This window comes from Halichoerus grypus, chromosome 1 (genome assembly GCF_964656455.1).
Source record: "Halichoerus grypus chromosome 1, mHalGry1.hap1.1, whole genome shotgun sequence".
Lineage (NCBI taxonomy): Eukaryota > Metazoa > Chordata > Mammalia > Carnivora > Phocidae > Halichoerus > Halichoerus grypus.
The window spans coordinates 120807724-121273940 of NC_135712.1; the positions used below are offsets into that span (position 1 = coordinate 120807724).

Genomic DNA, 466217 nt, shown 5'->3' on the forward strand with positions numbered 1-466217 from the left:
TCAGAGGATGTACATTCTTGTGTAAGGCTGAAAGTGAGAAAATAAATAAATAGACAAGATCATTTTTTTATGGTTTATTTATTTGAGAGAAAGAGAAGGAGGGCATGTGCATGTGCTTGCACGAGTGGGAATGGGGGGCAGACAGAGAGAATCTTCAAGAAGACTCTCTGCTGAGTGCAGAGCCCCATCCCATGACCCATGAGATCATGACTTGAGCCAAAACCAAGAGCTGGACGCTTAACCGACTGAGCCACCCCAGCGCCCCATTCAATATAATTTAAGATAATGGTAGGTACTATGAAGGAACCAGAGGCTAAAATGATAAAGAATGGCTATTTGGGGTGGGGAGGAAGAGCTAATTTATACAGAGTGGTCAGTAAAAGTCACACTGAGGACGTAGCTGTGGTAGATAACATTACCCAGAATTATCCAGAAGAGCAATCTTTCCATTTCTGTATGAACCCTGATACTCCCTCTTCAAGTGGTAAAGTCCATGTTCCCTCCACTTAACCTTGGACAGGCCTTTTGACTTGCTGAACTAATAAAGTACAACAGAAGTGATGCTATGTGACTTCTGAGGTCAGGAAAGACAATTCAGTTTCCGCCTGAGTCTTTTGGGACACTTTCCTTGAAACCAAGCTACACGAACAACCAAGGCCCCCATGCTTCCACCTTGGCTTAGCTCATGGACCACTGCCAGAGCCAACACGCCAGCCATGTGAGTGAGCCACCTTAGAAGCAGATCCCCACTCTTGGGTGATTTGCCCCATCTGAAGTTTCATGGAGCAAAAATGCATCTTTCCCATCAAACCCTGCCCAAATTACAGATATATAAACTAAATAAATGACTGCTATTTTGAAGCCACTGAGTTTTGGAAGGTTTCATTACAGAGCAACAGTACTGAGCTGAGGCCTAAATACTAAGGAGCCAGCCAGAAGGAAATCTTCATGGAGCATTTTAAGCATTGCCAACAACAAATCCTGTAGCGCTGAGACAGGACCAAGCTTGGCACACTGAAGGAAAAGACAAGGCCATGTGGCTGAGAGAGAGAGCAGTAGATGTGTGACTGAAGAGAAAGGAACGGAGCCACAGTGTGCAGAGTCTCAGGCACCATGGTAAGAAGTTAGAAATTAATCAGGGGCGCCTGGGTGGTGCAGTCGGTTAAGCAATCGACTCTTGATTTTGGCTCAGGTCATGATCTCAGGGTCATGGGATAGTGGGGGGTCTGCTTGAGATTCTCTTTCTCTCTCACTTTGCACCCCCCCCCCGCCACAGTGCACACACACTCTCTCTCTCAAAGAAGAAGAAGAGGAAGAAGAAGAAGAAGTTAGAAATGAATCAAAAGTTCAAAAGTTCAGTGGGAGTTTTTGGGGCGATGTGAAAGGGGATGTGGCTCGTCCTTGGAAGATGGCTAGGGCTGCTGTGAGGAGGGTAGTCTGTGTCAGGACAAGAGCGAGCAGGAGGACCAGTGAACAGACACCGCACTTGGCCAAGATGAAGACGATTGTCCGTAAGTGGTGGAGAGAAGATAGATTCTGGGCATATTTTGTAGAGGCAACAGGCCTTGCTGATCGGAAGGATGAGGGGTGAGGGATAGGGAAAAATAGAGGCAAACTTCTAGCTTTTTCTCTCAAACAGCCAGGTGAATAACGGTGTTACTGGCTGGATGGGGAAGGCTGGAGGAAGAGCAAGTAGGGGTGGGGGAAACTTCCCTTTCCCTCAGGATGTCTGATTTCAATGTGGTTATTGAGATCAGCAAGCTGGTTAAATACTTCTTACTAAGCAGTTATGGGCAGGCGAGTACAGAGCATCTGGGTCTGATGGGAGTGGAAATTCTGATAACCGCTTGTGTTTTCTTAAGAACGCCTGGGTGGCTCAGTCAGTTGAGCGTCTGCCTTTGGCTCAGGTCATGATCTCAGGGTCCTGGGATCAAGTGCCACGTTGGGCTCCCTGCTCGGCAGGGGTTCTGCTTCTCCCTCTCCCACTCCCCCTGCTTGTGTTCCCTCTCTCGCTGTGTCTCTCTCTGTCAAACAAATAAATAAAAGCTTTAAAAAAAAAAATTCCTTTCTGTTTTGGGCGCCTGGGTGGCTCAGTTGGTTGGGTGACTGCCTTTGGCTCAGGTCATTATCCTGGAGTCCCACATCGGGCTCCCTGCTCAGCGGGGAGTCTGCTTCTCCCTCTGGCCCTCCCCCCTCTCATGCTCTCTCTCTCTCTCTCAAATAAATAAATAAAATCTTTAAAAAAAAAAAAAAAAAGAATTCCTTTCTGTTTTTTGTCTGCCTGTATAGCTTTAAGAACCTCCATGCAGGGGCGCCTGGGTGGCTCAGTCGTTAAGCGTCTGCCTTCGGCTCAGGTCATGGTCCCAGGGTCCTGGGATCGAGCCCCGCATCAGGCTCCCTGCTCAGCGGGAAGCCTGCTTCTCCCTCTCCCACTCCCCCTGCTTGTGTTCCCTCTCTCGCTGTGTCTCTCTCTCTGTCAAATAAATAAAATCTTTAAAAAAAAAAAAAAAAGAACCTCCATGCAGACTGTGGTTGTTACAATTGCAGTGGCAAAGATCCCAGTTGGAAGCTGAAACACACCCAAAGGAGGAAATTGAACTCAACATGTAGGGGACCCAGCCAGGCACTTTCCCCAAACTATACTCCATTAGCCAGTCTGGAAAAGAGCCCCTGGTGATAGAGACAAGGGAACCAGGCTTTAGGTGTTCACTGAAAGAATGACTAAAAAGAGTCAGGGCAAAGAACAATGAATGAGCTTCTGGAATGACTCTGAAAGCAGGCAGAAGACCTAAGCTGTCGGAAGCAGCTGCTGGATCTCCTATGGGGAGAGGGGGAAGGAGGGGAATGGGGTGGCCCAGGAGGAGAAGGAATGATCCTAGGCCAGGCCACACCTCCATGCCTTCCTTACCTTGCCTCTCCAGCCCCAGTTACAGGAGCTTGCCTAATCCACTCAATTCCTTCCCTCCACAGGATGCACCACCCCCAAAGCTCAGAAGGAAAACTGCTCTCTTCACCTGATGTTCAGCAAAGGTCATTCAACTGCCTGGACTTCTTGCAGATCACCTCACAGGATCCCAGGCTGGACTGGTCAGCGGAAGGAAGTGGGGTATCCAGCCAGGCTCTATACGGAGAAAGAATGGGCAATCACAACAGCAGAGTCAGGGCACTCAGTGCCCGGGAGCACCTTTGCTGATGCCCACTGAGTTCAAATGCCGCTAAATCCTCTCTCCTGTATTTGTCATGTTTGTTTCAACTTTCCCCATTGTCTCTGTGAGCCCACAGTACTTGCTGCCCAAATATTACTTCTTCCCACTCTTTCTCCAAAATATGGCAAGGGGTCTCAAGTTTAACCATGAATCACCAGAGAGCCAATGATCACCCATACCTGGGCATTGCTCCATGTATGCATTCCATAATTATTTATTGAGCTCCTACCACGTGTGATTGTTAAGAAGGCTACTGCAGTGATCCAAGTGAAAGATAATGGAGACTTGAACCAGTATGGAGGTAATGAGAAGTGGTTGGATAGTAGATATATTTTGAAAGGTAGAGCCGACAGGATTCCCTGGTGGACGGGACATGAGGTGTGAAGGGAAGGTTGCATGGGGCGCCTGGCTGGCTCAGTCAGGAGAGCATGCAATGTTTGATCTCAGGGTCATGAGTTTGAGCCCCATATTGGCCATAGAGTTTACTTAAATGAAAATCTTCTCTAAAAAAGAAGGATGGGGGCGCCTGGGTGGCTCAGTCATTAAGCGTCTGCCTTCAGCTCAGGTCATGATCCTGGGGTTCTGGGATTGAGTCCCACATCGGGCTCCCTGCTCAGTGTGAAGCCTGTTTCTCCCTCTCCCACTCCCCCTGCTTGTGTTCCCTCTCTAGCTGTCTCTGTCTGTGTGTCAAATAAATAAAATCTTAAAAATATAAAAATTAAAAATTAAAAAATTAAAAAAAAGAAAAAAGAAGGATGCTTCCAAGTTTTTGGTCTCTGCATCTGAAAGGGTGGTATTGCCATTTTCTGCAATAGGAAAGACTGCAAGACAAGTAAATTGAAAGAACTAAATCAAGAGCTTGATTTGGGGACATATTAAATTTGAGATGCTTATTTAGACATTCCAGTGGTAATATTCAGATACCAATCCAGAGTTCCTGAGAAAGGTCCAGGCTGTAGGTAAAACATTTCGAAATCTTAGCCTGCCTTTCTCTGCTCATAAGCAAAAAGAAACATTGGAATGAGAGGGGGCCTACAGAATTTCAACCAATAAATATCAGGAAGCATAAGATTAACCAAGATAGGGGCGCTTGGGTGGCTCAGTTGATTGAGTGTCTGCCTTCGTCTCGAGCGATGATCCCAGGGTCCTGGGATCAAGCCCCACGTCGGGCTCCCTGCTCAGCAGGGAGCCTGCTTCTTCCTCTGCCTGCCACTCCCCCTGCTTGTGCTCTCTCTCTCTCTGTCAAATAAATAAATAAAATCTTTAAAAAAAAAAAAGATTAACCAAAATATCTAGAAATGTTGCAGTGGGCATTGCCTGGCAGAGTTGGAGAGTGACCTCTCTCAGAGCCTAAATGGGCTGATATATCTAAGTGCGCTTTAGAGCTTCCAAGTTCCTAGGCAGATGGGCACCATCATTGACATGTCTACAGTGGGCAACCCCCTGGGGTGGGTCCCTTCTCTCTTCAGGAGCTTTGTAGTCTATTATTGAATAAACTTTACTATCACTCAATAAAAAATAAAAATAAAAAAAGTCTACAGTAGTCTCCTACCCCATAGAGACTAAAGTGGGAATATTCTTATCCCCCTAAAATGGAAATGGACCAATGGCCTTTCTAGATCCCTTCCCTCACGAGGTTAATATCACTATTAAAAACCAAATATCCTTTCCTCCCTCAGTAAACTTCCGTTTTCCTCACTTTACTTTGGCTTACCCTTTTCCTATTCACAAAATAAAAGCTGCCATGCATATTAATGAAAACAAACGGTAGGGGGAAGGGAGAAGGGACTAGGGAAAGACCATATCTAGCAATAACCAACCTTAAATTTCTTATTAAGTGTATTTTTTTTAATTAATTTATTTATTTGAGAGAGAGAGAGCTCATGAGCGGGAGGGGCAGAAGGAGAGGGAGAGAGAATCTCAAGCAGGCTCCCTACTCAACACAGAGCCTGCTCGGGTTCCATCTCACAACCCTGAGATCATGACCTGAGCCGAAACCGAGAGTCAGGTGCCCCTGTGTGTATTTTTTTGAATTTTTAAAAATTTGTTGTGGGGCACCTGGATGGCTCAGAAAAGCATTCAACTCTTACTCTTGGGTTGTGAGTCCAAGCCCCACATTGGGTGTAGAGATTACTAAAGAAAATCTATAAATAAAAAAAATTTTTTTCAATTTGTTTTTAGATGTTTGCTGTCAGTGTAATTATTGTTCTTTTGTTAGCTATTTGTTTTTTCTCTCTGGATGTTTGGGTAGGTTTTTTTTTTTTTGTCCCTTTGGGTTGATTTTTTTTTTTTTATAGACTTCATCTTTTAGAGTAGTCTTATTTTTTTTAAAGATTTTATTTATTTATTTGACAGAGAAAGACACAGCGAGAGAGGGAACACAAGCAGGAGGAGTGAGAGAGGGAGAAGCAGGCTTCCCACTGAGCAGGGAGCCTGATGCGGGGCTCGATCCCAGCACCCTGGGATCATCGCCCAAGATGAAGGCAGACACTCAATCAACTGAGCCACCCAGATGCCCCCCCTTTTTTTTTTAAAGATTTAGAGTAGCCTTAGATTCATAGCAGAATTGAGTGGAAAATACAGAAAACTCCTATTTACCTCCTATGATATAATGATTTATAAGAAATATGTATTTGGTCATATATTTCTCAGATATATTTGGTCTTCCTCCACAGTTCCTGAAAATGCTACAGAGCCATAAAAGTGAAATGGGTATTTTATTATTGAAAGTGACTTTTGGACCCCACCTTAGGGAAGGTCTGATTGCTACATGGACAAACCATGGGATTAAATGATTGGAACTTTCAGTCCCATCCCGGACCTTCAGGGAGGAGGAAGGAGCTGGAGGTTGAATCAGCCAATGGCCAATGACTTTGTCAATCATGATTATGTAATGAAAACTTCATAAAAACCCAAAAGGACAGCTTTTTGGTCTTTTTTTTCCAAAGAGCTTTCACATTTGGGGAAAGCCTGGCCCCATGGCATGTGGGCATGTCCTCTACAAGGACAGAAGCTCCTTTTTTGGGGACCTTGCCCTATGTATCTCTTCATCTGACTGTCGGTTCATATCCTTTCGTATCTTTTTCTTTATCATATCCTTTAACAAATTGGAAGACATAAGTAAGTATTTCCCTGAGTTCTGTGAGCCACTTTAGCAAATTAATCCAACCTAAGGAGGAGGTTGTTGGAATCTCCAGTCTGTAGCTAGAAGGTTAGAAGCACAGGTAATAGCCTGGAACTTGGAACTCGTGTCTGAAGTGGGAGGTGGGGGGAATCTTGTAGGACTGAACCTTTAACCTGTGGAATCTTATGTTATCTCTGGGTAGATAGTGTCAGAGTTGAGTTAACTTTTGGACACCCTGCTGGTATCCAAGTATTGCCTGGTGTTTTGTGGGGGGGAACCCCTCCACATTGGGTCTGGGAACCCTAAAAGACCCCCTGACACCTAAACACAGACTCTATCAAACATCCCATACGAGAGTGGGGGTCTTATTTTAGGCACTCCATACGAGAGTGGTACATTTGTTACAATCAATGAACCTATATTAACATTATTATCACTCAGAGTTCATCAGGATTCACTCTTGGTATTGTACATTATATGGATTTGGACAAATGTATCCACCATTATAGGATCATACAGAATAGTTTCACTCCTACAATTCCTGTGCTCCACCTATTCATTCTTCTCTCCCCAATAACCCCTGCCAATCACTGATCTTTTTAACTATCTCCACAGTTTTGCAGAATTTTTTTGTATTTTTCCAGAATGTCATATAGTACTTGAGATCACACAGTATGCTGCCTTTTCAAGATTAGCTTCTTTCACTTAGTAACATGCATTTAAGTTTCTAAGTTTCCTCCTCATCTTTTCATGTCTTGATAGCTCATTTCTTTTTAGCTCTGAATAGTTCATGTATTGATGTACATAGTTTGTTTACCCATTTCACCTACTGCCTTCAGTCATTGGTTGTTCATCTGAGTTGCTCTCTAGATACGTAGATGCTTTTTTTTTTTTTTTTTTGAGAGAAAGCACGAGCAGGGAGGGAGAGCAACAGAGGGAGAGGGAGAGAGAGAATCCCAAGCAGGCTCCATGCCCAGCATGGAGTGCAACACAAGGCTCCATCTCATAACCTTGAGACCATGACCTAAGCTGAAATTAAGAGCTGGATGCTCAACTGACTGAGACACCCAGGAGCCCCTGGATACTTTTAATATAGTCTCCCTATCTTTGATCTCCTGTAGTTTCCCTAAAAAGAGTGTAGGGTAAATTTATTTTTATTTTTTTTTATTTGTTTTTATTCCTAGGATTCATTCTGATTTCTGAATCAAAGGTTTCATATTTTTCATCAATTCTGGGAAATTTCTCAGGTACTTTATCTTTGAATAATATCTCTTTTTCCATCTTCTCCATGCTTTTCTTCTAGAAACCAGTTGTCTGTATGTTAGACCTTCTCATTGCATCATTCCTATTTCCTAACATCTCTTTGTTTCTCTGTATTATATTCTGAATAATTTCTACAATCTATCTTCTAGTTTATTAACTCCCTCTAATTTGTTTTTTGACCTGTTCATTTAGTGTTTTAAATATTTTACTTATCCTGGGGCACCTGGGTGGCTCAGCCGGTTAAGCGTCTGCCTTCAGCTCAGGTTGTGATCCCAGGGTCCTGGGATCGAGCCCAGCATTGGGCTCCCTGCTCCACGGGGAGCCTGCTTCTCCCTCTGCCTCTCCCACTCTCTCTCTCTCTCTGCCTTTCATGAATAAATGAATAAAATCTTTAAAAAAAAGGCTTTAAATATTTTACTTATTTTGAAGTATAGTTGAGATACAATGTTATATTTTATATTTTTTAATTGTAAAAAACATGTAACATAAAATCTACCACCCTATCCATTTTTAAGTGTACATTTCAGGAGTGTTAAGTATATTTACATTGTTGTGCAACCAATCCAGAACTTTTTCATCTTACAAAACAGAAACTCTGTACCCATGAAACAGCAACTCCCCATTTTCCCTTCCCTCTGGTAACTAACCACCATTCAACTTTCTGTTTCTATGAATCTGACTCTTGTAGATACCACATGTAAGTGGGATCATACAGGGCACCTAGCTGGATCAGTGAGAGGAGCATGCAACGATTGATCTCAGGGTTGTGAGTTTGAGCCCCATGCTGGGTGTCAAGATTTCTAAAAAAATAAACTTTTTTTTTTTAAGTGGGGGGGATCATACAGTTTTTGTCTTCTTGTAACTATCTTATTTCACATACCATAATGTTCTCAAAGTTCATCCATGTTGTAGCATGTAACAGAATTTCTTACTTTTTAAGGCTAATAATATTCCAGTGTATATGTATACCACATTTTGTTTATCCATTCATCCATCAATGGATACTGGGTCACATCTACATTTTAGCTTTTTTTTTTTTTAAGATTTTATGTATTTATTCATGAGAGACAGAGAGGGAGAGAGAGATGGGGGCAGAGACAAAGGGAGAGGGCGACTTGGGGCTCGATCCTACGACCCCAAGATCATGACCTGAGCCGAAGGCAGCTGCTTAACTGACTGAGCCACCAGGTGCCCCTACATTTTAGCTATTTTATTTATTTTTTTTCAAAGATTTTTTATTTATTTATTTGAGAGAGAGAGAATGAGAGAGGGCAAGCACATGAGAGGGGGGAGGGTCAGAGAGAGAAGCAGACTCCCTGCCGAGCAGGGAGCCCGATGCGGGACTCGATCCCGGGACTCCAGGATCATGACCTGAGCCGAAGGCAGTCGCTTAACCAACTGAGCCACCCAGGCGCCCCATTTTAGCTATTTTAAATAATGCTGCTGTAAACATAAATGTGAAAGCATCTCAAGACCCTGCTTTCAATTTTGGGGGGTATATCCCTGAAGGTGGGATTGCTGGATCATATGGTAACTGCCATACTGTTTTCCACAGCACCTGTAACATCTTACATTCCCCCAACAACACACAAAGCTTCCAATTTCTCCACTTCCTCATCAACACGTTATTTTCTGCATTTAGGGTTGCATGAGGTTTGTTTGGGGCAGAACAAAGCACGTTGTCCTGGATCAACAAACATAGACTCCTCAATTTTGAAGTTCCTCATTTTTGAGGGAAGTATCCAACCGCCCCACTTGTGCTTAATTATTCATTGTCCAACCGAAGATACCAGCTCCTGAATGGGGAGTTTCATGGGTGTGTGAGAATAAGGTGGGACAGTGTTTCCCCACAGCTTCTGGAGATCAGTCCCCAGGGAAACCTAAAAATAGAACTCTGAAGAAAAGTGGGGCAGGAAGGGGCTCCTGAGCAGCTGAGGACCACAGCTATTTCCTCAGGGTGACCGCAGACTAGCAAGCAGTTCCTTTGAACACATTTCCCTATCCCCTTCCCCTCCAAGGACAAGAATTCCTCTACCCTAGTTAGAGAATAGAAGTCTGCTGTGCCCATCTCGAGGATGATCCTAAGCAGAAAACATAGTCAGCCTTTGGAAAATGACGATTTTTATTTTTTGGAAAGAATGCTGCACTGGGCATCTGGAGCTCAGAATCCTGGGTTTCACCTCTGGTACTTTGGCTCAGAGGCTTTGCGATGTTAAAAAAACTTCCTCCAGGAATTTCCTTTTTCGGGGAATCCAACTAACTCATCTCCGGCACAATGGTTGCCACAGTTCTCTGAACACCTGTTCTGGTTCAACTGTACTTTTTGTTTTTTTTATCATCTTTATAGAGCAGTGAAAAATCCACCTTTATGAGAAGTTTTTGCATTACTTTGTGGTTCTTTGCACCACATCAAGCCAGGCAAAAACATGACTCTGTGTGATTCCCACTCAGGGAAGTATGTCAAAATGAAATGACTCTTGCTACGGTAGTGAGACTGCTGGATGGGAAGAAAGGTGTACAAGACACCAGTTTCTTTTTTAAAAGTTAGCTCAACATAAGGGGGTGCCTGACTGGCTCAGTTGGTAGAACATGCAACTCTCAATCTTGGGGTTGTGAGTTCTAGCCCCACGTTAAGCGTAGAGATTAAAAAAAAAAAATCAGGACAACATTATTATATTTCCTTTTCAATGGTAGTATTTATTTTTTATTTTTTCTTAAGACCCTCTTAATATATCATTTTTTTTTTTAAAAGCTTTATTCATTTAAATAATCTCTACACTCAACATGGGGCTGGAACTCACAAACCGGAGATCAAGAGTTGCATGCTCTCTGACTGAGCCAGCCAGGTGCCCCCCATTCAATAGTAGTATTTAAACACAAATTCAAAATTATACAGTGTGTTCTTATAAATAATTTACTCAAGGGGCACATGGTTGGCTCAGTCTGTGGAGCATACCACTCTTAATCTTGAGGTTGTGGGGCGCCTGGGTGGCTCAGTCGTTAAGTGTCTGCCTTCAGCTCAGGTCATGATCCCAGGGTCCTGGGATTGAACCCCACATAGGGCTCCCTGCTCAATGGGGAGCCTGCTTCTCCCTATCCTCTGTCCTTTCTCTCTGCTTGTGCTGGCTCTCTCTCACTCTCGCAAATAAATAAATATAATCTTTAAAAAAATTAAATTTCATTTAATTTAAAAAATCCTTTAAAATATATTCAAATAAATAAATACATACATACATACATACATAATCACTCATTCCCCCCTTTTCATCAGAGAGTAAAATGTGAAAGACCCTCCCACCTATTCTCTACCTACAATAATTTTTTTCTTTTTTTTCAAGATTTTATTTATTTATTTGAGAGAAAGATAGCAAGCAGTGGGGAAAGAGAGAAGTGGGTTTCCCGTGGAGCAGGGAGCCTGACATGGGGCTTGATCCCAGGGTCCTGGGATCATGACCTGAGCTGAAGGCAGATACTTAACTGACTGAGCCGCCCAGGCTCCCCTCCACCTACAATAATTCAGTGCGCATTGTTGTAGGCCAGATTTCCCAGGAAATAGACATATTCACGTGCAGGTGGTTTATTGAGAACTATGTTCAGAAACAACATCTGGAAGGAATGAGAGAAGCGATAATAGGCAGTATCTTGGGGGAACTCTGAAGCTAGAATGGTCCTTCTGAACTGTCCCAATTTGGAGCAAAGGAAACATGTGTTTTTACTGCATAGTAACCAGTCATTGGATGCAACTAGTCCCCAGGGAGGGACTTAAACTTGGCAAAGCAGGTATAGGCAGCTGAGGGTAAAGCTTCTAAAGGCACTCTGCGTTAGCTGTCAGCAGGCAACATTCCTGGCAACCATCTGAAGTGCCTTGTCCTAAAAAAAGAAAAAAAAAAAGCATGTGGCTAACACCCCACAGTATCCAGGACACCCCTACACTCCTATTCCCTTCTCCAGAAACAAAAACCATGACATGTCTATATCCCTCCAGATTTATGTTTTTAAAACTCATATACATATATATTTTCATACACAGGTGTATATGTATAGACCTTTTCTTTTTTTACTTCAAGTAATTCATAAGGTATGCATTGTTCTATTGCTTTATTCACTTGTATTGGAGATCTTTCCATTCCAGTACAAATAACTCCCTTTTTTGTTAACAACTGCATAGTATTCCATATTGTGGATGTCCATTTCATCAAAGCTTTTTTTTTTACATCTATTGGAGTGATCATATAGTAATCCTCAAGCTTATCTAATTCTCAAGATGAAGTAAAAATGCATGAGCACAGCAAAGAACATTTTATTTATTTACTTATTTATTTATTTATTTATTTAGTAAGTAAAATCTATGCTCAACGTAGGGCTCAAACTCACAACTTCAAGATCAAGAGTTGCATACTCTACTGACTGGGCCAGCCAGGTGTCCCACAGCCAAGGACATTTTAAAAAATGATCAGTAATGGGGAGAGTTTCCATATCAGATAGTAAAAGGCAATAGTAATCGACACAATATGGTATCATTGCAGGAATACAAATAGATGAATGAAATGAATAGAAAATCTAATAACAGACTTCGTGTATATACAAAAATATACTTAGTTTCTGATAAAGGTGCAATGCAAGGAATTGGGCAACTGGTTATTTAGAAATTAAGTTACGGGCGCCTGGGTGGCTCAGTTGGTTAAGCGACTGCCTTCGGCTCAGGTCATGATCCTGGAGTCCCGGGATCGAGTCCCGCATCGGGCTCCCTGCTCGGCAGGGAGTCTGCTTCTCCCTCTGACCCTCCTCCCTCTCATGCTCTCTGTCTCTCATTCTCTCTCTCAAATAAATAAATAAAATCTTAAAAAAAAAAAAAAAAAAAAAAAATAGAAATTAAGTTACACTCTACCTCACACCTTATACAAAAATTGTAATATAAGGGGCACCTTGGTGGCTCATTTGGTTAAGCATCTGCCTTCTGCTCAGGTCATGATTCCAAGGTCCTGGGATTGAGCCCTGGGGTCAGGCTCTCTGCTCAGTGGGGAGACTGCTTCTCCCTCTCCCTCTGCCTATGGCTCCCCGTGCTTGTGCTCTTTCTCTGTCAAATAAATAAAATCTTTTAAAAAATTTTTAAAAAGGGGCACCTGGGTAGCTCAGTCGTTATGCATCTAGCTTTGGCTCAGGTCATGATCCCAGGGTCCTGGGATCGAGCCCCACATCGGGCTCCCTGCTCAGCGGGAAGCCTGCTTCTCCCTCTTCCACTCCCCCTGCTTGTGTTCCCTCTCTCATTGTGTCTCTCTCTGTCAAATACATAAATAAAATCTTTTAAAAAAATCATAGTACTAAAAAAACATAAAACTATCAGAGGAAAATATGAGAATATTACCATAAACTCAGTTTATTAATGGAAACTTTTCCTAAGCATGAAATGAAACCCAGAAACCATGAAGGAAGAATTTGAGTTTTTATTGCATAAAATTCAAAAACTTCTATGGGACTAAACACACAAAACAAAAAACAATATTATAAGACAAGTGATAATTAGGAAAATATATTTGAAGTGCAGACAATCAAGGCCCCTGGGTGGCTCAGTCAGTTAAGCATTGGACTCTTTTTTTTTTTTTTAATTTTTTTATTGTTACGTTAATCCCCATACATTACATCATTAGTTTTAGATATAGTGTTCCATGATTCATTGTTTGTGCATAACACCCAGTGCTCCATGCAGAACGTGCCCTCCTCAATACCCATCACCAGGCTAACCCATCCTCCCACCCCCCTCCCCTCTAGAACCCTCAGTTTGTTTTTCAGAGTCCATCGTCTCTCATGGTTCTTCTCCCCCTCCGATTTCCCCCCCTTCATTCTTCCCCTCCTGCTACATTCTTCTTCTTCTTTATTTCTTTCTTAACATATATTGCATTATTTGTTTCAGAGGTACAGATCTGAGATTCAACAGTCTTGCACAATTCACAGCGCTTACCAGAACACATACCCTCCCCAGTGTCCATCACCCAGTCACCCCATCCCTCCCACCCCACCCCCCACTCCAGCAACCCTCAGTTTGTTTCCTGAGATTAAGAATTCCTCATATCAGTGAGGTCATATGATACATGTCTTTCTCTGTTTGACTTATTTCGCTCAGCATAATACCTTCCAGTTCCATCCACATCGTTGCAAATGGCAAGATCTCATTCCTTTTGATGGCTGCATAATATTCCATTGTATATATATACCACACCTTCTTTATCCATTCATCTGTTGATGGACATCTTGGCTCTTTCCACAGTTTGGCTATTGTGGACATTGCTGCTATAAACATCGGGGTGCACGTACCCTTTCGGGTCCCTACTTTTGTATCTTTGGGGTAAATACCCAGGAGTGCAATTGCTGGATCATATGGTAGCTCTATTTTCAACTTTTTGAGGAACCTCCATACTGTTTTCCAGAGTGGCTGCACCAGCTTGCATTCCCACCAACAGTGTAGGAGGGTTCCCCTTTCTCCGCATCCCCTCCAACATCTGTCATTTCCTGACTTCTTAATTTTAGCCATTCTGACTGGTGTGAGGTGGTATCTCATTGAGGTTTTGATTTGGATTTCCCTGATGCCGAGCGATATTGAACACTTTTTCATGTGTCTGTTGGCCGTTTGAAGCATTGGACTCTTGATTTCAGCTCAGGTCATGATCTTAGGGACGTGAGATCCAGCTGGGTCAGCTCTGAGCTGGGTGTGGAGCCTGCCTAAGATTCTCCCCTCTCCTTCTTGTCCCTCCCCCTCCCTGCCCCTCCCCCCCCGCCCTCGCTCAACAATGCTCTCTCTAAAAAGAAAAAAAAAGAAGTGCATATAATCATCCAAATCACTAAAACACAGGATATATAATCAATAAAGAAGAGACAGTGACAAATCATAAAAAATAATAAAGATGTAATTTATAGAGGAGATCTAAACATCCAATATGGATGTAAAAAGTTACTTATCCTTACTAGTAATCACAAAAATGTGAATTAAAGCAACAAAATACAAAGGTAGGGAGAGAGAATTATCAAGAACTTAAATATCAAGGGTGCCTGGCTGGCTCAGTCAGAAGAGCATTTGACTCTTAATCTTAGGATTGTGAGTTCCAGCCCCGTATTGGGTGTAGAGATTACTTAAAAATAAACAAACTTGAAAAAAATACACATGTATACAGGGAAATGCATGCAATAATCTTGAATGCAGTATAGTTTCTAATTGCAAAAGATTTGGAATGACCTAAATATCCATTAGTTTAGTCAAATACATTCATGCTATAAAATATTAAACAGCAATTAATTGTTTAATATTTTAAAAAATATTTTATTTGAGAGAGAGAGAGTACGCTCGAGCGAAAGAGAGCAGGAGTGGGGGTGCGGGGGAGGGGGAGAGGGAGGAGAGGGAGCCCGATGCAGGGCTCGATCCCAGGACTCTGGGATCATGAGCTGAGCGGAAGCCAGATGCTTAACCAACTGAGCCACCCAGGCGCCCTATTTCTAAGTTATTTTTAAGATTTATTTATTTGAGGGGGGAGGGGCAGAGGGAGAGGGAGGGAGAGAATGTCAAGCAGACTCCCTGCTGAGCACCAAGCCGGCTGCTCAATCTCACCACCTAGACATCAGCACCTGAGCCAAAATAGAGAGTCCGAAGAAGCTTCAGCAGCTGAGCCACCCCTAAACAGCAATTTAAAAGAATGAGATAGAGCTGACACTGAAAAGTCTCCGCAATACATGCACAGTATTGATGTAGTTTTGGAGTGTTGCTGGGATTCAGAGCCCATGGCCAAGAAAGAATTCTTGAGCCGTCTTTGGTGCAAAAAAGTGTTTTTATGAAAGCACGGGACAGGACCCGTGGGCATAAAGAGCTGTACTGGGGTCATGAGGTGTGGCCCATTATATACTTTCAAGTTGAGAGGGGGCTAGGGATAGAGTAAGCCTCCCAGGTATTTTGGAAACAAGGTTTTCAGGACCTTGAGGGGGCTAGCTATTGTTAGGAAAAGGTCATTTATTACTGTTTAGTAAAAACCCAGTCAGGAGACTCTTCAGATGTGTATCAGTGGGCCATATGCTTGGGGGATGATTGCCAACATATATCTTGGGGGGTAGAGATAAAGGAAGTTTCCAAAGGAACTTTTACACATTAAAGTAGACTTACAGGATCCTGGGGGTTGGGCTAAGATTGCCTTTTGCCCTCAGCAAAGTGTTAACATTGAGGCAGCCTGTTACTTTGCCTGTTTCAAGGACCCATCAAGGAGCTATAGGTAGGGGCGCCTGGGTGGCTCAGATGGTTGGGCGTCTGCCTTCGGCTCAGGTCATGATCCCAGGGTTCTGGGATTGAGTCCCGCATCGGGCTCCCTGCTAGGCGGGGAGCCTGCTTCTCCCTCTGCCTCTGCCTCTCTCTCTCTCTCTCTCTCTCTGACTTTCATGAATAAATAAATAAAACATTTAAAAAAAATTATAAAAAAAAAAAAGGAGCTATAGGTAATGAGGAAATTTAATTTTTCTTTTGCCTTTATTTCCCACATCAGTATTAAGAAAAAAAACCTGATCATATTAAAACACAATTTCAGGGGTGCCTGGGTGGCTCAGTCTGTTAAGCATCTGCCTTCGGCTCAGGTCATGATCCCAGGGTCCTGGGATCAAGCCCCACATCGGGCTCCCTGCTCAGCGGGAAACCTGCTTCTCCTTCTCCCTCTGCCTGCCACTCCACCTGCTTGTGCTCTATCTCTCTGTCAAATAAATGAAATCTTAAAAATAAATAAATAAATAAAATACAACACAATTTCAAAAAGGGAAAGGCAATACTGGGACTCCAGGATCATGACCTGAGCCAAAGGCAGATGCTTAACGACTGAGCCACTCGGGTGCCCCTAAAGTTAATATTTTCACTCAGGTTCTGCTTCTGGGTGAAAGTCAAAGCCACTTGCTCAGGAAGGACTCTCCCCTGCTGATCACTAAGCCAGAAACTCCAGATCCTAGCCCCAAGGCACAGGAATGGCTTAGCCACTACCACCTGGTGTGATGAGCTTGGACCACTTCAGGTCACATGGTAAGCTAAAGGTACACTGAGGTGCAGGGCTGAGGGCTGGGGGATTGGACTAGGAGGCTGAGGAGCCTGAGTACGGCTGACGAGGTCGTTGGAAAGAACTGCTCAAACACAATAAAGGAAGTATAGCCAAGGTGAGGCTCCGAGCAGACTGAACTTTGCTCCCTTCAGCTGAGTTGCAGGGCAGCCTGAGTTGGAAAGAGGGAGTTTCTGCTAAGGTGCTTTCTGCAATGGGGAGACCTTACACTTGAGCCGGGTTCAACGGGGAGAGTGTTTACCTAGACCTCAAGAGTAAATCCACACTTGTGGTTTACAAAGGACCCTTGAAAAAGGCTCCTTTAGACTTAATGACCAGCAGGAGCAGGTCAAGCATGGGCATGGGTCTTAGCCAGGAAACTGCTCAAGGCATCCTTTGGGCCCCAGCTGCACCTTCCGGAAGAACTGCGGTGTGCAGAACCCGCATGTGGGTGAGCGGGTCCTGGCATTATGGGGGATGGGAGGCAGGCCACCAGTTGCATTAGCATTTGAATATAATCTAATTGTAACCCTGCACAGTATGGGATAAGAATCTATGGGTAGGTTTATAATCAGAGGAAATAAACATTTAGTATCCAAGAGGCAAGAAGGAGGCAAAAGAACTGATGACAGAACAGAAAAGGAAAGTTACCAAGATTGTGAAGTGTTTTAACATCTCTTTCCAGTAACCATTTTGCAATATATATATATCAGATAATGATGTTGTACACTTTATTTTTCTTAGGTTTATACTTTAAATGAATACAATATTATATATCAATTATATCCCAATAAAACTTGGAAAAAATTTTAAATGCCATTCCTTTCTATAAAGTAAAATGGTCCTCTGCTGCCCTCCCAATCTAGACCCTAAAAGATTTTAGCAGTTCCTTTCGTAAACACACTTGCTGATTTGTAAATGAACACTACTGCGGTAAGGCTGTCTCTGGCATGGCCAAAGTCTTCAGGATTCAGGTCTGTACCTACCACCTTTTTATTTCTCCAGCTCTTCCATCACAGTGAGTAGCTTCATAAATGTGGTCGACGGCAAAGCTGTTGAGTTTCTGTTGTCAGTTCTGATAATTCTCCCCCATGGAGTGGGGAAAAGGCACAAATAATCCAAAAATAATCGACCCCATGAATATATACATATAATTTTTTTTAGGTAAGCTCTATGCCCAACGTGGGGCTCAAGAGTGGCATGCTAGCCAGGTGCCCCTCCATGAATATATTTTATTTTGAAGTATATTGTGATAATTTTATGATAAATTAGCCTTTTTTAAAAAAGATTTTATTCAGGAGGGTGGGGGGAGGGGTTAGCCCGGTGATGGGTATTAAAGAGGGCACGTACTGCATGGAGCACCGGGTGTTATACGCAAACAATGAATCATGGAACACTACATCAAAAACTAATGATGTAGGGGCACCTGGGTGGCTCAGTCAGTTAAGCGGCTGCCTTCGGCTCAGGTCATGATCCTGGGGTCTTGGGATCGAGCCCCGCGTCTGGCTCCCTGCTCGGCGGAGAGCCTGCTTCTCCCTCTCCCTCTGCCTGCCACTCCCCCTGCTTGTGTTCTCTCTCTCTGTCAAATAAATAAAATCTTAAAAAAAAATAAAAAATAAAAAATAAAACTAATGATGTAATGCATGGTGACTAACATAACATAATAAAATAACGTTAAAAAAAGATTTTATTCATTCGAGAGAGAAAGAGAGAGCAGGAGCAGGGGGAGGGGGAGGGGTAGAAAGAGAAGCGGACTCCCCGCTGAGCAGGGAGCCCAACTCCGGGCTTGATCCCAGGACCCTGAGATCAGGACCTGAGCCAAAGACAAATGCTTAACCAACTGAGCTACCCAGTCGCCCCTAAATTAGCCTTTATTAGTAATCCCCAGCATGAATTAATTAGTTGATCCGGGAATCTGTCTTCTCACTAAAGAACCTGTAAGTGTCGGGGCGCCTGGGTGGCTCGGTTGTTAAGTGTCTGCCTTCGGCTCAGGTCATGGTCCCAGGGTCCTGGGATCGAGCCCCGCATCGGGCTCCCTGCTCAGTGGGAGGCCTGCTTCTCCCTCTCCCACTCCCCCGCTTGTGTCCCCTCTCTCGCTGTGTCTCTCTCTGTGTCTCTCTCTGTCTCTCTGTCGAATAAATAAATAAACTCTTTAAAAAAAAAAAAAAAAAGAACCTGTAAGTGTCCCTAGAAGATCCTTCCCATAGAAACTTCCTCTCACTGCCCACATGGTGCATGTGACCTAACGTCTGCCAATCAAATGCTCTCTTTTGGGGCTTTGACATTTGAGCAAACTGAGATGAGGGGTATGACCTTTGATCTCAGTGAGCTAAGAAAATGGGGTAGAGCTCTAAAGACAAAGGGAACTTACTGTTCACATGGTAGATTCAAAAAGGGATACTATGATTCAGTTCCTTCATTACATTATTCATTTAACAAACATTTACTGAGCATGCATTGTGTCCCAGGCACTGTACGAGATGCTTGCACATATTCATTTCATTTAACAGATGAGGACAAATTCAGAAACCTTCAAGAAATTTGCCCAAGGTCACACAGTCAGACTAAAAGAGCTAGGTTTTGGGGAGCCTGCCTGGTTTGTTTGGAAGAGCATGCAACTCTTAATCTCAGGATTGCGAGTTCAAGCCCCACGTTGGGTGTAGAAATTACTTTAAAAATAAATAAGTAAATAAATAAATAAACCTTAAAAATAAAAATAAAATAAAAGGGCTAGGTTTCAAACCCCTTTGTCCTGACTCCATATCTGGTGCTTTATTTACTACTCCTCATTTGACTCCAAGACTTGCCCACATCCAGTTTTAGGGTAAATTGAAAGAGAGGGGCGCCTGGGTGGCTCAGTCGTTAAGCGTCTGCCTTCGGCTCAGGTCATGATCCCAGGGTCCTGGGATCCAGCCCCGCATCAGGCTCCCTGCTCCGTGGGAAGCCTGCTTCTCCCTCTCCCACTCCCCCTGCTTGTGTTCCCTCTCTCGCTGTCTCTCTCTCTCTCTGTCAAATAAATAAATAAAATCTTAAAAAAAAAATTTTTGAAAGAGAAAAAAAAACATTATTTTTAAACAGATGACGCTGACTTAAAAAGTAGAATTAACTTTGTTTCAACAAAGTGAGTACTAAAACTTATTTACAGTCCCTGAGAACAGATCACTGGGCAGAGCCTAGAAGGGAAGATTTCTTAAGAGAAAATGGGTGAGGACAAACACACACCAACACACAGAGAACAGAATTCTCCCTAGATCAGAAAGGATGAAGTTCAAATAGCCAAAAGAAAGCTGATGGTTTAGGTGTTTGGAATGAATAAGTAAACAGTCCGACTCTTGGCTACAGGTGAAAGAAACCCAACTCAACTAGCTTAGACAACCACAGAAAGAGCCTCAAGGGCAAGTGCAACTAACACTGGCTCTCTCTCTTCCTCTTCTTCTTTCTCTTGTCTGTACATCTCTCTACATGTCAACTCCATTCTCCCTCAGACAAGTTCCTACAAGTGAATTCAAGAATAGCTGTTGGCAGTTTCCAGACCGCATCTCCCAACTACCCCACCCAAGAACTTCACTCCTTCTCTTAGTGCCAATTCAAACATCCTGTGCAGGACAGGGGGCTTAGAGAGGGGGGAGGGAAAGGTAGCCAGCGGCTTTGATTATCCAGAAGAAATGGGAAGATGGGAACAGGCAATTAAACAGTTAAATGTCCTCCACATGGAAGTCTAATTTTCACCGGCCTCTGTTCTTTCTCGTTATAATTGCATCGTTTCCACAAATTTAGGAATGATATGGATAAAACAGGAGGTTAATGAGCTCAACTATATCTTTCATGTATATTAACAGCATCATTATTTTCATTTATGGATATATTCTATTGATTAGCTTTTATGCCTATTAGTTCTTGATGGAATGTGACACACGGAAATTTGAGTATGCTGATCGTGTCTGATAATCACTATAGATATTTTGGTACATTTTTTTCTTTTTACATGGACTCATCTTCTATTTCTGTTATGTTAACAAGAGTAATTCCAAAGACTTAAATATAGCATTTCAGAATTGAGCATTGTGTACCCCGCTAGATAGATTCAAATCAACGTTTGCTTGCAAAAGAATTCACTAGAGCCCTAGATTTGCATTGTTTTTCTCACTTAGCATAGAAAAAAAAAAAGAGGGGAGCCCAAACTGGGGTAGAGGGCCTGGATTGACTCCCTGCCTTATCACACACCCTGTGACCTTGGGCAGGTCCTTTAGTCATTTAAGTTTCTGTGTCATTCTCTCTGAAATGGATAATATTTCCTATTTAGCAGGAGTATTAGGAGGAGTAGAGATAACAGATGCCTAGCACAAGGTATGGGAGGCTCAATAAATGGTGTTTATTGATTTTGGCCAAACCCACATCCTGCAGATACCATGAGAAATTTATGCCAGGTTGGGAAGACTCAGCCATGCTCCACTACACATTTGCTGCCCAAGTTACACAGAAAGCAATCACCAGTTTACAGGGATCTTTCCTACACAGCCCTACACAGCTCATGGTCCATTCGATCTTCCTATTCCTCTGCCATGGGACATATCTGACATGGTTAACTCAGACCACGAACTCCCACATTGTTCACATGTTTCACCATCGGTTGCCAAACTGATCTCATTTCCTGCCAAGCTAACTTCATTTCCGTTTTTGATAGGGTTACTAAACTGGATGGGTTCCGAGAATACTGCTGACACGGTATATCTGGATTCTGCAAAGGGGATGATAAGGTCCCGTGGTCTCTCTGTGGCCAGGATGGCCAAAAAAAGTAATAGACAGGGTAGATAGCAGAAGTCATAACTTCTATGAAGCACATTCACTCATTCACACAGCAAACAATTATTGAGGGCCTGTGTGGGGCACTAGCGACAGGAGAGAATAAAACAGACAAGAATTTCGGAGCTTACATTCTAGTGGTGGGGAAAGAGACAACGAACACACAAATCATCTGGAAATTTCTAAAGCTGATAAGTGTTACCAAGAGAATAGCATGACTTGGGGCAGAAGAGGGGTGCTCCTTTAGGTGTAATAGTCTAGTGATCTAAAGACTGAGGAGCAGGGGTGCCTGGCTGGCTCAGTTGGTGGGGCACACAACTTCTGATTTGGGGATTGTAAGTTCAAGGCCCATCCTGGATGTAGAGCTTACATTTAAAAAAAAAAAAAAAGATGAAGAATGAGGAGCCAACTGTGTGAACTTCTGGAGCTATAGCACTCTAGGCAGAGGCAGATGCAAATGCAAAGCCCCTTTTAGAGAATGTGTTTGGGGGACACCTGCGTGGCTCAGTGGGTTAAGCGACTGCCTTTGGGCTCAGGTCATGATCCCAGAGTGCTGGGATCGAGTCCTACATGGGGCTCCCTGCTCAGCAGGGAGTCTGCTTCTCCCTCTGCCTCTACTCTTCCTCCCTGCTCATTCTCTCTCTCTCTCTCTCTGACAAATAAATAAAATCTTTCAAAAAAAAAGAGAGAGAGAGAGAATGTGTTTAGTATATTTAAGGTCTAGGGAAGAAAAGCAGGTCCTGGAAGCTCAAATGAAGTGAGAGAGGCACAGATGGGCAAGGAATGGACCCTCTTGTGAAGAGCCTCCCAGATGATGTTCCCCAAGGAATTTCACATGACCCCCAGCTATTGATCCTGTCAGCCCTCCACTAGGCAGAAGCAGGACTGGGGCAACCTGATTCCCTCCCTACCACCATCACCTTGGACTTCAAAAAGTTCCATCTACTTACCTGTGTTCTGTGCACATATTATAATTTCCTTTGTGTTCCATGATTTGGAAAGTTGAGAAATGCTAATGTAAGTTTTTGTAAATCATGTTAAACACTTTACATTTTAACTCCTATATAGTTTCAAGGGACAAAATTAGAACCATTGTTAAAAAAGACACAGAAAGACATGCACTTCAAAACACGGAGGAACTTTAAAAATTAGCAGAACCATCCAATGATGGAATAAGTTGCCTCAAAAAATAGTCTGGTAGGAGGAAGAAAATATACATATTAGATAGGAAGACTCAATATTATAAAGATGTCAATTCACAATAAATTATCTATACATTTAACATAACCAGGATTAAAACATCAAGTTTTGGGGGGGGCACCTGGGTGGCTCAGTTGGTTGGGTGTCCAACTCTTGATTTTGGCTCAGATCCTGATCTCAGGGTCATGAGATCAAGCTTCACATCTGGATCCCCACTCAATGGGGATTCTGCTTGGGATTCTCTCTCTCCTCTTCCTCTGTCCCTCACCCCACCCTCTTTCTCTCTCTCTCAAATAAATAAATAAATCTTTAAAAAATAAATAAAATAAAGATAGTATTCTGGGGGTGGGGCTCCTGGCTGGTTCAGTCCGTAGAGCATGCCACTCTTTAATCTCAGGGTGGTGAGTTCAAGTCCCACAGTGGATGTGGAGCCTACTTAGAAAAAAAAAATAGTATTCTAAATCAGTTGGGAAAAGATGGATTATTCAATGAAGGGTTTGGGAACACTGAAGAGCAACCTGGAATAAAATTGGATCACTGCCTTGTTCTTTATAGCAAAATAAATTCTAGCCAGAGGAAAGGCTAAAATGTGAAAAGTGAAAGAAAAAAAGTACCAGAAGAAAACACCACAGAATATATATATATATATATATATATATATATATATTATATATATAATCTTGCTGTGGACAAGCCTTCCTCAGAATGGTAAAACACTCAAATAAATAAATAAATAAAACAAGAAGCTCTAGAAGAAAGTACTAATAAACCCCAGCTTTATTAAACTATGATTGAAAATCAAAATTGTGTGTATTTAAGGTATACAATGTGATATTTTGATATACATATACATTGTTAAATGATTACCACAATCAAGCCAATTAACATATTCATCATGTCATCTAATTACCCTTTTTTTGGTGGTGGTGAGAACCCTTGAGATCTACTCTCAGCAGATTTCAAGTATACAATACATTATTATGAACTCTAGTCACCATGGTATACATTAGGTCTCCAGAACTTATAGCTGAAAATTTGTACCCTTTGACCAACGTCACCCCATTTCTCCCACTCTCAGTCTCTGGTAATCACCATTCTTTAAAAAAAAAAAAAGATTTTAGGGGCGCCTGGGTGGCTCAGTCAATTAAGTGTCTGCCTTCGGCTCAGGTCATGATCCTGGGGTCCTGGGATCGAGTCCCACATCAGGCTCCCTACTCAGTGGGGAGCCCGCTTCTCTCTCTCCCTCTGCCTGCTGCCCCCCCTGCTTGTGCACTCTCTCTCTGTCAAATCAATAAATAAGATGTTTTAAAAAACAAATAAATAGGGCGCCTGGGTGGCTCAGTTGGTTGGGCGACTGCCTTCGGCTCAGGTCATGATCCTGGAGACCCAGGATCGAGTCCGGCATCGGGATCCCTGCTCAGCGGGGAGTCTGCTTCTGCCTCTGACCCTCCCCCCTCTCATGTGCTCTCTCTCTCTCATTCTCTCTCTCAAATAAATAAATAAAATCTTTAAAAAAAAAGCAAATAAATAAAAATTTTAAAAATTTTTAAAGATTTTATTTTTATTTTTTAAAAGATTTATTTATTTATTTATTTATTTACTTACTTAGGAGAGCCCTCACCAGGGGGAGGGGCAGAGGCAGAGGGAGAGAATCTCAAGCAGACTACTAGAGTGTGGAGCCTGACACAGGGCTTGATCTCAAGACCCTGAGATCATGACCCAAACTGAAACCAAGAATCCGACGCTTAACTTACTGCACCACCCAGGCGCCCCAAAGATTTTATTTTTTTTAAAGCAATCTCTACACCCAACCTGGGGCTCGAACCCACATCCCTGAGATCAAGAGTTGCACACTCCACTGACTGAGCCAGCCAGGCGCTCCTCACCATTCTTATCTCTGTTACTATGTGCTCCACTTTACAGATTCCATATATAGGTAAGATCATGTAGTATTTGTCTTTTTATGTTAAATTAAGCATATTAAAAATATACACATTACAGAGACACCTGGGTGGTTCAGTTAGGTGTCCAACTCTTGAACTCAGCTCAGGTTTTGATCTTAGGGTCTTGAGTTCAAGCCCTGTGTTGGGCTCCAACACATGGAGCCCACTTATACACACACACACACACACACACACACACGATATGTTTTATATATATAAAATATATATATACATTTAAAGTCTAAATATTGACAAGAAAAGCAACAAAAAGAAGAAAACATATAGGTAAAGGATATAAACAGACCACACACAGAAAAATAAATACAAATGGCCCTCATTTATATGAAAGGATGCTCAACTTCATTCATAATAAAAAGAAGTACAAATGAAAACAGCTAGGGGTAATTATTTTTGATCTAGCAAATTGGCAAAAGTTTTTTTTTTTAAGATTTTATTTATTTGGGGGGGCGCCTGGGTGGCTCAGTCGGTTGAGCGGCTGCCTTCGGCTCGGGTCGTGATCCCGGAGTCCTGGGATTGAGCCCCACGTCGGGCTCCCTGCTCAGTGGAGAGCCTGCTTCTCCCTCTCCCTCTGCCTGCCTCTCTGCCGACTTGTGCTCTCTCTCTCTCTCTCTCTCTCTGTCAAATAAATAAATAAAATCTTTAAAAAAAAAAAAGATTTTATTTATTTGGGGCACCTGGGTGGCTCAGTCGTTAAGCGACTGCCTTCGGCTCAGGTCATGATCCCAGGGTCCTGGGATCGAGCCCCGCATCGGGCTCCCTGCTCTGCGGGAAGCCTGCTTCTCCCTCTCCCACTCCCCCTGCCTGTGTTCCCTCTCTCGCTGTGTCTGTCTCTGTCAAATAAATAAATAAAATCTTAAAAAAACACACACACAAAAATAAGCACACAAGTGAGTACAGACATTCTGTTTAGAGTGATGAAAAAATTTTGGAAATGGTGCTGGTTGTACAACATTGTGGTTTTCATTAGTGTCATTGTATTTGTATATTTTAAAACAGTTAAGGGGTGCCTGGCTGGCTCAGTCGGTAGAGCACGTGACTCTTGATCTCAGGGTTGTGAGTCTGAGCCCCAACGCTGCGTTGGGTGTCAAGACTATTTACAAATAAAATCTTTAGAGAAAAAAACAGTCAAGATGGCAAATTTCATGATGTGTATATCTTGCCTCAAAACAAACATAAAACCATCTAATCAAAGTCACCTATCACAAACTTCTTCCCCCAAAAGGGGCTCTTTCTCTGACATGCTGTTCCAGGGGCTGCTCAGCCACCGTGAACGGACAGCTCACAGAGCGGGCCAATATGTGCTCTGGGTCATTTTCTGTTTCTACACAGACTTAGGCTGAGTGATGGAACCTGATCCTGCTATCCTTTCAACTGCCTCGAAATGTCAGGATGGGGTGGCGGACCTTACCTTCCTCAAAGAAACCAGCCCACAGTTGGCCCGAGCCCCACACCGCTCCTCACACTCTCCCATGAGGCATCAAGGTGCAGGATGCATGTACAGCCACACCCATGACCAAGAATTCTTGTTGCAAAACGCCCTTCCCTGCCTCCTGTAGCAAGAGGCGACATTCACAACCATAATCGGGCACTTCCCCCTTTGCCTTCCGCTCTAAGCCAACCCTGGTTTTAAAACAACTCAATGAAATGAAACAAAGGGTGGCAAATCTGGCGGGAACTTCCGGGGAGAGGAAGGAAAACAGCACCTCACTCTCAGTCTCCGTGCAAACGATCCCTTCCAGCAGGTCCAGGACCTCCTTGGTGTCCTGTGAGCGGCTGGGATCCCACTTTAGAATGGTCACTAGCCCTCTCACGGGAAAGTGTTTGCCGAGTGCCTTCGACTAGTTCTTTAATCCTAAACTGGGATCTGCTGGGACTGACTCATCCCTCCCTCGCGGCACCGATACTCAGTATCAGGGCACAGCGGCTGCGGCAAAACCCCCGCCTGGCTTGGAGCTTTCTCTCCTCCTCCCTCGAATCTACTGTAGCCCAGTCCTTGCTGCCTACCTCAGGTTTCTCCAGTGCCTGGCCAATTCGGCACTGAGGTTTTATTTTTTTGCTTCCCTGCACAAGCAAGTATTTGTTACTATTTCTCCACTCAGCCTCCTAGGCTTGTCTTTAAGAAGGTACTTTCCCTCTACTGCAGGGTCCTGGTAATTACCCCTTCTAACTCAATTATAAGACCTTATTTTTCCCCCACTTCCTCTTTCCTTCCATTGTCATGCAGAGGGAGGGGAGGCTGCTGAGTATGCAAGGAGAATTGGATTAGGTAGCTGAGTATCTCAAAAGCTGTCTTCCTGGTTCTGCCTCTGCCCTGGAGGTCTCACTTACGACAGCCCCACACCCGCTCCACGCTGTCTTCCCACCTGCAAAACCCCGAGTGTAAGAGAAACCAATTAAGGGTGCCTTAGCAGAGGTGACAAAGGGGAGGTTCTGGGAGATTACAAAGGTGATGGTATTGTAGGGGAGGAAAAAGTTTCCCTCGAGGTTCACAGGGTCCCTGGCTTGGTCAGACAATGAAACTGACAAAGACAGATTAACAGGAGGAAAGAATAATGTTTTCAAAAAATTTTACTTGTACATGGGAGCCTTCCAAGAGAATGAAGACCTGAAGAAGGGACCAGAGCAGAAAGGTTTTATACCTTTTAGGGAAATAAAATTTTGTGAAGAATTGACAAGACAAGGGGGTTGGGGCTAGGGGTAGTAAATGGTGAAGAAGTAACTAGGAAGGTAAGGGTTAGTTTAACAAGGCTTATTTACACAGCCTTCCCAGCCCTAAATTCTCTGTCCCTGGTAACAAGAATGTCCTACTTCCTCCTGGTATGGGGAGGGTACCGCTCACAGAGGAGTTTTACGACCTGTTTCAGGGAAGAAGGTGGGGTGGGGGAGGTCAGAGTGACCCAACAGCTTCTGTGGCTTTTAAAAATTCCTTCAGCTAGGGGCACCTGGCTGGCTCAGTCCATAGAGCCTGTGACTCTCGATCTCCAGGTTGTAGGTTTGAGTCCCACGTTGGGTGCAGAGATTACTTAAAAATAAAATCTTAGGGGCGCCTGGGTGGCTCAGATGGTTAAGCGTCTGCCTTTGGCTCACGTCATAATCCCAGGGTCCTGGGATCAAGCCCCGCATCAGGCTCCCTGCTTGGTGGGGAGCCTGCTTCTCCCTCTCCCTCTGCTGTTCCCCCTGCTTGTGCTCTCTCGCTCTCTCTATCAAATAAATAAATAAATAAATCTTTAAAAAAAAATAAATAAAATCTTTAAAAAAATTCCTTCAGCTTAAGATAAATATTTAGTAAATGAAGGTGTCATATTTTGGGGTAGCATGTCCTGGCCCCCATCAGCGTCTTGTTACATAACTTAGGTGAACGGATGATTCTGACATTACAAAATAAACTCAAGAGATTATAGACAGAAAGAAAACAGTAGTGTTGATAAGAAAAATAATTTTGTTCAGAGAAATCAATGCTGAGAAAACTTACATAAAATTTCCAACCTGGAACCATTTTCTCAATGATTACTCATTCTTTGCGGGGGACAGATGCTTCTTTGAAAACCTGATAAATCATGTAGAATCTTATCCCCAGGAAAATGCACATAAACAGAAACCAAACCTTAGGGGTTCACCGCCCCCTTGAATCCCGGAGGCACACGAATGGCTGGTTAAGTGATGTAAGGAATCCGGAGCTGCGATCAGGCCTTTCCTTCTTTGTAAATCCCATCTAGAGTTCAGAGTAGTTCGGAGAAAGCATTCATTTGTTCATTCATTCAACAAGTAACTCTTTGAGAAACTTCCAAGTGTCAGGCCCCACGCTGGGCCACATTGTGAGGCAGAAAGAGGTGAATCGGACACAGTGCCTGCTCCCGGGCCGCTCACGTCTGGCGGGGGAGACCCACAGAGAACAGACAATGAGCGTACAGTGATGGAGGAGGGACGGTGGGAGCCCCGAGGGGAGGGGCAGAACTATTTCCCACAGTCCCCCTTGCCCACAGCCGTCAGTTCCTATACCTCTGACTACAAAGCGAAGTGTTTTTAGAAGCCCCAGTACTCCCTGAGGGGCTCGCGGAGCGGCCCAGGTCAGGGCTCTCACCCCACCCCTACCCCCACCCCGGCCCCATCCAGCTTTCACACCTCCACTGGGACGAGGCTGGCTTCCCTATCTCTTCCCATAGGCTCCCAGGGTGCTGCCATATCCTCCCCTACCCCCGTCCCAACACACACATACCTTCCCTACTCCCCAGGCCAGCTTTTAAATAAGTAACTAATCCCCCTTGCACCTCCTCCTTTCTTTGCTTAAACCCTTATACATTTTACTAGTTGAGCTGCCTCAACGACTACAAGGAGTAACGAAAATAGCTAACTTTAAGGAAGTTACAGATCTGCAAGAAACCTGGGCCGTCTTGGTATGAACTGGTTATTTATTCACAGGCCCTAAGGCTGGGCTGGACTGGGCTGGGAGGGACCTGGGCCTGGCCATGCTTCCTCTCACCTCTTCTCTGAATTCTCCCTTCCTTGGGGGCCTCAGGGAAAAGTCTCTGGCTCCAAGTCTGGGTGTCAGCAATTCTGTGTGTCTGGGTTGGATGCTAGGCTGCATCTGCTTATCCTAGCTGCTTCCCTATCACACCTCTGGCCACCGGTCCCTGAGCACTCCTTTTTGCAGGCTCTGGCTGGCCCTCTTCCCTTCCTGGGTTCAGCTCCTGACTCCCAAAGGAGAAAGTCCCTCTCCCCATAGGTCTTTGAAGAGTCCTCCCCAGGGCTCTGGGCCCTCTTGTCCTGACTAGCTTTCACCATTCCCAGAGGTTTCTCTGACTTGGATACATTTTCCTACTGTAATGTGCATTTGCTTTGTAGACCATTCTATTCCAGTTTAGAAAATGAAAGAGTTTATTACTTGTCAGATAATGGCAAAACCTTTTATAAATTTATTAAGGAAAGATAATAAATACAAGATGTGTGTGTTTGGGGCGCCTCGTGGCTCAGTTGTTAAGCGTCTGCCTTCGGCTGGGGTCATGGTCCCAGGGTCCAGGGATCAAGCCCCACATGGGGCTGCCTGCTCGGTGGGGAGCCTGCTTCTCCCTCTCCCACTCCCCCTGCTTGTGTTCCCTCTCTCGCTGTGTCTCTCTCTGTCAAATAAATGAATAAAATCTTTAAAACAAAACAAAACAAGATGGGTGTGTTAAAATTAGAAAGGATGGAAGGACCAAGTGATACCTAATTATTTTTGAGGTACTAAGAGAATATGAGACACTCTAAGTATTCTAAGTATTCATGGTATCCTAAAGATACACGAGACACTAAATATTCACGAAGGAAATCATTTTTTAAAAGATCTATTTATTTGTTTTAGAGAGGGGTGGGGAGAGGCAGAAGAGAGGGAGGGGAGAAGCAGATTCCCCGCTGAGCAAGGAACCCAGAAGGAAGCAGGGCTCTGTCTCACGATAGTCAGACCCTTAACCTACTGAGCCACCCAGACAGCCTTGATGCATGAAGTCTTAATGCAGAAGATGACAACTAGTCTGGCCCCATCCTCTGACCAAAATATACAAGTAAAACCCATAGTTGCTCAGATGGCTAACTGATGAGCTACATCGGTGGCCAGGTGTACTGGTCTGTGCATTTCTTTGGTGTCAGCGTGTGTCACTGATCCAGGGAAGCTTCTATCTGTGCGTGGCATGCCTTCGCTCAAACCTCCACTCTGGTGCTTGTAACCGCACCATTAGCAGGGAAGGCTGACATAGCCAAGAGACAGATCATGCAAACATTATGTCCCCCCGGGGGCTTCAGGTACCTTCATGCTTCTACCCCATTGTGTCGTATCCTAGATGTGTCAACCTATCCCACCTTTCCCCTTGCTTCTCCCTCTTTGTGTTTTTTCTTGATTTAATAATGCGTGTGTTTTGAGCATTTAACCTGGTTTGAGACCCTTTCTGTCCATGCCCTCTGAGATAGTTGGCCTGATAGTGCACTTGGAAGCTACCATGCCATTACTATGTAACACCTACTTTCATACCCCTTGTTTCTCCAAATCCTGTTTTGCTGGCGATGATAATGGAGCTCAGCATGGGCTCCCATCTTGCATACATTTGACCATCTTTTTTCCTTCCCCTCACCCACTGCCCTCTCAATAGCAGTCCTTCCCCTGATCCCCACAGTGGCCTGGGGGCGGGGTGGGGGGCTGGGGGGTAGGGGGTCTAGAGTCTAGGTTACCACAGTTAGCACAAGTCCTGTCTTATAAAGGCAAGGCTCAGGCCTCCCATGTCTAGAAGGAATACAAAGCCCATTCTCTCAACTGCAGGTGAGACCTTCGCTATTCCTGTTGTTTTCTTTTCTGAATGTTAGATGCTACCTCTGCTATAAACTCCTTGAAGGCAGAGACTATTCCTCATCTTCACCGTCCCAGCTCTTACCACAGGGTCTAAGACATACCACCTGCTCTGTGATTGTTGAACTCAGTGAATATTAATGTATCCATTTTATTCATTCATTTTGACAATTCAGCCCCTTACATCTATCAAGTCCATAACCCAATCCTAGCAGCTCCACCAAAATTGTTCTTAAGTTAGCTTCTCTTCGTCTCTTTTGCCACCATGACACTCGGGTCTAAACTACCTAGGTATTTTTCTAGCTAGGAATATATCAGAGCTTCCCTGCTTTCTCTACCTTTCTCCACACAGCTGATACGGTGATCTTAGATAGGTGAAAGAAAGGAAGAGGGAAAGAAGGAAGGAAGGAAAGAAAACAGCCAGCTTCATGACTCTGGAACCCTTGAAACCTGGCATATTCTGAGCAAATTTCCCAATCATGGGAAAAGTGTGTCTGTGACCCCACAAATATATTTGTTCTTTTTTTTTTCCCCCTTAAGTAAACTGTATGCCCAATGTGGGGCTTGAACTCAAGTGACCTCTGAGGTCATGAGTTGCATGCTCTACCCACTGAGCCAGCCAGGCACCCCCCCACTCTTCTATTCTTTTTTTAAAAAAGAAATTAGGGGCATTTGGCTAGCTTGTGGATGGAGCATGGGACTCTTGATCTTGGGGTTGTGATTTGAGCCTCACAATGGGTGTAGAGATTACTTAAATAAATAAAACTTACATAACAAAGTGAAGAGCTTTCAAAAAAAAATAAAAATCTTAAAATAAATAAAAGAAATTAATTGGCTTTCTACCCTTCCTTTCACAGTTATAGTTAGCTGCAAATAACAGAGATCCAACTAAGGCCAGCACTAGGGAAAACTGGAGTTATTAGCTCAAACAGTTGTGAAGCGTTGCCGATCTGCTGGCTCTAGCCCTCTCTTAGACTGAGAGTTTCAAATGATGATCTTTCTTCTCTTGCTTCTGCCCTTAGCTATCTTTTTCTCTGTATTTCAGTTGTGTTTTCTAATCTGTTCTCTTCATATAATGGAAGAGAGGTCTAGTTTCATTTGCCCTTATATCTATAGACCCAGAGAAAAAGAGCCCCCTTCCCTGTACTGACTATAGCGATGACTTTAGTTGGGTCACTTGAAGTCACCTGTTCCTCCCTGAACCAATCACATTCATCACTCTGGCCAGCCCCCCACTTCCCCCCATGCCAGGGGTAGAGTAGAACTCTCATATAAGGAGTCTTGCCAGGCCCCTGTGGAACGGGGGGATTGGGGCTTCTAAAGGAAAAATGGGGACAGATACAACAGAGGTCCAGGCACTTTTTTGTAGAGTAGAGGTGGGAAGAGATTTTTACATGTGCCCAACTCTTGTCTCTGTTTATTGATGGTGGGTTGGTGGGTGCTTTATCCCTTCCTTGATAGGCTGTAAGCTCCACCAGGGCAAGAATCTCTCAGTTTTAGCTCTCAGTGTTGGTTATCCCTGCACTCCTAGCACATGGTAGGTTTTCACTTCCTCATCTGTTCAGGGGAAAAAAAAAAAAAGGTGATAGGTGCTAAAGACACAGGAAAAAAAAGACATGTGTCCCTGCACTCAAGGAGTAGCAACTTATGCATGTATATGCATTGAGCCAGTGTTTTTCAAATTGGAAGATTCAAGGGGTGGTGAAATTAACTTGGTGGATTGCAACTACAATTTTTAAAAATGTGAGATAGAATAGAAAATAGAAATGGACTAGCCAACATCAGAGTGCATCACACATAATGGGGGTATTGTTCCATCACATTTTTATTTCAGTATAAATATTATAAATACACACACAGACACTCACACAACATACTGGGTTGCAGTGTGAAATGCGTTTGTTACTGAGAGTTGGTCAAAAGTTTCAAAAAGCCTGCCTTAGGCTGCCTGGATTGAAGTGTGGTAAGATAGTATCCCTTCAGTTCAGAGCAAACAAAGCTCCAGAGATTGAATCATGTCATCACTGGGAAATAACACCTGGGAAGCTCATTCAAAGACCTAGAGTGGAGACACAATTTCAGGATGCTGTTGCACGGTGAACTCTGGATTTCTGTGCTTTGGTTGGCTCATGTCACATCCTCAGGGCCATTTTATCATATGTACATTCAGGTGTGTTTTCTCTCCCCACCCCCCCAATAACAGATGACTTAACAGTTTTCAAAGTCGAATACAAAATTAATTTTTTTTTCTGTTATGTATGGTTGGATCATAAATTATATATTCCTAGAAAAAAAAATCTGAATTAACTAAATTATTCCTGGAAGAATAGAACTCAGGGAGGCTGGGGGACAGCAGTTAGTATGGTGTGAAAGGACCAGGGGCTATTATTGCCCTGAACAGAATCTCTACTTCAGCATTTCCTGGCTCTGTGGATTCAGAAGAAGGGACCTAGTCTACATTTGCTGAAAAGTGACTCATCAAGACCCTGTGTCAGCTGTGGAAGGTATAAAAATAAACACTGTATCTGTATTGTTAGAAAACCACAGGCCCGCCTTCCATTTTGTACAACTCCTCAGAGTTTCCCTCCACCTACTTGACGAAATGCTGCCCAATTCATGAATTGTTAAAAAAAAAAAAAAGCTAATTGGGGCGCCTGGGTGGCTCAGTCGTTAAGCGTCTGCCTTCGGCTCAGGTCATGATCCCAGGGTCCTGGGATCGAGCCCCATGTCAGGATCCCTGCTCAGCAGGAGGCCTGCTTCTCCCTCTCCCACTCCCCCTGCTTGTGTTCCCTCTCTTGCCCTTTCTCTCTCTGTCAAAAAAAAAAAAAAAAAGCCAATTAGTTCTTTCAAATGAACTCAGTTGGGTTTTTGTTATTTACCAATACCCTGTTCCCAAAGAGTTTACCATCTGGTGGAGTTATGAGTGCATAAATAAATAGCCAAAATATAATCCCTGGAGGTTAATGTAGTTTATCAGTAATAAATTCATTTATGTTTTTCAATCAGTCATTTGATACTTCCAAAAATATGCTTTGAGGATATTTAGGTGGCAGACTCTGCTGGGGATGCAAAGACAAGTAAGACATTATCCTTACCTTGAAGGAGTTCAATCCAATAGAGTTTTCAGTCTCAAAATATACACAGTGTTTCATAAAATTTAGGCTCATTTGTTAAGGAGTCAGGCAGATGTGGTTTCAATTTTAGGTACATCACTTTCCAGCTGTTGTTAAACCTTTCTGAGCCTTGCTTATATGCATCTGAAATAATATTATAGGCATCTAGAAAATGCATATAATCATAGACCTGCTTCCTTGGCTATTCGGAAGATTAAATGAACAAATTCAGATACTTAACCTGGTGCTAATGGATAGTAGAGAGGCACTTGATAAATGTTTTCTATTCAACTTAGTTTTTTTTATCAATTAAACTTTATACAATAAAAAATACTCTTTAGTATTTAGGACTTCATATAGAAAATCAGATGCAGTTTTGAAAAATTAGGTATTGAGGGGCGCCTGGGTGGCTCAGTCGTTAAGCGTCTGCCTTCTGCTCAGGTCATGATCCCAGGGTACTAGGATCAAGCCCCGCATCGGGCTCTCTGCTCTGCGGGAAGCCTGCTTCTCCCTCTCCCACTCCCCCTGCTTGTGTTCCCTCTCTCGCTGTGTCTCTCTCTGTCAAATAAATAAATAAAATCTTAAAAAAAAAAAAAACAAAAAAACTAGGTATTGAAATTCATGATTCAGTGAATAAATGTCTATAAATGCAGATGCAATGTAGACAATAGTTATAGATATACGAAATTCTTTATTTTTTAAAGATTTTTATTAAAAATTATTTTTTATTAAAAACAAGCAGGGAGGGGCGCCTGGGTGGCTCAGTCGTTAAGCGTCTGCCTTCAGCTCAGGTCATGATCCCAGGGTCCTGGGATCCAGCCCCACATTGGGCTCCCTGCTTGGCGGGAAGCTCTCCCACTCCTCCTGCTTGTGTTCCTTCTCTCGCTGTGTCTCTCTGTCAAATAAATAAATAAAATCTTTAAAAAAAACAAAAACAAAAACAAGCAGGGGGTGTGGGAGAGGGAGAAGCAGGCTTCCCACGGAGCAGGGAGCCCAATGCGGGGCTCGATCCCAGGACCCTGGGACCATGACCTGAGCCCAAGGCAGACGCTTAACCACTGAGCCACCCAGGCACCCCAAGAAATTCTTTATGTTTAAATTCTGAATTATTTTAGATTTTTTTTCCTTTATGTTATGTGATTCCTCTGTGGAGTTTCTCAAACTTGGGTCTATATCAATAGAATAGGCTGGGTTTGGGGGCCCTGGGTGGCTCACTTGGTTAAGCATCTGCCTTCTGCTTAGGTCATGATCCCAGGGTCCTGGGATCGAGCCCGGCATTGAGCTCAGCGGGGAGCCTGCTTCTCCCTCTCCCTCTGCCTGCCTCTCTGCCTACTTGTGCTCAGTTTCTGTCACATAATAAAATAAAATATTTGGAAAAAAAAAAGATAGGCTAGGTTTGCTGCAATTACAAACAGCTCCTAAACCTCAGTGGTTTAACGTGGCAAAGGTTTGTTTCTAGATCATGCACGTTCTGTGTCAGCTCCTGTTGGCTCTCCAGGACAGCTGTCCTTGTGTTGGCTCAGAGATCCTGCTCCTTTCCTTTGGTGCTTTCATATTAGCTAGTAGGAAAGAGAGAAAAACCTACTCTGTCTCTTAAATGTTTCCATGGAGAGAAGGAGAAGTAACAGAAGCCACTTCTGCTCACATTTCACTGGCTAAAGCAAGTCTCAGGGCTCCACTCAAGTTCAAGAGTTCCACCTAACTTCGAAGGAGCAGGGAAGTACAATCCTCTCAAGTGCTCTGGAGGGGAAGAGAACTGGAAATATTATCGAGTGATGGGAATGTCTACCTAGGGCATCCCATGCTTTCTGGTCTTTTTTGGTTTTTAAATGGCCATGTTCCCTTCTGCCACAGGACCCTTGCCTTGGCTATTTTCCTTGTGCCACTTTTTGCTCCCATTCTTTGCCTAGTCTAATCTTCCTTTAAACTGAGGCAAGCTTTCCCTTCCTTAGGGAAACTTTTGCTTTCCCCTCCCATTATTATTTACTTTCATAGCATCAGGCGCCCCCACCTTATGGCACTTAATTGTAATTTGCAGTTAATCATGTGATGACTTCATTAATGACTGTTTCTTCCTCTACAGCATCTGCTGTAGGAATCATGTTGTTTTGTTCAGGCCCCTATCTCCACCATTTATCCCAGTGCCTGGGACGGTTGCTGAGTGAATGAAGAAGTGAATATTCTCAAGGGTCTGGGAACATTTTTTTACTCTCCAAAGTGTCTGCATATTAGTGGGTTTGAAAAACACAGCCTTGTATGAAATTTTCTTGGCAGCTGTTAAGGAGGTACTTGACAAATACTTGCTGATTTCATCCTGAAAGCTGAGTCTGGATGGAACATCTCTAAACCCTCTGAGTGTCGAAGTCTTCATCTTATAAGAGAAATAGTATTTATCTGCTCCTTGACCAATCTGGGGGATTGAGGACTAGGGAAATCATCTCACATTTCACTCTGGTCCCCACCCTTTCAGATTGAGCAATCCAGGTTTTTGTTTTCAAGACCCATCCTACACCTGCAAGTTTCCCCGTTCATTTGCATAAGTATTTCAAGACTGCTCTAGACCTGTGAGCCCAGCATGACTTCAGTATCAAAAAGTTGGTGTCAGGGTGCCTGGGTGGCTCAGTCAGTTAAGCATCTACCTTTGGCTCAGGTCATGATCCCAGGGTCCTCTGCTTCTCCCTCTGCCTCCCCCCTCCCCACTTAAGTACTCTTGTCTCTCTCTCTCTCTCTCAAGTAAATAAATAAAATCTTTTTTTTTTTTTAAAGATTTTATTTATTTATTTGACAGAGAGAGACAGTGAGAGAGGGAACACAAGCAGGCAGAGTGGGAGAGGGAGAAGCAGGCTCCCCGCTGAGCAGAGAGCCCGATGCGGGGCTCGATCCCAGGACTCTGGGATCATGACCTGAGCCGAAGGCAGACGCTTAACGACTGAGCCACCCAGGCGCCCCTAAAATCTTTTTTTTTTTTAAAGATTTTATTTATTTATTCATAAGAGAGAGAGAGAGAGAGAGAGGCAGACTCTCTGCTGAGCAGGGAGCCCGATGCGGTACTCGATCCCAGGACCCTGGGATCATGACCTGAGCCGAAGGCAGACGCTTAACCATCTGAGCCACCCAGGCACCCGTAAATAAAATCTTTTTTAAAAAAGTTGGTGTAAAAAGAAGTTAAAGTAAACCAACTCTTCACTTTGGTGTTTCCTTAAGGAAAAAAATGTGATGGAGCCCACTTTTTAGCTAAAGTAATTCCCTTTGAAATTAGGGTTTGTTTTGCAAATATAAGGCCTTTGAGCTGCCTGAGGAGCTGAAAATAAGCTGCCCCCAAAAAACTCAATAGTGGATGAATCAGGGTGAAACTACAAATAGGCCACTGCCATTGGAGTTTGAGACATTTCTGCCTCTGACGCCTTCCTAATGGGCTAGAAAATTCTTGATTCAATGTGTTCAAGGTAACAGATTATTTTTAATGTTAATGTTAATTACATTACATTAGCTTCCTTATATATAAAAACAGGTTAAATTGGAGTCCCGGGTAGCTTGTCTGAAACAACAAACAGGGCAGCGCCTTTGTTGATAAATAGTTTTCATTCCAAAAGGGAAAGTCACACCCAAACCCCCTGGGAACGCGGACTACAATCTTTGATCTAGCTAACTCTGCATACCAGCCCTAACTGGTTTTAAAAGTGCCTGACTTATTGTTTTTCAGCATTCAACTTATATTTCTTCAGTGCTTGACAGCATTCTAGAGTTGCAAGTTAATAGGACTGAAGACCAATTGCACTGAAAATGCAGTGTGATCGGCCTTCTCAGTTTGCAAGGCTAGTCCCTGAACCTACTTCCTGCCCTTCTAGTGCCCTCATTGCCACACCAATTCCCTCACTAGGCTCCACCTGTTCCTCTCTTGCTTTGTGCCTCTTCTTCCTCAGTGATAGGCATATCTCTCACTAAATTACACTCCTCTTATATATTTTCTTTGTAATATACATTTTATAAATTACATATATAATAAGTGATGATACATGAACATGATAAAAATTTCAAATAGCATAAAAGAGAATAACCATAAAAATTAATTCTCCCTTCCACCCTTGTTTCCCAGCCTCTAGTTACCTTTCTTGCAGGCAACCACTGTTTGTTTCTTTTTTCTTTTTAGATTTATATATTTATTTATTCATTTATTCATTTATTTATTTATGCGGGGAGGGAGAAAGGCAGGGGGAGCAGAGGCAGAGCAGGCAGAGGGAGAAGCAGACTCCCCACTGAGCAAGGAGCCCGATGTGGGACTTGATCCCAGGACTCTGGGATCATGACCCGAGCCGAAGGCAGACGGTTAACCCACCGAGCCACCCAGGCGTCACCACTGTGAGCTTCTTCTGTCTTTCTGATGATAATCTCTGCATAACCAAATAGCAGCATATTTTAGTGTTCTGTATCTTACCTGTTTCATTGAATAATTTGGAGATTGTCCCAGATCAGTTCATATAGAAATGCTTCATCCTTTTTTTTTTTTTAAGATTTTATTTATTTATTTGAAAGAGAGAGAGAGAGCATGGGGGGGTGGGGGAGGAGCAGAGGGAGAGGGACAAGTAGACTCAGCGCTGAGCACAGAGCCCAACTCAGGGCTCTATCCCACGACCCTGAGATCATGACCTGAGCCGAAATCAAGAGTTGGATGCTTAACCAACTGAGCCACCCAGGCGCCCCCCCCCATTCTTTTCAAAGTTGTATAATATCACATAATTCAGCTATAATCTCTGTGCATGTATGTATGTGTGTGTGTACATATCCAAGTGTTTTATTACATTTTCCTTCAAAGCCTTATTTATCTATTATTTTGCTTTCCAGGAAAATGTAGTGTCTGGTCCCTCTTGAGTAATCTCCGCATCCCATATGCCTCTCCCTTTCTATTCCCTTCCTCCCATGGTTGGTGGTCCTGGTGTATGTGGATGGACCTCTTTGCTGTTTTTGTTTTTTTTTTTAAGATTTCATTTATTTGACAGAGACAGCAAGAGAGGGAACACAAGCAGGGGGAGTGGGAGAGGGAGAAGGAGGCTTCCCGCTGAGCAGGGAGGCTGATGCGGGGCTCGATCCCACATGACCTGAGCCGAAGGCAGACGCCTAACGATTGAGCCACCCAGGCGCCCCTGGGTTTTTTTCTTTCTCTTTTTCTTTTTTTTTAAAAGATTTTATTTATTTATTTTAGAGAGAGAGAGAGTGGCGGGGAGAGACAGAGGGAGAGGGAGAGGCAGCGAATCTCAAGCAGACCCTGCATTGAGTGCAGAGCCCAACCCAGGGCTCAGTTCTATGACCTGAGCTGAAACCAAGAGTTAGATGCTTAACTGACTGAGCCAGCCAGACGCCCCTTATGCTGGTCTTTGAAGGCAGTTGAGGAAGGGAGAGAGAGGCAGCATGCCCATAGCTGTGAGCAGAACAGGATGTTTGAGGCTTTGTTGGTTCTCTGTTATGTGAGCTCAGTATTCAGGCCTCCTCCAGAATTTAGGAATGATAACTAACTTGCTCTATGGCTTTGTGCAATTCTTTTCCCCTTTAAGTGTTTTGATTTTTCTCTGTGTAAGATGAGTGGGCTGTATAATGTGATTCTAAGTCTCCAGGCTCCAAGCTCTAAAATTCTAAGAAAATAAACTTTCAAATACTCTGCTGGTGGGAGTATTAAGAGTATATATATTCTTTAAGGGGCGCCCGGGTCACTCAATTGGTTAAGCATTTGCCTTCAGCTCAGGTCATGATCCGAGTCCTGGGATCAAGCCCCACATTGGTTGGGGGGGGGTCCCTGCTCAGCGGGGAGTCTGCTTCTCCCTCTGCCCTTCACCCCACTTGTGCTCTCTCTTTCTCTCTCTCTCGTTCTTGCTCAGATGAATAAATCTTTAAAATCTTTTAAAAAAATCTTAAAAAAAAAGAGAGTATATCCTTTAAGATGGTAGTTGGTCAATATCCTCTCAATTACAAATATCTATAGCTGTTGATCCAGTAATTCTACTTCTAGGAATTTCTTTTGTAGTTACACTTGGATATGCACAAAGTGATATAAATTCAAGATTGTTCAATGTAGCATTGTTTGTATAGCAGAAGAGTGGAAACAGTCTAAATATCCATTAATAAGTGACCAGATAAATAAATTCTAGTATATGCTTACAATGGAATATTATGTAGCCATAAAAAAGAATATAGATACAATGAAATACTATTTAGCAACGACAATGAACAAAGTATTGTAACATGTAGTAGTGTATAAATATCAAAACAAGATAGGGGAAATGTAGAACAAAAGAAGCTAAACACAAAAAGAGCACACCTCTGGAACCTGGCTGGCTCAGTTGTTGGAGCATGCAAGTCAAGGAGCACACCAGGGGCACTTCGGTGGCTCGGTCGGTTGGGCACCTGACTCTTGGTTTTGGCTGGTGTCCTGATTTTGGAGTCATGGGATCGAGCCCTGCATCTGGCCCCGTGCTCAGGGGATTCTGCTTGAGAGATTCTCTCTCTCCCCCACCATGTGTGCTCATGCTCTCTCTCTCTCTCTAATAAATCAAGCAATTAAATTAAATCTTAAAGAAGAGCACACCAAATGAATCTTTTTTTTTTTTTTTTTAAGATTTTATTTATTTATTTGACACAGAGAGAGAAAGCACAAGCAGAGGGAGCGGCAGGAAGAGGGAGAGGGAGAAGCAGGCTCCCTGTCTGAGTAGGGAGCCCGATGTGGGGCTCGATCCCAGGACCCTGGGATCATGACCTGAGCCGAAGGCAGACGCTTAACGACTGAGCCACCCAGGCGCCCCTGAATCTTTTTTTTTAAAAAGATTTTATTTATTTATTTGAGAGAGAGAGAGAACATGAGCAGGCGTAGGGGCAGAGGGAGAAGCAGGCTCTCCACTGAGCAGGGAGCCTAATGTGGGATTCGATCCCAGGACCCTGAGATCATGACCCGAGCAGAAGGCAGATACTGAACTGACTGAGCCACCCAGGTGCCCCCAAATTCAAAAACAATAATAACAACAAAAGTTCAAAACAGAAAAAAGAAATCTCCAGTGCTAGAAGCTGGGATAATGGTTGCCCCTGGGGATAGGGCCATGACTGGAAGGGGTTCAGAGAAGTGGATTTTAAGATGTTCCTCATGGGGCACGTGGCTGGCTCAATTGGTAGAAGTGACTTTTGATCTTGGGGTTGTGTGTTTGAGCCCCCACACTGGTGTAGAGATTCCTTAAAAAAACAAAATAAAGGAGACTGGATGGCTCAGTTGGTTAAGCATCTGACTTCAGCTCAGGTCATGCTCTCGGGGTCCTGGGATCAAGCCCAGCATCAGGGAATCTGTCCCTCTGTCCCTCCCCCTGCTCGTCTTCTCTCTCTCTAAGAAACAAATAAAACCTTAAAAAAAAAAAAAAAAAGATGTTCCTCATGTTCTCTTTATTGTATGCAGGTGTGTTCAGTTTGTGAACATTTAGGAGGCGTGTGGGTTTTTTGTGAGTATTCTATACACCAACAAATGTTTAAAAGAACACAGAAACTATATGCACTGATATAAGACAACCTGACATACATTATGTGAAAAAAGCAAGCATGAGTCAAACACTTCCATTTGTGTAAAAAAAAAAAAAAGTAGGGAAATATATCTGTATTTTCTCATAAATGCATACAATACCTCTGGAAGGATGCTCAAGAAATTGACAACATCGGTTTTCTAAAGAGCTTCAGAGCCAAGAGACTTATTGCCCATTCGGTTGTACATTTTGGATCTCAAATCATGTGAATATATTACTTATACAATGAAAAGAAAGCACCCAAATTCTAAAAAGAAAAATAAAAGAAATTCTGTGATCTTAGGAAATATTCAGAAGTACTTAGAAAGAAAATAGGGAAAAAACACCAAAAGGTTATATATTGAAACTATAACACAGAAATCAGTGATGGGAAAGCGGGGGACATGGAGAACATTTGAGTCTTCTAAAATTGGACAGATAAAACTTTCTCTTTATGTTCACAACTTTATTTTTTTTTAAGTTTATTTATCTTTTTTAGTAATCTACACCCAACGTGGGGCTTGAATTCATGACCCCAAGATCAAGAGTCTTATGCTCTTCTGCCTGAACCAGTCAGGCACCCCTACGTTCACAACTTTAATTATGATTTAAGACTAGTCACAAATTTTTTTTTAAGATTTTATTTATTTGAGAGAGAGAGAGCAAGCCAGAGAGAGCACAAGTGGAGGGGAGTGGCAGAGGGAGAAGCAGACTCCCCGCTGAGCCGGGAGCCCCATGCAGGCCTCGATCCCAGGACCCTGGGATCATGACCTGAGCTGAAGGCAGATGCTTAACCAACTGAGCCACCCAGGTGCCCCACTAAATCAATCTTTAAGAAATAAATAAGACAAGACTATATTTATTTAATTAAAAGAATAAGTTAATACATATACAGGTTATAATAAGTAAGATAATTCAAAGATCTATGTATGTTAAAAAAAAGATCAGGACGTCTGGGTGGCTTAGTTGGTTAAGTGTCTGCCTTTGGCTCGGGTCACGATTCCCGGGTCCTGGGATCGAGTCCCGCATCGGGCTCCTTGCTCAGCGGGGAGTCTGCTTCTCCCCTTGCCTGCTGCTCCCCCTGCTCGTACAATCTCTCCCTCTCTCTCTGACAAATAAATACATCAAATAATAATAATAAAAAAAAGGATAACTCCTTCCCACCCAAGTCTTCCTCTTTCAGCCCTCTGAGTTATCCAATATGATCAGCCTACTATAAATCCTTCCACCCCTTTCTTTATGCTCATATAAACATATGTATAAATGGTCAGCAATATACTGAAAGGGTCATAACACTCTTTATCACTCCAGAATTTGCATTTTCCCCTGTAGCATAATATTCCATAGTACAGAGGTAGTACAACAGATTCATGGATTCCATTACCTATGGACAATCAGGTGGTTCCCAGTTTCTTTGTGTCTGTTATGCACCACAAACAATATAAACATGTCTTAGTTTCCTGTGGCTACTTTAACACATTACCACAAACTGGGTGGCTTAAAACAACAGAAATCTATCCTCTCAGAGTTGCTGAGTCTAGAAAGCTGAAACCAAGGAGTTGTCAGGGTTGTTTGCTTCTGGATGCTCTGAGGAAGACTGTTCTATGCCCCTCTTCTAGTTTCTAGTAGCTGCCAGCGATCCTTGGCCTTCTTTGGCTTTAGATGCATCACTCCCTTCTCTGCCTCATTCTTCACATCACCTTTGTCTCTGTGTCTCTGTATCTCAAATCTCCCTCTGCCTTTCTCTTACAAGGACATCTGTCACTGGAATTAGGGCCCATCCTAAGTCAGATGATCCCATTTCAAGATCCTTAACTTAATTACATGTGTAAAGATGCATTTTCCAAATATGGCTATATTCACAGGTTTTGGGTGGACATATCTGTAGGAGGGCCAACATTCAACTCACTGCAGCATCCTTATGTATATCCTTACAACTGGTATTTTCTTTAGCTTTTCTATAGGGCAAAGTTGATGTAATTTTTGGTCACTGGGTAGGTATGTGTACTTTAAATATTAATAGACATTCCCAGATTACTCCTGGAAAATTTGTGGCTATTTATACTCCTACCAGAGATGTGCCAGGGCTCCTTTCCCTGTGTATCATTGATTGCTCTTTTTAATGTTTGCCAATCAAATGAGTGAAAAATGGATTATTGTTTCAATTTATTTTTCCATAACTATTAGTGAAATAAGCATCTTTTTAATGGATCACTTGGATTTTCTCTTCCATTAATTGCCTGCTTGCATACCTTTCCCATATTTTTATAACATTGATCCAGCTGGCTTGTTTTTATTTATTTTTTAAGATTTTATTTATTTATTTGACAGAGAGACAGCGAGAGGGAACACAAGCAGGGAGTGGGAGAGGGAGAAGCAGGCTTCCCATGGAGCAGGGAGCCCGATGCGGGCCTCGATCCCAGGACGCTGGGATCATGACCTGAGCGGGAGGTAGACGCTTAACGACTGAGCCACCCAGGCGCCCCTGATCCAGCTGGCTTTTAAAAAAAATCCACTTATAGGGGCACCTGGCTGGCTCAGTTGGTAGAGCATGTGACTCTAATCTCTGGGTTGTGAGTTCAAGCCCCACCTTAAGCAAGTAGAGCTTACTTAAAAAAAAAAAAAAAAAAGTCCATTTATAGAAACTCTTTTATGGTAGAGATACAATGTGCTTGCCAAATGTTCTGTTCTATTCTATTTTTTTTTTTAAACTTGTCATTGTGATGTCATGCAAAACTTTCAAAATATTTATGTAGACAAATGTTTTTACTTTTTCATTAATGATTCTGGGCTTCCTGTCTTGCTTAAAATTTCCTCAGGAAAGTCATATTACTATTCTTTAAAAAATTTCCTCTAATTTTTTTTCGATTACTCAGCTATTTGCCTGAGCTATTATAGTAGCGGTAAGTTACAATAATTCTACAATATAGCAGCTTTACAATAAGTTAAGATTTCAGCAAGTGCAATTCAAGTGTGCCACTGAGGATGAGGGCCATAAAATTTCCTGGTTGAGGTTAAAAGATAACAGGAGATAAGGTACGCAAAAAGGGTTGCGTGAACTCTAAGGCACTGCATACAAATGTTAGCTATTATTGCAAAAGTAAAGACATAGAAAACCAACCTTGGGCTTACAAGGCTGGACTTTTGCTTTTATGACCATTAACATTGTAGGAAGTGAAGGACCAGCTGTGAAGCAATCTAGCACTCCATCTCCAGAACTGGCGTGACAGAGAAGGGGGGAGACAGAGTCGAGAAGGGGGGAAAAGCGAAGGGCTGTGCCCAGTCATGACTCTGTTTAAAGTTCCAGAACCGAAAAGAAGGCCAACAAGAAAACCTAGGTACAGAGTGGTGTCTCGGGAGGGGTCTACGAAAGCCGGGGCAGGTGGCGGTTCTCTCTGAAGGCGGCCTGTTGGAGATTCCCGAGCCCACGGTCCTCGGGGAGCCACGAAGAGGAGCCAGACGCCCTAGCAGCAGCGTCCGGGACCGGTAGGCAGCCCGAGGGGACCAGGCGACCGTGCGGCCTCTTCCCCGGCCCCGCCCGGCCAGTCCCGCAGGTCTGGCTGCGGCCGCTGGGAGCCCGGGGATTGGTCCGAGCGGCGCACGGGGCGGGGCGAGGGCTGCTGGGAGGCCGGCCAGGGAGGTGCGCGCGCGCGCGGGCACGGCGGCGGCGCGCGCGTGCTCCGTCGGTCGGTGCGGCGGCGGTGGCGGCTGTGGTGGAGCGGGCCATGGCTGTGGGTGGCGGGCCGGTGTAGCGCCGCGCGGGGCAGGCGGGAGGCGACCGAGAGAGGCGGGGATGGGGGCGCCGCAGCTGGATGGTCGCGGTGGCCTGGGCTGCTGACCGCGTAGCCGGAGCCAGGAGTCGGCGGCGGCGGCGGCGAACGGGGCAGGTGAGAGCGGCGGCGCGGGACCCGGATGCGGCGCAGCTGAGTGGCGGCGCGGTCGCGGCGGCGAGTAAGGTGCCCCCGCGCGGGCGGGCGGCGCGTTCTTGCCCGCCACAGCTTGCGGCGCCGCTGAGTTGTATACCCGCTGCGCGCTTCCTGCCGGCGCCGAGGACACCCGTCCGCCGGCCTGCGGGGGCGCCTCGCTCGACTGCGGCCCTCCCCGGGCTCTCTTAGGTGAGAGGCACTTCCCGGCCTCTGGGCGGCCGAGACACGACCGGGCGCCCCGGGCCGCTGGCGCTTTTGGTGGCGTTCCTGAGGGGCCGTCTGTGGAGAGGCGGCGCCCCTGCCCTCTGTGTCTCCTCAGCCTATGCGGACACCCCCGGGGCTTTCAGACCCTCAGGTGCCTTTTTGCGTAGAAGTGCATTTTAGGGGCGGGGGTCCTGGACTGTTGGGGTACGGGCGTGTTTTCAAATCTCTGCGCTTCCACCGACTAGCCTTGGGGCCTTGGGCCCAAGTATCCGGATTTGTTAATGGGAATAATATGTACTTAACAGGGTTGTTTTGAGGCTAGGACGGGATGATGTGCATGCCCGATCAGCCAGTACTCGGTCAGTGGTAGGCTATTCGGAGCAAGCCCGGTGCAGCATCTTTTCTTGTTAGCTATTGCTGATACCTGGCTGCGGGTGTACGTTCGGGGGCACATTTATTTCCGAACCGCTCTGATGTTGGAATAACCTCCACTGGAGTTGCTTAATATTGAATCCTGTTCTCTTACAGGGGCCAAAATAGAATCCTATTATTTCCCATCCTAGAATCTTGTAGTCTCTTTTGCTAAGGCTGGCTTGGGATACCTGTCTGAGGCGCTGAGTGCAAATTGTGGTAAATAAGACCGAACGAATTTTAGGATTCGCTTAGGATGGAAGATGGTGGGACACACAAGCTGGAAGTGCTTTGCTGTTTAAATAATCTTAAGTGACACTTAACTGTCACTTGTTACATAGTATAAACACACGAGGAATCTGGAAACAGACTCCTTTTTTTGCATTGCTACATCCGAAGGGAGTGACAAGTGCTTTTGTAAATATCATTGTGGGCAGTGTTAGTGTCTGGTGAAGTCACCATAATTAAGTTAGATGAGTACTTATTTTGAAGCCCTGAATGAATGTTTGGAAATATGATTCCTAATAAAATCATCTTTAAGGAGTCAGAATTCTCAGCAGTTCATTAATCATTTGGGGATTTTTATGCAACACTGTAAGATTTTTATGGTAAAAGCAGAACTGTTTAAGTCATGATAATGTAGCTTAGGAGAGAGTGGTCAGGATAAAGATCTTAGTTTCAGAAGGCAAGTGTGAAAACAAGTAAAAGTCTTAAACGTTAAAAACTAAAATTGTAGGGGTGCCTGGGTGGCTTAGTCAGTTGAGCGTCCCACTCTTTTTTTTAAAGATTTTTTATTTATTCATTTGAGACACAGAGATAGAGCATGAGCAGGGAGCGAGGCAGAGGGAGAGGGAGAAGCAGGCTCCCCGCTGAGCCAGGAGCCTGATGTGGGGCTCGATGACCCGAGCCGAAGGCAGTCGCTTAACCATCTGAGCCACCCAGGCGCCCCAAGAGCATCCCACTCTTGATTTCCTCTCAGGTCATGATCTCAGGGTCCTGGGATCAAGCCCGCCTGTTGAGCTCTGAGCTCAGCAGGGGGTTTGCTGGTCCCTCTCCCTCTCCTCCTCCTCATCTCTCTCTCTCTCAAATAAAATCTTAAAAAAAAAAAAACAACAACAAACAAAAAACCCTGAAATTGTATTCACTAAAGCAAAAATGACTAAAAAAAAAAAACCCTTGTTTTACACACCCTGATTCATTCTCTGATGAGGGTCTTCCACCTTCAGGGTGTTTTTAGAACTATAGAAAATTGAGTTGGCTTACTGATTTTAGCCATTTTGTACCTCTTGCCTGTGTTTCCTAGTTTTCTTTAGGGACCCATCCATAAAGGCTTTTGATCCAACTTGTTTTTGAATATGAATAGAATACATAGAAAAAAATTAAAATTAAGCCTTGTAAGTTATGTTTTTCCTAAATTGTGATCTTTCCTGTTGTCTAATTTCAGACTGGTGACTTGACAGTAGAAGCACTGCTAGCTGCTGTGAAAAGGCTAGGGGTCAGAAGTCACATCTTGCTTCGTTCTAGGCCTGGACCTGGGTTCCTATTAGCTGGGGCTTTGGGGATGTCACTCAGTCTTTTTGCGCCTCAGTCTTTTTATTTATAGAGTGTGAGTGGGTGTGTGTCGCAAGGTTTGGGAGGGTGGTGGTGGACTAGAGAATCACATTATATAGCAGAATCTTCCAGGATACTACACTTCTGTGATTTTCTTTCTCTCTCTCTTTTGTTGATTTTTCTTTCTCTTCCTGAATTCAAAACATCCTAATGCCTGGGGGTATAGCTCAGGGGTCGAGCATTTGAAAAACATCCTGATGCCTTAGTGCTTCCAAGCCATTACCTCTACTATTTTTTTTTTTAAAGTAATCTCTATGGCTCAAGAGTTGCATGCTCTAGGGGCGCCTGGGTGGCTTAGCTGGTTAAGCATCTGCCTTCAGTCATGATCTCAGGGTCCTGGGATCGAGCCTCTCAGCTTCTCAGCTCAGCTTCCAGTCCACTTCTCCCTCTCCCTCTGAGATCTCTCTCGCTCTCACTCTCTCTCAAATAAATAAATAAAATCTTTAAAAAAAAAAAAAAGTTACATGCTCTACCAACTAAGCCAGCCCAGTGCCCCCATTCCCTCTACTTTTTTTTCTTTAAAAAAATTTTTTTTGTGTGTGTAGTTGACACAATGTTACATTAGTTTCAGGGGTACAGCATAGTGATTGGACAAATTTATACATTATGCTGTGCTCCGTACAAGTGTAGCTAACATCTGTCGCCATACAGTGCTATTACAATATCATTGACTATGTTCCTTATGTTCCCTCTGCTTTTTTTTACTTGCACTCTCTCTGGCTGATCTCATGTCCACTGTCTGCTGTTGACTCTCACATTTTTTTTTTTTTTTTGAAGATTTTATTTATTTATTTGACAGACAGAGACACAGCGAGAGAGGGAACACAAGCAGGGGGAGTGGGAAAGGGAGAAGCAGGCTTCCCGCTGAGCAGGGAGCCCAGGACCCTGGGATCATGACCTGAGCGGAAGGCAGACACTTAACGACTGAGCCACCCAGGCGCCCCTGACTCTCACATTTTCATCTTAAGTCTTGGCACTTCAGATTTCTTCTACTGCCTGTGTGTATCTTCACTCCATTTGCCTATAGGCATCTTAAATTGAACATATTTAGAGTGGAGCTCTTGATTTATGTTCCTCAACCCATTCCTTCCTCAGAAGTCTCCATTTCATAAGAGCACCCTTCTGCTCCCCATTCTCCACCCTCCTCAAGTGAAAAATACAGTGGTCATCCTTAATTCATCCCCTTGCCTCACTGCTCCCCCATCTCCACGCACAGTCAGCCCTTCAGCAAACCCTGTCAATTTTACCTCCAAAATACCTTTTTTTTTTTTTTTTTTTGAGAGATTGATAGAGAACACTCAAGTGTGTGAGCCCCGGGAGGGGCAGAGAGAAAGAGAATCTTAAGTAGGCTCCACAGTCAGCGGGAGCCCGATGTGGGGCCCTATTTCAGGACTTTGAGATCCTGACCTGAGCTGAAATCAGTTAACCGACTGAGCCACCCAGGCGCCCCCAAAATACATTTCAAGTATATTTACTTCACTTTGTTGTTATTGCTACCACCCCAGTTCTTGGGCAGTAGCTTCCTAACTGGTCTCCTTGCCTCTGGTCTTGCTTTCCTATTTCAAACAGCTGTCAGAGTGATCTTTCCTCACTTCCCTGCCTCAATGGCTTTTCATTACACTAAGAAGTAAATCCACACTTTTTACCTGCATTATCTGCTAATTATCTTGCTTATTTTCTTATTTGTTTATGGTCTTTTTTTCCTCCAGCATACTCTAAACTCTCTGAAGGAGAGGTTCTTGTCTGTCTTCCCTACGGTATTTTTTTTTTTTTTAATGTAGGCTCCACGCCCAGCCGTGCTGGAACTCAGGAGCCTGATACCAAGACCTGAGCTGAGATCGAGTCTCAGTCCCTTAACTGACTGAGTCACCCAACTGCCCCCCCCCCCCCCGCCATGGTATTCTTGGTTACTAGAACAGTGTCTGGAACATTTAACTAATGTTGAATGAACGAATGTGTGAATGAAATAAGTCACGATCTTTTGATTCCAAGTACAATATGTACTGAACAAACTACCCTTTTTGGTCCCAGATTTGTGCAAATGAGGAAGTAATCAGAGGGCCTAGGGTTACTCTGTTGGTAACTACCCCTTTGTAGTCCCCTCCTTACCCCCTAAGTCTTGGTTAAGATGTTGTACCTCCTGAAAAGGCTAAGCATTTAGACATTAAGCCATTGATAGCAAATGTGAATTTTATTCATCGTGTCCTGGTTCATTAGTATTTTTGTAAAATAAAGAACCAAATAAGCTTAACAGGCTTGTTTGGTTCTTTGGAGACATTGAATTTTGGTCTTGACTGGAGGGGATCGGCTCTAGAGTGTGGTAATTTCATTCAGTATTACATACCAAATCCTATAGGGTAGCAATTGGATTTTTTACAGAGAACAGGTGTTTTTATTTCAATTACACTATTTTAAAAAAAATCTGAGACCTCGCTCCTGCATGTAAGTATGTATGTATGTATCCTCTGAGCCATTTGATTTGGAATTACCACATCTGGTGGATAAGTCCCTATCATTTGTTTTCTTTTTTTTTTTAAGATTTGTTTATTTGAGAGGGAGACAGCATGAACATGCCTACAAGATGGGAGAGGGACAGAGGGAGAGAGAGAGGGAGAATCCCAAGCAGACTCCCTGCTCTGTGTGGAGCCCCACACAGGGCTGGATCCCACAACCCCGAGATCATGAGCTGAGCCAACATCAAGAGTCAGATGCTTAACTGACTGAGCCACCCAGGCACCCCTCTTTTTTTTTTAAGATTTTATTTTATTTTGTTTTTTATTTTTTTTAGAGTTTATTTATCAGAGAGAGAGAGAGACAGAGGCAGACAGAGGGAGAAGCAGGCTCCTTGCTGAGCAAGGAGCCCGATGTGGGACTCGATCCCAGGACCCCGGGATCATGACCTGAGCCGAAGGCAGACGCTTCACCGACTGAGCCACCCAGGCGTCCCTAAAAGATTTTATTTTTAAGTAGTTTCTACACCCATTGTGGGGCATAAACTAACAACCCTGAGATCAAGAGTTGTGTGCTCCACCAGCCGAGCCAGCCAGGTGCCCCTCATTTGATTTCTATTAACTGCTCATTTGAAAACTTTGTCATGCTGTAGAAGAAGAGAAATAAACTTAGGATTTTTACCCCCACCTGAGACCTGAGTCTGTAGCCCTAAAGACTTGGAGGTCTGTGAACAAAGAAGGATATAGAAAAATTAGAAGTGTGCAATTCCATTGTCAAAGTAGAAATACTGGGAAAAAATATGTTGAAGAAGAAAATCCTAGATTAGAAGAATGAAACTGAATATTTAGTAGAAGAGCAGAAGAAAAGGAAGATAGGAGAGAATGTCATCGATTTTTAGGCTTGTGTGGGACAACTTTCCTTATCACTTCTCTTCGCACTTCCCTTCCCAAATTTTGTCTTTTGGATTTTATTCCCTCTGCTCCCTCTCCATTCTGTGATTGGTATGGGCTGTTTTTCTAAGGAGTGCCTATGAGCCTTCAGTAGTCCAGTGTCTGCTAGAATGCTTTGTGAGAGGAAACTATCCTTTTCTTGAAGAGCCCTTTCTCCTTACTCCTAGTCCAAGTCTGTCTTCCTGGATTTTCTAGCCATTAGGTCCAGTTTTCCCTTCAGACTGGCTCCAAACTGGTGTATTTCCTTTTTAAGTTGTTCTACCATATATTCCATGGTAACTTTTATGTTATCTCCAGGTTAAATAGTTCTGAGTCACAGGCTTCTATTTGAGAGAGGGAAAATGAAAGGGATTAGATGTGTGGTTGGGTGTGTATAGTGTGTTTGCTCCAGTTGCTCTGATAATGCAGATTGTGTATCTAATTTAGACCTTTCTTTTTCAGTAGACTTATTTTTTTTAGATGACTAAAGAGATTTTGATAAAAAGACATTTCTAAAAGGGGGTGACATTGAATTAAAAAAATTTTATATACAGTAAAACTCAAATTTTAAATTAGTTTTAAAAAATTCCAGTATAGTTAATGTACAGTGTTACATTAGTTTTGGGTATACAGTATAAAGTATTCAATAATTCTATACATTACTTGGTGCTCATCATGATAAATTAGTTTACTCTTTTTTTTTTTTTTTTTTTTTAGTTTACTCTCTAATGCCCTTCACCTATTTCACCCATCCCCCACCCCCTCCCCTCTGGTAACCATCAGTTTGGTCTCCATAGTTAAAAGTTTGTTTCTTGGTTTGTCAAAACTCAATTTCTTTCATGTATAGTCCTGAGTTTTAACACATGCATAGATTTTTGTAATTACAACCACCACTAAGAGTATACAGAACAATTCCAACACCCCAGAGAATTCCCTTGTGTTACCCCTTTGTAGTCCCCTCCTTCCCCATTCTTAACATTTGGGGTTATTTGTTTTTTATTTTATTTATTTATTTATTTTTAAAAATATTTTATTTATTCATTTATCAGAGAGAGCAGGCAGAGGGAGAAGCAGGCTCCCCATTGAGCAGGGAGCCCCATGCGATGCCAGGCTTGATCCCAGGACACTGGGATCATGACCTGAGCCAAACGCTTAGGCTTAACCCAGACACTTAACCAACTGAGCCACCCAGGCGTCCTGGGATTATTTGTTTTTTAAAGAAAAATTTTTCATGGCTAGAATATGTTAAAACTGGAATGAGTGGATAACTGATCACCCTAATTGTTGGTTTTCTTCTGGAAATATAAATGAGATAATTCCAATCTTCAACATGCAATAGAGTGGTTATCTTTGTAGATAGAGGAATGTTTATAAAGGTTTTAAATTAAAAAAAGTATTGTATAACTTCTGGAACCTTTAAAGGGAGACTAATCCCATAATGTCAGGTTACAATAGAGACCGTCTAACAGAGAATTTGGGGGCTGAGTCTGTGATAAAATCGTAATGGGTGACATCACATATCCGCTCATCTCTCTTTGGTAAATCTAGACTTCCCATTTACTGCTATTGCAGGGTTAGCTAGAGATTAATTTTGTCAAGGATTATGTTACGAAGTCTCAGTTTTTCTCCCTAGTTTCTCTCTAGCATTGTCACTTTCTGCTAACGTATTTTTTCCCAGCACTTAAAGTTGTTTTAGCTATGCAACTTTCCTAGGGATTTGAGGGTAGGATATGCTATATGTATAACTGAGGTAATACTGCTAATATAGCTTTCAGTCATATTATTATATTAGTTCAAGCCTAGAGTAGTTAATAATCTAAAAACTCCATCATTTCTGTACAAAATTGACAAATCCTTACTCTGAGTCCTGGCTCCAGGATCTGTTTTTCCCCCACCCCTTCACCAAGAATGTATACCTCCGTATTTCCTGCATATTTAAAGCAGCTCACTTGAGGTTATTATCAGTTGACCCTTTAACTGGGTGTATTTACTGCTGAAATAAAGAATGTTAGTCTGGACAGTGCCCTGTATTGTGGTATTGCTAGAGCCAGCTGTGCAGCTCACAGTCCTCTAGTGCAAACTCGGGAAGAACTGATGGGCTTGTCCCTGACGCTGTAGGTTGTCCTACCCGGGTGCTCTAGTCACTTGGACCGCCGGGCAAATGCTCATTTGCCTTCAAGGGAAATGGGATCCTGATTATCCATGCCTTCAGGAGGAGGATTATGTGGATTAAAAGAAATCCATGAATAATCTAGAAGCTTTATTTAAACTGCAGTTTAACCACATTCCTGACCATAGTTTTTCCTTACATTTCTAATAATTAATTTATAATATTTACTGATTTCATATCTGTCTCCTATCATTTAGAAGTATTGGCAGTTGTGAAGTAAGGAAAGGATAGGGAGGGGTCAAAGGAGCTAGATAATGAACAGGCATTGCCCTACATAATTTGGTGTTGACTGGGTGGTTTAACCACAGTGCTTACTAGACCCTGAAGACCTGAATTCCATGAATTCCTTACCTGATGAGCCACTGGAAGAAATTTGAGGTGACTGTCAGCAAGAGGTCAAACTCCATTTTGAGATATTTGCGCTTTACTAGTTTAAATGATTGAGCTTTCATGACTTAAATAATGAGAATTTCAGAGCATCAGAATTATAAGTTTAATGCAATTTGAAGTTTTCCTTAATGTCTATTTAATAATTTAACCTATTGACAATTTTCATAGGAATTAAACAGAAAAACTGCAATTCGAAATAAGAGATGCTCAGTTTTTGTAGCCAGGCTACCCACTGCTACCTCTGACAAATTACTTACATGTAGTTACACAGTAATTTCTGTTAAATAGTTGAAATATGGTCATCTAAAATTGTGTGGGTTTTTTTTCTTTTTTGGTGCAAAATGTGCTGTTTTTTTTTTTTTTAAAGATTTTATTTATTTGACAGAGAGAGCACAAGCAGGGGGAGTGGCAGAGGGAGAGGGAAAAGCAGGCTTCCCGTTGAGCAGGGAACCTGATGTGGGACTTGATCCCAGGACCCTAGGATCGTGACCTGAGCCGAATGCAGACGCTTAACTGACTGAGCCACCCAGGTATTCCCCAAAATGTGTTTTTATTAAAGTACGGGAACAGGAACTGTGGGCAGAAACAGCTGCCTAAAATTGTGTATTCTTGAACTACTGATTTATTGTAGGTCTTGTATTTAGATACTATTAAAATCAGTGTTTTTCACTAGACTTTAGAAATCATTGCAAATTGCTGTTGTTATCAGAACAAAAATTAAAATTTGTTAGCTAAAACTTACCTCTGCAGGGGTGCCTGGGTAGCTTAGCCAGTTAAGCGTCCGACTTGTGGTTTTGGCTGGGGTGGTGATCTCAGGGTGCTGAGATTGAGCCTCACATTGGACTCTGCACCCAGAGTGGAGTTGGCTTAAAATTCTCTCTCCTTCTCCCTCTGCTTCCCTCCCCATGGGTGCATGCGCCTGCTCTCTTTCTTTCTCTCAAATAAATAAATCTTTAAATCTTTTTTTCAATTATTCTTTTTTTAATCTTTTTTTAAAAAAGATTTTATTTATTTATTTGACAGAGAGAGACACAGTGAGAAAGGGAACACAAGCAGGGGGAGTGGGAGAGGGAGAAGCAGGCTTCCCACTGAGCAGGGAGCCCGATGTGGGGCTTGATCCCAGGACCCCGGGATCATGACTTGAGCCGAAGGCAGACCCCTAACCACTGAGCCACCCAGGTGCTCCTCCTTTTTTTTTTTTTTTTTTTTTTAAGATTTTTTATTTATTAGAGCAGAGAGAGAACACGAGTTGGTGGGGGAGAGGCAGAGGGAGAGGGAGAAGCAGGCTCCCCACTGAGCAGGAAGCCCAACTTGGGGCTTGATTGAAGGACCCTGGGATCATGACCTGAGCCTAAGGCAGACACTTAACAGACTGAGCCACCCAGGTGCCCCAATAAATAAATTAAAAATAAAAAATAAAACTTACCTCTACAGTTATATATTTTAAAAAGTTAGGTTCCATATTTATCAGCTAGATAAATGTATATATGTATGATATATAGATGTCAAAAAATACAGGTATCATTCCCCTTAATTGAGATTCATTATAGATAATTTTTTTGAGGAGGGTGTCCTGGGGAGAACCATCTGGCATTCTTTTAACATGCTTTTTGCATGAGAGCTTAAGGAAACATCCATAGGAATAGATAGATGGTTGTTGGTTTTGACAAGGTAGTGATCAATTGAAATTATTTTTGTTCTTTCGATGGCTATGAAAATTTCACATTTTCGTTGAAAATCATTAGTTGTCTTTTTTTTTAAAGATTTTATTTATTTATTTGAGAGACAATGCACAAGTCGGGGGAAGGAGAGGTACAGACTGTGGGCTGAGCATGGGAGTCCAACTCGGGGCTTGATCTCAGGATTCTGAGATCATGACCTGAGCCAAAATCAAGAGTCGGATGCGTAACTGACTGAGCCACCCAGGCGCCCCTTAACTCTTTTTGTTTTTTTCTTTCAAAGATTTTATTTATTTGAGAGGAAGAGAGAGAGAGAGAACGAGTGGTGGGGAGGGGCAGAGGGAGAGAGAGAGAAGCATACTCCCTGCTGAGCAGGAAGCCCGACTTGGAGTTGGATCTCAGGACCCTGGGGATCATGACCTGAGCTGAAGGCAGATGCCTAACCAACTGAGCCACCCAGGCACCCCCCTTAACTCTTAATATACGTTACCACCCACCATTCCATTAATATTTTTCCTAACTAACTGAGATTCTTCTGGGTTTTAGGTTGTGATTCTATCGACCAGGAATGTCGTGTGTGTGTGTGTGTGTGTGTGTGTGTTATGTGTGTGTATACAGTAGCTATATATGCCATGCCAACCAGCAATAATGGTTTTACCTTTAATTTGTAAAGAATTCATTATCTTCTCCTTAAGCCCCCAGGCAGTTATTTTTCAGATTTGTTTGAGAGAGAGCGCGCGCGCGAGCGGGGGAGGGGCAGAGGCATAGGGAGAGAATCTCAAGCAGACTCCCCACTGATCGCAGAGCCTGACTAGTGGCTTGATCTCAAGACCCTGAGATCACGACCTGAGCCGAAACCAAGAGTCAGTTGCTTAACTGTCTGGGCCACCCATGTCCCACCAGGCAATTATTTTTCAATTAGTGCTTTCTTTAATTCTGTGTATTGTCAATTATTCAGTTATTTCCTTTCCTTTCCTCTCCTTTTTTTTTTTTTTAAGTAATCTCTACACCCAATGCAGGGCTTGAACTCAACCCTGAGACCTGAGCTGAGATCAAGAGTCGTTCACTTGGGGCACCTCGGTGGCTCAGTGTTAGGCTTTGGACTCTTTTTTTTTTTTTTTTTTTTTAGATTTTTGTTTATTTGACAGAAAGACACAGCAAGAGAGGGAACACAAGCAGGGAGAGTGGGAGGGGGAGAAGCAGGCTTCCCGCGGAGCAGGGAGCCCGATGTGGGGCTCGATCCCAGGACCCTGGGATCATGACCTGAGCCGAAGGCAGACGCTTAACGACTGAGCCACCCAGGCGCCCCTCTTTTTTTTTTTTTTTTTAATGAGAGCCTTTGCAGTGTTTTTTTTTTTTTTTTTTTTTTTAAGATTTTATTTATTTGACAGGGAGAGACACAACGGGAGAGGGAACACAAGCGGGGGGAGTGGGAGAGGGAGAAGCAGGCTTCCCGCAGAGCAGGGAGCCCGATGTGGGGCTCGATCCCAGGACCCTGGGATCATGACCTGAGCCAAAGGCAGACGCTTAAGAACTGAGCCACCCAGGCGCCCCAGGCTTTGGACTCTTGATTTCATCTTGGGTCATGATCTTGGGGTTGTGGTATTGGGCTCCATGCTCAGTGGGGAGTCTACTTGTGTTCTCTCCCTCTGCCTCCCACCCCCTTTCGTAGGTGGGCGTGCACTCTCTTAAATAAATAAATCTTTTTTTTTTAAGATTTTATTTATTTATTTGACAAAGAGAACACAAGTAGGCAGAGGGAGAGGGAGAACAAGGCTCCCTGTTGAGTAGGGAGCTCAACGTGGGGCTCAATCCCAGGACCCTGGGATCATGACCTGAGCCGAAGGCGGCCGCTTGCATTACCGACTGAGCCACCCAGGTGCCCCATAAATAAATAAATCTTTAAAAAAGAAAAAAAGAGGGGCGCCTGGGTGGCTCATCGAGCGTCTGGCTCTTGATTTTGGCTCAGGTCATGATCTCAGGGTCCTGGGATCAGACCCCAAGGGGGGCTCTACACTCAGTGAGGAGTCTGCTTGAGATTCCCTCCCTTTGCCCCTCCCCCTGCTCACGTGTTCACGTGCACTCTCTCAAATAAAATGAATAGATCTTAAAAAAAAAAAAGAGAGATGTTTAACCCACTGAGCCACCCAGGTTCCCGTATTTTCTTTTGTCTTTTAAAGTTGTGTCTGGGTGGCTCAGTCAGTTAAACATCTGCCTTCAGCTCAGGTCATGATCTCCAGGTCCTAGGATCGAGCTCCACATAGGGCTCCCTGCTCAGCGGGGAGTCATCTTCTCCCTCTGCCATCCCCCACACACCCCGGCTCGTGCTTTCTCACTCCTCTTTCTCTCTGAAATAAATAAATAAAATCTTAAAAAAAAAAAGTTGTGGCTGTCAATATACCCCATTAGAAAAAGTGCTCTTTTACCTCTGAAGGAAGGTTGGCCCAAAGAACTGAAAGGTGAAAGAACCTTCTATTTGATCAACATTTTCAAGCATATAATACTTTTGTACCATATGAAATTCAGATAAAATATTTTGAAAATAAGGGGAGAGAAAAAAAAAAGAAAAACTGCTTTTTGTGCTTACTATATGGAATTAGACTGTAGTTAACATTTATTGGTTGCTTCCTTGTGTGTATTATGCTAAGTGCTCTTTCTAGATTTTATCTTCATAGCAAACTTGTAATAAAGGCACTGATGATATCCTTGCTTAAGAGATAAGGGAACTGAAGCTTTGAGATGTTAACATGCCAAGCAGCATATAGTTTGGGAAAAGTCAGGTTTCAAACTCGGGTCTCTCTGACTCTAGAATTTATACCTTTTTTTTTTTAAAGATTCTGTTTTTAAGTAACGCTACACCCAATGTAGGGCTTGAACTTATAACCCCTAGATCAAGAGTCGCATGCGCCACCCACTGAGCCAGCCAGGTGCCCTTAGAATTTATATTTTTAACTGATTGCCTCGTACAGTTCTTTATTTTTTAGGTCCTTCAGAGGAAGATTGAAAAAGACTATATAAGTTTAAAGTATTTTTTAGTACAATAATCACTAACTTCATATTATAGTACTTGTGTAATATTTGGAAACAGGAAGCAATTTTCTGGTCATTTAACCAATAATTTTTTTTTTTTAATTGAAGTATTAGTTTCAGGTGTACAACATATTGATCCAACAATTCAATACATTACTCACTGCTCACTATGATAAGTGTAGTCACTATCTGTCACCAAACAATGTTATTACAGTATTATTGACTGTATTCCCTATGCTGTATTTTTCATCTCCTTGACTTATAACTGGAAGTCTTTACCTTTTAGTTCCTTTATTTTACCTATCCCCACTCACCTCCCAACCATTAACTTTCTTTTTCTCACTACTCTTAAATAAGTTGATATGGATATAGCCTCGTTTTATTAATAAGTTAAATGTTAGACAATAAATTAGTATTTGATGTAGTATGGTTTTGTTTTGAATATATGATAAGCTTTTCCTTTTGCCTTGGCTTTATAATTAGAAAGTCTGTGTTTTTATGCTTTATTATATACGTGTAACTAACAAAAATGCTTAATGTATGACCTAGTATAGTAGATGTTCTAGTAAGCTGGTGTAGATCATCTTTACAGAATTTCTTTTTTTTAAAGATTTTATTTATTTATTTGAGAGAGAGAGGACACGAGCGAGGGGAAGGGCAGAGGGAGAAGCAGACTCCCCGCTGAGCAGGGACCCTGATGTGGGGCTCGATACCACGATCCTGGGATCATGACCTGAGCTGAAGGCCTGTGGTTAACTAACTGAGCCACCCAGGCGCCCCCAGAATTTTCAAATAAGAATACTCAAAAGTATTTTTTCCCCTCCTACTCGGGTAATTTGTTTGGGTGATGTATTGAAACATGTTGCTAAACTTGATCCTAAAGTGTTGGGGGATAGAGGAAGGTAGACATAAATTTACTTTTGAATAAATGAACTAAGAGATTACAGTTATTAATCCTTTAACTTAAAAAAATGAATAGAGAAGCATTGCATTTATATTATTTGGCCTCCCTCTCCCCATATTCACATGAGAGAAGAAAATGAGTATTAACATTATATCTGCCATTAATAGTACTCAGACATATAGAAGGAGATACCCAGGACACAGGAGGTTTTCTGTCTACCAAGCTGTGAGTGGACTTAAATTGGGGTAGAATTATTTACCCTCTAAGTAGTCTGAACTTTTTCTGTTGTTTTTTTTTTTAAGATTTTATTTATTTATTTGACAGAGAGAGACACAGCGAGAGAGGGAACACAAGCAGGGGGAGTGGGAGAGGGAGAAGCAGGCTTCCTGCCGAGCAGGGAGCCCGATGCGGGGCTCAATCCCAGGACCCTGGGATCATGACCTGAGCCGAAGGCAGACACTTAACGACTGAGCCTCCCAGGCGCCGCTGAACTTTTTCTGTTAACAGTAGTCTCAGTGACTTGCCAGTGTGATTTTAGTTACCCACTTCTCTTTTATTTAACATTATTTCCCAAACTATGTATTATTTTACAAAATAAAAAGCAAGCACTTAGGGGCGCCTGGGTGGCTCAGTCAGTTGAACGTCTACCTTTGGCTCAGATCATGATCTCTAGGTCCTGGTATCATGGGGGGTGGGGGTGGGGCTCCTGCTCAGCAGGGAGTGTGCTTGTCCCTCTCCCTCTGCCCCTTCCCCCTGCTCGTACTCTCTCAAATAAAATTTAAAAAAAAAAAAAAGCAAGGACTTATGCACGCCTTGCTGGCTCAGTTGGTAGAACATCTGACTCGATCTTAGGGTCGTGAGTTCGAGCCCCGGGTTGGGTGTAGAGATTACTTAAAAAAAAAAAAAAAGCAAGCACTTAGAACAAGAAAATCCTGTCTTGTCAGTTCCATAATAATTATTTTGAGCTAACCCTGAATTTTGAATTTATCTGTAGGCAATGATTTCTATAGATGAGGACTGTGTAGTTATAAAGTTACAAGTATTATTTCTTCATTACTAGATGTGGAGACTTAAAGCCACTGACATATTATACATTTTGAGAATGACTACTTAATAAATTAGAGAAGTTTTGCACTTGGTTATATCTAGTTACATGCTAAGGTTGGGATCTGATTTCAGTAAAGAAAAAATTTTTTTTAAGGAGCCCAATGCTCTTTGAATTTGAAGTCTTTGTATCTTACTGACAGTGTCAGTAATGTTTGCTTTAAAGTATAATCCTAAAAGGTAGAAGTTTGAAAAAAAAATAGCAGTTTGGTGAAGTTACATAGTGAAATGCTTTACTTTTAAGAGAAATCCAAATTATTTAAAATGACACTGAAGTAACTTCCATCTGTCAGCTTGGCAGAGATAATATATTTTAAATACCTTTGAATAGGATTGGGGGAAAGATATTATCTTACTTTGTTACTCAAAGTATAAATTGGTACAACTTCAAAGGAGGACAGTTAGCAATATCTATGAAAATTGTGAATGCATATCTTTGACCCATTCTTTTTATAGGAGTTATTTTATAGTTACACCTTGTCCATGCAAGATGACGCATGGACAAGGTTATTTGTTACATTATTGTTTATAATGATTTTTTTTTAAGAAAGATTTATTTATTATAGAGAGAGAGTGTGTGAGTGGGGGAAGGTTCAGAGAGAGAGAATCTCAAGCAGACTCCCCACTGAGCACGGAGCCGGATGCAGGCTTGATCCCACGACCCATGGGATCATGACCTGAGCTGAAATCTTGAGTCAGATGCTTAACTGACTGAGCCACCCAGGTGCTCCTATAATGGCAAAAATTTTAAAGTAACTTAAATGTTCTTCAGTAGGGGACTGACTTAAAAAAGTAATACACCCATGTGATTGAATGCTCTGTAGCCATAAAACAGATGAGGAAAGTTTTTTCTCTACACCCAACATGGAGCTCCCACTCAACAACCCTAAGATCAAGAATCACATGCCTTACTGACTGAGCCAGCCGGAGGAAAGTTTTTAAGTACTGATGTGGAATAATTCTACCACATAAATGGGCAAAGTTAAAAAAAAAAAAAGATGTGGCCATGGTTATGTGTAAAATCCTACCATTACTAGTTTTTATTTATTTATTTATTTTTATTTTTAAAAGATTTATTTATTTATTTGATAGCGTGCGTGCGAGCGAGCACACAAGCAGGGGGAGCGGCAGGCAGAGGGAGAGGGAGAAGGGAGAAGTAGGCTCCCCGCGGAGCAAGGAGCCTGATGTGGGGCTCCTTCCCAGCACTCTGGGATCATGACCTGAGCCGAAGGCAGATGCTTAAAGGACTGAGCCACCCAGGTGCCCCCCATTACTAGTTTTTAAAAAAGAAGGCAGTAGACTGTATGTATTTACTTGGTTATAAATGCAGTATTTCTGAAAGGATACCCAATGAAGTGGTATGTGTTGGTTGCCTCTGGGGAGAGGAACCTGGGTTACTGAGGGACATGAGTGGTAGGGATACTTTATTGTATATCCTTGTGCTTTTGAATTGCCTTTTGTGCCTTTTTTCCCCCCTTTTGTACTTTTTAAGAAAATTCTAGTTGAGGGGCGCCTGGGTGGCTCAGTCGTTAAGCGTCTGCCTTTGGCTCAGGTCATGATCCCAGGGTCCTGGGATCGAGCCCCGCATCGGGCTCCCTGCTCAGTGGGAAGCCTGCTTCTCCCTCTCCCACTCCCCCTGCTTGTGTTCCCTCTCTCGCTGTCTGTCAGATAAATAAATAAAATCTTAAAAAAAAAAAAATTCTAGTTGACATACAGCGTTATATGCTTTTGAATTTTGAATAACATATTCACCACAAAAGGTGAATGCATATATTTAAAAAGTAGAGAAATTCAACTAGTTTGAAGATTAGAAAAAATAACCTTCTATAAGGTATTATAAAATTAAAATGGACACTAACTATAATGTTTAGTTTAAGTATCATTAAGACTTTAAAATACTGTATTTATTCTGTTTTCTACATTGACTAGTATTATACCTATACTGCAGTTACTGCATAGGTGGATGAATGGAGGTCAGTATTCACATAAATTTCATTATGGGTTGAAAACTGTACCTTCTCCACCACCTCCCTGCTACTGGAAGTTTTTACATTGTAGAAATAGCTCTGTGCTTAGCATGAAAAACAAAACAAAAAAATGGGTTATCTTAGCTTTAACATTTACCAGTCAGTATATGATTTTGAGCAAGGAATTGGACACTGGATGTGAAGTAATATTTGTTGAGCACCTGCTTTTGGTACAACCCTGTGTTAGGCATATTAATAATGATAGCCAAAATTACACACACACACAGTCTGCACACTTTTCTACACAGTGCTTCTTTGACAATTTTATAAATTTGTGATTAAGGACCAATATTGAAGAAGTGCTTGTAAAATTTTCAGGTGACACAACTGGGAATCATAGCTGAGATAACTTCTGTATGTTGAATAAAGGGATCTAAGTTCTAAAAGTGTTCAAAAGACCAGACTAAAACTACAAAATGAAATTTAGCACTGTTTTTTTTTAAGATTCTTTTTTATTTATTTGAGAGAGAGAGCATGGACACGCATGAGTCGGGGCGAGGGGAAGTGAGAAGAAGCAGCAGACTCCGCACAGAGCAGGGAGCCCAATCCCAGGATCCTGAGATCATGACCCAAGCTGAAGGCAGATGCTTAACCAAGCCACCAAGGCACCCCGACACTTTTGTTTTTTTTAATTTGATTTACTTTTAAGTACTCTCTACACCCGATGTGGGACTTGAACTCACAACCCTGAGATCAAGAGTAGCATGCTCTACCAACTGAGCCAGCCAGGTGCCTTGAAATTTAACACTCGGAACTTTTTTTTTGGGGGGGGATGCGGGGAGAGTGCATGTGAGTGGCGGGGGAGGGGCAAAGGGAGATGAAGAGAGAGAATCTTAAGCAGGCTGTACATCCGGTGTGGAGCCCAATGCAGGGCTTGATCTCCTGACCCATGAAACAAAGAGTCAGACAGATGCTCAACTGACTGTGCCACCCAGGCACCCCTCTCTGTCCAGTTAAAAAAAAAAATTATTTATTTTTAAAATTGTATTTACTTTTTTAAAGAATTTATTTTTAAGTAATTTCTACACCCAGTGTGGGGCTTAAACTCACAACACCAAGACCAAGAGTTGCATGCTGTACCAACTGAGCCACTAATTTTTTTTTTAAGATTTTATTTATATATTTTTGTGAGAGAGCGTGTGCATGAACATAAGCAGGGGGGAGGGCAGAGGGAGAAGCAGACTCCCCGTTGAGCAGGTAGCCCGACTCAAGAGACTAGATCCCAGAACCCCGTACCCCCATGACCTGAGCTGAAGGCAGACACTTAACTAGCTGAGTCACCCAGGTGCCCTCTCTGCCCACTTTTTATTTGGATTGTTTTTTGGTGTTGAGTTGTAGAAGGTCTTCATATATTTTGTTTTTTAAAATTTTTGTTTATTTTTTATTTTTTTTAAGTAAGGTCTGTGCCCGATATGGGGCTTGAACTCATGATCCAAGATCAGAAGTTGCATGCTCCACTGGCTGAGCCAACCAGATGCCCCATGTTCTTTATATATTTTGGATATTAACCCCTTATTAGATACATCATTTGCAGGTATCTTTCCCGCTCATTATGTTGCCTTTTTGTTTAGTTGATGGTTTTCTTTGCTGTGCAAAAGCTTTTTAGTTTGATATAGTCCCAGTTGTTTATTTTGCTTTTGTCTCCCTTACCTGGGGAGACAGATCCAGAAAAATACTTCCAAGATTGATGTCCAAGAGATTACTACTTATGTTTAGTTTTATGGTTTCAGGTCTCACATTTACATCTTTAATCCATTTTGAGTTTGTTTTTGTGTATGGTGTAAGAAAGTGGGCCGGTTTCATTTTTTGTATGTAGCTATCCAGTTTTTGAAGAGACTGTCTTTCCCCTATTGTATATTTTTGTGTTCTTTGTTGTAAATTAATTGACTGTGTAAGTGTGGGTTTATTTGTGGGCTTTCTGTGATTAATTATCTCTAGGTCTGTTTTTGTGCCAGTACCATGTTGTTTTACTGTAGCTTTGTAGTATAGTTTGATGTCTGGGATTTTGATACCTCCAGTTTTATTCTTAAGATTACCTTGGCTATTTGGGTTCTTTTGTGGTTCTATACAAATGTTAGGATTATTTGTTCATGTTCTGTGAAAAATACTATTGGTATTTTGGTAGGGATCACATTGAATCTGTAGATTGCTGTGGGTAGTATGGATAGTATGGACATTTTAACAGTATTCTTCCAGTCTGTCAGCAGGTGTATCTTTCCATTTATTTGTGTCATCTGATTTCTTTTTCAATGTCTTATGGTTCTGAGAGTATAGGTCTTTCATCTCTTTGGTTAAATTTATTCCTAGGTATTTTATTCTTTTTGATGTACTTGTAAATGGGATTGTTTTCTTAATTTTCTTTTCTGCTATTTTTTTAAGATTTTATTTATTTATTTGTCAGAGAGAGAGCGCACAAGCAGGGGGAGTGGCAGGCAGAGGGAGAACCAGGCTCCCCACTGAGAAAGGAGCCCAATGTGATGTGGGACTATGACCCTGAGCAGGAGGCAGATACTTAACCGACTGAGCCACCCAGGGGTCCCTCCTTTCTGCTATTTTGTTGTTGGTGTATAGAAATGCAACAGATTTTCGTATCTTGATTTTGTATCTTGCAACTTTACTGAATTTATCAGTTCTAAAATTTTTTTGGTGGAGTCGTTAGGGTTTTCTGTATGTCCTATCATGTCATCTGCAAATAGTGACAGTTTTACTTCTTCCTTACCAATTTGGATGCCTTTTATTTCTTTTTGTTGTCTGATTGCTGTGGCTAGAACTTCCAGTACTAGGTTGAATAAAAGTGGTGAGAGTTTTTTCTTAATTTTGGGGGGAACAGCTTTGTTGATTTTATTTATATATGTATATACATATATATGTAATTACATACCATACAATTCATCCATTGAAAATGTACAATTCAGTAGTTTTTTGTATATTCCTATACCAATTTAAAAAAAAAATCAATTTTAGAAGATTGTTTTATCCCTCCAAAAAATAACCTTTTAGCTATATTGTTCAATCCCATCCATGTCCCCAGCCCTAAGCAATGACTGATCTACTTTATGTCTCTATAGATTTTCCTATTCTGGACATTTCATATAAATGGAACCATATAATATGAAGTCTTTTGTGATTGGCTTCTTTTGCTTAGCATAATGTTTTAAAGGTTCATCTATATTGTAGCATGCATCATTACTTTCTTTTTTGCTGAATAATTCTGTTTTCCTTTTAGATTCCATTAGTAAATGTGTTTTGCTAAGTATTAGGGTTGTTAATCAGGGGATTGTCCATGACCTAGGTTTTCCTTCTGTATATCATCTGGTTGTTAACATTTTGCTACATATTTATTAAACTGTAAAAGTATTGGCAGAGAGAGGGAAATGGTGTAAATTTTAAAGTGAGGTTAGCTGTTAGTATCATTGGCAAGAAATTTAAAAGGAGTTTGAAATTATGGGATAAATAAGCGAAATTTGGAAAATAGTCCTAGATTTTACGTTTTATGGTTTTTCTCAATCCCTGTTGTATCTTACATTCATTTGAACTAATGTGTATTATATCAACTGTATTATATCTACACTTGAACATAAATTAAGGAGAAAGGTAATCAGATGTAGATTTGGAGTGTTGGAAAAGGGATGGTTTCATATTCAGAGCACTTGTATCCTGAAACCCAGTCCAGACTAGTCTCCCACAGAGTTTACAGAACACCTTGAGTTGCCTTACTTTAATCATCTCAGATATTTAACCATGTGTATATTTTAAAGAATGATTTCTCAGTTAATTTATGAGGCTTAAAAGAACATTAAACTCCCATGTGTTGTCTTTTAGAAAGAGGTTGGTTCCTGAAGTGTTCTGTTTGTTTTTTGGCTCCATTCAGCTTTGTTTTTTTTGGTTTTTTTTTGATTGTTTAGTTTGGATTTGGATTGTTTTCAGTTTTGGGCTGTTATGAATAAAGCAAGTATGAAGATTTATTTTTTGTGTGAAGAGAAATTTTCCTTTCTCTGATAAATTGTTTAAGAGTGCAATTGCTGCATTGTCTGGTAATTACATGTTTAATTTTATAAGAAACTGCCACAATCCCTTTTATCATAAAAGGAGTAACAGAGAAGCCTTATATAAACAGAAGCTAGCTGCAGTATGTAAACAAATCCTAGCTGAGCTGCTGTTCTGGTTGAAGTAAGCTTGGGAGTTCCACCTGCTTGATCACTACCTAGTGACTCTGCCAGCCTTGTGTGCAGTCTTCACCCAGGCTGGAACTGAGGGCCAGACAGGTGAAATGACATTAATTTTTTTTTTTTTTTTTGGTGGGCAGCAAAGCAAAGTTTATTGAGTGATAGTAAAGTTTATTGAGGGATAGTAGAAAGCTCCCAAAGAGGAAGGGTACCCGAGAGGGTTGTCCGACATTAAAAAGTTTTTGAAAAAGGGGTGCCTGGCTGGCTCAGTCGGAGAACATGCAACTTTTTTTTTTATTATGTTAATCACCATACATTACATCATTAGTTTTTGATGTAGTGTTCCATGATCCATTGTTTGCGTATAACACCCGGTGCTCCATGCAGAATGTGCCCTCCTTAATACCCATCACCAGGCTAACCCATCCCCCCACAACCCTCCTCTCTAGAACCCTCATTTTGTTTTTCAGAGTCCATAGTCTCTCATGGTTCGTCAACATGTAACTCTTGATCTCCGGGTCATGAGTTCCAGCCCCATGTTCAGTGTAGAGATTACCTAAATAAAAACTTAAAAAAAAATACTTAGGAGTGATTTTAGGCTTATTACTGGCAAAGCTGTTATTGGTACTCGGGTTTCTTGATTACTGGTTTTTTGTTGTTTTTATAAATTAGGCTAGTCTTTCATATGTATGTTTTGAATGGTCAAAGAGTCCTCCAAGGTTTGTTATGAAAAATAATAGTATTATGCTGTTCCACTCCCTTCTGATATAATTGTACCAGGGTATTTACCATTGGCGTATATATTATGTTGTACTAAATTATGTTCCTTTAATTTCTTCTTTATAATATAGTTAGGACTCTATGTAACATATACATACATGTAATTATTTAAAATTATGTTTTGTTTGTATTATCTATAAATTTTATTTCAGTGTGGTAAGTGGTAAAGAGGTTGCTATGAAATACTTTTTTTTTTAAAGATTTTATTTATTTATTTGACAGAGAGATAGACAGAAGAGCACAAGCAGAGGGAGTGGCAGAGGGAGAGGGAGAAGCAGGCTCTGCACTGAGCAGGGAACCCGATGCGGGACTCGATCCCAGGACCCTGAGATCATGACCTGAGCTGAAGGCAGACGCTTAACCATCTGAGCCACCCAGGCGCCCCTGAAATACTTCTTATTCTAAAAAAAGGAACCATTGGGTCTGACATGACTGAGCACCCCTAGAATAGGTGAGATTTGGTGGTACAGTGCATGGGAAAACTCTTTGGTGAGAAGGTGGTTGGCATCTTGGAGAAACTGAAAGGAGGCTATATATAGTTTGAGAGGAGAGAGTGAGTGAGACAGATGTGTAGGATGAGTCCCACCAGGGAGGCAGGGGCCATGTGGGACCATGTAGGAAGAAGCTTGGAGAGTTGTTTGACTGGAACTAAAGCTGAGGAGTTTCGAGGTATGGATTGCTTGACCAAGTGCAATTTATAGCTGAAATGGATTTAAAGATCATATAACTTAACCATTCCATTTTATAAGTCAGAAAGTGGAAGTTAAGGGAATTTTCCCAAGGTTAGACAAATAATGGATGAGCTGGAGCTACAACTTGACCTTGCTAGTTCATTGTTTACACTGGACTGCCAGGCAGAGGGATTACCTTTTTTTTTTAAATTTTATATTTAAGTAATCTCTCCACACAGCGTGGGACTTGAGCTCACAACCCCAGGATCAAGAGTCCCATGTTCCACCAACTGAGCTAGCCAGGTGCCCCCACAGGGATTACATTTTAGATAGTTGGGAGCATTTCAGGGTTCACCAAGAGAATTCTAGGATGGAGATGGCTGGGTGGCTGTGTGCAGGCTGGAGGCAGTGGGTATTGGGAAGCCACAGAGTCAGCCTCCCCGCTCCCCTGATTTTATCTTCTGGTCAGACTGAATCACTGATTATGAGTTCTGATCTTGACTTATGCTGTTACTTGTTTTTTTGTTAGTGTGCTTATCTCCTAGATAGTATGCCCTTTACTTTTTACTTCCTATACATTCTGGCTCAAATACTTTATAAGTAATGAGTTTTACTTGTAAGTTGGCCCAGCATCAGGTTTGAATTAGGCCACCAGTTTACTAGAATCTTCATTTTATCTTTGTGCATTGACTTTTTAACCTGGTTATGTATTTTGGTTCAGAAGACTTATGGTTGCCTACAAAGATGGGTTCATGCTCTCTCTGTAGCAAAGCTCATCTCCAGCAACATACTTTGATGACTGTAGTTTTTTTTTTTTTTTAAGTAGGCTCCATGCCCAGCGTGGAGCCCAATGTGGGGCTTGAGCTCAGAACCCTGAGATCAAGACCTGAGCTGAGATCAAGATTTGGACGCTTAACCAGCTGAGCCACCCACATGCCCCTGAAGACTGTACTTTTAAGTAAAACCGAAAATAAGGAAATAGGAGCTCTTTAGCTAGATCTTGTTTAGAAGATTTTTTTTTTTTTTTTAAAGATTTTATTTATTTATTTGACAGAGAGAGACACAGCGAGAGAGGGAACACAAGCAGGGGGAGTGGGAGAGGGAGAAGCAGGCTTCCTGCAGAGCAGGGAGCCCGATGCGGGACTTGATCCCAGGAGCCTGGGATCATGACCTGAGCCAAAGGCAGACGCTTAACGACTGAGCCACCCAGGCGCCCCTAGAAGATTATTTTTAAAAGGAGTTTATGTGTACTTAATTCTCTAGTATTAGACATGGATTGGTCCTATGCTGGTGCATTATCTGCTTACTCAGGTAAGGTAATTAAGCTCTGAAGAGTTCCCAGTACCATTTGATGAATCTGAGGGCAGTCCCATTGTTCCTAGCAGGTAAATAACAGTCTCTAAGGAGACAACCACCTTCTGTTTTTTAACTGTTTTATTTAAATATATGTTTATTTTTATTTTTTTATTTTTTTTTATTTTTTATTTTTTTTAAAGATTTTATTTATTTATTTGACAGAGAGATAGCGAGAGCAGGAACACAAGCAGGGGGAGTGGGAGAGGGAGAAGCAGGCTTCCTGCCAAGCAGGGAGCCCGATGCGGGACTCGATCCCAGGACCCTGGGATCATGACCTGAGCCGAAGGCAGACGCTTAACGACTGAGCCACCCAGGCGCCCTAAATATATGTTTATTTTTAATAGCTGGTTCATGCATATCATTTAAAATTAAAAGTGGAGGGGTGCCTGAGTGGCTCAGTCAGTTAAGTGTCTGACTCTTGGTTTTGGCTCAGGTCATGATCTCGGGGTCTTTGAGATTGAGTCCTGTGTCGGGTTTCAAGCTCAATGCAGAGTCTGCTTAGGATTCTGTCCCTTTCCTTTCCCCCCTCCCCCACCACTTGCATGAGGGGGTGCTCACTCTCCTTCTCAAAGAAATAAATTAAAAAAATCTTAAAAAAAATTAAAAATGGATACAGTGAAATATAAATCTACTTTTTAAATTTTTTATCTTTTTAAAAGATTTTATTTATTCATTTGACACACACAGGGCGTGCGCTTACAAGTAGGGGGGAGGGGCAGAGGGAGAGGGAGAAGCAGGCTCCCCACTGAGCAGGGAGCCCGATGCAGGCTTGATCCCAGGACCCTGGGATCATGACCTGAGCCAAAGGCAGATGCTTAACCTACTGACCCACCCAGGTGCCCCTAAATCTCCTGTTTCTGTCTGCCAGCTACCCAATTCTCTTCTCAGGAGGTATTCATTCTTTTAAGTTTTTGGGGGGTGTTACTCCCTAGATAGCCAATGTATTTACTTAGATACACACCCAAAATCTCCACCCTCACCAAAGGTAGCATAGCATACTCATTGTTCTTCATGTCTTTTCTTTGTCACTTAATATATTTGATATTATGTATCTGTAGGTTTAGAACTGTTTTTTTCATGGCTTCTTAAGCATTCTGTTTTGTCAATGTAATATAATTTTTCTCTATTTGTGTATGAATGGACATTTAAATTCTATCTAATCTTTTGCTGTAGTTTTGACTAGTTTTGTTTTATTTATTTATTTATTTTTTATTTGTTGGGGGGGTTACAGAGGGAGAGGGGGAGAGAGAGCAAGAGAGACTTTTAAGCAGGTTCCATGCCCAGTGCATGAGCCCAACGTGGGCTTGATCTCATAACCCCAAGATCACAACCTGAGCTGAAATCAACAGTCAGACACTTAACCGACTGAGCTACCGAAGTGCCCCTTTTGATTAGTTTTAAAGTGGCCAGGTTTGGGGGCACCTCGGTGGCTCAGTCGGTTAAGCGGCTGCCTTTGGCGCAGGTCGTGATCCCAGGGTCCTGGGATCGAGCCCCGCATCGGGCTCCCAGTTCTGCGGGAAGCCTGCTTCTCCCTCTCCCACTCCCACTGCTTGTGTTCCCTCTCTGACTGTCTCTCTCTCTGTCAAATAAATAAATAAAATCTTAAAAAAAAAAAAAATAAAGTGGCCAGGTTTGATATCAACCTGTGTAGGGTATGTGTGGAGACAAAGAGAAAGGCCATGATACTGATTGAGCCAAGGAAGGAAGATGAGCAGGAGAAAATCCAGGGAAAGGTAGAAGAATGAAGGGAAGGAAAAAAGTTAAGGTTAGAGGAATAAAAGATAGGAATGAAATATCCTTGGGAGTCTTCCCAAGGCAATACTGAAACCCAAGACACAACCTTTCTGTTACCGTCTTGGAACCAGACTGAGTTATTAGCCATGTGATCTCGGGCAAGAATTGGTGTTGAAACTTTCTCAGTTGAGGGATGGGACAAAATCTAGATTGTAGGCAGTAAGGGCAGACAAATAGATGATGTTGGCTGTTAAGGAAGGAAGAGAAAAAGGTTAGGAGGAGGGGAGGGAGGGAGGGACAAGTGAGGTGTGTATGTTTTTGGAGTCAGAGGGAAAGATCTAGTTGGTATGAGGGGATTGAAAATGCTAGCGAGTGAGATAAGTACAGGAATTAGATGCCTCAGATGCTGGATTCAGTTTTTATTTTTTAATTATTGATTTTGAACAGGTAATTCACTTCCGTGGTTCACAATTCAAAAGGAAACAAAGAGCATACAGTGAAAAATCTCTTTTCTATCTGTTGTCCAGCCCTGCAATTTTCATTCCCTGAGGCAACCAGTGGTTGCAAATGCATTTTTCCTGAGTGCTTATATATACAAATACATATCTTTGTGTATATCCCCTTCCTTTTTTTTTTTTAACAAAAGTGAGAACATACTCCAGACATTGTTCTGCGCATTGTTTTTTTTTTGTTTTTTTTTTTCATTTAACGTGTCTTGGAGATCTTTCCAAATTTTTTTATTGTGATCAATCCAAATTTTTAAAGACTTTTTAAAAAAGATTATTTACTTATTTTTTTTTTTTAAGATTTTATTTTTTGACAGCGAGAGAGGGAACACAAGCAGGGGGATTGGGAGAGGGAGAAGCAGGCCTCCTGCTGAGCAGGGAGCCTCATGTGGGGCTCGGTCCTCGGACCCTGGGACCATGACCTGAGCCGAAGGCAGACACTTAACGACTGAGCCACCCATGCGCTCCATTATTCACTTATTTTAGAGAGAGGGAGGGAAATAGAATGTGCATGTGCAGCATGGGGGAGGGGCAGAGGGAGAGGAGAACGAGACTCTCAAGCCGACTCCACCCTGAGCATAGAACCTGATGTGGGGCTCAATCTCATGACCCTGAGATCTTGACCTGAGCTGAAACCAAGAGTTGGACACTTAACCAACTGAGTCACCCAGGTGCCCCAGGACTTTTTGTTTTGTTATAGTTGCAAGCAAAGCATTCCCATATGTGGATGTACCATAATGTACCTAACCAGCCTTCTATTGGTCGACTTTTAGGTTTTCAGTCTTTAGCCATTCAAGCATTCCTGTAATGAATAAATAAGATTTAGATTTTACTTTGAAACATTTGGTTCAGATTCTGTATGATCTAACATATGGTTTATGACCAGTGAAAGAAACAATGAAGGCAAATTGACATACTGTAATAAATGGCTCAAATTCAGAATAGTGGTTAACACATCTATATGTAAGGATATAATTTATGTGTTTGAGGGCACTGCCACAAAGAGCTATAGGAGTGTGGAATGATTGCATATAGTATAAATCTTAAATGTACAAAAATTTGTTGTGAAAAGTAAGCCTCTGTTCCCCTGCCTAGGGATCCCTGCAATTTCCCAGTTTCTTGTGTTTTGATGATTGTGCTTTTCAATGTCCAGCATGTTCAACATCATCACTGGCCTGTCGACTTGTTTTCCAGGGTAATCCCAGAAATCGCCGATCTTCTCACTAGTTCCCTAATGTCAGTTTATTTTTCTCCTGGCCATTCCAGCTCTTCACCTCCTATTGGTCTCTTCAAGTCTAACTCACTCCAGAGTAATTTTGATTAAACAGATGCCAGATTCTCTGGAGTTCAGATCCTTCTCTTCAGTTCTAGCCTTAACCAGATAGAATGTCAGTTCAGTCATTACTAGGGCTCCTCTGTCTGCTGAGCATGTTTAGTTACCATGTGGCTGGATGAGTACAGTGGTGGTTCTCTGTAAGGTTTCTTTTCAAGCCTGAAAAACCACTGAAGGTTTTATAAACAAAGCACTGATGTGTTTATAATTGTGTGTTAATCCATCTTTCTCTTAGTCAATATAGAAACTCTTGCTCTGGTGATCTAATTAAGGAAATTCTGATTTTTTTTGTAAGGGGAAAGAAGAATCCTTTTAAAATGGGAAGTGGATTTCCTGATGCTGATTTTTTTTTTTTTTAATACTAAATGAGTTTGCTAAAGGCTGCTCACAGTATACCTAGGAAAGAAAAAGAATTCCTAAGGAATTGTATGTCTTGCATTTAATGACCAGATTTTAGTTTATTTTGTAGAGCTGTTCTTGCTCTCTTTTTTTAAAGATTTTATTTATTTATTTGACAGAGCACGAGTAGGCAGAGCCACAGGCAGGGAGAGGGAGAAGCAGGCTCTCCGTTGAGTAGGGAGCCAGATGTGGGGCTCCATCCTAAGACCCCGGGATCATGACCTGAGCTGAAGGCAAACGCTTAACCGACTGAGCCACCCAGGTGCCCCTGTAGAGCTGTTCTTAACAGTTGGTGAGATTATCAAATGAGAATAATGTCATATCGATTTAAAGGCCATGGAAGGCTCTTTGAATAGGTAATATAAAAAATAAATAAAATTGAGAATATAGTGAAATTTTAGTGAACATAATTGATAATACTTTCTTTTCCTGTGTCAAGAAAACTAGAAAATAAGAAAAGCTTATTTTCTAAACCATAATATTATGGTTCTACAAAAAATGTTCTAAGGTTATCCAAAGTGAATGTCTTAGTATGGTTCTGTATTTACAAGTTGTGTTGCTAATGCAAAAATATTTTGTGATTTTAAGTACTAAAAGTTTAAAGAGTTCTGCTTTTGTAAAATTTTATGGGGCTAGGAAATTATTTTGATGACTATTATTTTCTAAAATACTCACATGGCTTTTTCTCCATAAGAGGTCAAGTAATTTGTCAGGTTACTTCTGTTCCTATTTCCTTATCTAGAAAATATAGTAACAGTGTTAACCTGTTTGTTGTAAGCAATTTAACTCTTTGCCAGTATGTGAAATACTAGTGAGCTGACTGGTCAAAATTCAGACCTTTGGAATGTCAGATTTGTTCTGCCAAGAGGTTGGGACTTTCTTGGGCATGCAGGCTACCAAGACTTCCTGAAAAGTGTGGGAGAAAGCCTCTGCATTTTAGAGTTTGATTTTATGGCTTAGAGTACAGACCTAGAGAAGGAGGCCATCACTCTAGTGTGTGCACGCTGCTCCCCTAGAGCCCCAAACTCCTTTAGCTCTGCATTGAATTTCCCCATCCCTCTTGAGAATTGTTCTAAGAGCTTTTCTCTTCGTCTTGATCCCAACACCATCCTAGGTCTTACTGCAAAAGGATCTCTTTTTCCTTGGTGCAGGTACTTTGATATCCCATTAATGGATGAACCTAGACATAATGGTTGAGCATCAAGGTACTGGGCTAGGTTAAGTAAGACATACACATATGTGTCTTATCTTCAGTAATGTTATGATGTTTAATTTGAGAGGAAGATGTTCATTCATAGAAATGTAAGGTGGCATTGATTTGAAAAACATTGCAAATAAGTACAGGAAAATATATTTTTTCATATTCTAATTTGACAAAATTTCAAGAAATTCGTAAGCTGAGAATACCTGTTTCAGAGTTAGTTATCAGTCACTGGCACTCTCCCTACCTAGACACCAACACTTCTCCCCACCCATTTTTTTTTTTTAAAACAGTGGTTAAATTGTTTTGTTGCAGAGGTGGATACTTTTATTTAGACAGAAGACTGGAGCAGTGGGTGTTTGTTTACAGTCTAAGATACTTTTTAGGATCTGCTTTCCTAGTTCCCTCAGCGCTGAACTTTGAAAAGGTGTAATCTAGTGTGGTCATACCAGGTATCCTTTATTCTATGTCTGGAATTATTATAAGGGTATTGTAAGATTTTTCTTTTATGCATTTCTGTTAGCTAAAGAACTGGACATGGGAAATCTACTTTATTCACATATACCTTTTTATATTAAGGTGTGTATTTTCCTCTATCATTTATTCATGGAGTGTTTATTGAGAAGGATATATGGAATATGCTTTCTGAGGTACTGGGGATGCAAGGTTGAAGGCTCATGGTTCATGGCTTAAAGGAACTTTAAGATAAAGACAGACAAATGAACAGATAATTCTGATGCCTTGTGGTAAGTGCAAATGATAGAGCCTAGCAGGGTATTGTAGGAGTACAGAATGGAGCAGTAGTTTTCAAAGTATGGGGACACCCTGGTGGTCCCTGAGCTTATAACAGATCTGTAAGGTCAAAACTGTTTTCATAACTTAAGACATTATTTGCTAGTATTGCTCTCATTCACTTACAAAATATGAAAGAGTTTTCAAGAGGCAGTATAACTTGTGGTATCGCAATAGATTGAATACAGAAGCAGAAATGAGAATCTGGCTGTCGTCATCATCGTCTTTATTTATTTATTTATTTTATTATTTTTAAAAGATTTTATTTATTTATTTGAGAGAGAGAACATGAGAGAGAACACAAGTGGAGGGGAGGGGCAGAGGGAGAGGGAGAAGCAGACGCCCTGCTGAGTAGGGAGCCCCGTGTGGGACTCAATCCCAGGACCCTGTGATCATGACCTGAGCAGAAGGCAGATGTTTAACTGATTCTGCCACCCAGGTGCCCTTATTTATTTGAGAGAGAGAGAGAGAGCGAGAGAGAGAGCAGGAGTGGGAGGGGCAGAGGGAGAGGGAGAGAGAATCTCAAGCAAATTCCACACTGAGTGCAGAGCCTGATGTGGGGCCTGATGCGGGGCCTGATGTGGGGCCTGATCTCATGTCCATGAGGTCATGCCCTGAGCCAAAACCGAGGCACCCCTAGCTGTCTTCTATTAAGCCAGACATTAGGAGATTTGCAGAAATATAAAGCTGTATTACTGTTCTTACTAAAAGTTTTATTTTGAAAAATGTTTTTTAAAGCTAAAATATGTTTAAAAATAAACTTTTTTTAAAGCTTTTATTTATTACTCATTTTGAGAGAGAGAGAGAGAGTGAGCACGAGCAGGGGAAGGAGAAGAGGCAGAGATAGAGAATCTCAAGCCGACTCTATGCTGAGCGCAGAGCCCAGCGCGGGGCTCCGTCTCATGACCCTGAGAGCATGACCTGAGCTGAAATTAAAAGTCGACGCTTAACTGACTGAGCCACCCAGACGCCCCTAAAACTAAAATGTTTTAAGTAAACGTTTAATAGGCTTATTTTTTTTTTTTTTTAAGATTTTATTTATTTGACAGAGAGAGACACAGAGAGAGAGGGAACACAAGCAGGGGGAGTGGGAGAGGGAGAAGCAGGCTTCCCGCTGAGCAGGGAGCCCGATGTGGGCTCGATCCCAGGATCCTGGGATCATGAGCTGAGCCGAAGGCAGACGCTTAACGACTGAGCCACCCAGGCGCCCCTGTTTAATAGGCTTATTAACTTTTACATGGTAAATATTTTAAAATCCTCAGTTTTAACTTCAAATTCCGCAAATGTTGATATAACTTACATAGACAAGAGCTTTTGAGTTCTCAGTAATATGTTTTTTAAGATTTTATTTTTTGGGGGTGCCTCGGTGGCTCAGTTGGTTAACTGTCCAACTCTTGAGTTCAGCTCAGGTCATGATCTCAGGGTTGTGAGATTGAGCCCTGTGTTGGGCTCCACATTGGGCTTCATAGTTCGAGCCCCACATTGAGTGTGGAGATTACTTAAAAGTAAAATCTTTTTTTTTTAATTTTTAATTTTTTTTTTTTATTTGACAGAGACACAGCGAGAGAGGGAACACAAGCAGGGGGAGTGGGAGAGGGAGAAGCAGGCTTCCCGCCGAGCAGGGAGCCCGATGTGGGGCTCGATCCCAGGACCCTGGGATCCTGACCTGAGCTGAAGGCAGACGCTTAACGACTGAGCCACCTAGGCTCCCCTTAAAAATAAAATCTTAGGGCGCCTGGGTGGCTCAGTTGGTTAAGCAACTGCCTTCGGCTCAGGTCATGATCCTGGAGTCCCGGGATCGAGTCCCGCATCGGACTCCCTGCTCAGCGGGGAGTCTGCTTCTCCCTCTGATCCTCCCCCTCTCATGCTCTGTCTCCCATTCTCTCTCTCAGATAAATTAAAAAAAAAAAAAAAAAAATCTTAAAAAAAAACCCAAAAAACTATCTTTCCCTCTTTTCCAGTGGAAGAAACAAAAATATAAATAATAAATGAGAATTGCAAGTACTAATTAACAAGTATTATGACGGTGATAAAGTAGTAGAAAATGACCCAGGTTATATCTTAACTGTGTTTATACACATAAAATCTCTTAGAAGAGGTAACTTTTGGTTGAGACATGAATGTTAGAAGGTGACAGATGACCTGGGGCAGAACATTTGAAGCTGAAAGCACAGCAAGTATAAAAAAGCCCTAAGTAGGGGCGCCTGGGTGGCTCAGTTGGTTAAACGACTGCCTTTGGCTCAGGTCATGATCCATGGAGTCCCTGGATCAAGTCCTGCACTGGGCTCCCTGCTCGGCAGGGAGTCTGCTTCTCCCTCTGACCCTCCCCCCTCTCATGTGCTCTCTCTCATTCTCTCTCTCTCAAATAAATAAATTAAAAAAAAAAAAAAAAAAAAAAAGCCCTAAGTAAGGAAAAAGTGTGGGGAGGAATGGAAAGCAAACCAGTATGGCTAAAGAGTAGTTAATGAGAAAGAGAGTGGAAGATGAGGGCAGAGGTAGACAGATAAGAGATCATGTAGGGTTTCTGTAGGTCATAGGTGCAACTCAGGTAAGGTTACAAGGGGATGCTTTTGGAAGGTTTTAAGCAAAGAATTGGGAGTTACCTGATTTATGCTCTACAAAGTACATTTTGGGTTCCTCGGGCACAGCTGAATTGTAGAGAGGCTAGAGTAGCGGCAGAGAGACTGATTAGGAGGGTTTTGCAGCAAAACAGCCAAGAAATACTAAGGATGACTTAGACTGAGGCTGTGTCAGGAACAGTGGTAGTGTTGAGTGAGTTTGGTATGTTTTGGAGGTAGAGCCAGTTTTTTTGTTTGTTTTTGGTTTGTCTGAGATGGTGTTTGAGGGGGAGCAGAACAGAGGATGTCAATAGTTTACATTGTAGCATTGTAAAAATATGGGAAACAATATAAATACCCATCAACAGTGGTAATTCCACACAATGGAGTACAGTGCAGATGTAAGAAGAGAATGTGAAAGAGCTCTGTGAATGGATACAAAGTAATTTCTAGGACATACTGTTAATGGAAAAAAGCATGTTGCCTTTTATGTAAGAAAAGAGGGAAATAAGAATATAGATAAGTATTTGCACATTTGTGCAAAAATATATACAAGGAAGGTAATCCAGAAACTAATGAGATTGGTTTCTTATAGGATTTGGGTGGGAACATTGTGGAAAGGAAGGGGATGGGAATGAAAGTAGTAGGGATGGAGAGAGGGGTGCTTTTGTGAACGTATCTTTTTGTGTAGGCCTGACTTTGGAACCATATTAATGTTTCACATAATCAAAAATAAATACTTAAAATCTATCAGGATGGGAAGGAAGAAACCCAAATGAAATAAAAACACAAACAAATGAGCCTAATTGGATTTCTAATAAATAACAACCACGTTGAAGGGAGAAGAGGGCTGTGTGGGTGGCTCAGTCAGTTAAGCAGCTGCCTTCGTACTGGGATCATTGAGCCCCGTTGTTGGGGCTCCTTGCTCAGCGGGGAGCCTGCTTCTCCCTCTGCCCCGATTGTGCTCTCTCTCTGACTCTCTCTCTCTGTCAAATAAATAAAATCTTTTTTTTTAAAAAAAGGGAGAATAAAAAAACCAATTAACGACACAGAATTTTGACTATAAACCCCAAGCTCAAAACAAAAAATCTGTAAACAAATACTGAGCTATTGTTATTAGAATTGTTTTTTGTTTGAATTAGGAATTCCGTACTACCTTATATACTTTAGGAGTAAGTGAGTTTACCAATATATTGAAGATAGAGATTTATCACTGTGGTAAAGAGAGTTGTAAATATGGCTTGAATGACATTGTGATTGGATTAGAATCTGAGATCAGTATGAATTACTGGTCTTTTTAGATAGACACAGAAATAAATATAGATGTGTGTATGCATGGATCAGTATACAGGCATTTGTTTCCTAGTTCTTTCTGTCTGCTGTTCATTCTCTGACAAAATAGAAAGCTCTGTTGAGTTCCTGGATTTGGAGGACAGGTTCATAGTTAACTAGGATGTATTTAACAGGCATCCTTAAAATTTGCTTTTCTCCTTAGTTCCTAGTTTTCACCAGTATTTGATAAAATTTGAAAACATGCTGAATGATAAACACCTGCCATATAGTTCTTGGGTATATATGAATAGTTGATTATTCTAGTCTCTGCTTACTCTTCCTCAGGCCACTGGGGACAGCCCAAATGGAAAGCTTGTATAAGTTAGTGTTTAAGATACTGTGTGGAGAAATGTCTGATCCCTATAGTCCTGGCTACCTTAGAAGATGCTGTGTGTATGTATATATATATATATATATATTTTTTTTTTTTTTTTTTTAAAGATTTTATTTATTTATTTGACAGAGAGACATGGCCAGAGAGGGAACACAAGCAGGGGGAGTAGGAGAGGGAGAAGCAGGCTTCCTGAGGAGCAGGGAGCCCAATGTAGGGCTCGATCCCAGGACCCTGGGATCATGACCTGAGCCGAAGGCAGACACCCAACGACTGAGCCACCCAGGTGCCCCTAACTCATAATTTCTTAAAAAAAAAAAATAAAAGTCATAAAATTTAGCACTCCATCAACTGTGTTTTGATTAGCTTTGAATAGACACACTTTTTTTTTTTTTTTAAAGATTTTATTTATTCATTTGACAGAGAGAGAGTAGCAAGAGCAGGAACACAAGCGGGGGAGTGGGAGAGAGAGAAGCAGGCTTCCCGCAGAGCAGGGAGCCTGATGTGGGGCTTGATCCCAGGACCCTGGGATCATGACCTGAGCCGAAGGCAGATGCTTAACGACTGAGTCACCCAGGTACCCCAACACACATTTTTTTTTAAAGGTTTTAATTTATTGGAGAGAGAAAGCACGCGTGGGGGCAGAGGGAGAGGGAGAAGCAGACTCCCCTGCTGAGCTGGGAGCCCGATGTGGGGCTCAATCCCAGGACCCTGAGATCATGACCCAAGCCAAAGGCAGATGCTCAACCAGCTGAGCCACCGAGGTGCCCTGAGACACACGTATTTTTGAAATAGTTTTATGCAACATTCATGAAGTGATTGAGATAATATTTTCAATTGTTTCATATTAATGTAAGATATTAGTAATTTCAGTAAGGTAGAGTGTTATTGGAGTTGCTGTTTCCTTCAAAGCAGGGACTGAATGAAGTAAAATGCCTTTGGGTCTAAGAGAACATTAAGTGGGATTTCAACCATGCTCACAGTTTGCCTACATGTGTAGTTTCTTTAATTCATTTAGTGAGCCCTTTTGATTACCTGCCATTTGTAAACGCACTTTGCTAAGTACTTGGATTATAAATATGAATATGACTCTCTCCTTGTCCTGAGGTTCACAGTCCAATAGGGAAGATAAGCAAACTGATATTTGTAATGTAATGATTTAAAGCTAATAATAAACTGACACAGGTCACAGCAGGATCCCATGGAAGTGAGCCTTGGGGAATTAGGAAGGGCTCTAGAGAAAAATGTCACCTGAATTGGTACAGGTGCATAGGAGTTGGCCTGATGGACAGGGTGCTGGAATGAGCAGCATCTTAATAGATACCATAGTGTTTTGCACTTTAGGTAAATGAGTAGTGTATGAAATAATTTCTTAAGTAGGATAATTCATGATAGGGGTTATCTCATTCTGTAGTCTCATTTGGTTGGCAAATTCTGGATGGCTTCATTTTGTGGGTTCCCTTATTTATTAGACCATGACTTAGTTGTTGGGGTGAATTGCTGGTGAGTAGAAAAGACTAACCTCTGGACTCATAAGTGAGAACCCTTAGGTGAGGCTTTTGTTCTGAAGAGACTGGAGAAATTGTGTGTGTGTGTGTGTGTGTGTGTGTAACTAAGGGAGAAGAGGTTGACCTTAAACCTAAGAGAAGCAAATGGAATTATAGAGAAAATATCTTTAGAAGACTAAGTTTTAGGGATCTTGGACTGATGACTTAAGCCAGATGGACATAGTCATACTATAGATTTCAGTGAGATAGATGGGCAGTGCTGAGGTCTCAGTTACAGAGATGGTAAAAGAATAGTTCTTGTCATATATGTATGTTGATAGTATTTGGACCCTATTTTGGTTTATTAGTTTAGTGATCTATTTAGTAGTAATTCCTGTGGGATTAAAAACTTTTTAAACATAAAAATGTTAGGGGGCGCCTGGGTGGCTCAGTCGTTAAGCGTGTGCCTTCGGCTCAGGTCATGATTCCAGGTCCTGGGATCGAGCCCCGCATCGGGCTCCCTGCTCAGCGGGAAGCCTGCTTCTCCCTCTCCCACTCCCCCTGCTTGTGTTCCCTCTCTCACTGTGTCTCTCTCTGTGTCAAATAAATAAATAAAAATCTAAAAAAAAAAAAAAAACATAAAAAAGTTAGGGACTCCTGGGTGGCTCAGTCAGTTAAGTATCTGCCTTCGGCTCAGGTCATGATCTCAGGGTCCTGTGATCGAGCCCCACATCGGTCTCCTTGCTCAGCAGGAAGTCTGCTTCTCCCTCTGCCCCTCCCCCCCTTGTTCTCTCTTGCTCTCTCTCAAATAAATAAAACAAAGCAAAAATTTAAAATAAACGTAAAAAAGTTAAACAATGTAAACCTTCCCACCCCTAGCCCTCAGTCATCCTGTTCTTGTTTTTACCCCATTCCTCCAGTGCATTTACCCCACCCAGGAAACTTTTTATTAGTTTATGTATTCTTCTAGAGTTTCTTTATGTAAATAAAGAAAATGAAAATACAGATTCTTATTTCTTTCTATCTCCACTGTCCAAAACCCACCAAAGCCAGCATATTATCCCTATTCTGCAAATTGGTCTTCCCATCCTTCCCTTTACATACTGTGTTTCTTAACAATGGAAATCTTCACAGAAGATTTTCCATAGAGTATGTATAATTTTATTTTATTTTATTTTCTTCTTATTTTTTTAGTTTGTATGGTTTCCTTTTGGATACTTTATTTAACCAGTTCTCTGTTGGTAGACATTTGGGTTGTTTCTAGTTTTTAAAAAAATTTTTTTTAAAGATTCCATTTATTTATTTGAGAGAGAGAAAGAAAGTGCAAGCACGGGGTGGGGAGGGGGGTGGCAAGGAGCAGAGGGAAAGGGATAAGCAGACTGCACTCTTGAGTGTGGAGCGCAGTGCAGGGCTCCATCCCACAACCCTGAGATCATGACCTGATCTGAAATCTAGTTGGTCGCTTAACGGACTGAGCCACCCAGGCACCCCGGGTTGTTTACAGTTTTTTATTATTATAACAGTGTTGTAGTGACTTACCTTGTATATGTCATTTTGTCCATAAGCAAGTATAAAATTATGGAATCAATTCAGATGCGGTATTACTAATCAGAGGCCATATATCTTTGTAATTTTGATAGGTAGTGCCAAAATGCCCTCATGTTTGGACCCAGACTCTCACACTGATTATAAGGACTAATGTGTATTTCTTTCTTGCAAGCTTATTCGGATTTAATTGACATACAACATTGTGTAAGTTTAAGGTGTACAATGTGATGATTTGACATACGTATATATAGCAAAATATTTACCACAGTTAAGGCTAGTTACTACATCTTTCACATAATTCACATAATTACCATTTTGTTGTTATGGTGGATAATAGGCATTTTTTTTTTTTTTTAAAGATTTTGTTTGTTTATTTGAGAGAGAGAATGAGCACAACCAAGACCGGAGCCGAAGGCAGATGCTTAATCAACTGAGCCACCCAGGCACCCTGATAATAGGCATTTCTTCACAGCCTTGACAAGAAAGTACCTTGGCAGAGTGCCTGGGTGGCGCAGTTGGTTGAGCGTCGGACTCTTGGACTCTTGTTTTCGGCTCAGGTGGTGATCTCAGGGTCCTCCGATTGAGCTCCCTGTCGCGCTCCATGCTCCACATGCAGTCTGCTTGAAATTCTTTATCCCTGTCCCTCTGCTCCTCCCTCTCCCCCCCACCCCCCGCATGCACCCTAGAGCTCTCTCTCTCTCTAAAATAAATAAATAAATCTTTAGAAAGTACCTTGGCAAACAGGGACTTTTGCTAAACTGATATGTGGAAAATGGTGTCTCTGTAGTTTTATTTCTCATTCTAGTAAATATCTTTTGGTGAAATGTGTACATAGTTCTTTTGGATGAATAATCTATGATTGGAATTCCTATGTCATAGGGTATGTGAATTTCCATTGCTCCACATTCTCAGCAAGCCTGGGTATTCTTAGTTTCTTTAAATTTTACTTATTTTGGTGGCTACAAAGTATCTTATTGTGGTTTTAATTTTTATTTTTATCCTCTAATGAGAGTGTCCATTTTTTCCCTATGCTTGTGGCTATATTGGTTTTTTGAAAACTTTATTTTAAAAAACCCTGAATATATAATCTCCATTTGTTAAACAAAAAGAAAGAAAAACAGACAAACACTCTTACACTAGCAATCTTAATCTGGTTCTTTACTGGGTACTAGGTATTAAAGAATATTTTTGACTCTTCTAATTGCATTTTGTAAAAAAAAAAAATGTGGTAGAAATTACATTACTTTATCCTTTGATGTAGGGCTAGGACTTTGTGCTAGTATGTGAGGAGTACTCTGAGTTCAGTAAGAAGAAGGTGAAGTGGAGAGAGATGAATACTTACACCATGAAATGATTTTTGAATTTACCTGGTTTTGCTTGCTTATTTGTGGGTGGAGATTGGGAGGTTGAAATCACTGTTACTTAAATAGAATAGTTTAGCCAGCTCTTAAATTATAATATAACTTGCATGATTGAGGCATAGTATCTTTTTTGTTTCTGTTTTTGTAGAAAAGTACTTTTACTTGAACAAGGACTAGAGATAGACTCTGTATAGGGGTTTTTGTTTGTTTATATGCCATTCTCAGTGCTTGGATAAGCTTTTGAAATCTTCCCCCACATCTTTTTAAAGTTTAATGGATGTTTATTGTTTGTCCAGAATTTTCTCCTTTCTGTGAAAGTGGATCTTCATGTGTAAAGTTATTAATAACATTGTTTTTACCTAAAGTTTTAGTAGGAATTTTAAGAGTAAATTTTTTTTTAAAGATTTTATTTATTTATTAGAGAGAGAGCAAGAGCACCAGCAGGGGGAAGGGCAAAGGGAGAAGCTGACTCCCCCCTAGACATCATTTTTTGGTAGTTTTAGGTTCACAATAAATTGAGTAGGAAGTACAGAGAGTTCTCTTATATCCCTGCCCCCACATGCATAGCCTCCCTGACTGTCAACATCCTGCACCAACAAATTGTGGTTATTTTTGAATTGACCGATTCCCTTACTTTTGGAAAAGTAAGCAGTTTGATATATTTTAACATTGTCTAAAGTCTGTTTTATAACATTCTTCTCATTTTAAAAAGAGTATTATTGACCTTATTACAAAAACAAACCAAGGCGAGAATTAAATTACTTCCTTTCTAACAGAATTTTATTTTGAAGATACAAAATGAAAAAAATATTCAACCTTTATAGAACAATTACGCTCTCCTTTAATTCTTACTAATTTTATGAAACTTGAAGATTAAGTCTTTTCTCCCTTCTTTTACATCTTTAAATGTTAAAATGTTCTAACCAGATGCTTGGAATTTTTTATTAAAATTTCTAAAAAATTAAAATTATTAAAATTTCTGAATTTTTAATTAAACTTAAAATCCCCTCCGGAGGGGCGCCTGGGTGGCTCAGTCAGTTAATTAAGCGCCTGCCTTCAGCTCAGGTCATGATCCCAGGGTTCTGTAATCAAGCCCCGAGTGTGGCTCCCTGCTCTGCGGAGCCTGCTTTTCCCTCTCCTCCCCGCTTGTGCTCTCTCTAGCCATCTCTGTCTCCCTCTCTCAAATAAATAAATAAAACCTTAAAAAAAAGATACTAAAAATTTTATTTATTCATTTGAGAGACAGAGCATGAGTGAGGGGAGGGGCAGAAGGAGAGGGGAGAGACAAGCAGACACCCCACCCAGCACAGAGCCTGAGCCTGATGTGGTGCTCGATTCCAGGACCCTGGGATCACAACCTGAGTCAAAGTCAGAGGCTTAACCCACTGAGCCACTCAGGCACCCCATGGCCCTGCTTTTTAATTTTGCACTGGGCCTCCAAATTATGTAGCCAGTTGTGGCTACATAATATAAAGCCTAGTAAGTAATGAGGAAAACGCAACCCAATAAAAATGGCCAAAACTGTGAACAAAGGAATGCAGAAAGGAACATAGATATTAATAAACATGTGAAAAGGTCTTCAACCTCATTAAGTAATACAGACTGAAATCATGGTGTAAGTTCTATATTGCCTCAAATTAAGAAATCTGAATTTACCAGGTATTGGGGAGGATTGTGTCATCAGTTTACATACTGCTGCTGAGTTGGTAGAGTGATATAATTGGAAGACAGTTTGGCATTTTTGGTAAAGTTGGGAATTTACATGTCCTATAACCCACCAATTCCACTTCTAGGTTTAAAGCATACCCTAAAGATGGGGCGCCTGGGTGGCTCAGTCGTTAAGCATCTGCCTTCTACTCAGGTCATGATCCCAGGGTGCTGGGATTGAGCCCTGCATCGGGCTCCCTGCTCCGCGGGAAGCCTGCTTCTCCCTCTCCCACTCTCCCTGCTTGTGTTCCCTCTCTTGCTGTCTCTCTCTGTCAAATAAATAAATAAAATCTAAAAAAAAAAAAAGCATACCGTAAAGAAATTCTTGTTCATGTGCACCTGGAGACTTGTATAATAATGTTGATAAAAGCAAAAAACTTTAAACCATCTTAAGTGCTTGAAAACAGAATAAATACATTGTGGCGTATTTACATAATGAAACACTCTAGAGCAATTAAAAAGTAACATGGATAAAGCTTAGAAAAATATTTGAGTGACAAAATTCACATCCCTGAAGACTTCATCAGCATATGAATTTATCAAGCTGAAAAAGGGAGCCAGGGATACAAAGCTAAACAAAACATTATTTAGGGATATATACATGTGTGACAAAGTTCTGTTTTAAACAGTAATGGAATAATTATTCAGGGTAAAGGTTGGGATGAGAGGAGCATGTAGGTAGATGTAATGTTATTGGTGTTCTTCTGTGGGATGGTGATTTATAGTGTTCATCTTACGTTTGCTTGCATGCATCTTTCCATATATTGTGTGTGTTTCAAATACTAGAGAAGGGGGGAAGATGAAATAAGCTATCCATAGTTAGTAGCTTATGATGTAGATAGAGGAATAGGTTGAGAAGTTGAAAGAAAATTAGCATGTTACAGAAAAGAGGTTTCAAAAAGGTGATCTGAATGAGAGGATTTAGGTAGTTGTATAGGGTGTCTACTTAGTTCCCTTCTTGTTCTAATGCTCTACAATTTTATATTGTAGTTCATATGTTTTTTATGTTTTTCCCCATATTTAAAAATAGTTATAAACAATCATGTCATACAAGTAATAAATTTATTTTTAATTTAGCTCATTTAGGTGTTAATACCTTTTATCTTCACCCTTTTTTGTAGTGTGTCTTCTAATTTGAAAGTCTTCCACGAAAACTTCAGTTTAAAAAAATAAGTAATGTCATCATCTGATATCTTAAAAGACTGAAATGGGGGCTATCATTTTGAGGTAAGTATCCAATTTTGTATCTTTAATTACTTACGTTCATTTTCCAGAAGTTGAAAAATAGAAGGAAAATGGGAATATTAGTTAGGTTCTAAATCTTTTTTTTTTTTTTTTAAAGATTTTATTTATTTATTTGAGAGAGAGAATGAGATAGAGCATGAGGGGGGGAGGGTCAGAGAGAGAAGCAGACTCCCCGCCGAGCAGGGAGCCCAATGTGGGACTCGATCCCGGGACTCCAGGATCATGACCTGAGCCGAAGGCAGTCGCTTAACCAACTGAGCCACCCAGGCGTCCCATTAAATCTTTTTTTTTTTTTTTAAGATTTTATTTTTAGGTAATCTCTACTCCCAACATGGGGTTTGAACTCATGACCCTGAGATCAAGAATTGAATGCTCTTCTGACTGAGCAAGCCAGGCACCCCTAGATTCTAAATCTTTTAGTTAATCTCTGTTAGAAAGGTAGAAATCCTAGGCGTTGTTTTAAAATAGTCTGATGGTTAGGATTATGTTTATCCCATTGTTAACAGAGCTTCATGAAGGACGGAGGAGGGGATAGTATTGTTGAAAGCTGTTTAGAGAGGTTAATTGAAAACTGAAGCTTTTTGGACCTTTTTCCGAGTTGGTAGTTAGGAGGTTATTGTTTGCCCCTTTCAAGACAGTGTTTGTGGCTGAAAATAAGTTTGCAGTAAAAGAGTGAAGAGGAGGTGATAAAGTGAATATTTCATCTCGAATTCATTTATTAAATCAGTAGGTAGAATGTACTTAGGATGCAGCAATCATTTTCCTAAGTACTGGAGTTCTAGTTAGCATGACCATATATCCTGGTTTAAACCTCTTGTAGATCAATTAATGCCAAACTTTTCCCCCTAGCTTTGAGATATAATTGGCATATATCATTCTGTAATCGCCCAACTTTTCTTGCTCTGTACTTTTTTATCCCCATGAGTTAGTTTTTATCTTTTTTTTTTAAAGATTTTATTTATTTATTTGTCAGAGAGAGAGAGAGAGAGAGAGCATAAGCAGGGGGAGCAGCACGCAGGGGGAGAAGCAGGCTCCCCATTGAGCAGGGAGCCCAGTGCAGAATTCGATCCTACGACCCTGGGATCATGACCCAACTGGAAGGCAGATGCTTAACCAACTGAGCCACCCAGGCGTCCCAGTTTTTATCTTTTTAAAATTTTTATTGGTCTTTACTATTTTTATTTTTTTTTTAAGTAATCTCTATGCCCATCATGGGGCTTGAACTCACAATCCTAAGATCAAGAGTTGCATGCACCCTGCCACTACCCTCCCCTTTGGCCACCCTCAGTTCTATATTTAGGGGTCTGTTTCTTTGTTTATTTGCTTGTTTTGTTTTTAGATTCCACATGTAAGTGAAATCATAAGGTATTTGCCTTTGACTTATATCACTTAGCATAATATCCTGTAGGTCCATCCATGTTGTCATGAATGGCAAGATTTCACTTTTCTGGGCACCTGGGTGGCTCAGTTGTTAAGCGTCTGCCTTCGGCTCAGGTCATGATCCCAGGATCCTGGGATCGAGCCCCACATCGGGCTCCCTGCTCGGCGGGGAGTCTGCTTCTCCCTCTCCCACTCCCCCTGCTTGTGTTCCCTCTCTCGCTGTGTCTCTCTCTGTCAAATAAATAAATAAAATCTTTAAAAAAAAAAAAAAAAAAGATTTCACTTTTCTTATGGGTGAGTAATACTGCATTTTATATATGTATATCACAGCTTTATTCATTCATCTATCTGTGGACACTTAGGCTGCTTCCATATCTTGGCTACTGTAAATAATGCCGCAGTAAACATAGGGGGGCATATATCTTTTTGAAGTAGCGTTTTTGTTTTCTTTTCGTAAGTGTCCAGAAGTGAAATTACCTAATTATATGGTTCTTTCTTTTTTTTTTTTTTTTTAAAGATTTTATTTATTTATTTGACAGAGAGAGGCACAGCAAGAGATGGAACACAAGCAGGGGGAGTGGGAGAGGGGGAAGCAGGCTCTCCACCGAGCAGGGAGCCCGATGTGGGGCTCGATCCCAGGACCCTGGGATCATGACCTGAGCCGAAGGCAGACACTTAACGACTGAGCCACCCAGGCACCCCTGGTTATTTCTTTTTATTTCTTTTTATTTTTTATTTTTTTTAAAGATTTTATTTATTTGAGAGAGTGAACACAACAGGGGAAGGGGCTGAGTGAGGAGAAGCAGACTCCCTGCTGAGCAGGGAGCCCAATGCAGGGCTCGATCCCAGGACCCTGGGATTATCACCTGAGGTGAAGGCAGACAGTTAACCGACTGAGCACCCAGGCACCCCGGTATTTCTATTTTTAATTTTTTGAGGAAACTCCATGCTGTTTTCCAAAGTGGCTGCACCAATTTACATTCCTACCAACAGTATACGAGGATTCCCTTTTCTCTACATCCTCACCAACATTTGTTACTACTTGTCTTTTTGGTACTAGCCATTCTGACTGGTGTGAAGTGATATTGTGGTTTTGATTTGCATTTCCCTGATGATCAATGATGTTGAGCGTCTTTTCATGTGTCTTTTGGCTATCTGTATGTCTTCTTTGGAAAAATGTCTATTCAGTGCCTCTGCCCATTTTTAAAATCAGATTGTTTTCTTGGTGTTGACTTGTATAAATTCTTTATTTATTTTGAATATTAACTACTTATCAGATACATAATTTGTAAATATCTTCTCCCCTTCAGTAAATTGCCTTCTCATTTTGTAGATGGTTTCCTTTGCTGTGCAGAAACTTTTTATTTTGGCATACTGCCAACTATTTATTTTTGCTTTTGTTCCATGCTTGGGAGGACAAATCCAGAAAAATACCACGAAGGCTGATGTGTAAGAATTTACTGCCTATGTTTCCTTCTAGGAGTTCTATGGTTTCAGGTCTCACATTTAGGTCTTTAATCCATTTTGAGTTTATTTTTGTGTACCGTATGGGAAAGTGGTCCAGTTTCATTTTTTTGTATGTATCTGTCCAGTTTCCCAGTACCATTTATTGAAGAGACTGTCCTTTCCCCATTGTGTATTGCCTCCTTTGTTGTAGATTAACCACATTAAGTATGGGTTTATTACTTGGCTTTTTATTCTGTTCCATTGATCCATGGGTCTTACTTTTGTGCCAGTACCATGCTGTTTTGATTACTATAGGTTTTTAGTGTAGTTTGAAATCTAGAATTGTGATACTTCAGTTTTTGTTCTTTCTCAAGGTTGCTTTGGCTGTTTAGGGTCTTTTATAGTTCTGTACTAATGTTAGGATTATTCTAGTTCTATGAAAAATACTGTTGGTATTTTGATAGGGCTTGCATTGAATCTGTAGATTGTTGTGGGTAGTATGGACATTTTAACAATGTTAATTCTTCCAGTCCGTAGACATGGTATATCTTTCCATTTATTTGTGTTGTCTTCAATTTCTTTTTTTATTTTTTATTTTATTTTATTTTATTTTTTTAAAAGATTTTATTTATTTATTTGATAGAGAGAGACACAGCAAGAGAGGGAACACAAGCAGGGGGAGTGGGAGAGGGAGAAGCAGGCTTCCTGCCGAGCAGGGAGCCCGATGCAGGGCTCGATCCCAGGACCTCGGGATCATGACCTGAGCTGAACGCAGACGCTTAACGACTGAGCCACCCAGGCGCCCCTCTTTTTTTATTTTTATTTTTATTTTTTTAAAGATTTCTTATTTATTTATTTGACAGAGAGAGAGATAGCGAGAGCAGGAACACAAGCAGTGGGAGTGGGAAAGGGAGAAGCAGGCTTCCCGCGGAGCAGGGAGCCCGATGTGGGGCTCGATCCCAGGACCCTGGGACCATGACCTGAGCCAAAGGCAGACACTTAACGACTGAGCCACCCAGGTGCCCCGCTCTTTTTTTATTTTTAAAGCTTCCTTTTTTTAAACTTTTTTAAAAGTTGAGCGTGGAGTCCAGTACAGGGTTTGAACTCATGAGGTCCTGAGCTGTGATCAGGAGTTGGATGCTTAACTGACGGAGCCACCCACATGCCCAGTCTTCAGTTTCTTTCATCATGTCTTATAGTTTTCAGAGTACAGGTCTTTTACTTCCTTGGGTAAATTTATTCCTAGGTATTTTATTCTTTTATGCACTTGTAAATGGGATTATTTTCTTAATATCTCTTTCTGTTCGTTATTGCATATAGAAATGCAACAGTATTCTGTGTATTAGTTTTGTGCCCTCAACTTTACTCAATTAATTTTTTAGTTCTAATATTTTTTTTTTTTGGTGGAATCTTTAGGGTTTTGTTTTTTTTTTAATTTTCTATATATTATACCTTGTCATTTGCAAATAGTGACAGTTTTACTTTTTCCTACCAATTTGGATGCCTTTTATTTATTTATTTTTGTTTCATTGCTGTGGTTAGAACTTCCAGTACTGTGTTGAATAAAAGTGTTGAGAGTGGACATCCTTGTTTTATTCCTGATCTTAGAGGAAAAACTTCCAGCTTTGAGTATGATGTTAGCTTTGAGTTTGTCATATATAGTTTTTATTACGTTGAGATGTGTTTCCTCTAAATTTGCTTTGTGGAGAGTTTTTACCATGAACAGATGTAGAATTTTGTCAAATGCTTTTTCTGTATCTATTGAAATGATCATATGATTTTTATCCTTCATTTTGTTAATGTGGTGCATCACATTGATTGATTTGCAGATATTGAACCATTCTTGCATCTCTAGATGTCCAACTGTTTTCTTTAAGATTTTATTTTATTTATTTTTTATTTTTTATTTTTTTAAAGATTTTATTTATTTATTTGACAGAGAGAGATCACAAGCAGACAGGCAGGCAGAGGGAGAGGGAGAAGCAGGCTCCCTGCTAAGTACGGAGCCTGATGTGGGGCTCGATCCCAGGATGCTGGGATCATGACCTGAGCCGAAGGCAGATGCTTAACTGACTGAGTCACCCAGGTGCCCCAAGATTTTATTTTTTTTAAAGTAATCTTTACACCCAAAGTGGGGCTCAAGCTCACAACCCCCAGTTTAAGAGTTACATGCTCCACTCACTGAGCCAGCTAGGCACCCCTGGCTGTTCACCTATTTTTTTTTTTTTTTAAAGATTTTATTTATTTAACAGAGAGAGACACAGCTAGAGAGGGAACACAAGCAGGGGGAGTGGGAGAGGGAGAAGCAGGCTCCCCGCTGAGCAGGAAGCCCAATGCAGGGCTCGATCCCAGGACCCTGGGACCGTGACCTGAGCTGAAGGCAGACGCCTAATGACTGAGCCACCCAGGTGCCCCTGTTCACCTATTTTTAATGCCCTCTTCTGCTTTTAAGTCTACTGGTTTGGATGATAAATTACATGGTTCATCCAGTGATAAATTACATGGATGATAAATTACATGGTCTATTGTCTGTTAACAAGGACAGACATTACCTGCCTGGGCTTATTTTGCCAGCTAAACTGGGCTTCTAGTCTTGCAGGCAAGTTAAGTGCTTAACAAATGTTCATGAAATGAATTGGCTAATTACAGCTGTGATCAGGGCTGCAGAAGTGAAATAATGACTACCTGATTGAGTTCATTCGACAGCAGAGATTTCAGAAGTAGATTTGGCAGAGAATATGGAAGAAAGGAGTCATACAAACGAATCCAAGATTTTGAGTTCTGGTGGCTTGAAGTATGATGGTACCATGAACAGAAGGAGTAAGGAAACTATGAGGAAAGACTGGTACTAATGGTCTGGTGGGTGGGACTGTAACATGATGAATTTTGTTAGACACATTTTTTGAGTTATAGGTAGAAGTTTTAGAATATTTCCTTAATTGTGGGAATATGAAACTGGAAATTAGAAAAATATACTTTAGGACCTGGATATAATAGATTTTGGAGTAATTCACATAGAATGCCAATTGAAAGTAGGTAACATTTCCAGGGCCCTAGCCGAGAGAAAAATGTTAAGTGCAGGACTTTAAGAAGTGCCTATGGTAAATGAGTGGATGTTGTTAAAAAGAATCTGTAAAGGAGAAATAAGAAAAATATTAAGGAGACCAGAATCATGCAGCGTCTTTCTTTGAAGCGTAGTAAAGAATTTCAGGGAGAGGCTCTTTAGAGGGATGAGATGCTGTAGAAAGATTAAGGATTTTAATACCCTGGAAAGCATCACTGAATTTAACTATTAAGTTATTGAAGGACATCTGGGTGGCTTAGTCAGTTGAGTGTCCGACTCTTTGATTTCCGCTCACGTCATGATCTCAGGGTTATGAAATTGAGCCCCGAATCCGGGCTCCGTGTTAGATGTGGAACCTGCTTAAGATTCTCTCTCTGCCCCTCCCCCCTTTCTCTCTCTTAAAAAAAAGAGTTAAGTAAATGGTTTTACAACCTACACAGCATGAAGAATAAAGTAGAATGTTTTTCAAGAATTTTGTGCAGTTGTGAGGACTTAGCCATATAGGAGATATTTTTGCATTAGCATGTAGTATATTTTAGGTAAAGGGGAATGATCCATTAGAGTAGTTTAAATATTAGAGTGATTAATTGCCAGGAGGAGGTAGAAAGGTTTGAGATCAAGGACATGGGTAAAGGGCTTAATTCTTACAGAAAAGTAGCAACATTTCTGCTTAGAAACCAGAGGAGTAGAAGAAAGCAAATCAAGGAATTTTTAGGCAAAGAGGAGGAAAACTGTGTAATTCCTTATCCTACTTTGTTAATAAGGTAGGGATTAAGGTTATCTGCTAGGTATATAGTTAATTAGCAGGGGTGTTGGGATCCTGGGAGAAGAAAATATTTAGGGAAAACACTGTAATCACGAAATTCACTGAATATTTATTAAACATCTGCTTTGTGCCAGGTATTCTTATAGATAAGATCCAGAAAAATACCAAATTGTAATGTGATAACGAAGAGCATTTTAAAACAAAGCGTTTGGTAGAGTGGCTGGGTGATTACTTCTTTTCTTTCTTTCTTTCTTTTAAAATATTTTATTTATTTATTTGACAGAGAGAGACAGAGAGAGAGAGAGTGCATAAGCAAGGGGAGTGGCAGGGTGAGGGAGAGGGAGAAGCAGGCTTCCTTCTGAGCGGGGAGCCCGATGTGGGGCTTGATCCCAGGACCCTAGGATCATGACCTGAGCCGAAGGCAGACACTTAACTGACTGAGCCACCTAGGCACCCCCTTTATTTTTTTTTAAGATTTTATTTATTTATTTGACAGAGCATGAGTGGGGTGAGGCACAGAGGGAGAAGGAAAAGCAGACTCCTCATCGAGCAGGAAGCCTCATGTGGGGCTCGATTTCAGGACCTCGAGACCATGACTTGAGCCAAAGGCAGATGCTTAACTGACTGAGCCATCCAGGCACCCCTCGGTGTTTACTTCTGAGGAGGTGACATTAAGATAAGGTGTGAAAGGGCACCTGGGTGGCTCAGTCGTTAAGCGTCTGCCTTCGGCTCAGGTCATGATCCCAGGGTCCTGGGATCAAGCCCCACATTGGGCTCTCTGCTCTGCGGGAAGTCTGCTTCTCCCTCTCCCACTCTCCCTGCTTGTGTTCCCTCTCTCACTGTGTCTCTCTCTGTCAAATAAATAAATTCTTTAAAAAAAAAAAAAAAGATAAGGTGTGAAAGACAAAAATTCTGTCACTTGAAAATCAAGCTAAGTAAGAATCTTCAAGTGGAAACAAGCTTGTTGTGTTGGAGATATAGAAAGAAGTCCCATACTCTAGAACAGAATGGAAGAGGACCATAGTATCATGAGATGAAGTTCATGTAGGTAGGGCTGGGCCGTGTTGGTCCTATGGCCATGGTAAGGAGTCTAGACTCAAGAAAGTTTTTTTTTTTTTTTAAATATTTTATTTATTAGAGAGAGAGAGAGTGAGAGCATGAGCAGTGGGAGGGGCAGAGGGAGAAGCAGGCTCCTCACTGAGGACATGGGGCTCGATCCTAGGACCTTGGGATCATGACCTGAGCCGAAGGCAGACACTTAACTGGCTGAGCCACTGAGGTGCTCAAGGAAGGTTTTGTTTTGTTTTGTTTTTTAAGATTTTATTTATTTATTTGACAGAGAGAGACACAGCGAGAGAGGGAACACAGCAGGGGGAGTGGGAGAAGGAGAAGCAGGCTTCCCGCTGAGCAGGGAGCCTGACACGGGGCTCGATCCCGGGACCCTGGAATCATGACCTGAACCGAAGGCAGACGCTTAATGACTGAGCCCGCCAGGCGCCCCTTGCTTTTTTATTTTTTAAAGATTTATTTATCTTAGTGTAAGCGCGGGGTGAGGGGCAAAGGGAGAGGGAGAGAGAAGTAGACTCCCTGCTGAGCCCAGAGCCCAGTGTCTGGCTTGATCTCATGACCTTGAGATCACGACCCAAGCCAAAATCAAGAGTCAGATGCTTAACTGATTGAGTGACCCAGGTGCCCCCCTGCTTTTAATTCTTTTGGGTAGTGGAATTGTTGGATCTTATGGTAAGTCTGTGTTTAAATTTTTGAGGAACTGCCATATTCTTCCACAGTCGTTGCACCATTTTACCTTCCTACCACTAATATACAAGGGTTACAATTTGTAGTTTACTTTTGGTTTTGAATAGTGGAATGTTTTAAGTATGTGTATTATCTTAGAACAGTGTATATCATAGATTGTTTTTAGTAGTTATAGAAGTAAAACAAATCCTCATGCTCTGCTGTAAGATCAGAACTGGTAAAGAAAGTTGTGTTCTAGTTAATTCCTGTGAATTTAAAATTCTGGAGGCTTAAAAAGAATATGTTGCCAGAAACTTACGGATACTGTGTCTATGTAACTTGGCTGTGATATCTAATATACTAGTACCTTCACTTGGCTCTGGAGAAAGCTTTGTGTTTTGATTAGTAGGTAGGAATAATTATAATTTCGCAGGATAGGACAAGATGATTAAATGAGCTAGAATGATTTTTTCTTCCCCCAAAGAGTACACTTGTTAACTTCCGAGATTGGAAATTTTATAAGGAGGTTGGGAAATTTTCATCTTGCTGTTGACTCATACATTGTCTGTGTAATAGTTCAGGAAAGATGTTGTCTGTTTAGATGGATGATAGACCAATAAGAATTATTAAAGGAAAAAATGTTGATGGGATTATAGCTCTTGCAGAGGTTTTTGAAGCTTTGCACCTTGTTTGTAATTGTCATTAAGATTTTGAAATTTTGAAGTAGATTGTATTCATTGTCTTAAGTATTGTTATAATTATGCTTTTTGTTGCTAAATGACATATTTTAATTTCAAAAAGTTTACTTTATGGGGCGCCTGGGTGGCTCAGTCAGTTAAGCGTCTGCCTTCGGCTCAGGTCATGATGCCAGGGTCCTGGGATTGAGCCCCACATCAGGCTCGCTGTTCAGTGGGGAGTCTGCTTCTCTCTCTCCCTCTGCCTGCTGCCCCACCTGCTTGTATGCTAGCTCGCTCTCTCTCTGTCAAATAAATAAATAAAATCTTAAAAAAAAAAAAAACTTACTTTAGAAGTTTCTTATCATGTTACATGAACACTGTGAATAAACTGAGTGGTTTAAACTTGCTTCCCGTCTTTATTAGTTCCTCTTCCTCCAGTTCTTGTCTTTGCCTCAGGGTTCTTTTTCTTTAATGTATATTGAATGTTTATGCAGTTAGAAAAAATGTTCATAAAGATCATATTGTTGAGTGCCTACTGTTTCTGGTCCTTTGATAACATGGTTTTTGCTTTTACTCAGAAAATAACTGTGCTCAGATTGTCCATATAGTCTACCGTAGACAGTGAGGATATTGTGAAAGAAATTCTGGCTATCTGCGTAGCATGACCTTTCAAAACTGTTTTCTTTGCTGCAAGCATCTCACTTAGCCTTTTGACTGCCACATGACAGAGGAAGTAGTATATAAAGGGCAATATAAATGGCTGCCTTGTTGATGTCAATACAGTTTTCCAATATAAGAGCATGCTCTTATGCCACATGTTATTAAATATCATTGTTTTGTTTTTGTGGAGGATTAAAATTTTCATGCATAATACAGAGTATATTTTAAGTATAATTATAAATATTATAATAGTTAAAACTGAAATAGAAGATAATTTTTGTGGGGTGCCAGGCTTGCATGGGGTCATGAGGTTGAGCCCCACTTTGGGTAAAGAGATTACTTAAAAATAAATAAATGAGGGGCGCCTGGGTGGCTCAGTTGTTAAGCATCTGCCTTTGGCTCAGGTCATGATCCCAGGGTCCTGGGATTGAGCCCCGCATCGGGCTCCCTGCTCTGCAGGAAGCCTGCTTCTCCCTCTCCCGCTCCCCCTGTTTGTGTTCCCTCTCTCGCTGTGTCTCTCTCTGTCAAATAAATAAAATCTTTAAAAAATAAATAAATAAATAAATGAAAACTTTAAAAATTTATGTTACTTTGAGAAGTCTTAATTTTTTATTCAAAGTTTTTTTTTTTTTTTTAGGATTTTATTTATTTATTTGACAGAGAGAGACAGTGAGAGAGGGAACACAAGAAGAGGAAGTGGGAGAGGGAGAAGCAGGCTTCCTGCCGAGCAGGGAGCCTGATGTGGGGCTCGATCCCGGGACCCTGGGATCATGACCGGAGCTAAAGGCAGACACTTAATGACTAAGCCACCCAGGCGTCCCTATTCAAAGCTTTTTAAATTTAGTTTTAAGAATTATTAATGATTGGAGATTATTATATACAGACCATGACTACAAATCCACTATTTTCATGGGCAGAGATTTTAAAGCAACTTTGGAGGTATCTTTCTGCTGTTCCTTAGCAGCCAAGAGAGTCTTCCTTAAAACTGTGAAGGGGCTATAGAATTGTTCAATTACTATGTTGAATACCTGAAATTAATATAACATTGTATGTCAACTATATATCAGTTAAAAAAAAACATTGCTATGAAAGGGTCTGGGGAATATGAATAAGCACCAGCCTTTTTTTTTTTTAAATTTTCATTAAAGATTTTATTTGTTTATTTTAGAGGGGGGAGGGACAGAGGGAAGGAGAGAGAGAGAATCTCAAGCAGACTCCCTGCTGAGTGCAGAGCCTAACATGGGGCTGGATCCCAGGACCCTGAGTTCATGACCTGAGCAGAAATCAAGAGTTGGACTCTCAACCGACTGAGCCACCCAGGTGCTCCTGCACCAGCCTGATTTTATTTTATTTTATTTTTTAAAAAAGATTTCATTTATTTATTTGACAGAGAGAGACATAGCGAGAGAGGGAACACAAGCAGGGGGAGTGGGAGAGGGAGAAGCAGGCTCCCCCTGGAGCAGGGAGCCCGATGCGGGGCTCGATCCCAGGACTCCCGGATCATGACCTGAGCCAAAGGCAGACGCTTAACGACTGAGCCACCCAGGCGCCCCACCAGCCTGATTTTAAACTTTAATCTTATTTTCAGGTAGTAGCTTAGATATATAATGTTTGTATTTATTTATTCATCATTCAGCAGATGATTATTCATGTCTGTTATTAGGCACTGTACAGAACCTGAAAGATAAAAGAGCCTGTCCCTGTTGGTCAGGAACTTACTATTTAGACAATAGCAAGGGTAGCAGGAATAAAGTTTAGTAGAATCATAACTCCTTATTCAGCTGCTAATGTCAGTTCCCTCACAGAATCTAGAGGTAAAGACAGAGGTTATAAGGAGAAGCAGTATGAGGATGGTCAAGATTCTTAGGTTGGAGCAGTGCTGGAGGGGAAGCAACTGCAGGTGACAGGAGAAATCTGGAGCTTGGGTTTAGTTATCACCAACACGGAGGTCACAGAGCAAAATGGGGAATGGGTTCCCATCAAATGCGTTCTCCATGCTAGGTGCTGCCTGGGAGCTTTACATATGTTACTGCTCTCAGTGTGTAAAAAAAAGTGTGAAATTCAGCATGTATACAGAAGATCACATTAAAACTGAAATTTATGGGGCGCCTGGGTTGCTCAGTTGGTTAGGCGACTGCCTTCAGCTCAGGTCATGATCTTGGAGTCCTGGGATCGAGTCCCACATCGGGCTCCCTGCTCAGCAGGGAGTCTGCTTCTCCCTCTGACCCTCCCCCCTCTCATGCTCGCTCTCTCTCATTCTCTCTCAAATAAATAAATAAATAAAATCTTAAAAAAAAAACAACAAATTTATAATTTAAAGAACAATAAAAAATAAAACCTCTGTGCATAATAGCCAGGCCAATCCTGTGTGTCTTATTTTTCTTACTTTCCCCAAGCTACACTTAGATGAATATTTTATTTCCTTACTTTTTTTTCTTTTCTTTTTTGGGGGGTGTGAGAGGGGCAGAGGGAAGAGGGAGAGAATCTTAAGGAGGCTCCACTCTGAGCGCGGCTCCCCACATGGGGCTCAGTCTCACAACCCTGGGATCATGACCTGAGCCGAAATCAAGAGTTGGATGTTTAACCGACTGAGCCACCTAGGTGTCCCAACCTTGTTTTTCTTTATAGCTTTACCATCTATATGTATATATCTGGAAAATATTTAACATTGTATTTGTACTTACGTAAATGGAGTCATATCGTATATATTTTTTTTTTCTCTTAACATTGTAAGGTTCATTCGTGGTGATGTGTATAGCTGTATTATACTGATTTTCTATATTGTAAAATATTCAGTACAACTTACTGATCCATTCTATTAATGTGCATTTAGGTTGTGTCTAGCTTTCAGATGTTATGAACAATTCCACATTGAACATTCATGTACGTGTGACATCATTGGTTAAGAGTTTTTCAAGGATATGTACTTAGTAATGGAATTTTTGATGCCAGACTCTGAAAGAGATTGAATCAGTTTATTCTCTCACCAACAGTGATCTATGAAATGGTATCTCCTTGTGGTTTTTAATTTGTTACCTTGATGAATAATGAGGTTTAACATCTTTTCCCCCATATGTTTATGGATTTTTTGGGCTGCTTTGAAGTTTGTGTTTAATTATTTTGCCCATTTTTCTGTTGGGTTCATGGTTTTTACATATTTATTTTCTCACTAAAATTTATAAAAATTATTTATTTGATCAATTTTTATTTTAATTCCAGTGTAGTTAACATACAGTATTATATTACAGGTATACAATATAGTGATTTAACAGTTCTATACATTATCCAGTACTCATCAAAATAAATGTACTATTAATCCCCTTTACCTATTTCACCCCTGCCCACCTATTTGATCTATTTTTATTCACCTGTTTAACATTCTTCATTGAGTCTTTTCCTGTCTTTTTTTAATATCAAGGGCAACACCTCAATATGGCTTACCAGAATCTAGATGTAGCTAGCCTCTCCAGTATCATTCTGCCTCTCCATGTTCCTAATGGCTGTCTTTGAATTCCTCAAATGTTTGAAGTTTCTTAGGTCTTTGGATATGTTCTTTCTCACTTTGCCTAGCTAATTTCCTCTCTTCCTTCAAGTCTGTGTTAAAATATCCCCTTCCCTTAGCATTCTTTCATATACATGCCTCAAATTCATATACTCTGTGTCTCTGTATTCATTTATTAAAAATGTAGTAATTCTGGTTTTTTTTTTTTTTTTTTTAAGATTTTATTTACTTGACAGAGACACAATGAGAGAGGGAACACAAGCAGGGGGAGTGGGAGAGAGAGAAGCAGGCTTCCTGTGGAGCAGGGAGCCCGATGTGGGGCTCGATCCCAGGACCCTGGGATCATGAGCTGAGCTGAAGGCAGATGCTCAACAACTGAGCCACCCAGGTGCCCCCAAAAATATAGTAATTCTAGTCAGATGACTAGTCTGGAGGAGAAAGAAGGCTGTAACTATGTTTATTTTTACCAGGGGATTAAAAAATGCATTGTGAAAAGTAATAAACAAGGATGAAAGCTGTTGAGTTTAAATAGGAGTGAATGATTTGCTAGTATCATAAACATAGTCTCATCATTGTTGTTCCCCCACTCTTCATAATTCTGTTTTCTGTTTGGTTGGAGTAGGGTGAGAGGAAAATACAGTTGTAGAGTAGGCAGAGCATTGGACTGAATGTGACTGAGGGAGGATATGCGGTTTTTAATCATGGCCTTGCAGCTACCTAAACTATGTGTATGACTAAATTAGTGAAGTCCAATTTGCTCTAAGAGAATGAAAATGAGTAATGGCTCAAACACAATAGATATTTATTTGTTACTCATGGGATAATCTAAGGTAGGTGGTCCTCTTTGGTGGGTGGCTCTCTTCCAGGTGATTTCTTCCATCTCTTGACTCTTCATCCTTTATGACCAGTGGAAGAGGAAAGAAAAGGTATAGGCGGCACAACAGTTTTCTTAAAATCCCTCACCTAAAGTGGCACAGGTCATTTCCACTCAGTATTCCACTAGGGAGAACTTAATACATGACCACTTCATACTGCACAGGAGGTTGGAAGATCTAGTGCCCAGCCACATTCCCATAATTATGGAAGGAGAAAAGCAGTGTCTGCCGCAGTGGCCTTGTGAAAGTCATTTTATTTCTGTAGGTCTCAGTTCTGAATGTATCAAATAAGGGATCTATACTCCAAAAGTTTGTAACACACACATTCTTCTTCCCTTAGAGTTGAACTTTAAAAGGCATAAGGAAAGTGTTTCCATTGTGTCTCCATTCACCTTGTTCCACTGCAATTTTTTTTATTAAAGATTTTATTTATTTGTCAGAGAGAGCACAAGCAGGGGGAGCAGCAGGCAGAGGGAGAAGCAGGTTCCCTGCTGAGCAAGGAGCCTGCCGGGGGACTCCATCCCAGGACCCTGGGATCATGACCTGAGCCCAAGGCAGATGCTGAACTGACTAAGCCACCCAGGCGTCCCTCCACTGCAATTTTGAAGGAATATTAGATGCTAAAGCTGCTTTCGTTAATGTTGACTCTTTATTTTAACAGCCAGGCTACTCATAGCTCTCTAGGTTTATCCAGGTCCTGGGTACAAACTGCATAATGTTCTAATAGTGAATGGAAGCTTATAATGTGAGATGAAATAATTCTGGGGTTATGTTTGTGCTAAGTTGTAGACAAAATATTAGTTGGCTTTGAAATATTAAAGGAGCCTGGGTGGCTCAGTTGGTTAAGGGCTGACTTTGGCTCACGTCCTGATCTTGGGGTCCTGGGATTGAGTCCCACCTCGGGCTCCCCGCCCCATGTCGGGCTCTCCACTCAGTGGGGAGTCTACTTATCCCTCTTCCTCTCCCACTGCCCACCCCTGCTCATGCTCTGTCTCTCTCAAATAAATAAATCTAAAAAATAAAAAGGAAAGAAATATTAAATTAAGAACTTGTTTAAATATTCTGCATTTTCTTTGGAAAAATAAGAATTTAAAATAATTTATAAACATTTAAGGAAGTTGACTACAGCTTGTATTAATTTATAAATTTGGAGTCTAATTTCAGCAGTTGTGATTTAAGGAATTTTCATTTTTATATAACGACATTTTTAAAAACTCATTTAACATATACCTCATTTTCGGGGGAATTGATAGCAACATTAAGATTATCACAGGTAATTTAATTTTAGCTTTTAGTTCTCAGTTCCATTTAAATTTCAGTAGAGTTTTGATTTGGAGATTGTTGTAATTGCAGAGATTAACTGGTTTTCTAATATTCTGAAGCTATTTGTATATAAGAAGAAGATATTTCTTATAAGAAATGCCCTTGTGAAAACTATTTAAGAACATGGTGTGTATGTGTGTGTAATTTTTTAAAAAAAGTAACAGATGAATTAACTCTTGGCTGTAATAGTGTAATTTGATCTCTTTTATTTTTATTTATTTATTTATTTATTTATTTAAAAGATTTTTTTTTTTATTTGACAGAGAGAGACCAGGGAGAGAGGGAACGCAAGCAGGGGGAGTGGGAGAGGGAGAAGCAGGCTTCCCGCAGAGCAGACGCTTAACTACTGAGCTACCCAGGCGCTCCTGATCTCTCTTTTTTAAAGATTTTATTTATTTACTTGAGAGCGTGCATATGCTCAAGGGTGGGGGGAGGGGCAGAGAAAAGCAAACTCCCCGCTGAGCTGAGCAGGGAGCCCAGTGCAGGGCTGGATCCCAAGACCTTGAGATCAAGTCAGACAGTTAACCGACTGAGCCACCTGTAATTTGATCTCTTAATCTAATAGATTATATTCTAATTATCTATTCCTGTAACAAACCACCCCAAAACATAGTGGTGTAAAACATCCATTTTGTTATGCCCTTCTGTGCTCAGGAATTTGGACAAGGCACAGCAGGGTCATCTTGTCTCAGGTCCATAATATCTGGGCCTCGAATGAAGAAACTCATAATCAGGGCTGGAGTCATGAAGGCCTGTTCACTCAGAAATCTGGCTGTTGGTGCTGGCTGTCAGTTGGGCTTGGTCAAACCACCTACACATGGCTTTTAGAATGAGCATCTCATAAGTAAGTGTCTTAAGAGGTAGCAGGTGGAAACTACCAAATTCTTTTTTTCTTTTTTTAAATTGTTAAAATTTAAATTCAAATAATTAACATATAATATATTATTAGTTTTAGAGGTAGAGGTCAGTGATTCATCACTTTTTTTTTTTAAAGATTTATCTATCTATCTATTTATGTGAGAGAGAGAGAGAACACAAGCAGAGAGGAGGGTCAGAGGGAGAGGGAGAAGCAGACCCCCTGCTGAGCAAGGAGCCTGATGCAGGGAGCCTGATGCCGGCGGGGCTCCATGTGGGGCTCAGTCGCAGGACCTGGAGATCATGACCTGAGCCAAAGGCAGAGCCTTAACCGACTGAGCCACTCAGGCGCCTCTCATCAGTCTTACATAATACCCTGGGGTCATTACATTACGTACCCTCCTTAATTTCCAACACCCAGTTACCCCATCCACCCCCCTCCCCCTGCAGCCCTCAGTTTGTTTCCTGTGATTAAGAATTTCTTATGGTTTGTCTCCCTCTCTAGTTTCTTCTTGTTTCATTTTTTCCTCTCTTCCTCTATGATCCTCTGCCTTGTTTCTTAAATTCCAATATGAGTGAGATCATATGATGATTGTCTTTCTCTGACAGACTTATTTTGCTTAGCATAATACCCTCTAGTTCCATCCACGTTGTTGCAAATGGTAAGATTTCATTTTTGATGGCTGCATAATATTCCATTGTATACATACCACATCTTCTTTATTCATTCATCTGTCGATGGATATCTGGGCTCTTTCCATAGTTTGACTCTTGTGGCCATTGCTGCTATAAACATTGGGGTGCAGGTGCCCCTTCGGATCACTACATTTGTATCTTTGGGGTAGATAACCCAGTAGTGCAATTGGTGGGTCATAGGGTAGCTCTATTTTCATCTTTTTGAGGAACCTCCATACTGTTTTCCAGAGTGGCTGCACCAGCTTGCATTCCCACCCACAGTGTAGGAGGGTTCCCCTTTCTCTGCATCCTTGCCAACATCTGTCATTTCCTGACTTGTTAATTTTAGCCATTCTGACTGGTGTGAGGTGGTATCTCATTGTGGTTTTGATTTGTATTTCCCTGATGCCGATGTGGAGCATTTTTTCAGGTGTCTGTTGGCCATTTGTATGTCTTCTTGGAGAAATGTTTGTTCATGTCTTCTGTCCATTTCTTGACTGGATTATTTGTTCTTTGGGTGTTGAGTTTGGTAAGTTTTTTATAGATTTTGGATATTGGCTCTTTATCTGATATGTCATTTGCAAATATCTTCTCCCATTCTGTCGGTTGTCTTTCGTTTTCTTTGCTGGGCAGAAGCTTTTTTTTTTTAAAGATTTTATTTATTTATTTGAGAGAGAGAGAATGAGAGAGAACACATGAGGGGGGGAGGGTCAGAGGGAGAAGCAGACTCCCTGCTGAGCAGGGAGTCCGATGTGGGACTCGATCCAGGGACTCCAGGATCATGACCTGAGCTGAAGGCAGTCGCTTAACCAACTGAGCCACCCAGGCGCCCGGGCAGAAGCTTTTTATCTTGAAGTCCCAGTAGTTCATTTTTGCCTTTGTTTCCCTTACCTTTGGAGACGTGTCTAGCAAGAAGTTGCTGCAGCCAAGGTCACAGAAGTTGGTGCCTGTGTTCTCTAGGATTTTGACGGATTCCTGTCTCACATTTAGGTCTTGCATCCATTTTGAGTCTATTTTTGTGTATAGTGTAGGAAAGTGGTCCAGTTTCATTCTTCTGCATGTGGCTGTCCAGTTTTTCCAACACTGTTTGTTGAAGAGATTGTCTTTTTTCCATTGGGTATTCTTTCCTGCTTTGTCAAAGATTAGTTGACCTTAGAGTTGAGGGGCCATTTCTGGGTTCGCTATTCTGTTCCACTGATTATTTGTCTGTTTTTATGCCATTACCGTACCGTCTTGATGATTACAGCTTTGTAATAGAGCTTGAAGTCCGGAATCGTGATGCCACCATCTTTTTCAGCATTCCTCTGGCTATTCGGGGTCTTCTCTGGTTCCATACAAATTTTAGGATTATTTGTTCCAGTTCTGTGGAAAAAAAAGTTCATGGTATTTTGATAGGGATTGCATTGAATGTGTAGATTGCTCTAGGTAGCATTAGACATTTTAACAATATTTGTCTTCCAGTCCATGAGCATGGAATATTTTTCCATCTCTTTCTGTCTTCCTCAGTTTCTTTCATGAATGTTCTATAGTTTTCTGAGTACAGTTCCTTTGCCTCCTTGGTTAGGTTTATTCCTAGGATCTTACGGTTTTTGGTGCAATTGTAAATGGGATTGACTCCTTAATTTCTCTTTCTTCTGTCTCGTTGTTAGTGTGTAGAAATGCAACTGATTTCTATGCAGTGATTTTATATCCTGCCACTTTGATGAATTCCTGTATGAGTTCTAGCAATTTTGTGGTGGAGTCTTTTGGGTTTTCCACATAGAGTATCATGTCATCTGCGAAGAGTGAGAATTTGATTCGGATGCCTTTTATTTCTTTTTTCTGTTGTCTGTGCTGAGGCTAGGACTTCTTTTTAATTTTTTTTTTTTTTAAGATTTTATTTATTTATTTGACAGAGAGACCCTGGGATCATGACCTAAGCCAAAGGCAAATGCTGAACTGACTAAGTCACCCAGGCACCCCGAGGCTAGAAATTCTAGGACTGTGTTAAACAGCAGTGGTGATAGTGGACATCCCTACCAATTTCATAAACCTAGGTCCAGATACTAGTATAGCATTACCTCCGCTTTATTTAATTGGCCAGAGAGAGCTCAGATAAGAGAAAGTGCATAGTCCTCAATTCTCAGTAGAAGGAAAAAAAGTAAAGAATAGTAGGAAGTTATAGGAGAAATAGAGAAGGAGGAATAGAAGTAAAGGAATCTTGGGGTCTTTTTAAAAATCATTGCAGGTCACTAGGCAGAACTCTGTCATGTAATAATAAGTGTTTTGCAGCTAGGTTTTATTTTTTTTTAAATTTTTTATTTAAGATTTTATTTTTACTAGTTTTTTTAAGATCTTATTTATTTGTCAGAGAGAGAGCGAGAGAGTGCACAAGCAGGGGGAGTGGCAAGCAGAGGGAGAAGTAGGCTCCCTGCTGAGGAAGGAACCCGATGTGGGACTTGATCCCAGGACCCTGTGATCATGACCTGAGCCGAAGGCAGACGCTTAACCAACTGAGCCACCCAGGCGCCCTTGCAGCTAGTGTTTAAATATCCTATTAGATTGTTTTGTTTCTTAAAGCTTTCTTTCATTGCTAACGTTTTAGCCAGTCCATTTTAAATTCCTTGAGAGTATTCCCTCAGTTTCCGGATGTTGTCATTTTTGAAGCTGAGAAATAGTCAAATGAACCTCTAATAGTAACTTTTCCTTTATTTTTTTTAAAAGATTTCATTTATTTAAGAGAGAGAGAGAGCACAAGCAGGGGGCAGGGACAGAGGGAGGAGGAGAAGCAGGCTCCCTGCTGAGGTGGGAGCCTGATGTGGAGCTCCCTGCCAGGACCCTGGGATTATGACCTGAGAGGAAGGCAGATGCTTAACCTACTATGCCACCTAGGCACCCCGTAACTTTTTCTTTAATAATAATAATAAAAAAAAGATCAAGAGGAATAGTGTAGGTTGCTCTAAGAGCTGAATTCAATCAGGAAACATATTTTTGTTTAGCTTTTGTATTAGTGATATGAAATTGAAACTAATGACATTTTCCATTTTATTTTCTGTCTCAATAATTCATTTGTGACAGTAAGTGATGTGGGTGGTATAAATAAATAAAGTGAGAATCACACTCCACAACAAAGCAATATTTTATTTCATTTTGTTTTTTTAAGATTTTATTTATTTGAGAGAGATAGAGCACAAGCAGGTTGGAGGGGTACAGGGAGAGGTAGAAGCAGTCTTACTGCTGAGCAGGGAGTCCTATGCAGTGTTCTGTCCCAGGACGCTGGGGTCATGATCTGAGCTTAAGGCAGACCCTTTAACAACTGAGCCACCCACGTGCCTCCAAAGCAGTATTTTAAATGGTATATTAAGAAGAGAAGAGACAAAAAATAATGCTGTTTTAACACCAACAAATAGGACAACCTTAGAGAAATGGATAAATTCCTAGAACCATACAGTCTACCAAGACTGAATCATGAAGTAGAAAATCTGAACAGACTGATTACTGATAAGGAGAGTGAGTCAGTAACCAAAAACCTCCCAACAAACAACATTCCAGGACCAGATGGCTTCACTGGTGAGTTCTACCAAACATTTGAAGAAGAATTAATACCAATCCTTCTTAGTCTCTTTCATAAAAACAGAAGAGGAAGGAACCACAAACTCATTTTATGAGACCAGCTTTACACTGACACCAAAACCAGACAAGGGTCCACAAGAAAAGAAAATTATAGGCCAATATTCCTGATGAACATAGATTCAAAAATCCTCAACAAAATATTAGCAAACTGGGGCGCCCGGGTGGCTCAGTTGGTTAAGCATCTGCCTTCAGCTCAGGTCATGACCCCAGGGTCCTGGGATCTAGCCCTGCATCAGTCTCCTTGCTCAGCGGGGAGTCGTCTTCTCCCTCTGCCTTTCCCCCTGCTCATGCTTTCTCTCTCTCAAATTAAAAAAAAAAAAAAATTAGCAAACAGAATTCACCAATACATTAAAAGAATTATAAACTGTGATTAAGTAGAATTTATTCTGGGGATGGAAAGATGGTTCAAAATCAATAAATCAGCCAGTGATATACATCACATGAACAAAATGAAGGGTTAGAGACCATGTTATCTCAATGGATGTAGAAAAAGCATTTGACAAAATTTGACATCCGTTTATGATAAAAACTCTGAACAAAGTGTGTACAAAGAAAACGTATCTCAAGATGATAAAGGCCATGTATTACAGGCCACAGCCAACATCATACTCAGTGGTAAAAATTTAAAACATATTCCTCTAAGATCAAGGAACAAGGAAAGGATGACTGCTCTCACCCCTTTTATTCAACATAGTATTGAAAGTGTTGGCCAGAGCATTTAGGCAAGGAAAAGAAATAAAAGGCGTTCAAATCAGAAAGGAAGAATTAAAATCGTCACTATTAGCTGATGAAGAAATGAAGATAAGATGTAGAAAACCCTAAAGACTCCATCAAAAAACTGTTAGAGCTAATAAACAGTAAAGTTGACATATACAAAAATCTGTTGCATTTCTAGACTATTGATGGACTATCAGAAATAGAAATTAAGAAAACGGTCCCATTTACAGTTGCTTCAAAAATAAATCAGTTGCAATAAAATATCTAGGAATAAATTAACCAAGGAGGTGAAAGAACTGCACACAGTCTATAGGACATTGATGAAACAAAGAAGACACAGTAAGCAGAAAGATAGTTTGTGCTCATGGATTAGAAAAAAAATAGTATTGTAAAAATGTCCATACTACCCAAAGCAATCAACAGATTCAGTGTAATTCCTATTATAATTGCAGTGTAATTTTTTTTTAACAGAAATAGAATAAACAATCTTAAAATTTGTATTTAACCAAAAAAGATCCTGACTAGCTAAAACAATTGTGAGAAAGAGCAAGGCTAGCGGCATCATACTTCCTGATTTCAAACTATATTACAGAGTTGTAGTAATTAAAACAGTGTGTTAATGTCGTAAAACAGACACACAGATCAGTGGAGCAGAATAGAGAATCCAGAAATAAAGTGATGTATATATGTTCAATTAATTTATAACAAAGGAACTGAGAAAATACAGTGGGGGTTAAGACAGTCTCTTCAATAAAAGGTGCTGGGAAAACTGGACAGCCACATACAAAGGAATGAAACTGTATCCCTATCTTACACCATAGACAAAAATTAACTCAATACAGATTAAAAATGTGAACTTAAGACCTGAATCCATAAATTCCTAGATGAAAACATAGATGGTAAGCTCCCCTACTTTGATTTTGGCAATGATACTTTGGATTTGATGATGAGTTTTTGGATTTGACACCAAAAGCAAAGGCAAAAAAGGCAAAAATAAACAAATGGGACTAAATCAAACTAAAAAACTTTTCTATACAGCAGAGGAAACCGTCAATAAAATGAAAAGGCAACCTCCCACCTACCAAATGGGAGAAAATATTTGCAAATCATATACCTGTTGAGGGTTTAATATTCTAAAGATATAAAGAACCCATACAAGTTAATAGCACCCCCCCTCCCGCCCCAGTTAGCAGAGATCTGAATAGATATTTTTCCTGAGAAGACCTGCTGATGTCTAACAGGTAATTGAAAAGTTGCTCAATATCACTAACCATCAGGGAAATTAAAATAAAAAACCACAAGATAATCACCTCACCCTGTTAGAATTGCTGGTAATCAAAAAGACAGTAACAGATACTGGTGAGAATGTAGAGAAAAGGGATCTGTTTTGTACTGTTGGTAGAAATGTAAATTGGTGGAACCATAATGGAAAGTACTGTGGAGATTCCTCCCCAAAATTAAAAATAGAACTACCTTCTGATCTATCAGTCCCACTTCTGGGTATTTATCTGAAGGAAACAAAAACAGTAACTGAAAAAGATGTCTGCACCCCTCTGTTCATTACAGCATTGTTTACAATAGTCAAGATGTAGAAGCAGTCTAAGTGTCCATCGGTGGATGAATGGATAAAGAAGTTGTGGTGTGTACACACACACACACACACACACACACAGGAATATTACTCAGTCATAAAAAGAAGGAAATCTTGCCATTTGCAACAACATGGATAGATCTTGAGGGCATTATGCTAAATGAAATAACTCAGAGATGGACAAATACTATATGATGTTACGTAACATGTGTTATCTTAAAAAGAAAATCCCCAAACCAGACTAATCAATACATAGAACAAATTGGTGATTGCCAAAGGCAGGGGTGGGGTGTGGGCAAAATGGGTGAAGGGGGTCAAAAGGTATAAACTTTTAGTTATAAATTATAAGTCATGGGAGTGTAATATACAGCATGGTGACTGTAGTTAATAATACTGCATTGCATAATTGAAAGTTGCTAAGAGAGTAGATCTTAAAACTTCTCATGACGAGAAAAAGTAATGCTGTTTTCTTTATTTTATTTTATTTTTTAAAGATTTTACTTATTTATTTGAAAGAGAGAAAGCACACAAGTAGGGGGAGAGGCAGGCAGAGGGAGGAGCAGGTTCCCCGCTGAGCAGGGAGCCCGATGTGGGACTCTATCTCAGGACCCTGGGATCATGACCCAAGCCGAAGGCAGTCGCCCAACCAACTGAGCCACCCACTGTTTTATTTTTAAAAAATTTTTAAAGGGGCTCCTGGGTGGCTCAGTGGTTAAGCGTCTGCCCTCTCCTACTCCCCCTGCTTGTGTTCCCTCTCTCGCTGTGTCTCTCTCTGTCAAATAAATAAAATCTTTAAAAAAAAAATTTTTTTTTTAAAGATTGGGATGTCTGGATGGCTCAGTTGGTTAAGTAGCTGCCTTCGGCTCAGGTCATGATCCCAGCATCCTGGAATCAAGCCTCGCGTCAGGCTCCCTGCTCAGCAGGAAGTCTGCTTCTTCCTCCCCCTGCTCTTAGATTTCACTTGCTCTCTCGCTGTTTCTCCCTCTCAAATAAATAAAATACATTTTTTAAGATTTTATTTATTTGAGGGGGAGAGAGAGAGCATGTGTGCACACAAGCGTGCACATGCAGTGGGGGTGGGGGGCAGAGGGAGAGAATCTCAAGCCGGGCTCATTCCTACCACCCCGAGATCATAACCTGATCCAAAATCAATAGTGGACACTCAACCAGCTGAGCCACCCAGGTGCCCCAAGTAATGGTGTTTTAAAAATAATGCTGTGTTTGAGGTTTTTGAAACAAAATGTGATTTATTAGTTTAACTATAGGGTATTGTTATAAATTAAATACAGGACAGTAGCCAAAAGTGGTTTGAAGCATAAATAGATGAAGATTTCAGATTCTTTTATTTAAAAATATTTTAATTAATTAATTTATTTGAGAGAGAGAGAGAGCGAGCGAACATAGAAGCAGGGGGAAGAGGCAGAGGGAGAGAGGGAGAAGCTGACTCACTGCTGAGCAGGGAGGCCACTGTGGGGCTCGATCCCAGATCCCTGAGATATATGACCTGAGCCGAAGGCATATGCTTAACCAGCTGAGCCACCCAGGCACCCCAAGATTTCAACTTTTTGGGAAACTAGACATAGTGACCTCTAATGAATTATATTCCAAACCATGTAACTTCTAGTACCTGTTCTGTTGTGCACAGGTCATAAGCTGAGGCAGTGTGTGGCAATGGAGGTGGGGTTTCATGACAGCAATACTGTGTTGCTGCCTCAACTTTTCAGGTGATATCTGCTGATCCCTAGACACTACCTTCCAACCTCCTCTGTGAAGTTCAGGCAGGTACTTTATATTTCCCATTTCCAATAGTCCAACCTCATCTCTTGTGATTGAGGCTGTGTGGGGGTTGAGGTAAAAAATATTATAGTCAGTGATATGAGCCTTTACTATCTATCTCTGTTTTATTACCTCCAGTAGTTTAAGAAGGTGTACCCTCTGAATGAAAACAGAACAGACAAATCTCCCATTCATCTGTCTCAACCAACCTAAGTGCTCTGTTACAGGCTGGGTTGCAAATTGGTCCATGTTTTATTTTTGTAATTCCCTCTTCTCCCAGTCAAGTGTGTGATATGGTGTCTTAAAAAAGTATAAGTAGCTAATATTTATTAACTTGAATTCCAGTTTTTTTCCCTATCTTTTTCTCTTGATCAAGGCCTAGCACTGAGATGACACTGTCCTCCTGCCTCTCCTCATTTACCATGTCCTCTAGATAGAATAGGCAGTGAAAGAACAGTGTTAGCACCAAGGAAAACATCTTTTCAATTTTTTCCTGGCTTTTAAATTTTTTTCAAATTCTTTTACTGTCAGTAATGAAGAGGAAATAAAAACAAGCATTTTGTCATTCTTGGCTAGATACCTTAGGAGAATAATTGGTCTCTGAAGAAAAGCATTTAAACAGATAAACAAATACTTGAATAGACCAGAGTTAAATTAGTATCTAAAGTAGTAATCCTGAAATGGTTTGGGACAAATGCCAGCTTTTTAGGATGCTGTTTGAATTTTTATGTATTATAACTTACTTTCAGAATGACAGACAGAACTAAAAGATTTGGAGCCTGGAATAATTCTTTTTCTACAGCTGTAGAGCTATTTAAAATTCTTCTCATGTTACTGTTTGCCATCCAGATGGCTTTCTGGCACTGATTCAGTTCCTAGATGTGAGGGCTGTTGGTTAGTTACTCACCAGCATCACCATACACTTGTACAGTTTGGCTCATGACTCATTCTGACAGCACTTAACATGTGGGTATCCTTTGCTAGATACAGTCATTTCTGATTGTCATGATGTCACTTGTTATAAATAGGTACCAGAATTGACTGGATAACATTTCTGGGATGAATGGTTGACATCCGTCTCCCCCCAAAAAAGAAAAAGACACCCAGTAAGTCTTTTGACCCCCATTGCCACTGTATTGAGAAACAGAAGTTGTCTGGATGATGAAACTTCTATCTGCATGGTAGATGCAAAAGTATATCCAATAAACCAGAATTATTTACTTCATTCCTCCACTATTAGCTAAAATGATTAAAAAACAAAAAAGAACTTAGCTCAGAAATCAGAGTTGTGATGAGAGGTTAGGGAGAGGAAGGGGTTTGTTATCTGAAAGGAACACCCAAAGAGGCTCTGAATGCTTGCAGTGTTCTGTTTCTTGACCTGGACTGTGGTTTGCTTTACAGTAGATGTTTGCGTTATAGTAACTCATTGCATACTTTTTTTGTGTGTGCTTTTTTGTTTTATTATTTTAAACAATAAAAATGTTTAAAAAAATAGAAAATACTTGCCCATCATGTACAAGAATTCCCTCAGCAATATCTTCAAAGGCTAAAGAAAGTAACCATATTTTGAACTAGATTATTGGTAGTAAGTCTTTGTTTTGCTAGTTTTATCTATTTAGTAAAATAATCAGTGTTACCCTAAAACATGGTTATGGTCAACAGTGATTTAAAATAGGCTTAACAATTAGTCCCCATGCCCAAAATACCATTCATTTGGAAGTGGAAGAGAAGGGACAGGGTGAGGGGAGAGCATTGTGGGGATGAAATATATATTTCTTGGAAATATATATCCAATTTGAGTAATTTATTATCTTTGTTGATAAACATGATCGAATATTTAGAAGAAAGGAGGGCAGACTGAAAACACTGAAAAAAATTAATTAGCATTACTTAATAAAAGTTAATATTTGGGGTACCACAGTGGCTCAGTCAGTTGGGCATTTACCTTTGGCTCAAGTCATGATCCTGAAGTCCTGGGATTCAGGATCGAAGCCCTGTGTTGGGCTCCCTGCTCAGCGGGGAGTTTGCTTCTCCCCATCCTTCTGCCCCTCCTCACCACTCTGCTTTCTCTCTCTTGCTTGCTGTCTCTCTCTCAAATAAAATCTTAAAAAAATTAATATTTGAATCAAAACCATTTATTTTATTTTCTAAAGATTTATTTACTATTTTTTAAAGATTTACTTATTTTAGAGAGAGAAAAAGAGGGTGAGCACACACATGTGTGGGGGGAGGGTTAGAGGGATTGAGAGAATCTCAGGCAGACTCCCCCCTGAGCCCCATGCGGGGCTCTGTCATGACCCTGAGGTCATGACCTGAGCCGAAACCCAGAGTCGGACACACATCCAGCTGAGCCACCCAGGCACCCCAAGACCATTTATTTTAAATGAGCATCTTAAATAAGATAGCAGTTTATTTTTGAATAATGGGGTGATATGATTTTTATTTTTTTATAATCTTTGTAGGACATTATTAACATTCTTTAGACTTCAGAATCTGCTGAATTAAAACTTTTTCATCAGCCCATTTTTTCTGAAGAAATAATACCAACAATGTCCCGTCTCCCCATTGGAATTCCATTGTTCTATCTAAATTTATGTTTAAATGTTTACCTGATAATGACTTTTAAAAAGTTGTTGGGAATGTGGGAGTTATTTCTCTAGTGCCTTTTAAGTGAACATAGGTAATTTATGTAGCTTGTGAAAAGATTTTTTTTTTTTTTTTTTTTTTAGTAGGCTCCATGTTCAATGTAGGGCTTGAACTTACCACCCTGAGATCAAAAGTCACATGCACTGGGCACCTGGGTGGCTCAGTTGTTAAGCGTCTGCCTTTGGCTCAGGTCATGATCCCAGGGTCCTGGGATCGAGTCCCACATCGGGCTCCCTGCTCGGCGGGAAGCCTGCTTCTCCCTCTCCCACTCCCCCCTGCTTGTGTTCCTGCTCTCGCTATCTCTCTCTGTCAAATAAATAAATAAAATCTTAAAAAAAAAAAAAAAAAAAGAGTCACATGCACTACTGACTGAGCCAGCCAGGTGCCCCAATGTAGCTGGTTTCAAACATTATTTGTTCAGTGGCTATCAGTGGAAGGTATAAGAAAAATGTAGGGTAAATGGTATGAATTGTAGAGTACCCTGTAGTTTGATGTTTTCCATAAATTTTGGGATACATTGCAGTTTTTGAAAAAATGTAATTTAATTTTTATTCCAGTATAGTTAACATATAGTGTCAGTGTTTGAATTTTGTACAAATAGTGATTCAACAATTTCATACATCACCCAGTGCACATCTCAGCAAGTGCACTCCGCTTAATCCCCGTCACCTATTTCACCCATCTACCCACCTCCCCTCTGGTAACCAGTTTGTTCTCTGTAGTTAAGAGTCTTTTTCGTGGTTTGTTTCTCTCTCTCTCTTTTATTTCCTTTGCTCATTTGTTTTGTTTCTCAAATTCCACACATGAGTGAAATCATACGGCATATGTCTTTCTCTGACTGACATATTTTGTTTAGTATTATGCTATCTAGATCCATCCATGTTGTTGCAAATGGCAAGATTTCATTCTCTTTTATGGCTGAATAATATTCTATTGTGTGTGTGTGTGTGTGTGTGTGTGTGTGTGTGTATACATACCATCTCTTCTTTATCCATTCATCTATCAGTGGACACTTGGACTGTTTCCATATCTTGGCTATTGTAAATAATGCTGCTATAAACATAGGGGTGCATGTATTTCTTTGACTTGGTGGTTTTGTATTATTTGGGTGAACACTCAGTAGTGTGATTACTGGATCATAGGGTAGTTCTATTTTTAATATTTTGAGGATCCTCTGTACCAGTTAGGGGTTTCTGAGTGCCTGGACCAGTTTGCATTCCCACCAGCAGTGCACAAGGTTTCCTTTTTCTCCACATCCTCATCAACACTTGTTATTTCTTGTGTTTTGATTTCAGCCATTCTGACAGGTACGAGGTGATATCTCATTGTAGTTATGATTTGCATTTCCCTGATGATGAGTGATGTTGAGCATCTTTTCATGTGTCTGTTGGCCATCTGTAGGTCTTCTTTGGAGAAATGTTCATGTCTTCTGCCCATTTTTTAATTGGGTTATTTGTTTTTTGGGTATTGACTTGTATAAGTTCTTTATAGAGTAGAATATACTAACCTTTTATTAGATATGTCATTTGCAAATACCTGCTTCCGTTCTGCAGGTTGCCTTTTAGTTTTGCTGTTGTTTCCTTTGCTGTGCATATTTTGATGTAGTTCCAATAGTTTATTTTTTGCTTTTATTTCCCTTGCCCTCTGGAGACATGTTTAGAAAAATGTTGCTACAGCTGATGTCAGAGAAATTACTGCCCATGCTCTCTTCCAGGATTTTTATGGTTTCAGGTCTCACATTTAGGTCCTTAATCCATTTTGAGAATTTATGTTTGTGTATGGTATAAGAAAGTGGTCCAATTCCATTCTTTTGCATGTAGCTGTCCAGCTTTCCCAATACCATTTGTTGAAGAGACTTTTTCCCATTGTGTATTCTTTCCTCCTTTGTCGAAGATTAATTGACTATATAATTGTGGGTTTACTTCTGGGTTATCTATTCTATTCCATTGATCTATGTGTAATATTTTCCAAACAAAACCAGAATGTCTCTTGAATAGTGATTCTGTTAGTACACAGAGTATGCTGTGAATGGAATTTTTTTTTTTTTAATTTGACAGACACAGCAAGAGAGGGAACACAGCAGGGGGAGTGGGAGAGGGAGAAGCAGGCTTCCGTGGAGCAGGGAGCCCAATGCGGGGCTCGATCCCAGGACCCTGGGATCATGACCTGAGCCAAAGATGCTTAACAACTGAGCCACCCAGGCGCCCCTGGAATTTTTTTTAAAGGAAAAAATAATGGCAGCAGTACAATTAAAATTGAAAAAATACAGTTTCTCATCATTTCTAATGTAACATGAATGACAAATAGATATGTTAGCATTCTGTGAAGTCTACTTAGGGCATTCCATTAACTGATAACCTCTAGTTAATTTAAACTTACTTTAGACGAGTATTTGAAATTGGAATGTGTTTGAAACTCTTTTTTCTTAGAAAGCAGGATTTTATTATGGAGATTTAAGTGTTTGGAGAGTTAAGTGTCTAAAATTTAAGTGTACGGAGATTTAAGTGTTTAAATCTTTTGGAGATTTAAGTGCTCTATTTTTTCAAAAAGATTTTATTTGAAACTGATATTACACAATATGTTAACTAAGTGGAATTTAAAACCTTGAAACTAAAAAAATAATGTATTTATATATTTTTAAAGAATTTTATTAAAGATTTATTTATTTATTTGAGAGAGAATGTGCCCGTGCGTGAGCGGGATAGGGGCAGCAGGAAAGAATCTCAGACTCTCCGTGGAGTGTAGAGCCTGACCGCCAGGGCTCGATCTCACAACCCTGAGAACATGACCTGAGCTGAACTCAAGAGTCTGACACCCAGCTGACTGAGCCACCCAGGTGCCCCTAAAGATTTTTTTACATACTGTCTACACCCAGCCTGGGGCTCAAACTCAAAACCCTGAGACCCAGAGTTTCATTCTGTATGGACTGAGCCAGGCAGGTTTCCCTCAGTGCTCTGTTTTATCATATAAGAATTATTCTCAAAGCAAATATTCTCTAAGATACCGAAGTGTTCAGTTTACTTGGATAGTGTACCTTAACGTATTAAAAGTAACAAAGTCTGGGGCGCCTGGGTGGCTCAGTCGTTAAGCGTCTGCCTTCGGCTCAGGTCATGGTCCCAGGGTCCTGGGATCGAGCCCCACATTGGGCTCTATGCTCAGTGGGAAGAACGCTTCTCCCTCTCCCACTTCCCCTGCTTGTGTTCCCTCTCTCACTGTGTCTCTCTCTGTCAAATAAATAAATAAAATCTTAAAAAAAAAAAGTAAAAGTAACAAAGTCTAAGATAAGCAACAGGTTAATAAAACTATGATTCATAATTCTAACATTTTCACATAGTTATTATTTACTCTGCTGTAAAAAGACTATACATGGTTATTTACTCTGCAGTAAAAAGACTATTAATGTTTAAATGAAACATCTATAAATTACACTAGTGTGACCAAACACATACAGAAATTCAAATTTCAGTAAAATAAAGTTTGATTTTATAAGTAATCAGAAAAATGCAGTTTAACTCACAAGAACTTTTTTTTGCCTTTGGATAATTGACTAAAATTAAAAACTTGTATTACAGTTCTGTTAATTGATACTATGTACATCCATCAATGTAGTGGGAATACAAATTGGTAAAGACTTCTAGAAAATATCTTTCTAGAAAGTTTGACAGTACATATAAAGAACCTTGATGAACTTTGTACCAGTGATTCTAAATCCTGTTGGACTCAAATCTTTTTTTTTCTTTTTAAGTAGGATCCACGCCCAGCGTGGAGCCCAGTGCAGGGCTTGAACTCACAACCCTAAGATCAAGACCTGAGCTGAGATCAAGAGTTGGATGCTTAACCTACTGAGCCACCCAGGCGCCCCTCACATCCCTTTTTTGTAGCGTGTTTTGTAATACTTGTACTATATTGAAATAAAATTTATAGTTAATATAATCTACCAAAAATGTTATTTATTTTTAAAGATTTTATTTATTTGACAGAGAGAGACACAGCGAGAGAGGGAACACAAGCAGGGGGAGTGGGAGAGGGAGAAGCAGGCTTCCCGCAGAGCAGGAAGCCCGATGCGGGGCTCCATCCCAGGACCCTGGGACCATGACCCTAGCCAAAGGCAGATGCTTAACGACTGAGCCACCCAGGTGCCCCCCAAATGGAAAGTCTTGAGTTAATTCTTAGGCTTGACTCTTGTGTGTGGTGCTCCCTATGAAATAAGGGTGACAAAGCGAAATAGGAACCAGATATATTTTATATTTGAATGTGTAGCCATATTTTTTTCAAAATATCTCTGCAGAAGATTTATCTGTTAGCATTTGGTTTGTTAACTTCATTTGTTTAGCAACCATGTCACAGTTTTAGTCTGACAAAGGACGTGCTGTTTTAGTAACAGCAGAGCACATTTTGTAAGTATGCCCCCTCTCTCAGTACGTATGTATAGTGTTGTGTATGATGTTCTGAAGAGCTACCAGTTACCCTGTGGGTTTAGTTTGACCACTCCATCTCTAAGTTTGTTTACTAAGAGTCATGAAAATTAAGAGCTAGTCATACTGGCCTTATATTCCTCTGATTGTTTAAGGGGCTAAAGTTTTCTTTACTTGAGCTTCTTTTACCCTTCAAGAATTAGCCAAAGACAACATAGCCAAATACAAGAAACACCATTGGTTTGCCAGTAGAAATGTATGATAAATTGTGTTCATTACTATTTTAAATACAGAGTATAATTAGGTCTAGATAAAAACATTTCTAGGTTGGGGAGCGTGGGTGGCTCAGTTGGTCATAATCTCAGGGTCCTCATATTCAGCCCCGAGTCAGGCTCCTCGCTCAGCAGGGAATCTGCTTGTCCCTCTCCCTCTCCTTCTGCCCCTCACCCTGCTCATGCTCCCTCTTTCTCTCTCAAAAAATAAAATCTTAAAAAAAAAAAGTCCATTTCTAGGTCATTACTACTTTGAGAAATAATAGGAACTGTCCTTAATAGGAACTGTCCTAGAGCAGTGGTTCTGAAAGTGGACAGTGACCTCCCTCCTATGTTTTTGAAATTTGTAACAGGTGATTTTGTTGTATTTGTTGATACAATGACTGGGGGAGGTGCTACTTATTAGTAGGTAATGGATTACTGGATATCCTGCAATGCATAAGACAGTCTTCTACAACGAAAAAATGTCTCAAGTACAACACAGTTTTTGAATTTTCTTCCAGATACTCATGTAGGTGAAAACTCTATTATTATCTGAGCTGAGATCTTAACTCTGTATTACATAAAAATATAATACAAAGTATTTTTTACATGATTTCAAAATATTAACATTGAAAGATAAAGATTTGGAAAATCTGTGACACCAGTGACCAGCATTTGTAGTATTTGCTCATCACTACAACACATCTGGATTAGTCTGCATTTGTAGTTGTCATATCTACCAGTTTGTATAGAGGCAAACCTGACTGCTTCATTAAGCAGAGGTTTGGTCATGTCCAAGTATTTACATATTGAGAGAAGCTTTATTATTTTCTTTTATTTCTCCTTTTATGTTACAGCTAGGGCATTATACAGGTGTTTGTTTTTTTTTAAATTAGGTACATGTATGTAAGTTATGTGAATAGTTTCATTTCAGATTTTTAAAGTGTTGGTGTAATACTTGTTTAAAGAAGAGTATGGAATATGAGAGGATTGAAAACCATTCTCCTAGGTAGTATTTAGCTTAAAGTACTTGAAAACCTTGAGCATTGGCCTAATTAAAAGTGCTTTTATTAAAGTGACACACAAGTACAACCTACATGTTATGCTGTAATTATATACCATATATCTACCTGAGTGGGTTTTTTTGTTTTCTGGTTTTTGGTTTTTGTGTTTGTTTGTTTGTTTTAAGTAGGCTCTATGCCCAACGTGGGGCTTGAACTCAAAACCTTGAGATTGAGAGTTCCTTGCTCAGGGCACCTCTTTGGCTCAGTTATAGAGCATGGAGCTCTTGATCTCAGGGTCATGAGTTCCAAGTCCCACCTTGGGTGTGGAGCCTATTTTAAGGGGAAAAAAAAAAGTTCATGCTCTTCTGACTGAGCCAGCCAGGTGCCCTTCTACCTGAGAGTTTATAAAGTATGACAACAGTCTAACTCAGTTATTAGTGAATTATTAACATGAGTATTATGGTAGAAATTAGTGGACATGGTTGTAACCTTGCAGTATTCCCTTTTGATAATTTACTCCTGGTTGAGAAAAACATTTCTAAGTCTTTCTTTAAACCTAGTATTGCTTAACAAGCATCTTTATTATCTTGCTGAATCATTGGAATCTTTTTGAATCAGTTGACATTTGAAAGTGAGGATTTTGCCCTTGAAATTGAAGATCAAGGAATTAATTTTGGAGATTGGTGTGTTTGTTCCTTTAGGAAGCAAAGAGCATGATTATCTGTAAAGCTAAATGATTAAACTTTCCTTTTCGATGCATTTTGAGGTGGCACGAGAAAAATACTTGGCAACTTATTTTGCCACTTTTAAACATTTAATTTATTTAAATGTTTCTAAATATTTCTGTTGTGAAATATAGCGTAGATATAGAAAAATACAAAAACATAAATATGGAGCTTAGTGAATTTTTCTGAAGTGAAATTCTATATTCTTTTTCTCTATATTAAAAATAATGGTTATCCCTTGACATCATGGAAGTTCTCCAGTCTGTCTAAATTTAATAGATGGCATTTTATGGGAATAAGCCATTCTATAGTTAAAGATTAGTTGAAAATGCATCATTTTTTGGAGGAAATGCCTATAATGTTACTGGGTTGCTGTATGGTGGGAATGCAGTGCTTCGGTTATAGGTAAGATATATTTCATGTTCCTTTCACATGACAGGAATGTGTGGATTGGAGACCAAGTGATATTAGGCGAAGCTTGATCCATTGCAAGTGATGATGCTATCAGAATTCTGTGTATTTGTTAATACTTTTCTGATTTACTCTTTTATGGAAAGGTACATCTGCTATGAAATACAGACTGAGATTTTTGTAAAGCCATGTGCAAATAGACTTAACTAATATCTGAATTAAATCATTTCAGTTTTTTTAATTTAATGAGTTATAGGAAATCTATATGTGTTATGGCATTTTATCTGTGTAATGGTAGATATTACCATGACTTCATGTAAAGATGTCACCTTTGTGGGCTGTTTATGGAATTTTCTTAGACTAGGCACTGAGAGACTACATTGAAGGCCACATAAATTTTTCCTGTTAAGAATGATTTAAATCACATTTTTAATTATCCAGTATAATTATTGTACTAAGTGACTTCCATAGAATTTGTTTCACTCATTCATTAATTCATTTAGCCATGTGTAAATATTTACTGAGACCATAATATGTGTCAAAGCTGCAAATAAAGAGGTGGGAATAATAGGAAGTTGGGAGCTGTTTGTAAGCAACGACCTTCAGTGTAGTGTGCTCCCGCTTTGACATAGATATGCCCTGGTGCTTGGGTGCACAGGAGTATTAGGGAAGGATTCCAAGAGTCCAGAAGAATAAGAGTTGATCAGGAGATATATAGATAAGGCCATCTTAGGGAGAGGGAATGATGGTTAAGGTAGGAGGTAAGAGAGAGTATGGGATATGCTGGCAAGTATTAGTGGTTTGGGGTGGCAGGATTAAGGCTAGGATGTGTGAGGGTGTTGAGCAACAGATCTAGAAAGGAAGGAAGGTAGGGGCCCATGAATTCATTCTTGTAATTCATTTTAGTTATAACTACTTCATCAAAAAATTCTTAAATCTACCATAGTGCTTTTTCCTCCAATACCCCCAGAAGTTCATAATTTTGTATCTGGGGAGTTAATGCCATATGGTGGTGTGAGGTGCAGTCTCTTTGAAAAGATTGCTCTTCTGGGCTTCAGGCCTGAGGAAGCCTCAGCATTTCCAGCTATCTGGTAAGGGTGAGATAATAGAGGTTTTGTTTTTATAGTTTCATGTTCCTTTATTGCTATTGTTATTCATTAGGTGATTTGGTTTCAGTTGTGAGTCTTGCCAAAAATCAAAAATCTATGCTGAAAGTAGGGGCATGTACAGGTTTATCATGATTGTAATTGTGTTACAGGTGGCTGATGTTTCATAAACCCTTCTCTGTTTTAAATGGAAACTTTGGTTTTTCCTCTCTCAGCTTTTGTTGCAAATTGCTGATTCATGTCATACATGCTGTGCTTGGTGTTCAGGGAGGTGGCTTTCTCCCATCTTTGTGTGGTGGTAATGAATATAGGCAAAGCATGGTCTTTATAATTTGGTATAGCACGTTTTCTTGAACACCTGCTATTTGCAAGATTGAAAAGCATCTTTTCTAAAGACAGTCTCCAAAGTCTGTTCTGCAGTGATGTAACTAAAGCTATTCCAGGACCAGTGACTGTTTTTTTTTTTTTAAAGATTTTATTTATTTATTTGAGAGAGAGAGACACAGCGAGAGAGGGAACACAAGCAGGGGGAGTGGGAGAAGGAGAAGCAGGCTTCCCGTGGAACAGGGAGGCCGACGCGGGGCTCGATCCCAGGACCCTGGGATCATGACCCGAGCCGAAGGCAGACGCTTAACGACTGAGCCACCCAGGCGCCCCTGGGACCAGTGACTGTTAATGACATCTGTAGTAACTTTGTGTAGTTTGTTCATGTTTATAAAAGTATCAGGTTAGGGCGCCTGGGTGGCTCAGTCTGTTGAGCGTCTGCCTTTGGCTCGTGTCGTGGTCCCAGGGTCCTGGGATCGAATTCCGTGTTGGGCTCTCTGCTCAGCGGGGAGCCTGTTTCTCCCTCTCCCTCTGTCTGCCACTCTCCCTGCTTGTGCGCTGTCAAATAAATAAAAATAAAAGTAAATCTTTATAAAAATATCAGTTCAGAGTGCCCAAGTATAATAACTTCTCCATACACTGTGGTAAGAGACAGTATTTTAAAAAGCATGGGGGGAAAAAAGCAAAAATAAAAGCATGGGGCAAGCCCTCAAGAAGCTTATAGTTAACATAATGTGGTTTATTGTGGTTAATGTATCAGATGTTTTTCTAGTACTTTGTTATTATGCAGAGGGTTGTGTAGGGCTCACACTCTACAGTTAGACCCAAGTTCAGATCCAAGACTGCCACTTGGTAGCTATGAGATCTCAACCTCTTTAAGTTTCTCAAGGAATAGTAGTATTACCATAGGATGGTAGTAAGGATAAAATACAGAAATGCACGTAAAGAAGTTACTAGAATGCTGGCACAGAGTAAGAACTCACCGTTAGGTGTTTTAGATTTTTTTATTATCCTGTGATTTTCTTTTTTAATTGTAGGAGTAGGGATAATAATGTTTTTCTTAAATTCATTAAACAATTACTAAATGGCTACTATGTGCTGATCACTTTTAGGGAAATGAAAGTAGTTGAAAATATATAACTCAAAGCTCAAAAGAACTTAGGGCTTTTGAATAAAAATTAAAAATAAGCAAATACTTATATTGGATTACTAAGTTCCAGCCGTTCTTCAGTTTTTATAACTATGTGCTCTAAGGTAGTTACTGTTGATTTCATCATTTTGCAGATAAGGGAACTTAAGTAGGGAGAAGATACGTGATTTGCTCAAGATCTTTCAGCCAGTGAGGGATGGAACCAGCTCTCACAAGTAAGCTGTTGGATTCTGAGACCACAGTCTTTCATCAGTGCACTGTCCTGCCTACAGAGACAAGACTGGCACATGGGAAAGAGTCAGGGCCTGTGTAAGTGTCAGTGTAATGGGTCCAGATTATAAGAGGTGTAAGAGTTAGGAGAGGAATCAGTAAAGGCTGGAATGTTCAGGGAGTGCAGTTTCCCTCATCCTTGCCAACACCTGTTGTTTCCTGTGTTGTTAATTTTAGCCATCCTGACAGGTGTGAGATGGTATCTCATTGTGGTTTTGATTTGTATTTCCTTGATGATGAGTGATGTTGAGCATCTTTTCATGTATCTGTTAGCCATCTGGATGTCTTCTTTGGAAAAATGTCTTCATGTCTTCTGCCCATTTCTTAACTGGGTTATTTGTTTTCTGGGTGTTGAGTTTGGTAAGTTCTTAATAGATTTTGGATACTAACCCTTTATCAATATGTCATTTGCAAATATCTTCTCCCATTCTTTAACTGCCTTTTAGTTTTGTTGATTGTTTCCTTCACTGTGCAGAAGCTTTTTATCTTGATGAAGTCCTAATAGTTTTTTTGCTTTTGTTTCCCTTGCCTGTGGTGATGTGTCTAATAAGAAGTTGCTACAGCCAAGGTCAGAGAGGTTGCCGCCTGTGTTCTCTAGGATTTTGATGGTTTCCTGTCTCACACTAAAGTCTTTCATCCATTTTGAATTTATTTTTGTGTATGGTTTAAAAAAGTGGACCAGTTTCGGGGCACTTGGGTGGCTCAGTTGGTTAAGTATCTGCCTTCGGCGTAGCCCATGATCTCAGGGTCCTGGGATCCAGCGCTGTGTTGGGCTCCCTGCCTAGCAGGGTGTCTGCTTCTCCCTCTTCCTCTGCTCTTTCCCTCTGCTCTCTCCCTCTGCTCTTTCCCTCTGATCCTCTCCCTGCTCCTCTCCCTGCCTGAGCTCTCTCTCCAGCTTTCTTTTGACATCCATTAACATGATAGGTGGTGCTCCATCTCCTCACTTTCAATTTGCAGGTGTCTTTAAATCTAAAATGAGTCTCTTGTAGGCAGCATGTAGGTAGATCTGTTTTTTTTATCTATTAAGATCCCATTGTTAAGTAATCTCTACACCAAATGTGGGGCTTGAACTCAACCCCACGATCAACAGTCACATTCTCCATTAACTGAGCCAGCCAGGCGCCCCACCAACAGACCATTATTATACCTCACAAATGTAACAGTATTTCCTTAAAATCATCTAATTCATATTTAAATTTCCCAGTTTGTTTTATTTATTTTTTAAAAAGATTATTTATTTATTTGACAGAGACAAAGCGAGAGAAGGAACACAAGCAAGGGGAGTGGGAGAGGACCCTGTGATCATGACCCAAGTCGAAGGCAGATGCTTAACGACTGAGCCACCCAGGCACCCCTCCCAGTTTGTTTTAAAGATAGGTTTTTATAGCTGATTTGGTGCATTATGTTGGATAAGGCTGTTCCACCCCCAGCACAGAACTGAGGCAGGGCTTGATGTTAGAACTGTGAGATCATGACCTGGTCCGAAATCAAGAGTACTACGCTTAACCAACTAAGTCACCCAAGTGACCCTCCTGAGTGTTTGCTAACAGTCCTTGCACCATTCTCTTTCTTTCTCTTCTTGTTGTTGATTAGCTTGTTTTGTTGTCGTTGATTACTTTTTTTATTGATGATTCATTGGGGACTTGACTGATGCTTTTGAAGTCTTTAATTCCTTTCGCTCTTTTCCTATTTCTTGTAAACTGATAAGTCAGATCTAGAGTCTTGATTAAATTCAGGTTTTTTGTTTGTTTTTTGTTTTTTAAAATCAACCATATTCTATAGGTTGTGGTTAGTACTTCTGTTTGCATTACAGGAGGAGGCATATGTCTGGATTATTCACAGGATTTAGATAGTGTCAACCTGATAATGTTCATTATAAAGTTCCTCATCATCCTTTCACTTTATTTTGTAAACTTTTTAGCATCCATTAATTATGCATTATTGCCTAGATTCGTTTCATTAGAGGTTGCACAATGGTGGTTTTCTAATTTTATCATTCTTTTTGTGTTTATGAACTAAAATTGTTCTAAAAATCAAGAAAAAAAACCTTACCCTCATCATTCATTTGGTTACCCTGCAGTATTTGGTATAAGCTGGTCAAAACATGTTTGATGTACTTCCCCATTCTTTATCAATTTTCAAAATAGTGAGTTGGTCTTAGCAATCTGCAGTGGTGATCAGTAAACGATTTGTTTCCTTTTATTATTCAGTCACTCATTTGTATATATTTGATATGTTTCAATCCATGGATGTCATGAGTATTTTTGATGCTCAGAAATGCTTCAAGTTGACTTTTGTCTCTTTTGATGTGATACTTTCATTCTTTCAGTAAATGGGATTTAAATCTTGGCTTAATTAACTTGAGTGCCCATGTTCTTCCCCCTGTTATTGTTATGCTTTCTTGAAGGAAGCTCTCAAGGAAGTCTTCAAGGCGCAGTTGAGGGGTACATTTGTTGGAATAGGGGTTTGATTCCAGGAGTGTCAACATTTGTATGAACATAGTTCTAACAGCAGGTTGATAGCCTTTGTGGTACAAAGGCCTAGGCAATACAGTAATAGGACAAGTAAAGGAAATCAGGCCAGAAACATAGCACAAAGACCCTTGCCAGCTGGGTTGAGGGATTTGGTGTTTTTAATTCTCAGGTGGTGGGTCATGAGACTCTAAGTTCAAGATATTTTGTACATGAGAATGATAAATTTTTTTTTTTTTTTTTTTTTTTGAAGATCTTATTTATTTATTTGACAGAGAGAGACACAGCGAGAGAGGGAACTAGCAGGGGGAGAGGGAGAAGCAGGCTTCCCGCCGAGCAGGAAGCCCGATGTGGGGCTCGATCCCAGGACTCTGGGATCATGACCTGAGCCGAAGGCAGACACTTAATGACTGAGCCACCCAGGCGCCCCTAATTTTTTTTTTTTTAAAGATTTTATTTATTTGACAGAGAGACAGCAAGAGAGCGAACACAAGCAGGGGGAGTGGGAGATGGAGAAGCAGGCTTCCCACCGAGCAGGGAGCCCGATGCGGGGCTCGATCCCAGGACCCCGGGATCATGACCTGAGCTGAAGGCAGATGCTTAACGACTGAGCCACCCAGGCGCCCGAGATTGATAAATTAAAAAAAAAAAAAGTGCACATCTGGAGGGGGGAGGGGTTAGAGGGAGAGGGAGAGAAGCTCAAGCAGACTCCTCGCTGAGCATGGAGCCCGACACAGGGCTTGATCGGATGACCCCAAGATCATGATCTGAGCCGAAATCAAGAGTTGGATAGATGCTCAACCAACTGAGCCACCCAGGCGCCCAGATAGAAAATTATATTTGAAAGAAGGCCCTCTTGACTGCTGTTTTCATTGGAGTTTGCAGAGAAGAACTCAGCCAAAGAAGCCAATATTATCTTTTTTTTTATTATTTAAGTAAAATCTGGAGACAGTCACCTGTTGAGTGGTTAACTGAATTTCTTAGAAACCTCTAATCTTTAAATCTTTCATTTTTCACATGTGATATACTTTTGTTGAATTTGAGTTAGTGCAGTGTGTGTATTTATATATATATATAAAATGCATGTAATGATAACCAAAAGTGTTTTTAAGTAATTTATTTCTGGTGGCTTAATCTTTAATTAGCCACCTTATTATTGGCTATATTGAAATCCAAAGACTAATTATGGATTGGTGGGCTTTATCATATTTTAGTATAAGATTTGGCTAATTTTCTGTTTCACTAAGTTTTACTTAATTTCTAGGGCCGCATGGTTATGAATGTGCTTCAGTTTCATAATGCCTCCTGCTATGGCAGACATCCTTGACATCTGGGCAGTGGATTCACAGTTAGCATCTGATGGCTCCATACCTGTGGATTTCCTTTTGCCCACTGGGATTTATATTCAGTTGGAGGTTCCTCGGGAAGCTACTATTTCCTATATTAAACAGGTATGTTAATAGGTGGAATTTTTATAAATGTAGCTTACTGTATCACTTAGGGGAAGATGTTATTCTATTACAGAAAATTTTATTAATGTAAATCGTATGGTCAATTTGAGGGAAAATGAACCTTTAGGTCCCTACATTTTAAAGATTTGATATATGCTTTGTCTTTTGTAGATGTATAAAAGGTAATTCTCACTCTCACTTTTAATCCATATGTGATACCTGAATTAAGAAAAATTATGTTAGTGTGAAATGTTTATTCAGGTGGTTTAAAGGAATTTGACATTGTCAAAGTTTAGAGTTTAAATCTTTTTAAATACTATCTTTGAACTTGTCATACTTTTTCTGTATGTGATTTTTGGTTGGTTTTTTCTTCTCTCCTTTTCCTTCCTCTTCTTCCCTCCATACCCCCACTACTTTTCATGGTGATTATGTGGAAGAAAAAGTTTTCCCCCAGTAGTGAATAACATGCCCTCCTTTGGAAGCCAATTCTTTTTTTTTTTTTTAAGTTTTAATTTAAATTCTAGTTAGTTAATGTACAGTGTAATATTAGTTTCAGGTGTACAATATAGTGATGCAACAGTTGCATACAACACCCTGTGCTCATCACTACAAGTGCACTCTGTACTCCTTAATCCCCATCACCTATTTCACCCATCACCCCCAGCCATCTCCCTTCTAGTAACCATCAGTTTGGAAGCAACTACTTTTACATAACAAGGCTTGCTTCTTTTGTTGGATTATTTTTTTACATGAATTGGCGAGTGGTATTGATTTGTGAGTACTATGAAATGTAAATGAAATTATTTTGCTAAACTTTCTCTTTAATGTTTTCCAAATAGCTGAACCCAATATGAAAATCAGGGGCTATGATATTTTTAAGAAAAAGTATTTATGACAAGCCATTTTAAAGTTCTTGACTTTGGACAGCCTCTTAACTCTTTTCCAAGCTGCTTCTTTCGGGAGACATGAGAATTCTAAAACTGCATGATCCCTGAAGTAGGAAAAAAAAAAAAAAAAAGAAAATTATTTTAGGTATCCCAAGGTTCAGAGAGTACTTTTTTTTATAGTCACCAGTGACAAGTATGGATGTCTGTGGCTGCACCTGAAACTGGATTAACCATTCATGCCCTCCATTCTTTTATTTATTTATTTATTTATTTTTTCTTTTTTAAGGTGCTTTTTTTTTTTTTTTTAATTCCCTCCATTCTTTTAATTGTAAAACATACACAACGTGAAGTTACCATAAGAATAATTTTTTAGGTGCATAATTCTGTGGTATTAAGTACATTCACAGTATTGCCCAACCATCAGCCCTATACAAAACACAAACTCTCTTCTCATTAAATAATAAACTTTCTTTTTTTTTTTTTTTTTTTTAAAGATTTTATTTATTTATTTGAGAGAGAGAGAATGAGAGACAGAGAGCATGAGAGGGAGGAGAGTCAGAGGGAGAAGCAGACTCCCCGCTGAGCAGGGAGCCCGATGCGGGACTCGATCCCGGGACTCCAGGATCATGACCCGAGCCGAAGGCAGTCGCTTAACCAACTGAGCCACCCAGGCGCCCCTAAACTTTCTTTTCCAAGTCCCTGTGGTAGTCCCTATTCTAGTTTCTGTCTCTAGGAATTTGTCTATTGCAGCTACCTTATAAAAGTGGAATCACACAATAGTTGTCCTTTTGTGTCTGACTTATTTTACCTACCATAATATTTTCAAAGGTCATCCATATTGTAATATGAATCCAAATTTCATTCCTTTTTAACACTTAGTAATATTCCATTGTTAGGATATGCTGCATTTTGTTTATCTGTTCATCTCTTGATAGGTATTTTTGTTGTATCAGTCTTTTGGCCATTGTGAATAATGCTACTATGAACATTGGTGTACAGGTATCTGTTTGAGTCCCTGCTTTCAATTTTTTTGGGTATATGTCTGCTTCTTCTGACAGGGCAATGTTAATTAATGAAGATAACCCTGGTGAATAGAAAAGAATGCAGGAAAAATAATATAAATTTTGTAAGAGGGTAATGGTACATACTTTGAATTTTCTATTTTTTTCTAATTAGAAGTTATTTATGTTCATAAGGTAAATATGGACATCTTCATAGATACTTTAAAAAAAATTGAAGTAGAGTTGACATACAATATTATATTACTTTCAGGTGTACAAACTAGTGATTCAACAGTTATATACATTATGAAATGTTCACCATGATATGTGTAGTTACCGTCTGTCACTATACGAAGTTATTCCAGTATTATTGACTGTATTCTTTCTGCTGTACTTTTCATCTCTATGATTTATTTATTTTATAACTGGTATTTTGACCTCTTAATCCCCTTCACCTGTTTCACCTTTCCCCCATCCTCCTCTCCTCTGGCAACCATTAGTTTATTCTTTGTATTTATTAGTTTCTGTTTTTGTTTGTTTCGTTTTTTAGATTCTACATATAAGTGAAATCATATGGTATTTGTCTTTCTCTGACTTTTTTACTTAACATAAGGCTAGGTTTTTTTTTTTTTTTTTTGTATTTGTAAATGGCATTGTTTTCATTTCTCTGTTAGTGTATAGAAACAATAGGTTTTTGTATATTTTGTATTCTGCAACTTTATGGAATTCATTTATTCTAATATTTTTTTGTGGAATCTTTAGGGTTTTTTATATACAGTATCATGTCTTCTGCAAATAGTGACAATTTTACTTCTTCCTTAACAATTTGGATGCCTTTTCTTTTTGTCTGATTGCTGTGACTGGGTCTTCTAGTACTATATGTTGAATAAAGGTATGGAGAGTAGACATTTTTGTCTTGTTCCTGATCTTAGAGCAAAAGCTTTCAGCTTTTCACCTTAAGTATGTTAGCCATGGGTTTGTCATAGATGGCTTTATTATGTTGAAGTGTATTTTCTCTGTTCCCACCTTTTTGAGAGTTTTTATCATGAACAAATTTAGAATTTGTCAAATGCTTTTTCTGCATCTACTGAGATGATCAGATGGTTTTTATCTTTCATTTTGTAAATGGTATTATATCATGTTGATTGATTTGTGGATAATGAACCATCTTTGCATCCCTGAAATATTTCCCACCTGATTGTGGTGAATGATCCTTTTAATGTCTTGTTGAATTTGCATTGCTAATATTTTGTTGAAGATTTTTGCACCTATGTTCATTGGTCATACTGGTATGTAATTTTCTTTTTTTTGTAGTGTCCTTGTCTGGTTTTGGTATCAGAGTAATGCTGGCCTTGTAGAATGAATTTGGAAGCATTCCTTCCTCTTCTTTTTTCTGGATAAGTTTGAAAAGGATTGAAGGGTGCCTGGGTGGCTCAGTCAGTTAAGTTTCTGACTCTTGGGGCACCTGGGTGGCTCAGTCGTTAAGCATCTGCCTTCGGCTCAGGTCATGATCCCAGGGTCCTGGGATTGAGCCCCACATTGGGCTCCCTGCTCGGCGGGGAGACTGCTTCTCCCTCTCTCACTCCCCCCGCTTGTGTTCCCTCTCCCGTTGTGTCTCTCCCTGTCAAATAAATAAAATCTTAAAAAAAAAAGAAAAAACACTGCAAAGGCTCTCATTAAAAAAAAAAAAAAAGAGGGGCGCCTGGGTGGCTCAGTCGTTAAGCGTCTGCCTTCGGCTCAGGTCATGATCCCAGGGTCCTGGGATTGAGCCCCACATTGGGCTCCCTGCTCGGCGGGGAGACTGCTTCTCCCTCTCCCACTCCGCCTGCTTGTGTTCCCTCTCTCACTGTGTCTCTCTCTGTCAAATAAATAAATAAAATCTTAAAAAAAAAAAAAGTGTCTGACTCTTGATTTGGCCACAGGTCATGATTCAGGGTTGTGAGGTCGGGCCCTGCGCTCATCTCTCTCCCTCTCCCTGTGCTTCTTTCCTCACTTGCAGGCTCGTGTGTGCAGTCTCTATCAAATAAATAAATAAATGAAATCTTTGGAAAAAAAAGAAAAGGATTGATATTCTTTTTTTTTTTTTTTTTCCTGGAGAGAAGGGAGAGTCTTAGGCAGGTTCAGTGCCCAGCAAGGAGCCTGTGGCGGGGCTTGATCTCACGACCCTGAGATCATGACCTGAGCCAAAATCAAGAGTTGGATGCTACTCCTGAGTGAGCCACTCTGGCACCCTGATATTCATTCTTTTTTTTTTTTTAAAGATTTTATTTATTTATTTGAGAGAGAAAGAATGAGACAGAGAGAGAGCATGAGAGGGGGGAGGGTCATAGGGAGAAGCAGACTCCCTGATGAGCAGGGAGCCTGATGCGGGACTCGATATTGCGCCTCCAGGATCATGACCTGAGCTGAAGGCAGACACTTAACCAGCTGAGTGACCCAGGCACCCCCGATATTCATTCTTTTTTGAATGTTTGGTGGAATTCACCAATGCAGCCATCTGGTTCTAGACTTTTTTTTTTTAAGATTTTATTTATTTATTTGACAGAGAGAGAGAGTGAGAGAACACAAGCAGGGGGAGTGGCAGAGGGAGAGGGAGGAGCAGGCTCCCCGCCGAGCAGGGAGCCTGATGGGGGTTGGGGGGGCTTCAATCCCAGGACCCTGGGATCATGACCTAAGCCCAAAGCAGATGCTTAGCCGACTGAGCCACCCACGTGCCCCTAGATTTTTTTTTGTTGCAAGTTTTTTTTATTAATGATTCAGTTTCATTATTGGTAATCAGTCTGTTCAGAGTATCTGCTTCTTTCTGATTCAGTCTTGGAAGTTTGTATGTTTCCAGGAATTTATCTATTTCTTTTGGTTTTCTAGTTTGTTGGCATATAATTTTTTATAGTAGTCTCTTAAAATCTTTTGTATTTCTGTGGTGTCAGTTGTAACTTCTCTTTCATTTCTGATTTTGAGTCCTCTCTCTCTTTCTTAATGAGTCTGGCAGATATTCACTTAATAATTTTGTTTATTTAAGTGCATTTTTTTGTGCATTATACTATTACTTAGAAAAAAATGGGTTAATACTATTTGTATTCTCTTGTAAGTTGGTATTTTTTTAAAAAAACCTTATTATATTTTGGACAACTTTTCATGTTACCGTGTATTTTTATTTTCACAAATTTGTAATACTTTATAATTGATTTAGCCAATCTTTTATTGCTAAACATTTAGCTTGTCCTATGTTTTTGAGTTTTATAAAGAGTGCTGCAGTGAGTATCCTTGTAGATGTATCTTTGTACACTTGAACAAGTTTTTCTGTTCCACAAAGTATCTTATTTTTTTTCCTGCAGATGTTATGGAAACAAGTTCACAATTACCCAATGTTTAACCTCCTTATGGAAATTGACTCCTATATGTTTGCATGTGTGAATCAAACTGCTGTATATGAGGAACTTGAAGATGAAACAAGAAGACTCTGTGATGTCAGACCTTTTCTTCCAGTTCTCAAATTAGTGACAAGAAGTTGTGACCCAGGGGAAAAATTAGACTCAAAAATTGGAGTCCTGATAGGAAAAGGTAACTTAAAAACGTCTTGGTATGAATTCTTTACATATTTGTTGTTGTATGTATAAACATGTAGTAAGTATGATCAGAGATATTGCTTTGTAGAGTGTGACTCAAGGACCAATACTTGTTTATACATTGATAACCAGTCTGAGATAATGTAAGTGTAAAAATTGAGAGTAAATGTTTATAAATTCCTGTAGCAATGTGATAACCCCTGGGACACTATGGTAATATGTTTTGTATGTCTTTTTCTAGTGACTTATTTTTATTTGCCGAAGTATTGTTTTTTTGGCAGATTGGAAAGAAAAAAGTTGTCCCTTTGTCTTAGTTTGAGAAGCCCTTTTCTAAGAGATACATCCTCCATTTCTTTTGAACTGCTTCTACACTATACACACAATTTATTTATTTTTTTTTAAGTTTTATTTTATTACATTAGTCACCATACAATACATCATTAGTTTTTGATGTAGTGATCCACGATATAAACACAATTTATATACAACTCTCTATACCAAGACTTTAAGCTGATTGAAAAGTTTCTATAAATAACCCACATTTTTGACAATTTTACTCCTTAACTAAAATTGTCTTTAAGTAGAGATTTTTTTTTTTTTAAAGATTTTATTTATTTATTTGACAGAGAGAGACACAGCAAGAAAGGGAACACAAATAGGGGGAGTGGGAGAGGGAGAAGCAGGCTTCCCACTGACCAGGGAGCCTGACACGGGGCTCGATCCCAGGACCCTGGGATCATGACCTGACCTGAAGGCAGACGCTTAACGACTGAGCCACCCAGGCGCCCCAGTAGAGATATTTTTGTAGGGAGTCAAGATATATTAATTCCAGGGAGAATTGTGAGTAACAAAATGTGGTAGAGGCGCTCTTGCTATAATAATGTTAGGTGTCACAGGGGCCAATGGTATATCAATATCCTGCTTTAGACAAGGTACTAGAATTAAGTACTGTAAGAGGACACTTGAAGTTTGTTTATTTATTTTGAAGTAGCAGGTTTGTGTTGTTTTCATTTTTATTTTATTTTATTTTTTAAGAGACTTGACATTTAAATACAAAACCGAACAATCCACTGGAGGTTTTTGGATTTGGATTCGCCTCTTGTATTGATTAAATTTACTCTTATAATAGTATAGTACCATTCCATTTAGTATTATAAGTATCTTCAAGATAACCTAGTATCATCCCGTCTAAGAACCATGTCCTATAAGATTGCATTCTTTGATCTTGACCTGTAGTTATTCGGGCTAACTAATGATTACAAATGTAGGGCTACATTCTTCCCTCTGAGTATTTAGAACAGAACCTTGTTGATTTACTGAATGACAGCCTAGTATGTATTTCTTTCTCTTTTCTTTTCTCTTTTTTTAAGTAGGGTCCATGCTGGGCCTGCCAATGCCAGGTTTGAACTCACAACCCTGAGATCAAGACCTGAGCTGAGATTAAGAGTCAGATACCTAACAGACTGAGCCACCCAGGTACCCAGACAGCCTAGTATTTAAAAAGGTTTGATTACTTCAAAGGATAGCTTGTTTGCTTTAGGCAGTAATTTTTTACCCTTTCAATAAGTTTGTAATTACTTACAAGATTTTTTCTTTCTTTCTTTTTTTTGTTTTTTTAAATTCTATTTTTTTTATTTTTAAGTAATCTCCACACCCTGCGTGGGGCTTGAACTCACAACCCTGAGATCAAGAGTCGCATGCTCCACTGACTGAGCCATCCAGGAGCCCCCACAATTTTCTTACATATTAATGGCCTCACTAGAAAGCATTCCTTTCCATTTGCTAGAACTCCACAGATTTTTTTAATAAATTTTAAACTCTCCATTACAAAAAGTCTCTCCTTTGTTTGAATTGAAGAATATATGGAAAAGTAAAAAACAATAATCAATCACTTACAGTCTTATTGAAGACAAGAATATCCACTGATAATATTGAGATATCGTTCTTTCCAAGTGGCTTTGTATGTGTGTATGAAATATATAGCTTTTATGTTTCCCTGCTGATGGAAGGAAGTAGACCAGAACCACACTGATTGTTAAATATTTGATAACCCAAAAGGTTAGCACCACAGAGAGAGCTAACTTTTGTCAGGATATAGGTATCTTTTTGAGATGTACCATGTTTTCAAAACTTAGATCACTGCACTGTCTTCTAATTGTGATCTTCCAAAAATATGGGCTCATTAGCCACTGTTATCTCTACATGAGCTTGGCAGATTTAGCAAATAAAAATATACTAGATGCAAATATGGGATATACTTAATGATAAAAATCATTCATTGTTTATCTAAAATTCAAATAGAATTGGGCATGCTGTTTTTTTTATTTGGCGACCCTGACTTTACCTTGCCACAGTGCAGGGGTAATACGTATATACATATATATAAATTGAATTTTTATTTCTATAAGCAGTGTGACCATACTTCGTTCTGTATCATAAAGTTTATTATATACAGATTTTTAATGCAGTGTGCCCTGCAATTTGAATGATCAAGATGCAAGCTGTGTTTTATATTAAATTGAACAGTGTATGGGGCACCTGGGTGGCTCAGTTGGTTAAGCATCTGCCTTCGGCTCAGGTCATGATCCCAGGATCCTGGGATCAAGCCCCACATTGGGCTCCCTGCTCAGTGGGGAGCCTGCTTCTCCGCAGCTCTCCATGCTTGTGCTTGCTCTGTCTCTCTGTCAAATAAATAAGTAAAATCTTAAAAAAAATAAATTGAACAGTTTATAAACTCTAAACTATAAATTGTACTTTAGATTTTCAGCATTTCTAGAAAACCTGGTGTTAATGATCATATACACAGATTCAAGTTTTAACATGCATTTAGGAAGTTGAGTAAGTCTGTTTTAATATTTTAGAATGAATTTTCACTTTAGGTACCTAACAAGTCAGTTTTTGCAGTTGCTAATTTGTATGTGATGACTACAACCGGGACTTGGTGAGGTCATGGCTCTTGGTAAAACAATAAACAATTATTTCAATTTAACTTCAGGAACAAGTTTGCTGCCTCCTCCTCTCCAAAGAAAACAATAGAACCTTTACAGATGTAACTGCCCTGGTGGGTCTAAAAATACCTTTTCCTGAATGATGATGTGTCTGATCATTTTATTTTTTATTTACAGAGCTTCTGTTCGGCCTCTGATTATGCTCCGTAGTGAAGGTCACCCCTTCAAATACCCATTAGTAAATCTTGATCAGAGGATTTTTTTCAGCATCCTGAAAAAAAAAAATTGGAAAACTCCCTTATTTTTTCCCTGACCTATATAAAGTTATATTTTAAAGTGAAGGAAATATAGAGTCTGCAGGATTTTAACACTATCTTTAATGTGAAGAAATTACTCACTCAATACCTTTTTTTAAGATGTTATTTATTTATTTATTTATTTAATTCAGAGAGAGAGAGAGAGAGCACACAAGCAAGGGAAGTGGCAGGGAGAGGGAGAAGCAGGCTCCCTGCTGGGAGTCAGATGTGGGGCTCAATCCCAGGACCCCGGGACCATGACCTGAGCCAAAGGCAGATGGGTAACCAACTGAACCATCCAGGCGCCCCCACTCAGTACTTTTTTTATGTGAAAAAATTATATTTGGGGCGCCTGGTTGCTCAGCTGGTTAAACATCTCACTCTTGATCTCAGCTCAGGTCTTGATCTCAGGGTCGTGAGTTCAAGCCTTGAGTTGGGCTCCATGCCGGGTGGGATTCCTACTTAAAAAAAAAATTATATTTGACTGTAAATGATAGAATATTTTTATCTTAAAATTTAAGGTTTGCTATCAAATTTTCTTATCAGAAGACATGTAGAAATTAACTAGGTTGAAAATTAAATTACTTGACCTAATTGTTTTGTTTGTTTATTTTTTAAGTAATCTCTACATCCACCGTGGGGCTTGACCTCACAACCTGGAGATTAAGAGTTGCATGCTCTTCCGATTGAGCTGGCCAGGCACCCCCCTAATTTCTTATTTTTGGCGAAGTTTCTATTTTTAAGAAATCTTTGTAATGGTTTCTAAATTCAAGTTTTATTTATTTATTTTTAAAGTAGATTCTCAGAGATTGAGATTCAGTGAGTCTGGGATGAATTAAAGAAATCTGTACTTTTCAGTTGGTTCTAACAGTTATGTGAGCAAAGCTTCTTATTTATAATATATTGAAAAAATGACCAAAGCAGTAGCAATTGCAATTCAACAGTATATATCAAGTGTTTTTAATTGGGACTACAGCAGTGAACTCGGGTGATAATTATGGTGTTTGTCTGCTTGGAGCTCACAGTGCTGTAGGAAATAGGGATCAGTAAATAGACAATTACAATACAGTGTGTAAACTGCTATAAGTCAAGGACGTAAAATCAACTGAGAGAGGGTTGGCCTTATAGAAGACACACAACTAAACTGTGCCTTCAGTGCTGATGACTAGTTGAACAGGTGGAAGGAGTTGGAAGAAGGATAATCAAATGGGAATGGCATGTGTGAAGAATGGCCTATTCAAGGAATAAAAGTAATTGGTTATGGTTTGCGTCAAGGGACAGCTAGGACAAGCAGGAAGATGAGAGAGGCAACCAGCTTCAGAGTGTGTGGAGCCATTCAGGCCATATTAAGAATTAGAGACTGATTCCTAAGAGCAATTGGGAAGCTATCGAAGGGATTTAAGTGGTGGAGTAACATGATCAGATTACATTTATAAAGATTATTCAAATTGTAAAATGAGAATGGATCAGAAAGATTAAGACTGGGAATAGAGAAATTAGTGAAAAACTGATGTAATAATCCAGGGGAGGGATGGTGATGGCCAGGATTAAATTAATGGCTGCAGGAACTAGGAGTAGACAGAGTTGAGAAACATTTAGAAAGTAGATTAGATAGGGGCACCTGGGTGGCTCAGTTGTTGGGCATCTGCCTTCGGTTCGGGTCATGATCCCGGGGTCCTGGGATCGAGCCCCACGTTGGGCTCCCTGTTCGGCGGGAAGCCTGCTTCTCCCTTTCCCACTCCCCCTGCTTGTGTTCCTGCTCTCGCTCTCTCTCTGTCAAATAAATAAATAAAATCTTTAAAAAAAAAAAGAAAGTAGATTAGATAGACTTTTAGTAGATAAAGGGAGATAAAGAGTGTGATTTTTGTTAAATGTATTAGGTACTCATTCTCCTTTCCTTACCTGTAATACCTATGTCTGTGGGTAGAAATAGTTTCAACAGTGCTAGGGAAGAGGCTCCAAAATGCCTCAGCTAGTCTGCATAAGTTACACTTCCTTCATAGCTGATTTAGAGTATGTATTTCCATTCCAGATCTAAAACTACCCAGGAAATCATAATATACCCTCAAGATTTTAACTTTGTTGTATTATGCAACTTAAACATTTTTATTTTTCTATATTTAATGCCACAATTGATTCTAATATTTATTTGTTAAAGATTTTTATTTATTTGAGGGGGGAGGGGTAGAGCAAGAGGGAGAAAGTCTTTTTTTTTTTTTTTTTTTTAAGATTTTTTATTCATTTGTGAGAGAGAGAGTGATCATAAGCAGGGGGAAAGGCAGAGGGAGAGGGAGAAGCAGATACCGCTGCTGAGCTGGGAGCTGACATGCTGGGCTCGATCCCAGGACCTAGAGATCATGACCCAAGCCGAAGGCAGATGCTTAACCATCTGAGCCACCCAGGCGCCCCAGAGAGAAAGAGTCTTAAGCAGTCTCCATGCTGAGTGCAGAGGCAGACGTGGGGCTCGATCTCACGACCCTGAGATCATGACCTCAACCAAAACCAAGAGTTGGATGCTTGACCGACTGAGCCTCCCAGGAGCCCCTAAACATCAGTTTAAAAGAATGAGAGCTGACACTGGAAAGTCTCCTCAATACATGCACAGTATTGATGTAGTTTTGGAGTGTTGCTGGGATTCAGAGCCCATGGCCAAGAAAGAATTCTTGAGACATCTTCAGTGCAAAAAGGTGGTTTTATTAAACATGGGGACAGGACCTGTGGGCAGAAAGAGCTGTACTGGGGTCATGAAGTGTGGCCAGTTTGAATAATCTTTAAATTAAAATGTTTGCACTGGGTGTTATGCACAAACAATGAATCCTGGAACACTATATCAAAAACTAATGATGTATGGTGATTAACATAACAAAAAATTTTAAAAAAATGTTTACTAATCTCACAGTTAAAAGTTAATGTATGTATAAAAATTTCTGCATGTTCATTTATTGTAGATTTCAGGAATTATTTATTAGGATAATGATAAGTTTATGAAAAGGTTGCTATATTTAGTTGTCTTCATGGTAGAAGTTCATAATTAAGTACAACAAAATAATTTTTTGAGATTTTTGATTAATTGATATAACCATTGTTAAAATCACAGTGAGTTGGAAGTTTAATCTATAAAATTTAAATTTACTGAGTTTTAAGTTAAGTAATAGCTTATATTTTAAGTCATTAATTTAAAAGTTTTCAGATTCTTAGGCTTTCTCAGATATATCAAATGTGATTTACTTGGTTTTTAAAGAAAAACTGGGTATTTTATATGTGGTTTTAAAGTGTGTACTATTTCAGTGATTATCTTTATAAAACTGGTACCCAACTACATTCTTTAAAGGTTTCAAGTTTGTCTTCTTTAGAAATCTTAATTATATGTTCATCTTCTGTACATGAAATTTGTTATTTTTTCTGGATAGTCTTTCGATCTTTCATAATATTTTCCTGCCCAGTTTTGTTTGCGTGATAAAAACCACATATCCAATATATTTGGTCGAATATATTTTGTATTCTCTTGTATTATTATTAGCTACTCAAAATGACACTTTAAAAAATTTTGTTTAGGTCTACATGAATTTGATGCACTGAAGGATCCCGAAGTGAATGAATTCCGAATAAAAATGCGCAAATTCAGTGAGGAAAAGATTCAGTCGCTTGTGGGATTGTCTTGGATGGATTGGCTAAAGCAGACATATCCACCAGAACATGAACCATCAATCCTTGAAAACTTAGAAGATAAACTTTATGGAGGAAAGCTCATTGTGGCTGTTCATTTTGAAAATTGTCAGGTAGTATTATGTTATTTAAGAAACACATTGTAATAAATCTGTGGTTTTTACCTGAATGCAGCATCAGTCGTAGAGGAGATAGCTGGTAAATGTTATTACAAAGAGCATTTTTAGATTTAAAGATGGAAATAAATTTAGGATTATGTATAACAATCAGAAGTGACACATCTTTTGCACCTGTATGATTTTGTGATGCAGTGATGTATTAGTCTAGATCAGGGTTGGAAAACTGCAGTTTTTGAATGGTATGTATGTATTTATGTTATTTATTTAACTATTTTTAAATTTTATTTAAAATCAATTAATTAACATATAGTGTATTATTAGTTTCTGGGTTTTATATTTTAAAGGGATGTAAAAAAAACTCAAGGAATTTTTAAAAGATGGAAAGAGAAAGGAAGAGAGAGAGAGGAGGGAAGGAAGGGATGGAGGGAGGGAGGAAGGAATGTGTCACAGGTTGTCAGCAAAGCCTGGTTGTTTACAGAAAAAGATTGCCAACCCCAGTCTAGATAATGTTCTTTAGTGTAGATGTTTTATTTTCTCATTTGATTTTTCTCTTGTATATAAAATGAGAAAGGTTTGATCAAATGATATCTTTTTTCCCATATTCTTATATGTGCATTCTGTGAATATGTAATTAAGTGGTGATATGGAAATGGGCATTATATTGGAGTGTATTTACAGTCTATACCTGAATGGTCACAGCTATTTTACAAACCAGATTATGATACTGCCTTTGTATCTACTGTGGTCATTTTATCATCTAGGATCTAGCTTTAGAATTATGGTAGGAGTTCAAGGATATTTTGTGTTGTTCTTCAATTACTGTGATAACGATAATGACATAAACCATTTCAGTAGCCATTCTATATTGAGCACTTTACCATGCCAAGAACTATGAAAGGTATTTTTAATATATTTTCCACCTTTAAAACAACTCCAAAAAATGTTATCATCCCTATTTTACAGTGAAGAAAATGAAAGGGAGAGAAGTTTTTCTTTTTCTTTCTTTCTTTTTTTTTTTGCTGCCAGTCCTTGTAGCTGGTCCGTGGTAGAGACAGGATTTTATCCAGGTGTTTCAGTTTTATTCACTTCTGTCTCCTTTCCAACAGTGTGTTTCTAAATATTTGTAAGAACAAATGCAAAAGAAGGAAAGAAGGAGCCGGCCTTCTGGCATTTTACAAAGGAGGTTTATCTAGGTTAAAAAATAAAAATAAAAAAAAAATTTGTTGCTCTCTCCCGAGGTATGTTGAGACTAAAGTTCAGTTTAAATCAAGATTTGGATATTATAAAGTCTCAAGATCAAATTTAAAATACTATTTAGGGAATTCTGCAGTGTTGGAAGAGGTGGAATGGGCAATTTTACCACTGAAAGGTGACTAGCATTCAACTTGAAAACACTGGCTCAGGGCAATTTGCCCATCTAGGTCAGTCTGCATTTCATTACATATGGGTCAGATCTCTACTGGATATACACATTTTAATGTAATCATCATTGTAACAAAGTGTATGTGAAAATAAATGTTTTGAAGTTAGAAGAGAAACGGAGATACTGTGAAATCTTACTGGATTCCAAGCAGTCATAGAATTTTTCCCCAAATTCTTTTATTTATTTACTTTTAGTTTTTTAAAAGGTATTTTAATCACCTAGTTATCAGCATGACAGGTGCACTCCTTAATCCCTGTCACCTCTTTCACCCATCCCCCTACTCACCTCCCCTCTGGTAACCATCAGTTTGTTCTCTGTAGTTAAGATTTCCTTTCTTGGTTTGTCTCTCTCTGCAGGTTTCTTTAGGTCTAAAATGAGTGTCTTATAGGCAGCATATAGATGGGTCTTGTTTTTTTTATCCACTCTGTCACCCTACGTCTTTTGATTAGATTGTTTAGTCCGTTTACCTTCAATGTATTTGGATATATATGTATTTATTGCCATATTAATACCTGCTTTGTGGTTGTTAAGATTTTCTCTGATCCTTTCTTGTCCTTCTCTGTTTCATAGTTTGCTGGTTTTCTTCAGTGATACAGTTGGATTTCTTTCTCTTTATTCTTTGCATATTTATTAGCGGTTTTTGATTTGTGTTACCATTAGGTTTGTATATAACCTCTTCTGCATATAGCAGTCTCTATTAAGTTGATGGTTATTTAGGTTTGAGCCCATCCTTTATTACTCTCCCTCCCATGTTTTAGGTGTACATTGTCATATTTTATATTCTTTTGTTTTGTGAGTTCCTTGACTGATATTTTACAAAAATATTCATTACTGTTTTTGTGTTTCCTACCTTCATACTTTCACTTTTGGTCTTTCCTTTCCACTGAAAGAGTCCTCTGTGTAGTATTTCTTGCATTGCTGGTTTAATGGTCACAAACTCCTTTAGTTTTTCTTTGAGAAACTTTTTTTTTTTTGAAGATTATTTATTTGACAGAGAGAGACAGTGAGAGAGGGAACACAAACAGGGGGAGTGGGAGAGGGAGAAGCAGGCTTCCTGCTGAGCAGAGAGCCCGATGTGGGGCTCGATCCCAGGACCCTGAGATCATGACCTGAGCCGAAGGCATATGCTTAACGACTGAGCCACCCAGGTGCCCCATGTCTGAGAAACTCTTTATCTCTCCTTTTATTCTGAGTGATAGCCTTGCTGGATAGAGTATTCTTGACTGCAGGTTTCTGCCATTCAGCAGTTTGAAAATATCCTTCCACTCCTTTTGGCTTGCAAAGTTTCTGTTGAAAAATTAGCTCATAGCCTTATGGCGTTTCTTTTGTATGTAACTGTCTTCTTGTGTCTCTCTGCTCTTAATATTTTTTATTTATTTCTATATTTTGCCATTTTAATTATAGTATGTCTTTGTGTGGGTCTGCTTTTGTTGTTTTTGTTGGGGGTTCTCTGTGCCTCCTCCATCTGGGTATGTTCCCTTCCCCAAATTAGGGAAGTTTTCAGCTATTATTTCTTCAAATAAATTCTCTGCCCCTTTTCTCTCTCTTCTGGGACTCCTATAATGCAAATGTTATTACTTTTGATGGAAACATTATGTTCCCTAAGTCTGTTATTGTTTAATATAATACTTTTTTCTCTTTTGTTCATCTTGATTATTTTCCATTACTCTCTCTTCTAGGTTATTTGTTCCTCTGCTTCTTCCATCAAACATGTTTCTTATTTTGTTTATTGAGCCTTTTATGTCTGCTATGTTTTTCTTATTCTCTGTATTAATGGTCTCACTGATGTTCTCTACTCTTTTCTTATGTCTGGTTAGTATCCTTATGATCATTGCTTTAAATTCTCCATTAGGCATGTTACTTAATATTTGTTTTGCTTATATCTCTGGCCTTGGCCTGTTCTTTCATTTGGGACAAATTCCTCTGTCTTCTCATTTTGTCTAAGTCTCTGTGCCTGTTTCTCCATGTGTCAAGAAAGTCAGCTACATCTTCTGTTCTTGTGAGTAATGGCCTTATGCAGAAGAGGTCCTGTAGTACTCTGCAGTGTAGTGTTCCCTGTTCCTCATGGCCTGGTGCTTCTAGTAGCATCTCTATTGTGTGCTGAGTGTTCTCTGCTACTGTGTCCTGGACACTTTATCCTTCAGGTCAATAGTCTGCAGAGGCTTTGTTTGCCTGTTGTGGGCAGTGTTTGGTCCAGGGCCTGAATGTGGTGCATTTTAACTAGATGTGTTTTGGTCTGCTTATGAAATGAGATCTGTTGCATTGCCACCAGAACCGAGGCCTCACAAAACTCCTGGGTCGGGAGACATGAGACATGTTGCTGTCAGGGGTTTGGGCTGGTCCTCTGGGTGAGGAGGCATGCTGTGGTGGGACCGAGGCAAGCATGACTGGGAAGGATGGATCCACAAGAGTGTGGGGGCAGGGCTTAGTGTAAGCAAGTTACCTGTGAGTGCCAGTGCTGTGTTCATTCCCTCAGGTGGTTCTGTGTTTATGCTGAGGGATAGGGAAGGAAAATGGCACCAGGCAGTTCCTTTTTTTCCCCCATGGGGCTTCTCTGTAAGGGCTACCTCTCTGGAACTCCTGCCCTGAGTTGAGCAAATATCTTCCCCTCTGTGCACTTTAGGCCCTCTAAAGATCTCTGTTTCCATGCTGTATTTCCGTGGGCTGTTTGTTCCACCTTGTTTCTAATCCCTCCGGGCTCTCCCTGAACCAAGCCCACTAACTGCAGAATTGTAGACTTTAAGCCCCATTGGTTGCAAGAACTTGTGAAATCGGGCGCTCTTTTCTTGCTAGTTGTGCTGTGGACTCCTTTTTCCCTTGGGCTTCTCTGTGTGCTAGTTTGTCTCTTGTTCTTCTGCACTGTAGCAGCTCCCTTTGTACTGCACGGGCCATGATCTGTTTCTCCTCTAAGTCTCATCTCTGCAATTCCCTCCTTCTGTGTGGCTTCTTCTCTACCTTTAGTTGTGGAGTTTGTTCTACCAGTCTTCAGATTCATTTCTGGGTATTTAATTTAGGAGGATTTGATAGTTATTTATTGTATTCATGGGACTAGGTGATCTTCTTCTCTTCCTATTCTGCTGTCATCTTCCCCTCCAACAGTCATAGACGTTAATACTGAAAGTAGTTTGAAGATCATCTAGTCAGATTCTTTCTATAATAAATCTTTTCACCATCCCTTGTATAGTGTAGTATCTCTGACCAAAATACATTCAGTATTCGGGGAAGCACTTGGCCTTCTGAAGTAGCATGTTTTCACTTTTGGCAAGCACATACTTAAATTTTGATATAAAATATATTTAAAAATTCAAACTAGTCTTTTATGACTTCTGCCCCTGTGGTTGTCCTTTCTCGTTTATCCATTCAGTCTTCTCTTCATTATACATGTCAGATATTCAGATAGTTGAGATACAGCTATCATAACTCTCCTTAGTTTACTTTTCTTTTAGCTGAGCATTTCCCTGGGGATTAAAAAGTTCCTAGTTTTGTATTGTATAGACTAGTAAAATTATTAAGTTATTAAAGAAATTTGGAAAGCCACATAGAGTTTATCACTCTTTGTTTACGCAACTAAGACCATTTCAAAAAAAACCAAATTTGGTGCCTGGCTGGCTCAGTCGGTAGAGCATGCAACTCTTGATCTCAGGGTTGTGAGTTCGAGCCCCACATTGGGTGTAGAAATTACTTACAAATAAGATCTTTAAAAATAAATAAAAATAAAACCCCAAATTCATTATTATTACCAGTACCATTTCATAAGTGAATAAATATTTCACCAACAAAAAATAAGAATGATGATATCAGAATAAAGGATGGTTAGCATACTGATCCCTCATACATGCATTTTTTTTGCCCTTCCGACTTATATAAAATATTCATTTTGCCATTTCATCATTACTGCTAACGACCAACATTAGGAAGCAGTATGTAGGAACACTAAACATGAGATGAAGTGTAACAAAGTACTCATATAGGTTAAAAAATGGTTTTACAGGATAGTTAGGGGGCAATATAGACAGTAGTTGCTATGAAAAATGTGAAATTTTAGATGACCACATTGTCAGCATCATACAGCTTAGATTAGGGCTCTTAAGACTTAGCAAGATAAATATAATCATGGAACTATCATGTTTCAGTTTTGAAGAACATTAGTCACAGCAGCCAGATCAGAGAGGCGTCATTTTTAATTCCAAGAGTCATAATTTGTTAAGGATACCAATAAACCTGAGGATCACTTTCAAACCTGTGTTTTTTTAACCTCAGCCAGCATAAGTTATATGAAATAATTGTATCAATTAAGGGAGAGGGGCACATGGCATTTGAAATAGTCTTCTGTGTGTTAGGGAACAGGGTGGGTTGTGGAGAAGGAAGAAGGAGGTGGAGACTATACTTTTGGGGAATTTCAGAGAATATATCAGAAGCACGGGCAGCAATGTGAGAAACAGTGAAGCCCATACGGTAAAACTATGAAGAGTAAGTATTTCTTCGCCTGTCTAGACATTATCTGAATATCTGATACAGACGTAGTCACAAATGAACTGTATCCCTTCCTGCTAAACAGAAGTTTCTGTCCCATCCATATGCGTGTCTTTGTTGGGTAGTCTCTCATGTAGCTGTTCGTAAGCATTGAGCAAAACAATGCAAGTTGACTCCTCAGGAAAATTACAGGTCTTTTAAAGGTGCAATATTTTGTGAAGTATTTATTTATTTATTTATTTATTTATTTATTTTAAATTTTTTTATTGTTTTTGTGAAGTATTTAAAAGAGATGTTGGAAAATTGCTTGATACAGGAAAAACCAGTTGAGTTCTGACCAAGTCAGCCCAATTAACAGTTGATGTGAAGAAAATTAACATGGGTGATGAAACACACCAGTAGTTCTTCAGAAGACTTGAATGTAATCATCATGATATTATGATTGGTCTTTAAAGGAAAGTTTCGAGCTCTTGGTACTATATACAGTTCCATTATGCAAATGTACAGTTGACCCTTGAACAGTGAGAGGGTTATGGGTGCCAACCCCTCCATATCCAAAAATCCACATATAACTTTTGACCCCCACAAAACTTTCCTCCTACTAATAGCCTCCCACTGACTGTAAGTCTTACTGATTTATCATAAATAGTTGATAAACATATTTGTTATATGTGTTGTATACTGTATTTTTATAATAATGTAAGCTGGGGGAAGAAAATGTTATTAAAATCATAAGGAAGAGAAAATACATTTATGGTATTATCCTGTATTTATTAAAAAAATCCATGTAATTAAGTGGACCCACGCAGTTCAAACCCATGTTGCTCAAGTGCCAACTGTATTTCCATTGTCTCAGTTGCATCTCTCTAAGAAATGATGATGAGGAATGTCTTTCACATACTTATGAACCATTCATATTTCTGTTGTGTTTGTTTTTTGTCTATTTTAAAATTGTATCATGTGTGTCTTGCTGATTTGTATAAGTTCTTGGTATTTGGGGGTTAGTGAATCTTTGTCATTCATATGTGTTGGGAATGTATTCTCCCTATGTGTGGCTTATCTTTCTTATTCTTTGTTTTGCTGGTTTTATTTTGCTTGCTTTTTATCCTCAAATTCTAGTCAGTGTTCAGATTTTCTCAGTTGTTGTGTTATACACATGTATACACACATAGCATATCAAGTTCAACATTGCTTTGTATGAAATAACATCAATTTATGTATTTCTATTAGATATAAACCTAGAAACAGAATTGGTGAGTCATGGGTGTATGTGTGTAATCGGCTTTTAATAGATAATGCCAAACAGTTTTTCTTTTTCTTTCTTTCTTTCTTTTAAAGATTTATTTATTTTGAGAGAGAGCGCACGTATGCAAGCATGCTTGCACAAGCAGGAGGGGCAGAGGGAGAGGGAGAGAGAATTCCAAGCAGACTCTGGCTGAGTGCAGGGGCTCAGTGTGAGGCTCAATCTCATGACCTTGAAATCCCGAACTGAGCTGAAACCAAGAGTCGGTTCCTTAACCGACTCCGTCCCCTCAGGTGCCCCCCAAACGGTTTTTCAAATTTATATTCCTACCAGAAATATTTTGAATTTAGTTTCTTCACATCTATGCTAACACTTGATATTGTCAAATTTAAAAAATCTTTTAAAATTTGCCATGTTTCTTTTCATTGAGTTTTAAATTTCACTTAATGTGTTTTATTTCTTGGAGTTCTCTTTGATTATTCTTCAGATATATTTGCTCTTTATTAGTTTTCAAACTACCTTTAATTCTTGACACACATTAACTAAGCTTGTTTTATTTTCTGAGTATTACTTGTAATATCTGCAGTTTTTCAAGCCCAGTTCTGATTTCTGGTCTTTTTTGTAAGTTCTTGCTATCTGATAATGAGTGTGTCCTCTAGTTTTGTATTTCTAAAAAGTTTATTTATGGGGGCGCCTGGGTGGCTCAGTCAGTTAAGCGTTTGCCTTCCGCTCAGGTCATGATCCCAGGGTCCTGAGATCGAGCCCCGCATTGGGCTCCTTGCTCTGCAGGGAGCCCGCTTCTCCCTTTCCTCCCCACTTGTACTGTCTCACTGTCTCTCCTTCTCTCTGTCTCTCAAATAATAAATAAATAAATAAATAGTTTATGAAATAGAGAGTAAATGGGAACTTTAAATAATTTTATGATATATTACGGAGTATAAGGCCTTATTATTCAGACCTGTGCTATTTAAGTGGAGTAGCCACTAGCCACATATGTACATTAATTTTAAATTTAAATTAGTTAAACTAAGTAAAATTAAAATTCAGTTCTTCACACTAGCCACATATCAAGTTTCTCAAGAACCACTGTGGCTAAGAGGCTGTTGCATTGGACATTCCATTTTTAAAGAGTTTTATTGGGTAGCACTGCTTTAGACAGTTATGACCATTTGTGTTATGTTAAAAAAGTATCATATCTCTTTGTGACTCTCTTTTTAAAGGTAGATTACTTTCTAAGGTAGATGAAGGTTTTGAGGTGGATAGTGCAAGGAAATTAAATAAGAAGCTATATTGCTCTTTAGGAGAAAGATGAAGAATTGCTGAAGTAGAAGAGTGTTATTGGAGATGGAGAGGAGGTGACAGTTGGCAACCCAAGGATATGAGATCATTGGTATCTTATTGGGAAGTGAGACTTCTCAAATGACTCTGTGGATCCTGGCTCATATGCTTTGATGCATATTGCACCAACTCATATAGAAAATTAGGAAAAAAAGGGTAAAAAAACGAGAGAAAATAGATTGGAACACCCAGTAAGTTTAGGTTTAAAATGTTGGAATTTGAAGTACCTTGTGGAAAAGGGAGATGACTTAACTTAGTGGAAATAGTGCAGAAGCAATCTCCAGTCAGTACGGGGAATTTTTTAACAATCACAGCCAGAGTAGCAGTTGGCTGCTTTAGGAGATGGTGAATTTTCTTAAATTCTTGGTATGTGATCATATGGTGGGAAATAATTTTGCTAGATTATGAGAAGTTTCAGATGTTAAGTAATCTTTAATATCTGTACATTTGGGATTTATGATGAGCAGATTTGATAATATTCAATCCTGACTATATCCTCATTTTGCATTAATGAAAGCTTGTTTCTTTTTCCATGTTTATAAAATTGGACTGAATTGTTCAGTTATAATTTAATTGTTATATAGATCTCTTCTTACTAGTGACAACATAAAATTCTTAGTATGGACTACATTTGAACAACTACAGGTTTTTTGGTATCTTTTTTAAAGAAAGATATTAAAACTATAAAGATATTCACTGAGAAATGTATTTGATCAACTCTCTGGTGGTAAACTTTCGTTAAATATACACTTTAGTTAAATATGAATCTTACCTGTGGGATCTGTAGCACTTTGTATAGTGTAAGATGACTTGCAAATTATCAGAAATCTTAATTTGTTGTGGACATATTATATTTAGAAAATAGGAAAATGTACTGGAATGTTAAATGTAAAGTGTATACATATGTAATATATATATGTACATATTATGTATGGCTATATACAATATAGTAATAAGTATAAATGTAAAGAGTGGGTTTTTTCAGCACAAATATAAAATTGCTCCTTTTTTCTATCCCCCTTTTTAGGATGTGTTTAGCTTTCAAATATCTCCTAATATGAATCCTATCAAAATAAATGAACTGGCAATCCAGAAACGTTTGACTATTCATGGGAAAGAAGATGAAGTTAGTCCCTATGACTATGTGTTGCAAGTCAGTGGGAGAGTAGAATATGTCTTTGGTGATCACCCACTCATTCAGTTCCAGGTATGTGTATTAACTATCAATTTTCCAGAGAAGGGTGTGTGTGTCTGTGTGCACATGCATGTGTGTATTTAACAATTTAAATTTCTGATAAAAATGTATTGTTATAGTCAAGTATTTAGAACCTACAGAAAATTGTACAAAATTAAATAATAGATACTCATAATCCTACCTACCTCTGAGATAACTATTGTTAAAATTTTGGCATGTTTTTGTTGTTTACTTGCAGTTATACATATATATATTTTTGGCATAATGATTATATATTTAATGTATGTATCTAAATGTTTCCTTTCTACTTTTTTGGTTGTTTCAGTGTTATATCATCATTTCCTGTGGCATAATGAATTATTTTTTATTTTTTATTTTTTTAAAGATTTTATTTATTTATTTGACAGAGAGAGACACAGTGAGAGAGGGAACACAAGTCGGGGGGGTGGGAGAGGGGGAAGCAGGCTTCCTGCAGAGCCGGGAGCCCGATGTGGGGCTTGATCCCAGGACCCCAGAATCATGACCCAAGCCAAAGGCAGATGCTTAATGACTGAGCCACCCAGGCTCCCCTCTTTTTTATTTTTTAAAGCTTTTATTTATTTGCGAGAGAGAGAGTGCACAAGGTGGGGGGGCAGAGGGAGATGGAGAAGCAGACTCCCTGAGCAGGGAGCTGAGCAGGGAGCTGGACGAGGGTCTCAATCCCAGGACCCTGGGATCATGACCTGAGCTGAAAGCAGATGCTTATCCGACTGAGCCACCCAGGCGCCCCGGCATAATGAATTCTGAATAAAATTTGCTAATGCCTTCTATGTTATCATATAAACAGTAATTAGGTAGGAAATATTCTGGGGGAAGTAAAATACAAGATTTTTATTAAATGGTTACTAATTTTTTTTTTTTTTTTTTAAAGATTTTATTTATTTATTTGAGAGAGAGAATGAGAGAGAGAGAGCACAAGAGCGGGGAGCGGGAGAGGGAGAAGCAGACCTCCCGCCGAGCGGGGAGCCCGATGTGGGACTCGATCCCGGGACTCCAGGATCATGACCTGAGCCGAAGGCAGTCGCTTAACCAACTGAGCCACCCAGGCGCCCCACTAATTAAATTGTATAAAAACTTATTTGTGATTATCCGTTAACAAGGTCTTAATAAATTTTCATTGTGAATTAGAAAACTTCAGTTTCAGTCTAACATTTTATATGTATAATTGCCCTTCCCTCTGCTTTTTGTTACTTCCATATATGGTAGAAAGTTTGTAAGCATAGGGTCTGACCATCCTCAAAAGCTTTCCTCCATCTTTGACATACATATTTCCATGCAATCATGAGTTCCTTGAGTATAGTGCCTCAGATTGTTTTTGGAGTAAAGTGGAGTTTAAATAAGGTAAGTGAGGGGCGCCTGGGTGGCTCAGTTGGTTAAATGGCTGCCTTTGGCTCATGTCATGATCCCAGGGTCCTGGGATCCAGCCCTGCGTCAGGCTCCCTGCTTGGCGGGGAGCCTGCTTCTCCTCCTCCCCTGCTTTTGTGCTCTCTTTCTCTGTCAAATAAATAAATAAAATCTTAAATAAATAAATAAATTAAGTAAATGCAGTGCAACACCCCTCCCCCACCATGAAGTGTGCTATTTATCAGATAGATCCTGGCTTTGCCTTTAAGAAACTTGAAGATATTTTTGTTGAAATTACATTTGGAGACTAAAAAATGGTCATTGCATAAAGAATAAAGGCTAAATGCCAAGTTAGAGGTAAATAGTAACAGGGTTTTAGAAAAATATGTCATTACTCTTGTTTTTTATTGTTTTGTTTTAAGCAAGGATACAGGCATGGCATATATTAAGTGATGGCTGACAATAAGGAGCTGTGATTTTTTTTAACCTTAATTAGTGGAGGGCATATTATTTTGCCACAACTAGGATTTGTGGGGTTTTTTGTTTGTTTGTTTTTTAGGATTTGTTATTATAAGGAAAATTAAAGGCTTGTATACGTTTTGTACAGGGTCATAGGAGAGAGAAAGTATACCATGTAGGTAAAGGAATGTGAAGGAAGTATAATGATACATATTTCATAGTGAAAAATTTTTGATTGAATATATTTATCATAATATGTAACTCCTACTTACAGACCATTCTGGAATTTTATATATATATATATGTATTTTATTTATTTATTTGACAGAGAGAGAGACAGTGAGAGAGGGAACACAAGCAGGGGGAGTTGGAGAGGGAGAAGCAGGCTCCCCGCGGAGCAAGGAGCCTGATGTGGGACTCGATCCCAGGACCCTGGGATCATGACCTGAGCTGAAGGCAGTCGCCTAACCGACTGAGCCACCCAGGCGCCCATTCTGGAATTTTTTAAAATTTCAACAAAAAAGTATTTTGTGGCTCTGAATTGAATATAATATGTTGAATCTATATAGGAAATTTATTCTTCTGAGGAAATATTAAATTTCTTTCTATTCAGGTGGTTAAGCATCCCCGGTAATGTGAATAACCACCCCTTTTCTTATATGCCTTTGGAGAGTCATTCTGGTCTCATGGAAATAAAGCAGAGTATCAAGCTAAGATGGCCAGTATGTTTTTGCAAGGGAGATAGTAATGCTTGTCTTCTGGAGCCCTGTTCTGTAAAGGTACCAGGTCTGCCTCAGGGATCCATGGGAAATTCTAAGATGACCACCTCAGGATGTGAAGAAATGGCCACATACATACTACATGTCCACTTTTCCTGACTGATTGGTCAAAGCTTGCACTGTGATATCACAGTCTTTACCAATCAAGTCCCACCCTTAGAAAGGTGAGCCAGTTGGTCAAAATGTTAGGTATTAAGAGCAAAGAGAAGGCAAAACATCTAGACTGAGGTATATATTTCTTAAAGGTTTAGCAAAAAAAAAAAAAAAGGTAGATTTAAAGATACCAGCTATAAAGATGCCAGGTATGTAACTTAGCTCTTCTGACTTTTAGTTCTTTCATCTATTAAAGGGAGGAAAATCTCTCTTATAGTGTTGTTAGGAAAATTAGCTATAAATATAAAAAATAGCTAGTTCTTAGGTACTTAGGTGTTCAATTAATGGTGGCTATTTTATATTGTGATTTTAATTTCTCATATTCTTGACATTAGTTAAGATATTTTCATAGTACATTGGTATAGTGGTGTTCATTTAATATTATTCTTATGTCGATTTAAGTATTTGCTTGAAATCTTTTTTTTTTTTTTAAGATTTATTTATTTGACAGAGACACAGTGGGAGAGGGAACACAAGCAGGCGGAGTGGGAGAGGGAGAAGCAGGCTCTCCGTGGAGCAGGGAGCCTGATGGGGGCCTCTATCCCAGGCCCCTGGGACCATGACCTGAGCCGAAGGCAGATGCTTAACGACTGAGCCACCCAGGCGCCCCTGCTTGAAAATCTTTACCTTATTCTTTCTTGCCACTATAGTATATCCGGAACTGTGTAATGAACAGGACCTTGCCCCATTTTATGCTTGTGGAATGTTTCAAGATCAAGAAGATGTATGAACAGGAAATGATTGCCATAGAGGCTGCCATAAATCGAAATTCATCAAACCTTCCTCTTCCTTTACCACCAAAGAAAATGCGAATTATTTCTGTAAGTTTCATGTTACCTTTGGTAACCCAGAAAGCATGTTAATTTTGTTAGGTTGTGTGCTTAAGCCTCACATATTTTCTCTGCTCACTTCTCCTTCTGTGAAAACCAATGCACATTTGCCAAAGATCCATTGCCATTTATTGGTAATTACCTTTCTAGCTACTATTCTTTTTCCTCAGCTCAAGCTACATATAAATGTAAATATGCTATTTCTGGTTTTGGTGTTATTTTGGTATCACAAAAAATGACACCAAATTAGAGATTTCTTGAGAGTACAGCCAAACATAGACTTCAGTGAGCAATTTGAGAAATTTGAGACATTCTAGTAGAAAAGTTAGATGTGCAAAATAGTTGATGTTCTTGCATATTTCATTTCTGTCAGCTTAGCTATGATAGTATTTTTGGTATAACTTGCCTTCTTCTTACTAAATACTTTTAGAATTTAGATATATCAAAGATATCATTTTTTCCAGAATATAATATATTTATATAAAGCAAATCCTAAGTTTCTGTTTATTGATTGGAACGGTTAACATTTTTTAATAGTTATTCAGTTTTAACAAGTTGTATGTTTAATTTCTCCTTGATGATTAAGATATTAACTGTATATTAATTTAAATGGTCAATTCTTAATTCATCCAAATCTTTAATACTATTTGTTTATGGTGTTTAATTTAGTGAATCTCTTGGCAGTATTGGAATGCTGCCTGTGTTTTGCCATAAGAAATAAGTGCTAGTGGTTGTGATGCTTAATTTAGTATATGTGATTTTCAGTTGTTAGTTCAGAGGTCTGTTTTCATTATTTTGCTAATGGACATGAGAACAGATAAGATGATTTCATTGCTAGCATAGAATATTTATGTCTTTAATTAAAATACTCTATTTCATTCTTTTGCAGCATGTTTGGGAAAATAACAACCCTTTCCAGATTGTCTTGGTTAAGGGAAATAAACTTAACACAGAAGAAAGTGTAAAAGTGAGTACTTGTTAAGATTTGAGTTTTTTTTTTTTTTTACCTGCTCCATTGTTATTATTTTTGAAAGATTTATTTATTCACTTTAGAGAGAGAGAGAGCACACATAAGCACTTGAGCAGGGGGAGGGGCAGAGGGAGAGGGAGAGAAGCTGGCCCCATGCTGAGCCCAGAGCCAAATGCAGCCTGATCCTAGGACCCCAGACCATAACCTGAGCGGAAACCAAGAGTTGGCCGCTCAACCGACTGAGTCACCCAGGTGCCCCTATCTGCTCCATTATTTGAATAACTTACTGATATGAGTGAGTTATTCACTCAAAATGAATATTCAGTGACTGTTACATTGGAGATTAAATCTTCCCTATATTGGTCAATTACACAAGATAGAATATGGTGACTTAATATAAGACAATTAAGGATTTTTGTTTTAAAGTATTCTTTGAATAGTTGGAGATGTACTGGATATAGTGACATTTTTCCTGTATGTATTATGTAAAAGAACTTGCTTTAGATCAGGAATTCAGCAGATACAGTTTAAGCCAAAACTATAGGTCACAGATTCTTATGCAAGCTTAACTCTCCTTTGTCAGCCTTGTTTAGAGCTGCACTCAGCCTCCTTTCTCAGACCTTTCCCTTTCTTTTAAACTTGTTGAACACAGAGAAAATGCAATACCATTTCCTGGAAGAAAATAGTTGACTACATTATGGACCACAAGTTGTTAACACCTGGCGATTTATTACATAACCCCATACAATTAAGTAAAGATTTAACAAGGCTTTTTGTCTCAAAGTTAAAGCGCGCATTTTCCCCTATTTTGCTTGGCAGGAAATTAAGTGAATAGTTTTGTGATCCAAGAAAAGATTCACTTAATTTGAGATATTTGCTGGCATGAGGATATATTCGGGAACACCTTGCCGAAGATTATACCAGTGGCTTGCTTTTATAAATGGACTTTAAAGATTCTTTGGTTAGCTGTCATTAAAATAGGGCTTTTGGGGGGGGGGGGCTCTTATTTTCTCAGCTAGGATTTAATTTTTAATGAGTATGCTTATGGCCAGTTAGCCTTTGTTTTCTGTTTTAGTGGTAATTCAATTTTTTCCTTTAATTTAAACTTTCCTTATTAATTTTTGTCTAGTTGCAGAAGTATAACATGATTGTTGGGACAGGTTAAATAGTTCAAACACCATGAAAGAAAAAAGTTACTGATCTTTTTTCTCTTACAAATTGACTTGAAAAAGCTTCCTCTTATCAATTTTCTGAATAAGCTTATATAGGATTGATATTATTTCTTCCTTAAATATTTGGTAAGATTTACTCCAAGCCATCAGTCCCTGGAGTTTTCTTTGTGGGAAAGTTTTTTTTTTATTTAAGATTTTATTTATTTGATGGAGCGTGAGCATGAGTAGGGGGGAGGGGTAGAGGGAGAGGGAGAAGCCAACTCCGCTGAGCAGGGAGCCTCATGCGGGGCTTGATCCCAGGACCCTGGGACCCTGAGAGAGAGAGAGTGGGAGACTGAGCAAGTGTGCGGGGATGGGGCAGAGGAGAGGGAGCGAGAGAATCTCAAGCAGACTCCCCGTTGAGCATAGAGCCTGACGTAGGGCTCCATCCCACAACTCTGAGATCATGACCTGAGCTGAAATTAGGAGTCAGATGCTTAATCAACTGAGCCACCCAAGCATCCCTAGGAATTTAATTTCTTTAATGGATAGTCAGGTTTTCTACTTCTTTTGTGTCAGTTTTGATAATTTTTGTCTTTTGAAGAATTTGTTCTAAGTTGTTATACTTTTGGCATTACGTTTATAATAGCCCCTTAAATTAGTTCTCCATTGCTGTTTAACAAATTACCACAAACCTAGCAGCTTGGATGCCTATTTATTAGCTTGCATTTCTGTTGGTCAGAAGTCTGGGCATGGTGTGGCTGGGTTTTCTACTTATGTTCTTGCAAGGTTGAAATCCAGGTTAGTTGGGTTGTATTTCTTCCTGAAGGCTCTGGGGAAGAATTTGCTTCCAAGGGGATTCAAGTTACTGGCCAAATTCAGTTCCTTGAATGTTGTAGAATTGAGGTTCTCATTTCCTTGCTGGGTCTTGGTAGGGGATTGACTGGGGATTACTCTCCATTACTAGAGGCATCTTTCATGCCTGACTATGTGGCTCTCTCTATTTTTAACTCTATAGAAACAGAGAATTTCTCAAGCATCAAATCCTCACACTTTGAATTTCTTGCCAGGAAGAGCCTGGTGCCTTTTAAAGGGCTCACCAATGCATCAGGCCCATGAAAGATAATCTCCTTTCCTTAAAGTCAGTTATGTCAAATAGTATAACCTAATCACAGGAGTGAAATCCATTATATTTAGAGTCCCAGAGATCTTAAAGGGCACATGAATGTCTTGACCAGGTGAATGTGCTTAGAATTCTGGAGCATATTGCTTCCTGATCAGTCTTTTCTTAGCCCTGTAGTGTTTTACTTTTCAGGTATGTATCTTAATATTCAGGAGAAGCCTGAACTCAATGCTGTCCCAAATCTAGAAGATGACATTAGTGCACACAGAACTCAAGAAGCCCCCTAGTTAGAGCTCTAGGGGGAAAGAGGTTGTCTTCTAACTCTCAGAGAGAGTGAGAATTTCCCTACTTTTCCCCTCTGTTACTTGTTTCCTGTTCTTCTCTGTTGTCATTTGCCCCAGTTTCTAAGAAGTCCTGTGGGAGCAGTAGCAGTGGTGGCAGTGGCAGCAGCAGCAACGATGGGGACAGGCCTAAAATGCAGAGTTGAACCTTCTCTGATTAGAGGAGTTGTAGAGAGAATGGGGCAAATCCTCACAGGCTTTTTTTTCTTTTTCTTCTGTTTGGCAGGAAGTGTGGGTGAATAAAGCTTTAGCTTTCTGGCCGGGTGATTAAAAAAGGGGAGCCCTAGGCAACCAAAAAAATACTTGGATGATTGAAGAGTGGGAAGAGCTTGGGAAAGCAACTCCTTAAAGTTGTTTATGCTTATAGGTTTATTCCTGAGCTGTACTTAATGCGGATCTGAGTCTGAACTCCTACGTACTTTGAAAACAGAACTGTAGCATATGCACCCACCAGGTCTCAGTCTGGTCACTGTATGCTGCACACAGAGGACAGATCCAAGAGCTCTGCAAAGGATTTTGAAAACTGAACTGGTATTAGAACCATAGCTTCAAGGGGCTTGTTGCAACTTGTAGTCTGAACTTAACCATTGTCTCCTAAAACATCAACATTCTCTGTAGGATATAAACAAAACCCAGAGTCTTATAACATAGTGGTCATAATGGTCTAGGATGCAATTTAAAATTAATTGGCAAATAACCAGGAATATCTCAAGTTCTATGGATAATGATAATCAATAGGTGTCAGTGCTCAGACGACATAGATCTTAAGTTATTATGTATAAAAATGCTCCAAGTAAGGGCAAACACAATTGAAAGGGATGGAAAAATAGTTTCAGCCAAGAAATAGAAGATAAAATGGGAACCATATGGAAAATTTAGAACTGAAAAATACAATAACTTATCATTTAAAAACTCATTGAATGGACTTAGTAGTGAAATGGTAATGAGAAAGGAAAGAGTCAGTGAATTTTAAGATTAATAAAAATAATTTCCGGGGCGCCTGGGTGGCTCAGTCGGTTAAGCGTCTGCCTTCGGCTCAGGTCATGATCTCAGGGTCCTGGGATCGAGCCCCACATTGGGCTCCCTGCTCCACGGGAAGCCTGCTTCTCCCTCTCCCACTCCCCCTGCTTGTGTTCCCTCTCTTGCTGTCTCTCTCTCTGTCAAATAAATAAATAAAATCTTAGAAAAAAAAAAATTTCCAATTTGAACAAAATAGAGAAAAATGATTGAGGGAGAAAAAAACTCTTCATAGCTTCAAATACCTGTGTGTAACAATATCAGAAGGTTGAACATGTGTAATCTGAGTTCCAGAAAGAAAAAGAATACAGTTCAGAAAAACTATTTAAAGAAATTATCATTGGGCGCTTTCCTGGTGAACGACATAAATATAACAGATTCAAGAAGCTCAATGAACCACAGATAGGATAAACCCAGAGAATTTCAAGCTCATGTACATCTCATAGCACGCTTAGTCAAAAGTCATAACACCTCATAGCCTACTTACATGGGTGTCAGCACACCTAAACTGTTAAAATATATATATAACCTCAGGAAAGAAGGAAACTATCTTAATTTTTTTCTCTTCTTATCAGTGCCTGGAACGCTAATTAAATATTTGTGTTATGAATTAATACATTTTAGTGTAACTATCTCTAACATCTTTATATTCTTAGTTAAAGATAGCGTAACACTCCTCCCAAAAGCCAGAACAAATCTGCCTCTTTACAAAGTGATGCCCTTCATGAAACCATGGGAATTTCAGCTTATTCATCTCACTTGACCTTTTTTTTGTGTCTCATATCTAAAGGTAGAAAGTAGTGGATTTTGGCCATTATTACTGAACAAGAAGGAAATTAGGTGTAATGTTGGGAAAAAGTTTCATGTCTTGCCCAACACAGAAACATTTTTAATTGTTGAATTCAGGAATTGTGTGTGTAGCTTTGGCACATCCTTGCTGTAGCACAGTGGAAAGTTCTTTGCATGATAAAGCCTGCCTTTTCTTGTTCTCCAAATGTTCTGGGGCTTGTGAAAAAGGGTCTCTGGAAGTTTACTAAAGTTGGACAATAAAACATGACTGTGATAAGCATGATGGTGCTTTAAAATTCTTTTCACAGCCTGAAGATGATTCAGACCAAGCATCAGGGAATGGGACAGTTTTGACTAAATTCCATGTGATGCAAGTTCAGAGTATAGTTTTGCTTACTGATTTTTCTGAAAACAAAAACTTCTCTTTAATTCTGCTACTATGGGAGATTCTAAGTTCAGAAAACACAGGGGTTTTTTTTCCACTTTTTTTTTTTTTATTGTATGCCCATACAACTTTTTAAAAAATTTTATTATGTTATGTTAATCACCACACATTACATCATTAGTTTTTTTTTTTTTTTAAAGATTTTATTTATTTATTTGACAGAGAGAGACACAGCTAGAGAGGGAACACAAGCAGGGGGAGTGGGAGAGGGAGAAGCAGGCTTCCCGCGGAGCAGGGAGCCCAATGCGGGGCTCGATCCCAGGACCCTGGGATCATGACCTGAGCCGAAGGCAGGCGCTTAACGACTGAGCCACCCAGGCGCCCCACATCATTAGTTTTTGATGTAGTATTCCATGATTCATTGTTTGCGTATAACACCCAGTGCTCCATGCAGTACGTGCCCTCTTTAATACCCATCACCAGGCTAACCCATGCCCATACCCCCCTCCCCTCTAGAACCCTCAGTTTGTTTCTCAGAGTCCATAGTCTCTCATGGTTCGTCTCTCCCTCTGATTCCCCCCCCTTCATTTTTCCCTTCCTACTATCTTCTTTTTTTTTAAAACATATAATGTATTATTTCTTTCAGAGGTACAGGTCTGTGATTCAACAATCTTACACAATTTACAGCGCTCGGGATAGCACATACCCTCCCCAATGTCTATCACCCAGCCACCCCATCCCTCCCACCCCCCACCACTCCAGCAACCCTCAGTTTGTTTCCTGAGATTAAGAATTCCTCATATCAGTGAGATCATATGATACATGTCTTTCTCTGATTGACTTATTTCACTTAGCATAATACCCTCTAGTTCCATCCACGTCGTTGCAAATGGCAAGATCTCGTTGTTGTTGTTTTTGATGGCTGCATAATATTCCATCATATATATACCACATCTTCTTTATCCATTCATCTGTTGATGGACATCTTGGCTCTTTCCATAGTTTGGCTATTGTTTCCACTTTATTTTAAATGTAGGTCACTTTTAGTATTCTTGTTTGTTTTTAACTATGTATCAACTTGAATTATTTTAGCAAATTACTAGGAGATTTCTCAAGTAGATATATAATCTTAATGACTTGGTCTTAAATCACACTTTGACTAATTAGATAATGAGTAATATTTCAACACATTTCTTCAGAATATGCAGGGTCTCTTTTTTTTTATTGTTACCACCCATGCTTTGGTTAGAGTCTTTATTATTATTCTTTTCTGGATCACACCCTTTGCTGTTGCTGTTTATAGCTAGTATAGAACTTTTCGAGTTCATTATACTTGAGTTTTTTTGAGCTTTGTAGCCACCTGATCCATAATTTTACTTCACTCCTTATATCTGAATTCTGTTAGAAGTTGGTTGTTGGAATAACAGCTAGCATTTTTTGTTTTGGTTCTTTAAATACTAATATTTTTTGACTACTTACGGAGTAGACTCCTATATGTTCTTATTCTCAAAAATTGTCAAAAACCAAGAGATGCTAACATTTTCAAGTTTAGCAATTTAAGTAGCTTGTTTTTATTACAAAAACATTGAAAAATATTCATTTCTTTAAACTTGTAATTTTTCTGAATAAAGTATTCCGAATTCAAAAGGTGATAAATTCGTAGGTCTCGTAAATGTTCAGGGTCACCAAGAGTAAGAACTGAATAGAATTTTTATCCTCAAATTCATTCTGTCCTATCATACAAAAGATGCAAAATGTGTCTTATGTATGTTTTGTTTTATTTATGATTTACCGAATCTCACTTTACAAATGTTTGAGCTAAGTGTACGTGTGCTTGATCCCTCTCTGTCTCTTTGTCTCTGTCTCTCAACATACACAGTGTCCCTATACAAAATTTTGACTTTTTAGAAAATAATTGAGGATATTTAATAGTCAAAAAAGTCAGGAGCAAGATTCACAGTAAGTGAAGTATAGTAAGATCCTCCATAACTGCTTGTTGTTGGACTACAGATTTTGCTCTCTTGCAATATAGCTAGTGGTCAAAACAAAGAAAACATGATCAGTTATATCAGTTATATTCAGAAACTCCTAAGATAAACAAACTAGTTATTCATGGGTTTGGAACTCATCCTGATACTACTATAAATTGAGAGATGTTAGTGGTTCCTTCTGAAGGAGACACAGTAGGAGATAAGAGTGGGCACCAACACCCATACTAGCATCATTACAGTAGATAAAATAATGTTTCACATCTTTCTTTTTTTTAAAATTTAAATTCAATTTAATTAACATATAGTGTATTAGTTTCAGATGTAGAATTTAGAGATTCATTCATTTTTTTTTTTTTAAAGATTTATTATTTTAAAGAGAGAGAGCACATGGGTGGGGAGAGGGGAAGAGAGAATCTCAAGTAGACTCCCTGCTGACCGCGTAGGCTGAAGCAGGGCTCCAAATCATGACTCTGAGATTGTGACCTGAGCCAAAACCAAGAGTTGGACGCTTAACCAACTGAGCCACCCAGGCGCGTCTCACATATCTTTCTTAAAGTTATTTATTTATTTATTTATTTATTTATTTATTTATTTATTTATTTGACAGATAGAGAGAGAGCACAAGTAGGCAGAGCGGCAGGCAGAGGGAAAGGGAGAAGCAGGTTCTCTGCTGAGCAGGGAGCCCAATGTGGGGCTTGATTTCAGGACCCTGGGATCATGACCTGAGCCGAAGGCAGCCACTTAACCAACTGAGCCACCCACGCGCCTCCACATATCTTTCCTTTATAGAATCTTTTCACTGGCTAGACTTAAAATATAATATTGACAGTACAATAGGAAAAGTCGTTTTTTAAAAGATTTATTTATTTCGAGAGAGAGAGAGAACGCAGGCAGGGAGGGGCAGAGGGGGAGAGACCCTTTTTTTTTTAAATTTAATTTTATTATGTGAATCACCATACATTACATCATTAGTTTTTGATGTAGTGTTCCATGATTCGTTGTTTGCGTATAACACCCAGTGCTCCATTCAATACGTGCCCTCTTTAATACCCATGACCAGGCTAACCCATCCTCCCCACCCCCTCCCCTCTAGAACCCTCAGTTTGTTTCTCAGAGTCCATAGTGGGAGAGAGAGTCTTAAGCAGACTCTGTACTGAGCGCAGAGCCCAGGACCCCAAGATCATGACCTGAGACGAAACCAAGAGTCAGAGGCTTAACCAGCTGTGCCACCCAGGCACCCCAGGAAAAAGTCATTCTATAAGAGACCAAAGTAATTCAGTCTAGGTATTATACTCAACTATGTGATGGTTTATCTTTAATTGAATGGTAATATTTGAATTTCCCGAAGAAATAAATATATTGTGTATCTTTCAGGAAATTCTGTACGCATATTTTTACCTCGAACTGGGTTTTGGGTAAGGTTGAGGCAGCAGAGACTTTTCTGTGGCCATTTAAGGTCAGGTGAGCCTAGAGTAGAATTAAAGTAGTCTTAGGAACATGAAGTTCCTAAGGGGGGGATCATGTGTGAATAGATGACAACCCCCACCCCATCCCCCAAAGATCTTTACTTGGAGGTTTGTGGAGCATCAGGTGCATATGAAGCAACCTGCATTTTTCTGGGAGAAAAATACTCTTTAAACCCTTTACTTCATCCCAACATATATGCCATCCTCAATCTGCCCACTGACATGACTTCTCAATTTAGTAACAATGATCTGTAGTTGGTGAGTATTGGATTCTGATTTTTTTATTAGCTACATAATTTGATCTTTCTCATTACTTTCCTTACCTTATAAATAACAATGGACTAGTATTTCATTATTCTAATATTTTATCACTTCTAAATAGTATAGATTGACAGACAGGAGGTATCCATCAAAGCATGTCATCTTCAGGTAACAGAAAACCTAACCCAAAAAAGAGGTTAAATAGGGGTTTTACATTATTTTTTTAAATAGTTTTATTGAATATGAGGAAGGCTCATCTTATAGGAGAGTAAATGGTTATGCAAGTTTTCAGCAGTTAATTAAAGGTAAGAAATGTTCTTGCAGTGATGAGAGAATAATTTTACATTTGAGACTGGTCAGTCATGGTGCTGGTTGATCCCAAAACATGTAGTATGGAGGAAAGGCAGGTAATTAGGTTTATCCAGGATATGGACTTTGGATGAATGTGAGAGAGAGGCACATTGGCAGAGTTTTGGTGAAGGCAAAGGCAGACAAAGGTGATAGAGAAAAGCGGGGATTGGGGGGAAGTGTTGGTCACTGAAATGGAGGCCTTAAAGAGGGCAAGCAGATTTTCCTGTAGGAGTGTCAGAGTGAGTTGGAAGGGAGGTGGGTAGAGAGTGAGATGTAGCAGTTAGTGATTTGGAGATGCTAGGGTGTGGCAAAGTCAAATTCTGGATGTGTTTAGGTTTGTGTGGCTGAGGGGAAAGAGAGGAAGTACTATGGAGGTTTTGAGGTCACAGAACTCAGAGGTCAGATGGATTGTTTGCTTGAGGCATGTGGGCCTTGCCTCAGCAACACCTCTTAGTGTTTTTCCTCTCATTTGGATTCTTCACGTCTTGTAAAACAATTACTGATATCCCCTTTTAAGAAAATTGAAAAAACTGTACCTCCTTTGCTTATGATTCTCAAACTGTTGCCTGTAGCCCAGATAGCTCTTCAGTTCCAGACTCCTGTTTTCACATCCTCAGTACACATTTCTAAAGCCAACTTTATTTATTGTCCCCCAACTCACTCTTAACTCCTTTAACTACTTTTCCTCTTATATTTGGTAAAGCAGCTGGAGTCGCCACTCTCCCTTACCTACCATATTTAATCAGTTGATCACACACTGTTGATCCTACCTCATTGAAATACTTTACTATCCATTTTTTCCTCTTTGTCTTCCTGAACATTTCATAGTTCAAGCCTTTACTGTCTCTCCCCGAATTACAGCAACAGCCTCCCGCCACTGATCTCCTTGCCTCTGTTTTCATACCTTACCTTACACCCAGACTTTTACCTTACCTGAAAACAAAGTTGTCTTTTAGTAGTTTAAATTCTTTTTTTTTTTTAAAGATTTTATTTATTTATTTGACAGAGAGAGACAGCGAGAGAGGGAACACAAGCAGGAGGAGTGGGAGAGGGAGAAGCAGGCTTCCCGCTGAGCAGGGAGCCCGATTCGGGGCTCGATCCCAGGACCCTGGGATCATGACCTAAGCCCAAGGCAGACGCTTAATGACTGAGCCACCCAGGTGCCCTCATCTTTAAAATATTTTAAAAATTATTATTCTAGAGAAAGTGCCACACAAAATAGCTGGATGATCTAAATTTAAGATCCTAAATACAGGCATAACACCAAATGCTCACAATCAATCCAAAACTCATTAAATTTAATGCAAGTATGAGTGAAAATGAAAATCATTTTAAAAACAACCTTTCAGGGCGCCTGTGTGGCTCAGTCAATTGAGTGTGTCACTCTTGATTTCGGCTCAGGTTATAACCTCAGGGTCGTGGGATCTAGCCTTGCATTGAACTCCACACTCAGTGTGGAGTCTGCTTGAGATTCTCTCTCTCCCTCCCTCTGCCCCTCCCCCCCACTCGCATGTGCACACACACGAGTGCTCTCTCTCTCTCTCTCTCTCAAATAAAATCTTTTTTGAAAAAAAAAACCCATTCAGGGTTACCTGTTTTTAAACAGTGTCAAAATTTAAATAAGTAAGTAATAGACAATGTCAAGCAACTTTTAAGTCCATGTCTCTACACTACTTTAAATGCTATTTCCCTGTGTTCCCCTAAATAAAGCAAAATGTCTGGGGATTCATTTTTACTCTGTAAAGAATATAACAGTAATTATAAAGAAGGAATTATACAACAACACTTTTACGAAATCTTTGCATTTTCCTTTATGCTGTACTCAAAGTATCTAAACTATGAGACACTTACTATACTAGTATTTTTAATAGCCATGACAAAATAGGAATAACAATTATTCTATAAAGAAAACTGTAATTGCCTATAAGAACCAAATTATTTTCTCCTAAGCAATGAAGAAATGGCGCCATCATGAAATGCTCAATAAATGGCATTTAGTGTTAGTAAAATTATATGGGAAGTAGGAAGAGCACAAAGTCCAGATTTCGAAGTTTTCTTTTCCTCCCTAATATACCTCAGGAAGATTGAGCACCAGTTTATAAACAAACTGTGAATGGTAATTTTAGCTTATCAGGAGGTTAGGAAAGGTTCCACCACTATCACACCAGTCATTATCTTAAAAGGAGTTCAACAGGAGGAAAGGAAAGGAGTGCCTACTGCCTGGGCAAAGACAAACTCCCCTGGCATGCCTTAAGAACTGAAAAAAAAACACTGTGGCACAGCTAGAGGCAGATGGGGGCCACGCTGGTGGTTGGGTTGGAAAGGTGCGCAGCAAAGTCATTGCCAATTAAGACTACTAAAGAGGAATAGAATTTAAACCATTGAGGGGTGCCTGGGTGGCTCGGTGGGAAGCCTGCTTCTCCCTCTCCCACTCCCCCTGCTTGTGTTCCCTCTCTCACTGTGTCTCTCTCTGTCAAATAAATAAATAAAATCTTAAAAAAATATATTTTAAAGCTAACATTATAAAATATAATCCAAGATCACTTAAGAGAATGATAAATCACCAATATTCTTGCTATCCTACCATAACTAGTTTTATTTGTATTCATTTCTTTGCACCATCAAAATGTGAATATGCTTTTAGTGCATATGTATTGTCTTTTTTTATTTTATTTTTCATTTAAGAGTACATTATAGGGGTGCCTGGCTGGCTCAGTTGGTAGAGCATGTAACTCTTGATCTCAAGGTTGTGAGTTCAAGCCCCACATTGAGCATAGAGCCTACTTAAAAAAAATAAATCAATATATTAAAAAATTTTTTTTAAATAATAAGATTACATCATAAACCAGTTTCCCCTTGTATTACAATATAGGTTTGATTATGGATTGAAAGTAAGAAACATGAGTGTCTAAGTAGATGCTGGCACCATTCTCATTATGATTAGTTAGGTTCTAAAGAAGATTTTTGTTTGAGTTTGACATGGGAGAGAAATGCAAAGGTTTTATAGCCTGCTGGGGAGGGGGTTTTTCCAATTCAGAGAAGCAAAGGAGCAAGGTCTAAGTACTTGGGAAATTGGAGCAAGATGGAACTAGAGGTTTTGAGTAGGAGGAATAATCCCTTTTCTGTGAAGTTGAAGGGAATCAGGTGTGTGTTCAGATAAAAATTCTTGGTGGCCTGAGAATTTACTGCAAGTGCTTTTAGCAATTTTTTATAATCCCTATTACTTTAATCTTTACTTATCAGATGGATTACTATGTAATAATAATCCATCTGTATTTGGAATAAATAATTTTCTTCTCTTTAGCTTGAAATTTTTTTTAAAGGAAAAATTCAAACATACGCAAAAGTAGAGAGAATAGTGTAATAAACTTCCGTGAACCCAACACCCAGCTTCAGTAGTTATTCTGATAGCTTTTTAATAGTTTTTCTTTTTAATTAGGTTTTTAGTGATTTAAACATATCTAACCCTTTAATCTGCGTTTATTTTTATTTTAAGATTTTATTTATTTTGAGAGAGAGAGTGTGTGGGCGAGCAGGAGGGAGGGGCAGAGGTAGAAGGAGAGAGAGAATCTTAAGCAGACCCCACACTGAGCCCAGGTCATGGTCTCGGGGTTGTGAGATTGGCCCCACATCAGGCTCCGAGCCATCCAGGCACCCCAATCTGTGTTTATTTTGCAGGAGTTAGATAAATGAATACTGTTGGTTAAAGTAAGCCGTTCTTGCCCTGTTACATTATGAAATGTGTAGTCTACTAACCTATAGTTTTAGTTATGCAATTATAACATAATTTTAATAGCTTTTAAAATAATTCTAATATAAATATTTATAATTTTAAAAATTGATGGTATTACTTAAAATTTTGTATTTCTATTTAAATATGTTTCTATTTTTAGATAGAATGGGTATTCTTTTTTTTTTTTTTGTAATTTTTTTTTTTTTTAAAGATTTTATTTATTCATTTGAGACACAGAGATACAGAGAGAGAGAGCATGAGCAGGGAGATAGGCAGAGGGAGAAGGAGAAGCAGGCTCCCTGCTGAGCCAGGAGCCCGATGTGGGGCTCGATCCCAGGACCCTGGAATCATGACCTGAGCCGAGGGCAGATGCTTAACCATCTGAGCCACCCAGGCGCCCCTAGATAGAATGGGTATTCTTGATACTCCTTTTCAAAACAAGGATAGTAACTCTTCTGATAAGTCAATTTTTATTGATAAGCCCATTTTAAATTAAAGATGAACCTATATATTCACATGTATTCATTTATTCAGTAAACAGTAAATTGAGTACTATAGTATGCTAATATCACATTTGAATAAATCAATATAAAAACATTTGACCATAAAGTATTTCATTAAGTCAGTCTGTGTTTTGGTATTGTTTTTAGTTCTACTTTCACCACTCACTTTTTAACTTATTAGTCAACCAGTTGTACTGATGTATAGTTGACACACAGTGTTAAATTAATTTCAGGTGTACAGCATAGTAATTGTACAACTCCATGCATTGTGCTATGCTCACTACAAGTGTAGCTACTATATGTTACCATACAACACTGTTACAGTACCATTGATTATATTCCCTATGCTGTACCTTTCATCCCTGTGACTTGTTCATTCCGTAACTGGAAACCTGTACCTCCGCCCCTTCACCCATTTGCCCATCCCCTTCCCCTATCCCCTCTAGCTACCATCAGTTTTTCTCTGTATTTATGGGTCTTTTCCTGCTTTGTTTGTTTTTAGATTTCATAGATAAGTGAAATCATGTGGAATTTGTCTTTCTGACTTATTTCACCTAGCGTAATACTGCTTTGATTACTTCAGTTTTGTAGTGTATCTTGAAATCTGGGATTGTGATGCCTCCAGTTTTGTTCTTTCTCAAGGTTGCTTTGGCTCTTTGGGAGTCTTTTGTGATTCCATATACACTTTAGGATTATTTGTTCTAGTTCTGTACTACTCACTTTTAAGTTTAGAGATAATTGGGTTATGTCATTTAAAAAACTATATAAATGAGTAAAATTTTCTTGGACATTGCACATATGTCCTGCATCACTCTGGACCTGTGTCTTTAGGAAAAAATGAAAAACAATGATGTGTAGGATAGTTGTAAATATGGATAGAATATCTTTAAGAAGGTGGCCTAGGTGACTCAGTTGGTTAAGCCACTGCCTTCGGCTCAGGTCATGATCCTGGAGTCCCAGGATCAAGTTCCGCATCAGGCTCCCTACTCAGCGGGGAGTCTGCTTCTCCCTCTGACCCTCCCCCCTCTCATGCTCTCTCTCTCATGCTCTCTCTCTCAAATAAATAAGTAAAATATTAAAAAAAAAAAAAAGAAGGTGGCTCTTGTAACGACCAGTTTGTACATTATTTAGAATTAGAAAGAGACTTTGGAGACATTTTCTCCATCACTTACTTTCCAATTATACAGAAGAATAAGACAAGACCCCAAGTAAATGCAGTCAGTGGAGGTGAGCATATGATAATAGTTTTTATACTTATGGTCTTGGTTTCTATTGATCTGTTTATACCATTGAGACATACTGCATTTTTTAGTTGGTTTACCTACTAAGTGAAAGATAGATTAAAATAAAGTTCAGTGAATTATATACTGATTACTTACAGCCTGATGGTTCTATGGAGAAAGTTTTTCCTAGAGTTGGTGTGCTGCTTCTCCCAGTACATGTTTGTTTTTCAGAGTAAAGGTGTTTCAGTGGTGCAGTATTCATAATTCTGTGTTTGTTTTTGTCTCCCTCATTACAGGTTCATGTCAGGGCTGGCCTTTTTCATGGTACTGAACTCCTCTGTAAAACCATCGTAAGCTCAGAGATATCAGGGAAAAATGATCACATTTGGAATGAACCACTGGAATTTGATATAAATACATGTGACCTTCCACGAATGGCTCGATTATGTTTTGCTGTTTATGCAGTTTTGGATAAAGTGAAAACGAAAAAGTCGACTAAAACTATTAATCCCTGTAAATATCAGACCATCCGGAAATCTGGGAAAGTGGTAATTATACACTACTGAAAAATTTTTACAATGGAATAATTTTAAGACTCTTTGAAATAATTGAGTAACGTGAAATTATAGCATATAACTTTGGTCCCTATGAAGTGATTTTAAAAAGATGATAAATCTTCATTTTTATCTCCTCATTTATTTCTCTTTTGGCAGATTATTTTAGCAAATATCATACTATAAGTGTTCCATTATAAATATAATACTTTAGAAAATATAGATAAAAAAGAATGAAAAGATTAAGAAAATTATATTTCCACAGTACCTTAATTGAAATTCTGTGTGCCACATATGCTTGAACATTCAGAATTTTGTGAGTTTTAGAAAGATCATATGACATACTTTACTCAGCACACCTGTGGGCCTGGGGCACAAATCTGTAATCAAACACATCACTAGCAGTGAATATGAATATTCACATTAAATGAGACAAATGCAGAATATCAGTTAACTTCATGCCATTTCTGGCCATGTTTTGCTGTCATATGAATTATGAATAAACTTTTAGTTTTCAGTTTCTTAGATTTTGAAATTATGGAAAAAGGATGGTGTACCTGTTCTCATATTCTCATCTTCCATTTCATATTTTTAGTCCTGTCTTTTTTTCATTTTCCTTTAAGTTTATGAAAAGTTGTTTTGGAGGGATGGGGACATGAATTTTATATGTTTAAAAAAAACCTGGTTACTATATTTATGTACATGAATTTGTGTCCTTTATTCTTTAATGTAAGAATTAAGCAGGTTTTTCCTCTGGTTATTATCATACAGTTTTTAAAAAATAAATTTTAGGGTGTAAAAGTCACAGACGAGGTACTTCCTTAGTACTTTTTCTTACACAGATAAAGAATTTTACTCAAAGTATTTGACTATAAGGTTTTTTGATACACTGTGACCAAGTTAATTGGTCTAGGTGTCTATGCTTCCTTCTAAGAAGTATAAATAAATTCTACAATGCCTGCAGACATTGCCTTCTCCTACATTAAGGTTTACTGTGGCTTAAAGCTCATAAAACTTATAACCTAACATATCACACGTATTTTCTTGAATCATTAAAAATTCCTCATCATTTAATGTTTATACAATAAATAATGTTTTTTGGATACATTATTTCATGATGAGACATTAATTGGCTTTCAGAGTTTTCTTGAACCATTGTAAAGATCTTGAACATTTTTCCTTGTATATCTTGTTTTATTTTGGATATTTTGGAAATCATCTGGAACTCTAGAAATTTCTCCATCTAAATGTTTGAAACAAAGGGCAAGTACATGTTTACATGCTAAAGTTCTTTTTCAGCATATTTATGCAGTGGTATCTTTTTCAACAGCATTATCCTGTAGCCTGGGTAAATACGATGGTTTTTGACTTTAAAGGACAGTTGAGATCTGGAGACATAATATTGCACAGCTGGTCTTCATTTCCTGGTAAGACTTATATCCTAATCCTTAAAGAGTAACTTTTGGCATGTGGACTAGTTAATGTTTCTTTATGACTCACTATTCTTTCAGTTTAGTAAAGAAGCATCTTTTCGTATCTTTATTATTTATTCTAAAACAGATTCCCACAGATTGTTTTAATGTATTTAAAAAGTGATTTGTATCTGAATATATTTGTTATCTCGGTGAATATGTTCTTGCTTTAAAAGTTTTATTTTTATAGATTTTGGAGAAATTCTCCTAAGGAACAGTGTCTTCTTTATAACAACCCTTTTGCTTGTAGTTGTACTAAATTTCTACACTAATAGAAGGAATATTCACTAGTATGGGAAGAATAGTAAAAACACAGTAAGTAAGTGTTTAGTTGGCTTTAACCTGAAATTTGAGCTAAGAGGAGCACCTTCCATATGCCTATATTTCTGAAATGTTATTCAGAGCACCCCAAGAAGGTAGATAGTTTTATCTCCATTATCTCCATTTTATCTCCATTTACATACCTCCATTTTACAGATGAGAAAAGTGAACCTTAGAGATAAGTTAGTTAAGTCTTACAAATTGGTTCAAAAGTAGGATTTGTACAAAAGACTGCTTGATTCTTTCCATTATTCTATACTGCTTTTCCCGAGTGTTTGAAATTTTTAGTGTAAACTTTGCATTATAATAGTGGTTTTCTTTTTTTTCCCCCTGCCTTCATAGTTCTTTAATATAATTAATAAAATTGTGAACTTACTTGCATTTTAAAAGTATTTGTGGGTGACAGACATTTGAAAATACTCATTTATTAGTAGTTGACATCTGAGAAATTGGCTTTAGATAATCAGTTATTCACAGACATATTTAAAACTCATGTTCTAATATTTTATGTATGTATATATTCTTCAGTTTCTACCCTTTCCTCCATATACCTGAAATAGTTTTTACTAATCATGTTTTCCCCCAAATATAGGAGAGTAGTGTGCATTTACACATTTTTAAAGATTTTATTTATTTATTTGACAGAGAGATACAGCGAGAGAGGGAACACAAGCAGGGGGAGTGGGAGAGGGAGAACAGGCCTCCCACTGAGCAGGGAGCCCAATGCGGGGCTCAATCCCAGGACCCTGGGATCATGACCTGAGCTGAAGACAGACGCTTAATGACTGAGCCACCCAGGCGCCCCCATTTATACATTTCTTAAGAGTAACTATGAGCTTCATAGTTAGAGTAAAAATTATGCATTTCAGCAGTTAATACTGTTTTGAAAATTTTAATTTAGACTCACACATGTTCTCCAGAATCACCAAGCAACTTGACTGGTATTTTTAGCAAAATAAGACAATTTTGGGCACTATTAACTTGGCATGCCATGAGCCTGACTTCATCTCTAACAAAATGTAATATGAAAAATAATAAATGAACACATTTGCTATACATGTATCAGCTCTAGAATTGTCACCTTATCCCAGTAGGAGTGAAGCTGAAACAAAGGAACTTCAAATAATCTATTGTCTCGAGTCCCTCGGCCATCATTAAATGGTATATAATCACATTGCTGGTTGCTTTTGTATCTTCCAGATTTCTTCGTGTATACACTAGGAAATACAAATGTAGATTTCTATTTTTCTTCCTATTAAAGTAGCATTCTGTGCAGTGTTCTCCTTTTCGCCCTTTTAACTTAGTATCTATATAGAGTACTGCTGCTGTTCTTAAAGCAGACTTACCTTTTGATAATTTAAGCAGTGTTACAATCAATAATCTTGCTTATGTGCAGGTATATATCTAAGATAAATTCATAGAGGTGGGTCTATTGAGTTAAAGAATAAATACATTTGTTATTGTACACCTGAAGCTGATACAACACTCTATGTTAACTAACTGGAATTAAAATAAAAACTTAAAAAAAAAATAAAAACTTGGAATTTTAAAATGAAAAAAAGAATAAATACATTTGTAATTTTGATAGTCACAAATTGCTCTCCAGTAGAGGTTGTACCAATTTGTACTCTGTTTATAAAATATTTTAGTGTGCCTTTTTGTAATTACTTTTAAGCAAGGTTACCTCTCTATGTTTGGGGCTAATAAGAATACCAAAATGCTACATTTTACTTTATTTTTTTTTAATTTTTATTTTTTTAAAGATTTTATTTATTTATTTGACGGAGAGAGAGAGAAAGAGCAAGAGAGAGAACACAAGCAGGGGGAGTGGGAGAGGGAGAAGCAGGCTTCCAGTGGAGCAGGGAGCCCAATGCGGGGCTCAATCCCAGGATCCTGGGATCATGACCTGAGCCGAAGGCAGACGTTTAATGACTGAGCCACCTAGGCACCATACATTTTACTTTAGATAGATTGTGTATGATAGGACAAAGGAGTGTAATGCTACCAGATAGCATAAGTATAGGATTTTAATTTGCTGAGAAATCTATCTGCTTTAGAGGTGTATAAATGATGAGAATTGCTTCCTTCTGGGTGATAACAGAATCTGAAATTTGAGAGTATTAAACAACTCAAGCAAAGAATTGATCAACGAGCTGAAACTTGGAAATACTCTATAAAGATTTTCTAGCCGGGCTCCTGAGTGGCTCAAATAATTAGGTGTCTGCCTTCATTTCAGCTCAGGTCACTATCTCCAGGTCCTGGGACTCCCCCCCGCCCAGTTGGGCTTCCTGCTCAGCAGGGAGTTTGCCTTTCCCCCAGTTCGTGCTCTCTCTCTCTCAAATGAATAAATAAAATCTTTAAAAAAGTATTTTCTAGCATTGGTAAATAATTGAGTATGCATAATATCTGGACATTAGGCCTGGACACAGTGGATTTTTACTTCCTTAGGAGAGAACAACTGTGCTAAAAATCAGTATAAGGAAGGAGATAATAGTTTGGAGAGGAGAGACTTTAGTTTGTACTGCTAATTCTGTTCTCTTGAGTTTACTGTCTCTTCAACAGTTTACTTACCAGTGAAATGAAAAAGTTTTATGAGAACAATGAAATCTAAGGTTCCCATGCCCAGTTCTGTGAATGGACCATGGTGGAGCAGAGGGAGTGCCTTAAAGAAATAAGCAGTTCATTCGGTTAAAGGAGTACCACTGGAATGGAGTGTTGCAGAAACTACCAGAGAGCCCTTTAACTGTATCAGCAGTTTATGGGATAATTGAGGAGCATAAACATTAGATTTGTCCAAAAGAATGTTATTGATGACTCTCAAAATAATCAGTTTGGGTACTGTGATGACCAGGGAAAATAAGGAATCCATATATGTGGTGAAGTAATAAAAAAATTCTGTGGGTCACCTTATTATGATGGAGAGCAATTCCAATTAAGTTTTTTTTTTTCAAGATTGAGGATACTTGTCAAATTTGCAGAAAGAGGTGAGGTAGGTATTTTTATAAACTTTCTCATTTTAGAGATGTCTGCCAAATTCCTTAGGTGACATACTTTTAAAATACTTTTCTCTTAAGGATTTATTTTAGTTTAGTTTTAAAAACATTTTTTAAGAATCAAAATTATTTGCATATTTTAGATGAACTTGAAGAAATGTTGAATCCAATGGGAACTGTTCAAACAAATCCATATACTGAAAATGCAACAGCTTTGCATATCAAATTCCCAGAGAATAAAAAACAACCTTATTATTATCCACCCTTCGATAAGGTAAGCTCATTATTTAAAGGACCACTATGCATGAAAATCACTGAATCATTAGTTCTTGGCTCTGCATGTTTATGGTTTAAGCTTTACATGTTTGTTTCTCTTCTAAACATCACATACATTGGCAGCTTGATTCAGTGGAAAGACCACTGAGCCTGGAGCCAACTAAACTTGTATTTAATCTTGGCTTTATCACTGACCAGGTGAGACATAATATCTCTGGAGGTCAGATTTCTCATTTATAAAATGAGGAAGTCATAATTGTTCTCTGAGTTTCTTTTGAATTTAAAACTGCTGTAAATGCATTCGTATAAGTCTGAGCATGTGAAATATACATTGAAGCTTGCCCAGCATGTTAGTTTAGGGATTAAAGACATAGTCACTGCTGTGTTAGAATTGGTATTCAAAGAACAAATGATTTATGTTGAATGTTACTATTAGTAGACTTCCTAAGGTACTGTTATTTGTGTAGAATCTATAGCAAGGACTTCCATTTCTAAACACATTTCTTTAGTATACAAACTGCTTATCTTGGGTATTGGGGGTATCTGGTGGAGTTGAAAATGGGGCTATGCTAATTTACATTCTGAGAGCTAAGCTGTCATATGTTTTATCTTAAGGTTTGGCATCTTTGTTTCAGGTATGATTGATGCGATTTTTATGAGAAAATCTTGGAGCAAATTCTCAGATAGTAACAAGTTTATTTCCTTAAATCTATGTGAGAATAAGCTTCCTTTAAAAATTGATATTATACTGAATAATATTCAAGTTAATCCACCTTTAAACTTATTTGTATCTTAAAATTCAGCATTACCAGACCTGTATATATTTTTAAAGTAATATGTAAATTAAATTTGTTACCTAATGTTTCTTCTTTAGTCTCATTTTAATTGAATTTTATCCACATATGATTTCTGATCAGTAATATACAGCCAAATTAAATTTTGTGGTTAGTGCAGTAGAAATCCCAAATATGTCAAGAACCGTATACCTTACCGTTGAGTAGAAAAAGGTACATTTTGAATCATCCATGCATTCATGCCATGGCTTTATTTCCTTAGGATAGCAATTTAATCAGAAGGCATAGCTACTTGTGATACATTTCATACTCCAAGCTATGACTATTTTTGTGTTCACTTATAGTATGTGTTCAACAATCAGTTATAGTTTCTTTTGGATCAAATGAGGTGCTTTTTGAAGCCTTTTTACAAATAGAATATCAATGCAAATACAAGTAGTTTAGAAGTCCAGTTCTTTAAAATGTTTTATTTCAGCATTGCTTAAGTCACTAAACTTTCCTTTTACCTTTGTAATCTCTTAGAGAGTCTGTCTTTGAAGATCAATTTGGGATAGAGGGTTTGTCTTTAAATATGTATGAATATATTTATACTTACTGGGTTTTTAAAATTGTATAATTTATATGTGATCATTTAAAAAATCAAATAACACAGATAGAAAAAGTGAAAGTTCCCTGTATTCTTTTTATTTAATTTAATGATTTTTGTTGTGATCACTTATGTATATTTTGCTTTTCAAGACAATTTTATGGTTATTGATAATTTTACTAATTTTAATAACTCATTTTGTCATTATAACAACCATATGAAATAGAATAGGAGTTATCACTATACATTTGAGGATACAGTTAAATTATTCATTTAGGATTATGTACTTCAGTAACTGGATATAAATCTTCAGATTCTTTTTTTTTTTTTCAGATTTTATTTATTTATTTGAGAGAGAGAGAATGAGAGAGAGAGCACGAGAGGGAAGAGGGTCAGAGGGAGAAGCAGACTCCCTGCTGAGCAGGGAGCCCGATGTGGGACTCGATCCCGGGACTCTAGGATCATGACCTGAGCCGAAGGCAGTTGCTTAACCAACTGAGCCACCCAGGCGCCCTAAATCTTCAGATTCTTTAACCACTGATTTTCCCATCTTTTCAAGAATCAGAGCCCGTTTTGAACTTAATGAATTCAAAAGATATTTTTAGACTATCTCTTGATATTCTACTTTTGTTAATTTAGAAAAACCAATGACAAATGACAAAAACTTACGTATTTAGTAACTCTTACATACCTTTGCATTTTCTTAATCAGAAAATATTTACCTGTATTTAGAATTCTTTCACATACCAAAGAAAAATTCTTTCACATACATGTTGAAGCCTTTGCTTATTTTATCTACAGACAATGCTAGTGCACCCAAGGAGTTACAGTCCCTTATAATAATACCATTGACTCTCAGTTGTCAGGAGTTTGAAGATTGGGAATCACCACATAATACCATTTTGCATTTAAGATTCATGTTTACATTATAAAGCATAGAAATGCCAGACCCTATATTGTTTCTTGTAGTCTAAGTACAGTTGTAATCATTTACAATTAAAATTTTACGAACACGAGTGCCAAAATTTAATTAAAAAAATTTTTTTAACAGATAATCGAGAAGGCAGCTGAGATTGCAAGCAGTGACAGTGCTAATGTATCAGTAAGTATCAAGGTTTTAAAATGGCCCTTATTATAACATTGTGCTCATTTTTAGTTACCTTCATCTGATTTATGCTGATGACTTACAGATGACTATACTCTTATGCAAGAATAGCCTGTGAGTGTATATGAATATGTACATACTAATGTTTTGTTGAATGTCAGCTGTTTGTAGGTGGTCTGTGTTCAGTGGTAAATCCTTTTCTGATATAAGCACAGGTTTAGCAGCTAATCTTTTTTTTTTTAATTTAATTAATTTATTTTTTAAAGTAGGCTCCACGCCCAACATGGGGCTTAAACTCAACAAACCGTGAGATCAAGAGTTGCGTGTGCTACTGACTGACCCCCAGTAGCTAGTCTTTAAGAGATGCTATGGCACGTCCTCATAGATAAACAATACTGTTGTTGTGAATATTATTCAGTTGAATGAAGAGTTTGTAATTTTCTTTATTTTTCACATGTAACAACAGATATAATCAGGCCAGGATTTACAGTGTTGGGGAACCAGGTTTCTTCATCTTGGTGCTCTGTCATGTTAACATGTAGTTTCTATCTAGTGCTTCAGCCTCTCATAGTATGGTCCAGTCAGCAGGAGCAGGAAAAGCAAGAGTAGAGGCCACACCTGTTCTTTTTGAGGATATCATTAATATGCCTCATTGCTGCTCACATCTATTAGCCAGGAATTAGTCACATGGCCATACTTTAACTACAAGTGGGGCTGGGAAATGTAGTCTTTAGTTGGCCAGGCATGTGCTTGACTAAGAGTAAGAGATTCTAGTTAATAAAGGAAGAGCAGAAAGAATACTGAGGGACAAACAGCAGTTTCTGCCATACACACTATGCCTGTCATTTCTACCCAGAGCTCTTGGGTGATCAGGTGCATTGTCAGCACTAATGTTGTGAAAAGAATCTTTTTTTTATTACCAGTAGGTCTCAGTAGTAAGCATAAAATATTCAGTAAACCATGTTGTAAACAGATTTGCTGCCATCAGGCTTTGTTGTTCATATATAGAACATAGGCAGAATAGATTTAGCATAATTCTTAAGTGTCCTAGGATTTTGGAAGGGTCTTTGAGCACTGGCTTCACCTTAAAGTCACCAGCTATATTAGCCCCCCAAAAGAGAGTCAGTCTGTCCTTTGAAGCTTTGAAGCCAGGCATTGACTTCTGCTCTTTAGCTTTGAAAGTCATAGCATTCTCTTCTAATATAAAGCTATTTCGTCTACATTTAAAAGCTGTTGTTTATTGTAGCCACCTTCATTATGATCTTAGCTAGATGTTCTGGGCAACCTCCTGCAGCTTCTTACATTAATACTTCTTGCATTTTTATGTTATGGAGATAGCTTCTTTCCTTAAACCTCTTAAACCAACCTCTGTTAGCTTCAAACTTCTTCTGTAGCTTCCTCACCTCTTCCAGTCTTCATGGAATTCAAGAGAGTTACGGCCTTGTTTGTATTAGGCTTTGGCTTAAGGGAATGGTGTGGCTGGTTTGATCTTTTATCTAGACCACAAACACTTTCTCCATATCAGCAATAAGTCTGTTTTGCTTTCCTGTTATTAATGTGTTCACTGGAGTAGCACTTTTAATTTCCTTCAAGAACTTTTCCTCTGTATTCACCACGTGGCTAATTTTTTGGCACACGAGGCCTAGCTTTTGCCTGTCTTGGCTTTCAACATGCCTTCTTACTAAGCTGTATCATTTCCAGCTTTTGATTTAAAGTGTGAGACATGCAACTCTTCCATTCACTCTAACACTTAGAAGCCATTGTAGGGTTATTAATTGGCTTAATGTCAATATTGTGTCTTAGAGAATGAGGAAGCCCTAGGAGAGGGAGAGAGATGGGAACAGCTGGTTGGTGGAGCAGTCAGAATAGGCACAACATTTATTAAGTTCGCCATTTTCTGTGGTATGGTTCATGGCACCCCAAAAGAACGAACGGTAGTAACAGCAAAGATCACTGACCCCCGATCACCATGACAAATACAGCAATAATGAGAAAGTTTGAAATATTGAGAGAATTACCAAAATGAGACATAGAGGCAGTGAGCAAATGCTGTTGGGAGAATGGCACTGATAGACTTGCTTGATGCAGCTTGCCACAGACCTTCAGTTTGTAGAGTACAGCACAGGATCTGTGAAGGATAATAAAACAAGCCTGCACTAAGACAGATAATTACAGGTTTAGGTTCAGAGACAGTAGTTATATAAGGATATCTTCATTCTAATTCCTCCTTTTGTTACCCTTTATTAGTCTTTATATTGATCCCCAAATATCAGAAGGGTAACTGGTAACTTTTTACTATTTCTCTTATGCTTTACTACCACCTTACCTAAATCAGAAGGTTTCCTTCTTACTGAGGATGCAGTATTCTGGCCCAAGTTTGATGTGCCTTTTTTTAAAATTGGGGGCATAGTACAATTAATAAATTGTGAAACCGAAAATTGAAGTTATTCCTGTAACTGCCATCTACTTTTTATCCTCCAAGATAACTGTGTCAGCAGTTTAGCTTATAGGTACTAATCCTAATGCAATGTATGTATTTACATACCTTTATGTATAAATATATCCTTTTTTTTTAATGAGATCTTCATAGTTTTTCCCTTTTTAATTTAATGCATTTTGTGCATCTTGGCTCTTTCAGAGGTCCTCTTCTCTCTATTTATTTATTTTTTTAAAAAAGATGTATGTATTTATTTTAGAGAACGGGAGAGGGTAAGAGTGCAAGCGGAGGGAGAGGCAGTGGGAGAGGAAGAGAAATCCTCAAGCAGTCTCCCCGTGAGTGCAGAGCTCCTACCCAGGGCTTGATCCCAGGACCCTGAGATCATGACCTGAGCCAAAATCAAGAGTCAGATGCTTAACTGACTGAGCCACCCAGGCACTCCCACGCTTCTCTTTTTAAAGCTTTTTCAACATTCTGTGGCATTATTAGCAGCTATTAGTTATTAAACATACATACTTCTGGTTTTTTTGCTTACTTCCCATTTTATTATTTTTTTTTTTTTAAAGATTTTATTTATTTATTTGACAGAGAGAGACACAGCGAGAGAGGGAACATGAGCAGGGTGAGTGGGAGAGGGAGAAGCAGGCTTCCTGTGGAGCAGGGAGCCCGATGTGGGGCTCGATCCTAGGACCCTGGGATCATGACCTGAGCTGAAGGCAGACGCCTAACAACTGAGCCACCCAGGCGCCCCAACTTCCCATTATTCTTTACTAAAACAGTGTTGTAAGGAATATTTTATAGAGCTTTAAACATGTATTTTATGGTTTAAAATTTTTTTAAAAATTAATTAATTAATTAATTTATTTATTTAAGTAGGCTCTGTGTCCAACTTGGGGCTTGAACACAACCCTGAGACCAAGAGTCGCATGCTCCACTGACTGAACTGGCCAGGTGCCCCTACGTACATGTATTTTATAGGATGGATTCTTAGAAGTGAAATTATTAGATCAAAAGTATCCCTTTTTTTAAAAATAAGAATTCTGCCAAATTGCGTACCTTAAAATACCTTAAAATTTAAAACCCTAGCCACACTGTGGAAGAGTTAGTATCATTTTGCATATCTGCCAGCCCTTTTAATATTTTTTAACCCTTTTAGTATTTTAATTAATTGGACAAAAAAATGGTGTCACACTACTTTAACTTTCATTTTTTAAAAGATTTTATTTATTTGTCAGAGAGAGCACAAGCAGGGGGAGCGGCAGGCAGAGGGAGAAGCAGGCTCCCCACTGAGCAAGGAGCCCGATGCTGGACTCGAACTAATGCTGCTATGAACATGAATATACAAGTATCTTTTTAAGACTCTGTTTTCAATTCTTTGGATATATACCCAGAAGTGGAACTGCTGAATCATATTGTAGTTCTCTTTTTAATTTTTTTAAGGAACTGCTATACTGTTCTCCACCATAGCTGTACCATTTTACATTCCCACCAGCTACAAAAGCAATGTTTTTCACATCCTTGCCATCACTTTTGTGTTTTTTGATAGTAGCCATCCTAATAGGTGTTGGTATTTTTTAAAATAGATGTTTGCCAAGGATCTTGGGTCTGTAGAATAGGAAAAATGTGATCCTTGTGAATTATGATTATAGAATTGGCAGCTTTTATCTTCTTATCTAGTGGTTCTCAACCTGAGGCTAATTTGCCCTCTATGGGCCATTTGGCATTATCTAGAGGTTTTCTTGGTTGTCATAACTCAAGGGGTGGGGGTGTTCCTGGCATCTAGTGGGTAGAGGTCAGGGGTCTACTAAATTTCTACAATGTACAGGACCATCCTCCTACAACAAAATACTAATAGCACTGAGGTTTAGAAACCCTGCTCTAATCTAAAACATCTGTGTTATAATTTTATCTTATTTTCTTACTGTGGAAACTCAGGCATAAAATTTTATTGGTTGGCTTTGGAGAGTGCAGATGTGATGACTCAAGCCATTAGTTCACAAGTCCTAGAAATCTACCTAGGAAGTTTTCTTAGAAGAATGATTTGGAGTTTTTAAAGTCCTCAATTTTAGGGAAGGAAATACCAAACATTTAAAAAAATTTTTTCGACTTAACTGAAAATTTGCAGGAAGTATACAGAGAATTCCCATATAGCCTTCCTGCAGCTTCCCCAGCTGTTAACATTTTGGCACATTTGTTTTTGTTTTGTTTTGTTTAAGATTTTAGTTATTCATTGTCAGAGCACAAGCAGGGGGAGCGGCAGGTAGAGGGAGAGGGAGAAGCAGACTCCCCGCTGAGCAGGGAGCCTGATATGGGGCTAGATCTCAGGACCCCTGGATTATGCCTGAGCTGAGGGCAGATGCTTAACTGACTGAGCTGCCCAGGCACCCCAGCCAATATATATTAATAAATGTTTACTAAAACAAGTGGGTGAAAGTTTGATGTGAAACAGGATGGTTAGTCTCAAAATAGGCCCACAAGATACTTCTTGTTAACTTTATACCAGAAAAACCTAGTAGACTATCCTAATCAAGTGATAAAAATGAACATCAGTAGTGATAGGAGAAATGAACATTATTTGCCTCTTGATAAAATATAGTAAGAGGAACACTCCACCACTTCAGTGTATTCATTCTAAAAATATATAGCTGGAATCTGATTATGACAAAACATTAGGCAAATACATACTGAGTAATATTCTACAAAGTAATTGACCTGTATTCCTAGAAAATGTCAGAGTCAGTGGAGGTAAGGAAAGACTGAGGTACTGTTTTAGAATGAAGAAAACTAATGATAAATGACAACAAAATGCAACAATTAACCTGGGTTGGATCCTGGACCTATAACAAACATTTAGAAAATTGGAAAAATTGAATGGAATGTGTGAATTATACAGTAGAACTATATCAGTATTATTTTCCCTATTTTTATGAACAGATTCTGGTTAAGTATGAGAATGTCCTTGTTTTTAGGAGATATACACTGAAGAATTAAGGAGTAGAAGGGAATTTTTTTTTTTTTAAGATTTTATTTATTTATTTGAGAGAGAGAATGAGAGAGAGAGAGAGCATGAGATGGGGGAGGGTCAAAGGGAGAAGCAGACTCCCTGCTGTGCAGGGAGCCGGATGTGAGACTCGATCCCGGGACTCCAGGATCATGACCTGAGCTGAAGGCAGTCGCTTAACCAACTGAGCCACCCAGGCACCCTAAAAGGGAATATTGTATGCCACTTAATATCATATATTAAGAGTCCTGATTCCATATGCGAAAAGTATTTAGAATCCAAGATTTGGGCACTGTATATGCCCATTGGTATTGCCATGCAATTGTATCTAGGCCTTTTCGTAAAACAGCTAGGTAACATGTATATGTGTGTTTACATATATTTGAGCATATATAAGCACAGAGATATATTGCTTTATCTATTAAAAATCATGAGCTCTTGGGGCACCTGGGTGGCTCAGATGGTTAAGCGTCTGCCTTCGGCTCAGGTCATGATCCCAGGGTTCTGGAATCGAGTCCCGCATGGGGTTCCCTGCTAGGCGGGAAGCCTGCTTCTCCCTCTGCCTCTCTCTCTCTCTCTCACTCTCATGAATAAACAAAACAAAACAAAACAAAACAAAAAATCATGAGCTCTTATCAATGTCTTTGTGTGTGTGTGTGTGTTTAAAATAAGATTTTATGCTTTTGTGCTCTCTCTCTCTGTCAAATAAATAAATAAAATCTTTAAAAAAAAATATCACTGATGAGTTTCCCAGCCTTTCATCCCCCTCCCCTGATGCCAACCACCACATCCCCCATTTAGAAGAGGAAAGAACCACAGTTAATTTTTTTTTTTTAAAGATTTTATTATTTGAGAGAGAGAATGAGAGAGAGAGAGCACATGAGAGGGGGGAGGGTCAGAGGGAGAAGCAGACTCCCTGCTGAGCAGGGAGCCTGATGCGGGTCTCAATCCTGGGACTCCAGGATCATGACCTGAGCCGAAGTCAGTCGCTTAACCAACTGAGCCACCCAGGTGCCCGAACCACAGTCATTTTTTGACGTGCTTATTGCAAAGTATATTTGCTTTGTTTTATTTTAGTTAATAATCACTATTACATCATAATATGTGTGTGATTTTGAAAAATATAAAAATAGAGAATATGAGTGGTAGTCTTCATTACTTTCTACCATTATTTTAGTTCAAGCATTTGAACAGGTGTATAAATTCACCATTTACCCTGTGCAGTCTAAGTTTTCATTACTGATTGTTTGGGGTTTGCAAAAGAATGTAAGATTCTGTGTTTTCTTTGGGCTTCCTGCCACATTTCTGGTAGTTGTTTATTTTTACCTTGGCTTTACTCAATGCTGTGCTTTTCATAGCTCAGTAAATAGTCATAGTATAATTATACAGCTAACCCCCTGCTCTCCCCTCTTAGTTTACTCCCAGGTCTTCAGGATATTTACTTACAGTAGGTCTGTAGAGTCTAATTTTGATTCACCAAATTACAGTAGGTTTGCTAGCTTTTTGCAATATTTAACTTAACAGCAGTCTATTTTTCTGACATGAACAATTTAGACTCTGTGTTGTTTGCAGTAACAGGTTTCATTTTAAGATGTGTAAGTGTAGGTGTAAGTGTAGGAGTTTGATCTTCAAATTCCGATGACTTGTGATGGTAACTTTTCAGAGAAACCCAGTCAAGCCTGTAAAATAAAGCATACTCTAAAGGTTGAGGATCTGAATATAAAACCACTGTAATCATACATAGTCTGTGTGTGTGTGTGTGTGTGTGTGTGTATGTTTAAAATAAGATTTTATTTTTTATTTATTTTTTTTTTTTAAAGATTTTATTTGACAGTGAGAGATACAGCGAGAGAAAATAAGATTTTATTTTTTAAAGAGCAGTTTTAGGATCACAACAAAATTGGGAGGAAGGTACAGAGATTTCCCATACATCTCTTTCCCTTCACATGCATATCCCTTTCCCATTATCAACATCACTCACCAAGAACACACCTACACTGACACATCGTAATCACCTAAAGTCCGTAGTTTACCTTGGGTTTCATTCTTGGTGTTGTGCGTATTGTGGGTTTGGACAAATGTATAATGATAACGTATTTATTTATCGTATCATACAGAGTATTTTTACTGTCCTGCAAATCCTCTGTGCTCTGCCTGTTCGTTCCCCCACTCTACCCCTGGCAACCACTGATCTTTTTATTTTCTTCATAGTTTGACCTTTTCCAGATGTTGTATAATTTAGAATCATACAGTATGTAGTCTTTTTCAATCTGGCTTCTTTTCCCTTAGTAGTATGCTTTTAAGGTTCCTCCATGTCTTTGTGGCATGAAAGCTCATTTCCTTTTAGTGATAAATAATATTCCATTGTCTGTATGTATTACAGCTTATCCATTTACCCACTGAATGACATCTTGGTTGTTTCCAAGTTTTGACAGTTTTGAATAAAACTGCTGTAAACATCTGTGTGCAGGTTTTTTGTGGGCATAAGTTTTCACCTCCTTTTGGTAAATACCAAGAAGCGTGATTACTGGATTGTATGGTAAGAGTATGTTTAGTTTGTAAGAAACTGCCAAACTGTCTTCCTAAGTGGTTGTAGCATTTTACATTCCCACCACCGGTGAATAAGAGTTGTTCCACATCCTTGACAGCATTCGATGTTGTCTGTGTTTTGGATTTTGGCCATTCTAATAGATGTGTGGTCTTACCTCATTGTTTTTAATTTGCATTTCCCTAACGAGTCTGCATCTTATTTGGGGAGGTGTCTGTTCAGGTCTTTGACTCATATTTTAGTTTGATGGTTTATTTTCTAATAGTTGAGTTTTAAAGTTCTTTGTGTATTTTGGATGACAGTCCTTTATCAGATAAGTCTTATTGCAGATATTTTCTCCTAGTCTGTATCTTGTCTTTTCATTCTCTTGACAGTGTCTTTCACAGAGGAGTTAATTTTAAATATAGTGAAGTCTATCTAATTTATCAATTCTTTTATTGATGGATCATGCATTTGGTGTTATATGTAAAAAGTCATTGCCAAAGATAACCCCAGGTCATCTAGGTTTTCTCCTATGTTATCTTCTAGGAGTTTTATAGTTTCTGTATTTCACATTTATTTTTACTAAGTTGGGTAGTGTCAGTCCTTCAGCTTTTTCTTCTTCAATATTGTGTTGGCTGTTCTGGGTATTTTGCCTCTCTGTGTAACTTTAGAATCAATTTGTCAGTACCTACAAAATTTTGATTGGGTTTGCATTGAATCTGTTGATTACATTAGAAGAGCTGACATTTGGACAGTATTGAATCTTCCTATTTGTGAACATGAAATACCTATTTAGTTATTTGATTTCTTTTATCAGAGGTCTGTAATTTTCATTATATAGATTTTGTACATATTTTGTTAGTTTTATACCTAGGTTTTCATATTTTTGGGTGCTAATGTAAGTGGTATTAGATTTTTAATTTCAAATACCACTTGTTTATTGCTGATATATGGGAAGGCAGTTTACTTTTGTTTCCTAAACTTGTGTCCTACAATCTTGCTTTAATTATGCATTGGGTCCAATATTTTTGTTGATTCTTTCAGATTTTCTGCATAGACAATTATGTCTATGTAGATAATCATGATCCCCATTCTTTTGTACATATATATTATTATTATTATTATTATTATTTTTTAAAGATTTTATTTATTTGACAGAGACACAGCGAGAGAGGGAACACAAGCAGGGGGAGTAGGAGAGGGAGAAGCAGGCTTCCCGCGGAGCCGGGAGCCTGATGCGGGGCTCGATCCCAGGACCCCGAGATCATGACCTGAGCCGAAGGCAGACGCTTAACGACTGAGCCACCCAGGCGCCCCCATATATATTATTTTGAATCTCATTACTTTAGAAAATTAGTATGACTATTTTATTTTTTTTTAAGATTTTATTTATTTATTTGACAGAGAGAGACAGCTAGAGAGGGAACACAAGCAGGGGGAGTGGGAGAGGGAGCAGCAGGCTTCCTGCTGAGCAGGGAGCATGACCCGGGGCTCGATCCCAGGACCCTGGGATCATGACCCGAGCCAAAGGCTGAACGACTGAGCCACCCAGGCGCCCCTAGTATGACTATTTTAATGCTTAAATGAAATTCCAGTTAAAAACATAAAGTACAAAATTACATAATAATAGAATATAAATTTTTACAGAATCTTGTCAGATAATTCTGGAGAGGTTTTTTTTTCCTAAGATTTATTTATTATAGAGAGTGAATGCACAAGAGAGCATGTGAGCCGTGGGGGTGGGGCAGAGGGAGAAGGAGAGAAAATCTCAAGCAGACTCCGCACAGAGCAGGAGCCCAACACAAGGCTTGATCTCATGACCCTGAGCCGAAACCAGGAGTCCAACCTTCAACTGACTAAGCCACCCAGGTGCCCCTGTTTTATTTTTTATTTTTATTTATTTATTTTTATATGTATTTTGGCCTAAATGGTATAGTTCTACTTTGGTATGGGGAAATGAATCTCTTTCTTTCAGTATTACTACAATTCAGAATCTAGAGCCAAAAAATAGTTTGGGCCATGTTCATTATTTTAGGATATTCTTGTACAGATTGGGAAAGAAAATGGGATAACAGTATTTGTTTCATGTTTAGTTTTATCCAGGATTCGATTCTTAATCTAAATGGTTTTGATGCCTCTGAGCCAACAAGACACTTACACTTTTTTTTTTTTTTTTAAAACTTCGTATGTTTGGGGATGCCTGAGTGGTTCGGTCAGTTAAGCGTCTGCCTTCGGCTCAGTCATGATCCCAGGGTCCTGGGATCAAGTTCGGCATCATGCTCCTTGCTCAGTGGGAGTCTGCTTCTCCCCCTGCCTGCCTCTTCCCCCTGCTTCTGCTCTTTCTCTGTCTCTGACAAATAAATAAAATCTTTTTTTTTTTTTTTAAGATTTTATTTATTTATTTGAGAGAGAGAATGAGAGAGAGAGAGAGAGAGCACATGAGAGGGGGGAGGGTCAGAGGGAGAAGCAGACTCCCTGCTGAGCAGGGAGCCTGATGTGGGACTCGATCCCGGGACTCCAGGATCATGACCTGAGCTGAAGGCTCAACCAACTGAGCCACCCAGGCGCCCCTCTGACAAATAAATAAAATCTTAAAAAAAAAAAAAAACTTTGTATGTTTGGTTTGTCTTTGTTGATTTGTTTGTTTATAGAAATTGAAAATTAAAATGGAAGGATAGAAAGAAATTCAGTTTAAAGAATAAAGGACTTTTTAATCCACATTGCAATTCTGCCACCTAGTGTTTGCATATGGATTTTTAAAGAAACAGGAAGGGGAAACCCCCTTTTTAGAACTGTTTGAGAATACTTTTCATCCTTAGCTTACAAATTTAATATGCTATCAACCTATAAAAAGGGCATCCATCTTTATTAATCTTTTTAAGGAATTAGATCTTTAGTATCTTAAAGATTATAAATTGTTTATAAATTTATTGTATATAAATTTGCTATGGGTTTGCCATTGATGTTCATAGAATTAAATTATGTAATGAATGAGTAATTTTACTTTCTTAGAGTCGAGGTGGAAAAAAGTTTCTTGCTGTACTGAAAGAAATCTTGGACAGGGATCCCTTGTCTCAGTTGTGTGAGAATGAAATGGATCTTATTTGGACTTTGCGACAAGATTGCAGAGAGAATTTCCCACAGTCACTGCCAAAATTACTGCTGTCAATCAAGTGGAATAAACTTGAGGATGTTGCTCAGGTAACAAAACATAATTTTTGTAATTCTTTTTAGGAGTATATATTACTTTGTTGATTTCATGTAAATTGTCCTTTCTTATATAGGGATATTTCCATAGGTTGGATAATTTTCTATGGGAGAAATTTTCAGATTTTTAGACTCATACATATTCCAAATGATAGATTAGAAAGTTTAAGATTTTAAATCCCAGATTCTAGACAGGTTTTCTATATCTTTCACTAAGAACAATTAAAACATTACTTTTGGTGTAATCATCTATAATTACTGCCTGCATGTAGTAGGTTCTGGATTATTTCAATAAACAGTTTCATCAGTGAGCTCCAAAGTTTTAATCTTAAAATGACTTTAATCTTTGCATTGACTGTTCTAAAATGAATATGTATTGTTTTGAGAAGCTAATATTTTAGAGCATAAACCTTTTAGATCGGTTTTTAACGTTCATTTTAGTTGGGCAGTGTTGGTGAATGTTTGCCTTTAGACAAAATAAAGACAGGAAAAAAAGTTCCAAAAAAGCCACCAAATTTTAGATCCTTGATTTAATTTTCGGAATCCTGTCAAAAAGCACTGGCATTTATTAAAATCAGTTGGTTATCAATGCTCTATAGAAAGATCCTTGAAATGGTTTTTTAATCAGAATGAATACATTTGGTATATTAACCTAATTTGTTCACCTTACTTATTTGAATTCAGCTGATATTTTTAAAAGTTTTCTGGGCTTAGCAAATCTCTAATGACGTTTTTAAAAATTTTTTTTTAATTTTAATTCCAGTATAGTTAACATACAGTGTTATATTAGTTTCAGGTGTAAAATCTATAATGACTTTTTAAAATTTTCAAGAAATGCTTTTAATCATACGCATTTAAAATTTTTTTAATTTTATTATTTTACTTCTCTGAGTTTAGAAAGGACTTGTTTTGAATTTATTTCTAGTATTTAACAATTGTTTGAATCATGTTATATAATTATAATGTGTCTCATTTAAACTGTTTATACAGTTAGACCGTATGAACATTACTTACTCTGAAAAGGAACTATTTCTTTATAGATTTTAGTTGTTTTGTCATAGTTATCTTCTAACCACTTGTTTATTTAAATTCAAGGTTAGTTTTCTATGAACTGCCGTAATGGTGGAATATCAGCCTTTTTTAGTTGGCATGTTTGCCCGCTTCTGATGGATAGTGTCCAGTTCTAACTGCTTATCCAAGAAATGCATATATTATTATTTTGTATAGAATTAGAATAGAAGAAATTTCTTGCTGTACTCTTTTTTTTTTTTTTTTTAAAGATTTTATTTATTTATTTGACAGAGACACAGCGAGAGAGGGAAAACAAGCAGGGGGAGTGGGAGAGGGAGAAGCAGGCTTCCCGCGGATTAGGGAGCCGGATGTGGGCCTCGATCCCAGGACCCTGGGATCATGACCTGAGCCGAAGGCAGACGCTTGACGACTGAGCCACCCAGGCGCCCCTTCTTGCTGTACTCTTAAAAGATATCTGCGAGAGAGGTTTCTTCTGTCAGCTGTCAGGAAACAGAATGAGGGGTGTCTGAGTGGTTCAGGTGGTTAGCCACCAACTCTTGTTTTGGCTCAGGTCATGATCTCATGGGTCATGAGATCGACCAGGGCTTCAGCCTCCATGCTAAGTGAGGAGTGGGCTTGAGGAGCCTCTCCCTCTGCCCCTCCCCCCACTAGCATGCATGCCTGTGCTCTCTCTCTCAAATCTTAAAAAAAAAAAAAAAGAGCCAGTTTTCCCTTAATATTTCTTTCCTTTTTAAAAAACATTTATTTCTTTATTTTAGAGAGAGAGAGTGTGTGCAAGTAGGGGGAGGAACAGAGGGCGGGGGAGAGAGAGAATCCTAAGGGCAGAGCCCAATGCTGGGCTGGATCCCAGGACCCTGCGATCGTGACCTGAGCCAAAATCAAGAGCCAGCACTTAACTGGCTGAGCCACTCAGGTGCCCCTGATATTTCTTTATTTGAACCCTGGGGATAGAAATTTTTACATTTTGGAATTTAGCACACTTACCTCATTTCCAGGAGGTAACCTAAAGCATTGTTTTCAAATATAACCTGACATCCTCCATTTTGATAGAAGAAAGCCAATCCTAATCCTCTTTTTCAGTTGTTTGGAGAAAAAGTTTTTGTAATGGAAAGTAATGTGTTTTTTTCTCCCGACTCTGTCCCATTGCCAGTTACAGTGAATGGGTACAAAAGAATGAATATAAACTGTATTTTTAATAAATTGAGTACCTTAAGAAGTAGAGAGCCAGAAGTGTGGTGTAAAGTTTGTTATCTGATTCTAGAGGCATAAGCAAGCCATGGGTGAAAATCCTATAGAGGCCTTCCCCCCGCCCCCACCCCAAGGGAAAAAAAAGAGTAGTCCTCCGTTAATCCACAGGAAAATATTCTGTTGGCATAATGTGGAAGTGGTTTCAATACTCTTTGCAGAAGCAGGTAATTAGCACTGCTTTATTTATATGGCTGAGTCAGATTTCTCTTCCTTATTCGCTTCCATAGCTTTCCCCAAACTAAAGTAGTAAGTTTTGATATTTTATTTAGTTTTACATTTACATAATTAATTCTTTAATAATTGTAAATAAACTTACCAAAGGTAACTTCCTTCCAATAGTAGGGCTGTTTTTAACTCACGGCATAGTTTAAACTATTGTTTCAGACCTTCAGGAAATGGTCCTCCTAATTCCTCTATCCATAATGGGGATTTCTGGTCCATTAGGACCTTGGGCAAAGTGGGGAGGGAGTCCCATCAGTGATGAAAAGTGGTATTGAGGTAGGTGTTTCTTATCTTTAAACCAGTATTTGTCAAACTTTTTTTCATTGTTACACTTGTTAAGAGCCCCCCACCCCATTTTTTAAGATTTTGCTTATTTATTTGAGAGAGAGCATGCATGTGAGAGTGGTGGGGAGGGGCAGGGAGGGGGAGAAACAGACTCTCCACTGAGCAGGGAGCCAGATACGATACGGGGTTGGCTTGCAGGACCCTGGGATCATGACCTGAGCCACAGACAGACCTTAACCGACTGAGCCACCCAGTTGCCCCCATTAGGATCCTGTTTAGACATTTTTTCCCCTAATAGCCCCATCCCCATGATATTTTGATACCGCAAGTAAGTATGTATCTTTTTATGTACCTGTATGTATATATGTGCTATATACATAAAAAGAGCAAGTATAAAGCTTATTCTTTTTATTTACGTAAGTTTAAGAATAATTAAATATTTAAGGTAAAAGTTAAGAAACTAACATTTTACTATATTTGAATAAGAATTATGTAAATTGTAATATCAAATTTCATAACTATGTTAGCAGTTTATGAAAACATAGTAATAATAGTAGTGTAATCAAATTTTTAAAAGTTATTCAAAAGTGTTATTTTTTCTGCAATGTAAAATAATAGAAAAATTAATTTCTTAAAAAGTATCTTTAGTGAGGTTAAATTTGCTTGATATGAGAACATACCTTTTAACTTAGCTTCTAGGTATTCAAGTATTATTGACCTATTTTGGCACTTGACATAATTAATGAAAGGGGTTGAATAATTAGTAGAATTAAAATAATAAAATATAAATGGTTTTTAGTTAGTTCACAAAGCCCAAGTCTCACATAAGAGCTTAAATGACAAATGACAAGGCAGCTAGACAGCAGATACTTTTAAGCCACTTCTTTCAGTATGACTGTGAGATCGGCAGTCTATTGAGAGAAGTCCTCCAGTTACTGCCGTCTCTTTGCCATATTTTTGTAACTCTATTCTTGCATACGTTTTGTGTGTCTTCTTTGGATTTCAGGTGCTACTTATATGCTACTTATGTGATACCCAATATCACATAGATATTATTGATAATAAGGAATAAGATTTTGTCAGATAGGTTTGGACTTTGGAGGGGCCACAAATCATAATTATCAAAAACTTTTTCTCTCTCTTCCATGACCACTTTTCTTCTCATTTAACCATCCCTGATACGAATACATGCTATAAACATAATTAACCTTGAGGAGGAAGGGACTCTTGCCAGGAACAACCCTGATGAGTCTCACAATGCTCTGATGGGGTCAGATAAGAGTTCTTTCTAGATTGGGCTCTCTGGAACTAGGGTTTCCAAAGATGTGGCCATGTCTACTCGAATCCACCCTCCACCTGCAGTTCCAACTCATCCCCATGGAGGGATTCTTTTTTATTCTGTCTAGATCATTTCTAAGTGGCATCTGTAAATAGGAGACTGGCTGTTTTTACCTTGTTTATAGAAAATTATTTCTTTTTAGTCACTCATTATGATTTAAAGGGTTTAAACTTGTTATGGTCGATAAAAACATTCTATTAAGTGGTAGATATCCTTAAAAATATTAAGAACTAGAAGTAAGCTCCCTCAAAATAATTTTATGTTGAGTTATTAATGAAGTTTTTATATGTAAATGGCCTGTCATTAGCTTGAGCATGTACTTATATTTGCACTTTGAATTTTACCTTTAAGTATTTCTTGATCATTTCTTTCTTCCTTCCTTTGAAAAATTATTTAATGGCTAATGATTATAGAATCATGTATTCAGTATATCATTCTCTTCCCAGGTAAGTACTTCATAGCTTTTTAAACTTGCTTATTTATAAATACTTCAACAAAGACAGTCTTTATTAATCCATGTTAACAGGAGTGGAGTTTTGAGGCCTCAGTAATTGCAAGTATGCTTTTCCTTTCTTTTGACCCATCTCTGCTCCTGTGTGTCAAGGAAAAATAGATTATTTTTCTCCCCTATAATTTCTGAACCAGTTTTAATTTTTCAACAGCTTCAGGCACTACTTCAGATTTGGCCTAAACTGCCCCCCCGGGAGGCCTTAGAGCTTCTAGATTTCAACTATCCAGATCAGTACGTGCGAGAATATGCTGTGGGCTGCCTGCGACAGATGAGGTATTCTGCAGGTGGCTTTCTTGGGGGAAAGGAATAACATGGGGGTAGGTAGAGAAGGTGATGTCTGCTTGAATGTCTCATAAGAAAGGAAAGAGCTAGGAATTATTCAGAGTTTAAAGCATTTTTTTTCTCTGTCCCTTCTGATCATCTCCCTCTCTCCCTCTCTCCCTCTCTCCCTCCTCTTTCATGTTTACTCTATATTATAAAACAAAACCAAAAACACACTGGGTCAGGAGGTACCCAAGATCACCCTTGATTAGAATTCACAGGACTCCGCATATACTCATAGTTTTGGCTGTGATTTATTATAGCAAAAGGAGACAGTGTAGAATTGGCAGAAGAAAAAGATTCATGGAGCAAAGTCTGGAGGAAACCATACAGGAGCTTCTAAGAGTTCTTTGCTAGTGGAATCACAGTGAATATACTTAATTCCCCTAGCAACAAGTTATGACAACATGTCTAAAATATTGTCTACTGGGGAAGCTCCTTAGAGACATGGCGGCCAGGATTTTTATTGGGGGCCTAACACAAAAGCAAAATTCTAGACTCCCAGAAAAATGGGTATTGAGCATAAACCATATTGTTTGTAAGAATAATTTATGCACACAGAGCTACTCTTATCTGTTAGGTGGTGGGAAGCCTTCTGAAATCTGTTTCCAGATGCCAGCCAAAAGGGCTAGTGTTGTAAACAGGCTTTTTTTTTTTAAAGGATAAGGTTCAGGACTGCTGCTATGTTAACTCTTTTCTGTCCACCACTCAGAATTAAGAAATGTTAATATTTTGTCACTTTTTAAAAATACTTTTAAGCAGATAACATTATAGCTAAAGGTGAAGTCCTCATAGTTTCTTAACCTAGTCCTGATTACTTTTACTTCCCAAAGACAACCATTATCATGAATTAGGCATGTATCCTTCTATACCACATTTTTGTTTATACTCCATTTTTGTAACTAGAAAAATATAGAGTAACATTGTACATTTAAAAATTACACTAATATGTCTTACCATGTGTATTATTTTAAATCTTGCTTTTTAAAAATTCAACATAGGTTTTTGAGGTCCTTCTCTCCCATTGCATATAAATATAGTTTATTCCTTTCACTACTGTGAAATATTCTGTTGTAGGGATATATCTTATTTACTCCATTTCCTTATTGAGGAACATTTTTGGTTTTCTCCAGACTTCCCTGTTATAAACAATTCTGCAGTGAACATGCTTGTACATGTGTAAAAATCTATGAGCTTTATTTGAAGAAATGTCATTATTGAGACAGTCTCAGACAGTGGGCATTTTCAGGTTTATCCAGAAAAGTCTCAAAAATGAATATTATACTGTATGGTTATTTGAAAAAGAAAAGTTCTCAGAAAATTATGGACACTGTTATCCCTTTTCTTCTTTTTAAAAGTCATACATGTTTCAAGTCATGTAATGTCCAAAAGAAGTTACACAAACTCTTCCACAGTTGTTATTTTAGGGGACTGAAGTTCAAAGTGTAAGGAAAGAGGAAGCCTCCTTCTGTTTCAATACTTCCTTTCTGTCTTTTACACCATTTATAGGTTTTTATAAAGGGCAAAGATTTTACAATAAACTTAAAATTGTTGAATAGTTTTAAAAAATGAAGCTCCCAGTTGCTTCTTAGTTTCCCTAAGTTTCCATTGGAGACCTGAGGGGAAGGGGCTACCTGGCCCCATTTGGGCTGAGCCAAGTGTTTTTCTTAAATGTATTAATCCCCAGAAGGAGATTGCTGTGATCTCCATGTTCCATTTGGTAATTCTGATGCTTTTTCCTGTGATAAATTTTCTGCTTATGAGGTTTTTCTTTTGATATAGTGCCCTGAGTTTCAGTCCCGGATCTGCATTAGATTACTTTCTTAACCATTTATTGCCCAAGACTATAGCAAAGTAGAGGACTTGGGATTCATATCTAACCTGACCTCTGGAATTGCCTCTGATGAGAGTGTGTTTACATGTGAATGGCTTGGAGATGGATACAAAATAGAGAACCACTAACCTTAATTAATTCAGTTCATTTAATTACAACATTATGTTGTATTAATTCAAATTGCTAAATTACTGATAGAATTTTTATTTTAAAAAAACTGGTTGACTGAGTATATCACTTTTCCAGCATGATGAGAAGTCAGTATTAAAGTACCTGATTTTATTGTAACTCTGGGCTAATTGTAAATACAGTCATTAATCGTATCAACCTAGATAATTTAATTAAAATGCCCCATATATCTGTTCCTTGCTCCTTTCCTTTCCATTCCCCCTCCTGCCCACAGGAAATCCTGAGCTTTTTTTGTGTTATTTTAACAGTGGAATAGTGAATATAAGCATGCAACAAGCCTGACCCCAATGAACCGTTGTGTTTCAGTAAGTTAGTATTTGATAGTTTGATAGGAAGGGATCTTTTTCTGGCACTGGTTGTTGAGTGACTTACTCTGTCTTTTGTTTCTTTTAGTGATGAAGAACTCTCTCAATATCTTTTACAACTGGTGCAAGTTTTAAAATATGAGCCTTTTCTTGATTGTGCCCTCTCTAGATTCTTATTAGAAAGAGCACTGGCTAATCGCAGGATAGGACAGTTTCTATTTTGGCACCTTAGGTAAGTCTTCTATATTTTTTAATTTGAGTCCACCTTGCGCTTTTGTAAATATAAATCAGCATAATACAGGACATTTAGTATACTGGTCAGCTGCTTCAGTTGTTTCTGAGCCATCTGTACCATTTACACTCTTCTTGGTGTCTTCTCCTATTCCTTGATACCCAACTCTTAATTTTCAGGATTTGGCAAAGTAATTCAGATAAGTGTCCCACCAAGCCTCCTTGATTTTTAACTGAAGCAAATAATTAATGTATTGCTATTTTCTAGTCAGGTGTACTTATTGTGTACTTACAATGTGTTTGTGCTAAAACCAGACTTACTGATTCCTTCCAAAAGGCTTTGGGTAGTAATATCATCATTGCTACTAATAGCTAGAGGTTTTAAAGTTTTCCTATAAGAACAGCAACATTATTTTCAGCTTCTATATTAGGTCATTTTCAGAAATACATGAGTCTTATTTCACCAAGTTTATAACTAAAGTTCTTTTGTCCTAGGAAAATTGTTGATTCCTCATTTCTGACTCTGTACTCAGACATTTTTGTTGTTTTCTTTTTTTTTTTTTTTAAGATTTTATTTATTTATTTGACAGAGAGAGAGACGGCGAGAGAGGGAACACAAGCAGGGGGAGTTGGAGAGGGAGAAGCAGGCTTCCCACCGAGCAGGGAGACCGATGCAGGCTCAATCCCTGCACTCTGGGATCATGACCTGAGCCGAAGGCAGACGCTTAATGACTGAGCCACCCAGGCGCCCCCCTTTTTTTTGTCATTTTCATCTGGACTTCATAGTATTGAAACTAATGATTGTCAGAAAAATAAGACTTTCCTCCATTTTTGCTAAAGTTCTTAAGGAAAATAAGTGCTCTATATTATTTTGATGTTAATTTGGAGGGTTACATTTCTGAATCTTGACTTACTAATTCATAGAGGTTTTTCCTTTCTTATTTTTAACTTGTCAGTAGTCTTCTCATGCAGTTCAGTCTTCCTATTTTTAAGTCCTTTAGGGAATAACAAAACAAGGTGTTCCTTCCTTTTTCAAACATGTACAGCATTCTTTAAGTGAGAAAAAATTGTATAGAAGCGAATTGAGGGATTAGTCAATTGTGTGATGTGAGTCAGATCTTTGTGTTTTACTTTATTGTCACTTAATTGGCAATGTTACCATTTCAACTACAAAAAGTAAGGTGAGATGTGAAAATTTTGGATTTTTTTGAATAAAAAAATTAATGAATTACAAAACTACACGTTTTTGAACTGTGGTGGTTAAAAACTTGAGAAGTTGACCATCCCACTAATAATTGTGAACAAGATGATGTGTTCTGTTTTTTGATGGCGTCAGAAGTTTATTTCATAATAGAATATGAAGTCTATATATATTTTTTTAAAGATTTTATTTATTTATTTGACACAGAGAGAGAGACAGCGAGAGAGGGAACATAAGCAGGGGGAGTGGGAGAGGAGGAAGCAGGTTTCCCGTGGAGCAGGGAGCCCGATGCGGGGCTCGATCCCAGGACCCTGGGATCATGACCTGAGCCAAAGGCAGATACTTAACGACTGAGCCACCCAGGCGCCCCATGAAGTCAATATTTTTATTTGGTGATCTGAAGTGTTTTATAAGCAACCCATCTTAATATTATTTATTAACTTATTTGTAGGTCAGAAGTGCATATTCCTGCTGTCTCAGTACAATTTGGTGTCATCCTTGAAGCCTACTGCCGGGGAAGCGTAGGGCACATGAAAGTGCTTTCCAAGCAGGTATCAGGTTTTTTTAATCTTCATGTTAAGTTTGCCACATGGTTTTTAATAAATTGGATCATATGCTCTTTCTCACATTACATTATTTCATAGATGTTTCAGTAACTAAACTTAATTAATACATTTTTAAATTATAATTTAAGTCAAGAAATGACGTGTCAACAAACTTAGCAGAACATTGAGTGCCCCCGCCCCACAAAATTACGGATTCCTCCTAGTATCTATATTAATAACATGCCTTACATTTTAATAGGAAATGCTTATTTAGACATGCTTAACAATGTGTTTGATGGTGATGATGACAAAGGTCATGAAATTTTTAGACCGTTTCTTCATGTCCCTGAGTTACTCTTTGCAGTTAGTACTTAGTATTTATGTTTCATATATTCTGCCATATGTTTTAGTTTGAGATATTTTGACACCGAAGTCCATAGTTGTTATAGGATCTAGAATTCAGACTCCTCAAGCTGCTTTTTCAAACTATATATATATATACCTGCAGTCCCTTATCTTTTTTCCAGGCCTTCATTTTCTTAATCATTGCAGGTGATGAGATATAGTGATATTGATAGGTCAGATGTTAAATGCTTATATGCCAGGAATCATACTACATGTCTTAAGTATATTATTTTACTCTTCTAATAATGTGCCACAGTAGTTGCCAGTACTGTCTGGATTTGATGAGGGGGAAAACAAAGGCTCCAAGGGATTAAGTAGCTTGCCTAAAAACCACAACTAAGTGACAGGAATAAGTTTTAGTTAAGTCTGTCCAACTATAAAACTAACTTTTTTTTTTTTTTTTAAATCGTACTGGGAGTTTTCACACTTTTAGCACCACAACTCTCTTTTATAAATCAAAACTTAAACACAGATCCAATATATAAAATAGACAACAATGTCATTTTATTGGTATAAATGTGTTTTGAAGCTAAAATAAAATAAAAGCCATTAAACAGAAGCATGAAACTGTTTTACTGAATATAGAATTCCAAAATCCGGGACTATTATTGTCAGTTGTAGTCTCAGTATCCATTTATTTCTCTTGTTTTGGAGATAATCCTGATTTATACAGCTAAGTAATTGCAAATAGTAATGGTTTTTTAATAGCTTGCTTGCAAGTGAGAAGCATAACCGTGGCCCATGCTTGATTTGCTGGTAGGTTGTTGGTCCCCTGAAGGTTGTGATGAGAACATGTCTGCCATCAAAATAAAACAACCCTTTTTTCTAGCTTCTTCATGCCAGAACCTTCATTGACAGATAGCAACAATATGCTCTTGTTCTTTAACAATAATTTTTCTTGAATTGAGTATCCTCTAAATAAACAAAAGAAGGTTTTCTTAATGGTTTAATATACATTTACTCAGAACTTACTATATGCCAGGGTTTGTGTTAGGTACTGGTAATATGAAGTGAATATAGTTATGTTATCAAGGAATTTATATTCCATAGAGAAGGTGTACAAATCAGTGATTGTTATGATAGAAGTGTTGGTATGGGAATATTATGGAAGCACAAAAGAGAGATACGTAACCAAACTTAAGACATTAGGGAAGAGTTCACAGTGGAGGAGACACTTGGAGGTTTTGATGGTGTAGTTGGTGTTAGTTCGATGAAGAGTGTGTTAGTGTTTTACAGAGAAACAACCAATAAGGGGTGTATGTGTTTGTGTATGTATATGGTTGATCCTTGAACAACATAAATTTGAATAACACGAGTCCACTTATACACTTACTTTTTTTGGTATAGTAGAGTACTGTAAATGTATTTTCTCTTCCTATGATTTCCTTTCCTCTAGCTTACTTTATTGTAAGAATATAGTATATAATACACATAATGGACAAAATACGTTCACAGTTTATGTTATTGGTAGTAAGGCTTCCCGTCAACAATAGGCTATTAGTAGTTGAGTTTTTGGGGACTCAGAAGTTGGATGCAGATTTTCAATTGCATGGGGCTGGAGGTGGGAGTCGGTACCTCTAACCCTTTATTTAAGGGTTAGCTGTATAGAGAGAGTGAAGCAGAGGAGGATGGTACAGAAGAATTGACTCATGTGATTATGGAGGCTGAGAAGTCCTGAGATTTTCAGTTAAGGAAGCTGGAAACCCAGGAGATCTGACAGTGAAGTACTAGTCTGAAAGCAGACAAGCTTAACACCCAAGGAGTTTTAGTTCCAGGCAGGAAAAGACCTATGTCCCAACTCAAGGCAGTCAGATAGGCAGAGTTCCTCCTTACTTGCTGAAACGTGTGCCTTTTTATTCTATTCAGAACTTCACAGGTTCTGATAAGACCCATCCATATTAGGAAGGGCAGCCTGATTTACTCAGTCTACCCATTCAAATGTTAATTTCATCCAAAAACACCCTCACAGACACACCTAGAATGATGCTGGACCAAATATCTGGGTACCCCATGGCCCAGTCAAGTTAATACCTAAAATTAACCATGACAGATCAACTTGGCATGTATACACAGCTCTGAAAACCATATTTAATCTCCAAGTAAAGACTGTAGCAAGTTCAGAATTCCCCCAACATGATAAAATTACCCTGAGTACAACCAAAAATACACTAACCTCTTTCCCAGCACAAGAAGTACTATATCCTTGAGTGTTGTCTGCTCTTCTTGTTTCTCTGAAAATTAAATACGATGTAAATTAATACTTAAATACTATGATATAAAGTCAGTACATCTTATGTTACATGATAAAGGAAGGGGGCGCCTGGGTGGCTCAGTTGGTTAAACGGCTGCCTTTGGCTCAGGTTATGATCCCAGGGTCCTGGGGATCAAGCCTTGCGTTGAGCCCTGCCCGTGGAGCCCTGCATGGAGCCCTGCACAGGGCTCCCTGCTCAGCAGGGAGTCTGCTTCTCCCTTTCCTTCTGCCCCTCCACCCTGCTCATGGGCATGCGTGCGCGCCCTCTCTCTCTCGCTCTCACTCTCACTCTCAAATAAAATCTTAAAAAGATAAAGGAAAAGAGTGGGAAGGAAACAAAGACTGTGTGTTTGTGTACATATAACATATACACAGATACACACAAAAGCATACGCATACCAAAATAAGTAGGAGATACTTATGACAGTTAATCCTCATTTCTGTAAACGGTCATGTGGTCATAGCTGGTATTTATTAACTACCTTCTTCCAACCCGTTCTGTAGTCCCTTTGCCTTTAGTAAGCATTTCACTTGTGGTCCTTGACCTGCAGGGTTGACCCAAACCTTCATTCTTTTTTTTTTTTTTTTAAGATTTTATTTATTTGAGAGCGAGCACACGGGAGTCAGCACTAGCCCAGGTTTCCCCCAAATCTTCATTCTTAAAGAGTCCAGGTCATTAGTAGTCCTACTGAAGTTAGCTTGTAATTGTCCATTGGTCTTAATCACAGGACATGGTCATGCTAAGAAGAGATCTCCTGTATTCTAGACATACTTTTCCTTATGTCTGTGGAGTAGTAGGCCAGTTTCCGCATGGTAGTCAGGATCAATCACTCCAGCCAGCATCATAATGCCTTCTTTGCCTGTTGATCCAAAGACATAAGGAGCTCAAAGTGGCTGGGCTGGAGTCTTAACTTCCAGTCCAGTGGAATCATTACCATGTCTCCCACTGGAATCATTCTTCCCTCTGTAACTAAGACCTTTGTACCCATAAAGCATAAGGGTGCAGGAAAAGGAAGCAAAAATTTTGCTAGTGGGTAACTAGGGGTAATAGTGAGTGGTACCACTTCCATTTTTAAACCTTGATTTCTGGACCCTTGAGTCCTGGCTGTGGGAGAAACAGTGTCATGGATGTTGACTCAGAGCATATACAGCTTTCTGGAGAACTTTGCCCAAGTCCTGCAAGGTATTGCCACCTCGCTGGTACTGTAACTTAGTCTTCAAAAGGCCATTCCACTCTCCTGTTAAGCCAGCTACTTCAGGTTAGTGGGGAACATAGTAAGACTAGTGAATACCATGAGCATGAGCCCATTGTTATGCTTCGTTTGCTGTGAAATGAATTTCTTGATCAGAAGCAATGCTGTATGGAATACCACGGTGGTGGTTAAGGTGTCCTGGGAAGGGCAGGGAAGGTAAATCCGTATCGAGAGTTAAGTGTCTATTCCAGTAAGAACAAAATATTGCCCCTTCCATAGTAGAAGCAGTCTAGTGCAGTCAACCTGTCACCAGATAGCTGGCTGACTATCTGGTGACATCCTGGGTAAATGGTGCTATATCAGGGTCTTGGTGTTGGTCTCTGCTGCTGGCACAGCAGTCACTCAGTGGTAGTCATAGCCAGGTAGGCTTTAGTGGTGGAAGTCCAGATTGCTGAGCACGTGTATAACCTCCATTCCTGCCACCTTGGCCACTTTGTTCATGAACCCATTGGGTGATGACGGGTGATTGGGAAAAGAGGCTGACTAGTATCTACAAAATGGGTCGTCCTATCCACTTGATTATAAAAATCCTCTTCCAAATACACTCTTTGGTGAACATCCAAGGAGACGTGTATCTTTTTTTGCCTATTCAAAGAGGTATATTACTTATCTCTTCTCCAAATTTCCTTGTCACTGATTTTCTAGTCATGTTCCTTCTAAGTCCCTGGCCATCAGCCAAGCTTTGGTCACAGCTCATGAACTGGTATATAATTGCGTGTATGGCCATTTCTCCTTCCAAGCAAAGTGAACAGTGAATTGCACTTTCCAAAGTTCTGCCCGCTGGGAGAATTTCACTTCAGCACAGTCCTTCAGAAATGTTTCAGAAAGCGGCTGTAGTACCACAGTTGTCAACTTTCATATGGTGCCTACATACTGTGTAGAATCATCTGTAGAGCATGCTTGAGTCTTCTCTTCCTTTGTTAACTGATCGAAGGGAACTCCCTATGAGGCCATGGGTGCAGGCTGGGAAAGAGAAGGTAGGGTAGCAAGAGGGGGAAACCATGGACATTTGAATCACTTCTTCGTGTAACTTACTGTGCCTTCAGGACCTACTCTGGCCTAGTCTCATATATACCACTTTCATTTGATGATGGAGTACTGTTTTGCTCACCCATCTTTATGACTTGTGGGTCAGATAACACCCAGTTCGTAATGGGCTCAGGTCACATGCTTGCTTGGTGGCCAGTGGTTAAGCATTCAGTACGAAATCCTAGTAGCAAGCTAAGAGCTATTTCTCTCAAGGAGAGTATTTATCTATAGGAAATGGCAGGTGTTTTTTCCAAAATCCTGAGGACTTGTGCTATGGTTTACCTATAGGGGCCAGCCAAAGGCTCCAAACGTGTCTCTGTCTGCTACTGACAGTTCAAGCACCATTAGATCTGTTGGATCATAGGACCAAGTAGCACAGCAGTCTGAACTTACTGCAGAACCATCTCTTGTTGGGGATCTCATTCAAAACTAGCACCCTTTTAGGTCACTTAGTAAATAGATAGCAGTATATTATCCACATGAGGAGTATGTTGTTGCCTTTACAATGCAAAGAGGCCCACTAGCTATTGTGCCTCATTTTTGGTTGTAGGAGGGGCCAGAGCAACAAATTTTTCTTTACCTTAGAAGGGATATATTGATATGCCCCATACAAATTGAGCCCTACAAGTTTCATTGAGATAAAAGGCCCCAAATTTTTGTTGTTGGAATATTTCCTAACTTCTGAGTTGCTGTTTCTTACTCACCAGGTTGGATCAGTCTAATATTATAAAGGTGTCAGAGTGGTATCTTGTTGAGGGTAGAGGCAATCAAGATCTCTGTAAATTAAATTATGACATAGAGCTGGAGAGTTGATATACCCCTGAGAAAGGACAGTGAAAATACATTGTTGGCCTTGTCAGCTTAAGCAAACTTCTTGTGGTAGTTTATTGACAGGTATGGAGGAGGAGATACCTTATTGACAGGTATCCCTCCCTCCATAGGTCAGGGAACCAATATGGGAATTCTGCCAACTGCCAAGTGTATCCATTCCAATTATGCATTACAGAATTGGAGAAATAACCAGAGGATGGGTTTGGGGTTTGGGACCCATTGGGCCCACTGTGAAACATATCTGTGCTAAAATTCTATTGTTAACTTGACTTCCATAAGCACCTACTCTGGTGGACCTCAGTGATATTTTGGGTCTCCTAGAATTAGTGTCATTTCAAAGCCATTGTCTAGAAGTTTGAAAAGGTCTGGTTATTTCCTTTCCCCCAGTATGCAGTTAACCGTGGTAAAAGACCATAGGTCAAGACTGAAATAAGTTTCAGTCTTGGCACAGATGAAAACATTGGGGGGAATTATCAACTTTACTGTGTCTAGGTTTGTGGGTGCATGTTAGAGAAATGAGTTCTGAGGGTTTTACTATAGGTGTTGATTATTGTCTGGGTATAAACATCAGACTATAAGCTGTATGTGACTAGGAAGTTATTAGCAAGGTAGTTAACATCTAGCTGATATAATCTGAATTCGTGTATTCAATCCACTTAGATGGAATATTTTGTAGAATTAAAAAACCTCTCCCAGACTTTGCTTCCTGGTACATTGTTTTTTCCTCATGGCAGAGACTCCCTACCTTGCTATATTTTCCAACCTCTTGATCTCATTTGAAGGCCATTTGTTTCCTCACTCTTAACCTACTCATTCCTGTACCTCTCTGGTGTCCACCGTATTTTATATCAGATCCTTGTGGTAATTCCCAGTTTCATTATACTTTTCTAACTGATTTGCATTGCCAAAGAAACTCCCATAGCTTTTCATAGATGATTTACATTATATATGTGTAATATATTATTATATTACGGTTATATTATGATTTTTCATTCATGTTAGAACAACTATTATCTGATCCTTTTGGAAAGCTTGTTAATGGTGGTAATAATAGCTAACATTTACTCACCATTTATTATGGGCCATTTATTCTTCACAACTATATGAAATGGATACTATTAGTCCCCTTAATTTTATAGTCCTCTTAAATATATCTCATACCTATCAATGTCTCTTATATTCATGGCTAGTGTCCTCGTCTAGTCCATTATCTTCTTTCATCTGGATGTCTTCATTAACTTCTTAAATTGTGCCTTTTGTTTCCATTGTTGCATACACATCCCCTGTTCTGCACAGCAGATAAAGTGACCTTTTTAAAATGTAGATATATTATGTCATTTCCATTTTTAAAATCCCTGAAGTAATATTCATTGAATGTAGAATAAAATCCAATTTTTTAAAACCATCTAATTGGCTTTATTAATTGATTCATGAATTGGGCAGTGTCCTGTCTAGCTAATCTAGTAGAGGGGACTTTGAGTTGTAAAATAGAAGGATTTTATATTATTTATTTATTTTTTAAAGATTTTTAAAATTTATTTAACAGAGAGAGACACAGCGAGATAGGGAACACAAGTAGGGGGAGTGGGAGAGGGAGAAGCAGGCTTCCTGCGGAGCAGGGAGCCCGATGCGGGGCTTGATCCCAGGACCCTGGGACCATGACCCGAGCCGAAGGCAGACGCTTAATGACTGAGCCACTCAGGCGCCCCAAATAGAAGGATTTTATAGGCAGAAATGGGGTGGGGCAATTAGCAAAAGAAAAATGATTGTTTTAGAACAGTTACCTTCCCTTAGGGGGAGGGGCAGAAGGTCTTATTAGGTGGATTTCCTCATTTCCCTTTGGGGGTTGAGAGGGCCCCTGTGACAGATTACCTTATTGGTACTGACCAGAAAATTCCTGACTGACTGTTAAGACTACACTTCTGGGTGGGCAGGGGTGGCACCTGGGTGGCTCAGTCACTTAAGCATCCGACTCATGATCTCAGGGTCATGAGTTCAAGCCCCGCGTTGGGCTCTGAGCTCAGTGTGGAGGCTGCTTAGGATTCTCTTTCTCCCTCTGCCTCTGCTCCTCTTCCCACTTGTGCTCAGTCTCTCTCTCAAAATAAACAAATAAAATCTTAAAAAAAAAAAAAAAAAGAAAAGGGGGCATCTGGATGGCACAGTCAGTTTTTTGGCTCAGGTCATGGTCTCAGGGTTGTGAGATTGAGCCCTGATTAGGGCTCTGCCCTTAGCATAGAGTCTGCTTGAGTTTCTGTCTCCCTCTCCCTCTTCCCCCCCTGCTTGCTCTCTCTCAAATAAATAAATAAATCTAAAAGCGGGGGCGGGGGTAGGAGGGGAAGGTTGAAGTTGCAGTTAGGTTAGGTATTAAGCCTCAGTTTGGTGACTTGACATAGCATTTGGGGCCTGTCATTTTCTTTTAACATTTCCCTTTTGATCAGGCTCTCAGCTTAATGGAGAGATGTGATCAAAATTTAAGGCATTTGTGTCACTATCAGATACTGTTTTGAAGTTCTCAAAGGTTTTGTTGTTCCTTTTCTGTCGTACCCATTATCCATAGGTCAGGATGTTTTTGCTTAATCCCTGTGGTATTCATAGGTTATGGAAGTCAGTCATTCTCTTTGTTCTTTTTTTGACATTCCAGTCCTAAGGAGTTCATTTACTTGATGGTTAGTGGCTTAACATTTAAAACTTGTGAGACAATACAATGTACCCCAGAGAAATTATTATCATAACTATAAGCAGGATAATTCCCGTTGTTTGGAGTACATTTTGGAGCCATGGTCCCCAAGACCCAAACCAGTCAAAGAAAGGCCCTGTTGAAGGAGTCACCTTTTAAGCCAAGTAGCTTGCTCAGTGATCTTTTGTAACTGAGTTTCAGCTTCCTGAGAAATGTTAGTCCAGATAGAGCAGCTAGTGTTGGCCACAGCAGAGATCCTCCTTGTTCAGCTAAAAGATAATCAAGAGCTGTCCTACTATCAAGAACAGCTTTGGCTAAAGAATCTAAGGATGGGGGTGCCTGGGTGGCTCAGTTGGTTAAGCGTCTGCCTTCGGCTCAGGTCATGATCCCAGCGTCCTGGGATCGAGCCCCGCATCGGGCTCCCTGCTCAGCAGGAAACCTGCTTCTCCCTCTGCCACTCCCCCTGCTTGTGTTCCCTCTCTCCCTGTGTCTCTCTCTATCAAATAAATAAATAAAATCTTAAAAAAAAAAAAAAGAATCTAAGGATGGTTGTTGGGCTTCTGTTGCTTTAGCAGCAGATGCTGCAATAATTTTAAGAATTGAGGAGAATTTCCTGATTATAGGCTCATTTACATTTATCCCTAACCAGGGAAGTAGGGACCTGGCAAGGGGAGTGAATTCCTGAATCATGAAAGCCTCCTGGCAGGTCCTTTCTAACTCAACAATGTAACTTCAGGGGAGTTGCCCATTGAGATATCTTATTTTGCTTGTCAAAAGTTAGGGGCTCAGTTAGATTTTCTCCCACCCTGAATTAAAAGGTTGTTTTAAAATCCAGAGGTTACCTCCCTTAAGCAGTGGCCTGGGGAGAAAGAGGTGAGGGCGTTATCTTTCCAGGCTAATGCCAGAGTAAAAGAAAGGAGAAGGAGAAAGGGTTTCATGTTTAGTTAAGGTTTAAAGTCTTGATCCAGGGGTGCCTGGGTGGCTCAGTCATCAAGCGTCTGCCTTCGGCTCAGGTCATGATCCCAGCGTCCTGGGATCGAGTCCCACATCGGGCTCCCTGTTCGGCGGGAAGCCTGCTTCTCCCTCTCCCACTCCCCCTGCTTGTGTTCCCTCTCTTGTGTGTCTCTGTCAAATAAATAAATAAAATCTTTAAAAAAATAAAGTCTTGATCCATTGCCTTGGGCAGAAGCAGTCTGCCTTGAGGTCAGCTATATCTCTTCCTCCTCAATTTGAGTTAGAGGTCGCCAAGCATCTGTACAGGACCAGGTTGGAGGTGGAACCTTCATTAGCTGTGAGATGTATACCCAAGGCTTAATACCTTTTAGTTTTTCCGCAGTGTAGTGGTCAAGAGCACTTGGTAAGGTCCCTTCCAATGGGGCTCAACAGCTGTTTTCCTCTGATGACATTTCCAGAACAACCAGTCACCAAGCTCTAGACTGTGACCAAAAGGAACCTTTGAATTGGGATCCAAGAAGGCTTCTTTAACCTGTTGATGATAGGCTTGAGCATAAGATATTAGAGATTTACAGTAGCTGGTCTTAAAAGCATGAGACAACAAGGGACCAGCATAAGGCTGTATACTAATAGACATTGGTCTGCTGGTGACTGTCACATGTGGAGTAAGTTTGTTTCCTAAAGGGGTAACTACTAATAGCAAGACCAAAGATAATACCTTAGGCCAGCAAAGTCCAGGAGTTTAGGCAAGTTTAGAAATTTTAAGTTTGAGAATCCCATTAGTTCTCTCAGCCTTGCCTGATGATTGAAGGTGATAGGGACAGTGTTAATTCTAAGAAGTTTACGAGGTTTTCATTAAGCCTCATGTGATTTGTCCAGTGAAGTGGGGGCCTCCATCACTGGAGATTGTGGAAGGTATACCAGAAGTGGGAAATACACTTTCCGACAGTTTCTTTGCCACTGTGAGGGCATCAGCCTTGGAGCTTGGGAATGCTTCAACCCATCTGGAAAACACACATAAAATAACAACATATTGGTAATCCATACTAAGTGGCAATTGAATGAAGTCATCTGCAGATATTCCAAACATCCAGAAGGAGGAGGTCTGAGATCTCTTGGGACAAAAACAGTTATTCTCAGATTATGGACCTGACAGGTCAGACATTGCTGGTAGACTGTGTTTGCAATTTAATAAAAGTCTTCTTACCAATCTCTATTCATAATTTATGTCATCTTAACTGCATTTTGGTGGGTAAAGGAATGCAAACACTAAAAAACTGGAGTTTGCCAGGGAGTTGGCAAGAACCAAGCGGCCATCTTGGGTTTCTCATAGCCTCAAACTGTTTGTTTAACTTACACAGCTATTGCTTACCCATGTTAATTTCTCTACTTCAGGAGCAAATCCATCGGGATGGCAAAAGTCTGGCAGTGAGGGGCAGGTTTTGCAGAAGCAGAATGGATTTCTTCCACATGTGCCACAATCTTTATAGATTATGTTACTGTTGCCTTAGCATGAAAGTCAGCTGGGGCATTTTTCTGATACTCAGGTTTAATCCTTTTAGTGTGAGCCTCAGTTTTAATGACAGCAATTTCAGAAGGGAAGTCAGTAACAGTAAGAAGATGGTTTACTTTTGCCAGTTTTGATTGGGGTCCCAGAGGATGTCATAAACCTTTTAAGATAATCAGAATTACAAGTGATTAATAAATATTACATGAGGACTTACCAGATTTCTAGGAATTTCATAAAATTTTTAGAACACACTTTGTAAAGGCGACTTACTATTACTTCTTGTTTGACAATATTTTCTATGTAATTTAACATACCAAATAAACCTAATTAGTTTAACAGATCCCTTAAATGTTCCAGGAGGTCCTTTGGAAAAATCCCAAAGTTTCTTCCAGGTCAAAAAGAACATTTATAATTTGATTTTGAGAAGTTTGGGGGGAGGGGTAAAGTCTTAAAGCCCTTGAGGAAATAGGATCACAGATCATTATGAAACTTAATACTTAATTATCTATTAGCAAAACTAGTAAAACTTAGCTTTTTTAATGTTGAGAAGACTCAATTTTCTTAAGTAATCAATGACCTGATAAAGACAGCAACCACAGGAAATTATTTTGATAAAACACAGTGTCTTTGTTTTGTAGGCAGATCACTTAAAGAAACTGCCACATTCTGTTACCAAAGTAGACTAAAAGTTAAAAAAAAAAAAACAAAACGAAATTCTAATTTTACACCAGCTTACTTTTGATATTAAAACTTAATTATTCCAGTCTTAGTCCTGACCACATACAAAATTCCTTTCCAAAGATTTCTTTTTCACAAACTTTCTACAACTTTTTTCCCCTCAAAAATATATCTTCGTTTATCATACCTTCTTTTACCAAAAACACACATTTGCTTTCTTTGCATATGGAGATGTTTCCCTTATTTCTGCTGGCTTTAATTGCATATATTAATTAGAATTCTTAATGTTTAGAAACCTTAGTTCCTGGTAAAAACCTGGAAGGAATTATGAACTGTTAACACCAGCATTCTTTAGATTTGCAAGTTTATGAATACATTTCATAATTTCTAGAAGCATATGCCTTTTTTCAATTTTCCAGTGCACTAACACATCCAAATATCTTTTAGTTTCTCTGGAATAAGCCAAAAGTAGATAAACCTATGCTCAGTAATTAATATTTCAGTATTTTCTTATTTGGAAATGATGTAAATACTCAGCAGATCTCTATTACTTATTTTAACTTAGCAAAACTCTAAAGTTTCAAGTTACCAGAGATTTGGGAAGCTATTTTTAAGTGCATACACAATAAAATATAATTGTTGCTAAAAACTTTATTAACTCTTATTCCACTTAATCTGTTTAAATCATTTGTTCTCAACAGTTGTTTATTTTACCCATGAAAGCTTCATGAGACATTAGACAAAATCAGCCATCATTGTAAGTTATTTTTCTGCTGACAAATTAGGACAGAAATACATGAATTTACTTAGTAAATTCAGGTAGAATAAAAGTTGTTTACCATATAGTCAATGTTGATAACTCTAAAGACATGCCTGTTTCCACTCAACCAATGAACTTAAACTTGCTTTAATTTACCAAAAATTATTCCAGAATATGTGAACTTGAAAAACTTTTGGGATAGTTTCTGTTACATTTCTGAGAATTTTGTGAAGTCTAAATTTATATAAGTGCTTGTGTTTTGTTTTTTTTTTTGTTTTTTTAAGGCATATAAACAGAGCTCTTCTACAAATTAATTTTGGCAGTCCCATCTGGAGATAGAAAATACCACACATTTAAAACAAATGTATGAACACATATACCAACACCAATGGAAGCAAACAGAGACCTTGTATCTTAGAGCTTTAAATTACTACCATGGGGGCGCCTGGGTGGCTCAATTGTTAAGCATCTGCATTTGGCTCAGGTCGTGATCCCAGGGTCTTGGGATCGAGCCCCGCATCGGGCTCTCTGTTCCACGGGAAGCCTCTTCTCCCTCTCCCACTCCCCCTGCTTGTGTTCCCTCTCTCGCTGTGTCTCTCTCTCTCTCTCTGTCAAAAAAATAAATAAAAAATATCTTTAAAAAAATAAATTACTACCATGAATTAGGTATAATACAACAAAACTCACTGCTTATGAAAAATAGTTGGCTCCAAATTGTTTTTCTGATAGATGGAATAAGTTCAGATTATCTGCTTAGGGGCCTAAACCTTTTTCTAATACTTGTAGAGAAGAGTCTTAAGAATTGTATTTGTTCTTAACAAGTCAAGTTCCAAATGACCTTTTTTCCCCTTTGGTAAGAATTACCTCCCTGAAGTTTATTTGTCAAAGAGATGGCTTAGATAAGAATTATGGAGAGGACTGTGGTACGACATGTATTATCTCAAAGGCACAGGGAAAAAAATGCGAGCTCTTCCTATAACTTTTGTTCTCTTAAAGCCAGAATTAATAATACTTATAAGCCTATTGAGATAAATAGGGGAGATTTTGGATTTGGTAAAAAGTATTGATGGATTTTGAGTTGTTTCTCAGCCACATCTCTGGTCCTGTAAAGACTAGATTTGTAAAACAAGGACAACTATTTTTCAATTCCTCAAAGACTTGGGTTGCTGCCTAAATGATATCAATGGGCTAACACCTATGCACCTCTGTTAGAGTGTTTTTCTTTCCTGCTGGGTAAGCATAAGGGAGAAGGCCTAAAAAAGTTCCTATCGGGCTCTGAATAATAGCTTCCAATTTGGCCAAATTTCTCATCATGAAGTTAATTAAGTCCTTTCAAATATCTTGTCAGATTTCAACCTTGACAAAGTCAGCTGTTTCTGGCAGTATTAAACAATCCCATGGACCTAAGAGGCATCTTCTACAAGTATATGCAAAAGATGTTATCCTCACAAGATCTAGAGTTACTCCTAAACATAACCAAAAGAAAGAACAACTTGAATATCTCAGGTGAGCAGATAGCCAAGCCTTAGGATATAAAACAAGACCAGCAAGAAAGAAAGACTTTTCTCTGGGAGAGAAAGGATCAATAACCAGTTGGTCAGGAGCTGGAAAGAAAGGGACAATGTGAAATTTTATTTCCCTCTCTCGACTGGGTTCCAGAGGTAATCTCCTTATAGAAATTTTCAGAATCCTCTCCCTGGGCTTAAGAAATTCCATGACTGGCCCTTAGTTTTGCCTTTGAGCAAGATGTGAAAGTTAGGGGAAGAGAATGGCCCATAGCCTCAGGTGGTCTTATTTTACAAGCTAACTGTTTAATAGTCTCTTTAGAGTAGAAAGGCAATTGAGACAGAGGGTTATTAGAATGGATACTCAAAGGAGAGAGGGGAGCAGTAGAAATTATGTCAGTCTTATGCCTCAGTCTGTTACAGTCTTTTGTTTTAAATACCCTTTCTCTTTAGTTTTTCTTTTTTTTTAAAGATTTTATTTATTTATATTTTGTTTTGACAGAGAGAGAGCGAGAGAGGGAACACAAGCAGGGGAAGTGGGAGAGGGAGAAGCAGGCTTCCCACTGAGCAGGGAGCCCGATGCGGGGCTTGATCCCAGGACCCTGGGATCCTGACCTGAGCCAAAGGCAGATACCTAACAACTGAGCGACCCAGGCGCCCCTCTCTTTAATTTTTCATTAGCCTTTTGCAGTGAATCTTCAGTGAACGTTGGAATTTTGGAATTTTGAAACCTTTTAGAGGCTGCTTCATACTAATAAGTGCATATCCCATTCTGTTTATTTCATTTGGGAACACTTGCTTTCAAGTGCATTTTTTAAATGTTTTATCTAATTGGAAATTTTCATGTAATGGCCATTATATTTCTAGGTTTTCTTCAGTAAGATTTTGCCATTTTACTAGCTATCTGAAATTTCTAGGACTGTAGTGTGTTGTTTCTCTCATTTGAATGGGGGCCCCCAAACGTGGGGCTATGGTAGCGTAGAAGCTGGTGGCACTGGCAGTGAAAGGATTCACCCAAGGCAGAACAAAGGAGATAGAAGTTTATTGAATACACTGCAAGGGAGCGGTGGACAGGACAGCAAAGGAGAGACTATCTGCAATGAGGCAGTGGGTGGGGGCTGTTTTTAAAGGGGGAGGGTGAGGAGGTATGGGGATCTATGGAGTTACCCCTTTTTTGGTAACTGTGCCTGGTTGTAAATAGTCCATTGGTCAGTTAGGGCTTATGGATATTTTGAAGTTGGTCACCTGGTGGGCCTGTCTGTATTCAGCCTGGTGCCCACTGTGGGCCCTTTTGCCTTGTTTTACATTTCATTGCTCAAGCCTGTTGTCTAAAAGTGGCCTCTACATGTAATTCTTAGACATAAAATAAGCAGTTGTGTTGGAAGCTGGTATGCTCACCTCTTTAAATTTAAAGGATCCTATTTGTTTTAGCTAGACCTTTGGGTTTCTTGGAGCCAAACTAATACCTAAGAGGGACGTGTGGTGAGGTTGGGAATTGTGGGGTGTTTTACAGTGTACCTTGTTGCACAGAAATTTTCTTGCTGTTGGTGGGTAACCTAGTGTCAGCCTAACCCATTCCATGACCAACTTACCCTATTACAGGAGTCTTCTTGAAGTGGCAGATGCTCTAAGAGCCTTAGACTGCTTGCCCCATTTTTTGACTCTGAGATCCCTCTTAGCAGTAGCCTTTATCTTTAAAAAACAAGACAGAAAAACATATGCACCTTACTAGATCATCAGTGACCAAGAAATGTTACTGTGTCCTTGCCAAGAGAAAGCCCTGGATGTACCACTAGTTTCCGTGGAACCTTGGACTGGGGTAGGGATAAACCAGCAAATCCCAAGGAATATGGAGTATGGACTAATTCCAAATAAAATGGAGAACCACAGCTGCCTCCAGCAGTTCCCAACATGGAATCTGGGGAAGGATCCAAACAAATAGAGAATTGCAGACTAAACTGTCAGCAGTTTCCAGTATGGAATCCAGGGACAGAACTAAGATTGGGGTTTTCCACCTGGGAAATTGTATTCTGAAAGGCTAGGGGCTTTAGCTCTGGGCAGACCCGTCTGCCAGCTCAGTTGGGCTTCAGGGTGAACTGCCAGCTAAGCGAGCTCTGGGCAGAGCTATCTGCCAACTCGATCTGACCTGCCCTGTAAAGGAAAGTCAGATCAGGAGCTTGATACAAAGAGAGCAGAGCTCAGGGCTGAGAGGAAAATGGCGAGAAAGGTAATAAATTAAAAACAGTTCACGGTATCACACCTATGTTTCTCATCCCTGAATGCCACAGGAAGTTTGCTTCAGATCCTGAAGCTACCACAAAAAATTAACTGAGTGAATTTTAGTTGGCTTTATTAATTGATCATGAACACAGCAGTATCTCACCTAGAATGTAAGGGGATCTTCCTCAAACTTTTTACCAAAGCCTATAAGGCCCCACTTGATGAGGTCCTACTTCATTGACCTCACTCATGATCATACCACACCATACATTTCCTTGGTTCTCTGGGAACCTCAGCTTGACTTTTATAACATATGACATATGTATGATCACATTATTTTTACTCTTAATTGATGAGTAGCAAGGGGAAGACTCTATGCTTTACATGGCAGTTCTTGTTATCACTGTAAACCTATGGAGTGACAGGGTGTTGAATCACTTAAAGTATTTGACTTACAGCCATGTGGGTATTTAGGACACTCTTCCAGGAAATGGATATCAACACGATTAGTGATGGGGCCTGAAAATTCCCAACTGTACAAACATAGAAGAAATTCAAATTTGAAATACTTCAAAAAGTTCCTGTTTGCACAGTCTGTTTTTCAACTGGTTCCCTTTTCACCAGTGTTTGTACAGCTCCTGAAACTGTTGAGAAATGGAGTGTCTGTGGCTAACTTGGCAAGCTTCAGCCATCTCGATTTTCATCAAGCTACATAGAACCTTCCAGTTTCCTGTGAGCAAGCCCTCAGCCTGTCTAAAAAAACTGCATGACTGAATTCATCTCCCTACAGAGTCTTAGTGGTTTCTTTTCATAGAAGCAAAGTTCGAAAATGAAAACGTTGTGTAAAATAAATCTCCTGTTAATGGAAATTCAAGCCAAGGTGTTCATAATGTTTGTTGTGTACATGTTTTATATGCTTGTTATAGTCGATTTACATGTTAATATAAATGTGTTTATCTTAACAAGCTGTTTCAGCTTTAATAACATAATAAAATAAAATACTCTTTTTTATGGCTTATGGTTGGCCAAGGCTATTTCTAATGGATTTTTGCATAACATGACATGGAAAGACCTCAGTTATTAAACAATGAAGTTGGCTTTTTAAACACAATGGTTTTGATTCAGTTGGCCGCTGTTGATTGACCTTGTACTAACTGCATAAGTTTTTTTTAATTTGCATAAGTTTTGATAGCCAGAATTACTTCATAAAAACAAATAATGTAGACTTGGACAACAAATACTGTTCTCTATATTCATATTTATTTTATTACATGATAATTCATTTAACTGTACTACTCATGGAAAGAGAATATAAGAGTATATTGAAAAGATGTCACACCAGAGTGATGACAAGAACTAGATGTTAAGGTTGAATGGCAGGAACCCCAGGATTACTCGTACACAGATTTTCCTCTTATACTATGAAGCTGGCCAAATGGAGTGGTTCAGATTGTGTTTCAAATTCTACTACTCATTGAGCTGCAGAGTTCTGAGTACTTTGTCATACTTATCTTCTTAACCACAATCTATGTCCCTTTATTTTCTCTGATTTTTAAGATTTCATTTAAGAAAAGGATTAAAGAACATTTGAAAAATGGTGCTTTAAGTAACAAGTGATAAAAATGAGTTTTTTACTCTGTTGTATCTAGTATGCTTGTCATAAATCAAGCACTGATTTTACTTTGGCTGGTTGTCAAGTGTTTGTGTTGGGGAGAGGAAGGGAGTGGTTATTAATATCACATGATACTATAGTACTTTATATTATTTTTAACCATAAATAAATTTTGTTGGTGGGGAAACTTATTTTTCAGGTTGAAGCACTCAATAAGTTAAAAACTTTAAATAGTTTAATCAAACTGAATGCAATGAAGCTAAACAGAGCCAAAGGGAAGGAGGCCATGCATACTTGTTTAAAACAGAATGCTTACCGGGAAGCCCTCTCTGACCTGCAGTCGCCTCTGAATCCATGTGTTATCCTCTCAGAACTCTAGTAAGTGACCATCTTTGCTCTGCCCAGTGAATTTTCCATGAAAATAGCAATGCAGAAAGGGCTAGCTGTTAGCCTCCATAAGTACAATATATTTACAGAAGGAAAATCTTAAATTTCTCCAAGGTTAATGTGTGCATTAGGATGTATGCCTATTAGCTAAATTTACCTGTGGGGTTCATGAAAGTTATTACAAGTTATTTTCCTTTCAATTGTATGTGACTAAATTTGTTTTCTATATTACTGGGTTCTAAGAGTTAAAAATCCTATGTGTGCAAAATGTTGGCAACCATCAGAGATTATTTACTAATTTATTTTCCTATTTCAAAATGAAATCTTAAATTAATTTGGAAGATTATTTCTCACTTTTTTATTCCCTTCAAAAGTACTAATGGAAAAGTAATGATATGTATTCCCATATGTCAGTATTCAAAATTGATCCCTCTTTTAAGAAATCAAGAATGAACTCATAATATTCCTGATTTTAATCCAGTGATATGATCTGGTTACGTATAATAACGTAAGGAAGAATAAAGAAAGAAAAGGAGGAATTTTAAATGTAGGTAACGAGAAGGATGAATCTGGGTTTTCAATCTAGCCCATCTGGCATCACTACATGCCAGCCAAAGCTGTTGCCCTAGTTACTTTTTTACCAAGAGGATATGTTCTAGTTCTCACTTCTACAGACCTGAATGAAACAGGTGGGGGTTTTCCCCAGATCTAATATATCATGGCAAAATTATAGTCTTGCCATTTCTTTAAGTTGAAGTGGGCTAATTTTCCCCTTGCTTGATTTCAGTGTTGAAAAGTGTAAATACATGGATTCCAAAATGAAGCCTTTGTGGCTTGTGTACAACAACAAAGTGTTTGGTGAGGATTCAGTTGGAGTGATTTTTAAAAATGGTGATGGTATGTACTGAGGTTTTTTTTTTTTTTTGTCTTCCTGCTTTTTCTTTAATACAGTTGCCATCTTACACAGTACCAAATTCCTTAGTATTTTTCATTTGTTGTGTTTGCTTTATCTGAAAGGTGATGTGTAAATGTGTAACAGATCCTAGCCAAGAGGTAGCTATCAATGGTCATAAGGTTGAATTTGGCATGTCCTAAATCCCTTTTTTTTTCCTTTTAGAAAATAATGTTTACAGCTTACTTACATACATTGTTCTAATAAATCTTTCTCTTCTTTCCCTACAAAATACGAAGTCTAATTCTTTGGTAAAAAGCTTGTGAAGTACAAGAGAATATTTTCAATAGTATATTCATATATTCTGTTTCAGGGATAACAATTTTGATATTGCTGTCATAGTTTTGTATTTTAATTAAAATATCTTACTGACTCATATTTTCGAAAGGAAATGCGTCTGAGGTGATTACACCAACCAGAAGGCAGTTACGACAACCACCACTTGTTAGTTGTATGATTATAGACAAGTCACGTAAAATTCACTGAGCTTCAGGTTCTTTGTGTCCATAAGGATTATAGTATTTGTATGTTGAGTTTATTAAAAGGCATTAAAGGAACATAAGTAAATGTGCTTTTATCTATTTTAAAATGAACTTGTAGTGTTTTGCTAGACATCTAACTGCACTTGACCATATGAATGTCATTATGTGGAACTCAGTACTTTTACAGCTCTCTGTTAGCTGAAAATTATCCTTAGCTGTGATAATAAATAAAATCAACTATTATAGTTCTGTAACCCATCATATAATTACTTAAATAATTTTTAAGTAATTATTTTTTTAAGAACTTCTGTGCATTGTTAAACACAACCAGGAAAGAAAAAAATTAGCAGAGTGAATTGTATGGATTCTGTGTTACATAGTGTGTGTGTGTGTGTGTGTGTGTGTGTGTATAGCATTACTGTGTTATATAGTATTACAGCATCCATACAATTAGTATAGTAGCATACATTTGGTAAACAATGAAAAATACTGGGTTTTTTTCTTAAGTAATCTCTACATCCAACATGGGGCTTGAACTCATGACCCTAAGATTAAGAGTCACATGTTCTACCGACAGAGCCAGCCAGGTGCCCCAATTAAAAATACTGTTTAACTTAATTTAGTTAATAGTGTTATGGACACATGCTAACCAATAAACCTAATATTTTTTTTAAGATTTTATTTATTAGAGAGAGAGAGCATGAGAGCAGGGTGAGGGGCAGAGGGAGAAGCAGACTCCCCACTGAGCAGGGATCCCGATGCAGGACTCGATCCCAGGACCTTGGGATCATGACCTGACCCGAAGGCAGCCACTTAACCCACTGAGCCACCCAGGCGCCCCTAAACCTAATATTTAACAAAATAAATATGGTCAACATTAAAATTTTGGGAAAATATTGGCACAGTATTTGTCAGTGGTTTTAGTTAATTCTGGCTGAATTAGCTAATCTTGAATTAATGTTATGAGACAAAAATGGAAAGCATTTATAATAAAGCAGGATTTTTCCCCCTGTAGATTTACGACAAGATATGTTGACACTCCAAATGCTGCGCTTGATGGATTTACTTTGGAAAGAAGCTGGTCTGGATCTTCGGTGAGATTTCTAGTGAATTTATTTTTGTCTCATGTTGTATTCCTTCCACAGCAAAATTTTTAAAACTTCTTTTTTATTCCTTCCCTCCTATTATTATTAATTGTTGTTCGTGGTTATATTTACATAGCATTTTACACTTTATGGTGTACTGTCAATATTTGTCTTATTGAAGCATCATCAGATGTAAGACTGTATATGTACAGAGATTCTAGAAAGAAAGAAGAGGCTTGAACTTCCAGTAAAGCCTAGACAGACAGCAAGAGTCACACTCTATCTAACCTAAGGTTTTGAAGGTGCTCTCATGGAGGATGCACTGGTTGGTGGTCATGGGAATGACAAAGCCAGAGGAGGGCCTGCCCATCTTCTTAGCCTGGTAACATTGATTCCTCTACCTCAGCGGTGCTTTTAGGGTTTTCAGCTTGTCACCATTATTAGCGGTAGACAGCAGAACAGCAGGTGTATGGCAGCAGAAAAAAAGAAAACATAATGGATTTTAAAAGTTTAATCATTATCAAATCTTCTAAGGTGAGGAGTAAATGAAGATAATTACAAACAAAATATTGGTTATATTTATATAACAATATAAGATTTGAATCTTATAAACCTAAAAAATTAAAAATCAAGCTTTAGACTGGGTACAATATTCATAATGAACAGGACAGAAGTCTATAATCCTAAATATTTAAAAAGCTTATAGAAAGAAATATGGAGAAAAGATGTGAAAAAGCTATTCATATAAGATACAAAATAAATACACTAATAATTACATGAACACAGTCAATTCCAGTATAGAAGTACAAATTATAAGAATAGTTGGATACCACTGATTTCCTAGCAAAGATTTTGTTAAATGATAAACTAGTCTAAGATACGGTTGAAGCAACAAAAACACAAATATTTTCATATACCTTTGTAAATTAATATAAACCTCCCTGTATCAAGTTCTTTTTATATCCTCTATCCAATATTTCCAGAATTTACTTTAAAATTAGAAATGTGGAGGGGCGCCTGGGTGGTTCAGTTGGTTAAGTGTTTGAGTCTTGATTTCAGCTCAGGTCTTGATCTCAGGGTGGTGAGTTCAAGCCCTGCATTGGGCTCCATGCTGGGCTTGGAGCCTATTAAAAAAAATTTAAAAAGGGGACAAATTTATGCACAAAGATGGTCATCTTTGCTTTAAAAAAAAATTAGATCACTCTGGTTAAGTGTCTGACTCTTGATTTCGGCTCAGGTCATGATCTCGGACCTGGGATCGAGCCCTGCGTCAGGCTCCCCACTCTGCAGGGAGTCTGCTTGTCTCCTTCTCCCTCTGCCCCTCCCCATGCCCTTCCCCCACCTCTCTCTCTCTCTCAAATAAATCTTTAAAAAAATAATTAACGTACCCATATGACCAAGTATTTCAGGTATTTTAAATTACTGTTTATAGAGAATTGTTTAACAATTTGGAGAAAGTGCTTATCTTCAAATGTCAAAAAAAGTGAGGTGCAAAAGTGTTTTCATAGAATTATTTCAACTGTATTAAGAACTCACTGAAAAGTGACACACTAAAATGTTGACAGAAACTAAAATGGTAATAGACTTTATTTCTGAGTGATGTAATTAAAGGCAATTTCACCCTCTACTTCATGTACCCATTTCTTTTCTTTCTTTCTTTTTTTTTTTTTAACATTTTATTTTTAAGTAATTTCTACACCCAGTGTGGGGCTTGAACTCACAACCCTGAGATCAGTAGTGGCATGCTCTACTGACTGAGCTAGCCAGGCGCACCTCGTGTACCTGTTCTGTAGTTTTCTTCAGTAGGCTTATATTCTTTTTTTAATCAAGGATTAAAAAACAGTAAGCATGTTTCATGATAGTAATATAGGTCCGTACAGTTTTAAACTTTTTTTCTATGCTAGTTGATGGTTTTACCTTTTCAACTCTTTTACCTAATTCTTTATATTTTATTTTTCTAAATTGTGGACTATTTCATACATGAAAGTACAGAAAATAACTTAGAATTCTTATGTTTTTACATTGGGACTTAATAAATATATATTTAGCAATTTAATAACTATCACTTAATTGCTAAATATATATTTCTTATTAGCATGTTTCCAGCTTATTCTTAAAAAAGGAATTAAACATGCAGATAAAGTTAATGCATTCTCATCCTACTCTGCCGTCTCACATTTCAGAATTAACCACTATTTTAAAGCTGTAATATGTATATTTTTGTGCTTTAACTATACATTTGGTATCTGTTATGTGTTTTGAACTTTAAATAAAATGCTTTTATATCACATGCAACTTCTACTTTTTTTCCTCACAACCTTTTTTGGGATTTATTAAGATTAAAATATGAAGTTCTAATTTGTTATTTTCACTTCCATTAATGCTTTGAATAAATATAAAAATTTATCCATTCTTCTGTTACTAGCTTTATTACATTCGTTGTTTTTTCCAACAATAACAAAAACTTGAGTTTGAACACTTCTGAACAGCTCACTATTCACAATTGGAAGAGGTGTTTAGTTTATATAGCTGGAAATGAAATTGCTCCATCATAAGGCTTGTGTATTTTCAACTTGACTACCATTGTCCAAATGGTTGTACCAGTGTTATGTTATCACCCAGAAATATCTCCTTGCCAATCAGACTTGTTGATTTTTTGCAAATCTAATGGATATAACATGGTATCTCATAGAACTTTAATTCGCATTTCTTTTATAAATAGCTTGGTTCTTTGTGTTTTCAGTGTTGAAAAGTACTGTGTTTTTCTCTCTGCTATAAATTACCTAGTTTCCTTTAAGGTTTATATTTTTTGTTATGTTATTTTTAAAAAAGTTTTTTCTCTGTGCAAATATCTTTAAAGATATTCTTCTAGGGGCACCTGGGTGGCTCAGTCAGATAAGCATCTGCCTTTGGCTCAGGTTATGATCGTGGAGTGCCAGTATCGACCCCTGCATCGGGCTCCCTGCTCAGCGGAGAGCCGGCTTCTCCCCCTGCCCCTCACCCTGGTCGTGCTCTCTCTCAAATAAATAAATAAAATCTTTAAAAAAAAAAAAAAAAGATACTCTTCTATATTTTATTTTGCAAATTATTTATTTGCAAACTTAGTGTGTTTTTCCCTCTCCTCTCTCTGCAAAGGTTTGGTTCTGGTGTTGGTTTTTTTGGAGTCCAAGTCTTTTTTGACTACTGAAATCTTTTTCTTTTTCTTTCTTTTTTTTTTTTTTTTTTTTAAGATTTTATCTGACAGAGACATAGCGAGAGCAGGAACCACAAGCAGGGGAGTGGGAGAGGGAGAAGCAGGCTTCCCGCTGAGCAGGGAGCTCAATGCGGGGCTCGATTCCAGGACCCTGGGATCATGACCTGAGCCGAAGGCAGACGCTTAATGACTGAGCCACCCAGGCGCCCCGACTACGGATTTTTCTTAATGGTTATTGGACTCAAGAGAATTTTTTTCCTTCTTGAGTCAGTCTAGAGGCTAAAAATTGCCCAGTTCATCAATGTTTTCAAGTTTATTATCATACATCTTTTACAACATCCTCTTATAATTTTAAAACCTCTTCTGTGTTTAATTTTTCTCCTTTTTTGCATGTATAAAATTATTTTATGTGCACTGTTTTTCTTTATTGGTCTAGAGGTTTGCTTCTTAGTATTTTAAAAGAAGGAGCTTCTAATTTTGTTGATCTTTTTTCTATTTTATCATTGATTACCTCTTTATGATTTCCTTTTAGTTGTGTTTATTCTGTAATGACTTTTTTTTTGACAAGCAAGTTGAATCAAGCATTTGACTCTTGATTTTGGCTCAGGTCATGATCTCAGGTTGTGAGATTGAGTCCTGTGTCCGGCTCCACGCTGGGCATGGAGCCTGCTTAAGATTCTCTCTGTCCCTCTCACTGTTCCCTGCCCGCCCCCACTCATGCTCTCTCTCTCAAAATTAAAAAAAAAAAAAAAATCCCCTGATAGCCTTTATGGGGTTTCTGTTATATGTAACTGTCTTCTTTTGTCTCGCTGCCTTTAAATTTTTTTTTTATTTAAATTCAATTAGCCAGCATGTAGTACATCATTAGTTTCAGATGTAGTGTTTAATAATTTATCAGTTAGGTATTGTTTTGCTGCTTTTAAAATTTTTTCTTTATCACTATATTTTGCCATTTTAACTATAATATGTCGTGGTGTGGGTCTGGTTTTGTTGATTTTGTTGGGGGTTCTCTGTGACATCTGGATATGTTTCCTTCCCCAAATTAGGGAAGTTTTCAGCTATAACCTCTTCAAATAAATACTCTGCCCCCTTTTCTGTCTTCTTCTGGGAATCCTATAATGTGAATGTTACTACATTTGATGGAGTCACTGAGTTCCCTAAGTCTGTTCTCATTTTACATAATCTTTTTTCTCTCTTTTATTCATCTTGATTACTTTCCATTATTCTTCTAGGTTATTAATTCATTCCTCTGCTCTTCCAGCCTGCTGTTACTGCATCAAGCATGTTTCTTATTTTGTTTATTGCACTCTTCATCTCTCGTTATTTTTTTATCTCTGTGTTAAGGGTCTCACTGATGTCTTCCACTTTTCAAGTCCAGTGGGTATCTTTATGATCATTACTTTAAATTCTCTCTCAGGCATGTTACTTACATCTGTTTCACTTAGATCTCTAATCATGGCCCGTCATGTTCTTTCATTTGGCACAAATTCCTCTGTCTTCTCATTTTGTCCAAATTGCTGTGCGTGTTTCTGTGTGTTGGGAAAGTTGGCTACATCTCCTGTTCTTGAGGGTAATGGCATTATGAAGAGGTCCTATAGTGCCCTGCAGTGTCGTGTCCCCTGTTCTGCAGGGCCTGGCACTTCCAGGAGTGTCTCCAGTGTGTGCTGCATGTGCTCTGCTCTTGTGTCCTGGCTCTTTTATCATTAAGGCCAGTTTGCAGAAGCTCTTTTTGTCTATTATGGGCAGTGTTTGGTCCCTGGCCTGAATGTGGTTTTAACTAGGGCTCTGGAACCAATGCCCTGCATAACTCCTGGATGGAGAGATGTGGTGCTAGAAGGGGTTTGGGGCAGTCTTCTGGGAGAGGGGGCCTGCTGTGCTGGGCCTAAGGCAAGAAGGACTGGGAAGGGCAGATCCACTAGAGCATGGGGAGGGGGAGGCTTGGTGTAAGCAAGTTACGTAGTGGGTGTTGGCTTTGTGCTGGTTCCAGCAGGTGGCTCTACTTATGCTGAGGGGCAGGGGAGGGAGATGGTGCCTGCCAGTTTCTTTGTTTCTGGATGGGTCTCTCCTTGAAGGCTGCTTCTCTGGGATGCTCCAAGATGAACAAATAACTTCTGCACTGTGCACCCCAGGCACTCTTCAGATAGCTGTTTCCATGCTGTATGTTTGCAGGCTGTTTGCCCTGCCTTCTCTCCAGGAACGGTCCCAGTGTTGACCTTTAGAACTCCAGGCTTTAAGCCCTCTTGGTTGTAAGAACTCAAAAAATTTGGGCTCTCTTGTTTTCCAAGCCAGTAGCTATAGGGATTGGTTTTCTCTGTGTGCTCCCCTGTGTGGTAGTCTGTGTCTCGCCATTCTCCATGACCATGGCTCCCTCCCCACCACAGTGGCCACAGTCCATTTCTCTCCTATGTGGTTTCTCTGTACTTCCTACCTTTTTCAGTGTGGCCCCTTCTCTGCCTTTAGTTGTAGAGTTTGTTCTGCCAGTCTTCAGGTTGATTTCTGGGGTATTTAGAATGATTTGATAGTTATCTAGTTGTATTCATGGGACGAGGTGAGCCTAGGGTCCTCCTGCTCTGCTGCCATCTTTCCACAGGCTCAACTCCTGATCTGGTTTAAATTATTATAACTTCCAAATGCATTGGATTTTTTTGTTGCTGTTGTTTCTGATTTCTAATTTTACTTCTTTACTGTCAGAATTATGTGGTCAGTATATATCAATATCATATTTCTTAAGAATTTCTTTATGCTTTAACAAAAATGTCCACTTTTTGAAACATCCCATTTGTGAGAAAAGATTCCATATGCTATAATTATTAGCAGTAAGATTATAAATCAGTCTATTTTATCAAGTTTGTCCAAATCTATGCTCTCATCAAATTTTTACTTATTTTTCACTTCACAGATATGTTAAAACCTCCCATTATAATTGGCATTTGTCAGTTTCTGCTTGCAGTTTTGTTAGTTTTCTCATTGTGGTTTTAATTTGTATTTCCCTAATAATGAATGATGTTGGCCAGCTTTTAATGTACTTATTGGTCATTTGTATATCCTCTTTGGAGATATAGCTGTTCAAGTCCTTTGCTCATTTTCTTTTTTTAATTCCTTTTTTTTTTTCCCCAGTAATCTTTACTGCCAACATGGGGCTCAAACTCATGACCCCTAGATAAGAGTCACATGTTCTTCCTACTGAACAAGCGAGACACCCCTCATTTGCTCATTTTTTAATTGGATTGTCTTAACTTTTGAGTTACGGGAATTCTTCATATATTTTAGATACTAGACCCTATTAAATAAATTATTTGCAAATGTTTTCTTGCATTCTGTGAGTTGTCTCTTCACTTTATTGATAGTGACCTTTGATGCACAAAGTTTTTAATTTTGATGAAATCCAATTTATCTATTTCTTGGTTTTTTTTTTTTTTTATGTTTTTGGTGTCAGGTTTAAGAAGTCATTGCCTAATACAATGTCATGAAAGTTTACACTTACGTTTTCTTCTGAAAGTTTTAGTTTTTACCCTTATACTAGAGATCGTCGATCCATTTTTAGTTAATACTTTTATATGGTATATTGTAGGAGTCCAGTTTCCTTTTTTTGTATTTGGATATCCAGTTGTCTCAGTGCCATTGTTGAGAAAACTATTCTTTCTTCAGTGAATTGTCTTGATACTCTTATCATGTGTTAATTGAATGTAAATATGAGGGTTTTTTTCCCTGAAGTCTAAATTCTGTTTCATTGATCTACATGTCTGTCTTTATGCACAGCCTTGATTACTGTGGCTTTGTGTTAAGTTTTGAAATCCAGAAGTGAGTCCTCCAACTTTTGTTCCATCTCTGTTTTTATTTATCTATGAAGTCTTAATTTCTCCTTTGTTTTTGAAGAATAGACTGGATATTGAATTCTCAGTTTTCAGTCTTTCAGCACATTTTAATGTGTCCTCACACTGCTTTCTAGCCGCCAAGATTTCTGATAAGAAATCAGTTAATTCGGCAGGGGTTGTGGGGTGGTCTCTGTAAGGGATGAATCACATCTCTCTTGTTGTTTTCAAGATTCTCTTTTTTGAATCTTGACAGTTTGATTATAATATATCCAGGCCTACTGGGATTTGACTTTGACTTCATTTGAATTTGAATTCATTTGAGCCTCTTAGATGTATAGATTGTTTTTTTCATTAATCTTGAGAGGTTTTCAGCTTTACTCTTTTCAGATAATTCTTTTTGCCTTTTTTTTTTCCTCTCCTGACACAACCATTATGTCCTTGTTGGTTGTGTTCATTTTTCTTCATTCTTTTTCTTTTGTTCTTCTCATTGGATATTTGACCTATCTTCAAGTTTGCATATTTTTTCTTAGGGCTACTCAAATCTGCTATTGTGTCCCTCTAGTGAATTTTATATTTCAGTTATAATTTCCAACTGCATAATTTTTATTTGGGTCATTTAAATAATTCTGTCTCTTGATAGTTTCTATTTGATGATTCATCATTTTCATACTTTAGTTCTTTAGACATGGTTTCTTTTAGTTCTTTGGACATACTTAAAGCAGGTGTTTTATTTTTATTATTTGTTGGGGGGGGAGGGGCAGAGGGAGAGGAGTGAGAGAGAGAATCTTAAGCAGGAAGCAGGCTCCATGCGTAGCATGGAGTCCAAGACTTGGTGCTCAGTCTCACAACCCTGAGATCATGACCTGAGCTGAAATCAAGAGTCGGACACTTAGCTGACTGAGACACCCAGGTGCCCTTTAAAATGTGATGTCATGGGTCATGGGATCAAGCTCCACGCTCATCAGGGAGTTTGCTGGAGATTCTCTCCCTCTGTCCCTCCCTCCACTTGTGCACACATGCCCTCTCTATCTAAAATAAATAAAATCTTTATAAAAAAAAAAGTTTTAAAAGTTTTGTCTGAAATGTTAGCATTTCGGCTTCCTCAGGGACGTTTTTTATAGGGTGCTTTTTTCTTACGTATGGGTAATATTGTTTCTTTGTATGTCTCGTACATTTTTTTTGTTGAAACCAAACACTTTAAATAATTTGGCAGCTCTGAAAATCAGATTCTAATCATTCCTCAGTGTTTTGTGTTGTTGCAGTCTGTTTATTTAGTGATTTATCTGAAGTAATTATGTAAAGTTTGTATTCTTTCTTGTATGTGGTTACTGATTTCTGTCCTTGGTTAGTTTATTGGTCAACTAGTAATTGACCAAGGTTTCCTTGAGTCCCTGAAATCTATAAGTCTTCCATTCTTTATTGAGGGGCTCTATGTGTTAGGGTAGTTCCTTCAGCAGCCAGCCAGGTAGTTCAGAACTGTGTCTTAGCCCTAACTTGTGTAATGTCTCAATGTTAGAAAGAGGTGACAGCTATGACCGTCTAAATTCTTTGCTGTGCTATATACTCCTCTGGGTATGCATAAAACCGTATCTATGCACATAGCTTTATAGATTTCTATGATTATGTTGGAGTTTTTCACTGTCCTCTGTGGACACTTACTCCCCAAGTTTTTCCTTTAAGCTTTTTGGTTAGCCTGTTATTTGCCCAACTGTTACTTACCCCTTAGGTAGCTGCAGTGTTAGTTGATTGTGATTTTTTGTTTTCAAAACACCCCAATAAAAGGCAGTTCACAGTAGGTGAGGTCTGATTCAGATCAGAGAAACATAGAATTGTGAGTGAGATCTCCCTGAGAACCACTAGAGAGTTTGAAGAATGACAGCTCCAGAAATGGGACCAAAGGAGTTCCAACCCCATTTTGCCCCCTCTAATGGGTACTGGATTACTGTATTCACTGTGATTGTGGACTGTTCATTGTCAAGTCTAGTGCAGAACTGGGAAGGTGGGAAATTGGACTATGTCATGGTAAAATAACAGAGATTTGGCCATTTTCTTCAAAAAACACCCCGATTGCTGCAACTCTTGTTTTTCCATATTACTCAAATAGTCGATTCTGACAATTTTTTGCTAGTGTTCTCGTTGCTTTTATGGAAGACTGGATTTTCAGAGGTCCTTAACTCCCTGTTTTTGCAGACATCACCTGGTTATAGAATTTTAAAATCTAAATTTACAGCTGCTTTCCTTAGAAACCTTGAAGATGTTATTCCCTGGTATTCTGACCTCTGTTACTTTGTACAAGTCTGCTGTCAGTCTAAATAGTATTTTTTTTTTTTTTTTTTTTTTTTTGCCCCATTGCAGAAAACAAATCTCTCTTTGCCTTTGGTTTCTGCAGTTTTTGTTAGTATATGGATTTCTTTTTATCTTTCCTCCTCCATTCTCATTGTGTCTTTTCAATGAGAGGAAATAACATTTTCTTTTAGTGCCTACGAAATGTAACCATATTTTTCAGTATTGCATTTCTTTCACTCTCATAGTCTTCTGCAACTAATAGAGGTGTGTTGGACTTTCCTGTTCTGTCCTGCATGTCTCTTAACCTGTCTTACCTATTTCCCATCTTTAGGTGACATTCTTTGTAGTTTCTTGTATTTTGTCTTCTAATTCACTAAATTTCTCTTCTACATTATCCAATTTCATTTTCTTGTGTAGTTGATAAAATTTGGTTTTAAATCCCTTTTGGTGTGGATTGTGTTTTCTCTGAGGGTCCTTTGTTCCCTAGGGTGTGAAATTATCCTCCCAAAATGAGTTTGAGTTTAATTTGTGCTCTTCCCCAAGGTCTTTACACACAATCAGTCAGTTTTTATTTTAACTCTTTGCCTTTATGTTCTCAGATTTCATAGGTAGTTTATACTTGGATTTCATGAGAATGTAGGAAGTCTTGAGTTTTTGCATTTTCACAAAACTCGCCCCTCCCCCCGCCCCCAATCCAGTGCCCAAGGTAGATGGCAGACTTTCATGCTACATCTTCTGGTCCGTGAGCAGACATTTTCTAGTTCCTTTTTCATACACTTGACAGCGCTTTCAGATCCCCAGCCTTGTATAGGATCTCAGGTCCAGATTCTGTCTCTTATGGGCCCAACACCATATCTCTTTTCTCATGGACATTAAAATGTCAACCAAGTCAGTAACTTCCTCAGCCAGTGCTATGAATAATCTTATTTCTGGGACCCAGAGTTCTCTTTCTCTTTCTTTATTAACCATAACTATTTATGAAACCTTTTTTACTTTACCTGTCATTTTTTTTGTGTGTTTTAGTATCTATAGCAGCTTAGTCTACAAGTTTGCTGTAAATAGTTTTACTTGTGATTGACTTTATCCCTTTAAGATTATAAGTGTTTTCTGATTAATTTTTGAAACTTGAATTGTTATTTTCATTACTAAATATATTTTAGGATTTTTTAAACTTAAAACACTTGCTATTTATTGACTGAGCTGGATGTTGTATTAGGTTCTTCACATATGTAATATCATATAACTTAAAAAACTGTTATGAGATTGTGTTACATTTTTTTTTCTTTAAGATTTTATTTATTTGACAGAGAGTTAGCGAGAGCAGGAACACAAGCGGGGGGGGTGGGGGTGGGAGAGGGAGAAGCAGGCTTCCTGCAGAGCAGGGAGCCCAATGTGGGGCTTGATCCCAGGACCCTGGGATCATGACCTGAGCCAAAGGCAGATGCTTAACGACTGAGCCACCCAGGCGCCGCATGTTACTTCTTTTTAACAGATGAGAAAATTAAGGCTCAAGGGATTTTAAACAATTTGTCAAAGGTTACAAAATTACTAAGTGAAGGAGCCAGATTCAAATCCAGGTCTTTCAGACTATATACTTGATGTCATTTTTTCATTTTACCAGTCTAAGCAAGAAAGCAATCATGATAGGACATCTCTAGTACCCTTTGTTTATCAAAGTATTGTGGTGCCCCAAATATGTAACTTTCCATTGATTTTTTTTTTTTTCTTTAAAGAAGGAGTTTTCTAGTCTTAGATCCTTCCATGCTGTTGAGATATAAAGAGCAATTTGCTGTTGGTATTGTTACTTTTATTGGACTTATAGATGGGATTGAAATAAGGAAGTGAGATTATAGTTTAAATTATCTAAAAAGGACCCTTTGAGCACCATAAGAGACAGAGTTTTGCTTTTAAATTGGGAGGAATTTCTAATACCACTGTGTAAAAAGTAGAATTATTTTGGAATAGGTAGCAAGTTTTTTAGTCAAGCACATACACATAGGCAATACTGCATAGATAAGAGGAGTGGATGATTGTGAACTCTACGTGAGGAACATAAACCCAGAGGATCTGGTTTACACCCCCCCGCCCAGGAACCCCCACTGTTTGTATATAAAGTTTTATTCGCACACAGCCACAACCCATTTGATTACATACTGTCTGTGACTGCTTTTATGCTGTAACTGCAGAGTTGAGTAGTCTGCAATGCCTAAAATATTTACTATCTGGCTTAATCTCCAAAAGTTTGCTGACCTTTCCTATAAAGTAAACCCCTGCAAAAATGATTTTACTTGATTTATCCCATAAAAACAGGGGAGACTTTCCAAGCTTAGGCTAGTAACTCATTGGTTCTTTCCAAGGTTAGCACGTAAGCTACAAAGTGGTCTCCTTTGCTAAAAGCAGATTTAGACCATATGAGGAGTCATGTTCAATTATGAAAGGCTGAGCTAAAAATTTTGTCTTTAAAGTTCCGATGCCTACAGGGGAGCCTGGGTGGCTCAGTTGGTTAAGTGCCCGACTCTTGATTTTGGCTAAGGTTATGATCTCAGAGTCGTGAGATCAAGCCCTGTGTCGGGCTCTGCGCTGGACATGGAGCCTCCTTAAGATTCTTTCTCTCCCTCTGCCTGCCGCGCCCCTCCTCCCGCTCTCTCTCTCAAAAAAAAATTAAATAAAAAGTAAAGTTCTGATGCCTACAAGCCAGGTCCAGGGACACAGAGTGGATCTCACAGGACCAGCCAAAAGGGTCCTTGGCTTCATGCAGGACAGAAATTTACCAGGAGTCAGCAGGAGGTGAAAGCAGAGTTTATTAAAGATATAGGGAGAGCAGATACAGATGGACTGTCCCGGACACTTGGAAAGGAAATAAGCATGAGTCTTGTCTTTGTTTAGGGTCTGGGGAGTTTTATTGAGGATGATGGTCTGGCCTGTGTCCTCTCAGGTATCCAGGAACCAGTTAGAATAAGGACAAAGCCCAGGTGTCCATCATAAGTCACTTATTCCTTGAAGCCAGGGTCTTGGCTTTGAGATGCGTAGTGCCAGTGGTTTAGATATTACCTGTTGTGCTGGAAGACTCCAAAGATACTAACTTTGTCCCTTACAAGGAGGACATGCATTAAGGCAAATGTAGGGCAGAGGTGCAGTTCCTAGCAAGAATAGAAGCAGGAAAAAATGCAAAAGGAACAAAACAGCTTTTACTTTCATGGGGTCCCTTTGGTTTGCCTCAGTTCCATCAGCCGAATTAAAAACCCCAATCCTTTTCTCTAGCTTTTTTATTTTACCCATTCTATTCAAATGTAAAGCACATTTAGCTTCAAATGAAGTTCATTGTGACCTCAGGCAAAGGGAGGAAATCACATGTGGGAGTGCTAGAAATAAACCTAGCGTCTCTCTTATGGGAAGCAACAAGTGTCTAACAAGAAAAAGGAACTTGTCTGTTCAGTGAGATCTCTGCTGACTTTGTGTACTCTGACCCCATGTTTTTAAAACATGTAGAACTTTAATTCTTTAGGGTTAATTTCTAAATGAATACCTTTTTCTCACCAAACTTTGTTTTACTGTTTCTATAAATGTGTGTTCCAGTGTTCCTATTGTTTTTCTTTTGGCCAGCTGTTAAGGTTAAACTCGGTCGCGTAGCATACACTCTGCTAACTTCAATCTTGAATCTTCAGGTACCTTCTATACTTTATTACTTTGACCAGAATATTTTAGTACTTGTAACAGTGCCATGTTAACATGAATGAAAGTGTGTATTTCTCATTTTCATTTTTCTCTGATGTCTGAAAAATACTATTGGTATCTTTCATGTTAAGTTAGAACATCTGTAAGCCGTCATTATGTTAGAACACTCTGACCTCATTCAGTCAACAGATAATAGGTATTCAGCCTTTTCTGTCAAGTCTCATAGGTTGTCTATATGTAAATCTATCGGACCTTTAGTAGTTTTGACAGTCCTCTTCCACCCCCTGAATTTTGGACAGCTGTCTTCATTGTGACTTTACATCTGACTTACATTAATGGGATTTACTTCCCTTTTAAGAGTGCTAATGAACAGTTCTGTAATGACACTGGTATGGTAATCTTGGAAGGATTAAGGAAGAAGATGGAAGCAATGCAAACGTTAGGTAAAGGAATTAGATTTTCCTCCTTTGGAAACAAGGGGCTCCAGTACCACTCTGATTTGGGTCGATGAGTCAGAATCAAGGCCAGAGAAGATTGTCTGTATACCCATTGAGAGTAGGGTTATGGGGGCTGCCATCCCCTCTGCTGTAGAATTTATATTTTAATTCCTGTTAGTGGAAAGGTAACAAATTGCTCCTTGTGTCAGAGAGTGTGAGAAAGGAAGGGAAACATTACCAGTTGTTGTTCCAGCCTTTATAAGAAGTGTGGAAATCGAGTGCAAATTGGGCCCATGTAAGATGGTCAGGGCTCCAGGAGTTTGCCCCCAGCTTGACTTCTGTCAAACTGTCTGTCTGACAAGGATGTTTTTTCCTTCCCATTGTGAGAGTTTCATCCTCGAGACACTGAATGCTTTTATCATTGCATGCTTTTGAAGAGGAAGTTGTTGGATTTTTGCCCAGTTTGGCTGCAAGTGAGGTGGGAGGAGAAGCAGGAAAGTGAGCCAAAGTGCAGTTAAACCATACACTGTTTACCTCACATGTGTTGTGTCACGAGAAGGACAGGGATGTTGGGAAAGCTTCCATGCTCCAAGCTACCTTTCTTACTGAAAGGTAACTTTTTAAAAGGAGGGAAAAAAATTAATAATGCAGATGTAAATCAGTCTATTGGTGTATCAGGCTGCCAGCATGTAGTTTGGCAGTTCTGCCAGCCTTACTTAGTTAAACCAGGAAAGTGCCTAAAAAAGGCATAAAATATAATTGAATTCTTGGTTGTATGGAAGTTTAGGGATTATTTAATGAAACTTGGCTCTTTTATTGGGTTGTTACAGTAATGCATTCATACGTTTTCCCAACTCAGGTGTGCGTGCGCATGCACACGCACACAAACACACACACACACATCTTTCATAAAATCCTTCCAAGCTTTCTCAGTGCCTTTAAGAGAATGACAGAAGTCCTTACATGACCTGTAGGGCCCTGCATAGTCTTTCCAACACTGTTTCTTGTCCTCACCTTGCTTTTGTATACCCCCTTATATTTTCCTCCAGCCCTGCTGTCCTTCCTCCTCGTAGAGATCTTTCTTAACTCTTGACATGTTCTCATGGCAGTTCTCATTCATACAAAGATCACATGCACATTGTGCATTTGTGCCTTGCCTGCTCAGTGAGAGCAAGGACTGCTTTTTTTTTTTTTTTTTTTTTAAAGATTTTATTTATTTATTTGACAGAGAGAGACACAGCGAGAGAGGGAACACAAGCAGGGGGAGTGGGAGAGGGAGAAGCAGGCTTCCCGCGGAGCAGGGAGCCCGATGCGGGGCTCGATCCCAGGACCCTGGGATCATGACCTGAGCCGAAGGCAGACGCTTAACGACTGAGCCACCCAGGCGCCCCAAGGACTGCTTTTTTTGTTTGTTTGTTCCTTTCTATATCACCGGCAGCAAACACAATGCATGGCACATGGCTTTACCCATGTATTTGTTGAGTCCTGGAATCCCATCCATTACATTTTCTGTAGTCACCTTTCATTTGAACTTCCCATTCTAATTTGGAGTTGCTATAAGGATAACACAGTTTTTACAAAACTGAAGAAAATATTTACAACCAAAGGAAGAAAAGGATAATGTTAATATTTAAAGAAGTAATGTAAGTCACTAAGGAAAATATTTTAGAACCTTAATAGGGAAAGAATGTGAATACCTAAGTCATAAAAGAAAATCGTCTTAAAATGACTAAAAGAGACATGAGAAAATTTTTATTTTCATTAGGGATCGTATAAATGAAATTCAAAGCAAAATGCTACCTATCAATTTAGCAAAAGTTATTTTACACAAGAGCAGCCTGAGAGGCCTGTTATATAGTCAGTGACTCTAGAGACTGTTGGGTTTAAAAGATAATTTTAGAGCCACACAGACCTAGTTTTAAGTCTTAGATCTTATGCTTAGTTAAATGTATGGCCTTTTGCAGATTACTTTTGTTTCTCATTTGTAAAACTGGGAACTTACCTTATAGGGATTTTGTTATTAAATTTGTCTGTTCATTCAGAAATATTTACTGTCTGCTTTGTGTCAGGCACATTCTCAGGCACTAAGGATACAGCAGGGAACAAAACAGCCCTGCCTGGTGGAACTTCTATCCTAATGGTGGAGAGAGAGACAATAAAGAAACAAATAAAATGTACATGATGTCTGGATAGTGTTGAGGGCTATAGAGGAAAATTGAAACAGGGAAGAGATAGCAAGTGTTGTGTCACAGATAGTTTTGTAATTTTAAATATGATTATCAGGAATTTCTCACTGAGACAGAAACATTTCAGCAAAGACTTCAAAGAAATAAGGGAGTAAGTCAAGTAGAGGTCTTGGGGAAAGATGTTCTAGGCAGAGAAAATGGAGTGAGGGAATGTTGTACCTGATACGTTTGAGGAAAGCAAGGAAGCCAGTGTAGTAGGAATAAAGTGAACAAGGGGAGGATACGAGGAGAGGTGAAGGGCCTTGTGAGCTATGGCAAGCATGTTGGCTTTCACCCTAAGGTGGGAAGCCAGTGCAGAGATTTTGATGGGGGGGAGTGACATAATATGCATACTTTTTAAATGGATTATATTGCTGTTGCATTTAAAACAGACTATGATGTGGAAGCAGGGAGACTAGTAAGGAAACTTGAAGAATTGAGTAAGGGTTGATGGTAACTTGGTCTAGGGTAGGAGCTGGAGGAAGAGGGGAGGCAGAGAAGTCTTAAGTACATATTTTCAGGATAGGTAAATGCTGGTCATGAGAGAAAGAGTCAAAGGTGACCTTAAGATTGTGGGCTTGAACAGCTAGAAGGATGGAGTTGCCATTCATTAAGCAAGGTAATGTGAAAAGTGCTCAGCCTGCTGTGTGGCACCTATTAGGTGCTCTGTAAAGGGTGGTTCCCTTCTCCAAAATAAGAATAAAAGTAAAAGACTTTTCTTTTATCTGATACACTTCTGTCCATCTACACAAACAAATAGAATATTTCACCAGAATAACTAGATAACAAATTACACATTTGGCTGGTACATTGGAGTTCTGGTAAACTACTTCATCTGTTGGCCAAGAGGTTTACCCCCCAACAGAAAATAAAACTTGTAATTTTCCATATGACAATAATACAAAAATAGCAAGGGTATCAATAGTAATAAAACTTTTTAAAAATCAAAGAAGAGGGGCGCCTGGGTGGCTCAGTCGTTAGGCGTCTGCCTTTGGCTCGGGTCATGATCCCAGGGTCCTGAGATCGAGCCTCACATTGGGCTCCCTGCTCGGCGGGAAGCCTGCTTCTCCCTCTCCCACTCCCCCTGCTTGTGTTCCCTCTCTCTCTGTGTCTCTGTCAAATAAATAAAATCTTAAAAAAAAAATCAAAGAAGAAACTCACTCTGAAAGTTTCATTTTATGGATAACATATACATGTGACTATGCCCATTTTTTCCCCTTTCAGGATGCTGCCTTATGGCTGTTTAGCGACAGGAGACCGCTCTGGCCTCATTGAAGTTGTGAGCACCTCTGAAACAATTGCTGACATTCAGCTGAACAGTAGCAATGTGGCTGCTGCAGCAGCCTTCAACAAAGATGCCCTTCTGAACTGGCTTAAAGAATACAATTCTGGGTTAGTTTGTTTATCATTCTTCTGAACAAACAGCCAAACAAGTAATAACTGTTCTTTCAAGTAGAATCATCAGTGTCCTAGAGGAAATGTTAGTGTTATTTATTGCTTTATTTCAGGTTAGGTCAGAATGACAAATAGGCCTTCCTAAAGTCTCACAGATGGAGCATTAAATTCTGCTTTATCTAGATCAAATTCAGAGCCTTGTAGGAGGTACAATCTTAGAATTTATGAATTTTTAAAATGATTTTTTGAATGTGTCAACTTCTGTAATTACATGAATGTATGAACCTAGTAAGTTTTCAGTAGATTTTTACAATAGAAGTAAATGAGTTTGTAGACTGTGATTGCTCCAAATTAAAAAAAACACAGGGCTGGGAATTGTGTTATTAATGGTTACTATGTTCGGAAAGCCCCAATCATAGACAATTAAGGAATTTCACAGTGAGGAGAAAACACTGCAAGTATTTTTGGCTAAAGACTTAAAAGTCGGATTTATATTTGATCGTTGGCAAACAGAAGGACTTGGAGAATTAGTTTTCAAATTTCAGTCTTAAGACCTTGTCTCTAAAGGGTCTGTATTACTAACTTCTAATTTAAGTCAGTGATTTTAAGTGTTGAAACTGTAATACTTAACTCTTAAATATGGAATTGTAGTGTTAGGTCAAAACTGACCAAAAAATGTTCTAAAGCCCAGCATCAGCCAGCAAAGCTGATGATCTCCTCTTATTATTATGCACATGAACTTACTCCCAACACCAGTGAAGCTCAGTCCCCAGGACACAGCAGTTTGAATGGCTGAGGTCCATTTATCTGATGTCTTTGAGTCTTCCTGCTGACTCCTTTCTGCCCTGCTTCTGCAGTGTTCACCCTCCCTCTCTTGGCTGATCCAGAATGTTCTGCTCATAGGGTTTTGGCAGCTCTGTGTTGCCTTTCTACTCACAATTAAAAAGGAAGCAGAAGTGTGAATTGGGTCTCATCCTATACTTTTGGAGACTGAAAACCTTTGTTGCTTCTTTTCTTTCTCTCTCTCTCTCTCTCTCTCTCTCTCCCTCCCTCTCTCTCTCCCCTCTTTTTTTTTCAGGGATGACCTAGACCGAGCCATTGAGGAGTTTACCTTGTCCTGTGCCGGCTACTGTGTAGCTTCTTATGTCCTTGGGATTGGTGATAGACACAGTGACAACATCATGGTCAAAAAAACCGGCCAGGTGAGCTCTCCCCAGAGTCTGCCAAGGGCCTCAGTGATGCTATTGCTTACATACAGCACAATCTCTTGTGCAATTCAGGCAGATTCTTTAGTGATTCTTGGAGTCATGTCTTGTGCTTTCCTTTTATTTCCCATCCCTTGTTTCACATACCATCTGTTTCATATATTCATTGGTTTGTTTGCTTGAAGTTAGGTGATAAGCACTTATCTAATGTTTTGAGAAGTTATTGCAGTTGTTTAAAATGACATATTCTTTCAATATAAGATTTGGGGAAAGGGGCACCTGGAGGGTGCAGTTAGTTGAGCATCTGACTCTTGGTTTCACCTCAGGCCATGGTCTTAGGGTCGTGGGATTAAGTCCCACTTCAGGCCCTGCACTCAGCGGGGAGTCTGCTTGGGACTCTCTCTCCTTCTCCTCTGCCCCTCTACCCCAGACTCTCTGTCTCTCAAATGAATAAATCAATTTTAAAAAAAACAAAAAAGATTTGGGGAAGAATTAATGAAGAGGGTCCTAGGACACTAAGCCAAGGGAAAAAAAGCTTTGTCAAGGAAAAAGATGGGCATAAAAGGAAATGTAGTCATAGTGTACTGTTGCTACATAGCTTAGCTTTGAAATGTATTTACATAGCCTGAACAGTGTAAACCCACTGAGTATTGATTTAACCAGAAATTATAATATACTGTGCCTCATTGTATAGTATTACATTAGCACAAAGTACTGAGTCTTTACCTTCCATAATTTACTTCAAAACTAGGAGGTAAAAAATAAGTATAAACATACCATTTTTAAAAAAATGGAGGAAAAACCCATGAAAGAGTGGGGAGAAGTTACCTCTAAATAGTAAATAGTAGTAGCACTCAGGGTGTTGAGGGGGCTGCTGGGACAAGACTGTACTTTCTTTTTTGTTTCCGTATGTAGAAATATTGACCAAAATAGTTTGATATGTAGAACTATTTGACTTTTTAAAATCAGACATGTTTATTATTTGGATGCATTTTTCTTTTTGTTTTTTGTTTCTTTTTTACTTTTACTTTCTAAAGATTTGTGTTTCCCACTGGGTAAATGCAGTTTAATATCAGGTCTGGGTTATTATTGAGTATAAAAGATCTACGAGTGTTATTTAAACACTCTTCCCAAGTGACCCAATAGCCTTTGAAAAGAGAAAAGGGCTAATGAACATTTTGTAATGTATGTAATTATCAAATCACTATGCTGTACACCTGAAACTAATACAATATTGTGTATCAACTATATGTCAATAAAAAGAGTGAGAAAAGGGCTCAGTTGAGGATCAGTGTAGTGTTGGGGGTCAAGGACTGCTGAGATCTTAAACCTTTCTCTTTGGAAACAAGAGAAATTAAGTCCCATTTGTCTTCCAGCTCTTCCACATTGACTTTGGACATATTCTTGGAAATTTCAAGTCTAAATTTGGCATTAAAAGAGAACGGGTGCCTTTTATTCTTACCTATGATTTCATTCATGTGATTCAACAAGGAAAAACAGGAAACACAGAGAAGTTTGGCCGGTGAGTATTGCCCTCATGTCAAGGAGAAACATATCTGACATTTTCTCATCTGACTAGCTGGACTAGCATTTCTTAGCTGAGATATTTAGATCAGGGAAATAGTCTGCTAACTGGGGGCTTTTGGGGAATTTGCCTGTCAGATCCATGTTCTGGTTCAGAGAGGAGGAACAGAATCTAGAAATTTGAAATAAGTTACTGTGTTTTATTCCAATAGCACACCACTTTTTATCTGTCTTAAGACATTTCATAATGAGATGCTGAGAGGGACAGGCATTTTGCTGTTATTCTAAGGGAGCCAGGGTTCAGAACTTTGTAATCTCTGATCTAGTCCTCACTACTTGTAGGTTTCCAAGCACATTACTTGTCTTCTTGTTTGTTTCTTCATCTTAAAATAGGGACAAAAATAGTTAAATTTTAGGGCTATTTTGGAGCACCTGGGTGGCTCAGTCAGTTAAGCCTCTGACTCTTGATTTTGGCTCAGGTCATGATCTCAGTTTTGTGGGCTCAATCCCCATGTCAGGGGCTCCATGCTCAGCGAGGAGTCTGCTCCTCTCCTCCTCTCTCTGCCCCTGCCCAAGCTCGCTGTCTCTCTCTAAAATAAAATTTTTTTGAAAATTTAGAGCTATTATGATAATCAGAGTTGTTATATTATGTGACCAATTCATACTATATACTTGCCAAATGATTGCTGTTAACCATTCCTAGTTCTGCCTGAATTTCTGCAGAATATACCTCTGGGTGTTCATTTTTCTTTTTGGCAAAATTAGGGAGATAGCATTGGATGGTCCTTTTGAATATCTTTAAGAGGAGAGAGAGGGAAAGCAAGATGATAATGGAGGTGCAGTGCAAAAGCATTGATACTGACTTGGGAAATCAAAGAAATTAGTCTCTGGAGTTAGACTACAAATCTAGAATCTACAAATATGTTCAGAAGTCCTCATGAATTATAAATTACCACTTGTTTTAGAACTAGTTTTTGGGTCTCATAGAATTAAAAAGCACAGAGTAAGTGTTAAATAGCCTTTTATTAGAATTTCAATTTAGTGTGTGTTTATTTTATTTATTTTTAAAAGATATTTATTTATTTATTTATTTATTTATTTGAGAGAGAAACAGCATGAGAGGGGAGAGGGTCAGAGGGAGAAGCAGGCTCCCCGCCCAGCTGGGAACCCGATGCGGGACTCGATCCCAGGACTCTGGGATCATGACCTGAGCAGAAGGCAGTCACTTAACCAGCTGAGCCACCCAGGTGCCCAGTGTGTGTGATTTTAGACAGCTAGATTTAGTCTATGTAAATTTTATTTTTGGAACAATTTTTAAAGAGTTTTAAAAATCAGAAATGAACCTTTAGTTCAGGAGAAATTTTCCAGCTCTTACAGAAAGTTTAGATATGTCTGTCTTGTTTTCTTTTGTGAAATTTGCTCTCTTCTCTGATATCATGTTCTTGTGATTTGTTGCATCAACTGAAGCTTCCGCCAGTGTTGTGAGGATGCATATCTGATTTTACGACGGCACGGGAATCTCTTCATCACTCTTTTTGCACTGATGTTGACTGCAGGGCTTCCTGAGCTCACATCAGTCAAGGATATACAGTATCTTAAGGTACAAACCCCTTTTCTTTGTATATTGGACTTTGTAGGCGTGAAGCTCAGCTATACCTACCTATTTCATTCAGATGTTCAAAGGGAATGGAACAAAGCCATTTCCTGTTAGACTATTCTTACCCAGGAGTGGTAGTGACAAGCAGCTGAGTAATTGTCTTGCAGTAATCATAAATTTCATCTTCAAAAACCCTTTGGCAGAGATTATATTATCGCCCTACCTTTTGTCATTTTCTATCCTGCAAAAGGCATTTAAGTAAGAACACGAGACACATAGCTTAATGGTGGCTGGGGAGGCATGGCTGAGATTTTGACATTTGCATGTCACTGTGGAGGATATATAAAATCAGATTTTTTTTCTCTTTCATTTTTAGGACTCTCTTGCCTTAGGGAAGAGTGAAGAAGAAGCACTCAAGCAATTTAAGCAAAAATTTGATGAGGCACTCAGGGAAAGCTGGACTACTAAAGTGAACTGGATGGCCCACACAGTTCGGAAAGACTACAGATCTTAATGATCAGCCTTTGCTCCTAATGTATTTGTTGGTTTTGTTTAGTTTTCAGTTTGCACTTGCACTAAATTGAACATGACCCTGCCAGAGATGTTATAAAGGGAATGAAATCCTGGAACTCAGTTAAATTAAGAACAAGGCATCCCACAGGACCTAATCTGAACAATCCCCGATGACCACCCTCTGCTTTATTGAATGCTTCCAAGATTCATCATGAAAACTCCCAACATAATGGATAATCATTTCCTGCTGACTTTGCACGCCGAAGAATGCTACTAGAGATTATTTTCTGTCTTCTTCTTCTTCTTCTTCTTTTTTTTTAAGTATTTGGTACTTTTCCAGAAAGGTGTAAATACTTCTTTTTGTATTGTGACCAAGTGTTATCACTCAGCCAACTTATCCACACCTGGGGACTGGTAGTTGTTCTTACTTTCCAAATGAGGCTTAAAAGAAAGGTATCTTTTTTCCCTTTTTAAATTACATCAACTATAAATTATAACATAATTTGAAATTATGGTTATTTTTCAAAGGAAATCTTTAAATCTGTGGAAAGATTAACTCTTTTGTTGATATTTATCTACTATGACAGCATCATTCCTACCAGACTTGGTGAAAATCTGCTCGTGAGGCAAATATAATATATATGCTGCATATATATTTATAAAATTTCTAGTGGGAGTTCTATATAAAAAGACATTTCTTTGTTTTTTTCCGTCTGTGTTTTAAAGTTTTACAAAAAGCAGAGCTTTTCCCTAAGTTACTTTTTTAGTTAACTGTATGAGATCCAGTTCTTCCAGTTGCTTCTGTAGTGAGGCACATAGTAATTTCAGTTTTTACATGGTATCTATGAAAGAGTTCACTTCATAGAGCATAATACTTGAGCAAACGCATCCAAGACAGAAAGCAAATGAAAAGAAACTATTTATGGAATCCTCTCCAGACCTGAAATTCAGTATTTTAGTAAAATGCCAGCTGTTCTTACTGTATTTATTAAAACTTATAATAATGTGATTTTTTTCAAGGATATTAGTTCAGATTGAAATGGTTTCATGCCACATGGAATTCTTTAATTTATTTGTTGAGGTACCATACATTTAGGGTGCTAGATGGCCAATAATGTTAACATGTGCAATAAGAACTACTGGTTTGAATGTGTAAATGGATGCTCTTTCTGAGTACTGGCAATATCCAGCAAAACTACTGCTTTTTCTCCAAAGACTTTTGGGAGCTCTCAATCCTCAGTGACATGAGAAAGAGAACCGAGTATTTACCCTGTGACTGAGTTTTCTATAGGAATTTTATTAAAGATTGTTTAATTTTGTTGTTTTCCTTCATGTTCTCAGTCAAATAAATGGGTGAGCTGGTTTCAGCTGCTCTTGGGACGTGTGGGCTGCTTCTTTGTGGACAGCACAGGCCTTTAGATCTCAGCACTGAGACTCTTAAGAAGTGGTCAATAAACAAATCAATCTGAGAAGTAGGCTGAGGCTCATGGTCTCTTCTCTGACTTCTCTCTCTGCTTCCCAGCCCCAGCAGGCAGTGTGGGAGGCCTCTTGGACTTCGGTCGGAGCCTGAAGCTCATCAAGTTTTCATATCTTTTCGAGGTACCCTGAGACTGGGGAGAATGCCCCTTCAGTGACTCAATACCCAAGCCGAGGCCAGACTATAGCCACTTTGTAGCTCTCTTCCATGGGGCAGATGTTCAGAACAAGTCATAGTTTCTTAGAAAGTAAGTCAGCTAAGGATGGAGATTGACCTCTGAACTGACCATTCCCAGGGCTGGTCCAGACTCAGTGAGAATTCTAGGAATAGGACTGTGGAAGGATAGATTTGTTCAAGGATCTTTGTCCAGTAGCAGTCTACCTTTACATGCACTAGGTCTCGCAGGTCAGGGGTTTGGAGACTGGTGAACATTGCCAGCACCACTATTTCTAGAGGAGTCTCCTCAGCCCCTAGGGAGCCTTGGTAAATATATGCCAAGTCAGTGAATGTGAATGTCAAGAGTAAGGGAAATGAACCTCCCTGGATAGTCCTGGGCCTGAGCCCAGGATGGCCCTGTACTCCTCTCCACGGTCTCTGCCACAAGCCCCTCAAAGATAACTAGGACACTGTGACACAGTAGGCCTCTGTGGCTGCTGACCACTCCTAACAGGTGCTTCCCACATACTTACTGAATTGCATATTTCTGATTCTCAGGTTCTGGCAGAGCCAGAGAAGAGGAGGTAGAAGGCAGAGGAAAGCAGTCTAAAGGTCTGGGCTGCAGGATGAGCTTGTTGCATGGGGGCTGGTTATCTAGTACCTTGGCTGTTAAGTGCTCTGGTCAACAATAAATCTTAGCCCAAAACACTTGGCTCCTTGTCTTTTGGTCCTTTCCCAAGTTTATCCAAAACAGTGTTTTGGAAACCCTATGCATTTCCATACTTGAGGGCAGCCTCTGTGTCTGCCTGGGTCTGGGTAGACAACGGATGCCTTTGTTGAACAAGTAATTCCTGAGTATTAACCTCATATGTCTATAGGCAGACACTGGGCTGCAGAGACGAGTATTTGCAATCCAATTCTTCCTCTGTGACCCGTGAGTAAGATATTTTATTTCTCAGGGTCTGAGCATCCTAGTTTGTAAAGTGGGACTGATAATAACTGCCCTACTCATTTCTGTGTGGTAGGGAGAGGCTAGGTTAAGACCTTGAATGAGAACATAGGCTGAGTCCCGTTCAGAGGCAAACTCCTTCCTTTCCCTGCTTCCCCCACTTGAAAGCCACTAAAAGGAATCTCAGGGCAGGAAAGCCCCTTCCAGAGCTCTATCCCTACCTCCTGTCTGAGAAGGTCCCTGCAGTGTCTCTCAGTCTGCCTTGTCCAGCCCATAGCCCTATTAGCACCAGACCAGTCAGGCACCCTGTAATGCAGAGGTCACTTGTGTACAGAAGGTAAAAGACTGGTCCATGGGGTGGAGAGCAGAGAGGGACCATGCCATGTGACCCTGACTGTTGGGAATGGGCAGCTTTTCAAAAAGGAGGGGGCAAGTGCTAGGGTTTCTTGGAGCAGAGGGCCTCTGGGTTGAGTCTTCAGGGACAGATAGAAGCTAGGTGAAGGGGTGATAGGTAAGACTAAGCAGGAAGGTACAGCATGTTACAAAGGCTTGGAGGGGAGGAAAAACGGGGTCCATGGGCACTAACAGGCTCAACAGATTTCTTTGCCTCTGCCTCTTCCCCTTCCTCCACTCCAGAATGCTGCACTTCTCAGGGATCCAGACAGGATCTAAACTTTAGTCATGTCATCCTGGAGCCTCTTCCTCTCTCACTGCGGCAGTTTTATCCCCTTGTCTGATGATGGAAAAAGTGTCTGACATCACCTTCTGGGCTATTCCTGCTCTAAAATGTATAACTAATGTATTTTTGGAACTCAGGGTTCTTTTCCACTTTGAGTAAAGCCTGGGTTCAACACTCAGAAAAGTCTGCCCTTTGAAACTCCCAACTTTTTTATATTGTGAGAAATGGCACATAAAGTATATAAAACAATAAGGCATATAAACAGGCTTAGCAAATATTCTAGAGCAGACATGCAGAAAACCATCGCATAGGTCCAGAAAGAACATTGCCAACACTTCAGAAGCCCCACCAGTTCCCCTTTCTGGTCAGGACTCCCTCCTCTCTGCCAACGTAATCACTGTCTCTTCTTTGATGGCAATCATCTTATTTCCTTACTTTACAGTTATGGGTCAGGCTTCTTTTGCTCAACATTATGTCTTTAAAAGATTCAGCCATGTGGTGGCATCATTATCATCACCACACAATATTCCGTCTTACGGAGATCCTATGATTTATATATCCTTTCTACTGTTGGAACACATACATGTAGTTTCTAGTTTTGAGGCTATTACAAATAAATGCTGCTATGATGATAATTTATCTGCTGATTCACAGATGTATATATTTCCTTGGATGTATATACTTAAGATTAAAATTAATTGGTCATAGGATTATGCATATCTTTATTTTGACTAAGTAATGCTAAAATAAGTGGTTGTGCCAACTTACTCTTCCTCCAATACTTAATTCTTGTCACTCCATATTTTCACCAGTACCCAGTTAGCCAACATTTTAAAAACTTTAGTCATTCTGATGTGTGAGGTGAAAAAATTTGCATTTTTTAATTAGTAATGAGATTAAATTGCTTTTTCATGTTTTTGTTCATTTCAGTTTTCTGCTTTGTGACGTGCCTTCTTAAGTCCTTTGTCCATGTATGTATTTGGATACCTGCCATTTGGGTTTTTTTGTTCTGAGGAGGGTTTTGTTTTTAATACTGCTTTTTGGTTTTTGTTATGTGAAATTATGTATTTTGTGTACAAGCCTTTTGTCAGTCACGTGTTGAAAATATCTTTTCCACCCAGTGTGTGACTTTCTCATTCTCATAACACATGATCTTAATTTTAATGTGAAATTTATCATTTTCTTTTATGGTTAATATCCCTTGTGTAGTATTTAAGATATTTTTCTCTACCCTAAGGTCATGAAGATACTCTCCTGGATTATTCTCTAAAAGCTCCTTTAAAAAAAAACCTATTCCATTTAGATCTGTAATGTACCTGGAATTGCTTTTTATAAATGGTGTGAAGTGTTTTTTCCTATATGGGCACCAAATTGTCCTAGTATCTTTTATTGGGATCCTTTGACCACTGTTCTATAGATCCACCTTTGTCATAAACCAGGTGTCCATATACACAGGAGTCTGCTTCTGGACTCTAGAAGATATCCAATAGATTTTACCTCCCTATTTTTATTTTTTAAGTTAATTTATCATATTCATACATAGCATTTGGTGTGTACTAGGAATGCATCTAAACTGTTATATATTTAATCTCTATAACAACCTTATGTATAGGTGCAAGTGCCCTTCCCCACTTTACAGATGAGAAATCTGAGGCTTAGAAGGTTAAATAATTTGTCCTTAGTCACAAAGTAAGAGGCAGCATTCAAACTCAGGGACTCGGTCTTAAGTGTTAATGCTCTTTCCTCACAATTATCAATGATGCCTCAATACACATTTCAGAATCTGCTTGTTGATCCACAAAAAGAAACCTGTGGAAATTTTTAGTGAAATTGCATAATAGATTAGGTTGAAGCAAATTCACATCTTAAGAATATTGACTCTTCCAATCTATGACAATGGAGTAACCTTCATTTAGATCCTCTTTAATTTATGTGCACAATGATTTATAGTTTTCTGTGTTGAGTCTTGTATATCTTTTGTTAGAATTCTGGGTAAGTGATTTTAAGTTTCATTGTTGCTAATCTATAGCAGTGGTTTTCCAAATATGGTCCCCTAAGTAGGATTATTAGCATCTCCTGGGAACTACAAATTCTTGAGGACCTCCCCTCCCCTCTGCAAGACCTACTGAATCAGAACCACTAGAGATGGAATCCAGCAACCTGTATTTTAATAAGGCTTTAACAAGTTTCAGAGCAATTAATAGATATATAGTTGATGTTTGCATTTGGCAGACATATTAAACATTCTATTAATCCTATTTAAAGAACTTACTTTGATTTTGCATATATGATCTACAAATACAGTTTTATTTCTTCTATTCCATTCCCTTCAACATTTTTTCTTGACCTTCTTCCCAGTTTAGGAATTGCAATAAAATGTTGAATAGAAGCAATACTAAATCTTTTATTGATCTCAAAGGGAAAGTTTTCAATATTAAGTATGGTATATGCTCTGGAATCTGGATCTTTTACCAGATTAAGGATGCATGCTTCAACTCCCAAGGGATTTTTTTTTTTTAATATGAAAGGATGCTGAGTTTATCAAATTATTTTTCTGCATTTTACTAAGGTTTTTCTCATTTGGTAAGTTTGTATCGATTAATGTTCAAATTTTAAACCAAAATTTACATTCCTGGGATGAGCACAACTTGATTGTGATGTATTTTTTTTAATATACTGCAAGATTTGATTTGCCAATATTTCATTTAGGATTTTTGCATCTATTTTTATCAGTGGGATTGGCCCATAAATGTCTTTTAAGATCTGTGTTAGGTTTTGTTACCAAGGTTTTGTGACCTTACAACACAGGTAAGATTGGCATTATTTCTTACTTAAAAATCTGATAGAATTTTGCCATTGACCTTATATCTGATATTTTCTTTGGGGGTATGGATTTCATTAATAGCTAGAGGGATATTAGATTCTTATCTTATTGTGTCCATTTTAAAGAGTTGTAATTTCTAGGAGTGTGTCCATCTACATTTTAAATTTTATTTCTATAAAGCAGTTGATGTGTTAAGAGTTTATTAATGTTGCAGGATTTATATTGATGTCCTCTTTTCTTATTGGTTAGTGCCTTCTCTGTTCTCTTAATTAGTCTCACTAGAGGTTTTTCAATTATATTGGTCTTTGTACTTTTTGGCTTTTTTGATTCTCTAATGTATGTTTGTTTTCAACATTCCTTTCATCCCTATTATTTCCTTCCTTCTACTTTATTTGGTCTTTTCCCTCTCCAGTTTTGTGAGATAGTTGCTTGGCCAATCGATTTTAGCCTTTATAATAACAATCTTTAGCTGCATCCCCTAAGTTTTGAGATGAAGTCTTTTCATCACCATTCAGTAAAAAGTATGTTCTAATCTCCATCTTTCTTTCTGTGTGACTTGCTGATTATTTACAAATATATTTCCAAATACATGTGAATTTTCTCATTACTATTTTGTTGTTGAGTTTTAGATTGCATGACAGAGAACTTATCTGTATGATTTCAATTTCAAATTTGTGAGGCTTGATTTTATGACTCACAGTATGGTCAAGTATTATAAATGTTCAGTGTACATGTGAAAAAGTCCATATACTGCAGTTACTAAGTGTTCCACATACGTTCATTAGATCAATTCTGTTGAGTTGTTTATATATCTTTATTGAGTTTTTGCCTAGTATTTATGAGAGATAAGTTAAAATATCCCACTGTGATTTTGGATTTGCCTATTTTAGTTTGAGGCAATATTATTAGGTGCTTACAAATTTAGAGTTGATTTATATCCCTGATGAAACATTTAAAAAAATTGTTTTAAAGTGTTCTCTGTGTTTCTGGCAATGCTTTTTGCTTTGATGTCTAATTTAATTGATAGTAATATAGTTATGCCAGCTTTCATTTGGTTAGTGGTTGCATGGTACTTTTTTTTTTTCTTTAAACCTTTTATAAACCTTATAAATGTTTCTCTTGTAAATAGCATATAGTTTTTTTTAAAAAAACCATTTAACACTCCTTACCTGTTAATTTAAGCATTCACATTTACATTTAATGTAATTGCCAATATATTTGGGGTTAAGTGGACCATCTTACTATGTAGTTTTATTTTTTCTAGCTTTTCTTTGTGTTCCTTTTTCCATGATTTTCTTTCCAGTTCTTTTTTTCTTTCCAGTTTTAATGGAATTCTAAAATATTTTTTCTATTAATTTGGAAATCACACTCTCTTACCATTATTTTATTGATACACTAGGTTACAACTTGCATACTAGACTTATCTTTGTCTAGTGTTACTTGGTACGTTTATCATCTTCCCAGACAATGCAAGTAAATCTTTTTACTTCTCTCCCAACCTAGATGCTATTGTTGTTGGATTTTAATTATAGATCATTGTTAAATCCCACAAGAAAGTATTGTTTTATACAGCCACTGTTCATTTAGCTATACAGATGGTCCCGACTTAACAATGGTTTGACTTAAAATTTTCAACTTTACAACAGTGTGAAAATAATACTCATTCAATAGAAACTGTACTTTGAATTTTGGTCTTTTCCTGGGCTGGGGCTAACGTGGTATGATACACTCTTGTGCTGCTGGGCAGTGGCAGCAAGCCATAGCTCCCATTTCAGGCATGCCGTCATGGGGGTAAACAACTGAAAAACTCACAACCATTCTGTACCTATACAATCATTCTGTTTTTTACTTTCAGTACAGTATTGAATAAATCACATGAGACATTCAGCACTTTATTATAAAATAGGCTTTGTGTTAGATGATTTTGCCCAGCTGTAGGCTTTTGTAAGTGTTCTAAACATGTTGAAGGTAGGCTAAGCTATGATGTTCAGTCAGTTTTAAATGCATTTTCGACTTATATTTCCAAATTACAATGGTTTTATTGGGACATAACCCCATCATAAGTCAAGGATGATCTGTATATATGTTTTTACCATTCTCATTGCTTTTCATCCTTTTTCTTGCGTTTTCAAGTTTTTATCTGGGATCATTTTTTTCTTAGACCAAAGAAAACCCTTTCATATTTCTTTCAGTTGTTCTACTCTTGATTAATTTCATCAAACTTTTGTTTGCCTGTTAATAAATGGTAGTTTTGCTGGGTATAAAAATTTAGGTTGGTAGTTACTTATTTTAGCACTTTGAAGGGATTTTTCCATTGAAAAATCCATTCTTTTCTACTGAAAAGGTAACATTTTAGTGTGTATTTTTTCTACTAACTGCTTTTAAAGATTTTCTGTTTGTCTTTGGTTTTTAGCAGTTTTACTGTGATATGCCTGGTGTTTTGTTTTGTTTCTGTTTTTTGTATTCTCTGTTTGGTGTCTGCAGAACTTCTTGAATCTATAGCTTGCTACCTTTCATCATTTGGTAAATTATCTTCAAATCTGCCTCTGCATAATTATCCTTTTGGAACTCCATTTATAATTATTTGACCTTTAACTGTGCAGTCTATATTTATTACTTTCTCCTCTATAATCTCTTTGTATTTTTCTTTTAGATATTTCCTCCTTACCTGTTTTTCCAGTTTAGTATTTTTCTGATTTTGAGTTACAAATTTCATTGTGTATTTTTCAATTCTACAATTTCTATTTGGTTCTTCTTAAGTTTGCTTTTTTTTTTTTTTCCTGTTCCCTTTGAAATTCTCAGAGTTGTCTTTATTATTTTGAACATTTTAAACAGTTAAGTTAAGCTCTACATCTAGTGAACTCAAACTGCAGCCCCTGTGGGTCTGCTTCTATTGCTTCATTATTTTTGCTGACGCCAATTCATGTTGTTGTGTCTTATTTGCTTATTTATTTATGCTGCATACTCACATCCACAGTAACTCTAATTTCAAAAACAAATCAACTCTTTATTATTATTTCTTAAGTTATGCTTTTTGGGGTCCTAGCCCAAAATGTGGGAATTTTGTTAGAGTTCCCCAGAATTAGCATTTGTGGACCCCAAGTTGTATCTCCCTAGCCCTGCTAAGCTATCCAAAGTGCTGTTTAGTCTCTTTACCTCTTGTGGAATCAGTAAACATTCCTAGGGTTAAGTGGTTCCAAATGCCTAGCTTACAATTTTGGGTGTCTGTCTTCTGCTACATCTTGGCATAGAAATTCATCACTGCCTTTTTAGCTCTCTGGTGCCTTCAAGAAGATATGTTTTATATTTTGATCGTTTGTTTTTTTTTTTAAGTTGTCATTAGCAAGTGAACTGTCAGCATTACCTTTCCCAACTTTACTCTTAACCCTACTTAACACTCCACCCACTTTAATGTGGCTTTTGCTTCAGTTCATTCAGATTGATTTCATTAATTTTTTTCACCAACATCCTGGATGTTGCCAAATCTAATGGACACTTTCCAGTTCTCATGCTCCTCACTTAAGCAGCAATGTGACATAGTTAACTATTCATGTTTTGTAATACTTTCTACATCTTAGGATTTTCCTTTTATATCTTAGGATTTTCTACCATCTCAAAACACTCCTCATTCTGTTTTACTAACACTTTATCCAATCTGTTTTTTCTTTGTGTACTTCTTTTTTAAAAATCTGTACATAAATGCATAAATGTGATAACAAATGCCTAGTTTTTAAAAGTGGAATTTTAGGGTTTTTTTTTAAGATTTTATTTATTTGACAGAGAGAGACACAGTAAGAGAGGGAACACAAGCAGGGGGAGTGGGAGAGGGAGAAGCAGGCTCCCAGCTGAGCAGGGAGCCTGATGTGGGGCTCGATCCCAGGACCCTGGGATCATGACCTGAGCCGAAGGCAGACGCTTAACGACTGAGCAACCCAGGCGCCCCCTTAATTTTTTTTTTGAATTTTATTTGGTTACCCATTCCCCATCATCAACATTCCCCATCCCCACTAGCTCATGCTGTTTGTAACCTTCCATATTTCTCTCCATGCTTTCAAAATTGTAAACAGAAAACATACATAAAGACATACACATTATATAGGGTGCCCTTTCTTTTTACAAAATTGCACTATGTTATACCTGCTTTTCTGCAACTCGCTTTTCTTTTACTCAAAGGTACCTTATGGAAATCTCTGCAGTTCATTCTAAATGGATGGATTGTAGTTTATGGTGTATTATATTCAATCATTTCTCTGTAGATGGGCATTCGCAATTTCCAATTTTTTCCCACTATAAACAATGCTGCAATAAACATATATTTATGTATATATTCTTATATATATGTATACTTATGTATATATTCTTATATATTGTTATTGATGGCTTTGTTTTTATGGGATAGGTTCCCAATAGAAGTGTGTGTGTGTGTGTGTGTGCACACGCTGTTTTAAAACACTTTATTGTAAGTACAAATTAAAATCTTTATTGAAATTTAACATTCATATAGAACATATAGGCAGAAAGGTAAAAATCATATAGTTAAATAACTTCATTAATTTTCAGGAAGTAAATATATCTTTGTAACTAGCACCCACATCAAATAGAAAATTACTATCACCTCAGAAATTCCTCTCATGCTCCTAGTTACTAACTCCCTTCTAAAGTGAGTATTATGTGGACTTCTAAAACTACGTATTAGTTTTTGCCTGTTTTTGAACTTTATGTAAATGGAATTTTTAAATTTAACAAACGTCACATTTTTTCCCCTAAGAACTTAGAATACTTATTTTAACCCTCAAAGTTAACCTTCTACATCTCCGACAGCAATATGTCATTGTTCTTTTTTTTTTTTTTTTTGCTGTTTTCATTGTTAAAATAATTTTCCTAACTACAGATTAATTTGAGCATTTAAAAAATATATTTGCTGGCTATTTGATTTCATTTTCCATAGCCCATTCATATCCTTTCCAATTTACAATTAGCCTGATTCTTATCAACTTCTAAGAGCTCTTTATATATATATCTTGACCCTTGTCTTTTACATTACAAATTTTCCCCAAATCTATTGTTTATTAGCTTTGTTTATAGTATTTTTTACCATACAACTTTCAAATTTCTACATAGTCAAATATGTCTGTCTTTTGTTTTATAGCTTCAGAATTTTCTTTCTTAATGACGATCTTCCTTGCCCTTGGCCAGTCTCAAATACTATAGCTCTTCGGGGTTTAATTTTAGGCTCCCTTCTTTTTTTTGTCTACAGAATCCCTAGTTGATGTCATCCATTCCCATTGCTTTAAACCTCCCCCAAATGCAGATGATGCCCGAATGTGTAGCTCCAGCCCAGACCTTTGAGCCTCAGTAACATGAATCTGTCTACTGTCAGGGGTGTGCTAAGTCCTGGGGGATACAACAGTATGTGGTCCCTGCCCTCCAAGCTTATTAGAGGAAGTAGATACTGTGTTAATTTAGAGGGATAACTGGGAGACTTGATGATCTCATGCACATTTTGTACTGCTATAAGGGAAAGGCTACAGCCAAAAGATTAGTTCCAGAATATATGTAGAACTACTACAGATCTATTAGAAAATGTCAACTCAATAGAAAAACAGGCAAAAGAAAAGAAAAGGTAATTCTTGGAAAAGAAAACCTGAGTGGCCAGTAAACATGTAGGACAATCAACTTCACTAGTCATCAGAGAAAATAAAATGAAATACCATTTTGTTCAGGGCACCTGGCTGACTTACTCAGAAGAGCATGCAACTCTTTTTTTTTTAAAGATTTTATTTATTTGACAGAGCACAAGCAGAGGGAGAGAGAGGGAGAAGCAGGCTCCCTGCTGAGCAAGGAGCCCGATGTGGGACTCGATCCCAGGACCCTGGGATCATGACCTGGGCCGAAGGCAGCCGCTTAACCAACTGAGCCACCCAGGCGTCCCAGAGCATGCAACTCTTGATCTTGGGGTTGTGAGTTGGAGCTCCACATTGGGTGTAGAGATTACTTAAATTAATAAATAAAAAAAAACTTAATAAAGTAAAATGATGTAGGATTTTTTAAAAACCATTGGATTGGCAAAATTTTTAACTCCTGACTACTTCAAGTGTTGAAAACATGAGGAAAAGAACTTCTGCTGGTCAAAACTTATAATGGTACAACCACCTTTGAGAGCAATTTGGCAAATACCTAATACTGACAATACACCTACCCTTTGATTTAGCAATTCCACTTCAGAGTATCCTTAGGGCAGTGCTTCTGAATCTTTGATGTACATATAAATCACCACGGGGCCTTGTTAAAACACAGATTGTGTTTCAGTAGGCCTGGGGAAGGACCAGAGATTCTTAATTCCTAACAAGCTCTTAGGTGATGTCATTGCTGCTAGTCCAGGGATACCTTTAAACAGCAAGGCCCAAGAGAAACTGATGCATATCCTCAAGGGACATACACAGAGATGTTCATTAGAACACTGATGGTATTAACGAGCTTCTGAAAACTATTGAGGTGAGTAGGTAGCTAAATTCGTATGGTTAAAAGCAAGAGTTAAAAGGAACTAGAGTTGCACATGCCAACTGAGATAAATCTCAAAAACAATGTTGAGTGGGTAAAAAAGCAAGCTGCAGGAAGGATACAAGAATAGGATATTTAACATTTTAAATAATACTGTGTATTGTTTAGAGATGTATGGTATGTGGTATAAGAATGGTAAAAGAATGTAGACTTGCATGGGAATGATAAACATCCAAATCATGACAGTGATTACTTGGGCAAGGCAGGGGCCTGGGGATAGGGAGGGCATATGGCACTCACTTCGGTATTGTAATGTTTTTGTTATTAACCTGGGTGAATGGTATGCCCAGTTAAAGAATACAACTGTCATATTTCTATTTTTTGTACATCTCAAGTATCTCATTCAACAACTAAAACAACAAAACAAATAGGCTCATTTTTTAAGATGAGGAGCCTGAGGCTCAAGAACTGACCCTGTGCCAAACTTCAAATCCAGGCTGTGCTCCTTTTGCATCACGATGCTGCTTTGCATTAACAAAACAAACAGGTTCACCAAGTCAGAAGCAAAACTACCTCCTCAGGTTTGGTTTCCACAAAGACTGAATCAAACTGTATCCTCAAGTGTTTGCTGTAGGACGGGATGCCCCTGAAAAGCACAGGTTTTGACCTCTAATAACTAGAGTTCAAAACAAAGTGCCTAAAAACATTTGCTTTGTTTTTGGACATGGTCTGAATCTTTTTTTTTCTGTCCCAGATAAAATATGGCCATTAGAAGAAGCCCATTATTCAAGAGAAAAGAAAACAATACCCAAACACTTGACAACACCCAAATGTGAGTTTAAGAAGCCCCAGAAGAGTCCCTTTTTGTTCATCTGGTTTTCCAGGGACAGTGAAGCGGAGCTGGGGGATGGAGGAGGGAGAGCAGGGGGCACTTTCTGTCAAGGTAGTATGTGGACCCGCCAATTTGAGAAGACTTGAAAAAAAAATGTTAGAGGAAGCAAGTAGTCACAGGCTAATTTTACTATGCTCGCTCTGCCACCCAGCACGTTGCCTACCTGGCCCAGGCCTGTTTGAGCACCCTCCCTCTTTGTTCTCTTGTTCTCCTCTTGGTTCCTTTTTCCTGGCCCTTGAACCTGGTTGTGCCTCTGTTCTGCCCCAGATCTCTTAGAAATATGTTAGTGGCAGGGAGATTAGTAGTAAAGGGCATGGGTTTCAGTGTCGGAAAAAACCTGGGTTTGAATCCTGCCTGTGCCACTAGTGAGCAGCTCAGGAAACTTGAAGCAGCAAAGGCAGGCCAGTGCTGTCCACAGAATGTGGTAGGATGAGGGAAATGTCTGTATCTGCACTGTCCAATGTGGTTGCCCCCAGCCCCAAGCGACTACTGAGCACTTGAAATGTGGCTAGTGTGATGGAGGAATTTTTTAACAAATGTATTTAATTTTAATCATTAATTTAACTCAAATAGCCACGTGACTAATGGCTCCCATATTGGACAGAGCAAGTCTAGAAAATGGAGAACCTCTCCTCTCAGAGGATCGCCGTGTGGTAACGGACATGAGACACCCCGCTAAAAGGCCCTACTAGTATGCTACATCCTGCCCTGAAGGACCGTCACACTCTCAGGCGCCGCCCGTACTGACGAGGCCGCCTCGGGGAGTGTGCCTCACGTCCCAACACCAGATGCAGCTCGACATTTTCAGCACTGCCTGAGGATGCAACTGAGGCAGCCTGGTGTAAAGAAGTTTGCTTCTTCCTCCTGTTCTTTTGTCCTCACTGTGCTGATTAAACAGAATGACTACATTTTCAGAAACCCATTTTTAATTAAATTCTTATATGACACTATTTGGCATTTCTTTAATAGTAAAGTTTCCGGATAGAAAATGTTACTCATTTTCTCCAGTTAAACTAATCATATCATTATGTACCAACTGCTTTAAACTAAAGAGACAATCTACCTCCATAAGTTAAAAATACATGAAGATAGATAGGGGCGCCTGGGTGGTGCAGGCGGTTAAGCGTCCGACTCTTGGTTTTGGCTCAGGTCACGATCTCAGGGTTGTGAGATTGAGCCCCGTATCAGGCTCTGTGCTCAGCACGGATTCTGCTTGAGATTCTCTCCCTCTGTCCCTCCCCTGGTTCATGTGCTCTCACTCTCTAAAATTAAAAAAAAAAAATTTTTTTTAATGAAGATAGCCATTTTCAGAAACACAAATCAAACAGCACCAATTTTATTTTATAGTGTTTATTAAAAAGTTCCTCTTGTAAAACATGAGTGATTTTGGTCCATATCTTATTTTCCATTTGGCTTTAAAACATTTTATATTATTTACAAAATGAATTGCAATTTTTATGATTGTACATAATTTTTTTTTGACCCTTGGAATATTACAGTTTCAAGTAACTAAAAAATAAACACCTGGCAGACTAAGTGTACTGAAAAGTACATAATGAACATGTTTAATTACCACAGTAATTTAAAAGTCTTGATCTTTACCTCTTAAGATTAAAATTCACTATCATGAAGTCATTCAAGAATCTCTGGAATTTCTCTATCATCCACAATGAGACTATGGATAATCCCTTCTTTCCGCTTCCCACTACTGACAGCCTTTATGTAACAGTCATGGGTCCCAACACTGAAGTGAGTTTCAGTCCCGTCATCTACAAACTCACCCTAGGCCAACAAAAGAAGGAGGAATTAGTGTTCCAGAAACATTTAACTTTGTCTAGAGCATTAACACCATCTAAAAAGGGCGGCATAATGAAGTATCTATTAGCTCAACTTTGGAAAATTAAAGTTAGAAGCTTGTATCGCTAGATGCTTTTCCACCTCTGCTGTGAACTGAACGTTTCTTATTTGTACCTGCTTACTATCTTGAACAATCTTAAGTTTCAGAGGAAAAAAGCCCCTTACATCTCATGGCTGTGTGTCTATAACACGCACTATGAGATAAGAGTGACTATTTTTAAAAGTAAAAATAATAAGCATGATAGCAAGCACTTATTTTATCCCCAGTCACTTACTCTATATCAAGAACAGTTTGCACACGTTACTTCATTGCACCTTCACCATAACCCTGACAGAAGCACTATTACTATCCTCACCGTACAGACGAGGGAATCGAGGCACCGAGTGGTGAAATAACTGCGGGAGGCCCCAGTCAGGAAGGGAGAGAATGTTCATACCCACTCCGAAAACCCGATTCCTCAGATCGTAAGGCGGCTTACAGTAAAATACACAGATAACTAAAACCGAGCACTACCCAATCTCGCCCTGTTCTGTCCGCACAGCAGCTACCAGCCGCGGGGGGCAACCGAGCACTGAATGTGCTGAGTCTGAAATGCCCTGTGCTGTTTCAGTGCAAAATACACACGGAGTGTGGAAGACTTAGAATGAAACAGAATGTAAAATAACTCTAAAACCTTTTAATACTGATGTTAAAAAACAGTATTTTGGATATACTGATTTAATTTAATTTATATTATTAAAATGAACTTCACCTTAAAACTTTTAAAATGTGGCTACTAGAAAAGTTACACATGAAACTCGTGCCTGTGGCTCATGTTACATTTTTACTGAGCAGGACTGATCTAGAGTACAAAGATAGGGGCCAGGTAGTGCAGAGAAGAAAGGAAGAACAGGAGGCTTTGAGGATGAAAGTGGAGTATGCCGGAAAGCAACGAAAGCACAATCAGACTTAAAACTTGGCTTCGAGCTTCCTGGCAGCCAGAGCAGACCGAGCGGGGTCCCACGCCTAAGAAAGCACTGGACGCACGGGGGAGAGCTTTTTCTGAGCTGTGGGGAGGATTTGGCCGGTGGCTCTTTACCGTAGGTGTACTGACACCACCACAAGGACCTTGCAGGTGCACGATTTGCCAGATACATAATCTCGGTCATGGAAAGAAAAAGGAGGAAATAAACTGTAGCTCCCAGGCAGCAAGAGCAGGTGTGCGCATCCTGGGGAAGGCTGCCCAGATGCGGAGCTGCAGAAACTACTCTGCAAATTAGGTTTGAGTTACAATGAGGAGGCACCTGGGTTGTAAAGAGCTACTGTCCAAACACTTGTGGTTCCCTGCTAATTACTGAGGAACAGGCACTGTGGATGAACATTACTTTCAACTTCTTATTTACAACCACATTCTTAATACCACAAAACAACATTCTCTTTACATTTGCATTGGAGAATTCCTTGAGAGTGGGAGGGAACAGGATTCAAAACTGCCAGTTCGGCATCTAGAGAATTCTAGGGTAGGAAGGAAAGGACAGGAAGGACCAGTAGGGGCCTGATCCACGCTAATGATAACTGAAGGTATTCCACAGGGGTCACAAAACACTGATGGAGCTCTCCAAACGTCTCTGCATAAAAGAAGTCTCTGTCAGTAGATTTAACCCAGAGAGTGAGTGGCTCAAGCTCTGGTGATGGATCCTGAGTGAGCCCTGATTAAATAACCCTTCAAGAATTCAAACCAGGATTAAGAAAGAGAGAAGCATCTATCTTTGTAGCGTTTGATTTCCGGCACAGGCACTTCCTCAGAAGCAGACAGCCACAAGACCCAGCAGGTAGGTCCTAGGTAGCTGCTGAATAAACTCATCCCAGACCTCCTGCCCTCTGAGCACCTCTCTTCACCTTCCTATACCTACAACAGATGAAGGGGACAAGGGCAGCACCTACCATGGGGCAACCAGCTAAAACATGGCTAGAGCAGAGTGGGTCTCAAGCCCCGGTGTTCACGCCAGAAGCCAGCATGCAAGGCGGGGACCAGGGATAGTACCCCCCGCTTGCCAGCAGACCCCCCGGCCCTGGGGAATTTCCACCCAGGGACTGCAGCTCCCAGTCCCACACTCCCCTGCTCCCCGGGCTAGGCACACCACTATTTCATTCTCCCTGAAATCACTCCAATAGTCATCCTGCCCACCCAGAGCCGTAACAATGCAAGCAGCTGACAGCAAAGGCCGGACACTCTGGGCTTAGATGGGGATGTCATCACGCTTGGCCACAATGAGTGGGGCAGCCTCTTGGCACTGCTGGTCTACAAATTCCACTTGTCTTCTGGGGTTTGTGACAGGGCCCTTTCCTATCTGCCTTCGTGTCATCTGACATTGTGTGCATCACTTCTTTTTCAAAAACTTCACTTTTAGAAAAGTACTATCTGCTTTGAGGGTATGGTGTAAAGCCTTCCCATTCAGAGTGTGACCTGTGGGGCGACACACCGCATTGGCACCAGGGGAAATGTTAGATTTTGCATTTTAACAAGATCCCAGGTGATTCCTACACATGCAGGTTTGAGGAGCTGCGGTATGAAGCCCAACCTTAACTTGGGCAAACAGAGGAGAACGCCAACCTCTGTGGGGCAGTTTCTGATGTGTGAATTCCTTTTAGGACAGAGCCTGGTCCAGGAGAGGAAAGGCAGCACGTGAGGCTGGGGCCAGCTCTCAACATAAGGCGTTTCCAAGCCCTCCCTGCCCCAGGCACTGTCCCGGAAAGGCCTTCAGAATTTGGAGTCAGGAGTACTTCATCTCTCTCTTGTTCTTAACCAAGAGGATCTTGGGTTAATTATCAATCTCCACCATTAGGAAACACAGCAACATTTCAGTGGCAACCCTTACCCACGGCGCTAAGAGTAATCAAAGGGTCAACTTACTGCTGTCTCCATTCTTTTACCATTGCACCATACGTCCATAGTGTCTTTTTCTGTAAAAGCAACAAACCAAAAAAAACCACTATAATCTATGACTCAAATATAAAGTTAACTCTACTATTTTAAGAAAAGTTTGATATACTGGATTTCTAAAACTCCATTAACTTTTCACGGCTTTCCAATTCTTCTAAATTTGAAGAAACTATGTTTACTCTTGGTTCACAGACAAAATAAAAATGAAACAAAACAGTCTTTTAGGAGACGATCATGGCCCCAGTACAAATGGATGAAGCCCTGTTGAACAAAATAAACACGCAACACGAACTTCAGTATTGAGGACGCACAGAAATGAGTGCGAGGAGGGGCCTCGCCACACAGACTGGCATCAGTGACCAGATGATCCCCACCCCCGCCTTTCACACAGAGCCAGGTGGATGATGGCATAAAGAGGCCACCAAGAAAGGCTGCGACAGGGTTCACGTAGGATGGACAGCATTCAGGCTCAGAAATTTAACCTTGGATTTCCTACTGGATAGCCCAGTAACCTCTATTCATTTTTGTAATGCTTTCATTTTGGGGAAGAATTATTGGATCATAAGAAAAAATGCAGGCATCCCTGGTGGACTCTGCTGACACTATGGAGCAAAATGCTGCCATGAGCCAGCTGGGCATTAGTCAAGCTGTCAGGGCTCACTTGGGGAGGCGTGTACATGTGTGCACGTGTGCACAAACACGTGTGCATTTCGGGGGAGGATCCCCAGGCCCACTTGAGAATATTAGTGTCCTGGCGGGTGGCGGGAAAGAAGACTGCACTCATCAAGCAGCCACAAGATGAGCTGTGGGTGTTATAATGAAGCCTAGAACTGGGACCTGGGTGCACCCAGGGGTCAAAAACTTGCCTGCGGGTCAAGGCTGGGGTGCCAGTCAGGGGCTTGTCTACTCCAGGAACACAGTCTAATAGGGACTCTTTTCTCCCCACACCTTGAGACGGGGGTCTCAGAGAGCGGAGAGAGGCCTCTGAGCTGGGCTAAAGGGAGAGAGAGGCCGAGGGCCCCGGCCCAGGAGATGTGGGCACTGGTTGCCCTGGCGGCAGCCTGAGCGGGGAGCATCAACAGGCGCAGCTGTAGGGAAACCGAGCTTGTCCTAACACCTGAGCAGGGCGCATGGTGCTAAAGTAAACCATGCTGGTGGTCAAGACGGGAATTTTATTTAATATGTCTACTGAACATGCGCAGGTATCAGATTTTCTATAAAGCTATTATTAATGTGCCTCTGAAGAAACCTGCTAACCCAGAAGCCATAAAAGAAAAATGGAATATATTTGACTACATAAAAGTAAAGAGTATTTCTGCATTACTTAAAAAAACATGTACACACATAAGCAAAGTCATACAATAAACGACAGACTGGAAAAAAATAAGCAAAGCTCACAGGACAGACAAAAGTCTAATCTTACTAACATAAAGACTCCGAGCAATCAAGGAGAAAAAGACCAACAACCCAAAAGGAAGTGGGTCAAAGGACACAAAAATGCATTATCAGAAAAGAAAAACAAAAGGACCTCAAATGTGAAAAGATGCTCAACCTCACTTAATTTTGAAAAAGGCAAATAAAAACAACACTGAAATACCATTTTTCATGTAGCAGAATATTAAAAAAATTTTAAGATCTGACAACATGCTCAGCTGGAGAAGCTGTGGGGAAATGGGTACTGGGAGCACAAAATGGTAAAAGCACCAGGAGGGGCAATGGGGCACAATCCACTCAAATGACAAGCACAGTTATGTTGAACCAGCAATCCTATTTTCCCACTTCTGGGATTTTATGCTAAGGAGATATGTCAACTATATTCCAAGAGGCATGTGAACAAAGCTATTCATCCAACACTGCTTCCAACAGCAACAGATTAGGAATAGCCCAAGTGCCCAGCTGTCAGGAGCGAGTTAAATGAACTTTTATTTATTAGGAGATTGACTCTGCAGCTATAAGAAAAAGTATGAGGAAGCTCTTTATGTGCGGTTATAAGAGGATCCTCAGAATATATGAATAAGTCAATAAAGCAAGATGCTTTTATGAAATAAGGTAGTATTAAAATTTTGTATTGGCTTGAATCTGAATAAAGAAACACTGGAAGGACTCACTATTAAAAAGGACTTATCTTTATTAGGGAAACAGGGTGGATGGGAATAGGGATGGAAGCAAATTTCTCCATGTATCTTTCTTTTCATATTGTAATTTCTGAATCATATGAGTATAGCACCTGTTTAAGTATGTATGTTAACAAAAGAACCTACGTATACAGTATTAAATCATGGCTCAGATGTGGATGCAGGGAGTCACAGGAGGTCCTGGAGCGTGTGCACCTTGCAGCCTCTTCTCTCTGCCTGCCTGCAGCTTCTCTAGAAATAATGAATGAGCATCTTTAACATATGCCCAGATTATGCTCTTGAAATACCATTTTCCTCTAAAAGAAACCAGGGCTTCTTGGAGAAAAGGGTGATTCCACATCTGAGTAGAAGATGTTCAAAATGAGCCTAGGACATCGTGTCATACCAGAAAGCAAGGAAGCTTTCAAAGTCTACCAAGGGTGTGTCAAAAGGACTCAGGAGCCAATCTAAAGAGCACACCATTGGCCAAAACTGGGACAATTTGATGGCCAATAAGAATAATAACTTCAATGTGTTGTAATACACATCAAATTGTTTAAATCTATGAGTTAATAATGATTAAAAAAAAAACAAAAACCTAAACGATCACCTTTAGAGGAAAATAAGGAGCCAATTCAGTATTTTGAAAACTAGTAAAAGGAAAACAAGTGTTATTCTGCATTTCTTATATGAATTGTACCTCTGTACAACCAAATAGTAGATGACAAGAAGTTTTTCATTTTAGAAATATTCCAGAATATCACCATTTGGCAACTGCTAAGGAATTACTGGATGCAAAAATTAGGTATTAATGGTTGCCAACATCAAAAACATTTACAAACAGGGCGCCTGGGTGGCTCAGTTGTTAAGTGTCTGCCTTCTGCTCAGGTCATGATCCCAGGGTCCTGGGATAGAGCCCCACATCAGGCTCCCTGCTCCACGGGACGCCTGCTTCTCCCTCTCCCACTCCCCCTACTTGTGTTCCCTCTCTCACTGTGTCTCTCTCTGTCAAATAAATAAATAAAATCTTTAAAATAAATAAATAAATAGGGCGCCTGGTGGCTCAGTTGGTTTGGCGTCTGCCTTCAGCTCGGGTCGTGATCCTGGGGTCCTGGGATCGAGCCCTGCGTCAGGCTCCTTGCTCTGCGGGGAGCCTGCTTCTCCCTCTCCTCCCCACTTGTGGTCTCTCTCACTATCTCAGTCTCTCTCTCTCAAATAAATAAATAAAATCTAAAAAGAAAAAATAAATAAATAAAATAAAATAAATTGACAAACACCATGTGCCTCTTGATATAACAAAACTATAAAGTAGTCTGGCCAGAAAAAAAAAATCAAACCTAAATTTAACCAATTCTTCAGTCAACTACAAATGTATAGGAAACAAAAACAGAGGTGAGGGAGCGCCCGGCTGGCTCAGTTGATAGAGCATGCGACTCTTGACCTCAGGGTTGTAAGTTCAAACCCCACTTTGGGTGTAGATTACTTAAAAATAAAAACTTTAAAATTATATATATTAAAAAGAAAAAGAAAAAGAAACATCACGGAAGTGCAATCAACAAAATACAGACCACAGGAAACTCTTCAAGACAAACTGATCCAGTTTCTTCAATAAATAAGCTATACAGGAGTTTCTGGTTTTTTTTTTTTTTTCAACTACGTGCATTTAATTATTTGATAAACATTTTTCATTTTCTTAAAATTTATTTAAGTGATTTCTACACCCAGCGTGGGACTTGAACTCACGAACCTGAGATTAAGAGTCACGTGCTCCACCAATTGAGCCAGCCAGCGCCCCAAACATTTTTTTTTTTTTTCAAAGTTTTTATTTATTTATTTGAGAGAGAGAGAGGAAAGTGAGCAGGAGGCAGAGGGAGAGAGAATCTGAAGCAGACTCTGCCCTGAGTGCAGAGCCCAACACAGGGCTTGATCCCATGACAGCGAGATCATGATCTGAGCCGAAACCAAGAGCCAGAGGCTTAACCAATTGAGCTACACAGGTGCCCCCACATTTTTCATTCTTAAAAAAAATTTTTTTTAAAGTACATGCTAGCATTTGACTAGACTGTAGACTCTTTAAAGGCATGGACAACATCTCTTCATCTACATATCCTCAGTGCCTGATATGCTAACTGGTATTTAGTAGGTACTCAGTATTATCTAAATAAATGAATCAATGAATTAATGAGATAATCCAAATGGTCTTAACTTTAGTGATATGAGAAGCAGAAAATACTGGGAGTACCAGAAGAGAGAAAAGATAGTAACTTGTAAATATTTGTCTCTTAAGTTTTATAGGCCCAGTGGAAACAACATAGATGGCAATCTGTAACAACAGAACTTAGCTCAAAGATCAACGGCTTATTACTTTTTATTTTTTAATCTACTTTATCTGGACTTTGACAATTTTGATGTGCTGCAGTACTAAACCTCTTGCTACCTAGAGAAAAATTCCCTTGTTACTGATCAAGCTTAAATTTCCAACTGTCTCTAGATATCCTTTTAAAGAGAAATATCAATAATAATAGAAATATCAATAATAAATAATAACAAATGTCTACATCTTTTTTTTTTTTTTTTTTTAAAGATTTTATTTATTTATTTGACAGAGAGAGACAGTGAGAGAGGGAACACAAGCAGGGGGAGTGGGAGAGGGAGAAGCAGGCTTCCCACGGAGCAGGGAGCCCGATGCGGGGCTCGATCCCAGGACCCCGGGATCATGACCTGAGCCGAAGGCAGACGCTTAACGACTGAGCCACCCAGGCGCCCCTGTCTACATCTTTTTTAAAACCTGTTTAAAAGGTTTCTTTTTTTCTTTAAAAAAATTTTTTTTAAATTTCTTTTTTTAAACCTGTTTATAATCTTCAATCCATCACTACAAAATCTGGCTCTCATATAAATCAGTCATTTAAGTGAATAATTCGTTCACATAGGACACATCAGAAATACACCTACACACACTTACACTCTCTCTACTCCAATCTCCCATAAAGGGTCTGGGTGGTTAGGGGAACTAATTAACAACCATCATAAAAAGCCAATAAATTCTGCAGAAACGGTACTCACTTACCCAACACAACTCTAAAGTCCTCACCATCCAAATGTAATACCCAAGTATTGGTGGTTTTTGACCTGTTCTCCATATACTTCTTGAGACTTTTCCCATTAATTTCCAGAGTATACTCATATGCAAATCCACTGACAGCATCTATATTTATGGTTGCTTTTGTCTTTGCAGCTCCAACGCAGAAGGTTTCTTTGCCCACTAGTTTGAACATCCATTCTTTTCTTACCTCTTCCTAAGCAATAAAATATAAAAGTTAAAAACACACAAATGGAAGAAAATTTAATATTTAGCTTTAGAAGTGCTATAATTAAAGTGAGTAAATAGCAATGCTATTTAGATGTAATTTTATTACTCCATGATTCAAATATTTTAGAAAATAAAAGCACCTCAAGTTTAAATGTTATTGTCTATGGATCCTATAACTATTATTAGTTTGCTTGGTCCAGCAATATGATCCAGGCCCAAATATAAAGATAACCAATGTAACAGAAAAGCCTTGAATTTACATATGAAGAATCTATGTTAACAAAATCAAGCTTCTATGTATACTATATTTTACAAAATAACTTATTTTTTTCCTACCTTCCCATCTACATATACCACTCGTTTGCCTGAGGTGGTCCCATGTTCAAACTCAATTTTATGGACTCCGTCACTTAAAGCAACATCCCAAACGGCTACGAGATCTGTCATTTTTTCCAGGCTATAAGGAGGGCTAAGGGAATAAAATAAAGCAATTACAATAGGCCAAAAACAGTAAGAAAATAACCAATTAATATTTCCAAGATGAAAATATCAGATTTTTTTAAACCCCTAAAATTACAAGATATTAAAGTGACCGTACCTAAGAATTTCTACTCACAGTACATATAACTATCTTCTTCCTCTTATGTACTCTTCCTTTAAGATGAAACTACTATATATGGGTATATAGTCGGGTAATTCCAAACAAAGTCACCTTAATATTAATAGGATTAAGAACCCATCAGTTTATCCAGGATAGTATTCTAAGCTGGGTTACAGAATAATGCTTGGAAAGGTCAGTAAAAAGTCTCTACTTCTTCCCTATATCCCCATTTAAAAAGCACAGTATTTAATTCTGGTTTTTCTTTTTCAGATCATTCACTCCAAAACAAGAACTCCCCAAACCTTTCAAATTTAAATCAGTTAGGATTCATTTTAACAAAAAGGGTTCTAATTTATTATACTGAGAAGAAGAGAAGTCATAGAAGAAATGTCCTATAATAAAAGAAATAAAAATGTATGGAAAATGGTAATTCTTGTCTTTACTATAGTAATCTTATTTAAAAAAATAAAGGATTCTGTTTTGTCATAAGCTTCTGGCACAACTTAAATACACCTTTTAGATATTAATATTTTAATATAAAATATATAATACTTATCATATCTGTGCCGTGTGAATGCCATATATTATATTATGTGATACCTATACAAAATATATTTTGAGCCTGCTCTCTTAACTACGTCTTACTCTTTATTCACTCTAATGTCCTCTGTGTACTCTAAACAAGAAATGGTAAGTGGATTGATTTGATATCATTTTGAAGTGATTGCCAAGAACTCTGTGCTACGGCAGACTTGGAGACCTTACATCCAGGCCCTATGGGAAAAGATGTGTCCCACTGGTGGCCACCTCCATGCCAGGTGTTTACTACCCTTGCTCTCAATCACAGAAGAGCAAAACCATGCATTCTGCAAGTTTATAAAATGTGTCCTTAACCAAGTAGCCTGGATAAATAACTCTTGAGTGATTAAAATAATCTTGAAAGTTTCAAAAGCTAGTTTTATTGCCATGCAAGACATTTACCTTTCATCATCTTCAAAGACAGGACTGTCGCCTCCAGATGCCATGGTTTGGCAAAACAGTCTTTAATCCAATTAGCAGGCAGGAGAGAAAAAAGCAGGATTGCAGCAAAGAAAGATTGAGAGCAACAAAGATAACATCTGTAAAGGATTTTTTTCTAAGTTTGCAATCCATTTCTCAAATTGCATGCAGTTTCTGATGAAACAGCTTTTACATACAATAGAATTGCAATCTCCAGTTTTCAGAAAAAGAAATTAAGCCATGCAAATTGGCCGATCATATTTTTCCGTTATAAATTTATAGTTTCCCAAAACTAGAGACAAATATGATACCACATCAGAGCTGCAAGAGACCTAGAGGTCCTCTAGGTCCTGCGCTTCTCAAATTGAGAGGTATAAGAGGCCCTCAGGGTATGAGGCAGTGGGTCAGGGAATACTTAAAACTCCAGAATAAACAGTACGCATCTTTGGGAAGCATCAATGTTACAGGGTGGTAACAAATTTAAAATGCAATCTTAATATTCAATTTTAGAAGGCTATATATTATGGTGGAATATATAATTAAAAAAATATTTTAGGGGCATCTGGCTGGCTCAGTTGGTAGAGCACGTGACTCTTGATCTCGGGGTTGTGAGTTCAATCCCCACGTTGAGGCAGAGCTTACCTAATTAAAAAAATAAATAAAAAATTCAAAAAAATTTTAGATACCTTCAAAGAAATGACTAGTTTGCAGGAAGCAGCCAAGGATATGCTAGTTTGCTTTCTAACAGCAAACTTAATTTACCCACTTACTCAAGCCCACTTAATTTACTAGTGCCAATAACGAATCCACAAAAGTTATGTGGTTTGCTCAGGTCACTAGTAGGGCCTGAGCCAGAACTAGGGCCCATAACTCCCATGCAGTTATCTCAGAATTAACTAGGCTGTAATACTAATTAAATTTTACTAAAATCAGAAGCACACATATATTCACACATGCATAGGAAACCCTCCACGTTTGGAGATTTGGGATTAACAGCTGTATCCCTTCCAAACCTACTGAAAAATAGCTTCAACTATTTTTTGCTCCCCAGATCTACTCTGTCCTAGCCTTCTCCCTATAGATGCCCAAGAGTGCTCTCTCCTTGTTAAAAATGGAAGATCGCCAAACTTATTTAGCTGGAAACAGGCAGAAGCCACAAACTGTTTTTAAAAAGATGTTAAAAGAAGAGATTAACACTGATAAAAGCAATCCAGCAGGCAAGGAAAACATAAAAATTTTAGAACAAAAAAAGATTCAAACACTTTGTACCTAAAATAAATCCCTTTGTTTTGGGAGCACCTTACAAATTTGTCAACTTTTCTAATCTCAAGAAGCCCTAGGATACCTCCTATGGAAGTGGAGGGTATCCTCCAACTACAAAAGCAAAGAGAATACACAGCAATAGAGGAAGCCAAATAGCATAATATAAACTTGGATAAGCCATCCTTTGCAAATCAGAGTGGGCTTAGGGATATCATTCAAATTTTGCTTTACAACTTTTAGAGACCCTAGAAAGTTCAGTAATTCAGCATTCAAACTTGAAAGAACTGCCCAGTTTTCCATTATAAGGAACTTCAGTATTATCACACTACGATAAGGCATGGTACCATCTTAATTATAATAACTTTTCATATAGAAGTATAAAAGACAACACAACAAATTAGAAGGGAAGTGAGAAATCAAGGTCACATTTATTTCTTGAAAATTTTCCCTAAACTATCGACATTCATTCATACATTCATTTATTTATGGAGTATCTATCTAAAGTGCTGAAAAGTTTTGGAAATAGTGATGGTTGCACAAAATTGTGGATGTACTTAATCCCACTGAACTGTACACTTAAAGATGGTTAAAATGGTAAATTTTATGTCATATGTTTTTTACCACAAATTAAAAAAATAATATTTTAATATACAAAAGACATTGGATTATACACTTTAAATGGGTGAATTGTATGGTATGTGAATTACACAAAAAGGAAAGACCTAGGTGTCCTGCTGGTAGTGTTTCTTGGAATGTGACTGTATCTATAACCAAAAGATGATCACAACTGTCCTTGTCCCCAGTATCTACCTTACTCATTTGAAAAATGAGAAATATCTGTCACACATCTCTAAGTTACAAACTGGACTTAATAAACACATGTCATACTCTAAATTCATTCACCATGCTAATAGTTATCAGTCACTTATGTGCCAGGCACTGAGCTGGACACTAAGCTCAGTGAGGGGCCCTAGAGAGACCAAATGATGATTATGACACAGACATGGGGGTGTCCTTGTAAAGAGAACTAGTAAAGGACAGAATGGGCCCACAGAGAAAGGATCCCAGCCCTACCAAATGGGTGGGAAGGCCAGAGAAGACTGGTTTAAAACTTGAGAGAAAGGAATTAATCCACTGTCATTCTTAAACTCTTATACACATACTTAATTTTCAGGATCATGTGACCAAACTGAAAAATGATCATTACAAAGAATATTCCCTCTATTTTAGCACAAAATTTAAAAAATGTAAATGAAGGGGCATCTGGGTGGCTCGGTCAGTTAAGCATCCAACTCTTGATCTCAGCTCAGGTCTTGATCTCAGGGTGGTGAGTCCAAGCCCTGCTTTGGGCTCCATGCTGGGCATGGAACCTACTTAAAAAATAATAAAATAAAAAAATAAAATAAATGAAAAGGATGGAAAAACACATTCCATTTATTTTCACTGATGAGGATGATGTCACTCAAACTTTTTTTTTTTTTTTTTTAAGATTTATTTATTTGACAGAGAGAGACACAGCGAGAGAGGGAATACAAGCAGGGGGAGTGGGAGAGGGAGAAGCAGTCTTCCCGCCAAGCAGGGAGCCCGATGCGGGGCTCGATCCCAGGACTCTGGGATCATGACCTGAGCGAAGGCAGACGCTTAACGACTGAGCCACCCAGGCGCCCCTCACTTGAAACTTTTTACATGTCTTCCAAGAACGCTTTTTGAGTATCTAGGCATCAACATAATCTTTTAAAATCTCTTCCCTAGCAATTCAACGGTCACATTTCAGAGTAAGACTTAACCATTAAGACGTTTCCACTGTTCATCTAACCCAGCTTGAATTTTGCCTTAACTTGGGTTTAACCGCACTGGGGGCTGTATTGGTCTGTCCAAGCTAAACCCAAATCCGTTTTAAAAATTACTAAGATATTCATAGTTCCCTTTTCAGCAAAAGCTCTAGGTAAGGCCAGCCACAAGGTCACTCTTCAACAAACAGGTGCTGACACTGTATGTCGAGACCCACGTGAAGCACTGGGACCCAGCAAAGTCGGTCAGGAAGCTCCAGGAGCCAGGCCTCCCCAAATGCTACCGGAGGTACAAGAACCGGTAACTTTTCTGAGGAGCATTTTTACAATGTAAACCACAAGCCTTAGGAGAGATCACTCTAAACAACTGATCACGCTCAACACACTAGACGTAACAGTGCTCAATGAACTGCCTTTTTTTTGTATTAGCTACAAACTGAAAACCATGTCCACCAGCAGGGAAGGACGCCTTGAAGTAAATCACAGTCCCGTCACTCAACAAACTGCACGTCCAGCTGCGGCCAGGCCCCGGGGATGGATGCTGCGGTCAACCTGGCACACAGGAACGCAGTCCAGTGCGGCCAATACAAAGGACGCAGAAAAACACGTAGAGCCACGGTGAGCTGCGCATGCTGCATTCTTAGGTAAAGAAGCCAAGTTACAGCACCTTACGATCTAGGCTTTGCAAAATGCAGTCTGCTCACGCGTCCAGGAAAAAAGGGCTGGAAGAGGATTATCTTAAGGTCGCAGGGCCTGGCCAGGTAGGGGCGACCCGCAGACTGCCCCCCCCCCCGCTCCTTTCCTCTGCCCCCCCCCCCCCCCCCCCCGCTCCTTTCCTCTGCCCTCCGCCGGGCAGACACAAGACGTCCGGAACGCACCCGGCGCGGCCCGACGCCTCACCCGCCCCGTCCCACGGTCCGCGTAGACACCGCCCACCGCTCGCAGCGCCCGCCGCCGCCCGGAGATGGCCGCCGCCGCCCTGCAGCTGGAATGCCGGGGGCTGCGCGCAGGGGCTTCTGGGGCGCGGCCCGGGGCCGCCCCACCTGGGCCGCGGGGCTCACCTGGCCGCCGAGCACTGCGGGAGGCTCTGGGCCGCGCGGCGCGCGTGTTCCCACTCCGCCACGTAGGCCGCGTGGCCTTGCTCCCTTCGCCGAGAAGCGGGCGCTTCCTCCTCGGAAGCTGGAAGCTCGGCCGCCGCCAGTTGCGAGCGCGCCGACTCTGTGGCGCTTCAGGTCCCCTGAGGTGCCCAGCGCAGGCCGCCACCCGCCCCCGAGCACCGCCGACGCAGCCCCCGCCTGCTGCCTCAGCCGAGGGCTCTGCGCTCTCTGCAGAGGCCCTCCGTCATCCCCAAACCCCAAACCTTAAGTCCTGCACCGCGTTCCGCCGCCCCGGGCTGGTAAGACCCGCTGATAGCAGGCGCGGGGCCGGACGCTGGGGATAACCTGGTGGCAAAAACAGACCTTGTGTCTGCTCTGAGGCCACTGGGCAGGTAGATCTGATTATGGCATTCGCCCCTTGAAATCTCGGTATGGGTTCCGGTTACTTCTGTAAAGACCCAAACTCCTTAAGGCGCGTATGAGGCCCCATGTAGATTCTCAAATGTTGCGAGCTTTTTCTCTCCCCGGGGCCTCTGCCGATGCTCTTCCCTCTGCGGGGCACTCCTCCCTGCCTCTGCCCTTAGCTATCCTCCACTTTGTTGTTGAGCTTGCGCTTCAAATATTTTTTAAGGAAAACTATCCTGTCCGTGAACACTTGCAGCCCTTGGAATTCTCCTTAGTCCTTGTCACGGTGTGCAGTTATTCGTGTGATTTTTGCTTAATGTGTAACTTAATAGTGGACTGAGGTTCTTGAAGGCAGGGGCTATGGCCGCTTGGCTCTCAATCTTGTTATGTCCCACATCGGCACAGTGCAGGCTCATAGTAGGCTCTGATAAATACTTGTTTAAAGAATGAATGTAGAGCAGGCCTGGGTGAGTTTCAGGTGGTTTCGATTTTCACTGTCACCAGCAGAGAGGGAGGAGGGTTGCTGAGTGGGCCATTTGAGGAGGGCAGTGAGTGGTCCCTGTAGAGAGTGTGCCCAGTGACAATATACAGACATTTGAAGGGATTCTGGGGGGACTCTGAGGGCCCAGAAGATTGGGGGGCATGGGGCCATCGAGGCCCCACTGTGTAATTTCTTCCCCCCGCTTGAGGTTAATGTAAAGGATTATTTCATCTTTAGGGTTGGTAAGAGTTGAAGCAGTTTCTAGATGCTGAGCAAGTATGTGAGAGAAGGGGAATAGAGAGATAAGAGGGAACAATCTATTATTTAGGTTAATCAGTCTGCAAAGTAATAATGACTGAATTCTTAAGCAAATTATGTTATAAGGATTCTGGTTAGTGAGCACTGATTTCTTGTTTGCAACCCTGTATTGAAAGCTCCTGGAAGACAAAGACTTTTCATATTTGTATTTTCTTCTAAACCAGTGTCTTGAGCAGAGAGTTTTCAATAAATAATTGTTGAAAGAATGAGGTAGGTGGGAAAAGGTAAAAGGCCCCAGAGTGGAAATTTCCAGCGATGGGACAAGGCTAGCTGAAGACATGTCCCTAATTACTTTTTTCTAATCCTTAGTTCTTCTAAGAAACAATCCTGGGTCATTGGGCTAGGACCAGGAAACCCTGCTTGGGGAGCAGCTCTGTGATACTATGTAATGAAGGATTATATTTTCTTGTAAAACTTTAGGAATCTGGATATCCTTTACAAGACCGTTAAGGTATAATTTATTGGATGCTTGCTATGTCCTTATATATTGTTACTTGTATTTTTCACAACAGCCCAGTACTTACATTATAGAGAGACCCAAAGCCCTTTAGAAGTTGCCGAGCCAGCATGTGGAGCCAGGCTTGTGGGATTCAAAAAGTTCATGTTAACGGGGCCTGTTATTACAAAAGTGTTAATTGTGCTTGAAGAAATATCTGGACCCTTCCTTAGAGGCCTGGGAAGCTCCTCTGCCCATGGAGCACAGAGTACATTCATGAGGTGTACTCAAGTCTGCACAACGAATAGGCAGTGCAGTCTGATTCCTCAGCTGGCTTGTTCTATGTCACTATTTTCTGTTTGGGTATAATTTCTGGGATACCTGGAATTGAACATACCAGTTTGGGCTACATTTTCCACCTACTCATTCCTGGGGCCCAGGACACTGAGGGTAGCATTAGTCACTCGTTACTAGACAGAACTGTTACAGAAAAAAGTCTGAAGAAAATACTGTGAGAGGTATTGAACTTGAGTATAAAATGTATTCAGTCAAGCTGATCCTGCTTTTGACTTTACTATTTTTTTCCCTCAAAGTAATCTCTATGCCCAACATGGGGCTCAAACTCACAACCACAAGATCAAGAGTCACATACTCTTCTGACAGAGCCAGCCAGGTGTCCCATGCTTTTGACTTTATTCTCATTCCCAGATTATTTCCTTGTTTCCCCAGGAAGTACCTAGATGCTGGTTCTTACCTCTTAAACTGCCTCTCACTGATTTGCCCATTGACATCAGTGATTGATTGGATTGACTGACTGCTTTTTTAAGATTTTATTTTTAAGTAATCTCTACACCCAACATGGGGCTCGAACTTACAACCCTGAGATCAAGAGTCACATGATCTACCGACTGAACCAGCCAGGCCATGAGTGATATTTTTTTTTTTCATTCACCATCCTCCATGCTTTCATTGGGCCTCCTTTTGAAAAGGGAATTGTTAATGCATTGACTGATTTCCTGAACTTACTTTTTAAACAACGTGAATGGAGATCAAAATAAAAGGGAAAAGTTACATAGTCTGATACCTACAAGACTTAAAATTTTCCACATGCCCTTCCCGTATTGGTCCAGCCTGACTACTGGCGATATGTTTATTATTTTTATTTTTTTAAGATTTTATTTCTTTATTCATGAGCGACAGAGAGAGAGACAGAGAAAGGCAGGGGGAGAAGCAGGCTCCCCAAGGAGCAGGGAGTGTGATGCAGGACTCGATCCCAGGAGCCCGGGATCTTGACCTGAGCCAAAGGCCGATGCTTAACCATCTGAGCCACCCAGGTGCCCTGGCGATATGTTTAAAGGAAGAGGCACCGGTGCTTTAGAAACAAGCCCAGGGCTCACAACTGGCCTCAGAGGAGTGTGTGTCAGAGCCAGTGCCAGTACGCACAGTCCCCTGCTGCCGGCCGTGCTGCTGCCGCTTAGACACCTTCCCTCAGCCCAAGGACGCTGTGGCGCTACCTACACCAACAGGGAAGGTGGAGAGGCAGTGAAACAAGGTGATTTTGTAGAACTTCAAACGGGAGAAGCTTGACGAGTTCAGGAGAACGTACGTGTTGGTTTGAGTCATGTGGAGGGTGGGGTCTGTAGATACACCCTTAATTAGAGCAAAGAGCCAAAGAAGGCAATACATACACGTGTTCCAGTTGGTTAAGACTTGGTAAAAATTTGTACCATGTTTATTTAGAGAAACTTAAAAAGTATAGAAAATAATACCCATATTCCTGCTACCTAGAATTGACTGACCATCATTAAATATTGGCTCATTGAAAAATTTCAATGGAAGAAAACATTGCAGATAAAAACCCTATTGGATTTGCAAGTCCAACACCATTACTTGCTTCTCTTCTTCCAAAGCCAATATGAACATGAATTTGGTGTTTCCTTGTGAGTCCATTTTCTGTAGTTACATACATGAATAGCTCATACCCATTAGAATGGCTGTTGTCAATAAGAAATAACAGGTGTTGGCAAAGATGTGGAGAAAAGGGAACCCTTGTGCACTGTTGGTAGGAATGTATTTTGGTGCAGCTACTATGGAAAACAGTGCGGAGGTTCCTCAAAAATATTAAAAATAGGAGTGCCTGGGTGGCTCAGTCGGTTGTGTCCGACTCTTGATTTCAGCTCAGGTCATGATCTCAGGGTTCTGAGATCGAGCCCTGCGTTGGGCTCTGCGCTGGTTGTGGAGCCTGCTTAAAGTTCTCTCTCTCCCTCTACCCCTCCCTGCCCCTCCAAAAAAAAATTAAAAATAGACTACCATATAATCCAGCAATTCCACTTCTGGGTATTTATCTCTCTCTCTCTCTCTCTTCCTCTCTCTCTCTCTCACACACACACACTTTTATTCAGCCATAAAAAAGGAAATTCTGCCATTTGTGACAACATGGATGGACCTTAAGGACACTATGCTAAGTGAAATTAGACAGAATGACAAATACATCTTTTATAGGTGGAATCTAAAAACAAAACCAAAAACAAACTCATAGAGAACAGATAGGTAGTCATCAGAGGTTGAGGGGGGGAGAAATGGGTGGGGGGGGATATAAATTTATTTTAAAAATAATAATGAAAAAGGTGTTTTGCACTATCCCACTTTGAATTATATACTGTTAATTTATTATTACTAGTGTATTTAGCTTGTATCTACTATTTTACCTTTTGCTTTCTATTTGTCCCACCTTTGCTCTGCTTTTTGTTCGTCTTTCTTTCATTCTTAAAAGTAGCCTGAATTTTTGTTTTCATATTCCACTTTTTCTGTCTATTGGTTTGGAAGTCATTGACCCTATTCCTGTTCTTAGAGTGGCTACCCTTAAAATTTTACATTGCAAACTTAACAGAGCCTAAACATCCCACTCCTTCTAAATAATACAAGGACCTTGGAATACTCTAACTCCAATGGCTGTCCCCTTTCACCTTGTAAGTAACCTTATAAGTCTGATCTGCGTCTGTCCTTTTTTTTCAGCCCACGCATTTGCCTTCATGATCATTATACTGAATTATACAATGTTTGTTTGGATTTATCTACATGTTTATCATTTTTCTCAACAATCCTTGTCTTCTTTCATCACTTTTCTTCTTTCTAAATTACATACTTAGAACTTCTTTTAATGTAGGTCTATGGTGATTTTTTTTTATAAGATTTTATTTATTTATTTGTCAGAGAGAGAGAGCACAAGCAGGGAGAGCTGCATGCAGAACAGCAGGGCAGGCAGAGGGAGAAGCAGGCTCCCTGCAGAGCAGGGAGCCCGATGTGGGGCTCTATCCCAGGACCCTGGGATCATGACCTGAGCCGAAGGCAGCCACTTAACTGACTGAGCCACCCAAGTGTCCCTATGGTGATTTTTTTTTTTTTAAGATTTATTTATTTTAGAGAGAGAGAGCATGAGTGGGAGGGAGTGGCAGAGGGAGAGGGAGAGAGAGAATCCTCAAGCAGACTCTCCACTGAGCGTGGAGCCCCCCTGGGGCTTGATCCCACGACCCTGAGATCATGACCTGAGCCAAAATCAAGAACTAGCTGCTTAACTGACTGAGCCACCTAGGCACCCCAGTCTATTGGTGGTTTTTTAAAAACTTTATTTTGAGATAATTGTATCTGGGAGCTAGGGAGAGTCACTGACCTAGAACCACTTTAACATGCTTCCAGGGTCCTATCCAATGCAAGAATCTTAGACTCAGTTCCTCTAACTTGCCCCTGGCTCTGCTGGTGCTCCTGAGTAGGCATTTACCATTAGGTAACACCCCTCTCTAAATCCCGCATAGCTTTGGGTTCAGCTCAGAAATTTTTTTTCATCTCCTTTGAGATTTCACTTCCTGGAAAACTGGCAATGAAATAAAAATTATGGGTTTTCTTTAGCAAAAAAAGAAAAAGAAATTATGAGTAAATGTAGTCATGATAGGATCTTGCTTTTAAAAGTTATTTGAGCTATGCCTGGCTGGCTCAGTCAGTGGAGCATGCAACTCAGGGTTGTGAGTTCGAGCCCCATATTGGGTGTAGAGATTACTTAAAAATAAATCTTAAATATTTATTTATTTATTTATTTATTTATTTATTTATGCTACCATGAATGGCAACTGGAAATCTGTGTTAGAGTAAGACAGGATTGTTGTAGGGAGCTCATTCTTTGGAATTCATATCATCGTCATCATTACATTTATTTAGTATTTATTGACAGTCTGTTCTATGGCAAGCACTGTGGGGAGAATATAACAATGAGCAGCACTGATGGTTATTCTTCACTTGTGAAGTTTACATTCTAGTGGAGGAGGCACTCACAAAAAATGAGCAATCAGATTGTAGTAAGTTCCCTCCAAAATGGCTCCCAAGGATCCCCACTGTATGGTATTTACATCCTTGTGTAATCCTCTCATATTTTACCATAGTTGGTCTGTGTGATTAATAGCATATAGCAGAAGTGATGATATGTCACTTCCTGGATGAGGTTATAAAAAAGACTTTTGCATCTTAGGTGCTCACACATTCTCTTAGATCACTCCCTTTGTGGGAAGCTGTCATGTTGTGGGGGTACTCGGGCAGCCTGTGGAGAGGTCTGCTTGCTAAGGAACAAACTGAGCCCTGCCAATAACCTCATGAGTGAGTTTGGAAGTGAATCCATCAGCCCCAGTTGAACCTTGAAATGACTAACCGTGGCTAACAGGTTGACGGCAACCTCATGAAAGATTCTGTCCAGAACATCCAGCTAAGCCAGTCCTGTATTCCTGATCCACAGACATGTCAAGATAGCAAATGTTTGTTTTAAGCTTCTAATTTTAGGGATAATTTGTTATGCATCAGTAGATAACTAATACACAGACAGATGAAATAGCTGCAAATTGGAATAAATGCATATTCTCTTACGGTAGAGCAGATGCCCATCAAGAGAAGTGGTATGGTCAAGTGGTTAATGAAATAGGCTTTGGAGCCTGAATGCTGGTTTCAGATCCTGGCTCTGCCACATACTGGCTGTGTGATCTTAGCAAGTCTTTTCTTTTTTTTTTTTAAGATTTTTTTGTTTCTTTTTGAGAGAGAGAGAGTGCGAGCACAGAGGGAGAGGGAGAAGCAGACTCCCTACTGAGCAGAGCTGATGTGGGGCTCAAACCCAGGACCCTGAGATCATGACCTGAACCAAAGGCAGACACTTAACCGACTGAGCCACCCAGGAGCCCACTTTTTTTTTAATGTCTATTTTCTAATTTGATCATTTGTAGAATGAAGATTAACAGTACTTATGTTAAGGTTGTTGTGAAGAGTCAAGAAGTTAGAAAAAAGTGTGTAGCCCAGAACTTGACACATTTTAAAGGTTCAATTAATATAACTATTGTTAATCTGTATTCTTGAGCATTTGTTATTAATCTATTTGTTTTTTTTTTTTTGAGATTTATTTATTTATTTATTTGAGAGAGAGAGCATGAGCAGGGGGAGGAGTAGACTCCCCACTGAGCCGGGAGCCCGACGTGGGGCTCGATCCCAGGACCCAGGGATCATGACCTGAGCTGAAGGCAGATGCTTAACTGACTTAGCCATCCAGGCACCCCATGTTATTAATCTATTTGTTTGAGCTATTTGCTAATGGTCTTTCATACTGGAAAATGGCTATTGAAGGTGAATGCCCCTGTCTAAATCTGACTCAAATTTAGCAGTGCCATCCACACTGTGTTGAGCACCTACTATGTGCCAGGGACAATGCTAGGTCCTGAAAAAAGTAAGATATGATCCATGTCCCCAGAGTTCAAATTCTCATAAGGGAGGCAGAAACAAATGTATTCGTGTAATTAAGGGTTCTAAGTCTAAAAGACTTGTGAGTTGAAGAATCTTGAAGAATTTATCACCCAAATGCCATTCGAATTTGGTATACTCCTTGTTATGGGGAGAAACTTGATAGGTCTATGCCTAGGAGAAAATTTGAGAATCAGTTTAGAAGTTCAGAAATGAAAATATCCGTTTTCATTGCTAATGGAGGCTGTAATTTATACTGGGAATACAAAGCACAGAGGAGAGAGGGGCACCTGGGTGGCTCAGTCGTTAAGCGTCTGCCTTCGGCTCGGGTCATGATCCCAGGGTCCTGGGATCGAGCCCTGCATCGGGCTCCCTGCTCGGCGGGAGGCCTGCTTCTCTCTCTCCCACTCCCCCTGCTTGTGTTCCCTCTCTCACTGTGTCTCTCTCTGTCAAATAAATAAATAAAATCTTTAAAAAAAAAACAAAAACAAAGCACAGAGGAGAGCAGTAAGCTGAAATGAAGACAGGCTTTGGATCTCAGCTTAAATGTCACTTCCTGAGAGAGCCTCCTCCACATACCCCTGTTCTCTTCCTTCCTCTTCATAGCATTTATCATAATTAATGCTTATTTGTGTTTTTTTTTTTTTTTTTTTCATAAGCACCATGAGGGCAAGAATCTCATCTGGTTTACTCACCACTATAAACACAGCATCTAGCTTGATCTAGGGGCCTAATACATTTTTGTAAATGAATGTTAAATGAGTGTTTAGAACTATTAGCATCCTGGTGGGTCATTGAAGACCCATAGAAAACTTGAGATCAGGATGCCTGGCTGGCTCAGTTGTTAGAGTATGCGACTCTTGATCCTGGGGTTCTGAGTTCGAACCCCATCTTGGGTGTAGAGATTACTTAAAAATAAAATCTTAAAAAAGAAAAAACTCGAGATCAATGCAGCAGGATGCTGAGTCAAAGACTGAATTTGTGTGCAGTCTTTTACTTCTCTAGCAAAGAGAGGTGCCGGAAAGGCCTTCATGGTCCATAAGAGGGGAATTCCTTTGGAGGACAGTGCTGTAGAATTTCCTCCCCTCCACTTGATACACACAAAATCCAGGAGGGATGAGGAGGAGGCTCTCTTGTTAGGAAATAGAGGGTAATCAGCCTTCTTGTGCTTTGAAGACTGTAAAGGATACTGGTGATCTTACATCTAGCATCCATGGTCCTCTTGGCCCTTACAGGACTCCAGTTTTACTCAAGTAGCCATACCTCCCCCTTGCAACTTATGTGACTCAAGGAGCACCCACCCCATTGCCAATTCCAATTATGGTAACCCCTTTTCCCTTCTGGAACCCAATCTTAAGTCTTCTTCACATCTGCTAGGCAGTTACTGATTGGGAGGCAGAGTATGTGCCTGTGTGACCTAATTGGTCAAAAAAACCGGAAGGAATGATTTTAGATGGAAAAGAAAGTATATGGTCCTGATTGCTCCTGGTAGACATCTGGAAAACCACTTTAGTATGAATTTGAAACCTACCATGTTTAGAGGAGAGCAGAGAGACTAATAGACTGGGTCCTTGATAAGTTGTTGAACCATTGAGTTCACCAACCTTAAAGTCTGTTTTGCCAGTTGTGTGAGATAATAAATTTATTTACTGCTTAAGAAGACCGTTTGAATCAGCTTTTCTATTATCTGCAGCCAAACTGGTTCCAACTGACGCATAATATTTGACCTCCTGGCTCAATTAGTGCAGCTAGTCAGAAGAGTGGGCAAGTCACCCTATTGTCTTGGAAAAGGCAAGCAGTTGGATTCTGTGTTTCCAGGGTTGAAAATGAAAATCTGTTTAACTAGCAGCTATTGCTAGTGAGAATAGCCAGGTAAGGAAAGGGATTGGGGGCAGGGTTGAGAACATGTTTGCGTGGGGCAGACACAGAGATCAAACTCACAGTAACCCCAGCTGCCTAGGAAGAAGGCTAAATATGGGCCTGAAAGTATTGTACCTGAAAAGCTGTGACCCTGAGACTTCTTGTGAGACACATCATGATTAATGCCCTCTGTTGGAGATCCTTGTTGGCCCTTATGGGACCTGCACAACCACAGGCCTGGAAAATACAGGTCGTCAAACAGCGACACCATGTGGCTGTAAGATGCAACGACAATAGTGGGCCAATGAGACGCCAGGCCTTCCCTTCAGGTGTGTGGAAGTTGTATTTTTCTGCTAGGAATTTTTGGATCACTTAACCCCCATGAGTTTTTGAAAATGGTGTACAGGGACCCTATTTGTAGGTTCTGAATTTATTAAGCTGAGAAATAAAATATTGAGGTGATTTCCTTTTGTGAGGAAAAAAAGCAGTGATCGTATTTGTACATGGTGGAGCTGTTTTTACAGTTTTTATCTGTATTATCAAGATGCATGAAAATTAGGCTTGAAGACACCCAAACAAAAACCTTTCCATTTTATTACTTCCTTTGAAAACTTGTCTATGGTTTCCCATCACCCCCTGGATAAAGTCCCAGGTCCTTAGCACACCTCCTTTGGCCTTCCTACTCTGCCTCTCCAGGGATGGAACGTATTACTCAGTTTCGTCAGGAAACCCTCAGTAAGTTCCATTATATTTTTTTAAAGGCTTTGGGAGTTAGGTTTTAGGAGAGGGCAGATATGAGCTGTACCAAAGGGGCCCAGGTTTAATGACAAAAAATAATAAGGTTTACTGATTACTTGTGATCTAGGCATTATAATAATGTGCTTTGAAATTATTTAATTTGCACATGAAGTTTTCTCTAAATATCTTTCCTCCCTGTATTGCTGGGGAACTCCTACCATTCAGAATCATTCGAGTATTCCTCTAAGTTTGCAGTTCTTGAGCTTGGCTGCACACTGGAATCACTTGGGGAGGGGGGAGGGGAGAGACATTATTGACAAACTATTAACACCTGAGTCCCACCCTGGAGATAATGATTTAAGTCGTCTGGGGCTTGAGCACCAAGTTTTCACAGCTCCTCAGGTGATTCTAATATGCAGCCAGGGTTGAGACCCACAGGTCTAGGAAGACTAAAGTGACCCATTTAGATAATTCTTCTCCTTCCCTTCTGTGCCCTGCGCAAACTTCTCTGATTATGCCTATCACACTGATCTTAATTTCAGAGCGTATATTCATCCCCCTAACTAGACTTTGAGCATCTCCGGTCAGCCACCTCTGCATTTCTGGAGCCTCAAGTAGGGCCTGACACTTCGTGGAGACTTGAAAATGCTGAACGGGGCGCCTGGGTGGCTCAGTCATTAAGCGTCTGCCTTGGGCTCAGGTCATGATCCCAGGGTCTTGGGATCGAGTCCCACATTGGGCTCCCTGCTCGGCAAGAAGCCTGCTTCTCCCTCTCCCATTCCCCCTGCTTGTGTTCCTGCTCTCGCTATCTCTCTCTCTGTCAAATAAATAAATAAAATCTTTAAAAAAAAAAGTGCGGAACGGAAGGGTAGAATGTCATCAACAAACACATACTGGGGTCCTCCAAATGCCAGGTGTTGCCGTGCTCAGCAAGGTCTGGAACCTAGAGAACAGGCTGACTAGTCCTGTAGCAAGGGCTCACAGTCACAGCCTGAGTATGTGTGTGGAGGGCAGTGTGCGGTGGCTACCTTGCCGGGGCCTCATTTTCACCTACGGCCTCAAATATGTATTTCTGCGGTCTTCCGGGCAAATGAGTTTCCAGGTGGCTGTTGACGGCACCTGCAAGGCCAGGGCTTGTCTTCAGCGCGACGGCGGTGCGCAGGCGCACACCGTGAGCTCGGCGCACTCTCGCCTACGTGACTGTAAGTCCCGCCCCCACAGCGGAGCGAACCGGACGCGGGGCCGACCTAGACCCCTGGGTCCCCGCCCTCTCCCCGCCCCCACCACCCGCCCGGAGGTGGGAGAAAACAGCTCCCGCGTTCGGAGGAGGAGCCGAGGCGGGCCCTCTCGCCGCGCTCCAGCTCGATTGGCCGGCCTCCCGCGGCGCGATAACGGTCGCGGAGGCGGGGCCAGAGGGGGCTGAGTGGGGCCGGGCCGGGCGCGCTGCTGGAGGGAGGCCGCGGCCGAGGAAGGTGAGTGGAGCTGGGGTTCCCCTCCCTGAAGCATCCCCGGGACCGGCCTGGCCTGGTCCGAGGGAATGGTCAGAACGACCCTTGTCCGGGCGCCCAGAGAGCCCGCCGGTTAAAAATCCCTGTATAAGGTTTGCGGTCCTGGACAAACCTGGTTCGAGTCCTGGCTCCCCGGCCTTTGCCATCTTTGGCTGCTCATTTAACGTCTCAGCGCCTCCGTTTCTTCATGCGTAGCATACAGCTGGTAATTCTTGGCGTTAGGTGTGGGTTGAGAAGGTTAAACGAGGCCGTAAGCGTAAGGCTTAGAATGATACGGGGCGCAGACTGGATTGCGGTTAAGTCCTGGGCGATTCCTCCGCATCCAAGAGTCGACCAGAGCTCACCCGCTTTGCTTTTCAGTGTCAAGTTGTCTGAGAAGGTTGCTTGGCTAGAGAAGACTCGGAGCAAAAGGGGGATAGATACACGAAGGAGTAGGCGAGTAGCCCTTCCAACGGCTCTTTAGGCTCATTCCAGATTCGGAGGCCCGCTGACTTTCTGCGGAGTCTAAATAGATTCTGTGAAGAAAGTCAATGAGGTGGAAATGTCAGGAGGCTGGGATCCGGCACCTAGAGACCGCACGGAAAGGGTTTCTACTACCACTTATTTTCCAACCATAATATTAAGCATTGTGCTGGCATCACCTACGTTGGTTCCAGTCCTCTGCATGAGTTTTTACTTTCTGCATTGCCAGGTAGACTCCGGCCTCCCCCGCCACACCTTGAGGAAGAGGTGGCTGACTGGGGTTTTGTCCGCAGCTTCTGCCTCAAAGGCGGAGAGGCGTGTTCTGGCCCTTTGTGTACCCTCTCCTGGGGCAGAGTGATTGGGTGGAGATGACTCCCAATCCTAACTCCCATTTCCTTATTTGCAGTAGATTCACTTCTTAAGAATTGAGCAGCACGCTGGCATGTTTTTGGAGTAGAGCTTTTGTATTTAATTGACAGAGACTTTGAAAGCATTGCTTGTTCCATTTATTGCAGTAATGTGAAATATATGCTTTTGAGATAGTTAATTACAGATTTTGATGTCTCAATTGAGAAAGAATCATTACAGGCCATGGTTTGTTATTTCCAGCTTTCCCCAAGAAAGTGGTGAAAAATAGTTACATTTATTGGATGATGCTTATTACCTGGGCTTCAGACCTATGAAGGGTAAGTTACCAGAGGACTCTTCGAAACCTGGACAGTGCCAGAAGATACAACATGCCTTGCTTCTCTGCATTTGGCTTTTTATGCCATTTACAAACCAACTTGTATCCTGCAACCCCTATTCCCATGGTCTTACTTTAGGTGTGTTATGGCACTGATTAAAGCTATAGCATCAGCTTTCGCCTTGGAAAACATTTGGTCTCTGCCTGTGACTCAAAGTTCCAGATCTGTGTCCTCTCACAGCTTATAGTGGGGGAAAATGCTGGTGCACACTATCAGCACATTAATTTCCCAGCATGGACCTCTGGAAAGGAGGGCTTGGTCACTGGTGGAATTGAGACAGTTTTTCTTCCTGCCTTTGCCTTTTGTGTTTAGTGGTATTTGTCTGAGAGTGCTTCATTTTAGTACCCTTGCAAATGAGAATAATCTACCTTTGTAGCCAGAAGTCAGAATTGATGATAGGTTATGATAAATCTGGACTCCCACCTAAATGTTTCAACAAAGCAGGGAGAGGAAAGAAGAGAAGGGAGGAGACACATGATCATGAGCGTCGAGTCCATCAGTGGTTACTTCAGTTGTTCCTACTTGAGTTCAGTGTTTAGCAGTACCATAGATGCCTGCTCTGGGAGTGACACAAGACCATTCTTAGTAGGAAGTTGAACATTTTAAGATTTTGGTTTCTTTATCTTTTTGAAATCTAGATGAAGATCCAGTTTCGGACGTGAGACTCACTGGGTGATCATTTCATTGAGATCAACTTAAATGACCAGGTGAAAAGTGCAAGAGGAATGTGCTATGACTGAGGTATGTCTAATGTGATAGATAACTCTCTCTGGATGTTGGGAGGCCATGGAAAAGACCTATTATTTGTTGAATACTGTAATAGATACATTGCATATATTTCCTTCTGATCTCCTGATAATCCTATCAGGTAGATATTTTAAACTCAGGTAAGGAAACTGAAGCCCAGAGAGGTTAAGTAACTACATTAATTCACATAGTTGGTGGTCACCAACTCTAATCACCAACTCTGTCCTGCTATGAGCCAGGCACTGTTCTATTTTCTTTCTATATTAACTCCTAATTTCCATAACACCCCTATGAGCCAAGTACTTTTACAATCCTCATTTTATGATAATGAGATCAGGGCACAGAGTCATTAGTATTTTCCTGGCTGTGTGGCAGAATCCACAATTCAAATCCAGTCAGCCTGGCTACAGACCTATACCAGCTTTCTTTTGGTTAGGGTTTTCATTACTTTTGTTTTTATTATTTAATAAAAATTTTTTTATTATAAAATGAGTTTTTATTAAGTCAAACAGAAAACACATGTACCAAATGTGTAGCTTAATAAATTATTAAAATAAGATGATACAACTCAGATCAGGGTGTAGAATCATGCTCACCATGCCAGAGCCCCTCTATTGCTCCATGTCAATCACAGTTACTTCTGTACTCCCATTAGTAGCCATTCTTCTGACTTCTATAGTAATTGCTTCCTTGTGTTTTTTTTTTTTCGTAAATGTATATTTCTAGACACTGTAGTGTAGCCTTGCTGATTAAAAAAATTTTTAAGAACTTTTTTTTTAAGATTTTATTTATTTTAGAGAGAGAGAACGAACGGGGAGAGGAGCAGAGAGGGAGGGAAAGGGAAAGAATCTCAAGCAGACTCCTTCTGAGCGTGAAGCCTCATACTGGGCTCCATCTCATGACCCTGAGATCATGACCTAAGCTGAAACCAAGAGCAAGATACTTAACCAACTGAGCCACCCAGTTCCCCCTTAAAAACTCTTTTAAAATATCTTTAAAAAATCTTTTAAAAGATCTGTAGGTTTCCAGGGTGCCTGGGTTGTGCAGTCAGTTGAGCATCTGACTCTTGGTTTTGGCTCGGGTCGTGATTTCAGGGTCATGAGATTGAGCCCCGCGTTTGGCTCCATACTCAGCCTGGAGAGTCCGCTTGAGACTTTCTCTCAAATAAATAAATAAATCTTCTAAAAAAATCTGTAGGTTTTCTCTTTATTCCTTCCTTTCCCTTATAATTTATCTGATGCAGGATCTGGGTTTGACTTACATATCCTACAGTCTGGATTTTGCTGATTATAAATTCATGTACAATTCAATTATGTTCTGCCCTGGGTAATTCCTGCACATTGGTAGCTGGATCCAGGACTGGATCAGACTCAGATTCAAGTCCTTTGGCAGTTCTTTAAGCGGTGTTTCGCAAGACCATTGGAGGTGCCTATGTTTCTCTTTGTGATCTCAGCAACTCTTGATACTTCATGCCTGTATCTATTCATTTAAGGTTGCAAAATAGTGGTATTTTAATTCTATCCTGTTTTTTTTTTTTCTTATTAATTGGCATACTAGTCCCTTATTTGTCATCTGGATACACAGCTGTACAATTCCTTTAGGACAGGCAGCGTAAATGCTTGATTCTTTCCATTTATGTTCCTTATCTTCTGAAGACCATTCTTTTTAGAAAATCTAATGTCAGTATAAGGTCATGAACTTAAACATATTTGTTGGGTTTTAGTTCATTGCAATCATTATCATTATTGAAGCTCATGTTGTCTCATCTTTGCCCTGCGGGGAGCCTATTTAAGCCTGTTCTTTTGATACGACCCTTAATAGTCTGATAGCTTGTTATCTGATAGCTTGAATGCTCTGTCCCAAATCTGAAATCATCCATTTATTCAAAAAAACTCTGGGTTTTTTTTTTAGAGGGAAATTGCATTTCAGGGTCATAATCTGTATGCTAGGGATCCATAGTCATTGTTTGAGGCTTTTCAGTAGGCAGAGCTAGAATTCCTACATCTGTTTATATACAGACACACACACATTAAAGATTAAGTATCTCATGAGTGCATATAAATACTTCCAATACAAATTGAGACTATAGAGCTTTTATTTAATTTCTCTATTATATCTATAACCCCATTTTTTTTTTTTTTTAAGATTTTTTATTGTTTGACAGCACAAGCAGGGGATTGGGGGAGGGAAAAGCAGGCTCCCCACTGAGCAGGGAGCCCAATGCAGGGCTGGATCCCAGGGCCCCGGGATCATGACCTGAGCCGAAAGCAGATGCTGAACCATCCAGGTTCCCCTATATATCATTTTGGTTACCCAATGCTCCTTTATTAGGTTCCTCAGGAAGGAATATCCCCTAAGTTCTTGTATGTGGATAAAAGCTTGTGTTCTTTATACTTGAAAGGCAGTTTTGCTGATATAAAGTCCTTGGTTCACACTTGTTTTCCTTGAGTTTCTTAAATATATTACACTCTTTCTTCTGGTATAAAGCATTGATATCAAAGCCAGATGATAATCTAATATTTTTTCCCCTTATAAGTCATTGTTCTTTTTTTCTAGATGACCAGAGAATTTTTTCTTTGAAGTCTAGTAATTTTATTAGGATGGGTCAGTATTCTCAAGTATGTGATATGCTCTTTCCATATGTAATTTCAAATGTATATATTTTTTCATTTCAGGAAAGTTTTATTTTTTAAACAGCTTTATTGAGATATAAGTGATCTACAATAAGCTGCACATATTTAAAGTGTACTATTTGATAAGTTTTGACATATATATATATGTCAAACCATCACACAATCAAGATTGGGCATATATCCATCACCCCCAAAATTCCCTTTTTCCCCTTTGTGGTCCATCTTTCCAGCCTCTTGTTCCCCTAGCCACCACTGATCTACTTAGATTAGATTAGTTTTTGTTTTCTGTTTTCTAGAATTTTATATAAATGGAGTCATACAGTATGTATATCTTTGGCTTCTTTTACTCAGTGTAAGTGTTGTCTGGTTCATATGTGTTGTTGCATATATCAATAGTTCATTCCTTTTTTTTGAAGGTTTATTCCTTTTTATTGCTGAGAGGTATTCCATTGTGTGCATATACTAGTTTGTGTATCCGTTCAGCTTTGATGGACATTTGAGTTGTTTTCAGTTCCTGGCTATTACAGATAAATCTCTTAACTTTTATGTACAAGTCTTTGTGTGGTCATATGCTTTCATTTCTCTTGGGTAAATACCTAGGAATGGAATGGCTGGGTCTTAGGTGTATAGTTAACCTTTTAAAAAAACTGCCAAAGTGTTTTTCAAAGTGGTTGTCCTATTTTACATGACCATCAGCAGTGTATCTTAGTTCCAGTTCCTTCATGTTAAGAGTCTGTTTTTTTGGTTTGTCTCTTTTTTATCCCTTTGCTCTATTTTGTTTCTTAAATTCTACATGAGTGAAATCATATGGTATTTGTATTTCTCTGAGTGACTTATTTCACTTAGCATAATACTCACTAGGTTCATACATATTGTTTTATAGCCGAATAATATTCCATTGGATATATATTGCATCTTCTTTTTCCATTCGTCTATCAATGAACACTTGGGCTGCTTCAGTAGTTTGGCTATTGTAAATAATACTGCTATAAACTAAGGGTGCATGTATTCCTTTGAATTAGTGTTTTCATATTTTTTGGATAAATACCCAGTAGCATGATTACTGGATCATAGGGTGGTTCTATTTTTAATTTTCTGAGGAACCTCCATATCGTCTCACACAGTGACTGTACCAGTTTGCATTCCCACCAACGGTGCACAAGGGTTCCTTTTTCTCTACATCCTTGTCAGTACTTGAGTTTTTGATTTTAGCCATTCTGAGAGGTATGAGATAATATATCATTGTGGTTTTGGTTTGCATTTCCCTGATGATGAGTGATATTGAGCATGTTTTCATGTGCCTGTTGGCCATCTGTATGTCATCTTTGAAGAAATGTCTGTTTATGTTCTCTGCCCATTTTTAATTGGATTATTTGTTTTTTCGGTATCAGGTTGTATAAGGTCTTCAAATGTTTTGGATACTAACCCTTTATCAGATATGTCATTTGCAGATATCTTCTCTCATTCTGTAGGTTGCTTTTTAGTTTGGTTGGTTGTTTCTGTTGCTGTACAGAAGCTTTTTATTTTGATGTAGTCCCAATAGCTTATTTTTGCTTTTATTTCCCTTGCCTCAGGAGACCTATCTAGAAAGATATCACTACCATCAATGTCAGAGAAATTACTGCCTGTGTTCTTTTCTAGGATTTTTATGGTTTCAGGTCTGCATTTAGGTCTTTAATCCATTTTGAGTTTATTTTTGTGTATGGTGTAAGAAAGTAGTCCAGTTTCATTCTTTTACACGTAGCTGTCCAGTTTTCCCAACACCATTTATTTATTTATTTATTTATTTTAAAGATTTTATTTATTTGTTTTTTTTTTTTTTTAAAGATTTTATTTATTTATTCATGAGAGACAGAGAGAGAGAGAGAGAGACAGAGGCAGAGGGAGAAGCAGGCTCCCCGTGGAGCAGGGAGCCCGATGCGGGACTCGATCCCAGGACCCTGGGATCACGACCTGAGCCGAAGGCAGACGCTTAACCGACTGAGCCACCCAGGCGTCCCTATTTATTTGTTTGACAGAGAGACACAGAGAGAGAGGGAACACAAGCAGGGGGAGTGAGAGAGGGAGAAGCAGGCTTCCCGCTGAGCAGGGAGCCCGATGTGGGCTCGATCCCAGGATCCTGGGATCATGACCTGAGCCAAAGGCAGACGTTTAATGACTGAGCCACCCAGGCTCCCCCCCAACGCCATTTATTGAAGAGACTGTCTTTCCCTTTGCATATTCTTTACTCCTTTGTTGAAGATTAACTGACCATATAATTGTGGGCTTATTTCTGGGTTTTCTTTTTTTTTTTTTTTTTTTTAAGTAATCTCTACACCCAACATGGGGCTTGAACTCACAATCCCGAGATCAAGAGTCACGTGCTCTCCCAACTGAGTCAGCTAGGTACCCCTGTTTCTGGGTTTTCTATTCTGTTCTACTGATCTATGTGTTTGTTTTTGTTCCAGTTACCATACTGTTTTTTTTACTATAGTTTTTGTAATATAATTTGAAATATGGAATTGTGATACCTCTAGTTTTGTTTTTTCTTTTTCAAGATTGCTTTGGCTCTTTAAAGTCTTTTGTGGTTCCCTACAGATTTTAAGATTGTTCTAGTTCTGTGAAAAATGCTATTGGTGTTTTGATAGGGATTACATTAAATGTGTAGATTGCTTTAGGTAGCATAGACAATTTAACAATATTTGTTCTCCTAATCCACGAGCGTGGATTGTCTTTCCGTTTCTTTGTGTTGTCTTAATTTCTTTCATCAGCGTTTTACAGTTTTCAGAGTACAGGTCTTTCATCTCCTGGTTAAGTTTATTTCTAGGTATTTTATTATTTTTGGTGCAATTGTAAATGGGATTGTTTCTTTTTAAAGATTTATTTATTTGAGAGAGAGAGAGAGAGCGCACGTGTGCGAGTGAGAGAGAGCACATGGTGTGGGGAGGGGCAGAGGAAGAGGGAGAGAAAGAATCCCAAGCAGACTCTCAGCTGAGCAGAGCCGGATGCAGGGCTCCATCGCTCCATCTCATAACCATGAGATCATGACTTAAGGTGAAATCAAGAGTTGGATCCTTAACCGACTGAGCCACCCAGGTGCCCTGGATTGTTTTCTTAATTTCTTTTTCTGCTGCTTCATTATTAGTGTATAGAAATACAACAGATTTCTCTACAGTGATTTTGTATCCTGCGACTACTGAATTCATTTATCAGTTCTAGTAGTTTTTTGGTGGAGTCTTTAGGGTTTTCTGTAGATAGTATCATGTCATCTGCAAATAATGAAAGTTTTACTTCTTCCTTACCATTTTGGATGCTTTTAATTTCTTTTTGTTTTTAGATTGCTGTGGCTAGGACTTCTAGTACTATGTTGAATAAAAGCGGTGAGAGTGGATATCCTTGTCCTCTTCCTGACCTTAGAGGAAAAGCTCTCAGTTTTTCCCCATTGAGTATGAAGTTAGCTATGGATTTTTCTTATATAGCCTTTATTATCTTGAGGCATTTTTCCTCTAAACCTACTTTGTTGAGGGTTTTTATCATGAATGGATGTTGTACTTTGTCAAATGCTTTTAATTTATCCATTGAAATGATCATATGGTTTTTATCCTTTCTCTTGTTGCTGTGATGTATCACACTGATTGATTTGTGAATATTGAACTACCCTTGCATCCCAGGAATAAATCCCACTTGATTTTGGTGAATGATTTTTTTAATGTATTGCTAGATTCAGTTTGTCAGTATTTTGTTGAGGATTTTTGCATCTATGTTCATCGGAGATATCAGCCTGTAGCTCTCTTTTTTTGTAGTGTCTTTTTTTTTTTTAAATTAAAAAAACTTTTTTTAAAGATTTTATTTATTTTTTCACAGAGAGAGAGAGCAAGAGAGGGAACACAGCAAGCAGGGGGAGTGGAAGAGAGAGAAACAGTCTTCCCACTGAGCAGGGAGCCCGATGCGGGCCTCAATCCCAGGACCCTGGGATCATGACCTGAGCCGAAGGCAGATGCTTAATGACTGAGCCACCCAGGTGCGCTGTAGAGTCTTTACCTGGTTTTGGTATCAGGGTAATGCTGGCCTCATAGAATGAATTTGGAAGTTTACTTTCCTCTTCTATTTTTTATTTTTATTTTTTAAAGATTTTATTTATTTATTTGACAGAGAGACACAGTGAGAGAGGGAACACAAGCAGAGGGAGTGGGAGAGGGAGAAACAGGCTTCCCGCGGAGCAGGGAGCCTGATGTGGGGCACGACCTGAGCCGAAGGCAGATGCTTAACGACTGATCCACCCAGGTGCCCCTCCTCTTCTATTTTTTAGAAAAGTTTGAGAAGAATAGGTATTAACTCTCTTTAAATGTTTGGTAGAATTCCCCTATGAAGTGGTCTGGTTCTGGACTTTATTTTTTTGGGAGTTTTTTTTTGTTTGTTGGGAGTGTTTTTTTCTAGCTCCTTTAGGTGTAAGGTTAGGTTGTTTGAGATTTTTCTTGCTTCTTGAGATTGGCCTGTATTGCTATAAACTCTCTTAGAAGAGATGATTTTGCTGCATCTCAAAGATTTTGGACCATTGTGATTTCATTTTTCATTTGTTTTCATGTAATTTTTATTTCTTCTTTGATTTCTTGGTTGACCCATTCATTGTTTAGTAGCATGTTATTTAACCTCCATGTATTTGTGCTCCAGATTTTTTCTTGTAGTTGATTTCTAGTTTTATAGTGTTGTGGTCAGAGAAGATGCATAATATGACTTCGATCTTTTTGAGTTTGTTGAGACTTGTTTTGTGGCTTAATATGTGATATGTTCTGCTCATGTTCCATGTGCACTTGAAAAGAATGTGTAATCTGCTGTTTGTGGATGGGATGTTCTTAATATATGTTAGACCCATCTAGTCCAGTGCGTCATTCAAAGGCACTGTTTCCTTGTTGATTTTCTGTTTGGATGATCTGTCCATTGTAAGTGGGGTGTTAAAGTCCCCTGCTATTATTGTATTATTATGAATTACTTCCATTGTTTGTTACTAACTGTCTTATGTATTTGGGTGCTCCCATGTTAGATGCATAAATATTTACAATTGTTATGTCCTCTTATTGTATTGTTCCCTTTTTTATTATACACTCCTCTGTCTGTTGTTACAGTTTTTGTTTTAAAGTCTGTTTTGTCCAGGGGCACCTGGGTGGCTCAGTTAGTTAAATGTCTGCCTTCGGCTTGGTCATGATTCCGGAGTGCCGGGATCGAGCCACGCATTGGGCTCCCTGCTCAGCGGGGAGTCTGCTTCTCCCTCTGCCCCTCACCCCACTCGTGTTCTCTCTCTCAAATAAATAAATAAAATCTTTAAAAAAAATGTGTTAAAATATATTTTGTCCAGTAGAAGTATTGCTACCCCAGCTTCCCCATGCCCTCACTTTCAATCTGCAGGTGTCTTTACATCTGAAATGAGTCTTTTATAGGCAGCATACAGTTGGGTCTTGGTTTTTGTTTTTTTTAAATCCACTCTTGTCACCGTATGTGTTTTGATTTGAGCATTTAGTCTATTTGCATTCAAAATATTTCTTGATAGGTATGTATTGCCATTTTGTTACTTGTTTTGTGGTTGTTTTTGTAGTTTTTCTCTGATCTTCTCTTGTTCTCTTTCATAGTTTGTTGACTTTCTTTAATGATATACTTGGCTTTCTTTCTCTTTATCCTTTGCATATTTATTACTGGTTTCTGATTTGTGGTTACTGTTAAGTTTGTATATGACATCATCTGCGTCTAGCAGTCTATGATAGGTTTGTGGTCACTTAAGTTTGAACCCATTCTTTACTTTTGTCCTCTCCACATTTTAGGTATATGGTGTTATATTTTATATCCTTCTATTTTATGAATCCCTTGCATGATTTTTACAGAAATACTTATTTTTACTGCTTTTATATTTTTTACTTTTCATATTCTCACTTATGGTCCTTTCCACTCATTTAATATTTCTTGTAGGGCTGGCTTAATGGTCATGAATTCCTTTAGTTTTTTTGTTTGAGAAAGTCTTTATTTCTCCTTCTTTTGTGAATGATAGCCTTGCTGGATAGAGTATTCTTGGCTGCAGGTTTTTCCCTACTAGCACTTTGAATATATCATGTCACTCTCTTCTGGCCTGCACAGCTTCTGCTGAAAAATTTGCTGATAGCCTTATACTTACATGTAAGTGTCTTCTTTTCTTTTATTGCTTTAAATTTTTTTTCTTTATCACTACTTTTTGCCATTTTAATGATGTGTTTTGATGTGGACCTCCTTGGGTTGAATTTTTTGGGGAATCTCTGTGCCTTCTGGATCTAGATATCTGTTTCTTAGATTAGGAAAGTTTTCAGCTATTATTTTTTCAAATAAATTTCTGCCCCCTTTTCTATCTCTTCTTTTGAGATTCCTGTAATGCAAATGTTATTATGCTGATGGAGTCACTGAGTTCCTTGAGTATATTCTCAATTTGCATATTTTCTTTGCTCAGCTTGGTTACTTTTCATTACTCTGTCTTCCAGGTCATTAATTTGTTCTTCTGCTTTCTCTAGCCTGCTATTTATTCCATGTAGTGTATTTCTAATTTGATTTGTTGTGTTCTTCATCTCTGATTGGTTGTTTTTTTTTTTTTTTTATCTTTTTGTTAAGGTCCTCACTAATATCCTCCACTCTTTTCTCAAGTCCAGTGAGTATCTTCATTACTTTAAATTCTCCATGAGGCATATTACTTGTATCCATTTCACTTAGGTCTTTTGTTGGTGTTTGGTCCTGTTCTTTCATTTGGGACCTATTTTCTGTCTTCTCATTTTGTCTAACTCTCTGTGTTTGTTTCTTTGTGTTTGGAGTCAGCTATGTCTCTTGCTTTTGATGGTAATAGTCTTTTGAAGAAGAGGCCCTGTAGCTCCCTGCAGTGCAGTGTCCCCTGTTCCCTAGGACCTGGTGCTTCAGGGAGTGTCTCCTGTGTGTGTTGCTTATGCTCTGCTGTTGAGTCCTGGTTGAAAAACTGAAGGTTTTTCCTTCAGTCCAGTTGTCTGTAGAGGTTCTCTTTGCTTGTTGTGGGAAGTGTTTGGTCCCCTGCCGAGTGGGCTGTGTTTTAACAAAGTGTGTTGTAGTCAGTCTGTGAAATGAGTCCTGCCACTGCTGCTGCTGCTGTAGCTGAGGTCCTACAAAACCCGTGGATTAGGAGATGTGGTGCTGGCGAGGTTTGCGCTGGTGTTCTTGGGAGGAGGCCTGTAAGACTGGGACTGAGGCAAGCATGACTGGGAAGGGTGGGTCCACTGACGTGTGGTGTGGGGAGATGGGGCTGGTGTAAGCAAGTGAGTGTTGGCATCTGTGATGTTTTTGCTGAAAAATTAGCTGATAGCCTTATAGGGTCTCCCTTGTATGTAACTGTTTCTTTTTGGTGTTTTCAAAATTCTCTCTTTATCATTACTTTTTGCTGTTTGACCTATTATGTGTTTGATGGTGGAACTCCTTGGGTTAACTTCATTAGGGCCTTTGTGTCCTTCCTGGACCAGGGTGTCTGTTTCCTTCCCCAAACTGGGGAGGTTTTCAGCTATTATTTCTTCTAGTAAGTTTTCTGCCTCCTTTTCTCTCTCTTCTCCTTCTGGGATCTCTATTATGTGAATGTTATTATGCTTGATTATGTTGCAGAGTTCCCTCCCCTATTCTCATTTTTTATTATTCTTTTTTCTTTTTGCTGTACAGTTTGGTTGCTTTGTATTTCTCTGTCTTCCAGATAGCTAATTTGTTCTTCTGTGTCTTTTAATCTGCTACTGATTACTTCTAGTATATTTTTCATTTCTATTATTGAATTCTATAGCTCTTACTGGTTATTTTTTTAATATATGTATATATTTTATAAAATATTTATGCATATACTTTATATTTAGTGTCTCTGTTGACATTCTCACCTAGTTCATTCACTCTTTTCTCAAGTCTAGTAATTATCTTTATGACTATTACCTTTGAAGTCTTTACCAGGCTTATTGCTTATCTCTCTTTCATTTATCTTTTTTACTGTGATTTTGTCTTGTTCTTTCATTTGGGACATATTTCTCTGTTTCCTCATTTTGTCTCTCTATATTTGTTTCTAAGTATTAGGTAGGTCAGCTACATCTCCTGGTCTTGAAAGTAGTGGCCTTGTGTAGAAGAGATCCAGTGGTGCTGTATAATGCAAATCCGCCCTGGTCACTAGAACCAGGCACTCCAAGGATGTCCCCTGTGTAGGCTTAGTGCACCCTTCTGTTGTGGCTGAGCTGCTGCTGTTGTGGGTATGCTAGTGGGTGGGGCTGGCTTCCAGCCTGACTGGCTGCAGTGACTTGATTTGCCTGATAAAGGTGTACTGGGCACAGTTTGCTCCCTGCAATGTTGAAAGGCCCACCTGCTGCCTGTGTGTTCACTGGTAGGTGGGGTCGGCATTCAGCCTAGCTAGCTGTCTACAATTAACATCTGCCATACCTGCAGGCACAGTGAAGGGCAGGACTTGCTCTCTGCACAGCCAGCTTAGAGGCTCAGTTGCAGGAACTGTGGGCATGCTGGTGGGGGGTTATTTCCTTCCCTCCCAAGGGCAGGAGTTACTTTGGAGTGGTACATTGTTGGCAGAGTTTCCTTCCAGGTGTGGCAGGGCAGGAGCTGTTTTGGAGGGATGGCTGCCAAGGTGGGCAGGTTGGGTGGGGTGGTCTGCAGGAGAATGTGGGGGGCGTGGTACTCAACAAGGTAGATGGAGAGTGTTAGAACTGGCTCTCAGAAACATCTTGCTATCTAAGCTGCAGGAGGCAAGGAAAAATGGCACCTGCCATCGCTTTTGTTGCCAGAGAAATCTTTGGCCCCTCCCGTACATATTCTAAGATTAGTCAATAAATCTCTTTCATGAATACCCCCCAGGTGGTTTTCAAGCTACTGCTTCTGTGCTGTGTCTCTGAGTTATTTAGTATGTTCGCTCTTTAAGGGCAGGGATTCGGTTTCCTGTCACCCTCTGGTTCTCCTGGAGTTAAGCCTGCTGAGTTTTAAAGTTCCTAGAGTTAAGCCCTGGTGGTCTTCAAAGCCAGATTTTTTTTTTTTTTTATTTGAGGAAGAGAGAGAGTGCGAGCATGAGCAGGGGGCGGGGAAGGGCTGAGGGAGAGGGACAAACAGACTCCATGCTGAGCACAGAACTGGATGCAGGGCTCGATCCCAGGACTCTGGGATCATGACCTGAGCTGAAGGCAGACACTTTTTTTTCTTTTTATTAACATATTTTTATTTGTTTCAGGGGTACAGGTCTGTGATTCATCAGTCTTACACAGTTCACAGCGCTCACCATAGCACATACCCTCCCCAGTGTCCATCACCCAGCCACCCCATCCCTCCCTACCCCCCTCCACTCCAGCAACCCTCAGTTTGTTTCCTGAGATTAAGAGTCTCTTGTGGTTTGTCTCCCTCTCTGGTTTCGTCTTTTTCATTTTTCTCTCCCTTCCCCTATGATCCTCTGCCTTGTTTCTCAAATTCCACATATCAGTGAGATCATATGATAATTGTCTTTCTCTGATTGGCTTATTTCGCTTAGCATAATACCCTCTAGTTCCATCCACGTTGTTGCAAATGGCAAGGTTTCATTTTTTGATGGCTGCATAATATTCTATTGTGTATGTGTATATATATATATATATACACGCACACATACCACATCTTCTTTATCCATTCATCTGTTGATGGACATCTAGGCTCTTTCCATAGTTTGGCTCTTGTGGACGTTGCTGCTATAAACATTGGGGTGCATGTGCCCCTTCGGATCACTACATTTGTATCTTTGGGGTAAATACCCAGTAGTGCAATTGCTGGGTCATATGGTAGCTCTGTTTTCAACTTTTTGAGGAACTTCCATACTGTTTTCCAGAGTGGTTGCACCAGCTTGCATTCCCACCCACAGTGTAGGAGGGTTCCCTTTTCTCCGCATCCTCGCCAATATCTATCGTTTCCTGACTTGTTAATTTTTAGCCATTTTGACTGGTGTGAGGTGGTATCTCATTGAGGTTTTGATTTGTATTTCCCTGATTGAAGGCAGACACGTAACCGACTGAGCCACCCAGGTGCCCCTCAAAGCCAGATGTTAAGCCGATTTGTCTTCCCAATGTTCCCAGTTCCAGGGGGTTAACTGGTGTGGAGTCTGATCATCTTCTTCATGCTTGTGATATCCCTTCTGTTTGTGGTTAGTTGACCAGGGGGTTGGTTCCCAACTGCATCTCTGCCCTTTCTACCCGTTTCTGTGTGGCTTTCTATGACTAGCTGTGGAAGATCTGTTCTGTCAGTCTTCACATCATTTTCAGAGTTAGTTGCATAGCTGTGGTTGTTGCCTCAGTGTGTCTGTGGGACAAGGTGAACTCAGGATCCTCCTACTCTACCATCTTCCTTCACACTTCCAGGCATGGTTCTGCAGGCTCACTCTTTATTGGTGCATTTAAAACAGAAGAGAGGGAATGTAAAGTGTGGAAGAAAAAAACGAAGTGGCTCAAATGTCCAGTTATCGAAATCAGCCAAGATCTCTAAAACAAAGGAGCCTCAGTTGGGGGAGGTGGCCTGGCTCTTTATCTAGTCTTGTGGTTGGCACTTTGTTTATTGGAGAGAGCCATCTTTGAAATGGATGCTTCTTTGAAATGGATCCCTTCACAATCAAAGCTTAAGTCAGGCACTTGCATTACAAAAAAGAAAAATAACTGTTAGAACTTAAACTATAACCATCTTAACCATTGTTTAAGTGTACAGTTAGTTCAGTGATATTCCATACATTCATAACGTGCTACCATCACCCACATCCATCTACAGAACTTTTTTTTTTTTTTTTTAAGATTTATTTATTTATTTTAAGCAATCTCTACACCCAGTGGTGGGGCTCATACTCACAACCCCAAGATCAAGAGTTGCATGCTTTTCCAGCTGGGCCAGCCAGGCACCCCAGAACTCTTTTCATCTTGTAAAACTGAAACTCTAAACCCATTAGACATTAAGTCTCCTGTCCCCCAAGGCCCTGCCCTGGCTACTACCATTCTGTTTTCAGTTGCTATGATTTTGATTGCTCTAAGTAATGTAAATGGAATCATTTAGCATTTGTCTTTTTGTGACTAACGTCCTCTTGGTTCACTCATGTCGCAACATACGTCAAAATTTCCTTCCTATTTAAAGCTGAATAATATTCCATTGTATGGCTATATCATATTTTGCTTATCCATTCATCTGTTGATGAACACTTGGGTTTCTTACACATTTTTGCTATTGTGAATAATGCTGCTGTGAACATGGAAATACAAATATCTTTTTGAGACCATGCTTTTAATTCTTTCGAGTATATACCCACAAGTAGAATTACTGGATCATATGATAATTCTGTTTGATTTTTTTTGAAGAACTACCATACTGTTTTTCACAGTGGCTGTACCATTTTACATTCTCACCAGTAGTGCACAAAGGTTCTAGTTTCTCCACATTCTTGCCAATACGTGGTACTTCTTTGTTTTTTTGATAGTAGCCTAATGGATGTGAGGTGGTATCTCATCGTAGTTTTGATTTGCATTTATCTAATAGGTAGTGAAGTTGAATATCTTTTCAGGTGTTTATTGGCCATTTGTATGTCAAGTTCTTTGTCCGTTTTTTAGTCAGATTTTTTTTTTTATTGTTCAACGTAGGAGTTCTCCGTATATTATGGATATTAATTCCTTAGCACATATATGATTTGCAATATTTTCTCCCATTCAGTGGATTGCCTTTTTACTCTGTTGATAGTATCTTTTGATGCACCAAAGTTTTAATTTTTGTGAAGTCCAGTTTGTTTTTTCTTTTGTTTTCTGTGCCTTTTGTGTCATATCCAAGAAATCACAGCCAAATCCAGTGTCATGGAACTTTTACCCTATATTTTCTTCTAAGAGTTTTATGGTTTCGGCTCTTATGTTTAGGTCTTTGATCCATTTTTAGTTAATATTGTATATGGTGTTAGGTAAGGGTCCGACTTCATTCTTTTGCATGTGGATGTCCAGTTTTCCCAGAGCCATTTGTTGAAGACACTATACTTTCTCCATTGAATGATTGTGGCATTTTTGTTGAAAATCTTTTCGGGGTGCCTGGGTGGCTCAGTAGGTTAAGCCTCCAGCTCTTGGTTTTGGCACAGATTTCACATGATCATGGGTCATGATCTCCTGGGTTCTGAGACCCAGCCCTATGTTGAGCTTCCTGCTCAGCAGGGAGTCAGTCTGCTTCAGGATTCTCTCCCTCTGCCCCTCCCCACACTTGCTCTCACTCTCTCTCTCTCTAAAATAAAGAAATAAATCTTAAAAACAACAACAACAACAACAAACTTTTGACAATATATGTGGGGGATTATTTCTGGCTTCTCTATTATACTCCATTGGTTTATATGTCTGTCTTGATGCCAGTACCACACTTTTGATTTCTGTAGCTTTACAGTGAGTTTTGAAATCAGGAAGTATAAGTCATCCAGATTTGTTCTTTTTCAAGACTGTCTTGGCCATTTGTGTGGTCCCTTGAGACTAGAATGATTTTTATTTCTTCAAAAAATGTCATTGGGATTTTGATAGGGATTGCATTGGTTGTGTAGACTGCTTTGGGCACTGTTGACATCTTAACATTAAGTCTTCCAATCCATGAGCATAGGATGTTTTTCCATTTATTTGTCTTTTTAATTTCTTTGATCAATATTTTGCAGTTTTGATTGTACAGGTCTTTGACCTCCTTAATTAAATTTAAGTATTTTATTTCTTTTGATGCTATTTTAAGTGGAATTGTGTTCTTAATTTCCCTTTATTGTTAGTGTATAGACATGCAGCTGATTTTTGTGTGTTGACCTTATATCCTAGTACTTTGTTGAATTCATTTATTCTAACAGGTTTTTGGTTTTTTTGGTGGACTCTTTAGGGTGTTCTGCATATAAGATTATATTACCCTCAAATGGGTAATTTTACTTCTTCCTTTTCAATTTGGATGCCTTTTTCTAGATTTCCCTTTCTAGATTAATTGCTTTGGCTAGACCTTCCAGTACTATATGAAATAGAAGTGGTGAATGTGGACATCCTTGCTTTGTTTCTGATCTTGGAGGAAAAACTTTCAATCTTTCACCATTAAGTATGATGTTCACTTTACGTTTTCATATGTGGCTTTTATTATGTTAAGTAGTTTTTTTTCTTTGTAAAGATTTTATTTATTTTAGACAGAGAGAGTGTGTGCGTGTAAGTGTGGGGAGGGGCAGAGGGAGAGAATGTCAAGTAGACTAACCACTGAGCGTGGAGCCTGACAGGGGGCTCAGTCTCACAACCCTGAGATCATGACCTGAGTTGAGTTGGATGCTTAACTGACTGAGCCACCCAGGGGCCCCAAGGTAGATTTTTTCTTTTCCTAGGTTGTTGAGTGTTTTTTATCATGAAAGGGTGTTCAATTTGGTCAGATGCTTTTTCTGCATCAATTGAGAAGATCATGTGGTTTTTATCCCTCATTCCATTAATGTAGTCCATTACATTGATTGCTTTTCATAGGTGGAACTATTCTTACATTCCAGGAATAACTCCTGTTTGGTTGTGGTGTGTAATCCTCTTAATATGCTGCTGAATTTGGTTTACTAGTATTTTGTTGAGGATATTTGCATCACTGTTGATAACGAATGTTGGTTTTTAGTTTTCTTGTATTATCTTTGTCTGACTTTGGTATTAGAGTAATGCTGGGCTTAAAGAATGAATTGGGAAGTATTCCCTTCTCTTCAAGTTTGGGAAAAGTTAGAGAATAATTGGTATTAGTTCTTTAAATGGTAGACTCCTCAGTGAAGCCATCAGTTCCGCTAATTCAATCTTCTTATGAGTTATAGGTCTGTTCAGGTTTTCTCTTTCTTTGTATTGCTCTCTTAAAATTTTTATTTTAATGTCCCCACTTTCATTTTTGATTTTAATAATTTGAGTCTTCTTTCCTTTTTTTCTGTCCATTTAGCTAAAGATTTGTCTATTCTGCTGATTTTTTTCAAATAACTTTTTATTTCAGATTTCCCTCTATTGCTTTCCTTTATTTCCTTTATCTCTGCTCTAATCTTTATATAATTTCCTTTCTTTTGCTAGCTTTTGTTCTTTTTCTAGTTCCTTAAGTTGTAAAGTTAGGTTGTTAATTTGAAATGTTCTTTTTATTTATTTTTTTTTTTAGAAAATAAATTTTTTTATTATGTTAATCACCATACATTACATCATTAGTTTTTGATGTAGTGTTCCATGATTCATTGTTTGTGCATAACACCCAGTGCTCCATGCACAACGTGCCATCTTTAATACCCATCACTAGGCTAACCTATCCTCCCATCCCCCTCCCCTCTAGAACCCTCAGTTTGTTTTTCAGAGTCCATTGTCTCTCATGGTTCGTCTCCCCCTCCAATTTCCCCCCCTTCCTTCTTCCCCTCCTGCTATCTTCTTTTTTTTTTTTCTTAACATATATTGCATTATTTGTTTCAGAGGTACAGATCTGTGATTGAACAGTCTTGCACAATTCACAGCGCTCACCATAGCACATACCCTCGCCCATGTCCATCACCCAGCCACCCCATCCCTCCCACCCCACCCCCCACTCCAGCAACCCTCAGTTTGTTTCCTGAGATTAAGAATTCCTCTTATCAGTGAGGTTATGTAATACATGTCTTTCTCTGATTGACTTATTTCGCTCAGCATAACACCCTCCAGTTCCATCCACGTCGTTGCAAATGGCAAGATCTCATTCCTTTTGATGGCTGCATAATATTCCATTGTATATATATACACCACATCTTCTTTATCCATTCATCTGTCAATGGACATCTTGGCTCTTTCCACAGTTTGGCTATTGTGGACATTGCTGTTATAAACATTGGGGTGCACGTACCCCTTCGGATCACTACATTTGTATCTTTGGGGTAAATACCCAGTAGTGCAATTGCAGGATCGTAGGGTAGCTCTATTTTCAACTTTTTGAGGAACCTCCATACTGTTTTCCAGAGTGGTTGCACCAGCTTGCATTCCCACCAACAGTGTAGGAGGGTTCTCCTTTTTCCGCATCCCCGCCAACATCTGTCGTTTCCTGACTTGTTAATTTTAGCCATTCTGACTGGTGTGAGGTGGTATCTCATTGAGGTTTTGATTTGGATTTCCCTGATGCCGAGCGATGTTGAGCACTTTTTCATGTGTCTGTTGGCCATTTGGATGTCTTCTTTGGAAAAATGTCTGTTCATGTCTTCTGCCCATTTCTTGATTGGGTTCTTTGTTCTTTGGGTGTTGAGTTTGATAAGTTCTTTATAGATTTTGGATACTAGCCCTTTATCTGCATTGTCATTTGCAAATATCTTCTCCCATTCTGGCCGTTGTCTTTTGGTTTTGTTGACTGTTTCTTTTGCTGTGCAAAAGCTTTTTATCTTGATGAAGTCCCAATAGTTCATTTTTGGCCTTGCTTCCCTTGCCTTTGGCGATGTTTCTAGGAAGAAGTTGCTGTGGCTGAGGTCGAAGAGGTTGCTGCCTGTGTTCTCCTTTAGGATTTTGATGGACTCCTGTCTTACATTTAGGTCTTTCAACCATTTTGAGTCTATTTTTGTGTGTGGTGTAAGGAAATGGTCCAGTTTCATTCTTCTGCATGTGGCTGTCCAATTTTCCCAACACCATTTGTTGAAGAGACTGTCTTTTTTCCATTGGACATTCTTTCCTGCTTTGTCAAAGATGAGTTGACCATAGAGTTGAGGGTCCATTTCTGGGCTCCCTATTCTGTTCCATTGATCTATGTGTCTGTTTTTGTGCCAGTACCATACTGTCCTGATGATGACAGCTTTGTAATAGAGCTTGAAGTCTGGAATTGTGATGCCACCAGCTTTGCTTTTCTTTTTCAACATTCCTCTGGCTATTCAGGGTCTTTTCTGGTTCCATACAAATTTTAGGATTATTTGTTCCATTTCTTTGAAAAAAGTGGATGGTATTTTGATGGGGATTGCATTGAATTGCTCTAGGTAGCATTGACATCTTCACAATATTTGTTCTTCCAATCCATGAGCATGGAACGTTTGTCCATTTCTTTGTGTCTTCCTCAGTTTCTTTCATGAGTATTTTATAGTTTTCTGAGTACAGATCCTTTGCCTCTGGTTAGATCTATTCCTAGGTATCTTATGGTTTTGGGTGCAATTGTAAATGGGATCGACTCCTTAATTTCTCTTTCTTCTGTCTTGTTGTTGGTGTATAGGAATGCCACTGACTTCTGTGCATTGATTTTATATCCTGCCACTTTACTGAATTCCTGTATGAGTTCTAGCAGTTTTGGGGTGGAGTCTTTTGGGTTTTCCACATAAAGTATCATATCATCTGCAAAGAGTGAGAGTTTGACTTCTTCTTTGCCAATTTGGATGCCTTTTATTTCTTTTTGTTGTCTGATTGCTGTGGCTAGGACTTCTAATACTATGTTGAATAGCAGTGGTGATAGTGGACATCCCTGCCGTGTTCCTGACCTTAGGGGGAAAGCTCTCAGTTTTTCCCCATTGAGAATGATATTCGCTGTGGGTTTTTCATAGATGGCTTTTATGATATTGAGGTATGTACCCCCTCTATCCCTATACTCTGAAGAGTTTTGATCAAGAAAGGATGCTGTACTTTCTCAAATGCTTTTTCTGCATCTGTTGAGAGGATCATATGATTCTTGTTCTTTCTTTTGTTAATGTATTGTATCACGTTGATTGATTTGCGGATGTTGAACCAACCTTGCAGCCCAGGGATAAATCCCACTTGGTCGTGGTGAATAATCCTTTTAATGTACTGTTGGATCCTATTGGCTAGTATTTTGGTGAGAATTTTTGCATCCATGTTCATCAAGGATATTGGTCTGTAATTCTCCTTTTTGATGGGGTCGTTGGTTTTGGAATCAAGGTAATGGTGGCCTCATAAAACGAGTTTGGAAGTTTTCCTTCCATTTCTATTTTTTGGAACAGTTTCAGAAGAATAGGTATTAATTCCTCTTTAAATGTTTGGTAGAATTCCCCTGGGAAGGCATCTGGTCCTGGGCTTTTGTTTGTTGGGAGATTTTTGATGACTGCTTCAATTTCCTTAGTGGTTATAGGTCTGTTCAGGTTTTCTCTTTCTTCCTGGTTCAGTTTTGGTAGTTGATACATTTCTAGGAATGCATCCACTTCTTCCAGATTATCTAATTTGCTGGCATAGAGTTGCTCATAATATGTTCTTAGAATTGTTTGTATTTCTTTGGTGTTGGTTGTGATCTCTCCTCTTTCATTCATGATTTTGTTGATTTGGGTCATTTCTCTTTTCTTTTTGATAAGTCTGGCCAGGGGTTTATCAATCTTGTTAATTCTTTCAAAGAACCAGCTCCTAGTTTCGTTGATCTGTTTCACTGTTCTTTTGGTTTCTATTTCATTGATTTCTGCTCTGATCTTTATTATTTCTCTTCTCCTGCTGGGTTTAGGCTTTATTTGCTGTTCTTTCTCCAGCTCCTTTAGGTGTAGGGTTAGGTTGTGTACTTGAGACCTTTCTTGTTTCTTGAGAAAGGCTTGTATTGCTATATACTTTCCTATTAGGACCGCCTTTGCTGCATCCCAAAGATTTTGAACAGGTGTGTTTTCATTTTCATTGGTTTCCATGAATTTTTTTAATTCTTCTTTAATTTCCTGGTTGACCCATTCATTCTTCAGTAGGATGCTCTTTAGCCTCCATGTATTTGAGTTCTTTCCGACTTTCCTCTTGTGATTGAGTTCTAGTTTCAAAGCATTGTGGTCTGAAAATAGGCAGGGAATGATCCCAATCTTTTGGTACCGGTTGAGACCTGATTTATGACCTAGGATGTGATCGATTCTGGAGAATGTTCCATGGGCACTAGAGAAGAATGTGTATTCCGTTGCTTTGGGATGGAATGTTCTGAATATGTCTGTGAAGTCCATTTGGTCCAGTGTGTCATTTAAAGTCTTTATTTCCTCGTTGATCTTTTGCTTAGATGATCTGTCCATTTCAGTGAGGGCGGTGTTAAAGTCCCCCACTATTATTGTATTGTTGTCGATGTGTTTCTTTGCTTTTGTTATTAATTGCCTTATATAATTGGCTGCTCCCATGTTAGGGGCATAGATATTTACAATTGTTAGATCTTCTTGTTGGATAGAGCCTTTAAGTAGGATATAGTGTCCTTCCTCATCTCTTATTACAGTCTTTGGTTTAAAATCTAATTTGTCTGATGTAAGGATTGCCACCCCAGCTTTCTTTTGGTGTCCATTAGCATGGTAAATGGTTTTCCACCCCCTCACTTTGAATCTGGGGTGTCTTTGGGTCTAAAATGAGTCTCTTGCAGACAGCATATTGATGGGTCTTGTTTTTTTATCCATTCTGATAGCCTGTGTCTTTTGATTGGGGCATTTAGCCCATTTACATTCAGGTTAACTATTGAAAGATAGGAATTTAGTGCCATTGTATTGCTTGTAAGGTGACTGTTACTCCATATTGTCTGTGTTCCTTTCTGGTCTTTGTTACTTTTAGGCTCTCTCTTTGCTTAGAGGACCCCTTTCAATATTTCTTGTGGGGCTGGTTTCGTGTTTGCAAATTCCTTTAGTTTTTGTTTGTTGGAAGCTTTTTATCTCTCCTTCTATTTTCAGTGACAGCCTAGCTGGATATAGTATTCTTAGCTGCGTATTTTTCTCATTTAGTGCTCTGAATATATCATGCCAGTCCTTTCTGGCCTGCCAGGTCTCTGGATAGGTCTGTTGCCAATCTAATGTTTCTACCATTGTAGGTTACAGATCTCTTCTCCTGAGCTGCTTTCAGGATTTTCTCTTTGTCTCTGAGACTCGTGAGTTTTACTATTAGATGTTGGGGTGTTGACCTATTTTTATTGATTTTGAGAGGGGTTCTCTGTGCCTCCTGGATTTTGATGCCTGTTTCCTTCCCCAAATTAGGGAAGTTCTCTGCTATAATTTGCTCCAATAGACCTTCTGCCCCCCTCTCTCTTTCGTCTTCTTCTGGGATCCCAATTATTCTAATGTTTCGTCTTATGGTATCGCTTATCTCTCGAATTCTGCCCTCGTGATCCAGTAGTTGTTTATCTATCTTTTTCTCAGCTTCTTTATTTTCCATCATTCGGTCTTCTATATCACTGATTCTGTCTTCTGCCTCATTTATCCTAGCAGTTAGCGCCCCCATTTTTTATAGCACCTCATTAATAGCCTTTTTGATTTCGACTTGGTTAGATTTTAGTTCTTTTATTTCTCCAGAAAGGGTTTCTCTAATAACTTCCATGCTTTTTTCAAGCCCAGCTAGTATCTTTAAAATCGTCATTCTGAACTCTAGGTCTGACATCGTACTAATGTCCGTATTGATTAGGTCCCTGGCGGTCGGTACTACCTCTTGTTCTTTTTGTTGAGGTGATTTTTTCCGTCTTGTCATTTTGTCCAGAGGAGAATAGATGAATGAGAGTCAAAATGCTAACAGGCTAACAACGTCCCCAGAAAATATACTCTAAACAAATCAGAAAAGACCTGAAACTAGGGGAAAAGAAAGGGAAAGAAAGAAAAAAGAAAAAGAAAAAGATAAAAACAAACAAAAACAGAACAAAACAAAAAAAACCAGAATATGATCAAATGTGATCAGGCTGGTGCATAGATTAGTGCCACACACTAGATTTGGGGCATATTTTGGTCTGTTAGAAGAAAGTGCCTCCCAAAATTTTAAAGAAAGAAAAACTTATATAGGTACAAAAATAAGGGTTGTTATGAGGAAGGGATGGAATATAATATGACTGTAAAGATGAAAATTATAAAAAATTTTATAAAAGGAATTGATAAGTTTGAAAAAAGAAAGAAGAGGATTTAAAAAAAAAGAAAAAAAAGGGAGAGAATGTGATCAGGCAGGAGACTAGAACAAAGCCATACACTAGAGATTTAGGGTATATTTTGATCTGTTAGAAGAAACTATCTCAAAATTTTAGAGAGAACAACTTATATATATATGCCAAAAATAAGGGTACCTACTATGAAGGCATAGAATTTGACTCTAAAAATGAAAAAAATGTTTTTTAAAAAAGGGATTGATAAGATGTTGGTTGAAAAAGGGAAAAAGAAAAATTCAAAAAAAAAAAGTCAAGAAAAAAAAAACTTTGAAAGACTAAAGAATCATGGTAAAAAAATCCATGGATTCTATGTGCATTATTCCCCTAGCGCTGGAGTTCTGCCATTCTCATTGATCGGTAAACTTGGTCTTGGCTGGCTGTTCTTGCTGGTCCCCTGGGGGAGGGGCCTGTCGCCGTGGTTCCCAAATGTCTTTGCTGGAGGCGGAATTGCCCCACCCTTGCCGGCTCCAGGCTAAGTAATCTGCTCGGGTTTGCTCTCCGGAGCTTTTGTTCCCTGCAAGCTTTCCATACAGCTTTGGAGGACGAGAGTGAAAATGGCAGCCTCCCAATCTCCACCCCGGAGGAGCCGAGAACTCAGGGCCCCGCTCCTCAGTGCACTCCCAGAGAAAAGCAGTCAATCACGCCCGTCTCCCCGGTCTCTGACCGCACTCCGTGCTCACCTTGCCTGTGATAGAGCGTTTCTATCTCTGGCACCCGACCCCGTGTGGAGTCTCCAAACCCAGCAGATCCCTGTGGTGCGCTCCCGCGCCGCTCCTCCCGGGGGAGGTAGGGGAGTCTCACTGGATCTGCCGCTTGTTGGGTCCCTGCTGGAGGAGCAGTGGCCCGACTGTGCCGCGGATCACGGTTTATGGCAACCCCGAGCTGAGAGCCCACTCCTCGGCTCCGTGTCTGCAGCCGGCTTCCCCGCTCAGATACCTGGAAGCTCTGTCGCACTCAGGCACCCCCAGTCTTTCTGTGACCCCGAGGGTCCTCAGACCACACTGTCCCAGTGAGGGTTCCACCCCCCACTTAGCCACTGGAGCGACATCCCTCAGCAGAGCAGACTTCTAAAAGTTATGATTTTGTGCTCCGCTGCTCTGTCACTTGCCAGAAGCGGCCAACGGAGACCCCCTCCCCCGCCATCTATCCTCCCTAATATCACCTCGGATTCACTTCTCCACACCTCCTACCTTCCAGAAAGTGGTCGCTTTTCTGTTCAGAGAGTTATTGCTATTCTTTTCTTCGATCTCTTGCTGAGTTCGTAGGTGTTCAGAATGGTTTGATCCCTATCCAGCTGAATTCCTGAGACCAGAGAAATCCAGGTCTCCTACTCCTCCGCCATCTTGCTCTGCCCCCCTATTTATTTACTTTTTAAAAAGATTTATTTATTTTAGAGAGAGCATTAGTGGGAGGGGCAGAGGGAGAGAGAATCTCAAACGGACTCTGCAGTGAGCATGGAGTCTAACGTGGGGCTCAGTCTCACAACCCTCAGATCGTGACCTGAATTGAAACTGAGTCCGATGCTCAACTGACTGCATCACCCAGGCGCCCCTGTTCTTGCTTTTTAATGTAAATGTTTATAAATTTCCCCCCTAGCACTGCTTTCACTGAGTCCCATAAGTTTTGGTATGTTGTGTTTTTTATTTTGTTTTTGTTTTTGAGTTTTATTTAAGTAATCTCTACACACAGTGTGGGGCTCATACTCATGACCCTGAGAGATCGAGAGTCGCATGTTTTGACTGAGCCAGCCAGGTGCCCCTATTTTTGTTTTTCTTAATCTTTAAGTATTTTCTTTTTCTTTATCTTTTTTTTTTTTTTTTTAAGATTTCATTTATTTGAGAGAGAGTACGAGCATGAGCAGGGGTGAGGGGCAGAGGGAGAAGCAGACTCCCCGCTGAGCAGGGAGCCCGACTTGGGGCTCAGTCCCAGGACCCTGAGATCGTGACCTGAGCTGAAAGCAGACACTTAACTGATTGAGCCACCCATGCGCCCCTCTAAGTATTTTCTAATTTCCCTTGTGATTTCTTCTTTGATCCATTGTTTGGTTGAGTGTATTGCTTAATTATCGCAGATTTCTCTGTTTTCCATTTTCCTTCTGTTACTGATTTCTAACTTTATCCTGTTGTGGTCTGAGAAAATACTTTGTATGATCTATCTTTTAAAATCTGTTGTGACTTAATTTGTGCCCTAACATATGCTCTGTCCTGGAAAATGTCTCATGTACACTTGAGAAGGCTGTGTCTTGTGTTTTTGTTGGGTAGAGTGTTCTTTATAAATCTGTTAGATCTGGCTTATTTTCAATTGCTGTTTCATTACTTATCTTTTGTCTGGTTGTTCTGTTATTGAGAGTGGCATAGTAAAGTCTCCAACTACTATTATAGAACGATTTCTTCCTTCAATTCTGTCAACTTTTGCTGAATGTGCCTTGATGGTCTGTTAATAAGTGTATACTTTTTATAATTGTTATTTCTTCTTGCTGTATTGAACCTTTTATTAATATGTAATGTCCTTTATCTTTTGTAATATTTTTTGATTTAAAGTCTGTTTTGTCTGATATTAATATAGCCACCTTGCTCTCTTTTGGTTCTTATTTGCATGGAATATCTTCTACCATCCTTTCACTTTGAATTCTTTGTGTCTTTGGATCTAAAGTGACTCTGTTTTAGATAGCATATAGTTGGATCATATTTTTATCCATTCTGCCAATCTGTGAAGAGTTTAATCCATTTACATTTAAAGTAATTGCTGATAAGTAAGGACTTATTTCTGTCATTTTGCTATTTTTTATATTGTCTTACAGCTTTTCTGTTCCTCATTTTCTGTATTACTGGCCTTTTTGTGTTTAGTTGATGTTATTGAGTGAAATATTTTAATTCCTTTATTTCTTTTTGTATATATTCTATCACTGTCTTCTTTGTTGTTATGAGAATTACATTTAGCATTCTCAAATTATAACACTCTAATTTGAATTTATAACAGCTTAATTTAAATAACATGCAAAAACTCTGCTCTTTACAGTTCCATCCCCACCTCTTTCAGTTGTTGATGTTACACGATCACATGTTTATACATGTGTGCCCCAAAACATAAACTTATGTAATTCTTTTTTTTTTTAATTTTTTTTCTTTAAAAAATTTTTTTTAATTTAAATTCAATTTACTTAACATATAGTGTATTATTAGTTTCAGGGGAGAATTTAATGATTCATCAGTTACAATACATCAAGTTGTGCTCATTACATTAAGTGCCCTTTTTCATTGGCATCACCCAGTTACCCCATCCCCCTACCCCCTCCCCTCCCGGAACCCTCGGTTCATTTCCTATCCTTAAGAATCTATTATGGTTTGCCTCCCTCTCTGTTTTTATCTTATTTTTCTTTCCTTCCCCTATTTTTTTTTAAAGATTTTTATTTATTTATTTTAGAGAGGGAGAGTGTGAGAGTGGGGGGAGGGGAAGAGGGAGAGAATCTTTCAAGCAGACTACCCACTGAGTGGGGAGCTTGACGTGGGGCTTGATCCCATGACCACGAGATCATGACCTGATCCAAAACCGAGAGTTGGATGCTCAACTGACTGAGCTACCCAGGTGCCCTTCTTTTTTATTTCTTTTTAGGTTTTTCATCTCTTTATTGATATTTCCATTTTGTTCATATATTGTTTGTTTTCACATCTTCCTTTACTTCTTTAAGATGATTGTTTAAAAGTCTTTGTCTAGTAGATCTGCCATCAAGTCTTCCTTTTTTTTTTTTCTTTCCTTCCCATGGATTGTTTCTGTTGATTTTTTTTTCTCTTTGAATGGGCCATACTTTCCTGATGCTTTGCATGTTTGTTACTTTTTTGTTGGAAACTGGACATTTGAATCTAATAATGTGGTAATTCTGAAAATCAGATTCTTCTCCTTCACCAAGGTTTGCTGGGTTTTGTTTTTGTTTTTGATTGTTATAGGCTGTCTCTGTGCCAAGGATCAACCTGAGGTGTAAACTTAAGGTCTTCTCAGGTTTTTTTCAGCTTGCACTTTTCCCTCAGCATGTGCCGTGACTTTCCAATTTCCCAAATGTGCATTTGCTTTTAATTGTGTAGTCTTTAATGTCTGGCTCCCAAAAGGGGCAAGACAGAACAATGAAGGGGAGAAGAAAAGGATCATGGCCCTTTAAAATTCCTGGAAGTCACTTTAGCTTCTTTACTTCTCTGAAGTTAGAAGCAGTAATCACTGATCAGATCACAGAACGCTGATATTTGGAGCAAAGGATTCTTTTTGCTCACCCTACACAAACTGGGGGTAAGCTGCTCCTGGTATGCTGTGTACAGCTGCCAGTTGTGGGAATGGGGGTGGGGAATGGGTATTTGTTACTGTGCTAAGAGCTAAAATTGTAATTAACCACAAATTATCATTCTAGTTTTCTCTGGAATTTGCAAACCTCAGTAGACTCCACAGAGTTCTAAAATAGTTACTTGAGACAGAATCTGCCAGTGTAATTGTTGTCTACATGGTGAGACAAATTCCTGGTACTCTTTACTCTGCATTCTTCCCAGAATCCTCTCCTTCTGAACTTTTACAATGGGACAGAATTCAGGAAAGCCTTTCTGATTTCTCAGACTTCTCTCTTCTTTGCTTTTGTGTAGTGTTAAAAAATATGGCAGGTTGTTTTCTGAGATTTCCTGGGTCTGTTACCCAATCCACTTTGGTCTCAACTTTCCCTTCCTCTCTCTTGTCCCTGTCTTGCTCAATTTTGGTTCCATTCCCAGAAGTTTCTTCTAACTGTGGGCCCTGTCGTGGAGTTCTTGCATGTCAGTTTTGAGTGTTCATAGGACTCTAGCAGCTGCAGTCCTTCTTATGGCACAAGGGCAAAACCCCTTCCAGATTCACCTGTTATCGTATTAGTGCAATAGTGAATATTAGTGAATACTAATGATTTGGGAATCCTCCTGTTTTTATGACTTAAATACTGCCTGTTGCTTTTTGTTTGTTTTCTTACACAGATGCTGACAGCTTGCAGTTCTTAGTGATTTATCCCCACCCACTTATATTTTGATGTTTGTGGGGAATAATTTGTCACTATGTTTTGATGCAAATACTGTTCTTCGGTTTTTTTCTTTGTTACCTAGTTGCTTTTGTTTTATTAAAAAACTTTGTTGTTACCATGCCATCAATCCTTTATTTATTCTTTTACTTTTACCATTTTGTATATTTATATTTTATATGGCTTTTTAATATTTTAGTTGTCTTTTTTCCTTTAAAAACATGTAGTTTGACTTTTTTTTTTTTTTAATCCAGCTTGACAGTCTTTCTCCTTTAACTGGAGCATTTAATCTATTTACATTTGATATAATTACTGATGTGAGTTTAAATATTTCTTTTGTTCTATTTGTTCTTTGTTTCTCTCCTTTTAGATTTATTTTTATTCATCCTCATGGTTCCTTTTTTTTTTTTTTTCTTTTAGGAAATTACACACTTGAGTTCTGTTCTTTAGTGGCTATTCCAGAAATTCTTAAACATCCTTATTTTGCAAAATACTGATATTAAGAGATACCTTTATCTTCCTCCTGAATTATAAACAAAATTAGAACACTGTTACTCTACCCTACTCCCAGCTAATACATTTTGTTATGTGCATTTTAGCTATATTTTATTTTTATTTATTTATTTTTTAAAGATTTTATTTCTTTATTTGAGAGAGCAAGCGAGAGAGAGAGAGCACGAGCAGGGAGGAGGGGCAGAGGGAGAGAGAGAAGTAGATTTCCTGCCAAGCAGGGAGTCTGATGTGGGACTTGATCCCAGGACCCTGGGATCGTGACCTGAGCTAAAGGCAGATGCTTAACCAACTGAGCCACCCAGGGGCCCCTTAGCTATCTTTTTAAATCTTCACAAGACCTTATTTTATGTAGTCAGTGTTTCTTTACAGTATTCATTTCTTTGCTCTTTATTCCTTTCTGCATTTTTGCCTTTTTAATCAAGGAATCTTTTGCATGAAGCATCTCCTTTAGAATTTTTTATAGAATAGATGTCAGATTTGTTTTGTTTGTTTGAAAATGTCTTATGCCCTTATTATTAGTGGATATTTTCACTAGATTTAGAATTTTAGATTGGCGATTCTTTCAGCACATCGTATATATTAGTCCACTGTTAGTTTCCATTATTACTGCTAAGAATTTAGCTGACATTTCAACTGTTACTCCTTTGAAGATAATCTTTTTTTTTTGTAATTGCTTTTAAGATTTTCTGTCTTTGTTTCTCTGTACTTTAATATGATGTGCCTAGGTGTGATTTTTTTTTCTCTGTTTTGTTTGCCATTTGCTGGGCTTCTAGAATCAGTGGATTTATGTCTTTCATTGGCTCTCAAAACTTCTTAGCCATTATGTCTTCAAATCCTGCTTTTCCATTTTTTCTCTATTTCTTGGATGCCAGTTATGCATGTATCCTCTCCATTTGAAGTAGAATGTCTGCTGTGTTTTCCTGAATGTAGCATAGAGAACTAAAAAGATGGAGTCTGTTCTACCTTCCCTTCATTTGTTCATTTAATTTTCTCTTCTGCTTTCTAATCTACTGTTGAGCCTGTGATTTGAGATCTTACTTTCAGCTATTGTAATTTTTTGTTCTAAATTTTTATTCTTTTTCAAATCTGTTTTGTTTCTTTTTCAGTTTACAGTTCTCTGCCAAAAGTTTCAAGCTTTGATTTTTATTTCTTTGAACATTGTCAGCATAATTGTTTTATTGTCTCTGCCTAATAATTACAATACCAGAAGTCCTTCTTTCTTAGTTGGTTTCTTTTGACTGTTATTTCTTTTTTTTTTTTTTTTTTGACTGTTATTTCTGTCTCTGTATGCCTTGGTTATCTTTGTTTGCTGGATGTTGTATTTGAAATGTTTTTTGGTGGGGATAATTTAAGGCCTTTTTCCAGAGAAGATTTCATTTGCTTCTGCCAGGCGCATGGAAGCACTTTTTTTTTTTTAAGTTTTATTTATTAGAAAGAGAGAGAGAGCAAGCACAGCAGGGCAGGGGAGGGGCAAAAAGAGGGAGAAGCAGACTCCCCACTGAGCAGGGAGCCCAAAGTGGGGTTTGATCCCAGGACCCTGAGATCACGACCTGAGCTGAAGGCAGATGCTTAGCCAACTGAGCCACCAGGTGCCCCATGAAAGTTTAATTTGAGACCTTCTTGAGATATTGGATGACTCAGAGGAGAGGAAACCAGGTTTCAGTTAATGGGACATATAGTTTACTTCTAGTTAACCCTTACCCTGAGCATTCTAGTCCTTACAGGAAACAATTTTAAATGGGGGGGTGGGGTGTGGCATTTCTTACAGCTCTTTCTTTGGATTTCCAAATGCCTTTAGGGAAAACGTGGGTTCTCATCTCCTCGATTTTTTGCCTGGTAATTCCTCGTTATTGTGTTAGTCCTTTAATGCTTGTAAGAAAAATAATTTAATGTCTTTTTTTTTTTTTTTTTAGTTTTAAGTAACCTCTACCCCCAACATGGAGCTCAAACTCACGACCCCAAGATAAAGAGCTCCGTGTTCTACCATATAAGCCAGCCAGGCGCCCTGAATTTAATGTACTTTGTTCAGCTTTTTTTGTTGCCCTTTGGAGACAGAGCTGCCTACTCCACCATTACCAAAAGTAGACTACTTATCTCATGGAATTTAGTCTTACCTAGACATATTTATGTAAAACAGATGTATGAGGTCATTATCTGGGTAATTTGTAGAAAACATCTAAGCTAATACATCATGGTATGATTAGGTAAGATCCATTTTGTTTAGCATACTTTTTATGTAACAACTGCCACTTATCTATAAGTTTCTGTATGCCAGGTATCTCATTCTAAGTACTTTCTACTTGTCTGACTTAATTTAACCCATAAGGTGTAAGTATTACTGTATTCTTTCTTTTACAGATGAAGAAATCAGTGCTCAAATAGGTTAATGAGTTTGTCAATGTCATATAGTTTAATAAATAGTTAAGCTAGTAGTCACTCAGGCTATCTGACTCTGAATGCTAAACTGCTATACTTTACTCTTTATAGTGCTACAGGAACATATAACAAGAGGACTTGATCTGGTCATGGGATTAGGGGAGTTTTTCCTGAAGAAAGAAATCTGAGCCAGGATCTGAAGGTCAAGTATAAGTTAACTAAGTGAAGAATAGGGTAAGAGTGGCCAGGCCTTGAATCTGGAGAAAGATGACATTTTGACGATTTGAAAGAGGTCCAGTGTGGTAGTTAGGGAGATTGTCAGAATATGTGGCTCCACACTCTTTGGGGGAGTATCTTACATTGATATCTACCACCATTGTGTCTGGTCTATAAGGGTGTATTCTTCCCAGTTTAAAATGCTGATTGACCCTTGATGGTGATATGGTAGGATGAACACAGCACCACCTCTGAAGTATTCTTGCCAGAAAATACTGAACCTGAATCTAATAAAGCCTCTAGATGTAACCAGTTTACAAGAAATATAGGGGATGGAGAAATAGGCTAAAAGACAAGAATACAGTAAGCCAAATCTGAAATAGGGGGAGTTTTGCAAGACAGATGGCCTATTTTTTCAACAAAAAAAGAGGGGATAGGACTGCTGTAGATTAAAAGAAACTTTAGAGTGCCACATGTGAACATTGTTTGGATCCTGATTTGGAAAAAAAATAAAAAAGACATTTTGGGAAAAATTGAACCTGGACTAGGTATTGAGTGATAGTAAGAAATTATTAATTTTATTTGGTGTGATAATAGTATTGAAATTGTGTTTAAAAAATTTGTATTTGTTAGAGATGTATACTGAAATAAGTGTGTGAAGAAGAAATAAGAATGGAAGAATACTGGCTTTCACTGAAGCTGTATTCATGGGTTTATTATACTCTTTCTCTATTTTTGTGTATTTCTGAAAATTTCTCTAATGAAAAGTTAAAACTAGCTGAAAGATTTGTAAAAGCAGGAGGGATTAACATTGTGGGTGACTGAGTTGTTGAAAGAGACCAAAGCTTAAAGGGGAAATAGTATGATACCAAGCACAAAAGTGGCAGAATTTGAGAATTTGTAACATGTTATTAGGTTTATCTGAAAATAAAGTGGAAAGACTACACCCCGTAGACCAGACTTAAGGGTGACTGGTAAATTGTTTAGTTGGATTTCGCTATCTGAAGCAGCATAAAAGGGGAGAAGGATGCTTTCAAAGAAATACTGACCTGGCAGCCAGGAGGCCTACTTCTTTTCTTATTAATCCTGAGAAGATCATTTCAGCTGCGTGGGTGTCAGATGGTTGTACCTGTTGTATTGCTCCAGCTCTCCCGTATGTTTCTCTGCCAGCTATGAACAGCTAGGGATTTTGGATTAAACAATATCCAAGGTCTGCTAAAGATCTAAAAGTTCATGATGCTAATGAATGTGTGTGATTGTGCCTCTTGAAAGGAGGAATTATACCTACATGTCAAACAATCCAAGAAATTTTTTTCCTATAGGATGATAGAGTCTTAGATAACAAGAAGAAGTGATGGTAGGGTAGACTGGATATAAATTTTTGTGTCTGCCGGTCACACAGAATCCTTTGTTGCTAGCTTCTGATCTACTTAGAAATAAAGACTACCTAAGAAAGTGGCACTGCATTTACCCTTGGAGTTAGTCCAGTGAATTGTTAAACTGGCCTGTAACTTTGGGTCAGGTACGGTTTTTTTAGTTTTTCAGGAGGCAGTTTCCAAAAGAGAGCAGTTTATTTATTAGTAGCACATGCTTTGTACATTTAGTTAAAACAAATCGTGTGTGTGTGTGTGTGTGTGTGTGTAAAACCCATAATGTTTTATTTCTAGAGGAGAACTAGGATAGCGTTTATTCTAATCATTCTTAAGATCAGCCTTCTAAGAAGTCATACAAGTTTTGACACAGGAATGGCTTAAATTGCCTAAGAGTTATAGGTTCTTTTAAATATTTCCTTTAACACCTATTGCACTTTTTCTTTTTTCATTTAGGCAACGTGAATATTTTTTCTTGCCAGTCTACTTCTTCTGATTTCACAAAAGATACTATATCTCCAGCAGCCCCTAAAGCCTAGGAGTCCAGTAAATCATCAAACACACTCATGACTGAAAAACAGGTAAACTTAAAATATTTGAGCCAGTGTTTCTTGAAGTATGTGCCAAAGAATACTACATCTACATATGTGAAAAATCTTAAAAATCCTTAGAAGGATTCTTTAGTAAAATAATTTTGGGAAATGTTGGGTTAAAGATTATTTAATGATTTCATTATTCTGAGACTTCACAATACTATTCCTAAGGAGGCTTTAGCATACAGTATTTCCTGTTTATTTAACATTAATCTCATGAACATTTCATTAGTGTTCTGTAGCACATACTTTAGAAAATATCATTCTTAGCTCTTTTCAAGAATTTTTAAACAGTTACATTATTCTTTCTCTCAAAAGAGGTATCAGAACACTATATATATATCATTTGATCATTCAAAATGTGTGACACTGGGGCTCCTGGGTGGCTCAGTCATTAAGCGTCTGCCTTCAGCTCAGGTCATGATCCCAGGGTCCTAGGATCGAGCCCCGCATCGGGCTCCGTGCTCGGCAGGAGGCCTGCTTCTCCCTCTCCCGCTCCCCTTGCTTGTGTTCCGTCTCCTGCTGTGTCTCTCTCTGTCGGATAAATAAATAAAATCTTAAAAAAAAAGTGTGACATTATTTACAGAGTACTTGGTTTTTATGAGTCATAGTAGACACTGAGATGTTCACACATTTGGCTCCTAAACCAGATATCTTCAATAATTTTAATTCTGGGTCATGTATCTTGTGACCAGAAGACCTACAACATGAATAAGGGAAAAGAGTGTAGGAGGGAAAAGAAGTGTGGAAAGGATAAAGAAGGTGAAGAAAAAGTCAGCAGTCAAAAGGAAAGATTTGGTGCTGTTAGTAATAGTGCTATCATAGTCATAAGGGTAATTTGTTCCTTTTTTGTCTTGAGAGATTCTTTAATGTTTAGGGGCATTTAGATGTGGAGGGTAATACTTTTATATATATTTTGTCTTTTGCCTAAATTATTAATCTTTAAGCTATTACAGTATTTAATACTATACATCGCTAGTGAAAACTTGTATAAATTTTATTTTTCAAGCACTTAAACACTGATTGAAAATTCACCCAAATTGCCTTTACAAATATACATTAATAACTTAAAAAGTAAGTCACTTCACACAGTGATTTCAAATTCATTTAAAAGACTTATAAACTGTTATCATGGATTTAAATGTCTAATTTAAAAAAACCATCTCTATTTTTATTCTTATCTGTATTGTATGTACAATATTGTATTTACCTTTTTCTTTCCATTAATATGTTTTTATTTACTTAATCTAGAGAGTTAGGGTTCCCCTCTCAGGTTTATGGTGTAAGTACTTATTTAGAATCAGGGATATAAAACTTGGGAGTGTCTTTCAGAGTGATTCTACTAGAATCAGTTACCTAGATGGACAGACTCCTTTTTATAGTTAGACCTTGTCCATTATACAAGGGACTATCTGCATTATTGGTCTTGACCATTCAGATGTTTTGATTTTTTTTTTTTCTGACCCTACTCATTAAGTGATACTTGTTTCTGAGTGACTTGTATTTCATTTACTAGTCAGTTAATATGACCTAATATGCAGCTGTTCTTTTTTTTTTTTTTTTTTTATACCTTGGGTCAGAGGGGAGGGAGAAGCAGACTCCACGCTGAGCAGGCAGCCGGATGTGGGGCTTGATCCCACGATTCTGAGATCATGACCTGAGCTGAAGTCAGATGCTTTACTGACTGAGCCACCCAGGCGCCCCGCAGCTGTTTCTTTTGAGTAGGGCTTGGTGTGATTCAGTTAAACAAAAAAAACTAAGGTCTGTTTGGTTCACTGAAATTACAAGGTGTTGGTGTTTTTATTTTAATTTATCCATTAAGACCATACATATGAGTATGGAATTATATAATGTAATTATTTGTGCTTATTTGCATTCTTTTTGGTCTGCTAATTTTGTTAGAAATTTGTTTTAATTTTAATCGTTATATGTGCATAAGAAATTCATATTAAAAAACTTTGGAGAAAAAGTTCCATTATTTTGAAAACAAGGAAATTATATTCGAGGGGGTGTTTCTTCACTTTATATGTTAAAGTTGATCCTTTTCTTGCTGCTTATAATTACAGCGGGAAGAAGCAGAATGGGAAAGCATAAATGTGCTGTTGATGAGGCATGGCCTAAAACCTTTGTCTCTAGTCAAAAGAACTGATCTTAAAGGTAATCAGATCCTATTCTTGCTATTCCTATTCTTGCTAGATCCTATTCTTTCTTGTTATGGTAAAAAATTTTCCTTGTAGAACTTTCTATCTTAAAATTTTTTTGCCTTTTATTTTTACCATCTGTGTTATATTCCAAAAATGTAGATCTCATCGTTTTTGACAAACAGTCATCACAAAGGATGAGGCAGAATTTGGAAACATTGGTGGAAGAAACAACACGTCAACAGAACATGATCCAGGAGCTCATAGAAACTAATCAGCAGCTTAAGTAAGAAGATAGAAAGAATTCTCTTTTGAATTGTTTATGTGCAAGTGGTATGCATTCTAAAAATAATTGCCTTGAAAAGAATCTTTGATTTTTAAATCAAAATTTTAAAAAAATTTTCTGTTTTGATTAAATATTAAGTTTAAAAATATTTTAATAGGTAAATCTTTTAGTAATAGATATGTAATGGTGCCCTATATTTCTCCTATTGGTTTGTGTTATATGATGGAAATTTTAAGAATGCAAAGAAATTTTAGAAATTCATTATATTGTTAGATGGGCATGTTTGTTGATGTGATTTACCTTTATTACTAAGGGAAGCAATTGTGTGTCTATTATTAGAAATGAACTTCAGTTAGAACAAAGCCGAGCAGCCGATCATGAACAACGAGCTAATGACTTGGAACAAATTATGGAGAGTGTGAAGTCCAAAATTGATGAATTGGAGGATGAATCTCTAAATAGGGTTTGCCAGCAACAGAATATAATAAAAGATCTTCAAAAGGAGCATAAAGCTTTACAGGTATTGATTATGTGTTTTCATAGATGATAGTACTAAAACAGCTCATTAAGGTCACAGGTGACTTCTTTGTTGCTTAATTCAATTGTCTTTATCTTATTGATCTATTACTATTGCCTTCTTAAAGTTCTTTCTTTGTTTGGTTTCCAGAATATCCTCTCCTCTGGTTTTCCTCTAACCCCACTGGTCATTCTTTAATTCCTTTGCTGGTTCTTCTTATCTTCCTATCCAATTAGTGCTGGGATTCCCCAGTACTCATTCTTAGACTTTTCTCTTTCCTGTGTATTCTGACTCCCTTGGTGATGTTCAGTCTAATGCATAACATAAATTCATTCATAATTTTAAATCTGTAGCCTAGGCATCTTCCCTTAATTCCACACTTATACCTTGCAGCCTACTTGATATCTCTACTGAACGTCTAAAAGGCATCTTGAACTTTAAATGTAAAATGGAGTTCCTGAATTTCTTCCCAGAACTTTTTCTTTTAGTGTTCACTCCAGTCCAGGTCACCTTCATTTCTCTCTTACCTGTCTCTTGGTCTCCCTGTTTCCACCCTTGCCTTTTTTGGTATGCTTTCAACATAGTAGCTCTGAAACCTCTAATGGCTTTCCTTCCTCTTTAGAGGAAAATCAAAAAGTCTTACCATGACCTCTAAGGTCTTACATGGTTTGGCTTCCTGTTACCTTCTAATTTCATCTAGTTTACTCCTTGCTTATTCTACTACAGTCACACTGACGTTATTGCTCTTTTTTTTTTAGCGAGGTGGAGGGGAGAGAGAAAGAGTGCATGAGTAGGTGTGAGCAGGTGGGGGAGGGGCAGAGGGAGAGAGAGAATCTTAAGCAGGCTTCATGCTCAGCATGGAACCCAGTGAAGGGCTTGATCTCACAACCTTGAGATTATGACCTGAGCTGAAATCAAGAGTCAGACACTTAACCAACTAAGTCACCCAGGCGCCCCATGTTCTTGTTCTTCCTTGAACATTCTCACCTCAGGGCCTTTGTACATTCTGTTATTTCTTTTTCCTTTGCACTGCATGCTTTTTCCCAGTTAGCTGCATGACTTGTTCTCTCCTTTCTTGGGTGTCACCATCTCTCAGGTGACAGTACTTTCTTGAGTACTTTACTTATGGTTACCAGTTCCATCCCCTACACATCATACTGCCTTCCCCGATTTAAATTTTATCTATAGTTCTTACCATCATCCAACATGCTAACATACTATATACTTTGTTTTGTTTATATATCTCCCTGTGTTAGAATGTAAGTTCCATGAAGGCAAATATTTTTGTCTGTTTTATTATTAATAGTCAATGCTCAAATATTTGAGTTATTGAATTAAATTTACATAACATTTTTATGAAATATCCTTTGTGATTATAAGTTTGGTTACTTTTCTTTTTATATAAATAACAATATTGTAACACTGAATGCTTTATTTCCTAATTTTAAAAAACTTGTTTTAAAACATGGGAATTTGTTATAATTAGAAGAAAATAAATCTTTTGTAGTGATAATCAATTTTAGTTGTATGAGTTATTACAGATTCTTACAAATATATCTTTATGAACATCAAATCCTTAAAGTGGTTTTGTTGGCACAACACTGTATTTACCTACTGCACACAGGGATTTAGGCTGCCTAAAAGGGATCAGTACTCATCAGGCTGGGTCTAGATGTCCATTCAGTTTATGCTGGCAGCATTGGAAGGATCAGATGAGTTAATATAAAGTCCAGGGGGTCAGAGAGAATCAGCCAGAGACCATAGGGAGTTCTGGTATGAGGACAGAAGCAGTTGGTGTTGCGCCCTCATTTAGACTGCCAGCTTGGGGTACACAGTGCTAGAGCTGCTGGTGTTGATCATAACTCCAGAGAAGATAGCCAAATCTGTTTTTATTACTTATCAGTCGACAAAATCCTCAGCCATTAGGATGTTATGTTTTTAGGTTGGCTTTGTTAAGTAGTTTTCCTCATCAGTGGAGCATTATAAAATTATAAAGTCTCTCTAAAAGGAGGAGGGAGTTTGGAAATATTTCTATATGCATTTGATTTTGACCTTTCTCTCAGAAGGTGTGTGGAAACCCTAGACCACTTAACACATCAACTTATTGATGTGAGAAAGCAGCCATCAGGAGCTGTTAAAGGTGCTAGGTCCTTGGTTGACAGAGGGAGTTGAGTGGAGGATACAAGTGTTATTTTTCTAGGAAGATATCTATTTATCTCTTCAAAGAGGTTGATATATAAACAATTACAAAAGTTAAAATATTGGAACATAAGACATATGAATTTACCAGGGTTTTAGGCACTGCAAAGAACTGTTACTTGAAGGTTCATTGGTAAGGGATGACTTGTATTTTTCCATCAAATAGTTCCATGTGTCATAATGACTTGTAGTATTATTAGCTTTCTATTGCAGATCCCAGAGATTTTTTAATATAACTTATAAATTGGTACAGAGGAGGTCTCATGTTCCAGTCTGCCATGGAAGGGAACAGACAGAATTAAGACTAGGGTATGGACACCTGGCATTGGGGGAAGGCTGTCTGTGCTAAATTGATCAATTGAAATTAGTTGTTTGTTTGTTTTTAAGTCCCTGAAGGGTACTTTAGAGTATTCACAGAAATTGGCCAACCCAAGGAATTTCTGTCCTGACAGTGTAGCTTGATTGTCCCATACCATTACAGACTAGTCATACATTCTGTTTCATACTAGTCAATCTGTGCTTTCTTGGGGAAGATGGGAAGTGCCCCTGGAAAACCCTTATTTCACCATTTATGGCACATTCTTCTTATTTTGGCATACAGTTTCCAATTTAAAATGCTTTAATGTTGCTTGTTTTGCAATTGAGAGAAAGGAAATGTTGATCTTGTATGTATGTGGCAGAGAAGTCAAGGAAATCAATAGATGTTTGACAACAGTATATTGAAAGATTGCTACGGAAATGCAGAAACCAAAAGACAGTATTATATTTGCAGTTTTTATGTTCTGCCATGCAGTTTCTCTCTGTACTTAGATGAGTGTGTTGACTTCTTTGGATATAGTTTTATAAACTCTTAGGTTCTTTAAATTTCTAAACAGATAATTTTTTAGTTTTAAGTCAGTGTGATCTGTATCAGGATATAATTCTCCCTCTTTGCAAAAATGATGGTGCTATTCATAGGGAGTATATAGATTGGTAAACTGATTTTAACTGTTATTTAGTGGTTACTTCAAAGATTAAAATATGTATTCTTTTCTGAAGGGGGGAAATCGGAGGGGTGGATGAACCATGAGAGACGATGGACTCTGAAAAACAAACTGAGGGTTCTAGAGGGGAGGGGGCTGGGAGGATGGGTTAGCCTGGTGATGGGTATTGAGGAGGGCACGTTCTGCATGGAGCACTGGGTATTATGCACAAACAATGAATCATGGAACACTACATCTAAAACTAATGATGTAATGTATGGGGATTAACATAACAATAAAAAATTTTTAAAAAAATAAAATATGTATTCTTTTCTCAAAATCTAATGTTACTTGGCTACTGGAAGTCCTAGCCACAGCAGTCAGACAAGAAAAAGAAAGAAAAGGTGTCCATATTGGTAAGAAAGAAATTAAAATGTCACTATTTGCAGATACATGATACTATAAATAGAAAATGTATAAAGACTATCAAAGGGTGCCTGGGTGGCTCAGTCAATTAAGTGTCTAACCCTTGATTTTGGCTCAGGTCATGATCTCAGGATCATCAAATTGATTCTCACATTGGGCTCTGAGCTTGGCATGGAGCCTGCTTAAAGTTCTCTCTCCCTCTCCCTCTGCTTCTCTCCCCTCCCCATACTTGCTCTCTCTTTCTCTCAAAAAGAGAGTATCAGATAACTATTAGAAATAATAAATGATTGAGCGCCTGGCTGGCTCAGTTGGTTAAGCGACTGCCTTCGGCTCAGGTCATGATCCTGGAGTCCCGGGATCGAGTCCCACATCGGGCTCCCTGCTCAGTGGGGAGTCTGCTTCTCCCTCTGACCCTCCCCCCTCTCATGCTCTCTCTCTCTCTCATTCTCTCTCAAATAAATAAATAAAATCTTAAAAAAAAAAAATAATAAATAATTTCAGTAAAGTTGTAAGATACAAAATTAATTCACAGAAATGGGTTGTGTTTCTATACACTAATAATGAAGTAGCAGAAAGAGAAATTAAGAATTCCATTTATAATTGCACCAAAAAGAATAAAATAGCTAGGTATAAACTTAACCAAAGAGATAAAAGACCTGTACTCTGAAAACCATAAAACGTTGATGAAAGAAATAGAAGACAACACAAGCAAATGGAAAGATATTCTATGCTCATGGATTGGAAGAATTAAAATGTTGTTAAAATGTCCATCCTACCCAAAGCAATCTACAGATTCATTGCAGTCTCTTTCAAAATACTAATAACATTTTGACAGAACTAGGACAGATAATACTGAAATTGGTATGGAACCACAAAACACCTCAAGTAGCCAAAGCAATCTTGAGAAAGAACACCAAAGCTGGAGGTATCATAATTCCGGATTTTAAGATAGGCTACAAAGCTGCAGTGATCAAAATAGTATGGTATGGACTGATTGAATTCCATGGGCATGGGAGCCTCTCCAGGGAGAGAGTGTGAGAGATGGACATGGACAAATGGATTCATTTAGAGCTGTGGAACAGGATGCCCTCTGATGTGAAGAACTTGTCCTGGACAACTGCCAGTTGATTTAAGGCAAAATCAAAGGCCTCACAGATGAATTTGAAGAACTGGAGTTCTTAAGTACAGTCAGTGTAGGCCTCACCTCTGTCACGAACTTACCAAAGTTAAACTTTCGAAGCTTGAACTAAGTGATCACAGAATCTCGGGGGGCTGGAAGTATTAGCAGAAAAGTGTCCAAACCTCATGCATATAAATTTAAGTGGCAACAAAATTAAAGTCCTCAGCACAATAGAGCCACGGAAAAAGAAAACCTCAAGAGCTCAGACCTTTTCAGTTGTGAGGTAACCAACTGAAGCTCCTCTTGCAGCTCACATATCTTGGTGGCTACAACCAAATGACAGGGAGGCCCCTGACTCAGATGTTGAGGGCTATGTGGAGGACCTGGGTGACAATGAGGAGGACGAGGATAAGGAAGAATTATGATGAAGATGCTCAGGTAGTGGAAGATGAGGAGGATGAAGAGGAGGAGGAAGGAGAAGAGGAGGATGAAGAGGGTTATAATGACTGGGAAGTAGATAATGAGGAAAATGAAGAAGATGTTGGTGAAGAAGAAAGGGGTCAGAAGTGAAAATGAGAACCTGAAGATGAAGGAGAAGACGATGACTAAGTGGAATAACCTATTTTGAAAAATTCCTATTGTGATTTGACTATTTGTACCCCTAACTACCCCCCCAATCCCATCCCCCAAAACTTACTGTTTTCTGATTGTAATGTTGCTGTGAGAATGAGAGGGGAAAAGTATACTGTGGGTTGTGGGGGGAGGGAGGGCAGGAGGGAGTAGAATAAAATGCTGTTTTTATTGCAAGAAAAAAAAAAAAAAGACAGATGAAAGGAACCAAATAGAGAGCCCAGGAATAAACCCATAATTATATGGTCAATCTATGACAGAGGTTGCAAAAATATGCAATGGGAAAAAGTCTGATTAATGATGCTGGGAAGACTGGACCTCTACATGCAGAAGAATGAAACTGGGCTACTTTTTTACACCATGCACAAAAATAAACTCAAAAAGGATTAAAGACCTATATGTGAGACCTGAAACCATAAAACTCCTGGAAGAAAACATAGGCACTAATTTATTGACATTGGCCTTAGTAATGTTTTCCTACATATGTCTCCTCAGGCAAGGGAAACAAAGTAAAAATGAACTATTGGGACTATATCAAAATAAAAAGCTTTTGTACACCAAAGGGAACCATCAACAAAATGAAAAGACAACCTGCTGCATGGAAGAAGATATTTGCAAATGATATATCCATCAAGGGGTTAATATCCAAAATGTATAAAGAACTTACACAACTCAACACCAAAAAAATCCCCAATCGGATCAAAATATGGGCAGAGGACCTGAATAGACATTTTTCCAAAGAAGACGACATACAGATGGTCAACAAACACATGAAAAGATGCTCAACATCATTAATCATCAGGGAAATGCAAGTAAAAACCATCAGAAGATATTACCTTATACCTGTCAGAATGGCTAGAATCAAAAAGACAAGAAATAACAAGTGTTGGTGAGAATGTGGAGAAAAAAGGAACCCTCTTGCACTGTTGATGGGAATGTAAATTGGTGTAGCCACTGTAAAAACCAAAATGGAGATTCCTCAAAAAACTAAAAATAGAAATACCATGTGACCCAGTAATTCCACTACTGGGTATTGGAATAGGTATTGGAATTGGTATAGGAAAAGATATCTGCACTCCTATGTTGATTGCAGCATTGTTTACAATAGCTAAGATACAGAAGCAACCCAAGCATCTATTGATAGATGAATGGATAAAGAAGATGTGATATACATTATTCAGCCATAAGAAAGAATGAGATCTTGCCTTTTGTGGTCACATGGATGGACCTAGAGGGTATTATGCTAAGTGAATTAAGTCAGATGGAGAAAGACAAATACCATATGATTTCACTTACATGTGTGGAATCTAAAAGACGAATAAATAAAAAGTAGAAACAGACCCATAAATGGTTCTGGTGGTAGGGGGATGGTCAAAATGGGTGAAGAGGAGTGGGAGATACTTGCTCCTAGTTATGGAATGAGTAAGTCATGGGGTTTAAAGGTACAGCATAGGGAATATACTCAATGGTATTGTAGTAGCATTGTATGCTGACAAATGGTAGCTATACTTGTGAGTATAGCATAAAGTATACAGTTGTTGAATTACTATGTTGTATACCTGAAACTAATGTAACATTGCACATAAACTACTTCATTTAAAAAGAAATTTAGTATTACTTTGTAATTTTTACCTTATTCCGTGCCAGTGCAACACCCAAAACAATTTTGCCACTCCCCAACTTATTGTTGTATATTTTAATTCTCTATTTTTATTGACTCTACAGTTTACCACTGAAAATTGAAATAACACAAAATATTTCTTTCCTGTTGTTATTTAAATTTTTACAAAGCAGGAAAAAAAATCTAGTTACATACTCTGCCCTAATTGTTATTTATTATTCAAATCACTCAGTGTAAAGCCACCAAGCTCTTTTATATACTTTTTTCCACAAGTTCTTTAGCTTCAATTTTTTACTTTATGTTGGATTCATCTTTTGAGTTTACCTTCCTGAAATAACACACCAAACCATAAGACAGAGTGTTTCTTGAGGCCAAATGAAAAAATAGACCTAAAGTTGTTTTTTTTTTTTTTAAAGATTTTATTTATTCATTTGAGACAAAGAGATACAGAGAGAGAGAGAGAGAGAGCATGAGCAGGGAGAGAGGCAGAGGGAGAGGGAGAAGCAGGCTCCCCGCTGAGCCAGGAGCCTTATGTGGGGCTCAATCCCAGGACCCTGGGACCACGACCTGGGCCGAAGGCAGACACCCAACCATCTGAGCCACCCAGGTGCTCCTAGACCTAAAATTTTTTAAAGTCAGTAAGACATTCAGAATATATAACTGCTTTATAAGTACTGAAATCTAAGTAGGGAGGAAAGAGAGATACGGGAAGGAAAAGGGCAATTCATGTGGCACAGGCTATTAAAAGATTGTTACTGGTGGGAGATTCTGTGTTGTGTGAATGGTCTTGGTTCTTGGATGCCCCACGAAAGATTTATATGGGAATCTGAACTCCAATAAAACAGCCAGAGGAAAGTAGCAAGCACAAAGCAGTTTATTAAGGACAGTACACTCTCAAGATGGGAGAGTAGGCAGGCCCAGAGATGGCGACTGCACTGGAGTTAGGGATGTCTTTTCTTTTTATGTTTGCATAGGTTATGGGTCATAGCTACAGTGGTCTCTGAGGTTGTTTCCAGTCATCTAAGAGACTCCTACTGGTAGGGAGGGGGGTTTTCGGCCTTACAAGGTTCTTGCCAGAACTGTCTTGGCCATCTTCCCCCACGGGAAGGGAGGAGTCGAAACCACAGTGTAAATGTAATGAAGATGTAGGTTATTGTAGGGCACAGGCTGGAAAGAAGAACGCATACTCTGCACCTGCTGTTCTTGATCTGATAGCCCTGGGAGGTGGGAAACTATGTAACCACTGTTCACCACCATCCTTGCCTCCAGCTCTTATTTAGCTAACTGCCTACTCTATCAAAATCAGCTATCTAGTCATCTTTCACTCAATTATTTCAAGATTCATTCATATTGCTGGATGTATCAATAGGTAATACTTTTTTTATTACTGATAAGTATTCCATTGTATGGATATACCACAGTGTATTTACCTGTTAGTGTACTTTTTGAGTTGTTTCCAGTTTTTGGCTATTCCAAATAAAACTTACTAACATTTGTGTTCAACTCTTCCTGTGAACATGTTTTTATTTCTCTTCACTAGATACCTAAGGCTATAATTGCTGAATGTATGATAAGTATATATTTAACTTTTTAAGAAACTGCCTGTGACTTACCTTCATTTTTTCAGTGTTCTTCAAGGAGCTTAAGTTCTTAAATTTGATGAAGTTCAACCTATCAATTTTTTTTAATAGATCATGCCTTTGGTTTGTATCTAAAAAAATGGTACCTAGCCCAAGGTCGCAGTATCCAATTGTCCTACCACCATTTGTTAAAGAGTATCCTTCTCTACCAGATTCCTTTGTATTTTTGGTGAAAATCAATGTTTGTATGTGTGGGTCTACTTCTGGACTCTCTGTTCTATTTCATTGATATATGTATCTGTCTTTATGGAAGTACCACACTGTTTTGATTACTGTTAATCTTGTAATCAGGCACTTGTAAGTCTTTTATATTTTTCTTTGTCAATGTTGTGTTGGCTATTTTAGGTCTTTTACATTTCTGTGTGAATTTTCGAATTAGCTTGTTGATTTCTACAAAAAAAGTCTGCTGGGATTTTATTGAGTACATAGATCCAATCAGGGAGAATGGCGTTTTAACAATATTGAATGTTGTGATCCATGAACATGATATTTCTATTTGTTTAGGTCTTTAATTTCTCTCAGCAATGTTTTTTTGTTTTGTTGTTATTGTTGTTGTTGTTTTTTAAGCCCTACACAGGGCTTGAACTCAGGACCCTGAGATCAAGACCTGGGCTGAGATCAAGAGTCAGATGCTTAACAGACTGAGCCACCCAGGTGCCCCCTCTTAGCAGTGTTTTGTAATTTGGGGTACACTGGTCTTTCACATGCTTTATCAGATTTATCTCTATTCAGTATTTTAATGGTATTGTAAATGCTTGTACTTTCTTTTTAATTTCTTTTTTTAAAGTTATTTTCAAATATTTATTTATTTGAGAGAGAGAGGGAGATCGAGAGAGCACAAGCAGGGGGAGTGGCAGAGGGAGAAGCAGGCTCCCCGCTGAGCAGGGAGCCCAATGCCGGGCTCGATCCCAGGACCCTGGGATCATGACCTGAGCCGAAGGCAGACGCTTAACGACTGAGCCACCCAGGCGCCCCTAAAGATTTTATTTTTAAGTAATCTCTATACCCAGTGTGGGGCTCAAAGTCAAGACCCCTAGATCAAGAGTCATATGCTCTTCCAACTGAGCCAGCCAGATGCTCCAATTTTCTGTTTAATTTCTTACTGTTCATTGCTAGTATATACAGAGAAATTGATTTCTGTTGTGGTAAATTATACATAATATAAACTTTACCATTTAAAAATATACACTTCAGTGACATTAAGTACATTCATGTTATTGTGCATCTTTCCTCACCATCCATCTACAGAACTTTTTTCGTCTTCCCAAACTGAAACACCATCCTCATTAAACAGTAACTCTTCATTCTTTGCTACCTGCAACTCTTGGCAACCACCATTCTACTTTCTGTCTTGTTACTTGACTACTGTAGATATGTTATATAAGTGGAATCCTACAATATTTGTCCTTTTGTGACTGACTTATTTCATTTTAGCAAAATGTCTTCAAGATTTACCCATGTTGTAGCGTGTGTTGGAATTTCCTTTTTAAAGCCAGATAACATTCTTTTGTGTATATGTACCACATTTTGTTTATCCATTAATCCATCAGTAGACACTTGGATTGTTTTCACCCTTGACTATTGTGAATAATACTGCTGTGAACATGGGTATACAAATGGCTATTCAAGTCCCTGCTTTCAGTTCTTTTGGGTTTATATCCAGAAGGGGAATTTGTTGGTCATATGGTAATTTTATGTTTAATTTTTTGAGGAACTGCAATATATTCTCTGGAGTTGCTGTACCATTTTACATTTCCACTAGCAATGCACTAAAGTTTCAGTTTCTCCACATCCTTACCCACACTTGTTATTTCCTTTCTTTTTTTTTTTTTAAAGATTTTATTTATTTATTTGACAGAGAGAGAGAGTGGCAGGCAGAGGGAGAGTGAGAAGCAGGCTCCCCACTGAGCAGGGAGCCCGACGTGGGGCTCGATCCCAGGACCCTGGGATCATGACCTGAGCCAAAGGCACACTTAACCGACTGAGCCATTCAGGAGCCCCGTTATTTTCGATTTTGTTGTGTTTTCAATAGTAACCATCCTAATGGGTGTGAAGAGGTATCATTCTGGTTTCTATTTGCATCTTCCTAATGGTCAGTGATGTTGAGCATTCTTTTCAGGTGCTTATTGGTCATTTGTGTATGTTTTTTAGAGAAATGTCTATTCAAGTCCTTTCCTTGTTTTTTAATTGGATTTTGTTGTTGGTCTTTATTCTGGATACTGACTCCTTATATATATTATTTGAAAATATTTTCTCTCATACTGTGGGCTGTCATTTTACTCTGCTGATAGTGTCCTTTGATGCACAAATGTTTTAAATCTGGATGAAGTCCAATTTATCTATTTTTTTTCTCTTGCTTGTGCTTTTTGTGTCCTATCCAAGAAATGATTGCCAAATGCAGTGTCATGAAGCTTTTGTCCTGTGTTTCTTCTAAGAGTTTTAAAGTTTTATTTCATATATTTAGATCTTTGATCCATTTTAAGTTAATTTTTTTGTATATGGTGTTAGATAAAGGTCCAACTTAATTCTTTTGCATGTAGATATCTGGTTTCTCCAACAACAAAGCCTGTTATTTTCTAATTGAGTGGTCTTGGTACTCTTGATGAAAATAATGTGATCATATATCCACAGGATTATTTTTGGGCTCTCTGTTCTACTCCATTAGTATATACATCTGTCTTTATGCCAGTATCACACTGTTTTGATTACTGTAGTTTTGTAGTAAACTTTGAAATCGGGAAGTGTGAGAGCTTTAACTTTTTTCCTTTTCAAGATTGTTTTGGTTGTGTGGGGTCCCTTGAGATTCCATATGAAGTTTAGGACCGATTTTTCTGTTTCTGCAAAAAATGTCATTGGGATTTTGATAGGGGTCGCACTGAATCTGTAGATCACTTTGGGTAGTATTGACCTCTTAACAATATTAAGTCTTCCAGTCTGTGAACACAGAATGTTTTTCCATTCGTCTGTGTCTTCTTTGCTTTCCTTCAGCCGCCTTTTGTAATTTTCAGTGTATAAGTCTTTTGACTTCTTGGTTTATTTCTATTTTATTCTTTTTGATGCTATTGTAAATGAAATTTTTTTTTTTTTTTTAAGATTTATTTATTTATTTTGAGAGAGAGAGAGTGGGGGTGGGTAGGGGCAGAGGGAGAGAGAGAATCTCAAGCAGACTTCCCGCTGAGTGTGGAGCCCAACATGGGGCTCGATCTCACAACCCTGAGATCATGACCTGAGCTGAAATCAAGAGTTGAAAGCTTAACTGACTGAGCCACCCAGGCGTCTCTGGAATTGTTTTCTTAATTTCCCTTTTGGATTGTTCATTGTTAGTGTATAGAAATGCAATTGATTTTTCTGTGTTGACTTCATATCCTGCTACTTTGCTGAATTCATTTATTAGTCCTAACAGGTTTTTTTTTTTTTTTTTTGTAGACACTTTAGATTTTCTGCATATAAGATCATATCATCTGCAAATATAATTTTACTTCTTTCCAAAATGGATGCCTTTTATTTCTCTTTCTTGGCTGATTACTCTGACTAGGACTTCCAGTACTATGTGGAATACAAGTAGCAAATGCAGGCATTTTTACCTTGTTTCTGATCTTAGAGGAAAAGCTTTCAGTCTTTCACTATTGAGTATGAGGTTCACTGTGGGTTTTTCCTAAATGGCTTTTATTATGTTTAGATTGTTTCCTTTTATTCCTAGTTTGTTGAGTGTTTTTATCATGAAAGGTATTGGATTTTGTCAAATGCTTTTTCTGTATCAGTTGAGATGATCATATGTTTTTTTCCTCCATTCTGTTAGTGTGTATGACATTTGATTTTTCATATGTTTTTTTAAAAGATTTTATTTATTAATTTGAGAGAGAGGGAAAGAGAGAATGAGCAGGGGGAGAGGCAGAGGGAGAGGGAGAAGCAAACTCCCTGCTGACCCGGGAGCCCGATGTGGGGCTCAATCCCAGGACCTGGAGATCATGACCTGAGCCCAAAGGCAAACACTTAACCATCTGAGCCACGCAGGCACCCCTGATTTTTCGTATGTTCAGTCATTCTTGCATTCCAGGAATAAATCTCACTTGGTCCTGGTGTACAGTCCTTTTAATATGCTGCTGAATTTGGTTTGCTAGTATTTTGTTGGGGATTATCTGCATTAGTGTTTTTAAGGGATATTGGTTTGTGGTTCTCTTGTCTTGTGTTGTCTGGCTTGGTATCAGGGTAATGTTGGCTTCATAGAATAACTTAGGAGAAATACAGTTGATTCTTGTATATTGCTCTTACACCTACAACCTTGCAAAACTGAATTATTAGTTCTAGTTTTATGGCTACTGTATAGATACAGGTGGAACAGGGACCCACATCACTTGGCTATACAGCAAATACCTGGCTTCCAGGTTGGGGCTGAGGCAGAGGATCACTGGTTACGGGGAGTTGTTATGGTATCAGAAGCTGAGTCCCCTTTTCCCTTTGAGGTTATCTAAGTCTCAGAAAACATGACACTATGGGCAGGTGAACATGTGCTTAGACAAGGCATTCTCTTCTGAAAATGGTATGTCTTAGTTATATACAGATTAGATGGGGATGGGATTTCTCATTGAACTTAATAAAAAGTGTATTAATAACAACAATGGTGGTGCTATTGATAATGAGCTTTCAAGGGACATTGAAGGATTGAAGCTCGGGAATAAAGGGAAACCAGGCCAGTGATATTTCATTGAAGACAAGGAAAAGAGTATCCAAGATTTATATTCCTTTGTATAAATCTTGGGGTATATATTATTTCTTAATAATAAATCCTGATTAGGGAGTTACTCTGAGTTTACTGTCTTCCATATTGCATAATTGCCTAAGGTGATCAAACCATCTGAAATCCTGAATCATCCTTAAGAATCTGAATTTTCAATACTGTTTCTTTTTTTTATATTATATTTCTTTTTTTATTATTATGTTCAATTAGCCAGCATATAGTATATCATTAGTTTTTGATGTAGTGTTCAGTGATTCATTAGTTGTGTATAACACCCAGTGCTCACCACATGTGCCCTCCTTAATACCCATCATCGTGTTACCCCATCCCCCCACCCCCCTCCCCTCTGAAACCCTCAGTTTGTTTCTAAATCCTCTTTCTTTTTAACATCCTTAATATTGGTCCCTTCCTGATTATTATTTTCATCTAAACCTATACATGAAATTATATCAGTTTTATGGAGTTCCTTTACTTATTACAAAAACTTGAATGCATGTGATTAATTATAAACTATATTTTTCCTGTTTTACTTGTTATATTTTTTGTGTTTATGACTTATTAATGTTTTTGGAGCTTGCACCCATTTAAAAACAGTTCTTGAAGTTCTTGAATGAAGCATCTCAGTAGAAACTGAAGATGGCTTTGTGGACAATATTGTTAGGACACCATGTCCTAAATGTACGTATCATAATTATGTTTTTTGAAAAATTTCTTACAGGCAAAATGTCAGCATTATAAGGAAAAACGAATGGAGCAACAAGAGACTATTGCTTCTTTGCAAAAGGATATCTATAGATTAACAAAGGAGGAGGAAGAGCGCATTGTCACTCAAAACAGAGTGTTTGCTTATCTCTGCAAAAGAGTTCCTCATACCATCTTGGATAGACAGTAATGTTTCCTATATAAACTGATACGTAGCTAGATTCACTATCATTTTTTAAACAGATTTTATGCTTGGGAATGGTTATATCTCTTATAAACTGGAGGAGTCTTCCTCTCACTCTTCTCTGCTGCCCCCCCACCCCCTCCCCCCAAGGAAGAAACTAGTCATTTGGCCTGGAGAAGTTCATGCTAGATTTTGCTTCCTTACTGGGTCATTTAATTTATTCCTTTGTCTCCTCTATTTCTCTAAACTGGAAGTTAGAGCTAAATTCAGATACAAATATTTTTTGGCAAAATACTTCATAGGTGGTAATGTATGCTTCTAACTGTAACATATCAGGAGGCACATATTGTCTAGTTGACTTACTCTTAAGGATGCTAAGATTGTGCAGGGGGTTAAATAGTAATCTGCTCCTTCCACTATAAAATTCCCCATCATTCCCTCATCTAATGGTTTACCCAATTGATGATTTTGCAAGATGGTGAGTTTTCAATTCTCTTGTCGTCCCCCCCCACCCCTGAATTCTTCCATTAAAAAAAGCTTTTCCTATTGACTAGGGGCTGTTTGGTTGCACTATGTGGTTTGTTACAGGGAAGGTAGAATTAATGCTCAGTTCTTTCATTTTAATTCCCACTCTTTAGAGTAAGGAGTTGATGCCCTTACGATTTCCAGTGATAAGCAATACGATTTTTTGTTTGTTTGTGGCTATCCTCTCTTTTTTCAAATGTTACTATTAACTCCTGGATTTTAATGATCATATTATTCTGTCTTTGGCCAGTGGGAACTTCTTCATGTTGGTATTATACACTTTTGACCCAACCTCATTAATCTTTGTTGGATTTCTTACTTTTAGGCAGAAGGCATATTTTATACATTTTTTTTTTTTTCCCCAGAGCTCTTTTGGGGATGAATTCAGATATTTGTTAAAGCTAACACTAAACATTTAGAATTAACTAAATTAAATTTAAGATTAATTAATTAGATATTTCTTTTAGTCAGGAATGGTTTTTAGAGACCACAGTTTGGTGTTGGGGTTGCTTGTCATGCTTATAATGTTTATTATGTTGTCATTGGTTTAGGACTTTTTAGAAGAGTACAAGGAATTATGTATATTTCTGGGAAAAAACAAATCATTAATTTTTTTCCAGCTGAAGTTAACATTACAGGATTTTTATTTAAACTCTGATTCTATTGTAACTTTCCTTTTATACTAGAAATCCTTATTCCTAAGAACAACATTATATAAATATTTATTTGCTTTATTATATAACATATAAAAATAGCTTCAAAATAATACCATAATTACTGCTAACAATAAGTCTACTTTATGAAATTTAAATTTCTTTGCAATTATCTTTGACATTAATAATATATTATAGGATACAAATACAGTGTTCTAAAATATCTTGAAATATTTCTTTGTATGTTTGTGTCACCAAATTAATATACAGTTAGATATGTTTCAATTTGTTTTCAATGTTTAGGGATTGCTTTTTTATTTTCCATTTGCTTTTGAATATGTAAGACATTGATACAATTCCAAAGTCAAAACTAATTATTTATATTCAGAAAAGTTGTGTTTTCATTTCTGTCCCCTTGACCCCATTCCTTACCTTCCCCTCTAGGTAATTTTAAATGTTTTGTGTTATCTTTAGCAAATACAAGCAGTATGGATATTATATTCATATTTCCCCTTTTTGTATAAAAGGTAGCACCATGTTTTTTTCACTTAATAGTATAAACTAATTACATTCTAACTAGTCTTAAGTATTTACATAGTAGGACTGGGGATCTTTACTAACTAGGTATTTCTATTTTACTATAAAAATAAATGAGGTCTCATATAAATTAAAAACAAGTTAAGACTATAGATTTTGATAATTATTTAAGAAAGAATACACACATATAATTTTCATCCTTTTGAAGGAAGAACAAGGACAAAAATTTAAAAATTACAATTAAAATACCATAAAAATAGAGATAGGTGTGAGTAAATTTTGAAAAGGGAGAAGCAGAGAAAGAAAAATAAGAGTAAGGAAGAACAAAAAGAAGGAAAGAGAGACAATTACAGTGGGAGAAATAGGGGAGTAAGAGACATGGAGGAAGGGGAATGAAAACAAGTACAAAAACCAGCCAATTTGAGTGAGTCAGACAGTGAGTAAAAGAGAAGCATTGAGATAACTTATCATGTACCATATGAAGTCAAGCTAATTCAGTTGTGAATTTATCTGATGACCTAGAGATTCTCTATTCGATTTGATTTTTAATAAAGCTAATTTTCAGTTTGAGACACAGAACTTAAAAATTGTGAATTAACCTTATTAGAAATACATGAGTTGTAACTACTACAACTATTGTTAAAAGTTAGAAAGGCAAAAAAAAAGTTACAAAGGCATTGGGAAAAACAATATAGAACATACACAGATGAGTAAAACTATGTTTCATGCCATTTATGGATCTGATAGTCTAACTGGGTAGATAGACACATACTGAGGTAAGTAAAATACAAGGCAGATAGTGGTATGTGCTACAGTGATGGGGCAAATAGGATACTAAGTGGGCATGACAGGAGAGATTCGTTTCCTTTGAGGAATATGGTAATGACCAGAAAGGCTTCATGAAGGAGATAACTTACAAACTAGATTATTAGGAACTATAGAATTTTAGTAGGCAGAGGTAAGGGAAAGGTTTTTTTTGTTTTGTTTTGTTTTAAGATTTTATTTATTTATTTAACAAAGAGAGAGATAGCGAGAGCAGGAACACAAGCAGGGGGAGTGGGAGAGGGAGAAGCAGGCTTCCTGCTGAGCAGGGGGCCCGATGCGGGGCTCCATCCCAGGACCCTGGGATCATGACCTGAGCCGAAGGCAGACGCTTAATGACTGAGCCACCCAGGTGCCCCAAGACCCCAAGATTTCTGATCAAAGAGATTAAACCCAGAGATAGAAAGACAAGTTAATAATCTCTTGTAATAGCCAAGGTTGGAGATTGCAAAGGCCTGAATTAGGGCCAAAAGAAAGGAGAGCTATTGATAAGATAGGAATTGTCAAGACTAACTGGCTGTAGATACTGAAAGAAGGACAGGAGTCAAAGATAGCCAGATTTCAAGCTGCGTTTGGGGAAGAGGGATGGAAAATGATGAATTCATTTATGGACATGTGCTTAGGCACCTTTTGTCAGCCGTGTAGAGATATCAGGCCTGTAGTTAGAAGGGTCAAACTCCAGAGAACTTCCATATTTCAGATAAAGGAAGAAAGTAGGCAGAAGAGGAGTTACATTTGGATGTCAGAATAACTAAGGAACAAAAGTATTTCAGGAAGGAGAGGTGATAAGAAGTGTTACATGCTTCCTCATCAGTGTTTGCCTTCTCACTGTCTTACTCAGAATTCTCAGTTTGACACACAATTAAGTCCTCCCTAAAAATTTATTTAATTTATTCGGTAACAATCAGAATGAATGAAGTTTGCTGTGAAGGAAAAGATAGAGATGAAATGGTAGTGTAAGGGGGGTAGTCGGGGGTGAGAGGGTTTTTGAAGGATATAAAGGAAATTAAAGCATTTTTACAGGATAATATGAAAGCTGGTATGTGTTGAGATGGAGAAAGATTGAGAGAAAGAATAATCCAGAAAGTTGAAATATTAAAAGCACAATTGGTTGAATTAGCTCTGAAAAAAAGAGGAAGTTTCCCAAGATGGGGAAATAATATAAATTCTTGCTTTAAGAAGAATAACATGTGAGGGCGCCTGGGTGGCTCAGTTGGTTAAGTGACTGCCTTCGGCTCAGGTCATTATCCTGGAGTCCCAGGATCGAGTCCCGCATCAGGCTCCCTGCTCAGCGGGGAGTCTGCTTCTGCTTCTTACCCTCTCTCCTCTCGTGTTCTCTCTCTCATTCTCAGATGAATAAGTAAAATCTTAAAAAAAAATTTTTTTTTTCTAAAAAAAAAAAAATAACATGTGGAAACATAGTGTTATTTTTTTCTTTGAGGATTTTTTAATTTACAAAAGCAGTACAGGTTTATAAAATTTCAAACAATATAAAAGCATTAAAGTAAAATATATCTGCTTACTCCTCCTATTTCCCATATTCCAGAGATAATCACTTTTGATAGTTTGGTTTGTGTCCTTCCTAGTGTTTAACAATAGGAGTGCCATTGACATTTTGGGTGGGATGGTTCTTTGTGTAGTATAGCTGTCAGTTTGTTGATGAACTTTTAGCATCCTGTGCCCTCCCCAACTAGTCAGTGTGACAACCAAGACTATCCCCTAGGTTATGGTATTATCACCCAGTTAAGAACTCACAGAGTTTTTATGCAATACAAATACAACTTCACATACAATTACTTCTTTTTAAAACAAAAATAGAGGGGCGCCTGGGTGGCTCAGTTGGTTAAGCAACTGCCTTTGGTTCAGGTTGTCATCCCAGGGTCCTGGGATCAAGCCCCACATCGAGCCCCAGGGAGCCTGCTTCTCCCTATCCCTCTGCAGCTCCCCCTGCTTGTGCTCTCTCTCTGTGTCAAATAAATACATAAAATCTTAAAAAATAAATAAATAAAACACAAATAAAGTAATACTCTACATTTGGCTCTTTTTTTCCTTATCAATTTTTATTAGGACATACAAATTTACATATATTATTTCTTCTACACTTCATTGTCTTCCAAAGAGTGGATGTGTCATTATTTATTTAACTTTTCTCTTATTGAAGAACATTTACAACATTTACAATGTTTCTGGGTTTTCACCCTTGTAAATAATGGTGCAGTGAACAACTTTGTTCATTTTGAGTTATAAGTTCGAACAAATATTTCTGTGGAAGCAGTTGCTAGAGGTAGAACTGGGACAAAGAAAATATTCATTTAATATGTTGAGATATAATGTTTGTGGTTATTTTAAAATCCATACTTCAAAATTAAAATATATGGCTTAGTATAATACTTCTGACAAAAATCATTTAAATTTTTTTTTAAAAACTTGCTAGATAACCTGTACCTTTATTGCTGTAATTTGAAATTATGTAGAGAGAATAGTATAGTAAATGGTCCAATTCCACATTTTGAAAATTTAGTTTATCTTCTGTTTTCTAGGTTGCTTTGCCTAATTGATTACTATGAATGTAAAATTAGAAAATTGCATAAACAAAGGTAAGTGTAATCCTGTTTACAATTTTTAAAGTTAATTACCCAGTCATGAATCACACCAAAAGTTTTTATAGTCTTTTGAAACTTTAAATATGCTTTGGAAATCTACCTAATATGTAACTATGAATTTCTTTTTTTATAAAGATTTTGAAGACTTTTACTTTTTATGTTAAAATGTATTGTTGCATTCATTTTAAAATATTCATATTTAATAATCACCAAAATATTTGTCACAGAAGAAATAGTATTTGTTTTAGTTTGTTGAAGCATTATAATTTGTCTACTGTTGTCATCTAGCCACTGGACAGTTACTGAGTATATCCACAGACTGCATAGGATTAGACTAGCTGCCCACCGAAGTGCACCATAATTAGTGTGCAGATTTATAGGAGATAAAGACAAACTGTCTTAGTGAAAAATCAAACATATAGAGTAAAACACACTTGTCACCTCTGATTAAAAAAATAAGGGTAAAGATAAAGATAATGGTCTTTGACTAACCTAAAATAACTGAGGGATATCTAAGGCCAAATAATCCAAATAATGCTTTAAGGTCATTAAAACAACTGTTTTGTTTCATTGTTTATAGATGGAATAATTCTTTTAACAAATATTTGAGCACCTACCTCGTGCCATGTTGTTTTAGGTACTTAGGATACCGTAATAAACAATGCAGATAAATTCTCCATTTTTGTCAGGTGTACATTCTTGTATTCTCTCCCCAAGAATAATGACTTTCCAGAAACACAGCAGGACAAATGGCAGAGCTGTGCTGGTTGCTGATTCCTTCTAGCACCTTGGGGACTCTAAAAAAACAAAAACAAAAACAAAAAAACAACCAACCAACCAACAAAACCCAGCATGCAGGGGAGAAAGAAGTGAAAAAGGGAGGAAGGGAAGACAAGAAGAGTACAACTAATGATAGAGCAATTCCTTGTTTCATTCTATTCAGAAAGTAGCATTATATCAAGTAACTTCAGAGACCTCCTGATTTCCAAATGAAACTGTGTCTTTTTTTTGATAGGCATGGTGTTAGATTCTACAGAGATGAGACAAAGTTTTGGATATGATTCTTACCTTCTAAGATTTTACAGTCTAGTAAGGGAGATAAAATGTAAACACATTAATAATTAAGAAAAATAATAGGAGATTAAAACACACTAATACGCATAATGTCATTATAGAGTAATTATTAAAAATTGTGCAGACAGTAATATAGGAGTTTAGAACAAGAACAAAATAGTTTTGGGTGGAGTGACCAGAGAAGCCTTTACAAAGCAAATGAGGGTTGTGCTTGAGCTTGAAGGATAAGTAAAATTTGGGAAAGTAGAAAGGCAAAAAAGGTAGTCATTTTAGACCGCTTGGATGCTATGAGCAAAAGTGCATAGATACGAAAGTGTAGTTTTTTTATGGCACTGTGATTAAACCAGTTTGGCTGGAGTTCAAGGCATTTGTTGGTATATTATAGATAGACGTAGTAATCTATAGAGAGCAGTCTTTCACATACTGGACCAAGTAGGCTGTAAATGAATGAGAAGGCATCATTTGCCTTGGAAAGAAGGAAGGCACTTTTTCCTTTAATACAGAAAAACTGGGTGATGAGGTTATAGATATGTAGATTAGTCAGGATTCTCAAGAGAAACAGAACCAATAGGATGTACATTTATATGGGTAGAAAAATTTAATTTAAAGGAGTTGGTTGTAATTGTGAGGCAGGCCTGCAGGCCAGAGACCCAGGGAAGGGTTCCTTGTTGTGGGTCTCAGTCTTTGTTCTTAAGGCCTTTAATTGCATGAGGCCTACTCACATTATGAAAGATTCTTTACTTAAAGTCTCTTGATTTAAATGTTAATCATATCTAAAAAATGCCTCATAGCAATATCTAGGCTGGTGTTTGACCAAACAGCTGGGCACCAGAGCCTAGCCAACTTGACACTAAAATGGATAGTCATAGTATGTAAGAGTAAAGAGAAGGTAAATGAAGACTTTAATGGCTTGAAAGGTTGCACACTTAAGCTTACACAATCAAGAAAATAATGAAAGTGAGTGCAGCAGGCGAGGTGAGGACTGTGGCAAACTGGCTGGCTAGCTACCATCTGTCTGAAGGGGCCGGTACTGACACACTCTCGCCAGCTGATACCTTGTAAGAATGTGAGTTCAGGGTGGCTAGATTTGCTGGGTTGTCGAGATTTATAAATGAAATCAGGTTTTTAATACTCACAATTAATGATTTAAAAAATATTTTATGGTCCACAGAGAACAAACTGATGGTTGCCAGAGAAAAGGGGAGTGGGCGGTGGCCAGAATGGGTAAGGAGAGAAGGATATGAGGCTTCCACTTATGGAATGAATAAGTCATGTGAATAATAGGGAAAGCGTAGGGAATATAGTCAATGATATTGTAATAGTGTGTGGTGATAGAAGGGAGCTACACTTGTGAGCATAGAGAACATACAGAGAAGCTGAATCACTATGTTGTACGCCTGAAACTAATGTAACATTGTATGTCAACTGGAGTCATAAAAAATTTAAAAAGAAAAAACAAAAATATTATATGGTCCAAACAATATCAATTGCAACCTTTGGGCTATGTCTTTAGTAAATTCTAATCTAGATTTAGGTGTTTGCAAACTTTTCTGTAATGGGCCAGACAGTAAATATTATAGGCATTTTAGGCTGTATAATCTCACAACTCTTCAAGCCTGCTCTTGTAGCACAAAGGCAGCCACAGGTGATATGTAAATGAATTGGCATGGCTGTGTTCTGTAAAACTCTAATTACAAAAATCCACAGCCTGCATGTAGCCCACAGGCAGCAGCTTGCTGATTGCTGACTTGATATATGATGGAGTTTGGGTTTTTAGTAAAAATAGAGAAGATTTAGCATAGCCATCATTTGAAATCCGTCATGTGGGATATAGTATGAGAAGTTGCCTCTGAAGTTGTGCAAAGTGGGGTTCTCTGACTATAAATGATAAAAGGATTGAGTCCATTTTGGGGAGGAGTGTTGAATTTGGTTGAGGAATGAGAACGTTGGCAGAAAGGAATTCCCTTTTCACTTAGCAATCCTGTCATCACTGGCCTAGCTGAAGTGAGATAGTTTGGCTTATAAAAACCTTGCTCAGGCCAGATATTTGGATTGAATGTCTCTCACTAAGGAAGAAGGAGATAGGAAGAAAATAGGAGCTACATTATAAATAATCTTACAGATGAAAAAATTAGAAGTCATTTATACTTTGCAATGATGAAGAGTCTCCAAAGAGGAGGGTTTTTCAGGGTTCACTGACTTTATAGACCCCCATAGTCTCCTTTCTAAGAGTGAGTACAAACTTGATAGTGAGATTGTAGCAACTTCAAGGTGAATTTTGAGATCTATAAATGGGGTATTATTATCACTTGAAGGAGCAGGAGTAGTGTAAAAGGAGGGTATGATTGATAAGTATTACATTACTAAAGAAAAGAAGATGAAAGAGTTGAGAGATGAAAGAGCTGAAACAGGAGAGAAAATGAGGGATTTGGAGGCCTACATAGGATACACAGGAAGCACAGGAGAAGGAGGTATGTACCTGTAGAGGTAGGGGAGCAAGACCAAGGGAAGAAGACAGATGGGACAGGGCCTCTTGCAGAGGCAAAAGCCCCTGCTTAACGCCTGTTTATTAAGCGCAGTGTTGTCTAAAGTTTTTCTCATTATGAAACACAAATATTGATGTTTTTGTACCACACTTGGGGTACACACAAAGCTGCAATCGGGAGTGCCTGGTTCAAGAACTCTGACTACCCTAAACCCTACCCAGTTGTCCTGAGGCCTGAGGGGGATGAATATCTTGCCATATCTATAACTCTTTTGCACAGCACACCTATGGTACACTATCTGGGGACTCTAATTTAGGGCACAGGTTTGGGAAGACTTCCAGAGGGTCTTGTGAAGGGAGTTTCAGAATACTATGGACTGGTATTACTTTCTGTCTCCATATATGAGCAAACTCGGGAAGGAAGCAGCAATCAAGGCAGTAGAAATGTGAATACAAGAGTTAACAAGTTGGATGTCTTAGAAAACTGCAAATGTGCTATAATCTCTGAAACAGAGGAAAAGTACATTTTAAAATGATAGGCTTTCAGCTATGTAATTTTACTTTTTTTTTTTACCCAGTGTTACTGCATCAATATAGATTACATGAAATATATTGCTAGTTATTTCTGTTAGTATTTCCCTGACTTGGTGGATACGTTGAAGAGCCAAGGAAAGTAACATAAGAATAAAACCTATTAGGCTCACATTTTCTTCTGAGATGTCAGAGACACTTGAAAAATTACCCTAGGGAAAATGGTTCTATAGTGAATTAGTAGTTAAGTGAAGCTCCCTTGTTTAATTCCATCTTTCTCTTTAGATAGAAATTTAAAAAATGGTCTTGGATAATGGAAGCAGGTAACTTTGGAAGTTCATTTCTGATTTCCTGGACATGAGTGCTTTAATATATTTTACTTACTTTTAACACCGATCCTGTGAGGTAGATGTGATAGATACTTCTCTGACAGAAGACAAATTCTGAGAGATTGATCTATTCAAATAGCATCGGGTTAATGGTGTCAGGACTTGAATTGGGACTATTAAATCTGTTGCCTCGTCTACTCATACTGTGTATTTTTTTCGTATAGGTTTTTTGGTGACCTGAAAGTACTAGAAAGAAAAAACAGTGTGCTTTGTTTCTTTATTCATTCAAAAAGTGGTTTTTTCACCCCCTTTATGCCCCATACTCTTCTAGGCAGTTGAGATGCAATGGTGAACAAAACGAAGTTCTGGTCCACATGGATCTTATGTTTTAATTTAAGGTGATAGTGAACAGATATGTACTGTAATACTGGGTAGTAGTATGTTCTAGTACCATTCTCTCTGAGAACAAGTAGGAAATTTGGCTTAAATTTTAATTCATGTTTAGGTTATCAGACATTTATTGGGTTGATTTTTGTTAGCTGTATTTTTCCCTTTGAAGATAGATTTTTCATAAGTACGCACTATGTATCTTTTCACAGGCAATATAAAGAAAATGAAAGTCCGTCAGAAGAAGAAAAAGACTACAGAAGTTTTGATGCCTCACCAACTTATAAAGGCCTTCTAATGGTAAGGGGACTACAAGACTAATTACTTTTTTATAAAGTAAAATAATAATCTAGGAAGTAAAATAGTAATCTAGGAAAGTTAACTACTTTTCTATGAAATGTGTTGAAGTCATTACAGAATCAACTCAAGGAATCGAAATCCAAGATTGATGCACTTTTAAGTGAAAAGCTGAATCTCCAAAAAGATTTGGAAACCAGGTGAGAGAAACTTAAGTAATCTTTATTTAACTTTTAGAAAGTAAACACATATTGGAATTTGGGGTGTTAAATGAATCTTTCCAGCTCCTTTACTGTAAAACTAATCTTGGAAACCTCATACTTTTTTATAATCATTTTAGTTAGTTGTATCTCATATGATGCAAGGAACAAGAACACACGTAGGTAGGGAAGGGAAGTGAGAATATAGGAGCCCACATTGAAAAAGATAAAACTGGGTGGGAACGCAGAGTAGATTCAGATTTATATCAGCAGGTTTCACATTCCCAAATTTCTTTATAATGTCTTACTATCTTATCCCTGTGTTGTGAGAGGAGAAGAAAACTAAAAAGTTTAAATGTCATACAACAAGGTATATTTATATGTAGCATGCCACCACAAAAGGATGACATTCTGTACATTGACAAGGAATAATAAGGAACGAACATTGTTGAGATTTTTTTCATTTAACAAGTGTTTGTTGAGTACCTCTTATAAGTTAGACAGTGGTCCTAAGCTCTGGGGTAATATAATGACCAAAATAAATAACTTGTTCTCATAAAGATTATATTTAAATGGAGCAGGAACTGATACCTAAAGTAGAAACCACTTACATAAAGTTTAAAAAAACCTACCACATAATGATATGTAAATTTGTGGCTATATAAATATGTAGTAAAAATTTTAAACCATGCATGGGAATAATGAACAGTGAATTTGGGATAGCGGTTACCTAACAGGGACACACATGGAGTTTTAACTATATGTATAATGTTTTAGTTAAAAAAAAAAATTGAAAACAAATATGTCAATATTTCACTTTGGTGAAGCCGAGTAGTGGGTATACCATTGTTTATTTTACTATTCTCTCTTCTTGTCTGTACATTTGAAATATTTCACTATAAAAACAAGTAATAGATTAACAACAAACAAAATGGGTAAAAAGTTTTGAACAGGGAATACATGGAAGGAGAAATTCAGTGGCCAAGAAACACCTCACTGGCAGTCATGAAATATTTTAAGGTTTCTTTTCTTTTTTTTTTTTTTTTTTTTTTTTTAAAGATTTTATTTATTTATTTGACAGAGACAGAGATAGCGAGAGCAGGAACACAAGCAGCGGGAGTGGGAGAGGGAGAAGCAGGCTTCCCGCCGTGCAGGGAGCCCGATGTGGGACTCGATCCCAGGACCCTGGGATCATGACCTGAGCCGAAGGCAGACGCTTAACGACTGAGCCACCCAGGCACCCTTTTTTTTTTTTTAAAGATTTTATTTATTTATTTGAGACAGAGAGAATGAGAGAGAGAGAGCACATGAGGGGGGAGGGTCAGAGGGAGAAGCACGCTCCCTGCCGAGCAGGGAGCCCGATGCGGGACTCGATCCAGGGACTCCAGGATCATGACCTGAGCCGAAGGCAGTCGCTTAACCAACTGAGCCACCCAGGCGCCCTATTTTAAGGTTTCTAATAAGCATATTTGTGACAAGTAACATGGTATACCTTATTTATTAAATATCCTTATAGTTTTACTCAATAAACTGAATGCATTCAATGTGATTTATTTTCTACAGGCCCACACAGCATGAATTAAGACTTTATAAACAACAGGTGAAGAAACTGGAGAAAGCCCTTAAGAAAAACATCAAGTAATTATACCTTACCAAAGTTAACAGATTCGTTATGGTTTTGTATTATATTATTTTTATTACCTGTAAATTTACTTCATGCTTACCTCATAGTGGCCTTAGCTTGAAATTACCAGACTGATGGGGGAAATGACATAATAGGATATTTCTGGTTCCACAGTTTAAAAACAGTTTCTACTGTGTTGAATTTGGCTATATATTTATCTTAAGAACAAAAAAGGGCATTTACCTGATGTAATAAGGGCAAAGATTTTAACTAGAACATTGTCTTTGGAAACCATAGAGGAATTGCAAGTGAATCATTGAAATTAGACATGACAAGCCCCCAATTTTTGTTGGTGCTAGTCGTGACCTGAATAATACACAGCCTTATCACACTTCAAAAGTACTAGAATGAATGCAGTGAGCCATTCACATCTCTCACTTGTACTTTTCTTGACTTTGAGAAGCACAGTCTCAGAGGAGTTTGAAAAAGTTGGTCCTAAATAGTTGGTAGTATTTTCTGAAGATTACCTGGTGTACTCTTTCATTCGAGGGAATGGGACTTGAAGAGGTAGTGTGGGGAGCATTGGGAGGAAATATTTTGAAAACTATATGAGTTAATATATGCATTAGATGTATTAAGTCACTTGTATTAGCATAAGTTGATTCAATTTTCAGGGACAACTATGTTTCTTCCTTCCCATGGCAACACATGCCACTGTGAAAGGCAAATATTCTGGACATCCAAGGATTAACATACTAAGTTAAATTAAGATAGGATAGAAGGAAAACTAAAAAAGAAAAGAGAAATGGAAGGTTCGGAAAGGCTGCATTCATTAGTTCACTTTTTTTCCCTTCCTACTATTCCTTAGTATTTTGGGTACCTTTAGTACTTCCTACTATTTGCTTGGCATTCTGGGTACTGGAATTGCAGTGATAAGCCAAATAGTAAGGTCCCTGACCTCATGGAGATTACATGAGGGGAGAAGGACAATGAAAAAAATAAATAAGACCATTTTGATGTAGTATAAGTACTAAGTGTAAAATAGTATGAGAGTTGCTGTTGTGTGAGTTTAGACAAGAGGTGGTGGTGACATGGTCACAGAGGGCAGTAGTGGCAAAGGTGAGAAGTGTCTGGAATATTGGAGGTAGAGCTGATAGGACTTGGTGATGGATTGGATGGATATAGGCAGCTCAGGGGGAAAAAAAATCAAGACTCCTTTAAGTTTTAGGCCTGAATAACTAGATAGTTATTGGTGTCAAAATGAGATTGGAAAACTGGTTGAGAAGCAACTGGGAAAAGGAGGATGAAAGGAGATAAAAAGAGGAGAAGGTGTAGATAGATGTTATATGTGAATATATGAAAGTCTTCATAAGGAAATGAAAGCCTGAAGAAACAGTTAAGCCTGAGCCTTCTTATACTACTTTTGTTGAAGAGTGGAAAGTTGTAGAAAAACATGATAGGACAAAAGGGTATGAGTTAAGTATACTGGGGGAAACTCAGATTCCTACTTGGAGTCCCTCTGTCTCCAGAAATAAAGATGCTCCTTTCCTTTGGGTATTGGAGGGCACCTATTACATGAGGGTCTTATGATCTGCTTCAGGAGAGGAGGAGGAGGTCAGAGAGCCTTTCCTGCACCTGCCATGTCTCAAATTCCTTTGGCTTAAAACATTTCCTATGTCAAATGGCATATTTTGGAGTGGCATGTCCTGATCCTCTTCAAAGGAACTTTACTCACTTCAAGGCAAGTATATTAGGGAAGACACACACACATATACATATGTGCACTTAATGTATACGTAGAGATAGGTAGTCAGTCTTCATTATTCACAGATTTCATATTTGTGAATTTGCCTACCTGCTGAAATTTATTTTTAACCCTCAAATCAGTAGTTGTGGCACTTTGATGATCATGAGAGGACATGCCCAACATACACATTTCCAGCTGTTGAACAAGGTGATGATCTGTCCTCTTGTTTCAGCTCTTATAACTGTAAACAAGCATCCTTTTTGTTGTCATAGTGCCACTTTTTTGTTTGTTTGCATTTTTGCACTTTTTGTTGGTGATTTCTCCAAGATGGCCACTAAGCATAATGTTGAAGTACTGTGTAGTGTCCTTTCCTGGGTGGGAAGAAGGCTGTGATGTGGCTTACAGAGAAAATACATGTGCTAGATAAACTTCATTTAGGCACGAGTTATAGTGCTATTATGAGTTCAATGTTAATTAATCAACAATATTAAATAAGGTGCTTTTAAACATTGACATACATAAAACAAGCTTATATATTGATCACTTGAGGAAAATGTTATCAGATGCATGCAGGAAACTGACTGTATTAACCCTAGGAGCAATGGCTCAATCTTTGCTAATTCAGTGTTTATGGTGACTTTATAGAACATAACTACCACAAATAACAAGAATCGACTGTATATGTCTTTGTTATTGTTCATTTTGGGCTATTTTCTTTATTTTTTATTTTTATTTTTTTTTAAAGATTTTATTTATTTATTTGACAGAGAGAGAGACAGCGAGAGAGGGAACACAAGCAGGGGGAGTGGGAGAGGAAGAAGCAGGCTTCTGGCTGAGCAGGGAGACTGATGCGGGGCTCGATCCCAGGACCCTGGGATCATGACCTGAGCTGAAGGCAGACACTTCACGACTGAGCCATCCAGGCGCCCCTTGGGTTATTGTCTTTAGATTGACTTTTCACGATTAACCTTTAAAATTATGATTCAGAATTAATCCCTGCTGTATTTTTCTGTTGAATTTTGAAGAAATTAATTGTGCTTTAGAAATTTAAATTTGGAATTTAAAAAATTAATAATTTTTTTTTTACCTTTGGAACTTTTGTAGAATCTAGATGTGGAAACAGGGAATTAGGAATGTTAGATAACTTGCCTACAATCATACAGATGGTATGTGGAAGAACTTGGAAAGAAATTAGATCTGTACCCAGTCATTCTGACTCCAAAGCTCAAACTCTTAACCATCATACTAATTAGAACCAAAAAACACCTGATGAAAAACATTTTTTTAAGGTAAAACTTTTCAAATTCTTATTTTCTGCAATGGCAGAGGTAGAATATTTTTTAAAGAACTACTATGTTCTTTTAAAGAACATAAATGTTAGAGAACTAAAGAACTAAATGTTAGGCAAATAATTTAAAATAAAATACCCTGTCAGCCCAGTGAATCCTCTCCATATATGTAGAAAAAATGTTTTATTACTGAATAAACATCCAACCAGACTGTGATGTACATTATAGGCAGTCTGCTAAAGAGATTACACAGCCAGAAGGAAATCTCATTCTTTTATATAGCCAGGCATGTACAATCCATTACATATATTGTATGTGAATTGTCTTTATCCTAGGGAAAAATAAAGCTTCCCGTGTTTTTTTATGATAAGCAGCAGCAAGTTACAACCTAGAGCCAGGAGCCTAGGCTAAACTACCGCAGAAACAGGGAGATGTCTACATTTCAAAAAGGTGGTTCAAAGGCTCCTAAGAAAGAAAGACATTCCTAGGATGTAAACTTGGCAGGAGGCTTATTTAAATCTTAAAAAGATTTACATACTTCTTAAAGACACAGAGAAAGGATTTACAACTGCAAGTTTTCCAAAGGAAATGCTACAAGAAAAGGAGGGGAAAGGCTCTCTCTTTCACTTTTAGAACCTGAGAAAATTCAATTTTTGCTTTAGATTTGTTGCCTTTCAACTAACCACCTTCAATATCAAATGAGTCTATTTGATGTGGGAAAAAAATGGACTTTTCTTGTTTAATATTACAAACAAGGTTGATCATAAAATTTGGTTGTTAGGAGGTGATCAAATAGGTCTGCCAGTACAAGGTAAAGGTACTACACTAATCATTACCATTTAATTTCAATGATATTTATATTTCGCTAGGCGAAAACAGAATCAGAATCCTGTCACTCTAGTGTTGAGTTGATGTATGGCGAGGTGGTTAGGACAGTGAACCAAGCTGAAATGAACAATCAAGGCTTTATTCACTTACTACTATAATGTAAGCAGCCAAAAAGTATTCCATTTTTAGTGTTCCATTTTCCTCTATGGAATGACACCAGGCAAGGGTCAGTGAATGACATGCTGCACTGATAGGAGGAAACATCTCACTGCCTAGGAGCCCTGCACAAAAGACTCCTGCTGTTTCATGGGCCTAGTGGGAGCCTGGGAGTGGAAGATACTGAGAGTGGAGAAAAGTAGGTTAGTTAAGACTGCCCCCACCCCATAAGGAGAAGTGAAAAGTACCTTAGGGTCACCCCAATAAAGATGCCTCAAGATGGAGGCATCTGGACTAATAATGCTGGTGTGGGAGTTGCAAGGAAAGGGAGAAGTAAGGGGGGCTGAGTTCTAGACAGCAGCTCCCTCCACAGATTGCAGTGCATAGGCTGTGCTCCAAGTCTGATGTGGGAGGGCAGCTTTCCCCCATGAGGCTTTCTAGGCAGAGCCTTTGTAATTGGCTGAAAGATAACATGTAGGATCTTAGCCTGGAGCTGGACTTCTCTCCTAAAGAAACAGTTGCCTTCAGAGTTGTAGCACTGGAGTTGATAGATTGAAGGGAACCACCCTTTTCATCCTAATCGTATAAAAAATCCTAGGAATGTGGAGAAAAGGATTCAGGGAATGTATAACTCTGAGAGGCTCACACTGGTATATATATGTGTTTTGTATCTTTGTGGCAAGATAAGCAGGTTTTTTTTTTTTTTAAGATTTTTTATTTATTTGACAGAACGAGAGCAGAAGCATGGGGAGCAGCAGAGGGAGAGAGAGAAGCAGGCTCCCCGCGGAGAGGGAGCCCCATGCGGGGCTCAATCCCAGGACCCTGGGATCATGACCTGAGTGGAAGGCAGATGCTTAACGACTGAGCCACCCAGGCGCCCCAATAAGCAGGATTTTTTAAAACAAAATTGGCATTCCACTTTTCAGCTTGTTCCTCATCTCCAGAATGGAGTCATCATGAATCATGGAAAGGCTTCATCCAGACACAGTTAAAAGCTATAAAATACCTGAACATAGAAACATGTCTTATGGAGATGTCTATAGAAAACAGGAGACAGCACAGCACATTTTAAGCTGGAGGTGCAGTTTGCTGGGTTTCCCAGACTCTACAAAGAAACATAGCTGTTGCTGCTGGCTGCATGGAATAAGCATCTGTTAAGTATGTGAAGAATCCTTTAGCTACTCTTAAGGAATTTTTATGGCCTTTAGGCCCTCCTCACTGCTCTGGAGACAACAGAATAACCCTAGTATATTTCTGAGTACAGCCTATACTGCTAAAACACATTTCTAAAACATCAAGGAAGTCATATGCAATTGGGAAACAGGGGAATGATTAGTAGTGTAAAATAGACATTACATTGTTCACAGGGTTTTTCCTAGGTACAAGGAATTAGAATAGCAGTAGTACAGCTTTCAGCAAGGGGAAAACCTTTGCTAGTACATAGGCAACTGCCCCCTCAGCTCTATTTTAAGAAAATTTAAAATGAGAGGCTGCACCCAGGGCTCCCTCCTTGACCCTCTGCATTAGACAGACTCCAGGCTGGAGGCAAGTTGCACTTCCTCCCTTGCCTGTTTGAACCTCAGCTTCTTCGGCCTGGAGTTGGATCCATTTCCATCTTCATAGTCTTGGCATTCTCAAGCCAACATTTCTGCTCTGTGGTCTGTGCATTTTTAATATCCCCTGAGGCAACCTATAGACATACTGGGGCTGTCTAACCTCCTGAGGGACCGACCGGTGGTGGTTCTCTGGTTACAAGCTGCATCAATTTTATGTAGTCTGGTTTCTAACACTACTTTTCTCCTGAACTCTGTTATTTTTACCTTTGTGGTTTTGCAGAAATACAAAGTTTTCAGGAATATTATGCTTTGGCTGATATTTACTGTGAGACCAGGCAAACCAAAGGTCAATATCCCATGAGTCCCTAGCTTTCACTAATCATCATCTTCTGTAAACTTAGAAAAACAATGAGATGAAATGTATACATGTTGTCAACCAAGAAGGAACTGATTGAAAATTTAAACAAACAGATACTTATTTGGGCAATTAGAATTGCAATCTGGGAGACACAGATTCAGGTAGAAACCTGAATTGTGTTCTGAGGGAGACAAAGAGGAGGCAGAATTATAAAGGTGAAAGGTAGTAAGTGCCATTCTCCTTTAGGTCCTCTATGCAAAACGGATTGAAACTAGGTTAACTGGGATGGGTTGAGCTAATTTAATATGCATGTGAGGTATTGAAACTATCATGGTGAGGAGGACTGAGGGCCACAGCTGGCTGAAAAGTTTTTAAAAGTTTAGTTTCTTCCTATTAGGATATGCATAAAATCCTCCTCCCTTTTGGCCCCCTGACCCTATTTTAAGAGACTCTTAGCTAGTCTTGCTTGCTCCATTTTGAAATATTCGTTTACAATGTAAAGTGCTTAAAAGAGTTCTTCATAGAGAATGTTCTCAATAAATGCAATTATCATCATCACCATCCTAATATAAGTTGATTATTGTCATTAAATGAGGGTATGTCTTTATTCATGTAGTTAATTGAATCATATATCATTTCCCAGAGTGACTGTAACTAGTACTTTCAATTATGTATTTAGGTTACTATACTGACAGCTAAAATGTTATATATCTATAGCGTAGTATTTATTAATCAGACTTGCAAACAGTTCAATGATAAGTTAAACATTTTCACCTGAGTGAAAGGTTAACTAACATTTAAATTCAGATGTATCAGTTTACTTGTATTCCCATTAGAGAGCATATTGGCTTTTCTGTGTCCTGTTTGTATTCTAGATAATATGCTCCTGGCACTGCCTTCAGCAAAACTGTAAAGTATATGAATTTGGTAAATAGGTGGGAAGTCAGGTGGAAAATGGATTGTGAGGGGTGCGTGGGTGGCTCAGTCGGTTAAGCAACTGCCTTTGGCTCAGGTCATGATCCCAGGGTCTTGGGATCAAGCCCCACGTCAGGCTCCCTGCTCAGTGGGGAGCCTGCTTCCCCCTCTTCCTCTGTAGCATCCCTTGCTTGTGCTCCCTCTCACGTACATGCTCTCTCTCACTCTCTGTCAAATAAATAAATAAAATCTTAAAAAAAAAAAAAGGAAAATGGATTGTGAGGTCTTTATATCTACTGGATGAAGGAGATTGACTTTTTACCTAGAACTAATTCCACTTATTAATATTAATTTGTTTTTGGCATATACTCATCAGAGAGCAGAGAAAAGCAATTGAGTGAAGATCAAGGGTAATACATATGACTGGAGTAGATAATTGTAGGGTAATAGTAAGAGATGAGGTAAGAAAGGAGTCATGAGGAATATTGTGTAACAACTACTGGCATTGAGCTGTTCAAATGCTGACCTAAGGAGATTAGGTTTAGTTCACAGAGCAGTGGGAAGCCATTGATTGTTTTGTTTTGTTTTTAAGATTTATTTATTTGAGAGAGACAGGCAGAGGACGAGGGGGGGCCGGGGGAGGGGGAAGAGGGAAAGGGAGAGAGAGAAGCAGACTCCCTGCTGAGTGCAGAGCCCATGCGGAGTTCGAACTCAAGACCCTGAGATCAATACTTGAGCGGAAACCAAGAGTCCAACGCTTAACCAACTGAGCCACCCAGGTGCCCCGCCATTGATTTGTTTTTTAGCCGGCAAATGACATGATGGAATATTGCCTTTTTTTTTTTTTTCCAACAAGTGTGGAGCCCAACTCAGGGCTTGAACTCACAACCCCAAGATCAAGACCTGAGCTGAGATCAAGAGTCTGATGCTTAACTGATGGAGCCACCCAAGTGCCCAGGAATATTGCTGTTCTATTTTAGAAATAGCAGGTCAAGCTCATTAATGAGTCATGAGTGGATTTAATGGGTCAGGGTTCTGCAGGAAACTGATAGGCATACTCAAATTTAATGTGGTTAATTTGAAATGGGTTTTAATCATTTTTTTCCAGAGGCATGGTGGGTGGGAGGAGAATGTTTACTACAGCCTGACATAGGAGATATTTGGTGAAGGGAAAGGGTTTGCTACTAGGTGGATACACTCATACATAGGTTTCTAGGCAAAGAAACTCTGTCAGATTTCTGGTAGCCACTTGGAACAGTGGTCTCTTGGGTTTCCATGCCCTCTTGACTAGCCCAGGCATCACTGTTGGTTGTTCTTTGGTACAAATACAGTATAAAAAAGGAAGAACCGTACTGTCTAGTTCTTGCTGCTACAGTGCCCAAATTGCCCTGAGCATTGCTCCTTGCTCCCTTTACCTATAGCCTCCAATCTCAGAGTACCTTGGAAGTTGCTTTCATCATTTCCTGTAGTTCTTTCCTATTCTACTTTTTGCAAGTGTTGGGGTATGGTTAGAACTTTCTTCTTCAGTCTGATCCCTTTTGTTTTCAGCGATTTCTTCTAATTTGTGGTCTATTGAGGGGGCATTCTTGTTTTCCAGTGACAATATGACTTACAAAATTAAATGTAAAAAATGTGTGTGTGTATAAAATGTATCTATATGTAAATATGACATAAAGCTGTTGGAGGGTTAGGGGTGCCTGGATGGCTCAGTCAGACTCTTGATTTCAGCTTGGGTCATGATCTTGGGGTCATGGGATCAAGTTCTGTGTCAGCTCTGCCCTCATCGGGGAAGTCTGCTTCAGATTCTTTCCACTTCCTCTCCTTCTGCCCATTCCCCCACCCCACCCCCTGCTCATGCACACACTCTCTCTCTCTCAAATAAATAAATCTTTAAAAAAATTAATTTAAAGATGTTGGAGGGTAGCTGAATCATTGACTCAGTTTGTTGTCTTAATCCAGTGTCTAGGAAAGTATTTTATATTATCTTGATTTATTTTTTCCCCTTTAGATTACAGGATCTTATCAGTCAAAAAAATGCAGAGGACCCAGAGAAACCAGATGAACCCAGCAAAGATAACCAGCGGCAGGCCCTAATTGACCAGAGATACTTTCAGGTATTGAACAACTGGCAAAGAGACTGGTTATTTGTAGTGAAACCTTGGTTTCTTTTTTTTTTTTTTTCAACTTTTTATTTGAATTCCAGTTAACATACAGTCTAGTATTAGTTTCAGGTGTACAGTATAGTGATTCAACACTTCCATGCAATCAACACCCGGTGCTCATCACAATGAGTGTACTCCTTAATCCCTATCACCTATTTCACCCATCCCCCCCCCCCCCACACCCGCACCTCCCTTCTGGTAACCATCAGTTTGTTCTCTGTAGTTATTTTCCCTTTTTGGTTTTGTTTTCTTTTTAATTTTTAAAATTTTTTACATTTTTAAGTAATCTCTACTTGCAACCCTGAGATCAAGAGTCACATGCTCCCGACTGAGCCAGCCAGGTGCCCCTGTTTTGTTTCTTGAATTCCACATATGAGTGAAATCATGTGGTGTTTGTCTTTCTCTGACTTATTTGACTTAGCATAATACTTTCTAGCTCCATTCGTGTCCTTGCAAATGACAAAAGTTCATTTTTTTATCGTTGTGTAATACTCCAATGTGTGTGTGTGTACACACATACACACATATATATATACATACATATATATGTATGTATGCATGTATATACATATGTATATGTATATGTATATATACATACGTATATATACACACATACCACATCTTCTTTATCCATTCATCAATTGATAGACACATAGGCTGTTACCATAATTTGGCTATTGTAAATAACGCTGCTATAAACATCAGAGTGCATGTATCCTTTTAAGTTAGTATTTTTGTATTCTTTGGGTAAATACCTAGTAGTGCAGTCGCTGGATCCTAGGGTAGTTCTATTTTTAACTTCTTAGGGAACCTCTATGCTGTTATCCACAGTGGCTGTACCAGTTTGTATTCCCACCAACAGTGCACGAGGGTTTCTTTTTCTCCACATCCTCCCCTACACCTTTTGTTTCTTGTGTTGTTGATTTTAGCCATTCTGACAGGTGTGAGGTGATATCTTGTTGTAATTTTGATTTGCATTTCCCTGATGGTGATGTTGAGCATCTTTTCATGTGTATGTTAGCCATCTGTATGCGTTCTTCAGAAAAATGTCTATTCATATCTTCTGCTCCTCCCCCCCCTTTTTAAAGAAAGGCAGACTGCCACATGTAGGGCCTCATTTGGATGTGGTCTAGAACCTTGAAAACTTGACTACCCTACATTCTCCTACAAATGGACCTTGAGAGCTTGTTTGGAGGTTCTAGTAGGGGAATGCAGCTACTTGTATACCCTTGACTGAAGAATAGTCCTCCTCAATTGGGGAAGGTCGTCCTCTTTGACCAAACCTGCAGCTTCCAGAGGGATGCACATGGAGTGGTGAGGGAGGAAAGGGACACTTGCCTAGCCAGCCAGATCAGCTGAATCAACCCTGGCGATCAGTGGGGTGACAGATGTCACAGCCAGATTGCCCCCATATCCTGCCCATTTTTTAATTAGGTTGTTTTTTGGGTGTTGAGTTGTATAAGGTCTTCATATATTTTGGATATGTCCCTTTATCAGATATATCATTTACAAATATCTTCTCCCATTCTGTAGGTTGCCTTGTTTCCTTCTCTGTGCAGAAGCTTTATTTTGATGTAGTCCCAATAGTTTATTTTTGCTTTTGTTTCCTTTGCCTTAGGAGACATATCTAGGAAGAAGTTGCTACAGCTAATGTCAAAGAAGTTACTGCCTGTATTCTCTTCTAGGATTTTTATGGTTTCAGGTCTCACATTTAGGTCTTTAATCCATTTTGAATTAATTTTTGTGTATGGTGTAAAAAAGTGGTCCAGTTTCATTCTTTTGCATGTTGCTGCCCTGTTTTCACAGAACCATTTGTTAAAGAGAGCTTTTTCCTATTGGATATTCTTTTCTTCTTCATCGAAGATTAATTGACTGTATAATTATGGGTTCATTTCTGAGTTTTCTATTCTGAGTTTTATTGATCTAGATGTCTATTTTTGTGCCAGTACCATTCTGTTTTGATTAGTATAGCTTTGTAATATAACTTGAAGTAGAGAATTGTGATGCCTCCAGTTTTGTTTCTCTTTTTCAAGGTTGCTTTGGCTATTCAGAGTCTTTTGTGGTTCCATACAAATTTTAGAATTATTTGTTATAGCACTATGAAAAATCCTGTTGGTATTTTGATAGGGATTGCATTAAATGTATAGATTGCTTTGGGTGGTATAGACATTCTAGCAGTATTTGTTCTTCCAATCCGTGAGTTTGGAATGTCTTTCTATTTCGTTCTATCATCTTCAGTTTCTTTCATCAGTATTTTATAGTTTTCAGAGTACAGGTCTTAAACCTCTTTGGATAGGTTTATTCCTAGCGATCTTATTGTTTTTGGTGCAATTGTAAATGGGATTGTTTCCTTCCTTCGTTCTTTTTTTTTTTTTTTTTAAGATTTTATTTATTTGAGAGAACGCACATGTGCTGGGGGAGGGGGGGAGGGAAGGGCAGAGGGAGAAGCAGACTCCCCTCTGAGGAGGGAGTCCTAAGTGGGGCTCAGTCCCAGGACCCTGAGATCATGACCTGAGCTGAAGGCAGCCACTTAACCAGCTGAGCCACCCAGGTGCCCCTGCAAATGGGATTGTTTTCTTAATTTCTCTTTCTGCTGCTTCATTATTGGTATATAGAAATCCAGTAGATTTCTGTACATTGATTTTGTATCCTGAGACTCCACTGAATTCATTTGTTAGTTCTAACAGTTTTTTGGAGGATTCTTTCAGGTTTTCTATGTGTAGTATCTTGCCATCTGCAAATAGTGAAAGTTTCACTTCTTCCTTACTGATTTGAATGCCTTTTATTTCTTTTGTTGTTTGACTGCTATGGCTAGGACTTCCAGTACTGTGTGGTAGGAGTGGACATCTCTGTCTTGTTTGTGACTATAGAGGAAAAGCTCTCAGTTTTTCCCCATTTAGGGTATTAGCTGTGGGTTTTTCATATATGGCCTTTACTATGTTGTGGTATTTTCCCTCTAAACCTACTTTGTTGAGGGTTTTTATCATGAATGGATGTTGTACTTTGTCAAATGCTTTTTCTGCGTCTGTTGAAATGATCATATGGTTCTTATCCTTTCTTTTTATTAATGGGATGTATCATGTTGATTGATTTGCAAACATTGAACCATCCTTGCAACCCAGGAATAAATCCCACTTGATTGTGGTGAATGATTTTTTAAATGTATTGTTGGATTCGGTATGCTAGTATTTTATTGAGAATTTTTGCATCTGTGTTCATCAGAGATATTGGCCTGTTCTCTTTTTTTGTGTGGTGTCTTTATCTGGTTTTGGTATCAGGGTAATGCTGGCCTCATAGAATGAATTTGGAAGTTTTCCTTCCTTTTCTATTTTTTGGAATAGTTAGAGAAAAACATGTATTAACTCTTCTTTAAATGTTTGGTATAATTTGCATATGAAGCCATCTGGTCCTGGACTTATGTTTGTTGGGAATTTTTTGATTACTAATTCATTTTATTTGCTGGCTATCAGTCTGTTCAAGTTCTCTATTTCTTCCTGTTTCAGTTTTGGTAATGTTTCTGGGAATCCATTTCTTCTAGGTTGTCTAATTTATTGGCATATAGTTTTTCATAATATTCTCTTATAATTGTTTATATTTCTGTGCTTTTGGTTGTTACTTCTCTCTCATTTGTGATTTTATTTATTTGGGTCCTTTCTCTTTTCTTTTTGATAAGCCTGGCTAGAGGTTTACCAATTTTGTTGATCTTTTCAAAGAATCAGCTCCTGGTTTTATTGATCTGTGCTAGTTTCATTGATCTGTGCTATTGTTTTTTTAGTTTTTATGGCATTTATTTCTGCTCTAGTCTTTATTTTCCTTCTCCTGGCTTTGGGCTTCATTTGTTCTTTTTCTAGCTCCTTTACGTGTAAAGTTAGGTTGTTTGAGATTTTTTCTTGCTTCTTGAGGTAGGCCTGTATTGCTATATACTTCCCTCTTAGGATTGCTTTTGCTCCATCTCAAAGATTTTGGACCATTGGGTTTTCATTTTCATTTGTTTCCATGTATTTTTAAAAAAATTTCTTCTTTTATTTCCTCGTTGACCCATTCATTGTTTAGTAGCATGTTGTTTAACCTCAATGTGTTTGTGCTCTTTCCAGATTTTTCCTTGTGGTTGACTTCTAGTTCCATAATATTGTGGTCAGAAAAGGTGCATGGTATGATTTCAGTCTTTTTTTATTTGTTGAGGCCTGTTTTGTGACCTAATATGTGATTTATTCTGAAGAATGTTCATGTGCACTTGAAAAGGATGTATATTATGCTGTTTTAGGATTGGATGTTTTGAATATATCTGTTAAGTCCATCTGGTCCAGTGTATCATTCAAAGCCTTTATTTTCTTGTTTATTTTCTCTTTAGATGATCTGTCCATTGATGTAAGTAGAGTGTTAAAATCCACTACTATTATTATATTTGAAACTTGGTTTCCATCTCAGTTTACTAAATTATCAGGTGGTAAGGAATATTTGTATTTGTGTGTGCTTATCCTGTCTTACCATGACATATCTTCTTGGCTAAAAACATTGTAGGTAGCTTGACTTAGATTTTGTCTTACTCCTTGAAAGACTTTGGCCTAATTCAAAGCAGGGTAGTAAAAAGCTGATAAGATTTTTAAGATTTTGGGGTGCCTGGGTGGCTCAGTCAGTTAAGCATCTGCTTTTGGCCCAGGTCATGATCCCAGAGTCCTGGGTCAGGCTCCCTGCTCAATGGGGAGTCTCTTTCTCCCTCTTCCTCTGCCGTTCTCCCCTGCTCGTGCTCTCTCTCTCTCTCAAATAAATAAATAATAAAATTTTATTAGCTAAGTATAATAAAAAATAAAGGATTTTATAATCCTTTTTCCTATTCTCCTCCCTTAAGCCATTTCCCTTTTTATTGTTTGTGTTTTTGCTGTTGTTGGTATAATTATTATTGTTGCTGTTATTATTATATATGTAAATCTATTTTCTTAAGGTCCTTACATAGTTTTGTTTTTATTTAGATATTTAGTCCATATAAACTTTAATTTTCTAAGTGGTATGATGTAGAGATCTAACCTTGCTGGTTTTATAGACCATTTATTGAATAGATGAGTGATTAAGCCTATGTACTGACTGAACTAGGCCTATGCTCATATTTTATTGGACCCACACAGGGTTTTTTAAACTTTGAATTAAATACCAATATTTTAAAAATTAAGATATTTTATTTGTTAAGTTCTTATTTCTAAGCTTATTTCTAAGCTTCTCTTAAAAAGCCACAGAATCAGGGCGCCTGGGTGGCTCAGTCGTTAAGCGTCTGCCTTCGGCTCAGGTCATGGTCCCAGGGTCCTGGGATCGAGCCCCGCATCAGGCTCCCTGCTCTGCAAGAAGCCTGCTTCTCCCTCTCCCACTCCCTCTGCTTGTGTTCCATCTCTTGCTGTGTTTCTCTCTGTCAAATAAATAAATAAATAAAATCTTAAAAAAAAAGAAACAAAGCCACAGAATCCAGGGGCACCTGGGTGGCTCAGTCGGTTGGGCGTCTGCCTTCAGCTCAGGTCATGATCCCAGGGTCCTGGGATCGAGCCCCGCATTGGGCTCCCTCTGCTTGTGCGCGCTCTCTCTCTCTGTCAAATAAATAAATAAGATCTTTAAAAAAAAAAAAGCCCACAGAATCTGGCAACAAATTCCTGCATAGTCATTATCAGTGCAGATATCATAGGCATAAGCCTCTCCCCTGTCACATATGGGCCTGTATTCTTCAGTTAGCTACAGCCCTTGGCCATCCTTGTTTCACTCAGTCATGGTCTTACCTTGCTTCTAGAGGCATTTGAGTTTACAGTTTCTCATAGACCATTCTTTCTCTACTTCATTGAAATGAAACCTTTATCATATCTACTCATATGCATAGGTTTGTGTCTAGATTCTCTAGTCTGTTCCATTTTTATACTATTGCCATATTCTTTTAACTTCTGTAATTTTATAGTAGGTTTTGATACCTTTTAGGGTAAGAATCTTGTCATTGTTCTTATAAAAATTTTTCCTTTGCTATTTATTCTTTTGGATGAACAATTTGTCAAAATCAAAAATAGATCCTATTGAGATGAACTATAATTGGATTAACTTTTTAGATTAATATTTGGAAAGGTGACACCTTTATAGTTTTGAATCATCTCATTCAGAAATATGTCTCTAATTTTACATGGGCCTTCTTTTGTAGCCTTGAATAAAGTTTTATATATTTTTAAATTTAGCTCTTGAGTATTTTTTGTTAGGTTTATTTTCCTAGGTATTTTATAACTTTTATTGCTATTGAGAATAGCATCCTTTTTTCCATTACATTTTCTAATTGATTGTTGCTGGTTATTCATATATCTCTGAGTTGATTTTATTTCCAGGCACTTTTCTGAAAACTGTTTTTTTGTTTTTGTTTTTCTTTTGATAACTCTCTTGTACCCAGCATGTAACTGAATTTCTTTTATTCCATCTTGTTTCTTAGATACAATTTGAGAGGCTTTGTCCTTTAACAGGGAATAAAACCATTCATGGATATTGAGACCAACTCATATATCTGCTTTTATTCCTGACATTTTTCTGTTTTCTATATATGGTTTTTGGTTCTGTTCTTTTCCTGACATTTGCTGGGTTGAGATTTGTCTTTTTTTCTCTTCAAGTACTTAGGACATTTGTCATCTTAATTCTTTTCTATTTGTCTAATGATTACTCTTAAGATACAGTTTTTATCCATAGCAAGAGTTTATTAGTATCTACAAACTGTTTCTGAATAGATAAGGCCTATTTTTGAGTTTTTTTTTTTTTAAATTCCCATCTCTCTCGTAATTGTCATTTTACTGTTTCCCCACTGTTAATACATATTTTGCTGCCATTCACCTGATTGTGATCAAGTCATAAGAATATGCTCTGCTGTCATTAATAATTCTGTGGAGGGGAATTAATTTTTCCATTGAAATGTGTTTAAATACAAGAGAAGAAAATGTTGAAATACTCTCTTGAACTCAAAACAAAAGCACCTCAGTAAACATCTGAAATCTTAGTACCAAGAGACCTGTGAGTTATAGCTTGAAGTATGAGTAGGGACAAAGATTTGAGATCAAAATAGTATCTTGTTTTTATACTTATATAGCTATTTATTAAATGGTATGGGCTTGATGGTGGTAAATAAGGAAATGGCTTTACTCTTCTTTGTTTAAACTTGCTGTTTTGGGTCTTCCTTTCCTCTCCTTGGTAGAACTCATAGCTTTTGGCAGAGGGGTTATAGTCACATACTGTACATATTAAGATACTTAAGATTTGGGCGCCTGGGTGGCTCAGTTGGTTAAGCGACTGCCTTCGGCTCAGGTCATGATCCTGGAGTCCCTGGATCAAGTCCCGTATCGGGCTCCCTGCTCAGCAGGGAGTCTGCTTCTCCCTCTGACCCTCCCCCCTCTCATGTGCTCTCTCTCTCTCATTCTCTCTCTCTCAAATAAATAAATAAAATCTTTAAAAAAAAAAAAAAAGATACTTAAGATTTACTCCAGGGATTGATGATATTAGGGAATTACTGTTAAATTTCTTTTTTTTTAAGATTTTATTTATTATTTATTTGAGAGAGAAAGTGAGAGAGCACAAGCAGGGGGAGCGGCAGAGGGAGAGGGAGAAGCGAGCTCCCCATTGAGCAGGGAGCCCTATGTGGGACTCCATCCCAGGACTCTGGGATCATAACCTGAGCCAAAGGCAGATGCTTAACTGACTGAGCCACCCAGGTGCCCCTAATTACTGTTAAATTTCTTATGTATAATGTGTTAGGATTTTGTAGGAGAATATGCTTACTTTTAAGAGATGCATACTTAAGTATTTGAGGGTTAAGTTTTATCATGTCTATTTTCTTTAGAAAGTTCAGCTAAGTGAGCAGATATGGGAAAATGTTAACAATTGTTAAATCTAGGCAGAGATTATGTGGGTATTTATGATGGTTCATTTTATGTATCAACTTGACTGGGCCACAGGGTGCCCAGATACTTGGTCAAACATCATTCTGAATATGTCTGTGAGGTGTTTATGGATGAGATTAACATTTGATTTGGCAGACTGGGTAAAGCAGATTGCCTTCCCTAATGTGAATGAGTCTCATTCAGTCATTTGAAGACCTGACTAAAACAGAGGGGCTGAGTAAGAAGGAGCTCCACTTGACTGACTGCCTTTGAGCTGGGACATCAGTTTTTTTCCTGCCTTCAAACTTGAACTGAAGCACTGTCTCTTCCTGGGTCTCAAGCCTGTGGACATTCAGACTAGAACTACTCCATTGGCTCTCTTGGGTCCAAGCTTGCCTACTGCAGAAATTGGGACTTACCTGCTTCCATAATTGTGTGAGCCAATTCCTTATAATAAATCTTTTTAGGTATGTTTATATACATACACATTGTTCCTGTTTCTCTGTAGAACCTTGATAATACAGATTTTGGTACTGAGAGTGGTTGTAGAGGAACAGCATTTTAAGGATTAGTTCTCTGAATTGGGTCTGGGGTTTCCAGAATTGGCATGATGTTTCCAGGATTTCTGTATAGAATGTGTTGGACTTTATTTTTCATTGTCCTTGAACTCTGAACTTTAACTGAAGTTATGAGACAACAGGAAATGCCCCCTTTCAACATCTGATTTAGCTTAAATACGAGGAGATAGAATTAGAGAAATGTGAGACTCTAGCTAAGGATGTATTGATGATTATTTTTCCCTGTGTGAATTGTAATAGGTCATTCATAATCTACTTTAAAGTCCATATCATTTGAAAATGCATTTTAGCTTTTCTTTGGAGTCTCTGGTTCTCATTAGAACTTATATGTTTAATTATGTTGATAAAACTGCTGTTAACATTACAGGTGTCAGTACTATTAAAGAACCTCTTAATGCCTAAAATTAATTCTGAAAATGATGATACGTTGACATATAAAGCACTTCCTTAACCTAAATCACTTTGATAAGACTATGATAAACATTTCAACTTAAAAACATTCTTTTTTTTTTTTAAGGTTCTGAATAGCATCAATTCAATTGTTCACAATCCAAGAGCTCCAGTAATAATTTATAAACAGAGCAAAGGAGGAGCCCAACATTTTAATAAAGATCTTGTTCAGGATTGTGGATTTGAGCATCTTATTCCTATAATAGAAATGTGGGCAGATCAACTGACTTCCCTAAAGGTAAGGGGTTGAATATTTTTTACATGCTTTGAAAATCTATTGGAGTCTCTGGGCTTTATTAATAGGACTAGGCTTCATTTTTTTGTTTGTATTATCTGTATAGCTTAGTTTATTTAAAACTTAAAACTTGCTACTTACCATATCAGTTTTAAGTACTACCTATTTGATGTTATCATTACTATAAGCTTTACCTCCTGTAAAGTTCTACCAAATACTTTTTTTAGGCCTGTTGCCATGTTGAAAATCTGTTTTGTACTTCTGGGCCCTTCACTGTTCTACCTTCATCTTCCTCTTTTTGGTATCTCCATGCTACAGATTTTCCTGGCCCTTACTTCTCTTGAGATGTAATGTTTTATCCTTCATTCCATTTTAATTAGGGATTTTTTTCCCTCTTCATATTTTAAATTATTTTCCTTCTCTCAAAACTGTCCACATCTGCCTATTCTGTAGAGCAGTTAATAGTTCAGTAGCAGCCAATACTACTTTTACCTATTCTATCCATGAAAGATAAAAATTTCTTCAGTTTCTAGAGTTATTGTGTATTTATCGTGTATCTTCAGGTTTTTCAGTTTTTGTTGAGTAGTTCACTGAAAGGTGAATTGCTAAGGTCATTAATATTTAGTTTCTGTTCCCTTTAATCTTTAGATTTTTCTTTCTTTCTTTTGTTTTTTTTAGAGAGAGAGGGGAGGGGCAAAGGGAAAAGGAGAGAGAATTCTAAGCAGGCTCCATGGAGGCATGGAGCCTGACGCAGGGCTCGATCTCATGACCCTGGGATCATGACCTGAGCTGAAATCAAGAGTCAGACACTTAACCGACTGAGCCACCCAGGCACCCCTGATCTTTAGATTTTTCAATAACTAATATATATAGCACTACCTCTGTTCATAGGATGCGATTCAGTAACAGTATTTGTCAACAGAAACCTTATTGCATGAAGTATAAATGATACAGAAGATATGTGTAAGAATGTATAAGCTTTATGAGTTTTACCTTTTTTTATTCTCTGATATGTCCCAAGGAACCTCCTGATACATAATGAGTGCTCGATATTTGTCAAAAGAATGAAGCAGAATAACAAATTCCAAGACAACAAAATGAAGATGATGATATTGAATTTTAAAAAATTAATGAAAACATACCTGTAATGATGAAAGAATCTTCACATTAGCCTAATTTTGCCTTCCCTTTTTATATAGGGATCAGATAGAGCTATAAAATAGAAAACATTTTAATTGAGTGATAGTGTTAGATTAATATACCTGTCTTATAGACCTGAGTCTCTCCAGTTTATATCTTAGCAGAGGGTAAATAATTAGTGGTTAATTATGTAAACCCAGTCACTGCTTGTCAGGGGGTTCTCCCAGTAGGAGGAAATAGTGCTAACACCACTTTAAAAAGATTTATTTTTTTATTTGAGAGAGAGAGCAATTGAGCAAGTTGGGGGAGGGGCAGAGGAAGAGAATCCTCAAGCAAACTCCCTGCTGAGCAGGGAGCCCAATGTGGGGCTTGATCCCATGACCCATCAGATCATGTCCTGAGCCAAAACCAAGAGTCAGACATCTCACTAGCCACCCCGGTGCCCCATTGTGCTAACCCTACTTCATTTCCTCTCAAGGAAGATGGGCTAGAACATGCCCAGCCTTCCCAAGAGAAGTTAAAAGACTAGAAGAGAAAGGAGACAAAAGGAAGAATCAAATAAATGGATAGTTACTGATGATTTACTATGTTCAAGGCATTGGGGAGGTAATCAGAAAAGATGAACATGAGGTGCCTGGGTGGCTCAGTCAGTTAAGCATCCAGCTCCTAGTTTGGCTCAGGTCATGATCTCGAAGTTGTGGGATCAAGCCCCTCATTGGTTCTGCACTCAGCGTGGAGTCTGCTTCACATTCTCTCTCTCTCCTCCTCTGCTTCTACCCCTGCTCATGCTCTCTCTCTCTCACATAAATTAAATAAAATCTTTTTAAAAAATGAACACAAGATTCAGACTAATTGGAGATACAACTTGCTAAAAAACACGAAATAAAATTTAACCATTCAAGATATCATTAGAAGAAATGAATGCCATAAAAACAGCCCATGAAAGGGGGCGCCTGGGTGGCTCAGTCGGTTAAGTGTCTGCCTTTAGCTCAGGTCATGATCCTGATGTCCTGGGATCGAGCCCCACATCGGGCTCCCTGCTCAGCGGGGAGCCTACTTTCCCTCTCCCTCTGCCCCTCCCCCTGCTTGTGCTCTCTCACTCTCTTTCAAATAAATAAATAAAATCTTTAAAAAAACAGCCAGTGATAAAGTGCTAAGTGAATGAGGTAGATGACTTGTGCTCCAGATTCTGGAAGAGGAAGAACCCCCAAGAAAAGCTTTACAGTGGTGGTGAGTTCTTGCTACTGTATAGTTTTTCCACTAGAAGGAGGCAAGGAGAGTAAGCTACATAATTAGAATAGTCCAAGGACCCCTGAGACGAATTTAGTGGTTCTGCCGCTGAAGTAACTCATGGATTTTAGGCAATGCTTCAGATATTTATTACTGCGGAATCAGGATCCAAATTGAGAAACTATGTAAGTTCTTTGTGGCCTCATATGAAAGGTTTTCTGTGTTGTAGTAGCCTTTAAGGTTGGGACAACCATCTTCCTAGATTAGTTTTTTCCTCAGGTTAGATTTGGCTTAAAAGAGAAGGATGGGAAAGGCATGAAGGAGCTGTCTGTTTTCTTCCTTCTGTCTTCCCACTCACCTTTTCGGGAAAGTTGAGCTAGATACTGTTGCTTTCCCAATCCAGTATGCTGTTGCACCTTGTGGCTTTCCCATTCCCCAGTGCTCCAGAGGCCTGCTGTACAAAGACAGGACATTGGTTGTACGTCTACATCCCCACAGCTGAGCAATGTGGAGAACACAGGAGACCCTCTTTTAGATTTTTCAGGGCTTGATGATTTACTATGTTCAAGGCATTGGGGAGGTAATCAGAAAAGATGAACATGAGGTGCCTGGGTGGCTCAGTCAGTTAAGCATCCAGCTCCTAGTTTGGCTCAGGTCATGATCTCAAAGACAAGAACAGCTCTTTATCTTACCTATCTAATACTTTATTCCCAAGCAAAATTTATATTTGGTGTGCTTTTTACTGGAGACCATTTCTTTATAATTGCACCTTGGTGATGAAGCATTAGTTAATGAAGGTATTTATGCTGCAACTTCCTGACTTCTTTTTCAAATTCTAGTGGCAGTTATTGTTTAAAACATTCGTTTGATACTGACATATTGCCTTGAATTGCTGAAATAGTAATTGCCTTCTTAACAAATGAAAGGTTACAGATACCAATATGTGAGGTCTGGGCATTCACTGGAGAATGATAAATAAGTGGAGAGTTGGAAAAAGAATTTCCTGTACTTCTTTCTGTATTTTAGGGTTGCACTGTCTAATAGAGTAACCACTAGCCACATTTAGCTTTTGATCACCTAAAATGTGCTAGTCTCAATTGAGATGTGCTGCAAGTTTAAAATACCTACCAGATTTAAAAGAGTATAGAAAAAAACAAAATATTGATTATGTATTAAAATGATAATATTTGGATATAGTGGGTTAAACCAAAGATATTATTAAAGTTAATGTTACCTGTTTCTTTTTACTTTAAATGTGGCTACTCAACAATTTAAAATTACTTACAGTGGTACTTTAATAGCAATGTAATGGGACAGATGGTAGCTATACTTGGGATGAACATAGCATAATGTGTAAACTTGTCAAATCACTAAGTCATATACCTGAAACTAATGTAATACTGTGTGTCAACTATCATATTCAAAAAATAAGTAAATAAAATTACTCTGACTTACATTTCTTTTGGACAGCAGTGTTCTAAAGGGCCAAGCACTGTGCCATGCACGTAGCAAATGCTCAGTAAATTTTTATCGGTTTGACCAGTTTTAAACTTCAAGTAGCTCTGTCCTTTGTGCACAGCTTAAAATAAATTAGGAGAACCTGTCTAGGCCAAGAGAATTAAGTAGGCTGTCATGAAGATTAAGTAGAATTAATTTAATTTAGAATCTTTTAAATTAAATTAGTTTTTCAAATTAAAACCTGCCCAGAAATAAATGCTATAATGGATGAATATTGAAAACATTATCCTAAGTGAAGGAAAGCCAGTCACAAAGCCCACTTATAGGGCCTTTTATCTGGAAAGCCAGTCACAAAAGGCCACTTATCTGTTTCTATGGTTTTGCCTATTGTGGGCATTTCACATAAAGGCAAATCCATAGAAACAGAAAGTAGGTTAGTAGTGACCCAGGTGCTGGGGATAGGAAAGAATGGGGAATGGCAGTAAATGGGTATGGGATTTCTTTTTGGGGTGATGAAACTGTTCTGAAATTAGATAATGGTGATGATTGTACATCTCTGAAAACTGATTAAAATTACTGAATTGTACACTTATAGAGAATGAATTTTATGTGAATTATATCTCAATAAATCTGTTATAAAATTATTCAAGGCCAAAATATAAAGGATAAGCTTATTTTTTATCCATCAATAGTTCAAAAATAATTACTTAAATAACATATACTACTAATAAATAACATCATTACTTTAAATATCCAGATTTCAGATAATCAATATATCATGTTTTTTGTAAGCCCTATATTTACCTGGAGAAAACAGATTTAACAGATTTTTTCTAAGCTGGCAATGGTATTTTTAAAAAGTACTGATGATGGTTTATATATATTAAACCTGCCTGGATAATTATATTTTATTAGCATTATTATGGAAACTTTTTTAAGGTCAATAATACCATGTTGTTTCTTTTGTTATAAAGGATTTGTATAAGTCCTTGAAAATACTATCTGCAGAACTGGTGCCTTGGCATAATTTAAAAAAGCAGGATGAAAATGAAGGTATCAGAATTGAAGATCTGTTGTTTATAGTAGATACCATGTTAGAAGAAGTTGAAAATAAGGAAAAGGTAATGCATAATACTTATGTAAATGTTCACATTTTAATGTAATCTTATCTTAAAAACTGATAGTGATACAGATATTGATATTTGTTCTACTAAGATTCTTTTTCTCTTTTTAAAGTTTTTATTAAAGTCTTGGGATTATTTTAACATGTGAACTGTTTCTCCCTCTTTTGGACAGGACAGCAATATGCCAAACTTAAAAACTTTGCAAGCTATTGTTTCTCACTTCCAAAAGTTATTTGATGTGCCTTCTTTAAATGGAGTCTATCCTCGAATGAATGAAGTTTATACTAGGCTTGGAGAAATGAACAATGCTGTGAGAAACCTCCAAGAACTCTTAGAATTAGGTGATGACTCTTTGTCCTTTCTGGCCCCCGTTTAAGAATTATTCCTAATAAATCAACAAAAAGTAGGTTAAAAAATTGAAAAGTAAGAAAATTGAGGATAACTAAAGCATAAAATGTTTGATTTAATGATGATGAAATTCTCTTTTAAAATATCCTTTTAGGGACGCCTGGGTGGCTCAGATGGTTAAGCGTCTGCCTTCGGCTCAGGTCATGATCCCAGGGTTGTGGGATCAAGCCCCACATGGGGCTCCCTGCTTGGCGGGGAGCCTGCTTCTCCCTCTCCTTCTGCTGCTCCCCCTGCTTGTGCTCTCTTTCTCTCTCTGTCAAGTAAATAAATATTTTTAAAAAATATCCTTTTATTTCTCTCTTTCAGATAGTTCATCTTCATTGTGTGTGTTGGTGAACACAGTTGGAAAATTGTGTAGGCTGATTAATGAGGATGTGAATGAACAGGTTATGCAGGTATTGGGACCTGAAGACCTCCAAAGGTATTTATTTTAAAAGTATCTTCCACAATGCTTGGATTGGTGAAATTAAAGACTTTCAGAACTTCATAAGTTATTTATCTTTCCTGTTTGGGATAGCATCTTTTAAATAATTTGACAGTCTAAAATAATCTCACACCTTATTGATGGAGAGAATGCCAAGTATTTTCAAGATAAAAATAGATCGTAGGGCCTGTAAGTTTACATAGGGTGGGTCAGGACTCCAGCATTATTGCTATAAGCCTGTTCCCAGGGGAAATTATATATGGAGAAATTCACACCTTGTTAGCAACTTCATGTTAGTATTCAGAGTATATAAACAAGTCTTATTTTTAGTACACTACTATAGGTCGCTTAGTAATTGCTAACAGTGTATTTATTATTTGATTAGAAAATAAATGTTAACGAGTTTTTTTAAAAGCTAGTCATCTCTAAAATAAAACTGATGTTTTTTTAAAATATGGAAACATAGTAAAGCAACGCTTCCCCCTCCCCCCCCCGCCAATTTCATACTACAACGTATGGGAAGAGGAACACAGACATATACCACCCATTCCATATATTCTGCAAGTATCCTAGGAAGATCTGACACTTGAGTTTTCTCATACTTGATGCTTTTAAAAGGAACGTATGTCTCACTATTGGTCTTTTTCCCCTTTCCCACATTTATACTGATGACTGATACTTATTCTTAATGTTTAATAGAATACGGGATATAAAAAACAATTTTTAGCAAATGTTAAAAAGCAAGTTCTCTTGAAAATTCTCAAGCTAAATGGAAAGTCTTCCACATTAGGAATGTTAAATTTAACTTTGGGACACATGTTTACAATGATTAATAAGAGTTTGGTTTTTTGTTTTGTTTTGTTTTGTTTTAGAAAAGTGGTATTAGATGAACAAAGACCTTAAAAAGGAAGGATTGCAGTAAATGATTATTAAATTTATACTGAAATTAGGAAATTTCTTTCCATTTTGAGAATGTTTTATTTCAATCAGATGCAAGAACCTTAAGTTGGAAATTCAGTGTAAACTGTGCATTTTTTTTTAAAAGCATTATCAACAAACTGGAAGAACATGAGGAATTTTTCCCAGCATTTCAGGCATTTACTAATGATCTACTTGAAATCTTAGGTAAGCTCTTTGTTGGTGGTGGTTAAATTTCGAGTCTTAAGATGTCAGTGGGTTTGAGGGATGAGTGTTCCTTAGTCACTGTATTAGTGCTTTTACCTAGAGTGTTTTGGTAGAAAGTGTCTAAAAACCACTAACAGTTCTGGAAATACACTCCTAACTTGTAATTAGAGTTGGTTGGTGTGGTCTACAAAACAGAGAAGCACATATCCTTTAAAGAGCTACGGATTGCCTTTACTTTGAAACCATAAAATGAGAAATGGTATTACTCTGGCTAGGCCCAGGTTAACCCTGACTCTGGCGTGGCCTAATGAGAAATCTTCATAGAATTTATGATCTTGAAGGTGTTTAGTTTTTTTTTTTTCTGCCTTCTTTTTTTTTAAGATAGAACTTACCTACTATGTTATTTAAAATATACAAATTAAATTTCTTTCTCAGGTGATAAGAAGTAATGTAAAGTAAACATCTGTGAAAAGAAAGATAAATTTATAAATCTGTAGAAGGAAAAAGATATATTTGTATTCTTGGTCAGATTGAGGGTTTTGTTATTAGTATTATCTTTTAAAGGGAAAAATGTAATTTGCTTAGGAATCATAGGCAAAATAGAAACCCAAGGCTCTTATTTTAAGTGTGATTATATATGGCTATAAAAGTAATTTATCTTACTATTAAGAACACTTTTTAAGGTTTAAAGTGATTTATTCACTGATGAATTTTTTTTTTATATAGTTCATTTGAAAGATTTTTTTTTAAAGAATGCCTCCTTGACATAGGAAATTAAATTAGAAGAAGAGGGGCGCCCGGCTGGCTCAGTGGGAAGAGCATGCAACTCTTGATCTTGGGGTCGTGAGTTCAAGCCCCACACTGGGCAGAGAGCTCACATAAAAAAAAATAATAAAATTAAATTAGAAGAAGAAATGAGGTTTAATAGAAGATAAGGGAATGAGTAAATTAAAATTTGGTAAGAAGATGAATAAATGAAAAGAAGCATCTGACTGGAATATCTAGCCTCGTAAACATAAAGGAAGTTTTGTGGCCAGTTTTATGTAGACTGTGGAAGCAAGGGAGACAGTGACTGAATGTGCTTTAGGCATGCTCATATGTTTGAAAAGATCATAGCAAGGGAAAATGTAATTTGAAAGCTAAACTTAAGATGAGACATGAAATTGTAGAAATGTGTTGCCTCATATCCCAAAGACCCTAGTTTCATAGAATAATATGATTTTACTTGCTTTGGGGTAGCAGTTAAACAGGGAAGTTCTCATCATTAATAAACATTTTAATAGGTGTGCGGGTAACACTTATTTTAGAATCCTTTTATAGAAACTTCCTCTCAGATATTATGACACTCATGGTTCATGGGGGATCATTTACTTCAAGAAGCCATGTCTCCCTGCAGATGAACTCTGTATTTATGTCATAGTTGAAATTCTGGAATTAAAAATGACACTTAACATTGGGAAAGTTAAATCTGATTGGCAAATATAACTGTTTTTATTACTAGATGTCATTTTAAGCATCAGCTACAGAGTGTTGTACTGAATACCAGATGTGGAGAAGGACTTTGTTTTTCTCATATAAGTGGTGTGATTAGCTGAGGATATTCTCATATTAGCCAAGATCCTTCTCTGCAAGGTTCATTTATAAGGCAGTGTCTCATTTAGTGAGAAAACAGGTGATGCAAGGTGTGAATCAAATTCTCTGTTGTAGACTTGCTTATATTTTTTTCTGGTATCTTGACACTTTGTAAGTGGATCTAGACAAGTATTCTGACTGAAGTCAGGAGCTTAAGTAGCATGGGCTATACGTTTAGGTTAAAGGAAAAGCAACCAAAATTCAGCTAAACATGGAGGAAGAGAGGTAGAACCTAAGGAAGCATGTTTTATATAAAGGAAAATGAGTTTATAAACAGTGGCCCAGCAGAATAAGGTAGAAAAAAATGTTAAGAATCTAGAGAACTTGCCACTGGGGCTTGTAGTGCTGGAGCCTAGATAATGAGAGAAAAGGACCTTGCTTCTCCAGTGGCCAAGAGCTTTCAGACAGTGAATTTAACAGGCTGGTTGGAAGAAGACAGTTTTAGAAAGAGAAATCAAATTCACAAAGAATCTGGCAGAGAAGAACCTGAACTAGTTGATCTAGTAAGCTGGACCAGACTAAGCTCTTCAACACATTGCATCTGAGATTTGTACTTTGCCTCACACTTTTTATTATGTAGATATGTTTCATCCTAAAAGGTAGACCTAAGAATGATCCTACTAATGAGAAATTTTTCCAATAGAATTAAGGAGAGGACTGTGTTCCATGAGAAGAAATCATTAAGTGCTCAGATAGGGACCCAGAAAAGAGACAGCTTTCACCTAGGATTTCACCATGTAGGCTCACCCATGTAATTACATGGATTTAAAGCAGCAATGACATATCACAAATGTGGCCAGTAGGATCACTTAATAAGAGCACACTGCTAATGAGATTATTATCAGAGTCAGGGGATACTTGTAGGTATAGGGTAGCTTTACAAACAGATGCCCTATGAAGCATCTGTGTCTGAATCAGTGACACTCTTATCATCAGTATTAGAGAAAAATTTCATGTGCATAGAAGAGCTAATGTTGTTGCCTTTGTGTTTGAGGTTTGCTTTGCATAGAGATTCTCATTTCATCTGAGCCTATCACTAGATAAAGCTACTCTTTCCTTATTCATGTTTTTCTGTTACAGAAATTGATGACTTGGATGCCATTGTACCTGCAGTAAAGAAATTAAAAATACTTTCATACTGAAAACAAATCAAATTATTTTTACTGTGTAAATTGCATTCTTAACATTCTGAGTATTTTATAGGACTGATCTTGCTTTGAGACAGGGTTATAAATGTATTTACTCTCAGAATTCATCCCCTTCTTAGTATTGGGTCCTTCACATCTATATTTTTATTAACTTTGAGATTCTTATATAGAAAACATTGTAAGCTGAAGTGTAAGTTGACTTTAAGTCATTTAAACATTTCTTAAGCAATTCTTCAGTGCTTAAAGTCTAAGACTGTTTTAAAATATAATGTGTGAGTAAAACAAACTCAGAGAGGTTGCAAATAATAAAAAGGTTGTATTTAAGTTGAGGGTTTAGTGACCTTTTTGATTCTGGGAACAAGGATTGCCAGTGGCTCTCTTGAATTCAGCCAATAAGAACCTATTGCTTTCCTGGCAAGGAAATGGCACATTCTATTAAGATATCCCTCATGGCACTTGCCTTTTCAAAGCAGGAGGAAGAAAAGAAGGAAAAAATGTTTTATCATTGTGTTAGGATAGGAAATGAATTATGAGGTAATATAGATAAGTAGATAGTAGTCTCTCATCAAAAAAAGTATCTTTTTGCAATCTTGTTGTAATATACTTTTTATAAGGACATGAAATCTTAAATAAAGTTTTTGTGAAGAATTTCCAAATATAAGTGTCCTCAGTGACTTATTTATATTATGCACGAATCATATTTTCTTACAAGGCTGAGCCTTGCTGCATTTTATTTTATATAAGAATACTTCTCTTGCTGCCTTCTGCTTATTCTCTGTTCTCAATATTCAGTCTGATTTTTTAAGGGACCAGTGTTACTGCACCCCCCTCCCTCGCCATTCTTTTATATCTAGCAGGCCTAGTCTCTTTCTAGATTTAAAATTCTTTGTTTTGTTAGGCTGCAGTTACATTTCTAAACTCCAGCCAATAATTTGTGAAAGAATCTGTGTCTTTGAGGGTTAAGTAGAAAAAGTAATTGGATATTCAATAATGTAAATACTCTTAGTTGATTAGATTACTCCAAGAAATTGCTATGAGGCAGTTTGTAAATCTAACAGTATTTGAAAGGAAGAAATATAATTTAAAAATTACGTTAATTTAAATTTTGTTAGCTAGTTTAAGAGCCTCTGGTTAGCTCTTAGTTTAAAACAGGTTTTCAAACTCTTCCTCAGAGGCCTCAGAGTTTTTTTTGGAGGGTCACTGAGCGGGACAGTGCCACTAGGAGGAAGAACTGTGGACTCTTGTCAGATCTACTTTTATCCAGTTTTAATTATTTAAAATACAAGTAAAGTACTGCAATTATTGTTTAGGTCCTTTTTTTTTTTTTAACATTTTAATTGATATATAATTGACTAATAAGCTGTACATATTTGAAGTATACAATTTGATAAGTTCTGATACACACACATATATACCTGTGAAACCATCACCACAATCAAAATACTAAACATACCTCATGTCTCCAAAAGTTACCTCTTTGCCCTTGGTAATCCTACCCAGCCCCCGCTTACCCCTAAGCAACAACTGATCTGCTCTCCCTGTCACTATAGACTCATTTACATTTTATGGGATTTCATGTAAATGGAATCATACAATTGATTTCTTTTTTTTGTCTGGCCTCTTTTACTCAGCATAATTATTTTGAGATTTTTGCATGTTGCATTTATTAACAGTTCATTCCTTTTTATTGCTGTGTAGTATTCTATTGTATGAGTATACCACAGTTTGTTATATCCATTCACTTATTGATGGAGATTTTAGGTATTTTGAGTTTTTTACTACTATGAATAAAACTGCTATAAACATTCATGTTGTTCAGATCTTTGTATGGACATATACCTGATATCCAGTGTCTTGAAAACTGTTTCATACATTTTGTCTGTTCTTTGTTTTGTTTTGGTTCTGGTTGGTACAGGTAGAAGGGTAAATTTGGTTTCTGTTACTCCATCCTGGTTAAAAGTGGAAGTTTAGAAGTATTAAGTCTGAAAATATATAGGGTTTCTTAGGTTGTCTTTTCATTATTTTTTTCTAATTTTATTGCATTGTAGTCAGAGAACTTTTTTTTTTTTTGGTATCAAGTCTTTGGGAATTTGTTGAGACTTTGTGATTTTGTATGTGATGAAATTTATACATATTCCACATGTTGCTTAAAAAAAAGCCTCATCTCTGTTTGATATATACTGCTATTAAATAGTTTAAATTTTCCTGTCAATTTTTTTGTCTTCTTGATTTGTTAGTTTATGGGAGATACTAAAATTTCTCTGGATTTGTCAAATTTGTTTTATGTATTTCAAGCCTACTTTCATGTACTTATAAACTCATAGTTGATAATATCTTCTCAATTAATAGCTCTATTGCTACTCATGCATTTCACCTTGAATGCAGGTTTGTCCTTTCTTTTAATTAATACCTGTTGGATATTTTCCTTTTTCATTTATTTACTAATCTTGTTTATTGTAAAATATAACACATGCTAAAAAGGGTATCAACCATAAATGTCAAGTATAATGGTGAATATATATGCAACAATAAAAAAAGTAGAACATCACCAGCACTCCCAAATACACCCCCCCATGTCGCTTCCCCCAAGGGGTAGCTATTAGTCTGACTTATGTTAGTCTCTTCCTTTTTTTTTCTTTTTTTTTTTTATAAATAGCTTTGCCACTTTTGTGTATGCCTAAACCAGGATAGTTGAGTTTTACCTGTTTTTGAGCTGTATAAAAATGGTGAATCATATTCTTTTTAATGTTTGTTCTTTGGTTCAATATTATTATTATTTTTTTCTTTGTAGTTTTTAATTTTATTATGTTATGTTAGTCACCATACAATACATCATTAGTTTTTGATGTAGTGATCCACGATGCATTGTTTTCGTATAACACCCAGTGCTCCATGCAGCACATGCCCTCCTTAATACCCATCACCTGGCTAACCAATCCCCCCTCACCCCTCCCCTCTAAAACCCCCCGTTTGTTTCTCAGGTCCATAGTCTCTCATGGTTCATCTCTTCCTCCAATTCCCCCCGCCCATTTTTCCCTTCCTTCTCCTAATGTCCTCCATGTTATTCCTTATGTTCCACAAATAAGTGAAACCGTATGATAATTGACTTTCTCTGCTTGACTTATTTCACTTAGCATAATCTCCTCCAGTCCCATCCATGTTGATGTAAAAGTTGGGTATTCATCTTTTCTGATGGCTGAGTAATATTCCATTGTATATATGGACCACATCTTCTTTATCCATTCATCTGTTGGAGGGCATCTCGGCTCTTTCCACAGTTTGGCTATTGCGGACATTGCTGCTATGAACATTGGGGTGCATATGGCCCTTCTTTTCACTACATCTGTATCTTTGGGGTAAATACCCAGGAGTGCAATTGCTGGGTCATAGGGTAGCTCTATTTTTAAATTTTTGAGGAACCTCCACACTGTTTTCCAAAGTGGCTGTACCAATTTGCATTCCCACCAACAGTGTAAGAGAGTTCTCCTTTCTCCACAACCTCTCCAACATTCGTTGTTTCTTTCCCTGTCCATTTTTGCCATTCTAACTGGTGTAAGGTGGTATCTCAGTGTGGTTTTGATTTGGATTTCCCTGATGGCTAATGATGATGAACATTTTTTCATGTGTCTGTTAGCCATTTGTATGTCTTCTTCAGAGAAGTGTCTGTTCATCTCTTCTGCCCACTTTTTGACTTGATTATTTGTTTTTTGGGTGTTGAGTTTGAGAAGTTCTTCATAGATTTTGGATACCAGCCCTTTATCTGTAGTGTCATTTGCAAATATCTTCTCCCATTCTGTGGGATGCCTCTTTGTTTTGTTGACTGTTTCCTTTGCTGTGCAGAAGCTTTTTATCTTGATGAAGTCCCAGAAGTTCATTTTTGCTTTTGTTTCACTAGCTTTTGGAGATGTATCTTGAAAGAAGTTGCTGTGGCCGATGTCAAAGTGGTTACTGCCTATGTTCTCCTCTAGGATTTTGATGGATTCCTGTCTCACATTGAGGTCTTTCATCCACTTTGAGTTTATCTTTGTGAATGGTGTTAGAGAATGGTTGAGTTTCATTCTTCTGCATGTGGCTGTCCAATTTTCCCAGCACCATTTATTGAAGAGACTGTCTTTTTTCCATTGCATGTTTTTTCCTGCTTTGTCAAAGATTATTTGACCAAAAAGTTGAGGGTCCATATCTGGGTTCTCTATTCTGTTCCATTGGTCTGTATGTCTGTTTTTGTGCCAGTACCATGCTGTCTTGGTGATCACTGCTTTGTAATATAGCTTGAAATTGGGCAACGTGATGCCCCTGGCTTTTTTTTCTTTTTCAACATCTCCTTGGTGATTTGGGGTCTTTTCTGATTCCATACAAATTTTAGGATTGTTTGTTCCAGCACTTTGAAAAATGTCATTGGAATTTTGATTGGGATGGCATTGAAGGTATAGATTGCTCTGGGTAGCACAGACATTTTAACAATGTTTATTCTTCCAGTCCATGAGCATGGAATATTTTTCCATCTTTTTGTGTCTTCTTCAATTTCTTTCATGAGTGTTTTGTAGTTCCTAGGGTATAGATCCTTTCTCTTTGGTTAGGTTTATTCCGAGATATCTTATGGTTTTTGGTGCTATTGTAAATGGAATTGTTTCTTTAATTTCTCTTTCTACAGTTGCATTGTTAGTGTATAAGAAAGCAACTGATTTCTGTGCATTAATTTTGTATCCTGCCACATTACTGAATTGCTGGATGAGTTCTAGTAATTTGGGGGTGGAGTCTTTTGGGTTTTCCACATAAAGTATCATGTCGTCTGCGGAAAGAGAGAGTTTGACTTCTTCTTTGCCAATTTGAATACCTTTTATTTCTTTTTGTTGTCTGATTGCTGTTGCTAGGACTTTTAGTACTATGTTGAACAACAGTGGTGAGAGTGGGCACCCTTGACGTGTTCCTGATCTTAAGGGAAAGGCTCTCAGCTTTTCCCCGTTGAGGATGATATTCGCTGTGGGTTTTTCATAGATGGATTTTCTGAGCTTGAGGAATGTTCCCTCTATCCCTATACTCTGGAGAGTTTTAATCAGGAAAGGATGTTATATTTTGTCAAATGCTTTTTCTGCATCAATTGAGAGGACCATATGGTTCTTCTCCCTCCTCTTATTAATGTGTTCTATCACATTGATTGATTTGCGGATGTTGAACCACCCTTGCATCCCGGGGATAAATCCCACTTGGTCGTGGTGGATGATCCTTTTAATGTATTGTTGGATCCTATTAGCTAGGATTTTGTTGAGGATTTTGGAATCCATATTCATCAGGGATATCGGTCTGAAATTCTCCTTTTTGATGGGGTCTTTGCCTGCTTTGGGGATTAAGGTAATCCTGGCCTCATAGAATGAGTTTGGAAAGTTTTCCTTCTGTTTCTATTTTTTGAAACAGCTTCAGTAGAATAGGTATTATTTCTTCTTTGAATGTTTGGTAGAATTCCCCAGGGAATCCATCAGGCCCTGGACTCTTGTTTTTTGGGCGGTTTTTGATCACTGCTTCAATCTCGTTACTGGTTATTGGCCTATTCAGGTTGTCAGTTTCTTCCTGTTTCAGTCTTGGCAGCTTATAGGTTTCCAGGAAGGCATCCATTTCATCCAGATTGCTCAGTTTATTGGCATATAGTTGTTGATAATAGTTTCTAATAATTGTTTCTATTTCCTTGGTGTTAGTTGTGATCTCTCCCCTTTCATTCATAATTTTATTAATTTGGGTCCTTTCTCTCTCTTTTGGATAAGTCTGGCCAGTGGTTTATCAATCTTATGAATTCTTTCAAAGAACCAACTTCTAGTTTCATTGATCTGATCTACTGTGTTTCTGGTTTCTAATTCATTGATTTCTGCTCTAATTTTAATTATTTCTCTTCTAATGCGTGGCTTAGGTGTTGTTTGTTGCCTTTTCTCTAGTTCTTTAAGGTGTAGAGTCAGTTGGTGAATTTGGGATTTTTCTATTTTTTTGAGTGAGGCTTGGATGGCTATGTATTTCCCCCTTAGGACCGCCTTTGCAGTATCCCATAGGTTTTGGACCGATGTGTTTTCATTCTCATTGATTTCCATGAATTGTTTAAGTTCTTCTTTGATTTCTTGGTTGACCCAAACATTCTTGAGCAGAGTGGTCTTTAGCTTCCAAGTGTTTGAATTTCTGCCAAATTTTTTCTTGTGATTGAGTTCCAGTTTTAGAGCATTGTGGTCTGAGAATATGCAGGGAATAATCTCAATCTTTTGGTATCAGTTGAGACCTGATTTGTGACCCAGTATATGGTCTATTCTGGAGAAAGTTCCATATGCGCTCGAGAAGAATGAGTATTCTGTTGTTTTAGAGTGGAATGTTCTGTAAATATCTATGAGGTCCATCTGGTCCAATGTATCATTCAGAGCTCTTGTTTCCTTGTTGATTTTCTGCTTAGATGACCTGTCCATTGCTGAGAGTGGAGTATTGAGGTCTCCTACAATTAACGTATTGTTATCAATAGGACTCTTTATTTTTTTTTTTTTTAAAGATTTTATTCATTTATTCGACAGAGAGAGACACAGCGAGAGAGGGGACACAAGCAGGGGGAGTGGGAGAAGGAGAAGCAGGCTTCCCGCTGAGCTGGGAGCCCGACGTGGGATTCGATCCCAGGACCCCGGGACCATGACCTGAGCTGAAGGCAGACGCTTAACGACTGAGCCACCCAGGCACCCTGACTCTTTATTTTGGTTAACAGTTGGCCTAAGTATATGGCTGCTCCCATGTTGGGGGCGTAGATATTTACAATTGTTAGATCTTCTTGTTGGATAGACCCTTTAAGAATGATATAGTGTCCTTCTGTGTCTCTTATTACAGACTTTAGTTTAAAATCTAATTTGTCTGATATAAGAATTGCTACTCCAGCTTTCTTTTGAGGTCCACTGGCATGGAAGATGGATCTCCATCCCTTCACTTTCAGTCTGGATGTATCTTTAGGTTCAAAATGAGTCTCTTGTAGACAGCATATGGATGGGTCCTGTCTTTTTATCCAATCTGCAACCCTGTGCCGTTTTATGGGAGTGTTTAGGCCATTCACGTTGAGAGTGATTATTGAAAGATATGAGTTAATTGTCATCATGTTGCCTGTGAAGACGTTGTTTTTATAGATTGTCCCTGTAAATTTCTGTTGTAGATCACTCTTGGGGTCTTACTCCTTTTATAGAACCCCCCCTTAATATTTCTTGCAGGGCCGGCTTAGTGGTCACATATTCTTTCAGCTTCTGCCGGTCGTGGAAGCTCTGCATCTCTCCATCCATTCTAAATGAAAGCCTTGCCAGATAAAGTATTCTTGGCTGCATGTTCTTCTCATTTAGTACCCTGAATATGTCTTGCCAGGCCTTTCTGGCTTGCCAGGTCTCTGTGGGTAGGTCTGACATTATTCTGATGTTCCTCCCTCTGTACGTAAGGAATCTCTTCCCCCTAACTGCCCTTAAGATGGTTTCCTTGGTTCTAAGATTTGCAAGTTTTACTATTACATGCCGGGGTGTTGGCCTGTTTTCCTTGATCTTAGGAGGGGTCCTCTCTGCCTCTAGGACTCGAATGTTTGTTTCATTCCCCAGATTAGGGAAGTTCTCAGCTACGATTTGCTCAAATACATCTTCTAGCCCTCTCTCTCTCTCCACTCCCTCCAGGATTCCAATGATTCTGACATTGGAACGCCTCATGGTGTCACTTATTTCTCTGATTCTATTTTCATGGATTCTGAGTTGTTTTTCCCTGGCCTCCTCTTTTCCCTTTTTATCTATTATACTGTCTTCCAGATCGCTTATTCTCTCTTCTGTCTCAGTTACCCTGGCTGTTAGATTATCTAGATTGGATTGGATCTCATTGATAGCATTTTTAAGTTCTGCCAATTCCCCTTTTATTTCTGCCCTTAGAGACTCTATGTTGCCATTAATTGATTTCTCCATTCTAGCCATTGTCTTCACAATTGCTAGCCTGAATTCCATCTCCGACGTCTTGGTTATATCTGCATCCATTTGTAAATCTGCAGCATAAGTCATAATCTCTGAGTCTTTTCTGTTTTGGGGGCTCCTCCTCCTAGTCATTCTGTTGATGGGTGTTTGAGGGAATGTATAGAGTCCAAATTATTGACCAGAACCCAAGCAAGATGCACCTGTTTTCTTGGGACCTTAGGGTTGCTGGCCTCTTGTTTTCCCGGCCTGTCTTCTGCGGGAGGGGCCTGTCGCGCTGTTACTCAGGCAACCCTGTTTGGGCGGAGTTGCCCTGCGCCCCTGTGGCGGGGAATGGGCTCAGTGGGAATCAGTCTTTGGGGCTTTTGTTCTCTGGCGCCTTTCCCTGGCGGCTTTCCGCATCTCTTCCGCGAGTCAGAGCAGAAGAGACCATTTCCAACCCTCTGCCTCGGAGCAGAGAGACCGCAGTCTGTTCTTTAGTGAGCTCTCCAGGCCACATCATCTCCGTTTCTGTCCGTGCTGCTATAAACTGCAGGGTCCTGGGTTGTGCGCCCCTCCGCAGCGCTCCCAGTCCTGCCTCCAGGTCGGGGCACGTCTCTGCCCTTTGTGCTTCTAAAACTGCCAGCCGCTCCCAGTGCGTGCGAGCGCGACTCTGCCGCTTGGGGTTCTGTCCCGGGGACTGCAGTTCGCGTGCGCGCGACCCCGCCGCTCGCCGCTTGGGGTTTCTACCCCGGGGGTTGCAGTTCACCGGCGACCCTGGCGCACCGGGTTTCCGTCTCGGAGGCTGCAGTTCGCGTGCGCGCGACCGTTGCTTCGGTTTCTGTCGGGGGGCTGCGGTTCGTGTGCGGGCGACCCCGCTGGTCTGGTTTTCCACCCCGGGGGCTGCCCTAAAGTTCTTTCCCGACGCTACCGGTCTGCGAGTCTGTGTCCGTCCGCAGCGCGCGAGGCTGTCACTCACCGGCGGTGTAGGATCCCCACGGCCAGGCTCCCTCCCGCCGCCGGTTATCCTCCGATATCTGCCCACGGAATCACGGCTCCCCGCTTCGTACCTCAAAACCAACCGCCTGCGATATTCTGTTTGTAGAGATCCAGATCTTCTTACCTCTCAGGCTGGTTTCGTGGGTGCTCAGAGTGGTCTGGTAGATATCCAGCTCAATTCCGGGGACCAGTTGAAATAGGGTCCCCTACTCCTCCGCCATCTTTCCCCTCTTCTGGTTCAATATTATTTTTATACTGTTGATCCATGTTGTTGTCTGTTGGTCCAGGTTATTGTTTTCATTGGTGTCTAGTATTTCTCTATGAATATTACACAGTCCATTTGTTCTACTGGCAATTGATATTTGGGTTGTTTCTTGTTCTTGGCTATTGTGAACTGCTGCTATTATGTATATGCATCCTTTATATGCATCCTTGTACACTTGTGTGCAAGTTTTCTAGAATCAATATCCAAGAAGTAAAATTGCTGGGCCCTAGGGGAAAACACTCGTGTATACTGCCACAGAGGCTGTGGTCTGTACAATTAAAGGTAATATATTCCTATAGATAATGATGTCAGTGGAGCCTCGGGGGTTGTACATTGTGGCAGTTTTGATAGGGAATGTTTACCTTCAACTTCAGAAGAAAATGCCAAACTATTTTCCAAAGTGATTGTACCAATTTATACTCCCACCATCAATGTATGAGAGTTCCCACTTTTCCACATCCTGACCAATTGTTGGTAAGTCAGATTTTCAATTTTTTGCCATTGTAGTGTATAGAATTATTATTATTATTATTTTTTTTTTTAAAGATTTTATTTATTTGACAGAGAGAGACACAGCGAGAGAGGGAACACAAGCAGGGGGAGTGGGAGAGGGAGGAGCAGGCTTCCCGCTGAGCAGGGAGCCCGATGCGGGGCTCGATCCCAGGGCCCTGGGATCATGACCTGAGCCGAAGGCAGACACTTAACGACTGAGCCACCCAGGCGCCCCTAGAATTATTTTTATGGTTGTAATTTTTATTTCTGTGATTACTAATGAAGTTAAGCATCTTTTCCTTTGTTGGCCATTTGTATTTCTTTTTTTAAAGTGCTTAGATATGTCCTTTGTTCATTGTTCTGTTGGACTACCTGTCTTCATATTGATTTGTAGGAGTTATATATTTTGGATATGAGCCATTTGACATTTATGTGTAGCAAATATTTTTTGCAATTCTGTGTCCTCTTTTCATTTTCCTGTACAGTGGATTGTTGAACAACGTGGGGATTGGGGGTGCCACCCTGCTCCCCATGCAGTCAAAATCTGTGTATAACTTTTGATTCCTCAAAAACGTAACTACTAATAGCCTCCTGTTGACCAGAAGGAAGCCTTACCGATCATGTAAGCCGTCAGTTAACACACATTTAATATGTTGTGTATATTCTGTACTGTACTCTTACAAGAAAGTAAGCTAGAGAAAAAATGTTAAGAAAATCATAAGGAAGAGAAAATACATTTATAGTACTGTACTGTATTTATAAAAAAACCCCACATAAAAGTGGACCCATGCAATTCAAACCCATGTTGTTCAAGGGTCAACTGTAGTTTCTTTTTAGGAACTGAAGAACCCAATTTTAGTATAGAGATGTATGGTCTTTACCTTTATAGTTTAGTGCTCTCTGTGTCTTATGAAGTCTTTCCCTAGTCGCAGTTGTAAAGTTATTCTCCTATGTTATCTTATAACTGTATAGTTTTGCCTTATCACATTGAGTCTAATCACCTGGAGTCTTTTTTTTTTTTTTTAATGAAAGTATAGTTGGCATACTGTATTACATTGGAGTACGACATGGGGTACAACAACTCTATACATTATAATGTGCTTACCACAAGTGTAGCTGCCCTCTGTCACTATACAGTGTTACTAAAATACCATTAATTGTATTTCCAATGCTGCACCTTTTATCCCTGTGACATAAACATTCCCTAACCAGAAGCCTGTACCTCCTACTCCCCTTCACCCATTTTGCCCATCCCCCCAGCCCCCTGCACTCTGGCAACTACCTGCTCTCTACTTATGGATCTGTTTCTGCTTTGTCTGTTCCTTTGTTTTGTTTTTTAGATTCCACATATAGGTGAAATCATATGGTTTTTGTCTTCCTCTGCCTGAATTGTTTCACTTAGCATAATACTCTTTAGGTCCATCTATGTTGTCTCAAATGGCAGAATCTCCTCCGTTTTTATAGCTGAATACTACTATATTGTGTATATATACCATATATTCTTTCCTCATTTATCAGTGGACGCTTGGGTTGCTTTTTTTAAATTTTGCTTTTAATGATTGTAAATAATGCTGCAGTAAACATAGGGGTACATATGTCTTTTCAAATTAGTCTTTTCATTTTCTTTGGGTAAATACTCAGTAGTGGATTTACTGGATCATATGGTATTTCTACTTTTAATTTTTTGAGGAACCTCAGTGGCTGTACCAACTTACATTCTCATCAGCAGTGGACAAAGGTTCCCTTTTGTCCACATCCTTGCCAACACTTGTTACTTCTTTTCTTTTTCATACTAGCCATTCTGACAGCTATAAAGTAATATCTCCTTATGGTTTTAATTTGCATTTACCTGATGATTAATGACATTGAGCATCTTTTTTTTTTTTTTTTTTTAAGTAATCTCTGTCCAACATGGGGCTCCAACTCATGACCCTGAGATCAACAGTCACATGCTCTACTGACTGAGACATCCAGGTGCCCCTGATGTTGAGCATCTTTTCATGTGTCTGTCAGCCCTCTGCACGTCTTCTTCAGAAAAATGTCTATTCAGGTCCTCTGCCCATTTTTTTAATTGGATTATTTGTTGTTTGGTGTTAAGTTGTATAGGTTCTTTGTATATTTGGGGCATTAACCCCTTACCACATATATCATTTGCAGGTATGTTCTCCCATTCAGTAGGTTGCTTTTTTTTGTCCATGGTTTCCTTTGCTGTGCAAAAGCTTTTTATTTTTTATTTTCATTTTTATTTTTTAAAAGTATTTTATTTTGAGAGAGAGAGAGAGCTAGAGCGTGCACTAGCAGGGGGAGGAGAAAGAGACAGAGAATCTTAAGCAGACTCCATGCTGAGCACAGAGCGCAACACAGGGCTCAATCTCACGACCCTGAGATCATGACCTGAGCCAAAATCAAGAGTCAGACGAAAAGCTCTATGTTTTGATGTGCTCCCAGTAGTTTAATTGCTTTTGTTTCCCATGCCTGAGGAGACATATCCAGAATAATGTTGCTAAGTCCAATAACAACAAGATTACTGCTTATATTTTCTTCCAGGACTTTTATGGTTTCATGTCTCACATTTAGGTCTTCAATCCATTTTGAGTTTATTTTTGTGTATGGTGTAAGAAAGTGGTCGTTTCTTTTGCCTGTAGCATCATTTGACATTCTAGGCTTTAGTAGTGGGTTTATTGTGATTGTAAATATATTTAGAGGTCTTTTGACCATTTTCTTTTGTTTTTTCCTAATCATCATTTTTTTTCTGTACTTTTTTTCTTTATTTTTGGGGGGGGTTGATTTTTCTCTATTACTTTTTCTTCTCCACTATTGATTTAGAAGTTTTATAGTTCAGCTCTATTGATTTTTCTATTGTTACTCTATTTTATTGATTATCTTAAAATTTTAAATATATACTTAGGGTCCAATCAGCAGACAAACCACGTTGCATAGGTAGCTAACAGGAAAATTTAAAACAAGAATTGCTAACTAGTAAAAGGTAGTTAACTACTATGAAAGGGGATAAAAGAGGACTCTAGGAGGTACAAAATAGCAACTGCAGAAAGTAGATACTACCCTCAGGGATAAAGGAGAGTGAAGAAAGAAATTGTGAAATTTGGAAGAATGCCTTCCAACTAGGCTGAGATTGAAAACTTTGAGGAGAGGTTTGGCGGCCATAGGAAGAAGCCTACTTGTGGCAAAAAAAAGAACAAAACAAAACAACCCAACTTGCTGGCTGGTGCTGAACCATGAAGGCCATGGTTATGGTGGCAGAGCCCAAGGACATGAGCCAAGGGTAAACTGTGAGGGGTGCTTCCGTGACAGAGAACAGCCTCCACACAACAACCAGCTAGCTGCCATGGAAAACAGCACATTAGTAGAAAAAAGAAAAGCCCCCTTTTCTTGCTCCTCTGGCCTTGCAGTGTCTCTCCAATGCCCTCTACTGGGAAAGCCTAAAATCAAGCCCCTGGCAAAGAGACAAGTCTGGTGTCCCTTGAATCATCAAAGGACGGCAAAGATGGGCTGATTTGGAGCTGAGAGGTGATAAGATAGTAACTGACCCAAATTTATCTATAATTTATTTTTAAAATATAAAACTATCTTTAGTTTCCTAAATAAGATAATGACCTGAACACTTCAACTTTCCACTGAACCAGCCTCTTGTCCCTTTTTAAATGTTAATACCAGCATTTTAGTGCCACTGTGTTTTTGAACCCAGTTTTTGCAAAAACTTTTGGTTGCTTGCCTGTTTATATTTTGTAAGCAGTCAAGACTTAGGTTAACACTTTGTGGATTTCTTCGTTCCCCATTGTTTCCCATGTACCACTTCTGAATATTACACTTTCTTTCTTGCTGAAATACATCTCATGGCCATTTTTCAGTTTGATGTTCCCATGTGTTTTATATTTTTAAAATTCCAATTTTATTTTATAGTTTTGCCCATGAGCTTCTTTTAGTGGGAATTACATGCTGCAGGGGTCCCACATGTGCCCTGGATGGGCCTGGCAGCCCTAACGGCCAGTTTTGTGGTTGCCTGTGTCAGGGCTTCACGTGATTGTAGGTTCTAAACCAGTTTTCACATTAGTTTCAAGGTTTGGGGTTTCTATTCCAAGTCAGTTGTGTGTAACCTCAGACCCTGTGTTCCTGTAGGACAGATTAGTTGACTGCTTCCACTCACTGTTGACAGCCAGTTCCTTGTCCTCATTGGCAGCCAAGGTGTTTTCTGATACAAAACTTTTCAGGCTTCTTGTCCCTTACATAAGCCTTGCCTTCTGTCAGTGTATGCTAAAATTCTGGTTCCTGTCAACACTTAAATTCCCCTACAACTCCTGTACACTGCTTTAAATTTCCTCTTTGGACCATCACCAGGAAATTTACCTGTGTTACTTCTTAATCAGCCATGTTTAAAATAAATGCTGTTCCTGGTTTAAGTAGGTTTTCTCTGTGTTTGGAAGAGGAAGGGATAGGTTTTTCACTTGTTGGCCATCTTAACTAGAAGTTGTTTTAGGGTTGCTAATATTCAGGATGTGATACATGATGCATTCCCTTATACGTCTCCGATGCTTTACCATTTTGAAGGCACATGTATTTAGTGAACATTCCAATGCCACTGTGAAGTAGACAGGACAGGCATCAGTTGCCTGATTTTGTTATGAGAATTTGTCACTCAAAATAGAAATCTTAGCAGAAACAAATTTTATTACACATCTACCATGTACTTAGCATAGTCTTGGATGATGGGGGCTGAAAATCAATTACAGTAACTTCAACTGGATGGACAGTAAACAAACATTAAATTTCAAACACAATATGCATAGTTGCCTAGTATGTGACCTTCATAGATATCTAATAAGCCTTTTTAATAATTAAATGTTACAAGGCAGGGAATTATTAAAAAATACACAGCATTAACAGTAAATGCTGTAGGAGGTGGGGGAGAGGCCATTTCAGTGTGGACTGGCATAACAGAGGTGGGTTTTGAGACAAGGCTTTTGAAGAGGATAGGATTTGAGTAGGCAGGATATGATACATAGACTATTCTGGAATAGAGCATTTGCACATAAAGTTGTAAAACACTGGGGGCTAGATTGTTAGGTTTAAAGGACAAATTAAGGATTGGGTTTTATTCTTCTAGAAAACAGGAAATCATGGATAATTTATAAGTGAGAGTAACATAACAGAAACTTTAAGATGTTACCATTCTTCAGAAAAGCAGCAGTGAAGGCAGTGTGGGGGAGGGGACCAGGAAACTGATGGCAGGGGCTGTTGCCTGAGTGAAGAGAAAAGGATGCGAACTCAAGGGTAACTCTAGGATAACATCAGAGAGGATAAGAATATTTGGTGTTATAAAGTTTGAAATGCAAAAGAGGCATTTGTTTGTGCAATTTACATATTTTGCTTTTAAATGCTATTTAGGTGAACCAGTCATGTCTTAGAAAAGTGGAATAGAATTGCCAAACCATCTGAGAGACAGACAAGAAGCTCCTTTTTCCTCTGGCACTAACACTCTGCAGCATTCTCTCGTGCTCTGCTGTGGGAGGGGAGATGTAGACCTGGGCTTGGGGCTTGGTTTGCTTTTTCCTATGGAAATGAGGCCATGTGCTGGAGTTTGGGGCCAGGCCATCCCACACTGGAGTATTTAACTCAGGGTATTTGGGTGTATCACTGTAACATTGTTGCCATCAGAAAAGTCCATGCTGGTTCTACAGGAGATACAGGAACAAATGTCCCGGCAGCGAAGTACCAGAGGTGCCAGAAGGACCAGAAGGGCTTAGGTAGTGTTGGCTTTTGGCACTTTCAGTGTGGGTCATTTTTTATTCCCATAAAAGAAGCCTCTTCCCTTGGTCAGTCACTTCCCAGGAATACTGGTAGCTGCTCCAGGAACAGACCTCCTTCACCCCTTATGTCTGAGACAGGACACTTTGGACACATACATTTGGGCAAATCCCAAGTTATATGGTGTGTAATTACCTACATAAAAAAATCACCACTGAGGTTCTGATAATTTATTAAGTATGAATACCCCATTTCTTTCTGGATTTGAACAATTAAATCCAACTGAGAGAGAACAGTACTTGCTTTTATATACATTTACCTCTCCCTAATATTATCCAGTCATGTACTTAAATTTCACACAAAAATGTATGTATATATTTTCAAATGGCTGTTCTGATTTAAATTACAAAATATACATATGTACACATTTTACTATAAAGGTAGTGAGGGTGCTCATCAACTTCTGGGCTGTCCATCTGGAGTCAGCTCGTACCTGTAAGACAGTTGGGTTTGGACTTGTGTTAGTATCGAGAGTGTGTTGTGGTGGCAGCATCAGGCCAAGCAGCCTCCTCTAGCCAGCCTAGGCCCCTGGGGGACAGGGAGAACCCATCCCTTTGTAAGTCGACCAGCCAGGATTAAGGCTAGAGCTTATAGAGGTCTGTTAGGTAAGTGAGAACTGCAGGCAGAAAAGCCTTAAGTATAGGTTATAATGTGTCTCCTTCCTTGATAAGCAAAGAAGTGGACATGTACTGAAAAAGGAAGAATTTTGGAGAAAGATTATATGCAACTGTTAGAGACAGTGTCTTGAGTACCAGATTAATGTGATAAAATGAAAGGGCTCACTTACCACCGTGAGAAGCCCTTAATCAGATCCTCTTTTGATAAGTCAATCAGTACCTAAACAAACGCAAATAATCAGTTTCCTTCGAAAAACTGCATTAAATGGAAACATATTGGGACAAATGGAATTGATCGTAAAAAGGGCCTCCTTGGGTTTCAGTTTTGAGCAGGGACTCTTTTTCTTTTAGCTCTCAACATGGAACCTCTCCAGAAGGGCAATATAGACACTGACCTCAGTGTACTGGGAAAAGGTGAACTGCTCTTTGGAGTTAAACCTCAGAATATATAAATGTTACTGAAAGAGAGAACAACTCGCCTTTACTCATGAACTGATTCGTAATTTTAAGCAAGACACCATAGTTGCCTGAACTGTGTAAAAATGAAGATAATTTCACCTACATCATAGAAGCAGGATCTTAAAAAGAAGGTCTTTATTGAAATACAACTGCAAAGTATTGTACAAATGTCATTCTTTTTGTCTGTCCTTGGCATCTTCCTGAAGATTATATTTTCTCTACTTCTACTTAAAGTAAAATCCCATCACCACAAAAATCTTGACATAATGAGACCCAAGCTTCACACAGTGCTATATTTATCAAAACAATACTTAATAGATGTTCAAATACTTGTGCAATGATGAGTTTGGACAGATTCTCCAGTTTGTTAAAACAGCATTTATATTAATTTACACATCTGTTTTACTTTCAACAATGTTAAAACACGCACACCCAAAAACCTCCCAGTGAGGCTCTAACATCCTTGAAACCACTTCTGGTAACACCCAGATGATCCCATCAGAATTTCCGCAAGGTGTTCCACCAGTGAACTCCAGTTAGAGTGCCAGGGGACAGAGTACCAAGAGTCCCTCTTGTACTTACTTTTCCTAGCTCCTTCCTTCTGTGTGAGCCAAGTGGCCTACTGTTTTTCACTGCGACATCTAGTGACCTCTTCTTTACTTCTTCCATGGGAACAAAAAATTCAAATCTTTAAGATGCAAAAAGTCAGAAAGTGAGATTTACTTTTTTTTTAGATTTACATATTTTAATCATTTTTGTTGAAAATCTGAAGTGTTTGATCTATTTTCCTATTTTTAAAATAGAAGCTATAGACTATTTAGGGGACCGTGTAGAACAGTTGGCTCATAGCAGATATTCAGTGCATCATTATTACAGGTAATCAGAGTCCTATGCTAATCACAAGCCGTGGACGTATTAAGAGGCTGTTTGCCTCTGTGAAGTGCCTTGTACTACTGTGCTTTGGGGTTTCTTACTTTCTCTGAGCCTACCCTGGCTGCCTTTCTTTCAGCTGCCCCTTCTCACTCTCAACAGTGCTTGCTCATAGGACCACCCCCACCCCTACCTCCGTTGTCTTTTCTGACCAGCTAAGGACTAGGATGCTGAAGAGTCAGCTGCAATGGAGTTTCATAGAAAATAGTGGCCCTTCCCTCTTCTGCCTGTGGAGTAAGGCAGAGGAATTGTAGTGTATAAGCTTTGTCATATACTCACAAGAGGCCACTGGAATCCTTACTTCTAGGTATGTTTTTGTTTTTGAGGTAAGGGAACATTAGTTTCAGGTGTTTAACAACGATTTGATATTTGTATATATTGCAAAATGATCATCGTAAGTCAACATCCATCACTATACATAGTTATAGAAACTTTTTCTTGTGATGAGAACTTTCAAGATCCATTCTCTTGGATCTAGCTACTTTCAAATATGTAATACAGTATTATTAAATATGGTCACCATGCTGAACATTATATCCCCGTTACTTCATTTTATAAGTGGAAATTTTTTCCATTTGACCCCCTTTACCTATCTCTACCCTCCCCCCACACACACATAACACCAGCCACCAATCTGTTCTTTATATCCATGGGCTTGGCATCTTTTGTTTTTTTGCTATCCTTTATGGGCTTTTTGTTTCCTTTAGATTTCCACATATTAGCATAATACCCTAAAGGTCCATCCATGTTTTTGCAAATGGCAAGATTTTTTTTTTACGGCCAAATATTCCATTGTGTATATGCCACATTTTCTTTATCCATTCATCCATCAGTGGACACTTCCATGCCTTTTCTATTATTGTAAATAATGTTGCAGCAAGCATGGGAGTATGTATGTGTTTTTGAATTATTATTTTCATTTTCTTTGGATAAATATCCAGAAGTGGAATTGCTGGATCATATGTTCTATTTTTAGTTTTTTGATGAAACTCTGTACTGTTTTCCACAGTGCCTGCACCACATTCCCCCCATCAGTGCACCAGGGTTCCCTTTCTCCACATCTTTACCAACACTTTGTAATAGTCATTCTAATAGGTATGAGGTGATAGATCATTGTGATTTTGATTTGCATTTCTCTGATGATTAGTGATATTGAGCACCTTTTCATGTGTCTGTTGGCCATCTGTATGTCTTCTTTGGAAAAATTTCTGTTCAGGTTCTCTATCTTTAAACCAGACTTTTTTTTTGCTTTTGAATTGTATAAGTTCTTTGGATATTTTGAATATTAACCCCTTATCAGATAAATGGTTTGCATATATTTTCTTCCATTCAGTAGGTTCCCTCTTCATTTTGTTGACAGTTTTCTTTGCTGTGTAGAAACTTTTTAGTTTGAGCTAGTTGCATTTATTTTTGCTTTTGTTGCCTTTGCTTTTGGTGTCAAGTTCAAAAAATCATCAAATTCAATGTCAAGGAGCTTATTGCCTATATTTTCTTCTAGGAGTTTTATGGTTTCAGGTCTTACATTCAAGTCTTTAATCCATATTGAGTTTATTTTTGTGTATGATGTAAGATTGTGGTCCAGTTTTATTCCTTTAAATGTGGCTGTTCAGTTTTTCCAGCACCATTTATTGAAGAATCAGTCCTTTCCCATAAGTTGTCATATTGACTATTGTCATAAATTAATTGACCATATATGTGCAGGTTTATTTCTGAGGTATTTTGTTCCATTGAGTTCCATTGATCTTTGTGTCTGTTTTTATGCGAAAACCATACTGCTTTGATTACTATAGCTTTTTAACAGAGTTTGATATCAAGTAGTGTAATGCCTCCAGCTTTGTTCTCAAGATTGCTTTGGGTTTTTTGTTGTTCCATACAAATTTTAGGATTTGTTCTATTTCTGTGAAAAATGCCATTGGAATTTTGAAAGAGTTGCATTAAATCTGTAGATTGCTTTGGGTAGTATGGACATTTTAACAACATTAATTCTTCCATTCTATGAGCAGTAACTATCTTTCCATTTATTTGTGTTGTCTTTGATTTTTTTTCATTAATGTCTTAAAGCTTTCAATGTATCGATCTTTCATCCTCCTTGGTTAAATTTATTCCTAGGTATTTTATTCTTTTTGATGCAACTATAAGTGGTATTGTTTTCTAATTTCTCTGATAATTCATTGTTAGTGTATAGAATGCAACAGATTTTTGTATATGATTTTGTATCTTGCAGCTTTACTGAATTTGTTGATTAGTTCTAATGGTTTTTTGGTGGAATCTTTAGGGTTTTCTATAATGTCATGTCATCTGTGAACAGTGACACTTTTACTTCTTCCTTTTCAATCTGGATGCCTTTTGTTTTTCTTGCTTAATTGCTCTGACTAGGACTTCCAAAACTAAAAAGGTGGCAAGAGTAGGCATCCTTGTCTTGTTTTTGATCTTAGAGGAAAAGCTTTCAGGTTTTCACCTCTCAGTATGATGTTAGTTGTGGGCTTGTCTCCTGTGGCCTTTATTACATTGACGTACATTCCCTCTATACCCACTTTGTTGACAGTTTTATCATAAATGGATACTAAATTTTGTCAAATGTTTTATTTGCATCCATTGAGATGAACATACGATTTTTGCTAATTTGATATTTCATATTGATTTGCAGATGGATACTGAATAATCCTTGCATTCTGGGATCCCCACTTGATCATGATGTATGATCCTTTTAATATATTACTGAATTCAGCTTTCTAATATTTTGCTGAAGATTTTTGCATCTATGTTCATAGAGGGTCTGTAATTTGTTCTTGTGTCCTTGTTTGGTTTTGGTATTAGGGTGTAATGCTGGCCTTGTAAAATGAGTTTGGAAGTGTTCCCTCTTCTGTTTTTTGTTTGTTTGAAGAGTTTGAAAAGGATGGGTATTCTTTGAGTGTTTGGTAGAATTCACCAGTGAAGCCATCTGGTCCTGGACTTTGTTTGTTGGGAGATTTTTTTTTTTAATTTAATTTTATTATGTTGTGTTAGTCACCATACATTACATCATTAGTTTTTGATGTAGTGTTCCATGATTCATTGTTTGCGTGTAACACCCAGTGCTGCATTCAATACGTGCCCTCCTTAATACCCATCATCGGGCTAACCCATCCCCCCCATGTTGGGAGATTTTTGATTACTGATTCAGTCTCCTTATTAGTAATTGGTCTGTTCAGATTTTCTATTCATTATTCAGTCTTGGTTGTATGTTTCTAGGAATTTACCCATTTCTTCTAGCTTGTCAAATTTGTTAGCATATAATTTTGTTCATAGTGGTCTCATGATCCTTTGTACTTCTTTGGTATTAGTTATAATGTCTCCTCTTTCCTTTCTGATTCTGTGTTTTTTCTTGATGAGTCTAGCCTAAGGCTTGTCAATTTTATCTTTTCAAAGAACCAACTTTTAGTTTCATTGATCTTTTCTATTGTCTTAGTCTCTATTTCTATAATTTATTTCTGCTCTGATCTTTATTTCCTTTCGTCTGCTAACTTTGGACTTACTTCATTCTTTTTATAGTTCCTTGAGGTATAAACTGAGATTGAGATTTTTATTGTTTACTGATGTAGGCATTTATTACTGTGAACTTTCCACTTAGAACTGCTTTTGCTGCATTCCACGAATTTGGCAAGTTGTATTTTCCATCTGTCTGAAGATATTTTTGATTTCTTCTTTGACCGGTTGGTTGTTCAGTAGCATGGTGTTTAATCTTTACATACTTGTGAATTTTCTGGTTTATTTCTTGTACTTGATTTCTAGTTTCATACCATGTGGTCAGAGAAAATGCATGATATAATTTCAATTTTCTTAAATTTATTAAGACCTGTTTTGTGACCTACATATGATCTATCTTGGAGACTGTCCCATGTACACTTGAAAAGAACGTAGATTGTGTATATTCTGCTTTTGGATGAAATGTTCTGTATCTATCTGTTAAATCCCAGTGGTATAACGTGTCATTTAAGGCTGATATTTCCTTAGTGATTGTCTGGATGATCTACTGTTGATGTAAGTGGGGTATTAAAGTCCCCTACTAGTATTGTATTGCTATTTCTTCCTTTAGGTCTATTAATATTTGATTTATATATTTAGCTGTTCCTATGTTGGGTGCATAAATATTTGTAAATGTTATATCCTCTTGGTGGACTGACTTCTTTATCGTTACGTAATGCTGTTTTCAAGTCTATTTTGTCTGATAGAAGGATAGCTACTCCAGTTTTCTTTTAGTTTCCATTTGCTTGGAATATCTTTTTCTATCCCTTTACTATCAGTTTGTGTATGAAATGAATCTCTTATAGACTGCACATAGATGGGTCTTGTTTTTTTTTATCCTTTCAGCCACTCTGTATCTTTAGATTGGAGAGTTTAATTTAAAGTAACTATTGATAATTTATATTAATAGTAGTCAGTGCCATTTTGCTGTTTTCTGTTTTGTAGTCCCTCTCTATTCCTTTCTTCTTTTGCTCTCTTCCATTGTGGTTTTATGACTTTCTTTAGCGGTATGCTTAGATTACTTTCTTTTTAAGTTAAGTTTTGTGTACCTACTATAGGTTACTGCTTTGTGGTTACACTGAGGCTTACCCAGAACAGTCTTTAAGCTGATAATATCTTAAGTTTGAAAGCATTCTGAAGCTTTCACCCAGCCCCACCACATTTTACATCTTTTTATATCCCTTAAAACTAGTTACTGTGATGATAGTTATTTTTAGTACTTTTGTTTTGTAACCTTCATACTGGCATTATGCGTGATTAATCCACTACCTTTACTATATATTTACCTTTACCAGTGAGATTTATACCTTTATATGTGTTGTTACTAATTAGCACCCTTTCTTTTCAGTTTACAAAGTCCCTTTAACATTTCTTTTAAAGCCAGTCCAGTGGTAATAACTTAATTATGACAACTTTGCCAGATAGAGTATTCTTGGAAGTTTTTTCTTTCAGCACTTTGACTATATTGTGTCAATCCCTTCTGGCCTGCAAAGTTTCTGCTGAAAAATCTGCTGATTGTCTAAAGGGGTTCCCTTAAGATGTAACAAGCTTTTCTCTTGCTGTTTTTAAGATTCTCCCCTTACCTTTAACTTCTGACACTTTAATTATAATGTGTCTTAATATGGGTCATGTACTCACAAGAGGTCTCCGGGCTCCTTACTTCTAGGTTTATCGTGAGGGTAGAGGTTGCCAAGTCTGCCCTCCAGATAACCTGGTCATATCTTACTGTTACAATTTTGAGAGAGAATTACTAACAAATAGATCAGGTTTATCACAAAAGCCAAATGTCAATCCTCTCCCTCCTGTGTTCCCACATAGCAATTGTGAAATCCTTTTATTTGAGGGCAAAGTCTTTTACTTGTGTGGCTCTAGAATATAGGATGGTGCCTGGCATAAAGTGTTCAATAAATAATGAATAGATTCTCTTTCCCACACCCTTTCTTGATATCAATGAACTCCAAGTGAAGCTCTTAAAGGAAAGTATTAGTTCTTAGACAAGGCCCAAAGAGGGCTCAATACAACTCTTATTTAAAATGAGTAACTACTGACCAAGATAAGAGGAAATCAAAATTATCAGGTATATTATCTTCCCAGGCTGGTTAGAAATGGCTTTTGTTAGGATTCTGAAGCAGAAGGAAGCAATAATGAAATTTTGACTTCTTGACTTCAAGTTGACCTCAAGGTACAGAATATTTCACGTAAGACTTGCTATACGAGACCCATCAAAAGCAAGAAATGTGATTAGGATCTATCAGTTGTGTACCCAAGCACATGGGTGGACAAGTCAGGGGAGGACATCTGTTTCACTTGCCACCTATGCTTTGTTGCAGAAGGGAAGACAGGCCACAGAGCTTGGAGCTTCAGAAGAAATTTTAGGTATCTGGATTCAAGATATGTTTGTTTTTAACTGCTACTTTAAAACAGAGTCAAAGAAAACATATTTGGTCAGATTTAAATCCTTTTAGTGCTAAAGAGGCTTCATTTAGAGAAAAAGTAGGGAGCAGTTCATAATCAGAAATATTTTAGCCTCTATGAGCAAGAAAAGTTGGTAGCTGTTTTGCTAAACTGCCCTGGCAGTCCTTTTCTCCCACTAATGCATAGAAATTTCATGAAGGCATAGACTGTGTTATCCTGAGGCCCACAGACCTAGCCCTTCCCAGCATCGGGCAGGCTTGCCAGGCACACAACAGGTACTCAGCAAATACTTGAATGATAAGAAGACACTCTAAGCAGGGCAGTTTGGTTCACTTACGTCTCATCAAACAGGGGTTCCAGGGTCTTCCGTTTTACTGAGGTCTTCTTACGACTTGCCCACCTCCTCTCCGGTAACAAGTAGACACGGACATAGGGATCAGCCCCACTGCTGGTACAGGGTGTCAGGTTTCTGATTTGGTTTCAAAGACATTAAAGAAAAAAGTTTTGAAACACTGAAAGGACTCTTGGAGAAGGCCGTACTAGCCATTCAGCTTGAGATGGCTTGTGGATAAAAATGCCCTGTTGTCTAGATGACCAAAAAGCAAAAGTCTGCAGAATTTGGAGGATAAAACATTAGATGCAGGATTTTGAAAACACGTGTTTTTTAAAGCCCGGAGTAGAGCAAGTACTTCCCATCTAAAGGAAATTGGAGATTCGCACTTGAGAAAAGGTACTGGCTCCAAGTCCGCTCAGTTTTTGCAGTGGTTATATTTAAACGAAGCCCTTGGCTCTGGAGCCCGCCCACCGGCGTCACTGGGGACCTTGTCATTCACCGCATGCCGCCTTCACACCTCACTCCTTCCTAGTGTATTAGGATGCCCACCCCTACCGTTACTTCAAGCACCTCCACTCTCTCGTTCCCCCGGCCCCAGCCCCCCGTTACCTGCAGCCGTTGATGAGCACACTGAGGCAGCGCCGCAGACACACGTAACGCACGGTGAGCTGCACCTCACCCAGCCTCCGCCGCCTGAGCTCCCCGCCTCTGTGAGGAAAGGGCTCGTCACTCCCCTTGCCATTACGGGTGCTGGCCTCTCCCCCAGCCCCTAAGACAGAAGCACGCCCTGCTTTAGGCACAGAGAGCCATGTGCGTTAGTAATTCTCATTGAGGTGCCTTTCAGTCAGAAGTCAGTTCCATCCATTCACATGTAATGATCCCACTTCACAGTAGGAAGAACATGAACCCTGGAGTGGGATCTGCCTTTATACCATGATTTCCTGTGGGACCTTCGGTGAGTTATTCGACCTTTATGATATTAACTTCTATCTCCTAGGGTAATTGTGAAGATGGAATTAAATAACATGCTAAGCTCATAGTTAACAATAAATGGCAGCCATTGATGATCTGTTTCCACATTCTAAGCTTTCCATATCATCCCAGTACACTTGAGAATTCAGGAAATGTTTCTGTTGTAAGGAACCTTAACAACCGAAGCCCAGCACCTGTGTTACCGCGGGAATGCACTTGCTCTCTTTCTCTCCCTTGCCCTGTGTTTCTAGCATATACCATGCTGCCTCTCATGAAGCCACTTTGTAAAAGACCAGAACTTGCAGAGAAAAGTGAGTTTGTATATCTATCTACTTTTCCATCCAGGAATGTATTTTTCACACAGGTCATTGTAGACAAGATTAAACAGAGAGGTGCATACTCAATGTTGAGGCTGATATCTGTCAGGTCAAAGCAGGAGGAGGCCAGGGAGTTGAGCGAGGACATGCTGGGAGCCAGCCTCTTGGGTGGCCATGCGAGTGGGGAGGCAGGGCATTTCATGGGTCTGGGTGACTTGATGGGCCCTGGAGAGTGGGGGCCTGGGACAGTCAGGAAGATGGTGGCCGAACTCTTCTTCTTCCCCAAGGGCTCACAGAACCCTTTGGCACCGTCCTTGCCTTTGGGCTCTGGGCCTGTCTCTTGGGGCGTGGGCTCGGTGGCAACAATAGTGGCCCTGGTGGTTGTCATGGTGCTCTTGGAGGTTTCTTTGGTATCAGAAGCAGGATCTGGGGGGCATGGCAAATTTGCAGGGCACTCTCCCTGGGTTGGGGCTTTGGGATCCTGGTTGGTGTCCACCTTCTTAATGAACAGAGGACCTTTCTTTAGGGCTTCAGGTCCTGTGTATGGGCTCCCCATCTCTCGTTCTTCCACGCGCAGGAACTGCAAGCAGATGACAGGATTATGGGCTGGGCCTCCCACATCCACTTTCTCCTCCTCTGCTCTCATCTTAACCTCTGGGAAATGGTTCCTTCCTGACTGCCCAACCAAATGGATTTCTCCCCGCCCCACCCCCATATCTTCCTTAACCTCTCTCTGCCCCTGGGTCCCTGTAACCCATTATTCTCTTTTTCCCTTACTACTGCCTCAATAGTGAGTCTTCATGAGGACTCAGTCCTGGCCCCCACTCACACTGGCTGGTGGAGACCTGGCTCATTCTTAAAGTATGTATTGTCCCTCTATGCAAAGGACTCCCAGAATCTACACCTCTACCTTAACCTTCACATATATCACACACTGCTTCTGGATAGGGCCCTTTCCAGCTGTCACCCTATTCACCATTGCTTTCTCTAAAATGTGTTTCCTGTCCACACACACCTCTGTGCTCCTATAACCAAAGTTTCAAACCTCAGCCATTGTGTTTCTCCTTCCCCCTGTCATCAAGACCATTTCTAGGTACTTCCATTTCTAGCACTATAGTGATCAAATATTCTGAAAAGCCTCATTAAGAATGACTAATAAAATGAAACAAATATCCTTTTTAAATGCATAGCCAAAGTTACAAGAAAGTAAGGAAAACCCCTAGGGTTACTGAAAAATAAAGGCTAAGCTTTCCTAGGGTCATTTATCAACCTTGAAAAATCCAAGGGGTAATTAGGAGAAGAGGCCTCAGGTCAATGTGAGGCTGAGAGTTGAAGTCGGAACCATGAAGGTGGCGTCTCTTTAGGGAAAAAAAGTAGTCTAGGATAAACATTCCACGCCCGCCCCCCCCCCCCCCAAGGAAAGACTGCTAAGAAATAGATCCATCTCTGCCTGTACTCTGCTGGGGGAACTGAATATTTTCTGAGAATATGGCACCTGACAGGACTGTCTTATATGAATTTTGGTTCATATTTATACCTGTGGAATCTTGAAACCTAAAATTTAAAAATTAACCTAAGAATGGACCCTAGTTTGTAATGCCCCCAACGTGCATGGTTATAGCAAAACAGAACCTCCTTGGAAACAAGCAACCTCAATCTAGGTCACAAAAGAACACTCAACATATGTTTGCAGCGCAAGTCACCAAACGTAGAAATGAGTCACCCTGAAAAAGCATCAACAGATACAACAAATATCAAAATCTAACTCTCAAGATCTTCAGATAATAGAATTCACAGACACACATTATAGCATAGGTATTTTCAGATGATTAAAGATGGAATTAGAAACAGACACAGTGGATTTGGAAAAGATAGAAATAAAAAACAGCCTTTGAAATAAAAACCATGAATATGTAAAGAAAAGAATTAGTGGTCTAGAAGACAGATCTGGGGAAATCAGAATGTAGCACCAAGAGATAAAGAAATAGAAAATATGAAAGTGAGGTCAGGTGGAGACAGAGGAGATGGGGAGAAGGTCCAGTGTAGGAGTTCTAGAATGAAGGATTAGAATGGGAGAGGCAATATCTGAAGCTGACAATATTCCAAAGTTGATGAAAACTATGGATTTCCTAGCTTCTCAGCACAGAGCAGGTACTTAGTGCTGGGATAGTCCGCCTTGTTCCATGGCCAGAGCTCCACCCCTCACGTACCCTGGGGAACAGGAGGAGAGATTTACCCGAAGCACCAGCCTCATGGAGATGAGGCTGTCCAGGCCTGAGTGGTCCAGCTGAAAGCGCTGCTCAAGGGTGAGGTCTGTATAGGGTAGAATCTGGCACAGGGGGAACTCCAGCACTCCCAAAGCATACTCTTGGTCATCGTCTAGCACCTGGGCAGGGGGCCAGTCACAAAACAGGAGAACCAAGCCCCACACCCACCACCACCTCTCTCTGGGCCCCATTCAAGTCTAAGTTCACTTCAGTAAGCATGTACTGTGCTTCTATTGGCCTCTGGTCCTGTTCTGAGAACCCAGGACTAGGACCAGATCTGTCCCCCGTTTGCAGTCAGGGTAGAGGCAGTTAGGAACTCTATGAGGCAAGTGTGGCAGATGCCCAGGGTCGCAGGGGCTTTAGGGACTGATGGGCTGAGGGCCTTAAAAGATCCCAGTTCTAACATTTGTTGTTTAAGCTTTCATGTCTAAGTCACTGTTTGTGCCTCTATTTGCTTCTGTGTAAAATAAAGAAGCTATCTCTTTTCCACAGATCTTTTGTGAAGATTAAATTATTTTTTTAAAGAAGTACATCATCATCAAGGTCCTGGGATGATCCCAACACAGGCCACTCTGGGTGCTGGGTAACAACTTGAAAGAGTCTTGCAGGGAGAGCCAAGGGACTTGAGGGCTTGTCCTTCCACAGCCTCTTAACCCACTGCCCTTGGGCACCAGCCTCATGAAGATGTGGGGCCTCTGTATCCTCTCCCACACAAAAGGGGCTGACTTTACTGCTGGGAGAACCTGCTCAAGGTGAATTACAAGCTCCCCACCCCTCCTGGCTTAGACACTTCTTAGCTTTGTTCCAGGAGCCCAACTTCAAACCTTCAGGTGCAGCTCCTCAGCTGCCACGTTGGACACAAAGAAGGAGAACGCCTGGCTCCACACTGGGTCCTTGCTGTGGGGACAAGTCTGGGGACAGAAGAGAGAAAGATCATTGAAGGGTCAGGATGGGCAGCGCAGGATACTGGCACCCTCTGCTTTCCGCTGGCCACCCACTATCACTGGGAGCCTTCTCCGCCCCCGCCCGGGGATCAGACCCCACACACTACCGCTTAGGGGAGGCATTAGAGCAGGGCAGCCAGACCCAAAGGCCAGAAGGGAGCTTTCCCAGGAAGTTGTGCAGGGGCTGAAAAGCATACCAGCAGCACTAGCGCTCACTTCCCGAGGAGGGGACCAGCAGGATTTCTGCTGCTTTCTAGCTGGTGCTCTTGGGCAAGTCACTCATCTCTGACCCTCAGATTCTTTTTTTTTTTTTTTTTAAGATGCTTTTATTTGACAGAGACACAGCGAGAGAGGGAACACAAGCAGGGGGAGAGAGAGAGAGGGAGAAGCAGGCTTCCCATGGAGCAGGGAGCCCGATGTGGGGCTCGATCCCAGGACCCTGGGATCATGACCTCAGCCGAAGGCAGACGCCTAACGACTGAGCCACCCAGGTGCCCCTGACCCTCAGATTCTTAAACCATAGAACTATTTTGTGAGGTTGTTCTGAAGACAAACTGTCTAATGTAGCCTGGCACCTACTAAGCATTCAGTTCTCTAATTCCCTTCCCTTTTCTTCTCTCCTTGAAAAGGTGTGGCACCCCCTTTCCTTGTCCCATGGCTACATACCACGCTGTCTTACCTTGCTCGTATGTGTCTTCTTGCCTACAGATAGCTTGACATAGGAAGAAGGATCTCTATTGACTTTATTCTGTGAAGGGCAAATCCACAACAATGAAAGTGGCACCACTGGCTTGAGACCACCCCCCACCCCACCTTACCTCCCAACTCCCAGAGCATCGGTGGGATCTGGGACCAACCGATTGCTTCCCTTCGAGAGAAGGCTACTGTGGTGCTCCCAGGGCCACTGGGCTGCCAAAACTGTGCAAGCACCAGGATAGGGCTAACCCCAGGAGAGGTTCCAAGTTAATGACAAGAGGCCGGGAGCTGGGCCTGGTTCGGCACAGGCTCTTGTTCCCTGGGGCTATGGAAATGGTCAAGTTCTGGCTCTTTAACTTATGACCCAGGTACTTAACCTTCTGGGTGCTACTTGTAAGATGGCAACAAAAACAGACACACTCATCATGGGACTCAGGCATAATGAACATGGGGGACGAGTTGTAAAGCCCAGTGCCTGGCACACAGCAGACTTAATGAACGCACTCTTGTCATCCGTAGGCTGTGGGAGCACAGATGATCACCCAGGGGACAGGGCTGTGGTCACTCTGGGGAAAAGGAGCCGCGATTTGCTTTCACTTACCTTGGTGAACCTGGAGAGTTTTTTGGCTCGATATTCACCATTCAGGTAGTCAAAAGGGTTTCTCTATAGCACAAGGACAGGATAAATGAATGACACACGGACATTTGCAAGTGACGGGCACAAGGCAGGGTGTGACACTGGTCATGTCACCACTCACCGGCAGGTTGCAGGCACTCTCCAAGAAGACCACGAGGATGGCAGTTGAGAGGCCACCTTGGTCCTACAAACAGACACAGACCCTCACTAGGTGCGGCAGCAGCAGGAGACACAGACTGGTTTTGGAAAGGAAGCCAGCCAGCCCTTGCACTCCAGACAAGCCCTAAGATTCCCCACAACCTAGCTTTTGATTGAGACTGAGTCTACAACTGCAGCAGGACAGATTCCAGTCAGACACGGGGGGACTTCCCCATGAACTGGGCTGACCGGCACTAACAGCTTTTGAGGACCCCATCTTCCTGAGATGCTCAGAGGCTGTCTGCTGAGAGGTCACGAGCTGCCCTGGGTGGAGATGAGGCTGAGGGACAGGTTCTGCAGAAGGTGGGGCTGGCTGGACGATTCTGGGAGTGGGATCTGGGGGCTTCATCCCGCCCCCTTCCACACAGCTCTCACACGGACCAGCCCTGCCACAAGTCCCACCCCCGCCCCACCACACCCACACACCTTTCCTTTAGGGAGCACTGACACCCCACACTCACCTCGATCAGAGCTTCTGGGTCGGCGATCAATGAAAGCCACTCCAGCCGCAGGTGCAGCCGCCCGCTGGTTGTGTCGTTCAGGACAAACCACTGCAGGAGGAGGGTGAGGAGGGAGAGGAGAGCTCAGGCAAAGGGCCAGTGAGGTGCTGCTGACCCTCTTCAAGTAGTTCCGTTCTGGGACCTGGGGGGGGGGGGCGGCCTTCGTAGAGGCTTTAGGGAAAAGGTGACCCAGCCCAGATGGGGTGGGCTCTGGGCTTGAGGGACCAGGAGAGGTGGTCATAGAAGTGCTTCTGTCCTTCTACGGACAGATGGCAACAAGGATGTCCACAGGGAGGGGGTGACAGGCACCAACTCTACCTCATCCACCACTCTGTTCGTCATGACATCCCCGAGGCAGATCTGTAGGCTGGAATACAGAGGGAGTCAGCTCCACTCCAAGGAGGCAAGAAGCCGCAGATGGGAGTGCGGCCCTCAAGGCAGGGGAGCTTATTCAGCCCAAGGAAGCCATGGTAGACCACTCGCAGCTCAAACAAATGAAGGACTGTCTGACCATCAGGGCTGCTGCCTGGGCAGGCAGGTGGCTCCGATCCCAGAGGAGAATGAGCAGACACTGGACACACTGGCTCTGGATTTCTCCGTGATGGTGCTACTGGTGTTTTGAATGGCATGATTCTTCATTGTGCAAAACTGCCCATGCATGGCAGGAATTTAGCTTCCCTGTCCTGTGCCCTCTAAATGCCAGCGGCACCACCTCCCACAGTCATTGTAACAACCCCAGATGCCCTCCGAGGGTAGGTGTAGTTGGCATGCATGTGTTGGCATGTTCACAGCGTGCCTCCACCTACCCGACCCAGGCCCAAACGGGAGCTCCCGACAGCCGGCGGGGAGACTGTGTAGCCGTTAGAAATGTGCTTGAGCTCAGAACACACTCGAAATCAGTCACAACACGAACTACAAGCCACACTTCTAACTTGCAACAATACAAAAACTGCAGCTTTTTCCATTAAGATAAAAAGAAAAATAACATCTGGTGGTGAGCTGTTTCTTAGGCTGTCAGATCATGCCCCTCCCACTTTGCTTTGTTTCTGCTTTTACAATTACATGTTCATGGAAACAAGCTAAACAATACAGCAGTGTGAAAATTTGGGTAAAACTCTTTTCTGCCTCCTCATCCCAACCCCCTGAGATGAGCAGTGTGAACAGCCTGCTGTGTAGCTTCCATGCCCTTCTCTGTGCTCACACACACACTCGAGGGTCCTCCCTGGAGAAATGAATCAGACTGCACAAGCCACTTCCAGCTGCTTTCTCCCCCATACTGGCGTCCTCCACGTCAATGCACATAGATCCTACTACTCATCATTTTTAAAAGCTGCAGAATATTCTGTAGTTTGGCAATGGCAAATTTATTCAAATATTCAGCCAGTATCCTCTGAGGCTGGACTATTCCTGTTTCGCCACCACAGTTCTGCTCATTGCGGAGCATTTCAGGTATAATGCTTTTACTTTACAGGAGATTCCTGGAAGTGGGGCTAACGGGCCAAAAGACATGTAAATTTGCAATTTCTATAGCCAGCCCCAGCAGAGCCATTTCAGTCCTCCCACAGCCCTGAGTTTGGGTTCTGCCCCAGAGCAAGTGGCCAGGGCTCCTTGGCACTGGGGACCTGCCCATCCGTGCCAGCTTGCCCCTACGACTGCTCCAAATGGGGATTCTGGGTGCATCATCATCAGGAGTGCAGGAAGCAGAGCCACGGTACACAAACGTTGGGGTCCTCGGTATCCAGCTCAGGGCTGGGCACTCAGGAGACTTCTAGGAAGGAGGTCAGCGGCAGGAACGTAGAACAACGGAGCCAGTTGCCTAACACAGTCACCGTGTCACAGTAACCAAGCCCAGGGGTGCAGGTCACTGAGTGGTGGAAGCAGGGCTGCTGTGTCCCAACGCCCTCGGGGCCCAGCTCAGCCCTCCTCCTCACCTGCCCAGGAAGTCGTCCCTGTTGGGATCCTCGTCATACAGGTCCACCTCCAGGTCTTGCCCAGGGACTTCATACACTATCAACTGGAAGGAGAGACAGGTGACTTGGTCTGCAGGCCACAATGGCTGATGGAGCAGGGCTCGAGCATGACCCAAGGGAGCCAAATTCCAGCTCTGCCACCTGCCAGTTCAGAGCCCTGGGCAGGTTCCTGCCTTCCGGTGCTTTTGGAGAACCCCACCTCTAAGAAGGGAGTGATGCCCTCTGGCAGGACGGGGAGGATTAGGGTGGGTGCTCAAGGGACGGTGGCTGCTGGGTGTTCTGCACGGGGCTCGCAGCTTCTGGAGCACTAAACAGGCTGTGGGTACTCCTCTTCAAGTAGTAGCGATTGTGGGTGAATTTAAGGGAGAACTTTAAGCTCCTGGCGTCAGGCTCTGGCAGGGGAGATTGAGAGGATTTGGGCAGAACCGACTCTGAGGTTCCGAGTCTGCCAAACTACAGACAAACCATACTCTTGGTTTGAAAAATTCCAACAAAGCTGACTGGTGGGGAAGGGAGGTGGGAATGCACCTATGAGCTGTCCCTCCAGCAGGGCCACATTAGCCCCGCTCTGAAAGCCTGGTGGATGTGGGAACTAGGCCCACGCCTTGGGCCCAGTGTTGCCCCATGGGTATGTGAGGCCCTCCCTTGTTTGGACCCAGCATGACCCAGCATGGAGCCTGGAGGGCATCAGAAGAAGCCAGGAGACCCTCACCTCAAATACCTCATTCCAGGTGGGGTTCAGGTTCTTGTAGATGGTCCTACTCCGGAAATGCTGTAGGCCAATGCTCACCTTGGCGTAGGGGTCTGACTTGCCTCGGACCCCTAGGAAGCTGTCCTTCTGAGCCAGCTGCTCCGCCTCCAGCAAGTGGACTCTGAGCACTCCCTGGAAAATGCCCCAGCCCAGGGCTCACAGCCGCTTCCTGGGCTGTGGCAGCCCTCCAGGCCCGCAGTGTTGGGGCCGAGGCCATCAGACATCACCCCAGGCCCGCCCCGCTTTCTCCATGTCTGGATGGCAGACAGAAGCCAGCTACGGCAGTGTCCCCGCCAAAGCCATACAGCAAGTGACGTCAGGGCCCAGGGCTCTGTCCGCTGCATCACGACACCCTGCCCACCTTGCGGGCCCTCCCGACCTTGCTGGCCTCCAACCTGGCATGGGACTGGCTTGTTCAACTGCTGTGGAGCCATTTCCTCCAGTGCCAACAACCACCATCCGAGGAGGTTTTCTCCTGTGCTCCCCACCCTCTCTCTAACCTGCATGTAGAGCAAGTTCCAGTCATTTCTTTCTGACACCCAGGGGTACACACCCCTATGGGCACTGCCTGCTGTGGGCAGTGGGTCCCTGTGCTCATAAAGGCCCCGCACTGACTCCCCTCCCCCCCAAGCTTTGTTCTAAGGCAGAACAGAGCACAAGAATTAGGAAACCCACTTCATGGGGCCAGTAAGGGCTCCTGCCTGGAACTGTTTTTTAAAATACCAGTAGATACATGTACACTTATCACGATAAGCGGCTGAGGAATTGCTGAATTGCTGGATCACTTCACTATATACCTGCAACTAATCTAACACTGGATGTTAACCATACTGGAATTAAAGTGAAAAAGAAAACATCAGTAGATACACATTCATTTACCCTTTGACCCAGCAATCCCACTTCTAGCTCTAAGAGGATACTGGTAAAAATATAAAAAGACATGTACGAGGCTGTTCGTGACAGCACTGTCGGTAACTGTGGAAGACCGACACACTCACCGGCGCTCAGAACTAGCTCAGTAACACACAGCCACTCACCCCACGGGGCACGGTACGGCTGGAGGAGGAAGGGCTCTGTCTACGCTGTCACTGAGGGGCGCCCAGGACTTAGGGAGTGATAAAAGCAAGGTGGAGAAAACTGTAGTTCACTGCCATCCATCAAAGAAGGGGAACATGACCATAATTAGATACGCACACAACTGTACGTGCATCTGCTCATATTAGAAAATCAATAAGGAACAGTGGAAGGATAAACCATTACTTATAGGAGGAGGGTGGAGGTTAGGTGGAGAGAACAAGGGACAGAAGCCAGGCTCCTTAAAACAGAATTTGTTTTTTTTATATTGGATTTTGGAAGCTTGCAAATATTTTGCATGATGGTAAAAGGAAGTTACGGTCAAAATTAAGCCCTAAAAATAGAAAATGGAATGAAACAAATCAATCTAAATATTCATGGCCAGTCGTCACAAACACACAGAACTATTCCAAGTGGGTTTAAATCGGAGCCACTTGCCAGTACGCCTTGGGGATATATCCCAAGGACAGACTGCTTTCAGTAATGGCGATGCAGGTGATGGTACTGAGCTGTTATTCTGAGACTGCCACACACAGTGTGGGATAAAGCCCACGCGTCACCGTGGGAAGGCTGTGAGGACGCGTGCGCTGCCTCCCTGGCCAGCCCGGGCCTCCCCCGGGTGCGGCTGGAGCAGGCCGATGCCTCATACCTGGCGCTGACGGTGAAATGGGCACGTACCCCTCTCCTGAGCCCTGACTGCCCGTCCTGAAGGGCACCTTCTGTAGGGAGGCCGTGTGTCTGTGCTCAGAGGCCTCCCAAGCGGGGCCCAGGATAGAGGGCGCAGTGGGGCTGAGCACACAAGAAAGCCCCATGTCCCAGGCTGACTGAATAATCTTCCCAATTTACCCCAGGGATCCTTTCCACCCCCAAATGATGGAGTCCGGGGAGCTTCATGTCCCTGAAGGAAGGACAGGAGTCTCCTGGAGTTTCCTCGGGGCAGGGGTGACTACCCAAAGTCCCCAACCCAGGCAGCAGAGGGGGCCAGGATCCAGGAAGGAATGCCACCTGGGCTCTGCCCCTCCTTAGATGGGTGGTTTTGGGCAAGCCAGTCAACCTTCCCAAGCCTCAGTCTTCACCCAGTAAAATGAGGATGCCACGCTCCCACCGGACAGAGACAATCATCATGTGAGAATGCCTTCCCTCCGCCAGCCTATGTGTCCCTCGGTCCCGGGCCCAGTGCTCCGTGGCCAGTGTGGGTACTCACGCAGGGCAGAGGGAAGAGCAGGGTGGTCACATCCAGCCCCCTCTTCACAGGCACAGTCACACGGTTGGGCAGCACCAGGTGGGTGGCAATGAGGTCCTCCAGCAGGCTGTCTGACACCTCACTGGGGACAGTGGGCACGGCCAGCTGTAGAGGGGCGGCACTACCTTCCCCAGGTCACCTGCCCCTCCAGCCAGCCCCAGAACCGGAGCCAGGAGCAGAGCTTGGTGGGCGGGGTGGGCCCTGCTGGGGAGAGAAGAGCCCTGACTCCAGCCTGCCTGGCCTGGGGGGATGTGGGGCATACATTTCGACAGCCCCCGGCCACCCTCTTCCCCATCTTTGTTCTCTGAGGCATCACAGTGGGGCAGCTAAGAGGGGTGACCTGGAGCCTGTGTGCCAATCTTGGCTCCGTGACCCATGAGCTGTGTGACCTTGGGTAAGTTGCTAACTTCTCTGGACCTGTTTCCTCATCTCTAGACTGAGGATATTAATACTACCTCCTAGGGTTGTTACAAGGAGAGTTAAAACACACAAAGTGCAGAGAGCAGCGCCTGGTGCACAGTAAGTGTAGCTAAGGGTTTCTTCCCGTGGCCCTTCTACTCCCGGACATCCCATCAAAATTCTCTACCGCCGGACCCCATCTCCCCAGGAGAGGGGCAGGGATAGTGCCGAGAGCACGGCTAGCAGGCAGCAGTACTTAGTAAACATCTGCCAAACGACACACTGTACAACTGGATTCTCTGACTCCAGGGGGCCAGGATCAGTGGGAACACCCCCCGTGAGGGGCCGGTGGTCCTTCCTGCAGGCAGGGGAGGTGCCTGAGCCCGGTAAGCCCCAGCTTGCCCTCGTGGGGACATGTGTCCACATGGGGTCGGAGCCCTCCTCTGCTCCTCTCGGGGGGCAGGAGCCCCCGCAGCCAGTCCCAGGAATGTGGAATCTCCCGGACCAGCTCCTCTTCACTGGCCTCTGCTGGGAGAGCGGCCCCCTGCGACCATGGCTGGGGTGGGGGGGGCTTGTGGGCATCTCACCACACACTTGGGTCGGGGAGGGGATGGGGTGCAGCTGAAGGGAGGCCATCGTGTGTGTCCACCCCACTGTGCCACCGCACACACCTAAGTGTCCTCCCAGGACCACAACACAGAAGGAGCAGGCTCCCCTTTCATGGAGGGAGAGCCCAGAGGGGTAAAGTAAATTGTCTGAAATCACACAGCGCTGAGCGACCGAGCCAGGACCCTGGTCTGGCCGGGTGTGGTTCCAGAGCCTGTGCTCTCAGTAGCCCCCACGGCCTCCCCCGCCCAGGACAGCTCATCTGGCCAGTGTGTGCCCAGGCATTTGGGGGTGTGTGCGTGTTCTGGGTGCAGCGCCTGCCCACAGAGGCCAAGCAACACTGTTAGCCTTCCGCTCCCTCTCCAGACACACCACCCCTCTTCCCGCCGGAGCAGGGACAGCTTGGTGCAAGCGCCACTCCTCCCGTGGGGCCCCGGGCAGGAGGGCACAGCCGCCGTGCCGCGCCAGTCACGGGCTGCCCAGCACAGAGGGCCCCACTCCGGAGTCTGCCCGGCAGCTCCCGCGGCGCACTCACTTGATTCCTGGCACATCCAACAGGTTGGTCAGGCCCGTCCAGTTGATCTGCAGATGCTGCAGGGGCAGAGGGAGGCTGTTAGACTGGAAGCAGCCAGAAGCCCAAGGCTGAGGTCCCTCTGCCAAGCCCCTGGCACCCACCAGCATGGAGAACGCAGCCGGCTGCGGGGGGCACCTCCACAGGGGTGTCAGGCCAGTGAGGGCACCTCTCAGCCCTACGCAGGCCTCAGCTTGGGACGTCCGGGGCTGCCAGGCCTGCCGCTCCCTGCCAGGACCTCCCAGGAGTGGAGCAGTGCACAGGGCCACAGGCCGGCCTGGACCGAGAGGTCTGAGAGACACACTCCTGTCCACCTCACACACTCCTGGACCCTCTGTGTGACCCGGGCAAGCCGCTCTTGCGAGCTGCTTCCTGCTCTCGGGGAGCGCAGAGTCGAGCACCTCAGGCTGCCTCAGACGGCGGGACATGAGGAGTGTGGAGTGCCCGGGTCTAGGCTGGTTTCGGCAGCTCCGTTCTCGGACTCACACTAGCACCTGGGGCCCAGCAGGCGAGTGCTTACTCACAGGGAAACAGGGCCCGCGTCCCTCCTCGGGACCTACCGGCTTTTGAAGGAAGAACACGGTCACGGCTCCCACGAAGGGCTTGTCCACCAGGAGGGGCTCCAGGATGACCCGCAGCGTGCCCTGCAACTGGATGGGAACGGAGGGCGCAAACTGCACCTCTGCCTCCCTCCTCCCCGCACCTGCCGCACTCGGCCAAGGCCACTGCTGTCTCGCTCGTGCCCATGCTGCCCCCAAATGTCAGGGCCACCTGCTGTGGCAACAGGAACCACACGTGGGGGACAGAAACCTGCACAGGGCTGCCACCCCTCTGCTGGCTACCAGGGGCCATGGGCTAGCCACCACTGCTGTCCACTGGTGCGCTGGGCCTGAGGGGCCTGCAGCCTCGCCCCCATCTCCGGCCAGCCCAGCCAGCAGGGCCCCAGCGCTGGCACTCCTCCTCTGCCACGGCTCTCTCCCCCTCCTTGATCCACCCCGTTCCTATGCACGGCTTCTGCATTACTCCATAAGCAGAACCTTGCCCTTCCCTGGGCAGCTCATGTCTCCCTGGGGGCACTTGAACAAAGAGAGGCAGGTGTGGGGCCCCGGGGCCAAGCAGAAGGTTGGTAAAGCCCAGTCACTCCTTTCTGGGCCTGTGACCTCAGGCCTGGAGCCCCTTGATCATTATCAGCCTGTTTGTGATGTCCTCACCTTTTCTGCAGCCTGCTCCGTGAGAGCCGGTTTCCCCCTGCCCAGCCTCCCACCCCAGGGGCAGGAAGGGTGGGGGGGGCAATGCCGCCAGGTTCCACGCACCTGAATCCCACTCACACCAGCCTGGATCCTCTGCAGCTCCACACTGATCTCACAGTCCCCAATGTAGCTGAAAGTGGGGAGGGAAAAGGAAGGCCGGGAGGAAGGGCAGGTCCACCGCTCAGAGAGACCAGGAAACTTGCCCAGGGCCACACAGCCCAGGCTCAGGCAGCCAGCCACCACGCCTGAGCCCTGCATCACCTGGCTGTGGCCTCCCCAAAGCCTCAGCCTCTCTCAGCTCTGCAGCAACACTGACCTAGGCCCAGCCCTGGGAGGCAGCCCCCAGGTCCCTGTACCCAGGTGCCCCATGCACATCCTCTGCCCACAAGGCCAGTGACTCTGGGCACCACTTTGCCCCACGACACCCCACAGATGTCAAGGAGGGGCTCTTGATGAACATACCGCCCATCCCTCTGCCGCTGCTCTGTGCCGACCCTGTCTCTGCTTAGGTCTCTTTCCCAGGGACACAGGAACCTGAGTCTAGCTGGCGGCTCTTACCAAGCGATGGGCACAGGGAGCCCAGAATGGGTGCCTTTGAGGGTAAAGATCCTAAGACCCCATCAAAGGACTGAAGGAGAAGACGAAGGGGAGAGAGGGGGCAGCCTTCAAATACCTGCAGGACAGGTGGAGGGGCTGGACGTCACAGAAATGCTGGGTACCCTCCGGAAGGGGGGCAACCTAGGGATCCCAGGGGCTGCCTGAGCTGGCTGAGAAGCTAAGTGGGTGCCAGGTGACCCTGGCGGATCTGGTGGCACAGCCTTGGAGCCAGGAGTGCCCAATAGCCATCATCATCCCAACACGTCCCCCAGATGGGGATGGGTGTTCCCAGAGTGGGCTCCGATCTACCCAATATGCTCTCAGTGCCAGCCTCTGGGCTAAGGACAGGAAATGAGACACTGCAACGTTCTGGAACTTTCACAGTTGATCTTTGGTCCTTTACTTTTTTTTTAAGATTGATTTATTTTAGAGAGAGAGCACGAGTGTGGGGAAGGGCAGAGGGAGAGAATCTTCAAGCAGAGTCCCCACTGAGCACAGAGCTGGACCCCAACACCCGTGAGATCATAACCTGAGCCGAAACAGAGCCGGATGTTCAACTGACTGAGCCACCCACGCACCCCTAATCCTTGGTCCTTTAAAGCACAATTAAAACGTCACCACCTCCAGGAAGACTTCCTGGACTGAATGTCCCTTCTCTCAGACTCAAGCCTGCTACAAATATCTTTCAAAAGAGGTACCTTTGCCCAACCCACCGAACTAGTCACTCATGTGTCTTTGCATCCTTGTTTTCCTTAGGCTCCAGAGTCCAGTTCTCCCACAGATCTCTCACAGCCTGTGCTCAGAGCTCCCTGGGCCTTACCACAAGGCCCCACATCTTCTTGTCGTACTTGCTCCCTCTTTCTACATCCTCTTTAAGGCAGCTGGTCTGAGCCTTCAGGTGACTGCCCTGAGCCTCCAGGTGACTAGCCCAAGAAAGCTCTGCGGCCTGGGCCTTGGGACCCAGAGCCTGCCTGGTGCCTAGTCTTATGGGAGAAGCGAGGCCTGGGCTGAGGGGTCAAACAGAAGCGGCTTCCCTGGGACTATCCATTCTCCTGATACTCTTCCCGTCCCAAGCAGGGACCTTGTGCTCCAGCCCAGGGTGGTGGGTGGGGGTGGGGGGGTGGGGGGGTTGTGCTGTGAGGTGCTTTCCGACCCCAAATTAGAATGTAACTACGCTACTCCACCTTCAAACTGGCTGGTCTCACACGGTGTTCCCCTGTCCCCTGCACCTGGCCCACACAGGCAAGAGGGCTCACCATATCTGCAGGTCCAGGACCACCCGTCTTCGGTTGCGCTGGTTAGTGTGCGCCTTGACCCCGTTGACCCGGGGGCACTGGAAGAGAGGCCAGAGGGCTAGGTCAGCGGGGATCTCGCAGCAAGGGATGGCTGCTGGCCCCCTGCCCAGCACTGGCTTTGTCCATAACAACGTGACCACTACACTCCTGGGATGGGGCACAAACAGAGAAATTCACACTGTGGCCCGTCTGTCCTTGGACCTATGATACCTCCCCTCCCTAGGATATGCATCCTTCCTTCTCTCTCTCTCCTACCGCAGATATTCACAGAGCACCTGCTCTATGCCAGGCATTAGACTGGGAAGAAGGTAAGGAGCACGACAGGCTGAGCCTGCCCTCATGGGTTGGAAGTCCAGCAGAGGAGACAATGGTGGGGTACGGTATGATGAGGTGCAGCCCCTGCTGTCACATGGGGATCAGGGGACTTCAGGAGTGCCTTCCTTGGGTAGACCGAGGGTAGTGAATGCTTTTGGAGGAGGCGGCATTTAAATAGTTCTGGCATATGAGTAGGAGTTGGCCCCCAAGGGCAAGAGAAAAAGGCAGGGATCTGACCCTAGAAATTAAAGTGTCCCACACCAGGGCCATGGTCCCCCAGCCTCTGGGGCCAAGGGCTGAGCTCCTAAGTAATCTCCTCCACCCCATTCCTTTTTTTGCCTCCTGTCAGGAGGCTAGTGGGCATTGGAGTGGGCTCTGATTATTAAGAATAAAAAAAGTATCATTTGAATTTGAGTTATATGCATGATGAAGTAATTAGGGGTGAAGTTTACTAATGTCTGCAATCTAGTTTAAAATGCATTAAAAAAAGTGAGGAGGAAAAGCAGATGTGTGGATATGTGCTAAAGCAAATATAACAAAAGGTTAGCAGTTATACAATCCAGAGGGTCCACTGTCTAATACTCTCACATTTTCTGTATGTTTGAGATTTTTCACAATGAAATGTTGGAGAAAAAAAATTAATCAGCCATACTAGAGGAGATTCCATTATCTTTCTATTCTCTCTTTAGAAGGTGACATTTACAGGGCACTGGGATGGCTAAGTTAAGCGTTTGCCTTTGGCTCAGGATCGAGTCCCACGTGGGGCTCCCTGCTCAGTGGGGAATCTGCTTCTCCCTCTGCCTCTGTGCTCTCTCTCTCTCAAGTAAATAAAGTCTTAAAAAAACAAAGTGACATTTACAAATGCACTGTCACATAAAAAGCTTATCAGAGTACAGAGCCAAAAATGCAGGGCAAAAGGTATTATGGGGGGGAGCCTGGGTGGCTCAGTTGGTTAAGCATCTGCCTTTGGCTCAGGTCATGATCCCGGGGTCCGGGGATCGAGCCCCGCGTAGGGCTCTGCTCAGTGAGGAGCCTGCTTATTCTCTCCCTCTGCCTGCCGCTCTGCCTACTTGTGATCTCTCTGTCAAATAAATAAAATCTTAAAAAAAAAAAAGGTATATAGGGACATCTTGAGCAGTTAATTAAAATCATCACGTGGTTTTTCCAGAGTTTGTGATGTGTGTGATATGTCAGCTTTTTTCTTTTTTTAAAGATTTTATTTATTTATTTGACAGAGAGAGACACGCGAGAGAGGGAACACTGCTTAAGCAGGGGGAGTGGGAGAGGGAGAAGCAGGCTCTCCGCCGAGCATGGAGCCCGATGTGGGGCTCGATCCCAGGACCCTGGGATCATGACCTGAGCCGAAGGCAGACGCTTAACGACTGAGCCACCCAGGCGCCAAGATATGTCAGCTTTTTAAAGTGTTTAATTTGCTGTGGTTTATTTTCCTATTCTTTCTCATATTTACTTAATATTCATTTTTCTCCTGATTTTACATTTTAAATTTCATGTCCTTCTTTTTAAGAGGGTCCTCCAAATCATAGGCACTTCAGGCTGCATGGCACCTGGCTCCACCCTGGCCTCCAGGGCCTTGATGGTAAAGACCCAGAAAAGCCAGCGGAAGCCTGGGAGGCGAGTGGGGCGCTGTAAGGGACCTCCCGCAGCCTGGAGTCGCCGCTGGGCCTGCTTCTGCTGTGGCGAGGGATGGCATCCCAACAGCACCGCATCCCACAGGCATCGGGCTCTGCTCTAAACACAGCAGTCTGCCGAGTCCTCCGAATGCCGGCTCAGCCGTCAGCCCCTCCCGGCAGTCTTCCCGGACGACCACAGCCCCCGACAGCCCTCCGCTCCTGAGCTCGCGCATTCCTGCTCCGCAGAGTACACGGCCGTGTGGTGGCCCACCAGTCTGTGTGTCTCCGTAACGGGCCAGGGACCTTCCCAGAGGCAGGGGCACAGTCACACCCATTTCTGTCTCGGGTGCCTCCGCACACAGCCACGCTCCGTGAGCCGACACGAATGCAGCAGGGAATGAACAAAGGAACTCACAGATGCGGGGACAGACGAGTCCTGGCTGAGTCTGAGAGGCACAGACCAGAATCTCCACGGGCCTGGCAGGCCCGCTGCCCTCCCCACTCAGGCGGCTAGCGGGGCAGGCTGGCCTGCGCTCTGACACCTGCCTGTCCCCCAGCAGACCAGATGCCAATGGGTCTGGTTTACCAAGGCATGGACATCAGGCAGTCCTCTGCCCACGGGATGCAGTTCTTTTTAAGTAAACCCTACGCCCAACGTGGGGCTCAAACTCCCAATCCCTAGATCAAGAGTCACATGCTCTACTGATGGAGCCAAATGACAAAAATAAGACTCCTATCAATGGGGCCCTTTGGGACAGCAGAAGTGGGGCAAGAGGGTAGAGTAGGAAGCCGTCAAGAATAGGGACATGATGTTGGGTGTGTCAAACGCAAACCTCTTCTAGCCTGAGTCACCTATCAGCTTCGGAGAAGTAGTGTGAGGCTTGTAACCCTAACTGACAGAACCGATCAACTGGTAGAGAACTGTCCCCTGCTTTGAGGCACTGTCCCCCCCACGGAAGTGTGCTCTTCCTCGCTGATGCCTTACCAAGCACGACTTGTACATTTTCATATCTGGCTGGCTTCTACTGCATGGCACGTTTTCAAAATTTGGCTCAAGAAAAGTGGACTCATTTCCCACCTTTCCTTTTTGTTCTCTCGGAGCCAGGCTTCCTTTGACCCTGCAGACATGTTGGTGCTGGGACGCGGGGGTGCAGGGTCTACACTGAGGCTGAGAGGCTGAAAAGTGCAGGTAGGGGCCGCGTCCGCAGGGAGCCTCCCTTGGGATATTTTCAGTCAGGCGAGTGACCTGAGGCAGGGTCTGGGACAGTGAAAAGACTGCATGGTAGACAGGCTGCCCCTCCTGAGACATCACCCACCTTTTGTCCAAAGTAGAGCTTGGTGAAGGTGAAGGTCCTCAGGTGGACGCTCTTCTCCCGGATCTTGGGCTCAAGTTTCTCCCGGAACTTGTTTTCCATGATCATGCTCAGGTAGGGCCAGGTCTGACAGATGATCTGTGGCAACAAGAGGAGGCTCTTGGGGGTCAGGTCTGTTTCCCCCACCCAAGACCCAGGGCTGCCCGGGACAACCTGACCCAGGGGTGGGGGTCCCGTGGCCCTTACGCTGCAGCACCCACAGGCCTGCCTGCCCAGCCATCGCCCCCTCCATCCGTCCATGTGTCCATCAAACATCACATAACTACAGCAGTGGTTCTCACACGTGCCCAGGCAGTGGGACCCCAAGATTTGGTGCTGTTTTGCAGAGTACCATGAAATAGTCACTAAACTTAGTATTATGAAACTTTTGGTTCTGTGCTAAAACAGAAGCTATCAGAGTCGACACTGTGGTATAATCAAGAAGTAGCAGGTGCCAGAGGCTTAAGGAAAAGAAATCACAGAAAACAAAGACTGTTTCCTGTGGATTTAACTTATTCTAGCAATCAGAAAAGGCCGCCTTTGGCTGATCTCTGCAGCAGAGTGACTCATGGCCCAGGTCTGGGAAGCAAGGGGCGGGGGGCGCCAGGGAGGGGAGGGGAGGACGTGGGGGCAGGGGAAGGGGGGAGGGCTCCAGGGAGGGGTGGGGAGGGTGCCAGGGAGGGGTAGGAAAGGAGCAGCAGTGGCAGACATGTTCTTTCTGGGCCAAAGGCTTCGCCCTCCTCCTCCTCCTGGACGTGGGTCATAGTTTACCGACGCACCTTGGGCTCCCCAGACCCATCATCAGAGGAGGCTGAGGCAGCGAGGTTTCAGGGCCCTACTGCCCCCATCTCTCTCAAGGGCCCCCTCAGGGCTGGACCCAGCTTCCTGACTCGCTGCTTTGTGGTCTTGAGCACAAAGCTCTTCGGGACATATGTGGTGCCCCAGTGTGTGGTTTGTCTACACAGCTGTCTCCCCATCCGTGCCCTGAGCTGAGGGCAGGAGGCTCATCACACCGGTCACACGTCCCCAGCACCTTGTGTGGGGCTGTGTGTGTCAATGCAAGAAAGAAGGATGGAACACACGAGGGCACCCGTGAACTAGTGGACACACAGGCAGGAAGAACACGGTCTGTCCCAGGGGCCCTGGGCCCTGCATTAATCCACAGAAATCCTTGGAAAGGAGCAGTCCACTTCCTCCAACTTCTGCCTGCAGGCTGGGAACGGTTTTTGATCCACACTGGCAATGACATTTCTGGTAACACGAGACTATCAGCCTTGGCTCAAAAACCATCAGGAAGTCCTTCTTTATACCTAAACTTAAGTCATTCCTGCTACAGGCTGTTCTAACCAGAACAGAGGCAAGGTCTGTATTAGAAAAAGTCCCGAATCAGGATACTTGAAGGGGTGGGAAGATATTCAAGTCTCCACATCTAGGAGACAGGTTTGGGCTGATCAGGCAGGGGCCAGACTCTGTTCCTCATCTGTAAGAAAGGGCCAGACCAGGAGTCACAGAGCCGGGCCCTCCCTGAGGCCTCGGCAGCAGGGCCCGAGGGAGCTCCCCCCAGGACCTAACAGCAGTCATTCCGATGGTGACAGTGTTCCTGACCGCCCGGGCACTGTGGGGCTTTCGTTACCTCATGAATCCTCACAACCTCACCAGGCAGGGACCATAATTAGTCCCATTGCGCGGATGAGGGAACCGCTCTGAGAGGTGGCAGATGTGGGCTGGCGACCAGGTGAAGGGCCGCAGCGGTGGTGGGATACCGCCCTCCTCTCCCTAGGAAGCCCCGACCTTGGCCTCCTGCAGGGCCGCATTTTTCTCTATCCTTCCCTGTATTTTCTAATATGTCTGCTACCGCCGTGCACTAATTTCACACTAAAAGAAGGTGTGTGTTTGTTTTTTAAAGAAAGTCATTGGTAACAAGAAGAACCCTGAGGGTAGGAAGGGGGAGCGGGCAAGGTTACTGCCAGCAGGCCTTTGTCCGTGGCCACCTCGCCCGCATCCAGTGTGGGGTCACTGAGCCCAAGAGGCCAGCCCCGCCAGGCCCACCGCAGCCTTACCTTGTTGGCCCACTCGACCCGCTCCACATCCGGGAAGTGGATCTAAGGAACAGAAGCCCCGAGGGCAAGTTAGACTCAGCACCTGGCCGCCCCTGGAGACCCAGCCGCACGCAGCCTGGGGTTCCCGCTCCCACCCCACGCGCGCCTCTGCTCTTCCTCCCCGCCCCCTCAGCGCCCGCTGGCCACCGGCCAGCAGACTCAGCCAGCCCTGCCCCGGGGCGCGCAGTCCGGAGGGGCAGGCGGCAAGCAGCCAGACTGCACCAACGTGCGCCCGGAGGGGGGCACGCAGGCGGTTCCGGGCAGACAGCTCCCCCACCCCCGACTGCGCCCGGCCGCCCTCAGGCTGGAAGGGCGGGGCTGGAACCCGTCGTTTGCTTATGCACATAAGCCCCACCTTCCCGGTGGAAGCGCAGAACCCCCACCCGGCCCGCTCAGGGTACCACCCATACCACCCGACTTTGCTCCTTGCCACTTCCATCCTCCTTATTCTTTTAATGACACAAGTAATCATGGCCTCTGGAGAAAAATTAGAAAATGTGGGTGAGCAAAAGGAAAGACATTTCATCAGAGAATGCTGAGTGGCAACCACCGTTAACAGGTGGATGCATCTCCTTCCAGCCTCTTACAGAAACAAGGATATGTAGTTTTCACAGAAACGGAGGTGTTTGGTAGTCTGCTTTTTCCACTTAGCAACGAATAGGACTGTGTTGATTCCTAAGGTAATGATTGCCAATTTGAAAGGCTGAAAAGGGGATCATGCTGTTTTCATAGGCAACTGGGGAATGGGAGCACCCCTCCCCAGCAGGCCAGATCCTGGGGTCACATAGGGGAGCTTCCTTCAGGTCACAGCCCCCAGCCCTGGGTTGGTGTGTGTGTGGGGGGGTTACCCCCAGGAGAAGTGACAATCCTATTGGCTACCCTTTGCATGACCGGATTCTGAGGGTTCTTAACCCCTTCCTTGCCAGAGTCTCAGTCTCCGCCAGTGTCTGCTGAGCTTCTCATAGACCCCCAGCCCAGCCCCAGGGTTTTCAGGGACAAACAGGGAAGACTGTACTGGTGCCTGACACAAAACCTGATCAGTAAAATGGTAGCAATGGTCACCTCTGTCGCCAAGTCCTCAGAGCACAAGGCCAACTCAGGATCAGATTCATGGTGGGTGTAGGACTCCCAAGGTCACGAGAGGAAACATGTCCATGCAGTTCACACATCTAGTGCACGCCAGGCCTTGGGCTTGCTCTGGGGGTGCCCTGAAGGCCCAAACATAGACCCTGGCCTAGAACACTATGCCCAGGAGTATAGAGTAATTTAATTCTTTTAGGAGTTTTCCTTTTTTTTTTTAAAGATTTATTGGGGGGGAGGGGCAAATGGAGGTGGGGGGAAGAGAGAATCCCAGGCAGACTTCCCGCTGAGTGTGGAACCCAATGTGGGGCTCCATCTCATGACCCTGAGATCATGACCTGAGCTGAAATCAAGAGTCAATGGCTTAACCGACTGAGACACCCAGGCGCCCATTAGGAGCAGTTTTTAACAGCCTTGAGAAGTCAGAGAAGCCCAGTGCTTCTGGGACTCCCGGAACATCAAGCCCTTCTCCCAGCCTCAGTTTCCCCAGTTCTGGACGGTGATCCATACTAACTTGAAGAAGCATCTAATATTCCCAGGTGCTAAAGGAAAATCACTGCCTGGCTCCCAAGTGGGGGCTGGCCCAGTCCTTAGGAACAGAAGGGAATGATGGGAAAGGAATCTTGGGGGAAGTGAGCAGGAACTAGGGCCAGCCCATCCAGTTCAGCTGGGGAGAAGCAGCCTATTCACCATACATTCCCTGCTGCTGCCCTGGGTCAGGTCCCAGGCTGGTACCACGCAAATGGAGGGTGAGACCCTTTCATTGTCCCCTATCACACCACCCAGCACTAAAGTAACAACTCCTCCATATGGGGCTGAAACCGACATCCCCATTCCTCTTTGATTGCTCCATTCATCACCATCTTTGACTTCACTTCTTCCAGGCAGCCTTTCCTGATCTCTCAAGTCAGAGATAGGTGTCCCTATTAGGTGTCTGCTGGTTCTCCATCACAACATTTAATACACCTCATTAGAGCTGCTGGGTCTTACTGCCTGCCTCCTTACTAGACTGGAAGCTCTAGTGGGCTGACTCAGACTTGTTCCCTATTAGTGCCTGTCCCTGGCATATGAATATCTTAATAAATATTTGTGGAATGAATGAATGCATAAATGAATGCAAGCTTCTTGCCTACCAACAGGTCCTAGGCTGGTAAAGGAAGCAGGCAATTAAGAGACCATTCCAGTATAGGATCAGTGCCAAGGTGTGGGGAGTGGCACCCTCACAAAGGAGAAAGGTGGGTGATAGCTGGCCTTTCCCTGGCACCTTTGCTCTTCTTCTGCCCAAGCCTGCTGGCTGGACCCCTTCCTCTCCTCCTTCCATCCCAACCACTGTGCTCCCATCCTGCCCTGGGGCACACCTGATGTGTATACCCTTCCACCTCCTACCCCCGCCTCTCCAGGGGAGGACCCAGGGGAGGTTCTGCACCCCTGGGAGCTGAGTTCTGATCTCCTGAACCCTGGAAAAGTGATCCAGCCTGGCAGGTCCAACCCTGGCCACACTTGGGAGCCAGTCAGACAAAGATTCCTGAGCTGCCTTTCACACCTACTGAATCAGAGTGTTTCCGGGTGGGGCCTTGCAATTTATTTTTAACAAGCTCCTGGCATGATTCTGGAGTTCCATCAGGGTTGGTTGTGAGGTATCAATGGCCAGCCCACCCCTTGCAGTAGAGTGGCCCACACTCACCCTGACCGTGTAGATAGCAGCGGAATGTCCAGGGCCCGCACTGTTTTCATGGTCTCTTGGCCAGCCACACTTGTGTTTGAGGCTCCTTGCTAAGAGATTCCTCTAGAGAACAAGTCTGAATGCCCTGATGAGAGCAGCAATTCAGGCCAAGAAAATAAAGAACCATCAAGTCACCCTATTCTGCTTTAAGCACCCTGCCGGCTCTCCTCTGCCTAAATCTCAGCACCTGTCATGACTCCCCAGTGAGCCAAATCAAGAGCCAGGCCACCGTCTCTGTGACTGCCCCAGAGTGAGTCCTGGACCACGGAATGACATCAGAGAGACAGACACTTAGGGAACAACTACTCAGCCCCAATGCTCCCTCAGTTTGGTGGAGACAAAGGAGTTGTCATTTTTTCCATTATAATTGGCCTTTAAAAAAAATCTTTCCCTACTCCAAAATCTCAAAGTTATTCCATGTTTTTATCTGTTGACTTTATATTTTAGCTTTGCACTTAGGTCTTCAATCTGTCTGAAATTGTTTATAGTGGGTAAGATAGGCATATACTTTCATTTCTCTCCAGACTCCCACTAAGGCAATTTTCTAATATCATATACAAAAAAAAAAAAAAAATTTCCATCCTTCCTCCTGACTTGTGAAGCGACTTTCCTCATATGTCAGCTTCTCATGTCTGGTGTATTTCTGGACTTGGCATTGAACTCAATGGTCTGACTGCCTGTTTCCTGCCAGTACCCCCACTGTTCTAATCACTGTGGCTTTGCAGCATGACCCAAGGTAGGTGATTCCTCTCTGTTTGCTTTTATTTTTCAAACCAATTTGGCTAATAGTGGTTATTTATGCTTCCATATGAATTTTAGAGTCTTGGCCATCTTCCCCCCAAAAATCCTCCTGGGATTTTGATTGTTATACTTTTAGTTTATACATTTGTGGGAGAATGGATAGCTTTACAATATTAACTTTTGCATCCATGAACAGAATATTTCCCTTTATTAATTCACATTTGGTTGCATTCACATTTAAAATCATAAACCTTTTCTATAAAAATCCCATACTTTTTTTGTTGTTGTTGTTAGATTACTTTGTGGGTTTTACACTTATTAAAAATGGTATTTCATTTTATGGGTAACTTTGTTGGAATTTGTTGTTGGTTCTAACTGTTCATTAATTCTCATAGGTTATTTATATATACTTCTAATCTCCAGTAAGTTTTTTCTTATCCTTATCCTTCTTGTTTCTCTTAAGTTTGTCTTCACTGGCCCAGCCCTCTGGTACCACACCAGGCAGCACCAGGCAGCGGTGATGACAGCGAGCAGGTCTATCTGGTTCCTGACATCAAATGGAAGTTTTTCCATGAAGCACGATTTGCACTGTAGATTTTTAGAGGACAGCCTTTATCTGACTGAGGAAGTTCACTTCAATAGCTACATTTCCAAGAGCTTTCATCATAAATGGCTTATTGAACTATATTCAACACTTTTTTAAATCTACTGAGATAATCGTGTTATTTTTCCCTTTGGTCCATTAAGGTGGCCGACTTAACTGATTTCTTTATAAAACAAAACCATCTCTAGTTCTTGGGATAAGCCCCATTTGAAGCAGTACATTTAGTTAGCCTGATACCTCATTTAGGTTTTATATACTCACGATTCAAAGTGATACCTACAATTTTTGTTCTTGTACAATCCATATCTAGTTTTGGTATAAAGATTTTTACAATAAATTAGAACACTAGTGGGACAGCTTTTCCGTATCCTCCTATTCTCTGAAACAACCTGTAAATAATAGGAATTATCTGATCAGTGAAGTTTAGGGTCTCTTACCTATAAAAGCCATCGTAGCCTCAGGCTTTTTGGAGTGGGAAATTACCTTTTCTCTCTTCAGTGGTTAATGGTGTGTATTCAAGGTCTACTTATCTCTTATTGTGGTCATCTGGGCATTTGTATTTTTCTAGAAATGTATCGTTCATCTAGGTTTTCAAATGTATTGATATATATATTTGTTTATAATATTTTATTACTTTTAATCTGCTTTATCTGTAGTTATTTCTGCCTTTTTCATCCCAGATTTTTTCATCTTTTTCTATTTATTAATAGATCAAGCTTGACAAAGGTTTTGCCCATTGTACTAATCTTTTCAGAGAACTAGCTTTACTTGTTAATAATTTTCTTTCCCCTTTACATTTACATTAAAATTTTTGTTCATTTTCACCATTATTTCTTTCCTTGTTTCTTTGATCTAAATCTGTTGTCCTTTTACATTCTTAAGAGTTGAAGAATTTATTTTCAGTTTTTGGTTTATGAGAAATTCAAATTTATAAATTCCCCTATGATTTTTGGCATTGTATTTTCATCACTATTCAGCTCCTGGACTTTTCATAATTACCATTATGACTACCTTTTAAACGATGATTTTTTAATAGTAATATTTTTAAATATTTAGACATGTGAGATTTCTAAGGCTATTTATTGTTTTCTGACTCCATTTCTTTATGGTCTGCATAGTGTGTAGGATAGCAATCCATTGGAATATACTGATAATTCCTTTGTGGCCTCGTGCACGATTAATTTCTGTGACTGTTCCATATATGATCAAGTTATTAATCATGTCCTTTTAAAAAAATATCATGCCCTTTGACTATTCTTTATCCTTGTTTCCTCTTGATTTATCATTTTCAGAGAAGAATGTATTAGAATTTCCAAGCCCAGCTGTTGATTTATCTACTTCTCCATGCAGTTCCATCGGGTTGTTGGTTTACATTTCCAGTTTATTTTATGCAGTACATACATCTCCATGATTGTTATATTACCTTTTTTAATTACTGTTTCTTTTATGATATAACATCCTGGTCTTTAGGATATATCCAAGTTACATTCTATTTTGTCTAATATGAAAATTGCCATTCTTGCTTACTTTTGTTTCAAGGTTGCCCAGTTGTATCTTTTTCCACCCTATTTTCAACCTTTTTCAGTTCATGTTATCTCATGTCACTTAAAACTCACCTTAATCCTTTATCAGCCCCATTGTACAGATGAGGAAAGTAAGGTTCAGAAAGGTTGCTCACAGTCACCAGCTATGGAGTGCCAGAGCTGAGACAGAGACCCAGGTCTGTCTCACCACCAAGTCTGTACTTCTCCTTCACTTCCCCTCTCACTCCTCTTTTTTTTTTTTTTTTTTTTTTTTTTAATATTTTATTTATTTGAGAGAGAGAGCACAAGCAGGGTGAAGAGAGAGAAGCAGACTCCCCACTGGGCAGGGAGCCGGATGCGGGACTCGATCCTGGGACTCCGGGATCATGACCTGAGCCGAAGGCAGACACTTAACCCACTGAGCCACCCAGGTGCCCCCCTCTTACTCCTCTTAAGAAAACCTTACATACTACTAGGTTTTCCTCTTTTACAGAAAGTCTAGTTTAGCAGAGGATTGCCCTCAAGGGACCTGAGTCTTCACTGGTAGACCATGCTTTATAGTTTACAAAGGACATTCTGCAGATACTTTCATTTCATCCTCCTAATACTCCATAAAGTACACAGCAAAGCCACAGTCATCCTCATTTTACAGATAAGGAGAGGCTCAGAGACAAGTTGGTACCTGCCCTGATCACCCAGGTGACCAGAACTCACATTTCACCTGCATATAATTTGAGCCCAGTCTTAAACATTTTTTTCCCCACCTCCTGCACTTGAAGTGTCAGCCTGTGAAGTCCGTATCTTAGTGTCTTAGTATTCCTCGTGCATTTAAAATTTCACCTCTGTCAGCCTCGGTTTTCTCATCCACAAGATGGGTACAATGCTGCCAATTTCAGAGAGTCCCTGAGATGAGTAAATGAGACAATGCATGTGAGGTGCTTGGTACCCTCCCTGGCTCAGGGTAAATACTCCAGAAGTGGTGACTGTTGTTGGCAGTTGTATAGACACTGGAGGTGCACTCTGGCACCTCTGTCCTCAGGTACATGCCAAGAACAATGCCACCTGGGCTATGTGTCCAGCTCTGTCTGACCCAAAGTCCCAGAAATTCTCTACGGGATCTCCAGGTGCCTGCGGCTCCGCGCTTTGGGAAACCACAGAGAAGGGAGAAGAGAAAACGAGGAGAGGAGGACACAGTGAAAGTGGCTGCGGCTGAAGGAGAAGAACCGCAGTTGAGTGTTGTTTTCCCAGCCTCTGCTGATTGGCTGAGGGGTGCGCCCCGCCCCTGTGAGGCGCCTGCGTGAAACTGCCCAATGTGGGGCGAGGGGAGGGGGCTCCACAGTGAGGCGTGGCAGAGGGACCCAATCAGAGCCTCTGTGCATGTCTTTCCTCAGTAGGTAGACGAGGGGAAGGCAGAAGAAGACTGGAGGGCCACTGAGACTGAGTCCTAAAGTCACTGAACTTTTGTCCCAATACCTCACAAGGCTGGGGGTCCCCGAGACCAGCCAGCAGGGAGACACCCACACCTCCTGGCAATGCAAAGGGCCATTCTCAGGCAGGGGGTCTCAACCTTTTGTCTACAAGACCACCACCTGGAGAGCTCCTTAAAACGTGGGTTCTTGGTAAGGGCCCTCAGAGATTTTGATTCAGGAACCTGAAGCCTTTGGGCAGGGGGCCAGAAACGAGCTCCCAGGTCGTTCTGATCATGGTGGTGGAGAGTGTGGGAGAGTGAGTGCTCAGGGCTCCCTAGGCGGGAGGACCGGCTCAGGCCCTGTTAGAAGGTGACTCCTCCGCCCTCTGGGGCTCCTGACTAGGGCTCCAAAGTCACTGTCTGTGTCTCCAGCTGTCACTCCTGAGAGAATACTGCTTTGTCATCCAATTCTTACCAGCAGCTTATGGACCTCGATTCTTTTACAAAGGGAGTTAACTTTTGTGCCACAAGAGCAAGGGGAGGCAAGAGCCAGCAGATGAAAAACACCATATTATGAGACTGCCTGGCTTTGGGCGCTGCCGCTGCCCCTAAAATGTGAGCCACTCCCACCTCCCAGCTGCTTTCTATAGCCAGGCAGCAGGAGTAGGAAGCGCTCCTGGGGGGGGGGGGGGGGGCGGGGAGGCGGGAGAAGCAGGGTCTGGTCCTGAGCCCCCCTCTGCAGCCTCAGCTTTCTCCTGCCTGAGGGAAGTGGGGCTGCAATGCCTCCGCTGGCCAGGTCTACAATCAGGAGATGATGAACGCGAATCTCCTCGCAACGGAGACACATTCAGAGCTCTAGCACGGTTCATCCTCCAGAACATGAACGGTACCCTGACTGATGTATGACAGGGGTGGGCACTTCCCCCAAAGCAGGCCTGGAAAATCTCAAAGTTGCCCAGGCCCGTGGTCAAGTCACCAGGACCCCGGATGCCTGCCCTTCCCCCTGCAGTGGCCCTCAGGGAAGCTTAAAAAGATGGGGGCCCTGGCCAGCCCCTGAGGCCTCCCTAATGTTAACTCACCTCTTCTGCTGTTAGTGTGCTTGGGCCCAAGCCTCCCAGGCAGAGTGTGCTCCTAGTTTAATGACAGCAGTTTTTCAGCAGTGGAGGTAATGAGAGCTCAGAGAAGAGAGACAGACTGTAAAGCAAACTCAAGTCTAAGTCAGAATTCCAGGCTCACAGAGGCCACCACAACGGTGCTACACATCAGTGCTTCATCTCTAGGTGTCGTGCGCTTTATTTCTTAAACCCTTTAGGAAAAACGATCCCATAGCAGCGAGAGAACGGAGCCAGGGTGATAGCCCGCAGCCATCAGCGCCAGAGCCCAGGCAGGGCCCACAGATGGGCTGGGGGCCCGGGCAGCAGCTTTGGGCCACCAGACCCTCTCAGGAGGCAGGGGGATCGGACGACCGCACTTAAAGGGCCTGCCTGCCACCAGGCCAACCTGGCTCACTCCCTGTCCCAGAGATGGTGGCTCCTCCCATGGGAGCAACCTTGAACACACACACAGACGTAGAGAGGTACAGAGAAGGTCTGTCTCTTTGTACCCCAAAGACCTGAGACTCGCGCCCTCAGAACTACACAGACACACGTCCACACAAGGGCACGCCCTCTTTGCTGGGAAAAAAGCCTCATGGTTCTTCTCTGCACCAGTGTGCATATCCTTACACTCACACACCGGCAGACTCAAACTGATGCTGCCAACTCCCTCCCACGCTCAGAGAAGAGAGGAGCCCCCTCATTCCGGGTGTCCCCCAGGGAGGTCCTACACAGGGAGGCCCCGTGGCTCCGGTCTTTCAAGATAGGCCCCTGCCCCCTGGTGCCTATTCAGTGCTTCCTCCTCTACTAGAAAACGGTCCCTCATTTCATGCACTTTTTCCTGGTGAAGCACAGCCTTTGACCCATTTTCTCTCCGTTCTTGAGAGGTAAACATTTAACCATAAAAACTGCTTCTAAATCTGCCCACCATTCTGCTTAAAATTACCCGGCCCAAAGTTGCTTTAAAGGAAAACATTATTTTGCCAACTTGAAATTCGTCTAATGCTGTTCTAAAATCCATAGGGTCTTTAACAATACACCCAGCCTGCAAACTGGCCTAAGTCAACTGGACCCAGTAGGAGGAGGACACCATGCAGGTAAAACTGCAGAGGCAGTCACTGGGGACAAGAATACCAGTGCCAGGAGCCTGTCCCCCTTTGCTGAGGAATAAGGGCTTGGAGCACAGAGGGGCTGCCCTGAGCCGTGCACAGAGGCGTTTTTTTCATGGAGACCTGAGTGTAATGGTGAGTCACCAGAGAGTTCAGACAGTTAGGTTTGCTAATGCCCAAAGGTTAAAAAACGTATTTTTTGCTTATCAAACTAGTATAGGCATTCCTCGGAGATACTGCCGGTTTGGTTCTAGATCATTGTGATGAAGTGAATATTACAATAAAACAAGTCAAGTGAATTTTTCAGTTTCCCATATAAAAGCTATGTTTACACTACACTGTAGTCTATTAAGTGTGCAATCGTATTATGTTTAAAAAATGTACATACCTTAATTAAAAAATACTTTATTGCTAAAAAATGCTAACCATCCCCTGAGCTTTCAGGGAGTCATACTCACTAATCACAGATCACCAAATATAATAATGATGAAAAAGTATGAAATACTGCAAGGATAACCAAAATGTGACACAGGGACATAAAGTGAGCAAATGCTATTGGGAAAATGCACTGATAGACTTGCTCAATGCAGGGTTGCCACAAACCTTCCATTTGTTTAAAAAAAAAAAAGGGCAGCAATTATCTGCAAAGTGTAATAGAATGACATATGCCTTAAAAGACCGAAAAACGGGGGCACCTGGGTGGCCTTCGGCTCAGGTCATGATCTCAGGGTCCTGGGATCAGGTCCTGCATCGGGCTCCCTGCTCGGTGGGAAGCCTGCTTCTCCCTCTCCCACTGCCCTGCCTGTGTTCCTTCTCTCGCTGTGTCTCTGTCAAATAAATAAATAAAAATCTTTAAAAAAAAAAGACCAAAAAATGTAATCCTTGATGCTGATGAGGCCACAGTGAAGTGGGAATGAGAATCTTTAAGGTGTTCCTAAGCTTTTTTTTTTAAGATTTTATTTATTTGGGAGAAAGAGAGAGCATGAGCATGAGCAGGGAGAGGGGCAGAGGGAGAAGAAGCAGGCTCCCCGCTGAGCAGGGAGCTCGATGCAGGGCTCAATTCCAGGACCCTAGAGCTGAAGGCAGATGCTTAACCGACTGAGCCATCCAGGCGCCCCCAGGTGTTCTGAAGCTTTGACATGAGTTAAACATGTAGGAATCCATGGTAAGGAACTTGAGAAACATGGACTAAGATTCCCGCAGCACTCACTAAGCCCCCATGGGACAGACTTTTCCTGAGAGCCTACTATGCACTGGGCACCGAGCCAGGAACTGAGGGCACAGATGTGAGCAGGAAACACACCCTTGCCCTAGAAGAACGTTCAGTTGGGAGGAAAAGTCAGGAAAATTGGCAGGTGCAAGTCCAGAAAGGAAGTGGGGTGACACAGGCTCCAGGTGCTGTGGGGACCCGAGGAGTAGGATCTGGGGGTGGGGGAGGGCGCTGGGCTTGGACTTGAAGGAAAGGTCAAGGGAGCCAGGCTGGCAGGTCAGAGGGAGAAAATCCAGACAGACCTAGGACACGCCGCCCGCCTCAGCTAGCCACATGAGGAGGACATGCTGGGAAATAATAATCAATGCTAGAAATGGTTCAGCAGCACAGGGTACGTATGAAGGATATCATAATCCTTAAACATGTTTTTTGGAGAATGTTGGTAATATAATGTTAAGAACAGAAAAAAATAGGAAAAAGAAAAAAGGGTACAAGTATTTTTAAAAACTGTTTTCATACACCTTCCATACAAAAGAAGTACACACAGAACACTGTTCTGGGTGGAGGGACTGTAAACACTTGTTCTAATCCTTTTAGGCCATTTCCAAATATTCTACAATGGGAATACTTTCACTTTTATAACCAGAAAAGCCAGATTTTTAACCAATTTATAACCAACGACTTAAAAAAGTAAACATAACAAGGGTAAAAGAATGGAGTGGGTGACTCCAAGGTTTTGAAACATCCCGTGTCCCTAAGAAGCCCCCTGGCTCTTTACTCTGAGCGTCTGGAGGACTCCTGGCACGCTGCCATGGGGCTTCTTGGGCAGAAGCGGCCACCCCGCTTCCAGCCGTGACTCCCTGTGTGGCCTGGGGGGGTGAACTCTCATTCCCTTGGCTTGAAAGGCAGGGGAAAGAGAACAGGGCTTTCCCCTTTACTAGTCCCCACTGGGGCAGAATATTTTCCCTCTTCACTATTTGCAGGAAAGGAGGAGGAAGAGAGAAAGCACTTTCCTCAAGCGTGTGTGAATATGTTGGAGCTTTAAGCTCTAGGTTTCCCTCAATTAAAAACCCCTGGAAGTCTCCCAGGAGGAGTAACTCTGAATGGAGGGGTGGGAGGGTCAGGAAGGGAGCAGGGAAGCCTAGGTCCCAGTCCCCTGCTCCTCTGTGTAGCTGGGTTGTGGCCTTCAGGGGACAGCATACAGCCCCCAGCAGTCCCCCCCCCCCCCGGAGTGACTGGGGACATTCCCACTGAAGTGCCAGCTCAACCTGCTGTCAAGACCGGACTAGGAGGCCAATGGAAGCTGGTGGCCAGCTCTCCACACTTCCTGCCCATGGGACAGGGGGCCACGACGTAAGAGGAGGACAATGGTTGTCGCCTGCCTTGGCCCTGAGCCTTATCCACCACGTGACCTCCCCATTACTAAGGCCCTCAGGTACTTGGCTTGGAGAAAAGGTTGCTGTGGACACTTTTTTTTTTTAAGATTTTATTTATTTGACAGAGAGAGGCACAGCGAGAGAGGGAACACAAGCAGGGGGGGTGGGAGAGGGAGAAGCAGGCTTCCCGCGGAGCAGGGAGCCCGACGCGGGGCTCGATCCCAGGACCCTGGGATCATGACCCAAGCTGAAGGCAGCCGCTTAACGACTGAGCCACCCAGGCGCCCCTGCTGTGGACACTTCTGTTGCAGAAAAATTCAGCCCCTTGTACCTAAAGCAAGAAGGTTAACTGCCTTGCTAAATCTGTTGTATTCTAAAGCTCTTACTTTTTCTGTTAAACCACTGTATCATGTGAGTTTGGGTATCCTAAATTGCTGTCCCAAAATCTGCTCGCCCCAGAAGGAGATTATGAGCTCAAGTGACCAAACCTGCCCAGAGTCCCCCTGGAGACTCTACCCCCTACCACAGCCAGCAACACCGAAGTGTCACTTCGTGGGCCCCTTCCAGCCTGGATTAGGTCCCCTCCCCCAGGCTTTCTCGGAGCCTTGCATGGCCACCTCGTAGGACTGATCACACTGAATCAGGAAAGGCGGTTCTAGCAGGTCTGACTCCCCATCTAGACCAGGGATTCCTTGCGGGCGGGGACCATGTGTCACTCTTATCATCGGCCAGCCTGCCCACTGGGCCTGACACATTGCAGAGATGTTTGCTGACTGAGTACAGCAATGAACACACGGATGCCTAAGATCCCTGCGCTGGGCCTGGAGGGGCGGATGCCCACATTCTGTCCCTCTTCTTGCCCAATCCTGGCCCAAGACAGGATCAGTCCATGAAGCATCACTAAGATGCGGGGCAGAGACCCAAGGGGCATGACTAAAACATGCTGTGCCTCTTCCTTCCCGAGGACAAGCCTGACTCCAAGCCATACGCATGACCTCACAGGGCTGCAGCGACCTCACAAGTAAGAAGTCCCCTCACTCCAAGCAGATGTTTAAGACCAGGTCCCACGGCACGAGCTCTGAGAATTGAGCTAATGGGAGTGGCCAGCCCAGCTCAGAGCTGTCATTGCAGTTACTTCCTCTAATTAACAAAAGTGTCAGTACCGGACAGATCAGGAGAGCCTGGGCCCTGACAGACTACTGCTCCACCCACAGAAGGAATGTCCAACTCAGCCCCAGGAAAGCAATGTACTCAACCCTGGTCCTCCGCCTGAATGCTGGCAGGGAGGCTTGGAGGGGACCATCCCAGGGACACCGCTGGGAGCCCAGGAGTGCTCCCTGCTTTGTGTGAACAGTTCACTTCTCCCTGGTGCTTGCCTAGCTGATTACCCCAAGGTGCACCCAGTTAGATGACAGGTAGGCAAGAAATGCTGCTGAACAGGGTCCTGTGGGCCCACGGCACTACAGAAAAGCCAACTTGGGACCGACTCATGATGGCAGACCAAAAGCTAAGATGACTCCACAGAGCATCTCCTAAAGCCTCGCCATTTTCAGAGGGGAATCAGGGACCCAGGGAGCACAGGGGCCCTTCTCAAGGTCCGCCCCCCTCCGCCGTGACTGAGCATCAGACTCCAAGTCCATACCTGCCACCACATCACATCAGCCCCCACCCCCATCCCAGCAGATACACGGGGTTAATTGTCCCCAACAAAGCTGCCAACTGATTGCTATCAGCTGGCGGGAGAGCAAGCCCGGCTAGAGCTGGGGCCACAGAGAGACGTGTTTGCTGGCGAGACCCCTGGTGATGAGTGTCATACTGGGGAAAGGTAGCGTTAGGAGGCCTGGGAGACTGAGAATCCAGCCCCCTGAGGCGCCCGCGTCTCCTCTCTGCGGACAGCTCTGCAGCCGCGGCCGCCACCGCCACCGCCTGCAGAAGCGACCCTGCCAGGCCTGTGGCGGGATGGGACGGCGGAGCTGGGGCTTCTCCAGCTCGGCGGCGGCAAGGACTCCACTTTCGGCACCGTGCTGTCCCCAGTCCCCAGCCCCGGCAGGGGGGGCTCATGGAAGAGGCTCTTCGTTCCTTGAAAAATAGACTAAAAACTGTGTGCAAGATCTATATAAAAGTCTATCACAAACCATTCACACACACACAACATTCGCACGTGAACAGCGAGTGGCAGTGGCTCCTTGCTCAGAGCACGAGCAGTGGAGGCAGCGTGGCCCGCTCTCTCCAAGTGGCCAGGCCACGTTCACACGGCGGGAGAATCCACGGCTTCTATGCTCCTGACCCCTTTTAAAGCAGAGGCATCCTTTCCTCCAGCTAGCTCTTGCACGGAAGGGAACCAGAGGAGGGGCAGGGCTGTGTGAGGTTTGACCAGAAACAACCGCGTTTCACAGGTGGGGACACTGAGGCCCAGCAAGGGAAAGGACTCTCTAAGATCACCTGGGGGCAGCAGGTTGGAGCAATGTGTTGAGAAGGAGCCTTGGCTTCATTGAGAACTAGCCATGGCCACCATGGCCTGGCAGGGGAGGCTCGTTCCAGCTCAGCCTGGCCTGGGCCTCCACCCCCTCACGGGGGCTTGGTGCAAAGTAGAACAAGATGCCCTTTCCAAGCAGCACGCGGACTGCGTTCCCCACATCCCCCTCACTGGGTGCTGCCGTGCAAGGGACGACTTGTGGGACTGTGCCTGAGTGCGGTAGCCAAGACCCTCAACTCTTCTTCAACCCCTGCCCCAACTATGGGTTTGCGATCTGTTATTTTGTAAAAATATTTCTTGAGACCAAAGGAGGTCATAAGTCATCGACCCCACTTCCTTGCAAGGAAATCAGTTCTCAAAACAGGGAAATAGGCATGCTGCAAGGCCCATGTATAGGGATAAAGACACCCATGCTCTAAAGTCGTGGGCAAGGGGCACACTGCCCCCGCCATACCCAGAGCCACGGCTCCGAATGTGTTCCTCGGAAGACAGGGACAAGACGGGAGAATATTCAAACAAGTAGCTTCCAGGTTTTCTGCATCATCCCCAGGCTTGGCAACTTCACGAGGCAGGGCGAAAAGCCCACCCTTGCATCTAGTTACTCACTCTATACAGGCGTTCCCACCACCAATCTCCCAGACCTGCTTCTCATTCTGGATGCCCAGCTCCCCAGATCAGAAAACAGTCTGGAAGATTCCTGGATCCCTCCCTCACACTAATCTAGAGGCCACCAAGTCCCCAGAGTCCCACTCTTGCACGTCTCTCGTCCCTCTCCTCCGACCCCGCTCCCATCATCTTGGCTTAAATCAATTTCTCATCTGGTCTCTCTTCTCCAGCTTCGTTCCTCCCCCCACACTGCTTTTTACAGGGTCTTTCCAAAGCCTTCCACAGGCTCCCTGTGGCCTTCAGAATTCAGCCCAACCTCCATCAAGCCCGCCTCAGCGTGGTCCCTGTCCACCAGCTCCTACTACACACTTCAGCCAAACCAAACGAAAGCACGTGGGCTCCCTCGTATACTGGCCATGCTGTGCTCGAAAGCCACCCCCAGCTTGGAATGCCCTTTGCAGCACCACTGCCTCAACCCAAAAGGCAATCCAGGCCCGGCCCACCAGCCAGGAGAGTCTGGAGAATGCAAGCTGAGGCCAGGCCCCTCCCAGAACTCTGGCAAGGAAGAGGGAGGCTATGGCCTGGGGACAATCTGCTATGGAAATCAAGTGGGATGTCCTTCACTCCACACTTTTGACCCTTGGCTGGACTCTGTCCAGACTCCTATCTCTGGCTTCTCTGAGACCTCCATGGCAATTACCTATATGCATCTACTTCCTGCCCCAGACTACCCTCTTGGTAGGAAAGACACCATCACCTTCCTCTGTGTGTCCCTATGCCCAGCTGGGTCAGGCCTGGGGTCTGTTTTATGAGGTGAGATAGCTTCTTGTGTTGTCTTACCCATCAGGCTGAGCTCCCTGTTGGCTAGTTTCACATTGCTTCTGGTGTTTATGTGCATGGGGGCAGGTGGTGGTGGTTGGGGCATGTCAAAGCTCCTACAGGATCTGATCCTTGCCTCAATTTCAGAAACACTGCCTTTTGCACACAACTAAGTGTCTAGAGGTGTTCCCTAATCTAAGAAAGGGCAGAAAGGGAGGCCTGTCCCTTGGTGAGGGCTTACAAGCTCACCCTCATGGACTGAAGCCACAACGGGGTCCCAACAGAGATCTGACAGGCATCCAAAACTCCTTCAACAATGAGCAAGGAGTGTGGATAGGTCCAGGCCTGCTCTCTGGATCCAGATCTTTCAGGATCACAAGCCCCCAAAGAATAATCAGGATAACCAAGTTTGGGAGATAGGCCCCAAATATTGTTCCCATGGCTGCTATCCTAGGAAAGTTATCACTGTGCTTTTTTATTGTGCACCCTTAGCAGAAGGTTTGGGCCTCCTCATCCTCAATATGTGTAAACCAATTTACAAAACTGTACTGTCAATCCATATATTAAATATCAGTGTCACGAAGTGAACCATATTCCCCAAACTGGTATGTTGAAATCCTAACCCCCAGTACTCCAGAATGTGACTGTTTTTAGAAACAGGGCCCTTAAATAGGTGATTAAGTTAAAATAAGGTCATTGGGATGGGCCCTAACCCAATCTGACTGGTGACCTTATAAAAGGGGGAAATTTGGACACAGATTATCTACAGAGGGAAGACCATATGAAGACATGGTGGAGACAGCCATCTACAAACCAAAGAGAAGCCTCAGAAGAAGCAAACCGTGCTGCCACCTTGATCTTGATGAACTTCTGTTGTCTGTGTCTGTGGTATTTTGTTATAGCAACCACAGCAAACTAATATAGTAAGGCTTAATTTCTCTCTTGTTTTAAAGATAAATATAAACAGGCCTTTCTAATATGTTCCTCGCACATCTCGTTTTGCTGGCTACTGTCAGGGTGGGGCTGAATTTTAGAATAAAGGCCCCAGGCCAGAGGAAATGAGGGGTCTGGTGGCTTCTGGTCATCTCTCCCTGTGGGCCTGAGTGTATCTGGAAGAATCAGAGAAGCACCCAGAAGTGTAGTTTTGCCACAGACCAGACCAAAGCTTGGACCCAGTGCCCCTGTTGCTGGTGTTTCCCAAATTCACCCAGGTGCCTCAGTCCCACCTGGGAGTGGTGAGGTGGGCTCAGAACTTGTTTTTGTTAAGTGGGCCAGGTGATTCTCAGGACCGGAAGCATTTGAGAAACCCTAGTCCAGGCCATTCCACACCAGGAGATGGGTCTGTAGTTGCGGAGTGTGAATGTGTGAATGTGTCTGGGCACGTCTGAGCATCCCTACCAGGCAGAGGGAGGGAGAGAAGCTGGTGACCCAGCCTCCCACCCCATCCCTTCAATCCCGGCCCCCTCTTGGCCCTCCTCTGTCTGTCCGGACCTCTGCTGAGGCAACTAGTCTGCAGTTTCTGTCATTGCTGCATTTGCGGATCCATTTTGCACCCAGCGTTCTTTCTTTGAATCAACAGGCCGGTGGAAGAAAGGCCTTCTGCTTCCCTCCTGAGTAACTTTGCAAAGTCCCAGACGCCCTTGTTTTTTTTTCCTGGGTGTGGCCCGCCCGTGACTTTTCTCCCAGGCTCTGGGCCCTTAAGTAAAACCTAAGTCACGCCCCCCCCCCCCCCCCCCGCCAACCTCGGACCGGCGGTGGGGAGGAGACTGAGGGACGCCGCGGCTAGGGGTCTGTGCTCCCGGCTTGGTGGGGCATCAGGGGTGCGGATCGCGGAGCTGCCGCCCCCAGCTCCCCGGCCGACCGCAGGTTCTTTCCAAACCTCTAAGAGCATCCGCCCCACCTCCGACCAGCTCACCCAGGCCGGCAGGTGCTGGTCCCGCAGCTCGCGGCTAATGAACTGGCGTTCGTTGTCTAGGAATTCGAAGGCGGCCGCCAGGCGCCCAAGCTTCCCGCGACGGTTCCTGCGCCACCACATCCACAGCAGAGCGCCGAGCAGCAGCCAGGTTATGCTGAGCCCCAGGTAGCCGGCCAGGTAGACGGGAGCCAGGTAGAACAGCACTCGCGCCACGAAGGTGTAGAGCTCGGGCAGCAGCTGGCTGGACAGGCGCGGCTCGGGACTGGGTGAGCGCTGGCTTCTCGGGGCACCAGGGGAGCTGGGGGCGCAGGGCTCCTCCGCTTGCATCTCGTCGCCGCCGTGTTGCCCTTTCCCAGAGCTTCACCCGAGCCCAGGTTCACGCGCCCCGACACCCAGGCACATCGGTCCGCCAAGTGCGAGAACCCGGGCACCGCGCCGCCCCTGCCCTGCGGGACTCGCCCGTGCGGTCTGGGCGCTCAGCTGTAGGAACGCCTAGCACTGGGCCGTGGGGTCTGCAGACGCGGTGCGCCGCTGCCGCGCTCTTCTCGCGGCCAGGCTCGCCGCTGCCGACGTCTCCGCCCCCAGGGGCGGGCCCGGGGGGGCGGGGTCAGGCCGTGGGCGGGGCGGCTGCGGGGTTTCTGCCGAGGAACCAGCGGGCGTGGGTGCTCTTCGACCCCAGCGTCGCGCTCAGGCGTCAGAGGGGGGCGCAGTTGCAACGCCCGGGTAGAGCCCTAGTTGGAGTAGGTGTCGCCCCGGGCGGTGTATGACTCACCGAGGCATGTGGACAAATGGCTTGTCATGGATAAACATCACATAAAACCTGTTTCCTACAGTCTACAATAGGCCGTCTAGTATGGGCTGTGAGCTGGGCGTTCGAGGCCCTCCACGGACCGGCTCGCCGGGCCTCCCCACCCAAGGGTGGGCATGACTCTGGCCCCTAGAGCCGGGCATCTCTGCCCCCTCCTCTGGCATCTCATAAAGCTTAGACCTGGCCCCCAACCCAACCTAGCCAAGCCCAGGGTCCCTTTTGTCCCCCACAATGCCCTCTGTCCCGCATTCCCCACTCTCTGTCGGGTGTCAGTTTGGATCTTAATTCCCTGCATCGTCAGACTCCGAGTTCCCGGGTGGCCAGGCCGTCCTGCTAGTCTCTGGGGCGCCCAACACAGCAGGTGACAGGTGGACACAAGAGAGATGAAGGGCAAGCCCTAGGGTGCTTGGGGGTCAGTTGTGAAGCCTATAGTTTCTATCTAATCCTTTTCTGAATTATCCGAGCAGGGGAGTCTCAGTCTCCACATTCAGACATAAATCATCTTGTGGATGGGCATACATTTTAGGAGGCTTGCATGAGTGAGCACATCCATTACTGGAATGTGATTCTGGAGTTGACAAATGTACTGGAATGATTCTGAGCTTTCAGTAATTTCATTGAAAGGCTGGACCCAATGGACAACAACCAGAAGATAACTGTATTCTTTCTCTCTGTCCCTTCAGGTATTGCTCTCTCTCTGGCCTTATCCTTCTCTATTGGATAAAATTACTTGCTGCAATGAGTGTTTTCAATAACAGGCTTGTTCCTGGTGGTCAGAATAGTTGGGCCCTCCTCTATCATTCTCAACCTTCCAGGACTCAACCAAAATGGAAGCTGAAAACCTCCCAGCTTAAACACTGTTACACTCTTCCCCAGTGTAACCTGGGAAATCAATGTAGGAAATGCGGCTCACTTGAGGGTTTTTTGTTTTGTTTTGGTTTTGTTTTTGGAGAGCTCCTTTTTGGTTGTACACAATCCTATTAAAGGCTCTGAGAAGTCCTGCAGATAGAAAGCTGTTAAATTTTATTTAACTCACTGTTACCCAAATTATTTGACCACAGAATTCTTTTACTCAAAATGCTTCTCTTATTGGTTGACCCAAATCAACTTATGCTAAAGAACTGAGAATGTATGATAGGAATATCGGCAAGTGCCCTGGAACTTGAGGCAGGAATGCTGCTGGATGTCAGGATGGATGCACCAGGAAGCTGACTGTTGACTCAGCTCTGATTCCCTGTTGCTCTTCCAATTGACCTCCCTCCTCTGCGTCTGGCTGAAGTGGAGAACACAGCACCTTTCTCACAGCTTCCAGGTTCACAGAACTTTCCAGAGACTGCTTGACCCTTATCCTGTCCCAATTCCAAATGCTCTGGAGAGAGGACCCAATTGTATCCATCATCCCCCCCCCCCTTCACGTACACCAGGTCCACACCACATCCTCCTCGTGGGTTAGTGTGCTTGCAGAGAGCGTGTGGAAGGTAAGGTGTTTGGAGGACAATTAGCAGATAATGGAAGGTTGCTGACTTGTGAGCTGGATGGACACCCACAAAGATGTCCAGTAAGAGGCTTGGATCATCCTGTGGACCACTGCTACCGCCAGCTGCATTGCCTTCTCTGCTCCTTGAACACACCAAGCTCATGGATGCCTCAAGGCTTTTATACTTGCTGTTTCTTCTACCTGGAAAGTTCCCCTCTTGAATTTTCCCCAAAGTACGTTAGGGTAGTGGGATTATGGTTGATTTTCTTGTCCAAACTTTATAATGCCATTAAATTGCTCTCATAAATTAAATATGTAAGAACACTGAGAATGTGGCACCTAAAATTTCACATCCCACCTGAGGTTGAATCTGTGCCTAGAACATTGGAGCCATTATTTCCCTTGACCTGGACACTCTGGTTACTATAGCTAGTAAAAGACATTTTATGTACTGTTTGATCATCACAAAACCTGGGCAGAATGATATCTTCCAAAGCCTTTGCCTGAACTCCTTTGAGAGTTCATAATATTATAGCAGTTTTTCAGAGAACACTAAATCATTTGTTCAATATATTTATTAGCTACTCTTGTGGGTCAAATTGTGTCCACCCCAAAAAATTTTGTTGAAGTCCTAATCCTTGGTATCTGTGAATGTTATTTTATTTGGAAATGGGGTCTTGGTAGATGTAATCAAGCTAAGACGAGATCATACTGCATTAGGGTGGAGTCTAAATCTAAGGACTGGTCCTTGTAAAAACGGAGATTTTGAAGCAGAGACACAGAGGAAGAAGGTCGTGTGACGACAGTAGTAGAAACTGGAGAGATGCAGCTACAAACCAGGGAGAAAGAATGAGACAAGGAAGGAGTCTTCCCCAGAACCTTCAAGAGAGAGCTTGGTCCTGCCAACACCGTGATTTCAGATTGCTAGTTCCAGGACAGTGAAAAAAATAAATGTCTGTTGTTTTAAACCCTCCCGTTTGTGGTATATTGTTATGGCAGCCCTTGGAAACTAACACAGCCAACTACTAAGTGCCAGGCACTGTTCTAGGCCCAGGAGATTCACGGTGAACAGACTAGATAGGCTCCCTGCTCCTAGAGAGCTGATATTCTAGTGAAAGAAGACAGACAAACAGGAGAATAGCAGGTAAGGAAAAGCACTATGAAGACAATGCAGTGAGGGGGGGTGAGGGTGACTGGTGGAAGGTGGAGGGCGGTTTTCGCCGGGGTGATTTGGAAAGGGCTCTCTGAGAAGATGACATCTGTGTTGAGACCTAAATAACAAAGAAGGCTAAAGGTGTACCTATGATTTCATCTTTTTAAAAAACGTAACATCTCATAAAAGCACCTGTCCTTTGGGACAGAAAGACAAGTAGCCTCTGCTGTGTAGATGTCATCAGTTTTACTTTTGCATTTCTGTGTGGGGCTAGAGTAATTTTCTTTGTGTCTGCCCACTCCGTTGGGCTGGGAGTCCCTAATGTCCTCCGTGTCCAGCGCAGTTGGGCATACAGGAGGCCGAGAGGGCACTGGGTGAGAGCATGGTCTTTTCCTCCATCTGCCTGAGTTTAAATCTAGACTCGAGTACTTCCTGGCTCTGGGAAAGGTCCCTAACTTCTCTGCAGTTCAGTTTCCTCGTCTGGAAAATGGAGATCACAGTAATACTTAAATCATACGGGGGCGTGAGGAGTAAATAAGACACATGGGTCCAAAGCTGTATATTCAGATGGGGAGGTTGTCAAGAAGACTTTAGTTTGGTCTATATTGTTTGACTTTTTACAGCAAGGATGTACTTATGTACTCTCTGTATAAGTAAAATTTTTTTATTGTGAGAAAATGCATAGAACAGATTTATGATCTTAGCCATTTTAAGTGCACAGTTCAGTGGTATTGAATAATATTGTGCAACCATCACCCCATCCATCTCCAGAGCTCTTCATCTCACAAAATTTAAACTCCTGTCCCCTCCTGCCTCCCTCTGGCAACCACCATTCTCTCTCTGTGATTTTGACTTGCCTAGGTATCTCATTTAAGTCATAGAAATCATGCAGAATTTGTCTTTCTGTGACTGACTTACTTCACTTAGCATAATGTCCTCAAGGTTCATTCATATTATAGCATAGTGCAAAATTCCCTTCCTTTTAAAGGCTGAATAATATTCCATTGCATGTATACACCACAGTTTGCTATTCCATTCATCAGGCGCTTAGGTTGCTTCCACATGTAGCTACTGTGAATAATGCAGCCATGAGCATGGGGATACAAATATCTCTTTGAGACTCTCTTTCCATTTTGGGGGGTATAGACCCAGAAGTGGAATTGCTGGATCATATGGTAATTCTGTTTAATTTTTTGAGGAACCACCATCCTGTTTTCCATGGTTTTACCTTTCACATCCCCACCAACAGTGCACAAGCCTTCCACTTTCTCCACCAACCTGTGCTGTTTTCTGTTGTTGTTGTTTCTTTTTTATAGTAATCATCCTAATGGGCATGGAGGGATCTCATTGTGGTTCTGACTTGCATTTCTCTAATGATTAGTAATGTTGAGTGTCTTTTCATATGCTTGTTGGTCCTTTGTATATCATCACTGAAAAAACACAGAAACACTTCTGGGGATCTAATGTACAACCATGGCAACCATAGTTTCAGATCCGGTATTCCATATTTGAAAGCAGCTCAGAGAGTAGATCTTAAAAGTTTTCATCACACACACACACACACACACACACACACACACAACTGTAATTATGTGAGATGATACATGTGTTAACCTTGTTTTGGTGATCATATCACAATATATACATATATCAAATCATCACATTGTACACCTTAAGCTTACCCAATGTTATATGTCAATTATGTCTTAATAAAGCTGGAAAAAATTTTAAAAACACAAAACAATGATTTGCTGTATGACCATATGCAAATGTCATTCCCACTCTGGACCTTAGCAACCCCTTGTGTCCAATGTGAAGAGTTTAACCAGAGCATCTGTGAGGTCTCGGGCACCGATTCTCTCAGTGGGTCTTGATAATTTACTGGGTTACCAAGCTTAGTACCCAGCGGTAGGTGCTTTATGTTTGTGAAGGAACACGCACAAGAATGAAGACCCGAATGTGTTTGAGCCAAGAACAGGATGGCCCTTAATCATATCCTCTGATAAAAAGCAACAGAGGGAGCTGCAAATCCATAGCTCCTTAGCCTGGAATCTTCTCAAGCCAGGCCTACAAACTGCACAACCAGTGAAATTTGACAATATTTCCAGAGCACTGTTTGGGGTGCTGGGGGTGGGAAAGTGTACCGGCTATACCCAAGAAGTCAATTATTTCATACTCTCATCATGAAGATGTAGTAGAGGGGTGAGTGTGTGTGTGTGTGTGCGCGCGCGCATGTGTGTGTCTGGTGAAGGAAGTGTGGCAGCAGGAAGATATCGGGGATGGGAGGGTGAAGATGTCCCTACAATGTCCTTCATGATTTGACCATGGCCTGTCGCTCCAAGACCACCTCCTGATGGCTCCAGCCTGTGTCTGCGCTTCTGGTGCCACCTCACTTCTCACACGCTCTCGCGCCCTAAACCGGAAGAAGGTGGCCCTGTGGCTCTTAGCTGTTCTGGGTCAATGTGGCATTCCTGGGCACGTGCTGCCATCTCAGAGGGTCAGGCTCTAATTGCTTCCCCCTTTCTCCAACCTGGCATGGGGGACACAACCATGGAGATAACCACTTTGTTAAAAGCCTCAGCCATGTCTCCCTCAGACTCTCACCGTGGGCAGGGTCTGTTACCTCCTACCCCACAGATGTGGGTCCAGAACTCCTCACACAGGTCCTAGAGGCTGAAGTCTGGGCATCCTGCCTCATCCCTTCCTATAGAACTCTTCCCACCCTTCCCCCTCTTCTCCTCTTCGTTGGCTCCAACTTCCACTCCTGCCATGCTTGACACCCACAAACTAGTACTTTGATTACCAAAAATAAATGAGACCAAAGGTGTCTTTTTTTTTTTTACTGTGGTAAAACACACTAACATAAAATGTACTTTTTTTTTTTTTTATTTGAGAGAGAGAGTGAGAGAGAGAGAGAGCACAAGAGGGGGGAGTGGGAAAGGGAGAAGCAGACTCCCCGCCGAGCAGGGAGCCCGATGCGGGACTCGATCCCGGGACTCCAGGATCATGACCTGAGCCGAAGGCAGTCGCTTAACCAACTGAGCCACCCAGGCGCCCCAAAATGTACTATTTTAAACCATTTTGAGTGTACGGTTCAGTAGAATTAAATACGTTCACATTGTTGTGCAACCACCACACCATCCATCTCCAGAACTTTTCCATCATCTCAAACTGGAACTCTGTACCCACAGAACAGTAACTCCCCATTCCCCCTCCCCCAGTCCCTGGCAACCACTATTTCACTTTCTGCCTCTATGAATTTGACTATTCTAGGTTCCTCATATAGTTGGAATATTTGTCCTTTTCTGACTGACTTATTTCACTTTGCATAATGTCCTCAAGTTTCATCCATGTTGTAGCACGTGTCAGAATTTCCTTTTTAAGGTTGACTAATATTCCATTGTGTGTATATACCACATTTTGTTTTTCTATTTGTCCATTGATGGGCATTTGGATTGTTTCTACCTTTTGCTTATTGTGACCAATGCTGCTACGAACACAGGTGTACAAACATCTGTTTGAGTCCCTGCTTTCGATTCTTTGGGGATGTACCCAGAAGTGGAATCACTGAATCATGTGGTAGGTAATTCCAGGTTTCATTTTTTGAGGAAATGTCATAATGTTTCTCATTTGTTTGTTAAACTTACTTTATTCAAGTTTGTAAAATTTCAAAAGTAACTCATGCTTGCTTTAGCAAATAATGTATAAAGAAGTTTAAAATTAAAAAAAAGAAGTTTAAAATCATGTACCCTACATGTGGTCAGTGGTATCCATTCGGTTTATGTCCTTCCTCATCTCTCTCTCTGGGTTCATACAAAGACACACACACACACAAAAATACAGAGCTAGTTTTGGTTCTTTTTCTTTTTTTCTTTCTCTTTTCTTTCTAAAATGAGATAATAGAAACTCAAAAGCTCTCCAGTATAACTCACAAAATCCCTATGAGGTACATATTAAATATTGAAGTTATTTTATAGTTGGTTATTAAAGCAGATCAAAATAACATTCATGTGCTCATAACAGTGGTAAAAGTATGTGGGGGGAAGAAACAACCACTAGATTTTTGGAACCAAACAGGAAAAAAAAATTAGAAAAAAAATAGGAAAAAAATTAGAACTCACCCAAAGAAGGTAAAAACAGTAATTTGAGAAGATCTATGCACCCCTATGTTTATTGCAGCATTATTTATAATAGTCAAGATGTGGAAACAACCTAAGTGTCCATCAATAGATGAGTGGATAAAGATGATGTGATTATATATATATATAGTCAAATATTACTCAGCCACAAAAAAAGAATGAAATCTTGCCATTTGCAACAACATGGATGGACCTAGAGGGTGTTACGCTAAGTGAAATAAATCACAGAAAGACAAATACCATATAATTCCATTTATATGTGGAATCTAAAAAACAAAGAACAACAAAAACCAGACTTATAAATACAGAGAACAAACTAGGGGTTGCTGGGTGGGGGGATAGGTGAAATAGGGGAAGGAGATTAAGAGGTACAAACTTCCAGTTATAAAATAAATAAGTCACAGGGGTGAAAAATACAGTATAGGGAATGTAGTCAATAATATTGTAATAACTTTGTAAAATGACCTGTACTAACCACACTTATTATGGTGAGCATTTCATAATTGTCAAGTCATTATCTTGTGCACAAATATATGTCAACTATATTTCAATTACAAAAATAAAAATAAAAAAAAATAAAACAAGCGCCAAAAAAGAAAAAAGAAACCAAAACAGTCTTTCGGGTAACTCGTTACTCATAGTATGTTACCTTGCAGATGATAAATGAATTTTAAACCAGACCAACAGAGAACAAAGGTCTGTTTTTTTCTGTAAAAGTAAATATGAAATAGGGGTGCCTGGGTGGCTCAGTCGGTTGAGCATCTGACTGTTGGTTTTGGCTGGGGTCATGATCTCAGGGTCCTGGGATCCAGCCTTGCATGGGTTTTGTGCTCAGTGGGGATTCTGATTGAGGATTCCCTCCCTCTCCCTCTGTCTCTGCCCCTTCCCCCACTCTCAAATAAATAAATAAATCTTTTTTTTTTTAAGTAAAGATGAAATCTGTCATTCAAATCATGAAATGAGATCTCACCCAACACATAGTCCAGAAAAATGCCAGGAAAAGTAAAAATAGGTCTTTTAGCAGAAGGAAGGCACAGTGACTACTGCAGTGAGACCTTCTTGATCCCTCCTTTGAGTTCACCAGCACCCAGCCTGTTGTGTGGACGGCCTCTCCTCAACTCTGGGAAGAGAGTCTCTAAGATCCCCCTTATCCCATTCACATGTGTCTCCCATTTCTACTCCAGTAACACACCTGCCTGAAATAAATCCCTGATGAATGTCATCACTTACAGAGTAAGTAAATCTCTTTGATTATAAGAAAAGGTTTGTCTTTCCAAAAGCACATATACATATATAGTGTAAGGGAAAACAGACGAGGTGTTTTATTTTAGATTCTATAATTAGATCAGCCTTAAATGTGTTGATAATTTTCTTTTAAGCCATAGTATTATGAAGGAAAACTACAACTATCATTCCTTAATTGGGAAGAGTAGGTTACTGGGAATATTAGTTTTTTATACCTGTTGTGGTAGATAATTGTTTAATATCTGTCAGCAATTAAAATTCTGACCATACAGACTTATAGTAATTAGTAGATCTTTTTAGTGTGGAAACATGATCTGAGAGTGTTGATATTATTTGATTTTGACTTTTGTGTAATATCCTTTCTGTTCCCTTGTATCCTCTGAAAAAAAACGATTCTTCTAATTGTCCAAAAAGAGGTCTATGTCCTTCAATCTCGTGATTAATTCTCCTCCCAGATTTTCCACATTTGTCTTTGGCTATTTCATTCATTTATTCAACAAGTATTCAGGGAGGGCCTTTTACACACCAGGCACTGTTTAGAACACTGGCGATGTCGCAGTGAATAAAACAGACAAAACTGCCTTGGGAAGTTTATGTTCTAGTTTTGCTTTTCTAGCTTAGTTGGCTAGCTAATACATATATCTTTTTCTAACATCTTCTACTCTACTCTTTAAGGACCTAATATAATTTTTGAGCTGCTTCTTCTCATGCCTAGGCAAACTCTGTTGTTTGACCTCAAACAGCAGTCCTAGTTATCAGTAGCGGATCTCTATCTAGAGTCTTCTCACACACTAGTGTTAGAAACTGTTTCACATTCGTTTGCTTTTCTTTGGTCTGGGATCTTTTGTTAGTTCCAATCCTGTTACCTAGCTGCATATTGCTCCTCATACTGTCTGGGACACCCCTTAGTTGCAGGATCGTGTCCCACAGATCCTACTAGGGCTGGCAGATGCAGGAGTGACAGAAGTGCCCACTGTGGAAGGTCTCTCAGGCAGTCCACACTGACACCGCAGCTCAACCCCACCTGGAGGTCTGTCACAGCTGATACAATCACCGCTGAGTAATGAATGCCAGTGCTGACCAGGGTGCAAACCTGGCTCTTCAAGGACAAAGACCAAGTGAGACATGGACAATCCTTCCTGTCCTTACTGCCCTTCTGGAAAACTGTCCAATGGCACATCTCCACGCTGACAGCAGTTCTACCTCCAGCCCTTCAGGTCCAACCTGGTCATTCTATATTTTCCATCACATTGTTTTAATAATTCTAGGACTGCAAGATTTTCTTTCTTTTCTTAATCAGTTGTGTTTTCAAAATAAATTGTGAAGTTGTTTTCAAGGAATTTTTCAATTTGACCTAAAATTTAAACATGCTGGCATAGGGGTGTTTATAATATTCTTATTTTTTAAAAATGTCTGTAGGATCTGTAGTGATGTTCTTCTTAAAATATTTTTTTAAGTAGGCTCCACACCCAGTGTGGAGCCCAACACATGGCTTGAACTCACAACCTTGAGATCAAGACCCTCATGAGCTGAGATCAAGAGTGGGATACTTAACCAATTGAGGCACCCAGGCAGCCCCTTAAATTCTTGTTATAGATACTTTATATTTTCTCCTTTTGTCCCCTTAAGCAGTCTTGGTAGGGGTTTATCAATTTTTTAAAAAAGATTTTATTTATTTATTTGAATGAGACCCAGAGAGCACGAGCAGGAGGCAAGAGGAGCAGAGGAAGAGGGAGAAGCAAGCTCTCTGCTGAGCAGGGAGCCCAATCCGGCCCCATCCCAGGATTCTGGGATCATGACCCAAGCAGAAGGCAGACACTTTACCAACTGAGCCACCCAGTTGCCCTAGGGTTTATCAATTTTATTAACCTTTTCAAATAAGAAACTTTTGGCTTCAATTATTTTCTCTATTGTTTGTCGACTTATTTCCATGATTGTGCTCTATATTTCCTTTCTTCCACTTTCTTTGAGTTTACTTTGCTGCGATTTTTTTTTCTTCTAGCTAGCTTTCTTTCTTTTTTTTTTTTTTTAGATTTTATTTATTTATTTGACAGAGAGAGAGACACACAGCGAGAGAGGAACACAAGCAGGGGGAGTGGGAGAGGGAGAAGCAGGCTTTCCGCCGAGCAGGGAGCCTGATGCAGGACTCCATCCCAGAACCCTGGGATCATGACCTGAGCTGAAAGCAGATGCTTAACAGACTGAGCCACCCAGGCATCCTGGAAACAGTGGTTTTGAATGATACATTAGATTGGATGGACTTAACAGACAAATACAGAACATTCCATTCAAAAACAACAGAATACACATTCTTTTCAAATGTACATGGAACATTCTCCAGAATAGATCACAGGTTAGATCACAAAATCAGTCTTAATAAATTTAAGAAGATTGAAGTTATATCAAGCATATTTCCCAACCACAATGCTATAAAACTAGAAATCAATTACAAGAAATAAAGTGGAAAGAATACAAATACACGGAGCCTAAACAACATACTACTAGACAATGAATGGGTTAATCAAAAAGTCAAAGAGAAAAAAAACACATGGAGAGGGGTGCCCAGGTGGCTCAGTCGGTTAAGCATCTGCCTCTTGATTTCAGCTCAGGTCATGATCTCACGGGTGTGAGATCAAGTCCCACATTGGGCTCTGTGCTCAGCGGGGAGTCTGCTTCTCTCCCTGTATCTCTCCCTCGCCACTGCCCCCCCCCACTCATGCTCTCTCTCTCTTTCTCTCTCTCAAATAAATCTTAAAAAAAAAAAAAACCACACACACGGAGACAAATGAAAATGAAAACACAATGTCCAAAATCTTTGGGACACATAAAAGCAGTCCTACAAGGGAAGTTTATAGCAATACAGGTCTATCTCAAACAAAACAAAACAAAACAAAATCTCAATCAACCTAACCTTACCCTTAAAGGAGCTAGAAAAATAAGAATAAACAGAATCTGAAACCAGCAGAAGGAAGGAAATAATAAAGATTAGAGCAGAAAGAAATGAAATAGAGACTAAAAAAGAACAATAGAAAAGATCAATGAAACCAGGAGCTGGTTCTTTGAAAAGATAAACAAAATTGATAGACTTTTAGTCAGACTCATCAAGAAAAACAAGAGAGGGGACTCAAATAATAAAATCATAAATGAAAGAGGAGAAATGACAACTGACACCACAGAAATACAAAGGATTATAAGAGAATATTATGAAAAACTATATGCCAACAAATTGGACAACCTGGATAAATTCCTAGAAACATAATCTTTCAGGATTGGAGGATTGAATCAAGAAGAAATAGAAAATTCGAACAGACCAATTACTAGCAATGAAATTGAATCAGTAATGAAAAATTCCCAAAAAAAAAAAGTCAGGACCAGATGGCTTCATAGGTGAATTCTTCCAAACATTTAAAGAAGAGTTAATACCTATTTTTCTCAAACTATTCCCAAAAAAAGAAGAGGAAGGAAAGCTTCCAAATACATTCTACAAGGCCAGCATCACCCTCATACCAAAGCCAAACAAAGACATTACAAAAAAGGAGAAAATTATAGGCCAATGGCTCTGATGAGCACAGATGCAAAAACCCTTCACAAAATGTTAGCAAACCAAATTCAACAAAGCATTAAAAGGATCATTCATCACAATCAAATGGGATTTATTCCAGAATGCAAGGATGGTTCAGTATTTGCAAATCAATCAATATGATACACTACATTCATAAGAGGAAGGTTAAAAACCATATGATCATCTCAATCAATGTATTTGACAAAATACAACAGCTTTTCATGATAAAAACTTTCAACAAAGAGGGTGTAGAAGGAACATACCTCGACATAATAAAGGCCATATCTGACAAACCTATAGCTAACTTCACACAATGGTGAAAAACCTAGAGCTTTCCTCTCAGAGAAAAAGACAAAGATGTCCACCCTCAACACTTTTATTCAATATACTAATGGAAGTTCTAGCTGTAGCAATCAAATAAAGAAAAGAAATAAAAAGCATCCAAACTGGTAAGGAAGAAGTAAAGCTGTCACTATTTGTAGATGATATGATATAATATATTAAAAAAAAAAAACAACCCTAAAGACCACCAAAACACTATTAGAACTGGTAAATGAATTCAGTAAAGTGACAGGATACAACATTAATGTGCAGAATCTATTGCATTTCTATACACTAATAATGAAGTAGCAGAAAGAGAAATTAGGAAAATCATTCCATTTACAATTGCACCAGAAAGAATAAAATACCTAGGAATAAACTTAACAAAGGTAGTGAAAGACCTGTACTCTGAAACCTATAAGGCAGTGATGAAAGAAATTGAAGATGACATGAACAAATGGAAAGACATTTCATGCTCATGGATTGGAAGAATTAATACTGTTAAAATGTGCATACTACCCAAAGCAGTCTACAGGTTCAGTGCAATCCTTGTCAAAATACCAACAGCATTTTTCACAGGACTAGAACAGATAATCCTAAAATTTGTTGGAACCACAAAGACCTAGAAGAGCCAAATCAATCTTGAGAAAGAACAAAGCTGGAGGCATCACAATCTCAGATTTCAAATTATACTACAAAGCTATAATAATCAAAACATTATGGTACTGGCACAAAAATAGACATATCAATCAATGGAACAGGTAAGAGAGCCCAGAAATAAACCATACCTATATGGTGAATTAAACTACGACAAAGAAAGCAAGAATATACAATGGGGAAAAGACAGTCTCTTCAATAAATGATGCTGGGAAAACTGGGCAGCAACATGCAAAAGAATGAAACTGGACCACTTTCTTACACCATACACAAAAATAAACTCAAAATGGATTAAAGACCTAAATGTGAGACTGAAACCATAAAACTCTTAGAAGAAAACAGATGGAGTAATCTCTTGGATATTGGCCGCAGCAACATTTTTCTAGGTATGTTTCCTCAGGCAAGGGAAACAAAAGCAAAAATAAACTATTGGGACTACCTCAAAATAAAAGCTTCTGCACAGTGAAGGAAACAACCAACCAAACAAAAAGGCAACCTACTGAATGGGAGAAGATATTTGCCAATAATATACTCAAATATATAAAGAATTTATACAACTCAACACTGAAAAAAAACCCCAAAACAAAAACAAACAAACTAAAACCCAAACAACCTGATTAAAAAATAGGCAGAGGATCTGAATAGATATTTTGCAAAGAAGACCTACAGTTGGCCAACAGGTACATGAAAAAGTGCTCAACATCACTAATCTTCAGGGCAATGCAAATCAATACCAAAATGAGATATCACCTCTCACAAGAGGTGATAGTAGCAAAAGGCAAGAACCAACAAGTGTTGGTAAGGATGTGGAGAAAAAAGAACCCTCGTGCACTGTTGGTGGGAATATAAATTGGTGCAACCACTGTGAAAACAATATGGAGTTTCCTCAAAAGAGAAAAAATAAGAATACCATATGACCCAGTAATTCCACTGCTGGGTATTTACCTAAAGAAAACAAAACCAGTAATTAAAAAAGATATATGCACCTCTATGTTTATTGCAGCATTGTTTACAATACCCAAATATGGAAGCAGCCCAATTGTCCATGGACTGATGAATCAATAAAGAAGATGTGGTGTATACATTCAACTTAATATTACTCAGCCATAATGAAGAAGGATATCTTGCCATTTGTGACAACATGGATTGAACTTGAGGGTGTTATGTTAAGTGAAAGAAGTCAGGCAGAGAAAGACAAATACCATATGGTTTCACTTATATGCGGAATCTAAAAAACAAAACAAATGAACAATAATAACAAAAAACACAGACTCTTAAATACAGAGGACGAACTGGTGGGTGCCAGAGGGGAGGTGGATGGAGGGGGGGATGGGTGAAATATATAAAGGGGATTAGGAGGCACAAACTCCCAGTTATAAAACAAATAGGTCACAGAGATGAAAAGTACAGCATGGAAATGTAGTCAATAATATTGTAATAATGTTATATGGCGACTACACTTATCTTAATGAGCACTGAATAATGTATAGAACTGTTGAATCAATATATTGTACACCTGAAACTAGAATAACATTGCATGTTATTTATACTTCAATAAAATAAATAAACAAACATGTGATTTGCAAAAATAAGTAAATTAAATACCAATAAGATTGGTAAGGATTTAGCTAAACTGACCAAGGAAAAAAGAAAGAAGGAATAAAATACTAGTATCAGGAATGAAAGAGAGGACATCACCATAGCCTCCGTAGACATTAAAAGGATAATAAAAAAATAGAATATTATGAACAACTTTATGCCAGTAAGTTGAACAACCTTGATGAAATGAACAAATTCCTTCAAAGATAAAAACTGCCAAACTGGCCTAAGAAAAACAAAAAATTCGGATAGCCCTATCATAATTTCAAAAATTGAATTTGTAATTTAAAACTTCCCACAAAGGAAACTCTAGGCCTAGAAGGCTTTACTAATGGATTCTATGAGACATTTTAAAAAGAAAATATCAATCCTACATAAATCTTTTTTAAAAATAGGAAAGTATAGGGGTGCCGGGCTGGCTCAGTGGGTAGAGCATGCGACTCTTTTTTTATTTTATTTTTTTTAAAGATTTTATTTATTTATTTGAGACAGAGAGAATGAGAGAGAGAGAGAGAGAGAGCACATGAGAGGGAGGAGGGTCAGAGGGAGAAGCAGGCTCCCTGCCGAGCAGGGAGCCCGATGCGGGACTCGATCCAGGAACTCCAGGATCATGACCTGAGCCGAAGGCAGTCGCTTAACCAACTGAGCCACCCAGGCGCCCTAGAGCATGTGACTCTTGATCTCAGGGTCATGAGTTCAAGGTCCATGTTGGGTGTGGAGCTTAATTTTAAAAAGGGGGGGCGAGTATAGAACACTTCCTAATTCATTTTACAAGGCCAGCATTACCTTAATATCAAAACCAGATGAGGGGCGCCTGGGTGGCTCAGTCGTTAAGCGTCTGCCTTCGGCTCAGGTCATGATCCCGGGGTCCTGGGATCGAGCCCCGCATCGGGCTCCCTGCTCGGCGGGGAGCCTGCTTCTCCCTCTTTCACTCCCCCTGCTTGTGTTCCCTCTCTCGCTGTGTCTCTCTCTGTCAAATAAATAAATAAATCTTTAAAAAAAAAAAAACCAGATGAAAACATTACAGAAAAAGAGAACTACAGACCAATATTCCCATGAACACAGATGCAAATATAAGTGCAATTAAACCATAGACCTCCATGTGTGTACGTACGTGTCTCTAACCTTCTATCTGTAAATGTGTTCTGCAAGATCCTGGAATGATGTTTACCTAATATTAATGATGACTGTTTCTGATTCGTGGTTAAAAAATTTTATTGTTGCACTTCTCTGCATTGTTTGAATTCTTTTTCACAACATGTCTTATGCAGCAGAATAATCATTCTTTAAAAAAAAACCCAGCAAGCAAATTTGCCCGCTTATTAGTTCTAGGTGATGGGAATATGAATGATTTGTTTCCTTTTGTGCTTTTCTGAAATTTTAAAATAAAAATAGATATTAGTTATTGGTACCAGGCACACAGTCTTTAACATTTTAGGGCATTCCTTTCTTTCTTTTTTTTTTTTTAAAGATTTTATTTATTTATTTGACAGAGAGAGAGATAGCGAGAGCAGGAACGCAAGCAGGGGGAGTGGGAGAGGGAGAAGCAGGCTTCCCGCCGAGCAGGGAGCCCCCTGTGGGACTCGATCCCAGGACCCTGGGATCGTGACCTGAGCCGAAGGCAGACGCTTAACGACTGAGCCACCCAGGCGCCCTAGGGCATTCCTTTCTATTCCTATTTTATCAAGTGTTTTCTATCGGGAATGTGTACTGAATTTTATCAAATGTCTTCCCCACATCTGCAGATTTGACTGTGGGATTTTTTAAAATAATTTTTCTTATTATGTTATGTCACCATACAGTACATCATTAGTTTTTGATATAGTGTTCCATGATTCATTGTTTGCGTATAACACCCAGTGCTCCATGGGACCGTGGGATTTTTAAGTTGTCCTACTCCTGAGCTACACTTGCACGCCTGGTGGAACCAGCTGATTGCACGGATGTCTCGTTAGCCAGGTGCAAGCAGAAAAGCAACCTCTTCCCACTGTCCTTGAAGCTCATGGTCTGGGTGCGCCCTCCCTCACTCTGGGTGAAATCTTGGGCAGCTTGCATCGCTTTTCCCATCATGTTTTGTTTTGTTTTAGCCACACAATACAATCCAATATTTAAGCTTGAACCTTTTATCTAATTTAAATTGCCCTCTCCCTGAGCTCTGCCTCAGACTGGAACATCTGCCATGGGGACAGGGGTGCCACCTCTTTCCGAAGTACTGGGCAGGGTTCTTCGGAGACACAAAACCATATCAATATCTGTGTATCTATAGATATTTCTATCTTTATATCTACATAAAATTTTTAAAAAAGATTTTGTTTATTTGTCAGAGAGAGAGAGAGTGAGCAGGGGGAGCTGCAGGCAGAGGGAGAGGGAAAAGCAGACTCCCCGCTGAGCAGGAAGCCCGATGTGGGGCTCGATCCCAGGACCCTGGGATCATGACCTAAGCCGAAGGCAGACGCTTAACTGACTGAGCCACCCAGGCGCCCCTACATAAAAAATTTTATAAGGAACTGGCTCAACAATGGTGGAGGTTGAGGAGTCCCACCTTGTGGGTCTGCAAGTTGGAGACCCAGCAGAGTCGATGGTGTAGTTCAGTCTGAGTCCGAGGGCTTGAGAACCAAGGGGGCCAGTGGAGTAATTCTTAGTCCAAGGGCAGAAGAAAACTGCTATCTCAGCTCACGCAGTCTGCAGAGAGAGTGTATTCTTTCTGTCTCTGCCTTTTTGTTCTGTTCAGCTCTCCCTGGATTGGATGATGCCCATCCACGTTGGGGAGGGCAATCCTCTTACTCAGTACGCAGATTCAAGTGTTAATCTCGTCCAGAAACATTCTTATAGACATACCCAGAATAACGTTTAATCAAGTATCTGGGCACCCCATGGTCCAGTCAGGTTGACAAATAAAACTAACAATCACAGGGGCCTTCTAGGAGAGCAGAGATGAGCAACAGAAAGGTCCTCCTAGTTTGGTGCATTGTCACCTGGTGCTGGTGCCCTTGGAGCGTGTCGCACTTACTGTTACTGCAGGGGGCTCACTCCCCAAACTGTGGCTCCCTCTCCTACACAGCCTTTGAGCCCGGCAATGCCTCCTCAAGCTGGCAGTGTGGATTTCTCCCCTCACCATGTCTTTTTGCTCCCCAGAGGGAGTCTCTACTAAATGCCACCTCCCTCCAAGGGGCCCACCTCTAGCCCATAGGAAATATGCACATGCCCTTGCTGAAGTTGGAGGCTGGAAATGCAGGCCTTCCTTAAGCCAGCCCTCACCCATATCTGCTACCAGACTGGGGCAGCTCCAACCAGTCTCTCATCTTGAGCCTTTTTTTAAATTAAGATTTTATTTATTTATTTGAGAGAGAGAGAGCGCGTACACCCCCACATGAAGGAGAGGGAGAAGCAGGCTTCCCGCTGAGCAGGGAGCCCGATGTGGGGCTCCATCCCAGGACCCTGGGATCATGACCTGAGCCGAAGGCAGACGCTTAACGACTGAGCCACCCAGGTGCCCTCATCTTGAGTCTTTTTTTTTTTTTTAAGATTTTATTTATTTATTTGACACAGAGAGAGAGACAGCAACAGAAAGAGCACAAGCAGGGGGAGCTGAAGGCAGAGAGAGAGGGAGAAGCAGGCTTCCTGCTGAGCAGAGAGCCCGACATGGGGCTCGATCCCAGAACCCTGGGATCATGACCTGAGCCGAAGGCAGACACTTAACCGACTGAGCCACCCAGGTGCCCCTCATCTTGAGTCTTTATTGGTTCCTACACCCCTCAGGTTTCAGGAGCCTCTCCTTTGACTTGATGTACAAGGCCAGATCGGGGGGTATGCTCGTTGACAACATTTTCCAAACACCTCCTCACTCCTACTCCTCAACCTCTTAAGGAAACCTCATGGTCTAGAGGGTTCTAGTGGGTTGGCAGGGGCTGGGTGTCTCCCTCAAGAAAGGGAGATGTTTGACAACTCTGCTCTTGTTTTGGGCCTGTGGGCTTCTGCCCAAACTCGGATATCAGGAAGTGCTGCTTTTAATATCCCTTACACTGGAATAAATCCTCTGGATCATAGTGAATAGCACAGTATTCTTTTTATACACTGCAGATTTGTATATTTTTAATGTTTGCATCTATTTTCATATGTGTGAAATTTCTTTTTTTTCACTTGCTTTATCAGACTTTGATACTAAGATATTTCTAGTTTCATGAAATGACTTAGGGGCTTTTCTCTATAGTTTTGTATAGTTTGAATGACAAGGGAATTGTTTATTTTGGGAAGTAAAATGGAACTTAGGTGTAAAACAATCTCGGCATGGTGCTTTATAAAGCGATACATCTCTAACAACTTTTCCAAGTTTTTCTATTGTTACTGAACCATTCAAGTTTCTTACCTCTTTCTGGGTCATATTTGGCAATACAAACTTTGTCAGAAAATCATCAATTTTCTTTCTAGGCTCCCAAATTCATTGTGGTAAAGCAGCACATAATGTTCTTGGGTTAGTTGTCCTAGGGCTGCTGCAAGAGATTACGACAAACTGGGTGGTTTTACAACAACGGAAATTTCTTTTCTCGTAGTTTGAGAGGCCAGAAGTCCGAATCAAGGTGTTGACAAGACACGTTTGTTCTGGAAGCTCTCAGCGAGAGTCTGTTCCACATCTCTCTCCTGGGTTTTGGTGGCTGTCAGCAATCCTTGGTTTTCCTTGACTTCTAGACACATCCCTTCACTTCATCTTCACAAGGCCTTTCCCTCTGTGTGTCCCTGATCTCATCTCCTTTCTCTTTCAAGGACACCAGACACTGGATTTAGGGACCTCCTCTAAATTCAGGATAATCTCATCAAAAGATCTTTATCTTAATTATATCTGCAAAGACCCTAATTCCAAAGAAAATCACGTTCACAAGCACTGGGGGTTAGGACTTGGGCATGTATTTTGGGGGCCACTATCCAATCCACTATACTTCTATTTATAGAATCATGAGAATTGTGTTGAGAGTTTCAGAGAAACATACAAGTTTACTTACAATTAGAAAAAAAACCTACTTCCTGAAGTCTTCTAGCATCATCAGTAGAGCCTGTTTACATATGCCAATGGCCCCCTTTTCACGGAAAATCATTCTATCTTTTCTCTCTCATTACCTGTGTGGAGGAATTTGGATGGCAGCGCTGAGGTCTACGAAATTCCTCTCTTGGAGGTCATTGGGAGGGAAAGGAATGCATTTTTCACACTTTCTGCCTAAAGGTTATCTATTTGAGATTGTGAGCTTCCCGAAGAATGGGCCTCTACCTCTCGTTCCCCCAGGCACCACGCTGCTCCCATCCCAGGTCTGGAACTTCCCCAGGGCAGGGCTCTCCACAGCACAGGGGCCTGGGCCCCCTCCCCCTTCACACTAGAACAGGGCCACCTCCATGTCTCCCAGCAACCTCCCCTTGCCTCAGAGGAGAAAAATAGTACAGCTGTTGGAAACAAGACAGACCATGAAATCTGATAATCTGTCAAGTCGACTGTCACAAGTCAGGGTTCTATTTGCCAAGCAACTATAATGAAAACACCACACATTTTCATCAAGATACAAATGAAGACCACAATAGCTTTGAGCACCGTCAAACGGGAAAACACCTATCACAACCATGTCCGTGGCACACCACACAACCCCAAAATCACACCACCGACAAAACACTTCAGCCCCTTGGAAATGATGAATTAGACCCACCAGAGCTCTGGAAGGACATCTGGCGACGTTTGTGGAGAGAAATCCTGCGGCCACAGAAGAGGAGTCTCAAACTTCCCGCTGTGGTAGAATCACCTGGAGTGCTTGTGAAGGCACAGGCTGCCGGCCCCCCCCCACACTTCCTGGTTCAGTAGGTCTAAAGTGAGGGGAATATGCATTTTTGTAAGTTTCCAGGTGATGTGTAGCAGCTCTCCTGGGCCCACACCTTGAGAACCACTGGCCCAACACAGAGCTTTGGCGTCTGCCCTGTTAATAAGCTCCATCTGTGATCTGAGGCAGGAGGTCCTCATACAACAGTCTGTGAGGTGCTGGTTGCCAGAGGCCAGAGGTCAGGGACTTGGCGTCTCCCAAGTGGGTGGCAGGTTGGTAGGGCTATAAATGTGTTAGAACCAAGGCAAAAAGAGCCTTTCGAAAACTCCTTTTGCGCCAACCCCCCCTCCCTTGTATCCACCTGGAAACCTCGAAGCAGATGGAGCAATTCCTGAAGGTATTTGAGGTCAGCCATGAGGGGTTTAGGTTTGGCTTTCGGCATGAAGTGTTCAGAAGGAGCCAGCCCCGCCTCTGGTGGGGAAGTTAAGGCCCAGAGGGGATCAGCAAGCAGTTCCTGAGAAGGCCTCTTGGCCTGGCCCTGTGTGAGCCATGGGGCACAAAATACGAACGATGAACTTGCGACACTCAAGACCAGAGCCTGGGTCCCCAGGGCGTCCGTTGGTCTGGGTTCAAGCAGCCCCACAGGGCCGGAAGTCTCAGAGGGCGGGCGTGAGAGTAGGGCCCTGCGGTAGTGGGCTCTGACGTTTGCTAAGCCTGAGGCGTCCCCGCAGAGCGGTGCTGAGAGGAGGCTGGAAAGCGGCCCATCTGCTCTGCGATGGCGCCACCTGGTGGACGAGAGGGACACTGCCCGGCTTCCCGGGCACCCGGGGAACCTCAGACGCGGATGGAACACCGCTGCCGCTGCTATAATAAGGCTAGTAATGCTAAGAAGAGCAACTGTGCATATTAGACACTATTCTGAGCCCTTTGAATGCATCAACTCATTTAATCCCCAACAACCCCTGAAGCAAGTTCTCAGATGAGCTCCGTTTTTCAGGCGAAGGAACCTGTACCCAGAGTTGGAATAACTTGCCAAAGCCACAGAGTGAGGAAGCGTCCCCTGACCCCGGCTTGGGGTTGGCATGGAGGACACGCTTCGAGTCGCGGCTCTGCCCCGCAGGACTGAGGGACCTTGCGGAGTTACTGAACATCTCTGCGGCTCGGTTTCTCACCTGGAAGAGTCCCATGTCCTCCCCCCGCGGCCTGGGTGAGAGGTAACTTACGGTGAAAGGCCTCGCTCAGCACAGGCCTGGGCGGCTGCGAAGGCCAGGGGGCGCCCTTCCCACAAATGCCTGGTCAACAGCCCCCCCGGGGCTGCGCGGCCGCCTGGCCCCGCCCAGGATCCAGAGAGCCCTCTAACAGTGGCATTTCAGCTCTTTGCCGAATCAATAGATCAATATTCCTTGCAGAGGTGAATTGTAAGAAGGGAGGCTAACACTGCGCCTCAGACAGAGGAAAGCTGGCCCTTACTGGACGCAGGAATCAGCAGTGGCCAGAAAGACTGGCTGGGGGACCCCCAGGGGATAGAGCAGCCCCGCATCCCCCTCACTGCCACCCTTGCAGGACAAAGGGCCTGTCCTTCCTTGGCTCCTACGTGGCTCGCCAGCTGGGTTAGGGGCTGTGGGGACCTTGGCTGAGCAGACTCAGTGGCCTGTGGGAGAGCGTGGTTAGAGAAAACAGGAGTCTCATTGGCCCCAGAGAACAAAGTGAAGGGAGAGTTTGTGGGGAACAACATGGCAGGCTGAGCATGTCCTGGGTCTGCATCCAACTTAGGAAACCTGTTGTGACACAGGCCTTGACCTTGGCATGGGGAAGAGTATGGGGGGAGAAGGTGAGCAGGGAGCTTTGGAACAGCCTCGCCCCCAGCCCATAGCTCTGTAAAGGGAATTCCCCCTCCTGAACTCTGGGGTCAACACAAAGATTGCATTCCAGCCGCAGGCTTTTTGATGAGGACATGATGTGTTATTGAATAAACAGCGTTGGGACAACTCTGGCTTAATACAAAACTAAAACCTATTTCACGCCTAATTCCAGAAAAAATTTCCAGTGAGTTAAAGCTGCAATTAACAGTGACAAAAGTACCACTATGAGCCAGGTACTGTTTCTAGAGCTTTCCATGAATTAGCTCATTTAATATTCACTATAAGGGTATGAGGTATGGACATTTCCATTTTATTATTTCATGGATAGGAAGTCACCTGGAAAAAAAAGGTGTCTTATAAGTATAAAGGTATGAGAAGAAAATAATATTTGGATGAGAAGGGATCCTGTTAACATCACATCAAAGACAAAAACCACAAAAGAGAATATGATAGCTTTGAACATATAAAACTTAAAATGTCTACAGTGTAAAAATAAATCAAATTAAAATAAATTACATGCTAGGGAAAAATTTGCAATAAATATGACATATAAGTGGTCAATAAAGTTAATAGAAACTAGTAAGTAAGAAAAAATGAAATATCCAAAAGAAAATTGGAGAGAAAGTATAAATAGGCAATTCATAAGGAATAAAAATTGACAAATCTTAAAAAGTCCAATCTTACTGGTAGTCAAAGAAGTGAAAGTAAAAAGAATTGGATGCCATCTTCTTCACGTTTCTACTAAGTGAAGATTTTGACAAAGATGATGACTGCCAGGGTTGGCAAAAGGGCAGGAAATGTGTGTTTCTTACACTGATCCACACATCTCCTTAATAGCTGGGTTGTTCTCCATTCTGTGGGGATAGCATTATTTATTTAATCATTCCCCAATTATTGTTCACTTAGATCATTTCCAATTTTTTTGGCTTATAAATTCAAAGATCATCTTTGTTCATAATTCTTTGCATCTTTGATGCTTTCTTTAGGAGAGGGTCCCAGGAGAGGACTTCTTAGGATGGAGGATTTTAAGCGTCTGGATGCAGGATGACAAATTGCTTCTCATGAAGGTCAAATCTGTTTTGATTGATAAGGGGAGCTCGGTCAGAGCAGAGCTCAGAGTAGCCCTGGGACCAGGAAAGGAGAGGACAACAGGCAGAGTGAGTGGAGTGTGGAGGCCACCTTTCAGAAGAGCACTAGGGCCGGGGGAGTGAGGCAGGCCGGGGAGAGGTGGGAGGGCAGGAGATGTGGCCAGAGGATGGGAGTGCAGGGCAGAGCCTTCCAGGCTGGCCATCCAAGGGAAGGAGAGTGATGAGAGGAGGCTGAGCCTCCCTGCTGATGTCCAGCCCAGGGCCTGCCCCTCAAGGGAGGCGGAGGGGGCCGTGCAGGGCAGCTTGGCCTAGACTGGGATCCTCGTACCCCACTTACTAGGGCTGTGTGCTTGGGCAAGTCACCCAGCTCCTCCAAGCCTTAAGTGAGGTGACCCATGCAAAGCACAATGACACGTGCTTGCTAAGTGTTCAATAATGGTGGCTGGAGTTACTGGTAGGCACTCCAAAAGCATTTACTGATTGGATTCTGGGATCTTGGCTAACATTTAAATACAGATTCTATGTGCCAGCCATTATTCTAAGGGTGCATACCTGATTTAAACCTTATAATAGCCCAATAGCCCTAAGAATACAATTATCGACCCAAATTGACAAACGAGGAAATCGAGGCACAGAGTGGTCAGGCAACTTGCCTAAGGTCCTCAAGCAGCAGCATAGCTGGGCTAGAACTGGGCAGCGTGCTCTTACCCCCACCTACACAGCCTCTGGGTACCTGTAATACTGGAAAGGTCAGCAATGCCAACCACAAATAGGGAACAGCGCCTGGATTCATCTGGGGATGGGGAGGAGCTGTGATAGTCCCAGAAAAACCAGTTGTAGTGCCCTGCATCAGGGGTTCCCCCAGGCAGCCTTCAAGGGAGTAGGACCAACGTGGGGGCCCAGGGGATTCCCTAGCTGTGGGGTGCTCCCCTGGGCTGGAGGTCAGAGGCCCCCAGACTTGAGGCCTCTGGGGTCCTACTCTACTAATTGCCGGGCTGGGCTGCCTGGCTCAGAGAGAGGCTGGAGAAAGGGGCAGGAAGGACAGGACTAGAGACTGTCTCTGGGAGAAGGTCCAGTGCAGAAGTTCTGGAAAATGACAGTGATCTGGGTTCAAAATGCTGCTGCTGAGTCATCCAGGGGAAGTTGATCTGTATTCCGCCTACTTGGAAGAAGGCGGGGATGTGGGAGATACACTGAAAGATTTTCCTCCGACAAGTTAAAATTAAAAAGGGTGGCACGGCTAGCTGGGAGCAGCTTGTCTTCAGTGCAGCGGGGGTGGGGGTAAACTGAGCGCCAGCTTTGCAGCCAGATAGAGCCGGGTGCAAATCAGGCTCCATTACTCGGCGGTCCCGGACCTCGGTTTCTCTTGCTGGAAAACAAGCATCATATCACCTACTTCACAGAGGGCCTGCGAGGATTCATGAGATAGTATGTATAAATAGCATAGTGTCTGGCAGACAGTCAGCGCTCAACCAGACATTCTCTGCTCACCAGTATCTCTTGTGCACGTACCCTGTGCCAAGCCCTCCGCTGAAGGCACAATGTGCATGAGCTAATTCAGGGTTCTCCAAGTGTGCTACCAGACCAGCCAGATCGCATCCCTGGGAAGTTGTGAGAAATGCAGAGCCTCAGGCTGTGCCCCAGACCTGCTGAATCAGAAAATCCTGTGTCTCAACCAGCCTCCCAGGTGCTTAGGATGGCAGCTAACGTTGGAGAACCAGCGCCCAGGTTAGAGTTATTAGTACTGCTGTTAGAGAACAAGCTGAAAATTTTGATTCTTACCAATAGGGTGACCAATTGTTCTGGTGTGAGCACCGAAAGGCCCACGTGCCAGGAAACCCCTCAGTCCTGAGTGAACTGGAAACTTTAGTCACCCTAGTAACAGTCAGAATGTAATTACAGCCTTGGGAGGGATTATGGGATTGTGGCAAAAGAAAGCAAACCAGGCACGGTGAGGGAATCTGAGGGGTGGCTGCTTAGCTGATTTGGGGGCTGGTGTTGGTGGAGGGTCTGCCATGGCAAGGGAGAGGCCCTGACAGCAGAGGGACCATCCTTGGGACCCACAAGTCCTCAGCAGAGCTCAGGAATGGTTGCTGAGAGCGAGCTTTCTTTGTGCAAACTGAGGCAGGGGCTGAACTTCAGAGCGGGGAGCCTGTGGGACTTAGGCTTAAGGCATGGAGGCCCATGCTGATAGCTGTAATAATTATTCATTCATTTAATAAACATCAAGTGTTAACTTTGTACTAGCAGGCTTCGCCTGGGACCTGAGGATATAAAAATGGAAGGGATGTGAACTTGTAGATTGTGACCAGATGAATCAACAAGGCAAGCCAGGCTCCGAGAGGACCTGCCAAAATGGAAAGAGAAGAGTCCCTATGGTCAAGTGTTTGTTTACATAAGGGCTGGGAAATTGGGGTCCTTTTTTAACTTCAGACACTGGCAAGTCCAGACAGCTGTTTGTTTTATTAAGCAATGTTCACTGACAAGGGACCCGAATAAAGTGGAACCAGCTCTTTAGGGTCTTAGCCCTGGCTGCGGAGCTGAATCACCTGGGGTCCGAACCCGAGCTGACTGCACCAGGTTCTCTGGGGTTTTTTCCCCCAAGCTCCAGAAGTGATATTAATGCTCACATACAGCCCTTTGCAGACTGCTGCCCAGGTGGTTATGAATTTGAGAAGTGGCATTGGACATCAAGGGACTTTTCGATGTGCCTCACATCCTTCCTCTGCCCGCCTTTCCCAGCCAGGCTTCTACCCCAGTGGCGGGCTACAAGGTAGTCCCGGTGCTGTCAAGCATCCCAATTGTCCCCTCCCCACTTCATCAGTTCTGGACCAGCGTGTCAGGGCCCAAGCAGCAGGTGTGGTGCAAACCACGGTGGGGGGGGGCGGAGGTGAGTGAGTCATGTGTGGGTCACACACTTAGTCATGTGGGGGAACTGGGAGAAGGGTGGCCGGCCCCCTCCCTCAGGATGTTGTGGGGGCGGGTTCAGGGATGTGTCAACCAAATGAAGAGTTTTGTCAAAGCTTCTTAGAAGAGTAAATGGATCTTTGCTCCTTTCATTTCCTCTTCCCGCTCTCAGTGGCTGTAAAACTGCCAGAAGGACCTGAAGTCTGAAAAAAGAGGCTCCAAGTTCAGTTTTTTGTTGGATAATGCACAGCGGTATAGTAAGAATCTGATACAATATAATAGTCTCTAGAAGAATGCACGTATATACACAATTTTACGTATGATTTCAGGGAAGGTAGGGCGGGGCAGCTACCCCACTCCAGGGTGGGAGGCAAGGTTACTAACCCCTGCGCTGGGGTCCCTGGGTTCCAGACCTTGAGGGAGCCTCATTTATCAGATGCTGGAAGGAGAGGGACGGGACCTGGACAGCTCTGCCCGGATTGCCCACTGCCGTCTTGCAGACAAGAACAGAATAAGCTGCCCTTTACCTGCACGTGGTGGGGATTTTTATTCTTACTTACATGTATTCATACAGAGGTTTTCGAACTTGAGGGAGCATTATAATCTCCTGGAGGTCTTGTTAAAACACACATTGCCGGGACTCACCTCAGATTTTCTGACTCTGTAGGTCTGAGATGGGGCCAGATAATTTGCATTTCTAATACGTTCCCAGGTGTTGCTAAAAGCTGCCGGTCTGGGGCCCACACTTTGAGAACCACTTATACAATTATTTTACTTCTGTTCATCAGCCCAGGCGCGGGTGCCAGGACTGACTAGGAAGCTGGGTTTGAGTCCGAGTTCATGGTTTAACCGCATCATTGCCAGGATATACCTTCTACTGAAAGCCTCCATCAGCGCTTGTCTCCGTTTGAACTCAGCTTTCTTTTTTATGTTTCCATTTTTTACATTACCACGATAATGAGCTATTTGGCAGGCTGTTGGAGCTTTGCAAAGTTCCTGGGGGAACGAGAGTATCTCCAGCTTGCACAGAACATTCCACCTTCAGAGTGCCTGAAGAACCCAGAGCCTTCTGGCGTTCTTAGCCCGAATTGTGAGTTCTCTTGTTCTTTACATTGAACTTAGCTGTCCACATTTGAAGGCAAATACTAGAGTGTTTGAGAAGCCAGCTGGGGTCCCACTCACCTTTGTGTGAAAACTCCTTCATAATTAAGGGCACCACATGCTGACGGGGGGGCGGACACTGGGGAGCACATTGCCTTGCCAGGCAGACGAGCAAACTGTCACTGCCAAGTGGAATGCTGAGGAGGCTTCCTCTGGCTGGACGTGGTGAACGGGGTCCTGAGGCACAGTGAGACAGGACTAGATGGCATTCCGATGCCGGGCTGATGTTCTAAGGCAGTGAAACTCAAACTTTCCTGCACCGCACACGTGAATCACCTGCGGATCTTGCTAAACTGCGGATTCTGACTGAGTAGGTCGGGGCAGGACCCAAGAGTGCATTTTCAACAAGCTCTTGGGTGACACTGATGCTGACATCTGTGACACTTGGGCACTTTTATTCACTGCCTCATGGGTGGAGGTGGAAGCGGAGTTTATTTCAGAGTCCTGGCAACCTGGGCGGCGAAACCTTTAATCTTCGCAAGTGATGGAACAAGAGGGCCAATATGTACCTGAAATTCTCGTCTAGTCAGTGAGCAATCTCCTCATCTACTGGATACCAAGTTTATGAGAGCCCCTGCTGGCTCCCCCAGGTGGAGGGATTCCTCTTAATGCACAGATCATAATGGTTCATCATCCCCATTAGGCTGGGAACCCCGGTGACATGGAGAGTTTTAATTGGAGTATAGTTGACGTACAATGTTATATTAGTTTCAGGTGTATAACACAGTGATTCCACAGTTCTATACATTACTCAGTGCTCACCACAATAAGTGTAGACAGTCACTGGGCTAGGTGGTTTATTACCTGGAACAAAAGTTTTTTTTTAATTTAAGTACAGTTGACACACAATATTTTATTATTTCAGGTATACAACTTAGTGATTGGACAAGTTTATACATCACACTATGTTCACCACAGGTGTAGCTACTGTTTGTCCTCTCACCTCATTATTATAGTATCATTGACTGTATTCCTTATTCTGTGCCTTTTATTCCCATGACTTACTCATTCTCCAACTGGAAGCCTGGATCTCCCTCCCCCTGCACCTATTTTGCCCAAACCCCCACCCTCATCCCCTCTGGCAACAAAAGTTTGTTCTCTGTATTTATAGATGTGATTCTGCTTTTCATTCATTCATTTGCTATTGTTTTTTAGATTCTACTTATGAGTGGAATCATGTTGTCTTTTTCTGTCTTAGTTCACTTAGCATAATACTCTCTAACACCATCCATGTTGTCTCAAATGGCACAATCTCATCCTTTTTTATGGCTGCATAATGTTCCATTGTGAGCACATGCGTCCGTGTGCGTGTGCATGTGTGTGACATTTTCCTTATCCATTCATCTATAGATGGACACTTAGGTTGCTTCCATATCTTGGCTATCGTAAATAATGCTGCAATAAAATAGGGGAGCATACATCTTCTTGAATTAGTGTTTCCTTTTCTTTGGATAAATAACCAATAGTGGAGTTACTGGATCATGTGGTAGGTGGAGGACCAAGGACTGAGCTCTGGGGTGCTCCAACAGAGGAGGAGGGACCAGCAAAAGGTGGTGGTCATTAGGGAGTGACCACGAGGAAGGAGAAAAACAAAGAGGTGGCAGCATCCTCGAAGCCAATGGGAGAAAGTTGAACAAGGAAGAGGGAGTGATAAACTGTGCCAAAGCTGCAAGATCCAATGTGAAAAGACTGAGAACCAGCCACCTGAATTTAGCAAGATGGAAGCCATGGCTGACCCTGAGAAGAAGGCTGCTGGGGGTGGAACGATGGGTGAAAGTCTGTTTAGAGCAGTTTAAAGAGAAAGGAATGAGAGCAATTCATGGACTGAGTGTAGATTACCCTTTTAAGATGGCTTCCTGCACAAGACAGCAGAGAAGAAAGAGGTATCTGGCAGAGGCGGGGTGTCAAAGGAAAGTTTTGTTCTTGTCTGTTTGAAGATGGGGAAGATCCAAAAGAGAAGAACAGATGCTGCCGAAAAGAGAGGGGTGGAGAGCCAGAGGGAGGTCCTGGCTGTGTTCTTGCACCCATGAGAAGGGACTGGCTTCGGCCGGGAGCATGGATGGTCTGCCTGCAGCAGCCAAGAAGGCAGAGTGTGTGGGTGCAGACGCTAGGCGGTGGGTGGAGGCAGTGGAAGGAGGCTGTGGAAATTCTGTTCAGCTGGCTTCAACTTTCTCAGTGAAGGAGGGAGCATCAGCTTGGAGGGAGGGAGGCTTGCCATAGGGAGGAGAAGGCCATGTGAAGATAGAGAAGAGAGAGATTGGAAGATGCTGACCTTGAAGACTGGAGGGAAATGGCCCCAACCCGGCAATGCCAGAAGCTCTAGAAGCAGGAAGAAGCAAGGAGTGGGTTCTCCCCCAGAGCCTCCAGAGGGAGCACAGCCCTGCCCACACCTTGACTTCAGCCCACTGAGTTTGGACTTCTGGCCTCTAGAACTCTGAGAGCATAAACTTCTCTGTTAAGCCACTAAGTTTGCGGTAATTTGTTACAGTAGCCACAGGAAGCTAATTCAGGACTAAAGGAGAACTGATGACCAGAAGATTGTCTGCTCTGCTCACTACCATGGGCCTAGCACCCAGCCCAACGCCTGATCAATACGTGCAGAATGAATGAATGCGCAGACAGCCAGGCCCAGTGGCCACCACACCACTGTGCCTACACTAGTCTGCTCCCAGCCCAGAAGGGGTGAGGAGCCCCTGGGTCTACATGCTTTAGCTATGGCTCCCCAAAGACGTTCCAAGAGAGGGATATGGTCTGTTGGTCTCTAGTCCCTGGATCAATGACCCAGAGAGACTCAACTTGGCCAAGTACCCACCAGGTTCAATTAACAGAGAAATGAAACCACATTGTACAAAAGACTGTGATCTTGTGGATGGGGGCAGGGGGCAGTTTCTTTCCATGGAAAGCAACGTCAGACAGCCCAGTGTCCTCTACAAAGAGCGCCACTTCTGAGATCCGTACCACAGCCTAGCTTCAGTCCTCAG

General features: G+C 40.4%; 4 protein-coding genes, 1 long non-coding RNA gene and 1 pseudogene across 25 annotated transcripts; 4 read left to right on the forward strand and 2 right to left on the reverse strand.

Moving 5' to 3' along the window:
* The first annotated feature begins 45238 nt into the window (after positions 1-45238).
* Positions 45239-241230, forward strand: PIK3CB (phosphatidylinositol-4,5-bisphosphate 3-kinase catalytic subunit beta). Of its 4 annotated transcripts, none has more exons than XM_036092139.2 (24): positions 45240-45452; positions 86785-86890; positions 127602-127788; positions 133012-133237; positions 140042-140265; positions 149776-149955; positions 153368-153538; positions 154437-154514; positions 169148-169399; positions 170736-170832; positions 174335-174465; positions 176899-176949; positions 187933-188121; positions 192916-193037; positions 195502-195645; positions 197297-197396; positions 215275-215453; positions 216250-216359; positions 217912-217990; positions 234837-235004; positions 236086-236209; positions 237589-237734; positions 239204-239336; positions 239710-241230. In XM_036092139.2, exons 3-24 carry the CDS (start codon positions 127618-127620, stop codon positions 239845-239847), a joined length of 3213 nt encoding a protein of 1070 aa, XP_035948032.1. In that variant the 5' UTR covers positions 45240-45452; positions 86785-86890; positions 127602-127617; the 3' UTR covers positions 239848-241230. The 4 variants fall into 4 exon arrangements, with proteins under 4 accessions (XP_077927375.1, XP_035948032.1, XP_035948033.1 ...); XM_036092140.2 differs by lacking the exon at positions 45240-45452 and adding an exon at positions 45494-45680; XM_078071249.1 differs by lacking the exon at positions 86785-86890 and having other exon boundaries at positions 45239-45452.
* Positions 241231-251748: 10518 nt separating this feature from the next.
* LOC144381654 (uncharacterized) lies at positions 251749-254271 on the forward strand. Its single transcript, XR_013447365.1, has 2 exons — positions 251749-253264; positions 253898-254271. It is a non-coding gene; the product is annotated as an uncharacterized LOC144381654 (long non-coding RNA).
* Positions 254233-269810, reverse strand: FAIM (Fas apoptotic inhibitory molecule). 9 transcript variants are annotated; one of them, XM_078071284.1, is made up of 7 exons: positions 269244-269389; positions 265112-265171; positions 263866-263998; positions 263287-263515; positions 258076-258125; positions 254927-255106; positions 254233-254586 (listed from the first exon to the last, which is right to left on the reverse strand). In XM_078071284.1, exons 2-6 carry the CDS (start codon positions 265153-265155, stop codon positions 254957-254959), a joined length of 606 nt encoding a protein of 201 aa, XP_077927410.1. In that variant the 5' UTR covers positions 265156-265171; positions 269244-269389; the 3' UTR covers positions 254233-254586; positions 254927-254956. The 9 variants fall into 9 exon arrangements, with proteins under 9 accessions (XP_077927410.1, XP_035948052.1, XP_035948047.1 ...); XM_036092159.2 differs by lacking the exons at positions 254233-254586; positions 269244-269389 and adding an exon at positions 269643-269810 and having other exon boundaries at positions 254659-255106; XM_036092154.2 differs by lacking the exon at positions 254233-254586 and having other exon boundaries at positions 254659-255106; positions 269244-269388.
* CEP70 (centrosomal protein 70) lies at positions 268920-372998 on the forward strand. Of its 6 annotated transcripts, none has more exons than XM_036092151.2 (19): positions 269445-269578; positions 282638-282740; positions 313197-313287; positions 315128-315252; positions 317331-317421; positions 317568-317691; positions 318031-318211; positions 332263-332432; positions 337508-337564; positions 342589-342676; positions 342785-342873; positions 344437-344511; positions 353355-353460; positions 362481-362651; positions 367451-367597; positions 367773-367941; positions 368315-368429; positions 369478-369557; positions 372270-372998. In XM_036092151.2, the coding sequence occupies exons 4-19, from the start codon at positions 315238-315240 to the stop codon at positions 372329-372331; spliced, it is 1740 nt and encodes a 579-aa protein (XP_035948044.1). In that variant the 5' UTR covers positions 269445-269578; positions 282638-282740; positions 313197-313287; positions 315128-315237; the 3' UTR covers positions 372332-372998. The 6 variants fall into 6 exon arrangements, with proteins under 6 accessions (XP_035948045.1, XP_035948044.1, XP_035948046.1 ...); XM_036092146.2 differs by lacking the exon at positions 269445-269578 and adding an exon at positions 280604-280755; XM_036092152.2 differs by lacking the exons at positions 269445-269578; positions 313197-313287 and adding an exon at positions 268920-268943.
* Positions 321830-324283, forward strand: LOC118535677 (putative acidic leucine-rich nuclear phosphoprotein 32 family member C; annotated as a pseudogene).
* Positions 372999-386672: 13674 nt separating the features above from the next.
* Positions 386673-436028, reverse strand: ESYT3 (extended synaptotagmin 3). 5 transcript variants are annotated; one of them, XR_004917287.2, is made up of 23 exons: positions 435463-436028; positions 417740-417781; positions 415644-415778; positions 412343-412419; positions 410553-410619; positions 409800-409889; positions 409204-409259; positions 407625-407745; positions 405308-405478; positions 404557-404639; positions 402944-402992; positions 402587-402676; positions 402049-402111; positions 401892-401954; positions 401274-401342; positions 400475-400561; positions 399620-399769; positions 397467-397963; positions 396704-396802; positions 396098-396229; positions 389494-389573; positions 388623-388672; positions 386673-388268 (listed from the first exon to the last, which is right to left on the reverse strand). XR_004917287.2 is itself a non-coding variant. In XM_036092136.2 (23 exons), the coding sequence occupies exons 1-23, from the start codon at positions 435787-435789 to the stop codon at positions 388232-388234; spliced, it is 2583 nt and encodes an 860-aa protein (XP_035948029.2). In that variant the 5' UTR covers positions 435790-436028; the 3' UTR covers positions 386673-388231. The 5 variants fall into 5 exon arrangements, 4 of the variants coding, with proteins under 4 accessions (XP_035948029.2, XP_077927446.1, XP_035948027.2 ...); XM_036092136.2 differs by having other exon boundaries at positions 389494-389599; positions 405386-405478; XM_078071320.1 differs by having other exon boundaries at positions 389494-389599; positions 405317-405478.
* Positions 436029-466217: the final 30189 nt, after the last annotated feature.

Excerpts from the sequence above, each read along its gene's own strand:
- PIK3CB (XM_078071249.1), top strand. The coding sequence starts at position 127,618 with ATGTGCTTCAGTTTCATAATGCCTCCTGCTATGGCAGACATCCTTGAC. Across the intron at positions 188,122-192,915 it reads AACTTGAGGATGTTGCTCAG|CTTCAGGCACTACTTCAGAT; the intron begins GTAACAAAACAT and ends ATTTTTCAACAG. Across the intron at positions 237,735-239,203 it reads AACACAGAGAAGTTTGGCCG|CTTCCGCCAGTGTTGTGAGG; the intron begins GTGAGTATTGCC and ends CATCAACTGAAG.
- FAIM (XM_078071284.1), bottom strand. The coding sequence starts at position 265,155 with ATGGCATCTGGAGGCGACAGTCCTGTCTTTGAAGATGATGAAAG. Across the intron at positions 263,516-263,865 it reads TGGTATATGTAGATGGGAAG|GAAGAGGTAAGAAAAGAATG; the intron begins GTAGGAAAAAAA and ends TTTATTGCTTAG. Across the intron at positions 255,107-258,075 it reads GTAAAAGAATGGAGACAGCA|GGTGAGTTTGTAGATGACGG; the intron begins GTAAGTTGACCC and ends TTGTTGGCCTAG.
- ESYT3 (XM_036092134.2), bottom strand. The coding sequence starts at position 435,789 with ATGCAAGCGGAGGAGCCCTGCGCCCCCAGCTCCCCTGGTGCCCCGAGA. Across the intron at positions 407,746-409,203 it reads TTGGATGTGCCAGGAATCAA|TGAGGTGTCAGACAGCCTGC; the intron begins GTGAGTGCGCCG and ends CACTGTCCCCAG. Across the intron at positions 402,993-404,556 it reads AGGGACGACTTCCTGGGCAG|CCTACAGATCTGCCTCGGGG; the intron begins GTGAGGAGGAGG and ends TCTGTATTCCAG.
- CEP70 (XM_036092152.2), top strand. Across the intron at positions 332,433-337,507 it reads CATACCATCTTGGATAGACA|GTTGCTTTGCCTAATTGATT; the intron begins GTAATGTTTCCT and ends TCTGTTTTCTAG. Across the intron at positions 342,874-344,436 it reads CAAAAAGATTTGGAAACCAG|GCCCACACAGCATGAATTAA; the intron begins GTGAGAGAAACT and ends TATTTTCTACAG.